General features: G+C 43.6%; 37 protein-coding genes and 1 long non-coding RNA gene across 75 annotated transcripts; 16 read left to right on the top strand and 22 right to left on the bottom strand.

The window, feature by feature from the left end:
- Positions 1 to 40181: 40181 nt before the first annotated feature.
- On the bottom strand, positions 40182 to 41371 carry LOC108135898 (thioredoxin domain-containing protein 17). Its single transcript, XM_017256814.2, has 2 exons — positions 40883 to 41371; positions 40182 to 40468 (listed from the first exon to the last, which is right to left on the bottom strand). The coding sequence occupies exons 1-2, from the start codon at positions 41025 to 41027 to the stop codon at positions 40206 to 40208; spliced, it is 408 nt and encodes a 135-aa protein (XP_017112303.1). The 5' UTR covers positions 41028 to 41371; the 3' UTR covers positions 40182 to 40205.
- A 1017-nt stretch (positions 41372 to 42388) lies between these two features.
- On the bottom strand, positions 42389 to 45038 carry LOC108135882 (golgin subfamily A member 6-like protein 22). The gene is made up of 4 exons (XM_041707122.1): positions 44894 to 45038; positions 44542 to 44832; positions 43967 to 44154; positions 42389 to 43910 (listed from the first exon to the last, which is right to left on the bottom strand). Exons 1-4 carry the CDS (start codon positions 45009 to 45011, stop codon positions 42450 to 42452), a joined length of 2058 nt encoding a protein of 685 aa, XP_041563056.1. The 5' UTR covers positions 45012 to 45038; the 3' UTR covers positions 42389 to 42449.
- Positions 45039 to 45641: 603 nt separating this feature from the next.
- LOC108135893 (NADH dehydrogenase [ubiquinone] flavoprotein 2, mitochondrial) lies at positions 45642 to 47513 on the top strand. The gene is made up of 3 exons (XM_017256810.2): positions 45642 to 45812; positions 45950 to 46468; positions 47258 to 47513. Exons 1-3 carry the CDS (start codon positions 45774 to 45776, stop codon positions 47426 to 47428), a joined length of 729 nt encoding a protein of 242 aa, XP_017112299.1. The 5' UTR covers positions 45642 to 45773; the 3' UTR covers positions 47429 to 47513.
- Positions 47514 to 47760: 247 nt separating this feature from the next.
- Positions 47761 to 50761, bottom strand: LOC108135892 (M-phase phosphoprotein 8). Of its 2 annotated transcripts, none has more exons than XM_017256809.2 (4): positions 50106 to 50761; positions 49208 to 49351; positions 48602 to 49036; positions 47761 to 48401 (listed from the first exon to the last, which is right to left on the bottom strand). In XM_017256809.2, exons 1-3 carry the CDS (start codon positions 50574 to 50576, stop codon positions 48623 to 48625), a joined length of 1029 nt encoding a protein of 342 aa, XP_017112298.1. In that variant the 5' UTR covers positions 50577 to 50761; the 3' UTR covers positions 47761 to 48401; positions 48602 to 48622. The 2 variants fall into 2 exon arrangements, with proteins under 2 accessions (XP_017112298.1, XP_017112297.1); XM_017256808.2 differs by having other exon boundaries at positions 48633 to 49036; positions 50106 to 50760.
- A 1126-nt stretch (positions 50762 to 51887) lies between these two features.
- Positions 51888 to 55984, top strand: LOC108135889 (protein penguin). Its single transcript, XM_017256805.2, has 5 exons — positions 51888 to 52470; positions 53117 to 53819; positions 54156 to 54558; positions 54786 to 55264; positions 55736 to 55984. The coding sequence occupies exons 1-5, from the start codon at positions 52001 to 52003 to the stop codon at positions 55919 to 55921; spliced, it is 2241 nt and encodes a 746-aa protein (XP_017112294.1). The 5' UTR covers positions 51888 to 52000; the 3' UTR covers positions 55922 to 55984.
- Positions 55975 to 57428, bottom strand: LOC108135896 (putative peptidyl-prolyl cis-trans isomerase dodo). Its single transcript, XM_017256812.2, has 3 exons — positions 57297 to 57428; positions 56826 to 57182; positions 55975 to 56163 (listed from the first exon to the last, which is right to left on the bottom strand). Exons 1-3 carry the CDS (start codon positions 57352 to 57354, stop codon positions 56054 to 56056), a joined length of 525 nt encoding a protein of 174 aa, XP_017112301.1. The 5' UTR covers positions 57355 to 57428; the 3' UTR covers positions 55975 to 56053.
- Positions 57429 to 60137: 2709 nt separating this feature from the next.
- LOC108135888 (glutamate receptor ionotropic, NMDA 2B) lies at positions 60138 to 85362 on the bottom strand. Of its 3 annotated transcripts, none has more exons than XM_017256801.2 (11): positions 85127 to 85362; positions 78674 to 79336; positions 67441 to 68212; positions 66781 to 66931; positions 65982 to 66575; positions 65574 to 65863; positions 65361 to 65513; positions 64976 to 65127; positions 64041 to 64548; positions 63646 to 63750; positions 60138 to 61088 (listed from the first exon to the last, which is right to left on the bottom strand). In XM_017256801.2, exons 2-11 carry the CDS (start codon positions 79140 to 79142, stop codon positions 61046 to 61048), a joined length of 3237 nt encoding a protein of 1078 aa, XP_017112290.1. In that variant the 5' UTR covers positions 79143 to 79336; positions 85127 to 85362; the 3' UTR covers positions 60138 to 61045. The 3 variants fall into 3 exon arrangements, with proteins under 3 accessions (XP_017112290.1, XP_017112293.1, XP_017112291.1); XM_017256804.2 differs by having other exon boundaries at positions 63649 to 63750; XM_017256802.2 differs by lacking the exon at positions 85127 to 85362 and having other exon boundaries at positions 78674 to 85100.
- Positions 85363 to 90451: 5089 nt separating this feature from the next.
- LOC108135899 lies at positions 90452 to 91106 on the bottom strand. The gene is made up of 3 exons (XM_017256816.2): positions 90964 to 91106; positions 90651 to 90890; positions 90452 to 90575 (listed from the first exon to the last, which is right to left on the bottom strand). Exons 1-3 carry the CDS (start codon positions 91058 to 91060, stop codon positions 90532 to 90534), a joined length of 381 nt encoding a protein of 126 aa, XP_017112305.1. The 5' UTR covers positions 91061 to 91106; the 3' UTR covers positions 90452 to 90531.
- Positions 91107 to 91591: 485 nt separating this feature from the next.
- On the top strand, positions 91592 to 95531 carry LOC108135894 (BTB/POZ domain-containing protein KCTD5). Its single transcript, XM_017256811.2, has 5 exons — positions 91592 to 92112; positions 93039 to 93224; positions 93286 to 93351; positions 93415 to 93599; positions 93925 to 95531. Exons 1-5 carry the CDS (start codon positions 91927 to 91929, stop codon positions 93935 to 93937), a joined length of 636 nt encoding a protein of 211 aa, XP_017112300.1. The 5' UTR covers positions 91592 to 91926; the 3' UTR covers positions 93938 to 95531.
- Positions 95532 to 98347: 2816 nt separating this feature from the next.
- LOC108135891 (putative gustatory receptor 2a) lies at positions 98348 to 101177 on the bottom strand. Its single transcript, XM_017256807.2, has 4 exons — positions 99543 to 101177; positions 99232 to 99300; positions 99087 to 99176; positions 98348 to 99029 (listed from the first exon to the last, which is right to left on the bottom strand). Exons 1-4 carry the CDS (start codon positions 100548 to 100550, stop codon positions 98940 to 98942), a joined length of 1257 nt encoding a protein of 418 aa, XP_017112296.1. The 5' UTR covers positions 100551 to 101177; the 3' UTR covers positions 98348 to 98939.
- Positions 101178 to 101388: 211 nt separating this feature from the next.
- On the bottom strand, positions 101389 to 150197 carry LOC108135884 (microtubule-associated protein futsch). 4 transcript variants are annotated; one of them, XM_041707118.1, is made up of 10 exons: positions 149418 to 150197; positions 143986 to 145293; positions 127945 to 128043; positions 121288 to 121460; positions 120996 to 121218; positions 120633 to 120791; positions 113437 to 120566; positions 106625 to 113218; positions 104646 to 106059; positions 101389 to 104580 (listed from the first exon to the last, which is right to left on the bottom strand). In XM_041707118.1, the coding sequence occupies exons 2-10, from the start codon at positions 144395 to 144397 to the stop codon at positions 104411 to 104413; spliced, it is 16374 nt and encodes a 5457-aa protein (XP_041563052.1). In that variant the 5' UTR covers positions 144398 to 145293; positions 149418 to 150197; the 3' UTR covers positions 101389 to 104410. The 4 variants fall into 4 exon arrangements, with proteins under 4 accessions (XP_041563052.1, XP_041563053.1, XP_041563051.1 ...); XM_041707119.1 differs by lacking the exon at positions 149418 to 150197 and adding an exon at positions 148345 to 148410; XM_041707117.1 differs by lacking the exon at positions 149418 to 150197 and adding an exon at positions 147116 to 147321.
- Positions 150198 to 164839: 14642 nt separating this feature from the next.
- LOC108135931 (RILP-like protein homolog) lies at positions 164840 to 169374 on the bottom strand. Of its 3 annotated transcripts, none has more exons than XM_017256877.2 (5): positions 168297 to 169374; positions 167699 to 168183; positions 166954 to 167049; positions 166758 to 166883; positions 164840 to 166598 (listed from the first exon to the last, which is right to left on the bottom strand). In XM_017256877.2, the coding sequence occupies exons 1-5, from the start codon at positions 168909 to 168911 to the stop codon at positions 166466 to 166468; spliced, it is 1455 nt and encodes a 484-aa protein (XP_017112366.1). In that variant the 5' UTR covers positions 168912 to 169374; the 3' UTR covers positions 164840 to 166465. The 3 variants fall into 3 exon arrangements, with proteins under 3 accessions (XP_017112366.1, XP_041563057.1, XP_017112367.1); XM_041707123.1 differs by having other exon boundaries at positions 164840 to 166593; XM_017256878.2 differs by having other exon boundaries at positions 164840 to 165012.
- Positions 169375 to 169577: 203 nt separating this feature from the next.
- On the bottom strand, positions 169578 to 184742 carry LOC108135912 (cell wall protein IFF7). Of its 5 annotated transcripts, none has more exons than XM_017256840.2 (4): positions 184152 to 184741; positions 177121 to 177573; positions 172706 to 173156; positions 169578 to 172165 (listed from the first exon to the last, which is right to left on the bottom strand). In XM_017256840.2, the coding sequence occupies exons 3-4, from the start codon at positions 173126 to 173128 to the stop codon at positions 170903 to 170905; spliced, it is 1686 nt and encodes a 561-aa protein (XP_017112329.1). In that variant the 5' UTR covers positions 173129 to 173156; positions 177121 to 177573; positions 184152 to 184741; the 3' UTR covers positions 169578 to 170902. The 5 variants fall into 5 exon arrangements, with proteins under 5 accessions (XP_017112329.1, XP_017112331.1, XP_017112332.1 ...); XM_017256842.2 differs by lacking the exon at positions 184152 to 184741 and adding an exon at positions 178932 to 179037; XM_017256843.2 differs by lacking the exon at positions 177121 to 177573 and having other exon boundaries at positions 184152 to 184742.
- A 602-nt stretch (positions 184743 to 185344) lies between these two features.
- On the top strand, positions 185345 to 187213 carry LOC108135915 (thioredoxin, mitochondrial). Its single transcript, XM_017256849.2, has 2 exons — positions 185345 to 185701; positions 186725 to 187213. Exons 1-2 carry the CDS (start codon positions 185510 to 185512, stop codon positions 187019 to 187021), a joined length of 489 nt encoding a protein of 162 aa, XP_017112338.1. The 5' UTR covers positions 185345 to 185509; the 3' UTR covers positions 187022 to 187213.
- Positions 187214 to 187252: 39 nt separating this feature from the next.
- LOC108135913 (5'-AMP-activated protein kinase catalytic subunit alpha-2) lies at positions 187253 to 190880 on the bottom strand. 2 transcript variants are annotated; one of them, XM_017256844.2, is made up of 3 exons: positions 190664 to 190880; positions 190272 to 190591; positions 187253 to 189598 (listed from the first exon to the last, which is right to left on the bottom strand). In XM_017256844.2, the coding sequence occupies exons 2-3, from the start codon at positions 190548 to 190550 to the stop codon at positions 188135 to 188137; spliced, it is 1743 nt and encodes a 580-aa protein (XP_017112333.1). In that variant the 5' UTR covers positions 190551 to 190591; positions 190664 to 190880; the 3' UTR covers positions 187253 to 188134. The 2 variants fall into 2 exon arrangements, with proteins under 2 accessions (XP_017112333.1, XP_017112334.1); XM_017256845.2 differs by having other exon boundaries at positions 190272 to 190588.
- Positions 190881 to 193331: 2451 nt separating this feature from the next.
- On the bottom strand, positions 193332 to 196676 carry LOC108135914 (sex-lethal homolog). 2 transcript variants are annotated; one of them, XM_017256848.2, is made up of 7 exons: positions 196565 to 196676; positions 195883 to 196015; positions 195435 to 195812; positions 195206 to 195313; positions 194951 to 195132; positions 193588 to 194162; positions 193332 to 193477 (listed from the first exon to the last, which is right to left on the bottom strand). In XM_017256848.2, the coding sequence occupies exons 2-7, from the start codon at positions 195943 to 195945 to the stop codon at positions 193332 to 193334; spliced, it is 1452 nt and encodes a 483-aa protein (XP_017112337.1). In that variant the 5' UTR covers positions 195946 to 196015; positions 196565 to 196676. The 2 variants fall into 2 exon arrangements, with proteins under 2 accessions (XP_017112337.1, XP_017112336.1); XM_017256847.2 differs by lacking the exon at positions 193332 to 193477 and having other exon boundaries at positions 193509 to 194162.
- Positions 196677 to 197648: 972 nt separating this feature from the next.
- Positions 197649 to 198877, bottom strand: LOC108135909 (histidine-rich glycoprotein). Its single transcript, XM_017256827.1, has 2 exons — positions 198749 to 198877; positions 197649 to 198241 (listed from the first exon to the last, which is right to left on the bottom strand). The coding sequence occupies exons 1-2, from the start codon at positions 198761 to 198763 to the stop codon at positions 197804 to 197806; spliced, it is 453 nt and encodes a 150-aa protein (XP_017112316.1). The 5' UTR covers positions 198764 to 198877; the 3' UTR covers positions 197649 to 197803.
- Positions 198878 to 200998: 2121 nt separating this feature from the next.
- LOC108135928 (CBL-interacting protein kinase 25) lies at positions 200999 to 202371 on the top strand. Its single transcript, XM_017256873.2, has one exon. The coding sequence runs from the start codon at positions 201187 to 201189 to the stop codon at positions 202057 to 202059; it is 873 nt and encodes a 290-aa protein (XP_017112362.1). The 5' UTR covers positions 200999 to 201186; the 3' UTR covers positions 202060 to 202371.
- LOC108135927 (pre-rRNA-processing protein esf1) lies at positions 202367 to 204980 on the bottom strand. Its single transcript, XM_017256872.2, has one exon. The coding sequence runs from the start codon at positions 204890 to 204892 to the stop codon at positions 202571 to 202573; it is 2322 nt and encodes a 773-aa protein (XP_017112361.1). The 5' UTR covers positions 204893 to 204980; the 3' UTR covers positions 202367 to 202570.
- Positions 204981 to 205255: 275 nt separating this feature from the next.
- LOC108135926 (solute carrier family 12 member 8) lies at positions 205256 to 209401 on the top strand. The gene is made up of 7 exons (XM_017256871.2): positions 205256 to 205915; positions 205982 to 206526; positions 206612 to 206813; positions 206878 to 207112; positions 207185 to 207760; positions 207821 to 207999; positions 208073 to 209401. The coding sequence occupies exons 1-7, from the start codon at positions 205680 to 205682 to the stop codon at positions 208230 to 208232; spliced, it is 2133 nt and encodes a 710-aa protein (XP_017112360.1). The 5' UTR covers positions 205256 to 205679; the 3' UTR covers positions 208233 to 209401.
- An 861-nt stretch (positions 209402 to 210262) lies between these two features.
- On the top strand, positions 210263 to 215335 carry LOC108135923 (poly(A) RNA polymerase, mitochondrial). The gene is made up of 3 exons (XM_017256866.2): positions 210263 to 210476; positions 210533 to 211403; positions 214151 to 215335. Exons 1-3 carry the CDS (start codon positions 210377 to 210379, stop codon positions 215022 to 215024), a joined length of 1845 nt encoding a protein of 614 aa, XP_017112355.1. The 5' UTR covers positions 210263 to 210376; the 3' UTR covers positions 215025 to 215335.
- Positions 211776 to 213571, bottom strand: LOC108135925 (tetraspanin-2A). 2 transcript variants are annotated; one of them, XM_017256869.2, is made up of 2 exons: positions 213451 to 213571; positions 211776 to 212629 (listed from the first exon to the last, which is right to left on the bottom strand). In XM_017256869.2, exon 2 carries the CDS (start codon positions 212616 to 212618, stop codon positions 211884 to 211886), a length of 735 nt encoding a protein of 244 aa, XP_017112358.2. In that variant the 5' UTR covers positions 212619 to 212629; positions 213451 to 213571; the 3' UTR covers positions 211776 to 211883. The 2 variants fall into 2 exon arrangements, with proteins under 2 accessions (XP_017112358.2, XP_017112359.2); XM_017256870.2 differs by lacking the exon at positions 213451 to 213571 and adding an exon at positions 213064 to 213082.
- Positions 215336 to 215375: 40 nt separating the features above from the next.
- Positions 215376 to 218508, bottom strand: LOC108135924 (N-alpha-acetyltransferase 30A). Its single transcript, XM_017256867.2, has 3 exons — positions 217426 to 218508; positions 217119 to 217364; positions 215376 to 216388 (listed from the first exon to the last, which is right to left on the bottom strand). The coding sequence occupies exons 1-3, from the start codon at positions 218101 to 218103 to the stop codon at positions 216224 to 216226; spliced, it is 1089 nt and encodes a 362-aa protein (XP_017112356.1). The 5' UTR covers positions 218104 to 218508; the 3' UTR covers positions 215376 to 216223.
- A 3841-nt stretch (positions 218509 to 222349) lies between these two features.
- Positions 222350 to 233536, top strand: LOC108135933 (cell wall protein DAN4). Of its 2 annotated transcripts, none has more exons than XM_017256882.2 (3): positions 222350 to 222630; positions 228039 to 228253; positions 229526 to 233536. In XM_017256882.2, exons 2-3 carry the CDS (start codon positions 228060 to 228062, stop codon positions 233220 to 233222), a joined length of 3891 nt encoding a protein of 1296 aa, XP_017112371.1. In that variant the 5' UTR covers positions 222350 to 222630; positions 228039 to 228059; the 3' UTR covers positions 233223 to 233536. The 2 variants fall into 2 exon arrangements, with proteins under 2 accessions (XP_017112371.1, XP_017112370.1); XM_017256881.2 differs by having other exon boundaries at positions 228025 to 228253.
- LOC108135934 (NADH dehydrogenase [ubiquinone] 1 beta subcomplex subunit 2, mitochondrial-like) lies at positions 222658 to 227861 on the top strand. The gene is made up of 2 exons (XM_017256883.2): positions 222658 to 227424; positions 227486 to 227861. Exon 2 carries the CDS (start codon positions 227489 to 227491, stop codon positions 227789 to 227791), a length of 303 nt encoding a protein of 100 aa, XP_017112372.1. The 5' UTR covers positions 222658 to 227424; positions 227486 to 227488; the 3' UTR covers positions 227792 to 227861.
- A 151-nt stretch (positions 233537 to 233687) lies between the features above and the next one.
- On the bottom strand, positions 233688 to 241043 carry LOC108135932. 2 transcript variants are annotated; one of them, XM_017256879.1, is made up of 8 exons: positions 240929 to 241043; positions 240707 to 240857; positions 238592 to 240652; positions 238167 to 238296; positions 237981 to 238111; positions 236153 to 237923; positions 235881 to 236089; positions 233688 to 235817 (listed from the first exon to the last, which is right to left on the bottom strand). In XM_017256879.1, the coding sequence occupies exons 2-8, from the start codon at positions 240842 to 240844 to the stop codon at positions 233880 to 233882; spliced, it is 6378 nt and encodes a 2125-aa protein (XP_017112368.1). In that variant the 5' UTR covers positions 240845 to 240857; positions 240929 to 241043; the 3' UTR covers positions 233688 to 233879. The 2 variants fall into 2 exon arrangements, with proteins under 2 accessions (XP_017112368.1, XP_017112369.1); XM_017256880.2 differs by lacking the exon at positions 240929 to 241043 and having other exon boundaries at positions 240707 to 240915.
- Positions 241044 to 241881: 838 nt separating this feature from the next.
- Positions 241882 to 243474, top strand: LOC121467945. The gene is made up of 4 exons (XR_005977964.1): positions 241882 to 242117; positions 242584 to 242664; positions 242715 to 242914; positions 242976 to 243474. It is a non-coding gene; the product is annotated as an uncharacterized LOC121467945 (long non-coding RNA).
- A 5516-nt stretch (positions 243475 to 248990) lies between these two features.
- LOC108135920 (disheveled-associated activator of morphogenesis 1) lies at positions 248991 to 279212 on the top strand. Of its 3 annotated transcripts, none has more exons than XM_017256864.2 (10): positions 248991 to 249070; positions 272287 to 273207; positions 274569 to 275537; positions 275618 to 275795; positions 275870 to 276565; positions 276640 to 276845; positions 276927 to 277069; positions 277135 to 277296; positions 277351 to 277514; positions 277587 to 279212. In XM_017256864.2, the coding sequence occupies exons 2-10, from the start codon at positions 273163 to 273165 to the stop codon at positions 278489 to 278491; spliced, it is 3468 nt and encodes a 1155-aa protein (XP_017112353.1). In that variant the 5' UTR covers positions 248991 to 249070; positions 272287 to 273162; the 3' UTR covers positions 278492 to 279212. The 3 variants fall into 3 exon arrangements, with proteins under 3 accessions (XP_017112353.1, XP_017112351.1, XP_017112352.1); XM_017256862.2 differs by lacking the exon at positions 248991 to 249070 and adding an exon at positions 257148 to 257553; XM_017256863.2 differs by lacking the exon at positions 248991 to 249070 and adding an exon at positions 261926 to 261945.
- Positions 269312 to 390641, bottom strand: LOC108150391 (mucin-2). 4 transcript variants are annotated; one of them, XM_017278533.2, is made up of 7 exons: positions 390354 to 390641; positions 356582 to 356642; positions 331701 to 332570; positions 330977 to 331090; positions 328084 to 330922; positions 325991 to 327991; positions 325726 to 325929 (listed from the first exon to the last, which is right to left on the bottom strand). In XM_017278533.2, the coding sequence occupies exons 3-7, from the start codon at positions 331974 to 331976 to the stop codon at positions 325793 to 325795; spliced, it is 5367 nt and encodes a 1788-aa protein (XP_017134022.1). In that variant the 5' UTR covers positions 331977 to 332570; positions 356582 to 356642; positions 390354 to 390641; the 3' UTR covers positions 325726 to 325792. The 4 variants fall into 4 exon arrangements, with proteins under 4 accessions (XP_041566641.1, XP_017134022.1, XP_017134023.1 ...); XM_017278534.2 differs by having other exon boundaries at positions 331701 to 332502; XM_041710706.1 differs by lacking the exon at positions 356582 to 356642.
- Positions 385282 to 423590, top strand: LOC108150393 (broad-complex core protein). Of its 6 annotated transcripts, none has more exons than XM_041710708.1 (8): positions 385282 to 385711; positions 395892 to 396410; positions 400208 to 400396; positions 400456 to 400903; positions 400991 to 401288; positions 401491 to 401636; positions 401787 to 401837; positions 411485 to 413606. In XM_041710708.1, the coding sequence occupies exons 2-8, from the start codon at positions 396225 to 396227 to the stop codon at positions 412834 to 412836; spliced, it is 2670 nt and encodes an 889-aa protein (XP_041566642.1). In that variant the 5' UTR covers positions 385282 to 385711; positions 395892 to 396224; the 3' UTR covers positions 412837 to 413606. The 6 variants fall into 6 exon arrangements, with proteins under 6 accessions (XP_041566642.1, XP_041566643.1, XP_041566645.1 ...); XM_041710709.1 differs by lacking the exon at positions 411485 to 413606 and adding an exon at positions 407194 to 408163 and having other exon boundaries at positions 385284 to 385711; XM_041710711.1 differs by lacking the exon at positions 411485 to 413606 and adding an exon at positions 407368 to 408163 and having other exon boundaries at positions 385286 to 385711.
- A 5029-nt stretch (positions 423591 to 428619) lies between these two features.
- LOC108150401 (vacuolar protein sorting-associated protein 18 homolog) lies at positions 428620 to 432025 on the top strand. Its single transcript, XM_017278559.2, has 5 exons — positions 428620 to 428986; positions 429053 to 429711; positions 429772 to 431197; positions 431261 to 431412; positions 431472 to 432025. The coding sequence occupies exons 1-5, from the start codon at positions 428704 to 428706 to the stop codon at positions 431940 to 431942; spliced, it is 2991 nt and encodes a 996-aa protein (XP_017134048.1). The 5' UTR covers positions 428620 to 428703; the 3' UTR covers positions 431943 to 432025.
- LOC108150402 (protein C19orf12 homolog) lies at positions 431978 to 432872 on the bottom strand. Its single transcript, XM_017278560.2, has 2 exons — positions 432394 to 432872; positions 431978 to 432321 (listed from the first exon to the last, which is right to left on the bottom strand). The coding sequence occupies exons 1-2, from the start codon at positions 432593 to 432595 to the stop codon at positions 432101 to 432103; spliced, it is 423 nt and encodes a 140-aa protein (XP_017134049.1). The 5' UTR covers positions 432596 to 432872; the 3' UTR covers positions 431978 to 432100.
- Positions 432873 to 433410: 538 nt separating this feature from the next.
- On the top strand, positions 433411 to 436660 carry LOC108150395 (protein halfway). 2 transcript variants are annotated; one of them, XM_017278550.2, is made up of 5 exons: positions 433411 to 433747; positions 434462 to 435040; positions 435101 to 435318; positions 435388 to 435898; positions 435959 to 436660. In XM_017278550.2, the coding sequence occupies exons 1-5, from the start codon at positions 433730 to 433732 to the stop codon at positions 436349 to 436351; spliced, it is 1719 nt and encodes a 572-aa protein (XP_017134039.1). In that variant the 5' UTR covers positions 433411 to 433729; the 3' UTR covers positions 436352 to 436660. The 2 variants fall into 2 exon arrangements, with proteins under 2 accessions (XP_017134039.1, XP_017134038.1); XM_017278549.2 differs by having other exon boundaries at positions 433412 to 433747; positions 434462 to 435318.
- A 1811-nt stretch (positions 436661 to 438471) lies between these two features.
- Positions 438472 to 456717, bottom strand: LOC108150394 (coiled-coil domain-containing protein CG32809). Of its 10 annotated transcripts, none has more exons than XM_041710122.1 (18): positions 456450 to 456717; positions 455339 to 455522; positions 455192 to 455245; positions 454979 to 455121; positions 454321 to 454929; positions 449774 to 449864; positions 449361 to 449453; positions 448834 to 448948; positions 448665 to 448769; positions 447360 to 447523; positions 447044 to 447109; positions 446900 to 446983; positions 446156 to 446218; positions 445573 to 446035; positions 445334 to 445516; positions 445152 to 445245; positions 440735 to 440890; positions 438472 to 440669 (listed from the first exon to the last, which is right to left on the bottom strand). In XM_041710122.1, exons 2-18 carry the CDS (start codon positions 455442 to 455444, stop codon positions 439554 to 439556), a joined length of 3705 nt encoding a protein of 1234 aa, XP_041566056.1. In that variant the 5' UTR covers positions 455445 to 455522; positions 456450 to 456717; the 3' UTR covers positions 438472 to 439553. The 10 variants fall into 10 exon arrangements, with proteins under 10 accessions (XP_041566056.1, XP_041566052.1, XP_041566049.1 ...); XM_041710118.1 differs by having other exon boundaries at positions 455339 to 455512; XM_041710115.1 differs by having other exon boundaries at positions 455339 to 455492.
- LOC108150397 lies at positions 450675 to 454304 on the top strand. The gene is made up of 5 exons (XM_017278551.2): positions 450675 to 451535; positions 452625 to 452718; positions 452816 to 452936; positions 453063 to 453284; positions 453351 to 454304. The coding sequence occupies exons 1-5, from the start codon at positions 451019 to 451021 to the stop codon at positions 454029 to 454031; spliced, it is 1635 nt and encodes a 544-aa protein (XP_017134040.1). The 5' UTR covers positions 450675 to 451018; the 3' UTR covers positions 454032 to 454304.
- Positions 456718 to 456851: 134 nt separating the features above from the next.
- Positions 456852 to 458342, top strand: LOC108150399 (alpha-ketoglutarate-dependent dioxygenase alkB homolog 7, mitochondrial). Its single transcript, XM_017278554.2, has 3 exons — positions 456852 to 457254; positions 457308 to 457475; positions 457534 to 458342. Exons 1-3 carry the CDS (start codon positions 457021 to 457023, stop codon positions 457780 to 457782), a joined length of 651 nt encoding a protein of 216 aa, XP_017134043.1. The 5' UTR covers positions 456852 to 457020; the 3' UTR covers positions 457783 to 458342.
- Positions 458343 to 458974: 632 nt separating this feature from the next.
- Positions 458975 to 461151, bottom strand: LOC108150398 (protein a6). Its single transcript, XM_017278552.2, has 2 exons — positions 460805 to 461151; positions 458975 to 460741 (listed from the first exon to the last, which is right to left on the bottom strand). Exon 2 carries the CDS (start codon positions 460737 to 460739, stop codon positions 459522 to 459524), a length of 1218 nt encoding a protein of 405 aa, XP_017134041.1. The 5' UTR covers positions 460740 to 460741; positions 460805 to 461151; the 3' UTR covers positions 458975 to 459521.
- Positions 461152 to 474866: 13715 nt separating this feature from the next.
- LOC108150390 (anionic trypsin-2) lies at positions 474867 to 476549 on the bottom strand. Its single transcript, XM_017278531.1, has 3 exons — positions 476170 to 476549; positions 475850 to 476120; positions 474867 to 475788 (listed from the first exon to the last, which is right to left on the bottom strand). The coding sequence occupies exons 1-3, from the start codon at positions 476490 to 476492 to the stop codon at positions 475423 to 475425; spliced, it is 960 nt and encodes a 319-aa protein (XP_017134020.1). The 5' UTR covers positions 476493 to 476549; the 3' UTR covers positions 474867 to 475422.
- Positions 476550 to 480979: the final 4430 nt, after the last annotated feature.

The raw sequence follows: 480979 nt of genomic DNA, 5'->3' as shown, positions 1-480979 counted from the left end.
CTTCTGCTGATTGATTATTTGCTGTTTACTGCTTGTGTAATTGGAATTATTTGTGTATTTATTATTATTTATTGCTTTCCAGGGTTTTGATACAAAAACAGACTTTGAAGGAGTTTCTTTTTTGTGTTTTTGGAGACTTGTCAAAAACAAAATCCCTAAGAATCTATTTATTGTAACTTTGCCAAAATTAGACGTATAGCCAAAAGAGTGACTGTTTTGTACAGCTGGCCACCTATACCATCCACCCCTGATAGATTTAAAACAATTAATTTTGTTTTGACACAAAAACAGAATTTAGAAAAACGGTTTTTGAAGAATTTATTTATGTCCAATTGAAAAAATGGAAAAACTTTTAACTGTGAATGCCATTTAATTGGAAATTTAATGACGAGCTGCAAGCTGTTTATAACTTAGTTAAAACGGCATACTAGTTTAGCTTTGGTCTTAAATTATAAAGCATAATTTTAATATTCAAAAAAGATATATATTTACTTGTGACAAATACACAATTTTTTTGTGTACCAAATGGGTCGGTTTCTTTCTTTAAGTGTACTGTATTTCGTAAATAAATTAAGTATTCAAACAAATTTGCAAGCAAAGCCAACACAATTTAAAAACTGCGATTGCATTTCTTTGTTGCCATCTTTTTGGCAGGGCTTAATTTTCTTTTGTACCGAATTATGCCCCGAAATCGCTTTGTTTTTCTTGTTAACTTATGCATTTCATTTTCCATTTTTGTCCATTTGTGTTACGAGGAGTTTACCTTGGTGTTTTTGGCTTTTTATTATTTTTTAATTCCATTTTTCTGTCAGTGGCACGCAAGTGAATCCCCCAAAACAGAAATCCTGGGCACATATCCTTTTAATTGAAAACCCTGGAAAAGCCCGCGGCTGACAGCGAATCCGCAGACCGACTTCTATAGTAATAATAACAATAACGATTTAAATTAAGTGCGGAAGGCTCATGGTTTTTCGGTTTTTTTTTATTTTAGTAAGTAATCGTTTTTAATTTAGCAAGTACGTGACATTTCGGGGATTACGGCAGAACTTCCTTTTGGCACCTCAGAGAAAAGTCAGGTGGACACATTAAGTGACAAATTTGTGGAAAATCTCAAATTCCAAAAGAAGCAAGAGCACACAACCAAATGGAATGGAAATAAAATGCTTAAAGTTAAATGTTAATTTTCTTGGTGCTTCGCAGGGTGGAAAAATGGTAATTGCAATTGATTTTTTCCAGCAAAATGGAGGGGTGTTTTAAATTCCTTTTTAGTTTTATTAGTCAAGTTCGATTTATTTATTTGTCCCTGCTTTCTGGGACTTTAAATTAATACTTTAATAATTAATTTAAGTTAGCTCAGAAATAATGGGAACAATAAATAAATTACTTGCTTCTTAATTAAAATCAATTTTAACTGCTGGAAAATGGTAATCAAATATTACTATAGCTAATTTCTAAATAACACGGTAAAACTAATCGTTTAAGCAACCAAAGCTTCCCTACATAAATTATTTTTACAGTGACATTTTATTGATTTTAGAAGAATTCCGTCCTATGTTATTTCCAATTGAATCCAGGAACCACACGAAAAAGCACAATAATCTGGTCTTTATTTTAAAGACATTGGCAAGCCGAAATCAATTTTAAATGCCCCGAAATGCAAAAAAGCGTAATTTTATCGATAAGAAGGCTACCCAAAAGGCAACGTAAAAGGGGGCTTGGGTATATATATGATTATGTTTATTCCTTCTCACTTAATTTATTGTAAAATGTTAAATTTCACGAAGCGGAAATGTTTATTAGAGCGGAAATTGTTATTTTTAGTGTGATGGGCAGGTTGGTTTGTGGTTGGCTTGGAACAAAGGCGACAAGACCAGTAAAACTGGATACGAAAAAGATGCCCAGGATACAGTGTGTGGGTGTGTGTGCCTTTTTCTCGCTCAGCTGCCAACAATTAATTTATAAATATTTTTATTTTCAGTCCACGTGTCGTATGCTCAACTTGTTAAGTATACGACAGCAAAAGACTTCGTCTTCAAAACAATATCCTGCCAACCTGCTAATTAGTTTTCACATTTTTCTCACCATCACTTTCACTGTCTTTATTAAAAAAGAAATGAATAGAAAAAAACGCATTATTTTCTTGGGTAATATTTATAAAATATTTGGGCTCTTTGCACAGTTTTGGCATTAATCAGTTAAGAATTTTGCATGAACTTATTAAGTTACGTAATTTATAGCAAAAACAAAAACAGATTGATTTTTTTAGTGATAAGAATTTTCCTTTTAATGCAGCTGAATTTTAATACCAAAAATTTTCATGCTTATTCGGTTACCATTACCAACATTTTTCAGCACTTGAATATTTATTGAGGCTTAAGCCGCTTTTTGCATTTTATAGACTTCTCGTTCTCGTTCCCTGGATTTCCCATTTGGTTTTCCAGCTGGGACCGAGACACTCGGAATCTGCTTAAAAATTTTCTTTTAAATACTTAATGCAAAATACCCGCTTGCCACAAATAACACTCCATGGACCGTCCGCAGCATTTCAAATTAATTTTACAGCTGCCAGTTACCAGCTTGAAGTCAGCCGTCCTTGAGCCACCTTGGGCTATAATGAAGTAGCAAATAAATAGCACTTTCTCTCGCCACTTTTACCCCTTTCTTACTCCTTTTTGAAAACCATAACAAACAGTCCGAGAAAAATGGAGAAAAAAAAGTCGGAAGAGCTCAGGACAAGCACAGAGAGTCCAGAGTTTCTTGAAGAATTTCCTAATAATTGCGACTGGTTATTTTGTCATTTTTAATGGCCACTGCGGTGTGGTAATTCAGTTTAATTACATTTTCTAGAATTTGTGTATTTTTTTTAAGTTTATATTTAAATTTTAAATTACATTTGTCTAAAAACCGCTTGTTATAAAAAGTATTTTACCTAAACACTTTCAAAATTCAAAACCTCAAAATCTAAGTACGTTTATATAGTAAAATTATATATCAGAACAAAGTTTTTATAAAAACTTTACATTAAATATTTATAGGTTGAAATTGTATTAACTGTTAAGTTTAATATAGAATCAATTGTTTTGGCTTTGTGTACTTGTGTCTGCACACCTCAACCGAATGCAGGGTATTTATATTTTGACTTTGAGTAAATATTCTCCTAACAATTGCTCCTTTTTCTGGCAATTCTTCACCGCGATTTCGAGACAGAGAAAAATAAACCGCTGCATACTTATCTGGGCAAAAGCGCAAAAGCGCAGTTCCCTGCACAAATTTACATGCAAATTAAATGCGATAAATTCGTCGTCGTTATTGTTTGTGCTCTCTCATCTGCGCTGACGTCATTCGCGAAGCGAAAAGTAACGCGAAAATGTGGAAAAGCGACCTGGCCAATTTGCATAAATCAAATGCTCACCACTTTTTTTTGCTAGGCCATAATGAAAACGCCTTAGACTGCACTTAATGCCCGTTAATTTCATTTCACTTCAGGATAAAAGAGAAAAAACAAAAACCGATTAATGACCCCCACGTTTCTCATCGTTTATTCAACAATTGCAATTTGCCAGCGGGTCAAAGCAAATACCGATATCGAGGAAATGCGGCAGCTGATAGGGTCAAAGTTCAATGTGGCATGCAAATACCTTCAGCACACCACAAAAACAAATGAAAACGAGAAAAGTAAAAAAAACCCAAGCACACAAGACCGAAACTAACTAATTCCAAAAAGTAGAATCCGAAAAAAAATTAAAACAAACTCGCAACTTGATGACTTAAAGATAAATCTTTAATTGAAAATAAAATAAAATTATTTGTTTGTTTTGGTTTGAGAAAAAACGGTAAAAAGAAAGGGTATAAAAATTGCCCGACACTGACATCTAAAGTTATTTTCTTTTATTAAACACCGTAAACAGCTCCTGCTTTTGTTCTTCCAACACAAAATAAATTGTTATAATACCAAATCTCCATAGTCAGTTGCAGAATCGCTCACGTTCTTTGATTGGTGACAGTGGGCGATGCTTTTGTTTCCCCGCTGAGGCAATTACATAATTTTCTCAATGGAAATCCCCACGCTTTATTCTCCTTCGGATTTCTTCGGTAAGGTATCCTACTGTGCGATGAATGACAACCAAATAAATGAAATTGAGCGTTCGCCTGGCTTATTCAGAGGCCAGCCCCGCCCGCTCACGCCTCCCAATTTCACCCGGAAAATTTCCCATTTTTTGACAGGGTGAGAGAGAGGATGGAACATGGAAAATTGGTAAATAAACAGGACGACAAGAGCCTGGCAAAAAGTTGAGGAAAATATTTACAGGCGAATTAACGTTATAAAAATAAACAAGCACAGAAATACAGTAGGGTTTATATTAATAATATAGGTAAATAAAAATGGTTTTTTTTATTAAATGTGCTTAGTTTTAAAACTTTTATTAAAGTGTTAAGTGCGTTAAGTGTTTAAAAATTCAATAAAAAAATATCTTATTATCTGATTAACGCATTTATTTTATGTTGTGTTCCCTATTAAAAACCTTGTAAATACCACTATGGGTTTAAAAAAAAGACAAAGGAGCGGTTTCCTTTTTTCAGATAAGATGCCAAATACAATTTCAATGGATGTCCACTAATATTGAACAATTCCAGTGAAAAGTTCAGAGTAAAACAAAAAGGTGGGAGAAAAGGGGAGGGGAGTGACAAAGGTACCAGTCTATTGACCTTGGCCCACAACTTGATGAAACCATCTGGCCATGTCAAAAGGCAAACAACCAACTTGAAGAAAATATCCAAAGGCGAAACTAAATTTAGTATTTTATGCTTCCGAAAAATGGCTGGGGGAAAATGGGGAAATATGGGGGAGAAACGTCAAAACGGGAATTGATGGAAAATATCTCAAAAAGTGTTTATCTTTTCTGGCGAGACGATCATATACATATAATGTTATGTGTTTTGGCAGCAGATGATTCCAGACATTGTGCGTATCATACATTTTGTATATTTATTTTGGGACTGACAAAATTTAAGATTAACTAGAATTCATATCGCTAACAGCTTTTATTTTGATGTTTGTTCCCTTTACATCACGTTCTTTAAACTTTCATTTGGTCATTTGACGGATTTTATAAAATGATAAAGGTGCAGAATATCTTCAAAGCAAATGCAAACCTATAGAATACAAATCAACTCTTATAACTCAACACTTATAAAGTTGTATACCTAAATGTATTTCAGACAGCACAAAAAAGAAGTCTGTTGCTGCGTATTATTGGTCGCAGAAATATTTCTGAATTCCGAAAAAAGAGATTAAGCTACGCTAACACTTGAAGATGATTAATTTGTGTAGACTTTTTTTTTAAATGGTTCTCAGACTCATTCTCCACATATTTGCAGACAAGACTTGTACATTATTCTTTAACCAACAGTTCTATTTTTTAATCGTCCACTCAATTGCCCCTTTTTCAGAGCTACTTTATGGCCGGTCCTGTTATTTTTTAAGCTTTATATATATGGCTATAAGCACACGTATCAATTGTAGGAACAATGGAAGCCCAGCCGATAGAAAATTCCCTTTGAGCCTGTCCCAAGACCAAAACAAATAATCTTTTGCTGCCGCCGAGAAGGGCTTATCATATTGTATCTGAAAGTCTAATTTCGGACGGGAACGGAAACGGGAAGACGGGGAAACTGGAATTGCGGACTGCCGGCCACTTCAGATACTTTGCCTACTTTGGCTACTTTGCCGGCATTAAAATTTCGTTTATTGCCAACCGGGGAGCTGTTAAGTCGTCAAACGGATGGCAAATTTCCCATTACCTTCCTATATATGAAGTATCTTGTTCTGGCCACGACGAAGATGATAATACTCTTAAGGCTTTTCGTTGATGCCGCTGCTCTTGCCCACGAAAATGATTTGCGGCTAAGACAACAGGGCGGATACTTCATATTGGTTGCTCTAGGATTAAGAGAAACTATTTTTTCAGTATTACTGGCATTTATAAACATTATAATATATTTTTTTAACCATTGGTTCCTATCACCTTTGTTTTTATTATTTGTAAGCTGCAAATTTCAAATAACAGTTGCAACTATTGATTTTATTCACTTTAGCCGTCTATTTATTTAAAGCATAAACTTTTTTTTTAATTTAACAAGCCATCATTTAAGCCAAAGTTAATATAAGGACCTTTCAAAGAATAGCCGACAAAAATTAAATAAGGGCCCCTCCCAGTGAAAGTGTATACTTGCCTAGATTTTCTAGATTGGGATGGGCCAGCTGGTATATTGATATGTCTGATGGGAGATGTTGCCTTTCGTTTTCGTTTACATTTTCCCTTTTCTTTTTGTTATGCAAGCTCTGGAGATTTTCGGTTAAATTTTTGCCCCAATGAGGGCTTTTCGATTCGTCAGTCAAGTTTTGCCGTGTAATGAGCTCTTCTCTCTATAGATCCCCTGAACTAGAAAGTTCAGTATATTCATACAAGGGGACGCAATTGATTTAATTGAGATTAGAACACATCTGTGGCTGGGCAAAAAACTATGTAGGGTGGCCCCCAATTTTCCATTTGGCCCCGCACTTTTCTCCTCTATTGATACAGCTATGAAAATGCAAATTGAAGTGCACAATCCACAGATGCGTTGAATGGGCGAAATGCTGGCTGTGATGAAACCGAAGAAGCCAGGGGATTGAAATCTATAGTGGGCTAAGGGGGCGGGGTTACACCACTTGACAATTCAAATCGGATTTTAAAGAAACTCCATTTAAACTGGGATAATCGTTTTTGTGATAGTACTGCAATTAAAAATATTTAAAAGAGATTTAAAAAATAAATAACCAACTAGAGGATCGTAAATATTTAATAATTTATTTATCTAACTTTCCTGTAGCTGTATTTTACTTACAAAACTTATTTTTTAAAATTAAAAAAGCGCACCATTAGGTAAGGAAAAGTAAGAAATGGTAAAACAAACAATTCATTTAGAAGAAAAAAAACGGGACTACTAGAATCTAATAGCCAGATACTTTTTAACTTTTCTCTTGATGGAAATCAATCTGTTGAACAGAGTTCTGAACTTGCTTAACTGCTGTGCAATTTCCACTTTAATCCGCTCTATTAAGAAGAAGTTTTGCTCATAAAAAGTTTTTGAAAATACAAATAATACCCAGAAGGTAACAAGAGTAAAAAATAAAAACTGGGAAAACTTTAAAAGCCACAATTTTCTCCGTTCGAGAATAATTTAAAAGGTGAAACTTGGAATTTGCCGTGTAGAGTTTACCGGTACCAATAAGTGTTTATGCAATTAGCAATGTTTCACTATCTCGCAGCTCCCAGCTTTATTCTTTATTATGCATAAGTTGGTTTTGGCCCACTTTTCTTGGACCTAACAGATGCCACGCCCACAACTACCGATTGACATTCAACGCCCCTTCCCAAAGGATCCAGTGAGTGCTCTAGATTGTATGCATACACCGAGAGAAATTGGTTAATTGGAAAAAGTGCTTTCAGGTCAATGCAGGAGAACAGATAAAATTAAAAAAAATATGTGTCCAAAAATTACTAAAATCTATTACAAAGTTGTTTTGAGATTGAGTATAATTTAAACTAAACAAAAAAAATCAATACCAAAAGACTTATTTAAATTTGTAACATATATTTGTATTGCAGAAATCCATTCCGAATCAAAGCGAAATAAAAAAAGCCATAATTAATGTATTTTATCAAAAAACAATGTTTTTTAAAGTGACTTTAAATTGATGGCAAATTTCGAGTTATTTTCCCTCGAGTGTAGCTAATGGAAAATGAGCAGAAGGAGTCGGAAGTGCTGTCACTTTGTATGAAAAGTTTTGCTGGCGTGTTTTTGAAATTTTCCCCGACTGCACAGAGAAAAGGGCGGAAATTGTCAGTGCACAATATCCGTTGATTTGTGCAGCTTGAAAATGGGGTAAAAAGAGGAAAATCCATTGACACGAAATGCAAGTCGCAAAACCCGAAGGCCCAAAGGCATTCCAGCAAATTATGCATATTCCAAGGAAATGGATGCCACGCCCCCACGCCACTCTCACTACTAACGCCCCCAAGGGACATATCGCATGACCAATTAGCAAAAGAAGAACTTCGTTCTTCTCGCAGAGCCAAAAATTTTCGAGACGTGAAAAGGGTTTTTTCGGCTCGGCTCGTCATTCGTTATTTACTTTCAATTCCCTAAATAACAAAGCGAAATTTTCCTATTTTTCCACACACAAAAAACCCTTTGCGGTTCGTCTTGCCATTAACATAAAACTGGAAACAGAATCGAAGGACTCTGCACATGGTGGGCCAAAATAAATAAATAAAAAATAATAACGAAACGTGGAGGAGAAAATGTCCTGGAAAAGCTTGTTGCTATTTTTCCTCATTTTTTTCCACACTCAACTCAAATCTCTTGGGTGCAAATAGTCTCAGAGCCCGCAGGTAAAAGGAAAAAAAAATATAATAAAAATGGAATATAGAAGGGATGATATAGGCGGCTTACGGGGCAGATCCACCTCCATACGGACGGCTGTCAGTCAGAAAATCGAATTTAAAAGTTGGAAAAATGTCATCTGGATTGCCCTTCGGTGGAAAATCTTAATCAGAAAATTACCTGCAAATAAATTTAAGGGAAAAAATTTATTAAAACAATAATAGTTTAAAATAAATGTTTTACAAAATATTTGTAGTCTTCAGTAAATGTCTAAAAGCAACCCTATACAACTTTATAATTAATCTTTCTTGTTCTGAGAGTTCAAAAATATACTTTGATTTACATACATTTTTTGAAAACATTATCTCTGTATATATCCAAGAACACAATTCTTTATTTTTTGACAACCTCTGTAGAGCATTCAAAATCTGTCATTGGAAGTATAGAAAATTTAGATCCACTGCTCCCGTTTTTCCCCTACTTTCGACATTGCTTTTTTCATTTTTTTTTTTGTGTCCTTTGCCAGCAACACGTCGTCGTCAGGGCAAAAATTCATAAAGTATATTAACAAAATGTTCGATTGCACTTTACCTTTTAGCATTCTGCCTTTGCTACATTGCTTTCTTTTATTTTCCCAGCTTGTCTTTTCTTTTCTTTACTTTTTTTTTCTTTCCCTTTAAGGGCTGGCGTCTGGGACCCGCCCCCTGACCCTGCCACGCCCATTCCGCCCACCGCCTTGCATGACTAACGGATATCAATATGCCAGTCCCAGTCTGACGACTCTTCTTTTTTTTCCATGAGTACAATATGAAAGACAAAAAATATACCATAATATATAAGAAAAAGGTCCTGGCACTTTTACTTGTTAAATTTTTAAAGAGCTTCTCGCCGAAAATGCGCCTTATTTTTACATTTTAGCCAGAGCAAACGTTATCTACAAAGAAAGTTGACCTTTTTGCCACCCAAGTTGGGGAATATTGAGGCAGCAAGGGAAATTTGATATACCTTTAGCTAGCGAATTTGCTTCATCACAGATAATTGAATGAAATGCGAGTTTATTTGAACCCAAGTTAGCTGAGACTGATTTAGATTTAAGTTGGCCCACATTCCAAGCTATTACTAAGGCTAAAAATTGTTCAGTGTTTCTGAAAGGTGAGATTCTTTAAAATATTTAAAGGAATTTTGATTCTTTAAAATATTTAAACATCTCATGGTATATTTTGCCATTATACATTTTTGTTTAAGACATTTTTGAATTTTGGCTGAAACCGTATAATTTTTGAGTTCCAAAACTGATATTTATTCAAATGGTTGTTGAAAAGTTGGTAAGCCAAAATAAAACATTTTGATTGGATTGATTGACCCATCAAATATCTACTCAATTGATTCAATCCGTCGCTGATTGATTGCACTTACCTCAAACATATTTTGTGACCGAGTATTTCAACAATCGCACTTCAATCAGCCATGTGAATACATTCGTTTCTCGAGTTATTGAATGGCAGAAATGAATTGATTTAATTTGTGGCCAAAGTGTCGCCCATTAAACTTCGATGCTAACGAACTAAAATGTAGCTTCAGGCGAAAGGAATGTGTGTTTCTGAGTGTGAGTTTCTATGTGTGTGAGTATCTGTGAGGACTGTTTTATCCGAGTGTGCGGGAGTATCTGTGCGAGTGATAGAATGCGAGTGTAGCAATCAAACTGTTGATTCCCGCCCAAGGGGCAAGCAAAAAAAGCAGAAATAATAAAAATGCCATCGCTGTAGCATTTGATGTCCCCACCCATTTCCACCCATTTTCCCCCCATTTTTTTAGCCCCCTTCGACACCTTCTCCAATGTCTTTTGCCCCAAAGGAACGCTGGCTGGTTGACAGCAGCAGGAAAATAGCGAAACAGTCGGTAAACAGAGAGAATTTATGCCAAATTCCTTTCAAACTGACGCCAGGCAACCCACACTTTGCATCTACTTCAATCGTTATAGATCCACCAAGGTTACGCAGTATTTCGTTCAACTTTATATTTTTATTTCGAACGCATTTCGTTTTCCAACGCCAGTTAGGACTTATGGCAAACGCTTGTGTCATCGCTCATTAAATCCTCTCTGTTTATTTATTTACTTAGAATTCCAATGCTACAGAATCTTAAATCATAAAAAAATGGACTTGAGTAAAATGAATGCAAATTAAATGTCATAAGATATAATTACTAATTATTAAAAATATTGTACTTGGTTAAGACAAAAACCAAGACAATTTATGATAGCTGTAATATTTTATTTAATTATTTGCTGAATAAATAGAAGTAAAACTTACACTCAACAATCTAATTAAAAAATATATAAAAGAGTTGCATTTTGTCCACTTTTTTACTTTCCATTGGGTTAAGAACTTAATGAAAACTTACTACCTAAGTTTTAACTACAACTTTAAGGCATTAATACTTGATTTTCCGACTATCGAGTTTCGCAGCCGACAGATTCCTGTCCGCTGTCCAAAATCCGGCTGTGATGACAGCAATTTTAAAGTTTGGAAAACAGAGCTCGAAAACTTTTCCCAGCTAGACATGTAGCAGTCGAAGCGCTAAAGTTCTCCAAGGTATGGGCAAAATTATGCGTGTGTGTGTGTGTGTGTGTGGGATGTAGGACATAGGTACCACGCCCGCTTAAGAGTTGACCATAAAAAAATAATAAATAAATCACATAAAATAACACAAAAAATCAAAAAACACATGCAACAGCTAACGTTGGCGTTGAGTAATCTAATTAAAAGTTTGTTGCAACTTGTTTTTAATGATGTCACACCTAGCGAAATTTGGCGCCAACCCCTTTTTGTAAGCCCTTTCCGAGGATTCTATTTTGCTTTAATTACAATTTATGGATGCCTTAAGTTTGCCGGTGGAGCAAAAACAAAAATACACGAATTATAAAAGGTATGCGGAAGTCGAATGGGGTCAGAATGGCAAAAAGTTAAGAGAGAGAGAACGAGAAAGAACGGCTCCCTTTTCTATGTAATTACATAAAAGCAACAGCAAAAGGACAGTGGAAAAAAGTGTTCACACCGATAAAAAAAAATTGCAATAAAAACTGCTCTATTGTTACATGAATTTCAAAATACTTGGTATGAAAAATTTGTCAATAAGATGGAATTAAATTAATTTCACAAAAGTACAAAAAATAAAACTTAGGTGTATATTTAGCTATCTATGTACATATATTATCATCTATATTGTTGTGTGACCTTAGAAATATTTGAATCTCAAAAAAAAGAGTCTTAAACTTTTAAAATCGCAAACGTTATGGACAGTTTTGCCGGGCCTTATTACTATTTTATTTTGACTGAATTATCGCAATTTATTACCTATTTGCCCTCAAAACCATTAAAGGATACACAAATTTGTGTCACTACAGATCACTGTTAAAATTTGAGTTAAAAGCCTTTAAGACCGAACATAAATCTTATAAGCTTTTTAGAATATTTTCTCTCTGTGTACGAGCAGCTGGAGCTGAGGAAACAGCCGTTACAAGGGCAGGCACGATGCAAATAGCGGTAAAAGGCGAGAGCGAGAGGGCTGCAAAAAGTTGAGTGAGTTCATTTGAGCGTAACTCAAATACGAACACATACATGCTCAGCACCGCAATGGAGCATAAAGAGAGGGCAAAACGCCTGCGCAGTGGGAGAGAGAAAGGGAGAGGACGGCACAATCCAAGCGGTAGGATTACAACAGAGGCACACTGATTTCAAGTTTGAGTCCTTCCAAAGAATATACATTTTGAAAAAAAATGTTGAAGTCTAATTAAAAAAAAAGAAAGGAAGCAAACTTCGGCAACCCGATATAGTCGATCGACGGACATGGCTAGATCGACTCTTCAAGTGATGCTGATCAAGAATATATATACATTATACATGTCTCCCTCACTACGTTGCAAACTCCTGACTGAAATGATAGATAAAAGGTAATAGCAATAGCTGATTTAGAGTACTAAGGACCCTATTTCAAAGCCTGAAATAGGAAATAATTTTGGTTAGGAAATGTAATTTTTGACCCGTTAATACAATTAGGGTTCCGAGTTCGCAACCTGTCCGCCATAGTAATATTACATTTATATAATTTCCCTATATAATTTCCCATTTTCTCCGCAACATATTTAGTTAACTTTTGTATCTCGACTAGTTCAGGAGGAGATGTTAATTTTTTAGATTAGAAAAGTATCTTAAAAACTAAACGTTGTTTAGTAGTATTTGTAAAATATTAATAACGTTTCTGATACAATATACCTGATATTTAATACCTGACCAGCTTACTTCGATCTCAACAGCGTTTTGTGGACGTTTAAAGCACTGTGCATCAACTCGAAGGCATTGACATTGGTCGACAATTGTGTCAATCTAGGACACAGTCACATACGCTGGGCTGCTCAGCTGCTCGAGTGCCCAAATGCTTTTGATTTGCTTTTTTTTTTGGCCAGATGCCCTGCTTTGGATCCGAGTTTCGTCTTATGTAAGCCGGATCTGACAGCCGAAATCACAAAAAAAGGAATGAATTAGGCCCTACCTCACGAGATTGCCATGCTAAATTTGGATGGGGATTACATAAAACCCACTGACGCAGCCTTAATTGCTGTTGTTTAACAAAACTAACCGACAAAAAAAAATAGAAAACATAAAATTGTATAAATCAAAAGTAAAGAACAATTTGTAGCACACAGACACTGTCATAATTTTAATTACATAAACAAACTGAAAATACCAGAGACGAGTTGTAACAACTTGCTGGCAATTAATAAAGTTTCATCCGTTGTTGGTTTGTTTTTATTTTGGTAAATATTTAGAAACACCAACAAGCTGTTCCTTTGATTTACCATATCTATATTGTGAGATGGTTGTGTGCCAATAGCTTTTTATTTTACTTAACTTTAGCCTTTAGTTTGCTACGGCACACGGTTTTGTTTGGGTTTGTTATAAAGTTGAAGAGTTTGTCTGCAATACACATGTGCTATAAGCATTTTCCCCCGCATTTTCCACGGCGTTTTCCCATCCTTTTTGTGGGGCACAAACATTTGCCTCGGGCAGTTAACAACAGCAACAAATTGAAAGGCTTTCGGCCGAAAAGGCAAACTATTTGATGGCTTAAATGAAATGAAAGCAGGTGGGTCAGAGGTCAGAGGGTCCTTCAGTGCCCGGGTAAATATCCCTGAGTGCTGCCTTTTCCTTTTCCATTGCCTTTGCTTTTGCTTTTGCCCTCTGATCCGCCAACCAGTGTAATCTGCTCAAATTTATCGCAAACTTGCTTTCTAAAATTCAGCTTTGAAGCATTTGCGGTTGCCCGACACACCGACTTGTCAACTAAGAAGTTTGGCTTGCTGTGGTTTATGCTGGGCTAAACACAAATCGGTTTTCCCAAGTTTCGAATGGGACTTGAGGCTAAGTATCTACAAAACATCTTAAAAATTGATCCAGTATCTTTAGAACTTGGCCAATATGCTTCAATTCTCTACAAATTTGTATTAAAAATTGTAATTTTCGATGGCTTGCATAAAGGGTTACTTAAAACTGTCAAATATTGACGAGTTTTGGCTGTAAAAGTCAGTTTTTGGTCCCATTTTATATAAGTTTTTAAACACAGTTTTTATTAGCAAGTAAAAGTATAAAATAATATTTATTGGAATTACCCATAACAAAACCGTAGTCATAGATGCCACTTTAATATCAATGACATTATTATGACTGCAACCCATATTTTTATTAAGCTCGTTATAAACATTTCTGCGCGTATTTTTTCATAGTTTTGACGTCAAAGGCCAATATTTCAATTAAATTTTTGTGGACTTGAAAAATAAAACTGCTGATGAATTTTAAAGACCACATGGAAAAGGAGAACAATAAGCGCCTGTCAAAATATTAATAGAGCAATAATTTAAGATGATTTCTCTATTCGTTTTTATTCTGGCACAAATTGCTGGCAATTGTAGAGATGGGGTGCTCCTTTTAATGGTTTTTTTTTTGTTTGTTCATGTCCCCGCGCACCAAAAGTAATAACCATTTCAAAACATTTAATTAACAGTGCGACGCGATGACTAATAAACATTTTTGTAAACAAAATTGCTTTGGTTAACAAGAGTCAAGGAAAGGCTGACGGAGAAAATTATTACAATTTTGAATAATTATTTCTCTATGTTTATTTTTGTTTTTGGCGCAGTTTTCGGTTTGGCAAATTACGCATATTAATCTCGTTGATGTTTTGGTGTCTTTATTGTTATGGCTTAATTAATGCTTTTCGATTTGAATTATTCGTTGCCTCGCTGTACTTTTCATTTTTTGGCTCGGACAGCGCTTTTGATTTATGTTTTTTTTGGCTTTTATGCTCTTACAGGTGACGAGGGAAAAGCTTTTTTCTTGGCATTCCCTCATTCAATCTTTTTTATTTGCCAGAATCTTTTATGGGGCCATATGCGAGTTATGTGGCCTTATTTTTAGCGCCGGCATAAAAACAAAATTGGAAGTACGATAATTCATTGATGGCCCGGCTAAAATTTTAATGTTGGCAGTTCTTTATAACTAATATGATGGCCTAACTATCCTAAGAGGTATAAACATATATTGATATTAATAAACTGGTAAACTAGATTTACTAGATATTATACATTTACTAGTTTTTATTAAAACACGTTTATGAACAAAAAGGAGCTTAAGCACCTTATTTAAATTTGGAATTCATATTTACCTAATTGGGGTATGCATATTATTAATTTAAATTATGTTTATTCTTTTCCGCCATATTTATTTTAACAACCAAATGTGAGTACTATATAGTGCTGGCAAATAAAGTGAATAGTTTGTTACAAATCATGAGGACAATTTAATGATAGAAATTTATAACAGAAATACCTTTGTGCAGACCTAAGCTGTCAGACTCTGCATTATAAATCATATTTACAATTTATATTATTGTTGCTGTGCTTTTGACAGTTTAGCCAAAAAAAAATGCAAACAAAACAATTGGAAAGTTTCGATGCTTTTGGACAAATTGCAGTTGTGAATTTGCATTGTTTAAATTATGCATAGTGCCCCGGTCTTCATGCATATTTAATTGCTTAATTTGCTCTCTAATACGCTTCATTAAGGCGGAGCTGGTAACAGAAACTAATAGTAAAACAACAAAAATTCCACTCTGTATTTTTAGTGTTTTTTTCATTTGACAATGCTATCCAATCATGCGGGCTTCCCCGCCCTTTCAGAGTGCATTTTCTAATTGCAACAAAATCCTTTTCAGTAATAGGAAAATTGTGTTTTGCCACCGCCACCAACATGCTCATGGCAATTTATGCGTGTCGTGCATCGCGTTTTTCCCCCAGTTTCCTTGCGTTTTAGTTTCATTTCCCTTCCATTTTTTTTAGTTTAGTTCAACGTATTCCCAGCACGATTTAGGGGTTTCAGGGGACTGCAAAACATTCAAGTACAACTTGGGGCGTGTCTGAGTAGAGAAAAGACAATTAACTGTCAATTTAAAGCCATTTATGAAGTAAAAGCACTTTAATAATGGCACTCAAATTAAATTTTTAAAATTTGTAGGGTTTTGAAATTTGAATAATAAGGTGCAAGCAAATTGGGGAACATGTTTAGTTCCAAAGATTTCCTAATTTAATTTAATAATAAATTTCATTCGTTTTGCAATTATAATAACATATACCTAAACAGTAAAATCAATTTCTATTAAAAGAATGAGAAACAAAAGCAAATGTTGTTGATATTTAATAAGCGAATAGTTATATATTTAAAACACATTTACAAACAAAGTGAACAAAACTGAAACTTATACATGTTAATAATGAATAAAATAAAAATCGAGTTCAAAGTTACATATAAATTATAAATCATATCTGCTTTAATAATTATGCATTAAATATTCAAATTTAACTTTTCAATTGAAAATAGCAAATCAAATCCCACAATTATGCCGCAAATGTTTGAATATTTGTTTGATTTAAAATGTTTATTTATGTGCCACCCTCGAGTTGATTTAATAGAGGTAAATATGGAACAGAAGCTCCGGCAAAAACTCCATCTAATACTCAAATCGTATGAAACTGAGATAGCAATTCAGTTATCAGCCGTAAAAGCTGGCCCAATTGCACATGCAGATGACAATAACTTACTTGCCAGCTGCTGTTGCTCGAATTTTGTTTGCATTTGGTCCAAATATTTGTTCAGCAAAGATGATGGCTAAAGGGCGGGGAACTGTGGGCCAATATCATTTGGTGCCCCACATGTGGATGAGATCCGTTTTTGTGGTCTCAGTCTCAGCGTTAAATTTCTGGCCCTCAAACCCAACATACATTTAGGGCCGAAAACAAATCGAGCACTTGAGCAAATAGCATTTACAGTGATTATTGTCTAAAGTGCACCAGTCGATGGGCAAAAACCATCAGGCATTTCCAAGCGCTCGGCAAACATTTGCCCACTTCAGAGATTAAAGCTGCAAAAGTATAATGCAAACTCCAGTTGTTCACCATTCGATTTACTTTGTTAATCCATTTAATTTTTTTTTTTCCATTGCATGAAAATATTTGCTGGGAGCCATATGGCATGCAAAAATAACGGAGCTTAAAAGCTGTTTAAAACAATTACTGCCATTTGGGGAAAAAACGTGGGAAAATTAAAAAAAAGGGAATAAGTTAAATTTTAATAGCAAAAACGTTTCAAATAAAAACTCAGAGAATATTTATTATTAATCTATTTTAAACATAAAACTAATAAAATTTTGTAGGAACAAAAATTGGTGGAAGTAATAGTAAATCAAATATCAATTTAGTCAAACCAGCTCTAAAAAAATGTTTTTATCTCATCAACTTAAACAAAGAACAGTTTATAAAACTATTAAACTAAGATTAGAGAAACAAAAAAAAAAAATTAAAAAAATATTTCGTGAAAAATTCAAAAATGAATAAAATATCATTTAATTAATATTTTTCATTTCTATATCATCATAATATGAAGCTTACAAACATACTAAGATGTATACACTTTGACTGTAGCTCTTTAAGGTATTTAGCTGAGGGAACACATGATTTTTCCTTCTAGGATTAGGAGAAAATCACATTTGCAGCCTGGCAGGGATTACTGGATATAGACGATTGCTATCGCTAACTAATGATATTCCAGTGGCCAAGCCAATTTGGCAAATAGCGTTAGTTCCTCTTTGCACAGTCAATACAGCTGTGTTCAAAACATATTGAAAATTAGAGGCTCACGAAATCTATATTTACTATAAAATATTTACTTACTATTTAAAGCAAAGTATTAATCAAACAATTAAAATTAAAACAAAAAAACTTTAAACATATTTAAATTAGAAATGAATAAAAATGTTCAAACTAAACATTAGTAGTTTATTATAAAGATTGTAATATATAAATTTCCTAATTATACAAATATTTTTTTATGTTAATGTTAACTGCTCTACAAGTTTTCATTTTTAAAATACACTATTGATCTGACCATAGCTGTTTGTAGAAATTAAAGGAACATTAATGGAAGCAACTTTCCGTAGTCATGATGTCACATTACAGGCTACTTAGTTATGAAAAGCATTTCAAGTGCTCGCGTGTTTCAGATATATATATATATAAATACATATGTATATAGTAAGTGAGGACCATGTTGTTATTATTGTTACTGTTATGCAATAGTTGTAGTTGTTAATCAAGTGGTTGTGGCTGCATTTGCAGCTGGCTTTTGTCTAATTGCATTGGGGCCCCCATTGCATGATACTTAAATGCATTAAAGCCGACTCCCAGTGGAATCCCGCAATTCCAAAGCACAAACACAAGGACGCAGGCAGGATAATGGAGTGGCAGGACTCAGCATATGGACAGGATATGTCATTATCCAGTTGTATTGGTAAATTAAACAGCTGAGAGGATAATCTAGATTGGCAGTTTCAAACCGAAGAGTGGCCCAGTTGGGAATCAAAGTTGGAACAATCGATGCAAATCAAGAGATAAGAAAATGCGGGTACCAGGGGGAGTATAGGGCAATTGTAGATAACAAAAATTAAATACGAAAATTGTTGAAATAAAAATTAATAATTTGTGAGCATTAGTAATTTTCATCTTAGAACTTAAATTTACCTTACAACTAAAAAAAACCTTTTGAGAATAAAGGATTCAAAAAAAGATTATAAGATCTTTTCTCAATTTTTATGTAAAAACTTACTTCTTTAACTATTTACTCTTTTTAGATTTTTTAAACACAATTGTAAAATAATTTAAAGGTTTTAAAAAATGTAAGTTAAGTATGTTCCAATATCAAACAATATATTTGTTGAATTGAGTGGTTACTTAGGGAAATTAGTTTTGAAAAGTAAATTTCATTTTTAAACTTGAAGAAGTATGCTATCAATTAACTTCTTTTATTTTATTTATTTCTCAGATCTTAAAAAAAATCTTTGATATTTTGTTTTATTTAAGGATTTCCCTTATTAAACCACACAAACAGACCACGCTTACTTCAAAGGAAATTTTGAATGAAATGCCGGGGAATCATTTCGTAATTAGACGACACTTAAAGTTGTACAGGTATCTCTGGCAATTAACCCATGATGAATCATACGAGGTACAGAATCAATTAGTAGTGAGAGCATCGATTTGACTAATCAGTTTGACTACGCAGTAAGCCCGGTCGTAATAGTTGGAGTGGATCTAACGATATATGTAAGTGCCAGTAAAACAGTTGCAGATCTGCCATAAAACCGTTAAATCGAATTGAACCCCTTTTTCCACTCCAGACCAGTCCGTCGTCTGCCATTTTCTTGGCCTAATCCTAATAGCCTCTTTTTATCTAGCTTTTATGCTCCTCTGCATATGGCAAAGAAAAGCATTTGGATATCTGCCCTTAAACTTCCCCAAAGGCACTCTTTTTCCCTTTCAGTGAGTTTCTTAAATGGCTTTTCAATTGCATTTTAACTTGGCTTCCACTCTGTCAGCCTGCCGCAGCGAATAAATGTATGCGAAAACTATCTTGCGGGTGCATATATTGGCATTAGAGATGGCAAAACGAAATTGTTTGTTCTCTGTGTATAAAGAAAATGTTTTCTCCTTTTAATTGAGAATTTAAGGCAGTATCAACATTTGTATGATACAAATTTTTGTATTATTCAATACTCAAGTGTGCCACCTTACCTTTTTAATTGAATGATTTGGTTTGTCATCTCTAAACCTTAATATATATATATTTATGTTTCTACATAAATACATATGACACCGCATCCATATAGCGAAAGGCTAAGCAGCACATGACCTGAAAGCTCTTAACGATGCAATTGAAAATGGTTTACGAGTGAAAAATCCTCAAGAAAATCGGGCAAAGAAAAACTCAGAGATGGCAAATGAAAAACTAAAGACAACACACACATGTCAACTGTCTTATATTTATGTTTCATTTACATTTTTTGAATAAATTCCGCCAGCCAGCCAACTTTAGAAAAAAAGAACAAAAAATAAATAAAATTCATAATTTCTGAAATTCGGTTTTTCGTTTTTGTGGCAATCATAAATTTCTGTTGTGCGTCACCGACAGCCGTCAACTTGTTGCACGAGTGTCCCCAAAAATGATGAAAAAAGAATATACAGTAGAAAAAAACTCTTTTTAATTAAGTTGCCAAAAGCTAATTCGTGTTGAAATGAAATGATCAAAGAAGAAGAAATGGAAAATTGAAATTTATGCCCAAGGGAAATGCAAATTGGACAAGGGCAGGCAAAAAGAAATCGGGGAAATGGCCAAGATTTACGATCAATTTGTATGTATATAGTATAATATATTGCTAAAAACGCCCACCTCCAGGGACCATACATTGGTTCTTTTCAGCGACCATAAATATTCGACAATTCTCCAAAAACAGTTTTAAATTATACTGAGTTATTTGCCGCCCATTCTACTTTGCCTAATGGAAATTTACTTCGCACATCATTGTATTTTATTCGATCGGCTAACAGTTTGAGTGGAAGTTCAATTAACCAATTCACTGATTGACGAATTAAGACTTTGACGATAGAGGGATCGTAAATTAAGTCGAATGACTGAAATACGATGTTCAAATATTTATTCATCAACTTATGTCGAAAGCAGAAAGCCCATTTAATTTACGAGAGCGAAAAAGTAAAACAAAACTTAAACATGCCATAAAAACGGGTCTTTCTTATAAAACGCCAATGTTTGGCTGCTTCTATTAACACCAAATAAATAATTCTTCAGGATGGTTAACATTTTAGTAATTTTAAATGAAAATTTTTGAAATTCCTACATTGTTCGCAGAGTATATTAAAATAAAACGGAATTCAAGTAAATTTTTCGGGCTTGTGGCCTTAAAAATGACACTCAGTAATGTATGTAATATATAAAGAGTAATTTAATGTTGTTCTACTCAAAAAAAAAAAAAACAAATTAAAGTTAAAATTTTCAAGACACTTAATTATTTTACTTCACTCCAAATATCTGTTAATCATTCAGCAGAATGTACATTTTTGAGCGTTTCCATTTAAATTGTAAATAAATATATATGTTTGCACTATATGTGGGAAAACAATTGGACAACAACCAGCACTCGTTGTCATCCGTTTCTCTATAAATTTACATTTTTCTACGAATTTTCATTTTATTGCGAAATTGCATATAAATTTTATTACGTACCCCCGGTAGCGTTTTCCCCCGCTTTCCCACAAGGTAAACATTTCTAATTGCAATTGCAAAATATTTTTTGCTCTCCTATTAGGCCGTCCTCTTAACCCTCTGTGTCCCCCGGAACCCCCTGGACCATCTTAACCCTCTGTGGCCCCTTGTTGACACTTGACTAGATGAAGATGCACATTTTGAAGCTTAGTTGGGGCTTAGTGCAGAGTTATGTGTAAATTAAATTGCTATAAATTGCAGCTTACCATTAGAAACGAGCGGGTATGTAAGTTTTGCCAAGGCAAACACACTTCTCGTTTGTAGAATGGAATATTTCAATCAGAAAAAGTTAAACGAAATATCCTAGGGCCACAAAATATAGACACATATGCGATGCGTTGGTATAATAACACTTGGCAAAAATACACAATCTTTTTATAATAAAAATATAGGCTTAAAGTATTGCATGTTCACAGAAATATTTAATATAAGGTGAAATACATCTTTAATTGACAAATTTATGGATATACAATGATTATTGTGATCGAAAACTACATATATATAGAAAAATATTTTCTAGTATAGAAATTCAAGGAAATGAATTATATTTTTTAAACAAGACCGATATTCATATAGCTTTAATGTTACTCTCTATCATAGAATATTCTGCGTCATGATTAATAATGTTATTTATCCGAAACATTTTTTTTTTATTTATTCTTTTGCGTCTTGCAGGTTTATTGCATACAATTTGTTCAACTGTTGCGAAACAAATTGCCATGGCAAAGGCTTAATGGCGCTCCATTTTCGCCGGTTTTTCAAGGGGTTTGGTTTCCCAGCTACTTCCCTTACATCCTTCCCTCGAGCTACGCCATTATTCCTTCGCTTTTCTAGCCACTTTTTTATCCGACCTCTGTGTTCAATTCCAAACTCGAGCTTGGAGTGCGAACCGCGCATCATTAACAACACCCCCAGTTCATGTGCGAGAATCAGCTAGATATATGTGTAGTGGCTCTCTTAACACACAGAAAATAAATTAAAAACATGCATTTAATAAAATCGACATATCGACATTAGTTACCTATATTTGTTTCAAATAAAAAATCCAAGAATTTTTAAATTATATTGTGCGAAAATTAGTCTTGTACGTAGTAATTGTGGCACAATTTGGTTTTTTTTAAGTATTTATTATATGAGTCCCGCCAAATTACGTAAATTTTTCAAAGTGTATTTACTTGCGACTAAGGACACTCCGCTCGCCAGGTTTCCCCAGTACAATCAGACACACACAAGCGTGTGCTCAGCAGCTCAGGATGCTCAGGAGATGTTAAGCGCATTAAAAAGACAACCACACGGCTAATGCCAAGAATAGGAATAATAGGGCGCGGAATGGGGCGAGGGGGGGAAATATTAAACATCATTAAGTAACAACAGTCTTCTAAAGGCGATTTAATATGTTTGCGCGAATAGTGATGATGTCATATACGAGTTTAGAAACTATTTATGTTTTGATTAAGTTTTTAGAATATAATAATACAAATTATATTTCAAATAAGTAAACTTTTGGAGAGTATTTGCCAATTCTTAAAGTTAAAAGTATTCAATAAAATACGAAGTCAAATTCCTGAAAGTATGTTAAACCACAACTTTAAATAAAAATATAACTTCTATGAATATTTTGTATACTATTTAATAAATATGAATGCATTATCGATAAAGTATAATTATGAACATGTACACCCTATATAAGATAGCATTTCTATTGAATTCATATAAAGTTAATGTAACCTTAAATAAAAATATAACTTCTATGAATATTTTCTATACTATTTAATAGTTATGAATTTATCGCATTTCTATTAAATTCATATAAAGTTAATGTTGGTTCTTAGCAAAGGCAAATTCGTTTACCTTGTAAAGATGAAATTTTGAATTTCTCAGAAGCGTAAATCAAATCCTCACAATTATATGGTTAATTAATTAATGTGCATTTAAGGTACTGTTGCCATAACTATTGGCAAACAGTCCCTGACCGCAAAATGTAATCATCCTTAAGAGATTTAAGAGATAGGGAGAAAGCTGCCTGTCAAGCCATTGATTATACTTGATTAACCGAAGTTCAGGGGACTTTTGGGTGTATCTCGAGTGTCCTGTGTGTGTATTGTGTGTGCCGTAACCCCTTTCGGAAGCCGGGCAAAATGCAATTAGTTAATTCAATAGCTATAATTTCATTCAGAACTTTATAAGCCATCATTTGCCACCGTTCGATTCGCTTTTCGATCAACCCACTTGGCCACTTAAGTACATAGTCATAGCTCCTTTCAATTAAACTAATGCCAATTTGTTAAACACGGGAGATTTGGTTCGGACTTTGGGTATATACCATATAGGGTTATATAGATAGAGATACATAGTTTTGTCACACCCAATTGGATGTCCGAGTGTAAAAATAAACATACCATAATACATACATATATGTATGTACATATGAAATCATGCATTGACCATCAGTGAAAAACGCACTTTGCGTTTGTATATATACATACATAGTTTGTGTATTTCTGAATTTTAATTATTATTATAAGTGCAAAATGCATTCCCTCAACTGTGTAAGAGATCAAAGGTATATATTTTAACGTTGTATATGTACATATATAAGATTCGGTTATTATTTGGAGAAAAGTCAGCCTATCTCGTCAATAAGATCAGCGAGATGTTCTTACCAACTGACTTACTGGGAAAAATAAAGTGTTTTAAGTCAAATATTCAAGCAAGACATACCTTTTCCAAATCGCATCTTCACTTTAAATACTATTTTTAAATCACACAAATTGGTAAAATCACTAAATATTATAATCAATTGCAACTTTCGTCCTCTCTTATCGGTGTCGCTTGGTTAAGTGTGACCGTCGAGTCTTTTTCAGAAAAATACCTTAAAGCTGTGCAGTGGGCTTATTTAAATACTAAGATACTGAAACCGATCTCAACATTCCAAATAATTATTTAAATAACGTTGTTTGAGTTTTTTTAAATTATTGTGTTTCAGAAAAATTAACATTTTAAAACAACAACCGTTAATTTAATATAAAAAAAAGCTCCAACCAAAAGCAATAGCTTTGCAATTTGGAAATGTTTTCGCATGCAATTAAAACTTTATTTTTATTTAATTATTGATTGATTTCAGTTTAAATTTAACCAACAAAATTTTTGCTAATCGAAGAATTTTTAAGCTGCTGTTTTTCTCCTAGGGAAATTTTGTAAACTCCTGTTAAATAATGATGTAAAATAATTGTTTGGCCTTTTTTTAAGGACTCCGCGTCCGCTTAATTTTCTTTTTTTCCCACTCCATTAGCATCACTTTACACTGCCATTTAGCGTTGTTGTTGTGGGTGTTATGCGATCCATCTTCATTTTTGCGTTTCATTTCATTTAAGCCAAAAAAGCTGCCAATTCGCAATTTTGAAAGGCAAAAGGACCCCAAACAAAAAACTCACGACAAAGGTTCTTTTGCCATCACTTTCCCTGCTACTTTCTCCATATTCCTAATGCTTTTCTCGAACACCTTGACGCATTTACTTTTCTTTTTTTTTGGGCTCGACACGCTTTTGCTCTTGTGAAAGGACCACCTACATTTTCTTCACCTTTCCCTGGGACTTGCCCGTTTTTACCGATTTTTCTCCTCACTTTTGGTAACTTGAGCATGGGTTTGTGTAAAATGAAAATGCCCTCAAGGCATCTTCCAGCTGTCGCCCATTTTCACCGATTGCAATGGCAAACATTATTTCCTTTTTTGGAAAATCATCTTCAACCTGGCCGGTCCCGCTCACGGCCACTCCTCCTTTTAAAGGCGCGCCTGCCAAGCGCCTAATGATGCTTATTTCGGGCGTGGCATACACACAGGCTTACAGCTGGGCTCAAAATAATAGTACTTTTGAATATTAATTAAAACTATTAAAAAATAATTATAAACAAACTTTATAAGGATACTAAGTATATCACATTATATCATTAGATGGCAGAAGATATTCGGATCAAAACAAATGTGTATTTTTAATACATGTTTAATTTTATTTTGCTCAACATCATACAATGATAGTTATCAATATAAATGTTCATTCATTTTTTTTAATTATTTAAGGTGTTTATTGTTTTTAAAATCTTAAATATTTATGGAATCTGAGAATTTATATATATTTAAAAAAAATATAATTTATTTTAATTATAAAATAATTGTTTTTTAATTAACACAACGAGCTTAAAATATTTAAAAACTCCTATAGTTTCTAATTTATTTTCAAGCGCTGTTTAAAGTCGCGGAAAGAACGGCAATGGTGTTGAATATTTTGTATACTTTATAAGTTTGGCAGGGCTAGAACCAGAAAAGAAATTGTTTTAAATTAATTTGCATGCCGAGGCACAGAAGCCGAGTAACAGTTGAGGGACAGGGAAAATGGAAAAGGCAAAGGCTCATTAAGGATTTCACCCCTGGGAAATGGGAGTTTTTCCGCCCTCATTTTACACACTCTTCTTTTTGGGGTAATCCGCACACACGAGACAGTTTTTATTTAATAAGAATATTGCGTCCCAAAAGCTTAGATTTCTTTTGTTTTCATTTTTAATATCTTGGAGCAATTTCAATCAAACTGGGAAACTACATACGAATTTTGTGTGTTATATATATGTTACAAGAAAGAATTAAATTCAAAGACTTCCTCGGAAATCTCCTAATGGTCAGGGTATCGAAAGAATCCCTAAATTGGCTAAATTTTCTCGGCTATTAATTTTCCTCATCTTCTGTTCACCTTTCGAAGCCAAATTTATGCACAATAACAGAAAAGGCAACGCGAAGGAAAGCAAATAAAGGAAACTGGAAGGGGAAACCATAACGAATACTTTAATCCCATTGGCGTTTAATCAAGAAGACAGTCTTATGTGCAATTACCCCAAAGAAAATATAAAGAAATTAAAAACAGTCTGGGAAAACAAAGGCTAGGCAATCGCCTATAAATTTTCCTTCAATGAATTTTCTCATGAATTTCCATTTCAATGCGACACACAAAAGGAAAAAGCAAAGCAAATTGTTTACCTGTTGACGGTGAGCCCCTCAAATAAAATATACAGGGGTGAACAAAAGAAAAAAAATCAACAATGTTTAAAGCGCTTAATAAATAATCACATTTGCATTTTCACTTGTTGAATTTCATTTGCCAAGTTGCCAAAAGGAAAATCTTTGAATGCCAAGCGGAAAAGTGCTGACTTTGGCAGTTGGCTTAGGGTGGAAAATGGAAGCCAAAGGACATCGAAATTAGCCAGACACTCCAAGGATTCAAGGACTCAAGTGCAGTTTGTGCGTTGTCATTGGTAGGCAAAATAATTTGAAAATAGACGATGTCAGCAAAAAAAAGGAAAGTTCTGGTGGTAATTTTCGGGGCCCAAAAAGTCGAGGCTAAAATCGAAGGACAGCCGGTGGCATCCACAACATTGACTGGGCGTTATCCCCCAAAAATACACACACTCGCTGGATCCTTTCGGGGAAATAAGGATATCCCCTCCGGTCACAGTGCTTAAGTGTGTTTTGTGTGGAAAATTCCGGCTGCGAAACTAAAAGTTTTCGGGCCATTTTCATCAATGCAAATGGAGCTAATGAAGCGTGGCTGCATTTTGCTGAAACTTCTCAGCTCCATGGTATTAAATCATTTGCCAAATATTAAAAATATATTTAAATGGGTGTATAACTTACTTTATCCATTATTGAATAAGTTTAAATAACTATTTAGAATATTCTTAAATTGATTAAATTAACTTTCAGTTGAGTATCTAAATCTTAATTTCCACATGACTAATATTTGCACCTTTTCTCTCTGTTTTCCTTCCCAACTTTTTCTTCTTAAATTAATTGAGAAAACGCAAAATTGAGTTTGTGTGCTTAGAAAATACTTTTGTTCGTGGGTAACAATAAAATGGCCAAAGTCAGCACCTGTGGCATACATTTTCACTTATAATTTCCCCAATTCTTTATTTTGCTGCCACTGATTTTCTCCAAATGTTAGGGATTTGCCAAAAACAATGTTTGTGTATGGACAGATTTGTGCTGAGTATGCGTAACATTTGCTTGAAAATATTTCGGCAGCGACAGCATTTTTTGTCGCCCTCTTCTCCCTAATTTCCCCCTGCTTTCTCCATAATTTTTCCTCTCTTTCTTCCACTTTCAATGGGGTGGTAAACTTCCCCCTCTATATTACCTTAACATCAACTGTTCCAAGCAAAAGCCAAACATTAAATCACTTAAAATGCCAGTCCAAGCCCTGGACAAACATACACAGGGAGAAATGGGGGGAAAAGCGGTGAAAAACAGGGAGAAAACTGTGCGAAGGCAGGAGGAAAGCGGTAAAGCGGGAAAGCAGAGCAAAGAACCGCCATAGGGCTTGCGGTTTTTCTTGGCGCTAAGAACTTCAGGAATTTTTCGCACCCCTCCAAGGACTTTTCCACCGTTTTCCGCCGACTATGTTCCTCTCTTTCACCCCCTCAAGTGGAATATCTCGCCCTCTTGCTCTTGTGTACTACTTTTTATATATATAAATGAGTATTTATCCTGGCATTTTGACATTCGACGACGGCATTTCCATAATAATAATAAGTACATAGTTCGGTTTTTACTGGTCCTCTTACTTGACTTTAAGGAAATATACTTTAATACGAATTTTTAATACTTTTGCTACTCGAGTATATTGTTTGTTCTAGTATGGTATCATAGTTATAAAAAACATTTGTTAATTTCCATCATCTTACTCATGAAATTCTTAATTTAAATTTTGGATATGTAATTGTTTGCTTCTAACAACGTAAGTTTTCCTTTTTTTATACTTAAATTCCCAAATAAATTTCTATATTTTCGCATAATTATTCTAAAGTTTTATACTTGGCCCTTAAGGGCATGCAAAAGTTGAGTTCAAATGTTTGCTGATTTATTTATTATTTTTTCCCAACATTTTCACGCGCTTTTCACCACACACACAGTCGCACTTTGTGTTGTATGCAAATAATTGCTGAGTGTTATTTGACCACTCCATCACGCCAATGAAATTATTGTGTACTGCGAGAAAATCGATGATTTTTGGTGGTGAAATCTAACTAGTATAAACTACTACATGTGTTTGGAATAGGTATGTCACTTTTTTAGTTGCAAATTAATGACATCAATCTTAATACTGCGTTGTTACTTTTTATTATACTTGTACATATAGGCTTAAAATACATTTGTAATTTTGTTAGCGCCAGTATTAACTTAATGTTTTTAATTTAACCTTTATTACATTTGTACAGCAATTGATTTTGTGGTATACTTTTCTCCGAGTGCAGTTGCTTGTGTAGGTTTCTTTTTTTTAGGTTCGTCACTTACCCGCACTAATAAGCCGGGGGGCAAAGGTCCTGGCGATGGAGGAAAATTTGGGGGGTCTGGGCGGAAATTTAAACAATGAACTGCCATTCCCATTAATATTACTTTAGGCCACTCGCAACTTTGACTTGGCCGCTGGTGTTGCCTTTTTGTTTGTTTGCTTTGTCACAAAGCCAACAAACCAAGAAATCAACAAACAAACAGAAGCAGCTACGTATTTGTATGTTATTTTATGTTCTTATGTTCGCGGAGAAAAGTTCATAAGTCGAAACTTTTGCTATGGGTGAAAAACGCGGTATATGCAGCTGTGTATTAAAAAAACGTACTTAACAATACCCCATGGTTAGAACCAAACACAACATTAAAGATTTTTTAAAAATCTAAAATTTTGTATAATTGATATGAACAAATTTTCTAATGAAGCTAGCAGTTGTAAAAATAATGCAAGGGCTTAAATTAATCTGGTGGAATTTACTGAAAATGTAAACAATTTTAAAATTACTTAATGGTCAAATCTGATGTTACAGATTATTTTTGCATTTATGCAGGCATTGGAACGAATAAGTTATGCAACCAACATTTCAAATGCAAAACTATAGTTAAAATTGCAACATTTTTTACTCGGCTTTTAATTAACGAGAAAATTGTTGAAACTGTGCAATTCTTAGCATTTTCAGTTTAATATGGAAAATGCATAATGCTGTCAAACTGAATTCCATACCCGAAAAGTCATTTTTCTTTAACTTTCGCACAAACGCATAGCCAGAAGACATATGAAGAGAAAAAAAAAACAGAGCCGAGTGATGGGAAAACAAAAGTTTTTTTTGGGAGGGGCGGTGGTGGACAAAGTTATTATTACTTTAATTTTGTGAGTCAGTTGAGTTGAGTTGAGCGTGGAACTTTTCGGTTTTCTGGGGTTTTCATTTTGTTTTTTTTTTCAAGAGGGGAGGTCGAGAACCCGCTGCGATTTGTCTTTGCCCAAAGTAAATTGCGAGACACCCCCCGAAACCCCTCAATATTTAACATCCCCTCTCGCCAAAACCCACTCCTTAATCTCAGCTATCCATTTTCCGTTTTTGTTTCTTTTTTAAATTAAAAAGTTACCCGAGTTCCAAAGAAAATGCGATCGGTTTTGGCAACACTTTGCCACCCCCTTTTACCGAAAACCCCAATGAAAAAAGTTACCGCGTTTGCATGGCAATAGAAGCAACAAAATGAATACACCCAAACAATATTTGATACTTTCCATTTATCGATTTTATATTATTTTACAAATTATTAAAGTTTGGAAATAAAATGGTATTGGCTCTAAATTTCAAATGAATATAAAATTAAACCTCAAACTTAAATTACAGCGAAAACTGCACAAAGATTAACTTTTAATTTAAAGTAAATAAACTCATCATAAGCAAAATTATTTAAATTTATAATACAAATAAACATACAATTTATACATATTTAAATGGGCTTAAAATGTTTTTGTTAGATTTAAAAAAGTTGTAAACTAATAATATTCGTAAAACTTAAAATAAAATACCCAATCCATAACTTATTTTCCTCTGTGTGTCAACCGCATTTTCATGTGTGAATGTTTGGATTTTTCTTTTTTTGTTGCTGTCTGAAGTTTAATATGTTCCCCAAGGGCCTCATTAGTGGTGCCCCCTGTCGGTGGTTTTCCTCCTTCTCCAATTTTCCTCTATTTTCCCATTATTTTCATCTCTGGTCACCTAATATAAAAGCATTTGCTTTATTTGACAAGGATTTCTGTTTGGAAATCGTTTCCCTTTCTTTTATGTTTGCTTTCTCACCGATTTGTGTTTATTGAACAAGCCAAAAAATAGCAAACTTATGTTGACATAAAAGAGAATAATAGAAAAATAACAGATGGAATTATTGGTCAAATTGCTTCGATTCAACTTTAAAATGTAGGTCCTCTAATGAGAGTTATTATGGAATTACTTGGGAATAATCGAGAAATGAAAGGAAGAAAAAGAAAAGGACTCTAAGGTTTCGCTTTGTGTTTACAACATTGAATACTTAGTTACAAGTTGGCAAGAAACTAGGCTATAATTGAATTATGGATAGTTTTAAAGTAAACTAGAACGGAACCAATATATAGTTTTCAAAATTAGAGTTTAACATTTTTAAATAATAATAATAATAATAATAAGCAATCTTTCAAAATTGATATGCATCAAAATCTAGAGGTAAGATTTTAAATTCAAAAACTATAAAATACAAATAAGCTTAAAATAGGTGATAAATAATTCTACACCGCCCAAAAAATAATTGTATGTCCGTAGGTAAAGAGGCTTTATTTAGTAATAATTAAATTTAACTGGACGGTATTTAGCAGTAAATTACTCAAGAAAAAAGGTGAAAGTGAATTATAAGTAATTATGCAAATTGTTTTACGTTAAAAATATACCGCAGCGAATAAACTAGGTGGAGAAATCACCATTAATGTAATGAAAAATGAATGAATAATATTCACTTTCCATTTAAAAGGCAAGTTCATTTTAGTTATAAAAAATATCTTTGAGTTGACAATTTTTTTTGTACTAATTAGGTGGCTTATTTTTATTCGAATTAAATATTCAGGCTTAACCTTTGATGACCAAATTCTCCCATCATCGAGTGAACGACCTTGCCAACTAGCCAATGAAAGCATAGAACGCCCGAATAATTTTTGGTGGCATCTTTTGGATGGCAACATCCGGCTGGTACTCGTACTCGTACTATATGTACATGTATCCTATCCAGAAATAACAAAATATATATGCTAATGCCTTGATTACAATTTCTCTAATGGCGCCAATTTGTTGTTGCCACCGAAGGAGAGAAAGAAGAAGAAAAGGAAGGCCAGGACAAGAAAGACGTCACAAAAGGACTCAAAATGGAAGTAAAAGGAAGTGGAGAAGACAAGGCAGTCGTAAAAAGAAGAAGAAAGGGACCATGAAGTAGCAAAAACCAAAGACGCCAGGTCCCACAAAAATACCAAAAAAAAAAAACACAAAAAATATAAACCGAGAAAAACTGGGGAAAATGCGACCGGGAAAAGAGGGAAAACTGAAAGCGAAATGATGCCAGAGCCTCGGTTAAGTAACCAGGAGAGTCGACACGGATGGAAAGTTTTTTTTTCTCTTTTTTTTCGGATCCGGCAGATACAACACACACAAATGTGATACGGCAGGAATGCGGCTAAAAAGCAGCCAAAAGGACCCATGTGTCCTGTCCGTGTGTTTGTGTGGTAGGCCACGAACCAAAAGTCTGCACAAAAGCGACTCAATCTTGGGAAGTTCACTCGAAAATACTACTCACAAATGAACTCAAACTGCTGTGAAACTCAAAATGAAAGCGAACTCAACTCTGAGTGAACACTTTAGAAAACGGTGACTACATCAATGAAATCTAGAACTATTAATTTAGTAGAAGTTAAATTAAAATCAAAGTAAATTGTATTCCTTTAAAAAAAATACGTATAGTATTTATAATCAAATAAATACCGTAACAATAGATAACTAAACTACTATAAAGACATTGCTTAGTCTCAATAAAACAATTAATATTTTCTTATTTGAGTAATTCTAATAGATATTTTTGAAAATTGTATTTAATAAGAAGCCTAGGAGCAAGGAATTGATAGTTTTTAAAAAACAGTTCCTTTTTTTATTCCCTTAAGCTATTAAAATGAAATAGATTAATGAAATAATACAAAATATTGAATTAATTTTAATAACATAATTTTTGGTATAAAATAGGTATAATATTTGGTATATAGGTATAATTTTTAGATATAAAATATATTTACGTTAACAGTTCTCTAAAAATCACAATTTGTGGACAAATAACAGTGATTTATTTATGTAAAAATCCCTAAAACAGTGACTCGCTATTGAGTTGATTTCTATTTGTTCTCCTGGGTGAAAGACTCAAAGAGAATCTCGCTCAATTCTCACTTCTCTCCGAATCTCCGGCTTTCTCTCTCCCCGAGAATGTGTCCACCTGTCCGAGCTACCTATTCAAAACTGTCTCCCAAAACACCAGACCTACTCAATGTTGAGTAATGACGGAGAGAAATTTCTCTTCAACTCGCGTTTTTCTCGCGATTTTCCCAACGCAGGCGCTTTTCTCTCCAGCGGCAGAACAATAAAATTCAATAAATAAAAAAATGTTTGCCGACAGCGGACAGCTTCTGGGCCTTTATTTTGTTGTAGTCCGGCCCAGGAAAATAGAACGCCCACCGCCCCAAATAAATGGTATCACCCATTTTCCCACCCAGAAAAAAACGGCTCCTCAAACTGGGCAATGAAAATTTTTGCAGATTTTTCTTTTCTTTTTTTCAACTCACTCTCCAAACGGCAACGAGCTGAGAATTTTTAATTGCTTTGAATTCCGGAGTTTGTTGTTTTTCCTGCGGGTGGTTGGTACTTTTGTGGGGGAGTGGAAGTGGGGCTTGTGGGTGGTGCCAGGGAAGGTCACTTACCTTTTGTCTCCTCGAATTCTGCTCTGCTTCTTGCTCACTCTGCAAAATGCCGCCTGTGTTATTTTGTTGTTTATTTTTGTTTGAATTATTTGAGGTTTGTTAGCCGTGAAAATTCCGATATTCTTGTTTTATATTTAAATTTATACACAACACTTTAATTATTTATTTGCTAAAAGCGTTTCATATTTTCATTTCAGACACTTATTTATTTGTTTGGTTTTCTTTTTAACAATTTGGCACTGCAAGTTTTTTTAATAAATTTTTATTTCACAGCTTTTTTGTTTATTTTTTTTGCACAAACACTAAAGCACTCGAAAAAAAGAAAGCTGCTTATTTATATGGATTTTATAGATATTGCTCTTGGATATTGCCATTAGCGATAGTTATTCGTTAAATCATATTTAATTTGTGGCTTTGCGGATGAATTTCCCGCATGCTGCTGCTGCTGCGGCCAAGGAAAACTGCCTTTTCCGCGTTACATTTGTTGTTGTTTGGACTGCTTTTTTGTTGTCATTTTCTATTTTCTTCCTTTTTTTAGCTTGTTCTGCAGCATTTGTTGTTGTTTCGTCTCTTTTCCGCCTTTTTGCTCTTTTGACAGTTTTTGCACGAGAAAAACCCCCTTTTTTGCGAAAAGCCCGCGATAAGAAGTGCGCAGCCGCCGCTCTTTCACTCGATTTTTACACTCAAAAACTCACCTCAAACCTTCAAGTGTTTTATTATTTTCCAGATGCCAGCCGTCAGCCGCTTCTTTGTTGCTTATCAGCTTCCGTTGGCTTATCGCCGCAAATTTCTGATTTCTGATTAGCACAGTAACCGAAAAAAAAATGGTAACAAAAAATGTCGAATTTTCTTTTCAACGAGGAGGTCAATAACTTTTCTTCTTATGATTATCAGATCGTAATTATTTTTTAGCACACGCGTTAATTTTCAATCAAAGTCCTTATCAGCCGCAGACTGCAAACAATTATAATAAATTGCATATATACGTATATACAGTATGGGGTATATAATGCAGAATCACACACGCCCGCACAGATAAGTTAGCTTATCGGTTGCTTAGACCCCAGTTTTACTATTATTATATTCTACAACTGATTTAATCTGTTTTGCATTTGCTTTGGTTTCTTTTTAAACCCAAATCTGGGGTCGTGTTTCGCGTCGGATTCTATTTTGCTGTTTTTAGCTCTCGAGATGATCGCTCAAGCACAACGCGCCAAAATCAACTGAAAGGCAACTGAAATTGAATAAAGCGAACAGCCTCTGAATTGGAAATAGAAAAAATGGAAAAATAGAAAATAGAATGTCGGAGAGAGACGGGCGATTTTAATCGCGCACGCAAAAAAGTCATAATAAAATTGAAAATGGAAAGCAAAAAGCGAAAACATCATCAAACGTGAGAAATGCAGAAGCCGAAGCGGAGAAAATTAAGAGGAGGAAATGGAAAATTACGAAGCGAACAAATCTAAATTAGAATTGAAACCAATGAAAAAGATCACGAAAACTAATTATTAATAAGCTGTTAGGTTACGAAAATTTTTGATAATGATATAATGAATTATATTACTATATTACATTTCAAACAAAGTGAAAACTTGTTGACCAATGTAAAAATTAAAAAAAAATCCATAAAGATACTGAAGATCATGATAGCTCAAAAACTATTTCCATTATGTACAAAGTAATGCCAATCATCAATGTAAACGAAAAATCATTTAAAAGTCAAATAAAACCTTTGAAGACGCATTAAAAAAATTAATCTATTTCAAAAACGATTTCAAAAGATCAGAGATATTTGTACTTAAATCAATAGATCAGAGGAAGTAAAAGATCACGAAGCGAAAACATCATCATCAAAAGCTGTACGCGATCTTTCAACCAATTTCCCAATCAATTTGAAGAGTCAACAAATAAAACTTAAATATTGACAGAATCCAAGTTCACTGATCACCGATCAATCAAGAAGCTCTAACTACTTAAGCAAACACACTTCACAAGTGATTGATTTACTAAAGGAGGGAACTACGTAAGTGAAGTGGATTTCGCTAGATCGTTATAAAAGTTTGGAAATTTCCCTAATTATCAGACATATTTAATTGATTAATTAATTAATTAAGATGTAACAACACGTTTATGACTTTTTACCATCTCAATACTTTTAACGATCTCTGGGAAGCCCCAATTAAAATCTTATCAGGTCCATTAGAAGATAACATCGGCCAGATAAGTGCTCATCTAATGATCATTATAGAATTTTATGAAACTTGTTTAGATAACTTTAACACAGCTGCCGGAACGATAAGATAACTTTCAGATCGGGAACGATCTTTAAGATTCTCTATATGAGACCAATATATTTTTAACTACACTTAAAATCGATATAGCAAAGTATCAATAATTAGCATTCGTAACGTTGGAAATATTTGTCCAAGGTTTAAGTTGTTGGTATTTTAAAAACACAAAATCCACTAAAATCAAAAATTACAAACTTTTAAATTCCTAGTTCCGAAATCAATTAATCAACAGATGGAAAAGAGTCACATGTCGCACATAAATCTGTAAATAGGGCAAGAAATTGTCCGATTGTGGATCTTTGTGAATGTTCAATTCAATGATCATTACAATCACGATCTCGATCACGAGCTTTTTTCTTATTTGATTTTATTGCCAGCCCGCCGATCTTCGGAATGACAAAATAAATTTGTTTATTGATGCCGCTGTTTTCGCTGTTGCTATCGTTATTGTTATTATTATTATTATTGTTAATGCCATCTCCATCACTATGTACTGGCATTACTTATATTAATTGCAATTGAAGCGAGTAAACAAACACGAAATTGAATTGTGTGTGAGGCTCAAGCTGGAATTGCAATCGGAATCGACTTGGAATCGAGTTCGATTTGCGAGTTCCGAGTTCCGAGCAGTACAGAACCGAACCGGCGACGTAGCCCGACTGAATCTGAATCTGAATTTCGACCGTCGTCGCCATCGAACCGCATCGGAAAAAAGGTCGGGAAGTCATGAAATCGGGAAATCGGAATGTGTCAGCCAACGTCAACAAAACGAGGAGGCGACAAAGGGTTAAGGGGAGCGGGTGAAAGCCAAAAGAAATTAGGACGGAGAACAGGGAACGGATGCCCCACGAAATAAATAATACCCAAAATAACACTCAACAAGAAGTTAAAAATACTATAAAAATAACCTAAATATGAAGGATCAATAAAATGAGGGTAGAAATAAGAAATAGTAAGCAACGGCCTATAAACGATAAGAAGATTCCAAAATAACCTTTGTTCTTTAATTCTGAATTTCCTATGTTAGTAAAATAAAAGTTATTAAACTATAATGAGAAATTTGAGCAACATCTATAAATGTTTTAACTAGACATTAAACTTAAATTATTTTATAATTATAATAAGAGAAAAGGTGCGAAAATAATGCAAAACTTTATCAAATTTATTGGTACTAAATTCTCTATTTTATTGTTGTGAAAGAAATAAATTATTTCTCATATCTTATCAATTTTCTAAACATATCATTCTAAGCACTTGCTATCAGGCTGTTATTAGCTGGTATAAACTGAAATACTATAAAGTGTTAAATAAATAAATTAAAGTAATTATTTTTGCCCTTGTTTGCTTTATTCTTCCTGCACTAAATCGAAAAAAATTGTTTTGTACCGAAACATGCCTAGTAAAAGCTTCTAAACAAATAAAAAAATTAATAAATAACACAATAAAAAAAATAAAATATTGTATGTTTTTGGTTTTTTGTTTTTAGCATTTTTGGGAAAATAATTAATTGAAAATCCATATAATATAATGCACAAATAAGGGTTATAGTTTTTCCCAGAGTGGAGCCGAGAAAATGTGCTGCACTTTTGTTGCCATTGACGTTGTTAACGATTTTCAAATAGCGCGCGGCAGTTGACACCCCTTTACCTCCAACCCCCAAAGCCCTCTCACTCTCAACCCATTTTTTCCAGTGTCGTCATTAGCAACGTTGCCGGCAAAAAATTGTTATTTCTGTTGTTTGTTTGACTTTCGCCTCGTTCGGTTTTCGTTTTGGTTTTTGTTTGCCCCGAACGCTCTATCAGTTGGAACTTCTGCACATTGTGATAAGAACTACACACCTACCCCTCCCCCTCCCCACTTCCCATATTTTTTTGTACGTTTTTTAGGTAGTACACGTTAATTTATCGCAATCGTTTTGGGAAATCGGTCAGTTAATGCCTAGGGGCTGACCACATGGCTCATTACCAAATTGGAGAAGTGCTGCCGAAATTCCGAAGGGGTTGGGGGGCACCTGTGGGCTAAAAGGGGCGGGGCAAGGGGCTTCGATAAGCATGATTGGAATTCCAAGTTCCACGTTTAAAAAATCTAACGGGAAGGTCAGTTTTCTTTTGAGTTTTTATTGACAATAAATTGGACAAAATTTCAAGACTACAAGGCTTCTAACTTGATTAATATTTATAACAAAATATAAATATATATTTTTATTTACCTTTAATGAATTCTGCGTTTTCTGTGTTTTATCAATTGTATATAATTTATTTATATTTATTAATATGAATATACAATAACACACTTTGAGAAACTTTTGTTAGTATTAATTAATTAATACTTGTCGCATACTTTCTACCTTAGCAATTTTGTGATCAGAGTTCTTCCTAAATTCTTTAAAATCTTTTGAAGTAAATTCCCAAATATTAATTTTTGTTCGATATTTATCTGCAATCGTTTACCTCTTTTTTCTCACCTTCCCAAAAAAAAATAGACCCACACTATTCAGATTCAACCGAGTGTGACATTTGATTGGATTTTTGCGCATTTTCATTTTTTTTTTATTTTCGATTCGCTTATAAAAATTCAATATATATATAGGCAAATTATGTACATGACTCTGCGCAGCAGATATAATATATGTGCACACAGCCACATGTATCTGCTATATCATCATTATAGATATAAGTTCCTCATATCGATGATATACGCGCTACACGTTTGTTTTTTCTATTCCTATCGACTAAATGCGTCAATTAAATATAAAGCGTAATAATATGTAAAATATTCAAAAGCGGCCTCAGAGATACAAATCGCAAGATACCCATCTCTATATGAGAATTATAAATAAATTATTATTTTCAATGACACTCTAAATCGAAATACTTGCAGATGCATACGGAAGGCGAAAGCTAAATAAATAAATAAAAATCGTTGCGTTAAAAGATTTAGGACGCAAGAAAAACTCAACACCCAGAAAACGATTTTAATCTTTAATCCACCGATCTCTACCCACGGCATCTATATAATCTATATAATATCTATTTATGCATTTGGTTTCCTATTTTGCGTATGCTTAATTTATTTGCAATTTGGTTTTCGGATTTTTACGAGCTTCTTTAATGACATTTCGCTGAATTTGGATGGTCAGGGGAATCTCTCTATATCGAGGATGGCGGGGGATCACCTGTCTAGCTTGTTACGTGCCTCATTAAGAATTTTCGGATTTTAATTGACAGAACAACAAAATCCCAACAGAAATAAGACATAAAAATCAGAATTTGATTTCGTTTATTATAAATTTCCAATGTTTTTTGACTGCTCATTAAATTAGATTTTTCGCCACAATAAATATGTCAGGGTCAAACATTAGAAAATATATTTTTCTATAGAAAATTGTATGGAAGAATTCTCGCAGGCAATATGATTTAATATATTAAAAAGTATATATATAAAATATCTTTCTTCTCAAAATAAGTTTACTTTGACAACAACATTTTATTAAGCGTAAGAAATAGAAAAATTGGGCGCATATTTTTAGGCTGAACCATTTAAACCTACTTTTTGGTTTACATAAAAACAACTTTAAAAATCCATAAAAATCTTTAATAAAAAATTATATGTGCAACATTCTCTATATTTCTTTCATATTTTTAGCTGTTCGATCGCTACCAATTTGATTTAATTTATTTGTTTTTTACTTTTCATTTATCCATTCGACGCGACTTGTTCAAATAATTTTGTTGTCATGTTCGCGTTTTTATTAGCACCATTCCGCCAAGTGGATCGTCTCTCTGATTCTGGCTGTTTTTTTAATTATATTTCTTTTAATTTATTAATGGTTAAATCAAAAGCACACAAAAAGTTAAAGTTATTTTGATTTGCAATTTCTGATTTTTTAAAGCACAAATAGTAATTTAAAAACCTTTTTTTAAGAAATGTTTTTAGAGGGGTTTACAAGAGAAGGTACAAATCATTTTGGATTAACAATTTTTTAAACCTTTTATTTTGCATCTTCTTTCAATTTAATATATTTTTAATTTTAATAGTTTTTATAAGGCCTAAGTGTTTTAATATACTTTCAATCGAGAATAGAATATAGTATACATTTTTGTTATTGTGAATCTGATTTGTACTTTCCTTTATTTAATGGTTTTCTTTCCAATTTTTTTTTTTGTAATTAAGCAACAGGGTTTTTAGTTAGGGAGAGAAAATTTAATTTTTTTTCATTGTTTTCTTAACATTTCCTTTTTTATTTATATTTATTGTTGCTACTAAGCCATTTATTAAAGTAGCAGAATCAACAGGGTTTAGAAAATGCCGGTTATTTTTTTGGTAAAAATAACTTGTTGTTCTTTGCGGTTGTTGTTGTTGTTTTTTTGGCTTAATTAAAAAAATGTATCGTTTAACTATTAATTATTTTTTATATTACTTTTATACTGTGGACGAGAGGCAACCGATTCTAAATTGTGCGGGCGTGTGCTAAATTTATTTTGTATATATATTTTAATTTTTTTCTTTACCAATATTATACGAATTGTTTCAGGTTTTATTTCATATTTGCTTTTGTTAAGAACACTTTAAAAAAAAAGGTAAAATAGCGGCATTTGCGTGCGAGCGAGATGGCGCGTTACCGCGCGTGTTTACCGTTAGCCCGTGTGCCGCTTTTTTACCGTTACTGCCACGACTTTGAATTTCAGCCGCGTTTTGCCAAACGATTCGTCCTGGTCGACGAAATGCGTGCAAATAAACGAGAAAATGTCGAGCGATGCGATGTGCTGCGAACCAGAATATTTCGACTCGTTTTCAGTGCCCCCTCTCTCCACTTTTTCCCTCATTTTCACAAATTCCCCCAATCCCCTCCCCCAATTCCACTCAAACTTTTCTCCGAGTGGAACGCAATACATAAACCACTCTCTCTCTCTCTCTCTCGTTTCGACTCAAATCGCATTTTATTGAGTGCCAGCATTGCTCTTGCGCGGATTGGTCTCCTCGAAGAAAAGCTCCAGAAGAGTCTTCTTCAGCAACTGATCGCCATCGAGTCTCGCCACGCCCTTCCAGTGGAGCAGGGCTGGGATTCCCTCCACCGAGAAGGGGGGCTTACGGAACTCATTGTCCTTGCTCATCCAGAATTCCCGGTTGCCCACGTCCACCACCAGGATTATACAGTCCGCCGGTGCGTGCGACCGAAAGGCAGCCATTATCGTATCTTCCGCTGAAAAATAGAGTAGAAACCGGTATTACTTATAGGACCATACAATTTATATTTTAAGGTATAAGCTTAAGTTTGATTATAAAATATATTTCCAGAACAATTTTAATTATTTTTTAGGGGTTTGCTTTATAAGGTTTTATCAAAAGATGTATGAATATGTTTAGGTAAGAGGTTTTAGCTATAATTTGATAATAAAAATCATGATAATTCGTATTTTTCAAAGTTAGTGTCGTATAGTATCCTCAGATTTTTCAATTTATATTTTTTTAACGCGGCTTTTATCGTTTTCTAAAACTATTGCCTCACCCTAGAATATATAACCCTAGAATCAAAAAAAATAATCTTAAAAATGAATACCAATCTGCACTAGTACCAAAACACGGCTGTGGACCGTGAGGAGAATTCGTCACCTACCCGCCACGCAGTCGGGACACCAGCTGCGTCCCTGTTTATCCTTCTCGCCGTAGAAGTAGATGTATATGGGATTCCGCTGGTTGTCGTAGAGCTTGAGGAAATTCTCCATCTCCTTGAAGCCCCGTGCCGGTACGTATTCGGGCATTATGATGGAATTTTGTAGACTTTTCGACGCTCAAGTGAGTTCCGGATGGTTATTCGTGGCGATTCCAATCGACTCTGGGGCCCAATGGTTATCTGGATCTTATGGGTTCTTTAGCCGGTGCTTATCGGCCATCGGGGAGTTTATCAGATAATTAAAGGCCTATAAAATCGCTGTTTCTTTTTGTTGTTTTGTTATTTCTTCTCTTTTTGCGGCAATTTCCAGCAGCTGCGGTATCCACCACACTCGTGACGCTAAACTCACCACGACCGGCAGTGCGTGCTGTTAAGCGCACCGTGGTGAACACTGCGCTGTTAACCGTTTATCGAAGTTTTGTTTTCCGTCATCCAAAAAATAACTAATTGTCTTGAAAGCTGAAAATTTTACTTAAACCTCTCAGATTGTTGAGTTTTTTTTATTAAAACAGAAATTTTAAAAAAATTGCTTAAAAAAAGGTATAGATTTGTATTTGAAATTATATAAATAAAACAGATTTTTTTTACCAAACTTTTAATTTTTCCGTCAAATTAGTTATCCAAATTTTCCGAAAACCGTAAAACGATTTGCTCATTTTTCATTACATTTTTATTAAGTGTACAGGAAAACTAGCTCAGAAGTGCTAATTGAATTTAAAATTGGCGCCAAAATAATGTTGTTCTGTGAACAGAACATCGTCATGTTAACTGCGGTTCTGACCGCAAGTTCCAGGGAATGAAAATGAAATGAATGTTTTGAACCAGATGGTAAACTGTTAAGCGATTTTCTCAAAAAAGTAGACAACAAAATTCATTAAAATACAAGATAATCAAGCATTCTTGTATTTTAATCAATTTTTTTTTCTAAATATTTTTCGCATACCTATGTTTTATCTGTCTGCAAGTAAAACTAAGTTTTCAATTTGGATCAACTGTTCTTTTATTTTCCTTAAATCGTTAATTTTTACGTATATGTAGTTTCCTATTTAATATTAAAGTCAGATTGGACCATTAAATGTTTTAATTTTTTAAAAATAAACTATTATTAATCATTACAAATTTTATTAAGCTGTTCAAATGAATTACTTCATTATTAAATCGTAATATTTTTTCCAAGTAAATCTAAGTTTATATTAATTTTGATCAACTGTTGCTCATATATACTTTCTTATTTAATATTTAACTTAGATTGTAGCGTTAAATAACGATTTTAAATAAAAAGAAAATATTTTATTTTATTTCACTGTTTACTGTTCTAATTAATTATTTCATTATTAAATTTAAACAAATTTTTTTAATGATTTATTATTAATTAATAAATCTAAGTAAATATATATATATATAAGTTATAAAAAAGTTTACTTTAAATGATTTTTGGTAATATTGATATTTTAACAGAGTTTATATAGCTCCCGCTTTTAACTAATTTGTTTATCCAAGTATTGACTTATTACAAAAAGTAAGAGGAAGAGGCCCCAGGAAACGAAGCCATATCATCGCTAAAGTTTAGCAGGAAATCATCGTTGATATCACTATTGGGAGAGGCGAATTGAAAAGAGTGGTCGTCATTGGATGGATGAGGTTGGGCCATGGGGAACTCCTCATCGTCCAATTTAAGCCTCTTCGGCAGTAGTTCAGTCTTCACGACATCTGCGGCATTGCTTGACAACTGACTAGACGAATAGCGGTTGCGAGAGCCGGAGGAAGTGCTGGGCAAGTTTTTGCTGGCCTTAGAATTTTTAGTATTTTTGGGTGTTGAAGTGAGATTTACACTTCGTATTTGCGGGGTTTCGGGAATGAAGGACCTTTTGAAATTGCCTTTGAAAGAGGCCTTCTGCTGCGTCATCGTTTTATTAATTTTCTGCTCTGCTTGCTTGGGCTTTGCCTTCCCAAACAGTTTTTTGGCCCCCTTATCAGTAACCTCCTCCTCGCTTGATTCCTGTTCGACCGATGCGTCATCGTCCGATTCAAATTCCATATTTTCGGATTGTGATTTCTGTTCAGAATCGTCTATATCCAACTTGAATTTTTCTGATTTCTGCACTTTTGGTTCCGACTTCTTTGGTTTCTCATCAAATTCTTTCTGTGATCCTTCCTTTTCGTTCTGTGCCTCGTTTTCTGGGTTGTGCCGATTAAATTCTTCATCTGATTCCTCTATTTCGTTCTCTGAACCGTCTTCTGGCTGCACCTCATCAAGGCTTTCGTCTGATTCCTCCAGTTCCAGCATTTCGTTTTCTGAACCATCTGCTGGCTGCTCCTCATTCAATTCATCGTCTGATTCCTCCATTTCGTTCTCTGAACCCTCTTTTAGTTGCCCGTCTTCAATTTCTTCGTCTGATTCCATCCATATATTCTCTGAACCGTCGGCTGGCTGCTCCTCATTAAATTCATCGTCGGATTCCTCCGGTGAACCGTCTTCTGGTTGCTCCTCATCAAGTTCTTCGTCTGATTCCTCCTCTTTCTTTTCCAATCCGTCTTCTGGTTGCTCTTCATCGAGTTCTGCGTCTGATAACTCCATTTCCTCTTCTGATTCTTCTTCAAATTCCATATCAGATGCCTCCACTAGTTCTTCATCTGATCCCGAAACCTCCTCTTCTTTTTCAAACTCCACAATTTCGGTTAGTAGCGGATCAGGGGCAAATTGCACATGTTTTGGTGGCGAGTTAAAAGAGATAACAGTCTTCTCCTTATTGCGATTAGCCAGAATTGAGTGCAAGATGCCCACCTGCTGTTTATCATCCTCCAGAAACATTTTCAGAAAATCATTAGCCGACTGAAATGATAAACTGCTGCTGTTTGATGGCTTTTCTGCTTCCTGTGGGCTAACGATGTTGGTTTCATTCTCGGTAACGACATTCTTTTCTTTGATGTGGCTTTGAGCAGACATTGTACTGATATCTTTTGATTTTAACTGGAACCCGGAAAAAATTCAAATTTAATTTTATTGGATATTTGGTAAGTACTAACCTGTGCTTGCATTTCGGCTATTTGCTTGCTGGTCTGTATTATGGCGACTATCTTCTTGTTACGTTTATCTGTTAAATCGTTTATTGTAATTTCATACCGGCTGTTTAACTGGTCTAATTCATGTGTTAATGTGGTAAGCATCTTCTCCTCCTCTTTTAGAACCTCATGCACCACGCGAAATTCTTGAACTAAAATTATTTTAATATATATTTGAAAATCATTAAAAGAATCAACAAATTGTTTTTTCATATGTTGAGTCCCTAATATTTTGCGCCGTTAGTTAATTCGTACAATAGAATATACAAGTTAGAGCTTCATTAGGTTTTATATCAGCAATATAAAATAAAAACAAAAAAACAATAATTAAAGTGAAGGTATGTATAAGAATAATTTCATAGATTTCATACAAAAATTCAACTGTTAGTATATGAATAAATTCCTAAAGATGGCCAGTTAACATATTGGTGATAGTATTTTAACTGCAGCTGTATAATTTACAGTTGGGGAAAAAAATAGCATAATGTACAAGCTTTTAACCCCTAGATAAGTAAAAAATATTTTTTAGAGGATCTTACCGACATCGCGTGATCTGAGGATGGCCAGCTGCTGCTCCTCCTCGGCTTCCCGCTCCTCCTCGAGTGCCATTTGGCGCTTGACCTGCTGCTCCTCGCGCTGGACGGTGTAGCGCAGGATGTCCTGCAGGCCGACCTGCTCCAACAGACGCTCGATTTGCATGACCTGGAACAGGCAGTCATATGTCATGGTCTCCGCCTCCGCCATGACCTCGTTTATCTCCTTCACATTTTCGGCTCCTTGCTTGGCCAGACTTAAGTCCAGCGTTAGCTCCACCAATTTCGAGCGAATCCCTGGCGTCAAGTAGAAACATGTTGGCAACTCTCAAAGATTATTGCTTTTCACCCCACTCACCCTCCTCTTCGGCGAGCACTTTTGTTTTTTTTTTTATTTCCTCTTCGAACTGCAACATTATTTCAGCAGTTTTGCCCTCTAGGCCGAGAAATTCTCTGACCTGCGGATATTTATCCATTTTTCCGTGGCTTCTTGTGACTTTTCAAGTTTGCGCGTCTTTCGATTTGCAAGACAATCGACTTAGCGCACAGTGTTGGAAGGCGCCGAAATTGTAACGGTGATATATATCGGCAATTTTAGTAATCGCTAATATAATCAAAATATTTTGGGTATTCCGTTAACGACTGAATCCCTGAAACGCTGAAACGCTATTAAGAAACATGTAAAACTTTATTCCCTAATTTGATATTTTTATTATAAGCTTCATTATTAGCATATATTCGGTGATTACATCCATGTTGGGACCAGTGTTGCCTTCTCAGTTTTAGTAGAAAAGAATTGGACCCTGACCTTTTAGAAATTAAAAAAAAATTTTACCAGCCTCTGGATTGCTGAGCTGCTGAAACATCAGACAGATTCATTTTGATGAACAGCTGTCAAACACCTGATCGAAACTCAGAGATTTAGTCGTTTAGGGAATACCTAAATCGATTTTCTGAAATTTCTAAAGAATGCTGACAAATTTGGGGAATACCCAATTAATTTTTTATCACAATTTTTATAAAATAAAATAAAAAGTAGGTAGACTTACTTTTTGTATAATTTACCTTGTATTCCCAACACAGTATTTAGTTGGATTGCCCATCTCTAGCCAGTGCTGAAAAACGCGCGCCCGAAAATCAGCTGTGAGTGGTGCTTGTAAAAAAAAAACTCACAGCAGGCTACGAATTTGACATAAGAGCAAATTTTGCAGCCTTTTCTTTATTTTGGAAACTCCAGAATGCTGACGAATTGTGCCTCCAAGACGCTGGCCGCTGTGGTGAGTAGTGAATCGTCCAAAAATGAGCATAAATGGTCAGGAATTCACCGTGCTACCTGTCCCCTTGGTTATATAATTTGTGCCCAGGAAAACAATAACAGTAAGGAAATGTTAATAACTTTTTTGTGCTGTTGCAGCGTGCCAACATCCGGGCAATTGCCACGAGCAGTGCCCGGGCCAGCGACAACCTCTTCGTGCATCGCGACACGCCGGAGGATAATCCCAACATCCCGTTCGAGTTTACGGCGGAGAACAAGAAGCGCGTGGAGGCCATACTCAGCATCTATCCGGAGGGACACAAGCGCGGCGCCATGATCCCGCTGCTCGATCTGGCCCAGCGCCAATACGGCTGGCTGCCCATCTCCGCCATGCACAAGGTGGCCGACATCCTCCAACTGCCCAACATGCGCGTCTACGAGGTGGCCACCTTCTACACGATGTTCTTGCGCAAGCCCACCGGCAAGTATCACATCCAGGTGTGCACCACCACCCCCTGCTGGCTGCGCGGCTCCGACGACATCCTGGAGACCTGCAAGAAGCAGCTGTGCATCGGCGTCGGCGACACCACCAAGGACAGGAAGTTTACCATCTCGGAGGTGGAGTGCTTGGGCGCCTGCGTCAATGCGCCCATGGTGGCGATCAACGATGACTACTATGTAAGTAATCTGAGCCAGAGATTCCAGGTTCAATGAAAGTCATCTCTTGAGGGCTAGGAACAAAGCTAATTACGAAGTTAAATGATATATGTTGTGCACAGCCAGCTCTTTTCACCTTATGTCCTAATTGTCTGAAATTACCCTACCTAAGTCTTGTTAGACACAAAAATGCGTCCATGGTGGCGATCAACGATGTCTTCTATGTAAGCAGGTTCACTGACATCCACATTCAAAAAACATCTTTTATAGGTTAGAAACAGGACAAACTGCGAATTTTGCTTGTGGTTGTAGTGGATAGCAAGCTTTTAACCAAAATAATTCATATTTAATTTATATCTGTCAAAATTTAGCCACAAAAAAAAAAAACATATTAATGGCAAAGAGCTAAAGAAATTCTAGCAGCTTAAGAGATTTGTTTTTTGTAATAGAAATTCGAGTTGCATTTGCAGTTTTAACTTCTGTACACTAAGAGTATAATTTTTAATTCTGAACCAAGGCTTATAATAAGTCCATTTTTGTAACTTGAACAACACGTTTTAATATGCTTTTTCTTCATCACCTTTTTAAATATCTTTGGTTGTAATTTGAGACACGAGCTTAGAGATGGATAACACTTTCAGTTACTTATTTTAAATAGTTCATACAGCAATGAGGTGATTTATTCAAACACACAGATGAATTCAAACAGTAAATGCTACATTTACTATGGGAAGTAATAACCCGATAGATAGCACAAAAATAATGCCAAATATGTATATGCACTTTGCTTAAGCTTTCCTCGCATTGCAGGAGGATCTGACGGCCAAGGACATGCAGGACATTCTGAACGACCTGAAGGCGGACAAAATTTCGCCCCCTGGCCCCCGTAACGGTCGCTTTGCCAGCGAGCCGAAGGGCGAGCCCACTTCCCTTAGCGAGGAGCCCAAGGGACCTGGTTTCGGACTGCAGGCAGGCCTCTAGAGGATTGGCAATGGAGCAGCACCTATCACTGATTGTCGAACGAAAGTTAAATAAATGTTAAGCAACTCTTAGAGGTCATTGATAAGTGATTTTTGACTTTTTTCGGGTTTAGTTTAGTTTAGAATGTTGGTTTTTTCGGTTTAAAACCAAGCAACGTTTGAAATAGTTAGTTTTTTCGGTTTAAAATTCTATAACTGATAAGCGGATAACTTCAAAATAAAGCTTACATATAAATTCTATAAAAGGCTTATTAATGTGATCTCATACTCGTATGAATTGCTAACGTAAATTAAAACTTCAACAGATTAATAATATTTAAAAACAGCAGATCGTGAATTTGACATTGTTTTACATTTATTCATCATACTAGAGACTGCTGCGCCTCCTTGCTAATTATTATGTAATTACTTCGTGTACACTATGGCGTACATAACTTGAATGGAGACGATTGGGAAGAATAGTTAAGAGGCTATTTGCAGCTGTGACAATTTCTTGCAAAAGACAAAACTTAGGCTTAAAATGATTAAATTCCACCTTAAGGGTACAAGTTGTGTGATTAGGTCTAGGTTTACATTGCTTATATCCTACGCTGGTTGAATGCAGCATAACCAGGTATAATACTTCACCATATATACCGTGCTGCATTCAAGCGCCTGACCTCGCTTAGGTTACAGATAAATCTTTATTTTGTAATGTGTTGTATTTGCTTGGATTGGATTGTGTCTGCCTTTTCTCGCTTCAGAATTTTGGGGGCGATGAATTTCGATCCGTGTTACATCTGCTCCTTGGCTCCTTGCCCCTCAATTTTGCACAGCAAACACACCATGTACACCGCCCGCGTGTGTCCTCAAAAACCAACGCCGAAAAAAAATGAATGTTATATGCATTAAAACTCTAAGGATGCCGCCTCCACCGAAAACCACTTCGAGGGGGCGGGGCCGCCGCCTTTCCTCAGTCCTCGCCATAAAATACGCTGCAAATAAAGAGTGACATTAATCAGCAAATAAACAAATAAGGGTTACAAACTAAATAATGAAACAAAACAAATAATACTACAAGCAAAATGTACTTCAATCAAAATATCAAAAAATAAAAGCATAGATTTAGAAACATAAGGTAGCTAGGGTAAAAGTACTACTACAAATTACTTTATAGTTGTGTCATTATTCTAACCTTATTTTGTATATAGAGTTATTAAACGCACCGGTTCTTGGCGGCAGCGCGCTTTGAGGAGCGCTCAATGCGGTTGTGTATATTCGTCCTGGGGTAGTATTCGTTGACGAGTCGCTTGGTCTTCTTGGGCGATTCGCGCAGTTCCTTGGTGTCCACGTTCTTCTGCGTGACCAGGTCGCGCTTGAATTTCTCAATCAGCCCCTCGCAGGACAGATTCGACTCCGGCTCCCAGGTGTCGTCCTTGGCACCGAATCCCTTCCACCTGATCCGGTACAGGTCGTCCGCAAAGTCAACGATCCGCTCAACAACCCACTGCTTTTCAGGATCTGCTGGGGTAGCGGCCTTCTTCGGTCGTCCACGTCCGCCGACTCCGGACACGGCTTTCTTTACGACCTTCTGGGGCTTTGCTTTGGATTTTGCCTCCGTCTTGATGTTCTTAATAACGGAGTAAAAAAAAGGTTGGATAAATAAAACATTTATATAACATAATCTCTTATTCAGATTCATCATATTCTTAGAAATTAAATAATATATGTAGAAAGTCATTTACATATATCTATATGACAATATAAGATAGTTTAGGTAGGTAGTGTTTTTGGCCATTACCTTAGCCAGGAACTGTGCGATCAAGTCGTCGCAGTTCAGATCAATTTCTGGCTCCCATGTGTCCGAATCCTTATTGTATCCCTTCCAGCGCACCAGGAAATACGATGCGCCGCGCATAATCTTGTGGCCCATGATCGCTTCTACCTGAAAAATATTATATTAAACATATTAGATCGTCTGATCAGAACTTCTTGTTGCAATGTTATCAAAGTATAAAGCAAGTTAAATTGGAATTATAAATTAACAATTAAAGTTAGCTTGGTTTTTACGGCGGGTTTCTAAAATCAATTTGTAAATCCGTTTGTGAACTTTAGGCAATTTTAATTTTAAAAATGGTACTATTTTTTAAGAGTTATTATCCAATTAGGACATGCATTTCGCACAGCAACTGTACTGTTTAATACATCAAAATATCTTCTGTCTCAAAATAAAGATCGGTTTCCCTTTCTAGTTCGCGTTTTGAAAAATGTTTCTGTCCTAATAATTCTAGGGTTTTTTGTTTCAAACGTACCTTTCGCTGTAAAAATTGAAATGATTTGAGAAAATTTTAATCAATACGTACATTTAAATACAGTTTTTTGGTTTGACCAATTGGACTTGGATTTCATTTAAACAGTATCCCATATTTCTTCAAAGTATTCCAACTTGGTAAATTTAAATTTTAATTGTAAATTGTAACTGCGTAAGCATCCTGTTTTGATAGAGACCCAATTGGACATAAATTCCTTTTAAAATTTGACCGGCCCCGAAATTGCGACGCGTACTTGTCCATGAAACTAATTCTTGGTCGTCTGTATTTTTTAGTTAATTAAAAAGTTATTGTAACCACCATAATGAAAAGACTACGGGTTTAAATATTGTAAACTTGTTAATCAATAATTGAACGATCAGGTCTCACCTCGTATTCCACATCGGCTCCCGTTTGAGCATCACTGTTGACCAGTTCATCGTCGTCCACTAGGTCTTCTGGAGCAGCCTTCTTGCCATTTTTGGCGGCAGATGTGTGGCTGCTGGTGGCTTTGGCCTTGCCCAGCTTGCGCTTCTTGGGTGCGAATGCTCCTCCTCCTCCTGCTCCTCCCCCACCGGCGGAGGACTCCTTGCTGCCGTTGAGGGGCAGGTCATCGCTGTCGTCGGATCCCGAGCGCACTCCCGACCGGCTCTGGGTCTGGGTTACCTTCCGCTTGTTCAGCGGCTTCTTCAAGGAGCCGGCCGTCGAGTGGGAGACGGAGGAGTTGGTGTCCCTGTCCCTGTTCTCCTCAATATCGCAATCTGGGGCGGCGACGGCGGCACCGTTCTTGCGCTTGCCCTCCGGTTCCAGCTTCTTGCGGCTCAGCTCCTCGACCACCTTCTTCTTGCCCGGCTTCACCATGTTGACCACGTTTGCGCCGGCTCGGATTGGATTTGCTCCAAAAATTTCTCTTGCTTTTGCTTTTCCTTTGCTTTGCCGCAAAAACAAATCTCCGACTGTACAACAACGAGAAAAAAGTTTTTTTTAGTTGCCTATCGACCTATCGATAGGTATTCGCTATCGGGAGGCGTTGATGTGTCGACTGTACTGTACACACTCGCAGTGTGACCGCGCTGATAACGATTAAAAATACACACAGTTTCAGCTCAGTTTAAAAAATACCTTTTAAGTTCGTCTATTTAAAAAAAACTTTTTTCTTATATTTATTTAAATACAAAATAGTCGGAACAGATCAATAAATAAGGACATTTCTTATGAGACTTGCTTATGTTTTGATTATTTCTTTGAAGCGATTGGAAAAGTAGAAATCAAACCCAAGAGTTGCTTACGATATTACACGTTTGAATCTTGGCGGTAATATCTATACCAGAAAAAAAAATACTTTGTACAAAGTTTGGGCTTCAAAATACCATAAATTGTTGAAAACAACAAGCCGACCGATACCAAGAGATGCCAATCGACAGTAATAGTAAAACCAGAAATTAGAGATGGTTGGAGGGTCAGTATGATAATTTGATATTGACCCACTGTGAACACTTGGCTAAGAGATTATGCCAAATAATAACCCTGTTATGTTTATACATCGGCTGCGTCATGCTATTAATAAGTTTGAAACAGGGACCGTAAAAAATAATTATTAATATAATTGAAAAATAGATAATTACAATTTAATAATCATTTTTTGAGTATTTTTTAAGGGAAATCTTCCCAAAAGCCCCAACGCCCCATCAATTTCAAATTTTCAGGATCCATGAAGTTGGGATTCCTGACTAAGAATAAGTAAGTCTGGCAACATCACCTAGACAAACTACTACTATTCAACAATTTATATAAATTACGGTCCAATTACAAATTTCAAATAAAAGTTTTATCAGCAGAAACGGTATGAATTTTTAAATGCCTAGTAAAAACAATTTAATAATTTAACGAACATGTAGTAGGTAAAAATTCCTAATGTTGTTATCAAAGGAATGGATGCTGTTATTAACTTAAAAATAATCCAACTATTACCTTGTATAAACAACAAAATTAAATAGGGATATGTGTTATTATAAAAAAAATTTACTTAAATATGGCTAACACCTTTTAAAAAAAATTTATTAAATTCACGAATACGTAGTAGGCAAAAATTTATTATTTAATATATTTATTTTTCTTGTGTTCACTCTACTCGAGATAATACAACTTTAAGTATTTTCACTTACTCCGCAGCATTTTTGAACGCTCTGGTCACTCTGAATTAACAGCACGTGTAGGGCATTTAACAAAAATTAGCAAAACATTTGCTAATAGTTAGTTTTAGTGCCGAAATTAATTAAGTAAACATGGTCAGTTCAGATCCGAAAGGACCTAGCAAGGTGGCAAAAACGGTGGACAAACCGCCGCCGGCCTTCAAGGCCAACAAATCGCCTGGTCAGAAATTCAAACCTGGCGGAGCAGGAGGCGCCAGGAAATTCGACAAATCAGCCGGAGGACCAGGCAAACTCGGCGCCGGTGGTACCAGGAGGTTTGACAATAAGTCTGGAACTGGCAACTTTAAGAAGTTTGACAAATCCGGAGGAGCAGCCGGTGGCTTCAAGAAGTTCGACAAAGGCGGTGGAGCAGGAGCAGCCGGCGGCAACAAGTTCCGGGGTAAACCACAGGCACAACAGACACAGGCGCCGGCGGAGGGCGAGAAACAGGACTGGAACAAGTTCAAGCAGGAGAAGAAGGACCTTAAGCTGAAGCGCAAGAGCTCCAAGGACACCTACGAAATCACCAAGGAGGCCAAGCAAATCTACGAGAAGCTGCGATGGTAGGGTTCCCTTAAAACCACGAGGGTTATCAATGATGGGATGTAGTTGTCCCATTCATCTTAAACGCAATTCAACCCCTAGACATCGCATAAGCCAACAAAGTCTCTATGTGTATGCATTTAGTTATTTCCAAAAACAACTCAATTATGCCATTTTGGTAATATAATATTTAAGACAACTATAGAAAATAGTTCTTTAATTTGGAGTAAATATAGTTCCCAACGTATATGCATTATACGATATACTTAGAAGCAACGAAATTATGCCATTTGGGTATTACAATATTCCAATATTTCAACAGCTATAAAATGTTGTTAAAATTATCTTTATAAATGTGTTTTTAACTGATTGATGAGGTGTATGATATAGTCCCCACTTATAGACTTCTTCCTTTATTTGCATTTATACTTATTTATTTTTTAACTTTTTTATTTAAACAGCTTCATAAAGTCATGTATCTTTATTAATGACATGAGCTGTACGATAAAGTTTCCACTTATAGACTTCCTGCTACAAATAGAAGGGATTTAAAAATGCGAGATTAGTTTGCCACAAATACACAAAGGGTACTTTGTTATAATAACCTCGTTGCAATACTGCTATGTTTTTCCACAATTATAACTCAATTTCATGTTTGTGTTGCAGCCGCCGAACTGGGAACAAGGACAAGCTGGTGGAGCAGATATACAAGGTGCTCAACGTGGGCGACACCATCTCGAAGGTGGTGAAGGCCCACGACACCGCTCGGGTACTCCAGTGCATGCTGAAGTACGCCTCACCGGCGCTGCGGGCCGAGATCTCCGAGCAGCTGCTGCCCTTCATCGTGGAGATGTGCCAGTCGAAGTACGCCCAGTTTTGCGTCCAGCGAATGCTGAAATACGGGTCACCGGCCACCAAATCGAAGCTGGTGGACAGCCTGTACGGACATATTGTCCGCTTGGCCGGACACAGCATTGCCAGCGGATTGCTGGACACGATGTACCAGAGTGCCACGCCCCAGCAGCGCATCCACATGCGCCAGGAGTTCTATGGCGATCTGTACCGCAAGGTCAAGGACGCGAATGTCAAGTCGCTGAGCGACACCTACAAGGAGGCCACGAACATGAAGGCATCCATTTTGGGCTCGGTGAAAGCGAATCTGGACCATGTGGCCAACAAACAGCTGGTCGACAGCTCACTGGTGCATGCCGTGATGCTGGAATACCTGCGCGCCTGCGACGAGGATGAGGAGAAGCTGGAGGAGACGGTCACTGCATTTGCAGCCCTAGTGCCTCACATGCTGTCCACCAAGGAGGGCAGCGAGGCTGGTGTCATTTGCTTCTACAAGTCCACGCCCAAGAACCGCAGAGTGAGTAAATAATGTTTGTTGAGCTTATGGAAGCAACCATAATAAATAGTTTTTAATTTTCGTAAACACTAAACTAAAAAAAGATTGATTAAAACCAGGTTTATGAATTTGTACTTGAAAAAAAAGGTCAGACATCGAGAACATTTTTATTCCAAAACAAAGACTACAATTTATGGTTATTTTCTTAAATTGTTGTACAAAACTGACTAGAGTATATTAAAATTTAATCGCTGTACTTAAAATTACTATACTAATAATTCTATGGTATAAATTCATTATTATTGTTATATATTATGTAAGGGAGTCTAATGAATAGATATTTAACACCATCTGCAGGCCATCATTAAGAACATCAAGGAGCATCTGCTCAAGATCGCCACCCACGAGCATGGCCACGTGTTCCTCATCTCGCTGCTGAACGCCTTGGACGACACGAAGGCCACCAAGAAGGCCATCTACGACCACCTGCACGGGGATCTGAAGACACTGGTGGGCAACCAGTACGGCCGCCGGGTGGTCCAATGGCTGGTGGCGCCCGGCGACACCACCTGCTTCCATCCGGAGTTCATTCGCGTGGTGGACGAGGGCCTGGCGTTTGGCAAAAAGGAGAAGGAACTGCGCCGCAAGGAGATCTTCGAGCAGATCGAGGCGCCAATCGCACAGGCTATCGCCGAGGAGGCAGCCTTCTGGCTGTCCAACAGCCACATCGGCCTGGTTACCGCCGACATTCTAAATCACAGTGAGTGCACAAATCAAATATTATATTTATAATTATAGATGTGTGTCATTTAAAATGTTAAACATTACCTTAAAGTGTTTATTTATTGTGGGTTTTAGTATCTTTTCAGTATTAGCCCTTTTTAGAAATATACAAACAATTCAAAAGCCTTATGTTTTTTCCCAATGGAAAATCCTTGCATATATTTGTATTATATGCTAAGCCTCTGTATTTTTTCTGCCTTTCAGTTCAAGGCGAATCCTATGAGAAGGCGGTTACAGCCCTAGCCGCAGTGATCGCCCAGCCGGAGTGGCGCATTTCAGCCGATGCCGCCGGTCCGCTGCCACAGGATAAGAAGAAGCCCCACAATGATGTGGAGGCCATCATAGCCGAAGCCACCAAACAGCGCAAGAAACTGCTAAACGCCGACAGCAGCAGCGGTGAAGAGGATGACGATGAAGATGCAGATGCAGATGAGGAAGCGGATGCGGAAGAAGATGGCGAGAAGGAGGCCGAAGACAAGGATGATGGAGAGCCCAAGCTGAAGAAAGCCAAAAAGGAGCCCAAAAAGGCAAAGGCGAAGGAGGAGCCGGCGGCAGCTCCACTGGTCAGCGGAATCGAGGAGGCCGGCATGCACATTGTATTGAAAAAGATCCTCAAGAACGATGGCAAACGTGAGGGCACTCCTTTCAGCAAACAACTCCTGCAAAACTTGTCCACCGACGTGGTGAGTAGATATCCAGCTCTTAAGCTTTTAAGTCAGGTGTTCAAAGTGCTCAAAAAAGCATTTGCCAAAACAATTAAAAATACACGCACACCTTTATAGAATGTCAGTGAAGAGTCGAAGTATTACAAAGAAACGAAACGAAACAAAGCAAAATAAAATGTTCCTCATGTGCGCAGGCAAATGAAGTTTATTTTAACAAATAAGAATAATCTTCCAGGGATTGCGTTGAAGTAATAATGTTTATTTTTTTGAAGACATGGTAACATTACTATTATTAGGAACGCATCGTATATATGCTGAATTGATCAGTGCTTAATTATGGCTTTTTCTTTTAATAAATTGAGTATTTTTTCTTATTTAAAATTTGTCGATATTAATAATTTCATAAATAAGTAGTTCCTAAGCTTCTGTTCGCGAAGTAAACCGATGCATCCTGGTCCTAATTGTTTCTTCGATTCCATTCCTTTCCAGCTCAAAGTCTGGCTGGGCGTCAACCGGGCCTGTTTCGTCCTGTTGAAGCTGGTGGAGGAGAGTACCTCGCTGCTGGACGACTGCAAGAAGGCCATCGCGGAGGAGAAGACCCTCAACCAGGCGCTCGGGGGCCAGAAGACGCCCGGGGCCAAGCTGCTGGCCGCCAAATTGGGCGTTGGCAAATGAAAACCCTTTTTAGCTTATAGACAAAAAACCTAACATTTTAAAATACATAATTCTATATTGAAATGGCTGTAATTTCCGTTTTATTCATGTGAGAAGTGACGTGAGCTGTGGGGTTCGGTGGTCGAGGAGTCTTTAAGACTTGCGCAGAATGATGTGTAAGCCGGAGTCACTGTCGACAATTCCGGAAAGCTGGCCCACGTTTAATTTGAAGGCAGCCTCCTCAAATGACGGCTGCATCTGACCTGTGATAAAGGAGGAAATTAAATGATTTAAATATGAATTAATAACGAGATGGACGCGACTTTGCCTTGTGTACATTTTTTAATCGTAACCCAGTAATGAAGAAAGAAACAACCTAGTTTCGAAGATTTCCGTTGTCCTAAACCGTCACACGATAATAAACCGCATTTAAGGTTATGATTATGCTGCAAAAGGTGTTTTTTATGGAAGGGAAAGTGCCTGTCATTATCGTTTCCTTGACCGGCAGCTCAAAACTCACGGTCAAAATTAATGCATCGATCGTTTTAAACTTTGAAACACTATTTCTGCATCGGCTACGAGCTAACGTCGTTGAGTTTGTCAAACTTCTAAACAACATTTTCTTTAAAATTAAAAACTACGATTTTTTTTTTGATGATCCAGTCACTAGTTAAGATGCTCTAGAGCAATTGTTGCCATAGCCGCATTATTTTATCTTTCTTCTTGAAAATGTATCTTGTCATACTTCAATATACCTTTAGATTTTAAGAGTGGCTTTAAAAAAATCACAAATATTCGTCTTTTCCTAATAAATGTAACCCTTAATCGACACAGATCGCAGGGAACCATGTTCTCAGATCTTTTGGAGCAGCAAGAAGCTTAGCTAAGGATTCTGTTCCTCGAGAGGATGTGCCTTTTTCCGTACCTCTGCCGAACTTTCCCAGGTCACCGCCCCTCTTGGCGGAACTGCAGTCGGAATAAGAGCGGGCCAGCTCATCGAAGGTGGCCTCCTGCTGGACGATCTTGTTGCGATAGACCTCCAGGAGCAGCTGGGCCTCCTCCTTGGTGCGGGTGATGTTCACCTCGCGCCACGAACTGGGACGCCGGCTGCCCTTGTGCTTCACGAGCAGATGCAGGCACTGCACCTCGTCGGGTCCGTCTCCTCCGGCGACGGACGCGGCACCGGATCCTCCTCCTCCACCTCCACCGGTTTTCTTAGCCGGCTCCGTGGGCTGATCCCATTGCGATTCCTTGGTGTGCACGTTGAGGTAATAGCTCAGTCCTGTCAATCATACATACATTTGTACATATTTATTTTAGCATGCCGGTTACGGATTGTTTGCGAGTGGGATTGTGGTTATTCTGCCACTTTATAGGGGACATCTACATTTCATACCTGTGGAGCGACTGGTGCGCTTCTCCCAGCCCTCGGGCAATTGTTCGGCGTCTGGCATGTCTTAATTCGCTTAACTTACTTAAAATGTTAAAATTAAGTTGTAAGTCGCGTTCGCACTAGGGGTGGGAAAACATCAATGCCAACATCGATATCATTGATGTTTTCTAAACAACATCTATCGATGTTTGGCGGGATAACATCGATTTTTTTCACATATATGTATAATCGAAGTTTCCATTACAAAAATGCTAAATCATCGCTTTGCTTACAGAATGTTATCATCATTTTTCTAACATTTCTGTCGGAAAGTTTAACATTTATTTTAAATTGACAGATTTAGCAAATAAATTGTTAAGTGGCAGCACTGCCTAACAGTGTTAAATGCTATCAGCTGTAAGTAATACTTTGGCATGGTCCTGAACCAATAACAAGTCTCCAAAGTTTGGAGTCCAAAGTAGTCTTGACTAAAATCGATTTTTTTTGGCAGAAAACAATCGATTAATATGGACAAGTGCTGTCTGACACAAGCTCAGTGGTATGACCATTGACAGTTGGCGGCTTAACAGTAAGAGGTGAATTTCTGTGTTCAAATAAATAAATATAATAATGCTACTGTAATACATTAGCTTGGTCCTGAACCAATAAAAACTCTCCAAAGTTTGGACTCCATAGTAGTCTTGACTCAAACCGATTGTTTTGCAGAAAACAATCAATTAACATGGACACGTGCTGTCTGACACAATCTCAGTGGTATGTCCGTTGACAGTTGGTGGCTTAACAGTAAGAGGTGAATTTCTGTGTTCAAATAAAGGACAACATTAACTCAGTAATATTGCGTTATTTAGTCCGTGTGATAATGTAAGCTACAGCAAATAAAAGACTCGACACTTTTTGTATACACATTTATTGCAAGTTGGTTTGTTTATATTTTAATTTACGTGTATGCTTCTCGCCATCTGTAACTACCACAACAATGTACGCATATTCCATTTGCTTAGTTTATGTACGTGAAACGCTTCTTTGCTCGATCCGTTGGCGTGTTTAAAAAATTGTGTCGTGTTAGTAACTTGAAATACGATCAGCCATCGTGCCGTCCCGCTTTCACCTTCGTTAAGGTGTGGACAGGTGTGGGCTCTTATATATTTCGCTTATTTTGCCTAGATTCAGTTTAGATTCAAATTAACCGGCGCCTTGCTCAGAATTCGTTATTCGTTATGTTCGAGGAGACATCATTGCGTTTAAAAATTGATTCGATTTCGATTTTTTCATGTTTATGATTTTATGGATTCTCCTTTGGTTTTTCATGTTTAACACCTAACAAAATGCACTCGTTATTTGTGTGTACGTTTGTGTGCGTGTTGGTGTGGGTGTCTGGACAGTGTGACTTTGTGACGCTCGTTATTCGTTAACTTAATAACATTAATAATATTAAAAAAAAAACATCTTTTTGTATACATAAACCTTTTTTTGTTTGCTTTAAGTATCATTTTTCGTGATTTTTAGCTTATTTTCTTTGGGTTTAGTTTTAAATTACTAACTACTTATATAATGTAATGTTAACTTGTTTTACTTGTTTTAATTTGTCCGTAAAGGTTTTGTTTTCTCTTCTTTTCCCCTGTTTCCCTGCTGCTCTTCTTCGCCCTTCGTTTTTAATACTAAATTGTTGTCTGCAACATCATTTTCCAGTTTCATGCTTTTCGATTTGGCTTGGCATTGGTTTTTGACTCGCTTTGTTTGGTAGTACTCGTATAATAAATTTGAACAATTTGTCTTAAAAAATATATACATATACGTAATAATTAACATTTCGCTATGTCCTCCATTCGAATCATCAGTAACTTGTGTATAAAATATTTCCACTACAAAAAATCACTCTTTTGCAAATAAAACTCAATAAGTTCCTTTGTTTTCTTGTTTTGCTGTTAACATTGTTCTTGTTGTGTGTCTTTGTGGTCGCTCTCGCTGATGACCAGTCCGTTAGTCAAGTGTTGTTCTAGTTGTTATAGTGCTGTGTTGTAGTTGCCGTCTCGCTCGACCGCACTCGTCGTTTTAAACGGCGAGTGGGGGCAGGGAGCATAACGGTTTAATTAAACAGAGATGGCGGTAACGAAATAAGTCTCAAATAAGCACACACACGGCCGAATAGCCGTGTGTGTTTGGTTGCTGTACTAGTGTATATTAAAAGTTGCATTAGTTGTCAAACCGACTTAAGAGTGTTAGTTAAATTTTCTCGTTTATATTTACGTTCTGTGCTTGCTTTGAGCATTGGTAATCCTCGCTAAACACTTAGAAGACACACATAAAGAAATACCAACACAATACAACTCCTCCGATTTTCATTAGTTCATTAGTTCATTATTTACGTCGCGTTTTAAGTTCATGCGTTTAATCGTTTAACCTTTGTACATATTTAATTCGATTTTGAGTTTACTTTAAATCTGATTTAAGCACGTTTTGCTCGCCACAACAACAATGCACATTTATAAATATTCTTTTATCTCTTCCTAGTTAGGTGAATGTGTGTTAGGGGGTGTGCAGGTGGGTGAGAGAGAGAGAGAGAGAGTTTGTTTGCATTAAGTTTAGGCCACATGCAAGAGAGTCGAACTAGAAAGCGAAATGCTGATTTGATTTAGCTTCTGGCCCTGATGAAATGGTGGTGGGCGGGTAGCGCCACTCTCTCTCTCGGCGACAAGCGAACTAAAAGTGAAAGTGGAAGTGAAAGAAACAAAAGAACGTTGGCAACAGTTGCCCAGCTAAGCGGAAACAAGCAACTTAAAAGAAGCCTCGTAATTGTGTGGGTATCTGTTTCTCCTAGTGAGATGAAAATTTCGTGTTCTCCCATGATTTTAATTCTTGGGGTTTTATTTGTTAGCGGTAAGTAAGCAATTTCTTTATCAAAATCAGAAAAAATATAAGTACATACATGTATATTCATATGTAAATATTTCTTGTTTTTTTTCTTTAAATGTATATGTATATGTACGTGTATATGCAATAACATTTATATCGTCGTTATCATAATCGTAATCATAGCAAGGTAAATACATATAAATCTGTTAATGTGTATATTTAATAATGGGCGTGGCTTGTCGTCCTGCTTGTATGTAAGCCCATGCTATACGCCTACTTGATTATGATTTAGTAAATATTTACTATCCAAAAAAAGACAACAAACGAAACAACAATCACAAACAATCAAACGGATTACATACAAACATGTTCAACTCTGGCTTGAATCTACTTTTCTTCTTCTTCTTCTACTTGCCCCAATCTCTTGTTAACGGCTTACAGTTTACAGTTCAATCGCCAAAAGTGTAACGGTTGATCTCTCCAGCTTCTCCTCTACCTCTACATTCTTGATCTCCTTTAAAACTTATTTTATGAAATACTCGTGCGGCGGCTGGTTTTTTTTATGTTTGTTTTGGTTGTTTGTCCCCGTGTGCCGTTAGGTTTAGCTGTTGGTTTTACTGTTTTACAATTAGTTTAACTTTATACAATCTTTGGGTTTCCCTAGGCTGGAAATCTGGGTGTCTCGTGTGCGGTTTTCGTGAGGCGCTTTGGCTTCTATTTCGCCACGTCATATCTCCCTGTCTCTAACCTCCGAAAGCTTTCAGTTTACATTTTATTTGAAACGTTGATTTTGATTAGACGTACTGCACTCTGGCTCCAGTCACTCTAAATACGTTGCTCGATTGCGGTGTGTGCCTAGTGTGTCTAGAGTAGCAGCTCCATTTCCAGCTATAAACGCTTCACAGCACCGTCTCCATCTCGGCGATTTCCGTCTTGTACGACCTGCGATCCATTTTGGAGGAGAGTTTTAGTTGGAGGACTTAGACTGGGGAAACATATACTACTGCTACTTTATTTTACAAAGCATGCTGAACAGATAAAGTGGTGCAGGACATGCGTGTCGGGTTATGCTTATTAGCCTGCCAGCCAATGTAAAATTTGACAAATTGTAATCAGGCTCTATCTGGACTGGAATGGGTATAGTGGGGTAGCCAACAAATAAGGATTTGTATGTTCAGTGTGTGAGGATGTTGCCAGGGAAAATCGAAAGCATTAGCCATAATGGTGGGGGGAGGAAGCGAAAACTACGATGGGAATGGGAATGGGAATGCCAATGGGATTGCGAAGGGACTCGGCTCGGGCGGACGTCCAAAGACCTGGGCATCATCAATCAATCAGAGTCCAACGGGGCGAGCACTCAAGGGTTCGTATGTAAATGAATTAGTGCCAAAAAGTAAATGCGAAAAGCGAATCATCAAACGGGGACAAGGTGGGGCGGTGCTTCGGAGGTCAGGTGTATGTGTGCCAGAGGTGAGACCGTGACACGATCGGACAGGCGCTTCATTCCAACAAAGGGGTTTCCCCTGGGCATAATTGGTGCCCGTTATTCATCATCCGTTATTAAGCTCTTCTTCGTCTAAAATTCGGGCTCGAATTTGAAGATTTTCCCACGTTTTTCCTCTGAATTGGAAAAGCGTGTACACCCACATTAACATTTTGGGGCTCGTTTTTCGGTTGCTTGAACTTAATTTGCACAATTCGCTCAAAAGTTTCGTTGTGTCTGTTTTTTTTTGTTGGGGTAGAACTGGTTAACATAAAAGCCAAAGTTAGCACGGGGCCACACATGTGGCCAAGGATGCTGAAGGAGTCCAAGCTCAAGTTCACAATGGAACATCGGCGGCAAAGCGGCAAAAGCCAACATAAATATCTTTCCATTCGCAGGGTTGGATAAGTCTTGGCACGCCATAATGCACACAACGGACAAAAGGACAACGGACAACGACACGGACACGGACACGGACAGACAATGCAACCGCAGAGAAGAACGCTCCAACTGTTCCGGCAAGCTCACCTAGCCATTTCAGCCCCCTAATACCAAACTGGGTTGGCAAAGCTCTCGGACTGTTTACTTGCCAGTAATTAATGAAAACGTCTCTTGGTGTGACTCCCGAACATCCATGCCGATACAGTGGACGGCATTTGGAAATGGCCCACAAAAATACTTCCACTTGAGCATTAAAGCTGGTAACATGAGCTTACAAAAGTATTACAATGATGTTATGCAACAGACAGAAAAGATTATTTGTCTGAAATTAAATTGGTAAAATATACGCAAATGACTAAAATTGTAACTTCTTGCCTGAATATTTATGTTCTCCCCTAACGATATTGGTATCGGGTATGAATTTATTTAATTTCAAACCGTTAAAACTGCAAATGCTCAATAATGAGGTATCCAAAGTGGCTTTTTAGGGTGATCAGCATTAAATACAGCTTAGCATTTATAACTTGCAAGCTTCCATCGTCCTGTGCAGATTTACAGTCCGGAAGGCCCACTGGATAGTGGGCCACCACAAAGTCGCCCCTAAGCCGTAATACCGGTACAGAAACCGACCCCTGACCCGGAGGTGGGATGCCAGTTGGTGGAGCGGTATAGATAAAGGTGTTACCCCACACAAAACTGGGTGTTTGTGCTGTGAGTGATTGACTGGCCAGGAAAACCAGGGAAACTTGTGGCGGTGCAGTGGCGAGCTACCGATGCTGATGGAGATGAAAACGATATTGTGGATGCCGGGTGCCGGCTGCCAGTGCTACCCTGATCTGATAATTTCTGGTCCTGCTGTCAAGGGGGTTGCAGCTGGGACTGTGGAGGGTCATAAAGCGTTTTCACATCCGATTACCTAGCCGGGGCCCGACCCACTGTAGTCGATATGCAAATGAAGGGACCCACCCAATCCCCTCTTAGTCACTTCACACAAAGGCAAAGCTGCTTTGCCCCAGCCACTACCACTACCACTTTCACTGCCTCTGCCTCCTCAATGAACGACAACAGGAACTGTCGGAAATTGTGCTATAACTAAAGACTATAACCAGGGAATGTCCGTGTCCCTCCGCTCTGTGTGTCTGTGTGGGCTTGGGCAATGGGAATGGGAATGGGAATGGGAATGGGAATGGGTAAGGGAAAGCCGCCCCGCCAGTGTCTCTCTGCTGAATCAGAAACCGAGATAAAGTAATTTAATAAAGTAATTTCCATATATTTATATTAGAGCAGAAACCAGAGAAATGCCCCCAGGGAGACATGGGGTGTTGTAGCAGCTGCCCGGCATCATTAGCGTGGCCAGTAACGAGTCCCGGCACGGCCCGGTCCGGAAAAAAGAACTCTGAACACTGAGCACCGAGCTGGAATGTTATCTCAAGCAATTGCTTAATTTAATTACAGCCACGGGAGTGGAGGACATGGTCATGGACATGGACATGGACATGGACATCCAAGAGGGCGAGAAGGGAGAGCTGGGTGCAGGAAGTCGTGCAGGAAAAGGCATGCACAAAGAAAACTTACCACCTGTATAGATCTTGGGCGCTGGCGGCGAGGCTCAGGTTGCCCAGCAGCGGCGGCCGCTCCTTGAGATGATGGTGGTTCAACAGATCCGAGGAGGAGGCCAACCTGCAACGGACATGTAAACATGGATATATAATTACCTACAAAATATTAGTGAGAAAGAGTTAAGTGTGAGTTCCGAATCCTATACTCCATAGAAGGGGTTTCATTTGTTCTTTGTGTTGCTAATAAGACTGAGGCAAGCTAACAATAGGTATGGTCCATTTTTTCATGTCTAATCCAAATCGTGGACTCTGGCAGTTGTTACATGTGTGCATGTGTGTTTTTTTTAACTGTGTTGGTAAATGCACTGCCATAAGGCTTCAGCACCCCTGAAAAAAAGGTCGAACACTCACCTCAGCTGCGGCGCCTTGATGCCATGCTTGTCCATGACCTTCTCCAGCTGGCGGACTCGCAGGCGAGACATGTCCAGCTCATGCTTGACCTTCCAGAGGTGCGTGTCGCAGATGGGGTCGTTGCAGCGGTGCTTCTTGAGGATTTCGGTGGCCTCGAAGACGGCGCCGCGGAAGGTCAGCGACTTGCCCATGGACAGCGAGATGAGCGCGCAGCAGTGGCCGCCGTCCTTCTTGGCCAGCCGCTTGCGGATGTACTTGAAGTAGACGTGCTCCAGCAGCAGGAGCAGCGCCGCCAGCAGGATGCCGGCCATCAGGAGCAGGAAGGCGGACAAGAACTGCTCCAGGGCCAGGGGGTCGGAGGACTTGTGCTCCTGCTTGCCCGGCCGACAAGTGCCCGTCATCCAGTAGCGCCGCAGCCGCTCCAGGTCCCCGTTCGCCCGGAACTCGAGCAGCCGCTTGTTGAACATCTGCACGTACTTGGAGTTGCGGCTGAATGCCAGCCCATAGCCTGCGGCGGAAAGAGGGGCAGAACCGTAAATTACCATCATCGAGCCAGATCAAATTATGGGCTTAAATTACGTTGTAAAAACAAGGGCGTTTCCGTCAAAAAGTGAACCAAGCTTAAACAATTACAACTCAATTGAAACGTATTTCTCTATAATTCTGTCAAGATCATAATACGTTATTGAAGATGCTGATTATTTTCTCATTCAAACTACCATACAATTAAGGTCTATAATTCAACGACGAGTCCATCCAGCTGTCCTTATGTCCTTCTGTCCTTTTGTCTTTCTGTTTCAACGCAAACTAGTCTGTTACCTTAAAAGCTATCTGAATAAAACTTTCCCCATCTTTCAACACTTTTAGAAAAATGGTCATTATTTAAACATGTGTTTACATGCAATTCTCATTGCAAATATTAAACTTGAACTTACCCGTCATGGCATACCAGCTGCCCACGGTCATGAGGCGGCAGTCCTCGTCCTGGGCCACCAGATAGTCCAGCACAGTGCCGTCATAAATAAAGGAGTCCAGGTTGCCGTTGAGCACGGCCGCCACTCCATCGGCCACACTGGTCTTGTTGTACCTGCAGGAGAATGACAATTGGAGATTGCAGATCAGTATACAAGGCACCCCTGGGCCAAGCTATCAGATACGATGGTGAAAGTAATAATAATAACCAGCTAAAGTATTAATACTAGCAGAGGAACCACACATGTAAATTACGTTGGGTTTTACTTAACACGAATTCGTCTGCACACGTATTCCTCAATTCATGAAATCCATGGCATAAACATAGTAATAGTAAGAGCCACTCACTGTCGCATGTAGTTGTGCATGACGTTGAAGTACTTGTGGATGGTCGAGTCCGTGTGGCTGTACGGAATAGTGCCGAACTTGAATGAGGGCTTGTGGGAGAAGGGGTGCACCAGACGGCTGTCGTTGAGACCGGTGAACTCGTGGAACTCCTCCCTGCAGGATAGAGATTGAAATTGTGCTCCCAGAGATGGAGGGACGGAGACCCCAGCTCACCTGGTTATCATGAAGGCGGCCAGATTGGCAGTGTATATGGCCAGAAAGACTACGGCGAAGAGGGCCCACACGTTGGTCATGAAGCGCGAGGTAAAGCCGCGCGGCGAGTCCACATGGACGGCGGCCTGGAAGAGGACGGCCCACACCAGCCAGTAGGTCCGGAACAGGGAGAAGCGGTACGGGGTCACGTTGGTGTTCTGCAGGTACAGCTTCATGTCGTAGCCGCTGGGCGACAGCCACTCGAACAGGAAGATCATGAAGGTAGCCGCCTGGATGGCCACTATGCCCACCTGGGCATTGGAGATGGAACATAGAGAGGAGCAAGGACACTTACCCGTGAGTAGGCTGGACAGAGGGGCAGTGGGGCAGTGGGACAAAAGAGGAGCAAGAGGAGCAGTCTCTACTTACCAGCATCCAGGAGGCCGTGTCGAAGGGCTCCAGAAAGGCCGTGGGCGAGATGATGCCCGTGCGCTTGGCCACCACGATGGCGATGCCCGTCTCCATGAAGGGCTCAGAGAAGTCGACGACCGCCTCGCGCTCCGTGTTGATCATTAGCGAGGTGAGGACCATGTCCGTCTTGCGGTTGACCAGGTCGGCGATCAGGCCGTTCCACTTGCCATTCTCGAGGGTACCCCATTTACCATCTTCGACCCGCACCAGTTCGTAGGTGAAGCCCAGCTCCTCGGCGAACTTCTCCAGCAGGTCGATGCAGAAGCCGCTGCAGCACTGGTAAAAGGACTCGTTGCGGTGTGCCTGGCCCACGTCGATGTCGGCGGCCATTTCGTGATCGGCCGCCACCCGGCAGAGCACACCGCGGTCCATCAGGCACTTGCCACTCACCGGGTCCGCGGGCGACAGATTGATATAGGGTGCCTCTTCGAGGAATGTGATCTTCAAATGGAACTTCTCCGGCACGCCCTGGGGCGGGGCGTGCGAGTTGCCAGGCCACGCAATGTCGCGGATGTCCAGCTTCTGCGTCTCCCATGACTTCCACACTCCAATCTGCCCCAATTGGAGTCGTGGATCGGATCGAGGTGGTGGCATAAGTATAAAGCGGTGCAAGATCGATTGATCGGTGCGGGATCAGAGTGGGTCGTGGATCGTGGATGGTGGTTCGTGGATCAGAGTGGAGAGGGCAGAGTGAGCGTAAGGAAAGTGGCAAAGTGAGCAAGGATTAAGAAAAGCATGCAAGCAAGCCTCCACTTACCTCCTCCCACACCAGGTTCTTGTTGTTGGCGCTGGGCCGTAGGTTCATGATCTTGAGCTCCGCCGAGCGCAAGTCACCATCAGCCGTGAACTCGATGTTCGGCTTGTTCAGGTCCCCCTCGATGGACACGTTGCGCAAGTACTTGAAAAAGCTGGGAAAGATACCAAAAGCTTAATGGGGGCCCACCAGCTAGCATTGACTACGAAATGTTGCATTATCGCTACAAGGATTGGAAGCATGCACATTAGTTGTTTAGTCTGCCAAAACTGTGTTTTATTCGATCATTTTAACTCATATAGTAAGGGGTTTAAACCTGTTAAAAAATAATTTAAAGGTCCAATAGCTCTTTTGTGAACCTAATCTACTAGTTGAAATATGCTAGCATGCTCTGCATTGGGGTCACCATTTACAACAAATGTTTAACCTGTCAAAACTGTGTTCATCCGATCATTTTGATTTATTAAGTGAGGGGCTTAACCCGGTAAAGGGGTAATTTAAAGATACAATAGACCTTCTGTGAACCAAGTCTTCGTTGGAAAAGTAGATGAGGGATGCTAGCATGTTTCATCCGATCATTTTGATTCATTAGTCAGGGGCCTTTTGTAAACCTGTTCCTGGATAGGGTAAACTAACATGCACTACATTGGGGTCACCACTTACATTTCTCCGTTGTCCCACCGACCGCGTCCCTCGTCCTCGCAGGACAACGACTGGGTGGTGAGGCGGCGGTCGCGGTTGGCCGGGTCCGTTAGGTAGGCCTCCACGCCGTAGCTGTAGATCTTGATGGCGTTGGAGATCTCGTTCATTAGCGCCGCACTGGAGGTGTCGAAGTGCACGCCGAGCATGCCCACGGGGAACTGGGAGTGGGCGTCCTTCTTCTCTATGACCGACTGGCTGACCACCCAGACGTAGTTCTCGCCGGTGAGCTTCATCTCCTCGGCGGCACGCAGAATGGTGATGGCCTCCGTCTGCGTGGCGTAGAGCAGCATCACGCGCGCCTCGCTGTTGACCAGCTCCATGAGGTCGCTGGTGCGCGTGACCACGATCGAGTTGAGGATGGTGAACTTGAAGTGCTCCTGCATCTCGGCCACCCGCTCCCGCACCGCCTGCACAAAGTCGTCGTGGCCGGCTATCTGCGAGGTGACCACCGAGAACTGGTGCCACTTGTAGCGCTCCAGGATGCTCAGCATCGCGGCGCTCTGGTGCTCGATGCTCGGCGCCAGTTGCAGCTGCAGCGTCGACTGCGAGGCACGCCGCTCTAGACCCGAGTTGTCCGCGTTCCACGAGATCACCGGGATGCCTAGGTAGCCGGCCAACTGCAGGAAGTACTGCGCAGAGGCCGTGCTGTGTCCGAACTGTTCGTTGTTCATCATGTACAGGATGGCCGAGACGTTCACGCGCAGGAACTCTTTGCACAGCGTGCTTAGGATGGCTGTTGGACAGGGAGATATGTAAGTTCAGTACAGAACATCCCACACACAAAAAATATTAATTTTCTGCTGCAACGTTTAGTATCAGATATTTTGGTTGTTGACTTTTTGATTCCATTAAAAGTAACACATCACACTCTAAGCTTCATTTAGCTTTTAGCTTACACAAAAAAAATTTCACATTCTGGTATTATTCAAGATTTATCAGATCCTTCCTTTATATGATACTTTAAATGTTTAATGCAGAATTTTCCCAAGAACTCAACATTATTTGAATAAACATGCTCTGGTAAAATGCCTTAAGATCTAACAGTGCATTTCCGTCCAAGTTCATTTGCATATCTGACCCACTAACCTCAGACCAAACCCACTTCCACTCCAGCTCCTCACCCCAAATCCCCACCCCCACTTCCAATAGAAATCTCAGTCTCAGCTCGTGCGTGTCTTGTGTACAGATGTGTGGCAATTAATTGCAGATTAGCCACCATCCGAACTTGTTTTACGATTGGGTGGTGCCACCCGGTGGAGTGGGAGCCTTTTATTGGATTGCCAACTGTGGTTAGGCCTGGAATCCGAAAAATGAAAAGTGGGATGTGGGGAGTATTGACGCGGATTCTTTTCAGTCGCACGAGGCCTACTAGCTAATTGACCTACTTCAAGGAACTACGGTGATGCCGGCAGGAATTTCAGGCCGCAGCGACGTGGTAATTATTCATATGCAATCTTCATTGGCGCTGAAAAAGCGGGTGCGGCGATGGGTGTGTGATGACTTTCTAAAGAGATGCCATTGTTCTCACCAGTGACCACAGAAAATTTCGGAAGTTTTGGTAGCCAGAAGTTGAGAGAGCTCTAGGGGAGGACGCGACGGAGTCGGAATCGATGACAAGACATTGTCAAGTCCTAGGGAACGTGCGATAACCCCTGTTCGCCCGTTTGCATGTTCGCCCCTGTAGGACTGTCAGTCTTCTGTCAATGTTTTGGCAAAATGTGAAATCTCATCAAAAAGTTTAATTAACTTTTTCATCACTTCACTTCTGCTTTCTGCCCTCTGTGCGACAGCTATTGGGTGTGCGGGGTTTGCTAATTTTCCTTCCTGCCCCCAGACTTCTTGCATTCAATTACCATTTACACGTCGGCACTGGCCCGGATGGATTCGCAGCCGCAGATTTGTATATATTGATGCAAAGATACGCAGATAGATGGATGAACATGGGCTAGGCATTGGCACCCGCTCCCGCTCCCGCACCCGCACTCGGGATGATGAAGGATCGATGGACAATGGTCCAGAGCTTAATTGGAATGCGGCAGACCGGTGGGGGACGACTATAGACTGTAGACCTTTGTTCGCATTTAACCGAGAATAGAAATTCCCATAACGGAATTATATCCTCCGTCCAAAAGGGAATTTAATTGCGAGAATTAAGCACCCAGTAATTGCATTACCAAGTGTCAAGCTCCAGGTCCGTGTCCGTGTCCGTTTCCTTATTCGTTTCCGTGTTTGAGTCCGTATTTGTGTCTGTTTTAGTGTCTGTATTCGTGTACGAATTCGTGTCCATATTCGGGTCCGTTTTTGTGTCCCTATCCGTGTCCGTGTCCTGTGGCCTCTGCTGAAGGAAATCACACTCGCATCGGGATTAAACCACGCCTCCGGGAAGTGCGTAACATGGCAGATAATGCGGCGCGCGTCAAGGCAGGCGACAATTCATCAAGGTCGACCGTCCGTTCCTTCGTTTGAGAAATTGTGATGTGATGCCCTGAAGGACTCCGGAAGTGGTGGCCAAAGAAGTTGAAAATTGCGCTGCCACAAAGGAGCGGGGCGAAGCTGGCTTTTTGTAATGTGCAAATTGAATTTTGACACAGCAGCGCCCCCCTTCAAAATGTATATGCCAAAAGAGCAGGCAGAAGCTGAAGGAGCTGATTGTTATGCCAGAGCAGGAGCAGGAGCAGGAGCAGGAGCAGGAGCAGGAGTCAGCTGACAGCTGTCACTGGTGACTTGGCTCCGGCTTTGAGTCCCTTCGCATTCGTCCTCGCTCGACTTTGTCTGCTCTGACAGCAGCCAAAGCAGCCAAAGAGCCAAAGCAGCCAGGGAGCAGCGGGAAAGGGAAACGAGGCGTGGATGCCTTCGTCAACTTATTATAACATCCATTAATTTCATTTAAGCATCATTCAATTGCCTTCGTTTTTATCGCAAGTTATCACGAGTTGCCAACAATGCAAGTGATAGAGTGCAGGGCGCTCGTTCGTGAAGGTGCCCCGTATGCCCCGTATGCCCCGTATGCCCCGTATGCCCCGTATGTGTGCAACCCCACCTACTTAAGCAACTTTTCACATTATAGTACGCTTGGCGCAGGCAAGTGGAAAAAGAGAAAAAGCTCCGCTCCACCCTGGCAGCACATAAATCTATCTGTATCTGCCCTCGAAAATGTATCTCGGTCGCACAGGCACAGGCAACGCCAAAGGCAATGGCAACTCCGCACCCGAGTGGCATAAAGCACAATTAGGAGTCGCAGCTGTCCCAGCACTTTGGTTCGCATTCGATAATGCAGAATTACGCCCGGATCGAAGCTTCAATGCGGGTAATGGCTGGATGAACCTGAAACTCAAACTCAAACTCAAACTGAAACCAGCTTCGAAGTCGGTGGAAAAGTTTGCCTGCTAAGTTGGCGTCCTGCTAATCCGAATCTCGTGCACACAATTAAACATTCTCCGTGATAATTCCGGCCGATTAAGCAATACTGCCACCGCCCGTCATGCATTGCGGAATTCGAAAACTAATTGGAATGTCGGATTGCCAGTTGCACGTGTATATTCTGAACAAATACTGCATTTAGTCATTTGCATTCAGATAAGACATTTTATTTTGTTACGGGGCACATCATACAAAAATCGAGAACGTTTTCTTGCGCGGGGCAGGCTAGCTTTAAAAATAACAACTAAAGTGTCTATTGTTTTAGTAATAATGGTTCCTTGTCCATGAATCTCTTTTAGACAAGAAATAAGCAAAATACGTTTTTTGATCAAAGGCAATACTGCGTATGAGTGATATACTTTGAATCCTGTGAGGAGACCCTAAACGCATTTTTCGCAAAAGTTCCTATTGCTGTGCCTTAAATTCAGCAAAGCGCATACTGTAAGCGAATGAGATTAGCACCTTCAAATGTTCATGTTAAATGTTTATGCAAAATTAGACCATCTAATGTATGCATTCGACTCAAAGCATATCACTCATACGTACTGTTGCCTTTGTTCGAAAAATATATTCCAACTAACATTACGTATTGTATGTACAAACTAAAACTTGACAACATTTTTCATTAAAACAAAATAAATAAAAAATGCGGGGTGTCCAACGCATGAAATACCGTAAAATCGCCCATAGTTAAATGATGCAAAGGCTGCTCCCTTTCGGGACAAGTTTTGTTAAAATATCTGTGTATTTGCACCCGTACCCGAGAAATACTACTAATCTCATCTCCGAATTCTGCAGAGAGCTGCGAGCTTAGAGTTGTGACCTCATCACCAGTCTAGCCATCTAGCCATTCCGCGCTCTCACGCATACGCACACTCACTTAGCCACGCACAGATCTGAAATGGGCGTGGCATGCCAATAAAATGAAATGCCTTGTATGGCAGAATACCAACAACACGAAAAGCAGAGGCAAGGAACTACAGGAAGCAAAGCGAACTAAACTAAACTTGAGGCTTGGGATAGGGATGGGGATGGGAATGGGCGGCGGGAACTTCGCGCATATTTTATAACTTGACGTCACGGCGTCACCCCCACTGCCACCCACTCCATCTTTCAGATACGAAATCCGCATGACGACAACGATTCGGGGTGGGACAGGAGGCGCCCAAACATCTTATCGAATATCAAAGTGTTGCCAGATGATTTTTCGCTTTTCATGCTCTTGTCAGATGAGTTTTGCACGTAAAACACACACACATTCCTAAAAAAGGGATGGGTCCGTGTCCGCGTTCGTGGAAGGGTCTCCAGAGACATCTATGTAGTCATGTGTGGCATGCACTTAGGAGAAGGAACTATGCCAGCTTAGCTGACTCATGTCTCAGAGCTGCCACTCCCAGTTTTGGCTCACGGTTTTAATCGGTATTTAATCAAACTACCGAAAATACTTGGCAGCCTTGAGTTCGCTATATTCTAAAGCAGTCATGCATTTAGTTAGCTTCCATTTTCGTTTTTTTTTATTTTCGTAAAACTTAGTTTAACTGCTATTAAGCAGCGCGAAATATCGTTCAAAGAAATTGTTTTATTTATTGAGTTTAGAACTGAAAAGTTCATTATTTCTTTATGTATGTTTATTTATGTCGGGTTGGGTTTTTAAGAGCGCAGCAGGCTTCTTTGTTCGTATTACCAATGCTGTCAAAATTCCGCTGCTGTTGTTAGCACGAATTAAAACTGATTCACTTGAGCATCATGAAGAGAGGTGAAGGGTTAAGGTGGATAGAAGCCAGGAGTACTCTCTCCTCCTCCTTTCTTTTCGCTCAAGGACGAGCGCGTCACAGCCACGTCAAGTTACTCCGCAGCTGCTGACACGGCAAGCCGCTCAAAAAGAGTTTGGGGATGGTGATGGTAAAAGTTTGCTGCAAAATGAGGCGACAAAGTAGTTGTCCTCAGCTGTCCTCAGCCCAAACACCCCGATTTGTGCTAGCTCGGGTTTCAGCAACTCGAGAGCAAACAGCCTTGGGGACGGCCCCTCTCCATCTCCATCGCATTAAGGAGTGTGTAGGCACCCACTGCCTGCGCATCAGCGCCATCAGAGTTGCCTGGCCCACAACCGCAACCACTTGGCCAGAAGAGCTATTAGGCGTGGTTTTACCTCAGTTCACCGTTGGGATCGACTCTGACTCGACTCCGAATCCTGTAGCTCTGCTCCACCATTAGCAACTGAGCGTGTATAATCAGGCAATTCAGTGTCCATTTTGTGTCTGGTCTGCTCTGCTCTGCTCGGCAGTGACCACTGCTCATTCCAGAGGCATCTCGGTATCTGTTGACGCCACCGTCACCGCAGGCATGTGTGCGATGTCAACAGACTTAAGCGCAGTTCATAGTTTGTAACCCGACACCGAATCGATGCAGGAGGATCCAGGAGTCCCCAGGGTACTCATTTTTTCCCGAGCAGTCCAAGTTCAAAAGTGTCCCAGCGGGAGAGGCAAAAGGCACAAGTGGCAAGGGAGGTCTAAGCCTGAGGGCCATTCTTGACCTGCCAGTAACTTCAAGGCCTCGCCTTCTTCTACGGCGGCGCCAATTAGTGGGACAGCCTCGGACTTGGGCTTGATTTGGGTTGGTTTGCGCTAGAAATCTGTGAGTGCACTGGCGAAAAAATTAGTTGTCTTCCAGCAATTGTGTTTAGGTAAAAGCAAGTCTGGAAATCAGTCAGTATCGTCAAGGGTTAATCAATAACTAATTGACTGCCACAATAAATTAAGAGTTTTCAATTGTATAAACAGAAAATAATAATATTAAAAAAAAAAAAAAACAAGTCTAAAAGAGTTTTGACCTTGTTTCATCTTGTTTATGTTTTACTACTTCATCTGCCCGCAAAAGTTAGGATCATGAAAGGAAAAATATGCAGAGTTAATTGTTCGTTTTTTTTTTGGGAATTCTAGCTCCGTGTATTGATGGATCTTTTTTGCCCAGTGTGTTTGCGGCGAGGACTAGATGTCTGCTGCTCCCCCCGAAAACTTTTTTGCTGGCCGAGCCATTGACCTGCCTTTGATTTGGCCTGGCCCCATCCCGAATCGCTCGCCTTGGCTGGAGGTCCTAAGGATATTTCTTTTCTTTTCATTTCCCCTCGTTGCTGCCGACCATTTGTTTGAAGCTTGTTTCGGGAGCAGGACACAATGCCGGTGGATTGCCCTTGGCTCGCACACACATGTCCCTTGTACAGCTGCGGTCAAAGTAATAGTAGTGGGACAATGAAAAGTGGTCAAATACATGCCTCGAAGGCATAGGACAACTTTCTCGTTTTTTATAATATTATAATGCTTTCTTAGCAATAAACAAAATTAGGTTAAGTTTTTCAAGGAAAACAATTTTCAAACCTTAATAACTCATAAAACTCAAATTAAGAAAATTACCATAAATCCTCTCTCATCTGCACTTTTTATTGGAATATATCTGATCAATATTAGTAATTGAAAGATAAAAAACCTTTTCTTTCTATTAAACATTTTTAAAAATATAATAAAATATTATACCTTGATATTACTAAATTTACTGCTGTTTCCAAAAGCTAGGAAACTACTATTACCTTACCGCAACTGTGTATGGGGCAGGCAGTCGGCAGCCAGGGAGAATCAATTTAGGGCCTCGGCAGCTGCGGCCGAATATTTGCACGTTGCCAATAAACACGGACTAGCCGGAGAATCCGCAGGGATGTCCACCCTCCAACCGACATCCTTCACCCTTCACATTCACTACACACTCACTGGAGTTCACCATTCGCGCTGCAATCTTGCGCCATTAGAAGTGTCCGATTCGAGGGAGCGGAGGATGAACTGGACCACCACCCGGCAGGTGTGGAAAGCGCAGGTAGTTAACGACAGGAACAGGCTTCAACAGCTTATTACTGAGAGAGTGTTGTTGTCCGGTGGAAAAAGGAATGAGGAATGTGGGTGGTGTAGACAAGGTGTAAACAAGGTTAACGGCGCTGACAGCACTGCACTCGATGGTCATTCATTGGCGATTGGCGATTGCAGTAGCAAGATGGTAATCGATAATAGTAGAGGACCATGTAGATGCCCCTCGGAAAACAAAGGGATGACAAGAGAAATGACTTACGGCTGCTGGGGATCAGAGTTGCCGGACACTGACAATGGAGAGATATATGATACGTTCAGTTCCGCCGGGTTCGATTCAACTTAAAATGTCATTTAGCAAAGCTTCAAGTTCGGCGTTGTGGGATCATTCAATCATCCCCTCATTGACGGCCACTGCCTACGCATTGCCCATACGCCACGTGGCCATTGGCAAGTGCCGCTTCAAACAATTGCCATTGCAATTAGAGAAACGCGTCGAATAAAGAACAGAACCGAAACCCGAACAAGTTATTAGGTTTTGGTTTTTGTTACGCTAGATAACTTGTAAATCACAATCACATTCCAACCATGCTTTAAACACTTACACAGCCAAAATGTTGCCTACTTATTTTTAAACGTCAAATTATTGTGTAAATTTCTTTTATTAAAAATTTAAAAAGATTTAAAACGATTTAAAAAGATTTTGTGGTTATATCGATGGAGCCGTCGTAAAAATCGGAAGTATCGGAACGGAAACTGGAATGAGGCACGGGATTATACCCGGTTCCGGTTCACAGTGCACAACGGACAACTACGGGACTTACTCATATGCACAAAAAGCTCAATTATCCCATCAATTTGGCTTCGCTGACTGCTGCCACTATTGTTATGCAATTAATGCAAATTAGTCGGATGAGCAGCTACTAAGGGACGCGACAAAGAAGGGAGTCCGCACAGCATGGAAGTCGGATAGCAGACAACAGATAACAGATTACATGAATTTCTGTGTGCACCAAGTGCACATGCAGTAGTACATGCAGTCTAACCCGAACTGGGTAAACCTGTCAGTATGATAATAAGGCTTTGTTGTTAATGGTGATGTTGAATTAGAGCTAACGATTATTAGGTTGCTGTCCACTCACTTTTCCCAGTTTTTCTGGTACTTTCCCTGCGCATACACTCAGAAAAACAAATCGTTTTAAATGATAACAGCTCTTAACTGAAATTCAATACCATGTTTCCTAATCTAAGAACACACAAGTCTAAAATTCTTCTTTAAGGAACCAAATTCGTTTCATTTGTTCAAGAACTCGAATTGTGGTATGATATTAATTTCACATATGTATTTTCGTATTTTCTATTAGTTATTATTAAATGTAATATTTTATTAAAAGTAGAAGCGGTAATGTGCAATGAAGTTGGAATTTCGGTCTTAATTTTTCGCAATGCTTTTTTGACTAAGTGTAATGGCTTAAACGCGATGGAGGATAATTCTATAAACTCTCACATAGGGTGGATCAGCTTAATTTTGCCTGCTCTAACATGTCCCTATAGACCAGCTATATAGCCTTCATGGGTTTCGGAGGTGATTGCCCGCAATTTGCCCGGCCTGGCTTTCCTTTGCTGTGGCTCGTTTTCCATCGCCACAAATGAGCCAAACTCGATAATCAGGCCATCAAAGTTTATGGTTGCCACAAGAAAGGGGCAAGCACATACAGTTACCGTCTGTTGTGTCTGGGGGTTTAACTAATACAATTTCGTATGAAATTACTTTGACACAAAATCATCAACTACGGGGCAGACTGAAAGGGACGCCACTTGACGGAAATTACCACCCAGTCCTCGATGAATAGGGCTCATCCAACTCAATGCTCAGTGCTGGGAATGGAATGGAACTTCCACTGGACGATCGCTTAATCGAATTCAATTTCCATACGAATATTATAGAATTTGCTGACACAAGACGGGCAAAACTATGGGCAGCAATCAATGGGAGGAATGGAGATGGTGTGGAGTGGCAGATGGGGTGCAATCAGGCGGCATCAGGCAAAGAAAGGCAAAGTTTTCCACCTAGGGCGGATGCATAAAGGGGGGAAAATGGGGGGAAAGGGGGGACTGCGGCAGAAATCAAGGCACCATCCACGCGCTTATTGTTCAACAGTCGAGAGAAATAACAATCGTTTGAACAACTGAACATCTGAACAAGCTATGTCCCTGTCAAGTGAGCGAGTGTGCGTGGGTGCGAAGGCTATAGAAATCCATTATAATTTCCCCATAGACTAACACACTCGCCGGCTGTGCACTGATGAAAAACCTAATCCAAGAATTTCATTCTCAATTTAAATATTTTTCTTAAGTTATATTAAATATAGAAATATTAATATTCGAAATAGATTTAAAATCTTAAAATTAAAGCAAATTTTAAGCCCGCTTTTCCACTTTAATTCAAATAGTTTAATATTATATTATGCAATTAAGAATATGTACCTTGTATTTGAATTTATGATTTTATATTTAACTTATTTAGGAAATTAACAATTCTGGACTCAATATCTATATTTTTAATATTCCATTTTTTATCAGTGTAGAAGAGGCGGGGGCTGGGCAATAAGCAGACAGACTTTGTTTGCTATATGTTGTAATTTGCGTACACAGATACTCCAGCTATATGGATGCGGGCTGGATGTTCTCAAGGTCCTGGCCATAATAAACATTTAAACATCATTGAAAATTCATTTGGGTTTTGTTTGCACTCACATTTTTCCGTTACTCGTTTTCTGTTCTCCGTTTTCCGCCCGCCCGCCTCTCTGTGTGTTTACTTTATCAATTTGGCCAACAAAATTGTGGAAATGCAACATAAAATTTCAATATGCCCCTGAACCCGCCCCTTTTTATAACTCTGCATATTTTTGTGCCACGCTGGGTGTGGAGTGAGGGGTTCGGGAAGTGCGATGTGGCAGTTGCATGTGGCAGGGAGAATGCAATTTGTAGACATGGACAGCAGCCTTTTGAAATGCAATTTTGCACTTGGAAAACGGAATCTGGAATTTGGGCTTATGCAATCAAAGGAGGAAGTGGGGGAAAGAGCGGTGGCCTAAATTTCTGGAATCAAATTGAGGCACTTGGCAACCCTGTTGCACGGATGCGTTGCTGAAATTCGAGTCGTCACTTAAGCCGAACAGAGTCGAAACTTCAGCTCTGCTCTTGTCAGTCCAGACAACTCTGACCCCCTAAAGCATTACTTGACTCACATCTCTATTCCAAAACATTCTCTTTGAGTCTGTGCCATAAAGCACTTGGCAATATTTACTATGTTTACTACTGTGTGATTGAGATATCCAGTCATTTCAAATTTTTGTAGTTCTTAGTAATTGCAACTTTGTGCACAGCCGGCTGCCGTGGCAACCCTGACTGGCACTACCAATAATGATAAACTCGATTGCCCATCAATCAACGATACTTCGCACTTGGCAAAAATATTGTGCGCCTTTCAACATCTATTCATAGACTACTTATCTCATTTGCCGCACTGGTAACCTTGGCACATTGCGTTGACAACCCTGTCAGCGTTTAATTACAGTCCGGCCTGGCCTGGACATTCATTTATGTCCGCCATGTTTTCCCGCCTGGCATCGCATTGGGCATTTTTCCTTCGTTCCCCGATTTCATTATCATTTTCATTTACGCTTTACTTGCGTCGTCGTGGGTGGTGAAGGGGGTTAAGCGCTTAAGTAGCTCCAAATGAACGGCCATTAAAAGTGCGCACGCAATTAAGAGCCGGCCAGGTGTTGCGGCCCATGACCTCCGACCTCTGCGAACCTGGACCTCCCGTGGCCACAACGCCCCCTGATAAACAAATTTCGCGCTCGAGTAGCGAGGAGTACTGTAAGTGGAGAAAGTAAGGAACGGCAAAGGGCACTCACCTGTCGGACTGGGCGTCAGCGACATCATGTCGAAGTGGATGTTCTTCTGCTCGAAGGAGTAGTCCTTGAGGAAGGTCAGCTTGGCGCCGCGCGTTTTTGTGAGGCCGGTGACCGCGTTGTTGATGCTGCGCAAGTACTCCCGCTTGCCAAAGTTCGTGTGCGGCGCGATCAGGCCGATGTTGAGCTGCTCCTTGTTGGCCGCCGCGCCCTTGCTCAGGCTGCCGCCTCCGTTGGTCAACCGGAGGGCGTGGCAGCTGTCCAGGATCAGGATCAGCAGGAGGAGCACCAGGACCGGGAGGCGAAACAGCGGGAGGAAGCCGCTTGGAGGGTTAGTGGTTAGACGTCTATTGCTATTGTGCTGGCTGCTGGCAGTGTTGAAAGTGGTGTGGTCGGGTCGGTCGGTCGCCCTTCGGCCCATAAGTGGGAGCTCATCCGTGCCGCATTTCAGTTTGACGCGACTGGGCATCATGGCTGTATGATCCGGTGCTCGGCGTTCGGTGCTCGGTACTCGCTGCTCCGGTGGTCTCTAGTGCATTTGGCCAGGATTTAATTGGCTGGGCGATGCTATTGTTTTGCGTATGGATGGATTGCGTTTTTCTCAGCAGCGGCCCTCTGTTTCGTCCTCTGTTCGGTTCTTCTGTTTGTATTGGGTGTTGCGCATTGCTAAATTTAAACAGGCAACAGAAAACATTTACACGTAACCGCCCACACTCGCTTTCACTTTCACTTCCATTTCCACTTCCATTTCCACTTCCATGCCACCCACTCACACCTATTTAAGCACACACAAACCTAAGCAACAACGTCTGCAGCAGGAGCAGCAACAGCAGCAGCATTGGCAACAGTCGTCGTTGACGTTTTCCGCCATTTCAGTTTCCGCTGCTAATTTGTTATGGTCGAAACCGTGTAGCGTACTAGACAGAAAAGCGAATTGCCTGAATCAGTCCGATATTGTCAACCATTGAATTATGTAAAATTAATAAAAAAAAGCTGTAATTTTTTCGAAGATTCCAAAGTGTTACGGAAATTCATCAAAATGAGTACCATATCCCATCAATTTGTTTGTTTGTGTACGAAAGTCGTTGGTCGTTTTGAGGCAGTCCCGTATCCATCGTTTCGGGCCCACTGTGCGGCGCCTGCTGCCGCCAAAGGGTATTTATGGACACATCGCCCAGGCAGGCAGGAGCAGGTGCTTCCCTCACTTTGATACTGCTGGTTTTCGGGGGTATTCCACGAATGAATAATATTAAAAACTAAATATAGTTCAAATGTAAATTAAATGTTTAGAATATTACAATCTACTCCGAAAATATTACAAAAATAATAATACTTTAAATAGCTAAAAACAGCAATGGAAGAAAATCAAAGCGTTACATTTTTAAACTTGGTAAGAAATACTTGAATTTACGAATTTATTTTTATGAGTGTTTAATTAATGTCTACGTACTGAAGAATACTAAGTATATTACGTTATTGTCTGGTCTTGCTTCTCATCTCCTAGGGTATTTCATCCATCGAGCCTTTGCCCTGCCGCCTGCTCCGTTTTTCAGTCCGATTCAATTTGAGCGCAGCCTGCCATTCTACATAAATTAAATGCGACATTGGTCCGCATAATCGCAGCTCCACTTACACATACATACTCTGGCTCCTGATTCCTGTTTTCAGCTTTCTGACTCAGCCCCCGCAGGGAATGCGGCAATCGGTCGTGAAATTTTCTCTTTGAATTTTGAATGGTATACCATAGTAGCGGCAGTAAAAAGCAGCCGAAGCAGCGGAAACGGAAATAAGGAGTCGAAACGTGGGACTGTAGGCATGGGGTGTGGCCAGATATGCCCCTTGGCAGCCCTTTCCCTCAGACTTTCCCTGTTCTTGCCATTATGATAGTCATCATCATTAATATCCCCACATATTGCGGATGCTGGTAGTTTCCCTATATCGCCCTTTGTTTGGCCAAACTTGTAGCAATTGGTACATCAAAAAAAAAAAAATGTGTTCAAAATAAAAGTTAACAAAATTATAAAACTGTAAATGTATAAAACTCTAAGTTATTTTTAAATTAAATTAAAAAATCAGAAAGAAGTCGAATTTAGTCAGTCGCTAAATCGTAAACGCTAAAGAAATACCTAGTGAGCACAAGGGCCATTGGAATATTTAACTTATGTCCGATTCCTTAAATCGCTTTGGGTCAATCCCAAATAACGGAGTTTTTTTTTGTCACTTTTCATTACTTTTGATCAAAAATGTTGTATACGATCATATATTTTCTTCTATGTGCACTGCTAAGCTATGGCTTTGGTTTTGGGCGTCGCCTACGGCGGCTTCGTGTCATCATCGAACACCGCGTGGGAGGGGCGTAGCCAGGGGCTGAGGGCTGGGGAGGCTGCAGGGGTCCAGGCTCCTGCGTCAGCAAGTAGCTCGACTTCTTTCGTGTTGCGTGGCTGCGCAACGCGGCAAACAGAAGCTGTTTGGGCTTATAATTTGTCTGCTGTCGTCCCGCCTCTTGTAGCCTCTGGTCTGGCTTAAACTGTGTTTTGACACTTGGCTGCCTGGCTGTCAATAAGCGGGGAAGAGCTTCCCCACCCGCCGCTCGTTGGCAGGAAAGAGTGATTACTTTGTTAGGCCCAAGCAGGCACAAAGGAGAAGGACCCCAACCTTGTCCCAACGCCCTGCTCCGCTTGAAGGTCATGGACTCCTCTGTCGACTCTCTCCGCACTCGTCCATTTCTTCAATTTCTCCACTTCTCCATTTCTCCAAGCTCATCTCTATGCGCCTGTGTCTGTGCCTGTGTGTGTGTGCGTAGGGCAGCCGTAAAATGTCTTCTTCTTCGTTTGTGTGTGTCTACATGTGTTTCGTACTTTTCGTACATGACGGCGGCAATAAATTGTATCTTATGAGAAAAGAATCCAAAATAACAGACATCCCGGCTAACGTTGCTCATAGTCGCCACCCATCCCTCCCTCACTCCCCCACTGCTTACTGCCTTATCAAGAGTAGTGTTTGTGCTTGGGGTACATCATTCATAGGACGTGTAATGAATTCACGGCGTATTAAACTTTTGATTGAAAATGTTTGTTGCCTTGGCTGTTCTTGTTAACGTCACTTCCTCATGTTGTTGTTGTTGCTGTTTAATAGCAATAGCAGTGGCATTATCATCATCTCTCTTTTTCTCTTTCTCTCTGTGCGTGTGTCAGTCTGTAAGTGTGAATGTCTGTTCGTGGCTGTGTGGGTATGTGAGTTTATGACTTTTGGCGGACATTTTGGGTTAGGCTCAAGCTGTATTTACTTGGCTTCTTTGGGGACAGCTTCTGCTACCAGCACAGTAACTTGCAAGCACACACACACCGACGCGCACACGTACGCTGAGAAAAAAAAGCCACAATTACCAAGTGGATGATTTCATTATCGCATATGAAGTAAGCCATTAAAGAGGCATTACTTTTGAGCGTTAAAAATATCAAATATTGCTCATAGTATAATATTTATATTTTGTTTTGGTCAAGACATCTACAAAAAAAGGCTCTGATTTTATCAAAAACATTAATTGCTTTTGATCTGAATTTCTCTCTGTGTTCTTATACGTTTTTCACAGCTGAACCCCTTTGACAGTTATTTACTTTTTAGCATGGCTTGCCGCTATTTTCTTTACTCTCTTCTCTTTCTTTCCGCTGACCACGCCCACGAATGAAATCTATTTATTTATTTGTGTGTTTCCATTCCCTCCTCTCCTGTCCTCCTGTCCTCCTGTTCAGCTGTTCTGCTCCTTCCCTTCCGTTTTCCGTGCTTTATCGTTGTTTGGCCAGTGGCGAATGGGTTAGCTTTGGGCTAAAACAGATGACTGGGCACATGGGTTGGGAGCTGTCTAATTTGACAGTGCGTCGACCGCTGTCAGCCTTTCCCTTCTTCCCCTCCTTTTCCTTTCCCCTCTAAACAAACATGGCTGGTTGGTTATTAGTTTGGCCCAAACGTTTTCTGTCAACGCTTTTTCTTTGTCCCTTGTTTTTCTTCTCGCATTCTCGCTTAAGCGCAGAAAATGTGCGCTGGGCGTGAAAAATGGCTGCGTGTTATCTTCGTGACTTTGTAGGGTGTTGCTTACTCCCCACTCACCCGCTGTAATCCTGGCTGGCAGCTAATTCATTAGATCAGCTTCCTTTTAGCCCCCTTGTTTTGGGCTTGTTGTGCCGCCAAAACAACAAGCAAACAAAAGTTTGCTGCCCAAAGTGGCCGAATGCAAATCGCGCTGCAACGACACGACGGGGAAACCAAATCAGCAACAACGACGGCAGGAACAGGACGGACAGTGTTGCCAGTCTAGCCAATTTCAGACTAAGTCAACTATATTTAACAAAGAAAAAGCTATTAAAAATCTAGTATATTTTCAAGTCCTGTGAATTCAACCATACTTGTAATTGTTTCACTTATGTATATAGTAAATATGTATGTTCTCGTTTTGTTATATGGATATTCATCCTTTATGTTCGTCCTTAACATTGAAACACATAAAATTAGTCGTGAAAACTAAATTAATTTGTTCAAGGCCAATAATTATATTTTTATTGAAGGAAAAAAAAATATGTTTTTGTTTAAAGTGTTCATAATTTTTGATTTATAGCTACTATCATATAAAAACCTATTTTCTTTCGTATGTTTTCTTCCATTAGGATATAGCTTGGTTTTCAGCATTTATATTTAATTTTTAGAATATTTTTATCCAAAATATACAACCGCAACACCTGGCAACACGGATTGGGAACAACACTGTGCAGTGTGTGTGTGTGTGCAGAGCAGTGTTTTCCAAAAGTTTCGGCTTCCGACCGAGCAGCAGTTGCAGTGTTGTTCGTTGGTTTTGGTTTTTGCTACACAGCAGCAACATCCTTTCCACTCTGACCTTCAGCCGGCAGTTGAGGGCCTCAACAGTCAGACATCGACATCGTCTTGTGGGAGGAGTTCGCTAAATATATTACGAGCGTGATGGGACGCATATCCCAAGATCTGTCGGGGCACAGAAAACAATAGAACACGTTCTGGGGTGACACACAAATCTCTAGAGACTTTGCCTTCGATAGATTCGCCCAAAAAAAATGGATTCCGTCGGTATCACAAGTACATTTGTTTAAAGAGCTTAGAACAGAAATGTGTAAACGACTTTCCTCAGGTTGGCTTTAAAATGAAAAGCATTTACTTCAAGATACTAGCTGACTTGTAGCAGACACTAATCGTTTATATCTAGGCCATAAGGTCGGTAGAACTAAAAGGACCATACAATATGTTTTGATTTTCTGAAATCTTTGCTAACTAGTTTTTCCTTTAATAAAAGGAAATAAGAAAAGCTGGGATGCCATTGATTGGGTAAAAATGTTGTGGATGAGTGTTTCTTCACTGCTTTCCGGATTGTTTACGTTTTAAACAAAAGTTGCAGCAGTGAAATGGGGAAAATGGGGGCGAAAGGAGAAAGTGGTATGTAGAACGGGGTCGTAAAAGCCAAAAGCCGCCCAACGCTGCTCCGCTTGGCCTTCCGCCTCGAATTAGCGAAAATTTCATAATAATAAAAATCTCAAACTTGTTGGGGGGTGGCGTTGCACTGGTGTCGAGTGGGAGGCTGTGGGTGGTTGTGGGTAAGTGGGGGCGGCGGGCGGTGGGTTGCCTATAAGGGGTCTGTCATGGCAGGCTCTTAATTAAAATGTGTCGCAGGGGCGGCGTCGGGGGCTGGTGGGGCTGTGACTGGAGGGTTGAGGCTTTTGTTTTGCTTTCGCGTTGTTTTTCGTCGGCACTTTTGATGCACTTGGTCATTGTTGTAGCGCTGGCTGTGGTAATTGTTGTTGCTGTTCTTGTTGTTGTTATAGTTATTGGCACACTCACTCACACACTTGAATAAAAACAAAATAAAGAGTGACACTGCATTTCTCAATTGCACTTTTTGTTTTAATAATATATACGCTGTTTTGTTGTAGCTGTTGTTGCTACTTAGCGCAGAGTTTTGGTGCCGAGGGGGTGGCGAGGGGGTGGCATGGGGATGGCGACTGAAACTGAAACATGAAACAAGTCCACACCCAAAAAATTCAAAGACACGCACAACGACAGCGACAGAGGCAGCGGCGATGACGACGACGCAGCCTCACACAGACACACACACAAGCACACTCACATTCACACTCACACGTACACATAGCCATGAACCAGGCACACGCACACATACATGCCCAAAAAAAAGTTACGAAAAAAAGGACTCTATTTTGTTGTTGCTGATATATTTTTTGCCATCATTGCGCTGAGCTTTCTCTATTTCTCCCTGCTCCCTGTTTTTTTTTGTCATGTTTGCCATCACTACGATTGTTGTTTCTGCCATTGTTGTTTTCTTTGTTATAAAACAAAACACAATCGGATTGGCATTAGGATAAGGGCGGGGTGTGGACGAGGACGAATGTGGTTGAATGTGGTCGCAGGTCCTGGGCTTACGTTTACGCTCGCGGTCTAGTCTAAGTCTGGGCGTTAGTTCGGGCGGGCCAAGCCACGCTCAGACTCGGAAACGGAAACGGTATCGGTATCGGAATCTGAATCTGAATCTGACCAAAGCCTGGCTCTCTAGCTCTGGACGTCGGCAGGCAGCTCCTGCGGATGCGAACCGAACAGAACAGGACTCTGAACGGTTGAACGCCACGAAGCGAGCGGAACGGCACGGAGCGGAGCGCGTTCTGCGGTCTGAAAGCGACGAGCCACCGAATGGCACTGCCAACCCGGACACAGAGCCCAAAACCCAGCTATATAGCCAGCAAGAATCAGCAGCAGCAGCAGGAACAGCAGCCGCAGCATCCGCAAGCGAATACGAGCCCCAACACGAAGGACGAAACTCGTTTTTCTGCCGCCGAAGGAGTGGGCTAGCGGTAGTGGAATCCACAGGAGCCGCCGAGCACTGTCAATGTCACAGAGAAAGAGAGAGAGAGAGAGAGTTGGCTTCGATTTCGATTTCGATTTCGTTTTCGTTTCATTTCGGCTTGTAACACGCCCTCCTGCAACGTATACGTAATATTTCTGCTCTCTCGCTCCCGAAACTCTCTCACTCTCTTTTGGATGCTGGTCGCGTGCCAAACCCATTGACAGGGTGGCCACTCAGTCAGCAGGAGGTACAACCCTACCATAATATATAAGCCACAAATGTGAAAACCATTTTCTTAACAGTTTTTTCACTCGGCCCAAGTTGGCAAAACTTTTTTTACATACCTCTTCATAAAATGTTTATTATTTTTCACACAAAAAAAAAAATTTCGATATTTTTAATCCAGGCCGATAGATGTTTAGCAGTCATGACAACTATGAGCAAAATAACATTTTTTCAGGAATGCTATTTTTTTGATTATTTTTTTTGTAAGTTTTATATAAATATATATATGCAAATCAGGATTATTAGGCGAGTTGCTGCCTTGGAACATTAAAAAAACTAATTTAAAAACCATAATTGTTGTTTATAAAAATACTTGCATACATATACTTCCAAATATAGTCATTTAAAAATAGGGCTTAATAAGTAAGGAATAACGGAAAGATTTGTCTTGTTTTTTTTCATAAAAAGAGAAAAACTAGTTAGGAATCAGATGTTGCGAGCCAGCATGACTAAGGTTTTATTCTCTGCCCGAAAAATCCGGCAACGCTCGAAGTTCTGCTTCTGCGCTGCTCTTTAATAAACGAGGATGCTGATGGGTGCAGGGGGCTTTTCTCGACCTCGACTACTCGACTGCTGCACAGTTCGATTCCTCCACTGCTGGAGAAGTATCCAAAAACCACGTGTTGATTTGTTTTGATTGTGCGCACTTTCTGCGTTCTAGCTCCTGTTTTTTTCTGATTCCGCTTCTGAAGCTGGCCCTGCCTTTGGCTTGAACGCTTTGCGGCTTGCTCCCTGCGCAGACAGGCTCGGAGGCTAGTCCTAGTCTAATTACTCCTGCTCCACTAAGCCACCATGGTGGGCAGAGTGTACAAAGTGTGCAAACACTTTAAGTTTGGATGATTACCTTGATTTCTACATTTTAGCGAATCGATTTAAGTCTTTGTTTGCTTACGAGTCGGATGAGGCATATATTTTATGAGTGTATCGACAATTTAAGCATAGATAATAGGGGTTTGGCATTGGAATAAATAAGAGATTTCATTCATCTGGTGCACAGTTCGAATGCGTAGTTTTTATTTATTAACTTATTTACTATAAATGATTGACAGTGTACAAAACTAAAGCAAACGTAGAAGCACATAGTTCTAGATACGATTTTGGCTGCAGCATGCATGCGTAACATGCATTCTATCTCTTTTCTGATATTACTTGTTAGACTGTGAACTATTAGAAAATATCCGGTGTTTTCGCACCACTGTGACCACGATGCTCATTGAGTGCGGTGTGCTTCAAGCGCTGGCAGTTTCCTTCGGGTTTCGGTCGTGGGTTTGGTTTCGGTTTCGGTTTTCGGGTCGGATTTCATCCTGTTCGGTAAACGCCTGGCGGCCCACCCTGCTCCCTGCTTCCTGCTCCCTGTCGCCTTTGTCGCTGTCTGTGGCCTGTGCCTAACTTGCCAAATTAATAAATTGTCTGTAAAAACGCACAGCCAAAAGAAGATAGCAACGTGTATTCCTTGATTAGATTTGAATGAGTGGGGCGATGGCAGGCATTTGGGCAATGCTGTCCATGATAGATGATTGGGGTCCTGCTCCTGCTCCTGCTACTGCTCGCGAATCCGTGCCAGTTCAGCTACTGTGGCTACTTTCGATGGCCTGGGCCTTTGATGGATGCGATTGCTTTTCGCTCGCATTGAAAACTCGATTAATTACGCTAGCCGATGACTCTGGGGTGTGGGTAGCTCCACAGCTACGTCCTTCTGGGTTCCCCCTGCCTTTGGCTTTGACTTCTTATAATTTCCTTTGCATTATATTTCCTTTTTCAAACATAGTGTGTATGTGTGTGCTTGTGTGTATTTAGTACAATTTTGTTTGCCTGACGCTGATTTCATTGGGCCGATGTTGCCTGCGAGGCATCTCTGTGAAGTTGGAAATCTGAAGTCTGAAGGGTTTTCCTTTTCCTCCTCCCTTCCTGCAAAGCAAACACACACACTAAAAACACCGACAGGCAGAAAGAGAGAGAGAGCTAAAGTGTGTTGGCAGGGCTCGAATCATTTAATAGACATTTCAGCCGTGCTGCCTGGACTCTGTCCCCCCAGAACACATGCAAATACGGAAGTGCGGAAATTCGGAAATTTCGAAAAGCGTAACATGGGCCCCCGACTATGTCCACGTTTAAAGTTATTTTCTACATCATTGGAGGCCGCTCAAGTCGCCCCATCGGCTGCAAGACACGGGACAGAACTTGCGTCAATTAGGCCGAACCCTCTAACTCTGAGTTAGCACTCGCCACCTTCAACCATCCAAACACCCACTTATTTGCATAAATTCCCACGCTGCATACTTCGGGCGCCACAAATCCCCATTCCCATCGAGTGCAGAGCAAACAGGGGCAGAAGGCAAACAGAAATAGCCACAGCAACAGAAACAGAAACAGAAACGGCCACAGCATTGGAAGCCAGCGGCAGATGGCGGATGACCAACTGCATCCGAGGCTCGTTAAACAAGCACGCGACCCAAATCCGCAATTAGATCACGCCCGGCCACGCCCACGCCGACCCTTCTCCCCCGCCCGCAAAAACGAAACAAGCCCAAACAAAACAAATTCGGAGCCTAATGACATTTCATTTCCCTAGTCAAGTCTGGAATTGGATTGGTATTGTGTCGCAAATTCCCAGCCCATTCCCATTCCTCCCTCGCCTCGATCAGAGGACTTTCGGCGTCTAGTTGTCCTCTTTGATTGACGTGCATTTCCCAATTCCCGTTTCCCAGCCTGATTTATTGCAAGTTGTCTGGAAAACGACTGCAAACCTAATTCCTCACAACTATCCCTTCAGCCATATATTTATCATTGAACGAGAATCGTTTTCCAAGAATCGTTTTCCAAGAATCGTTTAAATTTTGGTCTGTAAATTTAGGTCGTTTTTTTAAATAAAATTCCTTAATAATAATTATTTGTATACATTTAAATAAATATAACAAAAATCTCTTGTTTAAATAAAAATGAAAACTAACTTTAAAATATAATTTTCAAATGTTCTTAAACGTTTGTCAGAAACACCCGTTAAGGCTCTTTGAAATAAATTCGTAATAATGACAAAACTTTGCTTGAGCTTAATTGTGTTTTTCAAAATAAGATGTATTATAAAATACCAGTCAAATGCCAACCCCACCAATTCTCTTGATTCTCCTCAGAGTTCTTTAAAATGCAACCAACGACACAAAAGCTTAAATAATGTTTTACTATTATTTGCAGATTGGTTCACAAGGCTCTGTCCACCTCCACCCTTCCTCTTGTCACCTGCCAGAACTGTTCTCTTTGCCATAAATTAAAAGAGGCACCGCGCAAACGATTACTTCACACGTCATTCGTTTTGACATTCGATTTGATGGCATCTGTCGCTGACAACAATCAACAGCAGCCATAACCACCACTCTTCCGCTGAAGCATCATCATCAGCAACATCAACATCAACATCAACATCAACATCAACATCAACATCAACTACTCGAGCGACACACATCCGAATGGGCACGTGGGCGTATACGCAATATTAGCATTCGGTATTGAATAGGCGCAGCTATTAATTGGTTCAGCAGAGCTGGTATGAAAAGAGGCTGCCCTCGGTCCGTGGCTTGGTAAGCAAAGTGTATAGTAAGTGGAGCATAAAATGTGCAGATCGAACCGGAATAACAACACCAACGGCAGCATCTACACAAATCACATTGCAAAGCCAAGGCAAGTGAAGTGTGTTTGCAAGGAGGCGCTTGGGCGGAACAGTGACAACATCGTTTACGTGTAGTTTACACTTCTTCAACGCTCCAACCCAACGCCGTGACCCTAACGCGGAGCGGGGGATGGGGATACTCCCGGTTAATCCACACAGACGTGGCACAAACCTGACAGACTTCAGTCCACCGCCCACCACCTGCCCGGCCTTTGTATTCAAATTATGTACGTGCCTAAGGCGATAGCACAAATAGCGAAAATAGTTGCCTTCCATCAGCATTTCAGTCCGTTTAATCAGCCGTGGCGCTTTGGGGGTGGCAGGAATTTCAGATTTTATGGTGGGTGCATAGGCTCCATGGGCTCCATGGGCTCCATGTGCTCCATGGGCTGCACGTCCCTTCCACGTTCTCCGGTAGTGGCATGCAACTTGTGACTTGTCTATGACAGCCACATTGACGGCTCTGCACAAAGCGGGACGGGGCTCAAAGATAGTAGCAAAGCAGTAAAGCAGCAAAGTAGTCAGAAAGAGAGCAGTCCGATGTCTTGTCAGCTTGCGTTTGGACAGGCAGTCGAGCGGGAAAGTCTCACCTGAGTCCTATAAGCCAAAGGCACACAGCGGACGGTGGCATCGACTAACTGGCCTCAAAAGCAACCCCACTGTAGCATCATTCCAACTCATTCTTCTTTGTGCTGCTCTTTGGTTTGTTCAGCCCCTGACCAAGGGCAAAGCTAATGTTCCCCAGCAACTGCGGCGGTTATTTCATCATCGTCTTTTTCCCAATCGAATAGCAGGAGCCTCATTAGGTTTGATTCGATTTCGTTGACAACATACATCCTTCCGTTCCCAGCAGCTTCCTGCCTTGCTCTTCCACATTTACTTTGTATGTGACGCCACGTCATCCTACACGTCCACGCCCACACACGCCCAATTAGCCCGAAGCCAAAACAAGATTTGCTGCGATTGGGTTAGTTGTCGTATATTCCACACTCGCCATGACATCAGCTTGAAGACTGAAGACTGAAGACAGAGCGTGGCTCAGACAGCCTTGACTTTGGCCTTCTCCAGCTGCTGCGATTTCACTGCAATGGAACGGGGATGGGATAGCTTGAGTTTGAGTTTGAGTGGGGAGTTGAGTTGAGTTGAGTTGAACCCACCGGTAATCAGGGCGTCCGCATCGCTGGGAGCAGGAGAGAGCAGGGAGTCGGACAGGCCCAGCACAGTGGGCGCCTCGTCGTCCTCGTCGTTCTGCTTGTCCTTGTCCGCCCGCTGGAGAACCTGTTTGCGCAGCTTGCGGAGGTAGGCCGCCTTGTACTCCTCGCTGGGCTTGCCACCTGCTCCGTAGCTTACCTCCAGCACAGTCAGCGGAATCACGGTGGAGGAGACGGGCACGAGATCTGGCAAGGGAATAATGGCGGGATAATGGTCCATGGCGTGATTCATCTTGTGCTGTAGCACTGTAGCACCCACCTGCCTCATATTTCTCGTCGGGATTCAGTTTGTAGAGCATCGGATGGGCCAAGGCGCTGGCACAGGCCAGCAGCAGCAAAAGGGGCCGAAAAGCCATGGTGATCGTTCGCACTGTCTAAAGGCCACGCACTTACTGACACTGACAGCAAGATCACTAGTTAAAGTTGCCCTCAGCCAAGCCGCATTTGAGTTCAAATTTAAATTCGAGTAATTCACCATTGTCGATATTTATAGCACTCAGCTTATTTTATTAATTAATCTTGGCCGTAACCAAGCGGAATTTTAGTTTTAATTTAAACTTGCGAAACTCACCATTGGCGGCAAAAGTCAGCTCACTTCATTGAGGTCAACGAAATTTGTAGCATTTAGCTCAATTACTTAGTCTTGCCCTCAGCCAACCTGCATTTGATTTTAAACTTCAATTTGAGAAACTCACCATTGACGGTCAAGTCATCGCAATTAGTAGCACTCAGCCTTGGTCAGGCGACAAAACCTATCGATGCACACTGGTAGAGAACAGTGTGGCCGCACATTCATTAAGTTAAAATCCATAGGCCTGCGAACATTTTAGTATTAATTATATCGGCTTACCTATCGGTCTGCCCACTTTCGACTCCTTGTATCGATTTCTCATAAGACTTGTTATCGCCATCAACCCTTGTTTTCATTAGTAAATTTACATTTTTTTAGTCCGACCAGCAAATTAACTAAAAGAAAAGCGACTAAAGCCAGAAGCTAAGTGACCCCAGAGCGGCAAGGCAGAGGCAAAGGAAAAGCATGAGCTGAGGCTGAGGCAGAAACCGATACCCATCGCAAGCGAAACCAAGGGCAGTCAGTGGTCCAGGCAGCGACACGGAAGCCACCACTCCAGGTCGGACCCACGCCTCCGCAGGAGCAGCATCGGCAGCATCAGCAGTAGTAGAACAAAGGAGCACCACCACCAGCATCGCCAACACCACCACCATGAGCACCGTGTTCATCAACTCCCGCAAGAGCCCCAATGTGCTGAAGAAGCAGGGCACCGACCAGTGGGTCAAGCTGAACGTGGGCGGCACCTACTTCCTCACCACCAAGACGACGCTCTCACGTGACCCAAATTCCTTCCTCTCCCGCCTGATTCAGGAGGACTGCGACTTGATATCGGACAAGGTGAGTGTGCTTGCTGTGTGCCCTGCATTTATGGCCCTATTTATAGCCGCAGTAGGCTGAGGTCCGCCTAATGACAGTAATAAGCGCCAGTCCAATTCCAATCCAATGCAGGTCATGCAGCGGAAGCAGTTGGGGACCGGTGGGGGATGGGGATCTAGGCCAGGGTTCGGTCAAAAAAGAGCACACGAGAGAGTGTCCTACATTTGGTGCAGCTGCAGCTGCAGCTACAGCAGAGGGTGTTCCAGTTAGCTGTGGCAGCAGGCCCTGATTTAGCTGCTGGGCCGACGAGTCCTTGGGCCGTCGAGTGGGCGGTGGGTGGTGCACCACACCCCACCTCCAAATAATCATCATGACAATAATCACAAACAAACATTTCGCTAGCTCCGCAGCCATAAATCCACTGTGAACAAGCAGCGAGACAGCGAGAAATTCCAGAGGCACACAGGCTTTGTATAAACAATTCAGACGCCACACCCCCCCGCCCCATCCAGAACAGTTTTTATTAAAAAGTTTTTTGTTCTCTGTGTGATTGAGCGGGGCCCGCGCCTTTTGCTTTTGCTATTGATTAAATTCCGTGCTCACCACCCCCACACGCCCGCCAATTAAGGCAGCCACCCCAGCTCAGCGCAGACCAGCCATTACCTTGCCTAAACGGGCGCTTAAATTGTTTGGGGCCAAAAAAGACCCTCGCCATTTGCTATTCACCTTCTGTCAGGGCAAAGAGATGCGGGTGTGGTGTGGTGTGATTATCGTTGTGGCAGGCAATCAGCTGCAGGTGCAGCGGGGAAAACTTACAGGCAAAGTCAAAGTCAGAGTCAGAGTCGGAGTCGGAGTCATTGCCAGTGACAGTCCGCTTCAGCCGGGAGTGACACGTGGCCAATTCATTACGGATGCAGTGACTAATTCCGCGTTTGGTTCGCCTGCAGGACGAGACAGGCGCCTACCTGATCGACAGGGACCCCAAGTACTTTGCGCCCGTGCTCAACTATCTGCGTCACGGCAAGCTGGTGCTCGATGGCGTCTCCGAGGAGGGCGTGCTGGAGGAGGCTGAGTTCTACAACGTGACGCAGCTCATAGCTCTGCTGAAGGAGTGCATCCTGCACAGGGATCAGGTGAGATAAGACCAAAGCCAAGCATTCGGTGCAGTCCCAACTGACTCAAATACGTTTTCAGCGACCGCATGCGGACAAGAAACGCGTGTACCGCGTGCTGCAGTGCCGCGAGCAGGAACTGACCCAGGTGAGTCCCTTCAGCGGCGTACCGAAGCAGCAGCAAGCCAGCTCTATTCTTCTCCCTCCGCAGATGATCTCAACGCTGTCAGATGGCTGGCGGTTCGAGCAGCTGATCAGCATGCAGTACACCAACTACGGGCCCTTCGAAAACAATGAGTTCCTGTGCGTGGTCTCCAAGGAGTGCGGCACGACAGCCGGGCGAGAGCTGGAGCTCAACGACCGGGCCAAGGTCCTGCAGCAGAAGGGATCGCGAATGTAAGACAATCCACCATCCCACCATCCACCACAGAGCAGCGACCACGTGTTCTTCTCTCGCTCTTTTTCGCTGTGTTGGCGCAGTCTTGTGGCCATTAAACGACGGAACCGCAAGTCGAAGGCCTGCATATATGTATTTATTGTTAAAGCGAGCGAACCGTGGACCTTGGTCCGCTGCGCTTTGCTAGCAACGCACAACATTTTAGACTTAGACTGTATCTGTACATACGGGTTTCGTAGAACCTAAGAACCCTTGTCTGTGACTGACGCACTCTTTCTCTCTCTCTCTCTCTCTCTCTCTCCCTCTCTCTCTGTTCAATTACAGTCTTGGAATTTAAAGGCGTTATATGTATTTATACGCAATCCCTAAAAACTAAATCCGAACTCCCCGTCATCGACAAACAACTAACAACTCATTCCCGATCGGCAACACAATCAGAGTCAGCCACACCGACACAACACCAATTGGATGCAGCCCAGGAAGTCATAGCCAGATCAGCCAGCTCCAGCCACTGCACAGCAGATCAGTCACCCACCACACCACACACTGGATACACCACACACTGGATACACCTCACGAGATCAGATCAAAGCCAGACTCACACAGATCACCCACCAAGATCAGCTGGAATCACCCAAGCAGAGACTACGCATTATGCATCATTTGCATTCGATACAAAGTTAACAGGTACCACTGCGATTAAATCTCGCCTCGGTGCCGTTGTGCGCTTGGCTTGGCTAATTGCAGCACTGTGTGCGGGCGTGCATGTGTTCAACTTATAGTAGACCAGATAGACCCGACTACGCGACAACCAGCCCTGCTTCGATGCGCCCCATAGTCAGACTCAGCCTCAGCTTCGAGTTTCGAGTTTCAGCTTCGCTTAGAGAGGATGGCACGCTTAAACCAGCCACGTCAGACAGCTGGGGCACTCATTAAGCTAGGGATATACACATTAGCGGGAGTTTTTAGGGTTAGTCTTAGTAGTTTTTATCGTGCTTACAATAACAGCCCCGATGACGCAGCGGACACTTCGCTGGAGCAGTCGCGATTCCGATTCCGATTCCCTTGGTTAAGCAACAGACTTACAGTACCTACACTAGGTTCAAGCTGCATTTACGAGTCCTGTGTCCGCATCCCCGTCCCCGGAATTTAGAAAGCCGATTCAAGCGTGTTAGTTCCGTTTTGTGAAGACCCGGTTTTACTACCTTGAGCTTTAAATCAAGCAAAGCAAAGATATCATCTTAAGGAAATCAATTGAATCACGACTGAAATTATGTGAACTTGCACTTAAAGGAAATACATACAAATTGATAGTGGGGAGCCATGTAAAATGAGAAATATTAAACGAAAAACCTAATCGGCGACGTTTTGTACAGACAGGCATGATATCTATAATACGATAAGTACATGAATGTATATAATTTTAAATAGTTACTAATTTATACACGAAAAAGAAAACAGAAAACAAACAAATTGATAATGATCCAGAACGTCGCCACCTACTCGTACCCATTTTGTATCCATTTTGACTTATTTTACGTGCACGGCAGTCGAAGTGCAGATTATATAGAGTATAACTTATGCTTACGAGGATTATTTTGGCGGAGAGGTGAACCTTTACACTAGCAAGTAGACGTACCGCAGCGCCCGAGTATGCCGGACGCAGTGTCCGGCACTTAGCAATACAGAAAAAGGCAACTGCAAGTAATACACAGACACGGCAACAATTGCTAAAGATAATACGATAACCTAACCCCCTACTATAACCCCATAAGGATGTACTCACCCCGAATCCGAACCCGCTCTGTACCCTAGTTACAGTCGCAGCTGCAGCTGGTGCTGGACCGGATTACCCCCTGTCCAGGCCGTCTGACAATCCCTCACACACAATATGAATATATATGAATAAACTTGGATCCCTTTTTTAAAAACACTGTTTTGAGTTCTGTAACTGGGTAGAAAAAATTAAAATTTTTGGCTTATGCCTTTTTTTTTGTGCAACAACTCGAAGTTACAAAACAAAATTTTAACGCGGAATTTTAGAAATTAAGCTAAAATTAAGCTAAATTAAGCTTTAAAAGTATGCCTTTTCAAAATAGGACATATGTAACAAAAGTTATGGAATTGGAAGTACTGGCTTAGATCACTTTTCAACAATCCATTTTTGGAAAATTTATATTTCATTAAATCGCCCAGAAAATCGACACAAAATTTCAGGCCAATATTTTAACGCAACTTTTTATAAAATTAAAACCTCAAACGTTAAAAACTGGAACTTTTTTTTAAATCGAATACGAATCAAAACGTGAACAAATTTTGCTGGCAATGAAATCAGGCTGAAATGAATAAAGAATGATTTATATTATAAGATTAGCATAGCATTAACATTTTGTAATGAACTAAAGTAATATTTTTTGGGTAACAATTTTTTTAAATGACTTAAAATGTCGATACTATCGATGATTCCTGCGAAATATCGACAAGATGAAAAAAAATTGATGATTTTCCACCTCCATTTACAGTTTTACAGTTAGCGGCACGGAATCTGGGCACACTGCCGTGGAACGAAATTTAAATAAATTCCAGGACTTGGAAACGCACGATGCCGTTTTGAAGGCGGAATCTGAAGCGGATCAGGATTAGGCGAAACGCCAGGAGCACATGCAACTCACCACCAGCAGGGCGTTCCTTGGGCGTGGCGGCGGAGCGTCTGCAGGAACTGATCGCGGAGTTGCGCTCGAGCGGGCACCACGACCTGTTGCGCCTGTAAAAAAAACGTCTCAAGCTCTCCACCTTTGGCTAGGAGCATGAGCAGCTGAAGCAGCAGCAACCCGCTCAGAAGCCCCGCTTCTGCAGCCGCAAGAACAAGGTGCGCAAGTTGCGATCGCTGGCCAAGCCACGGAATCAGGACGTGGTCAGTGAGGGGGCTGCCAATTCCCGGGAGCGCCTGCTGCTGGTGGGCAACCAAGACTACGGTTGCCTGACTGGGGACTCGGGCGGATATGAGTAGCCCTCCGATTCCAAACAGCCGGCCCGAATGAAGCACTTGCGACAACTGCAGGCTAAGGTGAGGATATCCGCCTTGCATTTGCTCGTTCTACGGCTACTGGCGCGTCCTCGACGGCACCGCGGGGGGCAGGACACCAATTCGCACTGCCGAGCCCTGGAGCAGCGTCAGGATCTGGCCGCCCACTTTCCGCTGGTGTGGCGCTCGCTGCTGGAGGCCCTGTAGCACTCAAATACGCTGGACAGCTTCGAGGAGTACGACCACCGGGATGCACTACATCAGCAGCTCTGAATGGCCATTGCTCGCATTGGCCAGCAGCTCGGTTCTGCCGGCGATGCAGAAGTGGCTGGAGGAGTATCACCTGGAGGAGGTGCGGGCCATGTCGGCGCGTCGCATTCTGCATCGTTCCCGAGCAGCGGGCACCGCTCTTCACCTACAGCACCTCAAGGCGTAGGTGACCACTTCTTGGCCTTTATCGCGTAGGATCATCCATTGCTCAAGCCGGGATTTCATACACCAAGAAAGAAAGCCCACCTCGAAATCATAAAAACAGTTGTATATATTATTATTAAATGTACAATGGGCAAAAAAAGTTTACGAACATTTTATATAAAATTTCAGTGCGAGGGTATAAAATAAAGGCGTTGCAACAACAAATTCAAAGATTTCTGCATATGAGTTACCAGGCGACCATAAACGTCTAGCGAGTGTAAAACGATCAGCTGATAACTTAGATCAAGGCTTTTTTAGAGATGGTCACGTGCTTACACATTTTCGGCAAGCCCCATTCAAATACAAGCGAATTGATTAATTTTTCGTGCCTATCGTGCCAAATTCGTGACACGCACAAAGAAACAACGTTGTTGCCCATCTCTAGGCAGCGGCTGGCTCCGATGCAACGGTTGTTTTTCCAGACAACTAGCTTCCTATTGGTCAATCACTTAGGGCAATCATATTTATGGCGGCCATTTTAAAAAAAACAACCGTTATTGCTGTTGTCTAAAATTACTAGATGCTACTTGCTGCGGATTATGTTGGCCTGGTGTTTGAAATCCAGAAAGATTTGAATTTGATTGAGAGACATGAATTTGGTGATGAATTTTATCTATGAACTGATGATTTCTGATTTCAAACACCAGGCGAACAGAAACCATTAGCAGGTAGCCAAAGTTTAATTTTTTCGTTTCATTAGGGATGGGCGCGTGAAAATTTATTTCGTTGCTCCAACAACAAATATAAGGGGCACTCGTGATTTTTCGTGGCTGGCGTGTCGAACCCGTGACACACACAAAGAAACAACGTGGTTCCCCATCTCTATGCTGCACTTGTGTCAGAAGCAACGGTTCTTTTCCAGTGAGCTTTCTTTCTATTGGCCAATCGCTGAGGGGAAATATGCGATTGACAACCATTATGAAAAGAACAACCGTTGTTCGAGGCTGCCTAAAATTATCCGCAGTTACTTGCTACGGATTATGTGCGCCAGCTGAAACCTAGTAGTCACCTACTGGACTTCATGTTTGCCTGGTGTAAAATGATCGAAAAATGAGCTATAAAACGATCAAGTCCGGCTTCTTGTTCAATCTGGGCACCATTTTGTCGGTCAATTTGGAAGATTTGTCGGGTTCAGACACCAGGCGAACAGAAATGTTGGTAGGTAGCTGCAATGTCAGTGAGCACAATGATCTGCTACCCAAAAGTATGCAACAATTTTCTTGAATAGGATGTTGCAACTGCGATCTTTGTTTTGGCTAAAACACAGGGATAACGTGGCCTTAGTATGGAGTGTCGTACCCCGTTGAACTCGTAGAAAGATTCCCCATCGATTGGCATTCAAACATGTTATTTTTTTTTCCAGCAAAAAAAATAAAAATCTCTTTTTGGAGTACAAATTGATTGATCGCGATCGGGAAAAAAGTGATTGGGTTCGCTGGCTTGGGTCCTCAGGAGTACGAAACAGTAACTCTGTTTTTATGGGCGTCCTGTTTTAAGTGAGTTAGCCTGCAAAAACACTTTTTTAAGCAATATTCTTTGAAAGTATTTTTGCAGGATATCTCGGCTCATATGCGACCCTAAGCCAAAGGCTGGCTGTTTTGAACTGCTGGGGACATGAGGTGGAGGTTCTTATCACTTCTTTCTTAATCCGCTCAACAAAAATTTTTATCTGAATCAATTTTCTAGAGGTAGAGTTTGTGCGACACTGCTGCTGCTTATAAATTGGCGTTTACATTAAGCATCATAGATAGGAATACAATATTTTTGCATTTAGATAAAACTGGATTATGTTCGTGCATGGTGTTTGGATCATTCAGCTGCCACTTCTGCTTCTCGGTGGTTATTCTCCAGTTGATCTGCTGCCCATGGTGGACTCGCTCATGTGGAACTGGATCAGGATAATCAAGTACGTGGTTGTGGCACCCACAATCTGCAAAATGCTGGGCTTTAGCGACTTTACTGGATTCTATTCGGATTTCGCACTCACCGTGTAGAGAAGCGTGCAGTCCACGTTGAAGAAGCCAGCGGCGCTGAAGTGGAGCCGCTGGTGGAGCAGCTGCAGCGAGAACTGGGTTATCTGGGGAATCGGGGACTATTAATGGGAATCTTTCTTGGTCAACTTAATTACCTACCAGAGCGTTGTGGCACTCATTCCCCAGATCCACGTTTACCTGATGCAAGCACAGGGCCAGGCGAGTGGCCTGGAAAGGAGATAGAAAGAGTTAGAAAGACCAAGGCACGTTATTGTCGAGTGCCCCGACAATTAGATAAAGCTTAAAAATTTCAAAATAAACATCCCGAGGTTAAGACGTTCATACGGACGGACAGACAGACATGCGGACATGACAAGAATATATAAACTTTATAGAGCCTAAATCACTTGTGTAATCTTTTACTCTACGAGTGACGGGTATTAGTCCCGGATCTGATCCTTCCTACTCACACACTGGGCCGTTCGGTCGCAGAGCAGCGAGAGGACAAGCACGTTGCCCAGATGGGGTGCCGACCACACAGCGCTGGCCACGATCTGCAGGATGTCGAAGGGGGAGGCCGCCGACTGCCGAAAGTTGAGGAACATCCAGTAACAGTTGGAGGTGATGGCCAAAAAGTCGTTGCCCACCTGCATCAGCATCGAGATTCCGTAGCAGCGGTTCAGCAAGGCCACCAGAGCCCACACCCGTTGGTATACTAGCCTCACGGCCACCAGCCGGTCCATGGCCACCTGCTCGAGTTCGGCCTGCTCCTCGGGCACAGGTTCCAGCCCGGGGCTTTTCTGTTGCAGCTGGAGGTGCTGCAGGGCCACCAGGATCACGTCCAGGCGCTGGCGCACGATCTGGACAGCGGTGAAGATTTGAAAATAGCGAAGGCCACACACGAGCAGCGGCAACAGGTAGTAGATCCAGTAGATCGGGAAACGGTGGCCCGGAGCGAGCAGTTTGGCGCCCAGGATGAGGCTCTGGCTGACCACATAGCCCCACAGGATCCATACGGCCCAACGTGTCGTTTGTCGGCGCATCAGGAGGCGACCGGCCGCCACGTCCACCCTCAGGGCCTTGGACAATTGCCGATCGATCTCGTCCAGCTCCACGAAGAATTCCCGCTGCGCCTGCCGCTGCCACAGTGCCTCCAGCAGGGCAGCCAGGTGTGCCACCCGCATGCCCACCAGCTGGATGAAGTCCACCGTGTGACCAATGCTCGTGATAGTAGTCTCGGCGCCCTCCTCCTCCTCTTGTTCCTGCTGTTGCTGCTTCTGGCCGCTGCTCTCCTGAAAGAGACCGTAGGCGGTAAAACCACTGGCCACCGTCAGCACAGTCCAGCCGTAGAGCTCCAGCCAGCGCGACCGGCGGAGCAGGAGGCCCTCCGTATCCGGCGGGGCGGCGAGGCGCCATGGCCACAGGTTGCACACTTGGCAGACGCGGTGCACCAGCTCCAGAGCCCTCAGCGTGTCCATGCCGAGTTCCAGCTGCTGTCTGCCGCGTGTGTAGCTTGGTGTCGGTATCTGGGAGGGGCTAGATATCAATTAGATTAGCTTATCATTACTCTGTTCCATTAGTCAAGTGCCCATCTAACTTTTGGTTCGACTAATCATGGATAACTTTTTTTTTCGGCAGTCTAGTGTTCCAGGCGAACTGAATGGTTTTAGGATTCGACAACACAAAGTTGATAAAGCAAAATTTAAGGAGAAAACATAGCAAACAAATATACACGCGGTTCGAACCTAGATGAATGTATCAGAGAAATAAGGACTTCTACTTAGACATATTCACTGAATTACAAAATTAGCGCTGCCATTACGTCAGTGGATTCCGGAAGTTAAGATTAAGTAAGTGCAAATATAAATATATCCAAGAAATTAATAAATACAACAACAATTTATCAACTACCCAAAGGAGATACACCTTACTTACCACTTTTCAGCAGATACGGAAAACTTAAAAAAAATTAATAAAAATAAACAATAAATAAATTACCAAAAGCGGATACAACAAACTTACCACTTTTGTGCTTTTGTCATCCGGGACCAAATGATTACAGGACAGCTAATCCGAACACCGACTTTTGACGACTGCTTGTGGACGGGTTCTTGACCAAATGGGTTCGAATGCCGGATTTGCTAAGTGGCCATCTATCACTATCAATTAGGCCACCGGTTCGATGTCAGGTCATCAATCAAGCATTCCAAGGTGGGTCTCTTCTGAAATTAGCCAGGTAAAAACTGGATGGAGACGGGAACCTGCAACTGGGGGATTGAGACCGGGACCGCGAAGGAGAGTAAAACGCACCCGAGCTTCACATAAATACGTTTATTATAATTTCAGATTTTGTTTTGGAAATAGTTCTTGAGATAAGCTTGACGTTTCATAAAATGTAATACATATATATTTCTTCGCGCTAACCTCTGCCTGTGATCGGATCTTTGTGCTGGCCCGCTCTATCCCTGTCTACCTTCTCCTCGACTCGACTCCTGATCCTGACTAGTCATTCCGTGGCTTTAGCTATGGCTATATCCGCATCCGCCAGTCAGCGATACTTCGGCTCGGCTCGTCTCGACTCTTGTTTATAACAATTTTACTTTCTGCATGCACTTGCTGTACTAATGATTATATAGAGCACACACACTCTCACACACGCACACACAGACACAGACACTCGCCACACACTCGTGTGCGTGTGCATGTGCGTGTGTGCGCGGGGGTGTGTACATTTAGTGTATATTTGATTTAAATCGAAGCTGCTAAAAAGTAAAAGCAAATTCAACAAACAAACTCTCATAGGTCGTACATATCGTATTTGATTCTTACACTAATATAAGGTATGATGCAGATATCTGTTTGTTCTCTGGATATAAGGCAATGGATACATGTGTAATTTGTGTGGGTAGTGTATAGTCTGATCTGATTGATCTGATTTCGACGAAACTTAAGTCGCAAACGAACGGGGGAAAAGTTAACAAGTTTTTGTTTTAATTTTCATGTTTTCATATCTTAGGGAAAATTCGTTTTGTGAAAGGCAAAAAATGTCTTCTGGCTGGGAGAAGAGTTCTTTTTTTTTGGGATTTCGTTTTAAGCAACATCAATACGCTCAAGTACATATATATATATATATATATATAGTGTATATAGTTCATGTGTGAGTATTCTTTATCTTTACCTACTTCGGTTTAGTTTATGTTTTGTTTCGCTTAGCGCACGAATTTGGAAAGAAATGAATATTTAGTAAATGTCATCTTTTGTTTTTTCTCGGTTATAAATTTAAAATCCTTGAAGCGGAGACTGCAATGCTACTCAATAATCGAAAGACGCATGATCGGTATTGGCATTCAAAAGCCCAATCCCATGTGCTGCTGGTCGGACGGGGAACGCGATTTTGGATTGCGATTGGGATTGGGATTGCGATCATAAGGCCCAATAAACCTTATCGTATCCCCCGCCCCTCTTAGCCCTACGTGTGTATAATTTTGCTTAAATTTTGCTGGTTGCTTATCAAACGGTTGTAGACTGGACGGTAGCCAGTTGACTGTTTTCTGTTGCTGCCTGCCTGTTGCATATTGCATGCTGTATATTGCATGTTGCATACTGCATATTGCATACTGCATATTGCATACTGCATATTGCATGTTGCATACTGCAGCTCCTCCCGGATCTGTTGCTGTTGTGTATATAAAAAGCAACTCAAAAATATACGCGTAGCCTAAAAAGTCTGTCTCGAGTGTCTATAATTTATAATTGTAACTGGCTCTTTTGGACTGTTTTGCTGTGGCCTCGAATTGCTTGTTCCGTTTTGTGGTTACCTTGTGGTTACATTGATTAAAATTGCCTGCTTCTCCTGCTTTTGCTGCATATTTATCTTGTTTGTTTGTTTGTTGCAAATTTGTTATTCTATGACTATGAAAAAGTAAAAAAAATATAGAAAAATAACCTTCATTCACTTTGTGTACTTCATATTTAATCGTATTTAGTTATGACTCTCTGCTCATCCTCGTATTTGTCTCACAATAGCTGTTTCAGTGTTTGAACCATTCCACCCCAACCCACCCAACCTAAGCTTCCAAACTAAGCTAGTCCCACCCCGCTACCATCCTAACCCTTGTTATCCCTATATTGTAAAATCAGCATTCGTCGTCGTCCTTTCGTCCAACACCTCCTTATCATTCATCTGCGATCCTTCAGCAACAGCGTCATATCTTAAACGTGTTCTCAAGACTACCCCTCCCAGTTTCCTGTTCCCATTTCTCAGTTTCAGTTCAATCCTTTTCTTAGAGCTCCCCTATGTGGAAGTGGAAGTGTACGTATATCGGTTGCTATAGCTATAGCTGCTCGGATTTCAAGTCTTTCTGCGGCTGCCTGCTGTAACAACGGAACCAAACGCAATCTCAAACAAAACGAAACTGTGAGGATGGACTACGAAAACGATTGGAAATAGCAATATCTCGGGGGAGGCACATTATCAGGGTTATTTATCGGTTTGCTTGGGTGAAGGGTTCTTGTTAATGTTAATGTAAATCGTAATTTAAGTCGCTTGCTAGCCTTCAACATTTGATTAAGTTTAGTCGCTTATGATCCTAGGGCTACATAGCGCTCGTACTTTGCAGGCCTTACACTTGCAGTTAGTTAATCTCGCCTTAAAACTCGAATACCTCTGGTATGCGAGGGTTCGTTAAAGATTCGATTAATACGTTAAACATGAATATTAATTTCTTTAAATATATAGTGTGTCTTCTCATGCTTTCTTGCTTTGTCATTTGTCGTTTGTCATTTGACATTTTGTTTTGTTTTTCCTTTGTATATTTTAGCTATGCGGTTTTGAAAACTATTTTGATCTTTGGATTACTAGGCAAGGTAGCTTGACGTTATTCAATGAAAGCAATAAATAAGTGTATTCTTCTTCGCGAACAGTCCACTGCATTGCACTGTTTGGTAATTAATCGGTTGAAACTAAATATCAATTAATTACGTAGCTTTTGGTTGGCAGAAATAAGTCGGCGGCGAAAGCTCAATAGGCGGCATTGACAAACAAAGTGGCGTCATTCGCGTGACCCATACTCCGCCATATCAGCCTGCGTCCGCTTTATTTCTAGCCATATTGCATTGTCTTCATAGTCATTCTCATCCTGTTGCTGTGGTCGTCATCCCCGTCCTCATCCTCATCCTCATCCAGAGTCCGAGTCCAAGCACTTTGTAAGCCCACATGGACTCGATCCTCTGGCAGTGCTCCACTCCTTCTCCTGCTCCTTATCTGCTGCTTTGGTTGGGTGCGTTACGGTTATGGGCTGGCTTAGTCATCGTCGAATGTAATAAACAAGCCCGTGGCCTAGAACTCCAGGCGGTAGGCGGAGCACGAGGTTTCGTGGTCCTGCAGGTTGATGGTGCAGCGGGAGGCGGACGGCGAGAGGTCGATGCGGTGCTTGGCTAGCAGCTCCTCGTTTTCGGCCACCCAGTAGCCCAGTACATCGGTGTCGTACGTGGGTATGATGGTGACCTCTGTAGATCAAGTAAAAAGATTTGAGTGCCCGGCACTAAAGAGCAAGGCCTGCAGATCTACTCACCCAACTCCTTGTCCTCCCAGGTCTGTTTGGCCTCCAGCAGCGCATCGTACACCTGGCGACTGGGCTCCGTGCCGGAGAAGACGTAGTAACGGGCTCGCACCCGCTTGAAGAAGTCCACGTGGGCGTAGTAGGAGTTGCCGTTGTGCGGGACGTATGTGAGGTCCACGTAGACGGGCGCCGGCTTCTTGGCCGCCTTGTTGGGCGATTCGCTGCGCTTGCGCAGATTCTTCTCGTTGTTCAGGCGCGTTTTGGTGGCCACCAGGCGGCGCTCCTTCTTGGGCGTGGTGCGGATGTCGGCCCCGCCCTCTACGGGCAGAGGTGCTGGCGATGGCAGGCCCAAGGGCTTGCCCCACTCCTCCAGACGGTCCTTGGGCAGGGCTCCAGTGGAACTCGTTGTGGATGTGGTAGTGGCTACAGTAGTGGTGGCGGCGACGGTGGCGGCTTCCTCCGGCTTACTGCCCACGGTGGCAAAGCCACTCTCTGCCACACGGGAGCGCTGGACATCGCTCAGCGGGAAGCGCTGCCGCTCCGCTGTGCTGCTCACGATCTGCTCCATCTCCTCGGCCTTCGAGGGCGAGTACGAGTACTTGGCGGTGACGGAAGACATGACCTCGGCGCCGCGCGCCTGCACGTGCTCCTCGAGCGCCCGCTGGAAGTCCTTGTCGGCCTGATCGAGGAACTTGTGGCCGGCCCAGGTCTGGCTGGTGCTCTCCACGCTCTCCGACGACTGGCTATCGCCGGACGGGGCGGCGCCCAGGATGGGAATGGGCTCGGTGCTGGGCTTCAGCACCGCCGTGTCGAAGCTGTCGGGCAGGGCACCGTAGAAGGAGGTGGCCATGGGGTCGACCGTGCGCGGCAGCAGGATCGAGCGCGCCGTCGAGTGCTCCTCGCTGCCGTACTGCGGCGGAATGTCGTCCTGGCTCTCGTCTCCGTCTCCCTCACCCTCTCCGTCGGCGTCCAGGTCGGAGCGCTTGCTCACGCCGGAGCTGGAGAGCTGCAGCTCGTAGCTGGTGGCGCTGCGCGGGGATCCCAGCAGCAGTTCCTCGTCGTCCTCGCTGCCAGGAGTGCTGGAGCGGTGCATGCCGCGCAGCAGGGCCACCTCCTTGGGCAGCAGCTGGTCGCGCTCGCTCTCGCTGGTGGTGCGCGTGGTGGTCACCACCACCTTCTCGCTGTCCGGCTCCGAGCTGTCCGTGGTGGTCACCGTCTTCTGCTCGGTCACTATCTCCTTCCCGTCCGCCGAGATCACCTTGGTCACCGTGGTGATGGTTGTGGTGATTATTTTCTCTGTGCTGCCGCTCAGAGCCGTGGTGCTCTCGAGTCCACGCAGCTCGTGAAGCTCGGGCAGTTCCACCTCACATTCAGCTCCGGCCGCAACTGCTCCTGCTTCTGCTAGCATCTGCTCCTGTTCGTGTTGCTGTATGGAGTGAAATAAGGAAATTCCTTAAATCAACTTTTTTCACTAAGCTAACCAATTTAAAAATAAATACGGTCCCAGCAAACAATTAAGTTGTAGGTGGTGCCATCTGCAGAGTCACTACTGCAAACTAAGATCCAGCAAACATTTAAATTTATGTTAATATGTTAACTACCAAGATATTAGTTCGATTTGAAACAGTTTTGTGTGTTTCGCTAGATATTGATCAAATAAACAAACACAAAGAACTGGGCAAATCTCTGGAATTTATAGTTTCACACGAACGGATAGAGGAAATTGGCTAGATCGACTCGGCTTTTGAATCTTCTACCTGTGTAGAGCGGGCTATTCACAGTCGAATTCAATTAATTTATTTAATTTTGTTGGTATATCACTTGCTTTTGCAGGCAATATATAATAAGTTAAGACCGAACCGAACATGTTCATCGAAAAAATTCGCATTTGGATGGCGTGCTTAACATTCTTTTCAACGAATTTATTATACCCCTTCACTCTTAGGGTAAAGGGTGTAATACTATAATTACAACTTTCTGTTGTGACCCACCTGAATTTCCAGAGACTTCAGCTCGTCCTTGGTGACGCGCGGGAATGGCGACGTGGGCTTGGGCGATGACTCCGGGGTCTCTGTGTGCGACTCGCGCCCCAGCGGCGTGGGAATGGACTGGCTCTCCGAGGTGAGGGCGCCGGGACTGGATTTGCCGCTGATATCCTTGGGCGACAGCGGTCCCGAGGAGGAGACGATGCTGGCTGCGCTGGACTCGCACTTTCCGCCACCTGCTCCGGCTCCAGCTCCCATTGCAGAGCCACCAGCAGATCCCGACGAGCTTGATGGCTTGGCGCCGGGACTGACGGGCGCCGTGGGCGGCGTCTTGCGATCTGCGGGCTCAACCGGGATCTGATCGATTTGTGTGAGCGTGATGGACTCCACCTTGGAGGCGAAGGTCTTGGAGCTGCTGCTGGTGGTGGTGCTGCTGCTGCTCTGCTCACTGGACTGCAGGAGAGTAGTGGCCTTGCTGGTGGTGGTGGAGGTGGAGGTGGCCTTAGTGTCCTCCATTTGATCGTGCTCCTCCTCGGCGAGCGTGGCAATTGACTCTATGTCTTCGGAAGGCTTGTAAATACTAGTCATCATGATGGTAGCAATGGACTTGGAACGGCCCTCTTTCACACTGGCGCGCTCGTCGTCTTCCTCGTCGGGCTCCTCGTCCTCGGGATCGCTGTGGGTGAGGCGGCCCTCGCTGGTCTGGCTCAGCAAGGACTCCCGACGCGACTCGTCCGTGCCCACGAAGAGCGTCCGCTGGGTGCTGCTGGCGGTGGCCTTCTTCAGGCACTCCTCGGCCGTCTTGGTGGCCTCGGCGCTGAAGGTTTCCTTTGCGGAGACGATCTTCTCGGTAGCCAGAAACTCGGCGACCGTCTCCTTGAGGTTCTCGTCTTTGCTGAAACTGCTGGTGCTGGTTTCCTTGGTATCCCTGGTCTCTTTGGTTTCCCTAACCGACTTGCTGGTCTGAGCGGTGCTGGTCTGAATCTCGCTGACAATCGACTCCGATGAGCACTCCTCGGACTGCACCAGCAGCTCCTCGAGCTGGGATGCTGATGCGGTGCTGATGTCCTCCTTTAAAAGGCTGCTGCTACTGATGCCTCCCTTCTCGGCCAGCAAACTGGAGAGTGATTCGCGCCGGGAGCTGTCCTCCACCTTGAGGCTGCTGCTCAACGAGTCGCTAGTGGAATCCTCTCGCAGCTGCACCGACTGACTGGAGAGGATTGTGGTGGACTTGGTTATCGAAGTGGATTCGGACTCCACACTCGACTTCTCCTCTGACTTTTTGCTCTCCACAGTTTCAGTGGTTAGTGAGTGAAGAAGCTCTTTCTTAGTGCTAGATGCTTGGCTGGAGATCTTGATGTCCATGTCGATATCCTGGCTGGCAACGGACTGGGGGCGCGATGATTCCTGATTCTTGTGGCTCTTGGAGGAGAGCACGGACTCGCGTCGTGATCCTTCCTTGCTTGGAACGGGGGATGACTGCTCCTTGGTCTGGCCCTCCTCCTCCCCTGGTTGGCTGGCCACTGACTCCGGGCGACTGACAGCAGATACTCCCTGCCGTAACTGCGCCTTCTCCGACTGCTCGACCTTGTCCTTCTCCTCGATGGAAATGGGGCCGGACTTTTGGTCGGGCGATGACTTCTCGGACTCGATCTCCGCCTTCACGCAGATCTCCAGTGCACTCTTGTCGCACTCCTCCTCTGTGTCGGCGGTGGACTTGAGCTTCTCCTCCAGCTGGCGTTCGTCAAAGTCGGGTATAATGTCGGTGATGTCCTTGTCGGACTTCAAAACCTTGGCCACGTCTGCCACAATTTTGGCCACTTCTTCCTCGCGCGGCGAAAGCGGTCGCATCGGCTGGGCTGGCAGGATTCCTGTCTTGTCGCCATCACTGGGCGGCGAAGAGCGGTGCTCCTCGTCCTCCTCCTTGATGTCGTGCAGTACGGGTTCATCGCGCTCGCAGATCGTGACCGTGAACTCGGGCGAGCCCACGGTGGTGATGTGCGTCTCACGCAGCTCCGAGAACGTACCCAGATCCAGGCTGCTCTTCTCCTGACCACTTTCCGCAGTGACTATAGTGATTTGCTCGGTAACCTGCTCGGTTGCCTTCTCACTCACATTCTCGGTCACCTGGTGCTCCTTCTTTTCGACTGTGTCCAAGGCAGTAGAGAGCAGGCTGGTCACGCTGCTGATCTTGGTATCCAGAACGGAGCTAATCTCTGTCAGTTGCTCCCTGCTCTCCTTGCTCACCTGCTGCAGGGTCTCTGTTACAGTGCTTTCCACCTGCTTCACCGAACTCTCGATCTTCTCTTCCACCTGCTTTACTGAGCTCTCAATCATCTGCACTTTCTCATCCACCTTTGTGGCGAATGATTCGAAAAATGACGATTTAGTTTCCTCAATACCCAGTAAGTCTGCTTCTGCTGATGCGGCGATATGCTCCTCCACAACCTCACTGGCCTCCAGGATAGGAGATGCCTCGTCCACGGGGCTGGAGGCTGTGTGCCCCGTATCCGACTGGGAGAGCTCCGCGGGTTTGGAGAGAGCAGCTGGCTGTGCGGAGGACTCAACTTTTACTTTCGAGAAGTCGCCTTCAGCCACATCAATGGGACTCGACAAAGTGGGAAGCTTGCCTTTGCTTTCGGTTGTCACTTGGCTTAGTGGCAAAGTCAAGTCAGCGACAGAGCGTGGACCTTCTTCGATGGGAGAGGAGGCGGTCTCGGCCACCGAAGCAGGACGGGATGCTTCCTTCGAGGCAGCCGGCGACTTGCCTGGACTTATGATGACATGTGATGACTTGTCGTCCACTGACTCGCGACGTGATGCCTCCTGCGATGCTTCCTTGGGTGAGGCGGATGGCAAGTCACTCTTTTTACTCGCAGCCTCTACACTCTCAGTCACGGATCCGCGGCGCGAAGCTTCCTTTGATTTGCCATCAATGACCTCTTCTGCCACCGACTGCGGTCGGGAGACGTCTGATTTTACACTCTCCGCGACGGACACCGGTCGTGAAACTTCCTTCGAGGCTGCTGTCCACTCCTCGTCCTTAGCACTTTCCGGTTTATCACTCTCGGCCACAGATTCGGCACGACTTTCTGGTCTTTCAGCTTCGTCTTTAGCGCTCTCTGCCACGGACTCTGGTCGCGATGCTTTCTGGGATGCCTGGGGAGATTGGTCACCCTTGCTGCTTTCCGCCTTAACGCTTTCGACCAGGGACTCTCGCCGAGATGCTTCCTTGGACTTGTCGGCTTCATCTTTCACACTTTCCACAACGGACGCCGGTCTGGACGTTTCTTTAGATGCCAGAAGTGATTTTTCATCCTTATTACTTTCCGCCTTGGTCCTTTCAGCCTCATCTTGTATACTTTCTGCAACAGATGCTGGACGGGAAGCCTCTTTGGATGCCAATGGAGATTTTGCAACTGATTCGGGACGAGAAACCTCCTTCGACTGGGCAGCATCTTTCACGCTTTCCGCCACCGATATCCGTCGAGATGATGCCTCATCTTTTGTACTTTCCGCAACTGATTCCGGTCTAGACACTTCTTTTGAAGCCAACGAAAACTTATCGTCCTTTACACCTTCGGATGTTACACTTTCTTGGACAGATTCTCGTCGGGATGGTGCCTTGGATTTCTCAGATTCATCTTTCACGCTTTCCACCTTTGATTCAGGCCGAGATGGTTCCTTGGAGTCCTTGGTACTGTCTAGCTTCGTGCTTTCTGCAACCGACTCACGTCGAGAGGTTTCTTTGGAATTGCCAAACTCATCTCCGACGCTCAGTGCGACTGATGGTGGTCTGGATACTTCCTTTGAGGCCTGAGCAGACTTTTCCACTGAACTGCTGGTTTTAATGCTTTCTGCAACAGATTCCCGACGGCTTTCTGGTTTTTCAGTTTTATCTTTGACACTTTCCATCACAGAAGCAGGTCGAGAAACTTCCTTCGACGCAAACTGAGTTTTTTCTTCTGGCTTGGTACTGTCGGCGACTGAATCTCGGCGGATTGCGGTCTTGTCGTCTTCATCTTTGACGCTTTCTACAACGGGTTGTGGGCTAGTTTCTGGTTTCACGCTTTCACTTTCTGCATTTTCAGCTGCATCTTTAATGCTTTCTGCGACGGATGCTGGTCGAGAGGCTTCTTTTGATGCCAGTGCTGACTTGTCGTCCTTAATGCTTTCTGCAATAGATTCCCGTCGAAAAGCATCCTTGGATTTTTCCGCTTGATCGGACTTCTCTGCTTCGTCCTTGATACTCTCCGCAACCGATTCCGGCCGGGAAGTTTCCTTTGAAGCAAGTGGGGACTTTTCGTCTTTCGTACCCTCGGACTTAATGCTCTCCGCGACGGATTCTGATCGGGATGGATCCTTAGATTTTTCCTTGACACTTTCCTCAACGGATCCGGGTCGGGGGGAGGCTTCATCCTTGGAGCTATCTGGTTTATTGATTTCGACAAGGGAATACCGGCGGCTTTCAGATTCCTCCGGTTGACCCTTGATGCTCTCTGCAACTGATTCTGGCCTTGAGGCTTCTTTGGAGAGCACCGGGGACTTATCGTCCTTGGTACTACTTGCTTTAAGGCTCTCAGCAATCGACTCACGTCGGCTATCCAGCTTTTCGCCTTCGTCCTTTAGACTTTCTACAGCAGAGGCTGGTCGGGACACTTCCTTGGAGGCAAAGGGAGACTTTTCATCTTTTATAGACTCCCGCCGGGATGGTTCCTTTGATTTCGCAGCTGACCCTGTTGGGGACTTTGCATCTTTGGCTTCTGGCTTTGTACTATCGACGACCGATTCTGGGCGGCTTTCAGGCCTCTCGGCATCATCTTTTGGACCTTCTGTGACGGACTCTGGCCTCGAGACTTCCTTCGATGCCAGTGGAGACTTTTCATCATTAGTGCTCTCTGCTTTAGCGCTTCCTGCTACAGATTCTCGGCGGGATGGCTCCTTTGATTTCTCAGCTTCATCAATATCGGCTTCTGGTTGAGAGTCAAGAGCTGGCTTGGCATCAGTTTCCACTACTCCTTCCGAAGGGCCCTGCTTAGTTGCTGTCCCCTTTATGCTTTCTGAAACAGATGGTGGACGCGATGGTTCCTTTAGTTTCTCGGCACCATCTTTAAGAACTTCCGCTACCAGCGCAAGAGGGGACTTACCATCTTTTGTGCTTTCCGCCTTAATGCTTTCTGCAACAGATGGTGAACGTGATGATCCCTTGGATTTTTCGGCTTCGTCCTTAATGCTTTCCACTACCGAGGCCGGTCGGGACGTTTCCCTAGAGGTCTGCAGGGACTTTTCGTCCTTACAAGTCTCGGACTGCACGCTCTCGGCAATTGATTCGCGCCGAGACGGCTCTTTTGAGGCAACATCGTGCTTGGCACATTCAGCAGGAGATTCTGGGCGTTCCTCTGCCGGAGATCCAATAAGGGACTTGGGAGCCTCGTCTACCGGACTCGATGCTGTCTTCTCAATGTCTACTTTGGAAAGCTCAGCTGGTTTGGTTGGGCCTGAAGTTGGGGAGCTTGTGGGGGTGGCTGTCTGGGGGAAATCGCCATGAGCCACATCCACAGGACTCGACAATGTTGGGAGATTACCCTTTGCGTCAATATTCAAAGGTAACACTCCCTTTTTCTCGAATTGTGCGAAGTCGTTCGGTGCTTCCTCGATGGGCGATGATGCTGTCTCTGCCACTGATTCCGGGCGAGAAGATTCCTTAGAGGCACCTTGAGACTTAGATTTGTCATCCTTTGGGCTTTCGTCCTTGTGAGTTTCTGCAATTGACCCGGTCCTCGAGAGGGGCGATTTTTCATCCTTGACAATCTCTTCACTTGCGCATTCTGCAGGGGAATCTGGTCGGGATACCAGCTCCTGAGCAGACGGTGTTTTTGGAGCTTCGTCTACAGGAGACGAGATCGTTACAGCAGCAGCAGCCTGCGAGAGCTCGGCTGGCTTGGCAAGAGTGGCTGTGGTTGAGGAAACAGAAGCGACGACATGAGAAAAGTCACCCTCGGCCACGTCAACAGGACTCGAGTCCGTTGGCAGTTTTCCTCCTGAGCCCGTTTGTAAACTGAGCGCGAGGCTAGCCCTTTTCACGACTTCGATCTCCGAGAACTCCAAAGCCGCTTCCTCAATTGGTGATGAAGCAGTTTCAGCAATTGACTCTGGGCGGGACGCTTCTTTGGGGGAGATGGAAGACTTCAACTCGGCCTCAGTAGCGACGGCAGATTCGTGGTCACTTGCCACAGATACTGGCCTGGGCGAAGACTCCTTTGAAATTACGGCAGACTTTTCAGTCGGCGATTCGCTTCGAGAGGGATCTTTCGACTTGTCGTCCTTGACGCTCTCAGGCTTTTCAAACTCATCTTTAATGCTTTCAGCTACAGATCCTGGCCTTGAAACTTCCTTTGAGGCTAATGGTGACTTGGCAACCGATTCCCGACGACTTTCTGGCTTTTCAAGCTCATCCTTACTGCTTTCAGCTACAGATCCTGGCCTGGAGACTTCTTTCGAAGCTAATGGGGACTTGGCAACCGATTCTCGACGACTTTCTGGCTTTTCCCCTTCGTCATTTACGCTTTCGGCAACGGATGAAGGACGCGATTTCTCGTCCTGGAAGAAAAGAAAGAATATATATTTATGTATTTAGTCAAAAATATAATTAAAATAAAATAGCCCAATATGACCTGAAACATATTAAGCACAGAACTACAAAAATCGAATAATTTATTTTAATGATTTAAATTTTATCATATAATTTAATTTAAACCAAAATTGGAAATTTAGACTTGGGAAAAACGAATCTAAGTTGAAAATGTTACTAGCTTTACCTGTGCACTCTCCGCCTTAAGGCTTTCAGCAGCAGATTCCCTTCGAGATTGCTCCTTGCTTTTTTCGGTTTCATCCTTTACACTTTCAGTTACGGACACTGGTCGGGACGCTTCCTTAGAAGCAAGTGGAACCTTGTCCACCTTTGGGCTTTCTGGTTTTACGCTTTCTGCGACAGACGACCGCCGGGAGGGTTCCTTGGACTTGTCAGCCTCGTCTCTAACACTCTCCGCGACGGACACCGGTCGTGAAACTTCCTTCGAGGCTGCTGTCCACTCCTCGTCCTTAGCACTTTCCGGTTTATCACTCTCGGCCACAGATTCGGCACGACTTTCTGGCCTTTCAGCTTCGTCTTTAGCGCTCTCTGCCACGGACTCTGGTCGCGATGCTTTCTGGGATGCCTGGGGAGATTGGTCACCCTTGCTGCTTTCCGCCTTAAAGCTTTCGACCAGGGACTCTCGCCGAGATGCTTCCTTGGACTTGTCGGCTTCATCTTTCACACTTTCCACAACGGACGCCGGTCTGGACGTTTCTTTAGATGCCAGCGGTGATTTTTCATCCTTATTACTTTCCGCCTTGGTCCTTTCAGCCTCATCTTGTATACTTTCTGCAACAGATGCTGGACGGGAAGCCTCTTTGGATGCCAATGGAGATTTTGCAACTGATTCGGGACGAGAAACCTCCTTCGACTGGGCAGCATCTTTCACGCTTTCTGCCACCGACATCCGTCGAGATGATGCCTCATCTTTTGTACTTTCCGCAACTGATTCCGGTCTAGACACTTCTTTTGAAGCCAACGAAAACTTATCGTCCTTTACACCTTCGGATGTTACACTTTCTTGGACAGATTCTCGTCGGGATGGTGCCTTGGATTTCTCAGATTCATCTTTCACGCTTTCCACCTTTGATTCAGGCCGAGATGGTTCCTTGGAGTCCTTGGCACTGTCTGGCTTAACGCTCTCAACCACCGACTCCTGACAGGAATCTGGCTTCTCAGATTCATCCTTAACGCTGTCATCTGGAGACTCTGGCCTAGAGATCTCCTTTGAGGCAATCGGAGATTTGCTATCCTTATCTGGTTTGCCAGTTTCCACAGCAGATTCGTGCTTGTCGGTGTCATCCCTACCGCTATCCGCCACAGATTCAGCCCGGGAGGCAATGGGTGACTGTCCAACCTTGCTTATTTCCGTTTTAATTAATTCAGCTACGGACTCCGGTCGTGATGGTTCTGCGGATTTGTCGACTTCCTCCTTCACACTTTCCGCAACCGATGCTGGACGCGATACATCTTTGGAGGCCTGAGCAGACTTTTCGTCCTTGGCACTCCCCGCCTTGACGCTTTCAGCCATGGATTCACTTTGGGATTCCTCCTTGGATTTATCTAGCTCGTCTTTGATGCTCCCCACCACTGATTCTGGCCTCGAAGTTTCTTTTGAGGCCAGGGGAGACTTTCCGTCCTTGGCACTCTCTGCCTTGATGCTTTCCGCGACTGACTCACGTCGGCTCTCGGGCCTTTCAGTTTCGTCCTTGACGCTCTCAATAACTGATCCGGGCCTTGATCCTTCCCTCGATGCAAGAGGGGACTTCGCTTCAGCTAACGATTCCCGATGGGATGCTTCCTTTGATTGTTCAGCTTCATCTTTAACACTTGCTGCCACAGACCCTGGCCGGGAGGCTTCTTTGGAGGCCTGAGCGGAGTTCTCTTCCTTTTTGCTCTCTCCACTGGCGCTTTCTGCAACAGAAGCCGGTCGGGATGGTTCAATAGACTTTTGAGCTTCATCTTTGAAGCTTTCTGCAACGGATTCGCGCCTGGAAGCGTCCTTTGATGCAAGTGGAGACTTTTCGTCCTTTACACTGTCTGGCTTGATGATTTCTGTAACGGATTCCGGCCTGGAAGCATCCTTTGATACATGTGGAGACTTTTCGTCCTTTACACTGTCTTGTTTAACGCTTTCCGCAACAGATTCCCGGCGGCTATCTAGGATCTCAGAAGACTTCTCATCTTTTATGCTCTCTCCCTTGACGCTTTCTGCAACTGATGCCGGGCGGGATGGTTCAATAGACTTTTCAGCTTCATCTTTAACGCTTCCTGCAACGGATTCTGGTCTGGACGCTTCCTTAGATGCAAGTGGGGACTGCTCGTCCTTTGCACTATCTGGCTTGACGCTTTCTGCAACGGATTCTGGCCTGGAAGCTTCCTTTGAAGCAAGTGGAGATTTTTCGTCCTTTACACTGTCTGGCTTGACGCTTTCTGCAACGGATTCTGGCCTGGAAGCTTCCTTTGAAGCAAGTGGAGACTTTTCGTCCTTTGCACTGTCTGGCTTGACACTTTCGACTATTGACTCCCGACGACTATCTACGATTTCAGAGGACCTCTCATCCTTTGTGCTTTCTCCCTTGACGCTTTGTGCAACAGATGCCGACCGGGATGGTTCAAAAGATTTTTCAGCTTCATCTTTGACGCTTTCTGCAACGGATCCCCGTTGAGATGGTTCCCTTGATTTTTCAGCTTCAGCTTTAACACTTTCAGCCACTGACTCTGGCCGGGAGACTTCTTTTGAGGCTTGAGCGGACTTCTCATCCTTTATGCTCTCTCCCTTGACACTTTCTGCAACGGATTCTGGCCTCGATGCCTCCTTTGATGCAAGTGGAGACTTCTCGTCCTTCTCACTGTCTGGCTTGACACTTTCGGCTACAGATTCCCGGCGGCTATCTACGACATCAGCGGTCTTCTCATCCCTTGCGATCTCTCCCTTGGCACTTTCTGCAACTGATGCCGGACGGGATGGTTCAGTGGACTTTTCAGCTTCATCTTTGACGCTTTCTGCAACGGACTCTGGCCTGGAAGCTTCCTTTGAGGCAAGTGGGGACTTTTCCTCCTTTGCACTGTCTGGCTTGAGGCTTTCGGCTACAGATTCCCGGCGGTTATCAACTTGCTCAGCTTGATCTTTAATGCTTTCAGCCACGGATTCCGGCCGGGACACTTCCTTGGATGCAAGGGGAGACTTTTCACCTTTTGCGCTTTCGGCCTTGACGCTTTCTGCTATTGATTCACGACGAGATGGCTCCTTTGACCTGTCTGCCTCGTCTTTAGTGCTTTCCACCACAGATTCTGGTCTGGAAACTTCCCTTGAGGCAGTCGTAGACTTTTCGTCCTCAGCACTTTCGGGTTTGACGCTTTCCGCAATAGATGCCCGATGGCTTTTTTGTTCTTTGGATTCATCTATGGCATCCCCGAGGGCGGATTCAGGCCTCGAGGCTTCCTTAGAGGCCGGCTTGGACTTTTCGTCCTTATGGCTCTCCGCCTTAGTGCTTTCGGCTACGGATTCCCTTCGGGATGGTTCCGTGGACTTGTCAGCTTCCGCCTTAACGCTCTCAGCCACTGAGCCTGGTCGGGAAACTTCTTTGGAGGCCTGTGCTGATTTTTCGTCCTTGGCGCTTCCCGATTCTCGTCGACTGTCTGGTTCCTTGCCTTCATCTTTGACGATCTCTGCAACGGATTGCGGCCGAGAAACTTCCTTGGATGCAAGGGGGGACTTCTCATATCTTGCACTATCAGGCTTTGTTCCTTCCGCCACCGAATCGGGACGGGACTTGTCGGCTTCTGGCTGATCAGCATCGTCCTTGGCACTTCCTGTTGCAGACTCCGGACGGGAGGCCTCCTTTGAGGCCAGTGACGACTTGTCTGCCCCAGCGCTCTTTGCGGCATCTTGCTTGGCCTGCACATCAACCTCTATGGCCTCCTCGATGGTGGCGGGACTCTCCATGGAGATGGTGTCCTCGCGCTCCTTGCTCTCTTTTGGGGCAACGGTGGTCGGTTCCGCCAGTTGGGCTGGCAGCTCATCTTCGGAGGTGATGTCGCTGGTCTCCTTCTCTTCAGGGGTGCTGGCTGACTTTTTGGCCTCCTTCTCGGTGATGATTCCTGGCTCTGCCTGCTGATCCGCCTCCTGTTCTTTCTCTTTCTCTTTCTCTTTCACTTGATCCTGTTGCTGTTCCTGGGTCTTTTGGTCATCGGTCTCCACAATCTGTTCGGTCTCGACCGTAACGACCTCTTTTGTCCTTCTCTCTATTACAGCCTCAGTCACAACGAGCTCATCCTCCTCAGCTGGCTCTTTAAGCTCTATTTTGGAGGGCTCTTCCTTTTCCAGTTCAGCTTTCGGTTCGACCTCTGCTTCCTTGGTCTCTTTTTCGTCGTCGGTCTCCTTTTCCTCCTTGGCAGACTCCTCTTTGTGTGAGATGCTTTTAGCACCGGCATCCTGGCTATCTTTCTCGTACAGACCCAGATCGGCTTCCTCATGGACCGGCAGATCGGCCACTTCGTCGGGCGTCTTGATGACATCACGCAGCAGGTTCTGCTGCGCCTCAAAGGTCATCTTCATGGGCAGTACCCGCTCTCCCGAGTCGTGCAGCTCTCCCAAAAGCTCGGCCTTGGCGTCTTTGGGACCATCCTTGGTGGTTGCCACCAATACGGCCGCGATTGCGGATGGAGCCGCTTTGGAGATAGCCTGCACGCTTGCCACAACGATGGCCTCAACTTCCTTGGTCTCCTCCTTCACATACTTCTCCTCGATGACCAGGTCCTCCTTGATCTGGTCCAGCGGGATGCGCTCGTCCTCGGGCAGTGTGGGCGCCGTGGTGGCCCCCGACTCAATGGTGGCCGAGAACTTCTCCTCGGGCAGGCTCTCCTGCAGATTGACGGGCAGGACGTCCACTGGTGCGCCGACTGGCTCGTCCTTTGTGTCCGACGTCTTCTTGCTCAGCTTCTCCTCGGGCGTGGGCGAAGAGAACTCCTCCTCAGCGGGCTTGGTGGCCAACTGCTCCTCGGTGTGCGACTTGGCAATGTCCTTCGCCGTGGCAATGATCTCCTGCACCTCTGCCTTGATCTCGCTTTGCTCCAGGTCCGCCTCCGCCTCCAATTCCACCTCCAACTCCGCCTCGTCCTGCCGGGCAGGACGAGCTTTGCGTTCGGCGGCTTCTACCTTGGCGATGGCCGCCTCGATCTCCTCCTCGGCGCTCTTCTTGCGCTTCTTCTCCGACTCCTGCGAGTCGCGCTGGTGCTTCTGGATCTCTTCCTCCTTGGTCATGCTGCTCTCCTGTTCGACGATCGAGTCCTCGGTGTACTGCTCCACCTCCTCCTTCTCGATTATCAGGTACTCCTCCTCCTCCTCGGGCTCATCCTCGCCATCGCCAGTGATTCCCTCGGCGGGCATTTCACGCAGCTCGGCCTTAATCTGCTGGTGCTGCTGACGCTTCATTTCGTCCCTACTGAACACCGCCTCGATCTCGCGCACCACCTCCTGCTCCTCCTTGAGGTCGTCCAGCTCGCGCTGCTTCTCGGCGTCGAGCTCTTGGGAGGCGGTCAGGTCCTGCAGCTTCTTGGCGGCCGTGGCCTCATCTGCCGAAGGCGTGGACACCAGGCTGGAGTCGGTGGTGCCGCCTTTGTCCAGGCGCGCCTTCTTCAGCTCCGCCGCAGCCGCCGCCTTTGGCTTGGCCTGCTTGACCGGACTGCCGGGTGCTGGTGCTCGCTTCGAGGGCGACACACCGCGCGGCCTTCGTGAGATGGGCTTCCTCTGGGTGGCCGTCGATTGTGTGGCCGTCTTTGCCTCCGCCTGCTGTTGGGCGACTCGTTTCTCACTGGCGGCTGTGCTGGTAGTGACCTGCCTCCTGGAGGCCGTGCTGGTGGCCTGCACCCTGGCCGCCTGCTGCTTGGACTCCAGCACCTTGCGGTTGTTGGCCTCCTTGGCGCTCTTGGCGGGGGTGCTGCTCGGACTGGACTTGGTGGCCGGGCGGCTCAGCACCTTGGGCTTGACATCGCGCGGTGCCCGGGCGGCCGGCGTGGCCGTCGGCGAGCTCTTCTTCTCGTCCCGCTTGGCCAGCTTGCGATCCATGGACTTGGGCGGCTTGGTGTCGATGCGGGAGCGCACCACGGGCTTCACCTCCGCGCGTGGCTTCTCCGCCTTTGACGACTTGGACGACCCCTTGCCCGCTTGCTTTCCGGCCGGCATCGTGGCATCGGCAGGGGTTGCATCGGGCGCATCCTTTCCAGAGACTGCAGGTGCTGTCGCCTGTTGGGACTTCATGATCAGCACTTCCACCTTCTTCTCCTCCCCGGCATCCTTGTTGTCCTGCTCCTGCTCGGCTTCGTGCTCGGGTTCCGTGTCAGCCTCGGGCTCCTGCTCCGTGGGAGCTCCTTCGTCCCCAGTGTCAGCGGGTTCGGGTTCGGGTTCCTGCTCTACGTCCGTGTCGATGGAATCGGCCTTGGTGCGGACTATGGATGCAGCGGCCTCCTTGGCCGCCTCCTTTGCCTTGTTGTCCTGCTGCTGCTGCGGATGCGGATGCTGGACGGCTATGGCAGCACTGGCCACGGGGCCGAACTTTGAGGACTTGTAGCTGGCGCTGGGCGGAGCGGGCGTGGCCTCAATGGCAGACTTCAGGCTTTTGCGCGTTCCGGCCACCGTTTGGATGGCGGGGGCAATGGACTTGGCTGTGCAGGTCGAGTGCTTCATGAACTCCAGGTGTTTGAGCTTCTCGAGGCCTTCCTGGATCTTGAAGTCGGGCGTGCTGCCCGGGAAGAGGATGCGGGTGATGGTGTCGTCCGGGTTGGCCGGCTGCCACACGAGCAGCGCGCAAATGGACACCAGGTTCTGCAGTGGGAAGTTGAAGTCGCGCGACTCCCGGGCGGCGAAGAGCCTTTGGTCGCCGGCGTGCCACTTCTGCAGGAAGTCCTTCACTTCCTTGGAGTCGCGTGCCGGGCTGATCACATACATGTCAAGGGTGCCGTGGCCTACCTTGTGGTAGAGGTTCACCGGCTCCTGGTTGCGGTAACAGCCCTGCGGCTTCAGGTCCAGTGCCTTCAGGTCGCTTACGATCCCGTGTCCGCGCTCGAACAGATCGATCAGCAGCGGGTCGCGATCCTTGTCGCCGTCGGGGCTGGGCAGCCCCTTGCGGTCAGGTACGTTGCCGAAGAAGTGGCCGATCTGGGGGTAGACGTGGGAGTCCCGCTTGCGCGACACCACCGCCCCCAGGCCCTGCACGTTGCTGTTGTTGAGGCGCGTCATCAGGACCGCGTCCAGTCGGTCCAGGTGCCGAGCAAAGTCCCAAAAGCAAGCCTTCCGATTAAAACCGCCATCAACTGTTCAGTTAAAAAGGTGAGTTTGAGTAAAAAGGTAATATATTAACATATATGTACTATACGTACCCAGCATGTTGAAGCCGTTGATCCCGAAAAGCGCGGCGTCACCCTGGCCGCCGGGAAATACGTATAGCGTGGGATGCGTGAAGCGGATGTTGCCCACAACGTCCGAGGTCTCGAGCAGCTCCCTCAGCGAGGTCGGCATCACCATGGGCGCCAAGTAATCTGTGAAAAAAGGCAATCGATAAATGCCATGTCATATTTCCGTAGGTCAGGTGATAAAAAATATCAAAAAATTTAAACAGAGGCTTTCAGCAAAATTAACAAGAAATTGACTGAAACTTCTATAAGGGTATACAAATGTACAAGCATACAAAATTTGTAGTTTCGGATCATGCTGGGTATTTGGTCAGGTGCGTACAGTCTTACCTAAAAACCCGTTGATACTCTCGCTGCTCGTGTCCAGGACGTCCACAGGATTGATCCGGATCCGGCACTGGCGCGCAAAGGCCTTTTCGGGGAGAGTGTGCCACAGACCCGCGTCCGCGCAGTGGATGTTCATGGTGATGGTGTCCGCGTAAGCGCGGATTACCCTTTGTACGTCGTGCTCCTGAAGGGCCTCAGAGAAGTCCGCCACAGAGAAGGTTCCGTCCTGCAATGAAATCGCATATGAGGGTCACATAAGGAGCAAGAAAAGGGGGCAAGTAGAGGACAACAAGACCTGCAGTATCCAGGAACCATTGCCACTGAAGGTGTAGCCGGCATGAATGATGTGCCGGTGGCGGGTAAAGCTGCTAAGCAGGTTGCGCATACACTGGATAAGCGTGTTGTACTGCGGGTGGATGAGCACCTCCGTCACTAGATTCTCGCTGGCATATTGGATGAGTCGTTCGCCTGCATTAAAAGGGTTAAACAATGTTGTTTTAATACGTTTTGCTTTGCCTCAGTTAAGCATCAAGCAGCAAAAGCTTGTTATAGACGGTACAGCTGCACGTGCAGAATGGTGTATAGTGGTTTTTTATATTTCGAGCAGTATACAGGAGGCATTAAAACCCAAAGCAGCGACAACAGCATATGAAATGTTTTTCTAAAAAAAAAAATGCAAATTTCAATTTGATATTAACAGGGCAACAAACATGTATTATCTTTACCATTGAAATTAATACTAAAAAGGGCAATTTTTCGCTTATCAAGACCAGATCTATATAGCATTTCTTCAAAATTAGTATCATTTCTTATCAATTTTTTTTATGTGTCCCACAGCAGTAGATTTATATCGGAAATGGAGTTGGCGGGATTAGGGTAAGCGATTCCACTCTTTTGTGGGCTGACCTCCTTCCGTCAGGCCAGTCAAAGCGTCTGGGACCCGCAATCCCTCACCTAACGAATAAACGGGTAAACGGGCGGTCAGAGGTGCTGCCAGAGATGCCAGGCACGGACCCGGACTCGAGCACGCGCGGCGCATCAAGTGGATTTCGATTGTCAAGAGTTGGCTTCATTGTCTCAACTACTGCTGTTGCTGTCACACTCACTGCAGCCCCTCGAGGCCCAGTTGGCATGGCTAGAAATTATTTAATGAATCTTTAATTTTAATGCTTTAATGAAGCCCTTAGCCTCAGTTTTGTGTTCAGGTTGTGGCGACCTTGCCGGCGACCTTGGCTCCCCTCCACTCACCCCGCCTAACCACAATGATGACGATGATGATGATGATGATAATGCAGATAGGGCGATGATGAGGCTTTTTCGGTCGCCCTCGTCCGAAATGGTTTTATGCGAATGCGTACGTACGTAAATTATTTACGCATTTTCCGCCCTAAATAGTCGTTGACAAGCCAACTGCATGGAGGACGAGTGGGTGCACCACCACCTCCAATTCTAGGGGCAGTGGTCAAATGTGCTCACGTACGCGTAAAAAATACAAGACAAGAGCATCGGTGGGGTGGTGGGGTGTTTGTCATCGTGTTCGTGGATGGCTTGGCTTGGATTGGCTTGTATGGCTTCGTCCTGCTGTTGGCCCTGCGGCCATGTGTATCCCTTGTGTTTTTTATAAATGATAATCTCGAAGACCCAACCCGACCTGCGTATGTTTTCCTACGGCTTATATTTATCGCACGGAGCACAAAACAACGAACGCAGTGAGAAATACATATATAGGCGAGTATATACTATATATGCGACTCCCGGCACTCCGTGCGTATACGCAATTTGGTAAATTTAGGTCGACTATTGCCCCAAGAGCCGACTACAACTTTTCTGCTTCTTCCCACTGTCTCTTGCTTAGGGTATAATCGTAAAAATGTTTAGTTTATAACAAAGCCATAGACGTCGCGCCTTGGGAAAAAGAAACTGTAAGGCGACATTAGCATCTTGTCGCTGCCAAGTAGCCTACACGTCAAGGCAGTCCCTGATGGGGAAAACATTAGATTGGAATGGAATATGGACTCAAATGCAATAGGTTTCAACTGAAAAAGGTCTTCAAGCTTACTGTCATTTTTCTAGGAATTTCCTTTTGCGTTCTAGGCACTGCATGTGCACTGTATTCTAAGTATACACCAATTGAACCCGCCTTCAAGTGGGGCACCGATCGATCAACCTAAACTATATTGGTGGAAAATTATGAACAACGTTCGTCTTCCGGATTTGATTTTCCTTGTAATTTAAAACTGAATCGTCCTTAATGGAAACAATACCCTTGCCAGTAAATTGTAGCAGCACTCGCCTTCCAGTTTCGTATGTCCAGTGGCAGATGGCGTTTGAAAAGTTAAGCTTGCCACCGCAGATTTGGTTTTCAGGGGGTGAGGTGTTCACTTGAAGCGTCGCCAAAGTTGGCCAAGCCGCACACCCACAAAAAACGAAAAGTTGCTGCAAAGTGCTTAAAGCCAAGCCGCCGGGCAGGCTCCGTTCCCCACTTAACAAATAATAGCGAACGGAAGCAGGAGAGTACCCAGTCGGGCTTAAATTACGAGCCAGGGAATAGCAGGCCAGGATTCTGTCCGCACCTCGTGCCAAACTGGCCAACATGGCGGCAGATTAAGCGTTAATAACTGCACCCGTGGCCAGAGTTACCAACTTTTTTTCTCGAAACAAAAGGCGAAATGGGGAAAAAAAATTTGCATAACAACAGCAGCTGGAAACTTTGTATGTTTTATGATTTCGTTTTTTTCTGATCTTTTTGTTTGGCTGCAATATAATTACAGTTACAGGCGGAGACGGTCAGTCCTTCTTGAGCTTTTCCACCCACTTTTACCCACCGCCATGAACCTTACTCTTCAACGCAGTTGGAAAAAGTTTACTGTCAAACCAGCGCGCACGTGTTAAATAAAGTTTTCAATGACCTCTAGCGCCCTTTTTATTTCGAGCTTCGCCGAAAAACAAGAAAGTCTTCCAAATGAAATGATTAGGCAACTCATTGAGTTTAAATTTAAGACTGCTAATAGCCTCAGTGACTAGTTTCTAAATAATTAACAACAATTAAATTTAGTTTTTTGTATCGCTAATCCAAATCGTAAATTTGAGCACCCTCGTTAATATATACTTGTTTCCCAGTCCCATGTTTATTCCTCACTGCAACTAATTATGGTTTTTTGGAAGAGTCAGAGAGTGTGACAAATGTGCACTGATGGTCCCGAGTGGATGGTCAGTGGATGGCCAGGCCATTCTGTCCTGTCAGGTTATCCCCCTTAGCTGATAAATTATGTATACTAACACTGTGCATATTCACGTAGCTGTTAATTTCCCACGGCTCATCTTGGAGTTCGCCACAAACCCGAGCTGAGCTCCTGATTGCCCAAACGCCTTTATTGGCTGCGCTTATCCCGGCCTGTCAGCATGGCCATATTTATAAACTTCCAGTGCACTAATCCCTGGGAATTATGATGATAGTTTAATTAGCGGTTTCAGTTGCATTGCAAAAAAAGTTGGGTGAGTGTACACGTGCCAGACAGTCATATCAATGGCAGCCAGCCAGGAGGGAAGCCACCGGCACTGGCATCATTAATCAGGGCATTTAATATGCCTGAATTTTCTCTGGTTACGTAAATGTGGATGGACTTGGGGCAATCGGGGCAATCGGAACACTCGGGTTTCGGGACGGCGAGGAGATATATGCTCCTGTTGAACAAAGCCAATAACATGTTATTAAAGTCAGGCGGCCATGTCTTCTCATTTTTCCTTTCAGCCATATTCGAAAGGATGCGGCGCGAAGAGTCTCCGCAAATGACAGACGTCAGTTTGGCCCCCTCGCTGATATTAATTGATGCCCTGTCAACATGTTACCCGCATTCCGGGCGCTGGAAGGCAGGCGCAGACACTCCTTTATCTACGCCAGCCATGGACGCTGCTTCTCGCACTGCATCATTATAGTTTTTTTTGCTTATCGCTGCTGGACCAGTTTTCCCACCTCACATTCCACTTTCCCTTTCTCCCATATGCAAATCTTGTGAAAAACCAACAAGAACGAACGCTATAGTCAACTGACTGGACTATTAAATACCCCTTACATAGCTTATAAGTTTCATAATAAATAAATATACCCCCAGAAAATAATCACTACAAAAAGCATCATTGTAAATATCCAAGAAGTAATGATTTTGCTAATGATTTGATTTGAATACATTTTGGGTGTCTCGATCGATATGACCGAAATTAACACGCCAAATAATTAGTCTAATTAACTTGCGCTGCGTAGGCGTATCTAGAATCTAAATGTTAAAAATTTGGGAGCTTTAATAGTTTTATCTCGACGTTTATACGGACGGACAGACTAAGAGATAGACGGAATTGGGAATTGATCCTGATATATATTCTTCTACCACTAACATATATTATATTTCAACGAACAATATACCCTTTTACTCTACGAGTACGGGGTATACAAATTGAATGTTTGTGTGTCAGTCTGTCAGTCTAGAAGTCTGCCTTTGCTATTTGCCTAACTGCCGTCTCTTTCGGCCGCCATATAGCCGTCTTGTTCTCCGACTGAATTATGCATGAGCCGCCACTCACACGGCCATTGTCAATGCGGCCTTGTAGGCACGCCTGTATGCGTGACTCCCACTCACTTTCCAACTCATTCCCCTCATATATCCTTATTTTCGAATAACTGTGTGTAGGCTCTGCTCGAACGGACTTTATCTTTCTATCAATTTTGCATACGTTTTATCTCGAGAATTTGTATGGCTTTTGAGGTTAGGTTGGGTCGAGATACGGCTTTGGCGTCCTATTGTGCCACGCCCCCTCATCAGCCCATCTTTTCATTGCTTATGTGGAATTCAGCTTAGGTACGATAAGAATGTGTCTAAATCCCCACATAATCCTAAAAGCGGGTTTAACAAGAGGTACGTATGCGAGAGACATGGGGAATAGTAGGTTCGAAGGGAGATAAGGTTTGGCGAGTGTACATTCAAAATAATGGGCAAATTTCAGGCCCCGAAAATTCAAAAACACTTTAACGAGAAGGAAAGTGGAATGACGAGTATCGACTAAGTTGATAAATAGTTAAAATAGCAAGCAACGAGTGACCAGAACACGGTAAGAGCACGAGGAGAATATATGAAATTATATTCGATTTCTGCAATACTTGTGCGTCTGGGAAAACACTAATGTAAATAAGAGAACAAAGAGTCTTATTCCTTCTTGCATCCTGTTCGCAAAAAATACCGTTTTTTTTTTCTAACCGAGAAGGACTTTGTTACTTTGAGGAGTCGTGGGGTCGTTTTCTTGATGGGATGGGCTTTCAAAGCTGGCGAACTTTGAGCGTCCCACAAGGAAAGTTAAATAAACTGCATCAAGTTCAGTTTTGGGGCTAGGCAAAGAGAAGGAAGGTGCTGATGAGGTTGAGGGTCAGTGTCAGCTTCAGCTTCAGGCCAACTTTGGGCATAACTTTGTGAGGAGAGAGTAGTTGGGTGTTCATGAATTATGCGAATGCTAACAAATGTCTGTCAGTGGAGAAAACCGTTCCTTGGCAAGTTTGAGAAGTCCATCTGCTCCAAAAGCAGCCAGGCATTCAGGTGGACACCGCCATTCCCCTATAAAAGGGTCGTCGGGAAACTGAAAATTTTGGGCGAGCACAACGCGCCCGGCGAAGCGAGTGTATTCTGTGCATTCTCAATCGCGCCTCAAGTGCGCCTACCTACCACCTGCCCGCGCTCCTCCGACGCACTGGTTATGCTTATGGCTGTTGCACCATCATTATTGGGCTTTGGACCGCTTTGTGGCAGTGCCACTTGAGAATTTTGTTTGAGTAGTTTCGAGTGGGGTGGGAACAAGTGGATGGAACGCAAACAAAATGCGATGGCGAATGCAAATGCAAATGGAAAATGAAAAATGAGAAATCCGCTGGCGTTGCCAACTTTTTCTCATCCGGACAATGGCTGAATAGAGGGCATTGAGCGCAGGTGTTGCACTTAGCATGTCCTTCAAGGACAACGCCTCGGCATCAGCGTCAAACAAGAGGCCTGCTAAGAATAAGAACGCGCCTTATCGCTGCCAGGACATGGCCGTCTCAAGCGTACTATAGTTAAAATGAAAAAAGATTTCATACGCTGGAGTCTTGAGAAATCAAAAGTATGTGTACTAATTATTTGGGAAACTAATAAATCGGAGTAAGTTGTACATATGAGAAACTTGTCAATTCCATTTTGCGCTGTTAACAAATGCCCTATAAAACGCTGAACATTTTCTTTTGAAGCGTATTTTCAAGGAATATAAATACTTTAAATATGTTTCGACACTGACAGAACCTATAAGGCGAATTCAAGACTGCAAGATTTTTCGGAAATGACGATGCTTAACAAGACTAGGAGGATGGAAGCACATCCCAATCATCTCCAGAGTAAGTCAACGAAATGGGTAAATAGAGCAGCGAGGCTCGCGGATGCGGAACTTGGTTTATGCAGCGGCAGCCACTTGAGTGCGTTTCAACAGCGTTTAATACTAATCCGCAAAGACAACAGTGCCGTCAGCAGCCTTATTGTTGCTCCTGTCGATGGCAATGGCAATGGCGATGACGATGATGATGATGATGATTTTGCTGTTGTTGCACTTGGGCAAATGAAAATGCAGCCTCTCGTTTAGCAGCTTTTGGGCTCGGATTTATCACAAAAGCCAAAACAAACAAAGAAGTCGAACAACAAAGCATGAAAGCGTTGAGCTTTCGGCTTGTGCCTTCAATTGTTGTTCATCTGAGCCCTCCTCTCTCTAACTGTTGTGAACGGACAATTGTCATAATAATTCGTTGGAATAACTTTTGTAGTTTGCCACAGCTCATTTGTTGCATGGATTCGATGATCTCTAAATAGCACAGCGATTGCCAAACCGGTTTTGCTAATTGAAGTTGCCTTGCAAAATATACAGCTGCAAGGACAGGATCTCGACTTACCGTGACGAGCCTCCTCGCCCTCGGGCGCATGCTGTGTAATTGTATTGAGCTCCTCTTCCAAGTCGACGTGACAATCGGAAACGTCCCAGGAGAGGAAACCTGCAAGGAAACAAAGTAAAATGGCATTAGAAAAAGAGGTCAAGAGTTAATAATTAAAAGTCAATCAAACCGTAAATTAGATCACCAAGTTACTGTAGCTTTCATCAATACCCTTGACTGTGTTACTGTAAGTATATAATTCCAATGAGGAAACTGATTGAATCGAAATGATTGTAGAGATCATTCTGTTTATCTTGGGACCATTTATCACTCTACACATTAGTGCTGTGTAATTATGTGCAATGTCCGCTGTTTTGATAAATTGTCAGCGCGGGGGTCAAAAAAAAAAAAGAACGGGGACGGGGATTGGCCGAGGTCGCATTACGCATACGCCCCGAATGACTGGACTAGACGCACCCCGAACGCCTTTTGATATTTGTTTGGCCTGCTGTTGTGGCTGTGTATTATGTCATTTAGCAAACAAATTAAGTCAGCAGTCCGACTTTCGACGCACGGCACACAGCTCTCAGGAGGGCGTGGCCCGGCCCCTGACCCCTCCATCATGCTCAAGTCAGCTTTTCAAATTTTTCACATTTTCGCCTGGCCTTTCGTTCCGTGCTCCTGTTCGTGGGCTAAATTTCATTAATGCGTATGCAACGCGGCATGAAAAGCTCAACGGGCACAACCAGGGGTAGGTGTGTGCCGTTGTGTTTATCGAATTATTTTTGGGGCACTTTGAAGCTCAGGCTTAAAGCCCTATGTGACAGGTTGAAGAGTCTGGTGTCTGGATGTCTGGGAGATCTGACAGATTGTAAAGTATCCCTAAGTCCTTGAATATTTAATGAACATGAAGACACTGACATCGTTGTGGGGAAACGATATTCAAACGATGCCTTAATGAGTGCTTAACTTCCTCGTCAGATGCAAATTAAGTGCTTTTCGGCGGCAATGCTGCTGTCATGCAACATCATTTAATGGAAGATGGTTTCAGATCATCGGCCAGGTGGAAAAGGGAAGGCACTGGCTCGAGCCTAACCCAGAAAAATATAACAATATTACCCTTCCGACCGCCGCCTGTCACCGCTCACTGCGGCAATTTGCACAAATGGCTGGCAACAGCAACAAAAGCGGCTAAAAAAGTGAACTCGAGCCATAAAAACGTAAAGTCTTAACACTTTTTCAACCAGCGCGCACACACGCACACACACTCCCATACACACAATAAGGTCAGATTCAGTCAGGATCAGGACATTGTGTGGGTAAACAAAAAGAAAAGCGAAGAATAAAGCGTAGGCAGCAGGAGGCACCGAGAAAAAGGGGCAGACGGCAGTCAAAAGCGCCTACAGCGATTGCACAAAAATAATGAGGAAGCGCCCAGGATATGCGACGCCAGCATATATATAGTATACACATATATATGGAAGGAATATATGCGATAGGATCCTTCTCTCATGCTCGTTTGAGCAATCATCGAGCGAATGAAGCCACTTGGAGCGGAGAAGAAACAGCGGAAACGCTACAGAACCTCCCACGCTTATTTAGTATTTATGCGTTAATATCTGTGTATGAGACTTCAACTGGCCCATTTCAAGGACCACACTCGACACGACGCTTATTTATTTATATTTACCATTTGGTTTAACCCTCAAACCTTCCCTTGAAATAAGCTTTCTTTCCGACGAACCAGTTTATTCAAGGATAGTAATTACAGTTACTTAAGGGTGACCTGCTTTAAAATACAAATTTAATTATTTTGTCACCACTATGAATTTGGAGGATAATTAGTCACATCATAACAAGTAAAGTAAAGTAAAAAAGGTAACTTATTTCTTTACCTTAAGAACATTAAATGACACTTTTATGTATGGACAAAACCCACAATTATGTAAAACAAAAATAAAATCTGCATTTTTTAATTGTTATGGAATAATAGTATGCAAAACAGACAAATAATGTTGGAGGAAAATTAAGTTTATATTGTTTTATTGTAAATTTTTGTTCAATCTCAACGAAATTTGTAAGAACATTTCACCATTTAAAATAAGTTTTCAAAACCTGTTGTTCAATTTGGGATGTGTGCCAGTTTAGGTACTGCATATCTGATTATTTCGAGATTAAGTTACGGCCTTTGCTATTTGGAGGACCTATGTGGTATCCCTTACCAATCTCATATTTTCCGCATCCCCACACACAGACGATGTCGCAGGATTCGATACAGCCGAGGGCCCTGTGATTCCGATTCCGATTCCCTCACCCATTAGCCAGTGCACTCGCTGCGATTGAGCGCCCGACAGCCAGGTAATCGAATGCAGACGTGACAGACAGACAGACAGACATCTGTTTCCTGTGTCCTACGTCCCCCGTCTGCCCATCTCAACATCCTCTGAAGCCCCGCCACCTGAATGTTCCTGTTCGTGACGCCGCTTCCGCTTGCCATGGATGATTACTGATAGGCGCCTTGACTACGACTACTGCCTATTCCCACTGCCGCTTGCTGCTTGCCCCTCTTGTTTGCAGCAAATAGTTGCATAATTCTGGGCGCCCCTCTCTAAAAGCCACTCTGTATTGCATGGGCGGCGAGGGAAGGAAGGGCAGAGAGTAGTGTTGATTTTGATGTAGCTAAAAAGCCACTTGACGTCGTTCGTTCGCTCGCTGTTGCCGAGCCCTTGAAGCCAGTAAAGCAGCATAGCGCGTTGAAAAAGTTTGCATAGCCAAATGAATGCTCTTCTTCGCCAGCCAGAAAAAGAGGGGCAGAAAGTGCAACTGTTCGAGGGGCGCAACTGACGAAAAGAGGCTAAAATGTTTGGAAATGCATAATATAAACACATTAAAAAGAAATTAAGCACTTGCACCCATTAATTGCGTATTGAATGAAGTGGATGGCGAGGAAAAACAAGCTCGAGATGAAGATGAACCTCAAGGCGAAGGGCGTACTTAAATGGGCAGGAGAAGGAGGGACTACAGCTGAAGGACATACCAGAGTTGGGTGAAAAGTAGAAAACAGAGAGACAATAACAATTAAAACGAATCGAAAGCAAAGTAAACGAGGCGCAGAAAATAACTGACTTCACGGCTCGGATGGGAGTTCTTTGTTGTGACAGCCCTGTAGATGGCCAGGCCAACAGACGAGGAAAAGGAGGGCCAAAAGGAGGGTCGACAGTGAAAACAATGCTGCGCCTGATTGCCCCGAGCAGATAAGACGAGCCTGATGAGCCGAGACACACGGACACGGACGCGGACAAAAACATCGAACATTGGACACGATGCGAACGCAGCGATATGTATACTGCGATAAGAATTGTAATTAATTAAAACAGGGCAAAGGCGAGACGGAGAACGAGGGAAAGGGAAAGGGAAAGGGAAAAATAAGCCGATTTAAAAAAAAAGGAGGTCGGTAAAACGCCATCAGAAGGACTGATCCTTTAAGGTATAACACTTCCTCTCACACGTACAGAGCTCTTAAATACATAGGCGTACCAAAAAGCTTAAAAATTGGTAACACAGTTGAGGATAAATCACTAACACCATAAAGTAGCATCAAGTATCCGGTTTTATTTCTCATTTACAGTAAGAACTACATCCTAATTGTATTTATATTTCTCAGAAAATAAAGAGCTAACAATAATCCATGATTAACGGATTTAGCAATAGAAATTCAGAAATAGAAATTCATTAAAACAGGACAGAGGCGAGACGCTGGACGAATACAAATGTCGAGGACGATAAAACGCCATCAGAAGGACTGGCCACTTCCTATTTAGTAGCGTATGTGTACCAAAAAGGTTTTGTAAATAGTTGGTAACATAGTTGGGGATACATTACTAACAACATGATGTATATCTTGATCAGCATTACATATTCAGTTGTATAACTCATTAACAGCATGTAAGTACTACAAAAGAATAATATTAGAAGAAAATTAAGGACTCACAATAATATTTGATCAACAGATTTATCTGATGTTAGAAGGCCTATTTATTCTGCAATATGCCCCCAGCCTTGCCTGCTTCCTACGTTGTATGCATTGAGAATTGCGTCATGTCGGCACATGCGTCATTATCTAAGGTTCCCATACCATAGTCCTCTACTTCCCAGACACCATCGCCTTCACTGCTGAGTCATGTCTAACTTTGGTCACTCCAACCAACCCCCTGTCCTGTGCTGCCATACATGATGAATGCTCAATATATTTTCAAGTGTTGTTCCCCTAATGGCTAATCAATGTTTATAGGTTTTCCACTACGCTACAAAACAGCGGACAACACAAACCGGGATTTTGTGTGTGCAGGCCAAACCAAACGAAGCCAAATGATTGGACACTGTTTTTGGCAAGAGACGAAATAGGCCAGAAGCCCCAAATATGAAATACAAATGCGAAAATTTGTTGGGCGACTGGTGAGGCGGGAAAAACTAACAAATTTTCGACGAGCATGAGGCTCTTTACCATACTGAGTATATACCATATAAATATTGCAGTAGCTCACAAAGACCCCAAGAAAGTACCAATATGTGTATATATGCCGGTGATGCACAATGAGGTGGAGGAAGTGCGAGCGAGTCTCGCATAATTTATGTCACTTTGTCGATTTACCCAATACACGACCAGCACTATGAAATAAAGAGAGGAAAGGAGATTTTTGCAGAGCCGAAGAACTCTTTTCACATTTTATAGCCCTGCATAAATTGCTCATAAATGTTTCCCTGCCACGTGCGATTGCAGCATTGGGGGATTGGCGGTTCTGGGCTGTAACCTGCCACCTACCACCAACCCGAAAATAAATCCGAAAATTCTATTATCTCCACATGCGGGCGATGGCTCTTCTACAGAAATTTCATTCTTCGAAATTCACCTTCCGCCCGCTGCGGTCCAGGGTCATTCAATTCCGAGCCCAGTTTTCCGCTGTGGGCGACTTTTTGACTGCTTCTGACAGAAATCCAACAAATTCGAGAAGGCTAGCAAACTCGACCAGGCGAGAGTTCCATACTCTTCCAGTTACCAAATGAAATTGGTTGGATGGCATCATTAACGGAAATCATTGGAGTTTCAAGCAAGTATCTATACGGCAATATATAGATACTTGGTTTTCTTTTCAGCTCCAGTAATTTTCCTAATTACAACCAAAGGAGAATATATTGAAGGTCGATAAATAAAAACCAACAAATAAGTTTTACCTTTGTCATGCTATAACCTAACTATAATGCTTCCTGAAATGGTACAAAAATTGGAGGGAAGGGCAAAACTCTGAGTAGTTCACAGTTCGCATTGCGATCCGATTGTGGGATTCATTCTCGCTCCGGAGAATTTCTGAACACCAGGCTTCCTGTTCGCCATAAATCACAACACTTTGCATACAGAGGCGGAATGGTATGGAATGGAATGGCCAGGGCGCAATCCCTTCACTCCATATCGCAGCATATCTCCTGCCACATGTCACGCCTGCCGCCATCCACCGCCTCTTTCCCTATATATAGTAGCAGCCTGGGTCACCTCAGTTTGTTTATATTTCTTCGATTTTACTGCCAGCAGAGGGAGTGAGCAAATAGAAACGAAAAAAAAAACGAAAAAGGAAACATTTCTGACTTGAGCCAGTCACAATGACTGCACATGAGTTTTCTCCATTAAAAGCAGAAAAAACTACAATTTTTCCCTGCTACTGCAGTTTTTCCCGCGATTAACTAAAAATAAATTTGCATTTTTCCGCAGGCCGTGCAAATGAACAATTTTTGCGTATGACAACAGACGGGAATCAACGCGACCCGCGCAGCCCTCGAGATTCAAGTTTACTAAAGATGGCTAAAAATAATTCACCCTGCAGATAAGCTCGAGGTCTTGCATATATGCATCTGCTTTGTTTGCTTTGAAGTCTCAAAAAGCAAGAGATATTTAAATATTATTTTATACATACAGCTTTGATCAGCAGAACTATGAGGGTAAGTACCAGAGTACTAGAAACCCCAATGAAGTCGGATATTAATATGCATTTTCATTCCCATGCAGAGAGTATTTTAATTTCAAAAGTAACAAGTAATTGCTGAGTTTGCGGTAAGAAAAAATGCATTTGAAACAAAACGCATTACAATTTGAATTAGTTTAAGTGAGTTTATGGTGTGGGAAGTATGAGTCCCAAATTCCTTGTAACAGTACGATGCCATGTATTATAATACCTACCCTGCTCTACTTTAATTCAATTTGCATTTGCAACTTTTGCAATTGCCCTTTGGAAACGGAACGTAAACAGCTATTGATAATTGCTGTGCACACCCGGGGGTGTGCGTGTGCACTTGGCTGCCACGCCCACTAGAAGAATGGGGGCAGCCCCCACTGAGGGGGCAGTTGTTTGCGCTTTCCGGTCCTTATTGTTTGTTACTAATTGCATAATTGCAAATATCTCCCGACAAGCAACATGGCAACAGCAGATTGTGTGTTTGCTGCCCGGCTTATCCTTTAATACCATCAAAAACTAAATAATGAATGGGCGGGATTTACTATCGACTGATAATTTCAGATATTGATTGCGGATTGAACGTCACTCGAACATTTTCGTTCTTGCGGAAACTCAAAGGAACATGTACTCTATATTCATAACGCAAAACACAAAAACCAGTCCCTTTTATTTGAACAACTTGTAAATTGAAACAAGAAAAGAAGCAAGCCTAAAAGTGCATGCTTCTTAAAATATTTTGAAGTTTTATCGTTTTTCCAACATATATTTTTTTATTATTGAAAATGTATTTTTAAAATTGTAAAAAACATGTGTGTATACGTTAAAATATAAATAAGTTATGTCGACTTTTATATTATTTTATTGTTCATTCTATAAGAGCTATATGATATAATCCTCCGATTTGTTATAAAATTAAAAACCAATTAAAAAAAGTCTTTTGGAAAGATGGATGAAAATAGAGACTGGTTTTCGTTGTTGGCAATTTTTGCCTGAAGCTATAAGCTCTGCTAGGGTTTAAAAACTGTTTCCCTAATGGTAACTGATATCGTAAATGAATGCCAGCCTACTCCAACTTAGGCCAAAGGTGACTTGCACTTCGAATGGAAGCAGTCTGTAATCAAATATTTGCATCGACCCCACTTCTAGCACGGCTTAAAGACACGTTCATCGCATAAAAGATGAGGTTGCACGTTGAGTTATAGGTATTCGTTCCTTGCATCCATTCATCCCACAAACAAACCCTTCCTCAGCTGTTTCCGCATCCGGTTGAGGTGCACAATGGGCTACAGAGTGTGCATCGGAGATATGTAATATGTGCACATTTGTATGCCTTTTATGTGCTGTTCAGCTCGGCCATTATGGATTTCCAATTTCTTGGCTGACTACTCTGCAAAACGGCAAATGTCAAGGGGGTGCCGCAAGGGTCGTCATATCTCCCCCCGTACAATGGACAACCTAAGTCCTGAGTCTTATCTGCCACGCCCACACCTGATCACACCGAGCGGCATACAAAGTTAGAAGCGTTAGCCATGAGGGCAATAAAAACTATTTGAAACGCCTTTTTGAGTCTGGGGTGATGCCAGATTGAATTGAAATGAATTTGTATTGAATGCACGGCGATAGAATGGGCGCAGTACCAGAACCAAGGGAGAAACGCTAATGCGGGCACGAAAAGGTAAAAAGGTAAAAAGTCAGCCAAGGGAACAGCAAGGCAGGCCAGAAGGCGCCTCAAATGCAATTTGTCAACGATTTTTCGCAATTTTCCCAGGCAAGGCTGGATTGGATTGGATCCACACACACACACACACACACACATCTTGACGTGCAAAAGGGGTAAAAGGGGCTGAGTTTGGAAGGAAAATACGGAGCGAACACTCTTGTCGTGCTCAACATTTCATCATTCATTGGCAGACGGGAAATTGAAAATTTCATGAATTCTCTCCAGATATTGACATCTCTGTTCCCCATTCGTACTGCCCTGCCCTTCCTATACTGAAAGAATGTGCATTCTAAGAAAGCATTCTTAATTTAAAAAAACAAAAAAATTGTCTTGTTTTAATTTTAAAGTAAAAAAACGCCTTGGTTTTAGTCTGGTACATTCATTCATTAAAACGGTAAATCTTTTCATCATCTTCATCTTAGCATCCTGCCCCAAAAACATGCACAACTTTGGCCGCAAAAACTTTAATTGACATTTAGTGAAAATGAAAATGCATTTTTCAAGTCAATCTCAACTTTGCCACGCTCAATTAATGCGCAAGCCAATCAATAAGCCAGCTGCCAAGAGGGTGGCAATTTAAAGTGGATTGAGTTTCTCGGTTCGGCAAAAGACCCATAAATAAATAAAATATAACTTTGCACAAGGCCAGCGTAAAAAAAAACAGCGGTGGGCTAAAAAAAAAAGCGGGGGCGTATATAAAGTACGAATAAATCAGATTGTGGGGCAGCAAACTAAGCTAAATTGCCGCTATCCAAGCCACCACAACTTAAAGAAAGGTGTGCAGGAAAACCATTTTTATATCGATGCAACGAGGCTAGACAATGGGAAAAAAGTGGTAGCAAGAGCAAAGGAATTTCCCTGTTCTTTCCAGAGGCAATGCCCTACTCAGAAATGCAAAGGTAACTGGAGAGTGCTGATATACCAGATATTACAGGAAATTGCCATTCAAAATCTGATCCACTAATGGCCGAGCTCATTAAAGAGTTTCGAGAACCGATTCAAAGTCAGGGTCCCTTGTTCCTTGTCCCCGAACATCCGAACATCTGAACATGTGACTGTGGGATGTAAGTGTCACCAGCTGCACTTGGCAAGCGACCAACAAATCACTTGATGGGGAGAATTGCGGACGTACGATGATGATGATGCGGAGGAGGATGCTGAGAATGATGCAAGAAGCTTTTTAATTTCGCAAATGCGCCAAACGAAAATTGCACCAGTCACAGCATGAAAATGGCCAGCCGAACGAACCACTTCCGACCCAACCACCTCGCCACCCATTTTTAGGCTGTCCCACGAACACGGGCAGCAGCTGCTATAAAATTACGAAATATATGTATGAGCATAAAAAAAGCCAACGAATCAAAATTGCAATATTATGCGGAGGCAACTGGCAAAAATGTATCTGCCAAATACTTGTTATTATGCAAAGCGAATTTATGGCGTCTGATTGAAATCCAATACATTATACACACATTTCTCGTCTCCAGCTCCAGCTGCAACTTTAACTTCAATTTCAATTTCTAACCGTGCCTACTTGACAGGCAAAGTTCGCCGGCCGCAGATGGAAATTTATGAGAACAGTGTCAGCTGGCAATTAATTACGCTTCACGTAAGTCCAAGGACAGCCAGTAACACAAAGATATTTAGATAGATACTTGGTGCTCCAGAAGGTGGCATCCATGTTGACTTTTATAATTGAGGCGTGTCGTGAGTTATGGCTGCCACCTGCGCAAGAAGCGAGTAATTACGGTCCGGCCTGAGCCTAGATTAATTCCGGAAGCCTTAAGAGCGAAAGAAGTGGTACACCCAAAAAAAAATTGTCATAGAAACTGAACTATTGTCACATGAATTTTAAACTATTGGGTATAAAACACTTATCGATAAGATGAGTATTAAATTAATACCACGAAAGAACAAAAATAAAACTTATGTGGCTTAGAAAATAAGACCCTAGGCAACAGATTTAGACTTTTCGGTATAGAAATGAAACTAAGAAGTATATGGGTTATATTATATTTGTATATTAAATCTTATTATTCGGATAATAAAAGTTGATACAAAAAATAAAATATATATTTAATATATTTTATTAACATCAACAGACTTTATCAAACATTGCTAGCTCTATGGTATGCACAATATTAGTGGAAAATCGACAAAAACACATATGCATAAAACTTAATATAAAGTCGATTTATACAGTTCTCAGTCGCCATATCCGCAGGCTACTTGGCTCAATAAAAAACAAATAAATCCAAATCAATCAAAAACTCAAATAAAAATCGCCTGGATTACGGCTCCGAATGAGATTAGCAGAAAGTCTGCAGGGACTATATAGCCGGGAACTGAAGTTAAGGGGAGTGAATCACGTAGTGCTTCTGTTTGACCGACTTCTGTTGGACTTTCGGAATTTTGGTAGAGTTTCGGAGCAAACATTTGCATACAACCCTCCGCAGAAAATGGAATATTCAAAATGGCGGCACATTAATTTGTGCCAAGCTCAGCAGGAGCGGAAAATGAATAGTGGAGGTGGAGGGCTGGGCTGGCAGCAGGATTGCCAATTAATTTTCATGGTTTTCACGTTCTCGACTCTGAGATTGAGTGAGTGTGAGCGTGAGCGTGAGTGTGAATGTTGGTGGGTGTAAAGATGTGCAAAAGTTGGCAGTTTTGCAGCAGAACCATCCGAATTTCCCATGCGCTTTTTCTGTTGCCTTGCCTAAGTAAGCTTGCGGGTCGTAAAACCATTTGGAAGCTATGAGGACGACGTTAATCAAAATGAAAGGCTTTAGTTACGTGAGTGTGTACACACGAATTTCCCCCTGCTTATTTGCTAGTCCTGCGTCTTGTTCGTGTGCCAATTGCATTAGCCGAATTGTATTTCACTTTAAATGTAACGAGATAAGCAATTTTTATGGCTGACCATGGCAGGGAGCGGCCCAGTCCGACCCGTTTTGCAGTCCAACTTTTCGCTCTCCATTTGCAGTTGTAAGCAAAATGCCTGTCAATCGGGTGTGTGGTACATTTCTGTATTTCAGATGCCCCGAAACCATGTGTGCACAAGCAGCCGGAGTGGATTAGACCAGGAAATCGTGTGTTCTACCCAGTGGACAACTGACAGTCCATCACATGGCTGCAAGCACTTGCACTGATAAAAAAAATGGAATATCAAAAATAAGTATCTGTCTATTGAATTCAAAATGTAATACTTCATGCTTAAGTTACAAATAAAATCATAATATTAAATTCAATGCATAATGAATTTTAAGAGCTAATATGAATGGTTTTAAATGCATTAATTTCTTTTTTTTTTTTTTTATTTAATTCTTCAAAAAATAAAAACTTCAATTCAATGACATACAACTTTTTTATTCCATAAGTGAACTATGAAAATGAATCCCAAAACGCCCTATTCTGTCATTCTATCGATTTTTTAAAAATACTTTAGAGGGTATCTCCCCGTGCCATTATAGTTCACCTTTCTGAAGCTTACCTTTGGCAAAAAACGCCAGGAAACTTCATACCCACACACAAGGCTGAAGTTACTTAAGTTTACAGCACACAAACACACACTGCGCACTGGAAAAGGGATCGAGGGGGTTTTCGGAACACTATTTCTTTATAGCATTGCCAAGACACTTAGAAAATTCATGATATTGCCGGTCGGAAATGGGTTTTATTTTCTTCCCTCTAGTTGGCCAAAACTTTAAGCCAAAAAGTGGTTTGGGATCAGATGCGGCATTGATAGGTGGATTGTGGGGTGGTGGTGCAGAGCTACATGGGCGTCACTTTCCACCCACTAGACTTTCATCCCCCCAACATTTCGAGTTCATGAATTTCGAATGGAACATTTCAATTTGTGGTCAAGTGGGCTGCGGCTGGGGAATGGGCCATTAACAAGCAGTTAGCAACTAATTAGCACACGTCCCAGCCAAATCCTTTCACGAACTCTTTTTGGACCAAAGGTCAGCGCAATCAGTGTTCGCCTGGGTGAGGAAATATTTTCAAGCTAACACATTTTCACCAGAATATTGACAAATGAAATTGCAAATTTAATGACACGCTCATCAAGAAACTCAAACTAAAACAAAAACGACCTGAACAAGAACTAATTAAAGTGAAACGAAAGTAACATGATATGGGCCCAAAACACAGAGTAAGGGGCTCATGGAGGCGGTTTGGGCGTGGTCTGCGGCTGACCACGGGTGCGTCGCATGATCTTTGCCTATGCAAAAGTGAGCCGTGGTGAGTGAATGGCCTCCAATGCACTTCAAAGCAATTAATTTGCAATAAAAGCATTTTTAATGTCCCCCTTCCTGTGTGTGTGTGTGTGTGTATGTGCGTGTGTGTGTGTGTGTGTCTGTGTGTTGATTGATGACGCAAGTGTGGTTCGGTTTAACCACAGACCGCCACAACAAACCCTCCACCCCTCAACACGCCCTGTTTCCGGACGGTTTTTCTACTCAGAATCGATTGTTGCGGATTCGCCGCATTGGGCCTGTTGAAAACAGGATTAACCTCAAGAAACGCATACGCAACCAGCGGTGCAATATGTTGTAAACATCCTAAATACACAAGCTGATCTTTGATTATAGACAAAAAAAAATCATTTCATATTTATTTCATGCCCATAAATAGAGCCCATCTCAATTATAGCATACGTTTCAGGGCTCTTCATTCTCTTTCGCCGGTAATCCACGTACTCGAGAAGATCCCAGCGTACAGCACACACCCAAGCAAAGCTAAATCTTTTGCGGCAGCACACTTTCGGAATCGAGTGGTTTAGTCGGCTAGTTGGCTCAGTGGTCGGACTGTCTGTCAGCAGTTTGTTTAGCAAGTACAGCTGAAATTGCTGTCATTGCATTATCGGGACGACTTTGTTGTGAATGTGTCCAGCTTTTTGCGGGCTTGTAAGAGCGTCACGTAGCAGGTTTCTGGGTCCGTGTCCGTGGAAGAGACTGCTGTCATCGGCGGCATCCTGTGTCGCGTCCAGCTGTCGTATCCTAAAAGTTCACTCTCCGAGAACCATTTTCTCTGTTCGGGCTGTCTAAAAATATCAACAAAATCGAAGCTCGTCACGCGTCTTCTTCGGTTTCGGCCTCTTTTTCCGTCTGCCCATTTTTTTTTCTGTATCGATTTTTGGGCCGCCACACGCTTTTGTGCCACGCCCGTCGCTTCTTGCTTTTTGCCCCTTTTCGACAACACTTGTCATAATAATGTTATGCGATTCTTCACCCATTGGAATGGCCAACCTTGAATGTCTTTCATTTCTTATTGATTTATTTTAAGGTTAATTAAAAACAAGAAATTCGGACCAAAAAAACCGGAAAACTGGAAATCGTACCACAATTGGGCCACGTAATTGTCATAATCAAGTGACATTATCGAGTCAGGTCGACGGGGAGGAATGTGAAACTTATTAAGTTTAATGCTTAACGTAAGCAATGCCTATTGCCTATGATCACTAGAAACTGGCCTTCTTTTCGCTCTCACGTGTCTCTGTATTTGCTTTCAACTTATTTATTGTTTTTCTACCTTGTGTATACCTAGTTCCGTTAAACAGTGGCCACAATTTTTTTCAAAATCAATTGAAATCCCTTTTTCTGCCCCTCGGGAAATCCCTTTTTCAGCCGCCACTGGCCTGTGTGTTCAGTGTAAGGCAGCGTAACTGAGCAAACATTGCACATTGTTTTTGCTTTGTTTCTCTTTTACTTTTATTTTGCATTATCCACCTAATCCTCCAGGTAATGCACACCTGCCTCTTCCGCTTAACCCTTTGCCGCCGGCCGACGACTAATTTTCCGTCCGCACGGGCGAGTTTTTGTAATTTCCGGATGCGGACGAAGAGAAGGGAACCGTTTTCAGTCCGGCAATCATGCCGCGCCCCGGTCGTAGTCTGAATTCCGTATTCCCAATTGGGTAGTTGGTGTTTGCACTCGTAAGTTCCAATTTCATTCGCCCACTCCGGTTTATCGCCTGCATAAATTAAAAATATCCACAACAACGGGATGCGACTTTGTTTCCATAGGTATTGCACCCACGCCGCCAAATTCTGACCTCTGATCCAATTGCCCCTTTGATTACGGCCGTAGTTGTTGTATTCACGTTGCTGTTTGTAATGCAATCAACATGAAAATAATTAATACAATTAAAAGTAAACATTGCACATTGCGCAGCTGTTTGACCTCACTCACCCAGTGTCTGGGTGTGCTTTCGATTTTAATTAAACCGGCAGAGTGGGTGATCTGCATCCTGGCCATCGCATACATTCATGCGAAATTTGCTTAAATCGAATTACCAACGACGTTCCCATTCTCGATTGAGTTTGCGGACAGGACTTTCCAGGCAGCACGGCAACCAGGACATGGACTCGGCGTCTTCCGTTTGTCCACGAGCACGGAAATGGGAACTCGATTAACAGGCTTCAAGGTAATTGAAGTGGCTGGCAAGCCTTCATCACTTCCATTTGCCCGGGAAAGCCTTATATAACGGACCCAAGAATATGCTCTTCTATTTTTCTGAACTCATCAAATTATAAACAAAGTGTTTCTACAAAGGAGTACAGAGACAGAAAATGCACAATTTTACAATGTGCTTTAAATATAAGCCTTACTTTATTAATTGTAAGTTTGGTAAAATATTATGGTAGAGACTTCTAGAAATAAATTTAGTGTAAGTAGTTTAATACAAGTATTTACAATAAGCCCACTAGTATTATTTAAAATTTGTTAAAATTCTGTAATATTTATTCCATTTAAGATTTAGCAGTGCATTTAAGCAAAACTCGGGAATAACTGCTTCCAAAAGTCGTTCTGGGTCTGGGAAATTCTCACCTCATTAAACTACTCCCACCCCCATTCCCCGTCTACGAGTTAAATGTTATTAAGAACCGGAGAAACTGTGCCAGACACGGTGGAGCATTGCAGGAGAAGTGAAAGAAAGACGAACAACAAAACAGAAGAAGATTCCCTCGACCAGCACTTCATCCACTTTTCGCTGACCATCTGCATGCAATACAGCTTATTAAAAGCTGGAGCAGACAACGCGACGGCGGCCACACTGGTATAAAAGAAAGTAGTAAGTCCTTACTCAGTTGAAATATATAGTAATTATAGCTATTTTAAATATGAACATAATTTGATTAATTAATTTTAATATATTAATAATTACTTAATTAATGTTTTTAATATATCATTTGACTATGTATGCAACATATTTATGCATTCTAACTTTAAGCCAAGGTCAACTTAAATATAATGCATTTAAAACACATAGGAACCATCTTTAATGTTATATTTTCCACACTAAACCAGGCAATTTTTGCATTGTTTTATTTATTCAATATTATAATTTTATATTTTCTAAAAAAGAACAATTTAGAAAATTGTACATTCAACAGCCAGATATTTTGTTTGCTATTCCATTTTCTTTTTATCAGTGCAGCAAGAGTTGAAAAGCTTTAGAAGCTGGAGGGGGTGGATGGATTACTCTTGATTGGCATGGAATATGGATCGGGCGGTACTGGGGACTGCGCCCTGAATCAGACTGACTGCGTCCGACTGCGGGACACGCGACGGCAGTCGGCCAGGCTTGACCACGACCGCGGGCATTCAATCACGGAATCACCCTCAATCCTCATTTGCATACCCTGACTTTCTACTCTCGCATTCAAAAATGCATTTGAGATTCGGCATGACTACGAAATAAAATCTGTGGAGTTTCGAAGATCAATCGTGCAAATAAGTAGCAAAAAAAAAAACCTTTTTCACAGTCAAAATCTTGAAATTTCTGTTTACAAGTTTTACTGGGTATCACATCTCAGCGACAACTGTTTGCACAACAAAATATTTTATATTATATAGGTGTAATCGTTTTGGGTAATAGTTTTTTTCTAGTTTTAGTTTTTGCGAGATAATTTCAGACTCAATCAAAAAAATAGCTTTAGCAAAGACAAGTAATTTCCATCAAGCAATCTCTTGCGGCTATAACAAAATAGTAGCACTATTTAAAACGACTATATATCGATTTATCTGCGTTCTTTTAATTTTTATAAAATTCGTAAATAAATACAAAATGAATAAAGATTTAAAACTTTAAAAATGGTAGGTCTAGTTGCGAAGAAATAGACGAACAGATGCTGATCAACAATATATATATACTTAATGGGGCGGTAGTGTAAAGTAAACACTTTTGACTAAAGTATGTATGCTATATTGTTTAATACAGTGGTTAACTATGCATTAGCAGCCCTATTTACAAATGCATTGCTGCATTGCTGCACTTGCAGCTGAATGATCCACGTTTCATCACCATTTTTGTAAAGGGGAAAATTAAACTTACCCTTAAGCAGATGCTGCAAGATGTTGTCCTTGTGCTCTTCGGAGTGCGGCTCGCCCAGGACGATGAGCAGGTAGCAGCCTGTGAGCGGACTGGGCGGACCCACGATGCCGCCGGCCAAGCTGGAGGCGGCACCGCCGTCTGCGTCCGAGCAGGCCGTGTCCAGGGGCGCCCGACCACCGATCTCCGAGGGGGGCAGCGAGCTGGCCCCAGCATCGGTGGCGGCGTCGTCGCCGGCATCCCCTCGATCCTCATGCTCCTGCTGGCCTGGCTCCTGGTTCTGGTCCTGGGGACCACCGTTGCCATTCCCGTTGGGCAGCGAGTTCTGGGTGGCGGCCATCACGGCGTCACCTTCGGGGGCTGGACCAGCTGCTTCTCCGATTGCGGTTGTCGTTGCCTTTGGCTGATCTCCCATCACAATTGGTGCAGTTGTTGTTGTTGCTTGGCTTGGGTCACACAGAAAAAAAAACTAGTTCGTACACTTGAAAAAAAAGAAGGACCACTCTTTGGGAATCTTTTACCGACACTGGCTTTTTAGTTTTTCGCTCGTAACACGCAAGATTTCTTGGAAACGATACGCTGTCAAAAGGAAAAACTGCTAAAACGGGGGCGGCTGAGCGGGGAGTGGGCGTGGCCAGTGGTGACGCTTCACTTCACAACCGCCGTTGTTGTTCCTTTTCTTTCTCTTTTTCTTGTTGTTTTATTTTTGTTTGTTGTACTTTTTGTTTGCTGGCCGTGACTTTGGCTCAGTTTTCTTTGCCTTTACCTTTGTTTTTTCTTCGACTTTGTTTGGTTAATTGTTTTTCGGTTTTGTTTAATAATAATTTGTTTTGGGTTTGGTTTTGATTTGGGGGTCTTTGGTTTTTGTTATTAACTTTTTTTTGCTTTTTTATTGTGCACACTTTGAAGCTGTGTTTGGTATTTGGTATTTTGCGTTTGTTTAATGGAAATCTCTTTGTTTTTCGTCTTGGAGTAATTTTTGCGGCAATTGGCGTGTTTTCTTGAAGTATTATTAGTTAAATATATATAGTTTACGTATATATATATATATATATATATATATATATATATATATATATATGGAGTGAAGATTTGGACTAGCGTTTTCTGGTAGCAATTTACTTTACTTTTGGTTTTGTCTCTTTGGTTTTCCTTTTAATTGGTTTATCGATAATTTTGGTTTTGCGTTTTAAACATGAAAATTCGTTTTTTGGTTAGCTTTTAAGTGTTCTTTGGTTTTTCTCTCGATTCGCTTTCGTTTTTTGGCTTTTTCCGCGTTTGCTAGTCGATCCTTTTCGTCAATCGTCGGATCTGCAAGAAACAAGATAAATCGGGGAGTGAGCTTATGGAATATATGTATGTACTATACATGGCTAGAGCCCAAACCCAAAGTATTTACACAGTACTATTAATAAGAAGGACCATCATCACCACCCCAGCTCCCGTCAATCGGAATATGACTGGGAGCCCTCTCCGAAGTCTCCCCTTTACTTCGTCCGTGTTGCTTTCCTTCTCAATGGAGCTGCCACACAGCCGTCATCCGGGCGAGGAAAACAGCCGGAGGAGCGGCTATAAAAAGACGGCCCACAGACAGGAGCGAAAGGCGGAGGACAGCAGGAGGTGCAGACACAAAATCCATTGAACTTTGGCCGCCTTGCACAACATATAAACCAACAACAACGAATGGCGAACGGCGAACGGCTCACATGCGGCAAAATCAAGGTGGCTAAAATCGGGGACTATTTGTTGGCAATTTTTTGGGAACTCTTACAAGGTACCTAAGTACTTGAGTAACATAATATCACCGAACCCAAGAAAAATAAAAATGAAACAAAACTACTAATGATTATTATCGGAATTGATTTTAATTTTGGTGGATCATGTTTGCACTCCTAGAGAAAAGGATCTTATATTTTCTTATTAAACAATTTGTGTGGAATAATTTATTATGCAAGAAACAAAAACCTAAACTTTTTAAGCCCGTACTCTCCTTATAAAGAAACTAGTTTCGTTAATCCTCCACGTGAATAAACATTGATCCCGTGACAAAAAAAAATATTTTTTTGCAGATGTGTATTATGTATTTAAAGACAAAATTTTTTTTATACTCGTAGAAAAAACCGTTACATTTCAGGGGAAAAAAGTGGTATGCCATGGCGGTTTTTACACACAGCTTAATAAAAAAATAAATTTCTCACATAAGGTATAGGGACGGATTGAACCCTATGCTATATTATATATTGTTTTTAGTTACCAAAGTTTTTCAGTAAAATTTTACCCCAAGCTGATAATATCCCGACATTTCCCTTGCACAACTAAAGATCAAGGCCTGCAAACTAATGGGCCCATTGCACCCTCTATGTGAATCGAGTGGGTAAAAACAGCAGTGGCAGTAGCAGTAAAATCAAGGGACATGCACACGCCCCGCAGCAAAGATGTCGTCATCGCTCCATGGAAACGCTGGCGATGGAAGCCACGACGACGTTGAAGGCGACGTCATCGGACCACCCCGTTGCCCGTAAGCCGGATTCACCCTCATTTTTTATTTTGGCCGGGCTGCAGGCGAAAACTATGAAAACTATAAAAAGCAGCCAGCACGAACTCCCTTCTGGTAGGAATATTGAAGTTGCCTGGTCGGCCGTAGTCCTTTAGGCTCTCCGTCTCCCAGAAACTGATGCAGTTTGGTCGCGTGCCCGTGGCCAAAAGCGATGCGCTCCACTGCGCCGGAGTTGCACGAAGGGCCGTATCCGCAGCCTGCTGATGATTCACCGGATTCTCTTCGGTTGATTCTTTTTTACTTTTTTTTGTGGTTTTGGAGTTGCCGGCATTTCGTTGCTCCCCCGACCACCGGCTAAGTGCGGAAACAACGGATGAGAAGGCGGCTATTTCGAGAGCAGTTCCTTTCTTTGATCGCTGTGGGTCCGAAATAATCGATGCAACTCCAGCAAAGGAAGTGCCGGAATCAATAGGTCACCCACTTTGGTTATATGATATCACCGCAAGAAGCCACACAGAAAAAAAGGGCACTCACAAAAAAAGGTTCACAATCAATGGACATACACCACACCAAACCACACCACACACAGAAAAAAAGAATTTAGCGAATAAAAGAACTTCTTTCTGGCCAATTTACTTTGGCTGTCTTTCCCCTCTGTCTCTGTCCCGGTCTCGGTCCCTCTCGCTCTCTCTCTGTCTCGTTGGCTGGCGACTCTGCTGGCTGCTTGCTGCTTCTGCTTTTGCTGCTGCTGCTTCTTGGCTGTGGCTGGAGTTTCTGGCTCGATTGGACTGGACTGGAATCCCTGGCGGTGCTGCTCTGGCGCTCGCTGCAAACGGTTTGAAAGCTCGACGACGACTGATTCTTAAATCGAGCCATCGAGCACCATGAAGCAAAGCGAAGCCAGTGGGGTATCGGCTAAGGCAGCGGATGAGGCAGCGACGCCACTCGGCCGTCGGCTGTCGGCAACTCCATTTGCGTTGCCGCCGCGGTTGGAACTTCCAGCTGGGCGCAGGCTCACCCGCTCTCTGTCACTCCCCATATACCTGTCTCTCTCTCTCTCTCTCTCTCTCTCTCTCTCTCTCTCTCTCTCTCTCTCTCTCTCTCTTTCTCTATCTCTATCTACTCAGCTGTAGGCTCGGCGAAAGTCCTTGTCTCCTTGCCCAGTGTTCAAATACCCTTTTCTAACGGGACTGTGGTGCCCAAAGTATTCGATAAACATCCTTTATGCTTTTTATTTTAAAGAACTTTAAAGCTCCATTTAATTGTCTACTCCCTAACATAATATATAAAAATAACAATGATTTAAACCATGTTATTCAAAATATGGTATTTTTTAGGACAGCGATTATCCTAATTGGTGGACAGTAAATCAAAACCACAAGCGAGATAACACAACATAGCTTTGCACTTATTACATTCCGACTAAGCCTTAATCTTTAATAAAAACTATTTGCATAGTTTTATCTTGGGGATAGCTATTTTTTGCTGTCAGTAAGTAATATTTTAGAGACTCTCTTAAGACCAAACAGCTAAAGGTTAATTGAACTCTAGCTAAGTAGAAACTTTTTAGCATCATGCCTCGCTCTGCAAGGGTATTTAAAACTTGAGTGCCCTTTGTTGGGGGCCGACTATTGGGTTCGTGATGGCCGAATGTTGACTCGGCAATTCGCACTCGGATTTGCCTGCCGTTTCCAGTTAGCGGTTCTGGCGAAGCGAGCTTCGGTTCTCGGTACCGGCACTTTATGGCACCGGCATCGTAATGGCCCTGACCCGCCCTCCCATCCATTGCCGACTTTCCCTTAGCCTTTGCTGCTGTGCTGCGATTTACCCCGCCACGCGTATGAATCCTGCCCGGACCCACTTACTCTGGACCCCTTTCCACGTGGCCAGCTGTTGGCGCCGGGTGTTAGCGGCTAGTCAACTGCACAAGACACTCGGAGAACAGGGACTGAAAGCCACAAACGGAGACAGAATCGAAACCCAGACTAAACGGCTCGTCAATCGGCGCAGCGCAGGGCACACCTGGAAGTCGGCTTAACGCTAATGAAATTACGCAATTTCCAGTCTGGTCAGTAAAAAGACAGGTGAGGATCGTTAAGGGGAAGTGCCAGCAATAAGTGCTCTACCTGTTACCCTAAATCGACATTAAGTATCAGTGGATCGTTGATATTGTATACAATTTAAGTACTACAAACAACGAAATGTTTGGCAGTTGGGAAAACTATAACGAAATATTTAAGCCAATATTATAATAAGTTTACAATAACTAAACTTAATATTTAAGAGCTGGACAAATGTGTAATAAAAAAAATGTAAGTGTGGATGAGCACAAGGGGTCAGCAATGACTATGACGATTGTGCTCCAGCTTTTAATGATCCCTATGGGCTGGAAAAGCTGGCTGGAAGGGACTGGTGGGCTTCCCCACCGACCATCTGATTTTTCACCGGCAGAACTGTTGGCTGCGAATCGCGAACAGCTGCCAGCGGCTGAGAAAGATATCGATTTTGGTCTTCGTCGCTCATGTCGGCTTGCCGGCTGTTCCATCGTGCCCGAAAGTTTAGGGATTCGGGGAGTGGGGGATTGGGGGATTGGGCGACCCGGTGACGGTGGATGGGCAGTCGGCTATACGAACAGCTGACTCTGGCTGCGAACTGCACTTGGTTGTGCTTGTGTAACGCTCAGCTGAGCGCGGAGGCAGCCAAGCGTTGGATTTCGAACGGCTTGGTGGCGCGACTCCTGCTGCGCCACAAATCTGAGGCCTGGGATGCAGAAGCCGATGACGATGCCGATGCCGCTGCAGATGTAGATGTACATAGATGCAACATGCAAAGCAACACCCGCCCCAGGCTGCCTGTCTGATCAAGAAAAAAAATGCCCTGACCTACGACACAGCACTCATTCATTTGCCCGCTCATTAGTCCATTTACTGGTACTCACCTTTTGGTTAAACTTCGAGTAACTTGGCTGATTGCACTGGGTATTTGTCACTAGTTATTTGGAGCGATTCTTACGTTATTAACACACGTGGCTTTGGATGGAGCGAGTTGTTCTTTCACTTAAAGCTGCGACTCTAAAAATGTTACTGGCTACTTCGTTAACTCTATATTCAAGCACAAAATGGACACACGATTACTTTCGCAAATAACTTGTTTTAATTTTTGGCCTAAAGCGTAGGCGGCTATCTAGATATTAAGTCAACTAATTTCAAAAATATTTTCGGTAGTTCTGGTAGTGTGCAACTTTAATTTTCTGAGTTGGTCGTTCCCGAAACCGAAAAAAACTTTAGACGGATATTGATTTTTAACTGCTGTCACTGCTGCCTTTATATCTCTCCTTCTCTTTCTCTCTGCTCCTGTCACTGTCGCACTTTCGTCTGCTCTCTCCGGCCGTATTGTTGTTGTTGCTGGGGCGCCACCCAGCTGGGCCTAATTGATTGATTGCCGCTGGTTCGGGCGCTAACATTTAGCGTTTCGTATTTGTCAATTTTATTTTGGACTTTTCCGCCTGATTTTTTCGCTGTTTTTCGCAACTCTCTTGTCGGACTGCTGTTAACTCTGGGTCTTCACTCTGATTCTGGTTCTGGTGCTGGTTCTGAATCTCCTACGACGCTGGCTTCTGAAGCTCTGCTCTTGCGGTTGACATTCCCGTTACCGTTACCGCTAGGCACCCGTTACCGTTAGCAGTCCCACCGAACAACACCCACCCACCAAGAGCCGCTTCCAATTCCATTTCCATGCAAAACACACTAACACACTGCGGAATCGCCTCGTCGTCGACTGCTTTTGCTCTTTTTGGCACACTGGAAACGCGTTCGTGTCCGTTCGTGTCCGTTCGTGTGCGTTCGTGCACGAGCAAGTTCGAAAAACATGTGACAGCACCGCCGGACTTCCAGCGACGCAGGCGCAGGGTTGCCACCGCCATCGCAGCCGACAGCTGGCGAAGGGAGCCGAACAGCTGATTGCGGCTAGCCAAAGCGACGACAGCGAGGGGGTGGTAGCGGAAATGAAGGGGGGTCACAACTAGAATGCCGCCGGTCGCTAAATCCAGGCATAAAGCGTCTGATGCCGTCGGGAAATGCAAATGCGGACAGATATAGATTGGCTTAGTTATAGATTCATAGTTTGCGGAAATGAATATATAAGTTACTAAACCCAACTTCCCTCAAAAGACAAACACTGGCCAATAAGTTTTCCTTTTCCATACAAACCTACTATATGTACATATATCCTCTGATGTAGAGCAAGAAAAAAAGTTTGCGATTCAAGGTCTATAACACAATAAGAAATTTATTACTTTATCAAATTCCTGGCGACAATACCGTTAAGCATTCTATATGAAAAGTGATGCTTTAGACTTGCATCAACAAAAACCATTGGAAATGAATATGACACAAGTCTGAAATGCATTGCAACATATAGAAATATTGATTGCTAAGCTTGTTTTATATGTGCAACACAATCCTCGCTTAACGGGGCAATTCTGTTTTTGTTGCGGTCGCTTTGGAGCCAAGTTGGCGAATGGCCCACAACTTTTCATGCGGAATTCTTTAAATTTCGGCTTGTCTGTTGCTCGAGACGAAAGCCCCTAAACCTTTCGAAGCCCAAACAAGGCAGACACGTAACAACCGCGACAGGAGCCAACTGAGGGAAAGCAGAGAAGGAGGAACTTGCCACTAGGGAACGGGCCCGGGCCGGCCGACCACGCCCATTTTAATCCAATCAACGGCCTAAATTTCCAGTGCCATAGCGGCCAAAAGAAGCTAAAAAAAAGAAAATGAAACAGACGCAGAAACAGAAAGAGAAACAAAAACAACAACAACAACAGCAAGAACAAAAGCAACCCACGAGAGCCGGCAGAAATTCGAAATTTGAATTTGAATTCCGCGCTGGCTTTCATTTAATTATAAGTTAACACGATACGAAGTTGCATACTAGGCGCCGCTGGTGGCAAGTCTTGGAAAGAGCCTCCATATATGCTTCCCCTGCAGGCCATGCACTGAAAACAAATAGCATTTAAAAAAAGTTTTTTTGAGTTTTTCCCCCTACAAATTACTCATACGACACGTTTTTTTCAGATATCTTTCATTTATCAATGGGATGCCACAGTTCGCATGCGTAAAATACAAAAAAAAAATGTTTTTTAAATTTTAACCCGTACAAATTACTCATACGACACGTTATGGCAGCAAGAATAAATTTATTGTCGAAGGGCAACAGCTCGTATGAGTGATATACTTTGAATCCATTGCACACAGTCCAATACAAACTTTTTCCTAAAATTCTATTGGACCTTAAAATGTTCATGCAAATTTGAAGCGCTTTAATGTACATATATGTATATTTGGAAATCTCTAGATACCAGTTCTTGTAACTCCAAAAGTGTTTTGGTAATAACCCAAAGATCCATAAATTACAAGAATATTAATCAATACTTTCTTATGTTTTTTCTGTATGTGAGTAAGTACTATGTTCCACTGCTTTTAGTGTGCCGCCGCTTTTAAAAAGTTTGCGACACGACACAAGCCAAGATTCCGGGGTGGAGAAACTCCAAAGGGACGGTGCGGAAGGTACGGCTACAGGCAACGGAAACATGCCAAAAATATTGAAATGTAATAAATACGAGGGCAAAACAAACTAAGGGATACTTAGCCGGACTGAAAGGGGTTGCAGCGCGTGGGAAAGAGACAGCTGTAGCTGCCGGCACCTGCATCGCGTGCGCAACTTACTCACTTACAACCATCCCCTGTTCCCTATTTTATGGCATCCATGGAAAAAAATTTAAACAAACGGAAACAATTTCGGATGGATAGCCATGTGAGGGTGTGACGCCATTGATTTTATTGCAACGTTCATTTTTCCGCGGCTCGGATTGCCTTTTCCCCGGCTGCTCCTCCGCTAATTACGCTCATTATAAATGTATTAAATTTCTGGGGCTTTTTAATTATTACGGCACTCAACCTCCTTTGCTCATTTCCGTTTGGCATTTGGTAGCGCAATAAATTGCGTTATATTAATTAGAAGAAATGACTCCAGCGACGGAGCAGGGAAAAGCGGACGGAAAAGGTAAAAAGTATGCTAAGAAATTGAAAATGCAACGCCAGCAATTAACCCCAGCAAAGTGGTTGCTATCCAGCTCTAATTTAAGTAAGTAAACAAGGAGAAAAATCTTATGAAATAAACATATTATATATTATGAAACGAAAACATATTTCGATATGGCAAAATTGAAGCCAAAGATTTTCTTATTTACAGAAAATTCTAGTATTTTTATGAAAACATAATTTAGGCCATAATTATCTAAAAAAATACTTTTTGCAATTCAAAATGGTGATTTCATACATTGGGTAGTATTAATTTCATAGTCATTGACATTGTAGGGTTAATGAACGAGTTTTGGATTTATTTCAACCCCGAATACGACTCTATTTTTGGTAGTGGTTCTTTCGGTTCGTTTCGCATTGTATTCATTGCCGTGTCCTTGCTTGTTTTCGAGCCTATTTGCGGCGTAATCCTAATAAATTTCAACAGCCAACAGGCCCGAAAATGTCAGGACCCCGGTGAACAAGCAACCGTAGTCTGCGGCGATTTCGCATCGTTTTCGCATCGATTATTTGAGCTCCCTGCACTGTAGCACTTTGCACGTGGCGTCGCTGACGCCGCCGGCCGGAAACGGAAGTTGCAAGTGGCATGCGTTGCTGTCCGATGTCCGTTGTCCGTTCGGGGTGTTATAGAAAGGCCAAGAAGTTCTAAGTGTTTCAGGCCCTCTGCTTCTCATACTCTTTTCTTGGCACATTAATTAAAGACGCCGACAGAAGATGACATCCCCAAGAGGAGGAGCTGCGTCGCCGCTAATTCCCCAGGTTGAAGCTCAGAAGTTGTGGCAATCAAACTTTTGGCACCATGCCTTTAACTCCCTCGCATAACTTCCATGCATTTAACAGCGAATCAATATTGTGACCCACTTGTCTAAGTGCTGCCAAACAAGCGACTGGCGATGCCTTGTGAAAAACTCCATAAAATATGGATCGAAATAGTTGTTATCGTTTATGTTTATCCCTCGACAACTTCCAAATAAAGGCACTTTTGTACAAATAAAAAACCAATTAAATTTGCTATTTAGTTTTCATATAAAAACCAAAAATGCACATATATTTTATTTGTTAATAGTGTCAGTGCCGACTTATCGAAAGATTTTGTTTTAATCAAAATGCCAAACGTTTCTCGGAAAATATTATATATTTAAAATATTCATTATATAAAGACTTGATAGTGAACAAAAAAATGAACGATGTGAGTCCAAATTACACGTTAAAGCTTCTTAATGATATGAAATAGTGTCACTGGAAGTTATCATTAAGCCAGCAGCTCTCAGCAAACAAGGTTTTCCCGTGTCTTGGAGCTCCCCCACCGTCCTACTCTTTAAATGTGTTCAGTCACTAATTATCCTCGGAACACTCAATGCCGGCGGCTATTTACGGAGCCACTTACGACCGCAGTCCAAGTGCTCAAGGTCGTAGCCAAGAGGGCTAACCACCACCCACCGATATCCGCTTTCAGTTATTTTTATGACAAGTCTTAAGGAAAAGGGATGGGAATTTTGGTATCTTGATTTCCTCTGCTCTTGTTGCTTTCATTGTTATTAATATTTCATTTCCTTTTGGGCGGCTTTCAGAACAAACCACCACCCACCACACCATCCCTCACGCACTCCGAACAATTGCGTTTTATTATACCCATCTCCCTCGCCTTACCATCCCCCAATCCCCCGATTTTGGCCCGAAATTGCGTCGTAGGCTAAGCAAAGAACAACAAAAACCACATCGCATACTTTTTGGGGCAAATCAAGTTACAAATTTCAAGGTCAAAAAGCCAGCTGTTGGCTGCTTTTTCTGTTTTTAGGGCACGCACATCCAAATGTTAAAAGGAAGAGGAGGAGAGGAGTGGCTGCCGATTTAGGGCTACATTTATGTTATTAACTTTTAACGATTAGCAGCAGCTCAGCAAAAACTAAAGAGATACAAAGTCCTGTTTTGTCAATTCTCCAAATTAAAATTCAATACACTAATTAGTAACTGAGAACGTGTTGAATAAATTATTTCATGAAGCTTTTTAAGCTTCAACTTGTGTTGAACATAAATGCATTAATAAAATTACTGGTATTAAATTCCTGGAAGAACGATAAAAACCATTTTATAACAGCTTGTTAAGCCCGTCATAATAAAGTAGATAAAAACAATTACAACTTCATTTTGTATGATAATCGAGCATTGATAATCATTTAATTTTTAAATCAAAGGAATTTAAGGGGGAGCGGGTTGTTTGGCCCAAAGACCGACCGACCAAAACCATTACCCTTAAGCCGGCCGCTTTAATTAAGTTTCTATGCCCGGACTGCGTCAGCTGGCATTAAGGCCAAAAGGTGTTCTGGCTATTAAGGCGCCACCTGCCGGGCGTTGCTTGCGTTTTATTTGAGCCGCATTTGCTGCCGCTCTTGTTCTTGTTGTTGTTGCTCTTGTTCTTGGCTTGGAGAACACTGCAGGGGCTCATTGTGGTGTAAGTTTTGGCGTAAATCGATGCGGCAGCCACAGTAACCATAAAGTAGAAGGCACCACACACACACACACACACACACACACCTATGGATAACATTTTGTACCTTTTTCGACACCGCCGTCCTCCTTAAACCCCGAACCTTCCGATCCCCTGTTTTTTTGAGTGTCACTTTGGATTGCGAGCGGCTTTGACACGTGGCAAGTTAAATTGAAATGCCGCCGACATCGCTGTACACATCTATTAGGCCAGAAAGGAGAAAGTACCGGCTAAGGAGTGGGGGGAAGGGTCCAAAAAGGGGAAGGGTTCCCCCACTCGAGGCGGCACTTAGCAATGGCAACTGTTCAAGCGAAGCAAAATGTCCGCAACTGTCTACACGCTAAAAAAAAATAGATTTTAGGACAATATTTTAATTTAAGAAATAGTGTACTTAAAGTGTCCTACCAAATGCATTAAGGAAAAAAGTGACATCAGAAATGAAAGTTCATATATCCCTATGTAGTTTTGTGCAAAATTCATATGGCTCATCTTTAGAATTTCAGAAATACGGTTTCAATTTATTTTAAATCGGATGAATTTAAACGCAACGTTATATATAGGAATTATTTATGATTTCGAAAATGCAAATTTAAATAATAAAAAAAAAACGAAAGACTTAATTGTTTTAAAACATATACGCAAATAATTAGAGATATACATATGTATATCCGTTAGTCATGGTATACCCGTTACATGGAATAATACAATTTTGTTATTGATTGCCGAAGTCAGGTTTCTTTCTTGCTGAGTGATTATTTCTGTCGGTGTACGGGAAAGGGTGGCGCCTGTTAAAAGTCCTCCTCACCGTCTTACATCTTCAAGATATTGGCGAGGGCTGTCTCAGCCCCTAGCTTTTCTCCCGACCGCTGACTTTTCCTCAACCCTTGTCGTTCCGGAATCTGCTGGCCTCCTGATTTGCAGTGCTTTCGATATCTGCTCTGCCACGACTCATTCACATGGAAATGAGAGTCGATGGCAGGAGTATAGAAGAGGAGGCAGTGGGAGTGGGGGCGGCGTCTTGGCTCTGGTCAGGATGATGACCGCAGGAGCCGCGTCGCATCCGCCATTGTGTCGCAACCGCAATCGCTGTTGCAGCTACAATTGTAGCTGTACAATTGCTGCTGAAGTCGCCGAGCCAAAAAAGCAAATTCAATAAAGTCCAGCAGTGGCGGCGGCATTTTCGTGCGGCATTTGTCAGTTGCCAAATGGCTAACATGTCCTTCATGTCCTGCCCCAGTCCCTCGGTTGGCCAATTAAACCAGGCACCCCACGGGGGCAGCTGACTAGATGGCTGGCTGGCAGGGTGGCAGGCTAGCAGGCCAAACGGGGACGCACATTAGAGGCGGGCCAGTAGAAGAAGTAGGAGCAGGGTACTGGTACTGGTACTGCTACTGGGTCTAACAAGATTTATGCAGTGCGGCACACATACACACATCGAGAGTGGGTCATCAGTTGGCCAACAATCAGCGAGAGGGCGTGCGTGTCTGCCTGCTAGTGTCCTCAATATTTATTGGAAGAAGTATAAATAAATAAGCCATAAAGCGCTAACAAACGAGCCCAAGAACAAGCGACGTCAGCCAAGTGCAGGACATCTCGATCGGATTTAACCCGATTGAATCAGAATTAAAACTGTTCCAACAATTCATCCTCTGCAATGCAGAGTGATAATTTGTTTTTAATGCGTATTTATTTAAAAAGAAATTGTGACTGGTGATGCCCACTGTTTAGACCGTGCTTTATTTATTCCCTTCACTACCTAGTTCCCATCCCGGCTTTTGCCAACCCTACCAAATATAACATTCAAATGATCCTTCAATTTCAAGAAAATGTTCAAATTATCTACAAAATGTAAATAAATAAAAATAATTATTTAATAAATCAAGAAAATGTATAAAATAATAAAAAGCCACTAATACCTAAATATATTAGACTACTCGACTAAGCTATTGAAATGAAGATATAGGAAATGTGACCGCAAGTTGAAGGCCTCTAGCTTTTAACCTTTAGTTAGCATGGTATAGATAAGTACAATTCCTAATTCGTAAGTCATTTTGATAATTCGTTTAACTGTCGTTTTAAAAGTAAATTAGTAGTAGCTTATGCATATCAATGGGCTGTGTTAGGCCTTTTTAACCGTCTTATGCAACTATGGCAAGCCTCCACTTTGGAGCCTCATCAATTATGAAATGTCAACGGGCAAAAGGGCATTAATTAAACCTCCCTTGTGTCATAAGCCACCCTCCTTTGGGAACCTTGAAGCCGGTGTCCACGCAAATTGCATAAAACGTCGTCCCAAATAGTAAAAGGTTGGCAAGGGGACTGCAAATGAGACAGGGCCATTGCCAGGTAAGATTACGGCGCTTGATTGATAGACTGCAGTAATGGAGGAGCTGCCAGATTGGGCCACCGATCGATCGATGCATCTTAATCGATTAACCAACTGCAAGACCCATGCATCTCATATAAATTGAATTGGAAATGGAAAACTGCAATTTCAATTACAATGCAGCAGAAACTCAAATTACAGGAAAACTTCTTACAAGACAATTGGCCAAATAACTGCCCATGCGATCCGAAATCACTTAACCCACAAAAAGCACTGCCAAAAAGCCCCAAAAACCACAATGAAAGTCAAGACTCAAATTGCAGCCCCAAAAAACAAAATTGGATTATGACAAATCCCCAAAAAGCCTAGTTAAACTAGCTAGCTGGTATTTGTAGACTCCTAACTCTACATTAAATTCCATTAAAGATGTCAACTGAGAGACCGAGACCAAAAATTGTTAATTGGAAAAGTAAGGAGTATTTCCTTGAGGTTTGGCTATATCTACAGATTCGAGTGAAACTTATTTGCATTGATTGGCCCACTTACATAATACATTAAATTATATTTAAATACTTAAAAATGTTTTTCGCCTTCTATTGTATAATCATTTCTGGCAGGATGAAACAATCTGTCGCCCCCATTCATCCCACTTTCTGGCATTGTTGGACAAACTTTCCAACATTCTTCTCGCAAAATGCTCAGACTGGATGGCAGAAATGTATCTGCAACATCTTCCCCCAATCGCTGTTGTTCTTGTTGCATAATTGTACGCCAGGCTTCGGCTTTGTTCTCTCTTTTCCTTTGGAGGGACGGGCAAATTTCCAGCCCGGTCAGTGCAACTCCCCCTAAAAGCCAACTTTAGTTTGAGTTAAAAAAAGAAAAATTCTAGCTCAGGAGAGGGAACCGAACAGGGCCAAAAGGGGACTGGCTAGGATGTTTAACGGCTTGTTGGCCACTTTACGCCCCGTTGTACGTGTACGCAGCCCGCGCAAGCAGCACAGAAAACAGAAAACAGAACAGCAAAATAAGAGCCAACGAACGAACTATAAAATAAAATACAGAGAGAGCCAAGGAAACAAACAGCCAACACATACTAGCCAGTGTGTGTTTATGTGTTAATTAAGGGTGTTCCAGAAATAACACAAAATCCTTTCGAGCAAATGCAGGGCAATGCAGCCAAAATGGTTGAAATCGCCCCACAATTTTCTGGGAATATAATGAAAATAGTTTTTTCCACATAAAACTAAGAACAAAAGTCTAATGTTCTAATCAGAGAAAAGAATGCTTACAACTACAATTATAATCGTTATGCGATCTCTACACAATAATACCAGATTACAATTTGAACTTGACAAATGTGTATTTTTAGTAAAGGCTTACTTCTGACTTAACCTCGACTACTTAGTTTCTATGCGAAATGACCGTATAGATGTCAGGAACACGTCCATCCGCCTGCTGTTCGCGTGGGCGTGGCAGGCGGAAAATCAAAGAACGCATCGGTGGCAGGTGAAAAGCGAATGCGAATGTTTTAAATGCCATGCAACGGGAAGCCCATTGAAAGTAGAAGCACTCTTTCGCGCCACACTCCTGGCCGTATGAATACCTTATATATGCTATATAGTATATAGTAGCGTATAGTATACTACATCCAGCCGTATTTGTATTTATATGTTTATTTGCTGGGGCACGCAACGCGCCAGCAAGTTGACAAGTGCTCTAAAGAACCTGCAGCGAAAACGCGAACGCAGCGGCGACAAATGAGTTACGTGAAGGAGGTGGTGCATTTGGCATTTGCCATGTCGGGTGCTCTTTCAATAACTTTATATACTAGTATAGCCAGTGGTCAGGCATCGCGGGGCCGTAACTCCATTGGGAAATCGATCAATCAATCTATCAATCAACGAGTCAAGCTCCCCAACTTTTTGCTCCCAAGCATTTTTCCCCAGAAGAGTGCTCTCAACTCTTTGTCTAGACATCTGTCAGGACATTTCGCTTTAATCGCTCCTCCTGTTGGATGCTGGTCACCCCACACTATTCCACCTTTGGCCCGATGGCGTCATCTGTTCGTGGGGAAGAGCTTTGGCAGTCATATGATTTGTTTTTGGCCAGGCGCAAAGCGAGCTTTGTAGCGCATGGAAGCGAGAGTCCTGGCACATGGCCAGTGGAAGGACCTCTGCGATAGGGGGGTCCCCTTTCCGTCGCAAAAGTTCTTCGTTTTGTGGCGTTGCAGCAAAAAGCTTTCGAATATGCCGGTAAGAGAGAACGGACATATGGGTACCTAAACGCAGAAACTTCGACACAACAACCTCCTCTTTCCATTGCCCCAACTTTTCTTGCAGCACTATGTCATAGCCGAAACTGATTTGAGACCCATCAACTATCGGTCAACATAATGGGCCAAAATGATGCTTGTCTGATAATGATGGTAACTCCCGATCCCCTTCCCGTCATGTACTTGTCAATGTCAACGTCCTTGTCCTTGTCGCATGTCAGCAGCCAACAAATTGGGGTGTGTTCAAACTGGTGAGTTTAGTGCCCTTCATGAGAAGATGCAAATACTTCAACAAAAAAAAAATGTAACAAGGGATTGCAATATTTGATTGATTGAACTTCTATGTATGTACGTTAACATCATAACTTACTTTTTTAAGAGTCCAACGTTCCCATTCCTATTTTACTGCCTGATCTCAGCTTCCACGTTGTTATCCATACGGGTGTCTTCAAACTCCATTTAGGCGTTTCCTTTAATGTTGGCTCACACGAAAAATGAGCTCGGCAGAGAACTTTTGGCTATTCAGATCGGGAGAAAGCCTTTCGGCCACCTCCCCTCCCTCCTGTGAGCTTAGCACTTGGCGGAATCAGCTTAAATGCCATTTCCGGGACGGCAAGTGTTGCATACTTTTCGTGGATTGCATACTTTGCAGCACGAAGGCACATTGAAGCGTACCGTCGACTGTATGGGTGCATAAAAAACAGCCGCAGGTCGGTATGGGATTTCCTCCAAAGGCGACAACTGAGTTCTGAGAACAGAGTGAATTGAGTTGAATTTACTGCGGGACAAGTGCAGCTGCCAGTTTCTTTTGTTAGGCCCTTCTACGCCCCCAGCCCCTCAGCCCACAGCCCACAGCCCACAAACTCCCCCGCCTTGAGGGCCAGCTGCATTGCAGTTGCCATATATTCAGTGTACCATCGTCGGCCTACTCCGCACCACCTTTCGTGTCTCCTACATTCGTTGACCAAATTGTATATTCTTGCATTTAAAGGGGGGGAGGTGGTCGGGTGGAAGGGTGACAGGGCGGCCCTGGGGAATGGTTGCTCTGAAGCTTTAATATCAACACTTGAACACTTGACACTCACCCATTGTCCGGCACTTGGCGACTAGGTTTTCTTTGTTTGGCCACCAGCAAGGATTCGGTTGCTTCTTGCGCCCATTTCCACTAGCTCGCCCATCTCCTTATCGCTCCATCCTACTGACATGTTAATTGGGTGGACGAGTGGCTCCCATTTTCGCCTAGGGCACAAGTTGGACATCTCATAGTCACTCTTAAGATATCCCATACATAGCATATCTGTAATTATAATTTATCTGTTAGTTTACTTAGTTGTGATCATATTTAGAGTATTATGGAGTGGGAAACAAAACATAACTTGACCTTTTGGACGCCGATTTATAAATGGTATGCCTCTTAACATTTGTTGCTAAATTCTTCTAAAATAAGCTCCATCCAACTTACATGTTTTTTGGGTGGACTAGTGGTTCTTATCTTATTTCAAAGTTTAAGATGACTTGCAGAAAGCGGACCCAAAACTGCACTTCTAGAGCCCATAAATTGGTCAATTTGATTCCGATTTGAAAGTGGCATACCTCCTAAAGTGTGTTAATAAATACGACATAAATAAAAGTGCTTTAGCTAGTGGACAATTGAAAAAACAAAGAAGATTAAGAGAATCCTCTATGGAAGATGTTAGTTGGGATTGTCGGCCAAGCAATGATAAGAATGACAACAACAATACACAGCCAAATTAAAGAACCAGATCTCGCTCACTTGTCATTTCGCTGTACGACCCATTTATGCTCGCCTGTCCAAATTGGAGCACTTATTGTACAAAAAATACACGACGTTCAACACAGCCTGCACTGTACAATGCATAACGGCTAACAGTGGAAATGACTACTAGATCTTCATATGGTTTAGCAGGAAAGAACTTTCCAGTTAACTTTTAAATAATCCGATTAATTTCGCGCGTATTGTTTAGCTGAGACTCTAACCACAAGATAGTACGGCTGTCCCACTCTAACCGGCACTAACTCTTTTTCATATATCGGCCATCCCGCTCTAACATCCACCCAAGGCAGGTGGAGTGCAAGCGGGATGGCAACATTGCGCCCACACTATTACTCGCGAATTTGGGTCGTTGGCCTGCTGGCGCCTGCTGCTCGCCTGGTGATCCGTCTAGGGCAAGTTCCTAGAATGTTCATTCCAATAAGCCCGCTGCAACATCGCGCGGAAGCGCTCCAAGCCAAACAGCTCCAAAACTCGTAGAATTCACCCGAACGAAGCAGGCCACCAGAGGCGCCAGCAGCGGCGAGAGTGCGCCCAACATGTTGCGGCGACATCGCGTCATGCGCGACGCGAATTAAGCAGGCAAACAGAGACGGCAATAGGGTGTGCCAACTGTTGGGGGAGGGACGGGGCGTCAATCCTGGACGCCACTTATGGCCTCCAGTCACATATGGCCAACTCGAAGGCAGCGAGTGTTAGCGAACGGCTAACACTGACGCACACTAACACATTCACACGCGACAGGAGCGCCGGGAGCGGTCCACAGTGGAGCGGAACGGTGCAGCGGATGAGCGCGAGCGTTAACACTTTCGTTTTCTTGTTCCAACCTGGCGCTGGCCGCTAAACAGGCGCCCAGAAACAACCAGCAACCGACTGCGGCCGCAGAAGCGGTCCAACTGTAGACTCTCGCGCACTAAAACCTCTATGTTCATCCCGCTCTGGCTCATGCTCACTACACGCATCAATACCACGCACACATTCCGCAAGAGAGATGCACTCTGTGCGCTCTCTTTTTATCTTAGGGTGGCCATGAGATGGCAATGTCCTTGTATAAAAAACAGTTTTCAGGCACAGGCGCTCATCGAGTGCAGTCGGCGTGCAGTGGAGCAGCAGCAGCAAACTCTCGTTTTAGCGCGATTCGCAACATGTTGCCCAGCAACATTTTCTGGCACCCCTCTCTTCGTTGAGCTAATACACAGTGAACACTCGTTGGTTGTCATCGAATTTTTTAACGTTGAGTCCCTTTTAGGAATCACTAAATTTTGGTCAGATGATTGGTAGCTGTTTTCAGCTGTTTAATGTAAAATAAACTATCAAAAATGACAACAATTCAACAACCTCGTTAATCACCAGAGTACCGCAGAACGCATTTTTAACTACGAAATCAAATCTAACTATGAAATGAGTAAATGGTCAAATGTTCATATCTTAATTACAATTTTAAGTACAAGAACAAAGAAAAAAAATTAAACATAACTCACGTGTGTTGTTAGACAATTAACAATTTTTGCTTGTTTTCTTATAGGCTGATAATTTCTGATGAACTATCAATTTTCCGTAAAAGTCCCTTAACATAAAATGTCTGGCGGTTTTCAGAAGTTAAACCAAATATAACTAATGAATTTTCATATGCTCAAATCAGTTGGAAATATCTATTCATTGAAGTCGAAGGACCACAGGTAAATGCCATCGAAGTATGTATGTTTATTTATCCCATCGTTTTTGGTCCAATATATCGGACAAGCACTGTGCGACAATATACAGTACACCGGGATCTAATTGCTCTTTTCCAATGGGCACTGTACTCGCTCTCTGGCGGGAGTTTTGAGTGGTTACCCCTCCGCGTTTGACGGAGCCTGTGCTGCGGCTGCTGCGAGCCTGTTCGAAAATCGACTAACTGAAGGCCCCTGAAATCGTAGCACACGAAGATGAAGTTCGGACGAATTGCAGCCGAGCCGTAATCGCAGGGGCCTCTGCAGAAATTCATTAAACACTCCTTCATTTGTTTAATCCACCACGGGACCTCTCTGCCGCTTTCTTTCTGGCCAGGCCAATTAGTGAAAAATGCCCCGCCCCACTGACCACAGGCACAGACGCCTTCTTCATTAGCTGCGAACATTTCGACCTACGATTTTCGCAGCGCATCTTCTTCTATCCTATTACGCTAACATCTTCTTAATTAAAAAGCTGACAACGCCGGTCCCGGCTGCCACGCCCCCCTCGCCCACACGGCCGGTGGCAGATTTTTAATTGCTTAATTGGAACTGCGTAGAAATCCCGTAGAGAACGCCCAGTTAGCATCCCTGAAAGAAGTCCAAACACCCACCCCTCCCAACAGCCTGTTGCTGGGCAATTAAAATGCAGCCGCAGATGCAGATGAGGGGGCGGGGCTCAAGGTCGTCCGGGCCGAGCAAACACCACGCCCTAGATACGCCTCAAACCCGGCGTGGGGAACAGGCGCCCAGTAAGCGGCAGGACACGAGATGCTGCTGACGCAGGACACGAGATGCAGGATGCGGACGCGGATGCGCAGGATGATGATGATGCAAGAAGCTTGGCTTGCCCAGGCAAAAAGCTCCTGGGGAAAAGCTCCAAGCACCCCGATGGGGGAATCCCCGAGGAAGAACTGTTACGTAATGGCCAGCCTATCGTACCCAATGAAGATTATTATTTTGGCAATGGGAATTCGTACACAGAACCCGTTCCAAAATATGCTTCATGAACATATTCAGTGGAGGGAAAACGCCATAGTCGAGTTTCCCGACTAATAGATACCCGCTACTCAGCAAAACAATTAAGCTTAAGTCACTTACCTTCCAGCGGCAGAGCATACACTATCCTCAGTGCAATAGTGCTGTCCATATGGTGGCTCGTCACCCATTCGTCGTCTTCATCCACTATCCACATCAAACTCCTGGATTTCAGCAGACCCATCTCCCTTGACTTTTAGTTCTGTTTCTGATTTCTGTTCTTGACTTTTCTTGAAAATCATTGTACAAAAATTTGATTCAGAAAATAAAAATAAGCCCAATTAAAATAAAATCAAAAATATGTTGTTTAAAGATATCACATGAGCACCTTGAAATCTTTGTAAACGTAATGGTCGAGTTAGCCCCAACCAAGTCGATTTCAATGGTTTTTATCTCTCTGGACTTTAATTCTTGACACTTCCTGCTTGTAAATAATTCTTGGCTGGTAGCGGTCATCTTTTTTTCTTGAGTTTTCTGAAGGATTTTGATGCCAAATAAAAACAATAAACCAAATTAAAACTAAGCCTTAAAAATGTTGTTGAAAGATATAACATAAGCACCTTGAAATCCTTGTAAACGTTATTGTCCACTTAACTCCAACATAGAGTAAATCATTCAATCCAAATCGATGTCAATGGTTTAAAATTTTTATTCTTGACGGTAGCTCACGCTGAGCCACTCATAAAATGTATGTATGTAGGTACAGGGGTCGAAGGTCGAGCAGATGTGGAGTCGTTGCCATCTCCGCTTCACTCCGATCCTCAAGCGTGGTCCGGTTGCTCCCGATTTGCTCCTAGTGACACCCTGGTACGCATTTAATTTTGTATAATTGTTGCCTTGTTGTTGTCTTTTTGGTTAGTCATAGTTCCGTATAATAAAGTATTACATAGTATATAGTAAAGTATATTATGTATAATGCATGTGTATATGTGTATATAAATTTAGTTAACATTAATTCACCAAATACTCAAATACAATGTCTCTCCATCTCCACCATCCTCTTTTGCTTAGTGGTCTTCATTCTAACGATCTCAATATTCTTTTGTTAGTCCAATGTCACATCGAAACAGCTACGCTCAAATTTATAAAAGTTCAGTTGCCACAATTTGTTGTAATTGAAACGAGATACATAGATTGTTTGAGATGGGGTGCAGGGGAATGGATAGGTTGAGGGTCGGGTTAATAGATACGAACAATTAGTCTTTGGCACATTTAAATCGATGCTATCGATAAAGCTGATATGTAACTGGAGTTTCCTCGCTTTGAGCTTTGTGAGTGCAAGGGGAACAGAGAGTTAAGTAGTAAGTCAAGCGGAGATTGAACCTCGAACATGAAAGAAGTCATCTCATTTTGAAATTTTAAGTTTTTTGCCGAATTTTCTAAAAACATGTAGCGCCATTGTGGCAATTAACACAAATTATATTTTAAACTTGTTTCGGCACAAGCTATATATTGGTTTATAATGAATTAGAATAAAAGACTGCTCTAGGGACAAAACATCCATTCGACTGAAAGCACTGGGCTTTGAAGTATATTGGATTACGATTTTGGTTCACACTGGTTTTAAAACAACTGGAGAAAGCTGATCAAGCCAAGTATATGGTAAAGCTAGTTGGTAAAAACATTCGATTTAGACTGGTCGACGATCGGATTACTTGGAGATTTTCGTTTTTTGGCATCTTTGTGCACTCTAATGCGATCAATGGAATCTAACATGCTTAGTTTGGCTTCGTTTTAGTTAGTTTAATTCAATTCAACAAACAATGCGCTAAGTTTGTAACGTTTGCTAATTATATATCAATTATATATTTACCGTTTTTTTTTGTTTTGATTTTCTCTTTCTAAAGTTTGCGTTAATTGATAAATTTGTAATATATATATAAGGCCGCATGGGGCAACTGCTATGAGAATGCTTGAATACCTTCCGACAGATGTATATTCAATTGGGATAGTGCTAGCCGGGTTCAAGAGAGATAGAGTGGGGATCGGGGATAGTTAGACTACGGATAATTGAAGCAAAACCTTCTCATTCTTCGTGCACTCTCTAAAATCTGGGGTCCCAGAACCGGAGTCCTCCTACATTTGCTTTCATTTGTCACTTTTGTTTTCTTTCCCGTTTGTCTAAATTCATAAAAAACTCACTCGGCAATCTTTGCACATTTCTTATTCTTGTTCATTGGAACACTTGCATATTATCCAATACGGTTAAGGTTTACGGGTTACGGGTTACGAGTTACGAGTTACGAAGAAACGCTTATTACGTAAATAAAATCGCATAACAACTTAGAATTAAGAGGGCACAGCAATCAAGTGTGTAAATTATGTATGTACAGCTCAGGCGGAGCAGGTGAATGGCGAGAGAAAGGGTCAGATAGAGGCAGTTGCCTAAACTAAACGTTAATCAAATAATAAATAAATCAATAAATAAGTAAAGATGCAAGATGCAGGGTGCGGGGCAGTGCGAACGGATACGGAAACGGAAAAACAGAAAACAGAAAACAAACAAAAAGTGAAATGCACGCCAACTCGGATACTTAAGGGGCGCTTACTTCGCCGCTGTGGAGGCGGCCACGGAACCGGGCGTGGCTTGAAGTGCCATCTTGGAGAGCGTGGCCAGCGAACGCTTCGGGAATGTGTTGTTTCCGTCCGACGGGTCCGAGAAGAGTTTCCGGAAACTGCAAGACAAGGTTTTATTATGAATTAGTGTGAATAAAGGCTCCCCTTGGTAAAATGCATTATTCTTACAACTTGCGGATTCCCGACTCGGAAGTCTTTTTCCATGGCGCATCGTCCGGCTCGTAGGGCAGCGGTCCCTGCACGGGCGCATCGTGACCAGGCGGCCTGAAAAGTTGTATAAATATGTGTGAAATCAATGATTACAGCTCTGCTGGCATTTTTGAAAAATTTTTAAGAAAATCGACCCGAAATTACAATTATTTGGCCAACATTTAAGAGCAGACAAAAATATCGTCAAAACTCAGCGCACAGAAACCGAAGTTTTAAAGAATAATTTTTTTTAACAGAAATAACAAATAATAAATATTTTAAGAAATATATTAAAAATGTGAAAGTATAGAAGTAAAGTGACTAAATAGGATTGATAATAGTTTCCTTGTTATAAAGGAACTAAAAAAATTCACGTTTAGGGTTATTAAGCCTTTGTTTATTTTCAGTTATTTATGTGATAACAATAGATATCTAAATACCTGTTGACCTTGCAAACACTATGCAAAGCCGACATACAAATGATGAATCACCTGTTTATAAAATGTTTGCATCATAAGGTCTATTTAAATATTGTTAGCACTTGAAAAAAAAAATGACTCAGCTTTCTTTATACACTTGGTTTTTCGATAGGAGTTCCAAAGTAGGAACCGTAAAAAAGAGTTAGAGACTATTATTTTAATTTGATATATCTTGTGAAGAAAAGTAGTCTTGTTTACGGTTCGTACGGTTTAATTTTATAGCCGTCTTAAGAGGATGCACTTACGTCTCTCCGGCTGCTGGTGGCTCCAGTTCGTTTGCTTCGGCCGCCGCCTCCTCCTCGTCGTCGTCGTTGTCCGCCACATGGCCATCGTCCTCCTCGTCGCTGTCGTCGGAGCTGGAAAAGTGGCGTTGTCGCTTACCCTTGGCCTGGCTGGGCGGCTTCAGCTCCGCCAGCTGCTCAGTGAGGCCGTCGATGGTGGTCAGCAGCTGGTCGCGCTCGCTGATCAGCTCCTTGAGCTCGCGCGTGGTGTACCGCGGCCGATTGGGATCGTTCTGGCCATCGTCGTAGGAGGCCACCAAATCCTCGTTCTCTTTTTCGGCCAGTCCCAGGCGCTTGCGCAGCTGATTGATGTCCCGGCTCTGGTCCTGCAGCTGGGCCAGAAAATCGGCGCGCTCCTCGCAGAGCGTCTTCACCTGGGCCTGCATCAGCTTGTGACGGCGCCGCGTGTCCCGCTCGGAGGCCTTCAGACGCTCCGCCTGAATGGTGAGCTGGCAGAAAAAATGCGGAAGATCAGTAAGTGTCACAATAAGCTATCACCCATTCCTATAAAATTTGTTGTATAATTAAAGATTTACTTCCCCAATAAACCGAGGATACTCACGTGCTCCAGCTCGCTGTACTTGTCCTGTAGCTCCCGCTCGCGGTTCTTAAGCTCGTCCCGCTGCTTGTAGATCTGCTCCTTAAGCCGCTGCAGCACCTGGGTGTCCGAGAGGGCGCCGTGCAGCTCGTGGTTGGTCATGCTGATGATGCTCTCGGTGAGACTGGCCCCCAGCCCGGAGCTCTGGGCGGAGGAGGACTGCAGGTCCTGCGTCTGCTTGACCAGCCGCTTGTTCTCGTCCTGCAGCGAGGAGACGAGGTCGACCAGCTCGTTGGTCTCGCTGCGCCACTGCTCCTCGATCAGCTCCAGCTCCTTGTCGAAGCGGCGCCGGAACTCGGCCTTTTCCAGCTTCTCGCTCTCCAGCTGGGCCACCTTGTCGCGCAGCTCCTGGATGGTGGCGTTCTCGCGCTCGTTCTTCGTGGCCAGCGCCTCCAGCAGCTCCAGCGTGTTTATGATCTTGGGCATCAGCCCGCTGACGGCGTCCGTGCCGAAGCGGTCCATGATGCGCTCGTACTCCTTGCCGATGTCCGAGGCCAGGTCGTACACATCGACCACACCGATGTCGTCGATGGCGTCCAGGACCATTTCACCCATCTCATTGAGGTGGAAGCCGGGCATCCAGGTGGTCAGCAGCAGCAGCAGTAAGGTGACTGGACGACTCTTGGTGGCTGTGGCTGGTGGGTGGGTTTTTTTTTACCTGTTTTCAGTCGGACTGTACAACTTCCGGCGACTGAAGACCCGCTTCAGTTGGCAGCTGTTTCCAGGGCGTCCTGTTTCTGGTAGTCTCTTCTTCCAGCAGGCGTTCCAGGTGTTCCAGGCGTCGCAAGGGCGGGGGAATGTGCGATCCGCGATTTGCAATCCCCAGTTTCAGGCCTCGCACACACACTCGCAAACCTACACTGGTGGTGGTGCGCGTGAGAGTGGGAGAACGGTTTCGAATTCACGTTCACTTCATTCACTAGCGCACTTGTTGTCGTTTTTGCTACCGCCGCTGCTGCCGATTCCCACATAAACAATTTCTGCTTTTCGCAATTTATTCGCAAGCGAATTTTTGTTGAACTGGAACTGGAAGCGATGAGTAATAATTGAACTGGTTCCAGAGCGACAAGCCGATAACAATCGGGAAATGGCACAGTTTTGGATAACGCAAAAACATTTGGCGCCAATTGCAGAATAATTTAAACTGTGCGAAAGATTTGTTTATAAAACAGGACTTCAGATATTTACAAAAACATAGAAGCACAAAATGTTCACAAAGTAAATTCATTGTTTTATTAATAAGTTTTTGTTTACAAAAGTTGTATAAAGAGTTTTGTTTGGTTTGGTTGTCACTTTTAGTTTGGTGTGTTTCTTTGTAAATTGTGGTTACTGGGTAGGCAATTAATTGTATTTTACACGTACAATTAGCAATAACTAAAATACACTAAAATACAGTTATGCAGTGTCGACTAGCAAAGTTTATCCATCTCTCTTTCATTCTCCCGCCTTGTCTCGACTCGTCTCTTTCTACCTTCCTCTATCTGTACAGACTTGTTTCTTTAGGTTTCGCGTGTTCTTTAAGTACATTAAATTAGCTACAGTTCTTTGGGTTGGTTTTTGGGGAACTCTCTGGGTTGATACATAAAAATAATACACAAGTTCACGGCTAGGCATAACACTTTAGCTTTCTCTTTAGCTTTACTCTTTTGTTTAGGGACTAGATTAGGAACCACATTTGTACAGTTTTCGTTCATTCGTTTGTGTTCTCTTAACTGCGCTCGCTCTAATTAAGTTAGGTCTAATTTTAAGGTAAATGTACAAAGACAAGATATTTTCCTTTCTTTTCTTTTTGGTTGTAGCTCTCAAAAAACTTAACATTAAAAACCCTAATTACAAAAAAAAAAAAACCAAAATAAATGGCTCAATACGCAAAAACAGAATAAAAAGATTCTAGCACTAATGTTAAGTTAGGTTAGCAAATAAATAGTGACCTGTTGTCCAGGTCCTTTGGCAAGCATTCTTGATGGCAAGGCTCCTATCTTTCTTTTTGGCACTCAAACTAGGCGTAAATAAATACACAGCGGTGCCTCAGAAATCATTAGGTTATAGAGGTGCCAAATGTATGCAAAAATACATGTTAGGTCCTGAAGTCCGATGCACTTCTTCCGAATAACTACATTATATTTTTCACAGCATTCTTTTACACACCTTTATAAGTGATTCGAAAACCCTAGTGATTTCTGTGGCACCACCGATAGATATAGTTAAAAGTACTCATAAACGTAGTGGGATGGGGTTAGTTAAATGGTGGCTTAGACAAAATACTAGCACCCCTTCTGGGCATCCTGATTCTGTTGGATCTGCTGCAGGGCCAGCTGCCTGAGGAGCTCGGAGGTGGCTTCCTGGCGCTTCAAGCGCTTTGCTGGCGGTGGAGAGGAGTGGGGCGGCGGCGAAAGACCGCCCACCACGCCCACATCCTTGACCAAGGCATCTTGTGAGTCATCTTCATCGCTGTCGTCGTCGTCTTCTTCGTCCGACTGCTCCTCCTCCTCAGACCGCTCATCATCTATGTCCACTATTGAAATGATGTCGCTGTCGCCGCCATCGTCTGGATGACCCTTCACTGCGGACTAGCTGGTGGTGGCCTGCGTTTGCAGCAGGTTGGCGGAGACGGCAACGGAGGTTGAGGCACTGGTAGTGACCACGGGCGACAGGACACTGGCGCCTGGGAAGTGGCAAGGACACGCGGGATTGGGCATGTGGCCCGCCTCACTGTTCAGCTTGCGCGTCAGCGTCTGCCAATACTCGATTTGGGCATTGATCAGATCGATCTTCCGCTTGCTTTCCTCGATTCTCAGCGAGTTCATCAGCTCCTGGTGCTGGCTCCTCGCTGGTCCGCCACTAGGACTTCCGCCTACGGTGTTGGCCCCACTATTGACTCCGCTGCTGTTGGCGCTGCTCCCGCCGCTTCCGCTGCTGTTCAAGGCGGCAGGGTGGCAGGGCACTGCCACAGCCAGACCGTTGTAGCCATTGAAGCTGCCCGACGCCCCAATGGCTACGCCGCCCGTCTTGTCCCGCCCCAAATGGTGGTGCGACTGCTGGGTATGGTGGTTGCCGTTAAGCAGCAGCTGCACTCCATTGGCGTTCACCGTGGAGTTGTTCGTGCTGTTGCTGTTGTTGTTGTTGTTGTTATTCCCGCGCTGAAGGCGTGGCAGCTGCAGAGTGGGCGGGGTGCGGCGACTGCTGGTGGCCACCGACGAGGCGGGGTTAGCTGAGACGTAGGCGGCATTGATGGCGGCCTGCAGCGACTGAGGCGGATTCACAGCGGACAGGCCCAGGCCGTTCAGAAGCGTGTGCTGTTGCACTTGCTCCGCCGTCAGGGGCAGCACTCCACTGCCAGTGGAGCCGCCATTACTGGTGGTAGCGTTGCAGCCGCCGTTCTGCAACGTCTTGTTGATGTTGGCAAAGCTGCCCACGCGAATGTGTCCCACCGTCTGGATTGTAATGTCCGGCTTGGGTGCCGATGCATAGCTCCCGCTAGAGCTCACCGAGGTCTTGGTGGAGCACACGGGCGAGCTGGCGGCGCGGCGCGCGGGGTCCGGCAGCCCGTTGCTGGTTCCATTTCCTGGAAGCGAGGCGGAGCAGACACCAACAACGCTGCCGGCGGCGGCGGAGGAGCTAACGCCCGCCTGCTGCAGTTGGCGCAGATCCGTGGGGAAGAGCACGTCGTCCTCCTCCTCCAGGCACACTTCCGGCGCCTTGGGGCTCAGACAGTCGTCGTCATCGTCGTCGTCCAGGCAGTCCATTCCGTTGTCCGTCTGCTCGTTGTCGCTGATCGTCTCCGACTTGATGAGGATCACGTCCGTGTCCATGCCCTCGGGGTAGAGGGGCATCTGTAAGTGGGAGGCAAACAAATGATACTAAAATCATTATGGGCATCATTTTAGTAAGGTATTTATAGGTTTTATGGAATCCAATGACTTGGAATAGTAAGAATAGCTAAATTACTTTCAATGCTGTAAGAATTAGGATATAGATAAAAAAATTTGTTCAAGACTTAAGACTTAAAGTACAAGTTTACAAGCACTGTAATAGTACTTGGACTTGGATTAAATCAAGTGTTTAGTCAAATACTTTGTGGGCTTCAAACACTTATACTTAATTTGAATCCTACGTTTAGTAATATTGTACATTTAAATTAAAAAAAGGTTTAGGTAAATAAAATGTCTTTTGCTAGTAAGTCAGTCCTAGTACAAACGTCTTTACATTTCACAAGTGCGTTAAATTAACACAGAGAACAGAAGTTTATTCGCTTATATTAGTTGCTCTATGTAGTCCATGAAAATAACGATTGGATTTCATTTTAGTAAGAGCGCACAAGTAAAGCTAGCTGAAGAGGTTCTAAGTGACTGATATCTTAAACATGAGCCCACCTTGGAGTCGTCGTAGTCATCCGCGTGGTGTCCGTTCCCGCCTCCGTTTCCCGCGCCGCCCTGCTTCCCGCCACCTCCGCCCGCGCCCTCCGGCGAGAGCTGCCCGGCGATATACTGGGCCACGGAATCCTGCTGCGAGAGCGTGTTGAGCAGGTCCATGAAGGAGTGGTTGCTCTTGTCCTCGCCACAGAGGTCCTTCTTGAGCAGCAGCTTCATGTTCTTGTACAGCTGGCGCAGCTGCTTGGCACTGCGCTGGTGGTAGACCCGCGAGTTGAACTCCTTGGCGATCTGCAGCCAGACCTCGTCCTTTTTGCGATTCGACTCCGCGTCCGTGCGCTTGTTCTCGATCACGTCTTTGTACTGCGCCGCGTAGCTCAACACCATGTTTCGCTCCCGCTGCGTGTACCGTGGAGTCTTCTCCATTTTCAGCCGTTTGCAAGACGTCGTGAAGCTGTAACGAGGAAAATTCGGTAGTCGGATTAAAATCGCGTTTTCTAAAGTTTGTGGCTTTCATATCTGTAAATCTGAATTAGAATATTGGCGTTTAATTTTAATTTTCATTTTCGACCCTAAGCACTATCATTCTTTTAAAAGTTTGTTGTTTTTAGTTCTTGATGAGTATCACTATGCGAGTTGATATGGGCACGTCCCATGTAAAAAGGACATTATCATAGACCTGTCTTAGAAACGATCATAATAACGATAATTTAATTTATTTACGCATAATAAATATTAGAATATTATATTTTAGTTATTTCTTTGTTTTATGCATAGCTATGTGACGCAAAATAGTTTGTTTTTATTGTTGGTATAAAATTAGTTTACATTATCCAACAATGTAAAAAGAAATGTGTGACTCAGCTTATTTATTGGCAATGAGTTGAGATGCGTAAGGTGAAAAAATGTATGGTCTTAACTTATTTGACCAAGTTTAAGTCTTTTGTATATTATGTGCTCCTTATATTTTATTATTTAGCTTTGAAGAACGATGCCCAGAAGTTCTTGGTTTAATTTTGGCTTGAATGACTTCGAGATCCGAAAGCTTCAATGTGGCTCTTTGAAAGAGAACTCCGCCAGCTGCGCACCACCTTACCAATCTCTGATTACACACCCCCTTGCCATCGATCCCACCTATACAAAGACCACTACAACCGCCGTTCTTTAATTAATAAAATAATAAAAACAAAATGAAGCGCAACTGCTCCACTCATTGCCAGTCACACACACGCAGACGCATGGGCTCAGTTTGTAAGAGTGATGTGCTGCCGACGCAGACGTAAAAAGAGAGAAAGAAGCGCAATACACTGAGAAAGAGCAGCAGGTCATATGAGTAGATATTAACCTGTTGCAAAATAAATCTGTCCTCTAAGTATATCTTTTTAGCCTTTAAATGTAAAATGTCTTAACAAAATGTTACCAGACTATCGATATATAATTGATAAATTATGAGCAATAAATTTTTCTTTCACTGTAGACCACCCCTGTGAAATCCTCGATAACGGACTGCATTAACCAGCGGCTTACCGCCTTTTATCGATTGTTCCGAAACAGTGTAGATGATCCTAAAAAATGGTCAATCAAAGGATAATGGGTACCAAAGCTGCTCTTCAGAGGTGGCAGAAACAGAAGTGAAAGGACAGGGACAGCAATAAAACTCTGCACTAACCGATATCTTATCTGGAAATTGCAGATTAGCGTGAAACTCTCCCACACAAAAAGCACACATACATGGGCGAGGGAGAAGAGCCTGAGAGAGGGGTAGTGTACTCACGTTTTAAGGCCGCGCCAAAGCCGGCGAGCGGGTGAAAAAAAGTGGGTGGCAAACCACGAAGAGAGCGATGGAGCGGAGAGAGTGGGGAAAACTGGGGAAAACGAATCAGCCACAAACTTCGCGAACGGCGGCGACGAGGCGCAAAGCTCGACTAAATTTGAATTCGAATTCGGGCACGCTCAGAAGTACCGTTGGAGTGCAGCGACGTCGGCGCTGGGCAAACAAAAATAGGAATAGCAGAAGAACCTCCCCCTTCTATCTCCTCCCATCCAATCCCCCACACAGTGAGCTCCACTGTTTGCACACACACACACGAGCATTTGTGTGAGACGTAATTAAAGCTTGAAACCGAGTTTACAACAACAACCCTCGAAGAAGCAAAGGCGAAGTCGAAGCAACAACAGCAAGACTAAGAGGCTCAAGAACAGTGAAGTGAGTGTACGAGAGAGCGAAACTTGGAGAAGAGAGGAGGGAATGGGTGGGGAGAGAGGCCCCCACAACAACAAGAATAGTTTATAAATAAACGTTGTTGTTTTTGGCTTGAAAGCGACAAGCTGCAACAAAGTAAGGGTTGAGCTGACGTGTGAGAGAAAACGAGAGAGTGGAAACTCAAGAACAAAAATATTTGAGCCCACGCGGTTTTAATTAATGAATGGGTGACATAACCTCAATTGACTGGGAGAGGAGAAAGATCGACAGGCAAATAGGACACCAACCGATGTAAAAATAGTTTAAGAACTTAACCTTAACAGTTGGCTTTAGAAAACCATTATTATTATTTTTTATTATTCTTTTTTATTGAAAAATTTAATCCGTTTAGCAGTTAAAAGCCTAGATTTAACTTACCCTGAAGGACGAAAAATTTGGCCTGAGAGTCCTAAAAGTGATGTTATCTAACTCATATGTAAATGTGCATTTACCACTTTTTTGAAAATAACAGTATTACAGTTATGGCAGAAACAACAGAATATCACAACTACGATGATAAGGATAACTGAATACAGTACTCCATGTAAATTACATTTTGGAGCAGTTTAAAAAGGATTTTTTGGGGTGTTTATGGTATGAAAACGGTAATTGATCGATTGCCCGATGAACTGTACCAGTCTGAGCAATCGAAGCGGCATTGCTAAGCGTCTGCGTCACTGCGCCGCTGTCGAGTCAAGTTTTAAGATAAGATTTGAGGCAGACTGCTCAGTATCTGTATCTGTATCTGTATCGGTCCCTACGTGTACAAGTGTGGGTTCGCTTGGTTTTGTTTCGTTTCGTTTCAGTTCGGTTTGGTTATCTACGAAATCCGCCGGCAATGGGGCTTCCATTTCATTTCAGCGTAGCGTTGAGCACTGCAAACAAGCAAAGTTTACTTTTTGGGGACCACAATTGTGGGGCAGCACAAGCGTTGCTTAATGCGATACCTCACCTCAAGTTATCTACACACATACACACTCACACTCGCGCAAGCCGCGCAACAGGTGGAATTATTTACTGATAAGCCGCTGATAAAAGCGAGCCCAGGGGAAAAGGGGCAATTGAGGTGGGAGTGAAGCTTCACCCTCTGTGGGTGGGGGTTGCAGGGCGTCGGGTGAGTTTCAAGTTCTAATTGGCTTTGTTTGTACGCCGATAACGTTGCAAACCCCGCACTCAGTGCAACCAGTCAGCACCTTCCCGTTCATCAAAAGCCCCCCTGTGGAAACCCCGGTTCCAGACGCACCTGACTCCACCGTTCGAAGTAGCTGTGGCTGTGTCTGTGGCTGTGGTAGTGTTTACTATTCTTCTGCTTTTCCTCGTAATTAACTGGTGACTCTGGCGACGAAGTCTCCTGGTAATCCGCGCATGCTTTCTGGCGGGGAGAGGGGTACGCATTTTCCCCGAGCGTCGCCAACCGCAGCGCTTGAGTTAACAATTTTTACTGCTACTGCCAGAGCAGCGGAATAGGGGAATCGGGCAGCGCTCACCGCTGAATGGGTGTAATGTTCCCCGTATGTGTGAGCGTAGCAAAAGCGCTTGGAAATACGGGCCAGCGTTGTGCAATCTTCAATCTCCAGCGTCAGAGTCACACATTTGAATTCGGGATCTCGTGTCCAGCTCCTTCTTTACTCAAGACCGGCTAAGAGCTTACATTGCCATCTTTTAATCATTAAACTCTTTGCGTGATCGGACTAAATGTAGAACTTAAAGAAGATTAAAGTTTGAATGAAGTTTTAGATAAATAATATTAAATATACTTTCCCTCTTTTTGCCTTTAGAGAAAGCACACTGCAATTTTTTAAATGATATGCACATAAAATGTATCTAACGAATTAAAGTATAACTTCACATAATGTATGTCAATGTACATTGCTCTATCTATTTACCCATTACCTGATATATACCTCATGGTTTCGAACTGTAAAAGAACTTTGAATAGACTTTTAGTTTGACTAAAGATTAAGATTATGCGTTTCTCCCCTTCTATCATGTAGGAATATGTTTAATTATATGCACATAATTTTTAACTATTTAATATATTATTCCTCCTATTGTAATTCAATATACATAGTTGTATCTATTTACCCATAACTTGTTAAATCTAAAACTAAAACTCATAGCCATTATTAAACTGGATAGGTAAGCGGTTACATTGTTTTCAGAAGCCTGGACTCACCTGGATTTAAGGCTGGCTACGGTTTGAAATGGATTTCGTTCGTAGCCGCTGATCCACGGCCCTTCTTCACTTGCCCTCCTCCTGCTCCTCCTTATCTTTTCACTCCTCTATGTTTATCTTTCTCTTCTTTCCTCTATTCTGGGTTTCCTTTAAACTGAATCTGTGAAATTCGAACAAGAACGAACGCACGGCTTGTTGTTCTTTGCCTTCGGTTCACGCGGCGTATGCGCAATATTTTCAACTACTTGTCCAACGTCGCTGACCGCCAGCTGTCTCTGTCCCTCTCGCTCTCGCCCTGTCTCTGTCCCTCTCTGCGCTCTCTTCCGAAGACTTTGTCTTTGGTTTTCAGTTTTCGGTTCTTTGTGTGCGTTTCTTCCTATTGGTTTTGATATCGTTTATAGCTGAACGCTCGTTTTGTTTCCACTGCTCACAGTTGTTGTTTCAAACCTTGGACTAAAATTAAAAATACATAGAGAAGTGAATTTGTTAATACGAAATCACGGCAAAACGTAAACATCAACGGAGATAGAAAGCGGGGGAAAAGCGGCGGGAAAAGCGCAGGCATGTACGGATACGAATACACAGCACAAACAGAAGAAGACTTCTTGACTTGATTCGAGTTCTGCTCTGGGATACCACCAATTCAGCCCTCTTATCTGTTCTGTTTTGGCCCGATCAGAACGGAACCTGCTCTATCGCACCCTCTCCATTTGGGAAGGGAGAGGAGAGGAAATCCCCTGGTTAGGCCTCACTAAAACCGCACTGAAACTAATATCTAATCTGGCTGTATGGCTACCCGGCATTATCTTATCGCCTTAAGGTGGGCTTGTGGCTCCACGGAAACTTGGAAGTCGGGTGAGTGACTCATCAAACATCGCCCACCAACCACTACACACCTGATCCGCCGGACTCGATAAGCTACGGCCAATGGCTTGTGTTAATGGGCCAAATGGTTTTACTGTTCAAAAAAGAGTTTTTGAATCCCAAACAAGGATCTATGACAATTCACTTAACTCAGGCCAATTTCAAGTTTTTTAAAGTGTTTCCAAATGACATCATTATTTTATTAAAACTTGTTGAACTTTTAAAAATCTTTTCACCACAGTTTTTAAATTAAATTATACCAAAATTTAATTTTAAAAGCGTATCTTTCTGCTGCTGTTCTTGAGCATATAAAAAAAAACAGATAAATAACAAAAAAATAACTTTAAAAGTGTGTAGAACCAAACTGCGCAATCTATTGAAACAAACCAAGTCCTAAAAAGAGTTCTAAGCCAGTCTTTAGAAAACAAGTAACTAAGAATCTCATTAGCCCATCTAAAAAAAAATGTTATGTCTAAAATATAACTATATATCTAAGCCCGTTGCAAGAATGTTCCTGTTCAAAGATGAAATATAATAAAAAAAAAAAAACTCAGTGAATCGGAGGCGCAGTCATACACTTTTTATATAAAGCAGTGTATAGCTTTGGGAATATATGTTTATGACGAATCAAGAATTCAAAGAATGAAGAAGGCGCAGATCTCGCTCATTGCAAACAAACAACAGCGAAAATCGAAGGAAAGCAGAGGCATTCGGAGCTGGCCCTGTTCATCTGCTTCTCTTCGCTTCCGTTCGCCCACACGCCTTGGCATGAAAAACAAATGGTTCCCCAGCCACTCACCATCTCCTAAAGCCCCCTAGTACCCCCAAAACCAAAATAGACGCGGACCAAGAAACAAAAGTTGAAATCAAAGCGCAGAGACGAGAGCGTGCCTTACCCGTTACCCGTACCCGTTCCCGTTCCCGGATAACCGCTGCCAACCGCTTACCGTTCCGAACTGGCCCGATTCGGGATTCGAATGCTCAGGTTCTGATGTTGCTCCGTTCCTTGGCCGCACTCAAAGAGCAGCCGTCGCAGTCTAACTGAATACTGAAAGCGAATTCGGAATTCAGCCGCAGAATACCGAGACTCGAGCGGTCCGAGCAGCCGTCGCAGCCTGTTGGCTGCGTCTCCGAAGGTGCACGCCCCCCCGCCATCCCTGTCGGCCGCCCCCCGTCCCCCGTCTATTGGGGTCGAGCTGATCGCGTCGAAAAGCGCCATGAGGGGTTGGCAAATTTCCAACCGAAAGTTCTGCTCTGCCGCCGCGCATCTGTATCTGTGCAGCCTCCCGTCCACGAGTATCTGTATCTGCATGTCTGTCCAAGAGAAAGCGAGAGAGCGGAGCTTCGGGAAAATGATTTTACACTACGCACAGCACAGTCGCAGCAAAAGTTATTTACAATGCAAGCCAGCAGGAAAACAAAAGAAAATCCAGCCTGGGATGGCTTTGTATGCCCACAGGAGCAGCGCCATCCAGAGGTTCCCAGCATATTGGAGCTTATCTGGGATCCTAAAGAGCCTAACACAAAACAGTAGATACCTGATATACCTTAGATTTTAGCTGGATTTTAGCTGCATTTTAGCTAGATTTTAAATAGATTTTATCTGAATATGTTCAAGAAATATAGTCTCCATATTTACTTTACTAACTTTGACATTAAATAAGAAAAAATTTAACAAGACCACATATCCTTTTAATTTTGGTGTACGATATCCTAGGAACTAAAATAAATTGAGAAAATCAGTTTCATGGTTTTTACGAAGGGTGTCCGTTAAAAGTTTGTGGGCGGTAAGGCAAAGACCTGTTTTTAAAATGCAAGAAAAAAATTACAAAACCGGCAAATTCTTATGTTTTCCTATAAAAAGTTTCCAACCCCAATGTCTTACCATTCCATAATTTTGATGCTTGGTTTAATATGGATTCAAAACTTTAAATCAAGTTTCCGGTTGAAAAAAAGAAACTAAAAAGGCAATTACAAATTGCACATTTTCGAATTGGGAAAAACTTTTTTATTGGTTCCACGAAGGGTGTTCTCTGAAAGATTCTTAGAGTTCGTAGAACACAGATCTTTTGTAAGCGATTACGCAAGAGCTTAGAGCCACATTTAGTGCTCTGTGAGTACCAACTCATCCCGGAGAGTTCCTGGTTAATCCTCCTCTCTGACGCTTGTCGAGTGCTAAACCGATCTCATTCAAACCGATCTGATCTGGCCCAATCGCTCGAGTACGCAACTGTACTTGGCATCTCGCAACATGGCAGCTGAAAAGTATTTTCGACTTTATAAATAGCTGCCCCAAAGTCGCACAGAGTGAGAGGTGGAGGGAATGCGAGAGAGAGATCGGTTTGGATCGCTTTGGTTTTGGTTTCTGGCCAGGAGCGGTGGACGGAACGGGCGGCGGGAGCGATATTCGGGCTGGCAGGCATCTGCCTGCGTTTACAAATAGCCGTTGTTTAAGCTCTCTCGCCGAAGATGAAAATTAACGGGTCCGAGCGTGTGGAAAACCATATTCCATATTCCATTTTCGATTTTCCTCACTTCCCCGTCTTTTCCCCGTTTTTTTCGGCCCCCGTGTTTCGGCGATTGTGCGCTGGTGTGCGTGCGTTTTTGGAAACTCGAAACTAATGAGGTTGGGCACGTATGCCCCGCCTTCCGGACGCCTCTTTTTGTCCATGCCACGTTGCGTCACTTGCCCCCTGACGGACCGCCTTCCCTGCCCTGCAAAAAAAAATTAGTTTACCATCCTTGAGCTGGCCTTGCGATTCCCTAAAAAATATATTGACTACACCAGCAACATCAATTTTTTTTTATATAAATTTAGTAGCAGTGGTTAAGACTAAAGGTTCTAAGTAATTGGATTATTTAAGGCGTCTACAAACACTCATAATATTTAAACAGGGGAAGTGGAAAAATCGTATTTAATTGCTTTTCTTTCCTGCTGTAACTATTTTTCGAAAAAATTTAAAATCATTTGGCCACAAGTATAAGACCCAAATAATGGCGCCATTCACAATGGTAACAAGAAAGCAAGCAAACTTCGGAAGTTCATATACCCTTGCAGCTATTTCAAAAACTAAATACTCTTGAAAACGTTAAAATTATGATTTTACTTGCGTGTATGTTTAAAACCATTGAAGCTATAATGATTTGCAGCTTAATTATTAATTATTCGATAGTTCCTATGGCAGCTATACGATTGTTCCTATGGGAGCTATATGCTATAGTCGTCCGATTTTGATGAAATTTAAACCGTAATTCTGAAATATTTAACCATTGCTACTTTTACTTTATTATTTATTTATATATGTTTGTTCCTATGGGAGCTATATGCTATAGTCGTCCGATTTTGATGAAATTTAAAACGTAATTCTGAAATATTTAACCATTACTATATCTCGAAGAACTTACAAAAAAATTAAAAAACACCAAAGTTATAATTTTTTTTAATTTATTTTTCCGATTATTCCTATGGGAGCTATATGCTATAGTCGTCCGATCCGGCTCGTTCCGACTTATATACTACCTGCAATAGAAAGACAACTTTTGGGAAAGTTTCATGCAGATAGCTTTAAAACTGAGAGACTAGTTTGCATAGAAACGGACGGACAGACGGACATGGCTAGATCGACTCTCCTAGTGATGCTGATCAAGAATATATATACTTTATAGGGTTGGAGATGTCTCCTTCACTGCGTTGCAAACTTCTGACTGAAATTATAATACCCTCTGCATGGGTATACAAATATACCTAAAAAGTCTAAGTATTTTGTATTCAATTCAAATATTTTTTCGACGAAAATCAACGCCCATTGCGGATATTTTAAATTTATTTTATGCATGGAAACTTTAATTTTTCAATTGACTATTTCAATACTAATTTAATTTGACTATTTTCGATTATTTGGAAATTTAATTTTATTTAATATTAAATTAAAATATAATTATTTTAAAACTAATAGGTCCCCTAAAATCTAATATCTTTTACATTATATTAAACATGCTATTTAATTTAATATGCATTGTATTTAATATTGACTTTTTATATATATTATTTTCATTTGATATAAAAAATGTGAAAGTTAATAGCCAGATATTTTTTAGTGTATCAAATTGAAATCGCTGAATTTGGGATAAGGGAATACACAATATTCCTGACTCCTACAAAACCTATAGAGCTCCCATGCATATCTCCATATCAAATCCTGAACTAACCAAATATTATATCCAAGTGTCGGATGAGAAGTGGGCTTGTTTTGGATGCGTTGCCAGCCAGTACTACATACTTTTCGTCCGATGGCCCAGGCCCAAAGAAATAGAGATGGGCCGGTCTTTGAAGACTAATTCGTTGCGTTGGTTTTTTTCTTGGCAGCCGTTGTTTTCACTGGCAACTCGCGTCTGCCGCTGCGATTTGAGTTCAAATTTATTTTTGGCAGCATCGCCGACGGTGCCCCCGCCCATGCCCCTGCCCCTACCCCTTGCCCCGTTCTTCCCGCTCCACTGTCCAAGTTAAGAGAAAAGCGGGGTTGGGGCTGAGGATCGGGATCAGGCCCGATCGCTTTGCTCTGCCTTGTGTCTCTGTTTGTGTTTCTTTATCTAGTTGTGGGGTGTGAGTGCGTGTCTGTGTTTAATATAGGCTTCCGCCCCGAACACGCCCCGCCCCGCCCCGCCTCGCCGTCCCTGTGGCAGCCCTACTATTTGTTTGTGTAATCCATTTAAAGGTAATTGAACTTCCCTTTCCACCTTTCGCCTGCCGCTCGCAAGGTACCCCGAACTAAGCCGAAGTCGGGACTCTATATATAGACGGATAAATAGACGAGCGCGGGCTTCGAGTGCCCGGCATGGGGCTGGAAAAGAAATCGGGAAAACAAAGCCAGCGCAGGAACAACGGGAGTGGGTACTACACAGCAAAAGAACCTGCTCAAGACGAGCCCAAAATTAGACAGCCCACGATACCAATGAGTGCTATTTCGAGAAGTGCCAGGGCGATCTTGGTTCAGATCACAACGGATCGCAGGGGATCAACGATCGCAGTTGGAACTTTGAGATTTCGTTTTCGGAGCAGAGTCGGGAAAACTCACGTTCGCTGGGCGCGATATTTTTAGGCCAAAACAACATAAAAGTTTTCCCCGCCCTAACCCATGCGCCAGCTTTTTCCAATTTTTTTCAGTTTTCCATTATTTTTGGCCGAACATTTTTGGAAGACCTGATGGCTAGGGGTAAAAAGGTAGTACAATAATCAAGGGAAACTAGGTTAAAATCTTGTATTGTATTTTTAGTTTTGCGAACCTATAAAAACTATGATCATTATATGAAATATTATTAACGTAAGCAATAACGATATTCATCAATGGTGAACGAACTGATTAGCTGCGTTGTAAATTTTATCAAAGCCTATTTTTTGGGGATTTAAAGACCTGTTTCCAAAGTTCAAGAACATCGGAATTTATTTGGGAAGAGAATGATTCTAATATTCTCATAAAGTTATTAACACAAACAAAATAAATTGGTAACAGAGTGTTAAGGGATCCTTATGATTTCCAAAACTTCCAATAGTTTAAGATTATATCGAACTTAATGTTGGCATATGCATATGAATATACATATTGTTGTTGTTGTTTTATCACACATCCCCATGAATTCGTGAGTAAAAGCTGTGGATTAAGATCATAAATCGAAGATGACCTCCACTAATTAATATTTTCCAATATACCAGCTTATAGCTTTTCGACGTAAATCGATAAAATTTATTTCGAGGAAACACAAACAACAATAAAGCGCGCTCCGAAAGGACGAAAAAAAATGAAACAACAACAGCTTGGTTTTGAGCTTCAAGCAAGAGCTTTAGCCTAAGTACAAAAACAAAGCTCTGCCTACACGCGTGTGTGTGTGTGTGTGTGAGCTGGGAGCGTGTGTTGATGTCATAAATCGAAACAACAACAAGGAGCAAACAGCTGTCCATCCAAAAACTGAAACACGTTCTCAACCAGGGTAGGATCCAAAAACAATCCGAAACCTCGTTTTGGATTTTCAAGCGCGCTCTTGGGGTGGAAAAACGCACACTCACTCACACACACGCGCTCCGCTCACACACACACACACAGACGGAGCTTAAAACTTCAATTGGATTTGATATGTAGTTTTCCTGTTTTATATGCGAATTATAAACTTACTTGCTGTTTTTTCTGCTACTGCTTCTGCTTCCTTTTCCTCTTCCTTGGCCCACATGCAACACGCGTTTTTCGCAATGTTTCCAGCTTACTCAGCACTTTTCTCCACACACATATGCTCTCTGAGCTCGACTTCGATTCGGCCTGTGTTTGTGTGGGTGATTGGACGATTTACCGCTTTTCGGCCTTCTTGCCGATGACACAAAACCAAACAAAAAGCAGCAAACAAACTCACTTGCTGTTTTTTCTGCTACTGCTTCTGCTTCCTTTTCCTCTTCCTTGGCCCACATGCAACACGCGTTTTTCGCAATGTTTTCCAGCTTACTCAGCACTTTTCTCCGCACACATATGTATGCTCTCTGAGCCCGACTTCGATTCGGCCTGTGCTTGTGTGGGTGGCTGGACGATTTACCGCTTTTCGGCCTTCTTGCCGACGACACAAAACCAAACAAAAAGCAAAACAAAAAATGGATATTTTTCTCAGCACCGTGCCCGCAGTCTAGAAAAATAATAAACACGGCAAGCAAACACAGCTCTCTGGCGGCAGCGCGGCTACAACGACAACGGCAACGGCGAGCGTCGGCAAATGGACAGATTCTGATTTGTTGTTGCATCGCGAGCAGCGAAATTCCTGCGGCAGAGAGTGAGAGGCGATAGAGAAGGTAGGGCGCCAAATTTGAAATTCGAAATTTGAAAACAATCGGGGACTCTTAATAACAGTTGTTTAAAATCAGAATCGTAAGCGAATAAGCGACAAGTCTTTGGAACGGGTATTTCTTAGTCCCTACTTCTTGATTGCAAGTTAACTTTTATCTTTTAATGGGCCTGCTAACACAATTTTATTTGCTTTCCTCTACCTAATTAAGGGCACTTTGTGCTTATGTTGTCGTTTAGTTCTTCGGACAGCCTGACTAACCAGCTCTTAAACTCGAAGTCGAGAAGCTGGCACAACAAAGAACAGCTGAGGCATAACTCAAGTTATAAAGTAATCAAGTTAACTCAGGCCAACTATAATTATCTCAGGGAGGTATAAAAGCCGCCTTTTTTCCGAATTCTCCATCGAAAAGCAGTAACACAGTCCAAGACTGAGCGAAACTGAGTTTTTTAATATAGGTTTAGGTTTGTCTGAAATTTATCGATTTCTACTCGATATTTGTCCTATCGCTTAACTATCCGCGGGTGGCAGCACTGATACATAGGCAGTGTGGCATCACCGGCAGCCACGGTTTATAAACAAACATTGAACGCATACACGGAGTACGGAAAAACTGGTTAAACACCCCACAGCCCCGCAATCTAATCGCTGCGATTCTCCGTGTTCCGCTCCGTCTCGCCCCCGCAACAGAGCCGAAGCCCATAAAATGCTCAAGATCGCCGCCGAGGGAATCGCGCCACGTCTAGTGGCCTGTTGCTCCATGGGAGTCACCAGTGCCCAGAGCAGCTGCCAAAGGATCGCGCCCCAGGCGGCCAAGGCCACCCAGAAGTACCTTTCGCAGTCGCAGCACCTGCTCAAGAAGCTGGTCATCAAGGATCACTACGAGTTCGATCAGAAGGTGAGTCAGGATTATGCAATGTGAAAGGTTGGCGTACGTGATTGGATTCCCGTGGAGCAAGGGGAGGAGCAGGAGGAGGCGGATCCACCCTATGACGCACTTGGCCATGGACCACGGTGTCCATATGTGTGCACGCTCGCCCCTTTGTTTGTGTTGGCCTTTTGGCTCGTGTATGCAAATGAGACCCAAAAACATTGGATACCGGTTTGAACCCCTTTCAGCCAGCTGTGGTGGGTCCACAAGAAAGGGGAGCCGCTATCTTACCTCCCACTGTTGGACTTCCCAGATTATCAATTGCAGGCGGATTAAGTGAGATAAGAATAGTGACCCATTGTTCTAATAGAGCAACTAAAAGATTTGTTTATGGTATGAATCACGGGCTCATCTTCATACATACAGCTGCGGTCGAAAAAATATGAGTGGGAAAATTTAAAGGCAGAAGAGCTTTTTTTTTGTTATCTATCATAATGTGTACTTGCCAATAAACAAAATCAGGTTTTAGAAGCCTTTGACATTGTTTTAGTCTTTTAGAAAAAATTAACAATAACTAATTCCTTAAAATTCACTTTTCAATAGACTGTAGTAAATGATTTTATACAACATAGTTCATAATTACAGCTTCACGAAATTGGAAAAAATATTACCAAAAGTTTCTTTCAAACTGTTTTTGAGTGCTATTTCCATAAGCTGAGAAATATTTTTATTTTGACCGCCGCTGTACATAGTTCTAGCTGACTGCAATGATTATATAAAACGTTTATATATTTAGTTTTCGTTAGGTTGCAGGAAGTTAAATCCACTATTAAAGCAACTTCATTATAGCATTCCCACCCATAAACGCATTTACAATGTTTATGCAATGACATCATGTCTATTAGTCAACTTGACTGCAATAATGTCGAGTAGATAGTTTGTTTTTAAAATAAAATACTTGGCTCATTTGATCTAAATGATTACTTAATTATTACTAAATCAATAATTACCTTAGCTAATGGAGTCTCTGCATTCGCTTTTGATCCGCAGGTGATCAACAGCGACAACCCGGTAATCGTGAACTTCCACGCCGAGTGGTGCGATCCCTGCAAGATCCTCACGCCCAAAATGCTCGAGCTGCTGGAGAACTCGAACGAAATCGACCTGGCGGTCATCGATGTGGAGACGAACCTGGATCTCGTCGAGACCTTCGAGGTGAAGGCCGTGCCCGCTGTGCTGGCCTTCAGGAACGGCGTCGTGGTGGACAAGTTCATTGGGCTGGTGGACGTCAACAGCATCGAGACGCTGATCGACAAACTGAAGCGGAAGCAGCAGCAGAAGCAGTAGCAGTAGCAGTAGCAAAATGGAAGTGGATGGATTGGTGGGTCTGGGAGGTATTGATTTTACACGTGAAACGGGAGACTGTAACTGCGATAAAGCCCAATGCAGTAATTGCAATCGTCGATGCTGAAAGAATGTGCACAAAATACTTTATTATGCAATAAAACTAATATTAATTATGGCTATGTTTAACTCACACGTCGCTGCTGTTTTGAATTCAGTTGGGCAGGTCCAGAATTGGTTTAGAATATTAGTGGATCGCTTTATTGTAGCTTTACACAGTTTACACAGATACATAAAAATCGCTCGCCCCAAGCTGGTTACAATCTAACATCCCCCCAGACAAGGCTCAGATTACAATTCGTTGGACATAATACAAATATACGTAAACATACGGTTTGGATTTGGGTAAAATAATAACTCAACACGTAAATATAAACAGAAATCGAAATATAAACAGATCGAAGCCCGCCGGTCGTGCGGTGCGGGGCGAAACCTACAAACTTAGACTAACCGGAAGCGGAAATGGACACGGCATAGCGGGTAACGATAGGGTAGCGGTAATGGCTGGCGGGCGTTCGTAATAAAAAACATTTTATTAAGATTACACAGCCGCACAAAGGAAAGCTGGAGTCAGAGTTAGAAAGCCGATTAATCGTTCGCTTAATGTTCAAGGTTATAAAGAAATTCAGCCTTGCTGACAACATTCCGAAAAAACTACAATCGTTGACTTTATTCAAAAGCGATTGGAATTTGTTTTCCAAATTTACCCTAAGAACGGCAACCGGACTACTTGTGCATGCAAAGGTTTGATCTAATTTAATTCAAAGTGGTACGAAAATCGGACAAAAGGCATATTCCGAATCGGAATCGAAATTTGTCTTTTTTTTTAATTTAGATTCCAATTGAAATCAGCAGTGATCGCATCAGTCAAGTGCTTAAGACCCACGAATGATTTGTGGAACTCCGAACTCCAAGCCTCTGCAGCTTTCTTTTGTGGGACTGTGTCTTCCGGGTCATGGTCAATCCTCAGGGCGGTCCGAGTGCAGACCGCCAACTGAGAAGATCCCATTGAATCCGCTGCGGCCGACGGCGGTCACCTCCTTCTCGTCCTCCTCCTCAGCGCGCCAGCTGAATGATCAGGGCAGCGCACATCTCGAAGAACTCCATGGTGTGGTGGCCGGTCGGCTGCAGCGGCATTACCCCGGAAACGCTCAGTGGCGGCGGGGTGAGGCTCTCCATGATGACGTCGTCGCCCTGCTCGACCTCGTCGTTGGTCAGCGACTTGAAGTCCAGTAGGTAGCTCTTGGCGTCCACCTGGTACAGCTGCAGCGACATCTTCGAGAACTTGCCCGTCTTGACGTTCTGCCGTCGCACCCGCACGTGGTACGGATTGATGATCTTCCACTCGTAGCTGAGGGCTTTCATTGCCCGGTACACCTCCAGCATGATGTCGTTGGGCTTGCTCTGCGATCGGATGCCGAGGTGCCACTTGGCGCGCTTGATGGGCGTGCCGCCGCGCGCGGTTTTCTCGGGGAACGCTCCGCCGCCAGAGTTCTGCACGGACATGGCCAGCTGGCGGTCCCGCATCGGCGCAATCCGCTCCGGATGCGGCCGAATGGTGCTGCTGGGCGTGCCGCCAGAAGCCGGCGGTACGGGCGTGGCCGTACCCGAGCTGGCTGCAGTGCCTCCGCCAACGGTCACGGTGGCCAGCGGGGCCTGGTGGTCCATCATCGACTGGGGAACGGGCGGCGGAGGCGGCGGTGGCGGCGAACCGGCCACAAAGAAGTTGTTGATCTCATTTATCTGGTTGGCCGCGTCGTCGGCGAAGCGCTTGTTGTCGATAATCAGATGGTAGGCGATGGCCAGCTGGTCATGCGGATCGCCGCTGAGCAGCGAGTTGTGCACCTCGGTCTCCTTGACGCCAAACTTGGTGCAGACCTCGGCCACCGCATAGGTGTCGATCACATTTGAGTCCTGCTCGATGGAGGAGGGGAAGAGGTAGGCCGGCAGATCCTTCTGGAACCACTCGTGCTTCTTGATCTCCTCGATGTTGGCTCGCTTCAGCGGGTCCACCTGCAGCATTTGGCACACCAGGTTGACCACCTGCTTGTTGAGGTACTCGGGTATCGGGAAGATGCCCGACTTGATTTTGCGGAACAGCGTCGGCACGTGCTCGTCGTCGAAGGGCAGTGTTCCGCACAGCAGGGCGTACAGGATGACGCCGCACGACCAGATGTCCACCTCGGGTCCGGCGTACAGCTTGCCGGAGATCACCTCGGGGGCCGCGTAGTTGGGCGAGCCGCACGAGGTGCGCAGGAACTCGCCGTCCAGCATCATGTTCGAGAGGCCAAAGTCCGCGATCTTCACGTGCATGTTGTGGTCGAGCAGCAGGTTCTCCGGCTTCAGGTCCCGGTGCACGATCATGTGCCGATGGCAGTAGTCCACGCCCGAGATAATCTGCTGGAAGAAGCGGCGCGCCTGGTGCTCCTGCAGCTTGCCGTGCTTCACGATGTAGTCGAAAAGCTCGCCTCCGCTTACGTACTCCATGATCATAAAGATGTCGGAAGGCGTGGAGATGACCTTTCGGAAAAGATAGGGAATGGCTAGTCATTAACTGGGAGTGACTGTATTCGCAAGTTTCCTCAAATCAAACAATCTACATGGCCAGGTTAAAGTTTCTTAAGGTAATGTGCTAGATAATAAACTCTTCCTATGCTAATCCCTTTTCACAAATGGAATATACATACAGTTGCGGTGAAAATAAAATCAATATTTTATGTCGAGAAAAAATCAAATGCATTTAAAGTTTGCTTAGAACTAGACAATTAAGATGCGTTATCGGTGTATTTAAATATTTCTTATGGGAAAGGTACTCTCGTTTCCCTGCCCGAAGTAAGCCGACGCTTAAATTTGTTTACTTGAATCATGTTTGTTGTGTTTAGCCGACTATCGGCCTTTTCATAAGCAAACTAGTGCCCCAGTTTCTGATGTAGCTCAGAAACACTTAATATTTACCCTGCTCGCTTAATGAGTTTGTTGATGTTTATGGAGCGTGCGAGGAGAAAATAACTTAGGATTGCATTTCTGCCAAAACAATTTGCTCCAATCAATTAATGGACAGTCTGTGGTTCCAATATCCCAATACTTTGGAAAGCGGAGTGTTGTTTATTTGTGTAAATGGGAAAGCCACTAGTTCAGTATCGGATATCTGATGTGGGAAGTCTGGTGCCCCGTGACGCAGGTATTTGCTCACCTGGTACAACTTAATGATGTGCGGATGGCGGAAGAGCTTCAGGTTCTGGATCTCCCTCCGGATCTTGCCCACGACGTCCAAGCTCTTGATCTTCTGCCGATTGAGTATCTTGACGGCAACCTTGACGCGGGTGATCTGGTGCTCGCCGATCTTCACCTTGCCGAAGGTGCCGGTGCCCAGGGTGGCGCCCAGTAGGTAGTGTCCGATCTTGACCAGCGGCTGCCCGTTGGCGCTGCCGGCGGCCACCGCCTCAGCGGCGGCTGCCCTCATCTGGGGCATCTCCAACTGGTGACTACCACCGCTCAGGGGGTGCTACTCTGCTGCGGGAAGGTCGTTATCGTTTATTGCGTAGTCCGCTGAATCAACAGAACGGCAACAGCAACAACACTCACGTTACGTTTACGTTCTTCCTGCCCGCAATCCCGTCCGTTTGGATTCGGATGTGAGTGTGGTTGATGCTGAGTTGGTTGGTTGTGTTGTATGCCTTATTTCCTGGTTTATGTTTATCCGCGGCAACGAGACACTTCGCTCGCCTTTTTTTTTCTTCGCGTTTTGCTTATTTAATTGACATTGGAAGGCGCTGGCGCTTCCCACAGTGGCTTCCAACAACAGAACAATCGTTCCAGCAGCTGATTCGCGCCATCTCTTTCTGGCCTTCCAGTGCCTATCGACAACTATCGACAGGGGGGCAGGGTTGACAGGTGCTAAGCAAAGAGGGCGCGCAATTCAAAAAATGTGTATTTGTCTTGTACGGGGAATTCATCTATATCCGAGCGAAAGTACTAGTCAGTGTGCTTAATTACGAAATCCGAATTTGTATCTTTAATTGAAAGGCAAACAAAATGCCCGCACTGTGATTAAAACACAAATTTATTACACCAACTTGATTTTTTATGTGGCTCTTTGGCGTGGACACCGTATATATAAATACATCTGTTCACCCAGGAAGTAATATAATTTGCTTGATCCAGGCGCATAAATAAAGTATACCAGCGGTAGCCTCTGTTTTTGTTTGTGTGTGTCTGTGAGGTGTACATCAACATTCAAATATCAATTTATCAAGAATACTGTCCTAAAAATGGTCAGTTTTATCGCAAAATTCAGTTTCAACGTTTTCGTTGTTCACAAATATGTGTGTATGTCTAAATTTGTATTTATTTTTTGTTTTGTAATAAAATTGGCACAGCTTCTTGCTTTCACCTGTCGAATAGACCCGCTTAAGCACTAGTAATATTCTTTTATACACGTAAATATGTAAACAACAATTCAGCTAAGCTCCGTTTTGCACTGCACTGTGCATCTCTCGCTCTCTTCCGCTGCCGCTGACATCATGCCGTCTCGCTTGCAGGCACGAGAATTCGATTTGTTTGTTTATTATGAATTAACTTTAAAATTTAAAGTTTAAGTACATGTGTTTCGATTCTTTTCCGCATTTAGTTTATTTTAGTCTGAAAAAAAACGTTACCTTAACTATGATAATGCTACGAGACTAGGTTTTACGTTTAAAGATTATGAATATTAAAAAAAATAAAAAAAATAGGGACTTCTGGGTCCCAGGGGTATGCTGGTTGGAAAATTTCAAGTTTATTTCATATTCAGCGATCTCCTTGTCGAGTTTTTGTTGAAGATTAACGGGGTATCGGAATCGGGTGTTTATACATTCATATATATTTATCTAATATATAAGTGTGTGTTTAGTGTAGAGTGTTGTGTATTTGGGTTCTTGGTTATACATTAATAATTTATTATTATGTAGTAAAAAGCAAGTGCCGCGAACGAACCCTTGTTCTTGCTGTGGTTTCCTTAAAAGTCTACAAATTAACCATCTACTCAGAGCAAGCCGTCCATTTTCCACTGTCCGTTGTCTCCGTATATCCGTCCGTGTCGCAGTGTCGCCGTACTCTTGGGTTAAATTAGTTAAGTTTCTGTATTGTTTGCTTTCTTGTCTCCGTGCTGAATTGCTGCTTGTTTTGCTTGGGTTTTGTATGCCCTTCATACAAATATTCATTGGAATTTTTCTTAATTTGCTTAGAAATTCGCATCGTAGTGCATAGCTTTAATCTGTATCGCGAAATCATCAAATCGATCATCAAGGATTCGACTCCGACCGTCTTTATGTAAGTGTTGGGGTTGGGGATTGTGTGTACTTTGGAACATTATTTCTTCTTACATCTTATTACACGCTACGCATCATCAACTTTGCCTAAAATCTGTGAAAGTGTTCTTTCTGTTCTGCTCATGCCTGCCGTGCATCTCTTGTTCGCCTCCTGCTGCCAATGCTTGGATTTGCTATTCCTGGCCAGTATGTTTTTATTTTAGTTTTGGATTATATATATATATAGTATGGTCTTAACCAATCCTGGGTCTCTGACATGGATATACATATACGGGTTACAACATACATACATACACATAGAGAGAGCGAGAGAGTTGGCTACTATTGGATCTGGATGTGGACTATTTCTTAATATTTCTTCCGATTTTGCTCGAATTATTCGGAGCTACCACCGCCATGTCCGCCGAACTGTCCATCTACCCCGCCTTCTGCGCCGTCTTCATCTGCCAGCGATGCATTGCTCATCTGGGCAATCAGAGTCATGGCATCCGAGTGCTCCTCCTCTGGCATCGTCGGCTCCTGGTAGCTCACGTAAACCAGCCCCATGGCGCACATCTCGCCGTTGGCCGTGTCGTAGTAGGTGACCGAGTTGACCAGGTCTTCGTTTATGTTGTAGAAACTCATGCAACCGCCACTCACTGCCACTTCAGGATGTGCTTCCTCTATGGGGATTGGCAGGGAAGGAGTAGGGATTGGAACAGGAATGGAAATGGGAACGGTAACGGGAACCAAGACGGGTGGAGCTAGAGCTATCTCCGAAAACTGGGATATGGGTACGACCATTGCCGTGTCAGAAACGGGAACGGAAAGGGCCAACACTGCTGGGTAGGCCGTAATCGTGGCTGGCAGAGAAGAGGAGGAGGAGGCGGTTGATGGATAGGTGGCGACCGGAAAGATAAGCGGCCCTAGGTAGTCGTGGAATATCTGGTTGTTCTGATGGTGGCTTACGAGCGGTGGTTCGTACTGAATCTGCTGCTGCAGTTGTTCTGCTTCTTGTTCTTGCTGGAGCTGTGGCAAGTGCCATTGCCTATAGGTTGCGGCTGGCTGGGGAATCGGCTGCAAATCGGCAATGGCAGCATGAACACTTCACCTGTGAGATGCAGCTAATATCGTGTAAAGAAATTAATGGCGTTTAAATAAATTTCTGTGCATGGTTATATGGATGCGGTTTTTGAGATCGTGTTGTTCTATTAGATCTACCTCTGTGCGCCATGTGGTGGAAGCCACCACCACCGCCTCCACCGCCGCCGCCGCCACCGCCGCCTCCGTGGATGGGCATGCCCATGCCCATGCCCATTCCCATGTTCACGCCCATGCCCATGTTCATGCCCATCGGATGCATCTGCTGCATGTGGTGCGGATGCGGACCACCCATGTTGTGGTGGTTGTTGTTGTTGTTGTTGTTATGATGGTTATTGTGGTGATTGTTGGGATGGTGGTGCTGCATATGGTGCAGCGGCGGATGGTGATGCGGATGCTGGTGGGGATGTTGAGGCTGATGGTGATGCGGCGGCATATGCGGATTATGGTGGTTGTTGTGATGGTGGTTATTGTGGTGATGCGGGGGCTGCATCGGCCCATTGGGACCCATATGCGGCGGACCACCGCCTCCACCACCACCACCGTTGCCACCTCCGATCTGGGACATAAATTGGGCCGCCTTGGCCTTGCCGTGCTCCTCGGCGAGGCGCACCCAGATTGGCTGGGATCCGCCCTCCGGCACCGTGTTGTTAAGGGCCTTGATCGCCTCCTGAGCTTCCTCGCGCTTGTTGTAGCTACAAAAAAGATGGGGTGGGTTAAATACCTTATAAGGGACCAGGGCTATACTAAGATCTTAAAAAAATGTATACATCAACCAAAATAAATTTATATTTTACACAAAGGGGAATAAGTTAAAGTTGTGAGGAGATATAAACAAATAGTTAAAAAACAACAAAGTTGTGTCGATTTGACAAATTAATAGAACTAAAGTAATAAAAACTTATATTCCTATTCATTTTCGGATTTTCATTTTTGGAATTTTTTACAATTTAAGAAATACAGCTTAAGTTTTCGTTAATTTTGACAGTTTCATATTTAGAGCATCCAATTTTACAATAAAGTTGTATAGATTTAAGGAATTGTATGAAACTCAGACCCCAAGAGGAAGACCTAAAAATGAATAGGAATGAATAACTAATCCATATTTCTATTGTTGTTGGGATTTTCATGGTCGTCATTTCTTATAATTTCAGAAATACAATAGAAAAATATTCGTTTAGTCTTACAGTTTATATCTAAAGCATTCTGGATGCATGTTGGAAACTTTTCCCCAATTTTACAACAAAGTTGTGTCGATTTTAGGAATTCTATGACAATCAGACGAATATATCATAAAGCTGTCATGGGAAAGATTCAAAAATGAATTAGGGAACTTATCCAAAATTCTACTAAGGTGCGCGGATTTTCATTTTTTTCATTTCTTACAATTTCAGAAATACAGCTTAAGTATTCGTTTAGTTTGACAGTTAATTTCTAGAGCATCCTGGATGCTTGTCAGGTACTTTGACCCAATTTGACTCACCGTACAAAAGCGACGCCGCGCGGACGTCCGGTGAGCTTGTCCCGCAGGATGTTGCGCTGTACAATCAGGCCGAAGGGCGAGAAGATGCGGTCAAGCATGTCGTCGTTGATGTTCCGCGACAGGTTGATCACGTACAGGTTGGTATCCTTGATGGACTGCCCACCAGGTCGGGCATAGGAGACCTGTGAGTGGAGGAAAGGAGTAGCAAGTGAGTCAGGGCTGACCGGAGGGATGTGGATGTGGATATAAGCCTACCTTTAAACGCTTGTTGCGCACATAGAAGCCGTTCAACTTCTGGATGGCGTCCTCCGAGTCCGACTCCGTTTTGTAGTCGACGAAGCCGTAGCCGAAGCTATATCCGGTCTGTTTCGGGGGCGAGCATTAAAAGAGGAGGATAAAACGCCATCGTGTGTATGCAGCGTGCGAAAGGGACAGCACCTGTGACGTGCAGTTCACCTGGTTTTCAACTGGACTGCAAACTCACCTTGAAGTCGCGCATTATCTTGCATGTGTTGATAGGACCGCAGCCGCTGAAGAGGTTGTACAGCTCGCGGTCGGTCATGTCCTGCGGCAAGTAGTTGATGATCAGGTTGGTGGCGCTGGTGCGGTCGATTTGCTGCTGGAGCTGCTGCTGCTGCCCGGAGCAGTTGTTGCCCTCGTTGCCCTGGCCGTTGTTCTGCTCCTCGTCGCCGGACTGCTCCTGGCCGTCGCCATCGTTGTCCCCATCGCCATCACCATCACCATCGCCATCGCCATCACCATCCTCATCCCCATCTCCATCTTCATCCTCCTGCTGCATGTTGCCGTTGTCGTCCTCGTCCTCGTCCGTGCCCTCATCATGGGCCACATTATCGGCAGACTCCTGCAGAGAAAGCAGAAAGGAAAATTGAAACAGAGTTCTGACAGTCTATGCTGCTGCCCACAAAACGCACCTCTAAGTCGGAGGACTGCTCCTCGTCGTGCTCCTGGCCCTGCATCTTTTCCGAGTTGGACATTTCCTTCGATTTCAAGCTTCAGTTGCTCCTCTGGATGCCTGGTTTTTTGCGTCGCAGTTCGCGCCACAAGCTGCAACAATAAAAAGAGATGGCAAATCAATTAGAAGTCGAATTCGGATTCGGAGTCCTTGCGAGCTGAAGTCCTCGTTGAGCGACGGCGGGTTGCGTATTGAGCGCAATCCGGAACTGCAGCTCGCAGCTCCTCTCGGCAGAATCCGAATATCTGTGTGTACATCTCGGCAGCCGAGCGGCCGGGGAGTGAGGGGGAGAGGGTAATGGCGCGTAATTAGCTGGAAAGTGAATGCAGCGCCTCCCCTCGCCCCGCCTCGTCCGGCACGGGATTTCAGATGCCGGAGTAAACCAAGTGCTCCATGCAAAACTATAAAGCCAAAAAAATCCCTGCTGGAAAAAAAACTATACCAACACGAAGTGCACTCACACTCGCGCACTCGCACAAACACGCACACGGAGATGCGCCTGTGTTAGTTGGCTTGGGGCACTGGGTAGCCAAAAAAAAAAGCAACACGGAAAAAAAGTGGATAACGCGGCGTTCTTGTGGAAAATTCACCGGCGGTCACGGAAAACGCACTCGACAGCTCCGCAGACGAACATTACTTACTTTTCACCAATCAGCTTGACTAACTGCACGGGAAAACAGCGGTTTTTGTGCACTTTTTCTCACGAAACGCTAATGCGGTAGAGGTGGAGAATAGAGGTGGCGAAACATAGATGGAAATATCGATGCATCGATGTTTTTCAACATTTTGGGAACATCGATGTTTTGTGGCGACCATCGATGTTTTTACCACATTACTAAAGTAAAAAAACTCAAGAAGTATGTAGGTAAAAAGATATTTATATATGTATAACAATAATAATGATAATATATATATGCATATTAAAGTAAGGCAAGTTCAGATAGAGTCAAAGAGGTACTTCAGCAAGGCTGCGCAGATTTTGTAACTTCCTCAGTGTTTAAGCAAAATAAATTAGTTTTTGGTACATCGATGTTTCATTGTTTTTTTTTTTTGCAAAAATCCGCGAGCATCGATGTTTCTCCAACTTTACTGGAGAACCAGCCATGAACCTATCGATGCTGCGATAATTTTTCTTCCTTTCCAAACTTCGATAGCCCGCTGTAACTATCGGTCTTTTTCCAGTGGAAGACAATTACACTACGAAAAAATATTTTAAAAATTTTTAAGTTAATCTGTACCTATTAAAGGAAAATAAAATACAAAATATACTCGATTCTTAGCGCTTTAGTAACTCTAATTTTTAGATTTAGCCTGACAATAAGAAATTCACCCCATTTTTGTCTTTTCCCCATTTTTTTTTAAATAAGGTAGGTATTTATGTAAACATTTCTTGACGGCAGTGTTACTTCAACTTGTGTAACTTAGTTTTCTGGTAAGTCGTTCCAACTTCGGCCTGGACATTTTCGTAGCAGAGAACACAATTAAAATATTTATATATTTTGGGAAATATTAAAAAAAATTCTCAAATTAAGGGTTAATTTCATTTATTAATAAGCCTGAAAGGATGGATTTCAACCTTGATCTCGACGGTTAGTGTTATCGAAACTTTGATAGCTTATTGATGGGGACCTTTTCGAATTTAAATTCAAAAGTTTTTGTAAAGTATCGATTTTACCTCAAAATTAATGGAACTATAACAGGATAAAAATAAACAATTCATAATGATTTGAAATAATAGATCCCTAAATCTTGACAGCAGTCTAGGTGAACGCTTTATTAACACAACAAAATTAACGTATAAACCTTAAGCGCTATATCTCATTTGGCATTCCCGATTCGGGTTCAAAATCCGAATCCGAATCCGAATCCGAATCCGAATCCTACTCGTGGTGCGAGTAGTGCTCGTAGTGCTCCGAATGGTGCACCGGCTCCTCATAGTGGCCGTGCTCGTGGACGTGCGACTCGCTGTGGTTCTCCAGGACCAGGCCGTGGTTGTGGTTGTGCTCGCTCTTGGGGTGCAGGATCTTCAGCTTCTGTTTGGTGCCGCCGATCTCGATGGGCTTCTTCACCAGGTGCTGGTCCTCCTTCTTGATGTAGACGGGCACGGCGTGGTAGTGGTGGAACTTGACGCTCTGGTGCGACGTGGCATGCTTGTGGTCCACCTCGTGGTGCAGTTCCGTCTCCTCGTGCTCTGGCTCATACTGGGCGTGGTGTTCCGGCTCATGGTGCTCCTGGTGCTCGTACTCCTCGTGGGCCTCGTGGTGGTAGTCGTGGATCTTCAGAGCTCCACTAACGGCCAGTAGAGCCAGGCAGGGAATCTGCAAGAGTGTTTAATAAAGGTTTTGTTTTTTAATTCATGATTGGGTTTCGGCACAAATATTCTAAAATTTATTTCTTATAAAGGAACGTAGAGGTTGTTTTAGAAAACGGGAACGAAATATGCATACAAAAATTGCAAAATGAAGCCAGGAACTTTATGCAAAAGATTTGAATTTAAAACATGTATTACAACAGAGGTTTCCAGATTCCATTAAAATCGGAATACAATTTAATACTATTTTCGAAAAGTGAAAAGAAAATGTTTTGTAAAAGTGTTTTGAAATGCCATCAAAATGCGATTTACGCTTTTTGACTTCACATTGAACGATTTTCAAAATAACTACTTCACGGATTTTAAAATTCTATTGTTTTTGAAAATGTACAAGGCTTCAAAAATAAAACTAAATATCAGCACTGTAAAAGCGTTGCACGAAACACGATCCCAGAATAGTGAATCTTTTGTTTTTATGGAGTCTCACTCCACATATGTATACTCCAATGCTTACAATAAATTTCAGCATGGTCTTGCGGAAGTTTGTTTCACACACTGAATCACAATCAAAAAAATGTTCAAAGATGTAGACCGTTACGCGAAGTGCTCTCCTTGGCAGTGGCGGGCTGAATGTGGCTGTGTTCGGGACCAGATTCGATTTATACCCGGCCAAAACCCAAAGCTGGCTAACTTGTGGCAAGCGAAATGTGAAATGTGCAACGGCAACACAACACAACACGGCAACGAACTTCAGTCAAAGTAGCGGGCTGTTTGCTGTTTGTTGTTGTAATTTATGGCCGCTGCCTGCCACAATTGTTTGGAAAATTCAAAAATTCGGCACGGGCATTCGTATAAAGGTGCGTGCGATAGTGGTCCAATTAAGGCGAATTACGTATACGGCATGTGGCCTTTGCCGCTGCCGTTGCGGCCAGTTTCCTGCGCAGGAAAAACCAGTTAATAATCAACGGGTTAACAACCACCCATCTACAAACCAGTCGCCGCTCAAATATTCGATACAAGTGCAAGGCAATTAGGCGCTAAAAGACAAACAATAAAAAGAAGAAAAACCTAAGAGAAGGCCAGTGTAATCGATGGCATCGAAATGTTGTCACATTTGGTTATCGTTTGAATTCTATTTGTGACCGAAAACCAATGGACAAAGGTGGCTTCCTCATTTTTTTTAACTATGCGAAGTTTTAAAACACTATTGTGATATATGATCATTTTGATGATGATTATCTTATGGCACAAACAGATATCTAGCATATAAAAAAAACCAAAGAGAAGGAAAGTGTAATCGATGCCATCGAAATGTTGTCACAATTGGTTATCGCATAAACTCTAGTTGTGATCGAGTATTTAAATAAACTCTTGTAATTTATGATAATTATCACGATTATTATTGTTTTCTGTTATTATTATCTGGACAAGATTTCCACTGACCCATATAATTCCCTGGGAGATTAAAGGTGAAATTTCTTCAAGAAACCGCCCATCATATGGTTATCCAAGTTCCGGCTGTTGCAACCTTTGAGCCAAGTCACCCCCCTTGATGGGCCAACCGCCGATGATGAATGATGGATTGAGTTGGAGTGAAGGGATTTTCACAATCTCTATGATGCAAACTGCAAGTGCGTTCCCCTCGAAGGGGCGTGGTAGGAGAAAGGTGCGTTTACTTTTAGCGATAATTGCCCGCCGGCTTTTCACATACATTTCGATCCTATTTGAATCAAATGAGCAATAAAAATGCAGCACAGCACAATACCATTAAACAGCGGCAGTTGAACGACTTTACCTGGGAAGCTCGCGAAAAGGCTAAAAATTCATTTCGTTCCGAATGCGAACCAAATCTGCAGCCGATTTTTTTTGGGTTAGTGTGCTCTGGGCGCACACGAAATGGCTCTGTGCACATATAATCGATTTGAAAAGTAAAAGTAAACTGCTTTCCCAGCCCCTCGATTTGCATAACAGCCATAACGCCACCATGGCAGTTTGCGAAAAATTTTATGTCCGACATGCACACGACTCATGTGGCTTTGTCTAGCCACCAGAAAGCAGTTTTAATTATAGATCTGGTGATAAATCGCCTTATATAACACCCAAATAGGCAGGAAGAGCTCTCCTCCCATTTGTGAAAAATCAAAAGGAAAAGCGCCAACCGGTCCAAGGATCAAGCGATCACCGATCGGGTAAGTTAACCTTTTTATCGGTTCTGGGCAGTCCTCCCAATTTTGTACGAATTGGAGAATATCAATAAAAACGACGGCAATAAAAATGCTTTAAGTGGCTAAAAAAATATAGATTTTGTTGTCTAAAGTTTGCTACAATTAAAAAAATACGCAAAAAAAAATTCTGAAGTCATGGGCTAAAAAACGGCAGTTTTGGGTGACCACTGTAAATTAAGAAACAACTTACCCAAAAATAAAATAAAATAAATAGTTTTTACATTACATTTACAACCATTATAGGTATAACCCAAAAGTAAGTAATTCATTACCTTTTATTCTACGTGAAAGCGATAAATGCCTAATCCGCCTAATAATTTGCTTAAATTTATAAAATAGTTTTTGCAATTCAAATAAATTATTTAAATTACATTTACATTTGAGTGACATACAGCCCTTTATTCTTTTTGATTCTTAAAGTCGGGAATGCAATAAATGGCTATTCTGCTAATAAGCCAATAAATTTCAAAGGTTTTTGGCTTTAAAACTTTAAAAAACATCTAATCCAAATTTGTCAAATTTTGTGCGTTTACTTACATTTGTAATATTTTTTTATTTATTTTATATTAGTTGTCGAGCTTAACGGTTTTTTTCGCTGCGTAGCTGGCATCTCTAGCTCTATGTCCAATCGATACATGGCGCGCGTGCGCAGATTTAACGGTAAGCAGAAGGCATTCTGGAATCCTCCGTAAAACAACCTCCAGAAGACACTCCAAAGACACTCGACATGGAACTGGGCGACTCCAAGCTGAAGGCGGTTCGCATACTGGGCCAGGGAACCTTCGGTCGGGTGTTCCTCTGCTATCAGCACGAGGGGCGCGGTCAGCCGGACCGGAGGGTGTGTGTCAAGCGGATCATCGTCCGGAACCCCAAAACCGAGCTGGGACTCATCAAAGAGGAGGTGTACATCATCTCGCAGCTGCGCCACCCGCACATCGTCGAATTCCTGCGCTCCTTCAGCCACGCGGGCACGGTTAACATAGTGATGGAGTACGTGCCCAACGGCACCCTTAGGGAGGTTATCCGGCAGCTGCCGGGAACGGGAGGCCTCCATCCGGAGCGGCTGTTGCGCTACTTCCGCGACATGGTCGTGGGCCTGGAGTACCTGCACATCCGCTGCGTCATCCACCGGGACGTGAAGCCGGAGAACATGCTGCTCGACGCCAGCGACCACGTCAAAATCGCCGACTTTGGAATATCCAACGTGCATGCGCCCAGCACTCAGCTGCAGGCGGGCCTGGGCACGCCCATGTACATGGCCCCAGAGGCGATGTCCAGCCAGGGCAAGGTGGACTTCAAGTCGGACGTGTGGTCGCTGGGGCTGGTCCTCTACGAGCTGTGTCTCGGGCGCAGCCCCTTTGCCGCCCTGCTGGACCAAAAGGCCACTCTGGCCCAGTTGCACGCTGTAATCCAGGCGCTGGTCCGTCCCCGGCTCGACTGCATGCTCATCCGGAGACTCCACGACCCCGTGTGGGCAAACCTCTGCGAGCTCATGATCGTATACGAGCAGGAGTCCCGCATCTGTGTGCCGGATCTTTTTCTTGTGGACGCCAGGGTCACGGCGGCGCTGTACAAGCACTACTTCAACTACAGCTACTAGCGGAGAGAAGACTGTGATCCTCCAGAGCTGCACGGGAAACCTTGAAAACATCATCATAGTACTTATAAAACTAGCTAGATTAAGCAATAAACTGTGTTCCTACTAAAGGATTTCCCAAATTTAGCAATTATATAATAAGCAATAATACAGATATACGAGGACCAATATGCATCTGCTGCATGACTAAATGTCAATAACATATCCTTTATTTTCTGGTCTCTGTCTCCAACTTCAAATTCAACCTCGAAAATGTCATTTTTGTACTTTTAAGCCTAGGATAGATTAAGCAATAAAAAAATATGTGAACTGTGATTTGTGGGTGTTTATGTTTCTACTAAAGGGTTTCTTAACTTTATAAAATTATAGAGTAAGCAATTGGTGTGTGATGACCAACCTTCAGGCTTAAGGCATCTGCTGCAGAATCCTTTTGTCTTCGCTCTAACCAAATGAGCCGCAGCAATTCGTTATAAACTCATCCTTTAATAATTTATGGTCTTTAAACTATAGAACACTAATGCTTCTGACCCCGCTGCTGCTGCTGCTGAATCTTTCGCTTGAGGCTCTTGACAAGGGCGTTCTGCTCCAGCTGCTGCTTGCTTCGCTTGGGGGCCACCCCCATCCCCACCTCATCCCCGCGGACGCCGCCCTCGACTTGCTCCTGCCTGCGCTTCAGCTTCTCGCCAATGATCTGCTGCATGCCCTTGGTGGCCTTGTAGTGAGAGTGGGTGGGATCGATGTTGAACTCGTGTGACTTGTAGACGGCCCCAAACCGCGTATCGTTCAGGTCCACCTGGAAGTCGTCGTCCGGCTTTTCGGACTCCTGCGGCTTGTTCTTTGATTTCTTCAACTGCTGACGCCGCTTTCGCTTCGAACCGCCCACCGCCTGCTCCTCCTTTAGGATCTTGGACAAGCTGAAGTGCTGCTTTTCGTCGCGTCCGTCGCCATCGTCCAGCAGGAGTTCCAACTCCTTCTCCTGCTGCTGCGCCTCGGCGTTCTCCTCGCCATTGACCTTTTCCCGCTTTTGCTTTTTCTTCTTGTCCTGCTTCGTCTTGGGCAGAGCATAGTCCCCATTGGCGAACTCCTCGGCGAAGTAGGCATCGTTAAGATCAATGCCATCGGGCACCATGGAGGCATCACTGTCGTCGTCGGCATCTCCACCTCTGGCCTCGATCTGACGCTGGCGACGCTGCTCCTTGCGCTGCCTGTTCTTCTCGTTGCGCTTCTGCAAAACCTTCTCAATGGGCGTGAGGTCGGCCTGGGTCTTCGGCACTTGCTGCTCATCTTCCTGCTGCGGCTCCACGTTCCAGGTCATTTCCATTTCGTACTTTTGCTCCTTGGCCTGCTTTTCCTGCTCCAGGATGTCGGCCAGCAGGTTCTTGTAGGTGGCAATGCGCTCCTGCTTCGAGGGCTTCTTGGGCTTTTCCTTTTTCGACTCCTCTGGCAGCTCCAATTCCCGTTGAGCTGGCTGCTCTGCCGGTGGCTGCTCCTCCTCGGAGTCCTCCTCACTGCTGTATGCCACTATCTGGCGCAACTCCTTGTCCGTGAGCTTGTCCACCTGACCGCTGGAGAGCTTGTCGCCCAGCTCTCGCCTGTCCAGCGCCGTTTCGTCCCAGGTAAGATCCACCTTGGCCTGCTGCAGCGCCGTGGTGGTGAACTGGCGCGGCTTATAGCTGCTGGCGTCCGGAAGCTCGTGGCATTCGTCCGAGGGCGTGTCCTCCTCGAACGAGGTGTCGTCCGGGATGAAGCGCAGGTCCACGCGGGTGGCGGAACTCTCGTACTCGATGCCGTCGCACTCCTGGTACACTTTGTCGGCCGTAGATATGGTGTCGCACTCTACAACGGCGTAGTAGTAGCGCAGACGATTCAGCTGGTACTGGCGCAGCTTCTCCATGTGGTAGTCCTCGCCCTCCTCCGCATCGCTGTCCTGCTGGCGGACCAGCTCTTCGTCAGCGTCGGGGTCGTCCTCCGGCTCCATCTCTTTCCGCTCCACCAGCTCCTTGGGGCCGTGGACCTCCTCCTCGGCCATGCGTGCCTTGCCGAACTCCGAGGGGTAGATCTTCACGCTGAGGATGCTGCCGCCGGGCGGCAGGAAGGAGCTCAGCATGACCATCAAGTCCTCGGCTCGTATGCGGTCCCAGTCCATGTTGCAGACAGCCAGGCGGCGGGAGCTCTCCTCGGTGCTGCCGGCATCGTTGTCCAGCTCACCCCACACGTGGTCTATCTGCAGTTCCGGCCCCTCCTGCTCACCGTCCTCGCCCTCACTGTCCTCCTCGGAGGAGGAGTCCGTGAGCAGACGGCCTTCTCCGCGGGCGTAGTCTACGTCCGGGTTGGTCAGTCGCTCGCGCAGGTTTTGGGGCACCTCGAGACCATCACTGTCCAGATCATCGTTGCCCTGCTCCTCCAAGTTGGCGATGGCCAGCTCCTCGGCCCGCTGTTCCTGCTGCTCCGCCTCCACATCCGAGTCAGCATCCTTCGTTTTGGCCACCTCTTTTGCCTGCTCCTCATCGCTGTCGCTTTCATTATCGTCCAGCTCGTAGAACTTCCTCAGGTCCTCGGAATTGCTCTTGTTCACCGGGCGGCCGTACTTGTCCACAGTGTACTTCACCTTGAACTTGTCGTCCGTGAACATGCCCTGGAAGCGCTTGTCGATCTTCACCTTGCGCTGCACCTTGGGAACACCGCGGAACCGTGGATCGGCCAGCAGGTGCTGGAAACGTGCATCCCGCCAGATTCCGCTCTCTGGATCGGTCGCGGTTTCCTTCGCGACCTGGCCCGCCCCCTTTCCCGCCGCCTTCTTGGCCACTTTTCCGGACTTCTCCTTCGTTTTGGCCATTTCGAAGGCAATTTACAGCGATGCAACAAAGAGCTTAATGTCAACACGTGCGGTGCTCGGGAGGGTTGTTAGAGGTGGTACTACATCGATTCATTAGAAACATCGATGTTTTATTGCGACTGTCGATGTTTTTGCCAGATCACAAAAAAAAGATTTTAAACTAAATTGCTTTTATAAATGAGCCTGAAGACTGCGACCCATTGTGCTGTACTTCCGAAAAGTCTCAACCGCCGATCACGATTAATATTTAAGGATCCATGTAATTTGTAATGTAATAAAACTAGGATTTTTTAAAATAGTGCGCTCTTGGCCTTCTCCAGCCCTGCGATAATACACCCATCGCTTATCGCTAAGTCCGCCTATCGCCTATCGAAAAGTCATCGATGACGACTTCTTGTAGTTTACCAATAAGCGAGTGTTTTTATTTAACTTTTTGCGCATTTACCGAGCCAAGTTACCCACCTGCGACCACGGCGATGCCCGTCGTTTCTCGCTTCAGCCGCCAGTGAGCCAAGTGGGCCGATCTCCAGGGGATACTCCACAGGCTGCCTGCGTGGATGTGCTTGGGTTTGGATGTTTGGGTGCCGAAGTGGAAACTTAGCTCCAAGAAAATAAACCAATAGCAATCAGTTAATTGCCGCGATTACGACCGTGTAGTGGCCAGATAACCCGCCTCGTCGGTAGCAACAGCAACAACAATAGCACAGCGCATATACCGCTCCTCAGCGGCAACAACAACCACAACGATAAGTGGAGCAACGAGCGGTACGGGGAAAGCGGACCGGTGATGAGTAATAGCTCGGAAGGTAACGGGACCGGGGGCCGGCGCACCGTCGACTGGCAGAGATTCGGACTCGGAGGCGACGAGGATGGTGATGTGACGGTGGCCAGCTTCCGCCAGCGGACCAACAACAACACTGGCGGATTCGTGGACCTGGGCAACGAGTATACGTACGCGGCTGGTGGCCACCATGCATCCGGAGCCAATGAGATCTTTGCGGGCGAGCAGGGTGACAAGCCCTGGTGAGTAAATCTCATCGAGAATTCCCTTCTGGTCAGGATCCGAATCTGAAGTCGAATCCTCAACAGGTGGCGCTCCAACTTCTTCATCTCGCAGCCCGTGCTCTTTGGCACGTGGGACGGAGTGTTCACCTCCTGCCTGATTAACGTGTTCGGCGTGATCGTGTTCCTACGATCCGGATGGATCGTGGCACAGGCAGGCATCCTCAACGCCGTGCTGATAATCTTCTGCACAGTGGTCATCGCCCTGGTCAGCGTGCTGTCGGCCATCGGGATCTGCGAAAGGTGCCGCGTGGAGAGTGGCGGGGTGTACTTCCTCATAGCCCACACCCTGGGCTCCCGCTTCGGTGGCGCCCTGGGACTGCTCTACTGCTTCGGCCAGGCGGTGGGATGCGCCCTCAACGTAATGGGATTCGGCGAATCGATGGCCGGACTCGTGGGGCTCGAGGGAAACAAGTGGGCCATCCGTGGCTTCGCCACTGCGGCTGTGCTCCTGCTGGGCTGCATCAACGTGGCCGGCGTCAAGTGGGTCATTAAGCTGCAGTTCATCCTGCTCATGATACTGCTTATCTCAGCGCTGGACTTCATGGTGGGCAGCTTCACCAGCGAGGAGAGTAAGTGTTGTGTTTTCGCCTAGTAGACAGATATCGTTAGAATCACACGTTTCATAATGAACTACCATTTCATTTTCCTTTGCAGGCGAGGGCTTTAACGGCTGGGTGAGCGGAAACTTTGTAGAGAACCTGTGGCCGAAGTATGACGATGGCTACTCCTGGTTCCGGGTGTTCGGCGTCTTCTTCCCCACCGTCACCGGCGTGCTCTCGGGCATCAATATGAGCGGCGACCTGCGCGCCCCCTCCACAGACATTCCCAACGGCACCCTGGCCGCCTTTGGCACCTCGTAAGACTTTCTCAGCCCAAAGCAATCCCTTGGTTGTGCCTAACGAGGTCTCATTACATTGCAGCACGTTTCTGTACCTGGTGTTCGTGCTGTTTTTGGGAGCCACCTGCCAGCGGGACATCCTGTACACGGACTACATGATCTCCGTCAAAGTGTCGGCCGCTCATTTTCTGCTCTTGGCGGGAATCTACGTGTCTAGTATGTCGTCCTGCCTAGGCGCCATGTACGGCACCCCACGCGTCCTACAGAGCATTGCCAAGGAAAGCGTCATTCCGGGTATCGATATCCTGGGAAAGGGTGTAAGTAGCTTTAGCTATTAATTGGAAAAATAAACAGGAATACAAGCTGATTCCTTTTCCCTCCCCTTTCAGCGTGGTCCCAACAAAGTGCCTTTATACGCCATGGCCATCGTGGCCTTGGTCACGGTCACCTTCATTATCGTGGGCGACATCAACTTTCTAGCGCCCATCGTGACCATGCCCTTCCTGTTGACGTATGCCTGCATCGACTACGCCTACTTTGCCCTGGCCCAGACCTTCGACATCCAGGAGCAGCGCGAGGAGCGTTTCCGCATCCAGGCCTCGAGTCCCAGCTACGAGACGCGTCGCTACGGCAGTGTTTCGGACACTGGCAACGACCTGGACCTGCTTTTTCCGGATCGGGTGCGCCACAAGAACCTGCAGAGTCCGCAGAACTCACCGCTGCACCAGACGGAGCCTCTGCAGTTCAACAACGAGGGGCCCAGCACCTCGCACCAGGCGCAGGTTTTGAATTCCGAGGCGGACACCACACTGTCCGTGGAGCAGGCAGCCGGGCAGGGCGGCAGCGAGCAGGAGCAGGAGCAGGATAACGAGGCCGAACCGATCGCGCCCATCCGCCCGCCCATCCACTCCAAGACGAAAAACTGGTACTCCGGCTACTGCAACCGGTGGGCCTCGCTGCTTGGCGTGAGTTTGCAACAGGCATTAAGCTTGCTTATTTGTCCATATCTGCTTTTTTCCTTGTAGGCTTTCACTAAGCTGCTGGTTATGTTGCTGGTGAACTGGTACTATGCCCTCACCTGCTTCCTAGTGGTGTTCGTTGTGTGGTTCTATGTGGGCACGGCCAACCCGGCTGTGAAGCCAGGTCTCACTGCGGAGTTTAACTTCTTCGCCTGGCTAAAAAGCGTAATTTTCCGATGCTTCGGGTAAGTTTCGACTGCCACACTGACCAACACTGAGTGCCCATTTGAATGCGGTCTCCCTCTTTTTGGTGCACAGCAAACGAATAAATGAGTACGAACAGATCGTGGTTACTCCATCGTGCCCTGGTGTGGATCTCTCGCCCACGCAGCTCAACGAGCAGAACGAGGACTTCCGCCCGCGGCCCAACTACCATCACTCGTCCGTCATCGAGGGTCGCCTCATCGATGACATCTAGACCCCACTGGGCATCTGGGATCTGGGCATCTGGGCATCTGGGATCTGGGATCTGGATGGGTGGTTAGAGCATAGAGCGGATAGAGCAGGGGACGTGGCTGTGGAAAGCAATAGTCGACTGCATTTCTTTTACGCTAAACAGTACTAAGCTTAACTAATCTAGAGTGAAGTGATGTGAAAAGTGAAGCCAGCAAAGCAACCAAACTAAACTAAGCCCTATACTCTACATATTTATTCGCTATATATGTTTGTGTGTCTGTAACAACGTGTTTAATGTATTGCTAGGAATAGCGACAGCTGCGGTCGCAATAGGAGCAATTCAAGTTCCCCTTTATATAGTTATTGCTTGTTTTAAACAGTTAAGAGTCTGTGTGAGGCATTTTATCAGGATTTTTCCACTAGTGCATCTTTAATATGGTTGAGTTTTTATACAAATTGAGAACGTTATATATAAGATCAGAAAATTTTATTAGACTGTCTTGATAGATATGGGTTTTGACAGCTATTCAGTTTTGGAAATTAATCAATTTTAATTTTGTTCTTTTTTAAGAAAGGTAGAAAAGTGGGAAGAAACAGGGAATATGATTAAACAAAAAAATGTGAATTATTAGAGCTTTACAAAGTTAAAGTTGTCAGGCTTTTATTTTGACCGCAGTTGTTCAGTCCGGTATTTAACACCAGCCCACCCACTCCCTCGCAGCACACCCACTCCCAACACCGCACACAACTATTTAATTGTAATCTTAAGTTTCGCATACGTTCGATGTGATCCTTGCTCGCGTAGTTCTTTAAAACCGATTTCTTCTTGATCGAGATCATATAAAATGTTGCTAAATGGATATGTTTCTGGTGTTTCCGCACACAAAACACATTTTAAGGAGACATATGTGATACTGAGATAATAAGTGAACCAATAATCGAAACCAGAAATCAAACTCGATTATTTGGCGCCATTGCATTTAAGACGAACACAAAAAAGCACAATGAAAATGTTACAGAACCCAAAAAACAAGCCTAACACAACTCCTAACCTAAGCTGTACCCTGTATAAGCATCTCGATGAACAATAACAATAACAGACTAAATTCATAATATAATCCCGTAATCCGCGTACTCACTCGCCATAAGCATTCTGCAGATATATCCAATAAACGCACTCTATAAACACTAGAGTGGGTCTGTTTAATGAACCCATACAAAATAAAAAATCGTAGGAGAAGCATAATCTTAATGGTCTTCTAAGCAATATCGGCGAAGAAATTTATGGTCTGAAACCCGGGAATTGGCAGATATTAAGCAAAACGGAAAGAAAGATTTAAAATATAAATCTAATTTTTAGAAAAATAATATTCTGAATAGCCTTTTAGCCTTTTTAACAAAAAATATTGGGACTCCAAATTTTGTTATTTTTCTGTGTGTTTCTTATTTTAAGCCTACAGTTTATTTTCCAATATTGTTTAGAAAGGACTATATCGTACGATTTTACAGCCCCTTAATCGGCCCACTTTAATATACACCCAATAAATGTATATATATCACACACATATATCCGATATATACACAACATGTTGATTAAATGTAACCGACCCGGGAGCAGAATGAGATTATGTATATTTAGAAAATATACGCGATCGTATGCTCTTTTTTTACGTGTTTTGCCTAATTAATCCTTATTATATGGCAAATGTGCATCCCACGAAAAACCAGCATATAGTAACAGTAAAAATAAAATAACTGAAACGTGGAATAAAAAGTTTGATAAATCACGAATGATGAATGGTTGCAATTCAAATTAGGCGCCAAAGGGGAGCAATCGATAGGTTTCGAAGGCAGATAACTGGCTCAACCTAACCTTAAATGTGGAGCCCTCAGTTCGACTAGGTAGCCTTTTTAATCTCACAGAAAACTAGCATAAATAACCAATGCAAAAGTTTGAAAATCAGTAATGTTTTCGGTTGCAATTTAAATGTGGCGCCAAGGCGGATCTATCGATAGGTTTTGAGGGCTGCATAACCGTTGTTTGTGGTCGATAACCGGCACAGTATAACCTCAAAACTGGAGTCCACAAAGATTCGGTTAAGTTCCAGATTTTAGCCACACGAAGTGGGTGTCCAGGACTTGACCGGCCACCTCCCCCCACCCGCCATGAACAGCCTTGTGCGACGCACCAAGCAGCTGAGCCTTTGGCGCACATATTGCGTAAAATACAGCGCTCCGGAGGCGTCGTCTCCCAGCCGGAATGCAGGTGAGTCGAACCTGGTGGAGATTCCTGCTGTTTCAAATGCACTTATCTGCCCCCAGGAAGGTCCAATTACGAGGAGTTCATTGGCCACCACCAGCGGCAGGCCCGGCGCAGCATTGTGGTTCAGGTGAGCTCCGAGAAGTCGTACGCGGAGTTGTATAACTACTGCAGCCGCTTCGGCTCGATCCTGGCTGCCCACCACTACTGTGTCCGCCAGGACGAGGCCCTGCACTACGTCCTGCTAGAATACGCAGCTCCGGACGAGGCGGCGGCGGCAATTGATGCCGGGGTGAGCAACGGCGAGCTGGCCGGAGTGCCCGTGCGATCACCCTTCCTTTGGTTTCGCGCTGCGGCCGCAGGAGGACGACGTGGCCCCAAGTTGGCTCCCAACCTCCAGCTGACCCCGCCCAACCTGCTCTCCCTCGACGGCACCCGGCAAATGGAGCAAGCCCATCTGTTGGCCATTATGCGCAGTGCGCCGGGCATCGAGGAGCAGGTGCAGCTCCTGCACGAGCACACACGGCTGAACGAGCTGGGCATCCGCATGCGTTTCCTGGCCGCCCTGCAGGTGCAGCTGGCCATTGCCGGCATGTTCCCCGCCGCCCAGGCTCAGCCCTTTGGCTCCTCCGTTAACGGATTTGGCCGCATGGGCTGCGACCTGGACCTCATCCTGCGCTTCGACAACGACATGGGGGCCAGGAGCCCGCTGGAGGCGTCGGCGGAGCCCTCTCGGCTGGTCTACCACACCAAGGAGAACCTGAGCAACGGTCGCTCGCAGACCCAGCGACACATGGAGTGCTTCGGAGACATGCTGCACCTGTTCCTGCCGGGCGTTTGCCATGTGCGCCGCATCCTGCAGGCAAGGGTGCCCATAATCAAGTACCGACACGAGCACCTGGACCTGGAGGTGGACCTGTCCATGAGCAACCTGTGAGTACTTATTCCCGTCTGACCGTTGTGAAACAAAATGTTTACACCCGCTACTCATATAGTAAAAAGGTATGTTGTAGTCGTTGAAATAGGTAATAGGTAGAAGGTAGCGTTTCCGACAAAATCTCGGAATCTATTCTGGTCACGCCCTCCCCTTTCCTTGCAAATCGCAAAAGTCTGTCATGGCACGCTGAGACATGGTAGAGGCCAATGGCGCCACCTTAGACCCAATTGTTTTCTGGGGGCATATTTATTTTGAATTTTGTAAGCTAAGCAACGTGTATCCAATAGTCGGGTCATTTGACTGTAGCGTTTCTTTTTCGTTTCCAATCTCTATACGACTTCCCCATCCCCACAAAAATCATTTCCGTGTAGGGGTCGCAATCTTTATTGTACTTATTGTTCGAACTGGGTATGAATTCTTAGATCTATCGCAGGGTCGATTGTCGCTACTAACTAAGTTAACTAGGCTGGGCATTTTCAGCGGCGGTAGTTTTTGGCCTGTTCATCCTCCTTCTTGACCGCCTGCACGAGGACGAAGCTCATCACGGCGCAGATAACGTTGAGCAGGCCAAGAGTCATGGCCAGGGCCACTATCCAGCTGGCCTTGCCCTCAAAGAACCAGGTCAGCTCGTCCACGCAGCCGTTGAAGAAGGCGTTGCCGCTGACGGTGTCGCGGCAGGAGCTCGGCAGCGGCTGGCGCAGGTCGAGGTAGTCCCACGGCCCGGGGGCCCCGCAGCAGCCGATGTTCTCCTGGATCATGGTCAGCACGTAGTTGGAGTAGGTGTACTCGGAGGTGGCCACAAAGCCGCGCAGCGACACATTCAGCAGCGGCTGCAGGCTGGAGTGTATGGTGCTGAACTGCATGAGGACCGCCGATCCGGCCACCGTGGCAATAAACCCGAACACCTGGGTGCCCACGAACACGAACAGCGCCAGGGTGTTCTCCATCAGCGCACTCAGGCAGCCGAGGAAGCTGACCGCCATCATCACGATGCTGATGCCGATGAGGACGTAGACGCCGATGTAGAAGGACTGCGCCTCCAGGATGCGCAGCCAGTCGTTGAAGCCGGGCTCAGCCCTCAGCCAGACCGTCAGGGCAAACAGCGCCGTCGCTATCATCCATGCCACGATGTTGAAGCAGAAAAGCGTGTACTTCACGCAGCCGATCTGCTTCTCCAGCTGTTCGTTTGAGGCGCCATAGCCGATACCCATGGTTCAGGAAGCTGAATAAATACAGAAGAAGAATGGTCATTAAGGGATAATTTCCCATTTTATGGAGTTTTAACTTAAAGATACACACGGATTCCCTACCAAACCTGTTATGGTCAAATGATTCTACCGATAAAACAGTGTATAAAGATAGGAATCTCCACGATATTTCCCATTCAGTGGGATTTCCTAACAAAGGACTCCTTATAACGAACAAAAACTGTTGGAGTCGAATGAATCTTGAAAACTCTTCATTAATAACTTTCTGATAAAAGTACATAATTGAATGGATTATGGCAGAGTTTGAGCCAAGACGATTATATCCGTTAACGCGAATGAAAGTAAACTAAGCAAGGGTGGAGGTGATTACAGAGTGAGCCCAGCAATGCACTATACATTATATATATCCTTTATTAACTTTTCATGACTCCTGCCTTGAGTCACATACCAAAAGCTCGAAATGGTCGCGTTTATTAATCACGATGTTGGATGGCATTTATGGTGCCTCTCTTGGTATCACTGTTGGCCCTATCGGAACAGTGTTTAGCAAATAGCGTTATCAGCCACGCACTATATGATTAATACGAACAATTGCAACACCCAACAATCCGAGAAAAGGGGAAAAGGCTTGATTTACGGAACACTTGGAAAACTCTTAAATGCATTTATGAATTGAAAGAGGACTTATAAACCCTTTCAAATTGGAAAATATATTCTGTTTATGGTTTTCGAACCAAATTGCAACACTTTTTGGACAGCACTTTAAAAAAATAGAGGTTCTCCTTAAATTTTGTATGTATCACTTTGAATTTCTATACACATTCACTAGGATTACCCTTGTTTTTGTCGATTTTCGGGGGTCAGCAGAAAAATAGGTTGCTCAGTAGCGGGACCAGAACAGAGATCTGTTAGGTTCGTTCGTTAAAATAGTTTTGACCAGATACGTGGTGATGACAACATCCAGTGCGTTGGGGCGTACAGTCGAGCAGTGAGAGCGGCCTTAGATAAGAAAGCTTCGCCAGCTCGATAAGATTAGATAGTGGCAGGTGGCGATTGCCAAATGCCGTGTAAATACCATTGCGCTCTCGCGTCGGAGCAGGTGAATCAGTACTCTCCCGCGGGCTAGACTTTCCTGGCGTGCCAATGGCCATGATTCACCCCTGATAAGCTCCCCGCTGCACTTACATCCGGCGAGTTCTCCGGCCTCCACACCCTAGATTTGCTCAATAACAGTGGCCCCACCCACTTTAGATTCACAAATACCTTAATATTTTAATTGATATCCTTTTCCAAACAAAGACTGCATTTTGTTGTTTGCGTATAAAACATTCGTTGTTCGTATTTCAAAATCCATAACATGGTCTCCACTATCTTGTATTGAAATACTGACAAAGTGTTTATGGCCTAAGATACAAAGCTATATTGGAACTAATCCGTTTCGTTTGTGAACTAATAATAATGCCCGGTTTTCACCAGTTTGCCTTCATTGCAATTTAGTAACACCTTATGGCTTAAAAACGGAATCCCTCTTCCAGCACTGGTTTCTACATGTCGGAGCTGCTGTACATGTTCGGCGAAATGGATCCGCGCGTGCGTCCGCTGACGTTTAGCATCCGGCGCTGGGCGCAGACCAGCGGCCTAACAAATCCCTCCCCCGGTCGCTGGATCAGCAACTTCTCGCTGACCTGCCTGGTCATGTTCTTCCTGCAGCAGCTGCGCCACCCCATCTTACCCACCATTGGAGCGCTAGCGAAGGCGGCGGAGCCGGGGGACTCGCGAGTGACCGAGGACGGGATCAGCTGCACCTTCGCCCGGGACATGGAGCGAGTGGGCTTCAAGAGTCGCAACCAAAGCTCGTTGAGCGATCTGCTGCTTCAGTTCTTCGAGTTCTACTCGCAGTTCGACTTCCACAACCGGGCCATCTCGCTGAACGAGGGCAGGGGTCTGTCCAAGCCGGACCACTCAGCCATGTACATTGTGAATCCGCTGGAGCAGCAGCTCAACGTGAGCAAGAATGTGAGCCTGGAGGAGTGCGAGCGGCTGCGCATTGAGGTGCGGAATGCTGCCTGGGTTCTAGAATCGGAGGTGGAGAGCGCCTCGCTTCCGGAGGGCGAAGGCGAACGCCAGGAGCTCTCCTGGGGCCTGCTGAACCTGTTCAAGCACCCCGAGAAGGCAGTCATCCGGCCGAACATGTTCTTCAAGCCGCGCATGGTGGAGGTCAGCGATCTGTTCGAGGAGAAGGAGGCGGCGGGTCCAATGTCCACGTCAGCAATCACCTACAAGAACGGCTCTGTGCGGCAACAGGTGCAAAGCATCAAGGCAGCCACCCGCTCCGAACTGAAGCAGCTCCGGGGATCAGCGAGCTCTGCTTCGACGAACAGTCCCAAGAATCGGCGGAGCAGCAGGTGATGCTTCTGAAACTGGCACTGCTCGTGTACATACGTAGAATTAACCACAACTCCACATCCAGTTGGCCTAACTGAATGTTGTTCATACTGTCAAACCTTCTGTTGTTAAGTAAGCTTAAGTCTAGAATCGCGCCAATGTTGAGTATTTAAATCGATTTTTGTATGACGAATGACACCAAATTATCAAGCCAGTAAGAGATTTGTAAGCATTAGTTTGAGAAAAGTCAAAAAGAGTATAAGAGAGTAACAGGTATTTGATTTTCTGAAAAAAAATAATAATAATTCCCTTAATAAAACAAATTACAGAACAAATACTAAGGGCAAGACACAAATTTCCAAGAAAACAAAACCCTTTTCTAAATTGTTGAAGATTTTATTGCATTCTTTCAATGTTACTCGGGATTCACCACATCATCATCCTTATCGCTATATGTATCTGTACTTGTGTCCTGATCTCAGGCAATAACAACACTGGAGAGCACAGAGAAGTTATAAAAGACAAGATGGCTAATTGATTTATGCGCACGGGCCGCTATTTATCCTATGCAGATAGATCTATGTTTATAACGCGAGTGTGTTTCTGTTCTTTGCTCTTTGTTCCAATTGTGTTTGTTTTGATATACATTATTTGTGTAATTCGTACGATTCCGTTTGCGTGATCCTCGCTTTTGATCAATCTTTTTACAAAATTTGATTCTATGTTTATAGCTTTGTAAATGTGTGTCAATGAGCGTGTGCTGCGCATGTTGTTGTTGTCTATTCGCTAGATTGATTTTTGAAGATTGTTTAATGTACATAACTAATGCTCGCTTACGATTTTAATGTTTAATTTTATGCATGTAAATCACGTATTGCATACAAAATTTCCTTCTGTAAAATTAATTAAATTTTGGGTCCGTTGTGTGCTGTTTCTGCTCCTGCTAAACTGATCGGCTCTAATCGGCTTTTGCCGGTGTTGGTTTTGCTGCTGCTGCTGCTACATAATAAAATAATTTACAATGAAAGAGAGACAAGGGGGTGGGGTGAGCTGAGGCGGGGAAAAACTGATGCTACGATGCTTCCTAGTTAATAGGTACAAAAAGAGGGCGCCGAAACAAGCTGCCAGCGGGGATGCGCCCTGCTCCTCCGCAGTGCAGTGCGGAGCTCGACATGTTCGGCGGCTACTTAGACAACAATTTCAACGGCAGCCGCCGGATCCACTCATCTGAACCAGAGCTTCAGCCGCAGCGCGTCCACTCCATTGAGATAGTAGCGGAACAGCCGCTTATCACGCACAAAGCCCAAGTTCTCGTAAAGTCGCAAAGCCGGTTCGTTTCGCATCTCCGTCTCCAGAACCACCTCATCGGCATTGTCCGCCAGCATGGCCTGCAAAGAGGGTAAATTCAAATTGGTATTATAATATTGCTAATATGTAGAAGAAGCGGTTCTATATCCCATTGCTTGTGGTGTTTGCCCAAAAGTATACCTTCGAGGTTATAGTTATTATTCTTTAAGCGTCAGCATCTTAAATATTTGTAAAATTTCGTAAAATGTAAACCTAAGCTTTTAGCTCATTATTCATTATCAGTAACGTTGAATTGTAGTGAAAATTTACTCGATAATTAATTGAATTCAGTGCTTATATGTATGTGCTCTTCAATACTTTCTACTAAAATTGGTTTTCTTGTAAATGAGTGAACAAAAAAGAGGTATTCACTTTCGTGAGTAGTCTAAACTTGTTCTCAACTATTGCTCCTTTGTTCAGTTGCTCACTTGTTCAGTTATTTTTTGTTCGCTTCCTTCTCTTGATCACTAGTTCTTTACTCGCTTCTTTGGTTTTTTATTTTTGCCTAATTGTTTTATACCATCTACTTTTATTCCGTTAACTTGTGAGCAACTAAACAACAAAGCAATGTAACAACTGAGCAACTAAACCACTACAAGTGAGTAACTACATAAGTAAGTGAGCAACTAAATAAGTGAGCAGCAAAAACTAAATAAGTGAGGGTGCAAATTGAGTGAGTTTGTGCAACTGATCTTGTTCACCAAAGTGAGCAGTGTTAACCACTTTCCACCACTTTTACCCCAGGAGGACATTTTCCATCAGCCAACGTACCTCTATGGCCTTGCTGACCAGTGTGGTGCCGATCTTCAGCTTGCGATACTCCTTCCGCACGGCCAGCATGGCGATGTAGCCGCGCCGCACGTTCATGTGCATGTCCAGCTTGCACACGATGGCGCCCACGTACTGATTATCGTGCGAGGCGAGGAAGCAGAGTTTTGGCCAGTTGTAGATGAAGTAACGGTACGTGTATATCGAGTAGGGCTCGGACAGCTCCGCCTGAATCAGTCGCATGATGTCCTGCGAATGTGCACGGCGGATTAGTAATTAAAATAGCCTGTGGCTGGACCTGACTACTCACATGCATTTGGTGCTCGGCCTCGTACTCCTTGTACACGATCTCGTCGGCTGAAATGGCAGGTTCTGGCAGCTGGGGCTCTACTGTGATGGTGGGCGTGACCTCCACTGAGGTGGAGGACTGGGGCTCCGGCTCCTCCTCCCCGTCCTGGCTTTTGCCACTCCCCGTCGCCACTTGCACTTCCTTTTCCACTACTGTGGTTGTTGGTTGTGTGTTGGCAGTGGTTTTGTTTGTGGCTATTATGGGCTTCTTCTCTTCCTCCTCCTCCTCCTCTGGATCCAGATGGAGGGCATCTGCTGCACCCGCACCTTCTCCCCCCAGCTTGCTGCTGCTGCTGTTGTTGTTGCTGTTGTCCACGCTGTTGTTGTTGTGACTGCTGCTGTTGTTGTTGCTGCCGCTAGTGCTCCTTATGTGATTGTTGTTGCTGTGGCAATGGGCATGGCCATTAGGCACCTCCAATGACGGAGAAGGAGCCTGCTCCTTGGGGCCATGGCCATTGCAAAGGTGCAGCTGCTTGATCAGACCCTTCAGTTCCTCCACCTCCGGTTGGGCATGTCCATTGCTGACTGCCTCAGTCACTAGGCCACTGGGACTCGGATTGGGATTGGTATTCTTTTCCGTCGCCTTCTTCTTGTTCTTGAACTTTTTCTTTCCGGCCGCCGCTGCCTGGGCATCCGCCATCCTGGCCTAAACCTCCGGAAATGCGCAAAAGCTTCGGGATCTCACGGGCTGCTTCACCTGGAGGAATGGTAACGGGAGTGGGAATCCTCGCCTGCAACTGTGCGCCTGGGTTTTATTTTTGGTTATATTTTCAGTTGCTGGTTTTTCATACACACACACACACGCATGAACATTCACACACTCACACACAGTCGTCTTCTTCTTTATTTTTCTTCCGATTTTCGGAGATGCGGGGAGAGGCGAGGTGGATCCAATCCGATCGATCTCGATCTGTGGTGCTATGTTTGTGCCGACATGACCAACTTATGTAAAATCGTATATCCCCCGAAACTGCCGATTTTCATTTATCTTGAATAAATCCTCACCCACACACATGCATGCGCGAACAGCTGGCCCCAAAATAGTGTGACCAGACACCAAGCTGAAAAACATACTGTTGTAGCAATGGAAATATACCATTAATACCATTTTAAAATAAAAAAGTTACAGCCATTCAAATTTTTTGAACATATAAACATTTATTATATATATCTATTTATTAATGTTCATTTTAAATAAATAAAAAACCGAAACCTTAGTTTTCCTAAGATGTGCCTGCATTCGTAAAAAACTTTACTACTGTTTTAACGGTTTTTTAAAATAGAGAATCTCTAGACTTGGAATTGTAACTAAAATATTGTAAGCTCCTTAATGAAAATAACAGAAGTTTTATATATTTATACCTCTAAGATGAAAATTACGGAACATTCATATATCTTAACACTGAGACACATTATAATGTGTCTTATAATCTTGTTCAAATATTCAAAATATAAAATTTTAAAATTGTCAATAAAAGCTAATGCAAGTGATTTAATATTTTACTGCTGTCTGCCACTTTGTTATGTCTTAAAACTTAAAGAACCCAATAGATGTATCTTGTAATTTCTTGAGTTTTTTTAAACATGGAGTACAGGCATTTGTAGGAAAAGAGTTTCATTCATACACCTAAAGAACATTATCTTTGATCGGATACGTAATATTTAAATGTATATATACGTACAATAAAGCCGGTTTTGAATTGTTACTTTGCTCTGCTACGTTCGTCAACTTTCAGTTTTTCTTTTGGGTCATTTAAATCAAATGCAAACCAATTGAATACGCTCCAATCACCTGAGATCCGGAGAAGCATGTTCCCAATTTTGAATAGATTTCCCGGGGAACTTAAAGGAACTTCCTGTTTATTCTGGCCGAAAACGGGGACATACGGAAAAAGGAGGGACGATGTGGAGGTTCTCGAGTTCACCTCGAGTTTCCAGTGTTTGCTTTTTTTCACAGTCTGGTCCGGATTATGTAAGACAGTCAGCTGTGGGAAATTTAATCATCATTTAATATAATTTAAAAATAAAGGTTTCGATAGGTTTATAATTATAACAAGTATATCAATTTAGAAGTAATTTCGCTCTACCTTAAAATAGCGATTATTCGATTGATTTAGCCTTGTTTCTTGTCGATTTGATGGGGACTACCGCCTCTCCCGAAATCGAAAGACTTGAGCAATGAACTTGGCATTGTAAGGTAATTGCCGCTGGGTTCGGTTATAGGCTTTAGAATTGGAGCACCATTAGCAGGTGTCGAAATCACTGGGGAGGGGTCATTACTAGCGGTCCGATCGGTATTGGATCATGAATTCACATATGCATGCATTTATGCATATTTCGCAATCGGATTTGATTTAGATTGGATTGACTCGAATTGGATAATCTTAGCCACGCGATTGGATAATTTCTCGGAATTTTGCATACGACTTTTTAGCGGCAGCAGTGTAAGCAGCAGCAGCTTTGCGTCCGTTTTGCTGGCCGTCTGTTTCACTTTTCGCTGCCGGGCGAGAAGCCCGGTTGTTGTTGTTTTATTGTTGCTGCGGATCCGAAATTAGCAAAGCAAACAAAACGTGGAGAAAGTGAATGGCCGAATAAAGTAAAAGCAACAGCAGAGAAAGGGGTGGAGAAAGGGGAGAGCGCGGAAGACGACAAGTGCAGCAGCGAGTCGATTGTGTAAATTTAAATCAGTTGCTTCGGCAGGTTCTTTGATTGAGAGTAATTGATATTACTGTAGTGAAGTTTCTTCATTCTATCCAAATTTTAAATGGTTAAGCCCTAATAAAACTAAGTGCTCAATAAGGGTAAACAGATACAGCATTCACATTAAAAATCGAAGTCCCGCGTGCAAGCTGTGAAAAAACGAAACTTTAATTAGCTAAGTTCAGGACATAAGAGTTATAAACTTTTGCGAGAAGATGTGTAGTCTTTAAGTCCTGAAGGTATTCAGCTAGCGAGTTATGTTTGTCGTTGCTCAACTTCACTTTGCTCATCCATGGCACATAAAAGCACTTCATATTTCGCTTGATGCTCCAAAGTTCCATTCCAAGCCCCACTCCATTCTGCAAAGCATTTTGGCCGTGTCTTGTCAAGCGTTTATGGGCTATGGCTATGTCATTTTTCAGTTTCAGTTTTTGTTTATAATTTGTTGTTTCAGTTTTGTTTGGTCTCTTTGTTGCTTTCCGTGTTGCAATTTCAGTTTGTGCAAAAGACAAACTCAAAGCGCAAGCGCACCAAATAAATACCACCAACCCCTCCCGAAAACGACTTGAGTGAGGCACGGCACACGGCTCAGCCAAGCCAAGACCGCAGACGAATTTGTCGCGTCAGCGTTAAATTGTGTCAAATGCTGTCACACACAAAAGGCGGCTTGGCGTGGCTCTTCCCCCAGTCAGAGGTAAACATCTTTGTGTTTAAATGGCAAGTGTTACAAATAACCAAAAATTGCTTAAATTTTTTCAGGCTAAACGTGCCAAGCGCAAATTAAACCCAAAAGTTAGTAGAGCACCTAGGCGGGAGGGGTCGAAAAACTTGGTATACGTGAGCACTTATGTAAACAAACTCATTACAACGAGAAGACTTTGACTTCTACGAGATAGCATTTTAAAAAATACTATAACCATAGAAATGCAATCTTGCTGCCACACCAAGAAATTTTGGTCCTTCGAGTGGGATTTAATTTTAAACTTTAAGATCTTCTTTTCGAGCCTGCATATTGTTAAATGGGACCACTAGTGAGAACCCAACCACAGAACACACCCACTCTTTGACCATTTGGCTGGCGAGCCCCCTGAGGCTACTGTTCAACTTATACTAATGGGAACCACTGGACTTCAAGTGCATTCAAGCCCATCGACAATTGAGGGACTTTAGCTGGCCAGTGGCCACTCTCCTTGTGCGTGCGCTTTATTATGCAACCAGAGCCATATTGTAACAAAAAACCAAAACAATCTTTCGAAGCAGAAAGCGAGAAAAAACGCATCGATTTTATCAATTGGGGAAAGAGCTTAGAAGAAGCGGCTGGCTGCTGGGCAAAGTGAAATGCCCGTCACCGAAACCTGTCTGCATCTATCATCCGTCTGCCGTCCATGGCAGAATGCTGTTCACCTTCCCCGACCCACCAAACTCCACCTGATCGCGGTTCGCAGTGTACTTGGTCAAGGCGAGCTAGCCACTTTGGCCGGCGATCGACCAACTAATCGGAGAAGTTGTACATTTTATGCTGCCTAAAGTCAATGTTTTGGAGCTAGGTAAGAAACAATATATTCGCAAAATAAATATATAGGAAAGGTAAAAGGTACACAACTGATGAAGTATCTATGTAAGTTAAAAATTACAAATCTGATTATATAAACATTTAAAAGAAAACAAAAAAAAAGCGTGCGTAAATTTCTCGGTACTTCCAAACACTGCCTAAACTATAAATTACAGAGTATACAAACAAAAGACTATGGTGAAAAACTGATTTCGAGATCGACAAAGGTTTAAGATATTCCTTATTAAAGGTTTTTTTTAGTTTGTGTTTATCAAATAAATATTTATAGAGATAGAAAACATTGCAACCTAACATGAATCAATTTTTTTACAATGCTTTTAGAAGTATTGTTTTGCATTACTTAATTTAAGTGGTTTAACAATGAAGCATTTTATGTAATCGTTTAAGTTAGATAAATAGTTAGTATCTATTTGACACAACATTTTCATGCATTTCGAATTAGTCTTAGTGAGCCCATATTTAAGATCGAGTATTTTCTAGCTCCGACTTCTGAAAGACAGGTCGAAGCAGCAGCAGCGTTGGCAGCAAAAGGGGCAGCAAAAGGGGCAGCGGCAGCAGTGGCGATAGTGGCGGCAGTGGCGGCAGCGGAGTTGGCCAAGACGACTTTCGGCCGGGCTCAGTACGCTGCGAACGCTCATTGAAAATGGTCTGCAGGCCGCGCATGCGCTTGAGCCCGAAAACGAACCGAAATCGATACAGAAGCCAAGCGCCAGTCGCGTGTTCGCGTTTTGCTTCGATTTAATTTCGGTTTTTCTTTTTATACATTTTTTAACTGTGTGCTGTGTGTGCATTGAAAGTTTGACGCCTCTGGAAGTTGTGAAAAAGCGTCTCGATTCGATTTTAAATTTGGATTTTCTAGTGATCGGCGAACGTGACCGGCCGAAAATTGAAAATGTAATTGAAAATGGTTGACCACTATAAATTGCGAGGGGGTGCATTGTGATTGGTGGTGAAAAGCAGTCGGCAAACAAAAGACTTAGGCAACGAACTTGTGAGTCGTGAATGGAATTGGCTGCACCACCTCAGCGACCTTGACACAAGGGCATTGAGTTGCATGTGCAATGCTTGGTTTAATGCGATTTTATTAAACCGTAAATTGTTTAGTTACGAATCTTGTTTTACGTATTTTTTTGCTTACAAAACCTTATAGTAGCTAAATCGGAATATTGAAAAGTCAATCATATTTGCTTTAACAGCATCTTTTATTTAGGGTTCATGTCTTAAGGGCTGCAAAATGTCAAGTAACTTAACTCAAAACACCTTTGCAAAGCTTTTATTAAATGGTATACTTTGTATTCAATTCAAAGCCATTCGCTTTACCAAAACAAAAAAAAACCAGGCTAATTAAGTAACCTGGTGAATTACGTTCCATTATAATCACCACAACTGGCAGTGAGACAACGACAACAACATAATTCCAGTGACACTTTTCATAGCTTATAATAGCAGCAAGCCAAAGCAAAATAAACTGGAAACTAAAATAAGAAAAAAGCCGTTTGGAAATTAAGCAAAAGCAAAGGCAAAGGCATGTAAAGTATTTTAATATTTAATATTACTGTCGTTGTTTTTTCGGCAATCCGCTGGTGAAAGTGCCTATAAAAAGGGAAACAACACCGAACGAAACAACTTGACAAACAAAGTGAAGAGGAGCGAACAATAATAAAAACAATAATTAGCCATCTGCTATGGCAAGAAATCAATCGACTGGGTAAAAGTGCCAATAAACAAGTCAAATAGATCCAAATAAGCCCGAGTCCAAGTCCGAACCCGAATGCGAAGCCAAATCTAAAATCAAAGCCAAGCCCAAACCCAAACCCAAAGCAAACGTCCAAGTAAAGCCAAAGCCAGTTGGCCAAGTTAGTCGCCTCATCAGCGACTTGGCTCAGTTTTGGGGCTAGTTACTGGCTTTTCCTGGCCGCCCAAACAACATTCACTTGTCATATGCTATGGCTGGCTATGTTGGCTTAAATAGAATCCACCGCTGCCACAAGAGATCAAGCTGGTCCACTGGTCTGGCGACTGGCGAAACGAGGAAAACCGCCTGGTTAGGAGTAAAAGTGCTGTGGAGGCTGCAGATAATGGAGTGCTGACGAATTTGTCGCCTGTCGGCTGACTAATCGTCCGATTCGGAGTGAGAGCAGCGCTTTCTCAACGCTAATTCAAAACCCAGAGCCGGAAATGGCTTTAAAGATGCGCAGCCAGAAAGGTGACCTTCAGAGCAACCCACAGCCCACCTCAGCCGGTTCCCAGGAATGAAAAAGGGAGGAGACATAGACGAATGTCGGGGACCTTATTTTGTGGGGGCATCAGCAGACATTTAACATTGAAAACTTCCGAGAATGAGCTTAAATTATATAATTTTTGGGAACTCTAATTAGCAAAAAGTGATAGTGATATATGTTAGGTTAATATGAGGACATGGACTCGACTGGAGTATGTACTTACTCTTCTGGGTCTTTTGGTTGCTCCGGAAGCTTTGACACAGTTTTCGAAATATTTTTTTCAGATTACACTTCCAAGAAACGATACCGCTGCAACCTGCTTCCCTTTAGTTATCTTTACTTTGCTTCTCGACTACGCCCAGATTAATGACTAGTTAATCAACCTGACCTCTGTTGGCCAGCTTGAAGCAAGGCTAAGTGCCCATTGCTCTTGATTAAGCCAAAGTAATGAAGTGGACGCTTGGGCCGAAGACAATTGTCTTTTGGTTTTATGAAGCCCACTGTTTCCTCTCTTTTCGCGCTTGTTGCCGTAAATTGCCGTGTGATTGTTGGCCAAAGGGTGGGGATTGGGAATAAAGGGGTGACTGTAAAAGCCGTAAAAGTTCAGGGTTAAAGTCATTCGAGCCAAGGGCTTGGGAGCAAAATGTGTGCGATGTGTTTGGTACCGTATTGTCAAATGATTTTGATCCAATTTTGGCACTTAGCGATAGCTATTTTAACAAGTTATCTTAGTTTCCTAATATTTTATATGTAAAGTATTTCACAACCGTTTAAGTCACAATAAACAACTTACAACAAGTTTTCTGATAAATCGTTGTAGAAGAGCCAAAGTTGATTTGCATAAAACCATCAGAAGCTAAACACTCATCAAAGTGACACTTTAACTTCATCCTCTCTATAAGCCAGATGATTCCAAAGTTTGACTTTAATTGCTTTGTCAGAAGTCGAGTTACATTAGCAGGAAAACTGACTATTATTTAACATTTCCTACATATGCTGATCTATTTCGCCCTTGATCAAGGCCTTTAACTCGGACTTTCGGCATGCTTCCGCCTCAACGTACGAGGTGTCCGATTTAATAACGATCGTAAAATATGGAATCGAAAAATGTTGAAAATGAAGTAGAGCAGTCGACTCAATTGGCCTGAAGTGTGTCCCAGACACAGACTAGGTTTTTTTATTGTGCAGTTAATAATGGAATTAGTGAATTTAATTGTTACCACACACACAGTTGCTCTGGGCTCATTGCGCTTCAGCGGCGCCGTCATCACCATTATCATCGTCTCGACTATTGTGGTTTTTCTCTGCTGGATTGGAAATGCACTCACTCAAGATTGCTGCTGCCGTGGTAACAAATTATTTGCGTTTTGAGTAATACGGTCCATACACACGCATGAAGTCAGCACACAAAGTAATGTGGATTATGAAATTTGAAATCAGTTTTCCCCCTTATTTAAGTTGCGTATGCGCCTTGTAAGGCGAGTAAAGCATTTTGGACTGAACTATCAAAACCTGTTAATATTAGAAGCGCAATGAGTAAGTCTTGGTATGGAATTACGAGTATTTAAGAAGTCAAGGGCTGTGGTTATTTCTCCTCGGTCAAAATTATATAACTGCATTCTATGCTTGCGACAATGATTTTGAAACATCCACTTGAGTTATATTCCAGATATTTTAACAAAATGTCTCTGATATTGGAATATAGTTTGATTATTTATACTATATTTCTGTACCCCTTCCTGAGACTATTCATAACAACCATTGCACTATGGTGGAGGAGCAAAATATACAAGGGTCGTTGCCCGCCAGATTGGCAGTCCATTTGCCAATGGAGCTCAAGAAAGAGAACTCTGCACTACGTATATGTATCTCAACCGACAGCATTCCAAAAGGTACTCTGAGATGATCAACCGCCATTCCAATCCCAATTCCGACTGCAATTTGCCCCGTTTGTCGCTCGTTTAGTATGCCCGGCACGTAGTCGCAGTTCAGTTGGTTCAGTTGGTTCAGTTCAGCTCAGTTAGAGCGGCATAGCTCGGCCATAACTAGCTTTTCGACCAGATTATCTAACAGTTCATACCGCCAACGGCCTCGCTGCTGGACAACATCGTCCACGTCTTTGTCATTAAATTTATGATTTAACTACGACAATTAAGTGAAAACTAAACGCTCCGATAGGTTCAATATATATGGAGTACCGACCTCCCCTACTTCTCCCCTCCTCATCCTTCCTTAGCCGCCGAAAAGTCGTCACGCCATAAATTGGACAAAATCTTCGCTGCAGGCTCCAACTCTCCACCTCTCCAACTCCATTTTTATGGCCATCCATTTCCCTCGCATTCGGCTCTTGCATCAGCCTCATCCTGATCTTGGGATCCTCACACTCTCTCTCCGGTTGCGTAATCCTTGAAAATCTTAACAAATGATAGTAATTGCCACCTCGGTCGCCCCGCAGAAACAGTTTTCTGATTTTGAGTTACGTCTTGTTTGCTGCCTTCGTTGGTTAAATAAACGTGTACACTTGTCCACATATTTGTCGCCGTCTTTGGGTAATATTTTTTCTGCTTTCGTCGTCGCTGTCAGCTCTTAACGAAAATTTGTCATGCATTTCATTTGATTTCTTTGTCAGTCGGTTATTATTTCTCCCGTTCGCCTTTTCCTGGGCGGAAATTTGTGCTTCTCACTCCGCTGATCCGCTCGAGAAGTCGCGATCTGTGATTGTGAAAAACCCCGTACCCACGTTCATGAGGCTACCGAACTGGAAGTGGTCAGACGGGGGCTAATATGCAATTAATATGCTTGATTGGTCGATGGGTCGTTAGTCAAAACCGAGAGGGCGAGATCGATAGAAACACGAAAGCGAAAGGTGTCATATTACTTTTGGCCAAGTTACTTTCAGTGGACCAAACTTTTACGGGATGTCCGAGTAAAGATTACTTAATAACTAACTTCGGAATTGTAGCTTTTTAAATATTTTTAATAAAACTATTTCGTTTTTTCATACCTTATGGGCACAACATTTGCAGGTCTGAGACACCTTTATGCATAGTCCTGTAATAGGAGATCATCAATAAAATTGGCCCAAATTGGAAGGGAATTAAACCATTTACATTAAGAGGTGTGCCTTTTCAAAATCGGAGAGCTTAAGAAAAGTTATGGTCCTAAGCAACTTAACTGCAAAGACAATTTTTGTATAAACAAAAAGGGGTTACATCGTTAAAATTTCAAGAAAATCGACCCGAAATTACAAGCCAACATCTAAACGCAGATTTGAAGAAAAATAATCCACGAACCTTTAAGAAAAGTTATATACTTGGAAGTGCTGGTTTTAGGCCAGTTTTCTACAAACATAGGAAGCCATTGTTAAAATTTCAAGAAAATCTATCCTAAATTACAAGACAACATTTAAACGCAGACTTTCCGAAAAGAAATTTCAGTTAAAAGAGCCAAGGACTCAAAAGTGCAGGTATTTCGAAAGGAAAGAACATAATTTTTGTTGTCGCTGAATATTTTGACAATTCTTGCAGACTATGAATATTGCTCTTAAAGCAAATTATTTTCGAGCCCCAATCGGTTGTATGAGCCGCAGGATTTTGGCACGCAATGTACGCAATGTAATTCGAAGAGAAAGTCATGTCGTTTCTTACCGCAATCCCCCCCCGCCGCATTCTAAGGCAACCAGAATGGGAGCGACAATTGTTGGCGGCGCCATGTGGTGGTGGGTAATTTGGCACTTTTGGCATGAGCCCGACCATGTAACGGGAGAATTCGATTACCCCAACCCACTGAAATGGAGCAACTGCGAGTTGGGTATTCCAAAAGGAGGTGTTTGAATATTTAATGACATTCAAGTTTATATACCAAGTATTAAATAAACAACGTAAAAAAAAAATATATATATATGAATTCGTTTAATGGGTGTTTTATTTCAAAATCGAATTTAAAAAGGTCAAAAGGTGTTTCGGAAAACGTCACTTAAAAACCAATCTAATAAAAAAAAAAATAAGTTAACCAAAAATATTTGCTATATAGAGAATTAAACCAATCTAAGAACTATATTTTTCAGTATTTTCCTTGCAGTCTTCCACCTGATCCACGAGGATGATCCGTGAGTGCCTGGCGCTGGTCGCCCTCCTTCAGCTGGGGGGCGTGACACGGGCTCTGCCCACCATCCAGGGCGGCAATGCTCGGCAGCAGCTGGACAAGAGCTTCTTCCAGCCCCCAGAGATCGAGCAGACGATCGACGAGGTGCAGAAGATCCTGGCCAACGATCCGGCTTTGCCCAGGTTAACGCGGTGAGTGCTTACACTACACACAGAAAAAAAGCATATGTAAAATCAACACAGAAAAATGATTACTTTACTACACACAAAATCGTCGTGTATTTTTTTTTAACTATATAACAACAATATTAATGGATTTATACCATATGGTGTACCATACCATACACTTATATAGCAATTTTTAGTATAGGGATGGGAGGGTGCAAAATTTTGGGGTTGTTGCTTATTGTTGTCTACGGTACAAGTAAGGATTTGTAATAGTTTAGGAGATCTACGGGTTCGTCGTTCAGCCAGTCTTGATGTTATGTAAGCATCGCAAGGTATGATGCAGCTTGCTTATTAATGACATCTACTATCACGGGGATTGCAGCTCTTTGGCAATGTCCGTGTTGCGAACGCACCATTCTGCCTCAGAGATCCTGCGGAGGAACTTGCTTTGGAAAGTCCGGATGCGGTCAAGATTGCTGTGGGCCGCATGCCATAGACCTGGACTTCATATCTTCAGGTTGGTGCCAGGATAACTTTGTAGATGCGCACTTTGTTGGCCAAGCTGAGCTTGTTTCTGGTCTTAAGTAGCCAGTACAGCTTCCTGGCTTTGCTCTCAAGGTTGCATTAAACATTCTTCACGTGCTTGGCGGAGGTTAGGAGAGGATCCAATATTTGTGCTCGTTTTTCTGCAACAGGAGTTCCCCGACACGAATCCTTCCTCAGACTGTGCGACACCACAGCGCACTTCTCTGGGTTGATGCAGATGTTCCAGCTACAGGCCCCATTCTCAAAAAGTTTTAGGTAGCACTGAAGATGTCTGTGGCGTCATAGATGCAGTTTGCCCTCGAGAAGACTGCTGTGTTGTCTGCAAACGTAGCAAGCATAAGTTTAATTTTTGAGCCATTAAATAGTTTTATAACAATCAAAATGGTAGAAAGACGAATTAATTTTGCCATTTAGTTTGCTGTTTTATGAATTAGTCTAAGTACTATTATTAATTGTGAATTAGATTTGAGTTCGGGTCCCGCCTCGGATCGCGAGATAGAAGCGCTGAAAATAATAAAATAATTAATACAAAGGATAATAATAAAATAGCAACAGATAAAAAAAAAAAATGTGCAAAAAAAGGAAGCAGGACAATTACTCAAACATTTTATGGGTAGGCTGCGGCCACGACCGTTTAAGTCAATATAGTAAATGGTTGATTCTACACATGCTTCTTTATTCTGTGTGTACTCTACACAAAGCCAGGGCGATTCTGAAACCCCCTTCCCCTCCTCCTACCCATTACCGCAGTGGCGAGATCGAGGAGCTGTACGAGAAGGTGACCCGCGAGGAGTACGAGAAGAGCCTGGAGGCCGGTGACATGAGCCGGGCGGACAGCATGCGCGCCCTCATGCTCGTGCTGCCCTTCAACACGGACAACAACACGGAGGAGAACCTGCAGGAGCTGTACACGCGGCCTCCGGTGACGCGCGTGATCGATGCCTACACGCCGCCGGATCCCGTGAAGTTCCTCACCGCGGATCCCAGTGCCCTGCCGCGGAGCACGGTGCCTGGGGGCAATCCAGCGGTGGCGGCCACCACCTACAAGCCATCCTACGGCCTGCAGCAGCAGTTCAGGCCCATGCCGCTGGCGACCACCTATCATCCGCCCGCTCCGCCGCCGGTGGTTTACCAGGACTTCAAGCCGGTCACGGCGGCAGCTATCCCAGCTATCCCTGCACCGCACCCTGCCAGCCATCGATTCAGCTCCCACTACAGTGCCAAGAACGCGCAGTTCCTGAGGAAACCCAAGCCCACGGCCACCTCCATCTCCACCGCCACCGCTACCAGCACGGTGAAGCCCGTGGCGGACATCCTCGAAAGCCTGGGCATCGTGTCGGGCGGCAAGAGCGACTCCGCCCACAAGCGGTATGCCCTGGACGACTTCTACCCGGCGGAGAGTGCCCCTCAGCCGTCCGTGGTGGCGGTGGCCGATCTGCGGGGTCTCCAAGGAGCTCGCATCCGGCCGGAGGCCTACTCAAACTTCAAGCCCTTGAACATTGGTGAAGAGCTGCGGGTGAAGCCCGAAATCGAGGGTTACCTGACCCGCTTTGGGATTGTGAAGAAGGCTCCGAAGGCCCTGAAGAAGGAGGGACTGGCGAAGCCCACGGAGGAGCCCACCGGTGCCCATACGGAGCTGTCCACGGCCACGGCCCGGTTGCCGCCGACGGGAAACGCGGAGCTGGCCAAGCTGCTGGAGAACCTGCAGGAACTGGAGCGACTACAATCGCAGCAGCCCAAGAGGAAGGCTCCCACGAGCACCACCACCAGCACCACAACCAGCACCACAAGCAGCACCACCACGACCACCACACCGGCTCCACAGCCACTCATCACCCATGGGGAACCCCTGCTCATTGAGGCCAAGAAGCCACGCCGGCGAATCGATCCGAATATAGACCATAACTATGCCAGCGCGGGCAACCACCAGCCCACGCCCACCAGCTCCGATGAACTGTCCAAGCTGTTGCAGAATCTCCAGGAGCTGGAGAAGCTGAAGATCAACCCGGAGAACGTGATTAAGGCAGCCAGTCCGAGCGTGCAGTCCTTGAGCAGCCGGTTCTCCAGCACCACCAGCACCACCAGTACCACCACCACTCCCTCGCCCGCCCAAAACGAAGCCCGTGAGCTGCAGCGAATCCTGAAGCAGCTGCAGCAGTTAGAGCATTCCAGCCGGACCACAACGAGCACGACCAGTACAACCGTCAAGCCCTCGAGGAATCAGGGCTTGGGATTGGGATTGGGACAGGCCAACTCCCTGGGTGCCGTCGATCTGCTCCAGCTGCAGCGCCTGTTGAGCGACGATCGCGAGTTGGAGAAGCTGTACGAGCAGGCCAGGAACAGCAAGAAGAAGCAGCATCAGCCGAAGACGACTACTACAACTACTACCACTACCACTACTACTACGGCCGCCCCGGCAACCACGAGTACGGTTAAGCCCACTCCCTCGGTGGACCATGCCCAGTTCGAGGCCTTGATTACCCGCGTGCAGCAGTTGGAGCAGCTGCAGCAGCCCACCACCACGCCGCCCAACTTCCTCACCCGGAACGTGGCAGGCTCCAGGGCGGAGTTCTCCCTACCCAGCAACGATTTTGCCCACCTGCAGGCGCTCTCACCGACCTCCGCCTCCTTCCTGCCGGGCGGAAGAGGAGCAGTGGAGATCTCCACGGCTGCCTCCACCGCCAGGCAGAGACCGCTGAGCCACTTCGAGCGGAGCAACGGACTGCTCCAGGACGAGGTGCGCCCCCAGGACTACGTGCAGCTGCAGAAGCTGTTAAGCAAGGTGCAGGAGCTGGAGCGAGTGCAGCTGCGGACGGATCACGTGACCCAGCCCCAGTTCCAACTGGTCACGGCCGCCTCGGTGCGCAGTCCAAATGTGAAGACCATCAACGGAGCCCACATCGTCTATGCCCAGCCAGCCAAGGAGCAGGAGGTGCAGCAGGAGCAGGAGCCGGAGCCGGAGCACGAGCTAAAGTTGGATCTGCCCGTTTACCAGAGGCCGAATCCCACCCTGGCCACGCCCACTCAATCCTCCAGCGAGGAGCTGCGGGAACTGGCCATGAGCCAGCCCGCGCATCCGCAGCGAGGAGTCGGCGGAGTCTCGCCAGACTTTGTCCAGTTCCAGCAGTTCCTCGGCAGCCTGGAGGATACGGGCGAGCGCCAGAGCTACCAGCACATGCAGCCCATCTACAAGACGGTGCCGTCCACGCCGGCCAATCCTCGTTTTGTGCCTGCCAGGAGGGCGCCCACAACGCCCAGCTCGAGAGTTGGGCCCAAAAAGGGCGATTTGGAGGAGCTGCAGAAGCTGCTGTACAACACCCAACAGCTGCAAAAACTGGGCGTGGCTCTGCCCAACGAGCTGTCGCAGCAGCTGGAGAGCCAGCTGCAGGCCACCTCGTCCTCTACATCCACATCCACATCCACATCCACGACCAGCACTACGACCACTACCAGCACCACTGCGGCTCCCGCTCAAGTGCATGACACCTCCTCTCCGGCGGTCTTCTCGCTGACCACCAGCCGCCCCAAGGTGCCCAGACCCATCGCGGAGCACATGCCCACCACGGAGAGCGGGCTCCAGCTGCCTGTCTTCAGTGCCACCAAGATCATCGAGGCGGCCATCAAGCGGGCGGCCAACAGGATCGGTGTGAGCACCGAACTGGCGCCCAAGCAGGGCCTGCCCATTGGGGTGGTCAAGGGACTGGGCTTTCGCCGGCGCAGCGACGAGGGCGAGGTCGAAGATCTGGACGGAGGCGAGGGCGAGGGCGAGGCCAGGGAGGGCGAGCTCGATGGCGACCTAATGGCAGAGTTCAGTGAGCTCAATTATCAGCTGGCCAAGCCGGAGCCCGAGACACCCAAGGAGAAGAGGGACGACTCCAAGAGCAATCTCAGCGAGCTGCAGCGCCTCATCAGCAATCTCCAGGAGCTGCAACAGCTCAACGTGAGTCTGAACCAGGTGACCACTGCTCCCAGTCCCGATGCCGCGTATCTGCAGTCCCTGCAAAACGGTCAGGATGAGACCCTGAAGGCGAGGCGACAGAGTGAGGGAAATGCCACCACAGAGAAGGAGGAGAAGGAGCCAGACCCGCCCACGACCACCCAGTCTCCCACTAAGATCAGTCTGAGTCTGGGCTTGGACAACGACGATGGGGACACTCAGGGAGCAGCCAAGGAGGAGGAGAAGTCAGCGAGCACCACAAGTACCACCAGCACCACCACCACCACCACAGAGGAGCCCCGGAACGGATCGCTCGACGATTTGGCCGACTCCTTTGGACCCGACCCTGTGAGCGAGGAGCCACCGCCCCCGGAGAAGAAGAACGGATTCTATTTCCTGGCCGATTGGAACTCGTTCCTCGAAGTGGGCGACAGCGATGATCAGGTGGTGGTGCGACTGAGCCCCAAGATCGGCGATCCGCGCCTCTTCCTGCCCGTGAAGATTCCCTAGTAGCAGGGTCCTTCGGGCCGGATATGCTGTACATATGTTTCCCCCGCTGTCTCGTCCTCTTCCAGCCGTTTGCTATCCCAATGTGTATGTATTTATTGTAGTCACTGTCCTCTAAATCTGCTTCCACCTCGGAAAAGGAATTCGGGATTCGCGATCCGGGAATCCGAGAATCCGTCGTAAGTCGTAGTCGTAAGTCGGGCCTAGGCTTAAGAGTCAATCAGCGAGATCAAGGTCAAGCACAAAGTCGTAATTAATGCTATGTATATGTGTAACTAAAGCTCTTGAAATAAAGATATATCGACATAGTTAAGGAATATCAGGCGACTTCTAATAAGCAAATAGCTTTGGACTGCTTAATGTTCTTAACTCGCCCAAAAAGGAGTTTTTAAAAATCCTATTTTCTTGTTGAGGTACACATAAGTGATAACAGAAAACCCAAATGGTCATAACTCTAAGCCTAAGCACTTTTTGGTAAACATTATTATAGCTTTAATAACATTAATAACAATCCAACATTTCATTAACATCTAGAAGAACAAGTATAATAATGAGAGATTTAACAAAGGAGAGAGATTTCAAAAAAGCCATTTCGAAACACACTAAACAGAGGAATACAATTACAAATTGAATTCCGGCGGGCCTCCGAAAGATTTTCAGTTATGTGCACTTAAGCCACGGTTCAAGTAGTCCGGCTATTACCAGTTCGTAGAACGTGACGCCTCGGGCCTGGACCACGGCCAATAGGTACTTGGCTCCAGGTGGCCGATTGAGGGGCAAGCGGAGGGACAGCAATTGCAGCACCTCTCCGTCTTGATGCCCACCGGCGATGTGGGGAGCGCGAAAACGGGCAAAGTCCACGAAACCCTGCACTCCACGGTAGAGGAGCACCCGCACCCAGCAGCAGCCCTCCACAAAGGCCAGCAGCGTCTCATCCCGCACGCGCAAGGTGGTCAGATGGCCAGCTCCACGCTCTGCGGCTAGCGACTGAAAGAGCGACCCGTTCGCATGGTGCAGCTGGATGGTGGCGGCTGGGGCAGTCGAGGGTGTGGTGGGAGGCGGGCCATCCGTGGGTGTGAGCACGGTCAGCCGGGCGTAGAGGAGCCGGGGCCGGTTTGTGGGACCTACGTGCAGGCGGAGGGTTCTAAGGGGCCGCATGTCCACGTTTGGAAGTGGCAGGAACTGCTCTTCTCTGTCCGAAGACAAGGCTGCAGGTTCTTCGTGGCCCACCTCAACATGCTTATAGAGCTCATCCTTCAGTGATCTCAATCTTTGAATCACAGCATGCAGCTTCTCATCAGCTCCAGAGCCATTTCCATTGTTGGCCAACCCCAGCACATCCAGCAGCGTTTGCTCGAGAGCTTCCTCCTGGTGCCCAGAGCCGCTGCCATTCGAAAGCCCCCGCAACTGCTGCAGCACGGGCCAGATGAGCTGGGCACTCCGTGCGGCCAGAACTCTGGCCGGAGTGTCCGGCAGCGGAAGAGTGTCCGTCTCCAGGCGGGGCCGCAGGACTCGCAACTGCCGCATTAGCTCCAGGAAATCCTCCACCAAGTGCTCGTCAAATAGATCGCTCTCCGGAATACTCAGCTGGGTGATGTTCACCTCCGCCTGCAGCCGAAACTCCAAGGTTTCCAGTAGGCGTCTACGAATCCTGGCCAGCTCCGAGGCATCCAGTTTCTGTTTCTCCTCTTGCCATTTTGAGCCCAGCTGGGATGCGATGGTTGGGCTCTTAAGATATTTGATACCCTGCTGGTAACTGGGGTTCGCAAATGGCCGATTTTTGAGCTTTTCGTGGTGCTCCTTGAGATTCCTCAAGGTGTCCGCTGGTATATCCATCTGCTTGGTATCCTTTCTTTGGCCAATCTGCCAGCTCAAGAGATTGGGCTTCATTCCGCTGCAATTCCAGCTGGACTCGTGCTCATCCTCCGGCATCTCGTAGCTAGTCATGAAGGCGAACTCCTGGCCTGAGCTTTTGTTTCCCACTCTCAAGGCAGCCACCTCGTCTACAGGTCCGCTCTGAAAGGCTCCGGATCGGTCGAACGCAGTTCCATTCCAGCGATGGATGCGCGTCCAGCAGCCGTGCTCGTTTATCAGCAGATAACTGGTGCCTCCTTCTGCCTCCAAGGCGAAGACCCGACGCACATCCGCCTGATCCTGCTCCTGCCTTAGAGAGAAACTATTTCGCAGCTTCTGAACTTGGTAGGGCAGGAGAATCCTGGCCAATCGTTCGCACAACTCCCGGTAGCTCTCCTCAGCAGTCTGCCGACGCGGGCGCAGCTCATCTGCCTGTTTTACCCGGAGCTTCTTAACGCGCCAGTTACCGGTGATCTCCTGCTGCTCCCTGCCCAGCGCCCATAAGCTTCGTTCGTGCCAATCCTTGAAATCAAATCCGTTCAGGTTCTGATCGGCTCGCAAAAAGGGCGCATTGAGGGTGTGCAGATACAGCGGCGACTGCAGGCGCACGGGATCTTCTGCCAAAAGGGCCACATCGCTCAGGTTTAGACCTTTGACGGGAGAGGTTACCTTCAGGGATCCGACGACATTAATGCCAGACATAAAAAGGGGCGTCTCCACGCGCTGCTTCTTATGAGGATTCACCTGCGGACAAAAGTATTTAGGATTCACGCTTATTTCGAGTGGGTCTGCCAATAGTCAACGCACCATTAAAGTGTTCGCATACTCTTCGGATAAATTTCGACCATTGACACTGCCCCGCACCACCAGCTGCCCATCTAGGAAAAGCTCTTGGGCCTTTAGGGAATCTCCTAGGTGTTGCTCCGTGTGTCGGGTGACCACCTGCGACAGATCCACTTGGTTAAGCTCCTCCACGTCAAGGGAATTCCCGTCCAGTGATCCTTGCGAGAAGGCGACTGAACAATATATTTAAGTTAAGCCCCATTACCAATTGAGATTGCTTAAAAGCGTATACTTACCTTTGGGCGCTTTAAAGTCGTTATCCACACGAATTGTGTCGCGAAGCCACTGGCTCACATTGCATCCATTGAGCAGCTCCCCCGAGAGCACAAGGCGCTCGGCCTGCAGGTGCGCCATCTTAACGGCAGCCGCAAAGCGAACAGGTGTCTTCAGTATAACCTCCTCCTGCGAGTCAACAAAGACTAGGTCTCGCAGGAGCTGCTCCAGATTCAGGCCGTTAATGACATTGATGTATGCCCCATGTTCGATGCGAACACGGCCCGTAAAAGTCTTGTGGCCTTGCAGACGATACCCGGGCTGCTGCTTGAAGATCAGCTGATCGAAGAGTTCCGGGAGGGACTCCCGGGAGCGGTTCCCGAGGTGGCCCCGCACCACTAGGTGATCCAGCTCCTTGCGTAGAAGTTCAACGGCTCCCCGCTGAACGAAGGTTCGCGATGTCGGATCCCAGCGGAGCAGTCGTTCTAGTTGAGCGGGCGAATCTGTGTCCCCGTTCAGTTGACCATTTAGCCTTAGATCCTCCACAAAGAGACGTCCCTGAACACGGACATTTCGAGTGAGGTCTAGCGGATTCACTTTGTTGGCCAGACGATCGAAGGGAATCCCATTCACAGCAGCCAAATGGAGTTCCTCCGCGTGTACGGGAGCCAAGAAGCTTTTGGTGCCCTCGATTAGCACCTCTTGCCCCTCGGAGCGCAGCACGATGTCGTCTAGCAATTCCGGGAACAGGCGTTCGTTGAAACTGCCTAGGAGTTGCAGGTTTCCCTGGAACTGGGGAGACTCTCGCAGGATCCAACGCGTCCTTAGTTCGTTGGGTTTATCCAACCACACCACCTGCCGTTGAATTTCATTTAAATCTCTCCTGTTCAAGGCTCCCGCCACTTGCACGGATCCGCTGACGGCGATGCGCTCAACCTGTAGCCGACCCTGGAGAATCAGCAGTGGCAGCTCGTCCAGCTGCTGAAGGAAATCGAGGAAAAGGTTCGCCTTTATGCCCTGCAGTTGATTCGCTTGCACTCCCTGGGGGAGGATTAACTCCTGAACGTGGACTCCGCCAGACCACGTGCGAGGTTGCTTCTGGAGAAGATTCCCCAGGCTCTGTCCGTTGAGGAGTCCGCTACCAGTCACATCATGAGTCACTTCAGCCTGCTCTGCCTCCAGGCGACTGAAGTGGACTCTGTTCAGATAAAGCGGTTCGTGGAGCAGGTGGTAGTCACTGGACAGCGGCCGCTGGTTCAAACTGTGGCCCACCAGCAGACGGACGAGTTCGGGAGGAGACCCAACAAACCGAAAACGCGTGAGAGGGAATATCAGAGGAGGTGACCCATCGAGTCGCAGACTATTGGAAAGGAGCTCGTGCAGGCGAACTCCATCGTAGGAGAAGCCTTTACCAATCTGCAGCTGGTGGAAGTAAACATATCCTCCTAGCTGAGTGAGATTTCGAAGAGTTTGCGGCGTATGCTTAGTCACAAAGTCAGTGAGGGGAATCCCACTCAGCTGATTGTCTGCCACATGGGCATCCACTGGCATAAGCAGCTGGTCCAGTCGCTTGCCTCCACCTATTAGCAGTTCCTGGCCGGAGTCGGGCGCACGCTGGACAAGATCGTCCAGGAGGGAGTCAAAGCTGTCGTTATCCAGATTTCCAAGCATGCGTACAGGTCCTTTCACAAAAAGCTGGTCGAAATGGCAGTCGGAATGGATAATACGCGACTCCAGCAGAGTGGGATTTAAAGGCGCCTCCTCGAACAGGCGTCCCTGGGCACTGCCGTTAATCTAGGATACGCAAGGGATTATTAATGACCATCGACTGGGTGCTGCCAATTTATTCACCTCCAATTCTTCAGAAACCTCCAGGTGAGAGAAGGTGACCCACCCCGGCCAGTCATGCGAATCTCTGAGGGTGATGACATCCTGAAGATTCACTCCGTTAATGGTCCCTGAAGTGTCCACGACATTGGTAGCTATTGAACATTTGTTAATTACAAAAAATGTCGTTTGAAAAGCTAAACTACTTACAGAGCGTTTGCGTAAACTCCTTGGGCGCCTGGACAACACTTGTTTCATTTTCCTGCGACCAGAGAAAGTCTCCTGGGAAGCTCAGGTCGTTGAGAGAGTTCACATACAGTGCATCCTCAAAGATGACTGGCTGTAGGGGATTACATGGGTTTACCATAAACGTTTCAAATTGATTACGTTAATACTTTCAGAGATTTCATTTTTGTTCAAGTATATGCCATTTGGGCAAAGATGAGTTTGAATGTCATAGCGTTAATAATTGAATGTTTGTGGTGCTTTGAAAATAAAAAAATGTTGTTATAAAAAAATTTGGAGTTTCAAATTCAAACATCATCGCGTAAGATATTAGTTTGACAAATATTATCCTTATAAAAACCTGAAAAAGTTATGCAAAAACAATTTTCCAAGGTACCAGTTTAACTTACTCCTTCTACGTTTAACTGAGAGATCTTTAGGGGCCGATGCCGCCACACCAGTTCTTGAAGCAGTTTGTCCCACTCAATTCCATTAATAAAGATGCAGTCAAAGTCCCCAGCTAGCTCCAGAGCCTCGTGGGATTCTGTGCCCATGACTGAAACAGGCTCCTCCTTAGAAGATTTCAACAGTTCCAATTGCTGCACATTCAGGGTTCGCAGCGGCAGCTCCAGGGATGCGTTTTGGATATAGAAAGGCACATGGTTAAGTCGATCTAGGACGAGCTCCGCAGATTCAATGGCATCCACCTCCAATTGCTCGTAGTGAAAATTGAAGAGCGCCTCGGGGTGGCGCTTCGATCGTTTGGGACTGAGGTCTTGGTCCAACAGGCGAATCTGCTCCAGCATATCATGCATATTCAGGACAGCATCTGCACCCGTCCAGCGGATCTTGTTCACAAAGAGTTCCTCGATGGTTCCGCCCTCGCTGACCACCAAAGGAGTGGATACCGCTTCGTAGTGCTTGCTGTCTTGGTCATCTTCAATCAAGAGCTCCCCAACTAGTTGAATTAGCTCCTCCTCCTCGTGCACCCACTCCTGCATGAACTGGCTGATCTCCTGCAGGTCGTGTGTCTCCGAATTCCTCGCCAGAAGTTGTGCTTCCAGGCGAAAGAGGCCCGAAGGAGCCTGCTTCCTGGGCACCAACACCAAAGGCGGCTGATCCAGTTGACGAAGCAGGGTCGCTCCTTGGATGCCAGTTTCCTGTTCCTGATCTAGCATGCAGCCAGCGCCATAGGTGTTGGTCACACCACAAGGTGGTGGTAAGCCCGCCTCGAAGGCATCCCCGTTCCACACCAGAACCTCCAGGACGAGCAGGAAGTGGGGGTCGAAGACAACTCGGTGCTGGACGAGCAGGAGCAGGTCATCGCGATAGCTGCGAACGGGGACGGGCAGGAAGTGCTCTACAAGGCCAAAGTTCTGTCCGAGTATGGTGCGGGGTATAAATTTGCCCTGCATATATACCAGAATCTGGGGCAGTATCCCACCCAGAGCCAGATAGCTCCGACCGCCCATTTGAAAGGCAGTAATGGCGGTCACTTCGGGTGCCCCAATTCGCTGGCGCAGCTGCAGCGGCTCCCCCTTGGAGCTCCACGTGTATATTAAGGCCTCATCCCACTGACCCACAGCCAGGAGAAGTTCCCTGCCTGTATCGAGAATGGCCAAGTCGGAGATCGTCTCCGTCAGCTGCAGGCGCTGTACAATCCAGAACTCCTCCACCTCCAGGTCATAGGAGTAAATGCTGAGCGTGTGGTTTCCGACGAGGGCCAGGAAATCCCGTCCTTCCAGGCTGAAGGCGCTTATCTTGTTCAGAGCAAAGCCCAGTGACCAGTGCCAGAAGGCCTTCAGTCCCAGACTGGGTTCCAAGCGCAGCCAGATGAGCTGATCCTGGGAAGCAACCACCAGCAGTCCCTCCTGCACATGATTCCGGCTGTTCCAGCGATCCAGTCCAAGAAAATCAGCCACGGGAGAGGGATGGGCAAAGGTCTGCAAAGGGTTGAACTCGCCAGTCAGCACCAGGAAGCCATCCATCTGCTGGCCCACCAGATAGACGCTTCCATTAGCCTGCAGGGTCAGCCAGTGATTCACACCCGCGGGCAGGCTGAAGTTCAGCAGCTCCTCTATGCGACCCAAGGTGAGCATGTCGCGGGTCCGCCTCTTGGAGAGCTCCAAGCGCTGCAGTTGCTCCAGATCGATGCTCTGCGATGCCGAGCGCGAATCCACCAGATTGGCTCCCAGTTCCTGGCGATCTTCTCCTGCTGCCCCCAGCAGCTCCTCACGGGGACTGCTGCCCACCTGAACCGGGGTCTCCTTGGTGCTTCCCCTGGCCTTCAGCAGCGCCTCCAGCTGCTGTACCTCCGGGTTTTGTCCCTGGCGAGCTACCGCCTGCTGAATCTCCTGGCGAATGGCGGCGGCACTGTCCAGCGACGAGTGGTCCACCACCACTTTGGAGGCCTTACCGGGGAGCGGTCGACCAGCCTGCTGAGTCCAGCCAGGTGCCACCACCACACCCGGCTAAAATATACTGGGATAGTCAATTGAAAGTGGCCTAAAACGGAATCTACCTACGGGTGCTCCACCGTCTTCCTCCAGAGCTTTCTCCAGTTCGTCGCGCAGTTTGGCCACCTCCGCTTTTTGGGAGGCGGAGGGCGGCGAGGGGACACTGGCTATTAGTGCTGGCCAGAGCAGCAAGTGCAACAGCAGCATTGTGCGCCAGAAACTTAATTAATTAACAAACAAAAACCACGAATAAGACGAACACGTGAGGCAAAAAAACTTTAAACCATTTACCGTTTCGAAACGTAGCTGCCAGACCGCCAAATCGACTTAGCTCGGACAGGCACTTTGCAGTGTTGCAAGATTTGTGGATTATTGGTATTCGTCAACACTGCGTTGTGGTCGTAAGTATTTCTGTACATCTCTGTTAGATTTCTAGCATTTCTGGTAGCAAAATGTTACCTGTAACATTTCTGTTAGTTTTTTTAACATTTTAACATAACAAAACTTTAAAGTTGTTGTTTTTAGCATTTCTGTTAGTGTTTTACCCATTCTGTTTAATTAACATATATTAACCCTTGCAGAGGGTAGTGTAATTTCAGTCAGAAGTTCCGACCCTATAAAGTATATATATTCCTGATCAGTATCACTAGGAGAGTCGATCAGTCCGTCCGTCCGTTTCTACGCAAACTGGTCTCTCAGTTTTAAAGCTATCTGCATGAAACATTCCCAAAAGTTGTCTTTCTATTGCAGGTAGTACATTACGATTATAGCATGTAGCTCCCAAAGGAACAATCGCAAAAATTAATAAAAAAAATTATAACTTTGCTGATTTATAATATTTTTTTTAGTTCTTCGACAATATAATTAATGATTTTATAATTTTACAGTTAAGAATTACGCTCTTAATTCTATTAAAATCGAAAAACGATATTATATTGCTGCCCTAAGAAGTATCGAATAATTGAGCTGTAAATCATCATAACTTCAATGTTTATAAACATATACACAAGTAAATCATAATTTTAATGATTTCAAGAACTTTTGTTAGTTTTTCAACTTTTAACATAACTATTGGTTTTTGTCAACAGTTATTCGCCTGGTCTTAATCAAACATTTCTATGTTAGGTCATCGTTTTTCTAACATTTCTGTGGGAAAGCAGAGTAGAAACGGAAAAACATCGATGTTGCGCCGCCAAACATCGATAAGACCGATGTTCTGAAAACATCGATGTCATCGTATTGGCATCGATCTTTTTCCACCTCTAATGTCTTTATCAAATTCGGGTTATCACTGTTCGCTTTGCGCTCATTCGTATTTTGAATTCGCAGTGAAAAGTTCGAAAAGTTAAAAACGTTTGCGCGAGTGCAAATATATGGCGAAGTTCGCGAACTGCAGACCCAAAACTAGTCGGATTAGTTAAGGTTAGTTAGTTGCGCTAAAACAAGGCTCCTGCCAAAAGTAATGGCACGCCGGAAAAAAGTAAGTCCCTGGGGATAACGGTAGTCGCACCTTCTGCCCCACAGCAAATGATTTGCCAGTTTGCAAATAGTTTTGTGAATTTCTTTTTGTCATAGTGAACGGCCTTGTTTTTTGAAGGCGTACATTAATTAATCTCCGGTTACAAATAAAAGGAGCAGAGAGGAGTTGCGTGAGAAAAAGAGAAAAAAATAAAGCCCTCTAGTGAGTCCCGTTTTAGCGGGGGTGCAAAATATGCACATATTTTGTTTACTTTGTGTTGCAAATTGCCAATATTTTTCCCTACGCTCTGATTTCGCCATTATCTCCGCACAGCTCCTGTTTACCGTTAATGTATGAGTGTGAAAAATCAATAACATTTCCCTGTGCGTAATATTGTGTGTGTGTGTGTGTGTGTGTGTGTGTGTGTGTGCAGCAGCCGGCTGCTATTGCTTTCTCTTTCACTCCCCCGCTTTTTCTTCCCTGTTAGTTGTTCCTAAAGCAACAACAAATACTACCACAAAAACGCAGCTGCATTAATGCTGTAAAATTATCTACAAATTTTCGTGAGGTAAGCTAGCGTGTTTAATTACTTTAAAAAGCCTAATAAACCTCCGGTAGTGGCCATACAACAACCACCTCAAACAACTACATCTACAACAATACGACACGCCTACGGCTGAACGGAGACCAAATTAAAGTCGCGATTAAAAACAGCAAAACCAAATCTACCTAAGCCGTAAAGAAAGAGAACGAACTGTCTTCATATTGCACAATCTGGACTCCTCCTCCCACCCATTCTTCGTCACCCTTAAAGATTGGTTTGTTTTGTTATAAATATTTGAATTGCTTCCTTTGCCCACTAAAGTGAATTTTTTCTAGAGTTGGGCTTACGAAATTTTTAACTCACGTTTTTGCGAACGGCTATAAGCGTGACTCACGGCCATGACCCCGTGCAAACGTCCCTGTACATCCCCTCCCAACCGCCCACTCGTGCCTCTTTTGAGTGCGTCCTTGAGATACATATCTCTCTGGAGTAGGCATTAAATGTGCAAGACAGCGAGGGAGAGAGATAGAGAGAGAGAGAGGAGCGACTCCAACTCCTTTTGGCGCCTATGCCGTCACTTTGGGGCGTGGCCAGTGACTTTAACGATGAGCTCACACAGCAACAACAATCAATTCTCATGCCGGCTTCAAAAATGAGGATAAGCTTAAGCGCAGGCGGAAAAGAAGGAGGAGAAGGAGAATAAGAAAAGGCTTGGCTAACGATCTTGGCAATGAACTCAGGACTTTAATCTGCATCATTAATATCCCCAGCATTTATCTTTCTAGATCTGTCGCTATAAATTTAAATAATAGATAACCCAAGATAAGATAAAGTCTGTAAGATATATCTAGTAATAAGGTTTTTTATTTTTCTTAAATGCGTTTTTAAATTGCTCTTTAAAGATTTTTCTATTTCTTTTCACACTTAAATTATTTCAAATCAATCAATCAATCAAATCAAATTTGGCTATTTCTTTAATCTTATGTTTACAGTAAGCAATTTATTAGCCATTATCATAAATCGTAATGCGCCATTATTAATAATATTAAACATTTTAAAGAAATTTTAGATTTTTGATTATTTGTGAAGCTTTTACTACCTTGTTAAAATGGAAATAGACAGTAGAAGATTTGTAAGTGTATTAAACTAAACATTACACTTTTTCAGTAGAGGATTCAGGAACCTTTGAAACCGAAACCATCTTTGCATTTCGCCTTCTGTTTTTGCCAGCTGGCAACCGCCTACCCAAAAATTAAGGCAGTTGCCTGCTGCCCTTCTTTGGGATGCGACAGTGCAAAAAAGTCCACTGCGTCCTTCTCGTTTTCCTTGTCATCATCCTCACCACGCGCGTGGCGATACGCTCTGGTGAATACCACTGTTTTCGGGCAGGAACAGAAAGTCCGCCTCAAAGGAAGCAAAGCCATAGTCGAAAATCGAAGTTGACGCTAAGTTATCGCACTTTATCCGTTGTTTTGTTTTGTTTTGTTTCTTATTCATTGGAGTTTTTTTGTTTTGAAAGACGAGAGGTATGAGACTGCCCTTTTTAGGTGTTTGTTTATGAGTTTGTTGAAACACACGAAAACATTCCCAAGTCGCACTGCGGAGAATTGCGAAATCAGATTTTAAGCCGGAGGAGTCATGTAGCATACATCCCACGTTTCGCCTTAATTCTTTTTAATTTTAAGCTTACCTTGGCAAAAGTAAGAAGTGCTTGAATGGGCACCAAGATCTGAACAGGCGGCAGAATAATTAATTTCAGAGTTTCGGTTGCTTGATTCTTGGTTCGCCTGCCCCGAATATGCGTAAAACCGATTCTTCTCGATCGGTTTCTCTTTGTGCTCGGCTTGCTATTGTATTTCATTTCTTCACCAAGGTTCTTTAAACATCTTGAACCAAATCGGTTCAAATTAGCATTAATAGCTTGGCGACGTCAATTAAACTCCGCTTAGATCTTCCAACTCTAACGGTTTCGGAAAACACTGGGAAGACCCAATAGCAACAGCCGCTGCTGCCGCGGTCCATAAAGTTTATTGGTCGAAATCTGCAAAATCTGCGATATAATTTCATGGCGATAAACTAAAACGCTTTCAATGGGGAAACAATTGGGAGCACAAATTGGATGTCGACGGAGGTGGAGTGGCAGAGGACTGCGTGAGGACTCATAAAACTGTTAATAAAGAAGTGGAATCGGAATTGGAACACTTCATTTAATCAATCGCCGCTAGATAAAACTGAACTGAGAAACGCGAGTGATGACATTAATTTTTTCGCTGTGTTACACGAGCCAGATATACTATAGATTGATTTAACACGTACTAGACCCCGGATCAATTAAAATTTATGCAAATTTAGTGTGAAGTGTAAGATCAGCCTGAGATCATTTCAAATATCCACATGGATATTAATTTCGACCATACCCTTTTACTGCTCTTAACTATTAAAACTTTTCAATCGCCCCGCAGGTTACAAAAGTTCAGATGCAAAATTCACTCCCGTTCTCTTTATATCTTCCTCTGTCCAATTGAATCGGAAAGAAGCCCTATAACGAAAGAATAGCCCGGACTACCAGTCACACGTGTAGCTATGCAGAATAAAAAACTCGACAATTCGCCGCAGTTGTCTCAATTAGTGTTGTTTTCAAATTGCCCAGCAGTTGGAACTAGGCAAAACTGATTTGATTAATTGCGCACTTTTCTCTCAGACCCGGAACTTTAGGCTCTCCCTTCTCTGGAAGCTTCTCCTGTTTTGTGGTTTGTGCGGTTCGTTGAAACTACTTTTCACTTTCTACACTTTGTAGAGCAGCTTCATTTCAGGCTTATCTATGTAATGTACACTTGAGATCCAGAAAAGAAGATTAATTTACTCTTACCTAATAAAAAAGGCTATTTAAACATCGTCTTGTGGAAGTTTGCTTTTTTGTTCTATTCTGATTACTTACTATTTTTCGTTTTCTATTAAATACCCTCTGCAAGGGTACAAATAAATAATACACGACTAAAATAAACTTACAAGTTTTTTCAAAACCAATTATTAAAAGAACTCTTCCAAGAGTATTTTTGTAAGTTAAGTTCAAAATCTTATTTTATGCCGAGCGGCATAGAAAACGATAAGAAAGCCAAACACTTAAGATGCCGTTGACTAATTTTGGTATATGCAGCGCTGGAAGATGATATTACAAATAAGGCCTCAAAGTATGATTTGAAAGTCGAGAAGTGTTCCGGACTTCAAAATGTTGTTTCTCTCACTGAGTTTAGTTCGACCAGGAAGATCACGAGATACTAGAGTGCAATCAATACGAGTTCAGCAACATTCAACAAACATTTCCCTGCTCCATGTGGTCTTCTCATTAATAGTCCCCCTCCCGATCCATTTTCATTTCCATGTTTTCCCATCTCGAGTGGCAGAAGCAGGAAGCGAACTAAATATAAATCCAAGTCATGGCCAGGCCTCCATATGTGGGTTGGAGAACGGTCGCGGGAGGTGGGTGGTGGCGTTAGTAGCACCGTCCCTATAAGGCGTAGATGATGGTCTCGATTCTCGCATGACTTAAAGGCATCACGACGGAGAAAATCAAGAGACGAATAATCCCCCTTTGAAAGCAGAGTGCAACCGGTGAGTGCGGTAGGATGTCCATTAAATTATTGCCGCGATCTATTAGCAGACGAGGATCGAACAATGGCTAAAAATAGAAGAGAGCCAGGCAGTCACGCTCTTTTTTGGATTCTTTTGGATTCTGCGACTGGCGTTGAAAGACCAAGTACCAAGAAAGTGCTCAAAAGATCCAAATGGATCTACCCAGTCTTTAAGTTCCACTTCTGTTAGCAATTGAAATTGAATGGATTTTTCACTGGAAAAAAGAGGACAATTATGGGTGGCAGTGTATAGTAAATATATTTATTTAATTAAAGACTTATATATATTCAAGACATACTGATGGAAAATACTAAGAGGATACTTTTCCTTACAAAAGTAATCGATAATACATAGAAGAATATATTAATTACTTTTATTATAATTGTATAAATACATAACTTTATCAGGAATTATTTGTCTGTGTAAGGAAAGAAAACGACTCTCTTCCTAACTTCTGGTTCATCTCTTGCCTGCCCTGATCTTTTCTACGTGAACTTGTTCCCTGACATGCAACCATCTGAATATGGTTGGCGCAACCATTTCTAGGCAACCGAACATTTGTGTTTGTTTTTGGATAGGATTGGTTGCGTGTGATTGATTGAAATAATTGAAGCGCCAGTCTGGTTAGTTTACAACAATTGATAACGAAGAATCGATTGTTAACAAAAGAGCTTCAATTATTTCAGCTATCTAAACAGCTTCTAAAGACCTTTAAATTGTCATTTTTAATCGTCACTTGATTAATATATATCTGTTTTATTGCATGTCCTATTATTTTATTATAAATTAATCATCTGTTAATTAGTATTTGAATTTAGGATTTTAATTCTTGCTCATTTCTTTGTCATTTGTATGATGCTACAATTTTCTCTTAGATCCGATTAATTGTCGAATAATTGTCATAGCTTCATTGTTGTTAACATATACGCATTAAAATCAAAATATAGTCGGTTGAATAATTAATGTTTGTAAAACCGGCAAGTATATATTAAATTCGGCTTGCCGAAGATTGCCTTTTCCTTGTTTTATGCTACAATAATCTGCATTTAAATTTACATGTGTATTTATAATTTATATTTTTGACATTTCGGCAAGAAGGATGCAGAAAGGTCAACCAGACCTGCACTTTTGGGTTTAGAGTTACCTGGAGAATTTTCTCGGATCCGCAAATATTTGCTCACTTGTCTTAAGTGAGAGAAAGAGGAAGAGTTAGGAGTGGAGTGGAGTGGAAGCGAAAAAGGGGAAAAAGGCGCAATCTTATCGTAGGCAAATGTTTAGCAGCCAGCAAGCAAGAATGTGAACAACTTATTTTCACATTTTGGTTCGCGATTTGCGTTTGTGTTTTGCATGCCATTCGCTGCAGCTTTTTTGTTCCCACCTCTGGCTCTGTTTGTTTTTCTTTAGTGTTGGCCTTAAAGCTGCGCTAGAAGCCGGAAGAGGGGGATGGAGGAGGTAGAGGGTGCGTCACTGACACTGAGTAGCGAAAATTCCAAGAGAATGCTGCACCGAACTCCGCCTGAACTGGCGTCTGAACAAGCCCAATGACCTTTGTAAAAACCACCCTCAACTGCATTGGTGCCCTCCCGTTTCGAGCTGTTAAGGGGGATGGGAACGGGATGTAGAGATAGGTGCGCAAGGCATATGGGCAGATGCGGGTCGTCAGGGTCAATGTCTGCAGTCTGAAGGAAACTGAATGCATCTGTTTTGACAACATTGCAGCTCACGAAACAGGGGAGCATCCCTAGATCAAATTTACTAATGTTCAAATATAATGTTTACCTTATATACCTTATTTATATTTGAAGTTTAACCACTATTTGTTAAGCCAAAGCAAATATTTAAAATATATTTTTAAATTCTCATAAAAATAACTATTTGATAGCCACTATTTTTGAGTTAAATAAAATATGCCTTATTAGAAAGATTTAAAAAGTACACTTTGAAAAATGTATTATCTGTATCCTAAATACTTTACTTTTAAATATGAAGGAGTTCAATCGTTTTAAGGAAATATGAAGCAAATGATTCGATTTTTTATTTTTAAAATGAAAAACTCTTAATCACCATAATTTGTTTAGCATAAGAGGCTTAAGTTATAGAGTTTGGACGGCAACAACAGTTCGGGTATGCTAACTCCGAATTGATTTGCCACTGATTGAACTAGATGTTCATTATTATCTGCTGCTGGGCTGCGCAGTTTTTTTATGATTGCTTTGTTTGGCCGGGTGTTTTGTTTACACTTACAATTCTGTCTGGGGCACTTTCCCTGCGAGAGCAAGCCGGAGAATCAGGCCGTCGTCGACTCAAAGCGGAATTGATTGAGACTCGAATGAGTGCTTTGTTTCGCTTAGAAACAGATGGAGAGATAAGTGCCAGAGAAATGTTAACTGCAGTTTAGTGGATGCCCGAAAGTATGCCTTAAGTGCTGTAAATCAATATATTTTCTATAACACTTCGGATAAAATTTCAAAATTTCTGAGTATAGTTTTGGCTAGAGTTCTACAAATTTCGTGACCATGTCTTTGGCTTTCAGTTAATGTTATTAAGCTGTTTTTCTTGGTTTTTAATGATAGCGATTATATATTTGGGTTTGCAATTTGCAAAGATGCAATTTTACCAGCACTTACTTTTGCGATATTATTTTATTTGATTTTACTTTGTACTCTGTGATCCTTCTTATTATTTAAATATTCTCCGTTTTCTACTTGCAGTTAAAAACCTTTCCTACCACATTGCATGCCAAAGTTACCGGGAACCAGTAGATACTTCCATTGGGCGACTGAGAACCACAACAAAGGTAAGTTGATCCGCCTTAAACTGAAAAATATAAGAAGGAGAAAGATGGAAGGGAGTGTCAACAGGGGAAACTCAGCATAGATGGCCCAGTGTTGAAGGTGACAATGGCAATGTCCTTTGCATTCCGCCTAAGGCCCTGGTTTGTTAGCAAAGGGTGTAGGATTTTAGTATTTGCGGTTCCTGCTAATTTGCTTGTGTAATTTTGAGGACCTCTAGAAAAAATACACCTAAAAAATCAAAATTTGTATGCATTATTATTATTATTATTGTTACTGCTTGCTCACAATATTTGTATTTGGTTTCTCCATATTTTTTCGCCTGTGTAGAGACAGAAGCAAAGCAACCTTTTGGAAGATTTTACTACCTCTTTTCCATTCATATTAATAACTGGTAGGCGAGCAAAAAAAAGGAGTACATACAAACATAAGAAAGGGGAGCCCATGAAGCTTAACAAGTTTCAAGCTGATGAAGTGTGCTTGGGAACCTGGAGCCCACATGTTTTCCCGCCTTCGTTTCAAGTTCGCATTGTTCGGATTTTCTACTTAACCTGTGATGAACCATTTTCATTGTCTGCCACAAAGTATGCAAATAAAACTTAACTTTGAAGCCCAAAACTCTTGAGGGTGATTTTATTGATCGATTCATAAGCGTATGCATGTTAGTAAAGGTAATTCTCGGGTTTTCTAAAGGCAATGATCATTCGCGGAATTTGTGGGCTGCTTTCTTTTTTATTCTGTTTTATATTATATATTTTAATTTATATTTAAAAACTTTTAATTATATTTCATAGTTAAGCATTAACATTTTTAACTGAGCACCCACAATGCTCTCGTTTCGATAAAACCGTTTATATTTTAAAACGTATATTGTTTGTATATAAGTTGAGAAAATGATTACTGATTTTATTACTCCCCAAATTTTGCTAGCAAATCCGCTCTTAATTTGTCCAAAAAATTAGGTTGAGGAAAAGGGACCTGAGGATACCTGAGCATTAGGAGTCGGAGCCGCACTCGATGTGGTGCAATCTGTTCCAATGCAAAGTTCAACGAAGCCACCGCGAAGTCGTTGCCACACATTCGCTTGTTTGCCAGCTTTGCGTAACCCGTTTCCTCGGCTTCCCGACTTCTCTGGCTAACTGGCTAAATTTGCCCAAAAAACACGTTCTCGCTCCCGTCTTTTCCAAATTACCAACAAGGCAAAAATGTTGCCCCCTGCCAAAGATGCAACTGTTGCAGCAGCAGTCGTTTGCAAATGTGCAGCTAACAAGAAGTCAGGGAGCAGTGAGTCGAATGGAGAAACTCCACAGTCGCCGGAATAGGTCGGAAATGTGTCAACAGTTGCTGGACACGGTCCGCTGCAGATTACTGGATAATCCTCTTTAGCGATCTACCGTTCTGGCCTCAAATTTTGAACAACTATTGGGAAAGATCGTGGAACTCCAAGTGGCTTTTCGAAATGTGAGTGATTCCGACGTTTAATAGCGTTAGCCACTGTAAGCTGTTTAAAATTGGACTTGGTCAAATTATTTATAGCAATTTGGTAAAGAATTACTGATAGTAGGATTTTGTCAAATATTAATATCCATTAATTTTCAATACTCAACGTATATTGTTATCTATAACTTTTAATTTTTGTTTAAATATTTTGAAATCAATTAGCAGCCCAACTAAAAATACAAGCAGAAACTAGAATTTGGTTTGCTTCTTTCAATATATGAAACGATTATGCTCCAATAAAAGCTTCTTAAGTAGCGCTTCCTGCCCCTCTGGACACGCCCCCGCAGCGGAAGGGGTGACACCAACGCTCAAAAATATTTTTCATAAATATTTAAAGCAAATATTTCTTTGTTTACCGTTTGCGTTGATTGTTGGCTAAGTCAAAATGATTTTTTTAATTAGGTGCGTGCGTTGGCAGAGATTTTTTTTGAGAGAAGGGCAGGATCGTGGGTGTTTGGCCAGCAGCTTAATTGCAGTCATCTGGGATAAGACCTCTTTTTCGACTATGGACGCTAATAAGCATCGTATTGATTTTGTTTCTGATTAAATTCGGAGATCAATTTGGGCCGGTTTTGCATTGGTATATTTGATCACCTCAGCACTAGTTAGAAAGCTTTTTTTGTCAGCCTGCCTAATGTTTTTACCGAATGCAGGTAGCGCTGCAAAGCAAGCAAAGCCCGTCATCGCCAGGTGCCCCTTCCACCTTACACCAAACCTAGTCCATGTAAAAATCCGAATCTGAGTGCCAGCCAGCCCAAGACCAAACCAGTGCTGTAGGTCAAGGCTGGGTGTGGCGGGCGTTCCATATAGACTCGTACGTGATGTCTACTGCCATTTGTAACCTGCAGGTGAAAGCCCAGGTAAAAAGCGGCGGGGAGAATCAAGGGAAGACTCTCTGCAATGGCACATTACCATTAAACTTGGACACAACGAGTTAAAGATCTAAAACCATTTGATTTGTAGCCACAGTCCGTTCCCTGCCATTTTCGATAAGTCAATCTTCTGCTTAGAAAGCAGAAATAACACTGAGGACAAAAGGCGGCAAAGGCGGGGAGACGGTGAGCTATGGGAAATGCAAGCTCAGCACGTAGACAAATAACAAAAATCCGCTTGCAGCGGGATCTTCGTCGTAATTTTACGCTTCTCTATGACTTTTTTATTGTGAGAAGTTTCTGGGTATGAAATTTTGGGAATGGGAATAATTGTAAGACCTGTTATAGATGTCTGCCTTCGAAACGGCGTTATACTTGCTTTCTCTGCTTCCAGATGAAATTTATTACAACTACTTTTATCAGTTTCAAATCAAAACTTATTTATTTAATGTGTATTTTTAAAAGAAGGGTGTGAGTATTGAGCAATAAATAGGTTTCTACCAAAACAGTGCGAAAAAAATATTTCTTTTGGAAATATATTTTTTAAAATTGCAGCAAACTAATAAAGTAAGTGTACATTGGAATGTATACAAAATAATAACAAACACTATTAAAATTATAAACCACACAAGCACCCTGATTTACTTTTATAACATTTCAGAGGGTATTTTAATTTTGGTCAGAAGTTTGTAACGCAGTAAAGAATGACTGTATCCTATAGTTGTCCCGTAAGTTATGGCATACATAGTTTTAATCCAATCCTTGACTTAAATATATATTTTATAGCTGTCATTTGTGAATATGCGCAGTGCACACTCTATTCAATTTTCGGAAGGGTTTTAAAACTGCAACTAGACGCCGAATTAGCTTACATTCTCGTCTATTATACATTTGGAAAAAATTCAAAAATATTGTTTGTTGTTGTCGGGCATTTTGGCTGTGATTTTCGGACGCCTTTGAACGTTATTTACGACCAGCTAAACTTTATTATGATTTAAATTTTATTGCACTGTGGTGTGTGCAAAAATCGTTGTCCATTCCTTTGAAACAACTAACAGCATCTTAAAAAGCACCGAACCAAAATAGAGGTAAAAGAAGAAGAAAATTAATTGATGGGAATTTCTTTTTAGTCTGCGGCGGATGGGATTGAAACAGGTTAAGATGCGAAGGCATCTCCAATGGCTTGCTTGGCTGCTGCTGGTCTTTCGTCGATTTACATATTCAAATAGAAATCGAAAGCGTTTGATTTTTAATTTTGTATTTGTGCCCCCTCTTCTTTTTCCCTGACTTCCTTCTAATTTTCTGGCAGAAAAACAATGGAATCCCTCATCTACCTTTGTGTCGCTGGAATTACGTAAACTGTGACCAATATATGGAAGTTCAAAAAGAAATTGAATGGAAGTTTGATCGCTGCTTTGATTTTGGTGAGGAAGGTTTTGTTTCTGACCCGAACTCTGTTAATTTTTATTAAAGCGAAATAAGGTAATAGTTAAGTTTGTGGGTCTTACGGTGCGGATGAATAATGTAAGAATCCTGGGATTAGAGAGAGCGAGAGGTTGCTAGCGATCCCCAATAAAATAAGCTGTACTTAGGAAAGATTTGTTGGGGAAATACCTTTTGAACTTAAGCCATTCTGTTAAACATCTGTTCATTTTGGTCAAATGCCATGAGGTTGACTGGTCCCGCCCAGCGATATCAATCTCGATTAGAGCGCTGGCATTGAAGCACCAATAAAAACAATCTGAAACTTTTTTTTTCCCACCTGGAATGCTCATCCCGCATTGACACATTTCGATGGCCCCAAAAACAGCTATCAACTCAACAGTAACAACAACAATTACACCGATAGCAACTGCAAAACAACTTAATTGATTACCCAAAAAGCCAACAACTGCTATGATCGACTTTGTTGTAGACATTTCACGCACTCACGTTTTTTAACGCAATCTCCATTTACAACAACAGCAGCAATGAAATGAAAATCCGCAGTCGGATTCCCGCATCTTGGCGTTTGCCTCGGGTCTGTACACATAAATATATTTTTAAGACCGCAGCACAGTATTTATCTTATATTTTTCTCCTGCCTCTGTTACATTGAAATCGTGGTTCGCTGCGGTTTTTCTTTTGAGGAATAAACAATTAAAACCAATAAAAAAACAACAAAAGTACTATACAAGTAGAACGGGCAGGGGCCGAAAACGGAGTGTCTGATTGTGAACTTAAGTTAAGTTTGTAGGGAAATGGCAAAGGGTTAGGCGTCTCAATATTGCCTTTTCGACTGGATAATTCTACTGCACTCTGGCCGACTTATTTACGACTCATTAATGACGGTTTCGGCTGCCCTTTAGTGCTTTCAAAGCAGTTAAGGGTCTTAGCATTTATTTATTTTTAATTGCACACTTGATGGCGAATTAAAAAGCCAGGTGTAAATTTCAGCAATCCGAGTGGCCGATGATGTCAACTAGGAAACTTTTACCTATTCACTTGAGTTGCGCCCCTAAAATGTTTATTGGCAAACGATGAAAACAATAAAACACAAATTTAATTTTTATTTTGATTTCTGAGTCATTCAACCCGGCACAGAGCAAAACTTTCATATGGGAAACGTTGGCGAGACTTTCTTCAAAATTTTGAAATACTCGTCCGTCAAGTCATCTACAATCCACAATTTACCACTAGGTCCCCCCCAAGCGCCCCTTTTTGGGGTGGGTGAAACCGATATTAGCTGAGCGGAATAGTTAATTAAGGCATACGCTACATATGCTAATGTCAACCGAATGTGCATATCAATTTGTCAGTCTCTCGACAACTTCCCGCCCCACAAAGCCTCACCCCTCTGCTCCTGAGCCCCTTTTGGCCAAAGAAGTAGCCGGCCTAAAGCCAAGAGCGGCAAGTCGTAAATCGTAAGCCGTAATCCGGAAAGAGTCGGGCCAATTGACGGATGTACGAGCGGATGATCTGCCAATCAAAAGATATTCCCATCTCTTTTTAATGGCAAAATATACTCTACATACAATCGGTATTTGATTTTTATATTGTTATATTTAAGAAATATAAAGACTTGAGATTTTCTTAAAGTGTTAATGAACAACAACATTTCTCAAAGACTCTTGTAAAATTTAAAAGAAAAATAAAACAACTAGGTTTTATAAGGTGTTAATAAACACTAACGTTTTAGGCAATTGTATTTTCCATATCCTTTTCTCAAGTACGTTGCCTAAGTCTTTTGTGTTGCTCCTAGGAACTTCAAGCATTGGCTTAAAGACTAACCGAAATCCATCAGGTGCTGTCACCCTTCATCCCTCCACTTGCCTCACCCATTTACGATTCAGTGATGGTTTAAGCGGAGCCAAGGAAAAAGAACAGGGCGAAGAGTTTTTGACTCACTCAAAAGTCAAGTCAGGTGCGAGCTCGAACAAATTGTTTGTTTATTTCTCCATTTCACTGCAATTTGCCCGGCCAGAATAACAAGAGGACCTAAACGTTTGTATTTTTTTTTGCTTTCTAGTGAAAATGAAAACGCTTTTAGTATTAAACGGCCGAAAAAATAAACAAGAAATAAATTGAAGAAGTCGTTGACAAAGTTTCACTTTCAACCACCATTTGGGACGAAGCCTCTGCACTTTTTTTCAGAGTTTTGGATTAACATGGAGGAGGCATAAATCAGATTTCACAAGATCTCCGAGCGGGAGAAACTAGGTGAGGTGAGAGCACCTGCGATTAGCTGGGAATGGAAATGAGCAAAGGGAGTGCCTAGAGAAGGGGCAAAACAAATCTGATTATGTGCGGACTTGGTCGGGGAAATTAAATGGGTTCTCTGAGTGATGGCTGCAGCCCTATGCTCACGTTTTCATAAAAAGCTGCGAGTGGGATATTATGCCTGGCCGCATAATGGTCAAGTAATTGCGATCGAAGCGTGTTGGCTTTCGCTCTTGGCCTGCAGCGGGATGAGTTGGCACAACACACATAAAAAGGCAGAGCCCTGCGAATGGAATTTGGTCATGGAATAGTCGGGTAGGGTCGGTTAGGGTAGATTGCAACAATCAATGCGGAGATTCTGAGAACCCATGACTAAGACGGATTTGAACTAATTTGCCTCTTTACCGCCCTCTTCTTCTTACAGCCAAAGACCATGCCCAAGAACGAAGACAATTAACAGGTGAGTTAAAATTTTTGAGCGAATATACACCTCTATACACCCTTCTCAAAGTTGAACCTCTCCGATGAAAAGCGCAGAGTATCAAAAGCATAAAAAAAAAACAGCGAAAAAGAAGATGAAGAACGGTTGGCAACCACAATCTGTCGGCGCTAAATTGAATGACTGTCAATAGTCGGTATTTGGCCAATGATTTGTTGTACAAAAACAACAACGTTGGCTCTAACAAGGACCGTTACATAAAATGAGAAGAGAATCGTTGATGGGAATCGGCAAGAGGAGGGGGGATTTTACACAGCGGTGTTGCCATGATATTTGATTTTTTGCATGACACTTGCAAAAAAGAAACAAAAGAGAGGGAAAAACAAGTTTATTTGTGACGACCTTAAATTGTTTTTGACTTTGAGTTCGACTCTGGCTTTGAGCCTATAACTGCCAAAGTTACTGGTACAAATGCTATGTGCATGTTTCTGAATAACCTATTGTACAGACTTGCAATTGTGTGTTTATTATGTCTGATTTGTCAGAGCTAATTAGTTGTTCGATTATTTTTGCCAGTTCGTTTGGGTGATTGTTTCGTGGGCCAGGCTTACCAACTCTTTTACAATGGGCTACTGATTACCGGAACCCTTAAGTGCTACTATTTTCATTTCGACATTTCTTTGGCTAAGAATAACATTGTTGACTTTGCCGCCTCAAAAACATATTTTTAAAACATTTTCTTGTAAATTAAAATTAATACAATTATACACAACCTTCGCACAAATTTTTCATCATGCTAAAAAATCTTGCCGATCACTCGCCCATATCTTATAAGTGCGATAGGAACGATTGGGTGAGATTAGCTACGTTTTTTAAGAATTATGCGAATGTCTCGCTGTTTTTTGCCTTATATGGGAACCCATTTGGGATCCATTTCTTGAGTTGACTAAATCCTATTGCTGCCATATATCTATACGTACAGTTATAGGCAATACGTTTGCGCAGTGCACGCTGGCATTTATTTATAGCGTAACTGCAAGGGTAATTTAGTTTGATACTTTTATAGTTTGGTAACAGAACTATATTATTTGCTTCTAGATTTTTCTTTTTAGCAATTATTTTTTCTCTAGGGCACTCCGACTTTACACAGAATTGCCCTATCGGTTAATACTTCATGTTCACACCACTAACTCCCCTTTTAAAGATCAAGTGACACAGCACTGTTGTTTTTGCCCGGGCACTTGACTTCTGCCCTTGTTTTCATAAGTCCGCCTGGAATGCACTACCCAATGCACTACTCACCACCTACCCACCACCCACAAGGCGGCCCCGATCCGCGTGCCAAGGCGTAGGGGGGACTGGGACCCAGTGGCGTCAGATGGGGCTCAAATCCCGCTTCTTGCCGTCAGCCGGTTTCGCGCTCGCTCTCGCGCTCTCTTTTGGCACCTGTCGCTGCCACTCAGTCTTGGCCAACTTCTTCGGCTTACGACGGTTTCCTCGTGTGCTGCTGCTGCTGCTGTTTCTGCTGCTTTTGGCCAAGTCGCCGCTGCCGTGGGCACGTCTTGAGCGGCGAGCGTTCAATGCGCTGCCAGCCGTCGAAAAGAACGCACGCGAGTGACTTCCCACCGGCAGTAAAAGCCAAGAAACTAAGCAAAAGACTAAAGACTATAAAAGTCAAACTGATCAAAATCGAAAATTGGAAATACGCGTGCGCGTGTGTCTTTTAAGCGCAGTCAACGTCGTTCGGAACACCTATTTAAATACATTTTTTTTTGTATCAATTTTTTGTCGCATGTGAATTGGCAATGTGCAGTGCGTGATGTGTGGATTGTTTCTGCATCCAAATCTGCAGGAGAAAACACTTCCACAGTCGTAGTTCTCCATTTCGGATTCTAGTGCTGAAAAGCTGCCTCACAAGCAGTGCGTCACAATGTCTGCCAAGAACCAAATGAGCGTTCTAATGGAGAAGATCAACACGGTGAGTTTCAAGGGACTGTCTAGGCTGTGGGTTTCTGTGGGCTTACATATGTGGGTTTATGTGTGTCTCTGGGTCGTGATCCACTGGAGTTTGGTAAGTTTGCGAAAACAAAATGAAATTTTTGCTTTTGTAAAGAAATAGATTTAAACTTATATCCGAAATTGGTTCTTTGCATAATTATTAAAATGGTTTAGCTGAAAATTTTAAGTTAAAAATTCGACGCATTTTTTATTACCTTGTATACTTTGCTGAAGTTTATGCAGAGCAACTGTATTTCAAACTATCTCCATAGCTAATTGTGTATCATGTTTTAATGAAATGTTATTTTGGTTGTTACTTTTTTTTATTGTATTATTTATCCTCTTCAAGTAAACAAGACTTACGTTATGCACTTTTGTTTTCATACTAAATAGCGAATAATCTCTTAATTGGTGGAAACTTAAATAAAACCATATTTATTTTTAAAATAGTGCAATCAATATAAGCCAAGTTAAAGACTTCATTTTTGTAACACCTTTTCTTTTAAGGGACATTCCCTCGAACCTTTTTCTTTCCCTACTTTCCTAATTCTTCACCCATCTCTGCACTCCTGTTGTTTTCCATTTGTGAAACATAGAGAGGGGTATTAGAAAGGGGTCAGGCGAAAAGAGACAGCGAGAGTCATCTCTCACCTGACCAACAATATAGCGTCATTTGCATTCAAAAGTGTCGCCTGACCGCTTATAAATAAAATGAAATTGAAATTTTTGCGCCTCAGTTTTCCCAGTTGTTCCATCCATTCGCCGATACTCGGATGCCCGGGTACGGGGACGGGAACGGGTACGGGTACGAGTACGAGTACTCGACGCATTTTGATTGTGGAGAAATGAAAGTGAAATGCGCCCCAGCGAAATTAAGTGCCCATTGGCCGCCATACCGCCGCCCTGCTTACTTCGCCCCCTGATCGAGTGCGCCTCACTGAGCTTCAATGGAACGAGCTGACGAAATGCTGCACACCGCATAACAAACAAAAAGCAGAAATCAAACGAAAATCAAACAAGTGACCGACGTTCGGTGCAGCAAATTATTGAAAGTGCGATGCAGCACAGCGTCGGGCATTTGTGCAACAATAATTAATTTCTAATAATTTTTGGTTGCCTTTTTGTGCGATTATAGTAATGCTGATGAGGCAGGCGTCCGCCATTTGGCGGTAAAAGCGCGGGGTGAGAGTTGAGCAATCTGCCGTGACTCTCCGTCTCAAAACTCACAACTTAAAACCCCCTCCTCTTCCCACACGCCACTATAACCATTTTAGTGGTTTTGTTAACTAGCTTCGATTGCGGTAAATGCAGCTCCTGGTTTGGATTCGACTGCTTGTTTAGGTGCAATTCGAGGCAAGTGTTTTCTAAGTAAAACGATTATTCGATAACATCTCGATTAACAGGCTCTGAAACTAGCGCACTTAGTTATTTTGACCTAGTTCTTCCTACTAAACCCATTAATTAGTGTTCGGATGGCCTGTGATGCAGAAAACTTAGCCCTTGTTTTATACATATTTTTTGTAATTTGAATCAGACTACTTTATTATATTGTTGATCAGCATTACCAGACAATTTGATCTTGCCATGTCAGTATCGTATCTCTGTTTTTAAGCTGTCTGTTAGAAACTCTTCTAAAAGTCGTATTTCTATTAAAGGTAGATGACTATAAATGACTATGATTATCTCCCATAAAAACAACAGAAAAATAATTTTAAAAAAAATCGACGTAACTTCATTGTTCCATAGATAAAGGAAAAAGAGACCGAATATATAATTTATATAACATTATTATATTCCTTACATTTATGGAATAATATTATTACTAGAACAAATACTGAACAAGTAATGCTGAATATCAATGGCATGTATCGCATATTTTACACCAACTCAAATGACACAACACCTTTTGGCTTAATGGGAAATGTCATAATGTTACCTGTCATACGCTCTATTTCTGCTAGTCCCCTTCTACGTCGCAGTTTCTCAAAGATGTTGAGCTCCATTATTGCCAGCAGTTTTTATTCCCTGACAACTTTCGCTCACTTGACATTCTGCGGGCTTGGCCTACGGCATTCTGGGCCCTCGGGAGGAGATTCGGGAAATCGGAGGGGGACAATAGCCTGTAACACATGAAACATGAAATGGCAGGCAACTCCACCTTCATAATTTGCCATCGGAGGGGAATATCACAGCTGACTGGCCAAAATTAACGGCAAGTTCCGTTGTGACGTGAACTACCGCAATCTGCGCTAGAATTCGGCTGAGCAGGTTGCATAATCTGCATCTGCTTCTGACTGTAAGTACCACCAAACTCGATCTCGAACTGGTTCGTCCATTTTCATCTGGCCGGTGGTGGATTTATTTATGACGTAAGGCGCTGGCGGATTCTAGGCCTGCCAGACTGGCATTGGCCCAGCCCACGGAGTGTTATGAGGTCTTGCGGGGCGTTACGGGGAGTAGTCAGCCAGGAGGGATTCCAGCAGACGAACTTGATTCTCACGACCATTGGAGTGCTAGTGCTTGGCCCACATTGCCAAGTGGACGGATAAGTAAATTATATCAAGCGATGGCTTCATACCTGCTCACCTCCAATTAGCTTCTATTAATATGATATACTTTCAATTTGTAGCTACATGGTTTAACAGTGACTCACTGACTAAAAGTATATTTTTACACTCGCAGATGATATTATTAATTCAGTCAAAAGTATAAAATATTTGTTTTCTATCTAGAAGTCTCTGGGACTTGAAATTTTGCTTTGGCAAAAGTTGGAATTATAGAAGTTGGACTGCACATATGTACTTACATATATTCAAGCTACAAATATGTAACACATATACCTATTAAAATATATTAGGTACACCAAATTTACCTACACGTGGTGAAAATTAGAAAAAATTAAAAAAAAAAAAAAACCATTATAGAGTTATTCGGTGACTTAACCTAAATTTATGGAGGTATTCGACGATTAAGGCACAGATTAAAGATATATATTATTGATTTTTTGGTATTATCTGTATTTGGAAATATTGTTTTGTTGTTTGTTTGCTTTGTTTTTCCGATGCCACAATAGAATATATCGTAGACGCCGTAATCCATACTATAGAAAATCCTAGACAGACCGCCAAGGTCATGACGTCTCTCGTTCGTGGTGACCACATCAAAGAAAGCTGATTCTCGATAACGGATTCACATCGCTCCGCAGTTACGGGAAGCTCTGACCCATATAACTAAACCAGCATAGGCCTCGCGCATACTATATGGATTTTCGGAATCCAAATACGGAAGCCTTATAATGCTAATGAATCGCTGCGTAAGCAAACGAAACCAGGCACCAGCACATGACCAAAACTAGACTGGAAAAAGTCTGTTCAAGAGGCGGGGGCACTGTAATAACTTCCTGTCTCTGCCTGATTTCCATGCGAAGACCCCACTCCAGCACGGTCCAATCCACTCGGACTTCGACTCAAAGACCACTCTACTTCAGCTGGCCGTCTTGTTTGACTTACTTAATCAAACCTAATGCCAAAAGATACAAAAGTGTCTGCATGTAATGCGATCCATTTGCGGGCCACCTACGCGCCGAAACTTTCCAGAGTCGGTCTGAGATTGAAATTGAAATTTATGCGGACATGAACTAGCCGTGGCTGACCCGGCTAATCAACTGGAAATACATTATATGTTTGTTTGCGTCTTTTGGCAAGTGAAAGTGGCCATCTAGAAGACCAGCTGATAGCTGATAACGCGTATGTCGAACAATTAAAAGAAGCCCCGGACAACAATAAGCAAAGATAGAGCGCCAATCAGTCTAGGAATTGGAGTGGGAGTATAAAAATATAAAAGAGAATTACAAATAAAACGAAAGAAATCATCAAGGTCGTTGTTTTCAATCAAATAGCTTTTCATAGATTTAATATTTAAAAAAAAACTAAACAACAAGGAATATAATTGCTAAAAAATTAAATATGCTATAACCTTGATGGCGAATTTTTATTTTAAATCAAAATCAACTTTCACCTGTAAATTTACAGCTTAGAAATTTGCACCGAATAAGAGCAAAATTCGGATTTTTTTCTTAACCAATTTGAATCTTTGTATTTGCCCATCTACTGTGATAAGGTTTCCCGCCGCCGTTACTTCTATGAATCTTTCTCCGACTATCTATTTATCTGTTTTGTTTTTATATCACATTGTCAGTCTAAAAATGAGGAGTGTAAACAGGCAAAGCAAGGCAAATAAAAGTGTGTTTTGGCAGAAGTCGGATAAGATAAGTGTCTTAACCTAAGATTTGTTCCAGTTGAGACCCGAGTTCTGGGATGGAAAGATCGAAATGGCAGTAGAAGTGGACGTGCAAGTGTATGTAAAAAACAAGGTGAGCAAGGATTCTGGGAGAGATCGGCGTGGACAATGGTCTTAGGGCAAACTCGATTTCCCTCGCTCGATGCACCACTCGTGAGGAGGGGGAATCCGCACACTTACACTCACGGTTGGTCAGGAGTCTCTTTGTCAGGCAAATTTCACCGTTAAACAAAAAATGAAATTGCCAACTTAATTTACGGCGTTAAACGGACGGGAAAAGCGGCACGGGGTGCTAGGAAATGCGGGACGGGGACATCACGATCTATGCGATCTTCTGCTTTGTTTTCCCCTCTTTTCGATAAACACTTTTACTTTCCTTTTCAATTTGTGTGTTTTGGGGGTTTCGCTTGGTCTCGAACCAAAGAGTTTCCCCCTCAATCGCCAGCCTATAATCACAATAATCATGGTAAGCGGGCAGTCAGTCAGGCCAAAACAGGTTGCCGGCGGATGCCCAGACTGCAGACTCGGAGTTTTCGGATGCCGAAAGAAAGTGAAAACATTCGCCAAGAAGCCAAGAGGAGTTGGTCACCGCGTTCGAAATAAAAATTGAATTTAAATACATTTCGTATGTTAATTGCAGCGCTCAGATTGGTATTCCCATCCCCAAACTGAAAAATCCCAGCTGAAACTGAAATAAAAACTGAAACTGTATATTTCAAGTTTTCCTTGTGATATTCATTTTTTTATTTTATTTTAGTTTTTTTTTTTTTTTTTTTTTTTTTGCGAATGCTTTGGCGGCTTACTTGAGTTAATGAGGGTCAAGATACTTGGTCTTTGGTTTTGAGCTTTGGTTAACACAAACTTTTGCTTTCTACAGATCTCGGAGAAATGGGAGATCAGTGATCAGCAATCGGCGATCGGATCGCAGTGATCGGAGGCACGTGTCAAACAAGTGAAATTAATGAAACGCATTCGTCGGTCAGTGCTGACTGATGGATTTCCACTTACTGGGAGAATTTATGAAGTTTGGGATCTCTCGGGTTACCGGAGGAAATGTGAAAGGGCATAAATTGTTCGATGGAATTTTTGTTGGAAAATTGTATTTGCTTGGAAGGTTAAACTATTTTATTGGTCTCTCAATTCAAAAAATTGCTCAAAATGATCTTAAGATGGAACATTACAATTAAACAAAGGTTGTCCAAAAAGCTAGAGTTTGTAGCAGCATTGCAATGAAAAGCCACAAATCAAACTCCATTTAACTCCATTTTCTGGCTTGTTTTATAAAACAACAATGGGTGTCAATGTATGTCTGATCATATTTTATTAAAGCGAAAAATGAACTGCATTGGATTATGTATTTAAAATACGAATATTTACTTGCAGCTTCTTGACAGGAGTCAATTTAACCGTCTAGTTAGAAAGAAAACAAAAAGATTATGCCGGACTTAACATCTTCGATTAAAATCAATTACCAACACCCAGCCGGAGTGACCTGATCTGTGGCTTATTTCCGTGGTATTGATAAGGTGCAGGCATCAATTATTTTGGCATTTACCCCCAATACCGCCCCCTGCTCGTTTAGGCAAATTAAATGGCCAACGCAAAGGTGAATGAGAGAAAAAGAAACTTGTTTGTGGCCGCTGTGCATGAGATTTTTCTTCTTTTTGTGGCTTGTGGGTTTTCTTAAAAATTTCTTTCTGTTGCCGGCTTTACTTTTTTCGGCTTCGTTTTCGTTTTCGTTTGGCTTTTGCTTTTGCGTTTTGGGTCTTTGGCTTTGCATTGTTTTGAATTAATAATTTATACCGATTTTTTATAATCGCCTGCGGCACACATCAATTGATTTACCGGATTAGCATACCCAACATACCTCGCCATCTATATGTGAATCGAACTTCCAATCGAACACACTCTTAAGCAATATTTTTGTAAGTGCCTGATCCGCCTGAATATCTCTTTTGCGTTTTTCGATTATTCTCTTTTTATTTTTTTGTACCTGGTTGATTTTGGTTGAAAAATTATTTGCAATTTATGAAACGCGTTCGAGGAGCACAACAACAACAAAACGATCAGCAGTAGCAGCACCGACGACGAAAGTAAAAGTTCAATTAAATAAAGATAAATTGCACAACAATTGTTGTCGTTGTAGTGGTGTTGTTTGCTGGTTAGCTTTTAAGGCCTGCAAAAGACTTTTCGATGTCTTGCTTTACGTAAGCCACCGAAATAAACATTTTCAAAATCCAGCGACACTTTTCGGACAAGTGCCAAGTGCCGCCTCCACTTTCCCGCGCCCTAATAACAAATTACCGGGCTGTAAAGTGGCAATTTTTCAAGTTGCCAAGCTAAGAAAAAGAAAATTATTGCGGAAAATGACAAACCCAAAATAAATGCAAAATTATGGTGAAACTATTAATAGTAAGTGATAGTTATTATTGCCGTTTTCATTTCTGTAAGTTTTTAATAACAAATAATCTACAAAACCAAATTAATTAATTAAATGTATTTTTAATGCTTACCAACGTTTAGATAGCCAATTTCGAAAAAAACGCGTTTAAATATACATTAAAATATTTGCCTTATTATTATTAAAATTTTGAAAAAATATTTCAATTTCCTAAAAAACACTTTGTAGTGCAAGCCAAATTCCAAATTCCAAGTTCCAAATTCCTATAGGACTTTAGCTCTAGCTTGAGGCTTTTGGTAGCTGGTTTCGCAAACTCCACTCAGAAAAGAATTTTGCACGATTTCGGCCGAACCTGTTGCAGCTTCAACTATGTTAGTTACAGCGCTGACACCAAGCCTAAATCAAATTGCAAGAATGCGGAATAAATGTCACGAAGAAAAAAAAGGCACAAAGCACTAGAAACACAGAGGGAGTATAGAAAAACCCAGGCCAAAAGAATTAAGCGGCGGGCATGTATCTTATAGATACCGCCGACAGACTCATTTAGATCTTGCTGGATTTGTATTCGCAAACTGGTTTCCTTGTCTCCGTTCCGCAAAGTGGATCACTTGGGGGTGTACTGCATGACTTCAGCTGCCTGCCTGCCTATAAGTAAGTGCTTCCCCGATGTGAACATACATATAGAACTCAACTCCTAATCCCGATCGCCAAGCGCATTTTGTAGCTAGCTTGAAGTCGGCGGCATTACGGAAAAATGTGTTAATTTATTGCTGCACTTTGAGTCGACTTCCCCTTGCCCTCCTCGGACTTGGCTTTAGTAAAAGTCTCGAAGCCTTCAAAGCGGCTTTAGGTTCTTCCGTCTTCTGCCGGAGTCTGAAGGCCGCTGCGAGTCCATCTGCTAATAGTCAATCTGAACCACTTCCCCCTTGCCAGTGACTCGTAGAGCAATGTTTCGGTATCCCCAGTTGGCCAATTAGGCCCATTATTGGTCTATAATTACCCGCCAGTACCAATATCTGCCGATGGGACACCCCGGGGCGAAGGCCCCTCCCCGAGCACATTTTCAGCGCACATTTCGTGGCCTCTTAAACTTTAAATGTCAGTCGTATTGCCAGTCCCAGATTAAGTTTCGGTTTCGCTCAAAGCTTCATTCAGCGTCGGGCCCAGGTAAATGTTTCCTTGAAGTGCTGAAGGTGACTCAAAATAATGTTAATACAACTTGGGCTTAAGGGGAAATAATTTGAGCGAGAAGTCGCCTTCCTGCAGGACTATTACTAGTGCTTTCACGACTGGCCGTCCACGTGGTAACGTGTGTGAAGGCGACTACTACATATACACTCAATAATAAAATTCTGCTCTATGGTCCGATCGAAAGGAGGAGTGTACCGATCGGAGCGTTCGGCTGAGATCAGAGGTCAGTCATACATTCCCTAATTCAACCCATTCCTCCATCCCTCTCCACCAACGATAATTTTATAAATATTTCTTGATTTATGGCCGATCTGAGGTCGAGTTTGACTTCCAATAATCGCAACTTCCTGTTCCGTCTGCATTTTCGATTAAATCTGCACATTCTTAGCTGGCAATTGCACTTGACTTTCCATTTTGGCAGTCATCCTCCATCAACCTCGACGACACTCATCATTTTACTTTTTTTTTATTTTTGTTTGGGTTTGGTTTCGATGGCGCGATCGTTGTTATCACAATTAAAAAGCACTTTGCCAATTCGTTAACAACTTGTTCGCCGAGATGTTGATTGGGCTCTCTGTTTTTCTGTTTTTCGTAGCTGTTTCGCCGATGATTGTCAGCCAAAAGCAAAAACCAAAAAAGCAAAACAAAGCCGACCAACGATGAGCGCTGACCGTTGACATGGTGTCATGGGCGGGAGACAACGGGTTGGACAGGGACAATAGGCAGGGCAATCGATCCTCTGTTGTTGCTGACCCGCAACGACCACAATCCAAAGCAACAACGCCTCGTACAACGGCGACAACTTCATCGGTTTGCTTAGTGAAAGTTTATGCCCGCAGCAGGAGATGATAGCCGATCGTTGTTTTAGACCGGCGTTAAAACACTTCCACTTTTTGCATACGTTTTTTTTGTACATTTTTCATTAGCCCCACTACTGGCATTTAGCGGGTTTTTAGAGATTTACCTTTACTCATTTAAGTGGAAACTGCTGCACCCACCTCGGCATAGGCAACCAAACTTTTTGCCATAAATTCTCAGGCTGACCAAGTTGCCAGGCCGAGGGGTCGCCTATTCGGATAGAAATATCGAACGTTAGATAAACCGAATACCAACCAGCAGCGCAGTTGGCCGAAATGTAAAAGAGTCTTAGATTGCAGACTCTTGTTGGTTGTTAGAGGGGAAGGAGGCAGTTTGTTAGCTGAATTGGTAGGCTACATTTCTTGAGATTAAAGAACGCAGCTAGAGGCAAGGCCCAACAAGCCAGACAAGAACAAGTAGCCTGCGAGCTGGATAACGTATCTCAAATTCGTTTGTCAGATTCAACAAAGCTTTATGGCCACAAATGCATGTGGAACAAGTCAAAATTGTCACCGATAGGAGATATTAAATACCCCCTAAACTAACTGTTCCGTTTTTTTTCGGCTATTTCTTGACCAATGTTTTCCCGTGACAGTTCCATAGCCTAAAATGTAAAATGTGCTCGACATGTCTCGATTTCCACACTTTTCTCTTGAGCAATTAACATTCAATGAAACGCAGATTTTTTAGTTTAAAAGAAAAAAACAGAGTGGTTTAGCGAAGATCAGCTTCTAAATCTCTTTTTCTTGCAAAGTCTGTTCTTTTAAGTGTGATCAAAAAACAGCTCTAGCTTTTGTCGCATAATAGGCATTGTGAAAAACCACCCCCATGTTGCGGATCCCTGTTTTCCAGCCCACTGTTCGGTTTCCATCTTCCTCGGAGCAACATGCAAATGCGGTGGCTCATAAGGGGGCCAATTGGGTGAAGAGGTTGGACTTGTGTAATATAATGTTAGCACCTGCATGCCCGATTACTCGATTACATTTATTTCTCTTCGTGTTGCTTAACTCAATTTCAGAGCTTTGCTGCCCTGGAATACCTTTTACCTTGCCTAGGTATTTATTTTCGCAAATATCGTGTACATAACCTGTGTAAAAAATGCTAGTACCTATCCCAACACTGCATGTAAACAACACCTTACAACACCTTCACCACGGTCCAGCGCCAGCGTTGTCTATTGTTGCTGTTTTTGTTTTCGTTGTGTTGCTACTGGCACCAATCGGCCACAAAAAAATATAAAATAATCGCATACACTTAATGAGTAATAGCACCAACAAATTTATTGTCTAACCGTCTCGCTGCAGCGCTCCAAAAGTATCTGTATCTGCGGCTGCTCACCCATGTATCCCATGGATCGCCTCCGCCGTGTGGGCTGAAGCCCAAAGGCCTTTTGTGGGGAGCGAGTTCCGCATTTTCAGCTCTGGGAGTTGGGGATCGTTCACTACACATTTTTTGGTTACACTTTATAGCTGTGTATATATATAGCCAAATATTCAAACCTTGAATAATTTATATTATTACGTACTCCAAATTCTTTTACAAAAATGTTTACAGAACAAAAAAACATTTTTAACATTGGATTTAACGCTGCGCTCTAAATTTTCTTTTGAAACAAAAAAAAAAAATATGAAAATTAAAATGTTCAAAAAACACTTAATGTCACATTAAACACAATTATTTTTTTTTTTTAATGAGCTATGGAAAAGCATGAATATGTTTAATACAGCGTTCTCAATGAACACAAAACACAGTGAACACAAAATCAAAAAACGGAGTTTCAAGAAAAACGCGTTTAAAGTTTTAGATACATAAAAATTGTATATAAATATAACTTACGACTTTTTCTAAAAGTGGTAGAAATAAACAAAAATAAAGATATCGTCTTTAATAATAAAAGGTATATTCTTGAATAGCTGTAAAATCAATTAAAATTATTTTCAAAAAATCGATTTTTCCACCCGATATATAAGGTTTCCCCTTAAATCTTGTTGCCTATTAATAGCACGATCTTGTCATTTAACCTTTTCTATCTAGAAACTCTAGTTAGGCGCACCGGAATCTTCCACTACGCTTTATCTTAGATAACTAATATACAATATTATAATATAACACAACCGTCGCTGTATAAGCTTTGATTACCGCTGCGAAGATAGAACATAGAGCAGCTCTCCCCCTAACACAAAACGAGAAAATGGCATTTGGCAATATTTATTCCGCACTGACAAAAGCGCTAAAAATGCTGGCAATTAAATGACAACTGCAAATCAAATGTCACAATATCTTACTCCAGGGGCCCTATTTCACAGTGAATCCCTGACCGCTTTCGCTAGTTGGTTATTATGAGTATTTGTGTACTGTGCGACAAAGCCGAAATTGCAGTTGCAAGTGCTTGGCTGTTGCCGGCGGGGAAAGCGGGCAACGCTACGTATGATTGATGTCTGCACAACTACTCCACCTCCTGCCCGTGGAACGCATCGATAATTAACCAAGCGTCCACCCCACAAAGTGCCTGAAAAGTAGGTAAAGATGAGCTTATGTTGATGCTGAGGCTGCGTTGTGCCAAAAAGGAAAAGTTTCTAGCTGCCAGGTGTGTGTGTGTGTGCGTTTTTTGCATTTTTTTTCCGGGCATGCGGAAAAACTTGTTTTTTATTTTCGTTTTTGTTTTTAATGCAGCTTGCGCGCCGTTTGATAGATTTTCGTTCGGTCGTTCAAGCAAAGGGCAACACAGCTGTTGGATGAACATGAACTGGCGAGTCGGCGAGATCCCCGCCGGTCCCACCAAATTAATTCCATGATCGCTAACACTTCCTGGCCCCGATGCCAGTCGTCGTCGTCGTCGTCCATTTGCCACACTTCCATTTCTGTTTCAGCCTTATGAAGTTATTACGAGACTCCGTTCACCTGGTGTGTTAGTGGGTGTATTCGGAAGTGCATTTGCCCCAACTGCATGGGCGTGGCTGCGGCAGGTGGGAAAAATTCGCGAGTGCCTGAGTCATCAAGTCTGGCTAAACCAGAGCGGAATGCAAGAGAAAGGAGGGCCACCCTGGAAATATTTCAAAATTAATAAAGTTTCAAAATCAATAGAAAAATATAATATAATATATAAAAAGTAATCTATCGAGCTTTTGTTATAATTAAGTACAACAACTTAATCTCCATGCTTTGGGGAAAGTTGTTTAGTATTTGTATTGGCTTAAATACGATATTCACTTTAAGAGTATAATTTCTAAAAATTTAATCAATGATGCTCTTTTGATTTTTTATACTTAGGTCAAATGACACTTTTATTGAAATTGTAATAAATGTTAACTATAACTGTGAGCTGCATCCGAAATCGAGTCAGCAAAGCGCGAAATTAATTATGGGAGCAGGCCCACACAGCCGATTGGTGGCTGCGACCCAGTCTGAGATCAGAGAACCAGATGCATGTAGAGATAGAGGCTGGGACGGAGCGGAGTCTATTTGCAGTGACACGAACTGAGAAGCTAAGACTGAAGCAAAAGCATTGGCCTGATTTGAGACGCCGACGACAGCAGCGGAGACAAGACAACAGACAGACGACAGACGAGCGAAACAGCCAAGACAGAGGCTGTCAAAGCAGCTGGCTTCAGGCCCCAATTGGCAACTGGAACTACTGCATCCGAAATGATCCACAGGAGGGGCTGCGTGAGCCCGACTAGAGTAGAGCAAGCCAAGCAAACATTGTGACCCCAAGTGGAGAATGTGGAGCACACTCATTTTCTGAATAAATATTAAAGTTAATACAAACCACATTCGAAAAGAGGAATTTAAGTTCAAGATCACATGCACGAATCTCAAAGTCTAAGAAGGCAGAACTCGGCTAAAGCGCATTATTCGTATTTTCTGGATATAACCTTAACCCTGAAGTAACTTTTATAGTTATTCGGATTGGCAAACAAAATTGAAGTTCATTTAAACCAATTCGGAGACTGTTTTTAGACGCTCAGTATTAATGGTAATCCTTTGGTGTCGGAGATTGGAGTTAGAATGCCGTCCCACCAAACCTGTTCGCTGATTGATTGATGGCTGTTGATTATGCACTACTCGCTTTGACAAATCAAAAAATCAGCAGCGCCAGCTACAGATTACCCAAGCCATGGAGCAAGTCGGACGAGCCAGGCGCGCGCATTTTCCGAGATTCAAATTCCAATTCGAATACCAATACCAATTCCAGCTCTGACTCCAAATCGGATTCCACTCACTCGGAACGGGTAAGGGGCGTAATGAAGGCAAATGAAAATCATCGGCATAATGTGGTTGGTACTGGTGCCCCTGTACGCTCCTCGATTACGTCTTAAGTGGGCCCCATGAAAACGCCATTGAGTGCATGGACTGTGGAGTGCGGAGTATGCACTGCGATTACAATTCACTATTCACAATTTGCATAACAACAACATGGGAAGGGAAAGCTTGGCTCTGCTCTCAACATGAATTCAATTTCGGTTCTGCAGCAGTTGCAACACGGATCGTAGACAGACTTATGACAGATCCAACAATTTGACAACAGTTGTAATTTTGTTTGTTTCTCGGTTTATTTTTCGCCATAAGAGTACCCCACGCGCGTCCGCAAACAGAAACAACAAACCCACGAAAATCTGTAGTTGCCAGTGGAAATGGGGTAGAAATGCATGGTTCGAATTAAGTGCTGCAGAATATGACGATTTCTGCTCTGTATCTTGTGGGTACCAGACAAATTTGAAGTTGTCTCTGATAGAATTAAATAAGAAATAATATCAGGGACCAAAAATAATCGTAAGTATTTTTAATTTAGTGTTTTTATTGTCGAATTATGATTATTTTCTAAGGGAAATAAAGTAACTTGAAAGTTGTTGCTTATTATACCCTTGCAGAGGGTATTATAATTTCAGTCAGAAGTTTGCAACGCAGTGAAGGAGACATCTCCGACCCTATAAAGTATATATATTCTTGATCAGCATCACTAGGAGAGTCGATCTAGCCATGTCCGTCTGTCCGAGCCGAATCGGACGACTATAGCATATAGCTCCCTTAGGAACAATCGGAAAATTATAGCTTTGCTGTTTTTAAATTTTTCTTTTAGTTCTTCGAGATATAGTAATGGTTAAATATTTCAGAATTACGATTTGAATTTCATCAAAATCGAACGACTATAGCATATAGCTCCCATAGGAACAATCATAAAAATAAATAAAACAAATTGTAACTTTGATGTTTTTTAATTTTTTTGTTAGTTCCTCGAGATATATTAATAATAATTAGTAATTTAAATTTCATCAAAATCGGACGACTATAGCATATAGCTTTCATAGGAACAATCGTATAGCCGCCCTAGGAACTATCGAATAATTAAGCTGCAAATCATTATAGCTTCAATGTTTTTAAACATGCACGCAAGTAAATCATAATTTTAACGTTTTAAAGAGTATTTAGTTTTTGAAATAGCTGCAAGGGTATATGAACTTCGGCTTGCCGAAGTTTGCTTGCTTTCTTGTTTTTGAATAAAATGTATGTGATTGCTTATAAATATAAAATTTTTAGGACGTGGTTTTAGCATTTTCGAAAAAACTGTTTCTCGAAATTAAATTAGCCAGCCCATGAGTCGATGGCCACATTAGAAATTAGAGTGATTTGGTTGAGTTAAGACCATGGATGAAACAAATGTGCAACTGCGATTGCATTTGCGTTCTTGGCCCGTCGTTGGGCTGTTTGTCTGGTCTTGCCATGACTTGGTTTTGTTTTCTTGGCTCGGTTGGCTGGTTGGCTGGTTGGCTGCTTGTTGGGTTGTTGGGTTGTTGGGTGCTTTATGCTGTTGCTTTGGCATTAGGCGGCTGGCGTTGACGGACATTTGTCTGGCCCGACACCTCGGCCTGTCAGTTGGCATTAGCGGGCTGTCACAATGTTGTGGGTGGGACAATACTTGCGCAAAATTGCGACTAATCTTCTTTCTTCTCTTTCTGCTTGCAGACACTACAGGGGAGTTCCAGCGTGTGCATCAATGAGCAGGACACGCACAGTGCCAGCAGAAAGATACTGCAACCAAGTCCAGAGAGCACTCTAGAGAAGTCCACCGCATCTGTGACCGGTCTGAACAGCAACTGCATTGCCGTCAATGGCGGAGTGGGAGTAGGAGGAGGAGGAGCAGCAGCAACTGCAACCACAAGCAGTGCGGCTGGAGTGACCAAGATAACAATAACCAGTGACGCCGCCAAGACCAGCAGCACAGGCAACTCCAGCAGCTACAAGAACAGCAGCTTGGTGTCCATCACCAGCTTAAACAGCGGCAGTGACCTAAGCCAGGGCAGCACCGCCACCCTGCCCATCAGCAGCAGTGGCTGCAGCATCAGCAACGTCAGCGGACACCCCCTCAGCAGCAACAGCAGTAGCAACAACAATAGCAACAGCAACAACAACAGCGGCAGCGACACCTCGTCCAACAACTTCCAGGAGCGGTTCGACTTTGAGCACTGGAAGGGCCTACTCAGTGACTACAACTGCTTTCACGGGCTCTATCGCTATTGGAATCAGTACAGCGGACGCAGCGCCACTAGCCGCGACAGCGTCAACGGCACTCAACAACAGTCACAGTCACAGTCCGACCACGAGAATGGCCTGGGCGGTGAAGCCGGTTCCTTCTACACACACAACATACTAGGCTACACCTTCGGCTATCCGTTTGGCCTAAAGGAGGACCTTGACGGCCACAGCAACTGCAACAGCAACTGCAACGTCAGCGGCAACGGCAACGCCAATAGTCTTGGCCTCAGAAAGTGGCTTTCAGGCAGTGCCAGCAGCAACGAGACTCCGCTCCAGAAGCACTACAGACACCAGCAGAAGAAGAAGATGCCCGTGTTCAGGGGCAGGAGGGCGTGGTGCGGCTGCTTCAAGGTGGGTGGAATCCAAAGTTGTCACTGATAGTTTCAAAGACCCCTTTAGGGCAAGGCAGCTAGTTCAGAGAGTGCTGTGAGCCACGGTCAGCACTTGTTAGGTCCCTCATCGTGCATGTACAAATTAGGTAATAATATACTTCAAATTAGAATACTCTGCCAAAATATGGAAATTCAAGCACACCTGCAAAACATTAAGGCGAAGTCACGTGCGGAACTCAGACACCCGATTGGTAACCGAAACCGGAGCTGGCACTCGAGCACTGCCTCAACCTAAGCCCTCCTTTCAACCTCTCCCGCTTTCCCCGATTCTGTGTCAGCAAATTTTTAAAATTTCGCACGAAGTTGCTCAAGAGGACTGGAATCGATTCGAAAAGAAGTATAAATTTGGGAATTACATGTTGCTCCATGCCAGACTACAATAAATATCTTTGCCAACGGCATCCCAATTTTGAAGCGGCATAACTCTTCAAGTTTGTGGATAAATTCTCCAAGTATCGACATTTAACTTTTTTGCTTTATTTTTTAAGGTGATTCGATCTGCTTAGTGATATACTACCAAAATAGCCTAGTTAAATTTCCAATAAAGCTGTGTAAAAAAAAATTGCAAAGAGTACTATAATTTCAGTCAGAAGTGCAACGCAGTAAAGAAGACATTTCCGACATTATAAAAAATATATATTCTTACAAAGTCGATCTAACCATGCTCGTCTTTCCGCACGTCTGTCTGTTTCTACGCAAGCGAGTCTCTTAGTTTTAAAGCTATTTGAATGAAACTTCCAAAAGTCTTATTTCTATTGCAGGTACTATATATATCGTGATGGTTTAGTATTTCAGAGTCATGGTTTTAATTTTATTCAAATCGGACATCGACAAAGCTTTATTGTATTGTATTTAAACTTATACGCACACAAATCGAAATATAGTCGTTTTAATTTAATTTTTTTAATAACAGCAAGTGGTTTTATGGCTATTCCATGTTATTTTAGTTATTACTGTTCTTAACTACAGTAGTACTTATACCAAGCCACAGCTATTTAAATACTGTAATCACTCATTATAGACATATTATACTACTTAGCAGAACCTTTTTTCAAAAAACAAACAGCAAAAGTAGAAAACCAAGAACCAAGAATGAGTCAGCGGCTGGACTGTTCGCCTGAATGGTTGCCATGAGCAGGTAGCAGAACCGCTTCCCGAGCTGGCGGATTAGGTCTTGGTTTTTGGCTTGGTGAGGCATTTAGCTTGAGGTTGGGCAATGTCTTTGTCCAGCATGGAGGGGTTCTGCCCTCCATTTGAAAACGCGCTGCTGACGCTTGCTAAACCGGCCACTAATCGATTTTTCTGACTTTTCCGTTCCAGGATGATGAGCCGCCCGAGATTTGTGTGGTGGAGGGGGCGTTTACCCTGCAAACGCTCACGCCCACTCAACCCATGCCGTCGGTGGATGAGCTGGACACAAAGTTCGCGGAGCTGGTGGAGGAGCTCGACCTGACTGCTCCCAACAAGGAGGCAATGCTGAGCCTGCCCGCGCAGAAGAAGTGGCAGATCTACTGCTCGCGGAAACTGCCCCTGGATGCAAGCGATGGTCCCGATGCGGCGACCATCACCCAGCCCCCCACCGCAGAGCACTACATCGAGCGCCTGAAGGAGTTGGTGGTGCACATATCTCTCTCGCCGGAGGACTCTCCCAGCCATGAGCTGGGAAACCGCTTGGACGGTCATGCCGCCTTTGTGGACGCCCTAAAGACGGCCCTGCGCACCTCCACGCACAGCTTCGTGCTGCGATTTGTAGAGCTGGACGGGCTGCCGGCCCTGCTCGACCTCCTGCTGCAGCTGGACATCCGGGTGGCGAACAGTCCGCTCCACACCAGTCTCATCGGCTGCATCAAGGCGCTGATGAACAACTCGATGGGACGGGCGCACGTGCTGGCCCATCCAACGGCCATTGACACCATAGCCAGATCCCTGGTGGCGGACAACATCCGCACCAAAATCGCCGCCCTGGAGATCCTGGGTGCCGTGTGCCTGGTGCCCGGCGGACATCGCAAGGTGCTGCAGGCCATGCTCTACTTCCAGGAGTTCGCCACGGAGCGAACCCGTTTCCAGAGCATCGTCAACGACCTGGACCGCTCGACCTACGCGTACAGGGAAAATGTCAATCTGAAGACAGCCCTCATGTCGTTTGTGAATGCGGTGCTGAACTACGGACCTGGACAGGAAAACCTCGAGTTTCGGCTGCACTTGAGGTACGAGTTTCTCATGCTGGGCATCCAGCCCGTGATTGACAAGCTGCGAACACACGAGAACGAGACGCTGGACAGGCATTTGGTGAGTACACGCAAAGACAAAGATCCCCACTGGCTGGTCTTCCTTCAATACAATTCCGTGTACCCGTGTACCTCCTGCAGGACTTCTTTGAGATGGTGCGCGCCGAGGACGAGAAGGAGTTCGCCCGCCGCTTCAATGAGGAGCACGTGGACACCAAGAGCGCCGGCACCATGTTCGACCTGCTGCGCCGCAAGCTCAGCCACTCGCCCGCCTATCCCCACATGCTTTCCCTCCTTCAGCATATGCTCCTGTTGCCCTGTAAGTAGAATTTCTCAATGGTTTCATTGATGGACTTCCATCTAATCCCGGTCGACTTCCCCAACTGCCAACAGACACGGGTCACTGCACGGAGCACTGGCTTCTGATAGACCGCGTGGTGCAGCAGATTGTGCTGCAGGTGGAGCAGCGGCCGAGCAGTGACCTTATCCCCGACCCGGATGACCTAGGAAAGCAGCTGAAGCTGGCCGCCGACTCGCCAGTCCACGATCCCGACGTGGCCCCGCTGCAGATCGACGTGGCCAAGCTGGTGCGTCTGTTGGTCAAGGAGGAGCAGCTGACGCAGGCGCGCAAGCGGGCCGACGAGCTGGAGCGCGAGAACTTCGACGTGCAGTCGCGACTGGCCAAGAAGGAGCAAGAGCTCGACCTGCGCATGCAGGAGAAGGAGGACCTGGAGACGGGTCTGGCGCGCATGCGCGAGCGTTTGGAAAAGGAGTCCGCGCAGCACTCGCAGGCGGTGCAGCGGGCGCAGACCGCCGAGATGCGGGCGGAAGACTTGCAGCACCGCCTGCTTAACGAGCAGCAGGAACGGTCTCGTCTAGAGCGGCTGGTCACGGAGGGCAGCATACCCGACGACCAGAAGGTGGCCGGTCTCACTGGCTGCAATGGGGCTGTGTCGCCCCCGCCGGCGCCACCCATGCTCAAGGCCATCCCGCCGCCTCCGCCACCCATGGCGCCGGCCATGATGCCTCCGCCGCCACCTCCCTGCCCGGGAGCTCCTCCTCCGCCACCGAACATGGCACAAACGATGGGTGAGTTGCATAGCGTAGTGTATTCTGTTCCTAATAACTCTAACAGTAACTGTATTTTGGTGCTTCTACAACAGCTCCTGCGCCACCAAAAGTGGATCTGCCAAAGAAAAACGTGCCACAGCCGACGAACCCGTTAAAAAGCTTCAACTGGTCGAAACTGCCGGACGCCAAGCTCCAGGGTACCGTGTGGAGTGAGCTGGACGAAAGCAAGCTGTACAACAACATGGAGTTGGAGTCAATAGATAAGCTGTTCTCGGCCTACCAAAAGAACGGGGTGTCGGTGAGTCGAAATCGATATCGAAATCAAAATACGGGGCTCTGTCCTATGCCATTCCCTACTAAGACCGTCTCCCCCTCCCAGGCCACCGATGGATCCTACGAGGATTTGCGGGTGACTGGCAAGTCGACCAAGCAGAAGGTGTTGTCGGTGATCGACGGACGCAGGGCGCAGAACTGTACGATCCTGTTGAGCAAGCTGAAAATGAGCGACATGGAGATATCAAAGTAGAGTAGTTGACGAGTAGTAGTTCACAATCCATACTAACATATACTAACCACTCCAATTGCAGAGCCATTCTCTCCATGGACAGCAACGAGCAACTGCAACTGGACATGGTCGAACAGCTACTCAAGTTCACGCCCTCGGCGGAAGAGCGGGCTTTGCTGGACGAACACAGTGAGGACATTGAGTCTCTGGCACGGGCCGATCGCTTCCTCTACGAGATATCTAAGTGAGTTTTATTTGATTAGTTGGTGACTGTATTCACTCATCCATTCATCTATAGAATCCCCCACTACGAGCAACGACTGAAAAGTCTGCACTACAAGAAGCGTTTTATGCTGACGATCAACGATCTGATCCCCCGCATCACTAGTGTGATGGAGGCCTCTCGCGAGGTGGCTCGATCCCGTCGCCTGCGCAAGCTTTTGGAGCTGGTCCTGGCCTTGGGTATGCTTCACTGGCTAGACAGCTGTCTAATCCTCTCTTACAAATTATCACAATCGAATTGAATTCCACCAGGCAACTACATGAACCGCGGGGCACGCGGAAATGCCTCTGGTTTCCGACTGGCCTCGCTCAACCGCCTGGCGGACACTAAGTCCAGTGCCGCCAAGGGCACAACCCTGCTGCATTATCTCGTCCAGGTGATCGAGCGCAAGTTCAAGGACCTGCTGAAGCTGGAAGACGATATTCCTCATGTGCGCGAGGCCTCCAAGGTGTCGTTGGGAGAAATGGACAAGGACATTCAGATGCTGCGCACGGGCCTGGCAGATGTGGCGCGCGAGATCGAGTTCCACCGAAGTTCGGGTCCCGCCCAGCAAGGTGATCGTTTTCTGCCCGTGATGCGCGAGTTTCACGCCCAGGCGTCGGTTCGTTTCGCGGAGCTAGAGGACAAGTTTCAGGACATGAAGACACGCTTCGACCGGGCGGTGCGCTTGTTCGGCGAGGACGGATCGGTTCTGCAGCCGGATGAGTTCTTCGGCATATTCGACTCCTTCCTCGGCGCATTCGCAGAGGCGCGGCACGACAACGAGAGCTTCCGCCGGCGCCAGGAGGAGGAGGAAAAGCGCGCCAAGCAGGAGGCGGAGCTCAAGAAGCGCACAATCGAGCGCAAGAACAAGTCCGGTCTGATGAGCAGTGTGGCCCGCAATCTGGGTCTCAAGTCTGGGTCGCCCACCGGCAGTCTGGATTCCCCAGAAAGGGGCGGCGGCGGCGTCAATAAGGGCGAGTTTGACGACCTCATCTCGGCCCTGAGGACCGGCGACGTCTTTGGCGAGGACATGGCCAAGTTTAAGAGGTCGCGCAAAGCGCGCGTTCTTAACGGCGGCGGCGCCAACACCGGACACACCTCGCCACCCCGCCACGGCAGCCTTCAGCGCGAAGAAAGTGGACGCGAGCGCGAACGGACCGTAAGGCGCCAGTAAGCACGGGGCGGAGGTCTAGAGAGGTCAAGATTATGATTAAATAGATTTCCCTCTTGCTCCAACCCCGCTGTAAAGTAAAGTTTTCATTAATAACTGCGCGCAACTATTTTTTTTCTTACACGGTAAAAACACTTTGTAATTATTTATATCTACTATTTGTACGCATACAATTATACAATTATATATACCTACATATATAGCACATAATCTAAACGTAAAGCTCGGCTAATGCAAGCGTTAAACCAAATTTTTACAAACAAAAACTTAATTGTAATTTAAAGTCTAAAGAGTTGTTATGAACTAATCTAATCGTCGTGGAGCGGATATTCATGTGTAGCAAACCATTGAAATTGTATTTGGCAACTATACGGCATCCATGCTTATTTATCTGTACACAACTAGTGCTATACATAGAACCGATTTCTCGGTGCGCCTTCATCCTTGTCGAAGTGCAATCCTGTAAAACCCAAAGCGGCCCTCAGCAGCATAATCAATGCACATGGAAGCGCTCTTGAGTTCGGAGAAGCTCGCCGGCCTGCCATAAAGTCATGTTCATAATTAAGATCTATATTGTTTGTTTTTTTAATTTTTTTTTTTTAGCACGAGATCCAGTTGTACTTGCATCGAACATACAGAAATTTTAGAGCGCATTAAAAGTTTGCACATACATGTGCCCTCAGTATCTTTTATTGATAATTACACCTTAACAAATTAACAAATTATAATAAACATTTATTGTGAATAAAATAAACTCTTCACATTTCTTTGTTAATTATTTTTAATAGCTATAAAAATAGTAATGTTACTATATATATAAAATTGGTCGGCTGGCGAATTTTGGGGCTTAATATTGTTTTTTTTTTTACTATAAAAATAGTAATATTGCTATGCATGTAAAATTTGACAACTGGCGAATTTTGGGGCTTAATATTGATTTTTTTACTATAAAAATAGTAAAGTTACTATACATGTAAAATGGTCGGCTGTCGAGTTTGGGGCTAAATATTATTTTTTAACTATAAAATAAGGAAAGTTATTATACATGTAAAATTGGTCGGTTGACGATTATTGGGTCTGAAAATCGTTTTAATTGAAAATCTGAAAAATTTTTAACTGAGAACGCCATTTGATTGGCAATTTAATGACGAATTCGCCGATGTATGACATTCCACCTGGTGACCAATTTTTCCCAAGGTTTTGATACAAAATACCTTAAGCGTCCTTTTGTTGTAACTTCGCCAAAATAAGAGGTAGAGCAATAAGATTGACTGTTTTGGACAGCTGGCAACCTATACTACCATCTGCAATCGGTTTAGAGTCATTCATTTGGTTTTAATAAGAAAAATCGATTTTTCAAAATAGACTTTTTGAAAAATTAACGTTATGACCAATTTTTGCATTTTTGATAAGGGGGTACATCATCATTTTTTGCGAAAAATTTAAAATCTGAAATTTTTAACTGAGAACGCCATTTGATTGGCAATTTAATGACGAATTCGCCGATGTATGACATTCCACCTGGTGACCAATTTTTCCCAAGGTTTTGATACAAAAACCGATATTTTAAGTGCTTTTTTTGGGATTTTGGAGATTTGACAAATAAAAAATACCTTAAGCGTCCTTTTGTTGTAACTTGGCCAAAATAAGAGGTAGAGCAATAAGATTGACTGTTTTGGACAGCTGGCAACCTATACTACCATCTACAATCGGTTTAGAGTCATTTATTTGGTTTTAATAAGAAAAATCGATTTTTCAAAATAGACTTTTTGAAAAATTAACGTTATGACCAATTTTTGCATTTTTGATAAGGGGGTACATCATTTTTTGCGAAAAATTGAAAATCTGAAAAATTTTTAACTGAGAACGCCATTTGATTGGCAATTTAATGACGAATTCGCCGATGTATGACATTCCACCTGGTGACCAATTTTTCCCACGGTTTTGATACAAAAACCGATATTTTAAGTGCTTTTTTGGGATTTTGGAGATTTGACAAATAAAAAATATCTTAAGCGTCCTTTTGTTGTAACTTGGCCAAAATAAGAGGTAGAGCAATAAGATTGACTGTTTTGGACAGCTGGCAACCTATACTACCATCTGCAATCGGTTTAGAGTCATTCATTTGGTTTTAATAAGAAAAATCGATTTTTCAAAATAGACTTTTTGAAAAATTAACGTTATGACCAATTTTTGCATTTTTGATAAGGGGGTACATCATCATTTTTTGCGAAAAATTGAAAATCTGAAAAATTTTTAACTGAGAACGCCATTTGATTGGCAATTTAATGACGAATTCGCCGATGTATGACATTCCACCTGGTGACCAATTTTTCCCAAGGTTTTGATACAAAAACCGATATTTTAAGTGCTTTTTTGGGATTTTGGAGATTTGACAAATAAAAAATACCTTAAGCGTCCTTTTGTTGTAACTTGGCCAAAATAAGAGGTAGAGCAATAAGATTGACTGTTTTGGACAGCTGGCAACCTATACTACCATCTACAATCGGTTTAGAGTCATTTATTTGGTTTTAATAAGAAAAATCGATTTTTCAAAATAGACTTTTTGAAAAATTAACGTTATGACCAATTTTTGCATTTTTGATAAGGGGGGTACATCATCATTTTTTGCGAAAAATTGAAAATCTGAAAAATTTTTAACTGAGAACGCCATTTGATTGGCAATTTAATGACGAATTCGCCGATGTATGACATTCCACCTGGTGACCAATTTTTCCCACGGTTTTGATACAAAAACCGATATTTTAAGTGCTTTTTTGGGATTTTGGAGATTTGACAAATAAAAAATACCTTAAGCGTCCTTTTGTTGTAACTTGGCCAAAATAAGAGGTAGAGCAATAAGATTGACTGTTTTGGACAGCTGGCAACCTATACTACCATCTGCAATCGGTTTAGAGTCATTTATTTGGTTTTAATAAGAAAAATCGATTTTTCAAAATAGACTTTTTGAAAAATTAACGTTATGACCAATTTTTGCATTTTTGATAAGGGGGTACATCATCATTTTTTGCGAAAAATTGAAAATCTGAAAAATTTTTAACTGAGAACGCCATTTGATTGGCAATTTAATGACGAATTCGCCGATGTATGACATTCCACCTGGTGACCAATTTTTCCCACGGTTTTGATACAAAAACCGATATTTTAAGTGCTTTTTTGGGATTTTGGAGATTTGACAAATAAAAAATATCTTAAGCGTCCTTTTGTTGTAACTTGGCCAAAATAAGAGGTAGAGCAATAAGATTGACTGTTTTGGACAGCTGGCAACCTATACTACCTTCTGCAATCGGTTTAGAGTCATTTATTTGGTTTTAATAAGAAAAATCGATTTTTCAAAATAGACTTTTTGAAAAATTAACGTTATGACCAATTTTTGCATTTTTGATAAGGGGGTACATCATCATTTTTTGCGAAAAATTGAAAATCTGAAAAATTTTTAACTGAGAACGCCATTTGATTGGCAATTTAATGACGAATTCGCCGATGTATGACATTCCACCTGCTGACCAAATTTTCCCAAGGTTTTGATACAAAAACCGATATTTTAAGTGCTTTTTTGGGATTTTGGAGATTTGACAAATAAAAAATACCTTAAGCGTCCTTTTGTTGTAACTTGGCCAAAATAAGAGGTAGAGCAATAAGATTGACTGTTTTGGACAGCTGGCAACCTATACTACCATCTACAATCGGTTTAGAGTCATTTATTTGGTTTTAATAAGAAAAATCGATTTTTCAAAATAGACTTTTTGAAAAATTAACGTTATGACCAATTTTTGCATTTTTGATAAGGGGGTACATCATCATTTTTTGCGAAAAATTGAAAATCTGAAAAATTTTTAACTGAGAACGCCATTTGATTGGCAATTTAATGACGAATTCGCCGATGTATGACATTCCACCTGGTGACCAATTTTTCACAAGGTTTTGATACAAAAATCGATATTTTAAGTGTTTTTAAGTGCTATATATATATATATATATATTTTAAGTGCTTTTTTGGGATTTTGGAGATTTGACAAATAAAAAATATCTTAAGCGTCCTTTTGTTGTAACTTGGCCAAAATAAGAGGTAGAGCAATAAGATTGACTGTTTTGGACAGCTGGCAACCTATACTACCATCTGCAATCGGTTTAGAGTCATTTATTTGGTTTTAATAAGAAAAATCGATTTTTCAAAATAGACTTTTTGAAAAATTAACGTTATGACCAATTTTTGCATTTTTGATAAGGGGGTACATCATCATTTTTTGCGAAAAATTTAAAATCTGAAAAATTTTTAACTGAGAACGCCATTTGATTGGCAATTTAATGACGAATTCGCCGATGTATGACATTCCACCTGGTGACCAATTTTTCCCAAGTTTTTTATACAAAAACCGATATTATAAGTGCTTTTTTTGGGATTTTGGAGATTTGACAAATAAAAAATACCTTAAGCGTCCTTTTGTTGTAACTTGGCCAAAATAAGAGGTAGAGCAATAAGATTGACTGTTTTGGACAGCTGGCAACCTAAACTACCATCTGCAATCGGTTTAGAGTCATTTATTTGGTTTTAATAAGAAAAATCGATTTTTCAAAATAGACTTTTTGAAAAATTAACGTTATGACCAATTTTTGCATTTTTGATAAGGGGGTACATCATCATTTTTTGCGAAAAATTGAAAATCTGAAAAATTTTTAACTGAGAACGCCATTTGATTGGCAATTTAATGACGAATTCGCCGATGTATGACATTCCACCTGGTGACCAATTTTTCCCAAGTTTTTGATACAAAAACCGATATTTTAAGTGCTTTTTTTGGGTTTTTGGAGATTTGACAAATAAAAAATACCTTAAGCGTCCTTTTGTTGTAACTTGGCCAAAATAAGAGGTAGAGCAATAAGATTGACTGTTTTGGACAGCTGGCAACCTATACTACCATCTACAATCGGTTTAGAGTCATTCATTTGGTTTTAATAAGAAAAATCGATTTTTCAAAATAGACTTTTTGAAAAATTAACGTTATGACCAATTTTTGCATTTTTGATAAGGGGGGTACATCATCATTTTTTGCGAAAAATTGAAAATCTGAAAAATTTTTAACTGAGAACGCCATTTGATTGGCAATTTAATGACGAATTCGCCGATGTATGACATTCCACCTGCTGAACAATTTTTCCCAAGTTTTTGATACAAAAACCGATATTTTAAGTGTTTTTTTTGGTTTTTGGAGATTTGACAAATAAAAAATACCTTAAGCGTCCTTTTGTTGTAACTTGGCCAAAATAAGAGGTAGAGCAATAAGATTGACTGTTTTGGACAGCTGGCAACCTATACTACCATCTACAATCGGTTTAGAGTCATTTATTTGGTTTTAATAAGAAAAATCGATTTTTCAAAATCGACTTTTTGAAAAATTAACGTTATGACCAATTTTTGCATTTTTGATAAGGGGGTACATCATCATTTTTTGCGAAAAATTGAAAATCTGAAAAATATTTAACTGAGAACGCCATTTGATTGGCAATTTAATGACGAATTCGCCGATGTATGACATTCCACCTGGTGACCAATTTTTCCCAAGTTTTTTATACAAAAACCGATATTATAAGTGCTTTTTTAGGATTTTGGAGATTTGACAAATAAAAAATACCTTAAGCGTCCTTTTGTTGTAACTTGGCCAAAATAAGAGGTAGAGCAATAAGATTGACTGTTTTGGACAGCTGGCAACCTATACTACCATCTGCAATCGGTTTAGAGTCATTTATTTGGTTTTAATAAGAAAAATCGATTTTTCAAAATAGACTTTTTGAAAAATTAACGTTATGACCAATTTTTGCATTTTTGATAAGGGGGTACATCATCATTTTTTGCGAAAAATTGAAAATCTGAAAAATTTTTAACTGAGAACGCCATTTGATTGGCAATTTAATGACGAATTCGCCGATGTATGACATTCCACCTGGTGACCAATTTTTCCCAAGTTTTTTATACAAAAACCGATATTATAAGTGCTTTTTTGGGATTTTGGAGATTTGACAAATAAAAAATACCTTAAGCGTCCTTTTGTTGTAACTTGGCCAAAATAAGAGGTAGAGCAATAAGATTGACTGTTTTGGACAGCTGGCAACCTATACTACCATCTAAAATCGGTTTAGAGTCATTTATTTGGTTTTAATAAGAAAAATCGATTTTTCAAAATCGACTTTTTGAAAAATTAACGTTATGACCAATTTTTGCATTTTTGATAAGGGGGTACATCATCATTTTTTGCGAAAAATTGAAAATCTGAAAAATAAGATTGACTGTTTTGGACAGCTGGCAACCTATACTACCATCTACAATCGGTTTAGAGTCATTTATTTGGTTTTAATAAGAAAAATCGATTTTTCAAAATAGACTTTTTGAAAAATTAACGTTATGACCAATTTTTGCATTTTTGATAAGGGGGGTACATCATCATTTTTTGCGAAAAATTGAAAATCTGAAAAATATTTAACTGAGAACGCCATTTGATTGGCAATTTAATGACGAATTCGCCGATGTATGACATTCCACCTGGTGACCAATTTTTCCCAAGTTTTTTATACAAAAACCGATATTATAAGTGCTTTTTTTGGGATTTTGGAGATTTGACAAATAAAAAATACCTTAAGCGTCCTTTTGTTGTAACTTGGCCAAAATAAGAGGTAGAGCAATTAGATTGACTGTTTTGGACAGCTGGCAACCTATACTACCATCTGCAATCGGTTTAGAGTCATTTATTTGGTTTTAATAAGAAAAATCGATTTTTCAAAATAGACTTTTTGAAAAATTAACGTTATGACCAATTTTTGCATTTTTGATAAGGGGGTACATCATCATTTTTTGCGAAAAATTTAAAATCTGAAAAATTTTTAACTGAGAACGCCATTTGATTGGCAATTTAATGACGAATTCGCCGATGTATGACATTCCACCTGGTGACCAATTTTTCCCAAGTTTTTTATACAAAAACCGATATTATAAGTGCTTTTTTTGGGATTTTGGAGATTTGACAAATAAAAAATACCTTAAGCGTCCTTTTGTTGTAACTTGGCCAAAATAAGAGGTAGAGCAATAAGATTGACTGTTTTGGACAGCTGGCAACCTATACTACCATCTACAATCGGTTTAGAGTCATTTATTTGGTTTTAATAAGAAAAATCGATTTTTCAAAATCGACTTTTTGAAAAATTAACGTTATGACCAATTTTTGCATTTTTGATAAGGGGGTACATCATCATTTTTTGCGAAAAATTGAAAATCTGAAAAATATTTAACTGAGAACGCCATTTGATTGGCAATTTAATGACGAATTCGCCGATGTATGACATTCCACCTGGTGACCAATTTTTCCCAAGTTTTTTATACAAAAACCGATATTATAAGTGCTTTTTTTGGGATTTTGGAGATTTGACAAATAAAAAATACCTTAAGCGTCCTTTTGTTGTAACTTGGCCAAAATAAGAGGTAGAGCAATAAGATTGACTGTTTTGGACAGCTGGCAACCTATACTACCATCTACAATCGGTTTAGAGTCATTTATTTGGTTTTAATAAGAAAAATCGATTTTTCAAAATCGACTTTTTGAAAAATTAACGTTATGACCAATTTTTGCATTTTTGATAAGGGGGTACATCATCATTTTTTGCGAAAAATTGAAAATCTGAAAAATAAGATTGACTGTTTTGGACAGCTGGCAACCTATACTACCATCTACAATCGGTTTAGAGTCATTTATTTGGTTTTAATAAGAAAAATCGATTTTTCAAAATAGACTTTTTGAAAAATTAACGTTATGACCAATTTTTGCATTTTTGATAAGGGGGTACATCATCATTTTTTGCGAAAAATTGAAAATCTGAAAAATATTTAACTGAGAACGCCATTTGATTGGCAATTTAATGACGAATTCGCCGATGTATGACATTCCACCTGGTGACCAATTTTTCCCAAGTTTTTTATACAAAAACCGATATTATAAGTGCTTTTTTTGGGATTTTGGAGATTTGACAAATAAAAAATACCTTAAGCGTCCTTTTGTTGTAACTTGGCCAAAATAAGAGGTAGAGCAATAAGATTGACTGTTTTGGACAGCTGGCAACCTATACTACCATCTGCAATCGGTTTAGAGTCATTTATTTGGTTTTAATAAGAAAAATCGATTTTTCAAAATAGACTTTTTGAAAAATTAACGTTATGACCAATTTTTGCATTTTTGATAAGGGGGTACATCATCATTTTTTGCGAAAAATTTAAAATCTGAAAAATTTTTAACTGAGAACGCCATTTGATTGGCAATTTAATGACGAATTCGCCGATGTATGACATTCCACCTGCTGACCAAATTTTCCCAAGTTTTTGATACAAAAACCGATATTTTAAGTGCTTTTTTTGGGTTTTTGGAGATTTGACAAATAAAAAATACCTTAAGCGTCCTTTTGTTGTAACTTGGCCAAAATAAGAGGTAGAGCAATAAGATTGACTGTTTTGGACAGCTGGCAACCTATACTACCATCTGCAATCGGTTTAGAGTCATTTATTTGGTTTTAATAAGAAAAATCGATTTTTCAAAATAGACTTTTTGAAAAATTAACGTTATGACCAATTTTTGCATTTTTGATAAGGGGGTACATCATCATTTTTTGCGAAAAATTTCAAATCTGAAAAATTTTTAACTGAGAACGCCATTTGATTGGCAATTTAATGACGAATTCGCCGATGTATGACATTCCACCTGCTGAACAATTTTTCCCAAGTTTTTGATACAAAAACCGATATTTTAAGTGTTTTTTTTGGGTTTTTGGAGATTTGACAAATAAAAAATACCTTAAGCGTCCTTTTGTTGTAACTTGGCCAAAATAAGAGGTAGAGCAATAAGATTGACTGTTTTGGACAGCTGGCAACCTATACTACCATCTGCAATCGGTTTAGAGTCATTTATTTGGTTTTAATAAGAAAAATCGATTTTTCAAAATCGACTTTTTGAAAAATTAACGTTATGACCAATTTTTGCATTTTTGATAAGGGGGTACATCATCATTTTTTGCGAAAAATTGAAAATCTGAAAAATAAGATTGACTGTTTTGGACAGCTGGCAACCTATACTACCATCTACAATCGGTTTAGAGTCATTTATTTGGTTTTAATAAGAAAAATCGATTTTTCAAAATAGACTTTTTGAAAAATTAACGTTATGACCAATTTTTGCATTTTTGATAAGGGGGTACATCATCATTTTTTGCGAAAAATTGAAAATCTGAAAAATATTTAACTGAGAACGCCATTTGATTGGCAATTTAATGACGAATTCGCCGATGTATGACATTCCACCTGGTGACCAATTTTTCCCAAGTTTTTTATACAAAAACCGATATTATAAGTGCTTTTTTTGGGATTTTGGAGATTTGACAAATAAAAAATACCTTAAGCGTCCTTTTGTTGTAACTTGGCCAAAATAAGAGGTAGAGCAATAAGATTGACTGTTTTGGACAGCTGGCAACCTATACTACCATCTGCAATCGGTTTAGAGTCATTTATTTGGTTTTAATAAGAAAAATCGATTTTTCAAAATAGACTTTTTGAAAAATTAACGTTATGACCAATTTTTGCATTTTTGATAAGGGGGTACATCATCATTTTTTGCGAAAAATTTAAAATCTGTAAAATTTTTAACTGAGAACGCCATTTGATTGGCAATTTAATGACGAATTCGCCGATGTATGACATTCCACCTGCTGACCAAATTTTCCCAAGTTTTTGATACAAAAACCGATATTTTAAGTGCTTTTTTGGGTTTTTGGAGATTTGACAAATAAAAAATACCTTAAGCGTCCTTTTGTTGTAACTTGGCCAAAATAAGAGGTAGAGCAATAAGATTGACTGTTTTGGACAGCTGGCAACCTATACTACCATCTGCAATCGGTTTAGAGTCATTTATTTGGTTTTAATAAGAAAAATCGATTTTTCAAAATAGACTTTTTGAAAAATTAACGTTATGACCAATTTTTGCATTTTTGATAAGGGGGTACATCATCATTTTTTGCGAAAAATTTCAAATCTGAAAAATTTTTAACTGAGAACGCCATTTGATTGGCAATTTAATGACGAATTCGCCGATGTATGACATTCCACCTGCTGAACAATTTTTCCCAAGTTTTTGATACAAAAACCGATATTTTAAGTGTTTTTTTTGGGTTTTTGGAGATTTGACAAATAAAAAATACCTTAAGCGTCCTTTTGTTGTAACTTGGCCAAAATAAGAGGTAGAGCAATAAGATTGACTGTTTTGGACAGCTGGCAACCTATACTACCATCTACAATCGGTTTAGAGTCATTCATTTGGTTTTAATAAGAAAAATCGATTTTTCAAAATAGACTTTTTGAAAAATTAACGTTATGACCAATTTTTGCATTTTTGATAAGGGGGTACATCATCATTTTTTGCGAAAAATTGAAAATCTGAAAAATTTTTAACTGAGAACGCCATTTGATTGGCAATTTAATGACGAATTCGCCGATGTATGACATTCCACCTGCTGAACAATTTTTCCCAAGTTTTTGATACAAAAACCGATATTTTAAGTGTTTTTTTTGGGTTTTTGGAGATTTGACAAATAAAAAATACCTTAAGCGTCCTTTTGTTGTAACTTGGCCAAAATAAGAGGTAGAGCAATAAGATTGACTGTTTTGGACAGCTGGCAACCTATACTACCATCTGCAATCGGTTTAGAGTCATTTATTTGGTTTTAATAAGAAAAATCGATTTTTCAAAATCGACTTTTGAAAAATTAACGTTATGACCAATTTTTGCATTTTTGATAAGGGGGTACATCATCATTTTTTGCGAAAAATTGAAAATCTGAAAAATAAGATTGACTGTTTTGGACAGCTGGCAACCTATACTACCATCTACAATCGGTTTAGAGTCATTTATTTGGTTTTAATAAGAAAAATCGATTTTTCAAAATAGACTTTTTGAAAAATTAACGTTATGACCAATTTTTGCATTTTTGATAAGGGGGGTACATCATCATTTTTTGCGAAAAATTGAAAATCTGAAAAATATTTAACTGAGAACGCCATTTGATTGGCAATTTAATGACGAATTCGCCGATGTATGACATTCCACCTGGTGACCAATTTTTCCCAAGTTTTTTATACAAAAACCGATATTATAAGTGCTTTTTTTGGGATTTTGGAGATTTGACAAATAAAAAATACCTTAAGCGTCCTTTTGTTGTAACTTGGCCAAAATAAGAGGTAGAGCAATAAGATTGACTGTTTTGGACAGCTGGCAACCTATACTACCATCTGCACTCGGTTTAGAGTCATTTATTTGGTTTTAATAAGAAAAATCGATTTTTCAAAATAGACTTTTTGAAAAATTAACGTTATGACCAATTTTTGCATTTTTGATAAGGGGGTACATCATCATTTTTTGCGAAAAATTGAAAAACTGAAAAATTTTTAACTGAGAACGCCATTTGATTGGCAATTTAATGACGAATTCGCCGATGTATGACATTCCACCTGGTGACCAATTTTTCCCAAGTTTTTGATACAAAAACCGATATTTTAAGTGCTTTTTTTGGGTTTTTGGAGATTTGACAAATAAAAAATACCTTAAGCGTCCTTTTGTTGTAACTTGGCCAAAATAAGAGGTAGAGCAATAAGATTGACTGTTTTGGACAGCTGGCAACCTATACTACCATCTACAATCGGTTTAGAGTCATTCATTTGGTTTTAATAAGAAAAATCGATTTTTCAAAATAGACTTTTTGAAAAATTAACGTTATGACCAATTTTTGCATTTTTGATAAGGGGGTACATCATCATTTTTTGCGAAAAATTGAAAATCTGAAAAATTTTTAACTGAGAACGCCATTTGATTGGCAATTTAATGACGAATTCGCCGATGTATGACATTCCACCTGCTGAACAATTTTTCCCAAGTTTTTGATACAAAAACCGATATTTTAAGTGTTTTTTTTGGGTTTTTGGAGATTTGACAAATAAAAAATACCTTAAGCGTCCTTTTGTTGTAACTTGGCCAAAATAAGAGGTAGAGCAATAAGATTGACTGTTTTGGACAGCTGGCAACCTATACTACCATCTACAATCGGTTTAGAGTCATTTATTTGGTTTTAATAAGAAAAATCGATTTTTCAAAATAGACTTTTTGAAAAATTAACGTTATGACCAATTTTTGCATTTTTGATAAGGGGGGTACATCATCATTTTTTGCGAAAAATTGAAAAACTGAAAAATTTTTAACTGAGAACGCCATTTGATTGGCAATTTAATGACGAATTCGCCGATGTATGACATTCCACCTGGTGACCAATTTTTCCCAAGTTTTTGATACAAAAACCGATATTTTAAGTGCTTTTTTTGGGTTTTTGGAGATTTGACAAATAAAAAATACCTTAAGCGTCCTTTTGTTGTAACTTGGCCAAAATAAGAGGTAGAGCAATAAGATTGACTGTTTTGGACAGCTGGCAACCTATACTACCATCTGCAATCGGTTTAGAGTCATTTATTTGGTTTTAATAAGAAAAATCGATTTTTCAAAATCGACTTTTTGAAAAATAAACAATTTTTCATTTTTGATAAGGGGGTACATCATCATTTTTTGAAAAAATAAAAATAAGATTGACTGTTTTGGACAGCTGGCAACCTATACTACCATCACAATCGGTTTAGAGTCATTTATTTGGTTTTAATAAGAAAAATCGATTTTTCAAAATAGACTTTTTGAAAAATTAACGTTATGACCAATTTTTGCATTTTTGATAAGGGGGTACATCATCATTTTTTGCGAAAAATTTAAAATCTGAAAAATTTTTAACTGAGAACGCCATTTGATTGGCAATTTAATGACGAATTCGCCGATGTATGACATTCCACCTGCTGACCAAATTTTCCCAAGTTTTTGATACAAAAACCGATATTTTAAGTGTTTTTTTTGGGTTTTTGGAGATTTGACAAATAAAAAATACCTTAAGCGTCCTTTTGTTGTAACTTGGCCAAAATAAGAGGTAGAGCAATAAGATTGACTGTTTTGGACAGCTGGCAACCTATACTACCATCTACAATCGGTTTAGAGTCATTTATTTGGTTTTAATAAGAAAAATCGATTTTTCAAAATAGACTTTTTGAAAAATTAACGTTATGACCAATTTTTGCATTTTTGATAAGGGGGTACATCATCATTTTTTGCGAAAAATTGAAAATCTGAAAAATTTTTAACTGATTGGCAATTTAATGACGAATTCGCCGATGTATGACATTCCACCTGCTGACCAAATTTTCCCAAGTTTTTGATACAAAAACCGATATTTTAAGTGCTTTTTTTGGGTTTTTGGAGATTTGACAAATAAAAAATACCTTAAGCGTCCTTTTGTTGTAACTTGGCCAAAATAAGAGGTAGAGCAATAAGATTGACTGTTTTGGACAGCTGGCAACCTATACTACCATCTACAATCGGTTTAGAGTCATTTATTTGGTTTTAATAAGAAAAATCGATTTTTCAAAATAGACTTTTTGAAAAATTAACGTTATGACCAATTTTTGCATTTTTGATAAGGGGGGTACATCATCATTTTTTGCGAAAAATTGAAAATCTGAAAAATTTTTAACTGAGAACGCCATTTGATTGGCAATTTAATGACGAATTCGCCGATGTATGACATTCCACCTGGTGACCAATTTTTCCCAAGGTTTTGATACAAAAACCGATATTTTAAGTGCTTTTTTTGGGATTTTGGAGATTTGACAAATAAAAAATACCTTAAGCGTCCTTTTGTTGTAACTTGGCCAAAATAAGAGGTAGAGCAATAAGATTGACTGTTTTGGACAGCTGGCAACCTATACTACCATCTGCAATCGGCTTAGAGTCATTTATTTGGTTTTAATAAGGAAAATCGATTTTTCAAAATCGACTTTTTGAAAAATTAACGTTATGACCAATTTTTGCATTTTTGATAAGGGGGTACATCATCATTTTTTGCGAAAAATTGAAAATATGAAAAATTTTTAACTGAGAACGCCATTTGATTGGCAATTTAATGACGAATTCGCCGATGTATGACATTCCACCTGGTGACCAATTTTTCCCAAGTTTTTGATACAAAAACCGATATTTTAAGTGTTTTTTTTGGGTTTTTGGAGATTTGACAAATAAAAAATACCTTAAGCGTCCTTTTGTTGTAACTTGGCCAAAATAAGAGGTAGAGCAATAAGATTGACTGTTTTGGACAGCTGGCAACCTATACTACCATCTACAATCGGTTTAGAGTCATTTATTTGGTTTTAATAAGAAAAATCGATTTTTCAAAATAGACTTTTTGAAAAATTAACGTTATGACCAATTTTTGCATTTTTGATAAGGGGGTACATCATCATTTTTTGCGAAAAATTGAAAATCTGAAAAATTTTTAACTGAGAACGCCATTTGATTGGCAATTTAATGACGAATTCGCCGATGTATGACATTCCACCTGGTGACCAATTTTTCCCAAGGTTTTGATACAAAAACCGATATTTTAAGTGTTTTTTTTTGGGTTTTTGGAGATTTGACAAATAAAAAATACCTTAAGCGTCCTTTTGTTGTAACTTGGCCAAAATAAGAGGTAGAGCAATAAGATTGACTGTTTTGGACAGCTGGCAACCTATACTACCATCTGCAATCGGTTTAGAGTCATTCATTTGGTTTTAATAAGAAAAATCGATTTTTCAAAATCGAATTTTTGAAAAATTAACGTTATGACCAATTTTTGCATTTTTGATAAGGGGGTACATCATCATTTTTTGCGAAAAATTGAAAATCTGAAAAATTTTTAACTGAGAACGCCATTTGATTGGCAATTTAATGACGAATTCGCCGATGTATGACATTCCACCTGCTGACCAATTTTTCCCAAGTTTTTGATAAAAAAACCGATATTTTAAGTGTTTTTTTTGGGTTTTTGGAGATTTGACAAATAAAAAATACCTTAAGCGTCCTTTTGTTGTAACTTGGCCAAAATAAGAGGTAGAGCAATAAGATTGACTGTTTTGGACAGCTGGCAACCTATACTACCATCTACAATCGGTTTAGAGTCATTTATTTGGTTTTAATAAGAAAAATCGATTTTTCAAAATAGACTTTTTGAAAAATTAACGTTATGACCAATTTTTGCATTTTTGATAAGGGGGTACATCATCATTTTTTGCGAAAAATTGAAAATCTGAAAAATTTTTAACTGAGAACGCCATTTGATTGGCAATTTAATGACGAATTCGCCGATGTATGACATTCCACCTGGTGACCAATTTTTCCCAAGGTTTTGATACAAAAACCGATATTTTAAGTGTTTTTTTTTGGGTTTTTGGAGATTTGACAAATAAAAAATACCTTAAGCGTCCTTTTGTTGTAACTTGGCCAAAATAAGAGGTAGAGCAATAAGATTGACTGTTTTGGACAGCTGGCAACCTATACTACCATCTGCAATCGGTTTAGAGTCATTCATTTGGTTTTAATAAGAAAAATCGATTTTTCAAAATAGACTTTTTGAAAAATTAACGTTATGACCAATTTTTGCATTTTTGATAAGGGGGTACATCATCATTTTTTGCGAAAAATTGAAAATCTGAAAAATATTTAACTGAGAACGCCATTTGATTGGCAATTTAATGACGAATTCGCCGATGTATGACATTCCACCTGGTGACCAATTTTTCCCAAGGTTTTGATACAAAAACCGATATTTTAAGTGCTTTTTTTGGGATTTTGGAGATTTGACAAATAAAAAATACCTTAAGCGTCCTTTTGTTGTAACTTGGCCAAAATAAGAGGTAGAGCAATAAGATTGACTGTTTTGGACAGCTGGCAACCTATACTACCATCTACAATCGGTTTAAAGTCATTTATTTGGTTTTAATAAGAAAAATCGATTTTTCAAAATAGACTTTTTGAAAAATTAACGTTATGACCAATTTTTGATAAGGGGGTACATCATCATTTTTTGCGAAAAATTGAAAATCTGAAAAATTTTTAACTGAGAACGCCATTTGATTGGCAATTTAATGACGAATTCGCCGATGTATGACATTCCACCTGGTGACCAATTTTTCCCAAGGTTTTGATACAAAAACCGATATTTTAAGTGTTTTTTTTTGGGTTTTTGGAGATTTGACAAATAAAAAATACCTTAAGCGTCCTTTTGTTGTAACTTGGCCAAAATAAGAGGTAGAGCAATAAGATTGACTGTTTTGGACAGCTGGCAACCTATACTACCATCTGCAATCGGTTTAGAGTCATTCATTTGGTTTTAATAAGAAAAATCGATTTTTCAAAATAGACTTTTTGAAAAATTAACGTTATGACCAATTTTTGATAAGGGGGTACATCATCATTTTTTGCGAAAAATTGAAATAGGTTGTAGATGGTAGTATAGGTTGCCAGCTGTCCAAAACAGTCAATCTTATTGCTCTACCTCTTATTTTGGCCAAGTTACAACAAAAGAACGCTTAAGGTATTTTTTATTTGTCAAATCTCCAAAAACCCAAAAATACCACTTAAAATATCGGTTCTTTTATCAAAACCTTGGGAAAAAATGGTTGGAAATGGATTTTAGATGGTAGTATAGGTTGCCAAGTTACAACAATAGGACGCTTTAGGAATTTTTGTTTTGTTAAATCTCCATAAACCCAAATCAAGCACCTGAAATATGGGTTTTTGGTTTAATTTTCTTAGAATCTGCATTCAAACTGTGGCCTGTAATTAAGGGTCAATGTTACACAAAGCCAGTGCTTCTAAAACCATAACTTTTCTTTTAGATGTCCTATATTGAAAAGACATAACTTTTTCCCAGATGTCCTTTATTGAGAAGGTATACTTTTAAAGGCTTGTAAGCTTACTTTTCTAAAAATCGGTGTTAAAATATTGGCTTGTGATTTCGAGTCGATATTCTTGAAATTTTAGTAATGTAAATCCTTGCAATTCTTTCCAAAAATGGTTTTGTAGAAAAATGAAAATCAACCATAACTTTTTTAAAAAAAATTCGATTTTTAAATAAAAAAACAAAGCTCTTTGTGTTGAGTTTTTTTATTTGTTTCTTATGACTTACTAAGCTTAATTATTTTCTGCGGATCTGATTAGAATTACTAAAAAATTGATCTTTCCTGGTACATGCATATTCCACCAACACAATATCTATTCCTTGGTAATGCCGCTTTAATGCGGGTGGCAGGCAAGAGCCCTAGTCAAACATATAAATATTTCGCAGCAACGTCACCAATATTCCAAAAGAGGAATCGCAACAGCAATGCTGGGAGAAGGACAACGAGTGGAACAGGAAAATATTAAAAATCTTCGCACGCATTTTGGTCGCGCATTAAAATCAAAGTAAAATGGCATCAATATAAATACTCGTAAATTTGCAATTTCGAGTCGAGCCCCAGAAAGCAAAACCAATGCCCCCTCCCCTCTTGGTCCATGCGTCTCTGTCAACATGCGCGACGCATGAATGGGATGAAAACAGAGGTCAGAGAGGAGGGAATGGGGCAGCTGTAGACGAAGGGAGCAGGACCAGGGCCGCAGCGCCACATCGCATCGTAAAATGCTATCACAGGCATTTGCCGCCCTGGCCATGGTTCTTTCGCGTGTTTAGCCTGCGAAGCGCATATGTTTAGAGAAATTAGTTTTTCATAACGCACAAGTTGTTATTGCCACCCACGCACGTTGGCACCGCACACACACGCGCACTTAAGAGTGGGCTGGCTTTTAACGGGATTTTTTATTGCAAATTCTATTCAAATATCCATTCCGTTTTATGGGCCACGGCAGACCTGCCGCTGCCTTCGAAGGCCAGAAATTCGCATACGGGCTAAATTCCGCCAACCACTCCACAAACCCGCCGACCCACCGACCCAAGGGGGCCGCTCCGCTACCTTGATGTTACTGTTTTTATTTTTATTTCATTTTTTTTAAACAAACAATTTTAATATGCCTGCAATTTTTATGAGTGTTTAGAGGAATTTTATTGCACAAGATTTCCCCTGCCTAGATGGGGGAGGTGGCGGAATATGGTCCCACGTCGCGTATGCGCGATAAGCGCCCACAACGCCCCACCTCGAATAGCATTTGTGTGCCCAAAATGTCGTCGAGTACCATAAAAATAAAGAATGAAAATTATATTAAATATTATAATGCTAGAGAGTAGGGGGTCTGGCGAGTCTGGCTCTGCGGCATGGCTTTGATTGCGATTTAGAGTGGCAACTATTGTGAGAAGAACCGCTGCCATCGAGAACAACACAAATTATCCCCTTACATTAAATTACGACTCCGAACGGCGGAAGAGTTGAGGAACTTGCTCGCATTGGGTAGGTAATGAATAGCTTTGGCATTTCCATTAGGTCTATTAACTATTAATTATTTTTCTGATTGTTCCTATGGGAGCTATATGCTATAGTCGTCCGATCCGGCTCGTTCCGACTTATATACTACCTGCAATAGAAAGACAACTTTTGGGAAAGTTTCATGCATATAGCTTTAAAACTGAGAGACTAGTTTGCATATAAACGGACGGACAGACGGACAGACGGACAGACGGACAGACGGACGGACAGACGGATATGGCTAGATCGACTCTACTAGTGATGCTGATCAAGAATATATATACTTTATAGGGTCGGAAACGTCTCCTTCACTGCGTTGCAAACTTCTGACTGAAATTATAATACCCTCTGCAAGGGTATAACAAATTATAACTTTGCTGTTTTTTAATTTTTTGTTTAGTTCTTCGACATATAGCAATGGTTAAATATTTCAGAATTATGGTTTAAATTTCATCAAAATCGGACGACTATAGCATATAGCTCCCATAGGAACAATCGGAAAAATAATTGAAAAAAAATTATAACTTTGCTGTTTTTTAATTTTTTGTTTAGTTCTTCGACATATAGCAATGGTTAAATATTTCAGAATTATGATTTAAATTTCATCAAAATCGGACGACTATATCATATAGCTCCCATACAAATAATAAAAATATATAAAAGAACAATCAAATAATTAAGCTGCAAATCGTCATAGCTTCAATGTTTTTAAACATATACGCAAGTAAATCATAATTTTAATGTTTTCAAAAATATTTAATTCTTGCGATATCTGCAAGGGTATATGAACTTCGGCTTGCCGAAGTTTTCTTTCTTTCTTGTTCTATTCAAAATAAAATCAATCGAGAAAAAAAATGATAACTGATTGAATTTAATTCCACGAATGATATAAGTAACATTTAAGTGTTGTGAATTATCAAATGCCACATGAGATGACCAAATGAGAGGAGCCAGGCCCAACTCCTATCGCAATCTGTACAAAATTTCCAGGGAAGTGCATCCAGCTCACAAAGAACTATGTTCGGCCCCGTCCCAAAGGGGTCCAACTCATTTCCTTTTATCGCCAGACACAAATCTTGGGCAGTAAAACAAAGGGATCGCCTGGATCCGCGCCCCCGCGAAAAGCTTTCCAATTCTGGTTAGTCTAAAGCATGGCTCCCAGTTGGCCAACGTCCAGCTCTGGCTGGAAAAGCCGATTGAAGAGCAGGCGCCCGCTCGACCCCATTCATGGATAATCATAAAATGGCAGTAGCAGGGCCTTATGGAAAATAGGCAACAATATATTTATTATTTTCGTGCAATTTCATTTTGGGGAAGCGTGCGAAATATTATTACCAAAAGTCGTCACTGATGCAATCGTCGATGGCTCGATGAGTGAGGGGCGATGGGCGAGGGGTGAGTTGGTCCCATAGAGCCAGATAGAGGTGGGTCTATACCCAGCAGCGGCTTCAAGTATGGATGGGTAATGACTTTTTTATGGCCATGTCGAAACAAGACCAGGAGCGGAGAAAAAAAACACAAACACAGGGAAATATTTTATGACATGTTATTAAAATTCGCCATCGACAGGAGTGCTGCAAGTAAGCGGGCGGGAATTCGGACGGCTTCAGGTAGTTCGCATATGCCAGGGGACGGGCTCGAGAGGCCGCAGCGATACGATCCGGGCTTATTAGAAAAAAATTACTTGTCCGCTAGGAGCAACACAGAGTATCAGTATCTATCCCTGGCTGCATTTTTATGTATTGCCAAAATTATGTTCTATAACATTTTTTATTATGAATAACGGTTATAAAATTGGACGGCGAAACAAAAGTGCTCAGGAGCCCAACGCAAACCCGAAACGGTACAAAAACCTTTCGCTCATAAGCGGCAACAGCCGCAAGTCAAGACTCAGGGCCCGGACGAGCCACATAAAAAGCCAACACACGAAATGCAAATTGTAAATTACAAATTTGCAATAAAAATTTTAATAGAATGAAACATTTTGCCTTTATGAGTTTGTCTTTCGGATGAATTTATCTGCTTTTATGATAACGTTATGTGTGCCAGTTCCACGCCCGCTTCTCCTGGCCTCCTTCTTCCTGGCCACACGGCTTTTCAGGGCGTCATCATTTTCTCGTATTGTTCTTGTTTGTCGTAACAGTTTTGTATTAACATTAACGTAATTCTCCTTGGCATTATCATAAATACATTTTACGCATTTTGCCATTGCCAAGAAGGCCGCCTCCGAGGTGGTGTGGTCGTAAGGACCTCTGTGCGTGCCTTGTATCAGGAGCAGGAGCAGCTGACGGGGTTTTTAGTGCCAATGTCTCGGGGTTTATCGCGCAACATGCATAGAATGCTTATGAATTAGCTTAGCCCAAAGTCCGCAGTTTTTGCTTCGGTGTAGGGTAGTGGTAGTGGTTAGTCGCATCAACCAACCACACGGCGCTGCACTGGCCGGCGGTAGGCGGTGGGAGATGGAAGGTGGGCCAGTGCAACCCGTATTAGTTGCCGCACGAAGCGCCCCTTCGCCCACCCACACCCACGCACAAGGACTCCGACTAGGCCATCTGCTCGTGGCCAATCAACGCTAGCAGCGGGACTTAGAAGCCTTTCAAATCGTTGCATCCGTACTCGGCAGGCTCGTCGTCGAAACATGCGAGCGTACTCGGTGGTCGTCGGCTGTCCTGGCTTTGCTTTTTAGCCTCTCTAATCAGGGGGCGGATGGGGCGGGGAAGGCGATGGGGGCCACACTTGTCCTTCGGTTAGCAAATCGTCCTTGCTCTGGCTCTTGCTCCCTCGCTCGTTCGCACGCCTAGGAGTTCCTGTCGTCTCGCTCGCCTCTATACGCTCTATTCACACATAGTTCTGCTGGCCATGTGTGTGTGCGGTCGTGCTTTTCCGTCGGCATTTGCACATGCCAGCCACGTCCTGCCTGCCCGCGAGCCCCCCTTCCTAGAGCGAGCCTCGGCTCCCGCTCGGCTCTCACTCGGCTCGCCTCGTGCCGCCCCTTTCGCCTCCTCCCGCCGCCCCTCCTTCATGTTTTGCGCTTGTTTCTGCGTCGGCTCATGGACGCAACACGGAGGGGCAGAGGGGCGCGCTGTCCTAGATTTGTTTAAATTATTTTGCGATAGTGTGATTGGCCCCCTGTATTATTTGTCCGCCAGCCAATGGGAGCCTTGCACATGCTTAGTCGCACTAAAGCTCGGTGTTTGTCTGCAACCCCCGCTGGCCCACTGGCCCCCGCTTCACGGCCCGGGCCTGACCTAAATGCGTGTCGTCGTTGCCGAAGAGTGCATGCCACGTCAAAGTGCCGCCCCACTACCGCACCGCTCCCAACTATTGTGCCTTGGGCCAGGGTCTGTGGTTTACCCGAACCGACGCACATGTGTGGGGGAGCTTAGTTTTCGTGATAGGCCATCGTGTTTGCATATGAGTGGCCGAGCTTAGAAACCACTGGCTGCCGAAAGCCGAACGCATTTGCATTAGATCCAATGGGCTTATTCTGTTATGGTTCTAGTCCTGGCGAAAGGGTTACATGCACTGCGATCCGATGGGGTTGGTGCTGTAGATTCGATCCTTTCCGCAGAAAGGTTGGTCTTGAGACCAAAGAGAGTTTCATAAACATTTCGGTAACTATACAGAGACGCTTTGAAGACCCAGGCACTTTAATTAATTTCAAAATAATCATGAGCAGAAAACGAGGAACTCAAGGGGTTGCAGTAGAGCATTTGGGCTTAATTCCCGAGCCAAGACAAAGAATGTGGAAGTGGGCGGAGAAAGGAGAAAGGAGGGACTGGAGCGCGGGAACTCGACATGTGCGTGGTGCCAAGGATTTTCAGGGTTAAATTAGCTGACTGCGAGCGTGTTGTTCATTTTTCCACAGAGCAGAGGAGTGGGCATTGCTGCCCTGGTGGATGATGGGTTCCTTTGTCAGAGCAACGTGGCTGAAGGCTGGTGATGGGCACGAACGATCTTGCCTGACATCTGAGACATTCCCCGGCCGCAAGTCCCTTTGCGTAGCTCCGGAAACTCCTGGCTCATGAAATGAAACATGCTTAAGAATGTCATTCTGTCTATTTAACTTTTTTGAAGCTGTGGGCGGTGGTGTAGGGGGCCTACGAAGCTGACGAAGCCGCCACAAGGCCCAATGATCAGCACGGGGAGCAGTCAAGGCGCAGACAATCCTGCACTGGTAAAAACCCAACAAGCATATGAAAAGTTTGTTAAAAATTCTTTTTGTGTGCGCGCTAACCCACAGAAAGACACCCACACACAATCCTACTAATGTCGCAGCAACATTTGCGGTTTTAATTCTCTGCCATTTGCACCCACTCGCCGTACAGCTATGCAGCGGACGGAAAACGGGAAACGGATGAGGACCCAAAATTATAAGGCAGAAAGTTGGGCTCATTAAAGTCAGCGCCAGCAATCGTCGGAGATGAAGAATGATGGATGATTACTGATGGATGGTGCACAGCTTACGGGAGAAAGTCGCCATATCTCGTCAAAAGTCGGCCCAGTTAGCGCTCTGCCCTAAACGAAGAGTGAATAAAAATCGAGTACACAAAGCGAGTAAAAACAATTCTGCGGTTTCGCTTCGTTGTACTATGCCCTGGAAGGGATAGAAAAGGTGGGGTGGGTCTGGATGTGAGTGTTGCCCGGACACTTTGGCGAATGTGTGGGTGTGGGACTACGCGTGTGTTTCTTTGCTGCCTTGAGGCAAATTAAAAATTTCGTTTCTCGACTTTCTCTCTATGCTCAGCTTACTTTTTACCCGCGTTCATAGCAACTTTTCAGCACACTCACCCCTTCGAGAGGGGAGATTTTTTCGGTTGCCCCTGCCACTAGCATCCTTGGTCGGGCGCTGTGGAAAACTTTCTAATAATGTTGTACACAATTTAAATAGAATTTGCTGTGTTCCCCGCTCCCCAGTCGGAGGCATCGTGCAAAATACTTGCGCAAGGAGGCACAATCAACTTGGCCAAGAATATGGCTGCTCGCGAGGGGCGTGTGCTGGGATATGAACACGCGGTTTCTCATTATGCTAACGAAGTAAAAACTTTACAAGCACATATGAGCGCTGAAAACTCTCGCAGGAAATGGGAACAGGAATGGGAAGGGGAATGGGGTGCTAGGGAGGCAAGTGTGCAAGAAATTGAAAGAAGACGCAGCAGCCCGAAAACACAACAACAGCGGGCATAACTATCCGCGGCACCACAGAGAGTGCAAGAAAATAAGACAGCAACACAGCAACGGCAACAGAAACTGTGAAGGCAGGCAAAAATAAAAGAATCAAAAAGAAGAGGCGGTGGCAAGGCGGTGACTGAAGCCCAAAACCCGAAATAAAATATGCATTATAATATTCACAATAATACATGCATATGCCGCCGACTTGCAAACTTCTTCCCGCTTAGCGTCTCCATGGAGAGGGCAGTGCGTGTGGCTGGCTCTGCCAAGTTGCTAACAAGCTTAGTTCCCCTTGCGCAACTTGCTCATTTCCCACAAAGATGCCCCACATGCTCTTCCGCCCTCAGGATCCTTTGAGCCACTCTCACAGAAGGAGGGAGGGATGTGCTCCACAATTTTTAATTAATTTAGGTGCCCCAATCCGTCGAGCCACGGAATCTACCCCTGCTGTTACGTTTTAATACAAATACAAATACAAATAGAGAAGACATCTCCAAGAGATCCTTTTGTCAACTGGTTGTGAGCCCATGTGATCTAGATGGAAACTCTATACGCTTTCAATGCAATTTTACAAACAATTTTGGTATGTGACCCCTTTTTCAATTTCCGCGAAATGGCCTCGCCAAAATACTTCAACTTTTATCTTATACCTCTAAAAGTAAGTTATGCATTTATAATATTGGTAATTTTCCAGTCCATTTTTATGTTCGTTGAAGTGGAGTAGTTATTTCTAAAATAATCTGCAACATAGTTTTCTTTATTCTATTCAATTTCGCTACTTAACCAATCGATTGCCAAGTGGCATACCCCTTTAATATCCTAATGTGCTGCATCAAAAGTTATGGCTTCCTACCAATTGCAACCGAATTTCTTTCTGAATTTCCTAATAATACATCTTGGATTATTGCAAGCAGTGATAGATTATACTGGCCTTCAGAGCGCAGAGTGATTCCGGGCAGAACAGTTCGAAGGTGGAGTACAGTTGTGTCCCACTCGTCTTTCCGGCACTAAGAACGGGTCCTTGTTATTCTCGAGAACTGTCCCATAAGTGTGTAATTACTTATAATGTCAAACACCCGGTTGGGCTAACAAAGGACTTTAATTTAATTGCGAGTGAACAAAGGCGCTACCAGAAGGGGAAATGGCAATTGCAGAGCGGCAGGAGCCTCCCGGAGACCCAATTCAGGTGGCTCAGCTAGGGAACAATGAGCACTTGGCGCGCTGCAGCAACGCTAAGGAGGGGACGAACGGAAGCTCAAGAGCCTGATGACAGGATACATTACGGCTGGCGTTCGAAGACAAAGTAACTAGCTCAACAACGCGGTCCTGAGGCGAGACCGAAATTATCCTGGCGTATTAAGGATGAGACTCGACTCAATATTGCACTGCCTTACAGTTCTAACGCCTGACTGGCGTTTATCTTCAATTGCGGCTGTATCGCTTGGACGACAATGTGTCATTCTCCAGAAGGGTTCTGGTTCAGTCTGAACCTATCACAACGTTTGCTGCATCAGAAGGATGCAGGTCGGTCGGTGGTTGGCCTTGAACACATGGTTCACCCGTAACGATCCACGGACAGAGGCAAACGTACTCTGCAACTTCTTATTGCGTTTCCTTTCGCCACCACCTCGCCGAATCATCAGATTCATCCCCTCGAGGTTTTGCATGCAACAGTTGCACCGCTACTTTTTGCCACCTTGAAATTCGGCAACAATTCAATTTTCTGCGACTTCCTGCCGTGTAGTCGTGTGTCACCTTCGCGTGTCCTTCCACTCCCACTGCCACTCCCAATCGCACCATCGCTGGCAAACCCATCAGGTCACTGCGACATGCAACTGCGACACTCTTAGAATCCGAAATGACTCCAAAGTTAGCCGCAGAATGCGCACCTGGCAGGTGGGCGGACTGGCAGCAATTAGCATTAACATAAACGAGCACAAACGGCTTGACTGCAGTTGGCGAGCAAACAAAACAAAGCGCTGGGCAGGTCGAGGCGAATGACTTGTATATTGGGCCAGCCACTCCAAGGGCCAGGACCTCCTCCTTCGGCCTAGGAGCACACTGTGGCATGCGGCGCAATTTGCGGCCCAGTGACAACATCGCTTGGTCAAGTGGAGAGTGGCCGGTGGCCAGAGCACCGGTCAGGGACCGGGACTCCGGACATTATGGACATGGACATGGCAAGGAGAACGGGACCAGAGACCATCATCATCAGCATCAGCAGCGCCTCGACGGCAGAGGGGTGCGCGTAAGTCAAACAACGCAGAGAAATGAATTATAAAACAACATGCCAACAAAAAACGGACCATTTGCCAACCCCTGAAACCCTTTGGGGGGTTGGCGTTTGCAAAACCGGACGACTGGGGTGGGGCACATGCAATTTTTATTTTATTTAAATGTAATTATCTGCTTGAACACAAAAAAAGCTCATCACGATGAGCAGCAACGGTGGCAACACCAACAACAACAGCTTATGAAGTAAAACATCCAACACACATACACACGAAAAAATCCATTAAAATTGTGCAGGAAATATAATCAAAAAAACAAAAGAAGCGAGTACAAAAATAGAGAAAAAATCGCCAGCACACAAAAAAAGAGGAGCAACAAAAACAGCACACATGCAGACGCCCAGGCCTAGGCCCAGAAAGTAAGGCGGAAATGGTGGCGCACGTACCCTGCCCATCAACCGCATTCGGAGCAAAAAGGTGTAAAAATAAGTCTGAAAGTGCAGTGGAAGAGAAGGAGGCTGGACACTGGGCTGCAGTGGGCTGCAGTGGGCTGCAGTGGGCATCGGCGGGCCAGCGGGCGTGGACTTTTTGTACTCATTTTCCATTTGCCACGCACTTTCGGCAACTGCAACTGAAACTGCAGCTGCAACGAGCGCAGTCGCTGGCTCCCCACCTCAATGACATCCTTCGCGAGCCTATGCCTACGCCTATCGGCCGAGACTATGATCAGGACCACTGGACCACTGCCAGGACGAGCTATTATGCACATGCCACCAATGACGTGTTGCCTTTTGGATTTATTTTTCGACAGCCCTGCCTTGCCTGCTGTCTCACGCACATGAACAGCCTATATACCCATGGCACACACAACTGCACCTCGCACACAAGCTCCCGGGGGCCTCGTATGTACTGCCTTGTGCTAGTGTGTTGGCCGTGCCACCCTTTTTTCCTGCAGCGCAGTTTTCGTTTACTTTTTGGCGGCCGAAAAATGTTAAAAAAAAAACAAAACGGGCCCGCATTACGTGCGACACCCACACACCCCACCTACCGCCCAGCCATCCACCCATTCATCCCAAGCGATTTCTCCCCTTGACGCGGATCAGGACCTGGGCCAAAACAACAGCAGCATCATCGGCCCGCAAATGTATTGAAATCCTTAATGGGGTGCAGGGACTGGTGCAGAGGACTCGGTTGATATTACCCAAATCTGTGATCGTGGATCGCCGTTTAATATGTACCACAGATGGACAAAAATAGCTCAGTTCAGAACTGCACAAACTGTTTCGACACCATACTTTATCACTTTCTGATAACTTTACTTGAGATTTAACTTGAGATTTATATAATATATGTTTGATCTTATTTTTCTGATTAAAATGAAAAAATAAAATATATTTCCAATTTGCACACATAACATCTTTTAAGGATCTTATTTAAAGTAAGTACCCATCATTTTCGCTATAATACGAAACTGGCCGAACGTTAAGTTTGAACTTTTAGGTTAGATAAATCTTGTATTCCTATGGAATACTCCTTTTCTGTAAATTATTCAGGGAGGAAAAACTAAATCAGCAATTTTGTACCAACAGAATTGTTTTTGTGCACAGCCCGAGGCAGATTCTGTTTCGGGACCGTGTTCTTGCAATTGACCAGATTTTTCAGCTGCAGCTCACAGGAAAAGCGGAACAGAAAGCAGCACTTTGACGTTGTTGTGCAATAATTAAAATCATGTTAGATGCTTTGTGGCTGTGGATGCAATTGCTGCAGCTGCACGCTCGTGAGGCGGCTGCTGACAGGCGACAAGCTCAAAGCGACACGAACCACCCACCTACCCGCACACACTCTTTCTGTAGGCTGCGTTCAAAATTCGGTTGCATGCAAATCGCTGTCTTGTCCGCCCCGCTTTCAAGCCCCTGCATGCTGCAGCTAGATATTAAAAACCAACTTTGATGCACAGCTCCGGACAGCGTCTTTGATTTTAGTCGCAGTCGCAGCAGCAGCCTTTCATCCTTTTGTGGCTTCACTCCGGGGCGCTTGGCCTGGAGCTGGCCGGGTGATTAAAAACCGTTTTGCGCCGCTTGTCCGCCGCAAAATGGCAACGCATGGGGAACGGGGACAGGAACATAGTTTCAACGGACCGAGCCAAGTACAGTTGCCCGTTTCTCAATGCTCAGACTATGGGGGACTGAAAACCGTGGTGGTCGGATTCAACCCTGTCACACGTTAATCCCATGGAGATTCGGTCAAATTGACAATCGCTGACCCGCACCCCCACCGTAATTTATACAATTTGGCGACCATTAGCGAATAGCTGAAATCATTTCCAGCGCCGTAAAAACTTTTGCATTAAAATGCCAAACAACAGACGCTAGTCACCTTATCTATAACGAGTTGCCGCGCGGGCTCGAAATCTCCAAAATACAATGGGAAATCCATGAGCAGGGGGCCAGTGGCTGTGGGCGTCAGGTGGCAACCCTTTCTCTTATATCCTTTTTTTGGGTTCATTTTTTATTTAATGTGCGCATTTCACACATGTCGACGATTGAGGTGGCGTCGACGCTGGCTGAGACTGACGTCGACGCAGCGTCCACGCCAACGCCGGTGGAGTGGACCAACTTTTTATCGATCTACCGCATAGTAATGAGGGAAGATGGGTCGCCAAATACGCCTAGAGTGGCTGCCTCATCAAATGTTTGTTGGTGGCCACGTCGGGTTGAGGGTTGCACTAGGCAAGCTTTGGAAAAAAACACGAAAAAACAATACAAAAGCGAACCCAAAGCCCAAGTGATTAATTCAGCATGCGAATATTCATATGTGCAGCAGCCGCCCAAGCCAGTCCGAACCCAATACCCCCGCCCACCCCCCTCGCAATGTGCGTTCCCGGGGCAAGTCATGTAATGAGCAGAAATTTCCACCCGAACCCCAAAAAAACACCAAAAAAAACCCCAAAAAGGGAAGCGTAATAAACGAGGAGCGGAGAAGGAGTGTTCGGCGGCGGCGGTGCAGGGTCAGTGAAAAATGAGCGGACGCGGAAGCGCCAAGGCCCGCCTTCGTTTCTCCTCCTCGACCACAGCTACTTTCTAATTAAGCATGCTTAGTTGTCGTGGGTTACGCTGTGGTGGGGCAGGAAAATGGAAAGGAGAAGGGTATGGGTAAGGGTAAGGGTAAGGGAAAAGGAAAGGGTCACTGGTCAGCCGAGCCAAACATGTCAGCGACAGACCTCGGGTGGTGGCACACGCATGTCTAAAATATCTAAATCGTCGTTCGCGTTTATCTCTCGTTCGCTCTGCTGCGCTTGTGTGTATGTGTTCAAAGAGGGGGTGGAGCAAGTGGGGACGGGGGCACTGTACATACTATTAGGTACGGCTGTACATAGGGGAGTGGGGGCTAACTAGGGAGCTGAGGGTGCGAGCCCTTTTTGTTTTAGCTGACTGAATGATGTTGGCGAAAAAAGTTTCTAATAAAAACTCCCCGAAAAAGGGACGAAAGGCTTACACAGAAAGCACCATTAATACAGACGATTCGCCGGCAAAGGGTTGACCCAAGAGGTGGAGGGGCGGTCCCCTCATTATAAAGCACAAAAATTTTATACATATATGTATGCGAATATGAATATGCAAATAGAGCGCTGCCTCTGCGGGTGTTTGTCTAACCAGCAGACATGATGAAAGGGGCAGGAGACTTACGTTTAGAGCGACCGTAGAAAGAAACCCCTAACGACACTGCAGCCGCTTGCATCCCTTAAAGGCCTCGCACACACGTGCCTCACACAGACTCACCTTGGCATTACCCCCAGCTGACCCCAGCCCCCACCGGAGCCCGGTTATCGCATCGCTATCGCTAGCGCCTCGTCCTGTCTCCGCACTTTGTGTAGTTCAAGTGCATTCGAGCACCCACCCAATCGCATCAGCCCCTAAGCGCGACACATGTATAAGTGCAGGAACACAACGGGAAGAAAACGAGCAGAGGACAAAAGCTGGAGGCCGAAACAAAAGACGGCCCCCGTTTGCCACTGCAGGTCGCCCTTTTCCAGACTCACTTCATTTCACTTTTCATACTCGCACACCCGCAAAACGAGACAAGTTTGTTTGGCACTCAGCTCGCTGCTCAGCCACCACGTACCGCCTACCACCCTGGATGCTGCTTCAATAGCGTCTCAAACTTTTCGTTTCGTTTTGTTTCGCTTGGTTTTGGTGCACTGACAAATAACTCAGCCATGCAGCTTGAGTTGCTTTGGGTTGCTGAATTTGTCTTGTTTATGTGTTCGACATTCATTAGCCTGGCGCGCATCCCTCTGTCATCGTTTGCTCTCCCTCCCCTTTTGGCTTATGCAAATTACTTAGCCATATGCGTTTTCCTTTGGTTCTTTTCTTTTTGTTTCACCCGTTTATTTGCTTAGTTTTAGCCTGTCTGAATCTGCATTCTGATTCTAGGGCTTATGAACAAGCAAAATGTGAATTAAATAATTTAAAGACTTTTAGGCTTTGTAAGCGGTCAGAGGAAGGACGTAAAAGATATAAAGCGATAATAGCCGATTGTAGGCCCTGATAAAAGTGTTGGTAGTATCGGTTTTTTTTCGATCAAATGTCCACAAAAAAATATCCTACTAAAAATATTCTTATTGTTTTTTAATTTTGTTTCGCTGCTTAATTTTTCAAACTTCCCATTTCTATACCCTTGCAGAGGGAATTTTTTTTTGTGCAACAAAGTGAAGGCATTTCCGACTCCATATACTATATATACTTGATCACTTGTCGAGATAGTCGATCTAGCCATGTCCGTCGGTCCGTCCGTCGGTCCGTCCGTCCGTCTGTGATTTCCCGACGTATATATTAACTGCAATAAATAAGCCTTTTTAAACAGAGATACTAGTTTACGTGGAAACGGATAGACAGACGAAGACGGACACGGCTAAATCAAATCGCCTGGTGATGCTGATTAAGAATTAAGAAACTAACTATGTTAAAGTGTTAAGTGAAATTGAAGAACGCCAAGGGATGTTGTTTTAACTATTCTTCACAAATTTAAGTTAAAAAAAGAACATAATTATCAATGTGGGTTTGGGGCTAGAAGTACAAGTTGTCAAATGATATCATAGCTTGGTAAACTAGACAGCATTATGAGTTTAACACATCCGCGGTTTTTGATTTGCATTTCATCAAGCATGCGTGAAATCATGCTTCCCAGCGGCACAAGTGGAATCGCAATTAAATGTCAGGCAAGTAAAGGCACCTTCTAATCCGAATGCCCAATTTTCCAGGTCCTTGGGGAGACGTCAACAGCTTCGTTTTTTCTGGAAAAGTGAAACTTGCACACACACTCGGTACTGTGGGGGCAAAGGGTTCCTCGGACTGAGATTACATGGATAGAAATGTTCGTCATCGGCGCAAGGGTCTGCTTAAGCGTTGCAGCTGTTCCGGCTGCAAAATGGGGTTAAATTGCATAGAAATTATACGTCAAACATGCCCAAATCCCTCTCACTTCTACCCCTTGCCTCTCCCAATTCCCCTGCAACAGAATCACACACACACACACACACACGCAGAGCAGGCGCTTTGTTTGGAAGCACTTAACACGGCGTCGCTGGCGATGGCGATGGCGACATGCACTTGAGCCGCACAAAGGCCCTCTACCCATCCACCTGCCTGCGGCCCCATCCTCATCATCCGCGAACATTGCACAGTTAGATGACTAGACAGCCACGAGACAATACGAAAGCGAGGCGAGAAGGATTCTAGCCCTTTGCTGCTGATTCCACCCCTAGCAGGCGCAGTGGAGGGGAGGCATTAGAGTGTCAACTGCGCCGCATGATGCGACTGCAGCAGTGACGCCGGCCGAGGCCGAGATTCTTGTCATATTGATTAAAACCCACTAGAAGTTGCAGCCCCAGTCCTAGTCCTACGCCCTCTCCCCAACCAAACCTGACAGGTGTAAAAAAGAGGGAAACGCGTCCACACATGGGGAAGTGGGGGTGGCGCAGCATGGAAAGAGCATTGGAAGGGTGGAAGGTGAATGTGAAACGGTGGTGGATGCCAGGACTGTCTGGGTGTGCTCCGGGCGGATCAAACCGAAGCCGAGGCCGTAGATGGAGCTGAATCTGCAGCCTGCACTTTCTGCACTATTCAAAAGGGAACTGGGGTGGCGGCCGTCTGGGAGTGCCGAATGGATTGAAGGACGTACGCGAGGCGACACGTCTGCCCCACAAGAGATTGGCGTTGTCGAGAAGGGTGGCACGCTGTTCTGTACAATGGAGATTCAATTGGCATGGGGGTTGTGGAAATGAGCATGGGGATGAGGAGGCAGCCTCAAGACGACCAGATCCGAGAAAACTCGAGAATGAAAAGTGAAAGCCCAGGCATCCCGATGCCTGTAAAAACCAATGAAATTTCGCTTTTCGCTTAGGCTCGCTGCGTTCCACTCAGTGCCGCCCTTTACGAGACCTCCGCAAGGCAAAAGCTCCTGCCCAAAACAGAGAAGGACAGACCGGAACACTGTCCGAAAATATTTGTCATTCTAAAATTTAAAAGAATTTTATCTTATCTTTTAGGTCTTACATTGAAATATTGAATTTCCCACTATTACCTATATAATGATACAATTTTCAAAATGTAGAGAAATAAAATCAACCCGAACTTAGTGTTAAGGTTCAACAGATTTAATTTTAATTAAATTTATATTTTTTTAACTAACTATATACGTCATAATTATTTAATTTGCTTTAAAATGTGACTAATTATTAATATCTAGTTAAGATATTTTTTTAGATTGAAATGGTATTGGCAAATAGAAATGAAGCCAGAAACGCACTAATGTCCTTGCCCGACTGGACTGGCAAATAAAAAGTTATCTGCTACGGTTACCCCACCCCACCCACACCCTCCCCCGGACTATGCGGCGGTGTCATGTGCGCGGCGACAAAGTTTTTATTCCTTTGTGAAGAATAAGCACATGTGCGCACGTGTCCGCTCCACTTTACTGCAGGGACGGTTTGGGAGGATCGGACGCACGGTGGGTGGATGGATACCGTTAAATTTTAATGCTCCCGTATCGATATGTGCGTGCATGACCCGCTCCAACGTAATCTATAAAAGCCGAAGGCGCGTGTTTCCATCTGGCCGGGCGATTCCCTCTAATGTAGGCTTGTCGCCCTAGCTGCGCAGTCGTGATAAGTCAATTGGCAACTGGAGGTTAGTTGCCGGGCTGAAGAGAGCAGCTGCACTCGCACAGCACCACTCCCCTCCAGGGAGACGTTGACTCGCCCATGAATAACCCATGAGCTCACGCACTTGAGCATTCTCTCCGACTTCCTATCAATACCGCCAAATGGGGCTTCCTATCAAAACATGCCGTAAAGGCTTCGCAATCTGAAACAATAAGATAGAGTCAACTTGGAGTAACGGAAACCTTACAGGTGAACACGGATCTATTCTGCAAAACCACGTTGAAGTTACGGAAGTATGTTTTAAATTCTAATATTATATTGTGTGCCCAAATTGATAATGCATTGAATTCATCGAATGGGAACCATATTAGCTTAAACAATTGTTAGTTTACTATTTATTTAATTTCTTAAACATTTATATTTCATGTATTTTGTTTTTGCTTTTCTAGTCAACAAGAAAATCGACTTAAAATTAAAAACTAGCATCTTAACCCGGATTTTTGGAAATTAGCCCACGAATTTTCAAAATTGAATTTCTGAAGGAAAAGTAACTGTTGTTTTGAGGGCAGTCATTTCTGCAAAGTAATTCTTTGAAAATTTCAGGAAAATCGGCCCAAAATTACAAATCAACATTTGAACGCAGATTAATAGAAATTTGAACCACAAACTTTAAGAGATATGCAAGATATACTGTTTTTGGAGAAATGCAAAGAAAGAAATTACAAATTCTTGAAAAATTAAAGCAAATCCCTTTAAAGGTATTTCCAACATTTAAACGCCGGGTATTTTCAAATTAAACCTCAAGGCCATCAGAGTATGAAATTTTAAGAAAAGATTTCTTTAAGAAAAGTTACAAGCTTGTAAAAGCTAGTTTAAGGTCAGATATCTGCAGTCACTAAAAAAAAATGGTGGTAACGTCAATAAAAACAAATAATAATAATAATAGTTCCAAAATTATATATATTAAAAATTTAAAAAAAAAAATCGAGCTAAAATTACAAACCAACATTTAAACTCAGATTCTAGGAAAATGAAAACACAAGCCTTTTCCTGCAAAGTCAATTTTTGAAAAATTGGAAAAGGGATATAATATCCTTAGCATGCTTCATCCCGTTGTAAAAACGTTATATTAAAACAATCCTCATGACGCCTTATGCAATCGATTTTATCATCGACCAACAGCTCGAGAAGTTAAAGTTAAGGTCAGAAGTCGCTATTGGGACTTGCATTTAACGAGTCCTTGCATCGAATTTTTTCCGATTGGTTATGGTCAAGGACAGTGCAGGTCTTTTCCCTCCACGGGCAATTGAACCACAATACAACTAAATAATCGGAATTAATTTGTGTTTGCATTGCCACTTGTACCTATGCAGTGAAGGCTGCGGAAAGCAGTCAAACGGGCAGTACTAAGAAAAAATCGGAGCTCAGAGGATTGGGTCAGCACCGAAGCTACTGAGCCTGATGTTAGGAGCAAAACAAAGGCGGCCACAACAACGCAATACAGCACAATAGCAGAACAAAACAACAATAGTTTGCCAAAGCTTCTGAGAGGCTAGGGGCTGGGTTAGAGGCCGCTTTGTTGCTCTTGTTGCCGGAATGTTGTGCTTGCCACTTGACAATAAGCGTTGGAAATCAATTACACACAAAGGCGTCAAGTGGCAAAATGAAAATGTTTGAAAAGCAAAGCACAAAACGCCGGCTAAATGCCAGCGACGCAGAGAGGAATAAGTTTAATTGCAAAAAGGGCAAATCAGAGCAGTCCGATGAAGGGGGTGTGGTGGCAATCCGACGGGGAAATACCTACGAAATGTTAATCGACAGCTTAAGTTCGACTGGGGAAAGCGCAGGATGCAGACTAAAGGGTAGGCAGCTATCAAAATATCGGTAATTTTGTAAAGAAGCGAAATTTATGTGAAAAATGCCAAACAACAACAGCGCAGAGCTCTGGAAAGAGTCAGACAGACGTGGACGGCCTAAAAAAAATACCGAAAAAAATTGCGGGAAAACAGGACAAGAAAAACTCGTGCTGGGAAATGAAACACGAGACCAAAAATTAAGCAAGAGATGGGGCGGGGTTGTACAATAAGCCCATAGCTGCATGCAAAATGCCGAAAAAACGATTGCATGGGAAATGACACTGGGCGGATGCCTCTGGAAGGGGCTGCGTGTGAGGCCAGCGATTATGCGACGGGCTTGCCAACAAAGACAGCAACAAAAAACGGCGGCCAGCGACCCACATTCGACCCACAACAAACAGTATCCCCAAAGGGACCTATCAGAAGCAGAAGCAGAAACAGAACCTGAGCCTGGACCAGAAACAGGACAACGACCATCGCCAGGACCAGAGGCCATGCAACACGCAACATGCAGCGAGCGACTGGCAGGGACATGGGCAATTTTTAATGACTGAAAAATAAAAACTGGTTTTGGCCGGTCCAAGTGCGTGGTAGGATGCGAGGATCCGTTATCGCGTTTTTCAAGAATCAGCATAATGCAAGTCAACACAAACATGTTATTTACTTTAAGCGTCGCTGCAGAAGAAGCAGATAAAAAAGCCGAAAAAAGAAAAGCAACCAAAAGAGCCCACGTCGATAGCTAAAATACATACGCATGCAAAAAAAAAGTGATTAAAATAAAACACAAAAAATCGTGTACATGCAGTGCGCCTACTTATGGCCCGCACGGCAGCCAATAAAAACGCAGCGCTGCAAGTTGCGTGCAACAGGAAGGCGAAAAAAGCGCGAAAGCCAAACAAAAAGCCGCCCAAATAGCACAAAAGGATACAAAAAAAAAATCGCAAAAAATACATACGCCAAAAAAATGATGACGAGAGCGAGGGCGGGGTGGGCGAGGAAAAATCAAACAACACATTCCCAAATCGCGAACGGCCTGGGTGCGAGTGAAATGACAGGAGGCTGCTGCTGCACTGGCTACTGCAGCGGGCACTGCAGCTGCCCAACGCCCACCACCCACCGCCGCTGCAACTGCGGATGGGAGGGGCTCGGCTCTGCTCGGCTCCGCTCGGCTCGCTTGGCCCTGAAATAAAAATAAAAAGGGAGCGCGTAAAAAAATCCTACAAATAGTCCAAAAAATGCAAAAAAGCAAAGGCGAAAGAACAGGCTCAAAACGCACACATCCTAAACCCTGGGCGAAAACAGGCCGGCCTCCGTCGGAGCGAGCGAGAGAGGGCTATGTAGAGCGGCGATGCAGCTGCAGTAGCCAGTGTCGTTAGCAGAGACCGAGGCAGCGGACACTTGTTTTAGTTGTTTTGCCAGCAAATGCGTTTCCCAGGAGCGCAGCAGGCCCCGAAATGTAGGCAATGAAAACGGACACAATTGAGTTGATGATTTTGACCAAAATGAAACTGAAGTCAAAACAAAAAAGAAATCAAATAGCTTCACCAATCATATAATATTATATAAATGAACTATAATAATTTTCGAACATGTTTAAAACAATGAAGTTAGGTGGATTTTTAGATCAATTTTTTTGTCGTTCTTTTGACAGCTGACATCTAGTCCTTCGAGTTTGACCTTGAAAATTGAAAATGTATTATTTGGGTACATAGATACGGGTGGACGGTAGGACAGATAGACGGAAGGATCGACGTTATTAAATGCTTCTTAATGAAGAGTTGATCGTCAAAAAACAGATATTGAACAAGAAAGGAAGCAAACTTCGGCAAGCCGAAGTTCATATACCCTTGCAGCTATTGCATGAATTAAATACTTTTTAAAACATTCAAATTATGATTTACTTGAGTATATGCTGAACAACATTGAAGCTATGATGATTTGCAGCTCAAATATTAGATAGTTATTTTATATATTTTTATTATTTCTATGGGAGCTATGTGGTATAGTCGTCCGATTTTGATGAAATTTAAACCGTTATTCTGAAATAATTACCCAATACTATATGTCGAAGAACTAAGAAAAAAATTGAAAAACAGCTAAGTTTTAATTTTTTTTGTATTTGTTTTGCGATTGTTCCTATGGGAGCTATATGATATAGTCGTCCGATTTTGATGAAATTTAAACCGTAATTCTGAAATATTTAACCATTACTATCTTCGACATGAAGAACTAACAAAAAAAATTAAAAACAGCAAAGTTATAATTTTTTTTTATTTTTTTTTTCGATTGTTCCTATGGGAGCTATATGCTATAGTCGTCCGATCCGCCTCGTTCCGACTTAAATACTAACTGCAATAGAAAGACAACTTTTGGGAAAGTTTCATAGCTTTACGTAGAAACGGACGGACAGACGGACGGACAGACGGACATGGCTAGATCGACTCGCCTAGTGATGCTGATCAAGAATATATATACTCCATAGGGTCGGAGATGTCTCCTTCACTGCGTTGTAAACTTCTGACTGAAATTATAATACCCACTGCAAGGGTATACAAATGTGACTTCTGTTAGAAATAATAAATTTTTTTTCTCCCTTGAAAAGGCTGTAAGTAGTCTCACGCCGGTCAGACATACTTTTTAACAGGTTTTGGATTGCAAGAAAACAATTGACAATCGTCAAGAATTTAGAAAAAACTTTTTGTGGCAAATCTAACTAAGAAGGTAATACTAAATAACAATAAATAATGTTAAGCAATGGCAATGGAATCGAACTGTTTTTCAGCACTTGTCAAAATTACCTCTGATGCGCTCCTGAACCGGGCATTGCAGTTTACAGCCGCAGATCGAGTGCTGCGCGAGGTGCGAGCGAGAGGGTGCCTAGCGGTATGGTGAGATGGCAAATGCAGCCGATACGAGGGGCAGGGTGCAGTATGCAGTATGAGGGCGGCTGCAATTGCAATAGCAGTCACCCAATGCACATCCCCGGTGATTCAGCGCAGGGGCGAATGGCGGAGTGGGGGCAGCAGGCCAATGCAAGTTGAAATATAAAAAAAAAAAGTATAAAAACCATAAATAAATAAAATTAAGCAGTGAGCGCTGGGGGAAAAAAAGAAAAACCCAAACGATGACAGCGAAAAAAAGGATGCAGGATGCATTGTTGCTGATGCAACTGCATTTTACATACAGCCCGCCCAGTGGGCATGGGACGACTGCAGTTTGGCAATTTAGTGGGGGGAAAAAATGACAAAAAAGAATAAAACGGCGAAATATATTTAAATTTGTTGCTCTTGTGTGAGTGGATGAGTGGATGGGGGAGCGAAGCGAAGCGAAGCGAAGCGAAGGGGAGAGTGTAGCCAGCTCGCTCGGACGCACGCAAAAAAATATGCAAAAACTCCGCCCTAAAATGCGAGGCAATAAAATAAAAATCAATCTAATGAAGCCCAAAGCCAAACAAAGCAAAAAATCACCGAAAACGAACAAAGATGGCGATAGATGCAGCGTGAGTGGGAGTGTGGCGGATACGCTAATTTAAAATGCGCAACTATGACAGCTCCTCCCACTCCCGCTCTGTGCGGCGCCCATGCTGACCATTGCCATTTATGGGCAACAAAAATTTTCGATTAAGCGGCCTCTGCACACAACAACAACATCATCAGTTGGAATGGGTCCAATATCGAATCATGACACCCCAGCGCAACCCCAAATCGATGGGTCTGGGCAGATGTGCCGCTGTCCAGGCCTCGAAAGTTTTCTGGGGTCGCTAATGGAGCCACAATCGCTGGCTGCATTCCATCGGCCGTAGGCGGTTGTTAATTTGCCGGATTAGACAGAAAACCGAAAAGCACGCAAGACTGAGAACGGGGAATCGAAGTGGAGGACCAGGAAAGGAAACTAAACCGCAGCCCTTTTATGGCTCCGAGGCAAGTCCTTTGTAGGTTTGCTGACGAAATGCGCCGATAACTTTTTTATTTCGAAGCTCTAAAAATGAGACATTTCATATTACTTTAACGGCAGCAGCAACTGCCGACTCTCTTCAGCCTCAGTTTCGGATTCTGCCTCAGTGGGTTAAAAACAATTCGGCTGCTTGGCGGAGCAGACCCTTAAGTTTACTTTTTTGTTTTTCTGGGGTTACGTTACGGTTAACGGACACACACCAAGGACTGGGGTGGGTGTGGGTGACACTTCCACCAGCGGCTGTGGCACTGGCACACACTTAACGGCACTCAACGCATACAAAATTTCAAAATCATCAAAAAGTAGAAAAATACGCGTTTCATGCACATTCGCGGCATTTATGAGCCCATCAACGTCGCTCATGGATGAAAGTAACGCGTTTTATGCGTCGTTTGGGTGCCTGCCAAATGTATCTTTTTATGTGGTTTGGCGGAGCTGCAAGCGCGGCTCGCTCATGACCACATAAGATGCGGGAGGGCAGGGCATGGCAGCAAACGGCATCGCCGTAAAAGAAAGCGAGGAGGGGGAGAAGGCTAAAAAACCATCAAGCTCAAAGTTTTCGGCAACGTTTACGAGTCCTGCTGCCACCGTTAGCCAGTAAAAAGTGAAGGGCGGACCACATCTGCATCCCGATCCGAGGTGAATTCTATTGGCCGGATCGGATCCCACCTGACGAACGGCTGGCCGACTAGGCGCCTATACTTAGTGCTTGCGCTAAGCAACCCTCCTACGTCCGCGCCCACCACAACAGCCTTCAACCCCACCTCCCACATTCTGACGAAGGCCTCCCCATGGGCACTCGTGGAACTAACAAACAGTTTTTATGCGCTATTAAAAATATTCTTTTTATAAGCCCTATAAAAAGAGCGCAGCGACAGGCCCAAAGAAATCAGGCGGCAATTTATTCGCAAAGCGCTTTCCGTTCACCCAGCGAACCGCTCTCGAGAGAGACATTTTATGCGTACCTAAGTCATTTCGAACAATTTCGATTAAAAAACTCATCTAAAAAATTTATGACGCGGCGTAAAAATCAAATCAAAGCACAGTCGGCACGAAAAGTGCAGCATTCAGCAGGGTATGCCTGCCATTATTCACATTTCCCGGTTTACAACTATGCGGGAAAAGCATAAATTTAGAAAATTAGATAACTCCCCCCACGCAATGCTTTCGAACTGCCCCTACCGCCTGTTGAGTAGCTATCAAACGCTTTGTGTGCTTCTTGAGGGGGTCTAATCTCAAGACTCTAGTCCTCACGTGAGATTAAGTGCAAATACTTAACAAGGGACCAGCGAACCCATCCCCATTTTTATCAAATCTGGCCTCATGGGCTTAACCCCTGAAGAATTTGAAACAAAAAAAATGTTTAAGCTGTTGCTAGGTCTTTTTTTATGCTCTCACTTAATATTATTGTGCATAGGTCCCGCACATGTTACTTTAGTATAAATTGTAATTGGATTTTAATTTAAAAAAAATATAAAATACAAGTTTATATATTCTGCCCCCCTTAATAAAACCGCTGCCTACGTCCTTGTCTGACCTGGTAAACATGATATATCAGGAAAAGCCCTTAGTCATTACAAAGTTTCTAAACTTTACGATTAGGTGTGAGGAAAAAGACAAACTCCTCATGGTGCAGGCAGCAGACAGGATGTCGGGGTGGAGAGCAAGTTAAAACCGTGCGGGATATTAAAAAGTGCACTGAATAATGCTTCTTTTATGACTAAAGTAGCATCGGACAAGGGGTGAGCCAGGAGAGCGGGTAAACTTTAAATGTCAGAAGCAGGCGGGCGCGCATGAGCGCTGACATCTCACCCCGTCCCCAAAACCGTCCCCAGCACCGACCCTAACTCCGTACCTCCCGCTCCCCCCAAGCGATGGTTCTGGCTCATTTCGTTTTTAATTTCCGTAATTCCGTCAGCAGAAAAATTTTTGCAATATAAAAAGTAAATATCGAAATTTATAGACCTGCAGATGTGCTGGCTAAGGGGTGGCGTTAGTGTTTGGGGTGGTCGTCGGCCCAACCTTAAGACGGAAGCTGAGGCGACATTAAAATGTTAAATAAAAACAGTAACAAAATACACACAAAAACAAACCGAAGATAGCGGCGGCTCAGAAGAATCCCACCCCCTCCAGCGTCCATCACATCAACCCCGTTTGGCAACTTACACGAGGAATTTAATGACAACACTAAAAAGTTTAAGCGTTATTATTTCTAGGGGAGACACCCCCGCCACCCCCCGAAAATCAGCTCGGAGGATAAGAGCTTAGGCAGCGCCAAGGCAAGGGATGATGAATCCGGCAGGATGAATGAATAAATGAATGGGAGAAAAAATACGACGGCTGTAAAATGGCGAATTCATGACCTGCAACTGCCGCTCACCCCCCATTCTTCTCTGTGTGTGTGTTTGTGTGCATCCTAACGGCAACTAAAAACGAGCAGAGCTGAGCGCGATTGTAACGATTCGGTTATTACCGTTATATTGCCGAAACAGAGCGCGCTCTTTCGTCCTTCAGACCCCAATCCCCCACTTCGGCAAGAAACAAAGTCCAAACGCACATAACTCAATCTTCGACTGAGGTACCATCCCTCATCTCCCCCTTTTTATTGCTAATGGCAAAGCGAAGGGGGGGGCGGGTGTGACTGCTGCTGCAATTTATGCGCCGCTGTTAAACTTACGGTAGTTTACCGCCGCAACAGCACCGCCAGCCCAACGAACCCCACCAACCCCACCACCCTCATCAGCACCAGCCAACGCATTCCTTGGCTTAAAAACGAAACAATTTTTACAACTTTGTTGTTTGCCTGCGGCGGCCTTCGCCATTTCTAGTTGGATACTGCCCCGCCCCCTTTCGGCATGGCCCGTAAAGTGAATGTAGTAATTTTTCAAAAATCTTTGTCTTTAATGGACCATCAAGCGCTCTTTCGGCCTCTTCCTGGGCCCCTCCAGCCAGTTCACTATGGGAAAAAAGTAAATTTTGTTGGCTTAAGTGGAAATTTTGAAAGATATAATTAAAAAAAAAAACTTAAATCTAAAAAACTTAAATGTACAAACTATTGTTATTAAAAACCACATTTTACTCATCACCTATAATTCTTAATTATGGAAAATCTACGGAAAGCTATGTTAAAATACTTGTTTAACGTGTTGTGTTGAAACTGTTTGTATTGTCCAATTATCAATGTTCGTATTAGTCCATTTGAGCCACAAACCAACAAAAGTATTTTGTGTTCTGTAAAGTTTTATTTTAGAATCCACGCGAATCCAAGTAAAGTTTTTTATATTTATGTATTAACAAAATGATAACAAACAAATTGTTATTATTCCACCGCTTATTAAAAAATTAAAAATGGAATGAAACTATCTTTTAACTATAGTTTTTCCCATAGTGCAGTTGAAACCTTGCACATTGGCTTTTTGGACCCTGGGTAGACTTAAGAGTTCGGCTGACAGCGCCCATCGTCAATATTGCGATTCGGTGGTAAAAGATGCGTTTTAATGCTTCAATAAAATAAAAAGTTTGCATTAAAAGAGACCAAGCCAGAAGCAGGGCTGGCCAAGAGAGGAGGAGCGACTGTCATCGCGCAGCTCCGGACGAAACAATTAGCATAAAAAATGCAAACTCACAAATAATTCCGAGTTACCTGGCGAGCTAATGCACAGGACTCTAAAGATTCTCCAGGAGTCCGACTTTGCTTGGTTCGTTGGTCTGCGCTTAAGCATTTACTGACAACTTAACTTGCAGAGCAAGTGGAAGTGAATTCTATGAGCATATTTTTGGGCACTCAAGTGACTCCACATTAGAATGGGAAAAGACAAACTGGCGAGAATCGAGCAAGTGTCGAGTGGTAGGTCAGTGGAGAGGGTGGGAAGTGGAGGAGAGTGCGGCTACAAATCGTTGACATCGGCTCTTCTACCCGCCGCGCCCTCACACTGGCCAATCGATTCGCATAGTGCATTTTCGAGGCAAAATTAATGTTTAATCAACAAAGTGGCAATATTCCCCAGCCCCTACCAGCTACTGTCATCAGGCATGTGGAAAACTAGCGAAATTGCATCAAAGAAACGAAAATATTTGCAGTGCGTGGGCAGGGGAAAAGCAAAATAAAAATTGAAATCGGATAATGCAAACAGCAAATTAAAAACCAGCGCCATCACCGAGAGGCTCCATTTCCCAGTCCGCGCGATGGCAGAGAGCCCCGTCCGGGTAATGCTGATGCCTTGTTTGGGCCCGCTAATTGAAAGCCACTGCCACCTTTGCGCTTTGCAGCCAAAGACAAATATTGGATGGACCGCGGCTTTATGTATATTTAAAATCAATTAAATCAATAAATAATAAGGATAGCCTTAATGCGATTGCATATGAAGCATATGAAACGCGGCAAATGCCTATTTGGCCACGCAGTGCAGGGGTGCAGGGCGAGTTTAAGATTCAAGCCTGCATCCGGACGCTGCCTTCCGTATCCGTATTTGTCGGGACACGCTTGAAGAGCTTTTCGCAGGCCACTTGGGAGGCACTTGGCCCGCACAGGGATGGATGCAAGTCCGGTGCACTCAACGATGAGTTGCAAATTGTTGCCATTTGTGTGCCGCCTGGAAGGGACGCACACAAAGCGGCCGCTGAAGCACGCCAGCCGATGCAGTCGGCCACGAAATCTGGACACAAAGCCCCATCCCCATGGCCAAGTGGAGCAGAGCAAACCGGAGCGGAGCCAGCGAGGCGAAATCAAATGAAACAATCGGCTAAACGAGTTCCTGCCCCACTGAGCCAGCCAAAAACACAGGAAAAAACTGGCAAGGAAAGAGGCAAGAGCAAAAGGAGCTGAATAAGCAACAGGAGCACCACGCCAATGTGGCACACAAAAAGTGACTGCACTGGTGGCAAAAGCCAAAAGCAATCAAAGTGCGTCGCTAGCCAAAAAGTATGCAACGATGGCGAAAGACAAGCAACAAACACGACTTCCCCATCCTTTTAGCATCCATCACCCACCGAGTCACACACGGACGCAAACAGAGAGTTTCATTCATGACGACGAACTCCAAGCCCCAGTCCTCAACCCCATCTCCAGTCGACAGCCGCATGTCCTTTACCACTCCCACTTTCCATCCGAATCCACATCTACAACTGTGTGTGCATCTTTTTGCTTTCGTTTTAGAAAACTCACAGCTCGCACGACACTCGAACCCGGCCAGACCAGACCGATCACGCCAAAAAGAAACTGCAACGAATCAAGGACGAATTTTTTGGCAGTTTTTTTGCTTCTCACACGAAGTGTGCCACATGTCCGAACTCCAAGCCCCCTCGCCTCGCCAAACTCTTTTCGGTTTGGCTTTGTTTTCCGCCGACTCGACCCTGTGCGGCTGCTGCTGTTGCTCCTTTTTCCGCACACGATGCACAGCGATTCTTTGGCGTTTTTTGTGCCGAGCCAGCAGCCAGCACACGACTCTGTCTGCTCGGGTGGCCAAAAGAAAGCATAACGAAGTCGACCCAAATACCAGTTATCAGCATCCACTGGCCCCATTCGATACTCATTAGTGGAGCCCGCTGACTCAGGAGGTACTAAAAAACAATGGCAGCCAAAAGATGAGCTCAGTCTGAGATGCCGTCGATGGTCGATGGTCGATGGCTGATGGACTCTCGTACTCTTTTTCGACGAGGGAGCACTATCAATCCTTTACGGCGGATCCTGTCCCCTCCCCCTTGACCATGCCCATGGCCTCATGCATATGTGATGAGCCACCGGGGCAGCTGCGACATGCAAAAGAGCCCCGATTCCGAATACGCATCCCGGCTAAGCCGTATAGAACAAAGGCGCCAAGCCAAAGGCGGAAAACAGCGAACACAAATCCCGGTTTGTTAGCCAATTTGCACTTAGGCTTATCTAATGTCGTACCATTTGTATAATGTGCTCTGTTTGGCCTGATACTTGATGTCTACTGTATGTAGTCAATACTCTGCTCCCGATTCCAAATTCGACCCCCTGACACGCTCTCGTTCGCAAAGCCACACACCCTCCACCCGCCCACTCCTTACACTCCTTACACTCCTTACACTATGCATGCGTGTATGGGCGTATGTGCCTTATCCTGCGGGGTTCATTTCTAAGCTCATTTATGTTTATCACAAATGCGTGCCAAAGTGTGTCGTTATTCTTCCACCTCCACATCGCATCTGCTTCCCCCAACTTGCCAAGTTACAACTTTTAGCCATCGTCGATGCTGTCGAAGCTGTTGGCGTGGCGCAAACAAAAACATTTGAAATATTCAAAAAAGGCACACACTCGCATATCCCACCCACTCTCACCCCACACAAGACCTAAGAAGCTGGGACCTGCAGGCTGCGAACAGTATTCAACTAGTCGGGACATGTAGTGGCCATAGAAATTCATCTAACGGCAGTAACAGGTAATTGAACTTGGTTATATTGCCCTCGGAATGGCGTCGCGCTGCAAATGGAAATGTACGAATGCCGGAGCGTCGTGGGGTCGCAAGGTCGGGTAAATGGGAATGGAAATGGAAATGGAATTGAATGACGCGCGCATCGTGTGCCAAATGTGACGTCCTCGGCTCAGAGCCGCCCTTCACAAGCAATGCGTGCGAACTGTATTATGCGGGCATAAAAAGGATTTGCACAAGGAGCATGTGTGCTTGGCAGTGGCAAAAACAGAAACAGTGGCAAAGCGAAGTCAATTCCAAGACTACATGCTACATGAAAATTGCAAATTTTGCGCCATAGTTGGGGCGAAGGGAAAGGGCCAACTGTTGAACTGCTGAATAATTCATGGCCAACTGGAGATTTGTGCAGGGCGGCGGCATCAACGGCAGAAGCAAGATGATGACTGCTAAGCGCGTTTGATGCCGATTTGTAGGACGCATAACTGTAAATCGCCCAAAGCCGGCACAGAAACGCTGATACCACTGGTGCTTAGATTGGATGTAGGGGAAAGGGGTCACTCATGTGGAGCAGGAGAGGCCATTTGACACTCTGGTCTATTTGGCACGGCGAATTGCGAATTGTACCACAGAAAAACTAAGAAGGAACGCTAGTTTGATTTGGAAGATATTTGGTTTTTCGATAAATAACCAATAATTGTCTCCTACAGAGTTTTGTGAATTGTTGGAGTTATAGTGGCCAAATTTAAAAAAAAAAAACTTGCGGTGAATAAATAGAATTTGCATATTAAATCGCAAATCTCTAATTATATAGTTTTGAAATCTTATGAGGACCGGCAGATTTGACTATATCGACTCGGTTAATAGTTCTGATCAAAAATATACAGACTTAATAGGCTCATAAACGCTTCTTCCTGCATATTAAATGCATTTCAAAGAACAATAATAATTAGACTTCGGGTTTGGCATATTTGCGTATTTCTGTCCAATTTGTTTATACGTTTTGTCTTTTATAGTAATCGAAGGCGAGATCAAATCAAAAAATATGCAAAGCATATTCTAAAATATGCAAAAAATGCAAAAAAAAAAAAAAATTTGCAAAATTTTTTTGTAATGATACAAGATTTGATGACATTCCGTATAAATTCTTAAAGCTCGAATAAGTTAACCACAAGTATTAAGAGGTACGCCACTTTATAATTGTGGAAAACTAATTCTTCTAAAGAGCATCGTGCTGAAGACAACCTCAAGAAATTGCTCCACAGAACGAATACCCTTTGTAAGATTTAAAACATCAAATTGATACTGAAATTATGTTTTGTGTAGAATAAAACAGAAGTGAAACACCCGAAGATAATAAAAGCACGGCAATGCAGTTACCACAAAAACAATGGCTCCACCAACCGTTGGATTCACTTGCACCGCGCTTGTGCATTTTCTTTTGCTTTACGCACACACAAAAGAGGGTCCCTTTTGCACCACCCATTCGCTTCCGAAATTCACGGAAATTTGCTGTCGTCTGTGTGCCCTCTTTTTTGATAGTGGGTTGTGGGTTGTGCATGCCGGCCCGACCAGACTTTGGCTTGGTTTGTTGTTGTCCGCGATTGTGTTAGGGACTTTCTTCTTTTGTTGGCTTAGTCGGCAGCTGGTGCCAACAGGTGGCCCTTACTTCTGGACACAGGCAGGCAGCGTGCTGGGCGAAACCACAGGTCACGACCACATCCACATCCACAGACACATCATCCCCATCCACAGCCACAACCGACTGCCCACCCAGCCTGAAGGACGTTCGACATAACATCGCGCTTTTCTTTCCTTTTGGCGTGTAACTTTTTGTGTGCACTCTGGCTGCTTCTTTTGGCGTGGCCTCTGTGAGTTTGTGTGCACTCCACTCCACTCCACCATTGGTGCCACCCATTGCAACCCCCGGGGATGGTGGGTGAAATATGGAAATAGAGCACAATCTGTCTGGTCGGAAGCTTCTTTGTTGGCCAATCTCCGCTTGTCTCCGAACCATTTGCCAGTCGACCAAGAAGTTGATTTAAAGATATTTATTTAGGTAGGTATTTAGGTACTAGGTAAAAGTTATCAGACTACGGCTATTTTTGTGGTTGAAATTAATGTGGTCACATATCTATGCTGTGTTGCGGAAGGCAGCTATTTCGCCCAGTTCCTGTGGTTTCCACTGGATGTCGACATGCTTGTGCACCCGCTCCTCCTCCTCGTCGCAGTCTCCAGTGCAGTTTGATTTCTTATAATTATCAGCTGGGTCTGTGGGCGAGTGAGAGGCAATGGGTCAGGGTCAGAAGTTTAATATAAAAGCTGCACTTACCGTATTTGTGGTCATGGGACTGGTCGCAGGAATTCGGGCAGAAGACGATTTTCAGGTCAATGGGCTCGTACACCTTTACGATGAGCTGCGGCACCTTCTCGGTGGAATAGTCCTCGGGGCTGGAGACTAGTGGGTTGAACGAACGGTTAACTTGGCTCACTGGGTTGCTCGGCGCTCGAGCGGCAATGGAAGATATGGGTGTTATGTGAACGGTTTGGTTGATGGCCGCCAGTAACCAAGGCCTGCTGTTTACTGACAGCATTGTCTGGCTTTGAACTATTGCTGATGATGTTGCGACTGCTGCAAATCCGGTTGCAGTCGGAAGTGTTTCTGAGGTTGTCGGTGTGATTATTTCTAATTTACTTTCGTGCTTTTCTCCTTCTCTTAATTTTTGCCTGTTTTGTAGTGTCGTTAATGGTTCTGTAAATGTTGATGATAGGGTTGGAAAGGATGATTCAGTAGATGCGGTAAATGCAGGTCTTAGTATTCTACTTGGCATTGTGGTTTGCATTTTTGGCTTAATTTTTGTTAAACTCGATGTTGAAGTTAATGTGGGTGTAATAGTTAGCCTCGAAGAGTGCCCAACTATGTCAAGAATTGGTATGTTATTAGCAAGGCTATTTACACTCTCAGTTCCTGGTAGCCGCTTCAGAGAACTTTTAGTGGTAAACTGACTTTTCCTGATTGCAAGTCCTTTGAACATAAGCCCGTCAGAAGCGGTTTTTGAAGGCACGCTTTTCGCATTCAAGGTTGCTAATTCAGTTTCCATCGGCTGCTGTATCAGTGGGAGAACGATGTGACGCTTTGCTGTTGCTGTTGGTGACTTTTTGGCAACATTGCCTCTGTCTTTACCCTGGTCTTTCTTCGCGGTATCAGAAAGGGCACTGGGATCTTCTTCCATATATTCGTCGTCATTATCATCATCATCATAGTATTCCCGGCTCAGGTAAACGGAGTGTTTTGCTGGCAGCTGTACCGCCCTAGTTGGTGGCTTTGTAGGTGATTGCGTACTTCTGCTCATTCTAGGCGTTGTGGTTGTACTCGTGATTGAAATTCTAGTGGAGCTCGGTCTTGCACTGGTGCTGGATATCAGGGAATCAGCTTTGGTAGTAGTTTCCAATGGCTTCTGCGCTTCTGTCTGAGTCAATCGCTCTTTAAGCAGGCTCAGCAGAAAACTCTTTCTTGCCTCTCGGCTGTTTATTCCGCCTGGAATCTGATTCTCGGAGACGTGGCTAGCATTCGGGTAATCATCGTTGACATATTCAGAGTCCCCAGAGTTGTCTCTGTACTCCAAATCGTCCGTCGTTTCCTGAAACGGCTGAGCTGTTGTGGAGGAAATTAAAACTTCCTTCGGCTGGCTTGGTGCGGAACTTGTCTCATGAAGCTCCCGCACAGTAGTCGTGGACGGGACTGGACTGGGACTGCTGGATGTGGCTTTCGGCTGGGTTCTCGACAGCACTTCATTCTCCTCGTCGACGTACTGCTCCGCTGACCTGCTGTCGTAGTACTCATAGTCCGCCGGCTCCTTCTTGGTGGTGTTCAGTGCGACGATAGCCTTGGGTTGAATGGAGCGCTTCTGGGTGGAGGTCAGTTGCTGAATAGAAAGTCGCAGGGAGTGAGCGATGAAAGGCTTTGAGGTGGCCAGGTTGTGCCTGGCCATTTGACCAAGGGTTACGTTGGGCGAGCGCTGCCTGGGAGCTTTCTCCCTGCTCGATGGAGTGGTGGAGATTACGTGGAACAGCTTCCGCAGTATGTGGGCCGCAGCTAGAGTGGACATGGACGGAGCCTTCGCTGTCGTTTCCTGTCTTGATTCCCCACTCGCAGAAGATGGTGCATCGTCCAAGTAGTCTGACTCATCCCGCCCTCCCAAAATAGTCCTACTTTCAATTGGTTCAATGTTGGTTTGTGTGTGAATATGCTCTTCTTGATGTTGTGGCAAATGTAGTTTAAGTTGTTTTACTTGTTGGAGTTCTTGTGTGCATGCAGGATTTGTGTTATTGTCTGTAAGGCAAGTGTGGATATTAGGTGTACTGAGCTGCTTATGTTCTGTGGCTTCAAAATGGTTAAATGGAGCTTTTGGATGAACGACTTACCTGAGGTGGAGTCAGGATCGGAACAGTGCGGTCTTGTTACAGTAGTCAACTCTGTTGTGGTGGAGTTTTGCGTAGTTGGACTTCTCGAGGTCTCGATACTTGTGGTTGTTGCGGTAACTGATGTCGATTTCCGAGTGGTGGTGTTTGGTTTATGTGTGATTGTTGTTAATTTCGGAGTTGTTGTCAAATCGTCGGTCGTTGGTTTAGAAGTGGTTGGCTTTTGGGTGGTTGTAGTTACTGAAGTGCTTTTCAGTGTGGTCGTAATTGGTCTTTGAGTTGTAGTTGCCACTGATGCCGTCTTCCGAGTTGTTGTGATAGGCTTAAGGGTAGTAATTGATGGCTCAAATGTGGTTGTAGTTGCTGTAGATTTTGTCTGTTTCGTAGTTCTTGTCGCTGTACTTGTCTTTGAAGTAGTTGTTGATTTTTGGGTCGTTGTGTTCGGTTTTGAACTTGTGGTCGTAGTTACTGTAGACGTTTTCAGAGAGCTTGTTATTGGTTGTTGAGTAGTAACTGTCACTGTGGTTGTTTTCGGACTCGTTGTTGATTTCTGGATCGTTGTTGTCTGTTTTGGAGTATCAGTTGTTGGGTTTTGAGTCGTTGTAGTTCCTGTAGAGGTATTTAGTGTGGTTGTTATTGGGTTTTGAGTAGTAATGGTCACTGTTGTTGTCTTAAGAGTTGTTGTGGTGGGTTTAAGGGTAGTTGTAATTGGCTTTAGAGTGGTTGTAGTTACTGTAGATGTTGACTGTTGCGTAGTGCTTGTCCCTGTACTTGTCCTCGGAGTCGTTGTTGATTTTTGGGTCGTGGTGTTCGGTTGTGTAGTAGTAGTTTTTGGTTTTCGAGTGGTTGTAGTTACTGTTGAGGTTTTCAGAGAGCTCGTCATTGGTTGTTGAGTAGTAGTTGTCACTGCAGTTGGTTTCTGACTCGTTGTTGATTTCTGGGTCGTTGTTGTCGGTTTAGGAGTATCAGTTGTTGGCTTTTGAGTTGACGTGTTTACTGAAGTGCTTTTCAGTGTGGTCGTTGTTGGTTTTTGAGTCGTTGTTGTCACTATTGTTGTCTTCGGAGTTGTTGTGGTAGTGGTTGTAGTTACTGTAGAAATTGGCTGTTGCGTGGTGCTTGTCACTGTACTTGTCTTCGTTGTTGATTTTTGGGTTGTCGTGTTCGTTATTGGTTGTTGAGTAGTAGTTGTCACTGCAGTTGATTTCTGACTCGTTGTTGATTTCTGGGTCGTTGTTGTCGGTTTAGGAGTATCAGTTGTTGGCTTTTGAGTTGACGTGGTTACTGTAGTGCTTATCAGTGTGGTTGTTATTGGTTTTTGAGTAGTAGTGGTCACTGTTGTCGTCTTCAAAGTTGTTGTGATAGGTTTAAGGGTGGTAGTTGTTCGTTTTGGAGTGGTTGTAGTTAATGTAGAAGTAGTCTGTTGCGTAGTGCTTGCCACGGTACTTGTCTTACTGTTTGTTGTTGATTTTTGGGTCGTTGTGTTTGGTTTTGCACTAGTAGTTTTTGGCTTTTGAGTGGTCGTAGTTACTGTTGATGTGTTAAGAGTGGTTGTTATTGGTTGTTGAGAAGCTGTTGTAACTGTGGATGTATTCGGAGACTTTGTCGATTTCTGTGCCGTTATTGTCGTCGTAGAAGCAGTTGTTGTTGTCTTTGGATCCACCGTTGATATCTGGGTCGTTGTTGTTTTCGGTGTCGTCGTATTTTGTTTTTGAGTAGTGCTTGTCCTCAGCGTTGTCGTAGGCTTAATGGTTGTATCTGTCACTGTACTAGTTTTTGGCGTAGTTGTGTTCGATTTTCGAGTTGTACTTGGCATCGGAAAAGTGGGGCATGTAGAAGCTATTGGTTTTGTAGTAGTTGTTGTAGTCGTAGTCGGAAAAATGACTATATTTTTTGATAGGTGGAAGTCCGTTGGCACTTCCTTGTGTTGCGGAGTCTCAGTTACAAAGTCTTTGGTTGTTGCATAGGTGTACCTTTTGTATTGATATTTAGTGGTATCCGTTGAAAGCTTACTCTTGATTGTTGTAGTCTCTGGTGTGGTGGGCATGATGACAATGTTCTTTGAAAGCTTAATTCTGAGCGAGTCTTCATTCGCCTGAACCTTTGGGCTCCCTAATGACGGTTCTTTACCACTGTGGTGTAAAGTGTGCTCATATGAGGGGTAATCGGCAGTGCGCTTTGAAGTGGTGGTGGCTGGCGTGGTGGGCAGAACGACAATTTTAACAGAGGGTCTTTCAAACAGAGGGTCTTTCCCGGACTGAATAGCAGGCTCCTGTTCCCTGGCTTCCGTATCGTAGTCGTCCTCTTCGTAGAGCGGTGCAACTGGGTACGGTGGATAGTATGCCTGTGGGGCATGGTAAGGTACTGGAACAGGACCAGAGACATAATCCAAGCAGTCAACTTCATGGCGGGGACGACATAGCTTTCGTTCGAGGTCAAAACTGTTGCTGCCAGGGCACTTAAAACGCGTTTGCAGATAGGTACCGCTTTCTTGCAATCGACATGTGTAGTAGAGGGCGCAGTCCGTCGGCGAGCGAAAGGTGCCCTCCTCGGCGCACTCTGGGAACTTGATCTCGCAGTTCTGCGGTATATAGCTGCCACTCTCCGAGATTTCCGTGGAGGGGCACTGATCGCCGGGCAGACACTTTCGCTCCACGGGCGAGAAGATGGTGCCCTCGGGGCAGGCGAAAAGCCAAGGGTGCGTCCGGTTTTTATCGCACCTGTAGTAAACTTTGCAATCGTGAGGGTGCGGGAAGCGCCCCTCCTTCTGACACTGTGGCAGCATGTGGTCCGGTCTGTGTTGTGGAACGTGCTGCACGCACCGCCCACTGCTCGAGTTGAAACTCTGCAAAATGGGACGGTCAGTTAAGGTTAATGGGCTGGTGAGGTCAACACTTACCTCAAGATTGCGGCACTTGCTAAAGATTACACAGTTGGGCTTACAGACATAATAGTACTGCTGCTGATCTGGGTGAGGCTTAATGCCAATGTAGTTCCGAGAGCAACGATTGTTCTTTAATAAAAAGTTTAAATAATATCCAGAAATTTTTAATACCCCTTTTAACTCTTCGTTCAGAATCGATTCTTAGTGAAGCTAACTGAGGTTTACCTGTACAAATTTCTATTTCAGCATCTTTAATTTTTCTAATTATAAACCTTGCAGATGACATTTTAATTTCATTTAGAGGTTGCAAGACACATTAATGGAGACATTTCAACCCTATAAAGTATTTTGTTCTTGATTAGCATCGACAGGGGAATCGATCCAGCCAAAGGAAAATGAATTAAAAAATAATAGAAAAATCAAAATACATATACGCGTACAACTCGATATAGACATATTTTCGGATTTTGTAAACGAATATTTAGTTTTCTTGAATAATATGTCATAGCATTCAAAAAATGTATCAAAATTCTTAACTATATAGGCTTAAAAATCGTAAATAGTCGTTGTATATAAATAATGAATCAATTTTGTTATATCAGCAACGATTTACATAACTTTGCTTCCTTTCTTGCTTGCTTTGCATAAGCCAGTAACCAACAAAAAATAATTTAGAAAAATATTTAAATTAAATAAAATTTGTTTTGTTTTTTGAATAGTGACAAAAACATTTACTTACGTAGTCGAACCGCACGGGATATCCACCGCCCGGGTAGGTCTTGTAGACGCCGTAAACGTTGTCGAAGTAAGTGCCTGGAGGATTGATCGCAAAGTGTGGGGCTTGGTAACCATAGCCGTAGGGCGGGTAGGCGTAGGGCGACTGCCCATAGTATCCGGCTGGCAGCAAGGGCGGATATCTATTCGGCAGTTGGCGCACCGAGCGACTGCTCACCATGGAAAGCAGGGCCAGGAGGGCCAGCATGCCCAGAGACGTCGACCAGAGGCAGTGCGTCATGATTGGCACTCTATTTCAGATGTCTCGGAATACAGCGGGAACTAATTTCTTGTCGTGATCCTGGGCTCATCTGATGGACTAACTTTGGGTTGCTAGAGTTAGTATCCGAGTTGTTTCGTGAATAGATCCTTGGCTGAGAACGCGGGCAGCTCTAGAGTGCAAGTGATGGCTTAGAGCGGGGCAGACGCGCTTAAAAGGTCGCTGGGTGCGCTCGCTTCCGAGAATGTTGCATAACTCGAATGCCGATTGACCGCCGTGTGATTTAAGTACGGAGATATTAGCTGTCGCGTCAAAGAGACCAAAACGACGCTAGCCTACTCTCGGCTAACGTTGTAGCTGACATATAACAGAGTGCTCTCCCCACGTGCCCGCGGACCGGAAGAAACTCTCCGCCGGGGAACGCGAGCTGCCGTATCACGGCCGTGGCCGCTCCAAAATGCATGACTAAATCGTGCGCTTCCGCACCGGAGATGGGTCGATTCTTTCCCTCTCCCTCCATTCTCAATCTGCATGAGTAATCTGCGATCTGTCAAATAAGATCTTACGCCGTTCTTTACGTGATCAATGGATAAAGCCTATGCGAAGTGAAGTTACCTGCAAAGATAAAGGAACAGTGTTAACATAGATGATACATCTCAACTCGCACGCAGTTTCGATAGACTGCCACAAATCTCAGAGTCAGCGTCATGTAACCAAAACTACTTTCGGCATTTTTATACCCTTGCAGAGGGTATTATAATTTCAGTCAGAAGTTTGCAACGCAGTGAAGGAGACATCTCCGACCCTATAAAGTATATATATTCTTGATCAGCATCACTAATAGAGTCTATCTAGCCATGTCCGTCTGTCCGTCCGTCTGTCCGTCCGTCTGTCCGTCTGTCAGTCTGTCCGTCTGTCCGTCCGTTTATATGCAAACTAGTCTCTCAGTTTTAAAGCTATCTGCAGAAACTTTCCCAAAAGTTGTCTTTCTATTGCAGGTAGTATATAAGTCGGGACGAGCCGGATCGGACGACTATAGCATATAGCTCCCATAGGAACAATCGGAAAAATAAATGAAAAAAATTATAACTTTGCTGTTTTTTATTTTTTTTTTAGTTCTTCGACGTTTAGTAATGGTTAAATATTTCCGATTTACGGTTTTAATTTCATCAAAATCGGACGACTATAGCATATACCTTCCATAGGAACAATCGGAAAAATAAATGAAAAAAATTATAACTTTTCTGTTTTTTAATTTTTTGTTTAGTCCTTCGAGATTTAGTAATGGTTAAATATTTCCGATTTACGGTTTAAATTATATCAAAATCGGACGACTATAGCATATAGCTCCCATAGGAACAATCGGAAAAATAAATGAAAAAAATGATAACTTTTCTGTTTTTTAATTTTTTGTTCAGTTCTTCGACATATAGCAATGATTAAATATTTCAGAATTATGGTTTAGATTTTATCAAAATCGGACGTCTATATCATATAGCTCCCATAGAAATAATAAAAATATATAAAATAACTATCAAATAATTGAGCTGCTAATCATCATAGCTTCAATGTTTTTAAACATATACGCAGTTAATCATAATTTTAATGTTTTCAAAAATGTTAAATTCTTGCAATAGCTGCAAGGGTATATGAACTTCGGCTTGCCGAAGTTTGCTTTCTTTCTTGTTAATAATATTGTTATTCTTACACGTACGGCTGTGGGAGTTACGCATCCAAAAATTCGTGGCTCGTGGGTGCGTCATTCAACACGTTCGTCGCTTTGGGCGGAAAGACACGAATCGCGCACCGTGCCAAAAAAAAGGCCTACAACCCAATATCGAGCACGTTACCGCAAGTAGGAGTCAGGAATACCGGATTGTTTTTTCGTTTTATGGGGAACTATATGGCAAAGCGAATAACGTCTTTATTTTCCGGCGATAGCTTTGATCAGCTCACAAAATATTTCGATTCCTACGGTCGAAAGTACGTATTCGTGCTTGAATACGCACCCAAAAATCAGTTGAGTACTGCTCTTGGAAAAGGTGACAAAAGGGAATACATCCTTTCGTTGTAAAGATTAAGAGATAGATATTTATGTAGATGAAAATACATGTTATTTCTTGCTTCGACTTCGGACATGATTTTTTATTAAGTTTATGATTTCTTTGTAAGAAAATAAACTCTGATACGGTCAGCATTTCCGGCTCTGAGCCTCAGATAAAAACCTCCATCAGCTGCACGCTGATATTGACCCCGACTCCAATCACCTCAATTGCGCTCCGCTTGACTACTCCCTATCTGGAGCATTGGGCTGCCTGTGCATTCAAGCTACTTGATAATCGAACGGGCGCAGGCCCCCAAGACTTTCCTGGAACCAGAGCAATCTTAATGTCATCGGTATTGGACAAGCTCGACATCAATCAATTGCCCTCTGTCGTCGACTTAGATGTCGTCGGGTACAACGGAATTCTTTGGATTTAAACACGTCTTGATTAAGATAGCGGTAAGCGGGTAACAATTGAAAGCGATGAAAACGCATAATGATTTAGAAATAATGCAATTGTAAGCAGATTGAGAGATACTAGAGCGGTCAGTCAAAAGTCAGCGGTGGAATGTGCTAAAGACATGTGCAGAAGATTGTATGCATGACGCACAAGAGTGTACAAATTTCATTGATCGACGTTCAATGGATTCTTCAACGCAGCGCTAAAGCCGACAAAAACTTTCCATAAACAAAGAAAAGTCTCCACTGCCGGTTTGAGCTACCAATCGAAAGTTACAAAGATTTTGCTTCAATTTAAGCCGAGAAATATTTTGAAAACAATATAAAGAATTTTACTCTCTCTACAGGGGGTTTAATACTCGGATACCGATCGCAAAAGCGAAGACCCACACCCAACCCAACACAAAAAGCTTTTAGCTCCAATTTTAGCAACTAAAAAGCTCAACAATAAAAAGCATTCAGCATTTCTACTACGCGCGATCCTGGGAGGCAGACAAGAGGGGGCGTCCCTTAATTGACGAACTATTTCAAAAGCGACACGCCAAAGAATTACCCTGCTGGTTTCCCTTCCCCCATATTTCCAACATCCAATAATGGAAAAATGGACATGCTACCGAAGAGAAAAAATTGAGAAAAGTTTGCAGCCTGCAGAGGAAAGTAGTAGCCAAAAAGACGAAAAATCCGGCGACCAAAATAAACAGTAGCAGCAACGGCAGAGCAGGCTCAAATCAGAAGCAAAAAAAACTAAAGGAAAAGTGAATAAAAAATGGTGAAGAAAACGAGAAAAGAACGAAAAGAGCCTGCCCCCTATACTGGTATTGGTGCTGGTATTGGCGCCGCTGCCCGCGTCGCCGTTGGCGTCGACTGCGGCGTCGTCGTCATCGAGTGGGTGTGTGAGTGCGTAAGGCTTCGTCCCCATGTGGCAAAGACTTTCACTCTCGTTCTGTCGTCGTCGTTTTTCCTTCAGCCGTCAGGTTTTTCTTTTCTGCTCCCAACGAGGAGAAGTTAAAATGGGTGGCAGGTGGCAGGCTGACCCATGGATAAGTGCTCCCAAGCAAAGCGCTAGAAAAAAGTATGTGAAAGTGCGCCAACTGAAAAATTTTCACGGTAAGAGGCAGCGTTTCAAGGCTGCTACCCCACGACCGGGTCAAAGGTAGCAACCGGAGAGCGGATGGGGCCACAGCAGGCGACCTTGAGCGCCCAACCTGGACTCAACTGATGGCAGACGTTATTCTCGGAATGGTTACACAAGCGGGGTCCGTTCTAATTACACCAACAGCTGGCTCATACTCGGGGCAAACCACCTGTAGCCAGTGTCCGGCGAAGGGTGGGTCCCCAGTACTCACATGGGCAGAGATTAGAGAGAACGGTGGGCGGTGGATACGTCGCTGCCTCTGCCGGAGCTCTGCCAGAAGGATTTTCTCGCGTTTAGCTTTTCCTTTTTGCTTTTTTCCCGTCGAGCTGTTCTCAACAGGTTGCAACAACAAGCTTCGTGTGTGTGCGAGGGGTGGGATGTTCTTGTGGAAAGCTTGCTTTAAGGCGACTTTATGCGGCTCCCAATGACCTTGAGTGCCGGACTAAGCGCTGCCATGACAGCAGCCAAGTCACATGCTCCCCTCATCTGGGACAGTATGCCTGGCAACCAGACATGTGGGTGTCCTAGCTGGGGATCTAAATGTCGCTGCCGCTCTCCCCGTTACGCCGAATCAATTGAACGGAGCCCCCAAAGATGTTCTTCAGGATGTCGAGAGCATGTGTCAAACTCAAGACGCCACGGCTAGAAGCGCTCGGATAGTGTCGAACCTTTAGCTGGCCGATTAAGCGTGGCCTGATTTATGGCTCCTATCGGTCAGTCACGAGCTGAGGTTGATGTGTTAATCGCCACTAAGGGCGGACTATAGTCGGATCCTGCTGATAGGGATAGGGCCCACTGTAAACCTGTTCTGGCCTTCTGGCCTGCGACGAGAGCTGCATGGGCAGTGGAGCAGGATTTGAAAAGCAACGCATTAGCAGAGAGACGTCAAGCGAGCAAGAAACCAAACCGAAGCCGCTGATCTGGCCAGTACTGAATTGCAGCGACCTACATTGAAAGCAGCGAGAGCCGGAGCAGCATCCAGATCACTCCACTCGAGTCGGGCAGTCGTGTTGAGTGAAGTTAGCCAAAAAATGCACTTTGAGGTTTCAGATTGAGCCGAAGCGTCAAGACCATATTCGAGTCATACATGCGCCTGCAACGTGGCCAGAGCCTTGGAGCTGGACACAAATCTTGCGCTCTGCAGGCAATGGCAAACGCAACACGAAGCGGAACTAACAAAACTCGTTCCGCAAGGCATTCGCTCTCCTTGATTTGGCAAACTGGTTTCTGAGTCCAGAGTGTGCGGCTAGCATTTGATTAAAGTCCCAGTTGCCGAAATCGGGATAGGTGAAAGGCGGAGCGGCGACTCCCCGAACGACCACTTTAAGGAATTTGCTGGCAGACAAAGTTTTCCACTTGGAAATAAAATTAAGTTCCCCTCCCAAGCGATCAAATTGACTGAGAAATTGTTTAGAAAACAACTAAGCACACACACGGACTTTCAATGATACCATGAGACCACTAAGCAGCGACCCGAGTCCTGGTTCCTTGTGTGTGCTTTATTTCGCCAGCACCCTTGAGTGTTTATCATGTTAAGCCCCAAGAAAACATGTCAAACATGCCAAATATGCATGACCTACAAATTATGCGAATGCGACACCCTGCACAGACAAGCAAACACATACTGGCTTACGCTTGCAGGTCAAGGATAACCAAAAATCTGGGCAAACCAAAGGCAGAGACAACACGAAGTCGTGGTCTAAGGCAGTCGTTCTAAACGCAACCCTTAACCAAAGAGGGTGATGTCAAGATGCCCGGAAAAAATTTGGGGGGCTTTCTTTTATTACTTCCGCGTTTGTTGGCCACGAACCCAGATACATATGCAGACCCCAAGTCCGGAGGGTGTCAATCACTTAGCGTCGTTTGTACTGTGGGTGTCCCAACTTTATGAAGGCCAAATGCTAACATCGAAATTAAGCAATAACATAAGACAAAAAGAAACAAGTCTTTTAAATAAGTTTAAGCCATCGGACAAGCTCTTTTCTTCTTCAGACAAACAAAACCAGGTCAAATGAATTCATAATTAAAAATTACACACATAATCATAGGAGGGCAGAAAGATAAAATAGATAGGCCATGCCTATGAATTTATTAAAAATTCAAGAATGAAACTCTCGGATTCCTCCACACTCGACTCGCCTTCACTCGCCTAAGAAGCACAGCACGTCCTCGATTGACTGACCCACAAATGTGTTTAGCTTGTAATGCCACGGGATGACTGCCGCCGGAAGGGTCGGCGGTGGTTCTTGAGACTTGGGCGGTGCGTGCTGCGGCAAACGATTTCACTCTCGGGCAACTTTGCTAACGTAGCGGTTGATAACGCTGGCTTTCGAACTGCCAACAGGCTGCCTTGCGTCCAGGTATCGTGTGAATTAATTAGCGAAAACTCCTTCCCACCCACAACTGTGTCCCCCCTCATTCCCATCCCAAGGATACGGAAGTTAACCCTTAACTGATTTGAACACTTTTATGCCACTTTTGTGGCCCCTCTCCCGTACCGACATGAGCATAAGGTCAGGACCACACCCTTCTTAACCTCTCAACCGATCCGGGTCCAAGTTTTATGGGGTGTCCGGTTGCCGTTATCCGAACAAGAACCGGAAGCCAAGTCAAACGAAGGCGGCTGTCCGCAAATTAGCATTATATGCGTGCGTGTGTGCGGGGATGATGATTGGAGAGGCAGGGCTAGGAGGGAAAGAAAAGGGGAGTGGGGAGGGGTGGGCGATTAGGCCCATCAAAGGATTATATTCTTATGGGACACAGGACAGAGGGCAGAACCCTTGCCGGGGTCAGAGGTTAAAAAGTTCTGACACACAATTACCCGATTCGATCTATCTCATGTGTGGAATAGATATGGCCCATAACCAACAGCCCCTGCTCCATTCCAACCCATCCCCGCGCAAGGGTTGTTAATACACTTTTAAGTGATTTTATGATGAATTTCTGCCTTAAAACTCTAGCTTATTTGCACACACGCAGAGTCGACATATTAACAACTTTATCATCATTAACACAAAACATTTATGCTATGTTAACTTTTACATGTCCTGGTTTGAGTTTGAATATGGGTTTGGGTTCGGGGTTCGGGGTTTGGTCTGGGTCTGGATTCGGGTTCGGGTTCGGGTTTGGGTCCTTGCGGGTTTAAGGCGAAAGTTTTTAGTGTGAACATTTCACAGCCATTTTATAGGCGTACTTAAGTGGTTTGCCTCTTGGCGGCACTTCTAAGCCATGCCCCACCCCGTGCTGCTCTATTAGGCAGACACGCACATGTGCCGTGTGTGTGTGTGCGAGAGTGTTGATTTTTGTGGCATTTAAGCCTTTTTGAACTTTGAACTTGTTGGTTGGCTGGCGGGATAATGGGTTGTTGGTTTCCTGGGATTGGTGCGCTCGTTCGCTGGTAGTTTTGTAAAATGTTTTACCAGATTGCAGTCATTTCTTGCTTGTATGTTTTACGAGCTTTGGGCTTGGTGTGAGGGTGTGACAAATCATTTAATACCATAATCTCTCATTCCTAGTTCTCGTTTAGTCGTTGTCAGTGTCTCGTTTGTAAGAGGTGGGGATGGGGCGGTGATTTTTAGTGCCTGAGTGCGTCTAAATTGACGGTTTACCAACAGCGTGATTGATAATAAATGGGTGATAAGTTGGAACGCTTTAGGCTGCTTCCTTCCACCGTTTTCGGCCAGGAAGACAGTGGCCTCAAGGAATTCATCATCTTGCAATAGGAATTATTATATTGGAAGCGAACATCACAAGTCGGATTAAACTCATTTATGTATGTTATGCTGTGAATAACCCATTAACCTGTTGGGCTTTATTGACTATATCTCAGTAGTTAATAACACAGGCCTGACCACTCATAGAAGATTGACAACCTGCTAAAAAAAAAAAGGCAGAGATGTACCGAGTACGTTGATCCCAAGAATATTTTTTTCGCTGAAGTGGAGAACCGAGTGATCCAGGGTCTTTCCTCTCCACGCATGAATGTGTGTGTGTGTGTGTACGACATAAATAAGCTAAGCTAACACAGCCACAGTGCGATCCCAATCCGACTCCGACGTTGAATCAGAGTCAGATTCCGTGTCCCAGCAAGTCTTCATCACTTGTACAGTCTTTCAAAGCAGCCAAGCTAAGGTCGCCGAGCGCCGAAGGGTGAAGCAGAGAGGAAGGGCCGGCGGTCTATGTAATACAAACGACAAAGAACCCGAAGGAGCGTGACAGAAGCGGGGCAAGTGAGTCAGTGAAAGAGAGGAAACTGAAAATTTTTTGGGAATAATTTGTATTTTTTCGCAAAATTACTTAGCTGCAGCAGCGGACCTTGACGGCGATCGTTTTCTTTCTCGCTCACGCCTTCAGGGTCTATAGTTTGAAATGTGCATGTACCCACACACGTACACACCCATGCCCAAAAAAAAAAAAAAAATAAATAAAATAAAAATAAAAATAAAAATAAAAAGTCAGCGGGGCCTCTCTCTCTCCGGCCACTTCCTAAATTTTGTGTGTTGCCCTCGCTAGGTCGCTGAGCTGCGATCGTTATATATGCAGTTGCTTGAGAGTGTTGATGTGTTCTTATGTGTGTGAGCGAGCGCTCAAGCATGCTTGTGTGCGTTGAGAAACCCCAAAAAAGAGTTGAATTGAAGCCGTTAACCTCGGCAGCGCGCGTTCGTCGCCCGAGTTTGTTTTTTGAAATTATTAATGCCTTGCTGAGCTGTGTCCAACACCCCCACTCCCTTCCCCCTTACAACGAATGGCGAGGGGGGTGGGGTGGGAGTAGATGTGCAAGGCAGATAGAGTTAAGTCATTTGCCAAAAAATTTCCTTGGCAGCGAGGAGCTGCAAACTACAAACACATGTGTGCTGGCAGACTCCTGCAGTAGTGTATTGGTGGTGGAGTGGTGGTAGTGGTGTTTCAGCGATCGTGAGTGCCACTACAAAATTACAGAAAATTACTCAAAATAAAAGAGCAGAGCTGCACTAAAACGAAAACAAAAACATCGGATCAAAAGACAGCTAGCCAAAAATGCTGAGAGAGAGGAGCACACAAACCCGTTCGGGAAAGAAGATTTGTGAGTTTGCAATTTTTGGCACACACAAACTGGTTTCGATTCGTTTCTCTTCTTTTGGTTTCGTTTTCGGGCATGCAATTGCCCCTGCACCACTGGCATTGTTCAGAATTTTGCGCACAGCTTTCTATGGCAATGGCAGTAGCTCGACATGGGGCGGTTGAAGCGGCAGGGGCGGCCGATGGCCACAGAAAAGGGGCGGGGGTAGAGGAAAAGGGACGCTGCTCGATGTGCCTGCCCTTAAATCATTTGAGATCGATGGGGACCGAGTGCAGTGGTGTGCGTGCAATTCTTCAGGTTTTGTGGCTGCTGGGAGTCCGTAGAAAGTTTTTGTGCTTTGTGCGTGGATCAAAGGGTTGAGGAGGTGACACAAAACGAGGGCAGAGGGGATTGTTATTTGTCGACGATTTCTCTTTTCGCCTGGATGAGACTGCGATCGCGTCAATGCTTTCGGTCTTCTTAGACGACCAACAACAACTCTTCCAGTGGCAATTGCAATGGCAGTTGCATTTCAACTGCCTATCGGAATCAATTAAAATCGTTTATGCTAATTTTTTGTGGCCCCAGCGTTTTTCATTAAGAGCTGGGTAAACATGTCAAAAAAAAAAAAATGTAGTCAAACTCCAAGCAAAAAAAAATAAGGAAAACTGACACAACCACAAAAAAGAGAGCGGATTGGACTGAGCGGTGGCGTAGTCGTGGGCGTGGCTGACATGGCATGTGAGGAGCTTTGTCCAGCGCACAACCCTCCAACTCCCACGCCCAGCCGGCCAACTTGCACACCCACTAGCGCACGGGTCCTACGTTACATTATATTTTTAACATTTTAAAAATGGCTGCCTTTTTGCACCACACGCACACACTCTAGAGTATGTACTGCGATTTGTATGTGTGTGTGCATTCAGACAATTTAAGCACATAAATATATATTGGATTGGAAAATGCACAAAAAGTTTCACAAAAATCAAAATAAATAACTGCGCGTAGGCATAACAATTTATTGTTTATAAAAAAAACCACAAGCACACATACCAAAAAAGAGAAAAAAAGGCAAAAAGGCAGCAGAGCGTCGGGCAAATGGCTGTACTTGTTGTCTCTCAGTCGCGTTAAAGTTAATATAATCCAAAAGTATAGATAAATACCCAACCCGTGGCCAGTTGAAATTGCTGGCGAGATGGCAGTTCGATGGTATCTCTTTCGAGTCCTTTGTGCGGACCAGCGCCCTTTCCCGCTAATTCCCAAAATCAAATGCGCACACACGTATGCAGAGCTTGGGGTCAGAGTGATGCAGCTAGCCAAAATACGCAATTTGCACGACCCACTCCCACCTACGCCCACTTTTTTTTAAGTTTTTTTCCCCTGCATGTCATTTTCATAATACGCACACACACAGCAATTGTATTGATGCATGTACCACGCGGCGTATGTGTAATTTGTCCAGCACCATCCACCCATTCGACTTTTCACCCACTAGGCTCACTGCCGCCCACTCCCGCCCAATGCAGAGCGCAGAAAACAAGCAAAACAAAAGTGAAAACAACACAAAACAAGGCGAAAAAAAATGATGTCAGTGGAGAAAACGAGCAAAACAAACGAGCAAAAGAGGAAAAATGAACCAAATAAAATGCGGGTGTGTGCGTGTGTGTGCTTGTGCGTGTGATTAACAAAAATGCATTGGCCTTATGGCGGACAGTATATCCGGCCGGAACACCCAATCCCCCACTACCCCTCCCCCAGTTCCTTACACCCCCTCGTCAGCTGCATTTACATTTTATTTTCGTGCGTAAATCGCTCTGTGTGTGTGAGTATGTAGGTCCATGTACTGAGTTTGGTGATTTTTTATCATTATTATTAAATTTTTTCATTTTTTTGTGATGCTTATATATTTTATTTGACTTTTTCTTTTTTTTCCTTGCGAGTCTTTTTTTTGTGTACATACATTATGTATTACCGCACACACACACACACACACAGAGACCCAAACAGGAAGGGAGAGTGAAACATGCCGTTGATGGTAATGTGATATTTGGGCGCTGTTGCATTACCGTTATTTTGGGCCCCGGCGCACATAGACAACTGCCCATCTCCACTGCCAATTCCCCCTCCCACCGCCAGAGCTTATGTGTTTTTTTCCGAGGCTTCTCCCTTTTATTTAATCGTTGGGTTGGGTATACAAAAATTTTTTTCACGCAATTTTCAGCCGCTAACGGCAATTTGGACATCAGCACGCAAATGTTGCCCAAAGAGATGGGTAGTGTGAGTGCACAAATAGCGGATCTGAATTTTCCCACTGAATGCGGAGACGAGCTACTTTTCATCATTCGACTTACAAAGATCCACAATTTGCATTTCAATATTGGAAGGATTTTCAAAAACTATAGCTGTGTGTCCTTATTCGTCTGTCCGTCAGTCCGTCTGTCCATTTTTACGCATACAAGTCTACCAGTTTAATTTAATATTTTTAAATGTTTACTGTTTCAGAATTACGCCCTTAACTTAGTTACAATCGGAAAACAAAATCATATAACTTTCATAGGAACAATCGTAGAAAAAAAAAACAATTTTATCACAGCTACACTGTTTCTAGACATATACGCATACAAATCGAAATATAGTTGTTTTAAAGAATATTATATTTTTGCAGCTAGCAAGGGAATATAAAGTTTGGTTTGCCGTAGTTTTCTTCCTTCCTTGTTTTCACTCACAACAACAAAAATCACACTATTTTCAAAATTTCTCAGTTAAAAATTAGATAATTAATTCAAATTACTTTTACAGCTAATTAAATCCTTTGGAATGGCGTTTCCTTTGACTCTTCGCTTCGTTGTAAGTTTAGAGTAGGACATTAAGATTGAGTTAAAAAGGATAGCTTGCCAGAGAACGGCAATGCACCTATTTCGCTAAAACGCGTGTTGCTGATAAATTGTCATACATTTTTCGGTAAAAGGACAGAGGTCTTTTCCTTTTGCAGGAAATTAACAGGAATTTATTGTGTGTCGGCGTGTGTGCATTCGAAGGTTCTTGACGGATCCATTCTTCAAGCCTAAGTCGGTGCTATGCGAAGCGCTCAACAGGTGGACAGCTTTGGGTCCCCTTTGCCATTTAGCTAGTGATTGCTTAACTAGATTCAAACATTTGGAGCCTGAGACGGGCAGTGTTGTGAGCGTAAGTCTGAATGTTTACCGAATGATTTCCATATTCTCTCCTTCAGCTTAACGCACACAGCCATCGGTTGGCCTCCTCACACTCACGCACTCCAGCGGCCCAAAAAGAAAAAAGGCAGCAAACTGCACAAGCTGCAGCACGTATGTGTTTGTGTAGCAAACGCATAAATGTGCACGTGTGTGCGACGTATTTTAGCGCATTTTTATATAATTTCCACTTTCTTGCCTCGCGCACATTTATTTATTTTGGTTGTTTTGTCCTCTTTTTTAATTCGCGCTGCCACACGCCACGACCTTGCAGCACCACACCCGCCTACTGCTAGCATTAACTTTGCTGCACTTTTCCGCAGCGGCAGCGGCAGCAGCAGCGAAAGCGCTGCACTTGCATTTTTATAATATTTTGCTTGCAAATTCTATTTTTTTAGTTTTTTATTTTTTTTTGCCACTTTTTTTAGTACTGTTTTTTTGCCTTCCTAGCGCCGCACAAAAAACGCCCATAACTGAAATCGGCTCGCCGGACTGGCCGGACTGCAGAATGCAACCTTTTTTTCGGGGGTTGTTTTGCTCAGGCACACGCACACACGCATTCGGCTGCATGTGCAACGCATGGAAAACCATCGAATGGAAATTAAAAAAAAATAGGGAACTGCAACGCTCTGCGCTCGTGTACTCGTCCGTCGTTCGTTTGCTCCTCGTTGACTTATTTTTTAATTTTATTGGCGCCACGGTTGCAGTCGACGTCAACGTCGCTGCAAGTGGGCGGCGGCAGATGTGGGGGCGATACCGCCCACAAATGCATCGGATGCATCTGCATTCAATGTCAGTGCATCGCGAGTCGGGCGTTGGCAGCCGGCCGGCTTGATGCGAGTAGGCCGTTGGTTTTGTTTTGTGTTGCCTACTTTTTGTGCGCGTGCATTTCGAGGTTCTTAGTCCTTTTTTACTCTGCTTTGTTTTTTTCGGTTGCACTTTTTAATGTTTTGTTGCTTTTTTTGCGTGTTCGTGTGTGTGAGTGCTTTTTTTTTGTTTTGTTTTTGGGCCTGTGTCCTGCATGCGTGCGGCTATAAGTGCGTGTGCCAGAGCGAGGTGGATACAGTGCAGCAATGGGGTTTTTTTTTAAGCCTGCTCCTGCTTTGGCGTTTTGCTCGCCGCCGCAACTGCATTTGTATCCTGCCAGTCGAGTCGTTTCCCCGCCCTTCTCCCACCGACAAGGCTCTTGCATTTTGTTCTTTTTGGCACTTTTCCATTATGTGCTTCGTTTTGCGTGACAGAGACTTTTTGATAGGCCTACACATGCGTCGCTTATTTTGGGGGGATTTGAAAGGTTTGCTTATGTGCAGCGTTGGATGGCAGCTGGAAAAAAGGAGGCAGAGGTAGAGAGATGCCCAGGGATACACGGAGTGGCTATGCCGACTTTCTGTTGCCGAGGACCAGGCTGGGCATGCAGTGCGTATACGTAATGCAATATGCATTTTTATTTTCTTTGTTCTTTTTTTTTTGAGTCTAGGCATAGCATAGCGTGTGTGTGATTGTTTTGCGAGTGTATGTATGTGGTGTCCTTAACTAAATAAATATAATGAGTTGGACAGTGGGACGAAATCAGTTAAAAGGGTATTCCAGTATGGACAGTACCCTTCAGTATGCTTAACGTTCTTAAAAATATCTGTAAGAGGCGCCCATACACTAAAATCACCAAGTCAAGTTCTGAAATAACATATTGCAGAGGTTATAATATTTTCAGTGAAAAATTTGCAATGTTCCTTTATTGAATATTACATTTTTAATATACATTCTGTCAATTACCCGGAAATTTGAAATAAAACACAAGCAACTTATCAATCATCTAAATTTATTATATCCCCTTCAAATTAGGGCCCTTCTGAGGCAATACACTTCTTCCAACGAACAATCCAAACATCGAAACACTTTTTAAAGCTATATTGCGGAATGGCCTTCAGTTCTCGTTGAGAATTAGTTTTGATGTCTTCAATGCTCTCAAAACGGGTCCCATGAAGTAGTAATTAGAGTTTTGGAAACAGGAAAAAACCATAGAAAATACAGATATTTTATCACCAATCGCGCTGCTACTTTACGCATACCCAAATCATTAACCAAAACATGACGAGCGGACCATTTAGACCATTTTGTAATGTACTTTTGACAGCGTACAAACGTAAGCAACGTAATACTTAACGGTTTACAAAAAAGAAAAGGTTTTTAGTTTTTGAATAATATATTAATAAATGTACAAATAACATTCAAATTTACCAAAATTATAAAAGAATGTATTTTTGACTTTCTTAATTTTTGTAGTGTACCTACCAAAGAATCGTAAAGGCTTATATTTTCAAAAGAAATTAAGAGCGTTTATGCAAGTCAGATAGAAATTGATAAATTTAATTCGGTCTCGCGCTAATCGAACCTTTTAAATTATTCGCTGCCCGTGTCCCACTGCGCAGCTGAATTCCAAATGGGTTCGGGGTTGGCTGTATGTTAGCCAAAAGAAAATAAAAATTTACAATAAAATCATCGAACTTTTTTCCCGTTTGAAATTGCATTTTTGATAGTTTTTTTTTCTTTTTTCGCTTATATATTTTATACAAATATCTATATGGACCCGTCGCTGCAAGCACGCACGATGCAGCAGATCCTGAGTGTGTCCGTGTGTGAGTGTGTGCTGATGGCACTGCAACTGGTGTTTGTGCATTATTTATATATAAGCGAAAATGATATAAAAAGGCTGAGCATTCGCAGATTTTTTTTTTTTTTTTTTTGTTTTTTTGTGCGAAGCCACGCAGCAGCCAGCGACGCCGGCGCCGACGTCGACGGAGGGTGCATAGGCCGAAAAAGGACGAAAGCGTCGCTCATTTGCCACGCATCTGGTTGTGTGCTTGTATGGGCGTGGGACGAGAGCGGGGCAGGCAAAGTGCACACATATTTTATAGGGTTTCGATTGCATTTTTTTATTTTTTTTTTTTTGCGATTGCATGAATGTGTTGCCATGTATTTGGATAACGCTTTGTAGCTCCTTTCTCGCCCTTCTCCCTACTTGCTTCGTACATTCATTGCCCCGTTTTTGGTTTTTTTCATCTTTTTTTTAGTTTTTTATGCCCGTGTGTGTTTTTTTTTGTAAGCGATTTTTGCAGTTTGTTTTGGACAGATTTTTATTTTTCGGCGACCAGTCCCGGCTCTGCCGACAGAGACAGCAGCAGCAGCGGGAGCGAGTGAGAGCGAGCTGCCAGGAGCAGGAGCAGGAGCAGGCGCTTGACCAGGTCCGGCTGAGAATAAAGTAGGGGTAGTCGGCTTCGCTCAGGTTAGCCGTATGTGCTTGTGTGTGTGGCCTGAGAAGCGATGATGATGATATTGGCTCATTACGACCTGCCTGCATATTATGTGCAGGCCAGCAGTGCAGCGGCTCAGAACCGACATTGCCGTTGGAGCATTGACAACTGCAGGCCGCCACACGGACACACTCGCCCGAGTATCTTTATGTGCACACACACATAGAGATCGACAGCGCCAAATTCTGAGGCCTCAGCCGGCGACGGCTGCGACAGCGACGCTGATCTCAAAAACAAAATTTCTGGGCAACATTATTTTTCGTATAGTACCGATCCATTTAGATGAACATCAGTTTGCTATCGGATTGGACGTGCCTCTTTCGACAGAGCCAACCAGCCCAACCAAACCAAGTCAGAACGACACCGACCAGCCCGAAATTCAAGCCAGCCCAAGTGAAGTTCAGTTTCACCCAGTTAGGCAGTTCAGTTAAAGTAAAAACTGAAAGCCAGCAGGACACAGTCCAAAGACCAGAGACCAGGGCACTCGTGCCAGTGCAATGCCAGAAACAATCCGCCGCACCACAAAATGGAGCGAGTATCGTGAATCTATGACCAAGTCCGGCCCCGCCCCGCCTTTTTTGTTCAAGTGCTAAGAAAAAGTTTTTTTCAAGTGACCCAATCAATCGCTGGAAAGTGCCAACAGCAAACAATTAGAACCAAGATCAAAGCCAATTGATTGCCACAACAAACTAAGACCCAAGTGCGTGAGTGCAAGTGAGTGCGTCGCAGCCACCCACCACAGGACTCGCTAGCAGGACACACAGCCAGGTAGGTACCCTCTTTTCATCTAACCATTAAGCCAGCGAGCAGCTGTCCTCCTGCGATCCTTTTTGGCGTCAGAAATTACAAAGTTATAACAACAATAACAAGAGGATGCAAAACATTTACTTTATCATTTTTAACACTTGGCCACGTCGGCCAATGTAAAAAAACGAGTGTGCTTCTGCTTCCGTTTTTGCTCCTGCCAGCAGTGGATGCCAAGAGTGCCGACTACAAAAAAAAAAGCAGCAACTAAAACGGCGTTTAACTCACGCTGGGTTTCCCCATTCCATTGGGCCCAATGCTCCAGCTTAACCCCCACACGCAGACCCATATCTCCTGCAGCCGCCACGAGGCATAGACATAGACAGGCCCTCACGCACACATGAAAACCGCGAGGGGTGCAACAAAAAATGCAAAAATGCAAACACAGACAAAGTCAACAAAGTTTACCAGCGACATGGTGGAGTAGCTAACAGCTAGAGTGGGCAACCCAGCCGAGGGGTCTAGAAGGACGCAGCAATGTGTGTCGGGAGTCAATTGCACAACAATCGCCAGGTTACGGTCATATGAAAGGGCCGAGCTGCTGGACAGGGCAACCACTAATGTTCACCATTTAATTTCAATTTGCGCGGTACGCTCTAAATCGCTGCTTATTAGTTAGGCGTGAATGTATTACTAAGGCGCAAATACAGTGCTGAGATCATCGCCCCGCACAGTTTTAAATCAATGTAACCAATCTAGAATAAGATCCCGGGATTCCAACTTGTTTGACACTCTTAGTATCTCTCCAGAACCTACGATTAGCTGTAGCCATTAAAATACTGTTAATGAACTACGAAACATTAACTGGCATCGACCAAAACAAATAGTTAAAATCCAAATTTTATCTACACATCGAATCATATGGATAATAAAATACAAAGTAATGTATGCAGTTGGTTTTCTAAAATATTGTAATTTGTCATTAAAATTTAGACGTTGGTAGATAATTTAAAAAAGAACAACTCCCCCGACTGTCAGATACTCGTTACGCTTTGAACTAATTTTACAGTAAATAAGACTCCCTATATATATATTTTTTTTTTCAAATTTAACGTCATTGATCATGTCATTTCTTTTGACCTTAATTTCTTAATCATTTTCTGTGTGTCGATAGATATTTACCGAATACAAACACTATTTTAAACTTTTGACTAGAGAATTAAAGAATCCAATTACGCTTACGTATATTCGGACGTTCAGATGGGCAAAATTGACTAGGATGGGGGTTGGAATAGCTGTTATATACTTTTTAACATATACAAAACAAATAACCCGGTTTTCTATAATCTACTAATAGAAATTACACAACGAATATACAATGTCACTCTAATCGAATAGCTTTTAGCAGTCCTTTTTAACAAATGAAATGTTTTACTCTAAACCAATAATCGAAGTGTATTCAATTTAATCCACTAGAGAAAACTAATTAAAATAAAGCTTACCTTACATTTCAACAACGATTACTTCATTATTTTGCATATGAGCATAGTTTTTATTTTGATGTAGACAATCGTATCATTATCATCGACAATTAGACAAAGAATAGGCAAGCTACAAAGACGCATTAAATAGAGTTAAGAGAGTGCAAATTTGTATAGACTTAATATTTCCTCAATCATAAATAATAAACTGTGTACAGGTTTTAAAATTGAACACTTGAACAATGTGTGTTATGTAAAATTTCACTTTTTACTTCGACTTTTGTGTGATGAACTCCCCTTCAACCACTAATTCCAGCCGATATGGCGAATTTCAGTAATAATTCGCGCGTTCTCTCAAATTGAGACTAAAATTTCTTGTTTTTAGGCGAAGAGCAACCAGTTCAATGACCCAAACAACAAAACACATAACGCTCATGCACACACATAAGGCTGAATACAAACAAAAGCCGAAAAACTGAGCGGCCAAAATTAAAACCAAAACAAAACAACGACGAATGCTGCACCAAAAGCCCCCATATTCTTTATTCCTGCATATGTGAGTGATCAAGGAGGGAGAAAAGAACGTTGCAGTTGCCAAAAAGACGCAGAGGAAAACACATGCAAAGATGACGATGTTAAAGTAAAAAACCAAAAAAAAATATCTCGAAACCGATTCACGCACACATACACATACACACACAAAGAAGCAAGAAATAAAAGAAATAGCAAGTTACTTATGTGGAGAGGGGTGGTGGTGGGGGGCCTTGGTCAATGTAAAAAAAAAAAACAACTCGAAAGAGGGCAAAAGATCGTAGCGCTAGGGGGTTTCAAATTGTATATGGAGAAAAGCAGTCCACAGGATCAGTCTTACTCCAGCTCAGATCGAGTTTATTTTGGGGATTAGAACAAGTTACGTACCGAAGTCTCAAAATCATTGCTTCCTGCCGAAGCTTAACTAATTTCGGAGCCAACATATGGCGGTTACACCCAGTCGAGATTGTTGGTGGGGGACCGTCATTAACGTAATTATAAAGCATCCGACACATGAAAGCCCATCCTTGATAAGCTTCATTCGATGCCCAACCATTAGGCGACAGCACAGTCTTTGAAAAAAGGGTCCCAGTTCCAAACCATCTCTGATCCCTGTCAAAAGTTCTCAAAGGGTAGCAAGTTAACGGGCGGCTATTTCGATGCAAATGCAAAATAATGCAACGAACCTTGTATCCGGTTAGACTAGAATTTCGGGTATTAAATGACACAACAACCGGGCATGGGAAGGCCAAACTAAACTGGTGAAACAGTTTCCATAAAATGAAAAAAAACGCTGTATAAAACATATAGTATGTACCTCGATTGGTCCGTGCACACACATAGATATGTTTTATATACATTATATACACGCCGATGTCTGTGCCTATATAGCAAACGCCTACGAAAAAATGCGAAACTGCATAGGCCAGCGAGGAAGGCAGTGGCAAAGGGAAGTCGAAGTCTCGCCAAGAACCAGAACAACACTTGTATGCCTGCTCGCAAACTCGCATACCTTGCAGTAGGATCGAATGCGTGAGTGTGTGAGCGACTATTCAGTTTGTGCGCTACAAAAGTCAAAAAACAACATTGGCGAATTCTGAGTGTTTTTTTTTTGGCAGTCATTGACCCGAACGACGACTCGAACTGACGATCATGGCCAAGGCAGCGACGGTGGCAGCGGCAGAGGCAGAGACAGAGAGCGGCAGCACCATGTAGAAAGATAGCAAACAAGTTAAACAGAGAGCGATAGTAGTGCGTGTGTGTGGGTATGCACATGCACATATAGATTCGCATGCTGATGCCGTACTGGTGATCTCACTAAGCAGCGACTGCGGCAACAACGCTCTCCCTTCTGGGGTCTCCATTCTTCCTTCTCCTTCTCCTACCACGTTCTTCGCATTTCACTCTCCACTTTCTTAGGGGAAGCTTTCCGGCGGTACAATGTGCTTAGATGCGTCGGAGCATTGACTTGGCCCAAAGCAATGATTCACGACCCCCAATCGAACCGATGACGATGGTGTTGAAGCGCAGGGCGATGACTCCGCCGCTCTGCCAATGACTCTCCTCCCATGACTCGCCGGCAATATTAGAAGTTCGCAACGACCCAATCCTCCGGCGCCCGCCTTCCGTGCCCCGGTCCGGTCCGATCCATTCCAATCCAATCCGTGCTCCACTCGCTGATAAACGCGGTTCAGTGATCGCTGCAAGCGGCAAACAACGAACCGAAAGCTAAATTTAGTATCTCGTGCACACAAGCGGTCTCCTTATCAGGTTTTCGCCGGAGAATGGGAGAAGGGGGGCGAAGGGCTTTAGAAACCTCTGGCCAAATTATCGGTTATCGGTATCCCACGCAAATGACAATCGGGACGAGCTCTATGGCGGAGCTATCAATCATTCCCCGACTCCTGCACCCTGCACACTGTCAAATGACTAGGGCGAATTTTAATGGAAGGCATCGTCCCATCCCCCCCTTCGCGAACAAGGCAAACGTCAAATCCAAACATTATTAAAAAAAGGGAACTAGAAGTTATTGCAAAAGACTCCCATCCAGCAGCCCTCCAATCTCTCCACCCACTTCCATTCCACGACTTATCAAAAACGGCGACGTTATAGAGATTTTTAAACATGTTTGAACTACACACACGCACACACCAAGGCAGACATCGTTCTTGCTTTCGTATTTGAGTAACTCTATTCATCATTTCGTCCTCTGGAGTGGGTGGGAGAAGGACAGGGGGTGTAAGAGTGGGGGAACAGTGAAAAATAAATTTACAGAAGTGAAAACTGCTTACAAAGATTTCTGCTACATCTGCACAGGAGACAGTTTTTCTCTTGCTTTGCCAGCCTCCTTTCAATACTCACACACGCTTACAAGACACCACACCCACACTGACGGAAAGGAGCTAACAGGAAAAGCGGGAAACTGTCTTGCATGTAAGTATACAATTCTAAAAAAAAAGGCGACAAAAAATAAAATTATTAATCCTTAGCTTAAACATTTGCCAACGTTGACTCCGCCATCTTCTTGTTGCTTGACGATGTCTTCGTCTTCGTCTTCGTCTTCGTCCTCGTTTTCTCGCCTACTGCTACCCCGTCTTTCTTTCTTTGTGGGGCACACAACACATAGCGGCACCAGCCTCTAATACAGCAATCCTCTGTTTACTACTATTTCAAATTTCTTCGCCACCCCCTTCCCAGTTCAGTTTTTCTTCCTCTTATTATTGATTGTGTTATTATTATGCCAAGGCAGCGACGTCGGCAGGGACGCTCCTGACTGTGATCGCTTTTGTGATTAAAGCCCGAGAAGAAGGGCGGGACGAAAGGGGGCTCGGAGTCTAAAGGGGACAGCAAAAATTGCAGTTCAAGTGAAGAAGCGCTAGCAACTAAAGCACAGACGATTTCCCCAAAACACCATCAACAACATACATCAGCTTCCATGAGCGTAGATTCTAAAAATGTTTTTCGTTCTTTTATTTTTAAGAAATAGCTTTCTAACTAAAAAAGTTTTTTGAGCACAATTATATAGTTTTACTTCGGAGAGCTGAACAAAAATACAAACCAAAACTTTTCAAAACATTAGATTTTAATATTAGAAAATAATCAATTACTTGGTCTTGGGTCCAACCCCTTTTGTACTCCCATGGAAGCTTCTAATCCACCCAAGAAACATCGCCGAGCAACAACAACAACTACATTGTCAGGCAGTAGCTACAGAGGCGCCGGCAGCGGCTGAGGCAGAATTTCGACTGCGTTGGCTTCGTTTCGTTTTTATTCAAATTCATAATCGCAAAATTTTTGTATTCTACTTATGCTCAAAAGACGCGCGTGTATTGCTCCTTGCCTCCCCCTCCCTTCATGCGCTGTGTGTGTGTGTCGCGCGAGACGACTAAAAAGTGGGTGGGTGGGTTGAGGGGTTGAGACTAGTGCTTGGCTTTGTGCCGGGCCTACAATACAGCCAGTGCCCCCGCTCCTCCCAAGCCGCCCTTGTCTCGAGCCTCCCCCACTGTAATCGGAAACTTTCCTCTTTCTTTACATTTTTCATCTTTTTACTTTTTCCCATTTTTTTCTTGTGCTTTCATTTTGCTTCTGCCAAAAATACAACAACAGCAGAGCGGGACCGGGAGCAGGAGGTTGAGAACGGAATGAATGCATAATAAAAACGAAGCACTCGATGGCGTAGAATTTGAATAGAAGCTTAGTTTTTCGCTTATACAACAAAAACTTTCTTTTTCGGGGTTGTTTTCAATTTTTTTCTACTTTGCGCGACGAGTGACGAGGTGGGCGGTGGGAGGGGTATGGCTGCGTTGTATAGTGGGTTGCGGGTGGAGTGAGCGGTTGCTGCTCGTGGTGGCTGGGCGGTAGGGCGGTTAGGGTGGCAGCTTTGAGGGGAAGACATCGACATCGAAGCTGTGTGCACAACCAGAAAAGGGAAAGGAAAGCATTTTGTAAAAGGGAAACGCTCATACACACACACACACACGCAGCGGTATCGGGGAAAAAGGACGGGACGAGCATAGACGGAAGACGGCAGAAGAAAAACAGAAAAGTTTATAATTACTTATTTTTTGATGAATTGGGTAAATATAAAAAAAAGGAACGCAAAAAAGGAAACCGAACTGAGCTAAGTTCAACTGAACTGAACCGAACCGAACCAAGGAGCGGAGCACACAGAGGGGTAGGGGTAAGACTTGGAGAAAGACAGTCAAAAAGGCGACTGCCTAAAAAAAATACGACTACATTAAAAAATATCGATCGGTTTCCATTTTTGCCCCTGTTGCCGCTCAAGAAAATTTGCTGGCGAGGCGGGAGAGAAGGAGAGGCCTAGAGCGATGTCGCAACCCCATCAACGTCTATTTTGCAGTCTCTAGTCGCGGATTAGGAGCTGCAGCGCCCCCGGGAAATGCAGCTGCCCCAGCGAGACTGAGCACTTTATTGCTTTATCAGCTGCCGATGGGATGTGGGCGTGGCCGGGCGTCGAACTTCATTTGCGCAATTAATTTATTAAATAATTCAATTGCCTGTTTGGAGTGCGGCCCAGTCGCTCCAAGTAAGAAAAAGAATAAGACTTTACCCCAGACAGAGATGGAGTGCAGGCCTGGATCAGACATCCTTATTAACTTTCATTGAATTTAAATTTGTTGCTTACGGCCGCTTACGGCCGCTTCCGACCGCAGAGTCCTTCCGTGTTCTGCTAATATTAGTGTTCGGTAATTCGGACTGATTTAATCGAGCAAAGATGATACTAAATTTACAAAGATGCTCGGTTCTCAACTAGCCATATTTCAATCTTTTTAGAACCAGCCACTTATCTTGTAACTAAGTATTACGACTCCTTCGGTGTGCCGCGGCGCAATCCTATCAAAGCAACGCCTCTTGAGTGGCCCATCTCTATGCAGTAGAGTGCTACAAAGTTTCACTACTAAGAAGCTGCTTGGGGTTGGAGGGGTAAGGGAGGTGGGTAAATGCCAGCGCTCACATTATCAAAGACCGGCCCACGCCATCGCCATTTCAATTCCCCTCCCAATCCCCTCATGAGTGTTGCCCCAAACGACCGGGAACCGCGGAATAACCTACCCTATGCCACCTCTTACCCTCAGCCTTAGCTTTCTTAGCGCCGGAAAATCTGCGGAATTTATAAAATTTTCATAGTTACAACTTTGGGGCACGAGCATCAAGTTAATGTGCAGTCAAGCCGAGCACCCCCAATCCGCCTAGCTTCTTCTATTTTGCAGTTTAGTTTAAAATACATACTTCACCCCACTCCCACATTCTGTGCTGCCCTTTTTTGGGCAATATCTTTTGCCTGCTCTCTTCTATACAGTAAACTTTTCATTATTATTTTTATATTTTTTTGCCTTTGCTCTCTATTTTTTGCCTGTGTATATTTGGGATGCCGGGGAGGGAGTCGCCTCCTATTACGTTGTTGTTAAGTCGGCGAACGGAGCAGAAAGCAGAGAAACAAACGCCACCTACCATCCCCTTCCCGAAAAACCCCAGTCTCCGCGCTTTTAAGACAAACAGACGCAAACTTTCGCAGCTCTAACAGTTTCTCCTACGCGGGGTGGGCGGTTTGGAGATTGGGCTAGAAGGGATGCAAGGCAAGGACAAGGCCAGACAAAAGAGGGCGAGAACAAAAAGGAAAATCCGAAAAAGAAAATGTTCGCGCGCGAAAAAGGTTAAAAAATATTTTGATAGCTCCGCAAACGTTAGAATAGTGCTTGTAGGAGAAGAGGATTCTCTCTGGGTGTGGGCGTGTGTCCCCTCCACCCAACCACCTACCAGGCAGCATCAGCCTTCGTCTTTGGCTGCGTCTGGCCTTGTTGTTGTTAATCAAATAGGGTGTTGATTGAACGGTTGCGTGGTTGTACCACACCCTACTACTAACAACCAGCGGCAAGCATACAGACCTCGGCTTCCGTTATATTTGTTTTATTCTTTTTCGCCTTGTTTTGCGTTTAGACACAAATTTTACAGCCCTCCCAGGCAAGGGGGAGGAAGAACGGCGAGAGGGTGGCGCGAAGGAGCCAAGCTTGCAAAAGTATTACTTGAGCATATATACAAAAATTGCCAATGTGCGGTAACTGCCAGACGGGAGGGGGCAAACCCCCAGTTTCGCCTCTGCTTGACTGCGCTGTCACTTACTGTGTCTTTGCATCGAGCATATTCTAGTTGAGATTTCCGCCAAATGAAAATGATGTATTCGTATGGAATGTCACGCCAGAGACTGAAGCTGGAAATTAAGATTTGAAGTTGGGAATTTGTGGTACAGAATTCTGATAAAAAGTACAGACATTCAGGGACATAGAGTTTCAAACTCGACCTTAAAAGAACAGACTTTCTTCCTTAAGTTCAAACTAGGTGTATTAGCATAAAAAAGTAACATACGAGACTGGGTTAGCGGACAGGAAAGTTTGGGGGCTATTCTGCAGGATTTTATTATTTGGTTAAGGCCCCGCTTGCTGACTAAGTTAATATTTTTTTATTTATCCGAGGCAGCCGATAAGACGAATACCAAACTCTTGATTCCGTCGTCAGCTTGCCGTAAAAAGAGGGATAACCCTGTAACCTTCACTCCAGATGCAGCCTCAGCCACATATTTAGTTAGATAATACAAGCCTTTTATATCTTTCGCTCGACGGTTTGAAAAATTAATGTTATAAAAATGGATTTACCTTATGTGCTGGACAGCGATCTCTGCTTTATCCTTAACCCTTGGCAGGCTATTCAAATCGCCTGTAAGGATAATGCGAACAAATTGCTTTTTTAATAAATTTAGGCATATTGTCATAAATATTGTTTATTCCAAGGTCAGTAAGGGCTGCATTTAAGTTATTGTCTTAATTCCAAAATGAACGGCATCAGAAACTATCCAAATCAATCCGAGTGAAATATATTGCATACATGCGAGCAAAGTGCCCTCATCCTGCCAACTAATTGCAACTTAAAAAAAAAAAAAACATACACTACTGGCAAAAAGCGAGAAAAATGCCCAAAATGTAGCCAACAAAGCAACACGAATCGAGCGAGTGAAGTCGAGTTAGTCGATTCGATCAGGAAATACCACGTCCAAAATTAGCAAACAAACAGTGTAAGGAAAACCGTAGATGCTTAGCGATTGCAGGGTAAGCAAATTAAATTAAAACAGTAGCAACAAACAACCAATGCAAATTATAGTTAGCATCAGTTTTGGCTGTTGGCCAGGACCTCTAGCCCCCTTTTTTGTCCGCCTCGGCCACACAAACACAAAGTCGTCTTAACGTTCGTTTGCCTGCACTGCGGCAGCCGTGCTACTCATCGCGTATACGTGATACGTGTTTCCCCAATCGCTTGAAATTTATTCGCTTGTTACCACCCCGCTTCACCGTGCCCTTCCCTACTAAACCTATTGTTGTCAAAGTCATAGTTGTTGCCGCTAGCCGCTGTTTTGATTCATATTATGAAAAAGTACAGCTTGCAAAGTTATAGGACTAGGGCGCGGCGGGTTGGCTGCGTATAGTTAACGGCTCAGCGCGAAACTCATTTAGTTTCCCTTCTTCAGCAAGGTGTTTAAGCTTATCAACTGTTCCTTATTTGCTCAAAATTCCTTTAAAAAATAATGGTTGTAATATATTTCGGTTGAATTGATTAATTTTTTGTAATTAGCCAAAATAATATTTTTAATGGCAAGACTATGGCTGAAGCTTGAAGAAGGGTATTGCGCCTGCCAATGGGCAGGTCCGGATATTGTAGCTTTTTTTGTCGACTCCGTACATGGCCAAATTTTAGTTCAGTTATTTTTTTTTCGTAAAAATTATTAGTATTTTTTTCTACTTCACTGCCTTTTATGGACACACTGGTGGATGAGGCGGGCAGGAAAGGGCCGTGGCAGGGGGACCCGTCGGCAGCATTTTAAATATAATTATAATATAATTTGGCGCGGTATTTTTTCGCTTTTCCTTCTCTCTTTCTCGGGTCCACATTATGCGATCCTCCTGAATGAGTGTTTGTGTCTATTTTGTTCCTTATTCGCTGGCTGGGCATGTATGTCGCTTGTCGGGCGAGGAGGGATGAGCGGAGCTAGGTCGCTGCATTGTTAATGCAATTCCTCTTTTGTTGTCGCTTTTTGTTTTTTTCGCTTTTGTATTAAAATAATTATAAATTTTTTTCACTCATTTTGTCTGTTTCGCATTTGTATTTGTTTCTTTGTATTGCTTGTGTTATAGTCCCTCGTTTTCGGGTGTGTGTGTGTGTATGTGTGGACATGTGTGTAAATTGTAGAAAGTCAGTTTTGATAGTTTTTTGCCATTGTTTGAAAGCCGCTGTCATTTCTCATTTTGCATTTTAATGTTGTTGCATCTTCCTGCGGCGCATTTGAGCTTGTAATTTCGTGCAAAGTTTAGCAGGTTGCGGGAAAGCAGGGGAAGAGTAGGGGCACTTTATTGCATTTCCATGTTCGGCGCTTCGAGAGAAGCAAAGTTTTTTAATACAAAATCAAACACGTGAGCGGGTATACCGGATGAAATTGTTATTGACAATGGTATTGAGTCAGTAGCGGTCGAAGTCATTAATTACCTCCCCTGTCCCTGACCAACATAGCTAACTTTTTCCCAGAATCGGTAAAAGCCTCAGTCTTGCAACAGGTGCCCTGACCCAACGAAAATCAAGCCACCTCACACCCTTCTGTGCAGTGCCTAAGCGTGGGGGTCCAAGGACGTTGCTGGGCCACCGCCAAGGAGTTTGTCGAAATGTGAGGAATGTGGGTGAGGCGACACCCTAGCACAGACCGGCAAACAATACGAGCACAAACGCGGACACTCGGAGGACGGGTGGGAAAGGAGAGGAAGGGATAACGGCTACTGCGGCCGGAAGAAGACCTAGACCTGCCATTGAAATTAAAATCCGCACTGTGCTTGCTGACTCTGAAGTGTTTGTCTTTTCCTGGCTCTCGTGGCCGTTGTTTTTACTCCAGCTCTCCGTTGGTGCTTCTGATGCCAGGGACTTTCGACTTCCGCCTTCTCCATCACACCTCCTCCCTCGGCTTCGCCAACACTCCCCAATCTTCAGTCGCGGCCTTGCCTGGCAACCGAGCCGAGTTGAGCTGACTTGACCTTGCAGCAGCAGCTGCCATCTTGGGAGGTAGACGGAGAAGAAGCTGCCCGCCCACCGTCTGCCTACCTGTCTGACTGACAAACACACGCGTACCATCTTTGCCTCTGTGCCAGTGTGTGTGCGGGTGAGCAGTAATAATCCGCATAAAATTACAGAAGCAGAGTCAGGCACGAAGGACTAAGGGGGAGCAGACAGTTCCCAACACACGCACGCTGCTGGGACAACGCAACGATAACGACGACGACGAAAGTAAGGCCAAGGTCGTTTCACACCCACCCGCACACCCACATACCCGCCAATTGACCAAGCAAGCGAAGTCGGCGACGTCCTCGTGTTGGTGTTGTCCTGTCGGCGTGGCTTGTGACTCACTTTCACATCGTCCTGCCCAACAAAAAAAAAAAAACAGAAGATAAAGAAAAAAAAAGCAAGCAACTCCCCATCCTTTGCCTCCCAACTTTTTTCTTCACCACACACTCAGCTAGCCAGCCAGCAAACTCCCCCAGCTAGCCTGCCTATCTGTGTGTCTCTTTCTGTGTGTGTGTCACCTAATCAAGAGCATATGTGAAGTCACGCCGAAGCCCGAAAACCGACACACACATGTCCCCCCTGCCACTTATCGTCTTGCCTTGGCTTCCCCCTCTTTGACTTTCACCATGTCCATGTGTGTGGCAGCTGACTACTTGCTGACTACTACTTCCGGCATCCTGCAACGTGTCCGGGTTTGGGGTCCGCGCAGGCTTTGAATACATTAACACACTCACCCAGATACACAGACAGGCAGACAGAGCGAGAAGGGGGACAGAATAGCAGACAACGTCTTGTGCCGTGTCCTTGACGTCCGGCACCAAAATACACATGCGGACCGTCTCCATTTTTCAACTCCCACTCCAGGCACGCAACACCACGCCCCGTCCCACCTCTTTGTCATTGATGCGCCGGGGGGTATGCAACAAGTTGCCTGGCTCAGCTCGTGCCCAAATCAACAAATTATCCCACATTGCTTGTCCGTCCCGTCCCGTTTCGCCTGTCCCCTTCGTTCCCATTCCGTCCCATCTCCACGTCGACTGCCAGTTGAACTTCGATAATATGGAAATTTTCATCATTTTCTACCCCGAATGAAAAGCGTCGCCCATTTTGCCACAGACAAGTTGTCGCACTACGCACACCACACATGCTAAAAGACAAGCAGACATTGTTGATAGGCAAACAAAACAACAACGGTGGTGGCGGGGAATTTAAGTGTTCAAAAATGGAAATAGAGATGGAAATGAAAATGAAAATGAAAATGAAAAAAGTCGAATTCAAACCGAGTCCGAAACTGATTCATATTCTGAATACCAATCTAACCCGACGATCCACCCGGCCCACATGTGTGTCGTATAGAGCAGTACAACCTTCGACCCCTGCCCTTGTCCTTCCCTTCCCTTCGAGTGAAAGGGAAGCCCGTAACAGGACGTGGAAGGACAGGACAGCACGGGCCAGGACAGGACGGGGCAGGACAACCAGTTAACTAGCTATCACTTACTGGGGCGTCAAATCAAACTGGTTTCTGTGGTCCCTGTCTCTGTCTAGGCCATGTCTCGCTAAGTGTTTCGGCAAAGATTTTCACATGCGTTGCGTTAGGGTTGGGCAATTCCCGAAATGATTCGGATTCTGGTTTTGGCCGGGGTTGCAGGGTCAGGGGTTAAGTGAAGGGTTAAGCTCATTTACATAGCCCACTAGTATTGAGGAGTGCGGATGGCTTGATTTGCATTTGCCGGTAACGGGATATGTAAAGACTGTGGGTCGAGGGTCGGGGGTCAGAGGTCAGCCCACAACAAACACACAACCCCTGATGACGGATAATGGGTTATAAAATGCCGATTATTTTGTCGCTTTCTAATCGCTCACTTTTGGGACGAAAACCGGTGTTGAACCACTCCGTTCTCTGGTTGGCGGGGCAGAAATTGACTTCTCGGCTATGACCAGTCAGGGTTCAAGAATCTCCTCCCCCGCTTCTTTTCCATATGGTTCTTTCCGAACACTACGATCTGTTGATAAGCAGGAAAAGTAGTCCGTGGTAGGATTTCCAATTAGTTCTGAGCTCGTGCAACCAAAATGGCGACCATTGGAGAAATAGGATTTCTCTCGCTTAAAGTCTTCATATCCACTGACCTTCAGGGTTCTGACAGATCCTTTAGAACTGCATGAACTGCATTGCCTTTGCAAAGGCCTTTCCCCACCGCCTTTGCTCTAATGTTAATTAGTAGCGCCTCAAAAAATGTTCCGCTATAATATTTTCCACATACGCCCGGGGATGTGAGGGTAAGAGGGTTTGCGTGGTGGCTGGGGGTTTGCTCAGTTTAAAAGAAAAAGTTTTAAATTAATTATTAGAAAAAGCATCAGCTGCGGTGGGGGCAGGAATGGGGGCGGGGAATGCGATGGTGTACTGCCACATGAGCTCCGCAAAAGCTTCATCAGCGTCAACGGCAACTTGAGGGTTAAGACACACACACCCACATGCCAGTGTGTGTGTGTGTGTGTGTGTGTGTGTGTGTGTGTGTGTGTGTGTGTGTGCGTTACCTCCCTAGGCAATTTCCGCTGCCAAATTGAAAAATTACGCGAGCGCAAAGTTTCGTTGCTGCTGTTTCTGTCGCAGCTTTGATTTGCTCTCCCGTTCGCGCTTTCAGGGCCACAGCCCTTCCACCAACCCCCACTCCTCCGCCCCCTACCACTTCTGCCCCTTCCCAAGCCAGCACCACAGTCTCCGCTCACTACTTAAGCGGCGCAGCAAAACATTTTTACATTTTATACGCTCATTACATAATTTCAAAGTACATGTGCGGAATTTTAGAAAGCCGAAAGGAGGAGCAGAGCAAGATGAAAACCAACTCGCGCTCTCCTTTTTTTTTGGTGCGGGGCCTTGAAAGCCTCCCCCCGCCCATCTTTGTACACATTACAGAACGGCAGGAGCAACAAAAGGAAAAGACAGCTATCGAACACACACACGCAAACCTATACCCAAACCAACGCACACACTCTCAGACAGCGCACGCAGGAAAAACGAGAAAAACGCTAATGAAAATTAAAATGAAAAATTGCAAACGACGTGTGGTATAGGACCGGGGGAGGGGGGGCGTGATGGCAAGGAGGTGCCACCCACACACACTTGCATATATTAGTCACAATCATCGCTGGTGTGTGTACTTTTCTTACGCATTTCTCCATCTCCGCTGCTGACAGCAGAAACAGAACAAGTAGAAACAAATTTTCCATTTTTACTTGCCACCCCCTTCCATCCCCTCCCTCTCACCGACGGGAAGTTGTACTTAGCGCGAGGGTGGGGGTGGTGGCAGCGCCAAACGCGAGCGTTTGCCATTAGCATACACTACTCACATTTTATTATACATTCAAACCCCCCAACCACCCTCCACGGGTGTTTGTGTGTATGTATGTGTGAGTGTTGTGTATTCATTTCATTACACAGTACATAATGGATGTACCCTGTGTGTGTGGCTGGGTATGTTGGGCTAAACTACCCTTTTGCCTAATTTTTAATCTCAAACGCTGCCGAGCAACGACAACAGCGACTAATCTCGCGTGCTCCTCCTTGAAAGGGTCAGCTCTTCTGAGTTGGGTGTCGCCATCTAAGCTAGTTTGGGCTACGTGCATTAACAACAACAGCAACATATATATATATATATATATATATATATATATATATAAATATATATATATATATACATATATATACATTTATATATATTTTTTTGTATCCTCGACGTACAATTAAAAATGTAAATCAGCCGACGTCGAGACCGCTGCCGCTGCCGCTGCCGCTGCCTCTGTCGCAGTCGCCATCACTGCCTCTGCCCGCGTTGCCCTTTTTTAATTCTCTCCACTTTTTTAAACATTTTTTGGCGGCTGCTTCGATGGGTGGGTGGTGGTTAGTTGGGTGGATTTTCCCTTTCCGCCCCCACGTATGTAAATATTATATATTTATTTATTTCGCGACTGACAAACATAACGCAAATCTCTAGCTGCTGCCCTGCACCCGATTAGGAACTCTTCGCCAGTGCCTGCTCCCCTAATCTATTATTAAAAATGTTAACTGAAAGCATTCCTCGTATAAATATAAAAGGAGAACAGGCCACATAGCCACATAGACCCACACAGAGCCAGGACTCACGGCACAAAGGAGACGGGGGGAAGGGGCAGCAGCGAACATAAATACATATTTATTGTTGGTACAAGCAATTTAGCGAAAAGAAATCCAAATTATATCATAACTTTGTGTAGTGCGCCATCTGGGGTTTAGTTGCCTGCCACATCCCCATCCCCAACTCCTTACTGCTGCCGCCTACGCCTACAACAATGCCAGAGAGCCCGGGAGGAAGGCAGCAGGCAGCAGCTGAACCTGATACTGAATCTGAATCTGAGTCAGAGCCGGGAGTCTGGCGCATAGACACCACAATCAGCGGAAGGGGGAACAGGAGCCGCAGTCAGAGCAATAATTCTATGCCGACGCCATTGTAGCCACGTTAAAGATGTTGCCACACATTTTTGTAGCGTTCGGAGCTCCGCTCTCGGTCCTCGGTCCTTGGTTCTCTGTTTTGTTTTGGCCTTTTCCCCGCGCCCCGCCGACTCTCTTTATTTTTTTTCCTACTCAGCGAAGCAAGAGCAAGCAGGCACTGTAACAATGAAAACAATTACAACAACAATTGCGAATAAACATGCAAAAAGCAAAGTAGAAGATGAAGTAGCTAAGAAGGAGCTGGAGTCAGTGGGAGGGACAGAACGAAGGTCCTTCGCGAGAGCGAGAGCGTCCGAATGAGAATGAAATGTTTTCTAATAAATTTTGCTTTATGTGCGCGGCGCGGCGCAACGAATGCGGCAAAGAAGCCTGTTGCGGGCGGAAAGCGGGGCCCGGAGCAGGAGAAAAGAGAATAAATAAAAATAAAGTTTTATATTCATGTACCGCACATACACACACACAGGGAAGAAAGAGAACGCTTACCACCCAATTGCCATTAATATGGCGGCTGCCTAACATCCATCTGTGTGCTTTTCTGTGTGTGTGTCTCTAATGCCAAGTTGCCGTTTATTTTAACTTTGCCACCAACTTTAGAGGCGGCCACAGCAGTCCCAGTTGGTACTGTACTGCACCCCCACCCCCAAACGCCTGCTCAACTAAGCCGAAAAAACTTTTTCTGCCATTTTGTTGCTTCTCTTTACTATTTCAGCCACATTTTTTCAATTTTTTTCGCTTTTTTCCTTATTGAGTTTCTCTTATTTCCCAGCATTTCTCTTTTTTTTTTGGTTTCTGTTTTGTTTTTTATTTGTTCCCTTTTTTTGTTGTTAATTTTTTAACGCATTTTGCGTGGGCCTCGCTTACTTAGTTAGTCCGGACGGACTGTGGGCGGAGAACACCAGAGAGGAAAGTCGCGGATTGCGACAGCTCCTAAATGCCGCGACAAAGGTAAAAGGATTTTTGTGTAAGTTAGACGCGGGGATGATTAGCGGAGAAGAGCGAAAATAAAAAAAAACGTTATAAATTAAATGGCTGTGTCAACATCAAGAGACTACGCAAAAGTTTCTCTGTGTGTGTAAACAGGGGTGAGAGATTACCTTCTCTAGGATCATCGATCGTCAAGCCTAGAAAAGTCAGCTCAGGCGAAAAAAACAGTAACCTTTCATTAAAGCTATGCAAAACTTTATGGGGTCATTAAACCAAGTATGAGGTACATCAACCCATGGTCAATTGCCAACTGGATCATGTTAAATTATACCTGGGTAAATAGGCAAAATTTTTAAAAAATGGCAATATTAATTTAGATAACTTTCTAGAATTTCAATCCAAGTCCAGTTTTTTTAAAAAACTACCATTTGCACCATTGCACCGTTTTGCATAGAATTTCATGGAACGTATACGATATAGTCGTCCGATTTTAATAACATTTAGGACGTAATTCTTAAATAATAAACCATTACTATATTTAAAAAAATTTGCGGCGAGATGAGGGAACAGTCACTGCCAATACAATTGAATCCTTCCCTGTGCTACGACCCCGTCTTTCGCTAGCGCTATGTATGTACCGCAACTTACTCCTAATCAACCCTTTATGAACCCCTAAAAAGAAAAGAAAAAACTTTAAATCAAGCGGCAGAGAACAGCGGCATCTACAGGAGCAGAACAATAAAATGTAAAATTAGAAGAGTCAGTTTCCTCTGAGTAGTTTTCGTTCGACTTTTTGTCAGCATCAGAATCGGAAATCTGATTTAAATGTACATTGTACTGCTTAGACAAGAATTCAAACTCAAGGATTTTAGAGTTTGATCAATTAATATTATTATCTGCCGCTAAACTTCTCTTTCCGTCCTCCTGTTTCCAGTTTCGCTTCCTAAGCCACTGAAAAACTTACAGCGGATTCCGCCCGTGCAGGCGAATAAGGCGCACGGGGAAAGGTAATCGGGGAGGCCAGCATCCACCAGCCAGCATCATTAAGGGTAGTTTCGAGCATCGTAAAAAATATAGAGAAATAAAATTGAAAAAAAACAGCAACAACAATCACAAGGTCGGAAGACGAAGTCGAAGTCAGCGGCAGCAACCGAGGCAGCGACGGCGACATAAGCAGCGACTGCGACGCCGACGACGCTCAACTACAAACAGAGCCCAGGAGAGAAGGGGCGGGTGCGGGGGCAGGAACTGAAGCGGGATCGGGGGAAAAGAGCGCCGAAACAAAAAAGCGAAATAAATAAAAAGTATCGATATAGAAAATTTTTGAAGAAAGCTGCGCTGCGACGCCGCTGCCATCCTTCAATGAGTTCGCGAAAGGAGTCGGGGCTAGGAGATTGTCACCGTGGAAGGAACTACGATTTTAGAGAGGCCCCCCAGCCTCCAAAACTCTGACACTCTTGGAAAAGCGAGGGAAGTACGAAGGACGGCAACTCAATGAGCGTCATTCCGGACTGTACGGACGCAGGAATCGAAACTGGAGCAGGGGTAGTTTTAATTTTAGTTTTGTACAATGTAACTCAAGTCTAAGTGCCTTCTCCCTAGGCGTACTTTAGTTTCAATAGATACATCTGGGTCAGACAACATCAAACCCTATTTTCTTACCTGACCCCTCTTACGAAATTAAAGAAATATGTTCCATTTCATTTGAATGTGGAAGTGATGGGGGGGAATGCCGAGAACAGCAGCTTGCCCGCCCCCGAAACCCGTGAACTTCCTCAGTTCCCCCATCTCCTGTCGGGACTGGGTTCCTTCCTCTGCTCTAACTTCGTCGTAGTCCTTCGTGAGCGTCTTTCACCCCTTAGCGCCCAACCTTGGGCTACACCTTCACCTTCCCAGCAGCCATTAAGTTTTCTCGCAGTAATAAAAAATTTTTCTCTTTTTGGCCGTTTATCGGTGTGCGTACTTTTCTGTGTTGTTTGAGTGTGTCTGTGTGTGTAGATACTAAATTTTCTAGTTCGTTTTATTTGCCTCTGCCTTTGGCTCAGCATTAGTGTTTATTTATTTTTTCTGCTCTCTCCCTCAATCGGTCTAACGTTCTTTTTTTTAAAAGAAGATTTATGTAAAATGCGGACGGGGGGGGTGGCCTGCGGAAACTGCGCCGCTGGCATCGGCAGCGAAATAGTCGCAGATGCTGTTGCTGTAAGTTTTACGCAGCTAAAAAAGCAAACTGCCGAAATCCAACCACCCACCGCCTACCTCAACTTGTGGCTTGGATAGCGACGCCACTCCATCACCCGTCGTCCTACGCTGGGAGGATTTTTCTTTGACGCGGCTTTGGTCGCGACAGGCACACGGCAAGGGGGGTTGATGGGTGACTGGGAGGCTGAAGGCTGAAAGGTTGGTGGGTTGAGGGATGACTTTTAATGGTGGTGGGCAAACTTTCAGCAAGTTTAATGTTTAGATTTCTAATACGCCATCGGATTTTCAACTATAAAATATTCTTTTCATTTTTCAAAAGCACCACCCACACCCGCCAGAGCCATTAAAATAAAATGCTCAAATATAGTCCTCTCTAAACAGATACACACACAGCAGGGCAGATTAAATTGGTGGGTGGGGTCTGACGCTTCCTGTGTTGCTTAGATGTTAGCTGCTAGTTCCTTTGGCATAGGTTGTTCGCCCCTCGTAGCTGGCCCCAACTTCGGCGGCGTCCGGCACAGTGGTGTCTGCCCTATTTTATCCAAAACCCAAGGCTGCGGGTTCATCGTGCGCGAGATGCAGCTATTGATAGAAGAATGTCTGTGCAAACTGCCAAAAACAGAACTCGAACAATTGCCATTTACTCGGGGCACTTTCAATATTTGCACATACCACTCTCGAAACGCGACACTTGTAGAAGTCACACAGTAGAAGTCACACAACTGTCACTGTCCCGCTCACCCTTCCCCCCAGATCTTTCAACGAGAATCTTAGGCAAACAATGCGCGATTCCGCACAATCAGCGATGTTGGAGCAGCTGGTAGAGCAATTTTGCAAGCGCAACTCCAATGACAATGATCCTCGAATTAGCAGGCAATACACCAAAGGGGATGGTGGAGCAATTGACCTTAGACCACTGTGCGGTTGCGCTGGTGGAAGGCCACGTGCCCCGGGATATCAAGGGAGATGGTTCAGTTCAACGGGAAAGTCTAGCAAAATCGAAGCAGAAGAAAACCAAAGTTTTCTTACTCCCCCCACGGACTTTGTTACTGCTTTTCCGCTCGAATATATTTTAGAATTTGCCGCATTTTGTCTCTCAACTATGTGCAATAATATAAAGGAACCCCACCCCCCTTCTCTGAATGTAGGAGAACTAAAGTAAGAAAGGCAAAAAAAAAAAACACAGGGAGCGGAGGAAGAAACTCCCAAAATGGCATAGAAGACGCATAGAAAAGGAAGTGGGAGGCGAACGAAAATGCCACAAAACGTGCTTCTAAGTTATTTTTCATTTGCCACGCTCAGCGCCAGATGACTCCCTTCTCCCACCCCCAATCCTCCACCGTTCATCCCCACCTACAAAAGTAGTTAGGCAAAAGTAACACAGAGCGAAGGGAGTGTGCGGAAAAGCGAGGGCAGCCCATTTTAAGATTTATGTCGGTGATTATTTCTAAGTTTTTGTGCGCTCAACGATGGCCATCGTCTCCGCTCAGTCTCGGTTCTCTTTCCTCTATAAAAAGAAAAGAAAAACACTAAAAAGATATGGAAGGAATGCGGTGGGGAAGCAAGGCAGAAAAGCAGGTAACAGAAGAAGCCAAAGGAGTCCTAATGCTAGCCGAGGACCAGATAATTCTAACACCTTTCTGGGCAAGTGGCCAAATATAGCGAGGAGGTAAGAGAAAAGCAAAACTTTAAGAAAACGTTAGTTTTGTGAATAGTCTGGGTACGGCTTTTACCATTTCATCCTTTGCAGAGGGTTGACATTGCAAACATTTCTTTTACCCACCCAATAATAAGAAAGACTGAAAACCACCCACAGAAGAAGTTCCTAAAGAAACTGAATCACCTTTGATCGGAAAGCGAACAAAGCACGCTTTATAGATACCCCCAGTTGATAGTTCACATACCAAGGTAACTAAATACCTCTCGCGTTTTCTCCCTGCTAAATCTCTCCTTCGCTGACGGAATAAAAAATCTAATCTAATCTATCTAATGTGCTCCCCGCCCCCGCACTCCTCTTGTTTTCGTTATTTCTAAGCACAATACTATTTTCGTTCTCGTTGTTGTTGCTACATTTAAAATGTTTTATTTGGCCATTTGTATGTTTTATGGCATTCCTTGTTACCAACGGCTTCCTAGTGTTACTCACCCCGCACCTGCTTTTTGATACTCTCCCTCTGTTAGTATTTCTACTGTGACTGGTGGCCTAGGTAAGGTTTTCTTTTTCGCATACACACTAACCGAGGATGACTTCGTTTCTATCAAGATCACCACCTTACGGTCGTCAGAAAATAAATAAGCATAACGAACTTGAGGTAATACGATATTGCATTTCCATAAGTAAATTTAAAATCGGATTTGGTTTTGTGTGTGGAGCATTGGCGGTTCGGTATTTCGCGACTACTTTCTGTCGTTCCTTTTGTTGCGTTTTACTTTGTTTAATTTATGGCCTGCACACGAAGCAGGCTGCGACATAAATTAATAATTAAAGCTTTATAAATCTAAAACAGTCGCCAGTAAATGATAATTTTTGCCATCCCTCGATTCCCATGTATGCGTGTCAGTCAAAGTGCGGGTGCCCTATGTGTGCGTGGGTACATGCTTATCAGCGAAACTAAAAACAGTTTCGGGCCAGGATTTCAAATCAGGGGGTTCCCCGTCCCCATCCACACCCTCAGATTTTTTAATTTTTTCTACCAAGCTTCCAAGTTACCGCCCCTTCTTTCGTCTGCCACTGTATTTCTGCTCACTGTCAAGTTTACTTTCGTTTTTAGTCTGCGTATGCTCATTCATTCCAGAAAATCAGATCTGGATGGGGATGAGGGGACAACCCACACAACTCAACTTAAATGCGACCACTAAAAAGGAACAGCCGGCAAAAACAGAAAAAAGCACGCACACACGCACTGAGACAAAGAATACACACACATAAAAGCTGCAAAAAATACGATATTAAAAGTAATAATAAGTGCCTTTAATGGGGGAGAGGTTAGACCGCCCGCACTTAGATATTGAAATGAGTATGTTTTAAATATAAAAGGATGCCCTTCCCCTTCCTCTTAGTCACACACATGCTGAGCATATCCTCCAAATACCCACTTACAACAACAGCAACTAATACTCGCAACGTCGGCAGAAGCAGCAGCGCAGCCAATGCAAAAGAAATATATCAAGCAACCCTCGTGTGCTTTTTATTTTCAAAGTTACTGAAACTTTCGCTCGCTCTCGTTCGCATTCTTGCTCGGGCTCTGTCGCTCTCCTTTCATTTTCGTTTCACCGTGCTTTTTTTACGCTGTTGGTACTTAGTTGTGGGTCTGGAGATGAGAAACTGGATCTAGACCTGGATTTGGGTCTGGGACGTAGGATTGTCTCATCTATTCGGCTCTTGGGCAAAAATTCTCTAAACACCGCACACGACAAAAAGAGGGTAGGGGTTGGGGAAAGACATGCGACCCCGCCACTTGTAACATGGGAAACGCACCGCGAGAATTTTGTAAGCAAGAATATCATAACTCGCTACAAGGATAGTAGTATATAGTATAATGAGAATTTGGAATTATACACACCAAATTTCATATATATTCAATATTTTTAGATAAGGACTTAAAATAAGAGGGGGAAACATAAACAAATAAAGGACCAAAGAACTTTAAAATAAATAGTATAAAATGTGCTGATGTGTGTGTTTTTTTCAAAAAATCACCGTTACCACATTAAAAAAATTAAGAATACGGGAAAAAAATAAATTTTTTTTAAAACTAAAAATGGTTTCTGAAAAAAAAAATAAAATTGAAATTTTTTTTTTTGTACAACTCGTCTAAAAATCACCTTTTCTCCACAACTAATTCCGCTTATTCCACTTCCTCTTTTAAATCTTCCCTCAACCTTACCTCGGCCATAGCCAGCGACTCTGCCGGCGTCGCACATACTCATGCAGACACACATTTATGTACCAGCAGGAAGAACTACGAACACGTAGTTAAAAAACGAAAAATAGAAAACCCCAAGCGAAGATGAGGGCGGAGCAGGAGGCGGGTGCTGCTAACTAGCGACTGAAACGGCTGTGCCGACGTCAAAAATTGAAAAAATATACACAACTACCACGACGGCAGTCTCCACCTCAGCTCAGACCTTACACACACACGCAAACATGCAGAGGGTGGTTTGCCTTGAAAAAAGAATTTCGCGCAGTAAAATCTAAAGCGAAATTGCCGCGTTCAGCGGGGGAGAAGAGACAAACGAAGGGGAAAGTAAAGAAAGAAATGGTGAAATAAAAACCTTGTTTCCGCGCAAGTTACAAGAGTACTCCCCCCTTTACCCCGCAGCCCCCTCACCCCGCAGAATTTCCCCTTTATATTCGCCTAAAAAGCTAAGCTCCACACACATAGAGAGAGCCCAACACAGACAAGGACTTACCTTGCCGAGCGAAGAAGCTCAGATATTTGCTAGCAATAAAAGTAGTAATCAACTGCCGGGGATAGAGCGGGGAAGGTGGTAGGCGGTGGGTGGCGAGGTGCTCTCAAAAAAACTCCGACGACGCTGCCGAGTTAGAAAGAGATGTGCATTAGAAGCAGCAGCCCTGACAGGAGCGGCAGGACGTGGAGGAGGCACAATAAATGCGCCGCGTAACGAGAACTTTTCATTTTATGTAATTTGAGTTCGTTTTCTGGCTACCCCGAACTTTCTTTTTGCCATCGTGCTTCGCTCACTTTTCTATAACGTTCGAATTTTTAAGTGAGTCTGCTTTTGTCGCAATTGGCGCTCCAGCCCTTGCGCCTCCTGTCCTGTGCCCATGTTTATTTCGATGAAGTTTTAGTATATGGCAAATACACTTTTTAAAAATCTGTAGTTATAACATTGTAGTTTTCGCAAAATTATTATCGAACTCTTTTTATACCCTTTCAGAGGATATTATAATTTCAGTCAGAAGTTTGCATTGATCAGCATCACTAGGAGTGTTACAGCCGGCCATTAAAACGAAGCTTCTAACAGCATTTTATTTGAAACGATGGTTAATTTATTTATATTTAAAATATATTCTGGATTATAAAGAGCTTTAAAAAATCTTCTTCTCTTCTCGAGGCTCGTGCTGCAATTGGTTTTCGATAGTTTCCGCTCTTCCTCGATGCACATCGATTGATGTTAAAATGTATCGTTCTTTCCATCGATAATTTTATATAAAAGAATTAATAAGAATTAAATTTTAAATTGCTGTACTGGGGCGGTAACAAGGAGTGTTGATCTAGCCATGTCCGTCTGTCCTTCTGTTCGTCTGTTTAGTTTCTTTCAGTAAAAAAGTAAGTAAAACAAGAAAGGAAGCAAACTTCGGCAAACCGAAGTTCATATACCCTTGCAGCTTTTGCAAAAATTAAATATAAAAGAAGACATTAAAATTATGATTTACTTGCGTGTATGTTTAAAAGCAATGAAGCTATGATGATTTGCAGCTCAACTATTTGAGTAATGCTGAATATATATACTTTATAGGGCGGAAAAACAAAATCTATTTATCTTAACCGAATGTGGATGGGTAGTATAGGTCGCCAGCTTTACAAAACAGTCACTCTTACTGCTTTACGTCTAATTTTGGCAAAGTTACAACAAAAGGTCTCTTTAGGATTTTGTTTTTTTCACAAATCTCCAAGACACCACAAAAAAAAATTTAAAAATCAGTTTTTCTATCAAAACGTAGAGAAGTAATGGCCAAAAGATGGAATGCCATACCTCGGTGAATTCGTCATTAAATTCCCAATCGAATGGCGTTCCCAGTTATATTTTTTTCATACCTTCAAATTTTCGAAAAAAATGCTGACCCCCACCCTTATCAAAAATGCAAAAATTGGTCAAAATTAAATTTTTTCAAAAAATTGATTTTTAAAAATCGGTTTTTTGCATCAAAACAAAATGTATTTATCTAAACCGAATTTGGATGGGTAGTATGGGTCGCCAGCTTTACAAAACAGTCACTCTTATGGCTTTACGTCTAATTTTGGCCAAGTTACAATAAAAGGACTCTTTAGGATTTGGCTTTTTTGACAAATCTCCAAAACCCCAAGAAAAAACTTTAACAAGAAAGGAAGCAAACTTCGGCAAGCCGAAGTTCGTTTACCCTTGCAGCTATTTCAAAAACTAAATACTCTTGAAAACGTTAAAATTATGATTTACTTGCGTGTATGTTTAAAAACATTGAAGCTATAATGATACATGCTATAGTCGTCCGATTTTGATGAAATTTAAACCGTAATTCTGAAATATTTAACAATTACTATATCCCGAAGAACTAAAAAAAAAATTAAAAAACACCAAAGTTATAATTTTTTTTATTTATTTTTATGATTGTTCCTTTGGGAGCTATATGCTATAGTCGTCCGATTTTGATGAATTTTAAATCGTAATTCTGAAATATTTAACTTTTACTATATCTCAAAGAACTAAAAAAAAAATTTAAAAAAAACACCAAAGTTATAATTTTTTAAAATTTATTTTTCCGATTGTTCCTATGGGAGCTATATGCTATAGTCGTCCGATACGGCTCGATCCGACTTATATACTACCTGCAATAGAAAGACAACTTTTGGGAAAGTTTCATGCAGATAGCTTTAAAACTGAGAGACCAGTTTGCGTAGAAACGGACGGACAGACGGACGGACAGACGGACGGACAGACGGACGGACAGACGGACAGACAGACGGACAGACGGACATGTCTAGATCGACTCTCCTAGTGATGCTGATCAAGAATATATATACTTTATAGGGTCGGAGATATCTCCTTCACTGCGTTGCAAACTTCTGACTGAAATTATAATACCCTCTGCAAGGGTATAAATATATTATTTTGCCTTGATGCATATGAATAAGAGAAATTTTCATGATGTGGGGCACAGGTCATCAGGACATCTCAACATACTCTTGCCATTCCCTATCCCCGTGTCATCAACAATTTTTCATCCACTTCTTATTAACTTTGTTACCGTGGACACTTTTTTCGCTAAATTTCAACTCAGTTATCAGTTGCAGTGGGTCGAATGGGGAGAGGGGCAGAGTTCATTATTGCCAGGCGCCTGGAGGTTAAAAAAAAGAGAGCCCTAATTCAAATTACAAATACCCAAAAACATGGCGAAAAATAAATAAAATCGAATATCTATACGCTTGGCAATAGCCCGCTAATAATCTCACCGATACCAAGCTGCCCCCACTTACTCCGCCTGAACATATTTTATGTGACAATAAAAATGCATTTTTTGTGAAAAATTAAAGCCCCATGAATAATGGCAGAAAATATTTGGCGTTACTGGCGTTTTCTACATAATGCCCGACTTTTTTTTACCGCAAAGTTTCTGCACACAGCTACACTTTAAGGGGCCCGTTTTATATTTGCCTATGTAATCAATTTTTTTTATAAAAAATAGAAGAAAACGGAAAAAAATTAACTGCGAAAATTCAGCCCCTATCTCGCTCTCTTCCCTGCGAAATTTATTGATAGAGCGGCGTTCGAAAAAAAGGCTGCCAAATAAAATGTTAATTTTATTTTGATGTAATATTTAACAGCGACGCGTCGCCAATGTCCCGCCCTCCACTAGCGGACCTCCGTGGCAACAGACACAGACACATATGGCGGGTCTTTCTGCCGGCAGCTGACATTGCTAACAAACAATGCAAATCACAGCCAGTGCCCCATGTCTCACCAACTATCCTATTTCTCGGTTTCGGCTGAGTCCTTCCATACAGATGCCTGTACGATTGTCACGACCAAACTTTAAGTTCCTTTTTTTTATGTCTAAAGATTGATGTTCTTCAATTTAAGAAAAAGCTTATAAAAATTTGACAATATTGGGGCTGTTCTTAGAGTTAAGAAGTATAATAAGAAAATATCTACATCTTGTTGCTAATAAAACAAGTAAGTATGCAGCTAAACAAAAAATGTAATATTCTATAAAACAACTCGTCTTTTATGCATATGTGTTTAAAATATGTGTTTATATGTATTAAAAAAGAACAAAGTTGATTTTTATATTATTTTCCCAATATAATATTTTTTCATAATTTTCTTTGATAAAGTAGACCGCTTTTTTTAAAAAATTGTATTTTAAATGAGGATTTTTAGACAATTAAATTAAAATATGTTGAGGTAGTCCACATTGCAATCGGATGTCGATTTAAAAATCCCAATTTATATATTTTTCTTTTTACAATGTGACATTTTTTCTACTTCCCTAATCAAATACTACTCTTTCAGTGTGGTGCGAGAAATCAGTTTTGGAGTATCAGGGTTTCCCCCTGTTGGTTACTGGGGATAGGTTCGCGGGCGAGCACTAAGACTGCGCAAAGCTCGAAATAAACGAATGAGCAGGCGACACACATATACTCACGCCTAAAAGGACGCTCACGCAGAGCTTGTACATATGCAAAAATGATGTAAAAAGTGTGCGCGGGCCCCATATGACATGCTAAAAATTTGTATAGAAAATTAGTTAAAAAATTACTCCGCAGACACGCGCACGCATGGAGCGGTGAGGGGTGGGTAGTGCGTGGAACGGGGTGTGGGGAGGGTGGGGGTTTTACTTTACATATGCGAACACACACAACCGCACGAGCACACAGAGGCACACGAACGCACATACAGACACATGGCGAGAGCGAGTCTCTCCACCAGTTAGACACAGTTGGCATTAGTGGGCGGTGTTAGAAGTGCCCCCGGATTCCCCCATTCACCAGCACCTTCTCCACCCTCATCTACGCTTTTTTAACGCACACACAGACACAACCTCGCTCACCTACACCACACACTTACATAAGCTATGCACAATTTTAATGTTTAGAGTCGCGCGCGCTTACAGTTTGTCATAAAACACCCCATTAAAAAAAGGACGAACAGCGAACCTAATGGAAGGGGACGGAGGGAGGCGGGGTTGGGATGATGGGTTAGTGGGTGGGGGTTTTCGTAAAAAACAAGTGAGCAGGCCGCAAGGAAAGAATGAGAGCTCCATCAAATTAAATACAAATTCGAATTAGAAGAACTTTTCCTCCTTTTTTTTGGTTTTGTTTTTGTGTACATTTATTAAATTGGCTGCTTCCGACTTTGACGTTGCCGTCGCGGCCCTTGATCAGCAATGCAGTGACTGTCGACTGTCACTAACAGGCTAGCGCGATTGCTTAGGAGGCAAGTTGGCCAGAATAAGGGCGGGCGGGGCGCATCGGTTAGCAAGGGCATACCAGCAGAAAAGTAAAATGTTTTGCAGAAAAAGAAAGTGCTTGAAAGAATTTAGTTTTGGGGTAGAGAAGGGATAGAGGTCATATATTGGACGGCCATAGAAAATGTTAAGTCTCTTGGAAAAGTCAAAGACTCGAAAATCCAATGCAAAATTTTCAAAGTATTAGATATTAAACGTTAGGAAAAAAGCTTTAATTATACCCCTGCAAAGGGTATTTTAAGTTCAGTTAAAAGTTTGCAACGCAGTGAAAAGCACATTTCCGACCCAAAAAAGTTTACAAATTCTTGATCAGCATCACTAGAAAAGTCGATATAGCCCTGTCCGTCTGTCCGTCGGCTTGCCGAAGTTTGCTTTTCACTTTTCTTTAAAAAAAAAATTGCCGATTTATCCAATGTCGGCTATGTGTTACAATATTCCGATCCTACCCGCTCCGACTTATGAAAAGAGAAAAGGCTTTTGGGAAATTTTCATTCAGAAAGCTCTAAAAACTGATAGACCAACTTGATTAGAGAAATAGATCGACTCGTCTAGTGATGCTAATCAAGAATATATATACACTATATAGGTTCGAAAATGTCACCATCATTTCTGATTAAAATTATAGTAAGGGTATAAAAATATTTAATTAAGAGGTGGTTCGATATACTTTTGATATTATGGTACGATCTTGGTGATATAGAAGGGACACGCACAAATTAAAAAATGTGCTTCCAAGCGCCGCAACCCGACAGAGGGAAATGTGTGGGGAGAGAAAGGGGTACTCTTCATCTGCACGCACCACAACGCACTTTTCCACAAACACATTTGCAATTTATGTACCTTTTTCTGGCTGCGACGAGCAAAATAATACACACAAACAAAACTCACACACACAAGCGCGTAGGCAGTTCGACAGTGTTCTATATGGTTACATATTCATATGCTAGCGGCACACACTGCGAGTACGAGTGAAAAGAAGCGAGTTTACATAAGCTCCAACAAACCGAACGCAACTTTTTTTCGCTCGCGGGTGGGGATGGTGGAGAAGGAAGGGTAAGGTGTGGGGAGCACGAGGTTAGCTCAACTTTCTTTGCGTACTCTTCCTGGCGTGTGGGAGTGTTTGCATCCCCAACCCGATCTGATAACTTCGAGGGTATTTTCCATTCGGTTTTCCGCTGCCGCCCCCATTGACCCTTCCTTTGTCGCTGGGTTTTTTTCGTTCTCGTTTTGTAGTTGTTCTGGCAATTAAACAAAAGTGGTGGTACCCGCGCCTCCGATCAGCCCCTCCTCTTTCCAGCCTCCACCCAAGTGCTGTCACACGCATGCTTTTTGGCAACCCTCTTCCACTTCTCTCTTTCGCTCGGCACCCAGCTATCACCTACTTGAAAATTTTTAAAATTTTTAACTGCTGCGCTCCACTCTGTTTGGTTAATATTTTTCTTACTTGCGTGTGTGTTTGTGTTGGGGGTGTCTAGTATTTGAACGTTGGGTGTGTGAATGCTGCCATCACCACCAACCACCCACATGTTCGTAATATATTAACCAAAACAAAAAGAAGAGAGCGCATAAAACAAAGGCCCCAAAAGTAGGTGGAGCAACAAATTTCAGTACGCTTCTCATACTTAAAGCTTACTTTTTGCCTCCACTGGCAATTATACAATAGCATAACCCACTCATAGATAAACATGCAGGCTTATAAAAACACATAGAGATGAGGCCTCTTTTTAATGCGTTGCACAAAAATACGGGTTCATATTGACAAATCGATATTTTTACAGTTTTTTTTACCACAAATAAGCAATAAAATATTTCCTATCCACCTGATCTTGTCCTCACTTTCTCCTTTTCGAAGCAAAGCTATTGACCGACTTTATATCTCTTTTTTCTTTCCAGCATATTATTTACTCTGATCGCAGGTGAGTACCTTCTATAATAGGGTTAAAGAGAACACAAGGATCAAATCCTTAGAAAGAAGGGGGAGCAAATTGAGATTGTCTTAAACTCGAATCCGATGGGCAAAACGCAACTGACAAACATGCATGTGAGGGATGACTCAGAGACGCACACCCACGCATCCCTGCCGGGACACTCACACCAGCATACATGCTCCAGCTATTCCTATTGGCTAATTACTGCGAACACTCAACAAACCCCACGCCCGACCCCCAACTCTACCACCCTCCCCCCTCCGTAACCAACCCTCAAAAATAATCTGCATATGTGTGCGCGTGATTCTTTGCGTTATTTAGAGCAGTGTACCAAAATATGCTGAGGCTTTGGCCCAAGACGAATTCTCGGGGCGAAGAAGCAAAGCACCTACCAATCACCATCGGATGTGTGCTTAACTTACAAATTTTAATTTATACTAGGAAAGTCTATATGCCTTCTAATGCAACTTCAATCGCAGCGACAAGTACACGCTCAGAATCAGAATCGTATTAACTTTGGTACCACAGGACACTCCGCTTGCATTTGTATACCCTTTCATGGGGTATTATAATTTAAGTAAAAAGTTTGCAACGCAGTAAAGGAGACATCTCCGACTCTATACAATATATTTTTTCTTGATCAGCAACACTAGAATAGTCGATCTAGCAATGTCCGTCGATTTTGATGAAATTTAAACCGTAATTCTGAAATATTTAACCATTACTATATCTCGAAGAACTAAAAAAAAAATTAAAAAACACCAAAGTTATAATTTTTTTTAAATTTATTTTTCCGATCGCTCCTATTATAACTCGTTCCGACTTATATACAAACTTTTCTATTTTGTAAATGTTTTTAAAATTTTTTTTTTGACTTATTGATAATTTGAGCACCCCTGCTCCATTATTTCTAAGATATTAGCTCGATTTTGTGTCTACTGATACATATGACCGAAACACATACACAGAGTCCAATAGCAACGGTCTAACATGTCTCAGAGTGACAGTACATACTTTCACGATTTGTGGGCGTTAGAGTGGGCGTGGATCCGATCAGGCGGACAGACGGAAAGACAGACAGACGGACATGGCTAGATCGACTCGGTTATTGATCCTTATCAAGAATATATATACTTTATAGAGTCGGAAACGCTTCCTTCTACCTATTACATACTTTTTAAGGAATACAATATACTCTTTTTCACTACGAGTAACGGGTATTAAAAAAAAAATCGCGCGCGCCCCTTGCAGCTTAAATGTTTAGTCGCATTTGCCGGCTTCCTCTTGGCGTCTCCGTCCCCTCCCCCTTTTCTTAACCTCAACCCAACCCAAAGGCTCGACCGCCCTCCATTCAAAGAAAGAAACTACGCAAAACTACAACGAAGACGTCAACATCCACATCCTCATCCAGCTTTTCTCGGGTACCCACACACAAACACATTCTGGCTCTCTTTGGCCGAAAAGGAGCCAAAAAATAGAGAGCGAGGAAAAAATAATACTTCGGGCGCACTTGTTGGCATCCTATCGCCGTCGTCGCTTTTCGTCTAAGAGCACTGGAGAAAAAGAGAATCTCGCCAGGCATAGCATACTTCTTGGGGTGCGAGCCGGGGTGCAAGAGGAGGCCTGCGTCGAGGCGCTACTGGTGGGTACTTTACTTGATGATTATGGCGACGATAATGATGATTGGAATGGCTTTGATGGCGTTGAAAATGAAGATTGCGTGTAGTAGATTTGCTCCGACTCGGTCCTGCTTGTGCTTCTGCTACTCTTCTCCTAATGCCTCAACTGTCCGCTGTTTGTGAGCGTTTTTATGTTTATAAGTGGGTGTGTGCATGCTGAGGTGTAGTATAGAGTGAGCGGATTTCGGGTAATGCGTCCAACTACACACTATCAGCATTTGATTTTATTACATTTGTATGCGCGTAGTTCGCAGTGTTTACCTTACTTTCTAAGACGTATTGTGGGGTGCTCGTGTGAGTGGTTGGGCGGTCATCCCGAACAACAGGATGGCATCTGATGGCTGGTGGGTGATGTGTGGGCAGGCACGGCCAGTCTTCAAGTGCTCCCAACTTTGACCTCCTGTGGCAGCGGCTGAGACGCTAGCGTCGCTGTTACTGTTGTCGTTTTCCCTGCCGTGTTGTCCTCGTGACAGTGAAGGCCACGCCGTCGACTTTTGCCGGCTCCGGCTGACTTTATTTTCCTACGAACAACGCCAAGCTCAGACAGAAGGAAGCTGGGAGCCATTCGGTTTCAACTCGGTCCCAGCCGAAATAGCCAGCGTCTTGGGCAGTTAGTAACCGTTAAGACGTCGTGGCTGCCTAGTCGCGTGTCCTTCGTTATTCGCTCTTTGTATGTTTAGTTACCGTTTATTTTTGAGTCTCGCCATTCCGCCGAATCGAAAGCAACAAGGTAAAGGCAGACAGCAAGGGATCTGCGAGATCGCCGATCCAAAGGACACATGCCTCTTTCTCGTTCTCACTTTCTATCGCAGAACGCTGCATACTTTTTCGGGCTAGCAGCATGGGGCAAGATTGAGAGAGGTAGTGCGCCAGGACCCAGAGCGGGACAGAGCCAAAAGACAACAAATTAAAATTTTAAAATCGCACGCACACGTTCTCCGGCACCAACACACTCACGCACGCCATCCTTTTTATTCGCTTGGTTATTTTTGTGCGTCGATTTCCCCTTTTGAGATGGCGACTGCGGAAGCTCGGCTCGTAGTTCTCCTCTATAGAACGCACGTGTGTGTGTGTGTGGGAGTTCTTTTTATTTTTTTGCTTTAAACATTTTTTATTTTACATTTTTCGTTTCGTTTGCGTTTTTTTGCGCGCGCTCTACTCTCGTGTCGTCGTGTAAACGCGTTTTTAAATTTCCCTCTGCTGCCGGCATCGCACGGGGGTTGCTAGTATGTGTGCTGCTGTGCTGTTGTGTTTCAGCGCGGGGGGATGGGTTGGGCCTAGGAGAGGCCGCAGCATGCAGTGGGGTTGGTTGTGGATGGATGTGGATTTTTTCCACCGCCGCACTCACACAGGCGCTCATACGTGAGCGCTGACTCTTTTTTCCTGCTGCTGCCGCCGCTGCTTCTTCTTATCCTCCTCTTTCCGATTTTCTTTTTCGCCCGATGTTGTTTTTTCTTTTTTCACTTTTTGTTTCAGCTGCTGCTACGCTGCCGCTTTCGGTTTTAGCATTTTTCGTTCGTTTTTCGCATTTTTGTTTTGTTTCTGATTTTCCTTTTTGCCAGGCGCTGCCTTCGCCGGCGTCGCAGCCGCGGCCGGCTCCGCAGTCGCATCCTTTTTTTAACGTTACACGCTGAAAAAATTAGCAAACTTCGTCCTGTCCGTGTGCGTGTCGCTCGCTGGCTCTGTGAGAGAGTGTGTGCCGGTGTGTAAGTAGTTGCTGCTACCGAGGGAGGGTGGGAGCTTCTGCGGGCAGCGGGAGAGGGAGCGAGCCAGCAAAATGAGTAATGAGTGTTTAGTACGTTGTTTGGCGGGTGATTTTTATGGCAGCGCTGCGGCAGAGCAGCAAGGTGGGGATCAAGTGAAGGGCAGCAGGGACAGCGAACAGCGGACAACGGACATTGAACGCTGGTCCAGTGCAGTAGCTAGTCGGCAGCAAGCGAGCGAGTGCAAAGAGCGGACGGCCAACGAAACGTAGCATAGCATTTGGCGCTATATTTTTCCTGTCTTTGACTGTGTGCGTGTATAATGACTTCAATTGTGTGCTAAACTTACTACGGTCGCGCAGCTCCAGATTTAGCAGCTTCAATTTGGGCACCAAAACAAAGCTCCGTCGGCGTCGCACCCGCATTCTTCGTCCTGCAGCGACTTCGGGTCACCTTCGTCTGTCGGCTGACATCGGCATCGCCTTGGTCCTGCCGCCGCTGCCGCTGCCTCGGCTGCTGCCTCGGTCCGCGTCGCTGCCGGCGGCCCTGGGCCGGTGCGATTTCGACTTGGACTTCAATCGAGTTGGGTTTTAAAAATAACGTTAGTTGCTGTTTGTTGCTCGTTACGTGCGCGTGCTGCGACGCGGACCAAAAACCATCAGGCACCAACGAAAACTGAAACCAACTGAAGTCCCAGTTTAACTCCAATCAGATACCAAGACACAAATGCAAGGAAAACTACGTGAATTGTTTTGCCCTATTGTTAGTTTTTTCCAGTGCTAGTTAATACGGTAATAACAGCATATCAGGATTTTCGGAATTTCGACCATCGCCGCGCTGTTTGTTGATTGTTTTCATTTTTGTTTAGTGAAGCGCAGAAAGGCGAATCCCCAGTGTCAATGACAAGTTGTGCAATATATCGAATCTAATCAAAGTGAAGGCCAGTCTAAGAAGTAGGAACACACCAAACCAAGTGATATCATAGCCGATCCGAGGACAAATCAACAACCAATCATAACAAACCGATTCCGCACACGAATAGAATAGCGAGCAACCGCACTAGAAACTCTGACAAACTGCATCAGTGAAAGTGAGAGTGAAGAGCAGCCCGAGTTCCAGCCGGACCTGGATTGCTAAAGCGGAGCCTGAGCTGCAGGCGATGCACGTGGCTTAACCGATGGATCACTCTCCAGCAGACATGTAAGTGCGGTCCAAAATAACATTTGGGGCTCAGGAAGTGAAAAACATATTTAGATGTCTTTAGATGTCTTGTCTTAGGTGTTCTTTTATTTCAATCACTGGGGACAATTTTTCCAGCTCCCAGATTTTGATACTTCTGCCATGGACCCTGATTATATTTAATGACTAGTGTCATCGTCTCAAAGGAATATTTTGACTACAGGCAGCTTTCGATTTCGAGGTTTGTTAACCTTTTGTAGGAGAATGTAATATGCCAAATTAATGTCTACTCTCTTTTTCACACTTTCCTAGTTTGTATTTTTTGGCACTTTCAACTATATACGTTAACGTTACGCACTGACACTATATTTCTAGCTGAATATTTTTACACGAAATAAATACTTTACAGCAAAACAACAATAAATGTGGTAATTTATATATGTATTTTTTTTTCTTTAGTAAGTTATTTAGTCTTTATTTCGTGTAAAAATGTTCACCCAGAAAAATTGTAGTATATTCCTGTTAATTCGATTTTCAATCTCAAAGATATCAACATAATTACAGTCTTCCTTCGCCTGGATATTCAACAAAAATAATTTACCTATATAGTGTTTTTTAATTTATTCTATTTAATATAAAATTTGTGCTTATCATTTTAAATTATAATGATTTCACAACAATTTTTCTTTAACGTTTTTCTAATCCCAATGACTTTCTATCCGCTAACACAATTATCGAACGGTTTACAAATACTTAAACTATAATACGTTTAAATTTAAATTATAATAACTTCCAAGATTCGCATTCCGAAACAACCTTCTGCACTTGCCTATTTTCGTATGCAAAATATGGCACCTTTCATTATCCATTATATGATTGTTTACACTTCTCTCGCGCTTTGATCCCTCATTCTACGTTCACTGGAACAACTTGTTTCCGAAACGGCAGAGACTGGATCGCGGGCGTTGAACCTGATCACAGCTTTTCTCCTGTAAACAACAGCCTAGGGCTAGCGGGACGATCTCTAACGCGCTGTCGGTGGCGGTTTCATCGTTGACCTCCTTGCAAATTAAGTATACGCCCGCGCTGCTAGTTCATTAGCGGCGGGCAATGCACGCTAGGCCTTCACCGAACGAATCAGCGAGAAGGAACGCCGGCAAAAGCAAATGACGAGTGCGTGAGCCAGATTGTACGAGTGACTAACCCACTGCAGCTCCAATTAGAACAAACGGCGACAAGTTCAATGTGATCATTTCGCCTTCGCAGTGCCGCCTGCTGCTTAATGCCTGCGTTGCCGCGGACGTCTACGCCGAGAGGTTGTTGACGAGGTCTCCGACAATACCGGTTGAAATTGCAAAGCACCCAACAAAGGAACGCAGCTTAGAAGGGCGGTACGGTGGTTCCTGCCAGCACAACTCCCTCCTTCGGGCTAATCTGTGACTCGGCGACATGTGCGGTGATCTTGAAACTGCCATAAACCGAACGAGACGCGATAATAAAGATATTATGGATACTTATGTACGTGTAGATACATTTATAAGTGTTTATTCGTTTATGAATCGGCAAGAGGTCACTGCAGACAGGGCAGCAGACAGCGGGACGGGCTGGGGAAATCTTAACAAAACAATAATTCTTGAAAAATGATAGCACAAGTGCGAGACAAGCAGAATTAAAAAACCAAAATCGCCACGCATGAATCTAAAAAAAAGCCCACAAAAAAACAGCGACAACAACAAGAGGATGCAGCAGTAAAATAAAAATGCAGCAAAAACAATGAGCAGAAACCAAAAAAAAAAAAAAATGGGAAAAAAATGTCCAAACGACATGCAAGTGGCAACAAGTTTCTCAGTCTCAGTTGCTCGATTTCTCGGTCTCCCAGTTCCGCAGTCTCCTCAGGGCCAGCAATCTTCGCTCTGCACTCTGCAGTCTTCAATCTTAAGTCTTTGTGCGTGCCATAGTGCGAGGGTTAGGGACGGTAGAGTGGGAATCTGGGTTATGGCAAACAGGGGAGCCATGTAATAAAGTGCGGTAATGGTAACCAAAATATTAAACAAGTCTTCGTCAACATCAGCAAAAATTGCAATTTTAAAAGGTGCCGGAGGGAAAAGAGGAGTAGAAGCGGAAGGGCTTAAAAACAAATGCGAAAACAGGCCGACTCCCAAGAGTTTTTGGCTTTGGTTTGGGGCTGGGGCTTAAAATGTGGGCTACACTTTCAATTGGAACCTCCGGGGAGATCGTCGCCGAGGGGAGCGGGTATGTGCGAGCCGAAGACGCACGACGACGCTGCTGATAAGCGCTACGATCGCTACTTTGTGTGCGTGTGTGCGTGTACCGCGAAAGTTGCATGTTCCCCATATTTACAAATTGCCGCTGCTGATCTGCTGAACGGAGCGATTCGCGAGCAGAGCAAACATTTCCATCGGTGTGTGGGTGGCGCTCGTTGATTCGCTGGGTGACAACGACACTTTTCGCCTCTGCATTTCCCCCAATTTTTCGGTTCGGCCTGGCAATAAAAAAACAAAACTTCTGAATGGGCAATACCACAAAACACAAAATACAAAAACACCCACACACAGAACCACGAAACCCCGAAAAAAGCTATTTTCGCTCGGCTCCGCTGTCGTCGCATGCGCAGAAATTGATCGTTTTTTGGCGACTGCGCTGCCGCTGTAAACTGCAGCGATCGCATCGCAGTGCTGCCGCCGTCGGCGTCGCTGCACTCCAAAAAAGCGAAAGAAACACACAATCGCACGAAAAGTATATAACAAAAAAGCGAGAAAAAGGCAAAAAGTAAAAAAGCGAATGAAACATACGAAGCGGCATAAGTATACACACACATACACTCGCGCAGGCAATTCTCTGATTCAATTGGACAGGCACACACACTCGCACACTAGCAGAGGGCAGGGGCACAAGCCCAACACATTTAACTGCATTTTTTCGGAACTCAGTTGAGCTTTTTAATTCGATCGGTTCAGTTACTAAAGTTAGTTCAGCCCAAACGCACAATTTCAATTTTTATTTATAAATTTGAACTCGAATTGAATAGCGTTAGTGCGGCACACAGACACCTAGACATCCCTACACCCCCCAGACCCACAATCCACACGGGGATGTGACAGACTTTTATATTTTTTTAAACATTTTTTTGCCAAGTGCAGCCCTAAGCAAAGACCTAGGATTTCGATTCCTGAATAAAGCAACCCGAGAAGGCAATTTAGTGCGCGATTCGCCCGCGTTCTGCGCCTCCTTCACCTTCAGACAAAGAATCAGGAGCAGAGAAAAAGGAAGCCACAAAGTTCAAGTGAATAAACAGTGTGCACCCATATGGTCTACCAATGCCGCAAAGCAGTGAGCGGTGATGCGCCTGCTGAACGAGGTCACAACCACAGCCGTCAGGTAAGGTTACCCCACTAATATCCTGCGGGAGGATCCCCTTCTCAACATTAATGTGCTGGAAGCTCCTCGATCATTTGAGGACTAAGTATCTGCCTGCTGATGTGCATGTGTGCGATAAAGTGCATCAGCCAGCCAGCCAGCCAGCCATATACATCCACATCGATGCAGGTACAGATACGCACTGAAATTTGATTCGAATGGCCCCGATCCCTAAGAAGGACATTTGCCTCATGCGAGGCAGTCCAATGCAGCTGCCCGCTGGTTCTCTTTGTCCGCTCCGCCTTCTGCATTTAACTCTCTTCCTGAGTTTGGTTCATTAGCACTTCGATGAAGTCACAAAAAAAACGTACCAGTCCCAGGTCACAAATTTTCGGTGCATCTACATACAAGACACACAGGTACAGATGCACTGCAGGAAGCAGGGCAGCACAATAGCGTCTGTAGCGTCTCTTGTTTCCCCGTTTCTTCGTCTACCCCCTTGACTCCCCTTCCACTCCCCTTTCCACTGCATTGTTCGACTTCTCCGCTGCTCCGCCATTCTCCGCTTCTTCGGCTGCAGTCGGACGCTTCGTGAAGCTTACGGCCAAGGCAAGGCATGGCAAGGCAAAGGCAATGGCAGCTGAGGATCTGTACTCGGCCGCTCACGAAGGCCAGCCCAGCAAACCTCGGGTAAGATCGAAAGCCAGCCCGAAACTGCAGTTTGCTGTTCAGCGTCGCACCGAGCAAACGTGGTGTGGCAGTCCATCGCAAATCCTCATCGCTCATCGTAAATTGGAAATTGAGAACCGTAAATCGCTCGCGCAATGTGCAAACTCCAAACAGCTCGCTTCTTTTTTTTTCTGTTTTTGTTACTTGTTATATCCTTGTTGACTGCTCCTGCTGCTGCTCCTGCCCATGCAACCCACTCACGCCTAGTCAGGTTCGATCGAAATCGGTCTCAGGAACTCTCAGGATTAGCTTTACGCCAGGTAAGTCACGTGAAACCCGTTTCAACTTTCGCTTTCGGTGGGGTAAAGCGAAAAATGGGACATCAACTAGGGCCAATTGGCCAGACAGATATGCACCCAAGCGGTTCGGCTTTGGAGTTCCGACCGCCTCCCCCTCCACCTTCTCATGAATTTGAGGTGATAGCGCCAGAGTCCTCTACCGCAGACTCAGCCTCAGTCGTTGTCTCTGACTCGTTTCTGTCAGTTGTTAGGGCGACCGAGACCGAGACCCAGACCCAGACAAGTCAGCCAAGCGATAACAACACTCCAGCCCCATCTCTATCTCTATCCACAATCATCCTCCACCATCCTCAACCATTCCCAATCTGGAAGACACAAAGACCAGTACCCATACACTCACACGGACACGCACATGGACACGTGTACACAGACACAGCAAGGTGACGTAATGGCAACTACTCTACTAACACATTTTTCTGCATTCCTGCAACGCGAGGGAGAAAAGGAGAGGAGCAAGCATTGAGCTGTGGGGGCGGGGTGGGAAAGTCGCGCGACGAGAGAAAAACTGAATGAAAATTGCAGGCAGCCATCCAAGCGTGCCTAGCAAAATGAAAGAGCGAAAAAACACAAAACGACACAATCTAGAGACGGAGTCGGACGACGAAAACGAGGGAGGGGGAGTGGAGGTGGCATACACACGTGGGACGTGCTCTGGAGCTCGGGATGCGAATGCGGTGGCTGGCTGACTGGATGCTAGAAACGGAAAACAAGAGGAGACTCGCCAAACTGGTGGCCCCGACTAGACGCTGTCTGCGTGCTGTCTGTGTGTTGGCCATCTGTGTGTGCGACTGGCCGACATTCAAGGTTGTCGGCGCATAACTTTTTGTTGCCGCTGCCGCTGCCATTGCAAATGTTGCTGCTGTCGCAGCGAATGCAGAGCAGAAAGGGCACAAAGCATAAGTACAAGCACTCACTCCAGTTCCAGGAACCTCGTGGGTAACAGTAACAGTAAGAGCGAAGTTGCAGGGCTTCCGAAACGGGGGATAGGCGTACCATTTACAGTTAATCTAAGTGACAGAAGTCGGTCGCTGCTGCAAAGTTGGCGACGAAGTTATGGCGGGCAACAAGAAGCATACACAAGAACAGCAGACCGACCAGTAGCACTTCCGTTAACCTTGGAGCCCAATCAACTGGAATCAACAACTGCGGCCAATTGAGAGTCACTCACCAGTGGACAAAGCACGCAGGCAAGCTGTTTCCTACGCTTGCAGTTCCAGTTCCAGTTACCGTGACTCATGTTCTAGCACAGAGCACTTGTTTGGCTGCAGGACAGCACAGCCACAAATGCATTCGCCTTCAGACAGACGCAGTAACAAATGGTGATCATGATCATGATCATAATCAGCACGCAACGATGATGCCATTCAAGGCCACCGCAAGTTGCGAGGGGTTGCAAAGCAAATACGGAGAAGAGCTATAGCACCAGCAACAGCAGAAGGAAAAGCGAAATCGAGAGACAGACAAAGTGCATAGTTATCGCTATAGACATACTAACAATCGCCTGGGGAGAGCGGGGGGTGGTGGCGGTCACAGAGAGTTCTCGGAAACGGTTACTCCAAGGCCAAAAGCCGGATAGACAAACAAATGACACAGGCACAAAGACTAGGAGATAACTCCTTTTCACTCCACTTCTCCTCTTGTTCCGTCCCTTTCCCCTTTCCCCTCTCCCTCCCCTCCCCTCCCCTCCCCTCCCATTCTCCGATCTATATTCTTCTTTTTTTATCTCCTACTTACTTCTGCTCCATTCGCGATGTTTCTATTTCTGCCCAAGCACAAGCAAATCGAAATGAAGACCCATCATTTCTTCGCTTCGTGTTCCTCTGCCGGCACTCCCCATTCTTCTGCCTCTGTCGCCACTTTCTGCTTATTTATGCTCTGCTGGCTCAGTCAGTCAGTTGGTCATGAGTATCATGTGCATAGTTGTGGGGACTAGGACAGCCCGCGAAAAACAGGCGGAAGGGGTTGCTTCCATCCATTTGTCGGTTAATTTTTCATTTTTTTTTTCCTACACTTTCGTTGACATTTTTTCAAGTGAATAGGTTCTCGACTTTCACGGGACGTGTTAGGAACAGGGGGAAAAGAGTATCTTCTTATATAAACCGTTGTAGATTCGGTTTTTATCAGCTATGACACAAGGAGCGGACTGATTAACGGTAAATGTGACAAACTGTGATAATGGCCGTGACTGAGACAGTGACCCGCCTCCCTTTTGTATCCCACATAACTCACCTGGTCGTCGCCTACCCTTTTTCCATACTGCAGACTGTGCTCGCAAAGCAGAAAAAAAATATAAAAATAAATAAAATACAAAACAGAGACGAAAAGTGCTGCGAATAATGGGCACAAAAAGTAAATGTGTACACTCGATGAGCCAGATGCGCATTGAACCCCAGCCCCTCCCGCCCCCTAACCGCACTACACGCACACTCGCACCCAACAATGCATTGACATTAAGTACCCACAGAAGCAACAGCAGAAAGAACGCTTAAGATCAACGGCCAAAAAATTTGGCAGTCCCGAAAAATACACAAAAATGTGGGCCCACATGTGTGTATCCAGGGCCTAAAAATAATGACCCTCCTGTCGCTCCCCTGACCAACCCATTTTCGCTGGAAGCTCGCGTACGAGGCGTTCCGATCTCGACCGAAGTGAGTCCGGGAATGGAAATGAAAATGCAAATGGGAATGGGAATGACGACAGGAAGACGAGCGGGAGACGGGAGCCCTAGCTCTCTCGCGCAGTTGTGGCGAGCACATTTTTTATCTAATAACCTTGTGCAATGTTATTAAACCCCAAAAGTTTCTTAACCTCGCCGGCGTAGCAGCGGCGACGTCGGCAGAGTGCAGAGAGCAGCTTTTTGATGAGAAATGCTAATACATTGCTGCTGCACTCGTGTGCGTGTGTTGAGTATGTATGTATGTTGGGGGCCATTGGCAAGGAGTGCGAGTATGAGTATGTGTGTCAATTGATCGCGAATGTGTGTGCCACATTGCGCAAAATGGTCTATAAAATTAATGAGCTGGCCACGCTCACACGCACACGCACCCTTATGTAAATGCATCTCCGTATCAATATGTGCGATGGGAATGAGAATGGCAACGAAAACGAAACTGGAAATGGAAGACAGGCGAGCTAAAAGCAAGCAAGCTAAATGTCCCAAGTAATGCAAATTAAATTGTGTGCAGTGGAAAAGAAGAGGGAAAAGCTCAGCTGACTTTCGCTTTGCATTCACTGCATATGCACGACTCACTTCTACGTCTTCGTTTTCGATAGGCTTTTGGGTTCACTTTGCTTGTTTTCCCACCATTCTGCTTCCTGTAAGAATTTAAATTTAAATTTAAGAATTCAGTTTTCGCAAATATGGCCATGTGCTGCGCTGGCAACTTAGAAACCCCCTCTCTGCCTATTCCTATTCAATAAAAACGATATAACAAAGCAGTAACGTAGCAGTAATTCTGCCAACTCAACATCCAGTCGTTCCCATATTCCCATGCATACACACATGCAACCATCGTTTTTGGCAGAAACAGTTGTTTGTGTTAAATGCAAATTTTCAATTTCGAATCGCAGCAGAAATGGCGCAGTTACTTAGCCGCTTCTCGCTCCCCATTTCTCTTTCAGCACAGAGCACTTACATGATCTCCCGATAGGCAGCCACAAGATAGAGCACAGCAGAGGTGAATGCACCCCAGCGACGCGGATGTCTTGCCAAAGAGAGCGAATTTTGCCGTTTGTTTTTTATTTTCGTACGCTTTTGCAATTTGCAGTTCAACGTTCATTAGAGCGGCGGCGGAACAATAACTGATTGCCCCTTTGGTGAGGGGGACCGAGGGCTGAGGGCGATTCACTGCTTGCGGCGGGGGAAAACACTTATCGGGCAAAGCAAAACGCTGGCGATAATGACAACACTTTGGCACTTTGGAGTTGCACGAAGCCCGAAACAAAACGAAACGCACTAGAGGGCGGTTGAACGCATGGCGCAGTTCAAAGCCCCCAATGACTGAAACAAACGCGCACAAATACCACACTCACTTACTTTCCTTCTGTTTAAGGAGATACAAAAAAAACCACAAACAACAGTCGTAACAACTCCAAGTCCGTGGAGGGATCCGATTCCGATTTCGACCCGCGTGCGCCTCCCTGCGAACTTAACTAAGCGACGCTGGAAAATGAATGCGCCGATCTAGCGCAAAACTATTCGCACCACGTCTTTTCATTTGATTTGACTCAAGAGCAGCGAACTCGAAACTTACATGGCTAGTTTTCCAGTGAAGAGAGAGAGAGAGAGAGCAAAAGCTCTCAAATAGAAACTAGCGGAGAATAGAAATAGTTGAGTGAGAAAACAAGTGGGAGTGGGAGAGAAGCTGGCTCTGTCTAGCTTTTTTGCCTGACGTTTCTAAGCAGCCAGAGAAGGGGCTCTTTTACTCACACTCGCGCGCTCACCCACTCTCGCGTTTTTATTTATTTGAAGCTTTTCGACTTTGGTTGGCGAAATTGCGCGGGGTAAATGACCGAATGTCCGACACACAATGACTAGGTTAAGGTGAAGGTCAAATTAGCAAAAATCCAAAACAACTAAGCGAAAGAGAGACGGCGAAGCTGACGGCGCAGTCGCAGCTCACTAACAATAGAAATCAACATTGTCAGCGGGAATGCGAAATGTGGAGGGTGTGGGGAACAGGGAGAGGGCAGAGAGCCAAGCCAAAACAAACAAAAAAAAAAAGAAACGGCGGCGCAGGCAGCAAAAGCCCAAAGAAGAAGCGTAGACAAAAGTGGTCAGGCTCTTTTTTTTTTTGGAATAATAGTCATAGCCTTCCAGACAGGAAAGAGGGAACAGGGGTGGCGTGCTGGCTCTTCTTCTTCACTGTCTGGTTCGATACTCTTCCTTCTGGAAGATGGCTGAAAGCAGGAGAGAGCAAGAGAGACTGCCTCTGTTTGTAGTGTTTGTCCACACGCTCACGCTTTAACACCATCGCAAAATGTCAGTGGCGAGCTTTCTAATGCTCTCTCGCTCGCACTCTCTCTATTATGCGCAACTAACTAGGCAGCGACGACGGCAGAGGCAGAGTCGATTGAATTGAACACGAGACCTTGAACTTGGACTCAGTTTACGAGTTGAAGAATTGGGTTTTGTTTTGAAATGGATCTATCTCTGTGTCTGTGCGTGCGATAGCGCTTCCTCGCTTTCAATGTTTGTTACTTTTTCTATTTGCCCGCTTCCGCTCCCTCTTCACCCAATCCCCTCCAATTGCTTACAATTAGCCTAATTGGCCAATTAACACACATTACTCAGGTGCTCTACAGGTTCCCCTCCTCCGCTCCACTGTGTGTGGGGAATTGCACATGCAAATTTAAATGCCTCGTAATGCCGGACGCACACACACAATGTAGTGGGTGAAGTGGTGGGCGCCTTTTGCGTCTAGCATTTGTCTAGCCGCACACAGACATTTAAATTCCACTTACCAACACAGACGCCTGCACTCTGCACTCGCTGTAATGCTTACGACGCCTCCTACGCCAATTCTCTCTCCCTTGCTCCCTGCTCTCTGCTAGTTTGTACACAGAACTTTCCCTTTTACTACTCTTGGCTCTCGCCACGTGTGCCTGTGTGTGTGTTGGCCGTTAGATTTTACATTTGGTCGGCATTTGGTGCCCGGAAGGGGGAAGTGGGGAGGGGGACAGTATTTGCAATGTGTGTGATTTGCCATGTGGAAATGCGATGTGGGCGCCACAGCGTCTAGCCGGCAACAAGTGAAAAGCGGTGGAAAAGGGGCAGAGGTTGGTTAGTGGGGAAGTGGATGTGGACTGACCTTGTTAAATGTTTTGTTAGCTGTCGTATACCAACTTGTCGCGCGTCGACCCTATCACAATTGTAAGGGAATGAAAAGGCTAAAATGAGAGTGCGGATAGCTGCGAGTGTGAGTGTGCGTGCATAACTAAGTCGGTTAACCTTGAAAATAGAAACCGCACACAAACACACTTGGAGACAACGAAAGATACGAAACAAAGGCAATGGCAAAGCAGAGTCAGAAGAAATCCAAAAAGCAAAAGATTCGCACAAACCCAGAAAGAAAGAGAAAGCAAAAGGCGAGCGCGAGGGGCGTCAAACAAGTTTGCGAGGGTGGTGCAGGAGATATAGGTAAAGATATAGATATGGCCGGCAGACCGATCGACCCACAGCCAAAGCCTTCATTTTCGTTGGCATTTAAAAATGTAGTTTCCAACTGAACAAACTACTTGCCGCTCTATCTAATCGCGTTCGTCGCTGCTCTTTTGGCTTTTTATAAGCTACAGCGCAGTCAGCCAAATAATTGCTTTTATTCAAACTCGCACCATATCGCACACCAACACACAGACACACTGGGGGAGACCCGAAAAAATGACTGCAACGAATTTGACTTTTTCTAGAACTATTTTAAAGGCAACGAGAGCAAGAGCGCGTGGAAGTGAGAGAAAAAGAGCTGGCAAGCGAAATACGCCAAACAAAATTTAATAATAATACGGCCACAGAGGCAACAAAAAATTTAGTATTTAGCCTTGAAAGTTCGTAAGCACTACGGTCACACACACACACACACATACAAGATCTCCGCTACATGCAGCAAGAAACAAAACACGAAAACGGGAGCAAATACTGCGAAATTGTTTTCTTTGCTCTTTATTAAAATCTAAGATACTTGCTGAAATTATCTATTGGAGGGGGGTTGCCCTACCTCATTCCAGGAGCCTATTCCAGGGTTTTCCGCTGAAGGCGTCCCCCTTTTTGGACGTCGACGTCTGGAGTGTGTAGGGAAGCGGGAGGGTAAGGTCGCTTCTTCTCTTTCTTCACCATTTTTAGTTATTAGTCAGGCGACGGCAGCGCTGCGACTGCGACGCGTTTTTTTTTGTTCTATGCACAAAAATCCGACTCTAGTATAAACGGGAGAGCGACAGAGAGAGCCAGAGATCAGAAACATTAAAAATTCGGCGCTGAAATTTTTTTGCAAAAAATTGTTTTCTGCTGTGTGAGTGTGCTGCGTCTGGGAACTCAACATTCTAATACGCCCCAAGTTGGCCCTCATTCTCTTTCGCTCTGTCCTGCAGCAGTCACACTGTTGCTGTTGCTGTCCCTGTCCAATCCTTTCGATCGCCAACGGACAACGGAGCGTGCGCGCGATCGCCTTTCTGTCGCGTCATCTCCCTCGCTCCCGCATCCAGACGGCGCAGCACGCACACATACACACACAGACGCAGAATTCTGAAATTTTGGGGAATAGTTTCGCTTGTGTGAGGCGGTGTGTGCCGACTTTTTTGGCCGCCTAATGCGCTTTTTGTGTGCCGTCGATGTCGACGCTGGCAGAGGCAGAGGCAGAATCGGCGACCGAGGCAGCGACTGAGTTTGGCATGGCACTCTCTTCTTCTTTAGCGCGAATTCAGTTGAGTTTCTACGCTTGCAATCGTCAAACGCAACAAACACAAAACCAAAAACTCACGGAAAACGGACACGGACTATCCGAAATTTCGGTCATATCCGATATCCACCAAATAACTCAATTGCCCGATAGCCCAGTCACGCATATATCCACACATCCGTCCGCGGGTGATCCTGGAGCCGCTCCGCTCCAACCACCCCCTCCCCCTCGCCTATGGGGCTCGACGAGCTCGGCTCAGGCCATGATACATATGCCGAGATAGTTTAGTTTAATCATCGGTTCGGTGCGTTCGGTCGGTCGCTCCTCCAAATCGCTCGCTTTGCGTTTAAGTTCGGTTCGGTTCGGTTCTTCTCCAGAATTCTTAGCTTCCCAGCTTCTAGCTAACGGTTCATGTTCATCCTTGACGAGTCTATGTGTGTGAATCGTGTGTGAGTGCCTTTTTTTTGCCTTTTGTTAAGTGAGAAAAAGAGGAACAGCGTGCACAGAAAACTGCGTGTATGCCAGCAGAATAGTTCACTCTAAATACGAAAATTCTGAAATCAGAAAGTTTGCAAATTGCAAGTCCAGCTGAAAAAACCAATTGAGCGGAAAGCTCAAAATGCCCCGCAAGCTCCAATAAGAAGCAGGGCTAATCCGAGCCGGGCGTCGGATTCCAATCAGAGCGCCAGCAGAAGGAAGGTGAGAGCCCCTCGCAATTGGAGAATCGGTGGGAATGGGAATTAGAATGGGAATAAGACTGGGTAATGGGTAACAGGATGACGATATCTCAACGCCCGTACACAAAGGGGTCTGCGAGGGGTGCTATTTTTGTGCGGACACATCACTCATACGTATCAGTTTGTGGGTTTGTTAGAAAAAAAAAGTGCAGCGCACGCCCGGCGGTCTTATCTAATAGTTTTCACTTTCAATGTCGAGCGAAAGCTTTGGCGCTGCCGCTGCTCTGCTCCGCTTATCGCAGTTCACAATTCGCAAACAGTTCGGTGAGAGCAAGAGAGGGACAGGGGAAAGGAGAGGGAAATACAGAGACTGAGACAGAAGAGAGATGAACTGCCCCAAAAGTTTTCTGTATTCAAATAAACACATGTTTTTTTTTTTTGCGATTTTCTGCAAGATGTCCAGATGGGAGCAGAACGTTTCCCGCCTCAGTGCCCACACGCCTGTTCCCGCTTCCGCTCCCACCCAACTGTACAAGTGTTCTTGGTATATTCGCATTTGTTATAATTCGCTTTTTTCACTCCTCTTATTTGCGATGCGTTGGCTGTTTTCACTACGTTTTTTATGGCTTTTTGTTTTTTTTTCGGTGGTTCTGCACTCGTTATGAATTTTTTACGCTGTCGGCTTGTGCTGCTTCTTCTGTCTCTACGAGTGCTAATTGTCGTCTTGATAGTTTATTTAATTTTGATTCGCCGTGTGACATAGAAATGGTTTTTGCTGCTGCGTCGTCGCCGTGGTTGACATTTTAAACTGCATTTGTTAACAATTTTTAAACATTTCGCATAGTTGCAATCAAAACAGAGGCAGCAACAAAAGCAGAGCAGTCAAAAAAAAAAAAAAAACGAAACACGGAGCAAAAACCGTAGCAAAGCAGAAACAAATGCAGAACTTTTAGTTCGCGCAGCGAAAATAAAAGCAATTCGAGGCGAACTCTAAACATATGTGGCGGGCGGCGAAGGGTTCAATTCTCCGCCAACCTGATGAACCTGAAACTCTATTTCGACTCAAACTCTAATTGTTTGTATTTTGCGTTCTTTTTGCTTGCAGTTAAATAATCATTAGTAAATAGTCCAGCTACTCCGCAACACAATCGGACCCAACAGCAAATACTTCCGCCAGCCGCAACCAAAGAAAAGCGACAGCCACAGTGCTTTCATCCTTTCATCGGGGGGCCACGAAAAAGCCTTCAAAATACGCAAGAAGGTGACCTCAAAGAAGGCCAGCGTTGTGTCGGTTGACGACGATCACAACAACAACAACCACAAGAACGACCACAACGCTCGGCAGCCCACAACCACACCCACACCCAATCCCGTTCACCCAGAACAGGAGCAGGTAGCCCAGTACCATAGGAACAACCGTAACCAGAAGCCCATCGAGATGGACGACACACAGCACTTCTGTCTGCGCTGGAACAACTATCAGAGCAGCATCACCTCGGCCTTTGAGAACCTGCGGGACGACGAGGCATTTGTGGATGTGACGCTTGCCTGCGAGGGACGCAGCATCAAGGCGCACCGCGTCGTCCTCTCCGCCTGTAGTCCCTACTTCCGCGAGCTGCTCAAGGTGAGTGTCTCGATATCTAATATATACCATATACCATATACCATATACCATATACCATATACCATATACCATATACCATATACCATATACCATATACCATATACCATATACCATATACCATATACCATATACCATATACCATATACCATATACCATATACCATATACCATATACCATATACCATATACCATATACCATATACCATATACCATATACCATATACCATATACCATATACCATATACCATATACCATATACCATATACCATATACCATATACCATATACCATATACCATATACCATATACCATATACAATTGCTTTGTTGGGCTTAACAACAAATAGATTTTTTCGAAACTTTAAATACCAATATGCCAAGTAGTGTTGGGAAAACACTGCTTACTTTGGTAAACAAGATCAGTTGCTTACTTTTTAGTGGGTAAAAGAAACTCACTCACTGGTTGATTTACCTAATTGGTCAATGACTGATAATTAATTAAACAACTGATCAACTGAACAAGTGAGCAACTGAGCCAAAAAGGACACTCATGTAAGGGAACTACTCTTTTTTGTTCACTTGTTCATGATCAACCCAACTCTTATGCCAAGTTTTTAATTCAAATTGTAAGGTAAATCTGGTTAGTCGTTGGCCACATTGAAACCGATTATATCATTTTCTTCTCTGTATACTTTAGCAATTGCATTTACAGATACAGAGTTAAGGGCAATCATCGTGAGTGATTGTGCGTGTGACCTACTTAGTAGCGATCGCTACCTCGATCTGCGCCTTTATCTTCGCCTGTGCACATGTGTGCAGCAGCCGCCGATGTCAACTCCAGTTTCCTGCTTTACAGTCGATTGCCTTCAACTTGGGGGACTACGTTCAGCCCGTTAAATATGTATATATAGTACATACGCGCAGGGAGGGATATGTAGTGGCTTTCGGCTTCGTTTGTGGTTCAAGTCCGCCTTGCATTATGATCAGTTTAGACTGTCAGAAATCCGTACCAAGCAGCCAGGGAATTATTTTAAATCCGCAAAACAAAGTCCCACTCCGGCAAGGTGGGCCAAAACGTTCCGCAAAAGTTTATTTGGCAAGGATGTAGGGAAATAGCTGTGTGCTTTTAGCTAAAATATTATGGCCAGGAGTAAGTTTTGTAAAGAGGTGAGCGAAGTGGGGGCTGGCGTTTTTAATTTATTTAGTTGCACGCGGCAGCACATAACAGCCGGATTAAGAAAAAAAACAAGAAAGCAACCACAGTCGCGATAGACACAAACACGGCAAGGCAAGCAAAAAGGAAGCAAAAAGGAAGGAAGTAGTGTGTACAGTTGAAGCACGTTATGATTTCTGGCTTGGTACAACCCTGCAATTTTAGCAAAATATTTATTTTTGGTTGGGTTGCGGTGCAAATGAGTTGAATGCATGGACTTCGCTCTGGGACACCGGTACGTATGATTGATTTGTGTGCCCTGATCATGCAACGCATGCGGATCTGCGATTGTCTGTCCGGAAACTCGAAAGTAGAGCAGCTCAAATGAGTCGGCAGAATCGCAAACGCCAGGACCACCTTCCACATCCTTGCTTCGTCCTTGGCTAATCCTTGAAGTTGCTGCCCAAGTTGAAGTCAAAGTAAACTTCCAGCTCCAACTAATGCAGCCCGCACCGCCGAAGCCCGCAGTTTGGTTCATTATTTTTATTATGACATTAAAATTATGTGAATCGCTGTTGCTGCCGACGTTTGCCCGCCAAAACTTTGCGCTGCCTGCATTGAAAATATTTGCACGCAATTGCGGTTTTGAGCAAAAGAGACGGAACAATCTAGTTAGAGAGGGACAAGGGGACAAGGCAGCCTCGACGTTTGCCATTTGCATTGTTAAAGCTGTCATTGGCGGCGGGGACGGGACAAAGAGGAGGTCCTGCAGCAGAAATTATATAAATTACAAAGTTCCCTCCCCCCGAATACCGCCCCTCGTTACTGTTACCGTCTCTTTCGACATGATTTGTTAACATGATAGAAAACTTGCTGCTTTCCGTTATTATTTTGCGTTTTTGTTCCAAATTATGCGCGAGGCCGTCAAACAAAAAGCGAGCAGCGCGGCAAACTTGTCAGTTCTGTTTGGTTTGGGGAAGAACTCCAATTAGGAGAAAGCTACGTGGGGATGGGAATGGGAATGGGGAGAGGGGGTGCCGCGGGCCAATCCAGCGCTGATTACGCAACAGCTATGGCAACGGAGGACGGGAACCGAAACAACATGTTAAGAAGTCCCCGCCAAAGTTTTCTCCTCCCACCCCCTTCACCACCTTAACCTCTCCTCTACGAAAACAAGAAATTGCACGAGCAGAAAAAGTCGGCATTTAATTTGTTAAAAAGACCAACTAAATGCAGCGGGACAAAAACAGCAACGCCAACAAAGGGCCGAGCGAATTTTTCTTGAGTTCTTTTTGTACATTCCCGTTTGTTGTCGTAGTGGAAATTATGTAGCTAAGAAATTAGTATACAAAACTTTGCTGGCTGGCAGTGCAACACAAAAAACGGCAATGGCAACGGAACGGGCACTGGCACAAAACTTTGTAAATTCAATTTGAAATACATACAAGTGGGCAGTAGGAGGTGCACAAAAGTAGACAGTAGACAGTACTACTGAGTAGCAACTGGCAAAACTGGCAGGCAAAGTGAACTGGACTCGACCGGACCAGACACTTGGCTCTCGCCCAGTTCTCGGCGACTGGGGGTAAGAGGCCCGCCCCCCAGCACTTGGCGTCGCAATTGTGTGCGACTTTGCGCCTATGCATAAATATTTAATTAACTGCAGCGCATTATTTTAATTAGGTGTAAAAACTGCCGAACAACAAAAAGTCGGCGACAAATCCAGCCCCAGGGGTTTCGGATTCGGACTCTGATTCGAATTCGGATTCGGAATGGCAATTGGCCAAAGCAGAGATCCAGCGACTAGAGGTGGCTTAATGGCTGCTACTGAGTGAGGCATTTGCTCAAAGCATTTCTGGCTTTTGTGTAACGACCAGGGCCACGCCCACAGTCCCTTATTTGCATGATATGTCAGCTGTAGCGGCGGCGGCGGCGGCTGGAGAGGAACTCTTTCGATCGCTCCCAGCGAGTTGGTCTTTCGTCAAGTTGACCTCAATTTCGCAATACCACAGATACAGAAATGCACTTACACCGCCGTACTGGCAATCTTTTAGCGCTAACTCAATCGCAAATATTCAGTGCGTGTGCGTGTGAGCGAGAGCACATAAATTGCAAAAGCCAGTAAATAAGACGAAAACACGGGATGCAGGGCCTTTCAGGGCAGCAGAGCTGTGAAGAGACAAAAGACTTGGCGAGACTTGACCCAATTTCTAGCCAGGCAGCGCAAAAACAGAGACAGAAAAAGAAACAGCGGAGGACCAGCTCCCTTTGTTGGAGTTCCACTTGATAAGTGAAATTCACTGTACACACACTCAGTTTGCAGCACAAACTGGAATGCACTGGCCCTGAAAGTGCACAGTAGGATGGAAATGGGAAGGGGCAGGGGCAGGGCCAGGGGGAACTGACTGCACACATGGCAGAAGCAACAACTGCAGCTGGTAGCGAAACCAGCGAATGCAAACTTCAAATCGCGCGTTGGCCTGTTGACATTTCTGGGCCAGCGCCCCTTGATAATTGCCCAGGCAAACAGGCATATCGAGGGTCGGGGGAAGGGCAAGTGCTCTGACTCAACAAATGAATAACTGAACAACTGGCCTGAGTAACACACTAATCGCTATATATATTTCGAATTTCACACACCTCCTTTTAGAGCACACCCTGCAAACACCCGGTCATATTGCTGCAGGATGTCAACTTCATGGATCTGCACTCGCTGGTGGAGTTCATCTACCACGGCGAGGTCAACGTTCACCAGAAGTCGCTGCAGTCCTTCCTAAAGACCGCCGAGGTGTTGCGCGTCTCGGGACTCACACAGCAGCAGGCGGAGGATACACACAGCGTGAGTAGAAGTAGGACTAGCAGTATGATTAGCGGAACTCTACTTAGCATTTTCCACAGCACCTGACTCAGATCCAGAACCTGGCCAACGCCGGTGGCCGCACGCCGCTTAACACGCACGCTCATTCGCACCCACATCCACATCACGGCGCCTTGCACGACGACGGCGGAGCCTCGACCCTCTTCAGCCGCCAGGGAGCGGGCTCCCCGCCACCCCCCGGGGTGCCGTCGCTGCCCCCTCACATTAACAACCAGCTGCTGAAACGCATGGCCATGATGCATCGCAGCAGCGCCGCAGTCGCCGAGGAGACCTCACAGGCTCTCAAGCGGCTGCGCGGATCGGACAACGGTCTGCCCCTATCCGGTACCGGCAGTGCCAGCAACAACAACAGCCCCGACTTGCCGCCGCTCCTTGCGCGCAGCGCTTCGCCTCAACAGACTCCGGCCGACTTCAGCACGATCAAGCACCACAACAACAACAACACGCCGCCGCTCAAGGAAGAGAAGCGTGAGTGCCTGGCGATCCCAGTTGGGATTGGTGATGGTGGGTAAATTTGAATAACCCGCCCCCCTTTCGCCCCTTTTTGTCTTACAGGCAACGGACCCACTGGCAACGGCAACGGCAACGGCAACGGCAATGGCAATGGAAACACTGGCAACGGTAATGGCAACGGAGCGAGCAACGGCAACGGAATCTCCATCAGCGACAAGCTGGGCAGCCTCACACCCTCGCCGCTTGCTCGCGCTGGCACCGATGACGTCAAGTCTGAGCCCATGGAGCTGGTCTGCTCCAACAACAATGCCAACGCCAACGACGAGCACAGCAACGACTCCACCGGCGAGCACGACGCCAACCGCTCCAGCAGTGGCGATGGCGGCAAGGGTTCTCTGAGGTAGGGTATTGTTCCTGACAACTTCAAAAAGTTATTTATAAGTTATAGTTTTAACACAAAGTAAATATTTCATTGCACAATTTATCTCTCACCCGTTAATCAGTCAGTTATCCGTTATCAGTCAAGCACTTGAAACATATTTTCCTGAAGGATAAATTGAAATTAAGTCATTTAGCTATTGACCCTCGAAATTCCATTGCAGCTCTGGCAATGACGAAGAAATCGGTGATGGACTTGCCACGCACCACGCCGCCCCGCAGTTCATCATGTCTCCGGCGGAAAACAAGATGTTCCAGGCTGCCGCCTTCAACTTCCCAATGAGCAATCTCGATCACTCAGCGTTGCTTGGTACGTATGCACAACTCGCGAAGAGTCGTACTAACTGACAAACTAACGCTTTTCCTCTCGCTCTTCGCCTTTCTCCCTCTCCCTCTCGCTTTCTCTCTCTCTCTCTCTCTCTCTTTTTCGCCGCGGCAATCGATCGGTGGCCACGATCAGGTCTCAACACACAGTTGCAGCAGTCCGGTGACCTCGCCGTGTCCCCTCAAGGTGAGTCCGAGCATTTATCTATCCGTACTCTATTGTTCCGCTCTATTTGCGCCCAAAAGCTCATTATTACATTTTTTACATCAAATGCAAATGCAAGTACCAAAATGATATACCAAAGAGTCTATTCAAGTCAGATACCAGATACCAAAAGAAATGAAAGTCTAAAAGCAAACGTTAACATAAAAATAAAGAGGACTCGATTCCACATCTAAAACTAAAATTAAAATTATATCAAAAACCAAAACCAAAACCAGAATCCAAGTTGAAGTTACTGAAAACTGCTGAGAGATTATTTTGACTGCCCGTACAAGAATTTGGGTTAATTCTCGATCTTTTTTATTTTTTTGTTGTAAATATCGTTTTGTTTTCGTTGTATTTTTATTTCTTTCGATTTTTGCGTTTCGACTGACTTGAGGACACACACATACATACATACATGTCGCATATGTATGCGTGTCGATCAGGAGCAAGACTTTTGATTTAATTTTCGATTTATTTCCCGTTTGACTCAACTCGAATCCCCACCCAAATCCAAATACGAATTCGAACTTGATCCTTGGAACCAACGGCAGACCCAAACCGAAACGCGTTTAAATCGAGATACAAATCCCTTCCCTCCCTCCACCTACAACAAAAAAAAAGCCGTAACGGTTTGCAGTTCGTTGTGATTCCAAGTCGAGTTCCCGTCGTAGCGTAAAAAGTGTATAAATTTCTTTCTTGTTTGATTGTTTCGATGGTAAATGTTTTCATTTGTTTCGGTCACACTCACACATACGCACATGCCAGAAGAGCCCAGGGAAAAACACCCAGATTCCAGAGTCCAGAAACCATATACCATAAATCCCCACTCCAGTACCAGTACTCCAGCTAGTCGGTTTCCCATGTTATCCGTGTACGAAAATGAGCCACATGTTCATGCTGTCGATGATGATGGCGGCGAAGACGAGTAATGCATAATCAATACGGCGGGGTAATTGCTAAATAAACACAAGCCGCGAAACTTTGGCCCAACAGCAAAACCCTCCTACAGCGGAGTGGAGCAACAGGCGCAGCCACACGCCGGCTTATTTCAAATTCCCGCTTTGCAAGTTGTTTGATGAACTACGCAAAATTAATTAACTCCCAGCTTTCTAGCTCGTCTGCCGCCCGCAGAGTGTTTAGCAAAATTATACTAAAAGTTTCGTGCCGCACTCGTTACGGTGTGTGTGTTGCTGTGGTTAGGCCGCAACAATCCAGAGTCCCGTCCCTGGAGCTCTAGACCTTAACCACATGTTTGGTCTTGCTACTGCTTGCTGCACTTGATCGATCAGTCCTGGTGGGCACAAGTAACTTTACTGACTTTACTCCTCACGCTTGGATCGAAGAGCTATCTCAAGACCGAAACAAATAATGAATGCTACACGACCCCACACACCACGCGTTAATGTTTCTTAACCGTTGTTATTTCGACTGCGTAATCCGCTTATGTTTACGTTTCCGTTTTTGTTCTGCATACTTTTTTTTCTTATTTCGGTCCTCTTTGTGTGCTAATATTTTGTATTTGTAATGAAAAACCCAAGTAAATCAAATCAAACACCAGCAAAATGTACTACAACAACAGAAAAGCGCATCCACTTACATATACAATAAACACGCCAATACACTTTCCCACTACAAACACATGCATACTGTTTCTAAAAGCGCCCCAAGCTTGACATTATGCTCCGTTTTTATCCAATACCATGATCCAGTCCTGCCCACCGCCTTTATTTGTTTCATTTAAACCAAACTCGCAAGGGGAAAATAGAAAAATATTTTCAGTTCAGTTTCATCCTATGATTTCAGTAGAGTAGAGTGCCAGTGTTCTCATTTCGTTGCTTTTTTTTTTTTTGGTATATTTTCAGAATATTTTTGGTTTTTTTCCACTTAAGTTTTGTTGTGTTACTCCCAGTTTAAAAAAAAATGGCAGATCAACACTAGACATGACACGGGAAATCCCCGCAGAGAAGAGAACACCGAGTACATGTTGCAATCGAAATTTTATTGGTGTGAACTTTAGTTTCCATGTAAAACGCAACGCATTTGAAGATCGAATATATACATACCTACATAAAATATATGTGTGTATTAAATATTGAACTATTTCCTTTATTTGTACGTCGTCGTGCTTGTGTCTAAAACTATTTAAACCCACCCAAACCAAATTAACCGACCAACGACCCACTCCCATTAGTAAAGTCAAAAGAAAAGCGAAATTTGCAACAAATGCATTCGAACGAATTTTCACATTAATGTTCAATGTTCTTTTTTTAACAACTGTCGAAGTCCCCAACCACAGTCTGTGATGGCGGTAAAAGGGGGTTTTCATTAAGTTTACCCCCAGTCCCCCGAAAAAGCCACACCCTACGCCCCTGGGCCTGTCTCTTGTTCCCTCGAATTTGGTCACACTTTGTTTTGAGCACACACACAGCCTGGCCAGACCCCAAAACCCAACCTCGAAATACCCCACACGAACAGCCTTACACTCATACTCAAACAAACTCCATCTAACCGCTGCGAATACAGAAATAAGTGCACATTGGGTACTTGTAAATCCTTTGATAGCCTTCCAAAAGCTGGTCCGTGTCCCGGGGCGGAGGATCACTCAGAGCTTAGCACAGATTGGCATTCGTTCACACATGTGCACGCAATACGATTTATTCCGTTTTACTCCACTCCGTTGCGCGACTCTCGGCAGACCAATACTACAACGCAATGTGTCCCCACTCGACACCGCACGCTCCTCACTCCACACTTAAAACCCAACACGGCCACACTTCAACTCACCTGATCACTAGATCACCTGGCCACGCTAACCACGCACGCACACAAACACACGCATTGACCCGCCACAGGACGCACACACACATAGAGCCCCCGTGAAATTAAATTCAGAGGAGGCTAGGCTAACGTTTTGCTATTCGAAATGTCTAATAGCTCAAACACTCACATACTTACACACATATACATCCCCGCCCACCCGCACACACACACATGAACTCTATTATTCGCTCTAACAGCTAACAAAAAGATCACCAAAGGGAAGTAATACCTATGATGATCGCCTAACGCTAATCTTTAATCTCTTTCCAATTGTACTAACCGACCAAAATTTAAATTCCCCAATAATCGTGAGAACTATACATATATAATATATCTACCTACCCACACACGTATATATATATGAACCAAAGTATATACATAATGTTAAGAATTGATCTACCTAACCCCCTGTATACGTATATAAATCCGCTTTACTAAACCTCCAATGGATTCATAGATACAACCACCGCCGCCACAGGCGACCCAAGCAGACAACTCGATACGTGATACATTCACATCCACCCCCACTTCCCTCCCTCTTCTTTCCCCCCTTCTCACAAGTTCCAACCCACACTCTCCTTTGCACTAAAAACACAAACTGAGAATACGTCTACCAACAACTTAAGGCTTCAAGTATATACATACATTTGATTGACAAACCGCTTCAAATTACGCTCTATATATACATATATATTTGTTGCTCCTATTTATTAAACCAAAGGATACAAACATACACACACAGTCACAAAATGAGAAATCAGAGTACTAGCTTACGCCTAGCATACCTAGAATAAAGCATTCTAAATTCACTAATTTTAAGTTCCGCAATTGGTGATCCAGGCAAACCGAAAAATGTATCCAACACCAATCTATTTAAGTTACCACCTAAGGACACAAACAAATTGAAAGACACAAAACCAGCTTGCAAGCTGCGGATGGAATGGAGGAGTTGGGATCGGAACAATGTTATTTACAAATTACAACAAATTAAAAGAGAATTAATTTAATTAAAAAAACGTTTTAAATTACTCAGTGCATATTAGCACACAGCTAAAAATATGTAACGGTCAATCAAGAGGACCTTAAATTGAAAAGAATCGAAGAGTTACAAGAAGTTTTATTTAGCCAAGAAAATTTTTTAACTGTCTAAAACTAACAGATCCACCAGCACTCCAACCTCTCCAAAGGCCCAAGAATAAAAAAATAATTAAAAGCTAAAAATGTAATAAAATCACAATGTAAATTTAACGAAATTCTGCAAACATTGAAAAATCAAAAATAAGTCGAAATTAAAATCGAATCTAAAAATTACCATTATGACCACGAAGAGAGATGATGATCTTGAATACGAAGGTGATGATTTGGCAGCGATTTAATTGTAGTGATTTTTAAGTGACACATGCACACACAACCCCCTATACATGCTCACAAACACACACACACAAAAAGACACACCGACACGGAGAGAGTCCCTAGGTACGGGAAGCCAGAGAACACGAACCACAAAACATGAACAAAGAAAGTACAGATACTATGAACTTTTTATGGTGATGGTGTTTTACACAAACACACCCACACACACAAAAACATACACGAGCACCCAGACACACACAAACAGATACATGCGGAATTTCTCTTGCCCTCCTCTTAAGCCAGAATTTAAACGCTCCTCCTTTTCCTATTCCTACTTTGTAAATTACTACACACCACCGCACACTATGGTAATGAGTTAAACAACAAACTAAACTACAACAAAAAAAAACCCAAACCAAAACAAACCAAAACCAGCCAACCAACCAACAAGAACCTTAAACCAAACCTGAGCCAAACAAAAGAACCCCAACAATTTTGCACACGTTGAGTATCGGTAGTGTCCATCATGCGATCAGATCGACATCGATGTTCATATAAGCAGCCGCCAAGAATGAAAGAATCGAATCCCTCTGGAACTGAACTGAGTCACAGTCACAGTTTGAGTCGCAGGCACGGCAATTCATTTTCGAGTTGAGTCGTGAAAAACTGAAACTGATACGTCGGCGAACAATCAAAAAAGAATTAAATTTCTCACATTTTCCATTGCAATTTTCTTTTCCACATGCCATCTCCCATTATCCTTTTCCCCACCTTAACATCTATTTCTCTCTTACTCTCCCTTTCTGTATACCTATCTGTCTAATGTCATGCACTCCGCAAGAAAAACAGATTGAACAATCGAAAAATAAATCCAAAGTTAAAATAGCCACTAAATCATGCAAAAGCTATAGCAGAAATGAAGCAAACATACATATTTGATGCAAAAAATGCTAACGAAATTCGTTTTCTGATAACTATCCGGCAAAACTCATGAAAACAAACAAAAAAATCGAAAATCAAACATTCAAAAATCAAAATCAAAATCCCAATCGAAACCAATGAGAAATCACGCAAAATTGAAGCAAAAAAACCAATTCAATAAAACTCGTTGTCCTTGGGCTAATGCGACGTTTTCTGACTTTCTTCCCCACTTTGTCGTCAGGTAAACTGACGACAAATGCTACAACTACTACAACAACAATAAACAACAACTTGATTACCAACAACAACAACTACGATTACTCTCTACCAACAAAAACCATCTCCAACTCAACAAAAACTCCAACTCCATTACCACCAACTACTACAACAACAACAAATCCAACTCGACCTACAGCCATCACAAGTGCCTCCGGCATCTGTGGCCTTAACCTCTCCACTTTCGCAGCCAACGGGAGCAGCGGCGGCGGTAGCAAGGGCGGTCTCTCGGTGACCGCGCTGCTGCCCCAGCAGCAGCAGCAGCACCATCACCACCAGCAACAACAGCAGGGGAACAACCAGGGGAGCCAAGCGCCGAACGGGATCCTGGCCTGCAGCACACCCACACCCAACACGCCCACCACCACCCAGCAGCAGATGTTCGCGGCGGTGATGGCCAACATGGCGGCCTCAGCCTCGGCCTCGGCATCGGCTTCCGCATCGACGAGTGGCAGCGCCAACAGCTCACTGAACAACTCGACGGGTGGCCTAAACTCAGCCCTTAACACATCGAGCGGCGGAGTCGCCGGTCTAAGCAGCGCGACTAGCGGCGGCGACGACTTCCGATGCAACCCGTGCAACAAGAACCTGAGCTCGCTTACGCGCCTCAAGCGCCACATCCAGAACGTGCACATGCGCCCCACCAAAGAGCCCGTGTGCAACATCTGCAAGCGGGTCTACAGCTCCCTGAACAGCCTGCGCAACCACAAGAGCATTTACCACCGCAACCTCAAGCAGCCCAAACAGGAGCCGGGCGCCAGCGCCCCCAAGCCACGGCAAATAGCTTCTACCATCAGCAGCACCAGCAGCAGCAGCTGAACCATCACTCGTCCTCATAGGGCTTCATGTACTTCGACTACCGCCAGCAGCAGCATCAGGCGCACCCGCACCCTCACCACATGACCAACAGAAGCGGAGAGTTCTCCAATTAAGGGGTGGGGGGGGGGGTCTCCCGAGCGGTACAACCAATGGGAGTAGCAGGTTTTTGTTAAGTTTGCCCCTTAGCGATTGTATTAAATTAACTGAATGTCAAGCATATGTAGGTGTAAGGTATAGGAACACACACAAAACGGTGCTTTTTGTAGACATTAATTATTAAGGACCAGAAGGCAGATCACTGATAAAATTGGAGGGACGTGGATGAGCACACACACACACAGTCTAGGCTAGTTACAATTAGTTGCCTTCGGTAGTTGCTAAGCACAGGATACACAGTTTATACAGATTAAATTAACCCTAGACAGTCCAACATACCCCTCCTTCCCTCCCCTTCCCCACCGCCCATGAAAAGATTTAAAGAGTTTTGAGAACCTTTTCACCCCATTTCTATACCCTATAACAATCCCACATCAGCTATATAGGTCTTAATAACGTTAAGTAGAAGCTAGCAGAGGTGCCCGTAGTGAATTCTTCGAAATGGCTTTAAATAACTACAATTTATCAGATATACAGACAGTATATTCTATATACAACTTATGATAGGCACAAATCGTATATATATTACAAGGGGGATAGACGTACGAATTATCTTTCTCAACTTTTTAATATAAAATGAAGACCAAGCTACAGATTTTTTTTTACCTTTACAAAATATATAAATAATGTTGAAAAGTTTCGATTTATAGATGTAGTTGATACACAAGTTTTGAAGTTTAAAAGAGCAAGAAGCGATGAGCGATAGGGAGCGACCGACCGAACGACCGACCAATTGCAAAGATCTTTTCTACAGTGCTCATAACTAGTTATCAGTTTTTGAATATATAGGGTTAAGCGCACACCAACACACTCTCGCACCCATACACACACGACTAGGCTAAGAAAAATGTTTAACCATATTTTTTTTATACATTTTTTTTGTATTTTTAATGTTAAATATGCGAATATTGAATAATCGTACTGAAATTTTGGACCGGATACTTCGATTATAAAACCTGTGTTCGTTAATATGTAGTGCTGCTAAGTAAAGATACAGACACATGTATGTGCGTAAGACCTATGAATTCAAGCAAATATATATATATATACGTTTATACGCCACACACCCGCAAGCCAATGCAGTTAAATACCTGTATGATATGAAGCGATTGTGGTTCTGTACGAAGAACTCCACTTACAATTCTAATTCAATCCATTATAATTACAATAAACGTCTACACATCAAAACGATATTTCATTTACCCTGTCCATTCCCGAGGTCACTCCCCCCAGAACCCACGCCCCAGCCTCGGTGTTGTATGCATGTTAATCGAGGATTCGTCACCCGCCTCCCTTTGGAAAACTAACACCAAAAGCAGCCATGGAAAATCAATCGCCAGAGGTACACCACCACCCTCTTCCTCCCCCCACCCACTCACCCCCCAAATTACACAAAACACTCACTTTCTCTCATTGTCCGCCTCTCTTTCTGTCTAGCCACATATCATGCCACATATCGTCTTCACTTATAACAATACATAACCTAAATTATAGGCCAGATTTTGGCACTGTGTCCCGTCAATGTTTATGTCATGTGTGCCGAACCGAATCAAACTTTGACCCTATCACTCTCATAAATACGCCAACACACCCGCACTCCTTAGGTCGAGTGCAAACTTTACCTACTTTAAGAACCCCTAAAGACTAGAAATCTCAGCAAGAACCACACTAATAAAACCACTCCACGCAAATAATTCCAACCCCCTCCGCTCCACCATTAGAACGAGGCAAGATCGGCTCGCCTTCACCAGTGAAACGCAAAATATCTCAATCTTCTTAGAGGTGCCCCCAATTTGACAACCAAACCATTCCCCGCACACAACAATTAATTGGAAAGAGCCCCCAATGTGTGAACCAGCCGTTACCAGGCACGTTTAATATTCCGCACATTTGGTTCTTTTTAACCAGTCCCCATTCCCCACCCTTAACCCAAATCCAGCCAAACCACAACCTAACCAAAACCAATCAATCCCAACACAGGCAACGGTGCTGCGATTGAGTTTGAAAAAAAGAGACACTAGTGACAACCGCAAGAATCTTGCAAGTAAACAAAATAGAAAAAAAATAACCAAAAATAAGAAATTCAAAATAATACTCTACATTTTATATATATAACAAATCAATCAGGCCAAACATGTTTCAAAATTTTGCTAAACTTAACAAACAATTGAGAAATCGAAATCGAACGAAAAAATAAACGCAAACTAAATTGGAAATGAAGTCGAAATTGACATTGAACCGAAAATCAAGAAATGCGAATCGAAATCGAAAACAAGACAAATTGGTTTAAAAGCATACACGAAATTCGTGACAAATTACCAACGATCAGATTACACCCAATTGGCAAAAGACACCACAAAATTATTCACCAGTTCCAAGATCTTCCCCAATGACGTAGTACTCGCAACTGCAACTGAAACCTTGCAACTGCAATTGCCAGCGATCGGGGCGCAAATTCTCGAATTCAAATTCGTACCGAAACGAATCCGACTTGGATTCGAATTCGAATTTGAGAGATTGCGCAGGTCAAACCGTATTTCCCACCTGCGGCTTGAGAACCGTGCACTTCGAGTTCAACTCCAACCACAACAAATTAGCCACAGCAACAACAAAAACAGCAACAGCTACAGCTACAACAACAGTCAAAAAACCGTTTTATTACCATTTTATTTATGTGCGTTTTCCCAAAAAAAAGGGAACAAAAACCCAACCCGAAACAAATAACCAAAAATGAAAACTCCAAAAATGCGATATTACTAATCGCACTCCGAATTTGAACCTAAAACGAATTAAATTGAGATCAGCATCGTTTTTTCAACAATTTCCTTGGTCAAAACCGTTGCGAGCCAAAATTTGAAGAATGCGTCCGGAAAAAATAAACTGAAGCGATTACCAAAAGCAAAATTTTGAGAAAAACTATTTAAAGAGAGCAAAGTTAGCAAAGTCAGCAAATTTACATTGCTTTGAGCCTGGATTTGTTAGTGTTATAAAAGTAAACCAATCAAAAACAAAAATACAGAAACAGACACAGACACAAAAACAGTAACAGATACAGCACACAGACAACTAACACGCCCACATACACCGACAGAGCCACACTAACACCACAAACAAAACACGAACAGAACAAAAAAAAACTACCACTACTACTCCAACACACAACTAAACAACAAATGAAAACGAAACAAAAACAAAAACAAACCAAATAACAACAAAGTCAAATATACAGAAAAGTCACTATTGTCTCTTTTTTTCTTCTCTTCCTCTATATGACCGTATAGGTGGCAGCACCGGCAGCCTACTCGGCGGCGTTATAGTGCCCGGCGGTAGTGGCACCCATAGTAATAATAGTATCAGCAACAACAGCAGCAACAACAACAACAACAGTAACAACCAGCAAGAACAACAAGTAGACCAACAGTCATCACCACACCTCCTCCTCCAACAACATCATTCCACACCACATACCAACAGTCCACAACAACAACAGCAACTGAAGCAGGAGCAACTGAAGCAGGACCAACTGAAGCAGGCGGGTGGCGGGAGCAGCAAGTCCAGCGACCTGCACATTGCGGCGGGCAGCGAGCGAAGCCTGTCACGCTCCTCGCAGGGCATTGCGGAGGCAGGCGGTCACAGTGCCACGCCCTCGCCTTCGCCCACCGCTTACCACAAGCGCGAGAGGGAGCGCGAACGCGAGCGGGAGCGGGGACGATCGTTTGACCACGAGCGGGACCTGGAAGGACCGGGCGGCACAGGATCGCCGGCTTCTCCGCCACCACCGCCGCCGCCCTCGCACCACTCGCACTTCGGCCAGCATCCGTTGTCGCTGCTGCCGAGCCACCACCAGCTCCACGCCACCCATCACGAGCTGAGCGCCGCCGCCGCCCACCACGCCCACGCCCATGCGCATGCCATGGCCCGCGCTGGATCGCCGTTGGAGCGCCACCACCTGTTGCACCACAGACGGGCCTCGCTCTCGCCCTCGGGCGCCGTGACCGGGGCCAGCGGCGGAGGTGGACGGGGCTCAGGAGGAGCGGGCGGCAGCCTTCTCTCTTCGGTGCGCGCCCAGGACGTGGCGCAGGCCAACCGGCTCCTGCTGCCCCTGCCGCTCAACGCCTGCCACCGGTGCGACGTGTGCGGAAAGCTGCTGAGCACCAAACTCACGCTGAAGCGCCACAAGGAGCAGCAGCACTTGCAGCCGCTGAACAACGCCGTGTGCAACCTGTGCCACAAGGTCTTTCGCACGCTCAACTCGCTGAACAACCACAAGAGCATCTACCATCGCCGCCAGAAGAACCACCACTCGTACTTCCACCACGGGGCCAGCGTGGGCCAGGCGGGCAGTCCGGGCAGTCGACTCCATCAGTCACTTAGCTCGCTAAGCGCCGCAGCGGCGGCGGCCAACAACAGCGTAAATGTGGGTGGAGGCGCTGGTGGAGCGGGGGGCAATGCAGTGGCCGCTGCCGCGGCGGCAGCAGCTGCGGCCGCCGAACTGCTACTCTCGCCGATTGTTGGCGCCGCGGCCGTGGCCGGAGGGACGGCCAGCTCCACGCTCCAGCTGGCTGCGGCGCACCAGCAGCAGCAGCAACAGTCGTCGCCGGGCATTGTCAAGCCGTGCATGGACTTCTTATAAGATCAACAGCAACTCTTGCAGCAGCTGTTCCACGTGGCGCTCAACAACTCCGCGGCGGCAGCGGCGGCTGCAGCAGCAGCAGCTGCGGCGGGATCGGGCCCTGGGGGAGCAGCTGGGCCGGAGGGAATGGGCGGCGTTCAGGAGTACGGGGTACAGGGGCCCAGTGGCACGCCCACCGTCGATCTCACCCAGCTCGAGCACTCGGCGGGAGGCGGAGGGTTCTCCGCTGCCGCCCTACAACACCACCTGCCGCACCACCTCTCCCACCAGCACTCACTGTCCCACCAGCATCCCCACCAGCTTGGGCACCAGCATCCCCATCCGCATCCGCATCCCCATCAGCATCCATATGAACGAATGAATTTACTAGACCAATAAGCGATGCGCAGGAAAGTATGCTACAAAAATCAGGCACGACGATCGGGCACCACACACACGCACACAATTGGAGAATGAGGAAGAGGAGAAGGAGACAGAGACAGAGACGGAGGAAAAGGAGGAGAAAGAGGAGTAGAAGGAGGAGGAGCATAAGAGAACCGACCGAACGAACGAAAGGATTACTATAAGAACAGGAATGCTATCACATAACCGTGTATATTTCGGATCTCACAGAACGGAAAATTCAAAGACTTTTTCGGGCAGAACAAAAACGAAACTAAAATACATTGGCAAACATCGAGACGAAGCAATGATAAACAAGAAAGCGAAAGCGAGGAGAGGAAAGGAAAGGAAAGGAAAGGAAAGGAAAGGAAAGGAAAGGAAAGGAAAGGAAAGGAAAGGAAAGGAAAGGAAAGGAAAGGAAAGGAAAGGAAAGGAAAGGAAAGGAAAGGAAAGGAAAGGGAAGGAAGACAAAAACATTTTTAGGCAAATGGAAAACTGTGATTATTTACGACTTGATTATAAAGCAAGCAAAAACAAAAGTCTTTTATGATAAAGCTATATACATACATATACACACACGCACACACCCAATCAGATTGCGCTGAAATCGGAATCGGACTCGGAATCTGGACAGAACAAGTATACGTATAAGAATTTTTTTTCCACCATCCCAAATTTTGATGCGAATAGCTAGAATAAAAAAAGCGGAGCTCTAATGCAAGCTTGGAGCACAGGATAGAAGACTGTAAACCATGCCACCCAAACGTACACACGACTTACCCCATTGAACACATACCCCTTAGTATTACCAGCAAAAGCGCAAGACGCCATCGCCATGCCACTTAAAACTTAATCCGAACCGAATCCGCCTATCGTTTTGAATGTGGATGCAACCGGGAATCACACAGAATAAAAATCTAAATCACTGAACTAATGTGCAATGCGCCATGTCTAACTCTTCCCCATATCTGTACAGCATCTAACTATTCGATCTTCGTCGCATAAGCATTTTTTCAACACCATTGTTTACCTATGAATAACAGAACATACAACTAATGCATTTTTTTTGTGTATCATTGTAAGATATCAGATATATATAAAATATATATATATATACAGCATACATATGTGTACATTTAAATATTCATAAAATGAGTAGCAAGGTTAATGTAAAAACCACAACTATGTAAACCTAGCCTTAAGTAAATGTGTGGGTTATACGATTTTTTTTTACTTATCTACAATTACAAGCGTTGCCCTTAGGAAAACACACACAACTATACATTTGTACATGTATAACTATAAATACAAATATGATATGAATATAACTAAGACTATCACTCAGCATAACGCATACACAGCAAAACCATAAATCAATTTTGAGATGTAGGACGGGCGGATCTAAGATTGTATATAGGTGGAAATAGCACTGAGGGGGAGATAAAGAGGCGGTGTGATAAAGATTAGTAGAGTACAAGGAAGAAAAGGGTTCGAGCGCGTTCCGAAGCTGTCGTCTCGCTTGTCATGGGAAAAGGACTGACTAGTTTTAAACTCTGCCGAAGGCCGGCGAGCTGATCGCTCAGCGATAAACGTTGGCTGATAACTGAACTTCGAACAATTAAATTGTTGGTCCTCAGTTGATAGGTTGCAACTAATTATGCTTTCCAATTGGTAAATTTGGGACTCTTAATGTATAATCAAAATTAGCGACCAGATATAGATGGTTTACTTTGCTTCCAGCACACTTTACCTTAATTTAAAGACTGATCATTTGATGTAAACTTTGGAAGGGGCAAGGAATAGAATCCGCAAAAAAAGTCAGGCAGAGGAACCGTAGAGAACGATATTATTTTTAGGAGCATGAAATTTCGCTGGGGTTATCGAAAGCGATAGGAAGGATAGCGCTAGAAGGGAAGCACGAGCCTTAGTTAAAAGTCAGACCTAGGTGGATATCTTTCCAAAACGATAGCGTTAGAACGTCGTGTGCGAGTATAGTCGAATTGTATTTTTTATACAACCTATTATAATTAACAATTAGTGTAACTCACCCAAGCATACTTTAGGCGCATGGCGAAAATGCTTTTTTCCCATTGTATTTTTTCTCGCTTCTTTTGGCAAACGAAAAGTCTGAAAAGTTTATTAAGTTAAATCACCCACGTTTTGATACCAAATTTCGATAAATGTAGCTTATTCATATACGACTATAATAAGTTTATCGTACAAGTTAACCCATAACTGTAACTGTAAATGTATATACCTATAAGGAGAATCTTCGGTTTGTTACTCCCACGCGATCAGCAATCGCCAATCCCCAGCTGCAATGCCATATGTAGAATATCCGAGTGCTGTACTTAGCTCTCCGACCTTACCCCAAATGTCACCTCGTTATTATTATGTTCAATAAATATGGGAATGTAAATCCAGACTTATGAGAATTAAGAGTCACATAGCAGTTCGAAGACGTGGAGATGTCGCGCTTTTCACTATAAATGTTGATTACTTAAATTATGTACTACTAAAAAAGACATGGCAGAAAACAATTCACAAACCCCAGTGTGTACGAATAGGTACATCAAGTGAGTACAGAACGCAGGATAAACTCAACTAACTAAACTGAGGAGCTAACCAACTACTAACTAACTAAATAGCATATTAATATTCGAAATAACAACAGTAAGATCTCTATAATCGAGAAACCCAAACAGAATACCGAAATACCAAAAACGCAAAACCGAACGCAAGAAAACCGATTTAATAACGAACTATCAACCGTAGGTTCGCCTGCTTAATACGTGTGTTATGAGAATTATTTTACCATTCGTAGAGATATTCCTACCCCTCCCCTAACCGCGAAACTTTCATATACCTTTGCCAGTTAAGTGAATGTATGCATGCTGAACTCTATTACCGTATTACCCAATGAACCATTAGCTCCAAGCCACGTAAAGCTTACAATTACATTAACAACTACAATTACAATTACAATACGCGATATTTAAGAAATAAACTAAACTACAGTATCAGTGCAGTAACTACATGGATATTCATACATAAGTAAAATAGCTAATCCGAGGAAGCAGGCAGAAGTGACGGCTTACCCCCAAACTCAATAGAATATTCATAGAAAAAAACCCAGATGGTGTTGATTGAGGAACTGAGCAAAGAGAAGAGTAAAGGACCACCTTACTGGTCCAAATCAATCTAATCAGCTCCATTCCTCTCTTTGTGCCGCTTGGCCAGAATCAAAGGCAAGAAAATACAATAAAATATCTCATATAGTTGCAAAAACTCGTACACAGACGCTTGCATACTTATAACTGTAGAAATATTACCCATACCAATATCCATAACCACAATCACAATCACACGGAAATCAAGGCAGATCGAAGATCCCGCCATGTCAAAAAGCAGCATCAGTAAGAAAACAAAAGTAACAGACAGAAGATTCCTTTGGCGACCACTAAACGAGACTTTCGAATTGTTTTTCCCAAAAACTCAACTCTAACTCAAACTACAATAAAAACTATTAAGTTTTCCAATCTAGCCTAGTAAGAAATGTAAATTTTTGTCTTCTCTATTTAAACTTGTATATAAGCAAGGTGTCAGCACTAGAACTAATCCAAACGGCAAGCCGATAAAAAAGACCCTCACACATATATATGCAAAGCAAATTAAAAAATTTGAATAACTAATAAGTTGGTGTGTTTTTGTAAATGTCAACAAGCAGCTCTAAGAAAAGCAAAACCATAACCAAAACAAACAAATCCGAACCGAACCGAAAAAAAGAGAAATACCCGCTAATTTTGTTATACGTAAATCGGAATACAAGTTCATTAAAATCAGTCGAATGAAAGACACATAAAAAGCGCAACGCAGACACATTCACACACTCAAACAGACAGTAGGAAAACGAAGTATTTTCATAATTAAAAACAAACTGATATCGTGTTATTATTTAATAAAATAGAATGTATATAAGTGAATTTTTTGCGTGCCGAGAATTTCTTGCCCTCCCTGGATATCCTGCCAATGTCCCTGTGTTTGTCCCTGGGTGACCGAAATGGAATTTGGGGCACTCGATTCTTATACTAATCTCACTTCTCCCCGACCCCGATTTTCAAACCTGTGCCAAAAGTTGTGTCCACGCAATCTGTGTGAGTGTCTGGTGGTGGGACCACTTATTCACTGCACTCCACTCTGTTTTTCTTCATAAGCCCATCGAGCGTACATATCACCTAACATTGCCATGATCGCTCTGTGTCTCAAGTTGTTCATCGAGGCCTAACACCAGATTGCTACATTAATCCAATACAAGCCCCACGACCTTACACCCACAACCCACTACCACAAGATCACTGATAACCGATAACGCTAGTCGTAACTGTAATTGTTTACTGTTAGTTGATAACACGGGCCGGCCACTACCAGTCGCCAGTGGTGGTGGTGCACCACTACACTCCACTTCGCTCACCCCATTACGCTCCACAGGTGGAGAAGAAGGTGGTGCAGTGACTGGACGAGAAATATATCTATACTTTTAATTTGTTTATGTATCTATATGTTATGTTAATGATGTATGTCCTTTGCCATTACCAATCCAGAAACTCGATCACATACCGGGAGTTGCCTACTGCTCTGTTCGGTGCCTATTCATGCATTTCAGTTCCCCCTAGCGTAAGAATGGTCAGACGAAACTGTGAAATCTTTCGTGTGAGCACCAAACGACACTCGATTGAAAAGTAAAATTTCGGCCATTTTCCGTAGTTAGGATAAAGCCCCAACCCAAACCAATCAAACTATTCGAGCACTAGTACCAACAAAATACCAACCATACCAAATCCAAATCCACCAATCCACCAATTTGCAGGAAACTCGCCCAAGAAACTCTTCTCATGCCAGCTCTGCGGTAAGCTCCTTTGCTCGAAAGCCTCGCTCAAGCGCCACATTGCCGATAAGCACGCCGTGCGCCAAGAGGAATACCGTTGTGCCATCTGCGAGCGTGTCTACTGCTCACGCAACTCGCTCATGACGCACATTTATACCTACCACAAGTCCCGGCCCGGCGAAATGGAGATGAAGGACATTAAGCTTTACAACCAGTTCAACTCGTCGATCTGAGACTTAACGCATTTGTCAGGTCGCCCTAGCAGCGTGCCACAGCAAAGTCAACACCAACAGCCACAGCCACCAGCGAAGAATGCCAATACGACCATGACAATCAACACTACTCTGACTCCCACAACGACTCCCATGACAGTTATGTTCAGACCCGATCACATGGATCACGCTTATCCAAAGCGACCAATACCGCTAAACGATCAGTACCAGCTGCTTATCCAGCAGCAACAAATAATGACGCTGTACGACTATTATCTCTGCCAGCGAACCACCAGAGGTAACCTCCCCAGACACAGCGGCAGTCACAGCAGTAGTCACGGCCCTTCGATTGCCACCAGGAGCAACTAGACCTTGACTAGAACTTGGCTAAAACTAAAAGCAATGCCATTATGTAGTGATATATATACATACCTCCTAATCTATTATACACGACGAACAAAGAGAGCAGCCCCAATTAATATTGAGGGGAGACGATTGCGAACAATAGAGCTATACGCGTATTATTATTATTATTATTATGCATAAGAGAACATTTGGAACTCTTTTAGATTAGACTTAGACTAGCCAGATCAACCTGTACATCCATGTCGACCTAACGTAGACTTATTGACATTTTCATAATTCATGCCTATGGACCAGTATGAAGAATAGGGATATACATTATTTACACTCTGTGGCCTTCTTTTACCTTATACCTCATACAACGTACTCGTAGTCAATTTTACAATTAGAGCTCTTTTCGTGTTTCTGTTAGTTCGGAAACGGACGGACCTCGCACAAGATGCCTTTCTAAATATCTACGTAATTTCCCACTCGACTTGGACAAGCTGAACAGACTATAAAGTGCTTTCTTCCGTAACATTAATAATTTTATAAAGCAAAAGAAATATATACATTCATAAATATATATAAAACAAGCTTTACTCGAAGACGTATAACTCATAATGAAATGTAAACAACAATATTAAACCTTAGGCGTAAGTCCCCCAGTTTGCCGGTCAACTTGTGCCTAGTGCTATAAATGTGCAACAACCGCGGCGTGGCTTGGTGCTACTCGGCTCAACATCAACAACCACAACTACCAGACAACAGCTACAACCACAGGCCGCACATAGAACACAATTTGTCGAGCGGAGCAAGAGATCAAGATGCAAGAGACCCAGAATCCAGAATCTATAAGTCTAACCCGAATCGGAGGGATGTAAGCTGTCTTCACTTGACCTCGTGCCATCCACCAGCGCAAGAACTGCAACTTTAACTTTAATCGCTACCAGCATCTCGCTACCCGCACCCGCTACTCGTTAGTCAGTCAAAGTAGAAGATCGCGCGCTTGCTAAAGGTTAGCCCAACATCTTAAACTACATTGGAAGTCAAGTATCCGACTATGCGCCGATACGTAGTTAGTACATTACATGCTATCTCCCGCTCATGGCCTAGATCTACACACTGTCTCTCTCTTGAGGCCAGCCATTTCTACTCGACTAAATCTATCTGTACAAGTATCTCTCTCTTCCTCTGTATCTATCTTCTTCCTACTTGCCATATTCTCTAACGATCCATCGAATGATCTCGCCACCTCAGCGCTATCGATATATCCTGTTGAAATTGTTTCTAGATGCAAACAATTAATCAGACCAACCCATGTGGTAAGCCAGTCTTGGTCAGCTTGCCACTTGCTACGCACTCTCCACGTCTATATCCTCCGTTATGGCACCATCAGCCTAACTACTCTTATGTATATTGTAAACACATGTTGCCTGCTCATGCGCTCCAAATTCCTTCCCGCTTTTGCTCTTGTTTTCTCTTTCCACTAGACTCGCCGTAGCTTTAGCCAAACAACTCATGTATAAAAAACATCTGCGATCTGTAAGTACCACTCACTCGCTACCGTAGTCGATCTCGCTCTCTCCCTCTCTTTCTGTCTTTTCGTTTTCTACTCGCTCTGTCCTTTACTACTCATTCACATGCCTAACAAGTAATACTTCACAGCAAAGCGACTTTTAGACATAACATCAGGGCGTTTAGCTTACGGGACGCACTTTCCCTATCTTTCATTCTACTTTCTCTATCTGAAGCTTTACTAACCGTAGTAACCAGAGTGATATCGCTCCTTCTTGAATGAATTGAACATTTTTCAGCGTTAGTCGCGAAAAGGTTCGCCCGGATCTTCTCTCTTGGAAGCAACACCCACTAACACCCCTTTCTCAGCTCTTCTGTTCATCTGATATTCGAACCTCTGCTCCTCTTACGCCGCGTTGACTTGGCATCTGCGTTTCCAGTATTGGTATTGTTGTCTCTTTCTTATCTCTTTCTTTCTCTCTGTCTCATCACCTACTGTTCCCGCTTTGATGCAACTGTAAAAATAAGCAAGAGTACTACCCTCATTTGTACAAAGAATATTATATACTTACAATAAAAATATGAATATATAGAGAAATGGAAATCGAACGCTGCAACTACAAATAGATTTTTAGAAAACAGTCTATTCCAATATTTAGCCTTTCGTTTTGGTAAGTTTGCGTTGTCGAAGGGCCACGACAAATACAAATTAAATCCAGTCTCGCCACGCTTCGTCCACGCTTGATCTATTCATTCCAGTTTAGTCCCAACTACTAACCGCAATCATAGTTTATTATTTACGTACCACTTTCGTTTAGTTATATTTACCATATTAACTCACTAAAGAAAAGCAAAGTAAAACTAAAACTAAAACCAACCTAACCAACCAAAACCGAAACAAGCCAAATTAAACTCAACCGACACGCAAAAGCTCGCAAGACACATATGAAATCCATATTCGAAATGCAATTACATATCTCCCATTTATTGCTTTACTTTTGGTTCTTTGCTCTCGCTTGTCTCTCTGCATGCCTCTCGCTACTCGCTTGCCTCACCGCCACTCGCTATAAGCTTGACGCACCGCCACATGATTGCTTGCATGTGTGTTCATACCACACACATAAACACACTCACTCATAGACACTCATTTACTCGTCCATGTGTGATTGCATGTGTACTTTGTTTGGTTTGTAGTGTAACTCGTTCGTAGCACATATGTATAAATGTACAATCGGTTGTTCACTAAAACAATTTCTCTATCTACGCTTGCGAAGTAGTCACAAGTGTATAGTGTTCATATCAGTTGCAAATACCCCAGGTTCCCGTTCGGCAAGTGCATGTTATTTCCGAATTCAAATCCGAGTTGAACTCGGATTCGGATTCGCTGCCACCAGACGCTCGACGAGGGCTGGATGGTATCTCTAGTAGGAAATCAGTTAGCACAATCATTTAGAATTTGGTCTCTGCCATAACTCTACACATATGCATAAAACATAAGCTCAGATATGTTAAAGAAAAATTGTAAAAACCAAGGTCCGAACGCATTGAGACATCAAAAAATTAACCGCTTCCTTTTACACTCCGAACACTTTCCGATTCGTACTGTACAGAACGTTTGAATAAAGAGCGCGACGAGCCGGAAACCAAATTCGGAATAGCCTACGTAGTGGCAGAAGATTAAATCTAACTTTTACTGATACACACCTTTATATTTACCTTTAAAATTGTAATTATATATTCGAGTATTAAACTATATAACGCTTTACCTCTTCTCTCTGCTAGCAACCAATTAAAATTAAATTCAACTCAATTCAGGAAGTTCCTAGTGCTAAAATAGAGCATTCAAGCATTTACTACCTACCTACCGTATTTTATTTTAAACATCTTCCTCTATCCTGTTCCTCTGTCCTGTACCTCCACCCTCCCCTCTCCCTTATCCTAGTCGCCCGTAAGGTCTGCGAACCGAACGACAATCAACCATGTATCTTAATCCTTTAACTTGCACTTTTATTTTCATACTTTCTGAACAACCACAACAGCAATATAAATATTAAATACAATACCGATTTCAACAAATATGCCTAAGCTAATTCGAATCGATAAAAACCCCACAACCCTACCAACCACCCACAGCCACCACGTCCAGTCCAACCGCTCTAATGTCTTTCTTTTTTGTCTCCTGTGCAGGACCGCACAGCATCAGCCGCTCCGCAGCTACCTCGCCCACCAGTTCTACCTCATCGCCGCCGTCGCCGCCCACGGCCCTGACCTCGCCCACCAGCTCGTTGAACGGCAGCCTGGCCGCTGCCGTCTACAACCTGCACAGCCACGCCCACGGCCACGTCCTGGCCACCTCACCACCGCGTCCCGGAAGCGTGGGTAGTAGTGTTGGCAGCAACCTTTGCTCCTCCGCATCCATCAGCGGCAACGGGAGCAACAGTAGCAGCGGCAACCACAACGTCAACACAAATAGCAACAACGGAAACGCCAACAGCAGCAACAACGGCTCAAGTCCTGGCAGCCAGGCGGCAGCGGGTGGGGGCGTAGCACAGGCAGGCACTCCGCAGCTACCGCTCCGCATGCCGCCACCCACCAGCGGCGGCATCAACGAGCCGCAGGAGTGTCCCTACTGTCGCCGAACCTTCTCGTGCTACTACTCGCTGAAGAGGCACTTTCAGGACAAGCATGAGCAGTCGGACACGCTTTACGTGTGCGAGTTTTGTCACCGACGGTACCGCACCAAGAACTCTCTGACGACACACAAGAGCCTGCAGCATCGTGGCTCGAGCGGTATGCTCAAGCGGCTGCTCAAGACGTCCGCCATCAAGCACGGGCTGGTGGGCCACGGCCATGGACATGGACATGGCCACCACCCGCATCCGCACCACCACGCCCTCTCCCATCCGCGCACCAGCCTGTTCGACTTCACCAGCGAGCTGGGACAGCCGCCGCCGGGCATCCAATAGGAGCTAAGTTGGAACGCCATTTTTTAGAGAACGAGTCTGCCCGCCAGTCCGTCAATTAGGCGGACGACCCTTGAGCAGCAACCCAGGCCAGCTACAAATACTTTGCCCAATGTTTTTGCACTGGACCGACGACCCCCCCGCCTTCAAAGGAGCGGGGTCCTCAGCCGGCACTAGGTCTTAGTTTTTATTATAAATTAACTTGCGTACTCTAAGCTTAGGCATATTTTGGCGTCAACTGTTTTATTATTCTTACGTAATTATTACGATTATTATTATGCCACAGTTTTTTTTTGTATCTATTCTTACTATTAGTTATCTGTGCTTCTCTCACCTACATAGTAGTTGGAGCACCATCGCTGCTTCATGTGCAATACCTCAAGAATCGTGTAAATAATTTCGATAAATCATAAATACCTCTGGAAACTGCACGAGCAGGCCAACACAAACACAGACAGCGTGAAGTTGCGTTTAGGGCATACTTATTAGAATAAGAGTTATGTTACCATTACCATTAACGACAACAAAATGGGAAGAGAACGAAGGACTAGAACACACAAACCGAAATGCTGGGGGCGCGTCTGAGGGCAGGGACTGGCGCTGTGCGAATTTAACAATAACGGTACATATCACGAAGCTGCAAATGAAATCGCAACTGAATCTTAATCTGAAGCTGCATCCCAAATCGCAATCGAATCTTAAATAGAGTTTGAGCCACCTGCCGGTCGCATCCGGCACCTACGCTTCGTCCCCGTCCCCGCCACGCCCTGCCACCGCAGTCCAGCGCAAGTTTGTTGTTGTTTTGGTTTAAACACACACCAACAGCAACGCGAACAGGCACACACACAATCATACAACAAAAATGTAAACACATACATAGATGCATACATATGTAACTTTTTTTTTGCTAGATTTTACCCATTATCTTAACTTTTTTTTTGCCAACTGCTGCACTATGGTGCGTTCTCTAAAGAGTCGGAATCCAGTAAAAACAGATATGAAGATTCTGCGGATCAGCGGCAGAGTAGAGTAAGATTTGTGTGTAATTTTTTTAAAGGAACCTATCTGTAAATGTAGGACTTATGTAAGACTAATGTAAGATTAACGCAAATCTAATGTTAAACATGAAGTCTACAGAGCAGAGAGAAGTGTAATAAGCAAACAAACAAAACCAACCAACATACAAAAGTAAAACGTTATCAGGGATAAAATATCAAGTATGTAGTGGAAAAGTCCTTTTTCTACTAATACACATGTACGAAGAATAAAGTAACAGAAATTAAAATTACTTTTTATATATATACACATATACACGCGTGTAAACGTGCATATGCGTACGTGTAAGCAAAGAAAACAACTATATTAAAGTCTATGTATATGTACATGTATATACTTTACATCATTTACCATATACAATATATACACAACTACAAACGCACAGGCACCAGTACTAGTACGTGTGGTGTATAGAAGAGCTGTAATCATTTTTGCAAATCGAGGATTAACGCATTAAACAAAACCGCAAAGTAACTCAGTGATTTTTCACCAGCGAAGTACAAATGTTCTGAAATTATATCTAATAACAAGTCTCAGTCCGAAGAGGAGAAAAATGTTAAATGAAAAGGAGAATTAAATACCAGCGCAGAGTATGTTTTTAGGAAAAGAAATGCGAAGACCCAGCTTCTGCAAGAGAGCAACAAGAGCAGAAACTGAAATAGCAACAGGTTGCACCTCTGAACATTGTACATACCTCTCGGGGGAGCTGCATACCAACTTCTATTCATGGCACTTCAGATACTGCCCTTTAGAACAGATATATATAGAAAAAAAACTGCCCCCACTCAGACTAGAAATGAAAAAAAGTACCCACGAACATATGTGTTACGAAAAAAATCAAAGTCAATAAGAAAAAGAAACACGAAGATTGTGTATCAATTCAATGTCTCAGGAATTTCTTACATTTAACCAATTTACACGTTATATTATAACACACACTTATGTACTGCAAAAACGTCTAGAAAGACAGCTACAAAATCTTCCAATCAACACACCTGTATTAGGGCATATCATCTTCATCATCAAGTGCGAGTATTCCGATTTCTTGTCATTCGCAAAAAAACATAGTTATAGGTGCAGCATCATGGGCAGTAAAAAATATAAATACGAATTGCATCAGTAGGAATAGTAACAGTTGTAGGCAAGTAATTATTGTTCTTTGTGCCATGCTATCCAGAGAAAACCCTTAGAATAGGGATAGAAAGACCGGGATCAGACTTCCACAGAGTGTAATAGGGATTGGTGATCAGCATAAGGTTTCACAAGGTCTCTTTCCTTATCAGCGTTGATGCGAAGTTCCATCCAGGTTAAAATATATGGCTAACAGCGTACTCAGGCTCGTTTTAAGTAATCATACATCAATATCGAGGAGGTGCGCACTGTAGATCAGACTTAGTCTTAATTAATTTATTCAACCTTGCACATACTTGTGAGCTGTCGCGTAGAGAAGGTTGTAAAAAAGGTTGGGATAGGTAAAATAGGAGGGACGAGCTAAATGGCACTTTTTCATTCCCCAGTGGAGTGTCCTAAGATTCCCTTTTTCTTTACATAGATTTAATTTGTCCACTTACATTTACATTTACATTTACATTTACATTTCAGTTATTTATACGTTTTTTTTTGTACACTAAAAACCATAATGTTAATGTATTTTATAATTTGTTATTCTGAACTTTAATGAAATTACATTTTATTCTAGTATATAATTTCTTAAAATTTGTAAGACGTACTTCTTTTTTCCCTTTTTTTACGAATACAAAAAAGGAAAGCAGAGACAAAAAACGAAAAATAATGCAAATGCAAAACAAACTGTGATCTTAAAAATCTTTGACGTGTGAAAATTTTTATTTTCTTTGTACGAAATTCCTTTTGGCTGTTAATATTTTATAAATATTTTACCTCAAACGAGACACAAGATCTGTCTCGCAAAATTTATGTTTAGATACTCTACGAAACTGTGAATGCGAACTTTTGTATTATTTTTTGTGCACCTTCTTTTATACACGTATTGGTTATGTATCCAGTTAAACCTATTCAAAATTATACTTTTTGGCATACACAATAAACAAATCACTTCAAACAAAAAAATAACCTCAAAATTTATTTTCCTCGGCCCAAAACGGTACGCCACAGAGGTGTACGAGCTGGGAATTAGATACATATACTTTTTTTGTTACTATTTTATTTAATTTTAAAGCCTTTTGTTTGACCACCATGAATCGAAACATCGGGAAAATTTAGGGAAAAAAACTACTTGTAAGACCCTTCTAGGTTGCCCATACCCCTGCCAGAATCGCCTCATCGCACTAAGATCGTACTTACAGCTATCCGCAATCAGTAATGAAACAGACGAATTACTAATGAGAGGATCTAGCATGGCCAAAATAAACGTTTATATTCGTACCATTAATAAGACGATTTTGAATCATATTAATGTAGTTCATAGCTCTAATGCTCGTATAAAGATATTCTTAGAAATAGAAACGTATATGTATACCAACATTTGACGCACTTTCCCCACCCGAAACAGACCTATACTCAAATGCATTAAGGAAAAGACACCAGATATGTTTGGTAGTCACTAAATATCTATCTAACTATATATTTATCTGTTGTTATCTGTCACTCTTCTATGCTAGAGAAACCACACACACGAGCAAGTACCTTGTACATGTACATATGTGTGGGCAAAATTTTAATGATCGAAAAAAAATGAAATTATTAAAGAAAAAAATGCAACGCATATCACAAGCATCCAATACGATAGGAAAGAAAAATTATTACAAATTCGAACACAAAACTTAAATCGGTAAACAATTAGATAATTGCAAATTATTAGTCGAAATTATTTATTATAATATAAAAAGTACATATGCATACATATATATTATATATATAAATATTTATATGTGTACAGGCATGTGTGCATATGTAAAATTGGACAAAGCCAAATGCATTTCGGAACTACGCTGTTTATTAATTTAATTTTTCGGTATTAAAAACAAAAATCTGTGATTAACTACAAAATTTAAATTTTAAAAATTAAATATATAACGCCAAGTGAGCGATAACGATGTTTAAGCTTAATTACGAGCAAACCGAAACAAAAAGAAATGAATGTGAATCAGACTCGGAACACGAACTCTTTGGATTTTATCTAATAGCCAAATACTATGTATATGCGATTGCATTTTTTCATACTTTCGGCAATACATACTCACATGCATATTTTACTAAGGCAGCCAAGGTGACCCGACAGAGATTCGGATTGAAATGCAGATATAGATACACTAACTAACACGCAGACGCATCCTTCAGCGATACAAATCAACGCACGTTTAATGCTAGTTGTATTCGAAGGGAACCTGAAAAAATAATAATAAAAAACATTTTTTTTTTAGGATTTATTAGACATAATATATCTGTAATTTCGAACACTTTTAAAGTCCGAATTTAAAGGAAAAAGCAGATGCATATTTATCATGAAGTCAAGCAAAGAATTACACGTTAGTAAATAAATTGCACAAATAACAAGAAACTCATTTCATGCATAAAAACATACATGTATACAAACTAACTGTACATTTTTATTACTTACACTATTGGAAAATCAAACAACACCCTTCTGGGCGCAGTGCTACGAAGCAAGCTTACGCTGTGACACAACACAGCAGTTTCAAAGCAATGCAGTAAAGAAGCAGTTAAATCGAAAAATACAAATATAAATCAAGTCAGAGTGTAATAGATCAATCCGTTTATCAAAACGGATTGCATTTCGCATGCTGAAGTGTACTGACCCCATTTGACGGCCGTAAAGCGCTCATTCAACATAATTATATATAAATAAATAATATAATATAATTACATGTATACAAAGAAAACACAAATTATTAATAAAACTAAAAACAATTAATAGATTCGTATTTCACTGGTTTTGGGACGTTTCGGATATTTCTATAGATCCCAGGATCACTGCAAAAAAGCCGCAGCTTGCAAATGTATAACGGCTGTAAATTTAAAAGTCGATTGGCTCATCGCTTCTGTGTTTCGATTTCCAACTTCGCCAGGCCATGCCGGCCGATTGCTTGTCGCTGTAAGGTCATTGAACATTGAAATTAAAAAATAAAATGTTTTGCGATATAATACACTGGCAACATAAAATTCACGTAAATGAAAGGCTCATGCTTCGGCGTGAAATAAAAACAGAACAAGAATGAACGCTATAGGCGTGTTCCCCGACTGTTAGATACCCATTTCCATAATTTTAATGGGTCGCAGTATTCGGGTTCATTTCGGTTGATTTTATAAATATATTATATATAAAAAGGTTTACCGCAGTGGGCAAAAACATCGATGTCAACCACAAAACATCGACGTTCCAAAAATTGTTAAAAACATCGATACATTGACGTTTTTCCACCTCTAATCGATATTCCGAGTGCCATCACTTCTGCTGTGTGGGCGTAATATTATTTTGGGTATAGGGAAGAAGTAAACATTGTGCAAAAGAATGGCCCAGGCAATGCCCAACCAGCCCAAGTTCCTGCCCCGCATCGAGCGGAACGCCTCGGTCGCTGGCAAGAACTACGTGGCGACCGCCTCCGGCAATCCTTTCGAGACAGACGAAGAGGAGATCTTCAGCAGGCACAAGATGGTGCTGCGTGTGCCCAGCAACTGCACCGGCGACCTGATCCACCTGGTCGTCTCGCGGAACTGGCTCGTCTGTCTGCTAGGCACAGCGGAGCGGACCACTCTTCTGCGCTTCTTCCTGCCGCGCGCGATTCCGCCAGGCGGTAAGTGTACTGAAAATACCTGTTTTTCATCCTGATCAAGCTTCTTTGGTGTCTTTGTCCGGGCAGAGGTAACCCTAGAGAAGTACCTCTCGGGGTCCGGCTACAAGATAACTAGGGTTTTCCTTGACCCCACCGGCCACCATCTCATCATCGCGCTGGTCCCAAAGTCCGCTTCGGCCGGCGTTTCGCCGGACTTCCTGTACATCCACTGCCTTGAGTCGCCACAAGCGCAGCAGCTGAAGGTGAGGCGTATCGAGAAGTTCAAGGATCATGAGATCACGGCCGTGGCATTCAATCCCTACCATGGCAACGAGTCGACCACTGGCCCCATCCTGCTCGGCACCAGTCGCGGCCTAATCTTCGAGACGGAGCTAAGTGCCGCCGCCGATGGCCACGTCCAACGCAAGCAGCTCTATGACCTGGGCCTGGGTCGTTCGAAATACCCCATTACAGGCCTCAAGTTGCTGCGGGTGCCGAACAGCAGCCGCTACATAATCTTGGTCACCAGTCCAGAGTGCATCTACACATTCCAGGAGACGCTGAAGGCCGAGGAGCGCTCCCTGCAGCCCATATTCGCAGGCTACGTGAGCGGTGTGCAGGAGCCGCACTCCGAGGAGCGGAAGACTGATCTGACCTACTCGCAGCTGCGCTTATTTGCGCCGCCCAACAGCAAGTATCCAAAGCAGTGGGCGTGGCTTTGTGGAGAGGGCATCCGTGTGGGCGAGGTGAGTAGTTGCTCCAGACGACAGCACTAGTCCACTAACAGCTCTGGTTTCCGCTTTCAGTTCTCAATCGAGGGCAACAGCGCCGCCACCCTGTTAGGGAGCACGCTGATCAACCTGGATTTCGACAAGGCCATGCACCTGTCGTATGAGGAACGGCGTCTAAACATTCCCAAGGCGTTCGTGCTGACGGAGTACCACGCCGTGCTGCTGTACGCGGACCACATACGCGCAATTTGCCTGCTGAACCAGGAGCAGGTCTACCACGAATCCTTCGACGAGTCCCGGGTGGGCAAGCCGCTGAACATCGAAAGGGACGAACTCACTGGCGCCATATACGTTTACACCACTAAAACTGTGTTCAACCTCAGGGTTACGCGCGAGGAGCGAAACGTATGGCGCATCTACCTAGACAAGGGTCAGTACGAATTGGCCACGGCGCATGCAGCTGAAGACCCCGAGCACTTGCAGCTCGTGCTCGGCCAGCGGGCAGACGCCGCCTTCACAGACGGATCCTACCAGGTGGCGGCTGACTACTACGCGGAGACAGAGAAGTCCTTCGAGGAGGTGTGCTTGAAGTTCATGGTGCTTCCGGACAAGAGACCCATCATCAATTACGTTAAGAAGCGTCTTAGCCGGCTGACTACCAAGCCAGTAGATATGGAGGCTGTGGACCAGGACAAAGCGAACGCCATCAAGGCTCTGGTAATCTGGCTCATCGACCTCTACCTCATCCAGATCAACATGCCCGACCAGAGCGAGGAGTGGCGCAGGGCGTGGCAGACGGAGTACGACGAGTTCATGATGGAGGCACCTGTTCTCACCTGCACGCGTCTTAATCGCAAGGCCGTGCAGCAGCTAATCGCCGAGCACGCGGATCCCCACAACATGGCCCAGTTCGCCATTGCAATCGGAGACTATGAGGAAGTGGTGGGACAGCAGCTTAAGGCTGGGCGTTTTGCCGAGGCACTGCAAACATTGAACAATCAGAGGAATCCAGAACTCTTCTACAAGTACGCGCCCGAACTGATAGTGAAGCTGCCGAGGCCCACAGTGGACGCCCTAATTGCCCAGGGCCCTCGACTGGAGGTCGAGAAGCTGGTGTCCACGCTCATCGTCATGGAAACTCGAGAGCAGCGGGAGCAGACGCAGCGATACCTCGAGTTCGCCATCTACAAGCTCAACACGACGAATGACGCCATCCACAACTTCCTTCTGCATTTGTACGCGGAGCACGAGCCCAAGCTGCTTATGAAGTACCTCGAGATCCAGGGCCGTGACGAGAGCCTCGTGCACTACGACATCCACTACGCCCTGAAGGTGTGCACCGACCTTAACGTGAAGGAAGCCTGCGTGTTTCTGGAGTGCATGCTGTGCAAATGGGTCTCCGCGGTGGACCTGGCCCTGAAGTTCGACATGAAACTAGCCAAGGAGACTGCCTCGAGACCGTCGGACAGCAAGATGCGCCGCAAGCTCTGGCTTCGTATTGGTATCATAATTCAATGTAGTGCCACGTATCAAATAAATACACCTAATGCTCATTTACTTTCAGCATACCACGACATAAAGGGAACCAACGACGTTAAAAAGGCGCTGAACCTACTCAAGGAGTGTGACCTTCTGCGCATCGAGGACCTGCTGCCATTCTTTTCCGACTTTGAGAAGATTGACAACTTCAAGGAGGCGATCTGCGATGCTTTAAGGGTAAGCGAAAGGCTCAAATGTGGGATGCTCCAGTTTCAATCAGTTCCATTGCTCGATAGGATTACAATCATCGTATCCAGGAGTTGCAACGCGAAATGGCTGAGACCCAAGAGCAGTCCGACCGCGTCGGCGCCGAGTTGCAGCAGTTGCGCCAGCACAGCATCACCATGAACGCGCAGGACACGTGTGGCATCTGTGATATGATGCTATTGTTGAAGCCCTTCTTCGTCTTCATTTGCGGCCATAAGTTCCACAGCGACTGCTTGGAGAAGCAAGTCGTTCCGATGCTTACCAAGGAGCAGGGTCGGCGCCTTACCACTTTGAAGCAGCAGCTGGAGGCGCAGACGCAGCCGCAGCCAAGCACATTGGGCAAACAGCAGGCGATGGAGATACAACGGAATCGAGCGGCACTAAAGACCGAGATCGAGGACATCCTGGCGGCAGACTGCCTGTTCTGCTGCCTCCTAATCGACACCATCGACCAGCCGTTCGTCGACGACTGGGAGCAGGTCAATGTCGAGTGGGAGTAGTTTGCTTTCGCACTCGCTATTGGACGACCCAAATGTTTATGTACATATAGAGTATTTATTAATAAACCTACACAGATCACAAAGGTTTCGACTAAAATGAATGCCCGAATCCGAATTTCGCAATTACCTGGCCATCGCCCATTGCTCCACGCAGCAGGTCAATCGACAATCTGCATGCGCAACTCGTTGGTCACAAAGGACATGACCGTGTTGAGCACAGCCTGCTGGATGGAGGCGTTTTGGACAATCAGCGGCAGGAGCATCACGAAGTCGGTAGGGTGTATGTCGGCCACAGCCTTAGACACGTGCTGAACCAGCTGCTCGCGCTGTGCGTCTGTCAGGTCGTTCAGGATGACTTCACCGAGTGGTCTGAAAGAGCCTGTTGGCAAGGAAATAATGGTCAATGCTGGGTCAATAACAGGGACCCCTAGGTAAAGTGACCACCGCTTACCGCTAGTCATCTTATAGGCGGCGATGCCGCCGGCTGCCCCGCCCACTGCCAGTCCCACGGGACCCAGGAGCATGCCACCCGCGAACGAGCAGGCGGCGCAAATGGCCGCTCCTTTGCCGGACTGCTTCACGGTGACGCGCACATTGCGCTCGTCCGCCACTATGGCTATTGCCTCCATCAGCTCCCGCGTATCTATGGGCATCTTTCGGCTACGTGGTGCTGCCCGAATTTCGCAATGCGCAACGCTCGTGTTCCTGTTTAGACTTTGTCCCGTATGCGATCGGTTCGATAATGTGTCACTGATCAAGTCGGTCGATTCCGGACTCTCAAACTTGTGACTTCACAACGTAAACAATGGCGTCTGCTCTTTGGGTGTTCCCCGGACGGACGTCAAAATTACACAAATTAACTCAAAAAAAACAATGGAGCGGATCGCAAAGCGCCAGATTAGAGCTGCGAAAATGTCGATGGCCTATCGATAAATATCGTCTTGGCCCTTGGCAGTCGATGTTTTTATATTTTGTGCTATGTAAATTAGGATGGTCCAAAAACTGTAAGCTTTGTGGCTAAATCCCTAATAAGTCTAATTTATAAAATATTATTTTAACGGGGGTCAATGCTGTGACTCATTTTAATGTCAAGTATTTGTAAGTTTCCGATGAATTGCAAAAAAGAGACTTAAAACTGCACTGTTTTCTGTATGATCCAATAATAAGAGGTGAACCAGGCTAACGGTTCTCCTCACTTGTTGACTGATTTAAAAAAAAAATGTATATATTTGGAAAATTTATTGGGCTGAATGCGAATTTATTAAGGCTGTACCTCCGAAAAGCATAGCAAAGCATTTTAAAACACTGCTAAGAACTCTGTTGTACTTGATCTCTTAAAGTATGAAATTAACAACAAAAAAATGGGAACTGTTAAGCGTAGCAGAGGACTGTTAAATGGTCTGTTCGCCGCGACTTATCGACTTATCGATAGTTGTATCGGTAGGTTGAGGCCAACAGACCATTTAACAGTCCTCTGCTACGCTTAACAGCTCCCATTTTTTTTTTTTGTTACACACTTTAAGAGATCAAGTACAATTTGTACACATTATATTTGTATTTCTAATAATTTACACATCGGATTGGTGGGAGATCACTTGGCAGAGCATCCAGGCTGATGAAACCGCCGAGAAACAGTTTCTCTGTGGTGAAAGTGGGATGGGGATCATTTAAATTGTGGACGCGGAGTGTGATTCCTTTGATGTCCAGTTGCTCCCTTCTCAACTTTTCAAGAAGTAAACGATCCTGTCGCGTTGCTCCAAGCTCAGCGGAATTAAATTCGGGAGGCGATGTTCGCGTACACCTACGTAAGTAGAATGCGCATGCAGGCCAGTATGAGTGTGGGCATACTGATATTGTATTTATAATCTTGTAAATTACTAGTTTGCGCTTATGCCGCTGTGTGCTGTTTTAATTAAATAATTTAAAGTGTATCAGTTATCCTCAGAGCCCTTTCGACAGGCGCAAATCGTATAGTTCTACTTGAAGAATAATAGCAAATAGGTAAAATACAACCTTTGTTATCATAGATCTCGCCACAGTTTATAGAAATTGTGTTTTTTTTGAAAGTTTTTAGACTAGCCTAATCACACATTTAAGACCACATTCATTACCGAGAAATTACCAAATTGCCCGCCCACTTGTGCTTCCCAACACAATTAATTTTTTTATTGGCCTTTTATCACATACGGCCGATTCGATTCGTTAATTAATTGCCGAATTAGCGGAGCGGTGTCACTATTAGCTAACCAAAAGGCGCGAAAACGGAGTGGGACAAACAATTACGGACCTCTCGGCGAGTCTGGTTCAGGGTGCGCCTCACTTACCCTAATTACGGCGACCGGAGGACGAGCCAAGCCCCTTGTTGGGCTGCCTGGGGCAAATGGGCTGATTCAAATCGTAAACAAACGCGTCTGGCAAATATTTGCATATGTCCAACGTCTGACTCGGTAGCTTTCCCCATTTCCGATACCGAGCGTCCATTCTGTTCTCAATAATGTGCCATTTGATTGTCATTACAGGGCTTGTGGCTTCCTCTGCTGCTCCTTTTTGCAGGAGCATGCGCGCGCCCAAAAGAAGCACAGGACGAGCAGTCCTCCCCGCATCTCCCGCTTGAGGAAAGTGAACAAGGGACATCCACACCCGCTAATGTGACCATGGCCGAAATAACCACGACGGCATCGAGTCCGGTCGAAGCAGTGGCGAAAACTACGTCCAATTCAAGAGCCGTGACAGAAACCAATCAGATGCCAGCCGTCGCAACAACAGCCGACTCGACGCCTTCCTCCACCTCGACTACAACGGCCGCCCCCCCTTCGCCGGCTGCACCTGAACAGCCGGATTACCTGAAGAACTGCTTCCATGCCGAGGAGCAGGTATGTGGCCACGGCTTCGATGGACGGCCCGAGGCGCTCGAGGGCCAGCCCGCCAGCCCAAAAACGATGCAGTCGGACTCGCAATCCCAGAATGGTGGGACGCAGGGTAACCATTGTCAGTGCAGGGAGCACCCAGCCAGGCCCAACTCGTGGTACTGCTGCAACATATCTCAAATAACGATGATCTCGACCTGCAGCAACATATCCAAGTGGACCAACCTGCACGTGCGCAACATGACTGTTAAGGACATGGACCTGTCTAATCCCATTTTTCGGTCGCTGCAGTCTCTCGCCGTGACGGATGGAAACATCACGCGCCTAGTGAACGCCTTTCCGCGACTCTCGGCCCTCAAGTGCCTGAACATATCGAACAACAACATCTCGGAGATCCATTCGCGGGCGGTCAAGGACGTGCCGCATTTGGAGTTCTTTGGCATGTCGCACAACAATTTGTCACTGGTGCCGCACCGGAATCAGAACAAGAACATTACGTTGGACATCAGGTGAGGCCTCACTAAATGACCAAACGTACAGAAAACTGCAATACAGATTAACCCAAAAACTACTTTCAGTGGCAACATGCGTATGTTGTGTACCCCACTTAACGAAATCATTTACAACGAGTCCATCAACTTTCTAAACCCCGAGCACTCCTACTGCCAGTACAACGCCACCCGTACATGGTTCCAGTCCACAGACAAGGTATCTGTGGAGCAACTGGAGAACAGAAAGCGGTGTCTGACCAATTGCCCGGTGATCCCGAACTACGGCAACTGCAAGTGCACCCTGGAGAACATAATGATCATACAGGACAACCAGTCAAAGCCCCAGTGCCATGTCGACTGCTCCAACCTTGGTCTGGTGGAACTGCCGCAAAGGCTGCCAGACAACACCTTCATGCTTAACATCACGAATAACAAAATAACCAGGTTGGGCGACTACTTCCAGACGAATCCAACCTACCACAACATCAACCGTCTCGTTGCCGACAACAACCAAATATCCTCCATTTACGAGTTCGAGGGCACCAAGTTTATCGAAACCTTCCAACGCATCTACATGCGGAACAATTCGCTTAGCAAGGTGAGTACGCAGAACCCATTTCCGATCGGACAAAAAAGTGAAGAGTACCGTCACTCATAGATTCCTGAGTATTTTCTAAACAATGCCTTAATGGACTCTGGTCTGGGACGTCGCATCTATCTGGCGGGCAACAAGCTCCAATGCGACTGCAATTCGGCCAAGACGCTGCAAAACTGGCTAAAGGAGCGCAGCTCGGACATTCCCGACTACATGGACATACGCTGTCGCAACATACCTCTGAGTGTTATTGAGCTGCAAGAGACTAAACTGTGCCAATCGCCTCCCGACTGGACCGACTACATCTACTATTTAATAGCTGCCGAGATCATACTGCTGCTAGCCCTAATTGCCAAGGTGTCCTACGACTATTGGGTTTTCAAGACGGCCGGCTATCTCCCATGGCCAGCTAGCAAAATGCCCAAGTTGCCCTGTGACTGGCTGTGCGAATCATAGAGTAGAGAATCGACGAGACGAGGACATATTGAGAAAAAGGGCAAAGTGGTCAGTTAGTTTTATATTGGCCACTTGGACAACTTCGACCGTGACACAAACACAAACATATGACAGGACGTATTTCGATACGTGTACTACATCTATATCCGACTGCAGAACTTTGTGCCTTTTACATGTAAATGTGAACGATTGTTGTCGTTTTTAGTCTACTAGCTTTAAGAACTGTTTGCATATACTTGTACTTGTCGTAATGTAGTTGCTGCATCTGAAAATATAAACAGAGTAACGCTGTTCAGAGCAAACAAAGCATATCGAACCGTTGCCTAAGGCTTTCAGTTAGCAGATGTAAGTAAAAACAGCAGAGAACATAAAAAAGAAGTTAGAGAAAGTCTTGTTAAGAGTCCATTTTACGAATGATATTTATTGTTGTGGATTGTTGTAATTTAAATAGAGTAATTATTATTAAGAAAAAAATACGCACTTCAAACTCGTTTAATGCAGCTTTACCATCATTCAGAGGTTCTGCATTTTGCACCTCCCTTCTCCCAGTCGGGCAGGCATATTGATTTTTGATCATACTCGCCTATAAGCGATACAAATACCTATGTAGGTGTAGGAGATTGGGTCGTGTAAGTGTGATGTGCCTTTTAAGGATAATAGTTAGGTGTAGGATGCCATTGATTTCGCCACGCTTGTTAAACTTTATACTTAAATATCTTGAGTTCGTATTGTTACCATCATATGCATGTAATATGTTTATTTAAATGTGTATTCGTTGCGTGAATTTGCATGTAAATATATATGTTATATATTCGTCGAATGGCGCTAAATAAATAATACAAATCTACTAACTTAGGTAATTATTTGTCTTTGTGTGTATGTTATGTCTTGAGCGCGCATCCAAGGGTGTTAGTGTTTGAAATTTTAATCTTGAAGTCAAGTCGATGGTGCAACTAAACAAGGTTTTTCCGTCAGCTCTGCCGAGGACGATAAATTTTTCAGAGACAAGCGCTAGAAAGAGATAGCAACCGATTTCTTTCTCACGTTTGACAAACGACTGGTAAAATAACGTCCTCAAAAGAGGGCAGCTCGTGCGTCGGGACCACCTTGTGCGCGCCGGGACTTTTGGGTATCTAAACTCGGCCTCCCTATAAAAGATTCGGCTAACCGTGCTAGTCTATAAAGTACGATCAGCAGAAGCCTTGGAAAGGTGATCTCCTGCGGGTGTATTTGAGCTATTGGGTATACATATAATATAACTATGAATTTTTACATATGTGAGTGGCATTGATACATATATTCCAAAATGTTGTATCTTTTTATGTGTGGTGTTAGATCTTATGCTAAAACGCTCGACGTAGTTTCGCCTCGTTCCCACAACTATTGGGATCGGCAGACTCAACTGCAGTCCTCATTTAGACTTTCAAAATTGAACAATTTAAAAAATACATGACTGTGTTTAATTAATTTAAGAAGGTGACAGAGGTGCAACAAATTTGTTTTACTTGGTGTGGTACAATTTAATTTAAAAGTAAATTAGCCTATAATACTGATGTGTAATGCTGTCCGAGCAGTAAAAATAACAAATTTATGTCTGTGCATAAGTGTGCAAGCTGTCTATCCACATTATTTAATTATTCCTTCCAAACATCGGAATATATGTACATACTTATATGTTAGGGATGCTGGTGTACTATTTTGGGTACCTTTTGGATTTGCTAAAAATAAATGCAGTCAAGAGCTCTCGACTTTGAAATACCCGAAAGCCTGATCAAGACCAAAACGGGTAGGGAGGAACAAGGACACAATACGATTCCGTCCGTGTCCGTATGTCGCTGAGCCATAAGGCAATGCCTGTTCAACTACCCAGGATATGGTTTTGGGTTGCCTTCCAGACCGACCACCATTGGATGCGATATTTCATGTTGCGTTAAATGCATATATATATGCACGAAGGCTCGCAACTCCTTTACCCATTTGATAGGTGCTTTGTGTAAGTAATAAAACCTTCGGTAATCCGAATTGTCCCGTACACTCTCCGAAACTCCCATCAAGAATAGAAAGCTCAAGATCCCTTCTTCGAGGGGGGGAAGTGCTTATGACTTTTGTGGGGGATAAAATTAGCTAATCACTTTTTTTAATAAAAATAAGTACAATATTTTCGTATTCGTATTTCATATTGTATATATATTGTGAGCTACATATATAGAACTATCAGTCTCACGTCCAAGGTAATAATAAAAATCTATGACATATTTGAAGTACATACGTAAATCTGTACATATGCATAATAGTTAATTGTAAATCGGTTTATGTTCGTAGTGCCGTTGTGCTTGGCTATGCTGAGGAATCTTTGTTCTACGTGTGGTTGTGGTGTTGTGGCCAGGTCCTAGGTCCTGGACTATGGGTCAAAGAGTGCAGCTTGGGCATTGACTCATCCACACAGACTGATATATTGAGGCTTAGTGCTGGGGGTGTTCGTGCTGAAAAACATTTTGTGTTCCATCTCAATCTTCGACTGCGTCGTAGTATTGTGCAATTTGGTGGGGCTCTGATCGCTTCCCTTCCTGCTCTTGACCTATGTGCAACTTCATTGAAACAACAACAAAAACACAACATGCAACATGTACATCAATGTAAGCGAATACATACATAAATACATTCATCTGGGTGTGTTTATAGGGCCATGCCCACTTGTTATGGGGTTGCACAAATGGTGATTACGTATTACACATATGCACGGTTTTTGTGATTCGATTCGATATTTGTTTTTGCTTTGATTCCTATCATTTGCGTTGCGATTTCTAAGACAACACCTAACAAACTGCTGGAGTTGTGCAAATACACATTTATGTACGACAATTAGATGATAGTAAATACAAGTACGGTGTGAGCCTTTGCTCACACTGACAAACGAAATGGTGTTCGTTGTTATTATTCATTCATAACTATCGGTTCTGTACTGTTTTGTCAGCGTTGATAATGTCTGAGTGCGAGCGACCAGGGGCTGTAAATGCCAACGTTTTTTTCTTATTCTTATTCTTATCGAAATCATAATCCACGTCCACACAAATAATGAAGGTGGTGTTGATAGACTTCGGTTTGACTTGCCCATGCTTAAATTTTAACTTCAATTTCAGACGCCTGACCGCTCCGATTAAATGTCGATTTTTGCTTCGTTCCACGCCAATTTCCAGTTGTGTTAAAGTATCTCGGTCTCGTACAGCTGTTTGGTGGTCGTCGGAGCTGTCTGGTGTTGGGAGTTCAAATTCAAATTCGAGTTAACAGCAGCAGCGCCCGCACCAGCCGCCCCTGCAGCTCCCCCACCACCCAGCGCGCCGCCGTTCGCACCTCTCGTAGCATCACTGGCCAACACACCATTGGTAGCCGCAGCAGCCGCCGCCGCCGCAGCTGCGGCTCCACTAGCCTCACAAGCTAGACTCAATGCGGCAATCTTCTGCTGGATGTTGGACTCACTGCCCAGTTTGCGTAGCGTGTTGCTGCCACCGGCCATGTCCTGCGTCTGCGGCACGTCCACCGATGGCAGCTTGCTCATCTGCTGCAGCCGCTGGTACTGCTCCTGCAGCAGTTTCTGCTTCTTAAGCAGCTCCTGGTGACGCATCTCGAGCGCCACCTGGCGCTGGACGTGGTCGTTGCCGGACTCGTTGCCGCTTGAGTTGTCCCCACTGGAGGTGTCGCCGCTGGCCACGATGGCGTCACCCACGACGCTGTTTCCGGCGGCATTAGCATTGGCATTCAAATTGACATTTAAATTGACATTGACTGCGGCTGTGGTAGCCTGGTTCTGTGGCATGTTTGGGCTGGTTGGACTGGCCAGTGGACTGCGTGAGCTGGTGCGTGGCGGCGGAGGTGGCGGGATGCGCTTGTGGCCCACCTTGGTGATCAATTCAGCGTTTCGCTCGGGCACGGGTGGCTTGCTGCTGCCGCCACCGTTGGCTAGTGCCGCCTCGCTGGCCTGCAGTTCGCCGTCCGACTCGCTGGGGTAGGAGTGCAGGCGGCGCAGGCTGCCCATGTTGGTTTGCACCATAAGCTGAGCCTGTAACTGGGACTGAGACTGGGACTGGGACTGATAGGAATGCTGCGACTGCGACTGTGAATGCTGGTGGATGAGCACGCCGCGCTGGGCTTGAGCTGGCACACTGCCCGAGGCGACAGCGATGACCATGCTGCCAGTGGTCGCCTGCTGCATGTTGACGCTCGCCTCCGTGTAGAGACGGGCCTGCGAAATTTGCGTGGTGACTGTGCTTTGTACTGCGGCCTGGGCGCTCTCATCGGATGCCGAATCCTCCGGCCGAATCTGCGGAAGGAAACTTGGACCCCTTGAGTTCGGTTGGGAATGGTGGGCCTGGTGACCACACTTACCTCGTATAGTTGCTGGTGTGGCTGCTGTTGTTGCTGCTGTTGTTGGGCAATGGGCTTGGAGAATGTCTTGAGCTCATCTAGCAAAGCATCGAGTGCGTTTTCGGGTGCGAGTCCCCCGCTGAGAGCGAACGACCCCATCCTGGGTGTTGGGATTGGCTACAAAAACACACAATTTGTCGGTGAAACACAAGCTCTAATGCAGCTCCCGCAAGGCAAAGCAAGATACATGATATGTATTTGGTAGTCGGATAACATCTCACATTTAAACATTCTGTAATTAGGTACTCAAAAGGGACATATAGTATGTATATTCTCGCAAATTATCTGATTATTACATGTACACATCTTATACGCAGGTAACCCAGCAAAATATATTGATAGCTTAAACAAACCAATCGCCATAGCGATCAAAAAGGTGCAGTTGCTTAGGAACGGATCATGCAGTGAAAAAAGCCGACTTGCAGCAAAATTTGTATCAAACCAATACGAACATATATATGACCTTACAAATAGTACATGATCTATCGCCATGAATCACAGCACATCAAACTTATGAATATTCACAGGTGCTAGGCATACATAGCAAGCAGGCAGCAAGCAAAGTAAGCATTCTACAAAGGTGAAAAAGGTGGTAAGGTATGATGGTAAGCAATATATTGCCGATATAAGGCAGAGTAAGGTAGGCATTTGGGGACGAGTAAAGGGGTATGGTAAATAGGAACAAATAGCTTTAAAGGCGGCGTTTAAAACGGGAGAGATGCGAATGCGACAGATGACGATTCTAAGGAAGTCTTCACCGATTTTGATGCGTAATGTTGGGACTAGTGTCTTTTTATAAAGTAAGTTTCTGAGTTTCTAAACATCATCTCGACCGCACGCTTCCCTCAGGTGGAGGGATTCACCAGCATTATATCTTTAGTTTAGTACGATCTGCCTAATGACCTATAGCTTCGGCTTTAATATTACTTCGCTCCCAGCAGGGATAAATCTGCTGAGTAGGGGGCGGACAAGATGAGAAGCTTTAATTGCTAAATTGGTTTTTAAATCTGATGAGGATGAGGGAACACACTTTTCGAGTTACGCATGTGATTGATGTGGTCGTTAATGATGGGTCGACGGTTGATAGATTGTTGAAACTTCAAAGACAACAATCGATGAGTGAGAACAGTGACTGAACGGTGGTGACAGTTTGCATACTTCATTGACTGCAATACAATTGGACCTTCGATTGTCTGCTTAAGATAAATTACACTGGTACAAAAAATGTAAGTCGAAAAAATCCTTCAAAACAATCCTAGACTTTCCGGTGCAGTTGAACTCCCAGATTTTATCCCCAGTTCTGCTTAGCCTTTCTAATTTCAGTCAACGATAGCTTTTTTTGCTAGAAATATAACGTTCTTTAACTCTTTCCTAATATAGGTTCTACAGCTCGACAAAGTTCCGAGGAACGCTTTATTTATAGTAAAATAAGCTATCGATGACCGAAATCGATTAGGCAGGAATGGAATTTAAAAAAAACAGGTGAAAACCTAACTTACACTTCAAAAGAGAAATGGTATCATAACATAATTTTGAGTGTAATTTTCTGAATAAAGAAGTTCAACTGCAGCGGAAAATCAAAGTTTGATATCTGCAGAATTTTGTCAATTTAAATATGTAAGCCAGTGTTATTAGCTACTATTAGTAGTTATGATTTAAGGGTTCGGTATGCGGAATGAGGGAATGGGAGGTTCGGGGAAGTGGCTGGTGTGTACGTACATAAACAGGGGTACAAATAGATACATATTTTCTAATTTGTATATTTGTATATATACATATATATGCGTCGGTTTCAACTATAAAATATCAATTAAAAGTTATGTGAGTTCTTTTTCTTCTGCGGAAAGTGTCCGTATGATTCGAATAAATAGAACAAATAGAAACACTTAATGAAAGCAAACCAGTGAAGTTCACTAAAAATCCATATTATATCTTTAGCTCTGTATCTCTGTATATTGACTCTGTATCTGTTTCTGTAGATGTGCGTGTTTCATTAAGTCCTGTTTCGTTAAATTAGTTTCAAGCAAGAGCTCGCTTGAAATCATTTTGCTTCTGGCTTCGATGTGTGTAGGTGTGCTAGGATAAGTCTCGGACAGCGCATGAATGATTTCACATGATTGATCATATGACTGAAGAAGGATATTTAACCGGAATCAGAGACAAACAATCAAGATTTATGCGAGCTTACCGAGAAGGAGTGTACAGATTTGGGAGAAAAGACAAAGACAAAACAACATGTAGAACAGGGACGAACACCAACAGAAGATTTGCAAAGCAGCGAACACTGAAAACAAAACTCCGTGTACGTTTACGGATACGGGTGGGTGGAACGGAGACACGAAGAATATGGGTGTATTAACCTTAAGGTAGTACTAAAAGTCCGGAGTGGAGCAAACTCAATGAAAGGAGCCCTTTTGAAAACACCTATAGGTGTGGATAAATTTTTCAAGTACGTCCATCCCATCGAATAAAGTTATTAACTTACTTAAAAACAAATTTTTCAATTGAAAAGCCAGCAAAAATTAGTAGTTTGGATTGACAAATTTTTAATTATGATCATTTTGGAAAAGCTCCTGATCAGAAGACGTGGATACAGGAGAATACTGGTTTTAAAATTTATCCGGAAGTTGATCATAAGTCGGATTTAAGACAGGAGGGATGAGACGCAACCCGTGGAATGGGGCTCTAAATGGTAAGTACACACAGACAGTCATTCAAACGGGCTTTTTATAATAAATATGTACATACGAACATGATTATGTTGCTGTTGGTTGGTTTAAGGGTTGCGATTATTAGGAGTGTTCTTTTCGTGGATTATGGACAGCTTTGATGAGATTTGATATGGGGTTCGAGTTTAGTACGAGGATTAGTTTAGTTAGAAGTTTATAGCAGTAGTAAATAGTATACAAAATATAAACTAGTATGTTTAATGCAGAGCAAATTATGTTTAGCAAAAAGAAAATTGACTTAGTTTTATGATTTCATCTTTTTCAATAATGTTTCTTTTCGCTTTGTAATTATATATATATATTTTTTTTTTTTTGATTTTTTCGGTTTGATTTTGTAAATGTTCTTTTATATTTGGATTTTCAGTCATTACTCAGTAATTGCCTCTTTGAAGTTTGAACTCCATCGCCAGTTAAACTATGTGGGTTGTTGTTGTTGTTGTAAACGATATTCAAAATGTTTGAGAAAAGGCGAAAGAGAGAAAACGAAGGTAAACCTCATTTTATAAGACGTTAGCTTTATAAATTAACTGTAGTGTTCTGTTTGATTGTTTTCATTTATTGGTTCTCAGCATGTGATGATGATAGCAACAGAATACTTTATAAACTCTATTGCTTATAAACTCTTAAGTATCTGCAATTGTAGCTGTGAAGTTTGGTTGTTAGTTGTGTCTTAAAATATCTAAGACCCAATAAGGCAAGCTCAGAACAATTAGAGGGACAGAGGGCAGTAGTATGGATAGGGGACAAGGGCATAAATAACGCGTCAAAGGGCGGGGTCCGGGTCGGTTGGCTGGATCGGTGAAGCTTCACGGTGTTTTGCGGTGCTATGTGGGGCGCTATTACAACTTGTGCCGATTTGATTGGACTTCATCTCGATACCATTCAAATCGAATTGATTGTACTAAATAGAATTTTGATACTGTTAGTCTCGCTGAATGAATTTGTTGAATGGTTGAACAACTTGTTGTGAAATGAATGATGAACCAAAACACTATTTATGTAACAACAGCCAATTGCAACTTATTTATAAAAAATCGCACAAAAGATAAACCAAAGACTACAAACGAAATTGTATAAAATAATCAACGATATTTCGGTATATTTCGGTATTTCGGTTTTTTTTTTTTTTAACTTTTTTAACCAATTAAATTGTTAAATCACCGCCAGGGGTCGAGGTAAAAATCTGGATAAACTTCAATCGACTTTGCTTGCACATATATCCAGAAATACGCTTTAACCGGATAGGGAACGAGGAATTACGGAATAACCGCTGCGAAGGCGGCACATTTTGGCACCTATGCGATAATGCTTACTTGAAAATATCGCAGGATTGGAAATTTGGGTGAAAGAAACAAGATCAGATCTGATCCGGTGAGGTGGGTTCGAAATGAAAGCATAGCAAACTCGATATATGGTAAGACAAAAGCAACTAATCTCTGCGATAAAAAAGTGGAAACAATACTTTTATACATATGTATAAGATAGTCATGACACGTTATGTAGCTGTATAATATGTATATAGGTATATGGACATGGAGCTATGGCTGGGCCTTATAACGTTTTCTTGGATTTCGATTTGAACTAGCTCTTTGTAACTGTCGCAGCAACACGATCTCTGTCTCTCCCTGAACCTTGGGTGTCGCACTCACCTTGTCGGGCGCCGAGATGTCCGCGGACCGCGGTGGCTCCTCACTGATAGTCGGCTCGTTTGGCGGTAGCCGTTGCTCCTGCACGCTGGCCAAGCTGTGGAGGTAAAAAGAGAAAGCTCATCGGTCCGGACTCAAGTACACGCGATGGTAGATGGCCATAGGTGGTCGGCGGGGCTACAAACCGTTTGAGCGTCACCAATGTGCCAGTCAGCTTCTTGCAGCGCCGCAGCGCCGACTCCAAGCGGTCGGGCTCTTCTTTGAGGAACTTTTCTTCTCGCACCACCTTCTCCATCTCGTTAGACAGGATGCAGCGCAAGCCATTTGAGAGTGCCGGGAACTTAAGCTTCAGCTCAGCGACAGTTTTGCTGAAAGGAAGCAGGACTCATTCATTTGTCGATCATAGGTCAACTGCAGCACTCACCTAGCGCGACTCAGCACCAAAGCCATATCCTCCACTGCGGTCATGTTGACGCGGGTGCGCCGGTTAATTACCTCGCCGCGCAGGTTTTCCACCGACCCCTCCAGGTCGCTCAGGTCCTTTTCTAGGCGGATGACCTCCTGCTTGTAGAGCTCCTCCTCGCGCGAAATGCGAGTGGCGTCCTGGTCGCCCTGGTGGTCCCAAAAGCTGCCGCTGCTCGCTAGCAGCGTGGCCCGAATACGCATGAAAGTGCCCTTAATGTCCTCGCGTACGGCGACAGCCTGGGCCTGCGAGAGGCGCCGTAAGGTGCGCACCTCCATCCGCAGATCCTTGGCTTTCTTTTGCAAGCCACGCAGATGATTGTACACCTCGGGGGCCAGTGCAATATCCGCCCGGTAATTGGGATGAGTGGTCTGGGCCAGTACAATCGGCTTGGGCGGCGGAGGAGGCTTTAGGCGGTCGCGCTCTGTTGTGATGGCCAGAGAAGTGAGGAAGAAAATGTTAAAAACCGCTCAGGGAGGCGAGGCAATGAAGTTTCTCGGGAAAACGTGGTTGATGCATGCGTTACAGTTGTAGCCGTTCTTACCTTGTGACGAGGTGCGTGGTAGGGTGGACGACTTGATTGCCGGCTTGGTTGGCTTCGTGTCAGCTGTTAAAATCGTGTCCGTTTCGGGGGCATTGGGTGGCAATGGTGGAAGAGGAAAGCGGATGCCTTAATACGCGCATTGCTTGCATTGGGTTTAGGAAGCGACTCATGCGCACCACTTTCCCACACTCAGAACAAAACTCGTACTCAACTTAATTTGTGTTTAGAAACCCGCAATTATTTTTAGGCTTGAAAGGCTTTAAGCAAAAACACAAGAATGGAAGCAATCTTCGGCATCCCGAAGCTTATAAAAAATTTTATATTTAATTAAACGTCTATATATCAACTCAAATGCGTAAATGTGGCAGCTGAACGAACGGAAATTTGATTTTTATAAAAAAAATTTTTTAATATATTTATATTATTATTCTACCTGCATTAGAAAGACTCTTAAAAAAGTTTTGTCCAGGTAGGTTTAAAACTGAATGAGAGTTGGAGTAGACAGAAGAATTGACAAACATGGCTAGATCGACAAGATATATACTTCATAAGGTTGGAAATGTTTACTTCACTGCGTTGCAGTAAATTCAAATTTAAATATCCTCTTGAAGGGTTATAATAATTTTAAAGTCATTTACAGTCTTTTTAAAAATTTAAGATTTTTTTTAGGTTTAATTATGTAAAATTTGTTTGTCGACTTTTATATTGAGTGTTAAGGTAGAAAGGTCAATGTGATAGAATTACCGGCATGTAGAGGGTTGTGAGACTTTGGTATTCCCTGTATGTCATCACTAAACGATACGGACTTCTCAAAGGACACGGATTTTTCTGCAAGACAAGGACATGAAATTTGATGGCTGTTTGGAAGAGAGATACGGCGACACTTACGGCAGGAGTTCTTGCCCAGTTTGGGAGCTTTCTCCCGTATGTACAGCTCGTCCCCAGAACCATTGGCTGCGCAGCGTGTGGAGTGGAGAACAAATAAGATAATGAGAGAAAAAAAAGCTCAAGGCTTTAGATTGGGAAGGGACCGGCAAACAAGCTTTGCCCGAACAAAAAGAGATTGTCCCGCCATTATTAGTTCTACAAAGCGGTGCCAGGCGGTGATGCCAACGTCGGTGCTCCAAGCTGAGTGGGTGCCGAGTACAAGATCTACAACGCATCCGGATGCGGACCCAATAATTCGGATGGTTCGGAAACATACCTTGCATCTGCGTTGGCACGACAAGATAATTCGGGTCCAGGGTGGGCACAGCTAGAGGAGCGATCTGGGGGTTCTGGTTAACCAGAGCCTTCTGGACCAATCCCGTGAGGTTCGCCAGCTGCCGTTCCATGTGCTCCACGCGAATGCGGTGCAAGTCTTCGGGCCTGAAATTAAGCAAAAAGTCGAAATCTGTATAAAACTTGTCTCCAAATGTTGCGTGTTTCCAAGTTGTGCCGCCGCGATTTCTGGGCCATACATCCGCTGGTACTGAATTGATCCAATTGCGCAGCCAAGCTTAAGCTTCCATACCGGAATCGGAGTCGAAGTCGAAACGCGGGTCGGAATACTTAGTGCATTGGAGCGCGAGCTGAGACAGGTGAGAATGCATCCGGCGCCTACTGCGATTCGACTCCAACATACCGTACCGCTGCAAACCCAGATGCACTCGAACTGTTCCAGTATACCCTCCGTTCCGTTAAGCAGCAGCAACAACAGCCCCGCCAGCACACAATTGCGAACCGCTTTAGCAGTCGTCAATCGAAGGCAAGTTGGAGCGGTGCGAGAACCACTGAGCTGGCTGCAAAAACATGACTACATGCAGTGGTATGTACAATTCCATTCGATTGGGAAACCCAGTGGCCCTGGACTCATTATGAATACCACTCGCATTCGACTCCGGCAGTTTCCAGCACACCAGCGCGGTTCGCCCGCTGTCTGGTAAACTTCCAAGTGGACGAGCTGCTGCTGCTGAAGAAGTCCGTGTTGAGAATGGAGTCCCTGGACTCGGGCGATTTTCCGACGTCAGCCACGGATTGCCCGGAGGTGCACGGATCGCAAATGCCGGAGCGTATGGCCTTGATGGCTGCAGATCGGTAAGCCTGCTCTTCAAACAGGTGCTGGCATGCTGTGATAAACTATCCGTTCCAGGGGTGAGCACGATACCACTGGCTCCAGTGGTTCCTGGCACTCGCCGCATCCTTGGGTCGAGCAGAAGCCGTCAAAGTTGCAAACCCTCTTTCAGATTAGCATAACGGCTTTGGCTTTTCTCTCATTCGGCGGCTACCTGCTCTGCCTAATTGTGCAGGCCATCAAGAGCAAGGGCACCACCTACTTCCATCCGGTGGCCACGGCTACCACCACCTCATCCAATGGCAACGTGAAGCGCATTAAGATATACCGCCGAAGCAAGCGCAGTTTCGTTCGGTCAGGGCATTTACCCAAGGCGCCGCCCATGCGGATTTTGCTGGAGCAGGACTACGCCTTGTACATGAAAGTCGTGCGAGATAGAAGATGGAGCATGCTTACCTAGTGGGGTCGTAGATCTGGTTGCCGCGGTGGCCTAGGCGGTTGGGTCCCGGTCCCACCTTTATGCCGTACAGGGCGTACTGATCCTCGGTCATGGTTCCGTCGCTGTAGATAGCACAGATTGGCAAAGATAAGTCCTAGCACAAACCTTCCTTCCTCCTGAACTCACCTCTGCTCCTCGTCGATGATGGGGGCCACGACAGTGCCCCTTGTGCCGTATTGGCTGTAGTACGGCTCCTCGTAGTTTCCGCGGCTGCCGCGTTCCGGAGAACTGGTGTAGCCGTCTACAAAAGGAACTGGCTCGGTTAGCAGTGCAACTCAGATAGGTAGGTAGTAAGTATGTGTGGTCTTGGTACTCTGGCGGTACTTGATTACACTTTGAAGTTAAATTTAGGAGTAACGAAACGCAATAAAATAACGCAAAAGATCGATTTGAAATGAAAACGATGGGATGCATGATTTTGGCCGCATAAATAAACGCTTTCCGATTTGTTTGTGTGGATAGTGCACTGTTAATTAGCACAATAAATTTGAGTTTGTATTTGATTTTCTATCGGTTCCATAAAGCAAGCGCAAGCCAATGTATGATCAGATGCGAGTAAGCGCGAATATTATGAGCGACTGTTCACATTCCACAAGTACATGAAAGTGGACGTATAGTGCTATAAATGGATACAAAGGAAAATTCTCGTGTACCTGGAATGCTGTATAACTGATCCGGGATGTAGGGGAACAGGGGTTCCATGCTACCCCTTGGATTGAGAGATCTGAGTGGTTTCACAGGCGCTCCTTTTTCGGTTTGGTTCAAATTGGTTTGGTTCGGTTTGATTTGAGTTTGTGTTCGGGTGTAAGTGTGGGGTTAATGGATGGAACATGAATCAGATTTAGACTAGGTTTTTACTGGAGCAGAGAATTGGAATGACTGGGAACTGAACCAAACAGCATAATACAAGCAAGACATGGCCCCAAAAAATACTGGAGGGGAGCGGCAAGTGAGCAAGAAGGCGGTGCAGTAGAATAGGTCAACTCAAAAAAAAAAAGGTCCACTACTCAAAGGAAAGAATTGAAAGAATACGAAATCAATTAGTCGATTCGACAACGCTACGCACCCATCGACACCTTGTTTCGTTCTGATGAGTACATGCCGCGGGGCAGGGTCTGCGACGATCCCACGTAATAGGGCGCCGGCTGTTTGCCAATCTGAAATATAGATAGACGGTGGATTAGTTCATTAAACCGCCGCAGGCACGAGGCAGCGACGGGGACAGAGGCAAGTGGTATTTCGCTTAACATTGCCAATTGGCCTTCGCTCAAGTAGCGAAATAACCAATATCGTTTCTCCTTCCTTTAATGACGATTTGTGGCCCATCCCAAAAATTGCGCATAGACACTTTTGAGTAACCACACTGAGAGAAAAATGATTGTATCCAAACAATATGTTGATTTAGTTCATATTTCCATACCAAGTATTAAATACACAGTTATTTCAATTTTTATTATAAGGTGGTAATCAATCTTTGATACTTCATTTAGTATTGTGAAGCATAGTTTGGTCTATTTTGGATTACTGTTTAAAGTACAAATACTATGACAATGGAACAAAACTAAAATTTTTCGGAATTCGCAATTCAAGTTTGGAATGAAGATCAAGTGTATACATATTTTTCTGCGCAACATCGGTGCAGACTGTGGCTTTGTTTGTGAGCCCAAGCTTGGGCTCAGGGCCGTGACAAAGTGAATACCTTATAATTGACATTTGACCCACCCACCACTCAATCAAATCGATCCACTCCCTTGCGAGGTTCGGCGAATTTGAAGCGTTGTAAAGCAAAAGATTTCTTGTGTTTTCTACTGAGTTGGACTATTGAGGATCAGAGGGCCAAGAGCACGTCCTGCGAAGGTGGCTCTGCCCAGCTAGTTAGTGTACTGGTCAGGTTTCGCAAAACTATGGGTTCTGCCCGTACAGCGACTGTCGATAAGAGCTGCATTATGGAACCATCCGGCTTGGGCGGCGGTCCCAGGAGTGCAGCAAGTGCAAGTGTTTTACTCTTTCCCCGCCTCCCCACAACGAGCGCAGCCGACAAAGCTCAACCAGTTTCGGTTTCAATACAACAGTTTTACAATTTGTTACAACTAAGCCAGACGAGCGGCCAGCTGAGCAGAGCTGCTGCCGTTGTTATTGTTACGCCAGCAGCTGGGTTTTCGGCGCAACTCAACCTGGCTGTGGCGCATGCGTGGATGATTAGTGAAGTGCGAGACATCGCGGCAATCGGACGTTGCAGACGCGTGAAAGATCCAAACTTTCAAGACCCAGACATATACAGATTAGAGATACATACATAAAAGGCGAGATTATGAAAATGGCGCAGGGTATTCCTCGAACTCTGCTCATTGCTGTGCTCTTAAATGCGTCCGTCTCTTTCGCCTGGAAGCCAATCAGTGGCAGCACAGCCGCCTACAGCCTCAAGCAGTCACATCCGGGGACAGCGAGCAGCAGCCACGAAATTTCCGCCAGCTTCTCGCAGTTTGCCAGCGAAGAGAAAACCACCGAGGTCGGGGAAGAGGTGCTCCCTGGCCAAGCCGCCGTTCTGGGCAGAGTGGACTCGAGCGCCTCGGTGGTACACCCCATCAGCTTTGCAGATCACGTGGAGGACCAGTACGAGTCCTACAGCATCGAGGCCGAGGAGCCGGCGACCTTAACGCGAACTCCGCTGTACGGTTCCGAACGCTGCAGTGTCAAGAAGTTTGCTTTTAACCAAGACGGCGAGGTGGAGTACGGCAACCAGATGCCGGAGCTGGACCAATTCACAATCTGCTTTTGGATGCGATTCACCAATCACAGCGGCGATCACGTCCTTTTAACCTACGAGGGTGAGTGACTGTTGGGTGAGTGGGGTTGGGTAGATCGCGAACGGGTTGGGTGGTGAACAGCCTCTCACCGTGACTTGCATTAGCTTCAGCGGCAAGCAAGACAATGGCTCCACAATGACCACTAACCGATTTTGTTGCATAAGCGGAAAACGGGCGAAGGGCGACTGGTGACGGACGTCGATCTTTTAATGGGCCACCGCGCCAGCGATAGACCTTCGCTGTGGGCAATGAATTGTGGGCCACGCTCCGGCGCTCGCACCTGCAAAAGTGAAAGGAAGCGCACTTCCTGATGCAAGTCAGCCCAAGATTACACGTTAGCGCTCTCGCTCAGTTCGGTGGTCAGCGATGAAGATGGTGCTGATGTCGGATTCACCTTGTTGACTCCGGCTTGGATGATGGATGAGGAGTGTGATATCGATAAGGCGGCTGACTGACTAAGTCTGGTGGCTGCCACCTTAAAGATTCGCTTTGTTTTTCCTCGTTTAAAATTTTCAAAAACGGTGGCACCGTTTGTGAGGTTGTTGTTGTAATCTTGAGCTATTGGCGCTAGTGTTGTTGTCGTTGCGGTCGCATTACATAAGCGATAATTTACCTGTTTCCAGTTGGATGTCGTCGGCATTGTTGGTGTCGCACTCTGAGCGCAGCTGAAGCAGTTGGCTTTTGCATTTGACATAATTCCCGAGTCTCAATTCAAGTAGCGGGGAGTCGCGTCGACGGCGATCAGCACTTGAACTTCCGGATTTCGGGCCGGCGCGCCGCTAGGAAATGCTTTTCTCACAGCCGGTGATTCACATTTAAATGTAAATATGCATATCGCAACATGCTCAGCAGCCTAACAGGATTTACTGCATGCGCGCACTTCCAGTCGTCAGTTGTATAACTGAGCTCATTGGGACTCTTAACTCGGCTTGGGCAAATCAAGTGAAATGGATGGGATGGGTCTTTATTTAGAAAAGGGTTAGCGTTCTGCCGATGACTGCTGGCTGTTGGGCATTCTCCTCCGCTTGATTGCAAAATCTCACTAGTCATCGCCATCAATGACATGAAAGCGCGTCTCGAAGCCAATTTGATCCACTTTTGCATTCACAGCTGGAAAGGAACTACGCGAAGTGCAAATCTGGGTCGCAAATGCGCAGAATTCAAGTTTCCTTTCAATGGCCATAAAAGGTCAGCAAATGTACAGGTGAGTCGAGCGTTGCGTTTGCGTTCATCCATCGATCAAGCCGTCAATCTATCCAGCTGAATAATGGTCTCTTTACCGTATACCGTATCTGACGCAGATTGAACTACCCACTAAAAATGCGCCAGTGGCATCACATGTGCAGCTCGTGGAATGGCAAGACGGGCGAGTGGCAGGCCTGGCTAAAGGCAGAACGCATTGGGCGTGGTTTCCACAATTCGGTAAGTAGAGCTGCTAAGGCTCCAATTACGTCCAATTGCAAAATGTCATTTTTGCCATGAGCATTTGATTTCGGCATGCGAATGGCAGATGCTGTAATCTCCATCTCCACTTTGCTGTCTCGGCAGTTGGTGGGTCATAAAATTCCAGCGAACGGAAGACTGCGCTCCGGCGGCAGTTCGGTCACCGGTGACGTCAGCCACGGCCTGCACTTCGAGATGACGCTGGTCCAAGTCTACCGAGTGGCCCTCAGTGCCGGCAAAGCACACCGCGATCACAAGCACCACCATGTCCATCACTTCGACCACGAGGGCCTAGAGGTTTCCAGCACCACACGTGCCCCACCTTTAGTGAGTTGGAAATCTCTCCAGTTCTCTATATTCTGCTTAACCATTCTCCTCCTGCTCCGCATCCAGATTAACCGACCTCAGCCTATGCACACACTGCTTGCCAGTGGCCAGATCCCGACACGGGTGCGCATCAACCTGGCCAATCCGCCCCCTGCGTCCGCTGCCGCTGGGTCCAACGATCCAGCCCAGCAGGCCATTACCATCAATACAAACTTCGTTAACGGACAGATAAACGCAGGTTCGCGACTGGTGGCCCAGCAGCTTCTGGGACTCTCGTCGCCGAGCGGTTTAAACCAGGGACAACTGCAGCCTGGCGGAGGCAACCGCTTTCAGATGATGAGCAACTCAGCCAACGTCCAGTTTATCGATGAAACCGAGACTCACATCCAGTTCAAGCGTGAGGCCGACAAGAAAAAACTGCACAAGCGTGGTCTGGTGCTGCTGGATAACGGATCCGTGGTGGACGACGGACTTGGGACGGACGCCAGCGAGATTTACAACGGCCTGGCTGACTTTGGCGGCCTGCAGTTCAAGCAGGACCTGACAATGAAGATGAATTTGGAGGAGGAGATCAGCTCGCACGATCGAGAGCCTGCTGAGGAGGAGGTAAAGGCCGTAATGACTATCTGCAGCAGTTGCAACTCGGAACCCTTCCAGGGCGCCATCGTATTCGCGTGGAAGGATGTGCGGGAGCACATGAACAACGCACTCAAGGGCCTTAGCGTGGGTCCGTGCGGCAACTTCTAGTTATACTTTGGGTACGGATATAATCCTAATATCTAGTGCCCCAGAGCCCTCAAGTTCTTATCATTCCATTTTTTTTGTATATACGTTTAAGTATTCGATGGGAGTTGGCAAATTCTATCCCGAACCACCTTTTCCCATGTCCATGTGGGAGTCAACGCTTTACAGTGGCGCCATGGTCCCAAACAATCCTTGACTCGCTCATGGACACCCATCCTTAAACCCCACACCATAGCAACTACGCGGTGATATTAAATAAAGGAATATTTTAACCAAACTAGCAGGCACTTACCTTTGATTTGTGAATGTGCTGATGCTTGTAGTCCGAGTCAAACTCCGGTTCGCTGAAATAGCTCTGGTCCTGGTCCCAGTTTGCCTGTGCCGGGGGAAGCGGCTGCGGGATGCCAGGGCCGCCGGGCAGGATCTGGGGTGGGGCCGCCACCTCGGTGGACTCAAAGAGGCGAAGCACGGAGCGATCGCGGATCTCGCGCAGATGCGAACGCACGTCCTCCAGTTCGTAGAACATGTCTTTGCTGGCGTCGTGAATATAGATCTTCACGTTGGGCCCCTCCAAGTAGGACATGGTCAGCTGGCGCGGGAACGAGCGCACGAACAGGGCGCGCACCGTGTCGATCGAGGTGATCTCGTTGGGTAGCAGGGCGCGCTTCGTCTCCGAGCGGTACTGCAGAAAAACCAATCCCAGCGGCCGCTCCAGCGTTTTGGATGGCGTGCGTACCACGGGGAGCGAAGAGCGCTGCTTGCCGCCCCTCCGGAATCCGGTGCTGGCCGTTTCCACTTCTGACATGATGCCCGGATCGTCATCGAACAGCGGTCCCTGATTAACGGGCGCATATCCCCGCATCGGCTGGTTCTTCTTGTTCTTCTGGGCGCGCGTACTCATCTGCAACGTAATAGGATTAATGGTGCGGATTCTCCACCGACGATCTTACCTCCAAGTCCATGGCGCGCTGTTGCTGGGGTGCCATCTGATGGGCATGGGGGTGCTGAGGGCCGCCGTACACCAATATGTCACCACCGAGCGTGTGGCGCCGCGGATCGTCGCGTCGCATGGCTCTACGTCTCTCGTCGCCGACTGGGTGAAGTATGTGTAGAAGGTCCGGATCAGTGAACTTTTAACCAGGAACTAAGCCATCTGCACTTACCCTGTTCGCTTGAAGGAACTCGTCCCGACTTGGCGTCATTCTGCCAATCTTCTTCTGAAAGAGAGGCACCTCCGAGTTAGGCATTGTCCTGCCTTAATGGCTTGCTCTATCTCGTTCTTTTCTTGGCTTTCGCTTTCGGATACTTACCGCCCTCGCGTCCCTTGCGTTTCTTTTTTGAGGAGGAGCTGCTGCTGCCGCAGGCGCTTTGGCTGGAGGAGGCGCTCTTATCCTTGCTCTTCCAGCGGATCAACATCCTGCTGCTTTCTTCTGAGGTGCCTGGCGCTCAGTAGCTCAGTTGCGACTGCGGAAAAGTCACCAGGACTATGAAAAACTTAAAAATTCAATGTTTGTCACTGGACTTTGTTTACATTTGGTACCGGTAACAACACATTTTAATGCTCACACACACAACCTGCAAATGTACACCATTCAACTTTGATGCAGACAAACCCCCTCGAATTGGTTAGCAATGGAAGCAACTGCTCGCCCACATCCTCGAACTGTCAAGAGGGTGTGGGGAAAGGAACCTATTACAGCGCTTCATGCAAAAAAAAACATGCAACGGAAGAATAAGATAACGGGCGTGCGCAAACTCTGCTGCGCGGACCGAGCAGAAGGCGTGACTGAATCTGGAACTGCAGACGAAACTGGAACTGGACACCAAAGATTACGTTATGCAGGGACATCCGTAAGCGGTCCAATTGACAGCCAGTAAAAGTTAGACCGTCGGAATTAAAAACCTTTTTAACGCACTTAATAAAGCAGATTCCCTATATCTGGACTCTGGACTTGTTTTGTAAACTATGCCGGCTGGGAAGTGACATTTTATCTCTTTTTTGAGTTTGACGTTGTTGCACACTCCTCACCCGGCTCTATGAACATCGCCCCGCATGAAGTAAGCATGTATACATTTTGCCTGTTGTTCCCAAACAAAAGCTCCAGGGATGGAGGAACAGGAATAGACATGTGTACATTCAGAACATGGTATACTTTTCAGTGCACGCACTACACGGTCTTGTGTTTGTGTGCCTGTGTATACACACGCTCCACAATCCCATTGGCATAATTGCGAGTCACTAAAGGAATTTTTGATTCGATATAAGTGCGGTGCCGAGAGATCAATCTCGTATCTCCCGAACACGCCTCTATTTGGGTCAGAAACGTCTACTGAAATGGGTTGTTGACTTTTTAGCACACGTCAGCGGTAATTTGACTGCATTCCGGGAAGTTTTCCCAGAGGATCTCAACCTGTCTGTACCTATGCACATGTGGGTGTGTGCGCGGCTCACTGGGACACCGCCGGCGGTGCTTTTGGCTTTTTCTGGGACTGCAACTGCAAATGATACGCACTTGCCGATTCCGGAACGATTAACAATTAACAGATCTAGGCCGCACAGCTCATAGCTGTACCGACCGTCTTTAAAATCCGTTCGACACGATTTGCGACCAGCACTCGACACCGACACTCTGCACTCAGATATCAGCACTCAGCCACCGCCGCAGCATAACGGCTGAAGAGCAGAAATATTTCTGGTATATCTACACCGGAAAGCGTTTCCGCCCTAGCCGAACGCGGATTGTGTGGTGCGCCTGTCCGGCGCATGCGTGGGCACTAGCTGGAAAGCGAGTGTTCCCGGACCAGCAAAGTCACCTGACAGCCTGGCATCTCTGCATTCCAACGGTGCCCAGCCCGATTTGTTTTGCTGCCGGGCAAACTCACGACCTTGTTCGACCGGTTTGAGAAGGTACAACGGTAAACGCGCGTGCTAATCGAATGACACCTATCGATAAGCGATTGATGGAAGTCCTTTAAACGCTAGTGACGCAATATGCATCTCCTACGACGACTAGCGCCTCCGGGACCCAAGTTTCCGGGTGTCAGGTGGCGTAATTTTAGTTTGGTGGAGTACGCCGGTCAGTGGTCTGGTATAGAAAAACTACAGTTCCAAGCGGATATGCGGGTCATCAGCGATTTTGTTACGGCTGAAGAGGAACAATGGCTGCTACGGGAAATCGAGCCTCACATCAGCCGCTTGCCCTACGAGTCAAGCCACTGGGATGACGTGGGTATGAGTAGTAGGGCAGGTTCCTCTGATGCCATCTGTGCCATTTACAGGCGATTCATGGATACCGTGAAGTGCAACGAAGGAAGTGGTCACCCCACAATCGTACCGTTTTGGACCGTGTCTGCAGAGAGGCTTGCGGAGGCCAAGTGATGCCCTTCGTCCACATTGTGGACCTTGCAGAGGTTGGCGGGATTAAGCCTCACGTGGACAGCACTCGGGTGATTTGGCCGAGCTAATAGAAATGTACCAAAATTTAATTATCTTTCCCATGTACAGTTTTGCGGCCACACCACCGCGGGAATCAGCCTGCTCAGCGATTGCGTTATGCGAATGAAACGTGTGGCGAAAGATACCGCTAGCCACTCCGCGGATTTGCTCCTACCGCGACGTTCACTCTACATTATGAGCCATCTGGCGCGATACAAATTTACCCACGAAATATTAGTCGGAGAACAGTCGCTGTTCAGTAAACTCCCAGTGAAAAGGAAGCGACGCGTTTCTGTCATTTGTCGAACGGAACCTTGAACACACACGCTTGCTTACAGCTCAAACGGACCTTTGAACACACACTATTGCTTATAGGTAGTGGGGAACGCACTAAAATCACTTGACTTTTCGGGTCTGGACGGTATCCACGATTAATTGGCTATGAGATCCGCGAAAACCCATACAAGTCCGATCCAGCGGATGACCAGTGAGCGTAACCCACTTAATATGGTAACTGCATTATGATCTGATTTAAATTTAAGACATTGCCGGGCTTGGAAGCACCAAGGAGTCTAAAAACGTCCCCAAGGACAAATACTGGCCAGACATCATTGTGGTCTTATGCTAATGTAGCATCAATAAAAAAATACTTTTCTTCTTTTCGTCAGCATTTTTGACAAAATTTACTTTAACAGTTAGTGTTATTTAAATTTGTTTATCAACTTGGCCTAGATAAACTATTTCAGAAGTGGCAGAAAATCAATAATAAAGTTGTTTTGCAATATTTAAGGATATAACTTGGGATGATTTTAAATTAAATCGGGTATTTCGTATTAAGGGGTTACATGGGCTTTTTCATACAATTTCCTAAATCATTTTTTTTTTCATATACAAAATTAAATACTTTGTTCAACATTTTTTTTATTTTAAAGATACATACTCTATTCAATAAAAATGTGAAATTTCAAAAAATATATTTTAAACATGGCTATTACGGCGTCAGTTCTCGTAGTCCCTTGGAAAAGGTATCTCCGCGTTGACGGCAGAACTTTTTGCAGGATCATCAAAAGTAAAAAATAGGACCTTTTTAATTATATCTAGAATACCTGTGCAAAATTTCATTAAGTTCGTTTAAGTAGTTCGCGAGAAATCTTGACAACCGACATTAAAACAGTTTCGATAAAAAAACGTTTCAAGTTTGAAGCATACATAGATAGTCCAAAAAGTTCAATCGTATAAACTTGAAAATTAAGGGCAATATTTTAGAGATGTTATAGACTTTAATCAAAAAAATTAAATTTTTTTAAACCGTAAAATGCATGTAGCCCCTTTAAATGTTTGTCTAAACAGCTTGGCAGTGTTTATTTCACTTTTTACTAGAAAAACATCTTTGTCAATTTGAAAATCGATGTCTAAAAATCTCGATTCATCGAGGTCCATTATTTATTTTCTTTGATATAAACCGGTTTTTAAGAATGACCAGTGTTCCTAATTTGAAAAGGCCTAGTTCTCTGTGAACAGTTATATACAATAAAAGTTTATTCCGATTTAGTGATCAGTTACATTAAATGGGGGTTGCGGCGGATAACACGTGTTGAATCACCCACGTACGGTCCACTTAATTAAATGTACACAATGCATAACTTAATCTAAACTGTACGGTATAGATATTGGGTTCATCTTCCAAATTTTCTAGTCCTTCCTATTAAAGTTACAAATGTTTTTTTGCTCAAATATATGGTTAACCGTCTTTCTACTTTCTTTTGTACGTTGTCGTCTCGTTTCTTTTAAAGCTTAAAATATGAGAAAGACAGAGACAGGGATAGATAAGGGAAACAGAGTGTGATGGGGAGCGTGTGGCACGGAAAGATAAAGGGAGGAAAAACGTCCGAAAAATCACTTGGCACGGTTTTGATAGGGGAAACTCTGATGGGTTGTCGATAAATCTAAGTTCATATTTGCACTACTAGCCACTGCTAGATAAAGTCTGAGCAGCACGTCCGGCTCGGGGAATGATTTCATGGCGATGGGTAGCAGGATCAGAATACAGTTTAGGCTCATCCCAGCTTTCGGCGGCGCGGAAGCTGCAGCGGCAGAGCTACTGCGGAAGCGGACGCGGTGGCGTGCGCCATCACCGGGAGGGCCAGAGCAACGGGTGCCGCGATTCCCTCTCCGACGTACTGCAGGTGCTGTACGACCGAGAGCTGCGGCTGCTGCTGCTTAAGCAACTTCGCAGCAGCGTGTGCCTCCGCCGCCGTCACCACGACAGGATGCACCATCTCGGCTGGTCGACCAAATCCGCCTCCACTGGCATGTGGGCCGCTGCTCTCGCAGTCGTCGTCGTCTGAGATCAGTGATATGCTGAGGTCGCTGGACAGTTTTAGGGAGATGGGCGTAGGCGGCGAGGGCGCCACCAGCGGTGCCACTTTGGCGCGCAATGCCGGCGACAATTTCTGCAGCTGTTCCGGCAGCAGGTCGTGTGTATACTCCGGCACTCCACTAGAGGCCAGGCCTTCCCGAAGCTTGCTTAGCGAGAGCTCGTATATGCGGTTGGCGATGACCGTATGCACGGTTGTCTCGTCGGCCAGCGTGGCTGAGACGCCACCGCCCACATCCACCTCCAGGAAGCAATTCGTATCGTTGCCGCCCCTTTCTCCGGCAATTTTTTCCCCGTTGGTGGCCGCCTTGAGCACTGGGCAGGGCTTAAGATGGCCGGATATCCGCGACTGGCAGTTGGCAGTGGTGGAGTTGCGCGGCACCAGCGAAACGGTGATCTCCTCGATGGTCTCCGAGAGGGTGAGCGGTGCAAGGGGCGGCGGCGAGCGCATGCAGAGCTGCGGGCGTCCGGCTTCCTGGATGTTGTGCTCGTCGTCGCTGGTTATCAGGATGCTCTCGGTCACAGTGTAAGAGTGGGTGCTCGCCTTCCTCCTACCCACTCTATGCCGTCGCTGCCTAACGTGTGGGCGGCAGGGGGAAGGATTCAGAATGCGATTGTGGCCAGCGGCAGTGGACGGTCCAGCCGCCTCCAGGTCGTCGTCGTCATCTGATAGCAAGTCTATGGTTACGTCCGCGGGCAGAGTGGCAGCCATATAGCGCCGCTGCTGCTGGGACAAACGGTCAGTCTTGGAAGCCTGGGCCTGGGTGCGCGTCTGGGCCATGCAGACCCGCTGGCGCTCCCGCAGGCGTTCCATCCATCGACAGCGGCGCCGCTTGAGCCGCCTGTTGTCGAACAGCCGTGGCGATATGTAGAATGGTTCGGAATGTCTCTGGTTCATGTCTGCAAGCGGAAGGATAAGTCGTTGCTTAGGGCAGCTTAGGTTCTAATGTTCCGTTTGCTCACCAATTGTGTGGACTGCTCTGCTGGCGGCAGTGCCTGCGGACCAGCGGTCATGGGCACTAAGCTGGAGATCTTCCTCTTGCACTTCCACTTCCACTGGCGGCTGTTCGGGTACAGTTGGATCCGGTCCGTTACTGTTACTGCAACTTGCATAATGCGTGGCGGACAGGGCGCTCCAGCGGCGGCTGCGCGGGCTTAGGCGCTGCACCTCCCGCGGCAAGACATGCCGGGATGCAAGCGGGACCGAGTCTAGTGGTTTTCAGTGCGCCAGCTGCTGAAAGCGCGCCTCTGTTGTATTTTCCTTGCGTTGTTTATTTTGGGGACCCCAAAATTGGGGTAGCGATGTGAAAAACTGCATCGATAAAAGTCACATATCGATAGAGCGTCTATCGATATTCATGGGCAGTGGCTGGTAACACCAGTAGTAATTTGCAAGTTTGGCGCGCGGCTTGAATCACTTTAAAATTAATGAATCCGTATAGGGCATTTAAACATATGAAGGAATTGATATAGTTATGAATATAACGCTTATTGCTAGGGTTTACTAGGATTTTCATACCCAACGACCACCAAGCCTTGGAAAATTTTTCGAGCCAAACGGCTGTGCGGGAATAAATAAAAAAAAACATGCAAAAATTGCAAGTTGGAAAAGTACTCAAGCTAACTTTGGCGCCACCCACAATTCTGAGATCCACTCAAATCTGGCGCAGGCGCTCTAAGTGAAGCTTTCACTCAAATCCGGCGGCAGCATTCACTCGACGTCCGCTAGAACGCTTAGAAAGCAGTCAACTTCGGCAGGAGTCAGTTGGCAGATAGTCGCCTTCAATTACGAATTCAGCTGACACCTCTGGTCGGCGTTTCAGAGAACGCATGCAAACGATTTTTCTTCCATATCCTCAAAATTTTAGAATACTTTTGAAATCAACAAAGACGACAGACGATATTCAAATTAAAAAAAAAATTTAATTCAAAATTAAACAGAATTAATCCACAAGCTTTTAGAGTAGTTAATGTTCTATAAAATTAACTCAAACAAAAGTGAACAAGAAAAGAAGCAAACTTCGGCAAGCCGAAGTTTATATACCCTTGCAGCTTATGCAATATTTAAATATTATTTAAAATATATTATGTTATTTTGAATTATATGCGTATATGTTAAAAAAATGTAAGATATGATGATTTTAAGTTGAATTATTCGGTCGTTCCTATGGGATTGTTTTCCGATTTGAATAAAATAAAAAGCGTAGCTCTGAATTAATAATTTATAACTATGTTCAAAGAAAAAAAAACAAAAAATTTTATTTAATTTTTTTTATATTTCGATGTTTCTATGGGAGCTGAATGATATAGTCGTCCGATTTATATCAAATTTAAAACTTAATTCTAAAAGAATAAACCATTACTTTATATCGAAGAATAAAAAAAAAATATTAAACAAGAAAGCAAGCAAACTTCGGCAAGCCGAAGTTCATATACCCTTGCAGCTATTGCAAAAATTAAATATTCTTGAAAACATTAAAATTATAATTAACTTGCGTATATGCTTAAAAACATTGAAGCTATGATGATTTGCAGCTCAATTATTCGATAGTTCCTATGGCAGCTATAATAATGCACAATAATTGCATTTTCCAAACCTTCCAAGATTTTGCTTCCAAAGTGTTATTTAATGCAAGAAGAAGAAGAAAATAAGCGAGAGCAGAAACCAAAGCATCACAGTTGCAAAAAAAGAAAGAGCACAGCATTATCAGCTGGCAGTTAGCTTCCTTTCTCGTTAGAAATGCACAATAATGGCATTTTTCCAACCTTCCAAGATTTTGCTTCCAAAGTGTTATTTTATGCAAGAAGAAGAAGATAAGCGAGAGCAGAAACCAAAGCATCACAGTTGCAAAAAAAAAGAGCACAGCATTATCAGCTGGCAACAAAACATGTTGTTGTAGTCTAAGCAACATTCCAGTTTCTTCTCTCTCGATGTAGGCATCGATCTTGCTCCAAGTCAGTTCCTATTTACAAGTGTAACTAAACACATGCACGTCGCGCAAAAACCAAAAATTTTCCCGAATTCCTACGTGGGAATCGGTTTAACCTACTGTTCCAGCCTAAAGCAGCCACCCCTCTCCCCAACAATAGTTAAAAATAGATACTTATTGCTTTGCATCATATTAATGTTGGAAAGTGAACGCGGAACACAAGTTTTCTATAAGTGCGCGGTAAATTGCAGGTGTAAATTCAACATAACCTTCAAGTTAAAAGTACATGTGGTAAAAAGGTTGAGAAAAAATTATCACCTGCGGATCCTGAAAAAAAGGTGAGTACGTATATATATAGTTAACAACATTTCTATAAATTTCTAAAACAAAATTATTTTAAGATCTTAAACAAATATAAACTTTAGAAAATTTTGTATGACCATGGTTAAAGGAAGAGAGAGACAGAAAGTTAATGACAGACAAACTCAGACAGATGTTAAACAATTTAAAAACACATTCGACACTTGCAAAAACATTTATGTATGTATGTACATATGTATGTATTTACACACATGCATATATTTATATTCATATCAAAGATCTGCACTGGTTGCTTATTTGGCCATGCAGTTGCAAATGAACTATGAATATAAATAAATATAACTTTCAATCTCTATTTACTCTTTCTCATTAAATTCGAGCACCAACAAGGCCAAGTAACTCAATGCGAGATCACTGGGCACCAAAAATTAGGGGTTTGTTTTATTTGCATACGTGTGTATGTATGATCGGCACAGTCAACCGACTGACGCCGACTTCGACGTCATCAACTTCGTCTTTTACCGTTCTTTTTCTTTCTCGTAGCATTTTTTATTCAAAGGCTGGTTTTCTATTTTTGTAGGAAATTGCTTTATGGAACTCAAAGGCAAATTCACCTTTAAAAACTTAACAATTGTTGTTGCTGTTGTCGTTCGGAAAAACAACAATAAAAAGTCTTTTTCCTATTTTTAAGAAAGTTTTTAAGAAAAAAATTTTCTTTGAAATTTGAATACGGAATCGAGTTGAGCAAGTAATCGACTCCAAAAGTGCAGTTTTTGGTCACCTTTTTGCAAGTCATCGGAAACTTAAAAAAAGTGTGTCTGTTTTAAACTTTCCCCTTCCCTTTGCATGGGTATTAAAATTTATAGGTCGAGATATAGGCAATTTTACTATTTCAAAAATATATTTAAATTTTCAAAACAATATTGAACGGTTAAATTACGTTTGAATCCAATAAAAGCTTAATTGGCTATTTAAATTCTACACACTTTCAACGTTTTCACCTCAAAGCTGGGGATTATTAATCGTTTAGGAAAGAATCGGTCAACTTTAAAAGCTGTTGTCCAACACCCACGAGTCAAATAAGGTCCATAAAAAAAAGGGAAAAGAGGGACTAGGATTCCGATTTCAGTATTGCACGCGAATGGCTCATTTTCCCACTTAGCCAAGCAGCAAGAGCAGGACCAGCCAAGCAGCTGCAGACGGACCTGCTCTTAGCACGGGGGCTTCTCTAAGATGCAGGGGAAACCTTTCAAACCGAAGCAGGGCGCCGTAAGACAATAGACGGGAACCACAACCAAAATTATAGACTCCGTGTTGACTTGGCTCAGCACCTCCGTGCCGGGCTCCATGCAGATCCAGATGCAGCTCCTTTGACTGTTTGTGTGCTGTGTTGTGTTTCTTGATTGCACTTTGGGCGTTAAGGTCCGCGTAGTGTGGAGTACGAGCACCCAGGCAGCCGCATCTTGGCGCGCCACACGCACCCGTAATCGACTCCCTCTGGCCTCGGATCCGACATCCAACTCCTGTTCCAGCTCTATTGCTGTTTCCGTATCCGTGTCCACCTCTCATCTCTTCCAGGTCAGTAAGACTGTGCCTGCAAACGTTTCCCGGTTCAAACGACCAACCCGACCCGACCGACCCGTCTGTGCATTAAAGTAAATTCCTTTCGAAGAGCCGGGTGAGGGGCAAAAGCTGCGCACTGAAGTCGATTTGAATGAATGCACGTCCTTGTTGCTCATCCCGGTGCTGATGTCGGAAGACTCCCGCTCCCATTTCCCTCATCGCGTGGGAGTCTCGTCGCGACTTCAAGTGTTTGCCTTCCTCAGGTGTTGAGTTGAGTCAAGTTTGCATTGTCTTTTTGTTTTCATCGTCTGCCGCAGTTGTTTTGCCTCAGACTTTCCCACCTTCGGCTCGGTTGTCCCTCATTCAGCCGGCTGCTCATCCCCCGCCCGCGTCTTTTATATTGTGTTTTGGCATTACGCCAAATGTGCAAAGCCAACAAAATACCAAAAGATTGCACATTGCACCTGTCCTTGGAGCAGCGCTTTGGTTTCTTTTTATGTTCAAGATCTGAGTGTGAGTCCTTTGGCATCCAATCCGGCTACTCGGTCCTTGCCCTTGTTGCTCAGTTCCCTGATGGCCAGCTCATTGATGTTGCTGATAGTGATGATGTTGCCGCTGCTATTGTTGATATGCCTGCTGGCTGGTCGACCAAGCAAATCGGTTACTTTGATGATCTTCTTCCAGCGGCTGTAAGTACTCCCCTGGGACATTTCCTCCTGTGGGAGAGAGGTGCTCTCTCCTCAAGCGGAATAACACTCGCAGATTACGTGCATATTTGCTTCAGAAATGTGGGATATTTTATTGTTCCGACACAAAAACTGTACTGCAAGTCGCACTGCCAAAATCAGATTTTATTATTTCATTAATGATGAAAATTCCGTTGTTCAAAAGATCAAGGGGCTTTTAGCCCTTATCAAGTAACTCTTAATATCTCACCCTTCTACTAGGGAATGATAGTTGGGGACATCTTCTTCACCCATTGGCCATTGACATTATTATAATTATCGGGCAGGTTCACTCACCAGCCAGCACGCCTGGAGAAATGTGCCGTCTAAGTGGACACTGAGGTGGACGACAATCAAAGGCACTCACCTGCGGCAAAGCCATCTGTTCCGCATCGGTGTCGGTAGCCCCATCTGCATCTGTATCGTTTCCAGTATCGGTGCCACGGCTGCGGATGCGGCGGCAAGTACCCCGGCAACGGTAAGTAGAAATTTGTGTCAATAGGATGGTTAAAGAGGCTTAAGTTAAATGGGAAAACTTCCGAATCAATGAACCGCAAATTGCATGCGAAATGCCAAACGAAACTGTCGCCGCCGTCCAACTGAGCAGCGCCTGGGTGTGCATGGTCTGCTTGTGCTGCCAGCATGTGTGGGTGTGCTCTGGGGAGTGATGGTGTTGGTATGAGAAAGGAGCCAAGTTAACTGAAAACGAAGCCGGACCGTAGTCGCATCCAAATAAACAAGGAAGCGCGACGCAAAAATGTATTTATATAGATCCATATGTGGAAATCCATACGTCCACCCCCTCACTCTCTCCACCACATATGCCTGTAGGGTCTAACTTAGAGTGTCTTCGTGTGACCACAAGGACGTGGACCTAGTGCAGCAATAAAATGTCCTTCGGCTTCTTGCAAGCGCTTGTAAATGCATCCGTCCGTATGCGAATTGAGTCTTCGAGATAAATACATACAATTGTCCCACGAAGCGAGCAATGCAGGAGGCTGGCGGGATGGATGGGGTATTTCATAAATTCGGTTTGTTGTTTCTACTAGACTGGGACTTAGACCTCTCATCTACTTATCTATTGAGCTAATGGCAAATTTCATTTGCTCGGCAAGTCATCAGCTGATGTCAGATTCAATTTCGCGAGTTGTCTTCGTTGGATCGGCTAAACGATTTCAGGCCAGCAAGATTCCTCTCTCTCTCTCCATCAGTAAGGTAGAGCTCGTTCTGACTACATATACTTGTGCTAATCTGGCTGTACGATACGTGATTTCGTTGGCTAGAGTGTGCGTGTGAGCGGGAATGGTGGCACTTGAGCAGGCCTTGTCTGTGTGTTATCCTTGCTTTTGCATGCAAAGATGCTGCAAAGTAGCTTAATACTTTATGCTCGCAATGAAAAGCCTTTTTACGATCGCATTATGCTTGTACGTACTTATATTTCAGTAGTTATATCATGCGTCTATTCGATACACACCCATACCCAGAACGGCGGGCACCCAGGGATATGTTTGTGCGGATGTAAGTGTGGTCGCATAAACTTGTTCAGGGCTTCTTCAGCGACTCCTTGGGCGCACTCCGCCACTACTCCCCCAGGGTTCGTTTCTGCAACTTTTAGCCGTATCGTACTTTACAGCAGGGTGCATGTTAAATGTGCGACACCATGCCGTATGAGTGATATCTGCAGTACATAAACTATGCAGTAAATAAGTTTATTATCACCCGGCTTCGTTTGTATTTCCTCAGGCTTCTTCAGATTCAATATTGGGCCACGCTCCAGTTTTTTTCCCACATGACGCTCCTTTCTTTATGCCGGCATCTCGTTAAAGTTAAAACTCCCTTTTTTCACCAGTTGACTCTTTCCGACGTCACTACATAACAGCTCTTGGATTTGTCGATCAGGAGGAATGCTCCCGCCCTGCACTTTCTTTTGAACTGGCCTGTAAATACTCTTAGCTGCGAAACGGACGTAGCAATTGTTGGGCTGCTGTTCTTGATGTTGTTGCTTTTTCGGTTTTTGTGTGCTCGGGAAGTATTGTTGTAATCATTTTGCTGGCGATACCGCTTCTAATTAATACAAATGGTTTGATACACAATAAAGATTTTTCAACTTGGCTCGTTACTGGTCGTTGCCGCCCCTTGCCGTCCTTGGTATTCTGACTGTGTCCTCGTTGAAGAAAAAAGTTTTTCCATTTCGAAAAGTTTTTATTTTGTGCTGCTGCTCTGGCTGATTCTGCTGGCCTGCAGTTGCACTGACTACTGAATGCTGCCCCCCAGCCCAGTTATCTCTTTTGTTTTGGGACTTTTGCTTTGGTTCGCTTCTGCCTCTGCGTTTTACTCTTCGACGTCGCAGCCAACGTCATCACAATCACCATCATCATCATCATTAAACAGTGCGCTGCTTGGCTTATGTTTTATACCCTGTTTGAGAGTATTCCAAATAAACAAAAATATAGCAGTCTATAGGTCTATGTTTTAAACGGTAGTTTAAGAGTATTCCAAATTAATAAAAATATAGCAGTTATAGGAATCTTAATATTTTTTGGGCTTAAGAAGCAAATTGCTGTTAATAATAAATATTATTATAAAATAATTATGTACCTTAACAGTTTTTCATAACATTATTTGTCTAGAGCGTTCTTAGCTTCGGTCTTCTGAACCGACTTGACTTTTGTGCTCGCCTCCTGATTCTGCTTCTTGCTTTGCTTTGCTGTCGTCTTCATCAACGTGCATTGTTTTTGTGTAATTTTGCAATAAACAGCAAAACAATTTAAAAAAAGGGACTGGGAGGAGCGACGACAAAGCAGAGGATGTAACGTTTCGCCAAGTGGAGCGACGCTGAGCCAACCACACCACCCTACCCCATGAACACTTCCAGAAATAGGCAACGCTAAAAACCTAGTTAAAAAGTTGCGCTCTTCGTCCTTTCCCCTTCCTGTTTCCTGCCCTTTTCTTCCTCTGTTTCCCCTTTCCCTATTTGGTCGTGCACTTTCAAGTGCGACCGACCTACTGTTCATCCGCCATTTTCTCAACGCCCCACCATCCTCTTCTTCCCCAACTTTTGGTTGCGTTTGTGAAAGGCAAATGCCTTCATTTAATATGTGAACTGGACTTGTGGCAGTTTGTGTGGCTATAGCAGGAGTTGGGTGGGGAGTTTGGCAGCAAGTAATTTTTGTTATTGTAATCGTTCGGCCTCGAATGCGGCTTCCCTTTACTCGAGCGTCCACTTCCTAATTGAAACGTATTTGCAAAAGTTTGCGTTCAATTTGCATTGAATTCTTTTTAAACAGACCTATAACTCGTGTGCCTCTTAATTCTGTTTGCCAAAGTTTTCCCAGCATAAAAAGAGGACGTTCCGAATTTACATGGCTCAGGCGAAAAAAAAAAAAATGAACTGACGGATTGGAGAAACTACCACTAAGCCAACTTAATGACCACTCGTTACCGCTAATTGATTTCAATTAAATCACGCCCAAAACGACAACCGCTAAGGAAGTGCGGTTGATGTAGCCACAACAACTTAAACAGCAATTACCAAAATAGTCAGGAAACAAAACCGGCAACAACAATGGCCAAACCCTGTCGGCGAAGAGTAAGAGTTAGCGAAGGGTGCGGGTGCGGGGAAATGTCTGAGAACAAAATAAGAAAAAGCTAGCACGAATAAAGGGTGGCTGATGTGTTGGAACGCCTTCAGTGACCAGGCCTGTACTCCTCCAATATTGTCCCCACTTGCTTGGCAGGATGATTGGATAACGGACCGGATGTCTTTGGTACAAGTTGGGCATTCGCATCAAGCAACCATAAATTAGGGCATCTTAACATAACTTTGGCTGCTTAATTCAATAAAAATGCCAACACTGGAGCAGTGGAAATTGCTTCTGGAGCAAAGTAACGAGACATCAGCTGGCTGGGTGACTGACTCGCTAGCCATCCTACATCCAACCCCTCGAGCCAAAGCCACCCTCTACAATAGCGGCGGAAAAGATTTTTGGATAAAGTTAATTATTGCTCATTGGGTATGCGCTGTGAGCCGGGAAAAGTTGAGCTGCCTCCGTCCTCCGACCGCAGATGCTATGATGGAGCAATTAACAATAAAACTACACTTTCTAATTGGAGGAAACGCTTTGCAAGTTCTCCGTTTTCTGTTATGCTTCGCTAAATAGCCGCGCGGAATTCTCGGTGACTGCCACTGTGCGGATCTATTTTAGGTTTGTGTTTTTCATCACATCATTTATGCAGAAAAAAAAAACACTAATCATTCAAATTAAATTTATATATGTATGTAGGAGGCACAGAAGAAATAGATATCAATGTCTTACCTTTGCCTTATCCTTAGCTTTGCCTTACCCTATTTAGGGCGGTGTTTTACTGGCTTCGACCGCACCTGCCCAACACGCAAAAGGATCCGGTTTGATCCTAGCCGGAAGCATTTTTATACCCTTGCAGAGGGTATTATAATTTCAGTCAGAAGTTTGCAACGCAGTGAAGGAGACGTTTCCGACCCTATAAAGTATATATATTCTTGATCAGCATCACTAGTAGAGTCGATCTAGCCATGTCCGTCTGTCCGTCCGTCTGTCCGTCCGTTTATATGCAAACTAGTCTCTCAGTTTTAAAGCTATCTGCATGAAACTTTCCCAAAAGTTGTCTTTCTATTGCAGGTAGTATATAAGTCGGAACGAGTCGGATCGGACGACTATAGCATATAGCTCCCATAGGAACAATCGGAAAAATAATTGAAAAAAAATTATAACTTTGCTGTTTTTTAATTTTTTGTTTAGTTCTTCGACATATAGCAATGGTCAAATATTTCAGAATTATGGTTTAAATTTCATCAAAATCGGACGACTAAAGCATATAGCTCCCATAGGAACAATCGGAAAAATAATTGAAAAAAAATTATAACTTTGCTGTTTTTTAATTTTTTGTTTTGTTCTTCAACATAAAGCAATGGTTAAATATTTCAGAATTATGGTTAAAATTTCATCAAAATCGGACGACTATAGCATATAGCTCCCATAGGAACAATCGGAAAAATAATTGAAAAAAAATTATAACTTTGCTGTTTTTTAATTTTTTGTTTAGTTCTTCGACATATAGCAATGGTTAAATATTTCAGAATTATGGTTTAAATTTCATCAAAATCGGACGACTATATCATATAGCTTCCATACAAATAATACAAATTTATAAAAGAACAATCAAATAATTAAGCTGCAAATCGTCATAGCTTCAATGTTTTTAAACATATACGCAAGTAAATCATAATTTTAATGTTTCCAAAAATATTTAATTCTTGCGATAGCTGCAAGGGTATTCGGCTTGCCGAAGTTTGCTTTCTTTCTTGTTTTAATTTGCACTTATTGGATTTATTTTTTGTGTTCTTATGGGAGAGAGCATTTCAATTCTCGCTTTGCAGGTTTTGATTGGCTGAATCGTTTTATGCATCGAAACTAAAATAATGTTGTTTAATTCATCAATGCGCTGAGGTTGCCTCTCCCACGCAAACAAAAAACATCCAATTCGTTTGTTAATTAAAAACAATTAAGCTGACCACGGGTTTTCCCTGCCATTCCATGTTCCCCGGATCACACGCATTCTGCAAAAATCAGGAGGTACACTTGGGGGCTGGAAATAAGACTCCTTTGCTATTCTTATTCGGAACTTTTCTATTCGACCGGCGACTGACGGCGCGGTCTGGACCTGGGCCTCGGTCGGGGTCGCATTTTTCGACGCTGCTCGTTTTTAAGAGCGGGGGTGGTGTCTCTCTAGCAGCAAAGTCGCCAGCAACAAATTAATACAAATAGTCTGCTGTGGTCTGGGCCATAGATTACACTTTCAGAGATTCATTCCTGGCGTCGTCCGCCTCTTGGCCAGTTGAAGAAGGGGAAATCGGGTTGTCTTTAACTGTAAGCTTTCAGTCCGGAGAGCAAACGGCAGTGGGTATGACGCGTTCGGATCCGTGGATCTTGGTGCTCTTAAGATGCTTCACTCCGACACTACCGTCATCTACAGCTATAGCTATCATCCCGCTGCCTGTCTCTTGGCAAGTTTTCTCTAATGCTCAGCTTGGACTTGGGCAGAAACCAGTGGCGGCTGACTAATGCGCTTTAAGTATGCGGACAAAGAACTCTGCGACGACCCGGACTGCACGAGTAGTAAATTATTTATTGGTATATTTGGCTTTTGAATTGAACACTTACGGAATATGGGGCGCAAAGCACACATTCAAGGCAGAAGTGAAAAAGTTTTAATAGAATTTCGTGTTTGATATCCTTTTTCCGAATTGCTTTGTCTGCTCTGGCTAAGCTCCGACCTTTGGCTCCATCCCCATTCGCATTTTCAATACTGAACCTAATCCCTGCCTCAACCCCGATCCCAATCAACTTGAGACCCGCCATTCGAGGCGTTAGTTACATTGTCTCCTTGGTTTTGTTCGGTATTCCATGTTCGTCTATTTGTTTGGTCGTTTGTTCGCACTCAATGTTTTGTTATTATTGCCCTTAAAGAGTCCTGAGTTTTTGGTTGTGTGCGGGGGTAATTTGCCAGCTCTCCACATCCACAATGGGAGAAACATTTCTTTATCGACCAGGTGACAGCGCAGCGATACTTTCCTTTCGGGTTGGATGATGTAAGCTCAATAAAGTCGAGCTTGGCACTAAATTATAAACAAATGCTAAGGGTGTAATCGGATTTTTGTACCGACCAATGTTTATCAAACATTTGATTCGATTTGCCTAAAAATGCATTCGTTACACGAAATCTGAGGGGGCAGCCAAAATATGGCGTTATAATAATTTTCATTGGAAAATTTACACATGCATAATTAATTAGTATCAAAAATTTAAGACTCACACTTTGTATCTGCTTAAATATTTACACTTCGTGCCAAATTTGTATGCAAATCGCTTTGCTACAGACTGACAATAACGAGCACATACACACCCACCCAGTCACACGCACACTGCTCCACTCAGCAATACGGCCAAACAGCCAAGCCAAGAAAAGCACCCATCCGCCCACACACAGACAGGCACACGCGAAATGTCAGACAATTAAAAACCATACTGCATGGGCCACTTGCCTAGGGCTACGACCTCTGTGGCAGTTACCACTTTAAATTTCGAAGCTTGTGTAAATATCCACTAAAAATAAATATCGATATTTCCCAATTGGACTATAGAAATCAATGAATTCTTCTTTATATTTATAGTTAAGGTAAAAAAGTATATCCAAAGAAAATCAAATTGTTTTAATGCAATTTTAACCTTCCAGAAAATATTTTCTTCTTTAAAATTAAATGAAGCTGAACTGAAAGCCAGTTTTACAGCTACAATATAATATAATTGCCAGCGAATCACTTAATACACGTGATGGATTAAAGTATGTTCGCAATGGGGTTTTCTAATTTAGATTTTAAAGTGCGACCAATCATATTTTTTAGCGTTTCTAAACAAATGGCCGTCAATGTAGCCCGCCAGTGTTGGGCAAACAGAATTGAAAACGGGTTGCCTGCCGCTGGCGTTCCTGTAGTGCCCATCCTGCTCGTCACCCCATCCCGAGTGGTTGGAGTTTTTGGGTGATTGGACTGCGGCTCTGATGGGTGGCGTTGAATCCGGGGTTTGGCGGTCAAAAGGGGGCTACTGGCGTTGATTGTTGTTTTTGAAAACCCTTTTGGTGTTTGCATTTAACGAACAGGGCCACTACGACACAGCAACAAAAACAACAATAGAGCCAATATAACAGACATGAAGGGATGAAATGGGCTGGGATCGGTATTCCACGGGTCGGGGATGGGAACAGGAAACGGAGAACGGAGGATATGGGGAAGATGCAAGGGAAGGCAGTGAAGCTAATAAAAGGCTCGTTACAATGAAAACAAATCAAATCGCAGGCCAAGCCATCATCCGTCAGACCAAAGCAAATCCCAGCGAAAATGAAACATGGCTAACGAATGCCACCGCCAAACAGGAAGTAGTTTGAATTTCCGGTGTCATACGGAACCCCATTTCCACTAGGACCCGAATCCACCCATAAGAACCTGCTTTTTCCGCCTAAATGTTCAAATTGATTACTGTAGTGGATTGAGCTTAGCTTGGTGAAGGTTGTGGAAAGTGGGTGGGTGATTGAAGGAGGGCTGAAGGGCGGTGCTCAGAGGTCAACTCATCCTCACTTTAAAATGCCATTAAAATGTATTTACAAACGCAAATTGATAGCGATTTCGGTTGGGATCTGGCCAGGAAATCGCACCCTGCTACTGCTTACTGGTCGACTTTGGTAGGGACTGGTACGCGCTCGTGTTCGACGTGTTGACGTTGGAGCTTAGCCGTCGATTTGTCAGGAGGTGCGACTAAACCGCTTGTGCAGCTCGGACTCGCCCTTCGGTCACCTCCACATGCACACGTGTCTGTTCACCCTGTTTTGTTCCGAAGTTCAACGACCAGAGCTAGGATTTTTCAGGCTGTTTCATGATCAAATAAATTATCGAAGGAACGAAAGGGGTGGGTGCCTTGCCAACTACCGCTTTCCTGGCGGTGGTTTCGACGGTTTCGGACTGTGTCTGAGCATCATCCCGAGATTAGAGCGTGGATTTGGTGCTAAACACGACGATGATCCAAGCAGGAAATGCATGTTGCAGGCTGGCTAATGGAATACCCTGTGCATTTCGCTGGATTCAGACAACTACGGTGACAAAGTTTAACTGCAATTATTTCCAAATGAACTTGCCTTGAAATGCAATTTTAGGCATGTGTCTAATATATGCAAACAATTTACTGCTGGGGGCGCAAAAAGGGAGCAGGAAATGCCAGGCTACGAAAGCAGACACAGAACTACGGAACAACGGAAACACAATGCTGAATCAATATGCAGAAGAACGGGGCGCTGACGAGCCAACTTGGTAAACAAGAAGCGTGACAAAATGATAAAGTGTCGACTCCGCTGGCGGTGGGGCTAAGAAAATAACAACTTGTTGGGCAGGACGCAGCAGGACGAAGCAGAACCATGGCGAAGTGAGCAATAAACATACGCGATTAAATTCATTATGAACACTTGAACAGCACACAATATGGCTGTGTAATGACAAACCTGATAGCGAATGTCTGTAAATATGTGTCTGGGTCGGGTCGGTCTCTCAGAGTCCCACATCAATTCAACATTGTTTTGTCGCCTGCCTGTCGTCGTCACCGAGGCTGTTTCGCAATGGCCTTGTCTGAAGCCTGGAGCACGGAGCATCCCTCGCTAGGGACACGTTCGTGACTTGTGTTGCTAAGGTCTTGGCTTTTCCAATCGTATGTGTAAGTTGTTGGAGTGTGCGGACTTGATTACTAATTGCATTGCTAATATGAAATCAACATACTTCCGCACTGATTTCTACATGAGATTCAACTGGAGCTGAGACTGGGGGTCCATTTTGCAGAGACCAGGACATTTGGTAGGAATATTTTAGTCTCGCGGTCATCGTCAACCTAAACGCAATGCGGCATCAGAAAAATCAAGCTCATTTTACTGTACCAACTCAGGCGCAGAGTTCCCTATAATCTGGACGAGGACACCGCTAACCCTAATTCATACAATCAACAGTTGGTGAGCGCCCCAAATGAACCATTGCGAATCGTTGCATAATGTTCTCTGCTTGGTATGCTGTGGGTTCATGATCGGCGGGAGGGGAGGCCTTAACCTCGGTTGTGATGCGATAATTGCTGTCACAAACAGTGAATCCACTGGCAGCACAGCGTCAGCGTAACCATAAACCGTTGTTCCACCCAGCCCATATGGAAAGATTGGATGTGCGTGTGAGCGGGTAATAGCGGGGCGTGCCCATTGCGCCATTTGCAACCGACCTCGCATTCGTATCTCCACCGCCATAGCCGCCCGCCCTCACATTTATGGATGACAGGCCATGCCGCTGCTTTCAGTCATTTTTGGTTTGTCGCCTACAGACTCGGAGGTTTCCTGGCTCGCAGGATAGTAGCTGCGATTACTTAGTAGCTCTTCCAGCACCTTCCGGCACAACAAAGGCCTGTTGAATGAACAGCCGGCGCTACTATATACCCTTAAAAATGCCAAGGAAGGCCAGCAGAAGCTGCATTAGGGTCAACAACGTCAACGCTGGACACGGCCTCCGGGGGCATGAGTTCTCGTTGATCCAATCCCTGAAGTGGTAGACATCGGTGTAGATTCCGGCTGAATCGGGCTCACCACAACCCGTGCCGAAGGATACGACGCCGGCCACCTTATTGTCACAGATAAGCGGCCCACCGGAGTCGCCTTGGCAGCTGTCCACTTCGGTGTTGCTCTTGTCATTGGCGCAGAGCATACCCACCTTGGTCCAGCCTAGGAGCTTCTGGCAGAAGGTATCTGGCAAAACTTTCACCTCGCCGTTGATGACTTCATCGGGAAGTGGCCCGTACTAGAAATTGTGGCAAGGTGCGTTGAGGATGGGCAAGTAGGAAAAAGGCGAAAGAACTGACCTGTATGACCGTGCCCCAGCCGACGATGGTGCATGGGACCCCGGCCACCGGGGCCTTGTCATACAGAGGCATGCTGGCGACAGCATCCCCCAAGTTCAAATCCTTTTTCATCAACACAAGGCCGATGTCAAATTTTTGCGATTTTCCCTTTTTGTACTTGGGGTGCGGTATAAGCCTCTTCGCTTCTACAGTTTGAGTGGTACTGCTTTTCACCAGCCTCTTTGGCGTTCCAGCGATGACCGTTAATTTACTGGGCATGAGCTTGCGGCGACTGCAGGGGTCGATTAATGGGCGTTGTTAAGGGCTGCCGCAGTACTCACTCATAATACAGGCAGTGGGCCGCCGTCAAGATTGACCGCTGGCTGATGATCGCACCCGCGCAAAAGTGGTTATCGCCAAAGAACTTCTTTGATTTTCCCATTCGCAGCGAGACTACATACTTGACCAGATCATTTGTGTGAGGCCGATAGCCACCCGTGATCATGAACTGGAAGTCTGAGGCGCTGGGATCATTCCGACTAGCGGGCGGTGTCGTCTGTGATTCTCTTGATTCATCGGGTACTACTGCATCAAGATCAAACGGGATTAACGCAGCATTTACATAAATCAGCAATAAACAAACAACAAATTTGGACGGACACATTTTGAATTTTTTTTATAAGTGTTCTGACTGAAAACGCCAGACTGTTATGTTGCAACATAAAATAGGACCTAAGCGAGAAGACCAGTAAATGGAAGCACTGTCGTTGGAAGATAGCGCTTACAACCATCTGATAAACTGATGAAAAAGTCGCCATCATAAATAACTTGCACGCGTTAACAGGCAAGTGCTAAGTGTGCGTGTGAAGCAACAGGAAGCATTTATTTATCCCCTAAACCGCCCAGCTTACTGTGAACTGCACTTTACCCTATTTCGAACCACTCAGTCAAGTCAGGCCAAGGCGTTCTAGGCGAGCAATCCGGCCAAAACCACATACACACTGGCACTAAGTTGTCAAGTTTTCCCCGCTCCACGCACACCCTTGCCAGTAAGTAGTTGGTTGTTTCATGTCACTTAAGTCGCTGCCCTGCCAGGCTTCTTTCCATAAGTCCTCTATGGCAAACGAGTCAGGCATTCGACGTCCGGGGTGGAGGTGTTGGTTGGGTCGTTATCATTAATTTGCAGCCTGCTTTTTGCAATAATTTAAAAGACACTTCTTTTTCCTTAGCCCAACTTTGGGATGGGCATGCCTGACTCCGCCGACAAGACAGTCCACGGTGGGATGTTCGGTACTAGTCTAGCAGTCGAGCAGGTCGTAGCAGGCAGGTCCAAGGACCCTAAGCAGCTCCTTGAGCTTTTTCCCGGTAGTTCTTGGCTTCCTGCTGCCTTGGCAAAGTTTTTAAGTTGAGTTGTCATTTCGCCCGCTTACTAAAAACAAATTTTTGCGGCGAAGAAAAAAATGGGAACCATTTTTTATGGCCCACATTTAGAATGCTCGGAGACTACCTTCATGCGTAATGATAGAGCAGTGGCAGCTTAGAATTGCAGTCAATTTAAAGCTAGTTCATTTTTTTACTCTACAAGTAAAAGTTTTGATAAATACGAAACAGAACCCAGCGACTACGTGCATGAATGCCTTAGCACCGAAACTTATTCGATGAGCGCCAAATCTAAATCGGATTCCGAAACAAGGCCAGGAGCAGCTGCATAAGTTCGCCTGGGCGGTGGGTAGGAACCGGTTGTCATACAGCCAAACAATTATGGCACCTGACTGTTCTCTGATAGCAGACCGCCAGGCATTCCACACAAACCAGACATGGAGGAATGTGCTCTTCTTATTACTTATCGCCTGGACGATGCGGAGCTCTGATAATTGTTGCCTTTTGCAGTTTTAACTAAAACACATTCGAGTCCGACTCGAACTTGGTCAAGGGATAGCGGGTGGTTGTGCAGCAAATGCAGCCAGACCCGTTTATTTTCCAAAGCTATTTTAGTCCCCTAGCCTGGCCCGGCTTATTTGGGCCCGACGCCGCCCCTGACCTGTATTTGTTTGCATACATTGATTGAATTTGTTCACGCCATTAAATTTGCAAATTGCTATCGGCAATTTTGCATAAACTGCAGTGTAAGATTTTACCGCACAACAACCCCGGCTATTGAATCGCTATTGCTCAACATAGCTCCTGTTGTGTCTGTCATTGTCTGGGTCCGTGTCGGTGTTTTCGGCAGGGACAAGGCCAGGACCATACACTGTATCCTAGTGTGGGTCTGGCACTTGAGCCATTAACTATTCATACGGCAAGCCGGCAAACCAGCAAAACAGCCCTGGAATGGGGCACTTGATGACACATTTGATTCCGCCCGTCAACGACCGACAACCAGTGCAAGACCAGGTCAGTCCGGGATAATTGTCACCACTCCAGACTCCGCTCCGTCTGTCAGCTGTCAACTAAAAAGCCTTAGTACAAGAACCTTTCTCGGGGCTCAGCCGGATCGAGCTAAGTGGGCTGACCTTTGTTTGATTCGCATTTAACAGGCATAAACAGTGCTTAACTTTCCATAAAACGGTGTATCAGGGACCGAAAAGCGCTGAAAAATTGAAATTATATATCCCGCGGGAACTTTTCTCTACTGTGATAAATCCGTGAACTCCCCTTGCGAATGCGGAATATGCGAATGTTTTAAAAGCGGAGCCTCAGGCCATTGTCTTCGAAGGGCGTTCGGGAAATGATCAGGGGGCTGGGGGACCTGCAATATATTTACTTTACCCCACTCAACATCTCGGCTTGCGCTACATTATTTCACTTGTGCGGCCTGTTAAATTTATGATAAAAGTTTTGCTTTTTTTGCAGAGGAAGAGACTGTGGGGCAGCATTCAATATTACTCATTTCGCTTCATTTAGGTCAGCAATGCTACAACCTCGCAGTCTGAAGGTTAACGGTAGCGAGGAGTTTCTTTGCCTGCCATACAAAGTGACGTTTTTAGTGAAACATACCCATCTCTTGCACTTGACATGATTACTATTTGAAACGAGACTTCCGATAGAGTTCACTTATATTCGCTTCATCATTCTTCCTCTGCAGTTTCCGTCGACCATATCCAGATTGAACTGGCCGATTCGCGGGCAAATTACTTTTCCGCTCGACGAAAGCACTGTAATAAGTATAATCCTAATTATCTTTGCCATTTCTCTCTTTCTAGAGTATCCTATCTCTAAAATTACTCGAGTGACCACCTTCATGAAGCCAGAGCCTTTATGCGCTGATGTGTGCTTCTTTAAAGCTCTTCCTTCACTGACCTTCTGGCTTAATTACATTTTTTCCCCAGACCCGCCCTGCTTTATATGAAAAGCAACCACAGGGGGGGTGGGGGGTGAGAATTTTCCCACGGCTGATTGAATTTGGAAATGCTGTCCGCTGCACTCTAAGTTGGCATCGTTTCTGTCCAGCCAAATTACATTAGTTGCAGTGCGGCCGCGGCTTATCTTATTAAAAGCAATCTCAGAGAGGCGGCTTCATTCGAATCCTAGCATTCACATAAAAACCATTAAACTTGCCGTTCAGTGCTTGGAAACAGTGACAAAAAATGGTAATAGTTAAGATCAACATATATTAGTTCAAACAAGAAAGAAAGCAAACTTCGGCAAGCCGAAGTTCATATACCCTTGCAGCTATTGCAAGAATTAAACATTTTTGAAAACATTAAAATTATAATTTACTTGCGTATATGTTTAAAAACATTGAAGCTATGATGATTTGCAGCTCAATTATTTGATAGTTATTTTATATATTTTTATTATTTCTATGGGAGCTATATGATATAGTCGTCCGATTTTGATAAAATTTAAACCATAATTCTGAAATATTTAACCATTGCTATATGTCGAAGAACTAAACAAAAAATTAAAAAACAGAAAAGTTATAATTTTTTTTCATTTGTTTTTCCGATTGTTCCTATGGGAGCTATATGATATAGTCGTCCGACTTTGATGAAATTTAAACCGTAAATTGGAAATATTTAACCATTACTAAATGTCGAAGAACTAAACAAAAAATTAAAAAACAGCATAGTTATAATTTAAAACAGAGTTATAAGTTAAAAAAAATACATATCACTATCATATTGACTATATGGTTCTATGCAGTTTGTTAGTGCAGTGTTTGTGTTATATTTTCTGAGTAACATTTCGCAGTTTCTGGTTATTTATTTGTATAGAATTTTACCACGGTTTTGTTATACTCTTGCAGAGGTTATTATAGTTTCAGTCAGAAGTTTGCAACGCAGTGAACGGGACATTTCCAACCCTATAAAGTATATATATTCTTCATCACCATCACTAGGAGAGTCGAGCTAGCCATGTCCGCCTGTCCGTCCGTTTTTACGAAAACTACTTTCTCGGTTTTAAAGCTATCTACATGAAACTTTTCCAAAAGTTGTCTTTCTGCAGGTAGTACATAAGTCGGAACGAGGCGGATCGGACGACTATATCATATAGCTCCCATAGGAACAACCGGGAAAAAAATGAAGAAATGATAACTATTATGTTTTTGAAGTTTTTTGTTTAAATATGAATGAGGCGAAAATCATCATAGCTTTAATGTTTTTAAACATATACGCACATGTTTAAAATGTTTTAGATTTAGATGTTTTAAAAGATATTTAATCTATGCAATAGCTGCAAGGGTATATAAATTTCGGCTTGTCGAAGTTTGCTTCCTTTCTTGTGTATAATTTGACTTATAGCGGTTTACTCGGTTTACTTATCCTATTTGGCTCCATTTTATTTTGTAGACAAAGGTAAAACAGGTTTAATTTTTGGAGTTTCTAAATAAAAATCACAGTATTCCCTTAAAAATAAAGTTATTGAATATCAGATTTTGATTGGTTTTGGATTAATTCACTAATTCTTGATACATTTAGGCCGAAGTAAAAGTACATTGATTTCTTATGACGAGTAAACCAATGCTTCAGAAAACGAATGTAGAAAATATTCCTGAGGTTGCTGCCTCTGGCCAAGAGAATATGCAGAAGTTAGCAGACGGCACGTTCAAATTGAAGTAAGTTTGGCAAACAGGTTAGGGGTCTGCAGACTTGCTCCCTATCTCACGAAAAACCTCCTGCCCGCATCTCACCCGCCGACAGGCCCGGG

Source organism: Drosophila elegans, unplaced genomic scaffold, assembly GCF_018152505.1.
Source record: "Drosophila elegans isolate 14027-0461.03 unplaced genomic scaffold, ASM1815250v1 contig_149, whole genome shotgun sequence".
Lineage (NCBI taxonomy): Eukaryota > Metazoa > Arthropoda > Insecta > Diptera > Drosophilidae > Drosophila > Drosophila elegans.
This window is presented reverse-complemented; position numbering and strand designations above follow the sequence as displayed.

Bases quoted from the DNA above. Each gene is read 5' to 3' on its own strand.
- LOC108135934 (XM_017256883.2), top strand. From the start codon at position 227,489: ATGAATATTGCTCTTAAAGCAAATTATTTTCGAGCCCCAATCGGTTGT.
- LOC108150393 (XM_041710708.1), top strand. From the start codon at position 396,225: ATGGACGACACACAGCACTTCTGTCTGCGCTGGAACAACTATCAGAGC. The intron at 396,411-400,207 runs GTGAGTGTCTCG...ACCTCCTTTTAG, and splicing joins ACTTCCGCGAGCTGCTCAAG to AGCACACCCTGCAAACACCC. The intron at 400,397-400,455 runs GTGAGTAGAAGT...CATTTTCCACAG, and splicing joins AGGCGGAGGATACACACAGC to CACCTGACTCAGATCCAGAA.
- LOC108135896 (XM_017256812.2), bottom strand. From the start codon at position 57,354: ATGCCAGACGCCGAACAATTGCCCGAGGGCTGGGAGAAGCGCACCAGT. The intron at 57,183-57,296 runs GTATGAAATGTA...TATGATTGACAG, and splicing joins GCGCACCAGTCGCTCCACAG to GACTGAGCTATTACCTCAAC. The intron at 56,164-56,825 runs GTACGGAAAAAG...CCTTTATCACAG, and splicing joins CCTGGGAAAGTTCGGCAGAG to GTCAGATGCAGCCGTCATTT.
- LOC108135912 (XM_017256839.2), bottom strand. From the start codon at position 176,339: ATGCGTACCCCTCTCCCCGCCAGAAAGCATGCGCGGATTACCAGGAGA. The intron at 173,157-176,187 runs GTGCGTCTGGAA...TCCTCGTTACAG, and splicing joins ACTTCGAACGGTGGAGTCAG to CTTCACGACGTCTTGCAAAC. The intron at 172,166-172,705 runs GTGGGCTCATGT...TCCCACTTACAG, and splicing joins ATGACTACGACGACTCCAAG to ATGCCCCTCTACCCCGAGGG.
- LOC108135927 (XM_017256872.2), bottom strand. From the start codon at position 204,892: ATGGCCAAAACGAAGGAGAAGTCCGGAAAAGTGGCCAAGAAGGCGGCG.
- LOC108135915 (XM_017256849.2), top strand. From the start codon at position 185,510: ATGCTCAAGATCGCCGCCGAGGGAATCGCGCCACGTCTAGTGGCCTGT. The intron at 185,702-186,724 runs GTGAGTCAGGAT...TTTGATCCGCAG, and splicing joins ACTACGAGTTCGATCAGAAG to GTGATCAACAGCGACAACCC.
- LOC108135931 (XM_017256877.2), bottom strand. From the start codon at position 168,911: ATGCCCGGCTTCCACCTCAATGAGATGGGTGAAATGGTCCTGGACGCC. The intron at 166,884-166,953 runs GTAAGAATAATG...CTTGTCTTGCAG, and splicing joins GAGTCGGGAATCCGCAAGTT to TTTCCGGAAACTCTTCTCGG. The intron at 166,599-166,757 runs GTAAGCGCCCCT...ATTAACGTTTAG, and splicing joins GCCGCCTCCACAGCGGCGAA to TTTAGGCAACTGCCTCTATC.
- LOC108135932 (XM_017256879.1), bottom strand. From the start codon at position 240,844: ATGCTGCTGTTGCACTTGCTGCTCTGGCCAGCACTAATAGCCAGTGTC. The intron at 240,653-240,706 runs GTAGGTAGATTC...AGTATATTTTAG, and splicing joins AGGAAGACGGTGGAGCACCC to CCGGGTGTGGTGGTGGCACC. The intron at 238,112-238,166 runs GTAAGTAGTTTA...AATGTTCAATAG, and splicing joins GGAGTTTACGCAAACGCTCT to CTACCAATGTCGTGGACACT.
- LOC108135898 (XM_017256814.2), bottom strand. From the start codon at position 41,027: ATGCCCGAATACGTACCGGCACGGGGCTTCAAGGAGATGGAGAATTTC. The intron at 40,469-40,882 runs GTAGGTGACGAA...TCTATTTTTCAG, and splicing joins GTGTCCCGACTGCGTGGCGG to CGGAAGATACGATAATGGCT.
- LOC108135891 (XM_017256807.2), bottom strand. From the start codon at position 100,550: ATGGACACGCTGAGGGCTCTGGAGCTGGTGCACCGCGTCTGCCAAGTG. The intron at 99,177-99,231 runs GTAGGTAATTAA...CCGATTCCCCAG, and splicing joins ATGAGTGCCACAACGCTCTG to ATAACCCAGTTCTCGCTGCA. The intron at 99,030-99,086 runs GTGAGTGCGAAA...AGCATTTTGCAG, and splicing joins ACTGCACGCTTCTCTACACG to ATTGTGGGTGCCACAACCAC.
- LOC108135894 (XM_017256811.2), top strand. From the start codon at position 91,927: ATGAGCACCGTGTTCATCAACTCCCGCAAGAGCCCCAATGTGCTGAAG. The intron at 93,225-93,285 runs GTGAGATAAGAC...ATACGTTTTCAG, and splicing joins GCATCCTGCACAGGGATCAG to CGACCGCATGCGGACAAGAA. The intron at 93,352-93,414 runs GTGAGTCCCTTC...CTCCCTCCGCAG, and splicing joins GCGAGCAGGAACTGACCCAG to ATGATCTCAACGCTGTCAGA.
- LOC108150398 (XM_017278552.2), bottom strand. From the start codon at position 460,739: ATGAACCAGAGACATTCCGAACCATTCTACATATCGCCACGGCTGTTC.
- LOC108135893 (XM_017256810.2), top strand. From the start codon at position 45,774: ATGCTGACGAATTGTGCCTCCAAGACGCTGGCCGCTGTG. The intron at 45,813-45,949 runs GTGAGTAGTGAA...GTGCTGTTGCAG, and splicing joins CCAAGACGCTGGCCGCTGTG to CGTGCCAACATCCGGGCAAT. The intron at 46,469-47,257 runs GTAAGTAATCTG...CTCGCATTGCAG, and splicing joins CGATCAACGATGACTACTAT to GAGGATCTGACGGCCAAGGA.
- LOC108150394 (XM_041710122.1), bottom strand. From the start codon at position 455,444: ATGTTGATCCGCTGGAAGAGCAAGGATAAGAGCGCCTCCTCCAGCCAA. The intron at 446,219-446,899 runs GTAATTCTATCA...CGATTTTAACAG, and splicing joins TCACAACCCTCTACATGCCG to CTGACACGAAGCCAACCAAG. The intron at 446,036-446,155 runs GTAAGAACGGCT...CCATCACAACAG, and splicing joins ACCACGCACCTCGTCACAAG to AGCGCGACCGCCTAAAGCCT.
- LOC108135913 (XM_017256844.2), bottom strand. From the start codon at position 190,550: ATGCCCCAGATGAGGGCAGCCGCCGCTGAGGCGGTGGCCGCCGGCAGC. The intron at 189,599-190,271 runs GTGAGCAAATAC...CTTTTCCGAAAG, and splicing joins ACATCATTAAGTTGTACCAG to GTCATCTCCACGCCTTCCGA.
- LOC108135925 (XM_017256869.2), bottom strand. From the start codon at position 212,618: ATGGGTATCGGCTATGGCGCCTCAAACGAACAGCTGGAGAAGCAGATC.
- LOC108135892 (XM_017256808.2), bottom strand. From the start codon at position 50,576: ATGGTGAAGCCGGGCAAGAAGAAGGTGGTCGAGGAGCTGAGCCGCAAG. The intron at 49,037-49,207 runs GTAATGGCCAAA...TCCGTTATTAAG, and splicing joins TCGCACAGTTCCTGGCTAAG to AACATCAAGACGGAGGCAAA. The intron at 48,402-48,632 runs GTGCGTTTAATA...CTTTATTTGCAG, and splicing joins CGCGCTGCCGCCAAGAACCG to CGTATTTTATGGCGAGGACT.
- LOC108135924 (XM_017256867.2), bottom strand. From the start codon at position 218,103: ATGGCGGATGCCCAGGCAGCGGCGGCCGGAAAGAAAAAGTTCAAGAAC. The intron at 217,365-217,425 runs GTGAGTAGTCAG...GCACATTCGCAG, and splicing joins AGGCCGAGCACCAAATGCAT to GACATCATGCGACTGATTCA. The intron at 216,389-217,118 runs GTACGTTGGCTG...CCCTCTTTGCAG, and splicing joins TGGTCAGCAAGGCCATAGAG to GCCATGCTGGCGGACAATGC.
- LOC108135882 (XM_041707122.1), bottom strand. From the start codon at position 45,011: ATGGATAAATATCCGCAGGTCAGAGAATTTCTCGGCCTAGAGGGCAAA. The intron at 44,155-44,541 runs GTAAGATCCTCT...AAATAATTTTAG, and splicing joins CCTCAGATCACGCGATGTCG to TTCAAGAATTTCGCGTGGTG. The intron at 43,911-43,966 runs GTTAGTACTTAC...TCCGGGTTCCAG, and splicing joins TAGCCGAAATGCAAGCACAG to TTAAAATCAAAAGATATCAG.
- LOC108135933 (XM_017256882.2), top strand. From the start codon at position 228,060: ATGATCCGTGAGTGCCTGGCGCTGGTCGCCCTCCTTCAGCTGGGGGGC. The intron at 228,254-229,525 runs GTGAGTGCTTAC...CCATTACCGCAG, and splicing joins GCTTTGCCCAGGTTAACGCG to TGGCGAGATCGAGGAGCTGT.
- LOC108150391 (XM_017278533.2), bottom strand. From the start codon at position 331,976: ATGACGCACTGCCTCTGGTCGACGTCTCTGGGCATGCTGGCCCTCCTG. The intron at 331,091-331,700 runs GTAAGTAAATGT...TTTTTATTAAAG, and splicing joins ATCCCGTGCGGTTCGACTAC to AACAATCGTTGCTCTCGGAA. The intron at 330,923-330,976 runs GTAAGTGTTGAC...CCCATTTTGCAG, and splicing joins GCAAGTGCCGCAATCTTGAG to AGTTTCAACTCGAGCAGTGG.
- LOC108135889 (XM_017256805.2), top strand. From the start codon at position 52,001: ATGGTCAGTTCAGATCCGAAAGGACCTAGCAAGGTGGCAAAAACGGTG. The intron at 52,471-53,116 runs GTAGGGTTCCCT...TTTGTGTTGCAG, and splicing joins ATCTACGAGAAGCTGCGATG to CCGCCGAACTGGGAACAAGG. The intron at 53,820-54,155 runs GTGAGTAAATAA...CACCATCTGCAG, and splicing joins CCACGCCCAAGAACCGCAGA to GCCATCATTAAGAACATCAA.
- LOC108135928 (XM_017256873.2), top strand. From the start codon at position 201,187: ATGGAACTGGGCGACTCCAAGCTGAAGGCGGTTCGCATACTGGGCCAG.
- LOC108135914 (XM_017256848.2), bottom strand. From the start codon at position 195,945: ATGTCCAACTCGGAAAAGATGCAGGGCCAGGAGCACGACGAGGAGCAG. The intron at 195,314-195,434 runs GTGAGTTTGCAG...CCCCCGAAACAG, and splicing joins AGATAATGCGCGACTTCAAG to ACCGGATATAGCTTCGGCTA. The intron at 194,163-194,950 runs GTGAGTCAAATT...TCTTTTTTGTAG, and splicing joins CGCGGCGTCGCTTTTGTACG to CTACAACAAGCGCGAGGAAG.
- LOC108150390 (XM_017278531.1), bottom strand. From the start codon at position 476,492: ATGTGTCCGTCCAAATTTGTTGTTTGTTTATTGCTGATTTATGTAAAT. The intron at 476,121-476,169 runs GTGAGTACTGCG...CGACCCCTGCAG, and splicing joins GCCCACTGCCTGTATTATGA to TCGCCGCAAGCTCATGCCCA. The intron at 475,789-475,849 runs GTCAGTTCTTTC...CACAATTTCTAG, and splicing joins GCTGGGGCACGGTCATACAG to TACGGGCCACTTCCCGATGA.
- LOC108150402 (XM_017278560.2), bottom strand. From the start codon at position 432,595: ATGCCCATAGATACGCGGGAGCTGATGGAGGCAATAGCCATAGTGGCG. The intron at 432,322-432,393 runs GTAAGCGGTGGT...CCTTGCCAACAG, and splicing joins CGCCTATAAGATGACTAGCG to GCTCTTTCAGACCACTCGGT.
- LOC108150397 (XM_017278551.2), top strand. From the start codon at position 451,019: ATGAAAATGGCGCAGGGTATTCCTCGAACTCTGCTCATTGCTGTGCTC. The intron at 451,536-452,624 runs GTGAGTGACTGT...TTGCATTCACAG, and splicing joins CGTCCTTTTAACCTACGAGG to CTGGAAAGGAACTACGCGAA. The intron at 453,285-453,350 runs GTGAGTTGGAAA...CTCCGCATCCAG, and splicing joins CCACACGTGCCCCACCTTTA to ATTAACCGACCTCAGCCTAT.
- LOC108150401 (XM_017278559.2), top strand. From the start codon at position 428,704: ATGGCCCAGGCAATGCCCAACCAGCCCAAGTTCCTGCCCCGCATCGAG. The intron at 429,712-429,771 runs GTGAGTAGTTGC...TTCCGCTTTCAG, and splicing joins AGGGCATCCGTGTGGGCGAG to TTCTCAATCGAGGGCAACAG. The intron at 431,413-431,471 runs GTAAGCGAAAGG...ATTGCTCGATAG, and splicing joins CGATCTGCGATGCTTTAAGG to GATTACAATCATCGTATCCA.
- LOC108135926 (XM_017256871.2), top strand. From the start codon at position 205,680: ATGAGTAATAGCTCGGAAGGTAACGGGACCGGGGGCCGGCGCACCGTC. The intron at 207,113-207,184 runs GTAAGTAGCTTT...CTCCCCTTTCAG, and splicing joins TCGATATCCTGGGAAAGGGT to CGTGGTCCCAACAAAGTGCC. The intron at 207,761-207,820 runs GTGAGTTTGCAA...TTTTCCTTGTAG, and splicing joins GGTGGGCCTCGCTGCTTGGC to GCTTTCACTAAGCTGCTGGT.
- LOC108150399 (XM_017278554.2), top strand. From the start codon at position 457,021: ATGCATCTCCTACGACGACTAGCGCCTCCGGGACCCAAGTTTCCGGGT. The intron at 457,255-457,307 runs GTGGGTATGAGT...TGCCATTTACAG, and splicing joins AGTCAAGCCACTGGGATGAC to GCGATTCATGGATACCGTGA. The intron at 457,476-457,533 runs GTGATTTGGCCG...TCCCATGTACAG, and splicing joins CTCACGTGGACAGCACTCGG to TTTTGCGGCCACACCACCGC.
- LOC108135923 (XM_017256866.2), top strand. From the start codon at position 210,377: ATGAACAGCCTTGTGCGACGCACCAAGCAGCTGAGCCTTTGGCGCACA. The intron at 210,477-210,532 runs GTGAGTCGAACC...ATCTGCCCCCAG, and splicing joins GTCTCCCAGCCGGAATGCAG to GAAGGTCCAATTACGAGGAG. The intron at 211,404-214,150 runs GTGAGTACTTAT...TCCCTCTTCCAG, and splicing joins GACCTGTCCATGAGCAACCT to CACTGGTTTCTACATGTCGG.
- LOC108135899 (XM_017256816.2), bottom strand. From the start codon at position 91,060: ATGGCTTTTCGGCCCCTTTTGCTGCTGCTGGCCTGTGCCAGCGCCTTG. The intron at 90,891-90,963 runs GTGGGTGCTACA...TTCCCTTGCCAG, and splicing joins CGACGAGAAATATGAGGCAG to ATCTCGTGCCCGTCTCCTCC. The intron at 90,576-90,650 runs GTGGGTTCAACT...GTTCCATTGCAG, and splicing joins TGCGGACGCCCTGATTACCG to TGAAATCGCAGCAGCTGGAG.
- LOC108135884 (XM_041707118.1), bottom strand. From the start codon at position 144,397: ATGGGAGATCAGCCAAAGGCAACGACAACCGCAATCGGAGAAGCAGCT. The intron at 121,461-127,944 runs GTAAGTCGAGAT...CTTTTAATGCAG, and splicing joins GGGCGAGGAGGCTCGTCACG to GCGAACGACTCATCCAATAT. The intron at 106,060-106,624 runs GTGGGTCACAAC...CACTCCATACAG, and splicing joins TGAAGTCTCTGGAAATTCAG to CAACACGAACAGGAGCAGAT.
- LOC108135920 (XM_017256862.2), top strand. From the start codon at position 257,506: ATGTCTGCCAAGAACCAAATGAGCGTTCTAATGGAGAAGATCAACACG. The intron at 257,554-272,286 runs GTGAGTTTCAAG...TTCTGCTTGCAG, and splicing joins TAATGGAGAAGATCAACACG to ACACTACAGGGGAGTTCCAG. The intron at 277,070-277,134 runs GTAGAGTAGTTG...CTCCAATTGCAG, and splicing joins AGCGACATGGAGATATCAAA to AGCCATTCTCTCCATGGACA.
- LOC108135888 (XM_017256801.2), bottom strand. From the start codon at position 79,142: ATGATGCCCAGTCGCGTCAAACTGAAATGCGGCACGGATGAGCTCCCA. The intron at 66,932-67,440 runs GTAAGTGGTGAC...TATCTTTCCCAG, and splicing joins CGGTGGGACAACGGAGAAAT to CTTTTTCAAGTACTTGCGCA. The intron at 66,576-66,780 runs GTAAGTGGAGGC...CAATTGGGGCAG, and splicing joins AGAACCTGGTGTGGGAGGAG to ATTGGAGTGTGGAAGTCATG.
- LOC108150395 (XM_017278549.2), top strand. The intron at 435,319-435,387 runs GTGAGGCCTCAC...AACTACTTTCAG, and splicing joins AACATTACGTTGGACATCAG to TGGCAACATGCGTATGTTGT. The intron at 435,899-435,958 runs GTGAGTACGCAG...CGTCACTCATAG, and splicing joins GGAACAATTCGCTTAGCAAG to ATTCCTGAGTATTTTCTAAA.